General features: G+C 40.8%; 24 protein-coding genes, 1 long non-coding RNA gene and 2 other non-coding genes across 51 annotated transcripts; 15 read left to right on the top strand and 12 right to left on the bottom strand.

Annotated features, from left to right (window-relative positions):
* Window positions 1-16,458: 16,458 nt before the first annotated feature.
* xkr9 (XK, Kell blood group complex subunit-related family, member 9) lies at window positions 16,459-19,399 on the bottom strand. The gene is made up of 4 exons (XM_029529360.1): window positions 18,978-19,399; window positions 17,891-18,348; window positions 17,376-17,590; window positions 16,459-17,288 (listed from the first exon to the last, which is right to left on the bottom strand). The coding sequence occupies exons 2-4, from the start codon at window positions 18,217-18,219 to the stop codon at window positions 16,660-16,662; spliced, it is 1,173 nt and encodes a 390-aa protein (XP_029385220.1). The 5' UTR covers window positions 18,220-18,348; window positions 18,978-19,399; the 3' UTR covers window positions 16,459-16,659.
* Window positions 19,400-20,423: 1,024 nt separating this feature from the next.
* tram1 (translocation associated membrane protein 1) lies at window positions 20,424-26,988 on the top strand. 2 transcript variants are annotated; one of them, XM_029528927.1, is made up of 11 exons: window positions 20,424-20,711; window positions 22,257-22,320; window positions 23,355-23,467; window positions 23,556-23,672; window positions 23,772-23,830; window positions 23,956-24,040; window positions 24,238-24,308; window positions 24,398-24,502; window positions 24,588-24,731; window positions 25,186-25,343; window positions 25,460-26,988. In XM_029528927.1, exons 1-11 carry the CDS (start codon window positions 20,589-20,591, stop codon window positions 25,528-25,530), a joined length of 1,110 nt encoding a protein of 369 aa, XP_029384787.1. In that variant the 5' UTR covers window positions 20,424-20,588; the 3' UTR covers window positions 25,531-26,988. The 2 variants fall into 2 exon arrangements, with proteins under 2 accessions (XP_029384787.1, XP_029384786.1); XM_029528926.1 differs by having other exon boundaries at window positions 20,432-20,711; window positions 23,346-23,467; window positions 25,186-25,337.
* Window positions 26,989-28,258: 1,270 nt separating this feature from the next.
* On the top strand, window positions 28,259-76,773 carry ncoa2 (nuclear receptor coactivator 2). 10 transcript variants are annotated; one of them, XM_029528882.1, is made up of 22 exons: window positions 28,259-28,419; window positions 41,437-41,522; window positions 49,324-49,431; window positions 50,517-50,710; window positions 53,804-53,907; window positions 56,687-56,864; window positions 58,343-58,531; window positions 60,937-61,038; window positions 62,172-62,312; window positions 62,574-62,721; window positions 63,215-64,568; window positions 69,771-69,969; window positions 70,151-70,357; window positions 70,908-71,111; window positions 71,240-71,369; window positions 71,488-71,662; window positions 71,766-72,062; window positions 72,329-72,409; window positions 72,615-73,095; window positions 73,815-73,992; window positions 74,123-74,327; window positions 75,561-76,773. In XM_029528882.1, the coding sequence occupies exons 3-22, from the start codon at window positions 49,343-49,345 to the stop codon at window positions 75,570-75,572; spliced, it is 4,668 nt and encodes a 1,555-aa protein (XP_029384742.1). In that variant the 5' UTR covers window positions 28,259-28,419; window positions 41,437-41,522; window positions 49,324-49,342; the 3' UTR covers window positions 75,573-76,773. The 10 variants fall into 10 exon arrangements, with proteins under 10 accessions (XP_029384742.1, XP_029384746.1, XP_029384743.1 ...); XM_029528886.1 differs by having other exon boundaries at window positions 50,538-50,710; XM_029528883.1 differs by having other exon boundaries at window positions 41,440-41,522.
* A 4,206-nt stretch (window positions 76,774-80,979) lies between these two features.
* prdm14 (PR domain containing 14) lies at window positions 80,980-84,964 on the top strand. The gene is made up of 8 exons (XM_029529522.1): window positions 80,980-81,619; window positions 81,889-81,942; window positions 82,024-82,184; window positions 82,275-82,545; window positions 82,625-82,827; window positions 83,208-83,309; window positions 84,178-84,397; window positions 84,795-84,964. Exons 1-8 carry the CDS (start codon window positions 80,980-80,982, stop codon window positions 84,962-84,964), a joined length of 1,821 nt encoding a protein of 606 aa, XP_029385382.1.
* Window positions 84,965-104,100: 19,136 nt separating this feature from the next.
* Window positions 104,101-139,467, top strand: slco5a1 (solute carrier organic anion transporter family member 5A1). 2 transcript variants are annotated; one of them, XM_029528608.1, is made up of 10 exons: window positions 104,101-104,177; window positions 104,676-106,173; window positions 121,522-121,654; window positions 121,733-121,950; window positions 126,423-126,587; window positions 129,957-130,155; window positions 132,531-132,690; window positions 133,139-133,380; window positions 133,497-133,561; window positions 135,140-139,467. In XM_029528608.1, exons 2-10 carry the CDS (start codon window positions 105,213-105,215, stop codon window positions 135,595-135,597), a joined length of 2,601 nt encoding a protein of 866 aa, XP_029384468.1. In that variant the 5' UTR covers window positions 104,101-104,177; window positions 104,676-105,212; the 3' UTR covers window positions 135,598-139,467. The 2 variants fall into 2 exon arrangements, with proteins under 2 accessions (XP_029384468.1, XP_029384469.1); XM_029528609.1 differs by lacking the exon at window positions 104,101-104,177 and adding an exon at window positions 104,253-104,295.
* sulf1 (sulfatase 1) lies at window positions 138,453-172,736 on the bottom strand. Of its 5 annotated transcripts, XM_029528606.1 has the most exons (21): window positions 172,363-172,736; window positions 159,569-159,848; window positions 158,979-159,218; window positions 158,162-158,313; window positions 155,532-155,701; window positions 152,710-152,860; window positions 152,401-152,576; window positions 152,077-152,205; window positions 151,427-151,483; window positions 149,196-149,322; window positions 147,139-147,352; window positions 146,306-146,552; window positions 146,090-146,186; window positions 145,889-145,983; window positions 145,677-145,748; window positions 144,747-144,919; window positions 144,414-144,556; window positions 144,093-144,216; window positions 142,526-142,559; window positions 141,638-141,688; window positions 140,767-140,933 (listed from the first exon to the last, which is right to left on the bottom strand). In XM_029528606.1, exons 2-21 carry the CDS (start codon window positions 159,741-159,743, stop codon window positions 140,900-140,902), a joined length of 2,661 nt encoding a protein of 886 aa, XP_029384466.1. In that variant the 5' UTR covers window positions 159,744-159,848; window positions 172,363-172,736; the 3' UTR covers window positions 140,767-140,899. The 5 variants fall into 5 exon arrangements, with proteins under 5 accessions (XP_029384465.1, XP_029384464.1, XP_029384463.1 ...); XM_029528607.1 differs by lacking the exon at window positions 141,638-141,688 and having other exon boundaries at window positions 172,363-172,735; XM_029528604.1 differs by lacking the exons at window positions 141,638-141,688; window positions 142,526-142,559 and having other exon boundaries at window positions 138,454-140,933; window positions 159,569-159,748; window positions 172,363-172,735.
* Window positions 172,737-216,004: 43,268 nt separating this feature from the next.
* On the bottom strand, window positions 216,005-264,965 carry c20h8orf34 (chromosome 20 C8orf34 homolog). The gene is made up of 15 exons (XM_029529459.1): window positions 264,897-264,965; window positions 252,957-253,101; window positions 252,686-252,817; window positions 250,789-250,908; window positions 250,519-250,547; window positions 249,519-249,682; window positions 246,852-247,018; window positions 235,371-235,506; window positions 231,719-231,804; window positions 231,524-231,597; window positions 225,469-225,595; window positions 221,766-222,256; window positions 219,873-219,969; window positions 216,893-216,931; window positions 216,005-216,083 (listed from the first exon to the last, which is right to left on the bottom strand). The coding sequence occupies exons 1-15, from the start codon at window positions 264,963-264,965 to the stop codon at window positions 216,076-216,078; spliced, it is 1,884 nt and encodes a 627-aa protein (XP_029385319.1). The 3' UTR covers window positions 216,005-216,075.
* Window positions 264,966-266,171: 1,206 nt separating this feature from the next.
* Window positions 266,172-343,487, bottom strand: prex2 (phosphatidylinositol-3,4,5-trisphosphate-dependent Rac exchange factor 2). Of its 3 annotated transcripts, none has more exons than XM_029529390.1 (41): window positions 343,146-343,487; window positions 329,371-329,442; window positions 327,917-328,039; window positions 326,572-326,676; window positions 324,824-324,925; window positions 323,801-323,962; window positions 320,691-320,824; window positions 319,751-319,854; window positions 318,242-318,391; window positions 317,534-317,675; window positions 313,416-313,516; window positions 312,403-312,506; window positions 312,264-312,313; window positions 308,632-308,707; window positions 307,700-307,772; window positions 306,237-306,379; window positions 305,813-305,905; window positions 304,579-304,727; window positions 304,389-304,474; window positions 302,674-302,810; window positions 301,005-301,122; window positions 300,189-300,373; window positions 298,493-298,654; window positions 295,712-295,934; window positions 295,369-295,576; window positions 291,986-292,165; window positions 291,795-291,889; window positions 291,113-291,195; window positions 290,411-290,501; window positions 288,067-288,195; window positions 286,973-287,014; window positions 285,975-286,087; window positions 285,747-285,845; window positions 283,823-283,925; window positions 283,542-283,685; window positions 283,301-283,415; window positions 274,673-274,739; window positions 274,139-274,329; window positions 271,036-271,138; window positions 268,489-268,556; window positions 266,172-267,153 (listed from the first exon to the last, which is right to left on the bottom strand). In XM_029529390.1, exons 1-41 carry the CDS (start codon window positions 343,281-343,283, stop codon window positions 267,108-267,110), a joined length of 4,809 nt encoding a protein of 1,602 aa, XP_029385250.1. In that variant the 5' UTR covers window positions 343,284-343,487; the 3' UTR covers window positions 266,172-267,107. The 3 variants fall into 3 exon arrangements, with proteins under 3 accessions (XP_029385250.1, XP_029385249.1, XP_029385251.1); XM_029529389.1 differs by having other exon boundaries at window positions 285,747-285,893; window positions 285,990-286,087; window positions 343,146-343,486; XM_029529391.1 differs by lacking the exon at window positions 343,146-343,487 and adding an exon at window positions 330,575-330,702 and having other exon boundaries at window positions 285,747-285,893; window positions 285,990-286,087.
* A 6,614-nt stretch (window positions 343,488-350,101) lies between these two features.
* cpa6 (carboxypeptidase A6) lies at window positions 350,102-362,644 on the top strand. The gene is made up of 11 exons (XM_029529659.1): window positions 350,102-350,217; window positions 352,701-352,776; window positions 356,728-356,852; window positions 358,009-358,123; window positions 358,646-358,747; window positions 358,830-358,934; window positions 360,059-360,169; window positions 360,733-360,823; window positions 361,779-361,981; window positions 362,131-362,215; window positions 362,311-362,644. Exons 1-11 carry the CDS (start codon window positions 350,102-350,104, stop codon window positions 362,523-362,525), a joined length of 1,344 nt encoding a protein of 447 aa, XP_029385519.1. The 3' UTR covers window positions 362,526-362,644.
* A 4,119-nt stretch (window positions 362,645-366,763) lies between these two features.
* arfgef1 (ADP-ribosylation factor guanine nucleotide-exchange factor 1 (brefeldin A-inhibited)) lies at window positions 366,764-412,206 on the top strand. 3 transcript variants are annotated; one of them, XM_029528936.1, is made up of 40 exons: window positions 366,764-367,113; window positions 382,851-382,881; window positions 385,079-385,235; window positions 385,488-385,634; window positions 386,691-386,870; window positions 387,407-387,460; window positions 389,506-389,863; window positions 390,412-390,531; window positions 391,598-391,845; window positions 392,390-392,523; window positions 395,163-395,397; window positions 396,292-396,391; window positions 396,616-396,755; window positions 396,885-396,993; window positions 399,130-399,331; window positions 399,421-399,532; window positions 400,519-400,724; window positions 400,845-400,929; window positions 401,034-401,199; window positions 401,528-401,679; window positions 401,774-401,902; window positions 401,991-402,149; window positions 402,388-402,532; window positions 402,654-402,744; window positions 403,074-403,114; window positions 403,302-403,471; window positions 403,622-403,773; window positions 404,794-404,966; window positions 405,143-405,303; window positions 405,824-405,954; window positions 406,116-406,245; window positions 406,413-406,548; window positions 406,945-407,083; window positions 407,369-407,441; window positions 407,679-407,799; window positions 407,934-408,073; window positions 408,215-408,386; window positions 408,510-408,648; window positions 410,324-410,441; window positions 410,799-412,206. In XM_029528936.1, exons 1-40 carry the CDS (start codon window positions 366,990-366,992, stop codon window positions 411,018-411,020), a joined length of 5,802 nt encoding a protein of 1,933 aa, XP_029384796.1. In that variant the 5' UTR covers window positions 366,764-366,989; the 3' UTR covers window positions 411,021-412,206. The 3 variants fall into 3 exon arrangements, with proteins under 3 accessions (XP_029384796.1, XP_029384797.1, XP_029384795.1); XM_029528935.1 differs by having other exon boundaries at window positions 366,990-367,113; window positions 407,679-407,838; XM_029528937.1 differs by lacking the exon at window positions 387,407-387,460 and having other exon boundaries at window positions 407,679-407,838.
* Window positions 412,207-412,439: 233 nt separating this feature from the next.
* On the bottom strand, window positions 412,440-424,419 carry cspp1a (centrosome and spindle pole associated protein 1a). Its single transcript, XM_029529660.1, is given in 26 exon segments — window positions 412,440-412,821; window positions 413,125-413,272; window positions 413,362-413,471; window positions 414,034-414,097; window positions 414,190-414,221; window positions 414,294-414,431; window positions 416,246-416,382; window positions 416,866-416,992; window positions 417,131-417,191; window positions 417,271-417,407; window positions 417,480-417,606; window positions 417,709-417,852; window positions 418,887-418,945; window positions 419,048-419,182; window positions 419,294-419,441; window positions 419,753-419,834; window positions 420,969-421,285; window positions 421,469-421,526; window positions 421,634-421,730; window positions 421,853-421,941; window positions 422,453-422,533; window positions 422,638-422,999; window positions 423,186-423,287; window positions 423,816-423,896; window positions 424,007-424,104; window positions 424,198-424,419. Coding segments are annotated over 26 exon segments (3,108 nt in total). The 5' UTR covers window positions 424,247-424,419; the 3' UTR covers window positions 412,440-412,696.
* Window positions 424,420-425,284: 865 nt separating this feature from the next.
* On the top strand, window positions 425,285-429,755 carry cops5 (COP9 signalosome subunit 5). The gene is made up of 8 exons (XM_029529123.1): window positions 425,285-425,578; window positions 425,812-426,046; window positions 426,778-426,906; window positions 427,321-427,386; window positions 427,637-427,722; window positions 427,921-428,032; window positions 428,742-428,890; window positions 429,458-429,755. Exons 1-8 carry the CDS (start codon window positions 425,442-425,444, stop codon window positions 429,546-429,548), a joined length of 1,005 nt encoding a protein of 334 aa, XP_029384983.1. The 5' UTR covers window positions 425,285-425,441; the 3' UTR covers window positions 429,549-429,755.
* Window positions 429,756-432,092: 2,337 nt separating this feature from the next.
* On the top strand, window positions 432,093-437,510 carry ppp1r42 (protein phosphatase 1, regulatory subunit 42). The gene is made up of 8 exons (XM_029529474.1): window positions 432,093-432,139; window positions 432,839-433,054; window positions 433,146-433,312; window positions 433,394-433,532; window positions 434,296-434,412; window positions 436,100-436,217; window positions 436,374-436,493; window positions 436,843-437,510. Exons 2-8 carry the CDS (start codon window positions 432,923-432,925, stop codon window positions 436,917-436,919), a joined length of 870 nt encoding a protein of 289 aa, XP_029385334.1. The 5' UTR covers window positions 432,093-432,139; window positions 432,839-432,922; the 3' UTR covers window positions 436,920-437,510.
* A 1,000-nt stretch (window positions 437,511-438,510) lies between these two features.
* On the top strand, window positions 438,511-440,391 carry tcf24 (transcription factor 24). Its single transcript, XM_029528922.1, has 3 exons — window positions 438,511-438,879; window positions 439,209-439,652; window positions 439,838-440,391. Exons 2-3 carry the CDS (start codon window positions 439,227-439,229, stop codon window positions 439,943-439,945), a joined length of 534 nt encoding a protein of 177 aa, XP_029384782.1. The 5' UTR covers window positions 438,511-438,879; window positions 439,209-439,226; the 3' UTR covers window positions 439,946-440,391.
* mcmdc2 (minichromosome maintenance domain containing 2) lies at window positions 439,217-449,753 on the bottom strand. Its single transcript, XM_029528920.1, has 15 exons — window positions 449,657-449,753; window positions 449,416-449,546; window positions 449,269-449,328; window positions 448,961-449,156; window positions 448,643-448,765; window positions 448,450-448,551; window positions 446,922-447,050; window positions 446,498-446,735; window positions 446,187-446,392; window positions 445,940-446,097; window positions 445,353-445,532; window positions 445,103-445,242; window positions 444,565-444,674; window positions 444,092-444,285; window positions 439,217-439,559 (listed from the first exon to the last, which is right to left on the bottom strand). The coding sequence occupies exons 1-14, from the start codon at window positions 449,751-449,753 to the stop codon at window positions 444,119-444,121; spliced, it is 2,037 nt and encodes a 678-aa protein (XP_029384780.1). The 3' UTR covers window positions 439,217-439,559; window positions 444,092-444,118.
* LOC115060811 (uncharacterized) lies at window positions 441,371-443,829 on the top strand. The gene is made up of 7 exons (XR_003842297.1): window positions 441,371-441,495; window positions 442,443-442,493; window positions 442,576-442,630; window positions 442,844-442,916; window positions 443,282-443,331; window positions 443,548-443,595; window positions 443,742-443,829. It is a non-coding gene; the product is annotated as an uncharacterized LOC115060811 (long non-coding RNA).
* A 235-nt stretch (window positions 449,754-449,988) lies between the features above and the next one.
* sgk3 (serum/glucocorticoid regulated kinase family member 3) lies at window positions 449,989-460,564 on the bottom strand. The gene is made up of 17 exons (XM_029528921.1): window positions 460,361-460,564; window positions 456,155-456,335; window positions 455,916-455,999; window positions 455,724-455,796; window positions 455,473-455,548; window positions 455,153-455,228; window positions 454,768-454,817; window positions 454,541-454,598; window positions 454,101-454,184; window positions 453,856-453,987; window positions 453,247-453,359; window positions 452,895-452,931; window positions 452,367-452,453; window positions 452,027-452,122; window positions 451,575-451,730; window positions 451,287-451,376; window positions 449,989-450,968 (listed from the first exon to the last, which is right to left on the bottom strand). Exons 2-17 carry the CDS (start codon window positions 456,248-456,250, stop codon window positions 450,798-450,800), a joined length of 1,479 nt encoding a protein of 492 aa, XP_029384781.1. The 5' UTR covers window positions 456,251-456,335; window positions 460,361-460,564; the 3' UTR covers window positions 449,989-450,797.
* Window positions 460,565-463,072: 2,508 nt separating this feature from the next.
* mybl1 (v-myb avian myeloblastosis viral oncogene homolog-like 1) lies at window positions 463,073-474,699 on the top strand. 2 transcript variants are annotated; one of them, XM_029529205.1, is made up of 15 exons: window positions 463,073-463,325; window positions 465,771-465,870; window positions 466,180-466,251; window positions 466,435-466,527; window positions 467,266-467,486; window positions 467,582-467,783; window positions 467,883-467,957; window positions 469,514-469,753; window positions 469,847-470,239; window positions 470,332-470,471; window positions 470,604-470,718; window positions 470,825-470,941; window positions 471,115-471,255; window positions 471,502-471,693; window positions 471,954-474,699. In XM_029529205.1, exons 1-15 carry the CDS (start codon window positions 463,303-463,305, stop codon window positions 472,077-472,079), a joined length of 2,250 nt encoding a protein of 749 aa, XP_029385065.1. In that variant the 5' UTR covers window positions 463,073-463,302; the 3' UTR covers window positions 472,080-474,699. The 2 variants fall into 2 exon arrangements, with proteins under 2 accessions (XP_029385065.1, XP_029385066.1); XM_029529206.1 differs by having other exon boundaries at window positions 469,865-470,239.
* Window positions 474,700-477,440: 2,741 nt separating this feature from the next.
* LOC115061352 (jouberin-like) lies at window positions 477,441-480,215 on the bottom strand. The gene is made up of 4 exons (XM_029529661.1): window positions 480,174-480,215; window positions 479,240-479,407; window positions 478,548-478,639; window positions 477,441-477,892 (listed from the first exon to the last, which is right to left on the bottom strand). The coding sequence occupies exons 1-4, from the start codon at window positions 480,213-480,215 to the stop codon at window positions 477,640-477,642; spliced, it is 555 nt and encodes a 184-aa protein (XP_029385521.1). The 3' UTR covers window positions 477,441-477,639.
* Window positions 480,216-481,877: 1,662 nt separating this feature from the next.
* On the bottom strand, window positions 481,878-483,338 carry rrs1 (ribosome biogenesis regulator 1 homolog). Its single transcript, XM_029529312.1, has one exon. It carries the CDS (start codon window positions 483,336-483,338, stop codon window positions 482,295-482,297), a length of 1,044 nt encoding a protein of 347 aa, XP_029385172.1. The 3' UTR covers window positions 481,878-482,294.
* A 17,176-nt stretch (window positions 483,339-500,514) lies between these two features.
* Window positions 500,515-501,033, top strand: crhb (corticotropin releasing hormone b). Its single transcript, XM_029529227.1, has one exon. It carries the CDS (start codon window positions 500,515-500,517, stop codon window positions 501,031-501,033), a length of 519 nt encoding a protein of 172 aa, XP_029385087.1.
* A 598-nt stretch (window positions 501,034-501,631) lies between these two features.
* On the bottom strand, window positions 501,632-507,022 carry trim55b (tripartite motif containing 55b). Its single transcript, XM_029529067.1, has 8 exons — window positions 506,774-507,022; window positions 506,115-506,284; window positions 505,296-505,473; window positions 505,027-505,122; window positions 504,101-504,334; window positions 503,956-503,978; window positions 503,385-503,509; window positions 501,632-503,306 (listed from the first exon to the last, which is right to left on the bottom strand). Exons 1-8 carry the CDS (start codon window positions 506,900-506,902, stop codon window positions 503,146-503,148), a joined length of 1,116 nt encoding a protein of 371 aa, XP_029384927.1. The 5' UTR covers window positions 506,903-507,022; the 3' UTR covers window positions 501,632-503,145.
* A 768-nt stretch (window positions 507,023-507,790) lies between these two features.
* Window positions 507,791-507,863, bottom strand: trnaa-agc (transfer RNA alanine (anticodon AGC)). Its single transcript has one exon. It is a non-coding gene; the product is annotated as a tRNA-Ala (tRNA).
* Window positions 507,864-508,093: 230 nt separating this feature from the next.
* trnay-gua (transfer RNA tyrosine (anticodon GUA)) lies at window positions 508,094-508,179 on the top strand. The gene is given in 2 exon segments: window positions 508,094-508,130; window positions 508,144-508,179. It is a non-coding gene; the product is annotated as a tRNA-Tyr (tRNA).
* Window positions 508,180-514,301: 6,122 nt separating this feature from the next.
* Window positions 514,302-532,574, top strand: pde7a (phosphodiesterase 7A). Of its 5 annotated transcripts, XR_003842287.1 has the most exons (13): window positions 514,302-515,386; window positions 524,382-524,442; window positions 527,333-527,422; window positions 528,028-528,191; window positions 528,317-528,380; window positions 529,072-529,268; window positions 529,450-529,581; window positions 529,662-529,753; window positions 529,941-530,085; window positions 530,174-530,270; window positions 530,406-530,486; window positions 530,571-531,334; window positions 531,554-532,574. XR_003842287.1 is itself a non-coding variant. In XM_029528809.1 (12 exons), exons 1-12 carry the CDS (start codon window positions 515,249-515,251, stop codon window positions 530,852-530,854), a joined length of 1,548 nt encoding a protein of 515 aa, XP_029384669.1. In that variant the 5' UTR covers window positions 514,302-515,248; the 3' UTR covers window positions 530,855-532,574. The 5 variants fall into 5 exon arrangements, 4 of the variants coding, with proteins under 4 accessions (XP_029384669.1, XP_029384667.1, XP_029384668.1 ...); XM_029528809.1 differs by having other exon boundaries at window positions 527,333-527,435; window positions 528,038-528,191; window positions 529,662-529,759; window positions 529,947-530,085; window positions 530,571-532,574; XM_029528807.1 differs by having other exon boundaries at window positions 530,571-532,574.
* A 99-nt stretch (window positions 532,575-532,673) lies between these two features.
* On the bottom strand, window positions 532,674-537,546 carry mtfr1 (mitochondrial fission regulator 1). Its single transcript, XM_029528811.1, has 8 exons — window positions 537,491-537,546; window positions 536,803-536,915; window positions 536,462-536,560; window positions 535,589-535,725; window positions 535,272-535,507; window positions 534,851-535,100; window positions 534,509-534,689; window positions 532,674-534,050 (listed from the first exon to the last, which is right to left on the bottom strand). Exons 2-8 carry the CDS (start codon window positions 536,836-536,838, stop codon window positions 534,003-534,005), a joined length of 987 nt encoding a protein of 328 aa, XP_029384671.1. The 5' UTR covers window positions 536,839-536,915; window positions 537,491-537,546; the 3' UTR covers window positions 532,674-534,002.
* Window positions 537,547-537,856: 310 nt separating this feature from the next.
* On the top strand, window positions 537,857-545,887 carry armc1 (armadillo repeat containing 1). Its single transcript, XM_029529591.1, has 7 exons — window positions 537,857-538,082; window positions 539,006-539,217; window positions 540,144-540,235; window positions 541,715-541,907; window positions 542,429-542,545; window positions 543,010-543,084; window positions 543,616-545,887. The coding sequence occupies exons 2-7, from the start codon at window positions 539,056-539,058 to the stop codon at window positions 543,805-543,807; spliced, it is 831 nt and encodes a 276-aa protein (XP_029385451.1). The 5' UTR covers window positions 537,857-538,082; window positions 539,006-539,055; the 3' UTR covers window positions 543,808-545,887.
* Window positions 545,888-576,716: the final 30,829 nt, after the last annotated feature.

The raw sequence follows: 576,716 nt of genomic DNA on the forward strand, positions 1-576,716 counted from the left end.
TTACATCCGAAAAAAATGAAGATCAATGAATTAAATGTCCAGGTCAGGATGTCAAGTTGCAGCGATGATCGACAGACATACAGAAAGCTATGTTCCTTGGCTGAGAGAGGGAGAAAAAAGGGGGGATCCTTAATTACTTTATTCCAAGGAAGAGAAGTCCTTCATGCATTCATCTTTACATGCTAGAGTTGCACTCTTATAAACACACTCATGTCAGAAAAGAATGCTCATTACTTCTTTCATTTAGGCCTCGGATTAGTTACTGCACAGAAAAGTCATCAAAGAAACCACACCAACATTCCTTAAACGTGTTTGTGTTACACAGTAAGAATTATTATTTAAACGTGTGATTTATGTTTCTCTGGATTTTCCAGTAAGTTTTTTTTTTTTTTTTTTTTCTTCTTCTTATTCTTTGTTTTGGCTTGACTGTTTTCTCCTTCCATTTTATAAATTGGGTGTGAATAACGTTTCCCCTAATTTTTTTTTTATTTTGGCTTTCTTTTTTATCAAATCTTGATTTAATAAAACAGAAACACGTTAATGATTCCTAACACTATTATTATTATTTTTTAAGTTTACTGTGGGGGAAAAAAAAAAAAAAAGTTTTTCATATCTCCTTGGTGGAGCAGCTAGACCTAAACCTGAACCACATCATGTCATTCACTACATGATCAATTATCCAGTAAGGGCAGCCTTGTAAGGAGGCCATCTCATCATGCAGCCATTAATATCTAAACAGTGTCTGCCTGGAGATGACATATAGGACAATGGAAAGAAGGCCAAAGAAATGACCGAGTGGCACAAACCCAAGCTGTTAGTAGATTAAAGTGACTTAAAGATACAGGGATCCAAATTCTTCATGACAAAGGTAAAGCAGGTGATACACAGATTTTGTTAAGTTCATTTGAAGGGTTGTCCATATTTTAAACCACAGACAGATTTGAAAATTCAAACTTTGCAGATAATTTCCATCAATGACAAGCAAAACCTTCTAAGAAATCATTCTGTTTTATGTTTTAGATATTGTTAATGTTTTTAAAAACCTTTTTACATTTTTATTTACATGAAAGTTTTTATTGTCTTTGAATTGTGATTATGAAAAATTTACTACTATCAGAAAGTTTAATTGTTTTGGAAAGAGAAGTGTAGAAGAAACTTTCTGATACATATTTTTTGTTACAGCACATTTTCATCTATCCAGCAATTTTTATTGTGTGTTATGGTGTAAGTAGGAATTTCCATTTCTGAAGTGAAACTGGTCATTTTAATGTTTTCTTTCAATCCCTCTCAGGCTTATTTCTGTAGCTTTCCAAATGAAATACCAAACCTATCACTGAGGCAGGCTTCAGAAATATGCCAACAGGATACTTCCTCAGATTAGCAAAGCTGTTTACACAGTCCCCTGGTAATCTGGGCCACAGGGGACATACCTGTACTGTGTCAGAGACCAAGCTAGAGTTACACAGTGGGACCAACCAGCCACAACGGCCCAGACCAGAATACGATCCAGAGGGTCCAGCGGGACTGGACTGGCTCCAGAGGGGTTGGCACAGGGTACAACTTGCTTCATCTCCCCCTGCCAGACAAGTGAAGGAGCAGGGTCTCTCTCTCTCTGTGTGTGTGTGTGTGTGTGTGTGTGTGTGTGTGGAAGGAAGTGGTGGGAGGGTAACCAACAACCACTTCTACATCCCTCTTACCTGTTCTTGTTTTTTGGAACTTATTTCTGTAATGGGCTCGTCTGCAAACACTGCTGGCACTGGCACCTGTATGCAGTCAATGAGGAACTTTCCCTTAAGGTAAAAAAAAAAAAAAGCTGAGACCATGCCTGAGGGTCCTGGACAATGACAGCATGCAGATAGCAGAATACTGGTTTTATTGTGCACAGAGGGGAGGGCAGTTTTAATGGAGCCTGAAGCTGATTGAGAGATAATGGGAGAGCGTTCCCATGTTTTAACTGCATGTATTGTCAGACGTCCAAACACAAACGCACAGCTATGTCTACATGAGTGTGGATTCTCAGGACATTGCTGTCCTCCCAGGTGCTCCTCGCTGTTTACCTCTGCCTTTTGTTCTGAAGAGAAAAGCAGCTGAAGGTTAGTCACCAAGGAAAGAGACTATATACCATATATCTCTCCTTGGCCAATCACAACGGCGACATGCGCAAACTCCACCCATCTATGTGCCGCATGCATACCCAGCTCTATTCACCTGCAAGGGGACAAAGAGAGCAGGTCTGGTGAGCCAGAAAGGTTCTGCATTCATTTTATGCAATCCCATCCACCAATCAGTCTCTGAACATCCTTCCATCCCTGACGGAGGGATAGAGCAGCAGTTTATCGTCAGGCAGGAGAGCAACACATAAAGACCTCCTTTATCAAACCCAGAATGCGGCTTCCACAAGTTTATCAAGAACTTCTGCAGAGCTGCCAAGCCGCTAATTTAAAGAAAACTGCACACATACTTAATTTACATACAAGGTGGAATGTGGCTGCACCCAAAGTAACAGGTTGCACATCAAAATTGTGTTTGTATCACCTATAGTTCAGGCAAAAAACAAACACACGTGAAGGCACATACAGCACTGAATAGTTAAACGGTGCTACAAGAGAAGACATGAGAGAGACTTAACAACGCTGCTAATGACAATGAGAATGATAATGCTGCCATTACCCGCCCTCCCTGCCCGCCTCCCTCTTTCTAATGGAAGAGCAGCTACAGGGCGTGTTCAACAAACTAGTGAGTCAGGAGGATGATTCTGGAGTAAATCACTTGTGGAAAGGTGAAATGTGGCCAGCACGAGTCGGCCTAATCCATGCCAGACATGTGCAGAACACCAGAGGAGCAGGTGCAAACAATTGAAGCAGCTGTCAGTGAGCTGCCGTGATCTCTTTTGATATCTTAATTGTTAGTCAATCCAAGAGCAATTTTGGCAACATTGCTGTCAGCCCCAGGACTTGCCCCACTCAGCTTCCATCTGTCAGGGGGCTTGCAGGGCCCTGGTGCTGCTTTCCCTCCCCAACTGAGGGCCCACATCCCGGAGATGTGTGTGTCCAGCCCATCCAGCATCTCAGAGGGAAATCGGGCCTGATTGCTGCCATTTCCGCTCACTTTGGCGGTTTGGGTCGGGAGTGCAGGACTAATACTGATAATTGCCATGTTTCAAAACTACTGGAATTCGCCGGGCCTCCCACCCAACTCTGTCCGGCCCTGTCCCGACCCCCTTGTCGGTTCAATGTTCCTAAACATTGTGATTAGCATATGAGCAGAGTGTGTGTCAGTTTGGATTTAGGCCTAGGATCTGAGCCTCTCCAGATACTCCTGTTGTGGAGTCGTTAGGAAAGGGTCGATCAGGCGCTACATGGCCTCAGCTCCACAGATGTGAGGGCAAGCAGTCAGACAGTAAACAGTACCACAAAGAGCATGATGAGCTAATGCAACTCCCAGCCCAAAGTAGCTGAAACACTTGTGTCGATTTGAGTCAATGGCCACGTTAAAGCTAAGCAGTTCTTATAAGAAGAATTGAAGAAGTGTTTGCATTTTCACAGACACATGCTCACACACATTCATAGACAGCCGATGGGCGCCATTATAAAGAGATAACTCATCATGCAGTGACACTAAGTGGCCTGCTTCTGCCCATTCTACATGAGCTGAGGCTTGACTCTGGGCCCAGCCTGACCCTCCTGTTGATTTATGTGGCCCCAGTAAGCCGGGCCTGCTTCAGAACCTGGTGAGGAATGAAAGTGTTAACAGTGGGTGTTGGAGAAGGTTGGGGAAGCTGGGCGCAGAGGGGAGAGTTATGAGTTTTCTCAACTGAGAGTCCAGTTTTGGGTTTCTGACATTGTTTTCATCCAAGAGGGAGGTGAAAGCAGGAGTAGTAAAAGGTGGTGGGGTTAGGCAGGCATAAGGCTTAAGGGGGGTGTGGAGGGGAGGGGAGTCTATGGAGCCCGCAGGCTTGAACTCCACAGCTGAACCAGTGACCTCGACCATCCATCAGTGCAGGGGTGTGACAAGGTAGGGGCAGGAGTATGTGACAGGAGGGGGCAAGAGCAGGGACTAGAGACAAGGGCTGGTGATGGTGGAGAGGGACTGAGGGACTATAACGGGCTTTGGGACATGGAGGGGCCAGTCACTAGTGTGTGTGTGGGAGGGGTGCCAAGCAAACGAAAGGCCAGTGTACTGTAGAAGGATGGAGAGGGTTAATAGGCTGTGAGGGAGGGAGGGAGGGAGGGGTGTGTGTGTGTGTGTGTGTGATTGTGTATGTGTGTGTGTGTGTGTGTGTGTGTGTGTGTGTGTGTGTGATTGTGTATGTGTGTGATTGTGTGTTTGTGTGTCACAAAAAAAGATTTTTTTTTTTTTTTTTTTACATTCTTTCCAGAATTAAACAAACTTATCACATCCAAACACTTCAAATGTCCCATGAATCTACACAGGTTTAGTCTCAACAGACTGAGAAAACAAATGTTAAACATTTAAGAGTTAGAAATTATAAACAGTTTAGAATGACTTGGAAATGTTCAGGATTTTGATTAAACTTGATCACACCTACACATAACCTTCAGGAAGGAAAAGGAAAGAGAGCAGTTTAATGTGATTCATTTATCATAAATGAGTAATTTTAAGCAGTATTACTTTGTAAAATTGCTAGGGTTAAAGATTTAGGCAGAGCTCAACCCAAACGGAACCCTCCCCCCACGTAGACTGAAACCGCCAGCATCTTTCAGCTGTTGCCCAAGACTCACTGTCACTTGGCTCTGTACACACAATGCATGGCCATTGGGTAGACTGGATCCCAGCATCCGTCCTCAGAGGGGCATTGGCCCTCAGCCAGACAAGCCTGAGTGGGGCCCCTGTCACACTGAAAGACTAGAGCAACACTAATGGTTAACTCTGAATCGAGCTGTGTGGAAGAGCCAGAGAGAGAGGGGAGGATCATTTTAATATGATCCAGTTTGGAACTCCATAACACATATTCCAATTTCATTGGGGACCAAAGATGGAGCCTTATGTCAGCAGCATTAGCAGTTATAGGGGTGACTGTTTGTCTGCTTGACCGTGTGTAAAAGAGGGTTAAGGCCCAGAATATGAAGATATGAGTAGGGCGGCGGAGGGGGAAGAGAGAGAGAGAGCGAGAGATAGAAAAAGAGAGTTCGTGGCCCCTCCAGTTAGGTTATGGCACTGCAGCATGGACAAAATCCATGAGCAAGCGAAACCACTGTTTTAAATAGCAGGTATCTGGTGTCAGCGTGCCCTGAGAGAGGCCCTCTCCATCAATATGTTCCTTTGCCCTTGTCTGCTCTTGATATCTTTATCTTGTCAGGAGCTCTCCTGTATGTTCCACTTCAGTGGCTTCCGTCTGTGCTCAGCCTGTCCTGTGCAGATGGACCGCTGCTGGTCTGTCCGATGGCAGGCCCTTGAGGGTGGATGACGGAGGTGGGGCAGTATCAGGGAGATGGAGAAGGGGGGTTAAGGTGCTGCGGAGGTGAGCTGAAGGCAGTCTTATGTCAACCTGTAGTCTACAGGGGCCTCATTACACAGACGCCAATGGAGAAGCTTTTAGACGGTAATTAGACCATTACAGAGAGCCGAGGGAATAAATGAACACTCTCTTTATCCTCTAAATAGACGAGATGTTAAAATGTGCAGCTATTTCTATCAATTTGTAGTTTATTATCAAGTGGTCCCTTTTTTGCCAAGAACCATTCCAAGTTACAGAAATACACAACATGCGGATAAAGAAGCCAAAATATTGCTTGATAATTCTGAAAAGCTGGAAAGCCCTAAAAAAATCACTGTAAATAAGCATTTTTGTTCAGTTCATATGCTCAGCTGTGTTGGAAGTGAGTTGAATTAAGCTTCTTTCCTGTAATTTCCAGCTTACCTCGAAATAAAAATGGGGGCAGGATTGTTGGAAATGACAGATGCGGCTTGGGAGGGCCATTGAAGAGGTCATATGTCATCACGGGGTCGCACACGCCCTTTGAGCAGGGGCCTAAGGAGGGAGGGGGGTTACCTTCCCACACTACCTGGAGAGAGAGGAGCCTGGGAATGCAACTAACCTGGACCTGACTGACTCCACTCACCTGTCATTCTGGTCATAAGCATGTCCTGGATTTATGTTGGCCAGTCGGGCTGGCTCTGCCCATCTCCACAGGGATCTGTCCGTCTGAAACTGCTCGAGCAATGTGATATATTTCTATAAAAAGACATTTCTCTTTTCCTTAAATATATCGTCTACACTCTATACAGCGAAAAAAAAAGGTTTATCAGATATTGCACTTATAAATCATCATCATCATCAATGCCATGTTGCACTGCGTGGTATGTAATGCCAGTGTTAGAGTTTCTCACAGACCAATGCCTGAACTATATTTCATCTGTCTCTCTTCCCTTCTCTTTTAGTCTCTTGCAGCAACATGTAATATGTGTGTGTTTGTGAGTGTGTGAGGGAGCGAGGAATAGAATGAGAGGAACCCAGGACCAAGTGTGTGTGATTTTAATAGCCATCATTTACCTGCTCACATACGATACCCCTCCAGCCTGCTTGGGCAGAAGGCTATTGCTTTCCAGTTGTGAAAATCAAGCTTATACAAACATGGGCAAGACTGAGACACAGTGGACCAAGTGGAGTATCCCTCTGATAGGTAGTGTTGTTGGTATGTGTGTGTGTGTGTGTGTGTGTGTGTGTGAGAGAGAGAGATGAGGGCTGATTCTCTGGCGTCCGTCATGCGCAGCCTATCCTGTGGAAATCATTAAGTAGAAGCATTAGGCCGTCACTTCCTGGCAAAGCATGCAAGCGAGATGAAGAGCTTTATCATTTTTCAGGACAGGTGGGAACATTACTGAAGGCAGGACAGCGTTGGTGTCAGACCTGAATCAAAAGTGAAAAATCATCTTCAGCCCCTAACTGTTTTGTAAAGTACTTCTAGCTCTGTCGACATTTAAAGCCAATTTTTTAATTATTATTATTTCTTTAAAATATTAGGTGGTTAATTATTTATGCAAGAAATGCAAAAGAAGTTTTGTATTTGTACATCCTCCTCTACTCAATATCAAAACTTACATTGGTCTGCTTTGATTAGATATCCACCAACCAACTGTGATTTTCTGGTTTCATTAAGTGTGGGCACTTCATTTTAGGTATGAAACCTGAACTTCTCGCTGACTTGAAACTCAATAGTCCTTTTAGTGTCAAGGTTGGGCCTGTCCTGCTGCCTCTCGCATGGAATCTGCCGTCATGTGACTTGCCCCCACTGTCCCAAACCACCGAGATTATTGATCACACGCTGTTGTGAGTGAGACATTTACTGTAGCCCATTTTGCTGCACACCAGAGAGCAGTGCGTGGATCACCTTTTGGCTGTACAGTAAATCGATAGATAATATTGTGGTAAATTATTCAACCATTTTGACGAGCCAACAGTGTGATATTTAAATAAAAATAAAGTCTAACAACAATACTGACTAACAATACTTATTATTACTATTATTATTATTATTATTATTATTCTTGCTTTTGTTGTTATTATTTTATATAATCCAACACAATCCAAAAAGTAGTCCAAATTACTATTTTATATTTCGTTAAGAACAGTATTGCAGTTTGAAAGCATTATGCTTCGGTAACTGAATCTCCTTTCTTGAAAAAGTATTAGAACAGAAGTGATATTTTATTAATACAAGTGTGATGTGAGTTTAAATTTCAAATAGCAAAGTGTGCACATGTTCACTCTGATTATATGGATTATATAGTGACATATTTACAAAAGCAAAACCTTTATTTCAAAGAGATTTCTGGTAATCCACAATAATAAGGTGACTGTCTTTATCATGGTGATGCTGATTTAACATATTTAGCAGTTTTAATGAAGGATGAATGAACATTATTCTATAACTATTATTATTATTAGGCCCAGTTCTAGATTTTTTCTTATAGTATAGATTTTATTCTCTGTAGTTTTCTTTTTTCTTGTTTTTTTTTTTTTTTTGGTTTGTTTTTTTTGTTTTTTTGCAAATTAGTTATTTTTATTTTATTATTTTGCGTATTGTAGTATTTAGACTATTAATTATCTGTTTTTATCATTCATTTTATCAGTAAGAATAGCTCTCCATCGAAGTAACATGAGTCCAAGGTTTATTGTTTTATACCAACACGTGCATTAAAAGAAATTCATTAAAAACTTAATTAGGCAAGGGACAGTTTGCTTGAGAGCAACTGAAGCGTTGGCTACCCAGCTAATTAGAGTGCTGATGAGGCTAATGAGGCTGGATCAGGTGTCTGTCTGACCACTGGCCTCTGCTCAGACAATGGCAGCCGGCGGCTTGCAGCTCCGGAAGGCCGAGGCCTTCCAGCAGATATACAGTACTTTCATATACATGTACTGCCATCTACTGGGCAGATATTGAGCTGGGACAAATGCGACAGTCTCTTTCTTTGCAAACACTACACCTCGGAAGGATTTCAGTTATGTCAGTATTAATAGGTTTTATGTGGGGGGGCACTGAGAAATATTACTAAATACTGATCTAAAGTACACGAGTCTGAGGTTTCTTAAAGCATTTTGCACTGATACTGATAATGATGGGCTTGGTGATGGTGGCATTATGAGCCTGATGAGAAAAACATTCCTCTTTCAAAGGAAAATTTTGTATATTTTTGTGAGGTGGTTGTGTGTTCACTACCACAATGACCTCTGACTATTTTGTATGTTTTTGGTTTGCGCTACCTTCAACTTGGTTGTTCAACTCTGTTTCTGTATATTGACCCTGCGATTGACTGGAGACCTGTCCGAGGTGTACTCTGCCCTCACCACCCCACGCAACCCAGAAATGGAAAAGTGGTAGAAGATGAATGAATGAATGAATGCACTACCTTCTACTTTAAGATGATACCATTATTATCTGGCATTGTGTCCTGTGGAATAGTTTTGAAATTTGAACATTAAAATTATTAAGATAGGTTGTAAGTCCTAGTTCATAAATTGTTGGCCTGTTTTACGTTTATTTTTTCCATGTGGGTATAAAGTTGAAATAGATAGATAGAAATGATAGCGCTTTCATAATTCTGTTGTTGAATCCTCAAACATTCTTGCAGTAAGAGAAGTGGAGTGATTATATTCACATTCAGTTTCTGACCCAAGATGAAAAAACACAGCAGGTACATGGATAGCTGATCTTTCACCTTGTCACACTTAATCTGAGGAGTCTGGTGGACCATGATCTTAGAAACTAAACTTTTACTTCTGCATCTGTAATCTGCACTGACAGTTCACCTTCTCCGTGTTTGGGTCAAGAAAGCAGCACAGGGCAACATACTGTACACATGCCAAAAATTCCAAACAGAGCTTTATACTAATTCTGAAAATGTATGAGTTTGTGGGTGAAAGTCTCAAATGTGCCTGTCTGAACTCAGAGTCTCTGGGTATATAAGGTTGAGTTCAAGCTGGACAGGACCCTTGGGTGGCATAAACTATACATTTTCCTCACACAGTTCATAAAATGATCAATAATAATCATAAGTCAAAGTTAGAGGTCCTATCACAGAATAATTTGTGAAAATTGGGACGCAGGGGAGTGTTTGTTTGAGTTCCCCATTGCCCCTTAAAGAACAAGGCACCTCATTCATTCTTGCTTCTTTGCTCCTTTGTATGTTCCTTGAACTTCACACAAACTCTCTGGAATTTTGTTCAACTCTAGTTGATGTTTTCTGTGAAACAGCACTTGTATCATTTCCACTTTACCGGTCAACTTTTACCCAGCATCACCTCTGACCGCACTCCTCTATCTCAAGCTTTTAAAAACTTTCCACAGATTTCTCCAACAACATAAACTCTAAAACATCTTTGGCGCAAATTATAGTCTGCAATCCTTTTGGCATAGGCAGGATACAAAATAAACTGCCTCTAATTGTGATGCTTCGACCATCTTCCCCCTGACTGTTATTTAGCTTGGCTGCTGCTTGAGGCTTTGTGGTTTCAACCCGAATATTTCAGTTGGTGTGAGAGGGAGAGCACATTATTATTCCCGCTGCCTGCTACACTGCACATGCTAATAAGGGAGGACCACTGGGATGTTTTTTTTTTTTAAATGGGGGAGACGGTGATGTCATCAGTGTGCTTTATCTGTGCTGGGATCTGAAGGGGGTGAAGTTTCTTCTGGCAGAGACTCTGGGGCCCAGGAGGGAACCTGTGGCTTTGCCAGGGAGTCCGTTTAAGGAGATTATTCAGTCACCACACCTTTGTTGCATTATGGGCCACGGTGAAAGGGCATGCACTGTGGATATCTCAGCGGGACGTAATACTGACAGTGTTTTGCCACCCAAATGAAAATTGACAGATGTCATCACTCACCTGAGGCCAGGTCTGGATTCTTTTTCTCTAGAAAGAGTTTCTCGCCAACTAAATAAGTAAAAAAAAAAAAGATGGTGATAAGGTAATCATCTGAAACCAGGTTAACTCTCAATAAAATATTAAATGTTTGATCATAGAACCCTAACCCTTACCCTACCCTACAATCTGGCATTGTTAGTGCAACAGGCGGTTACACTGCATTAACTCTTCATGGCAGACTCAGATAATCAGATAAAGCTAAAGACTGCCATAGACCTCGTGCAGTCTGTGTTAACAGAGCCAATGTACTGGACAAATTACAATTATGAAATGAGATAGACAGATTAAAAACAAAAGTGGGATACTTTCCTAGAAATTATTGCTAACCCACAATTACATTAAGCCATTTACTTGTGCTCTAGTAAAATGGTGGAAGTTGAAGCCCTCAGTCTCTCCGTTGTATGAAGTGATGACTTTCGTGCTCAGTCATTGTGTCATGTGTTAACTACAATCTACAGCTAAACACAATTTGTCTTCTTTGGCCAAAATGACTTAGGAGCTGAAAATGGCTTTCTCTTATATTCAATTGTGGCCTAGTGCTTGCGAGGCTGTATTTTCAACTGTAAAGTGTTTTTGGGGTAAACTAATTAGCATCAGAAGGCACAAAAATAAGACGTTAGACCGCATCTTTCTGTTGTGCAGTTTGTTGCACAGCCAAAAAACCTGAGACTCTTTCCTCTCAGCGCCGCTGCTTTGCTGCTCTTTGAATTTGTTGGTTAAACTCAGGCTAAATCTTTACCCTCGCTGTCCATAGCAGAAAAGAAGTGAGGTGGCATGCTGTGACTCAGGCTGATCCTGGTAGGCAGGGGAGTTCCACAGTGTACACCAGCCACGTAGAGCATGCTTTTATTGCCCTGATAAAACGTCCCACTGGGGTAATCATGACAGGCAGTTGCCCCCTTTCATGCCCACACTACAACAGCACCACAAGAGACCCAAGAGAAAATCACACATCCCATTTCTCACACCAGCCTGTCCCTCTTAGTTTGGCCAAAAACGCGTTTTACGGACGACACTCCCCACCCCCAACCCCTTCACTGCAGATGGGTTAAATATTACATCAAAGCGTCTTTAATGTTTCACAGTACCTCTCACATTTCTCCTCAGTATCAAGTTCAAAACTAGTGCAGACTGCGTTTTTACAGTAGATTTAATGGATCAATGTCCATAATCACATTAGCACTGGCTTAACGTATAACAAATTTCACCGTACCAGCATCAAAGACCTGACCTCTTGTTATAATCAGGCATAGCATCTTTTCCTCCACTCAAGATCTATGGGCCTTCTGATACCAATAGAGACTGAAAATTGTCAAGGGGGTGATCTGCTGTTGAGTATGCAGCTCAGAGAGAAGCCGTGTGAGAGAAAAACATTTGTCCCTTGTAGTCACACAGTCACAGATGCTTTGTGGACCTCCTCACTGTTTTCATGCATCAAGCTGATAATCCTCTCCTTCTGTAGCTCTTATGCAAAGACTTCAGCAGAAAATCTATGCAGAATAAAAACTACAACTTCAAAATGCCATAACCTCCTCTTCACAAAGGCCCCTGGCTGGCAAGGGAAAGAAGGGGTGATGCAATTTTTTGTAAAAGAAAAAGAAAGCATGATGTATGATGTCTGAGTAAAAAAATACCACAACCGTCTTCACTCAGCACTTCCTGTACAAGGCCAACAGGACATCAATGAATAATACAGATTAGCAAAAAATTCAAATAGACAAACTGCAGACAAACTAGAATTGATGGTTTCCACTGAGCCACTCAGGGAATGGGCCATGACGTAAAAGGAAAAACATGTCAGGCTCCCCCAGCCAGGTTAATCAAGACAAGCTTCCCCTGCAAAAAGACGAGTGTGTATGTGTGTATATGTGTGGGTGTTTGATTGCAGCCCAGTGCTTTTTGTGTGTGTGGTTTGTGTGTGAACCTTTTGCTCATTCATAATATGCAATCTTATTTTACGGCTGATTGTATTTGCCATACATGGGCTGTATGCTTGAGGTCTTTGCCCGTATTCCTCTACCCAGCACAGCATAAATAAACAGGAACACTCTATAATCCATCATGCAGTACGTTATGGGAGCATGCCCAACACAAACATGGCTTCTGTTTTCTATCTGTTTCTACCTCACTGTATGTGAGGGCTAGGATGGGTAGCACTATTATGTTAGTGCTCACTGGTTGTCCTTGACTGTGAAACATAAATCGCCTGCACTAAATGAGGATTATACAAATGAGTTTCCTCCATGTTCTTTGTTTCTTTCTCCCTTTGTCTGGTCAAATCACAGAGTATCACTCTCACAGTTCGAAGTCCTTTAAGATGCTATTACAAGTCTGAGTTGGAGAAAAGTTAACAATGGCATATTAGTAATCTGGTATTGTTTTTTACCATTTACTTTACACAAGTTTAACTATATAATCACTGTTTCTGGATGAATGTGGCCATTAAATCATCATGTGTTGTGTGTCAACCAATTGTAGAGAAATAAGTCGGTCCATGGACTGAGTGGGAAAATTTGGAAGTAGAAGGTGATTAACCAACACATTTCCTTCTTCAACAAGTATCATTAAATTCCCAAAAAGCACTAAACACTGACTGCCCCAGTGGAGCCACTCTGAGGACTACAGTATAAGAATGTGTGCTTGTTTCAGGCAGCTTGCAGGTGTGACTTCCTGTTAAAATAAAAAATAAGTTGATATGGCAAAATCCGGTTCACATGTTTTTTTGCAGTGACTGGTGTGTATTTTTACCAACCCTTAAGGTTCTTAATGCCACCAACTTACAATTGTAATATACCTGTGCTAGCATACCAGAACACTTAGACAATCAGCATGCAAAACATTAGACCTCATGAGTATCAGTAAGTCAGTATTGTTATTGTAAACTTGATAGCACACTAACGTGAGCATTTAAGTAAAGTGCTTATGTCTCAACCTCTAAGAGCTGCTAGCATGGATGTAGTTTCTGCATATTATTGCCATATGCAGAAACCAAGTTTAAAAAATGGCCAACAGATAAGGATAAGAATAATCAGTGTTGTGATGTTTTGTCAGACTGCGTTATTTGAATTTGCTATACAGGCTCTCTCACTCTGCTCCCCTGTGTGGGCTCCTGTCTAAAATGAACTCAATTATTTTTTTTTTTTTTTAAAGAAGAAAAAAAGATGATGTTAATACCTCATACATATTTCCACATTTCCATGATATGGTCCTTTTAAAACCTCATAGAATAACAGTGTGTGCTACCCGAAGCTCTCTATAGCATATGACTAGTTTTTCCAGGTAATAGGTGCCTTTACGTCTGACTTGGTATTTTCTGCTCTGTCTGGACTAACTTCCCTATTGCAGCTCTTGTCACACTACTCTGTAGCAGACGTCAAAATAATAACAATGGTATATGACTATTGTGCCCAGCAAATTGCATTTTACAATATCCTCATTCATTGCATGAGGACTTTATTTACAAAACCCTCTGGGTAACGCAATGCCACACTCTGATCACACACACCAGCCCACTGCATGTAATTATCCTCAGCCTGCTCTCCAATCTGTCACTGACCAAACTAATTTGTAAGTGTGCATGTACAGTGATTAAAGAAACTTCTGTGCCATTGCAGAAAGGGGGCTTCTATCACTTGCCTCCTGCCCCCCCACCTTCGCATTCGGGGAATTCTCCAAGAATGAGGCGAAGCGGCCATGTCAAAATGAGCCAGGCAGACGTGTACAGATCGCCAACATTGCTAATGCATCTAAGGCACTGGTGCAGCAGTCAAGTCATAATAATTAAAGACATACAGCATCTCAGGGCTTCATTAATCATGGTTTATATGGACTTTGAAGCCCTAATGAAAAACAGCCTGCCTCTCTGGGTTTATTGTGTCTGTACAAATTGTGGGGATGGCGTACACCAGTGCTGCCCCCCTCCTGACCGGCTGCTATGGGATGTGGTGATGGAAAACAAAAAGATAAGATTTGGTGAAAAGTCTAGTGCTGGTTATGGAGAGGTCAGTGGTCAGTGTTGTTTATGTAGACACTGAGCACCATTCAATCAGAGAAAACCAAGTTGATGACAGTTAGTGCAGTGTGAGTTTACATGGCTTTGCATTTGCACATTTGTCGTCTTGTGTGTGTGTGTGTCTGTGTGATAAGATGCTCCCAGTATTCAATTAGCACATGACTTTCTGTCCTTGGCCTGTAGTGCGCTGGAGATTCATCTTGCAGTGTCACATATCATCATCTTTGATTTACAATTAGTTTCTCAGATTCTCACCACACTCGGCAGTCCTTCTGGAGGTGCATTGCAGTGAGATCAGAGACAGAGATTACTGGGTATTAAACTCTCAGTGCCAAAAGTGGAAATTATAGGGCGCTTGTCAACGCCAGAGTTCTCTTTCTGCTTGTTTTCTCCTAGAGAGAGCGAGGTAATGCTTTACTCAAAACGTTTCATCCCAATGGTTTGTGACTGCTTTCTGGCTGCTCTATCAGTGGTGAGTCACAGCCAAAAGTATGTGTAGCTTTACAAAGGCAAAGGAAGACACTGTTCAAGACTCCAGGCCAGGACACATGCATCTTCTCCCAATAAAAGTTCCTCTGGCAGGTTTACATCACATTAATCCACTGAGCCCGTAGAGATATACAGTAGAAGAGAAAGAGGGCATCCATCATCTGAAGTAAAAAGAATGAAGTCATTTTATTTTACCTATGAAGCCAAATCCCACTTACAGGTGCTATGTCCTTCTGGTTCCAAAAGTGAGCTAGCAGAGTCATTTTCAGATGGTGTTCTAATTCCACATTATTGCTGTGTCTATTTATAGCTATTCAAATACATCAACTACCTTTGCCTCCTCTAAATACTGTCAAGGTCTGTCCACTCCAGCTCCACAGAAAATTTAAATTCTGTGTGGTAACTACCAGGCAGTGATTCATTTCCTCTCCAACACAAGTTCCTTGCCTAAATTTGTCATTTTATGGAGTGCCTCTGACAGAGCACAACTGACAGATGAAAGCTAAAGTGGCCCAGTGGAGTACACAAATCGAGAAGCTCTGAGTTTGGCTGAATTAAAGAACGAGGGTGGGGGGTGGTGGGTGGGGCAGAGTTTATTTGAACGGCAACAAGCATCATGCACTCTGAACCCTGCGGTTTGGCAGCGTTCCTCCCAGGTGAGCTCACAGTGGGCCAGTCAATCACAGCCACCCCGACTCCCTAACCCCCAATGTCCCGGCCAGGAAGAAACCGTGTCCTCAGCTCACAGGCCTGCCTCACACAATATTTTGCTGGTAGTCAAAACAAAATTAGCACTGGTTTGTTATTCCTAGTTAGCGCATCCATGCCCAGTGTCCATCATTTGTGAGGAGGCAGAAATGTTTATTTGCCCCTCTGTTTCAAGGGATTTAGGTGAGAAATATCAGCGCAGAAGGTTAGATGATAATTATAGTTTCAGTCAAGGTCAGTGGTGTTGGTAAGATGTCTGTTTTGAAGAGGAAATATTAAATTCAAACATATTGGCATGAACATTAAGTTTGTGTTGGGCTATATTTTTTCATTATTATTAAACTAATTAGATATACAGTTATCATTTAGAATTTAAGAATGAGGAAAATGGTTTATTTTAAGATTGTGTCCCACTTGGCCTTGGAAATATAAGGGGGAACACATCAGTGAGAGGATCTTAAAATATTACTAAGTGTGTTCTGACTCAAAGTATATTCTTTATATTTTGTTTTGTAGGCAAGGGGAAGTACAGGACCTCGCAGATACATAGAGAAGTCTACCTAGACAATAACGCCACCCTGTGTCTAACAGTGTGTTACAAGCCGAAAAAAAAAAAAAAGTCAGTTCCCAAAAAGTAGCTCTCAACTACGGTTTGACTAGCAGAAAAATTCTGTCTGCAAGAAAAGAAGATGTAGACTGACAAAATAGAAAATTAAAATTACTTATCTTGTCCCCAAGTTGTATTAGCTTATTCTGCAATGCATTGTATGGAGATTAAATCTGCCTATTCACACTAAAAGATGGATTGCATTGTTAGATATGATAATAACAATAAATTAAATTTGCATAATTTTTTATTAAAGTAAGAATAAATAAAATGTTTCAATTATTTACAACAATAAATTATATTGTACATAAAGACTTATCTTGCATTACAAAGTTAACCTGGTCTGAGAGTACTGATAGCAACATAATGAATGAATAATGAGCAGCTAGCAAAATATTAAGTTAATATTATATTGTTTCAAATGCTAGTTTATTCCTTTGAAAGGACACACCTTCATCAAGGTTGTAAAAAGTTTCTTAATCTCCTCATGCTTTCTGTTTCTTTTCCCAGGCCATCCAACTCATCGGCCTCACCCAATTTCCCCTTGGGATGCAGTAGGAGGTAGTACAACACCAGGCTCAACAGCCCCAGTATTGACCCTGCGAAGATTAAACTACTGACTATCAGAAAAAATGGGGAAGTCTGCAACTCTGGCTTCAACAAACCCAGCAATAAAGGAGCCATGAGGTTTACAACAGAGTGGAAAATATAATAGCAGGTCATGGCTACTTTTGTATCTTTCCCTTTGACATTAAAAAAGGTGAATGTGAGGATGACTCCTATGACAGCCTGGTAGAGAAGCTCAAGGCCTTTGGAAGAGCAGAAGTTAGTATGAAGCAAGTATGTCCAGATGGTCGCCATGAGCCAGAGACCAGTGAGGGCTACTGTGCTGTAAATGCTCAGTATGAGGAGGAGGCTGTAGCTCAGGATGTGGCTGGTGATGGTGCAGAGTTTGTACAGGAGGTAGATTGCTGTGGGGAGGCCTGCTGGCATCTCCCTGATATGGGGGAGGGATCTGCGTAAGCAGCGACGATAGTCGACCAGGGCCCAGGCAATGTTACAGAAGGAAAATGCCATAGATATATCTGCAAAAAAAAGAAACATTCCATAAATAGAAAGTTTATTTTAAGCTTGTACATGTATGAATATCCAGATAATTTGTATTTACTTACACTGCAGAATTGAGCTCTCACTGTGTCCCAGCTGTATGCACAGTTGTAGAAGGAGCTGAGGAACGCTCTCCAGGAAAGTCTCAAACAGTTTGAGCATGCTCAGGTCGGTAGCCAAGCAAAACAGGTTGTGGTGCAGCTCCCTGCTCTGTTCCTCTGTGAAAGAATTTGTTGTTGTCCACACCATTTTAAACCCTTTCTTCAGCAGGTGGCAATACCTAGTAACATGTCAAACACAATGAACACTAAGACAGGTTGTCGCCATGGTGCATGGTATTTGTTGATTGTTTACTATGTGCATACTGAACGGATGTTATGGAATTACAAAACTCTGATACTATCCCTAAAAGTGGTTATTCCTGTTTGACTGTTCTATGAAACCATTTGCATATTACCATTTCAGTCACTACCTGCAGACACTCCTTTTCATTAGCTACAATAGCAGGGATCAGTGTCCTATTAAAATGCAGCACTTTTTAAACAGTCATTCACCACCATAATTATTGCATATCCCATACCTGATGAAGATACCCATGCCTAAAAGATGAAAGGCAAGCAGCCGACCTTTCAACATGCCTGCTATCGTGGTTTTTCCCTCTGGGTTTCTGAGAAAATCATTCATGTCATCATGATACCAGGCGTAGCTGAAAATCTGTGTCACCAGCAGTCCAGCCAGAACGAACATTAGAGTCAGGCCGGTCCAGACATATTGTTTCTCTTGAAAATATTTCAGAGCCAGTCCGATGTCCGTCCAAATGTCCACTACGTACAAGACAAGTCCAGCAACTGTTAATATCCAGCGCGGTTTAGTGTACTGAATATCTGAAGAAGACGTTTTTGCTGCCATTTGAGAGGTTTAATCAGAGGTTTCACTCCCAGATGAAGGCAGAAATGTGTCTGTTTTCCCCCGGGAGAGGAGCTGCTGTGGACAGTTTTGTTTTGGACTCCAGCAGTTCAGGTGCCATTTCTGGTCAGTCTGTAAAAGCAGTGTGAGGCAAACCACAAGGATCATGCAGCACAACCCCGTGCAGATTAACCACAATGTTAAGTAAATGTTTGCATGAGGCAGGTTGAAATGTAGTGTGACTGGAGTCAGATGCTGTGTTAATATACTCCTGCCCTTTGACTTCCGTCATGATGAAATGCGTACTAATGTAATAGGAAAATAATAAATGGTGTTATCAGGAATAATAAAAAATTATAAAACTTCTCCTAGTTCATTCAAAACTCTTACATAAGACCTTTCAGCTTTTTCCTCACACTTCTCAAAGAACCGCAAAATAGGATAAATTTACTGAATTAAAAAGTAACTACATGGAAAGGATCAGTATCTTCTCCAGCTTGAAAATCATTTCAAAATCTGCGAGGAAGATAAATGACAAAAAGCTAAATTTGAAGGCAAACAACATTTGTCCAAATCATATTGATATTGTTTTATGTTTTATCAAAAAAGCTGTTTGTTTTTTGTGTTTTCATAATATCCTTCCAAATTATTCTTACATAGATTTTGAATTTTAATTGCACATTTAATAAGTGTATAATATCCTACAAAGCTGTCAGCTACACTGAAATATACATACAAAAGAACAATACAAATCAACTTACCAGTAAATCCTTTTCATGGTAGACTTCATGTTCAGTCACAGAAGCAGTGTGCAGTGTTCTTTCCTTTCTCTTTCGTTGAACCCTGTGACAGACTCCACCTTAGAGACTCTGAGTTAATACAGTCAACCCAGAAAAATGGCATTACGTAATTGATCATGTGTCTGTGCACATGTAGGTGTGTGTGAACATATGTATGACAATGTTTCCTGTCATGTGATTTGTGTGTTGTTGTTTTTTTGTTTTTTTTCCATTCTTCTTCTTCTTGAAACATCATGACTGAAGTGCCTGGGTCTCCTCAGCCATATTTCTCTATTTTACAGAGAGTGTAAGTGTAATTTGTTTTTGCTGTGAATACAGAGGATGGGAGTGCTGACAGGATGTCCCCATTATCCCCATGTATTTAAAGTACTTCCACTATGTTCGGGAATAACTTTGTCCTAGATTAGGAAACAGGATGCATTTCATTATTTTCAAAAGACAGGAACTGTAAACTCTGTGTATGATTTACTGATAGAAAATAAAAGCCACTTTCCTCAATTCAGTTTGCAGACCTTGAGCCTCTCGTGACTACTGTTAATTGTTGTTATCAGAATTTAGTCATATATCGGTGAAACTGGCATTATTCGGGTAGTATCAAATGTTAGAACTTTTCTCTGCTGCAGTTTTCTTACCATGACCCTGGAACTGACTGACTGAACTACTGTATGCAGAAGTCTTGCTTGTCTATGTTTTCTATGTCAAGGCAGCTTGACTTATTTGAATTCGTATTGTCCTTAGTGTATTTTTGCATGCAGCTGAAAATAATAAGATCAGTCAGAAAATCTGTGAAACCTCAAGTCCAATTTAATTCAGAAGTTACCGAATCAAGTTCAAGATAAACTGTAAAAATATATTTTTAAAAATGAAGACAATAAAATTAGACTTCGAAATATCTGTGATAACGCTTAGTTTCAGTTTTTTTCTGATGCTTGGATTCAATTTGCAAATAACCAAGTTTCTGAAGTTACAACAGAGAGGTCACATTGTCACAGCTGATAACACAACTCTAGTTAGTCCAGCCTACAATTTATCAAATGTCATGAATCATGAAATCATCCATCTTCTACCGCTTATCTATTTCCGGGGGTGATAAAGCCAATCCCAGCTCTGATTGGACGTGGGGGGTGGGGCGGGGGGGTACAGCCATTCACAGTCACCAATCAACCTAAACATTCATGTTTTCGGACGGTGCAAACTCCGCACATAAAGGCCGGTAACCGAAGCCACGTCGTGTGGGCCGTGCTGCCCTGTCATTAAATCAGCGGCTCCAAAGCTCCAGTGGGCCTGTGGACGTGGACGGGAGCTGGTGGTGGAGCTCCAAACCTCTAGGCAGCAGTAGAGAGCCCCAGCTGTTCCTCTGCTGTGCGTAAAGACGCTTGTTGGTCAGGCGCAGCGGCTCTTTCTCCGTGATCCCTCCCACTACAGAAGAGTGACACGCCATTCAATTGCTGCCTGGCCCTGTGCTTGTCGGAAGCGGGAGGGAGCCCCGAGCGATCTCCTACCGAAGGATAATAACATCGTCTGAAAGAAAGCGACTCGATCCGCGCTGCTTAACGCACGACTTCAGTCGAAATGCCCATCCGAAAAAAGACCAACAAGAACCCGCCGGTGCTGAGCCATGAGTTTGTCATCCAGAACCATGCAGATATTGTTTCCTGTGTTGCTATGGTGTTCCTCCTCGGGCTGATGTTTGAGGTAAGTCCCCGTCCACATGTTGAATGGGGTGTTCACTGTGGGTGATGCGGGCTCGGCTGGCACCTTGGCCCGACCTGAGGCGGACAGGACGCCGAATACTCCCCAAGCTGTCCTCCTGGAAACTGACATGGCTGGCTGATGTGTTCTTCGATCCACTTCCTCTCGTGATCGAAAGTTTTCAGTGAATGGTGGCCCCTTTGACTTTTTAAAAATGCCCCCCCCCCCGCTCCCTCCACACGCACGCACACACACACGCACACACACACCGAAGACAGAATCAGCCCGATCGTGTTGTAAGTTTTAATCACAGCGATGTGCGGATCTGGTGCCGGCTGTCCATCTTTCTGCTTCCTCTGTAGAAATCAATAATTCAAAGCTCTCCTCTGGAGGCCGGCGGTGCGATCAGAAGAAACAAAGTTACTTCTGTGCCACAATACCAGTCGGGGTTTCTATGTGTGTGGCAGGTTTGCAATAATGTATCGATCTTGTCAACATATTGCGCAACACTCTGGACGTGGTTAGTTTATGCGTAGATGTGTTACGTGGCAATCATACAACGACTGAGAGCGCAGTCATCACAGACAGCCGCCTGCACCAAAACTGAAAGTTGTCCTCGGAGCTGAGAGGCGGCTGAAATCCGGCTGGACCCCCCGACCTGACCCCCGGGGCCGGTGAGGACAGCCCGCCCGCCTCTCTGCTCCAAACCGGTCCACTTTCAGCTCGTATTTTTTCTTGCATTTGAAGCATGTTTCGCCTTCACTGGAAAGCGGCGCCATTAATGTCAAGTCTTCAGCAATTTGAACTACTTCCTGTTTATGTTTTCCAAAATAAAATCCCCGCTACGCTCTCTGAAAAAAAATCGAACAGGTGCAAAAATGGTGGACGATGGCGGCATTTCTGGATGCAAGTTCATTACTAACATGTATAATGTTTTGGACAGTTGAGTGCATTCAGTGGGAGGATTTCATGCTGCCAATGCGTTAGCTGCGTAGGACAGCTCTTTTGTTGTGAAGGAGCAGTGTGCAGCTTCCGCTTTTAACCCAGCATCCTGCCCTCTCTCCCGCCTCTATATGTTTACATAAAGCATATTTAATAACAAAGCGCACATCAATCCTATCATACCTTTATAAATATACTAATCATTTTTAGCTCACGAAAGTAATTTTTTGAGGAAAGCAAATGATGTAACTTTTTTGTTAAATTTTTACGTGCATTATTGTCTCAAATCCCCTTAAAAAGTAGTTCACATTGTAAAAGTATCTCCTTCATTAGAATAATGCATGATCATCGTATGAACCTCTAGTTCCCTTTTGTGAGGGATTGTTGTGCACTACAAACATACATATTTATGTTGGTTAAAATTAAAACTCACAGCTGCAGTCACTTGTTTGTGTCTTACAGAGATTCTTTGTCATATAAATTAAATCCTTAACCTTTTATTGTGTGTAGACTTAGAAAAAGTCCTGCTTAAATGTCACATATGTGTCTTTACCAATATGTTTTCATTTATTTTTATTTATTTTTTTATTTTTTTCACATCCACAGGTAACCTCAAAGTTTGCTGTGTTATTCATAACGGTCCAGTACAATGTCACCATATCAACAAACGGTGAGTTAGAGATTATATAGTGAAAGACGTGATGAGCGCTGACGTGTTAAGGTGTGAAGAGCGCAAGGCTTGGCTTTAACATATAATGTAGCATTTTCTTCGGGTCGTCTCACTGGAAGCCTCTAATTTAGATTCTGGAGCGGTACTTGCATGGCCTTACATAAACCCATTTGAAAGCTCCTTTTTTCCCTTTGGAGCTAAATTTAGTCTGCCTGATTTATAAAGTTCTCTCGTGGCAAGGTTGTGCTGTGGAAATTTGGGCTGAGGTGTAATATAGGCCTCACAAATCAAGTCTTTCTCATTTCAAGGTTAACAGTTTTTTGCAGCTCCAGATATTGTTGACAGCAATCGCAGAATTTATTCATGCTCTGTTGTACAGGCTTTAGGTTTGCAGCCTGGTGATTCAATTCTTATCTGTGAGACCTCACCACTTACTTGGCTCTGTAATTTATTTACAGCCTATCTCTAATAAAGTAAATAACACACAGCACCTAAATTCCCCTACAGTGCAACAAATCCAATAATCTGATTTCTCTATATTGATAGTGACATCTACAAACGATTTGATTGAGTTCTTTATGTGATTTATAAACTGTTAGCCACAAGCCTTCTCAGGCTATCTGTTGGGATTCTGTTGATGAATTATTAGTCTCTGTCCTACAATTTATTATATTATTTAGTGGTTCACAATATCAAATTGTAGTTTGTAAAGATAATATATAACTTTGCAAAAACAGAAGTGTGTGTGAGAGTGAGTGACACAGTCTCTGACAGTGCTGCAATACTGTGAAGTCAAGACTCACTAATCCAAAAGACTCACCTCATAAATTTCGGTTATTAAACTTGACTGAATCATTTGACTCATCTGAATCGAAATGGTTCAGTGGATCAAGGACCTGCACTAACTTGACACATTTGATGTAATAATACAAATGAAACACACTACCTGAAGATAATAGATTAGTAGTAGCAGAAATTTTGGTCATTGTGCTCACTCTGCATGGACGGCGGTGTGTATACTGCAGATGGTCCAGAGGAGACAGCTGTGAACCACTTCCACCATGGTATCAAGGACTTGGCCACCATCTTTTTCTACATGCTGGTGGCCATCATCATGCACGCCATTATCCAGGAATATGTGCTGGATGTAAGTGACGCGAACATGAATCGTACTTCAATACACAGCCTATAATCACCATGAAAATTGCTGCATTGGCTGTTGTGCTTTTTTGCAGAAAATCAACAGAAAGAAGCACTTCTCCAAAACCAAACACAGCAAGTTCAACGAGTCGGGCCAACTCAGCGCCTTCTACTTATTCTCCTTTGGCTGGGGCACAAGCATTCTGCTTTCTGTATGCACAGTAACTAAGCTGTCATTGCTTTTGTTTGCACACATTATTATGTGGCCACAAACTGTCCATGATTATAACTTAAACACCTTTTGTTTCTAGGAAAATTTCCTTTCCAATCCAGTCACATTGTGGGAGGGATATCCCCATACACTAATGCCGTAAGTGGGCATACAATATGTTGTGAACTGCAGTGCACAAGGCAGCTTGTTATTTTGTTGTCATTCTTTTGATTATACAACTTTCAGTGAGTTATTTAACTAAGTTAATTCTGTTTATCATTCAGATTCCAGATGAAATTCTACTACATTTGTCAGCTGGGATACTGGTTACACGCTCTTCCAGAGTTGTACTTCCAAAAGACAAAGAAGGTAAGGCATTTTGTGATAGTGTGATGTAACCTAGCTTCTCTGTTGACCCTAAAGCTATTTCCTGTTTGGCTTCCGTGGTTATGTTGCATTGTTTCACAAAATAATTCTCCCTTTCGCTTAATTCTTATTGTTGAGCCACACTGCTGTAAATATTTTTGTAGTTTTTTACCCTCTTCCCCTTTTTGTTGACTGTTTAGGAGGATATTCCACGCCAACTTGTGTATATCTTCCTGTACCTGGTCCACATTGCTGGCGCCTACATCCTGAAGTAAGAGCTGCTATGAATGAAATTCTGTTATCTTGCAATGTTCCTGTCAGTTGTAATAAAGGAGAATCATGTCTACGTTTGTCCTCCAGTCTTAACCGTCTGTGTCTGGTCCTGCTCGTGTTGCACTACTTTGTTGAGCTACTTTTCCACGTTTCCCGTCTGGTCTACTTCAGCAATGAGCAAAGGCAAATGGGGTGAGTCCTCCTTTTGCATATAAGAATCTGTGATGATCACAAGAAGTCTTTAATGCATCACCATGCTTTTGCTCTTGTCTTCCAGTTTCACCATATGGGCGGTGTTGTTTGTCCTTGGGCGGCTGCTAACCTTGTCCTTGTCTGTTCTCACTGTGGGATTTGGCCTCGCCACAGCTGAGAACCAAGGCTTTGATTTGGCTGCAGGAAACTTTAATGTTCTGTTTGTGCGGTAAGTTTTTCTTAAAAAATTTCTGATGATTACAGAATCAAATGGAATTTGTTTTGGTCTAAATCATCTGCAGGCATCAAAAATCTAAATTAAATTATGTTTACAACATCACAGTGAATGAACATGCCACTATGGAGATCATATGAATATCAGCTCAGTCTTGATGTTCAACAGTAGCACAGAAAGAGCATTACTTTAGAAGAGGAAGAAAGTTGGACGCTAACAACAGTTTTGATAAGCAAATGACAGAATTCTTCCTTCCTTTCCATACACACAACCACAGGAGCTTTTGAAGATTATTGTCATGCTATTAAAAAACAGCATAAGTGTCTGCAATTTTTGTTGAGTGTTTGAAGGTGGCCTGCCTTTTTGACCAATATTTGTCAATTGGGCTTGATATTGTGAATACATTGTGCAATATCTTTTTTCACTGACCGTTTCCTTATCCCACCAGGATAACTGTCCTGGCCGCTATCTGCCTCACTCAGGCCTTTATGATGTGGAAATTTATCAACTTTCAGCTGCGCCGGTGGAGAGAGCATGCCCAAGCTCAAGCCTTGAAAAAGAAACAAGCTCCTTCCAAGAGCAAATCAAAGAAGGACAAAGGTGAGGGTCAAGGGCACAATTACTGTTTGCTGACAAATAATATCACAATCCATGTGATGCTGTAATAATATATCTCTTTATGAGGGACTAACTGATATTCTGGCTTTTTTTTTTTTTTTTAGCCAATGGAGTAAATGGCGTGAACTCCCATGGAGCTGATTCACCAAGAGCAAGAAAAGAGAAGTTGTCATAAGCCCCCGACCCCCACCTAAATCTACCCACCCTGTCACCCCCTTCTGTAAAAACATCTCTCCCTGATGCCTCTGTGGCTATGCCCAACCAACAAATCCTCCAATTCCCCACTGAGATATGCATTTTCAGCTTTCACACAGGACTGACCTCCCAGCTGGACTTCAAGGACCACAGTGCATTTAGCTTTGCTTATCACCAGTCGTCCAGTATGCCTTGATTTGAGAATCATTGCTCTGCTGTGCCATTTGAAATGAAAAAAAAAAAATCTGAAATAAACTATTGAGAAAAATACCTTATTTAAGAAGTGCCTATTGATACAGATTGTTTTGTACAGGGTGTGTAATTTTAAAATTTCAGGAATGATGACTTCAGTGTTTAATGTTTCTCCCAAGACAGTCCATTTCATACTTAGTCTAAATACTGTGTATTCCAGCTTGTGTTTTATTTCCTTTTGTTCTTGTATTTATAACTGCTAGCTCAGCTCCTCTTCTGTTGCACCAACTCCTATCCCTCTTTTTATTGACGTTGTGTGGAATTCATTGATTTCTTTGTAATAGCTGTTTTTTCCAAGACAGAAGATTACACACATGCTTGTTAGATCTCCATCTTCAGGGTTCACATCGCAGACTACACCAACCTAGACAGCACAACACTGTTACAGCATTTTCACTATATCACTTGCCACATACCTTAAATGGAATGCAAAGTAGAATGTGGAAGCAATTACCAATATCTGCTGATGGATTAAATAAGGGAGAGTGTTTTAAATTAACCAACGTAAAGGGGAGACTTCACCCTGTCGTTCTCCAAGTAGTTTGATGGTTCGGTATTGTGCAAAACTCCCAACACATGATATTTGAGTGGTGCATTTAACAACTTTTTGAAATTATACAGACTATTGCTGCCTATAATACTGTTAAACACTTTGTGTTTTAGTTTTGAGCAATGTAAGATTTTTTTTTTTTTTTTAATCAGATGAAAATGTCCAAATCAGGCAAGGCATCCTTTCAGTTGGTTTGATTGAATCTTGTATTTCTCTTTTCATTTGTAGATTAAGTGGAATTGGTTTATTGTATTCTGCTTTGAATATCATTACTTACCTTTAAAATGTCCAAAAGATGATTTGTTGGAAGAGCATGGACAGGGAATGAGAAAGCCATGTTGTTTAGCCCTAACCCACTATTGATTGTGCCAAATAAGTCTGGTTGACTGTTCATACGCGCCTTTTTACTTAAATGGCATAAAATGAATTTACAAAACAATGGGGGTCAGTCAGTTGTACTATGAGAATAAATCTGCAAGGTAACACAGGCTTATTCTAAAGAGTAAACCGATCTACTAATTTTAGGTACACAGCAGTAAATCACGGTTACCTCTGACAGTGCATCAGTGATTTTCTCAACTCGTCCTGAGGTTTTATCTATCCCACAAAGGAATAAAATGTTTTATTAAAAAGTAAGCTGTCAGTCTTTATTTCACTGTATACGTATATGTATGTACTTGACACATATTGTGTTTTATCTTGAGGAATATGCCAGAAATAAAAAACAGTAATCATATAGACTTAAAAGTCTAGCTGTCATGAGAGAGACGGTGCTGGTGTTTATTCTATCTGTCAGCACAGTTGCCACTATACAAAGGCAACTTGTATAGCAACCGAGGTTACTAAATACAAACTCACGAACTCAAATAAATGTCACTATAATGCACCAGAAAGAAGGGCCATGAGGATTTTATATCAACTGAGGTCAGCACACCTTCTGTTTTTTTACAGAAAAAATGTTTTGTTTTGTTTTGTTTTTTTACTAAATGAATAATTATCGATGAAATAAAGTAAATTATATATCCAAACATGACAGTCAAGCATTTAAACTACATATTATTTTGTTTGGAGGAAAGCTGTAGAAGTAATTGTGAGTGGTTCAATGTGTCTGCAAAGTGACTTTTACTTCAGTCCACGTTGGTGCCTTTCCTACCCGCCTCACGGTGGAGGTGTTGCTCAGGTTTTGGGGAGAGAAAACGCCTGCAGGCTGGTTTGATCCTCGGTTACTTGCCCAGACAGTAAATCAAGGTAGAATAAGTGGGATACTGGTGCTTGCTGTTCGCCTCCAATGTTTGCTTTCTGTCTATGTATTGGTTAACTTTTTTTTTTCAATGCCAACCAAACCGACTTGGTATTCCTCAGAAATCAATATTACACATTGTACATTGGTTTCTCATCCTCACTGCCAGTGACAGTTGTTATAGCTCTTAAAATGAACTAAATGAAATGGTACTTTATGAGAATGAGGGAAGCCCAAACTGCTCTCACTTTACCAGCCTCTTTATCTGCACTACAACGCTGACGCGCATTATTTTATAGGCTGACATAAATCTTTATGACCTTCCATTTACACACAAAGCCATAATAACATTATATGTATATATATAGTGTAACACACTTTGTATGCTTTATTAGGGTTTAACCTGAGTTGTGAAAAGTGAGGGTGTGATTTAACTACATTTTAAACTGTGAAACATTTAAATATCCCCGATTCTCTTGGCACAATGGTGTTTTGAGCGGTTGTTAGTAATTGTCACAATAAGCAAAAATAAAACGCTGCCATTGGATCATTTTGCAGGACCCGAGTCATCCTAGCAGGTAAATCGCCGCGGGCTTGCACACGGACCCCGGCGGTGACTGAGCGGATCCTGCCGGAGCCCCGTGATGTGGTCTGGTGTGGGGGAGGATAGCACCAGCCAGATAAACACTCAGTATTGGTTTGCAGAGAAGGAGTAACATGGCGGCACAGTTAGCCAGCAGAAATGTTGTTTCACTACCGCGAAGGTCAGAGCCGCTTCTGATAAACGGGATTTAACAGCTGAGGACGCGGCCGACAAGTATTCAATCGTAAGTAGACGCCCGCGTTTGGGCTCCTGATTAAAGGAAAAAGGGACGCGGTGTTTTGGTTGTGAAATCTATTGCGGGTGCGAGTGTCTTCAATCTCGGTTGTGTGTCTGTCTGGCACAGGCTCTCGCTTCGGCGTTAGCTTATTAGCAAGTGTTAGCTTCTTGGCTAAGCTCGCTGTCTGTGTCAATAGTGTTTTCTGCAGCAAAGTCAATTAGACGGCTCGGACAGCGAGCTTGCAGCCGACTTATTGCAATGTTTGCCAGTCGTCTTTGCTCTGCGGCGGCCTCGTCACATGTACATTTTTGCGTGAAGTGAAATGTGTTGTGCACAGTACTTTCAGATGTCATTGGTTTTTTTTGGGGTTGTTTTTTTTTTTTGTGCTGAGTGAGCGTGTGGCCGTGCACACAACACCGGGCGAAGTTCTCCAGTGTAGCAGGAGAGCGGTAGTTAGCATGCTAACTGTGTAGCTGCAGGCTAGTCTGCACTGTTTGCACGTCGTTGTCAGAGTGTGTGTGTGTGTGTGTGTGTGTGTGTGTGTGTGTGTGTGTGTGTGTGTGTGTTTGGGGGGGTCCGGATAGTTGTCCTCCACCATGTGTTTGAGCGGGCTGTGAGCCCTGTTTGTTGTGGTGTTAGCCATGCCTCTACACGACTTGCTGCATTAGGTAAGTTGAAGACATTTCTCTATTTGTGTCAGCGTGCAGGTACCATACTTGTTTTTTGTGTTGCTTTAGCAGAGCTAATGTTTCTGTCGCGTTTGATTGGCGTTACTATGCATTGTTGAAGGACTGTACGAATTGGTCAGCTAGCAGACAAGTCACACTACGAGCCCTTTGACACTTAAGCCAGCAGTGTCAAACATTTCAAAAGTAGCATTCAGAAAGATATCAGTGGTCCTACTATCAAGAATGTAGGAGAATTGTTCCAGTTTGTTATGGCACTGCTTTCCAAAAACGTCAGACACCATTCAAAAATTATGTGCAAAATAATTAGATGGCTAAACAGTTATTACAGGATCAAACAGGCTTCATTTTGCAGATAAACAGACACTGGATCTTTGTAATTGAATACAGAAGGTGCACTGTGAAAATGTGAGGCACTAATGCAGGATAGTCAGTGCACTGCCTCCAAAGGCTCTCCTGCTTGACCGATTCAGGACTATACAGACAGACAGCTTGTGCCATTTCAGGGATTGTCGAAGCTCCTCTCAGTAATGCTGGAGGAATCCATCCCTGGAACCAGTTGAGTAGTTTCTCTTGCATCACTCTGCCCACCTGATGGTGCATGGTGCTTGTGTCACATCACCAGTTTGAAATTTAACATGAGATGTTGGCTGCGACTTCAGGGCTTCTCTGAAGATGTGATGGATTTCAGGCAGACCTGCTGGTAGGCATATGCAAAGTAAACTCAAAGACGTTTTAAGACACAATGTGGCTCATTTTAATCATTAAAAACTCACTGAGAGGGCAGAACATATTAAATAAGGTGCATGTTTGTGCCTCTCAAATTCGTGCATGTGTTGGCTGTTATTCACTTACAAAAATCCTGCTCAGTCTGAAAAGTGTTTCATCTGTAAGACATATTGCCTGACGTTATTGACGTTTTCATTTCAAAACTTGCTTTCAACAAGAAGTTATTGTGGATAGCAAGAGATAAAACTCTTTGTCCTTGGAAGACAGTATGTGTCAAGGGAAAAAAAAAGTTGTCCTTAACTGATCCCATTTTGAAGTAGCAAGTATATGTTCTTATAGTATGTAGTGTTATTGTATGCGAAAGCATTATTTTTTTCTTTCAGAATAATCTGGCAGTGTTCTTGTCTTTGCTTTAACATAGGAAAATTAGTTTCATGTAATTTCAACTTAACGAAAAAAGAATTTGTTGTGATGTTGACAGTCCAGGAATTCATGTGAGCATAACTGCAAGTGCTTGTATGAGGATGTTTATATAAGGATAACTTACTGGAGGATTTCTCACATTGTCTTGGCACAGTTCTTGCAATGGGTATTAGAAGTAGTTCTCTGCCCGAACACACTGCATTACAGTAAACTACAGCTATAGCAACAGGTGTGTGGCAGGATAATGCCCAGCTTGTCACATCATTCGGAAAATATCTCTACATCCACCTCCTTCTCTCTTGCTTGCTCAGTTATTTAGTAATCCCAGTTGTTTCTTTCACACAACTAAATCTTAATGTTTGGGGTTTTTTTTTTTGTTTGCTTTGTTTTATTTTTTTGAAGGGGGGTTCCAGTTCTTTTTGACTGTCCACTGCATTTTCAGTGTGTTCATAAATCAAATAAAATCTAATTTATTTATATATCACCAAATCATAGCAAAGTTACAGAAAATGACACACAAGAGTGCATTCCAGAGCATTTTGAGACAAACCTATCATCTTGTAATCACTGACTTTTGCCCTGTGATAGGTTGCTTTGTTGCATCACCTGAGTGATTCTGTAATCGGTTGACCCTTGTTCTGCTGTGTACACTCACAGTTCCCTGATTGTCGTATGTCAAGTCGACGAATGTTGGTCAAGTAATGTTTTGTTCTCCAGCTTCAGTATAATGTAACATTTTAGATATCCTTTATACTTTGTAATCATCTTCAAATATGTTTCATGCCAGTATGGACATTTCCTGCCTTCCATGGGTTTCTTTGATTGTAAACTCAATATCTTTGATTTGAATAGAACAATTTTTGCTTGGCTCAAATGCTGTGACATTTAATCATTGCTGAGGTCATCTGTGTTCTCAATTCTTTCAACTGGTTTTACGTTTTCTCCCTTTCTCTCTTTTTTGATTATGAAATTAAAGCTATACTTGAAAGTATACTTTAGAAATTACATTTACATTGTATCGTCAACAAGAAAGTAAGTGAAACTTGGTTATATTTTTTCCAGGTGAATGTATGGCATGACAAACAATGCAGAGGTAAACTCCTAATCACATGAGGTCCCCAGGTTAATTCTGACTCATGTTAATAGGGTATTAAGGTTTATTTAAGCATGTGCACTTATTTTAGGCTTGTAATCAAAGCCCCATTGAAAACATAATCAGTTTGTCGAAGAATGAACACATTCACACTTACTTCAGTGCTTTACTCGTCTCTTGGCCTCTATAGAACTTTGCCAATTTAGCATGAACATCCACTTTTTGAAGTGCCAAAGTCTGCAACACCCTAAACTTTCAGATAATATGAAAGCTAAACAATGTAAGAAACACATCTGTTTAAATAATGACTAATCCTATTTTAAACATGTCGCATTTTTACCGGTGAAGTACACTGCTCCTCTTGTTTCCATACAATTTTCTTTGCTAACAACATTAAGTTGACTCATGTGAACCAAGCTGGAAAATGACATCCCTGTCTCTACCGTTTAGTATAGTTCTATCCTGAACAACACCATACCCTCAGCTTCACACAGGCCATTTAATGTGTACTGCTGGACTCCTTCTTAAAAGCAGTGTCAAATGACAACATCCAGTAATGTGAGGCTGGTAAGAATCTGGCCTTTCATAAGGATGTTGCAAAGTATTACTGCCCTTGCTCAAATCTGCACATTCCATTCAAGGAGTTATTGCTTTCAGCAAAGGCTACTCCTGCCAGATCGGTTTAAGACAATTTGTGGTGCTTGGAAGATATTAACTTCCCCCTGTCTTTCTTTTATTTATTTAATTACATTAAATGATGAAGCGAAAAATGGAAGATACAGTAGACCTTGGCTGCATGAAAAGACAGGTCAAACAAACACACAAACTACTACTTCCACAAATCGGTGACATTGTGTTATCTGTCCATCATATGCTTTATAAGGTCCACAGTGTATTCCTGACATGCACCCCTCCCCCTGGTATCCGTTTGCCTCGTCTCACTGGGCATCTCACCCTGCTGTTTCTGCGTTTGTGTTGTCATGGAAACAGCAGTGTGACAGGTCCTGGGTGGGCGTGAGGGATGAGCTGTGGGGTAATGGCCAGGTTTCTACAACAGAGGAAGCTAGGAGGGGGAAACGACTGAGAGGAGACAAATAAAGCGAGGCAGAGATGTTTGATGGAAAGCTGAGAGGGCTTTGACATCGAACAGGAGGGTCTCCCTTTTAGCTTTAGGGCATCTTGTTGTTGTCTTGTTTAGCTGACCTCAAATCAGTCAACCCATCTTTCTGTGCCAAGAGTAGATCCTGTCTTATTAACAGCAGCCTGTACAGGATTAGATTTTTTTTTCTTTCTTTTTTTTTGGGGGGGGGGGGTTGATGTGTGATTTACAGAAATTATTTTTGTACAGCACTTGTTGTGAAAGAGTCGAAGATTTAATAATGAAGAGAAGCCATATAAAAGCTAAATTGCACGGTTTTGCTCTGGATTGACAGGGGGATTCCTGTGACATTACAGTTTGATAATATTGAGCTCAGATTTACTGTTGGAACATTTAAGAACTACTGTATCTTGGCAAATAAATGCACTGAAGTGTCCTTGACATGTCTGAGATCATTTTCCTGGCAGGGAAATTGCCTGTAGCAGTCAGTTTGTGTTAGAGTGATATGGCTAGTTATTTGAGAGTTATTTAAATCTGTAATGTTTTTAAACCTGAGATTTGTAACATCACACCACAGGCTGCCTCATCCTCTACTCCTGTGGAGACTTCACCAGGGATCCAAGGATCTTGAGGCTCACAGGCGATCCAAAGATTTCAACAGTCCATGCTCTTCTACTTATGTAGGTCAGCCACAGCAAAGTGCATATTGATCTCCCAAGCTAAATGATATTGTGGTGTCTACTGCTCACTGCAAAGAAGGTGCCCTTAGCCAGTTTGCTTTGAACAGAGGAGACAACAGAGGTCACATGACTGCATGACAATGCTTCTGCAGCCGTTTGTGTGTGTGTGTGTTGGGTTTTTTTTTCCCTCACTTCTTGTATTGCAATAGCAACATTGCTGCTTAGCTGTACAATATGTTACATCTAATGACTGTTACTATTTTGAGCATGCAAGAAGATAATTTTCTTTAAGAATAGCTGGGCTTCCTAAGCTTTTTCTACAGTCGCCAAAGGTGTAATAACACAAAGCAAGATGGGACAGGATGAAGCTGTAGATAGGGGTTAGGAAACAAGCTTTGAAATATTAATTTGTGTGAGTGGGTGAATTGCCTTTCCCTCTACCACAATGTGTTTGTGGCATCGGGTGCTAGTGAGGGTGCTAGCATGTGGTTGGCACATTTCCCACTGCCCAGGGTGGAATCCTTGGCACCAAGGGAGGGAGAGAAAACTTGGATTGAGCAAGCTGCCTGCTGGAGTTTGGTGGGTGGTCCAAAAATATGCAGTGTGAATCAGTCCTGAGAAAATCTAGTATACAGTCTAATGGTGGAGTGTAGTTAAACAGCAGTCATTCACCACCATCACAAGGCTAAGGTAGCATTGAGTGACGTGTAGAGCTGCAGCTTTTCACACCCACTTGTCATTTAGCCAAAGGAATGTGTGGATTCAATTTGAGGCTATTCATTTCTATACACACTGTGAGGGTCAGATTCTGAGCAGCGTGATTTGTCTTTCCCTCTCTAACGCTTTCTCTCTGTCTCACTATGCTGACTCAGCAGTGTTCCTTCACTGACCTACAATATGGTTTTGCTTATTTTATCTTTACTGTTTTTAGAGCTGTAGGAACTCTCCTTAGCTGACCTTCTATGCATACTGTAGAGTGAGGTAAACAGTAGGCTGATATGAAGACTTCAGACTCATCAGCTGAAGTACTTGCTTTCCTTTTCTGAATCACAGAGAACATAAAATGTTGCACAGGTTGTTGAGCTTTGTATCCCACCTCCTTAACTGCCACTATGAAATGCTGAAAGAAATGAAACGAGCAATATGAATATATGTTGTGCATGTAAATGAGCTCCTCATAACCTAAGACATGCATATGCATATATCTAGATATATCTAGATATATAGATAGATATATGCAAATTGTGTTGACGCTGCACTACATATGTTTTTAGAAGTCAAGATGTTGTAATGTAAAGGCCATTTTGTCCTGAACAACATTTCTGGAACCAGAATTCTCGAGCTTTTTGAAAGGTGACTTTCTGTTCAATCATTTTATCTTGGAATTTTATGTTATTAATGCATACTCAAAAGTGCATTATTGTATGTCAGTTTTATATATATATAAAATATATATATATATATATATATAACTGTCAAAAATGTCAGTTTTTATATATATATATATATATATATATATATATATATATATATATAGAGTACGTTTTTACTCCAGAGACTTTGGCACCTGAAGATGTGTGCCGTCAAAACAAAACTAATTCCTGTCTCATCTGGCAGCAGAATCCAAAGTAAAGATACTCATTTGAGAGAGATGTGATGATGTTACACTGATGCTCCTGGTACAGGAGCTGACCAACTGTGTCTCTGTTTGGAAACCCGTTGTGTGGGTGGAGGTCTTAAACCCTAAATAGCTCTGAAGGGAGAAGAAGGATTAAAACCTCTGAGTATATTATTCTGTTCATTATCATCCCATCTTCACATGGCCAGCTTTAAAAAGTGAAATGTTTAGCTAATGAATCAGCAGTATTTTTTGCATTTATCTGACACTAAAATATTAATGGGAAGCAGAGTACCCAGCCAGATGGACTCCACCTGTGCCTGAAGACCAGAGTCCAGTTTGACCTGGCAGGGTTTCAACAGTGGTCAGTGGTTGATTAGAGGGCAAATAGTGGAGTCTACTTGCAGTACAGAATAAACCCTGTTATTTTCAAATTAATTTCAAGTTTACATAGTAAACAATACATACATGTTTTGCAAGGGAAGATCTTATTTCAAACTAGAGTTACATCAAGCAAGATTTAATTCACAAGTGGTTGTACCATCAGTTATTTCACTGACTTGTTGGAGACTTGTTAGAGAATTTGTGAATTGATGCTGTTATTGACTGTGTCAGTGACCCAGTTTCCTAAATAGAGGTTAAGTGGCCTTAGCTGTATGGGCTACCTGACCTGGCTGTCACTGAGTGTTTCAGCAGGGTGCTGTGCAAATGGAGGGAATGATAGAGAAGGAGAGAAGGCTGCTTCACTTTTCTCTTTGCTCTGTCTAGTCCAATTACATGTTCCACTTTTGGGGCAGCAGCACTCTTAATCAGGTAATGCTGGGGTTTAAAATCATCCCCCTAAATGTGCTCTACAGATTACCCAGCTCACACTTTGGTTCAGTAAAGCAGAACAGTGCAAAGAATTGCTATCTGTCCTCTCAACTTTACTCTGGCTAATTTAAATCAAATGGTCTTCTTTTGTAGTGTCTTGCAGATTTGTCAGACCTTGGTGTGTGCACTTGCTGTGAGACCGAGTGTTGGTCTGTCACATTGTCTCAGTCTTTAGCTGATAAAGTGGCATAGTTATGTCAGCTGATCTCCTCTTTCCCTCCCCTCCTTAACATGGCACCTCCTTATCCCTCTGCGCGTCTACTCCCACTGTACACCCAGAGGGCTTCATGGGAACTAATTCCTTCCAAACTGTGACAGGCAATAAACGATGGAAGAGACACATACAAGCACAATAGAAATGCGATAGACATGCAGACCAGTCACAAGATGAGCTCTAGATTGTCTCAAAAGCACGATACAATCAGTGGTGCATACAAATGATCTATTCGGTCCACACCCTTTCACACACTGCAAGCCTGCATTTACATGGCAGTTACAGCTATACACACATTTGCTTCCTCTTGTCACGATACTCACCTTTTACAACACATCTTATCAGTCTCATTATGCTTCTTACACATTTGTGTTTACCATCCCTGAGTTCACAGCTGAAGAAGCTGGCTGGTGCTACTGAAGCAACAGATGTAAGCGCAGCAGGCACAGGGTGGTATTTACATCAGAGATACCAATGGAAATCAAGCATTTTTCTAAAGAGTAATAAAAATATATTTTAATGCTAAGATTTGTGTTCTTGCTGATATCACCAAGAGTCAAGGATTTTCAATCAAAATACTTTAAATCTTCCCAGGCTCCACGCATGAACCAGAAAATTTCTGTTTTAGTTATATTTCACTAAGACAGACTGCTTGGTTCCGTTTATCTCAACTGTTGAATAATAATTCCAGTTCTCACTACACCATTTAAAGTGTGTTGAAAATTATTCATGAAGTGATACTGTATGCTATATATACTCTATAACATTTAGAGTTAACACAAGAAACTTGTGTGACAAAAAATGGACCAGACTCAGTGACATACATACTGTATGTATGTTAGAGAGATGTTGTTAGCATTCATCCATCCATCTACTGCAGCTTTTCCGTTTCTGGGTCACAGGGGGTGCTGGAGCCAATCCCAGCCAACGTTCCGGTTAAGGGTAGGGGTACACCCTGGACAGGTTGCCAGTCCATCACAGGGCCAACACACAAAGACAAACAGACAAAAAAAAAAAAAAAACCCCACTGACGCTCGCATTCAGACTTAGGGACACTTTAAAGTCACCAGTTAACTTAGACATGCATCTCTTTGGACAGTGGGAGGGAACCCAAGTACCGAGAGGAACCCCCACACAGACACAGGGAGAACATGCAAACTCCACACAGAAAGGCCACAGGCCAGGAACTGAACCCACGACCTTCTTATTGTGGGGCGACAGCACTAATTGTTTTTTTGTTGTTTTTTTTACAGTTTGACACATAAAACAAGCTGCGCACACAAGACTTTGAGATTTAATTTACTAAAGCCAAGTAAGATATAAAGACTAAAAAGAAAATTTAAACATAAACACAAAAACAATTAATTTAAGTGGGGAAAAAAAACCCATTGAGAACATACTGTAGATCCTGTCTAATTCCTCATATTTATGAGGGTTTTCTGAGTGCTTCTATAAAGCATGTCCTTTCTAGATACAGAAGGTAACCTGTAAAACTACCCAGAGAAACCTCATTCTTGTAATATTTTTCTATTGAACATCTATATATACTTAAATATATACTTACTTAGATGAGAATCAGGTGTTTTTTCTTGGGTATCACATAACTGAGAAAGTCAGTTCAAGCAGGTCCAATGGCAGGTCTGACTTTGAACCTACAGCTGTTTCTCGATAAAGCACCACCTCATAACGTTAATGCTGTCGCGAGCTCCACTTACAATAAAATGTGTACATTTGTCATTTTGTTTCAAGTTGTATACGCAAGGAAATGTTCATTTGACTGAAAAATCTAATTTTCTAATTTTACCAAACACCATACAAATACACTCCCACAAAAAAATCTATTGATTCTTGGTTAGGGTGGTGATTTTGACTAAAGCTTGGTGTGAGAGAGCTAAAAGGCCAGGTGTTCATTAGGACAGACATCAGTCTTAATTCGTATTGAATTGGAGGCCATCGTTCTTCCATTCAGAAGGCACCCAGTAGAGGCTCGATTGGCATTTAGCCCCTCTGTGACCTGGCCATTATGGTCACTTTCTAGCGCATGAACTATCTAAACGTTGTCCTATCTGAACCTTGTTATCCAGCTCATTAGCATTGTTAGCTCAGCGTGGGCGACAAAGCCTTTTTGCTCAGAGGGAGTCCATTCCCAACTCTGAAAAAAGGGGGGATTACAACTGCTTCCAAGGTTTGACTTTAAAAACCTGTGATCACTCATTATACCATTTTTAGATATTTGTTGTTGTCATAGGGAGATGGGTGTATCAGTTTCAAAACTGTGTGAACTTGGACATGAAATCTGTTGTAGTCATTGTTTTTGTTTTGTTTCATTCACACATAATGTTTCACTTTGAACTGTAATTTGTTTGTTGCGCACAGGATATGTGTTTTATAGAGTGAAATGAAACCGGTTGCATTTGTTTATTGTCAGTTGCAGTTTAATCGGCTGTAGTCTAAGGGGAGCTTGAACTTTTAACCTCATGATCTTTAACCCTCCTTTAAATACCAACAGATGGTTGGACTCTGAGTGTATTTGTCAAATGAGACTCTCTCATGATCCAGTGTTAGGTTTTGGAAGTGGTGCCAGCTTCACTGTCTGTCCTTCTGGTTTAATCTATCCTCGTCATTTTGCATATTTTGTTTTTATTCATATAAATTTCTTTATTTATCTGCTTGTTTGTTTTTATTTTTGATACAAGTCTCATTGCTGACTTACAAGTAGCTTCGTTGTCATGCAGGTATTTGAGGGTAACATGAGATTCAATTAATGTTGCTGCTGAAGCTCAGTCTCAGGTTTGGCAGGGCAGTTTGTTTTTGTTTAGGATACATCGTGTGTCATTCAGCACTGTTGTGCCAAGCAGCGTAGCCCTTCAAGAATAGAGTTCCCTAAGGAGCACACTCTTTTCCTTATGCAATCTTCTGCACCAGTGTGTCCTAGATGATTTCACTGCATTTATGCCATTAATGCCATTAATGGGACCCCAACCCTAATATCACAGGAAACAACGGCATGGTTTAGTCGATCCTCTATAAAAGCGGAGGTTTGGCACAATCTTAATCCTTACAATCTTAAATATTACCTATACAAGGTCATAGAAGTATTGACCTCACATATGAAAGGAGCATGGTCAGGGAATGCCAGAATCCAGTTAAAGTAATTTCACTGAATGTCAAATACTCCCTGTAGTGTTTGTAGTAAGCCATTTTTTCAGTTTTGTTGTCTTATTAGTTTCTTTCCACAGTAGCTTCTCATTGATTTTTCTCAGAGGAAATCACTATTATTAAGTGGAATCTTCTCAGCAATTGCCTTAAGTTTATGATCAAAGAACTGACTCATATCCAGTTTGGCCATTTGAAAATGATTACTGTTAAACTAGTTTAATAAAGTGTTTGCACACTGCCTTATTCTGTCACTCAGTCCAGAGATCAAGGGCTGGACTGAGACTGAGCATGTGACAGCATTAAAGCCCAGAGGAAATTCCTCCAGAGGATGAGAACTAAGAGCCATGCAGGAAAGGGAAAAGGAAAAGAGGAAGGTGGAGTTGAGAAATACAAAGTTATTAAAATGCATTAAAAACATCTGATTGACTCTATCATTCAAGACAGGCAGGATTTTTATAGCTATACTATATTTTAATGTTTACGCATTCATGAAAGCAGAAGAATTTATGTGTAAACGCCACAATTTCTCTGTGTTTTAAACCCTGACTCATCACATATTGCAGCAAATTTGTATGCAGTAGTTCAGAAAACGGAATATCACCTTTCAACATGGCTTCCAGCTATGGACTTGTGCAGGGTTCAAAAGGAGAATCGGTTTACTCTCAGTTATGTCAGCACATGACATCACGTGAACACATTCCTCAGCTGGCTCACTTGGCAGGTATTTGGGAGAAATCACCCAGGCCAAGAGGGGCTGGCTGGCTGAGCCTGCATCAGGATACATGTAGTACAAGAGTTCTTCGGCAGAAATGTTTCATTAGCAGCTTTTTTTAAGCTTTGCCAAATGGCCCGACAAAGTCTGGGTTTTTTGTTTTTTTGTTTTTTTGCTTGTTGTTGTTTTTTTTTTTTTTTAACTTAATAGTTCCATTTTCTAATTATCCAAATGGGAATACAATTTAAAATTGATTTTTTTTTTTCCCTTCCTGTCTAATTAATTGTGGGCTATGATTAAAAAGGCACACTGTGTTCCATAATGTAATAGGCCTTGAGGTCACTGAGGAGATGAAAATACTCTTGAGACTTAACTTGTAGCTCCATGCTAACTTAATGCATATAGTTAGCACCAGATGATGTGAATTGTGTGTTATCATGATATCAATTAACTTGATGAAGTTGCTTAAGTTCTCTTGCTGAGAGAGGATTTTACATTTTCCCCATGAACTTGCGAACTTTGCATTCTGTTGACCAATTACATAAACAAAACCATTAGAAAAGTGCATCCATTTGTGTCGAAATATCTGTTTTCCTTCTAATTTGGCTTTTTTAGCTGTGTACTGATGAGTGAGTAAATATTGCTTGGTGATGTTTGGTTTTGAAAAATTGAAGTTTAATTTATACTATACATGCTGTCACATTACATTTTTGTAGGTCTTAATACAGAAGTTCTAGTCATGCTGTTATTTTTCTTAATGATAAAGCATGGACAGCACAAGGTTGTTTTACCCAATCAGGACATAACACTAGACCGAAGCATCCTTGTATCCTTTTCTAAGTAGTGCTTTCAAGGTTATTTTCTGATGACATTTTCATTGAAGTTGTCCGTGTCCAAAGTTTAAGGTCAAATTGTTGGGTGTGGAGTCATTTTGGTATCACTGTCTGGTATTTATTGTTTTGAAGTATGAGGACTGTAAAACAAATTATTTACAAGAATCAAAAACAATTAACTTAAGACTTGAGCATAACAGTGAAACATTTATTGGCCATTATTTATCGCACACTTTTCACCAAGAGCATCAGGCATTTTTCACATTTTCAAATATTACAAATATTAGTATATTACTATTATTAACAGTTATTGATTAATTGACTAAATAATCAGCAGATTCATCAATAATGAAAAAATAATGGCTAAGAATGACCACTAAGGGTGCAAATCTTTTGCTGTCTCACGATTCAATTCAATTCCGATTTTTGGGACTACGATTCAATTCAAAATCAATTTTCAATTCAAAATGATTTGATTCATAATGATCTCTGCTTCAATCTATAGTTGTGCAAAGGATTCTCACAATCTACTCCAGTCTGCTTTGCAAGACAGAATGACAAATGGAGACATTAGTGTTTTCACATTTAACTTTTAAACATTTATCCATGCTTAGATGGAATTGATGCAAATGTTGAATAAAAGCAATATCTCATATTGCTTAAGTAACAAAGTAGTAACAAAAATAAAAGTCTCTTTATAAAAAAAAATATTAAAAAAACACCCCTAACAACCACCATTATTATGTTATTATATCATCATGTATGATCATTATATATTGAATAAAAAAATCGCCCAGTCCACGATAACTCCAATCTTTGGGTATTCCCTCATTACTCTACCTGTAATAACTCAATACTAAATACTATATACTTTATATCAAAAGTTTACTGTTATTTCTTCCAGCAGGGTGAAGTGGATGATGTTTAAAGGTTTCCTAGCATTACCGTCTTGCAGCAATGGCCTGAGGGACTCTCTGGACTGAAACCAAGGTGAGAAGGCATAACCAACTCTCCTTTTATGCAACTTTACTGTGCAGTGTTGAAACTGGATACTCTGTCCAAACACAATGACCACTTGCAATGATGGAAACAAACCCCCCACCCCCCAAAAAAGGGGTTCTCTTTCCTTCTTCCTCTTCTTCTTTGGGGTAATGAAATGTTTTTCATAGTTTTAAATTTAACCTTTATGACTGTCAGTTATAACAGCCCCACTTGTGCCATTTGTTTTGTTGGCCTGTTTCCCTGTCTTTGCTATTTAATGGGATAAGTGCTCCCAGGACGTGCTCTGTATTCTAACCTGTTTCTCCCAAGATTTGCCTAGCTATGGGGGAAGACCATTGATGCTGGCTTTGATATTAAAGCCTCCAGACAATTTTCCATTGCCATGAACCACACAGTTAACTTTGTTTTTATATGAGTATTCAATTTTAACCACAAATTAGCTTCATGGTCTCCCATACTTGTAAAAGATAACAATGTGACATAAAGACCATCTGAATACCCCATCTCTACTCAGTCCCACCTCTCTGCATCTGGTCGTCTCAAGATCCAGCAGATTTGTAAAAGTGAGGTTGTAGCCAATAGTCCCATTGGTCTGCAGTATTCATCTATCTTGAGTGGAAAAATGCCTCACTCCTGAAACTCATTCCTTCTGCAAGATTGTGTTACTTTACAGGCTACAGTTCAGCTGAGGCTGGCTCACATGTGTCTTTAAGGATTACTGTATTGCCAGCAGCTCTTACAACACCACCTTCAGCACATTTATCATGAGAAGGTTGGTTGGATGGGCTGACATGGGGTCGTTTGCAGTTAGCTAGTTGTGTCTCAAATATGCATAGCTTTGATATTTCCTTGCCATCAGTATGAGTCATTTTACAGTATGTGTTCAGAGTCTCAGCCTTGTGTATGCATCTCCTGTGTAGCATAGCTGATGTAATGCACACATAGCTTAAAGGTGACCTGCAGTATAGATGGTAGAGCTAATGAAATTTCCTCTAGTGTCCTACTGTGTTTTGTACAATATCTGTTGACAGTTGAGCCTCATGAATGAAATGCAGTCTAAATGAAATTTCATGTCAATAAAAGCTCTTTGTAGTGCAGCTGAAAAATGCTAATTTATTTATTTGCTTAAAGCAGATGCGTTCTGTGCCTACACTAGTGTCATAAATTGAAACTACTAGCTCATTGTTTGCACCACTCCACAGTAACATAGTGAAGAATACATTCCCTTTATAAACATAGCACAAAATGATATTTACAATAAATAGCAATAGATTATAAACAACAGTAGTTTACAATAAACAAAAGGAACACAGATGCAGATATATAGCTATCCTGATCAATCAAAACAAATAACTATGAGATATCAGCTCAGGATGTGAGTATATTTCACTCTATGGAATAATCTGATTGCCATAGTGACATCTGAGTCTCCCCTTGGCAAATCTGTCAGGCACAGACATGTTGACTAGATTGTTACAGAGAGGTACTTATTTGTACCAGTTAATCAATTTTGCCGTACTTTGATCTTTGTCTCTCTTCCCCCTCTTGATTCCAGCTGTCTTTCCTTTGACTGTTTTCCGCTGAGAGCAAGAGCTCAGCATTCTGGTAACCCACAAAAATTATAAGGAATGGATAAGAAAAACTATTAATTTGCTGTTATATGCAACATTAAATGTAGCCAGTCAGCATTTGGAAATAAATTGGGAAAAACAGATTGAGTGCCGAGTTCTTCATCACAAACTGGACACTCACTTCAGATGTGGACAGTATTATGAGTATTGTGAAATTGGTTATCTTGTGCATTACATCAACAAGTGGAAGCTGACTGAGCAAATGCTTTTCTCATTTAATGGGGTAGTACATTACTCAAAACAAGAGAACTTATCAGATTGTCCATCTTGCAAGCCCTGCTTAAAAACAATCCTAATTCGGTTTTTCATGAAGGACTGTGCAGCCTTTTTAGTTAATTAACATTCGGGTTACTGTCCAGATCTGATTCAGATCAGACCAAAACTTAGCTTTGTGGGTGCAGATTTACAAAACTGACCCCCTGCAGGAGTGCTTATTATGCAGAAACCACTCCCCTTCCCATCCTGCGACATCCTGAAGTGGCTGCCTATGTTAAAGATTCATGAGCGTGATCAGCTTTCACTAAATGGGTGGCCTGGCTTTTGGTTGCACTACAGCACTTTAGAGCCATTACCTTGCAGTGATTCAAGAGTGGACAAGCCCTTGAGTGAGACTAGGTAGAATACAAGGTGAATTCCTCTCATTCTGTTTATGTATGTTTATGTCAGGTTTTTTGAACGCATCGTGTGAATGAAACAAATTCCCTTTTCCTACTGAGTAATCCTGATCACTAGACCAAGACCTGATGGGTAACTTATACACATAAAAAATATAATTAAATAATATTTATTATACAGATTGCAAATACAGCCAAAACACTCAATGGTTGGTGTGAAAAAGCGCATGATGACCTTCTTTTCACTTTGCTCCTATTGCTTCCCTTTGAGCTCCCATTTTTTCCTTCCCACTCTCAATCATCAGTCTGATTCCTCTGTATGTTCAGAGTGATATCTCCATCACTCAAGTCCTGCTAAAAGCGCCCAACATTCAAGGTTTCAGCCTCTCTTAATCCCACTCACTCCATCCTCACATTTCTCCCTTTATTTCCCTATGCCTCTTGCTTGACCCAAACCTAATATCAGAACATCTGGTTCAAGGTAACAGCAGCTGTCAGCAGGGCGAAAGTTCAGTGCAGACCCCCACCCAAGTTGCGTTCTGTTGAAATTGATATTGTTTTTAAATACATGTTTGTCTTTAATACCATCTGACATGCTTCCAACATGTTTCTGTGTGTTTTGGCTCTCTCAGCACTTTTTCTCACCCATGCAAATACTGAGACGTAAAATGAGAAGACCTGAGTCCTCTGTGCCCCTCCCCTGCCATGATTTCTTCTTCAGTTTAGAGGGAAATAAATGGCCCATGCCGTAGCCCTCCAGAATCAGTCTTTGGTGTGCTCTTGTTCTCCATTTCTCTCTCAGGGCCTGTTGTGCCAAGAAGCCATGTGAGGACAGATTACACACCAGCGAGACATTGTTCAGATCCCCACAGTGGTTTTGCACTTTCAAGAAGGGCCCTCATTATTATAGTGCAGGAGACTCAGAAGACTTCCCCAATAGCTTTTGATGCAGTTAAATGCACAGTCATGCCCAGCCCTCTGTGAGCTCCAGAAGCACTGGGTGTGTCTCTATGATCAAAGCCATGCTAACCCACAGGATTACAGGAATGGCACACTGGTACATGTCCTCTCCCCCTGGCAATCAGACACAGATTTTTAGACTCTAAGTTAGTTAATACTAAAGCTACATAGATTTAACAACGATGTAAACTTTATCATTGCCACCTTTCTATGTATCTGTTCAGTTGTCAGTATTGTCAGATATTTTGTGTGGTGTGACATCACAGTTTTTTGACACTGTTTATCCTCTGTTCGCTGGATGTCATTTGTGCCTCAAAAGTGCAGTTAAAATTTTAATTCACTGAACTTCTGAGGTGTTTATTGTAGTGTGATACACCGTGTTGTGTACACGTTGTACCAGCTGAGTTTGACAGGAGGAAATGTTGTCATCTCCAGCACTCTAGGCAGCAGCAGCCTCTTGTTGTCTCTGCATTCCTCCCTGGCCAGACTGGTTGGCTCCAGCTCAGTCCTAGAGTCTGCTCTTGTGACACCCAAGATATAAGCAATGACACACCTATGATCACCTCCTCAAGTGCACCTAGTGCTTTCAAAGTCAATCGATTTTATAAAACTTTTGGCGTGTTTCTCTTTGTGTACTTTTTTTTTTTTTTAGTTTGAAATAAACTAAGTTCATTTCTTTCTATGTGGTTATATACATTAAATTAACTATGCATGTTTTCTCTACCCAAGCATAAGATATGGTCTTGATATTAAGATTTTATTTTGCTGCATAGGCTCTAGAAAATTGGAATTTTTGAAAATCAAAATTGAGCTGTGGAGGCAGTGCTGTTGCTGTTACAGTGGCTTAGTAACCCTTCATTTAGCCTTATGAGTCAGACACACAGATAGACCATGATGATGAAAACCTGTAATGAAGTGTTGAGTTCACACTGACAACTCAAACCTGTAAATGAGAAATGTGAAGAGCAGAAAGTCTCAATAGAGGTGTTTACTACACTTGTGTAGTAGTATAAACCTAAGTTAAGCACATCTTCATAGTAGCAAAACAACATGGAAGAGTATTTGCTTCTGTAAACTCCATGACCCCAGCACCATTTCCAGTCAAATCTTGAGTTTATTTCTTCCTTAGTGACCGGCAGCACATCAGTACTGTGCCAACAACAGCAAGCAGCTGGCCAAACTTGCTGTAAATAGAAGTTCACAGTTTAAGCGTGAACTGCTTATCTTTTTTCTATATAGCATCCCTTTATAGATGATCTTTTCCTCCAAGGTTTATTGAACTAATTGAACTTGTCATGAGGATGGTGTCATCTTTCCTTTTGATATGTACCAAGAGCTATATATCTTCTATGCTCATACAAGGGGATATTAAATTAAACCCAGGTACCTTTTTCCCTTAACTTTTTCTCACCACAATGGGCATATGGTATGAAAAGCTGAGGTGCTAAACCTCAGTCCAGTTCAGAAGAACATCTGTTTAAAAGCTGCTTTGGTTTCATTCATCTTTTCAATCCCAAATTAGTTTTATACTGATTTCACACTCTCTACAACTAACATAAGGCAGATTTCAGTAACTGATGGGTTATATATTTCATCTTAAAATACTAATAAAATAAATTAGCTGACAACTTAATGAACTGTAAATTTGGTAGATGCCTTCCAGAATGTGCCAATCTTTCTTGTACATAATGAGGTCATTCACCCCCACGTACACTACATTGAGTCAATGAGATCTCCCATGTAGCTGTGAATGGCATGCTTTTCATGCATGCCTGTATCTATGATCATTGGTGTTACCACAGTTTCTAACATAGCTCTGAGTTGACTAGATTATCTATATGGAAGCTAAAGCTAATTACTCTTGATTTAATTATTTATTTATTTTATTTTTTTTTCCCCCATCAAAATCCAAAATATTTCGATATACCAGGCTTGTGTTTTTGTTTTGTTCTTTCCCCCCCACTATGAGTCACCGTGGACCAGTTGCTGCACCCTCACCGTCTGCTGCCTCTCAACATGTTATTGTTTACCTTGCCAGCCCTCTTCATCCATTGGCTTATTCTACTGCCCACATCTGCCCAAGAGGTACCACGTTTCCAGTAACACCAACCTATTAGCCTTTACGTCTTACTGAAGTTATGTATGGGGAATCAAAATAGACTAAGCTCAGCTCTACCTGTTATGCTCTATTGTCATCTTCCTGAGTCTGTGGATGTTGTTTGAACATGTAAGACACACCTGCAAAGCATTATGTAAGATACAGCTTCTTTTCTTTTCTTTTCTTTTTTTTTTTTTTTTTTTTACGTTATCTGTCAGTACAATTGGAAATATTCTTTTACATTGTTATCTCTATTGACAGCAGAAATCAGTGTTTCATAAAGAAGAAAAGGAGGTAAAATAAATGTGTTTGAAAACAGGTTGGTATAAAAGGAGACAAAGTGTATGTCCTAAAAAGCACACTGATGCAGCATTCTACCATTCACTTGTTTCCAAATTTAAAATTCTGGAGTCGGGCCCAAAATGTATGAGATTGGTTCAAAGAGAAATGTTCCCTTATTGGCTGTTATTGATAATTACCTCTGTGACACAGCTCTAGAAAGTGCTGACAACAGTGCCCAGATGTTTATTGCTTCCAAGGGATTCAGGGCATTCTGTAGGATTAGAAATCCCTCCCTAGTCTGCTCGTGCAAAGATTGGACCTCTCAGCAACAAAAACAGCTTGCCAGCCTGTTGTCCAGGCTGTCTTGCTGTCTGAGTTGGTGTCATTGAAACGTGCCTGGTACTTCCTGTCTCCCTTTTTTTTGTCTCAGTGTACAATGACCCATAATAACTGCCATGTCAAGGAGATGAACGCAACCAATGACACCCAGCCCAGCGGGACAGCGGCAGCCAATCAGGTTTAGAATCCCCCCGGTAACTTTTGCTGGAAAGCTCAAGCACAACCAATGAGAACAAATTGCCACTTATCTATGATAGTTTAATGGCCAGTTTCTGTCCTCATTAATAAAAGCACAACCTCTGCCATAGAAGCTGAATAATTTCAGTGGACAGCACAGTGCCGAAGCATAAAGACCCCCCAGTTGTATTTAAAATTGCATAATACAAGGACGCATGCACACTTTTCACTCGTCAAAAAAAGTGGTGGAAATGGGTTTTACCCTTCAGAGTCACCTCTGCTTCTCTGGTCAGTCACCACTGCTTTGACTTCATCCGTTTAAGAACAGATTCTACCATTAGCGTAAAGTAGGTCACTCCAGGCCAGTAGGGAGCCAGACTCAAGTTTGCATGGTCACTAGCCCCCCCACCCTCCCCCACCCTTTTTTATTTTTTATATAGTTCAGCCTGCTTCTGCTAAGCTATGCGCTTCCATTCTGCTCCACATTGCACTGTGCTGTACACTGTTCTGCCTTATGTAATGGCTGAGCAGTGAGCGGTGTGTGTCATAGCTGTTTCCATGGTTAGAGTGGCTGAGAGTGTATCACAACACAGCATGCCCCTGCCTTATGCACTGTGCTGGGGGAGAGACTTGAATTTCTTTCTTTGGGTATCTCCTTCATCTGGTTCTCTCTCTCCCCCTGCCACCATAACCCTCTCAAAGCACTGCAGATCACATATTGTGCATGAAACTCTCTCAATTTGTTTTGGATAAATCAGGTGCTAGAATCTTTTCTGCAGCACGCTTTGAGTCATTTAGCCACTATCAGATTTTTGTGCACATGATGGTGGTAATTAATAAGATATTCGTTTAATCAATAATTGATTCTTTCATTTAGTTACATGAAGTTCAGCCTGTACTGAAGAGCAGAATAATATATATTCTGGTATGGTGGCTGCAAAACATCTGGCAAGGGACAGTAATACCCCATATTGCTAAAGACTCTCGACTTGTTACAAATTACTGGCACAATGCATATTCATGTCGTAACCTAATGGTATTTTAACTTAAGCCCCAGAGAGACCCAAGATAGTAGTATGTGGGATGTTGGTAACAGGATCAGCCCACAGCCAACCTGTCCCTTCAGATAGCACAAAACAGTGACAACAACAATTCTTAGTTCCTAAGTAGCTTGACTTGAAAAAGAGCAGACAAGATATAATTTCTTCATGTGAGTTTTGAGTGAGCCTTACAAGCTGGTACAGGTAAAGCATTCTCAGAGGCACTCAGTAAACACAGACACATGTTGTGACTGTAAAGCCACTCCAGCCTACTGTGAGCTGGGTTTGCTTGGTTTCGTGTAACGAATAGGTTTTTCTTGGTACATTGCTGAGCGCACAGTCTGGTGCTGTGGGCAAAGTGCTGTGCTCTCATTTCAGTCCCTCTGGGGAGAGCTGCACCATCAGAGAGCAATGATTGAATCTCTTTCTACGCTCCATTTTCACTCATTTCTCCAGGTTGAGTGCATCAACCTGTGCCCCTAGTACGGGCTGATGCCTGTGTGTTATATGCATATGTCCACAGTGGCATGCTTACACATGTGTATGGTTTTCAATTTTGGTGCTGAGGTTTGGAATCAATCCATCACATTTTGTATGTATTTCTTTTAGATGGAAAAACTTCATTTTCTGTATTCCTTTGTTTTCCAGACGCTGATATGTATTGACGATGAGTGGAGTCGGTGAAAACTCATCTGACCCTGCCAGGGCAGAGTCACGAAAACGCAAAGAATGTTCTGCCGAACTTCTAGGACCCAGGTAAGTTTTTCATGCTTATATGCCACTGACAACTAGAGCTGGAAGTATTACATTTTTCACATTGTCTGCTCATGCATCGCCTTAATTTGATCTCATGCATAACATTTTGCACACACATTCTTTTTAGACTCAATGGCAAATTGATGAGATTTTTGTGAGCAGAGGTCAAAGTCATAGTGACCTCAAACACCAAAACACCCAAACATATATGCTAACTATGGCATAATTATGAGACAATTTAATACTATTGCAATGCACATACGCACACGCATGCACCCATACAACCCCCATATTTTATATAAATATACCCGCACACCCACTCTTCCAGCTTATCCAATGCTATAATCAGGATGGGGAGGTGCTGATGATATTTCCATCAAGTTGTCTGGTTGGCAGAAGCGTATGTTCGCTAGGCAGTAATTCTTGTTAAATCCACCCACTTATACAATGACAGATTTCCAGCCACTTCGTTAGAAGTATACCTGACATTTACACTCCAGCTCCACCTCTTAGTCAGCAACAAAGGCCACTGCTATGCCATAATGTGTGGGTCAAATCCTTTTTTACAATTGCAAGACTGTAAAATAAAGCTTGATCCTTCCATTGTATCTATAGTATCAACCCTGTAGTTAACAGCAATAACAGTGTGCTGTTGTGGCAGCTAACCTCTGTGCACTGGTGTACAATAAATCAGCATAATTCATTTGCAGATGAGCTGCCAAGAATGTAGGTTTTCTTTGTTGATATAGTGCTTCATGTTGGCACAATAAAGAACCATAGGGATATATTTCAAGCCATATGAAGCATAATTAACCCAAGTGTTATTCTTCTTCTGACTCTCCTCTGTGCTAAAGATTGCAGTAAATGTTGCTATCATTTGGTGTGTGCGTGTGTGTGTGCTAAACCTGGTGTTGTGGTTTTGTGGATGGATTTTCTTTGCATCCCTGCTCTTGGTTGCTGGATTGCTTTGGGCTGCTTGTTGACTTCCTATTCATTCTCTTATTCTCTATTTACACACAATTTTTCACTACACATTTTTATCCCCCCTGCTGTTACCATCTTAACTGCAGCATTTCTTCATCCAGGTGTTCTCTCTTCTCCTCTAGTCCCAAGCGGAGCAACGAGAAGCGCAACCGTGAGCACGAGAACAAATACATTGAAGAGCTTGCCGAGCTGATCTTTGCCAATTTCAATGACATCGACAACTTCAATGTCAAACCTGACAAATGTGCAATCCTGAAGGAAACTGTGAAACAAATCAGACAAATAAAGGAGCAAGGTACAAGTGGCAAACTTAAATTTGTTTAAGCTCACTTTCAGCTAGCTGGTATTTTTGAACTCAAGTCTCAGTATCTATTCATTTACTGACTTTCCTGTTGGGTTTTTATGACATACAACTTAGTGTATGTAAGTGAATTTCTGCAAATGAATTCAGCAGAGCTGTAACTATTTGTGCTTTGAATAAGGTTCAACAACATCATGAATATGTTTCCACTGGTCTTGTGGTGTTTGTGCCACAGGTGGCACTATGTTGGCAGAAACCTCAGATTTGGTATAAATATTATGGTTTGGCTCCATGCTCCATGCACTGTAAGTGATGTTGTTATTCAGAGACAGCACAATTTATTTTATGTTCCCTTCATCACTTCATAGTATAATTTGCATGAACACAAGCAGTTTTTTGTTGGCTATTAGTCTCTCCCCTTTGCATTCTGAGCCAGAACAACAGGCAAATGGATTCGAGTGCTCCGTTACATTTTCCAGCATCTCCCTTATTATAGTCTTTAGTCACTACTTTAGGTCTAACCCTAACCCTTTTTTCAACTTCGGTTTATCAGGCCAATATTGACGTCCAAATATTGCTACAGTTTGAATATCAAGGTAAATACTAAATAGTCAATAAGCTTGGCTGTGTGTACTTGAAAAGCACCTGGTAGACAAAAAGTGGCCCACTCGAGGTTTACATGAATCAGACCAGCTGATGATGTCATCTTGATTTATATGACTCAGAGAGCCAGGCATTATGTAATGACGAGCATTATGATGCAAAAATCACACATTGCTATCTGTTCTTCCCCCACTCTACTGTCTGTACTCCACTCCCTCCCTCTGATTATTCCTCTTCTTGCTACAACGTTTTAATGCTAGGCAAGAGTGACATCCCCTGCCTGCCCCTGATGGCATAGATGTGTTTGTGCAGCTGTCACAGTAGACAGGCTAAAACTCTTCACCTCTGCTTTGTTCTCAATGGCCAATCAGATGCACATTTTTGATCCACACTAAATGTGTTTCACCACATCTTGCACAGTAAAAGGCCCAGTAATTTCAGCTGCCATTCTTTTTTCCTTCTTGTACTACATGTTGAAACATGTTGTGAGGCTGTGTAGGATTGTTTGTAGTGCATCTCCTGCTCTATTGGCTAAGTATTTTTCTTTCTAGAGCACCATAACTGTATAAAAGATTATCTTTATTTTTATGTCTGCAAAAGAAGACACGTATGTGATTTAATAACTTTAATATGATTGGTAATACAGCCCTGCAGAGAACTGCAAAGCAAAGAAAATATGGCCCCCTACTCGGAGCTGTTAATTTATCATTGTTTGTTTCGCTCATTTTCTTTCATTCCTAAATTTTCCATAAATAAAACCACAGACGGAATGTGTGCTAAGCATATGCTTGCTTTTTTGCGGCAATTTTATTGCACATTTACAGATAGTATGTTGGACAATTATGTTTATAAAGCCTATAAAATAATGTCATAGCATAGAGGTTTACAGGATCCTTTGTACTCTCGGCCTCACTGTCATCAACACAGTAAAATCTCTGCTCTCATTGGCTGGAGACGGACATATACAGTAGCTAGTGAGCTGCAGCCAGTACATTGTTCATCATTATTGATGGAATCACTTTTATTAATGATACCTGGAAAAATACAAAAACGCGTGACATCAAATTTTTACAGCCAGAAATGACCAAATGGCAAATATCTTGCCAGTTAAATATTACGTAGTTATTTATACATTTATAACCTGATATAAGTGATCAATTCCTCCCTCAGTCTGTGGCACAGTTCTGCAATGGGCAGAAAGACAGTCAGGGCCACACTGACATTGAGTGATTGGTCTGTACCCAAGGCAGCTGTGCTGGTATACTGGTCCCTGCTGGGCCTGTAGAGGTCCTGCTGATGCACACATCATTAATGCAGAAGAGATGAATGTGTCTATGTGCTATTGCATGAGCCTACAGAGGAGGAGGAAACCTGCATCTGGGTCAGTTTTCATACATCCACACCTAAGAAGAAAAAAAATGAAAGAATGCAATTACTTTGTTTGTTTTTGCTCTTCACACATTTTCTCACTAAATAGTCAGCCATTTTGTTGGCGTGGTTCAACAGTTAAATGTGTCCCTCCCAACAGCCCACTCATATTCCGCCTCTCATCGTCATCTCTAAAAGTAGGGCAGCCTACGCTCTGAACATAAGGCTTCTCTGCATGGTTATTAACCCAATCATTCACATGGACAAATGCACAGCACCATGGTGCAGGTACAGTTCACAGGAAACATGATACACAAATAATGACTTTTTACTGAAATGGTCAACTGACTCTTTTATTTAGGCTGCAGACTTAAAGTGAAGGTGCGTTACTGATAAGTTTTAAATCCAGTTACCTGTCCAATTAATTTATTTGTTAATATCCAGTTTGAGTATACTGAAGGCCAAATGTAATAGGCATGTAAGCTTGCAGGGCAACATTGCAACAACGTTATCTGAGAAATGCTGTACACAAGGAAGACAAGGGAAGACTTGCTGATATGTTTTTCAGCCCCTATATATAAGCTATTGAACTCTTATAGCTACTATTAATAACTCCTTTTATTCTCATTTTGATTAATTACTATTAAGAATAATAATTCTACTAGTACTTGTAAAGTTGTTAAGAGTGGCTCTGCTTTTTGAATACATAACTCTCTACTCTATTTGGAACAAGAGTTGTTTACACACTGTCACTGTGTTTCCATAATAGCCTTTTTTTTGTGCGTGACAATGCAATCCATCCAGTGGCTGCCACCAGTGTGGCAGCTGTGCACCCTGACACACACATTTACAATAACCTTTCACTCCGCTTGCTGCTTGGGTGTAAGCTATAGCAACCCGTTTTCACAAAAGCACAATAAGTCTTTGCTTTGTAACCAAAATGTTACCGAAATGTTTGGTAAAATATTTGTCTAAGTATTGGGACATCCTTTTTTTTTTTTTTTTAAACGTTAGTTATTATGTTAGATTCTATGTTGTTTTAAATCAGTTGAATGCATTTGTCTGGTTTGTTCTTGGTTGCCTCTAAATCTCAGCCACCGGCTCTCCCATCAACAGAAAAAGCTGCCGCAGCAAATGAGGAGGAGGTACAGAAGGCCGATGTCTCATCAACAGGCCAAAGTGTGATTGATAAAGATGCCCTGGGACCAATGATGCTGGAGGTGAGAAAAGGGGCCTCTCTTGCTTATTCATAGTGTCATATCTGATGTTATGAAATACCACACACACTGAACACTCCATGTGAAGTGTCCCATCTGAGAACTCATACTGAAACTCAGATAGAATATACATTATACACTATAAATCATGATTGGTATATAATGAAGAGTGCCATCCAGAGAGAACAATCACAAATGGACCAGTAGTGGTTGTGGGTGAGTGTAGCTGTGTTGCGCAAAAGCTGCCAGCATCTTGTATCTGCCCTGAATTGGCTGTAAATCACCGAGCAGAGCAATGGCCTCGTTGTCCCACGGAGGGCCACTGAAGTGCTTACGTATAATGGGAAGAAAGCAACAGCCTGGCGAATGAATCAGTCCATTGAGCCTGTCCTCTCACTCACTTCCTCCCTCCCTTTCTCTCTCTTACTTGTTCGGTTCTCCTTTCTCTCCCTCCCTCTCCATATTCTCCACATTTGCCTCTAGATCTGTCCTGTCATGGAATATTTATAGCACTCCTGGTCCAGCGTCACTGAATCGACATGCTAACTCGCGGCTAAATATAGCCCAGCACAGCCTGCATGCTTTCCCATCTGTCAGCAGCCCCAAAACACAGCAATCAGCCATTCACACTGCTCTGCTCTGGCCAGTCCCCATTCTCCAGCATGGGCTCATTACAGGATGCTCTGAGGGGAATGGCTGTCGGCAGGAAATGCACCCACACGCCCCATGACCCTCCTCCAAGGCTGTCCACTGCCCACACACAGGCATGCTCAGAAAGACGAAGAGGGCCATGAAAAAAACATCAGTGTGTTGTTGCTTTATCCTTCTGGGAGCAAGTCTCTTCTATCACGGCTGTTATGACAAATTGTTTGTATTCCTGTAAGAGTGCCCTAAATGGTTACTGTTGTGTGGTATATGACCCATTAGAGGGCTGAGTATGATTAGAATTTTTAAAGATATAACATAATTTTTATCATCTGATGGCACCTCCAGACTGAGGTGGTTAATCTAAAAAGTAAATTAAAAGCCACACTGTGTGACATAGACACACTAAAGCTATATAATAATAATGCTTCAACTTTGTTGTATATTTTATTTTAGGCAACAATGCAAGTCAAAACACAAGAAAACCCTCAGAAGTTGTGAGATTATCACCCTGAATTTCTGAAAGTCTCTGTGATGTAGAAAGATGTGTAGAAGAGTAAACATATTTTCAAACATATTTTTTGTAACAAAAAAGAACCAAACCTGGCAGCATTGTCAAAACACAAGTATTCATACATTAAACTTACGGCTAGAGTTGGCAGACCTCTTGTGTCAAACAATAATGTGCATTTAAAAAAAAAAAAAAAAATACACTAGTCCAACCAAACCTTCAGTGCCACATTCCGGTTCCTGCCAGTTTTTCATGCACAGTGCTTTCCACACATTTAGGTCAATAAAAAAAAAAAAAAAAGTTTCAAACTTCTAAATTGGACACAGTTAAAGATTTAGTTTCACTTGTTTTGTAGTGAGACAGTAATGCATTGTCATGCTTAAAATATACCATGATTAGTAAGGATGTATGTAAAGAAAAAAAAAAATACTGTTTTCATATCATAAATAATCAAGACCCATACTGCCATCACCATCCCATACTGCCTTCACCATATCAATTCACTACCTTCTTTATATTGCACTGGGAGGGAAAGAAATAGAGTCATATATCAAGACAATAGGCTGGGTACAAAATAGAGCAGGCACGCAGAGTGGAGTGGCTCAGAGTGTATTCATTCAGACTATATTAATTTATGGAGTCTTTAGTCATCCGTACAGTGTATATTTAAGTGGGACATTGTAAATGAAAGCAATGTCTAACATTATTTTGCAAGAGTGTCGGGTAGAAGGCAATAGTTGGCACTAGAAAGTGTTTGCAATGCTTGTATTTGTCCTACTTGTCCAGTATATGGCCTTTCTTCTCTGGGAGAACTTGCATAACGATGTTGCATTTTGGAACCATAATTTTCGATGCTTTGATAAATTAAATCTCATCTAATGTGTGTTATGCAGAAAAATATGAATGAATATTTGATTTATTCTAACTTAATACACAAAAAATCTCCACTAATGATAATACATGTAATGTAAGCCGAGGTGAAAGTGCAGTTTGTGTAGGTAATGATTATATAAGCAGAGGTGAGATGCAGACACATTGCCAGGAGACTCTTATCTTGACACCACCCTTTACAATTTTACAACAACCACAATTCCTTCTTTAGAGGCTCTGGGTGATTTGATGGCCTAATTGACACCATCTTGTGTGTAATGGCTGACCTGGGGCTGTATTCTTTCAATTAAGTGCTCCCCCTCCTTCACAGCCTCCAAGCTCTGCAGGCACGTGCTTTTATCCTGCTTTCTGTCAGCAACACTAATGTTGAGCATCTGCAGGAGAGATGGCTGCACCAGCACACTGTATTAATAACCTCTTTTAAGACACTATGCAGATGTGCAACTTGAATAGCTTGTTCCTATTTATTTATTTGCTACTGTTGACTGCAGACAACTAGGCATGCAAATAAACTACAGAGCTCAATCTGTTCTTTGTACATAACACTAGAAAACCTGTGATTGAACCAAATATCAGGGTCAGATGGGCCTTTTTATTTGTATTAGAAAGAGTACTGGTGGAAAGTAAAGGTGCTTAAATTACTTTACTCTCCTGCACTTAGCTTCCATTTCACTAAGGATTTATTTTATATTGTTGTGAAAAATTGTCAACAAATGTCTCTTCCTCTTCTTCCAGGCCCTGGATGGCTTCTTCTTTGTGGTGAACATGGAGGGTAACATTGTATTTGTATCTGAGAATGTGACCCAGTACCTGCGCTACAACCAGGAAGAGCTGATGAATACCAGTGTCTACAGCGTGCTGCACGTTGGTGATCATGCTGAGTTCATCAAGAACCTGCTGCCTAAGTCCCTTGGTTAGCCTTGATCTTGCTTTGTCACTTATGTTCCACCTATCTCCATGTTTCTGACTCCACATGTATGTCCTCAGTGTTGCATCATTTTTACCACTGTATCATTTACACCTTTGCCTCATCTCTTTTGTTTTGTCTGCATAGAGTTTCTGAATACCTTATTTTTTGCTCTTTTCTCTTCCTCCTGTTGAGATGGGTATGTTGTAGGTGGCTGTTTGGTAGTTGTCAGTTCATTAAAACATGAATATATTCATGGTTGCAGAGCTTTAAACTGGCTCTGGGAAAGCAAGCTGAATGCAGTTGTGTAAGCTTTACATCCTTAGCGTGTAAAACATTAAGATTTTACATTTTCTCTCACTGATGCTTAACCCAGACATTCATGCTTCCTCTTCTCCATCCCTCCTTTTACAACTAATTGACTTCCTTTTCCAGCTTCCCTCCCCTGTCAGCAACAGAGCTGCCTATATTCTCATCTCATGCCCTTCCTTCCTCCTTCTCTTTGTTGTTTTATTATTCACTCTTTCTCTCTGGCACTCACCAAGTTCCCATTTTCATGTTCTCACTTCTTCATTTCCTGGTCCCCAGCCCCCTCAGATGGGTAATGCTATGATAGAGACGTAGTAACATTACTCATCTTGTGAAAACAGGCCATTTATTTTTGTATGATAGATTTTTACTTTTTTCTTACGCTATTTCAGTTTTGCCCTCTCCTCTCATTGCCTCTTCCATTTAACAACCTATCTTTACCTTTTCTCTTCACCATTAAAGGGATGATTGTAATGTATGACGGTCCACCTCTTTCTAAGTCCCTTCTCCCTTTTCTTTCGTTTCCTCCTCTCTTCTCTTCTCTCCTGGTGCTTTGGATTGAGGTCTGAGTGCCCAGCCATCTGGGTGGGAGAGCAGCACAGAGCAGAGTACCCTGGAAACTATCAGTGGGCTGTGTCCCAGATACTGGGAGATTATCAATGCACTGAATGAGATCACAAACCAGATGGAGTGTGATGGGAGTTTGCAAGCGTGAGATGAGTGTGTGTGTGAGAGAGAGAGAGTTTAGATGGCTCTTATTCTTTTTCTGTGTGTATGCATGTGCATGCTCTAACTTGTGTACATGCGTGTTTGTTTGTGCATGGGTAAGTGTTGGAAAGAAGAAAAAAGATTGGCAGTTATGATTTAGAGGACATGCATATGGAAGCCTGGCATGGTTGTGCATAGATGGATGGTGTAGGATTCAGGGTTCTAACTCTTTATTATGACTGATTGTTCCCCAACAACTTCTCTCTCCTTTTACACTTTTTCCATCGTCTTTCTCCCTGCCTTGCTCTTAATATGTCTTTTACATGCAGTTGGGTAGCCTCTCTTGGCTCGCTCGTCGCTGCTTCTGATTTCCCCATTTGGTTGTTCAGTTTTGGCTGCAGTGAAATTTTTCAAATAAAATCCCCAGGAGGCTACATTGAAAATCTCCCTGTCTCCTTTCCCCTTAGTGAATGGGGTGCCATGGTCCAGCGAGGGTCCAAGGAGGAACAGTCACACATTCAACTGCCGAATGCTGGTCAATCCTCACAGCGAGAGCCAGGATGAGCCGCACGAGCATGAGCCTCAGCAGCAGAAATACGAGACCATGCAATGCTTCGCTGTTTCAGAGCCCAAGTCGATCAAGGAGGAAGGAGATGGTATGAAACAGAGTATATAGTAAAGTATATAGAGAGTAAGAAGGTTATTTAACACGAAAATACTGACCCCATGAAGCAAGCTTGCTCAAGACTAGTTTGGCATCTGTTGAAATACTACTCCTGAATATAAAATATTGCACCAGTCAAGATTAACTTTGCATATTTGAATGTCAATTCTTATGATTAACTTATGATTAATCTTGACTGATGATTAAGTCAAGATTAAGCAACTCTAAATACCTTTGGAATTGAGAAACACATGGATGAAAATGAGAAAGAGCCTGGTTGACATCTCAAGGCTTCTAATTTAATTTATCCTGTAATACAAAAGTTGTTGGTGGAACAATTTCTGAAACAGTCACAAGTCATGGTGTGCAGCAAAAGTTATCAGACAAATAGACAAACTAATACAACAGAGGGATGAAAGATTGCTATCAAAATTAACTTTGAATACTTCTGTATCATAATAAGGCATCTAGAAATTAGAAATGTAAACCTTGACTATGAAATAAAGGAGTTAAGATGCTTTCCTGGGTCAAAATAACTTATATGGGATGGCTGAAGATCTGAACAGGAAATGTTTTTTAAAAGCTAAATGGAGTTGCAGCCATTCACTTTTACTAAGCATAGATTAAGGTTTAACCTCATAACCTGCCTTGTATGTGAAGAGGGTTATAAGAAACTGACAACGAGCTGTGCAGCTTAGATCCATGAAAAGTTAAGTGACAAAAGGGAGATGAGAGGCTGGGCAGCTGTCATTAAAGCCTATCTATAATTCATGTACAGTCCTCACAAATCATAGCTTATGACTCGGAGGGAAGGATGTGTTTTAATCATGCGTATAGCATCAAGGAATCCGTCTTCTGATAAGCTTCATATATGATTTAATGAACACAACAGCACATTGGCATGAAAGAATTTGGAAGCGGAGAAGGAAATAAGCTGCATTTGTTGTAGCCGCTAGTATAAATATCTGCCAACCTTTCCCGTGGAAATGATTTAAATTGTATGTTGTCTCTGATGTCCTTTCAGTGTACAGTCACTGGAAGGTCATGGGGCTTTTCCAGAGTTTTTCATGGCTTTAGACAGGAACTTGAGAGCCTGTAGTTTGAGTAAATTTCCATCGCAAGTGACTATCATCCATCCAAAGATTTTCAGCACTTTGTAAACCCCAGATGCATAATGCTCTCAAAACAAATACTATATTCTATATCTTAACAACCTAAATCCTGTTTGTTCAGAGGCTTTGATCAGAGACCATATTCCCCCCCCAAACTATAACTTGGTGCTTTGTTAAAACAGTAAGTGAAAATACAAATGTTTCACTCCAAGTCCAGTCTCAACCTGTCTTTTCCTCTCTCTGGCTTCCTTTGTGCACCAGCTGCCTGCCAACTATACTTTGGCAAATAGAAAACACTAACTAGGACCCAGGCCAGAGTGTATGCTAGAGTGTGTTAGTGTGTGCAGTGCACTTATATCTCGAGTTGTGAGGACCTATATTTGTTACCATAGTCATATTTTGGGCACTTGTAAAATTTTGGAGTCCCTACAATGTGACTCATTAAATTTTAATGTCAACTCTTGTTGTAACATTAGGGTAAGATTATGGTTAGGCAAGTAGTACTTATGGTTTAAGTTATCGTAAGTCTCCAAGAAATTAATATAAGTCAATGTAATGTCCTCTAAATGATGGAAACACAACTGTATGTGAGTGTGCCTTTGAGAACTAATGCAGAATCAAAGCTTGCAGTCCTAGGTAGACAGAAGGAAGGAAGAATTTAAAGAAATTTGCAAATCAGTCAGCTAGACCACCCATGAAGTAATGTTAAAAGTCAGAATGAGGCACGTGTCATCCCATTTGGAATTGTGGGTACTACTGGCACAGGAAAGTTAGACTTTTAGACTTTTTATCTCAGTCCTGGACTTGGCTTTGTCGTGTGCGTGCGTGCATGTGTGTGTGCATGCTTTTTAGAGGCAGGTCTCATGATTGAGTGATGACAATATTTAGTATGGGACCACAGTAGGGGTCATCTATGTGAGATGGCACTGCAGGTGAAACCAGCCAGGAATGCACATGCACTTTCAAAGGTCACACTTCATCATTTCCGTTGTCAGTGATAGTTGCTGCTCTTCATGAAAGGAGCGGAGCTCTGATCCCCATGCTCATTAATAACTGTATTAATTATGCTGCCTGGGAATAACATGCATTTCATTTTCTTTCCCTCCTTCTGTCTCTATCATTTACACCCCATCTTCTCCCCCTCCCTCCCATCCCCCCTCATGCCTTATGTCTCTGTCCTGTCCTCTTTGTTACATCCACTACATCATCTTTCTCCACACATTACCTTGTATGCTCCTCTATTGTCCCTCTCTTCTTTTATTCATTTCTTTTTTGTAATATATAGACTTTCAGTCGTGCCTGATCTGTGTGGCTCGGAGGGTGCCCATGAAGGAAAGACCTATGCTTCCCACGCATGAGAGCTTCACTACGCGCCAGGACCTGCAAGGTATAGAAAATGGTCACAGAGCAAAGCACTGCAAAAAAATACAAACGACAAGGCAGCCATCTTAATTTCTTTGTCCAATCAGTTTTTATCTTATACGACTGGTGGGTTATGCCAGTCATAGTGACCGTTTAATGTCACAACTGCATGCCTACCAGTTTGCAGGTCATTTTTATACAGTAGTGCAACTAAAACCCCAAATGAGGCAACCCCTCCCCCACACTACGTCATCCCATGTCGACAGCCCATAAATCTCCTGACACTACAGTTTAAGTAGTTAGAGATTATTATATCCTTGGTAAAGATCCTTAGAAATGAGTGAGTTTGCCCCCTTCTACGATGTGGGAGGTAGAGTACCTGTCTGAACACTGGTGCAGAGATCTAGAGAATTGTCTGTTGTGCACGTGGTCTTTGATTTGATTGTATGGTATGTGTGTATAATGCTTACACACATACAAAACACCCATGTACAGGCATTTTTGAATGTGGGGGGAAAAAAAAAAGTTTCATCTCTCTGATCTTTTGCCTGACAGATCTTGCTGAGCGTAGTGTAACATTGAAAAAAGTTCCTGTGGTGATTGTTTGTGTGACAAGTCTTTACTCAGTTCCTTTGGGTGTCAGCCCTTGAAATCAATTTCTGCCTCCATTTAAATTGGAATCCAATGCGTTACAAGTGTTGCAGTGCTGTCATTGAATGTGTGTGATTGCACATGTACACACAGTGATATATTTGATGGTATCTAAAGACATTTTGACCCTTAGAATCAACCATTTTACCTGTTGTATCAAGCATCTAAATGACAGACTGACTTACTTTCCACTGACAGTGTTTCTGTTGCACTTCCCTGTTTAATGTGTTGGAGTTCCAACATTCCAACTACAGCAGAAGATATTTCTAAGTCTCGCTCTTGCTTGTGTAATTAAAGCGTAAAATCTATTTCTTCAATCTCAAACCACAAAGCTGTTGTAGAGCAGAGTGGCCAAGTGAAGTTCATCATCTGCCCAACAAGCTAATCTATGTCAGAGAAAGGCATTAAATCCCCATCAGCTCCGTTAGTGTGGGTTTGTTCATGAGTATAGAAATCCCTCCTTCCATGTCTGACTAAGGCCTACTTAATCCGGTCCTCTGTGTCTAGGTAAGATAACGTCCCTGGATACCAGTCTGCTGCGGGCGTCCATGAAACCAGGCTGGGAGGATTTGGTGAGGCGCTGCATCCAAAGGTTTCACCTACAGAATGATGGCGAGATGTCTTTTGCCAAGAGGCATCAACAAGAAGGTAGAACTGATTACAGAAATGACTATCCTGTTTAATACTTGGCCTTTGTTCTCCAATTGGTTATTCTGATGCTCTTGCCAGACATGATTTGGTCTTGGGCCCCTTTAACCAAAACTAATGGTAAATTAAGAAAATTAGATAAATGCAATAACTGTAACAATTTTTATACCAGATACAGCAAGAAAACATAAAGCATGATAATTCTATACATACAAATTAATCATCGTTTGTCTACTGATAAAAGTGCACATGTGTCCACAGTGCTCCGCCATGGTCAAGCGTTCAGCCCCATCTATCGGTTCTCCCTCTCTGATGGAACCATCGTGTCAGCTCACACCAAGAGCAAACTAGTGCGCTCGCCTGCCACGAACGAACCCCAACTCTACATGTCCCTGCACATTCTGCAACGGTATGTCTCACTATCTATGCTTGTGTCGGAACTAGAGACAAATTTGCAGTATGAAGGTGGATATCTGTTTTAGCATGTCACTGCCCTACAGCACTATGTATTCTGTGTGGATGGAGTAATGCATAAAATCATGCTTGCCAGTGTCCTTGGGTCTCAGGGGATAATGTCACAATGATGCATAGTTAATCCAAAAACAAAAATCAAAAAGGTCTTTTTCCACTTTTTCCCTGAGTATTTGTGGTTGCGTTTACTCTATTTGCTCCTGAAAATTCTGTCACAGAGTCAATGAAGATTTTAAACAACCTACATTAGTATTTGTTGTGATTTAAGAACCCAGCAGGAGGGTCCCATTCCAAAAACAAATATCACTTGTACTCAATGAACCCCAAGACGTTGTAGTGTTTTTCTGTTTTCTGTTGAAAAATGTTGGTGAAAAAGAAACAGAAAACTGAATTAATCAGCTGGGTTTTCTCTGTTTGTTTTTAACCTCTAGAGAGCAGACAGTCTGTGGAATGGGCCAGGATATGGGTCCTGGCAATCAGGCCACAGGGATGGCTCCAAAACCAATCAACTCCTCTACTCCCTCCATGACTCCTCCAACCCCAGGCAGTTTGCCAGGTTCGGGGATTCAGGGCCAAGACACTACCATCAGCAGCAACAGCATGCCTTTTTCCCCTCCAGGTCCTGCTGGCCCCAGAGAACCAGCAGCAATGGGCCATATGCAGGGCTACCGCTTTGGCTGTCCCCCACCACACAACCACACTGGGGGTATGCAACCGCCACAGCAGGGCCCAAACTGGAGGATGAACAGTCCCTCACGTGCCAGCCCTAGTCCAGCTGGAGGGCCTCATCCACCACAACAGAACTCCATGCTGTCACCTAGGCACAGAGGGAGTCCTGGGGGTGCAAGTAGCCCTCGAGTAGCAGGAGGCCTGCACTCACCATCCCCAGTAGGGATGTGCAGTGGTGGACCTGGTGGACCAGGTAGTAGTAACACGACTAGTGCCCATGCTAACAGCTACACTAGCAGTTCTCTGTCAGCTCTGCAGGCTCTAAGTGAGTGCCATGGTGTAGGACATGGACATGGTCCCCCTCACACACATGCACTGGGGTCTCCAGACAGGAAGATAGGCTCCCCAGCTGGGGTCACACCAGGGTCAGGGGTTAACGCTCATCTGATGTCAAAAATTGGTGGAGGCAGTGGTGCTGCTGGTGCAGGAGACTCATTCGGCCCTCACACAGAGGTGGTTCAGGGGCACACCCAAAGCCAGGCAGAGAGCAACTTAGTTGAGCCCAAGGAGGAGAGAGATGTGCCCCCTGAGGGCCACGATGCTCACAGCCGAATTCATGACAACAAGGGCCACACCAAGCTATTGCAACTGCTCACCACCAAGCCAGAGCCTTTAGAGACACCCCTGTCTCCTGGTGCAGGATGTGAGGGCAAAGACCAAGCTGGGACAGGGGTTCGGGGTTGTCACACAGCAGGGAACACTCATGCCACATCCCTCAAAGAAAAACACAAGATCCTGCACCAACTGCTTCAGAACAGTACATCACCTGTAGACCTGGCCAAACTCACTGCAGAGGCCACAGGCAAAGAGCTGGGCCAGGATCAACCCCAAGGTGGAGGTACTCCAACTTCTGGGGCAGAGATTACTCCCAAGCAAGAGCCGTTGAGCCCTAAGAAGAAGGACAATGCCCTGTTACGGTACCTGCTGGATAAGGATGACACTGTACAGAAGGACAAGGTCCCTAAGCTGGAACCTGGTGAGGTGAAGGTGGAAGGTGGCAAAAACACCCACGTCAAGTCAGAGAAACAAGACGCAGGATATGACCGGGCTGAGCAGGTCAGTTTTCACCATGCCTTGATCTTTACCGTGTGCACATTAAGGAGAACAGTTAGGTTTAGACATTGTCTTCCTGAGTTAAAAAAAAAAAAAAAAAAAAAAACTTGTATACCTCATAATTTACATTTTTGGACTGCCAAAAGTTACTGGAACCCCGTTCATTAGCCCAATGCAAAAACCAAAACTTTATGCCCTCTGCTGCTCCACTTGCCTCTTCTCTCCATCTGAACATCAATCTGGGTTAGGTAGCAGATGTTGGCTCCTCAAAGTCTCGTTTCCACACCGGATGTTACAGCTAAATACACAAATGGTCTGGCAGTGAGCAGGTCAAACAGAAACTATCCATAGTCAAATTCTGATTTACTTACATTGTAGACATATACATTATAAATTGAAGACATGATGCATGTGTTTTTATTCATGTATATAAACACATCTGGTCCTTTGACTGCCTTTGTGCTGGCAGCAGAAGCTGAGTGAAGCTATCCGCCAGCTTCAAACAACTGTGACATTTGGAAGGAACCCCTGTGGTTCTCTAGCCATTTGATCCTGTTTGCGTTTGGCAAGAATCCTCAGGTTTGGCACCAAGCTCAGGTCAGACCTGGCACTGAAAGAGAGAAGGAGAGAAAAGAGTAAAAGAGTGAGCAGGGAGGGTATTGCTGGTAAAACTTAATATTTTAGTGAAAAAGAGACTTAAGATCTCTGATTCTCTATTGCAGGAAAAAACCAGTGTAGTGTAAGACTCATAACCTCTCATACAGGAAATGATGTGCTCTACTAAACACATGTTCAAGAAAAATGTACTTCTTTCACATTCATCACTACAAAACCACAGAATTGCACAAAATTACATGAATGCCCTTCAACTCCTTTTTCTCATCTCTTTCCTCCTCTAAGTCTAGGCAGTTAATTTAGGTTATATAGATGCTGTTTAAATGTCACTAACATTAACAAGGTGGGCTCTTTTGTTATTGGGTTTGTTTGGTTTTGTTTTTTTGGAAATGCATGTTAACTCTACTAAACTAAAACAGCAAAGCAGAGACCAAACTGATCTTGATTCTTTGGTGGAGAATGGTATGAAAAAACTCAGCACAGAGTACTGATTGATGCTATTAAGATGTGCGCCAGTGTATGTTTAACCTGGATAGTGGAAAAAATGGGTTGTAATCACTTGATCACAATTATTTCCCTCTTTCTTTGTGGAACATTTTCTATACATACGCCATAGTTTTCCCATTCAGACAGAGGTACTGAATGTTGTATAGCTATTCCTTCCTTTGCTAGGTATGTACAGTATGTGCTAGGCCACTTGGGTACTAAAAAACAAAAAGGTGATTGGATGAATAATAAGAATGGCTGTTGAGCTGAACAAAGAAGAAAAGATGAGAGAGGTGTCGATACCCCCAGGAGAGCCCATCCTCGGCAGGCAGAATGAAAATGATGAGCCATATGCTCCTGCATGTCCTCTCTGCTGCCATGGAGATAGAGGGGAGAGGGAGTGGTGTGTTTGTAGAGTGAGCAAGTACACAAAACAATAGAAGGAAAATAAAATTTTTGAGAAATAAATTCATTATGGAACTCCTGATCCTGAGAATTTCACTCTGTAAGCAACCATCATATAACCAAATTAAATCAGTTTGCTTAAGATCTGCCCTCTATGGACAATACAAAAGAAACTGAATTCTGGGTTTGATGTTAATTACGCATTTGTTAGACATGTGCTTGGTACATGTATATGGTTTAATTGAAGCCATTTTGTGGCGAGTGGTTTTCTCATCCTTTCTGGGGAATTGTTGCTTGCTCATGTGTTAAAGATAACTACACTAGTCAAGAAGTCCTATCATCCTTGCCTCTACTAACCTCACCCACTGTTTTCTAGTTCTCTCTCCCTCTGCCTCTTTCTTCCTCATTATTGTTTAAGGGCTGAATTATTGATGGCTGGAGCAGAGCTAAATGAGAAATCAGAGCGGACCCACAGTAACGGCTTAGCTGGTAGCTGAAGGAACTATAGATATGGTTGACTGTTCCTGTGGGGCTATGGGAGACAGGGCAATTTGTGTGTTTTGTTTTGGGTTTTTTTTTTAATGTGCGTCTCTTTAAACAGAGTGAAATCTATTTCCACTGCAACAGTATATGTAATTTTCATGTTGTAATTGTAGTTCATTATTCCCTATCTCTTTATACTATGCTGTAAGCCTGGCATATCAGGAATATCAATCAAATCAAAGCCAAATTAAGCAAATGTTTGTCAAATATAGAAGAAAAGAATTTTTCTAAATTGCCTTGGCCTATGAGATGAGTCTAGCTCATCTCAATATTGAATAAATCTTTTTCTTTCTTCCTTTTCCTAATAGTGACAGATATAGGTCACAATATTTACATCCCCTCACTGACCCTCTATTAAGGAATAAAGGAATAATTGAATTCAGAAGAACCAAGACTGTCTGATATAATGTTTGAACTGCTCCTCCAGTAGTTTCTGCTGGATGCTGTGCTGAACATAATGTCAAACTGCAAAGCATTTACTTCCATAAGTGCTCACTCCCAGGCTAATATAGCCACTTTGCTGGAGCTCAAACACCTCTCTTTGTACAGTACATGAAGGGCTTTCAGTACCTGGCAAGCCAGTAATCACTTGAAAGGAATGGAAGGGAGTAGTACAATAGTTATCACCAATGTTAGTCATTACTTGAAGACTAAACACTGCCACCAGAAAAGAAAATATGAATATGAAAGTGTATTATTGTGAATGTTTGGAAATACAAAGCTTTTTGGAATTTTGTTCTGCTTTTTACTCTATTTTCTAGTGCTGATGGAGGACTAAAGCATTTTAAGATTTAAAAAGAAATCAGTTATTACAAATTAATTCAAGTTATGTAACAACATGTATTGATTAATAAATATCAGCAGTGAAAGATGAAAAGTAGTTATTCCAACATTGCATCCATAAGGAGTGCAATTAATGTTGTAGTCACTTTAATAATAGCAATTCCAGCTCCTTCAGTGAATACATTTTTTTTTCAAGTTGCTTTCATTAAATATATTTCTGTTTTATTTTATTTCCCTCACAAAAGGAGAACACAGTTCTGGTGGGAAATTACTTTTTCATTTGCCTCACTTGATGGTGGCCCTTCTGCTTTACCCTTTCTGTTTCACAGTTCTGTTTTCTATAAAATTGCATGGAGTAGGTCTAAAAGGGCACATATGTGTTGTGTATGGAGATGAATAAACAGATCAACCCTGATTTTTAAATATGCATGAGATCCCTGAAACAAACTACATATTCTAACACGTGTCTTCCGCTGATCTTCCAGAGTGAGAAAAGGTCTGGTGTCTTGTTGATGAATTGTCATCCATAAATGGGACACAGTTTTGAAACTTATATTATATATTTAATAATCGTTATTTGGACTCATGGATCCTTGACATTAAAACCACATAGTATTTGGACCCAATCTACTGCATTACATTACATGCATTGAAAGCAGAGTGTAACTGGGCTTGATAGAAATAGGACCCATTAAGGGTAAAAGCAACTAGAGAAGTCGAGAGAATAGAAAGTAGGAGGAGAGAGAATTAGAGAGGAGGAGGAAGAGAGCAAACTGAAAGCGTACAGGAGCATTACATCATTCCTGACCTCATTAGGGCTTTTCTCTCTCTCCCCACTACCACCCCTCCACCCCTCACTCTCCAGCATATTCTTTATGCTAGTCTGCTGTGTAGTTATCAGCATTTTGTGGCCATTTGTTTGTCTCTGTCTAAATGGAGAGGTGTTTTTAACATGATCTTCCAAAGGAAAGGAGCAAAAACGTCTGTATAGGCATGACCAATGCTTAAGACCTTGGCTACAGCAGATAAACATACTGTCAGGCATTTTAGCAGCCTTGTTATCTTAAGTGGCATTTGCATAACTAAGATACATCTCACTGTCAGGAACATTGAAATACAACATTGAACCAGTGGCTGGTGTGCTGGTTTCCTGCTGTGTAGTCACGATCAGTTGTTGTCGGTGGTTCCAAGTGTGCTGCACTCTTCTGGCCACTTACAGTCAGTGCAACTTATTTACCAAAATTCTCTCAGGCCACTCAAGAAAGCACGTTTAGCAACTATGGTGATAATTCAGTTTAATTTCAACCTTAACCTACTTGTTCTATAGACTCATTTTCTTTTTGCTGTTAGTAAAATGAGAGTTAGTCGTATAACTCAGCCATTTGTGTTTTTAATTTTAATTTTCATCTTGAAAGCCTAGAATATTTCATATCTGTTGAACTGTATCATATTGGTGTTTATCATCATTATGAGGTTTTTGAGGTCCTTAAATGCCTGGGCATTAAAAGTGACTGAATTGTTTTGGTTTTTGTGTCTCTATATCCACCTCCTATGTGTCTTGAATTACAGAGGAGACATTGCCAGTGTCCTACAGTAAAGTGTTTCCAGGAGATTCATCTTTCATAGTCCCACCGATTCTTCAGTTCAGCAAGCGAAACAGACCTTAGTATGGCTTTGTCTTTGTTTAAGATAGTTGTGTGAAAAACTAAACAGAAAATGGCCAGACAGTCCAAAGCCCAGCTGTATATGAAAGTAGCCTTGGGGCTGAACTGAGCTGGCTCAGTCCACTGTTTACAGTAGTGGGTCAGAGAGCAGTTCAGACTTTGGCACTAACAAAATTCTTGCCATCTCATTCAGTTCTCCCATATTATTCAGCAGAAGGCATCTTGAGTCATTACATATCTTGTATCTTAATATATTCTTCAACTTGGTAATACAATTGTGTTTATAATAACATATTAAAATGTGTAATATTATAATAGTGTTATTTTTAATTACGTAAACTTAAAAATGGGGGAGAAGCTGTCCTGTTGTAGTGTGTCACCAGCCAGTAAAGTAGTAATATGTGAGTCGGATGAGGCAAGTTTAAGTGAAGCGTGGCCTAGATTTGATAGAAACTGGTCCATTTCATCCTGGGGTTACTGCTGGTATTATAAACAAGGCCAGGTCTGCTATTCTCATTTCCCAGATAGACTCATCATGCGTCTGGTGCAGTCTTAACTGAGCAGTATTGCTCTTAGTGAGGGCATATGTCTGTCACATGTATATTTATGTTTGTGTGTCTGCAGGTGAAGCAGCACTTGGTTTCTAAATAGAAGGCCTAAGTGGTTCGTCATTTCTTGTTTTCATGTTTTCCTATTTCTCTCTTTTCAGTCATCCGAGTTGGATGATATCCTAAATGACCTGCAAAGTGCTCAGCCCCAGCTCTTCTGTGAGCCGCGGCCTGTTTCACTGCCCAGCCCCATGGACAAGCAGAACATCATCAATGACATCCTGCAGATGTCTGAGAACAATCCCACCATGGTGGCACAGCAGCAACACAGGGGCATCAGCACTGGCATCGGTCCAACCAGTGAGTTTCATCCTTCCTTGCAAAAGAAGTGCACACGAGGGTTTCCCCCTCACAGTAGGCCACATTAACTGAGTGTTGGAAATGCTTCACTTAGAAGGTCATAATTGCTCCAAATGTATAGCTATGGAACAGTATATCCATGATGTGTATTTTGCTCAAATCTGTATATTCCTATCTTCAGATTTTGTGGGCGTTCGACCGGGCCAGCCTGCCAGGGGGATGCCTGTGAGGAGTGTGTCTCTGGACATGAATGCGTCTCCCCAGCAGCCGTCATTACAGTACCCAATAAGGACCTCAAGCCCATACACGCTTCTGCAGCAGCAACAGCAGCAAGGCATGGTGGGAAGTCATGGCATGATGACTAACCAAGCTGGTATGGTCAACACTGGTAAGAGTCACATTGACAGTTCATAATGATACTAGTCATATTGATTTATCATTGCAAGGCATCAAACTGAAAGTTGTGAAATTCAATGAGAACTGAATTAACCTATCTACAGACAGATGTTTCTCACAGTCAGATACAAATCTCATTTTAACTCTTAATGTCATGTTTTCTGGATGCATAGAGGTTTTTCAGTCTTACAGTGGCAGAACTAGTGAATGAAAGCAGTGAAGCACAATAACGTTGTGGTAATGACTGTGTTGACACATGTAGCTGCTTTCCACATGAAGAAAGACCTCTTTCCCCTCTGTTGGTCTCTGTCTGTGATCTATCATGTAATGGCAAAATGACTCACTTCCTGTGACAGGAAATTGTCAGACACCTGCACTGTCACAAAGTTTCACTCTCATCATCATAACAGTAGTCCTCAAACACCATATGGATGGCACTACTTAGATGAATTTTCGCTTTATATTGTACCATTGAGTCATGGTGACAGAAAAATCTACTGAGGCTCACTGTTCCTTGTCTCCTCTGTGTTTACTACCTCTAGGACTCATGGCTCCAGGTGGTCCACGACCAGGCATGCAACAACAGGAAGGCTGGGTGGGTTCAGCCTCTGCCCCTCCTCTGGGTGCATCCGGCCCAGGGCAGCAAGGTACCATGCAGGGTAGGATGGGGCCAAACAGTGCCTCTATGAGGCCCAACAGCCAGCCAGGGCCCCGACCGATGCTCCAGTCCCCATTGATGGCCAATGGTAAGAGCGTTGTGTACCCAAGGAGCACAACTTGTACACACTGTTTTCCACTCATGATAACAAAAAATGTTGAATTCACTGTCCACTATTTTAACTCAAACTGTATTATTTTTCCCCTCTATGTGTAGCCCAACCTGACATGGATATTGGTATGGTTGGCCACCATTTCTCGCAGCAACAGGCTCCACCCAACCAGACAGCCCCATGGCCAGATAGTATGATGCCCATCGATCAGACAGCATTTGTAAACCAGAACAGGCAAGCAAAAAAAACTTCACTGTTCTTATCAAGCTTACTTTTTGAATACTGTTGTTACAGAACAAAAGTTTCTCAGAAGGTAGTTAAATAAAATTCCATCTGTGTCCTCTTTGCCCAGGCAAGTGCACTCAGCACCTCAGGACGAGTTGTTGTGCAGCGCAGGACTCGGCTCTGGTGATGGCAGTGCAGTAGATGAGGGGGCCTTGATGTCTCAGTTGTACACAGCACTAAAAGATTTTGATGGCCTGGAGGAGATTGATCGTGCTCTCGGCATCCCTGCTCTGGTAGAACAGGTGTGATCCTCACAATTCACACCATCACACTCATTTGTGTTTGTTTGAGGTGACTTCATCATAATCTGTTGTGGCTAATGTGTTTTTTACCTGCCTGTTTCAGAACCAAACCCTGGAGCCAGAGCAGTTCCCTCAGGACCCCTCGATGATGTTAGACCAGAAACCCCCCATGTACACACAGCAGTTTGGTCCGCCACCATCCCATATGACCCAGAGGGGCTACCCTGGCGCTCCCATGCAAGAGCCAGGTTTCCACCCAATGTCTGGACAGATGGGTCCACGGCCAGGTTACCCCATGATGAGGATGCAGGCACGGCCTGGACTCAGGCCCACTGCTGTGGGCCCAAACCAACCCAACACATTGCGGCTACAGCTACAGCATCGGCTACAGTCACAGCAGGTATGTTTGAATCTACACTGTCCTGACATTGGTTGAAGTGATATTATGAATTGATTGTCCAAGCTTTATGATGTGACCACTCTGTTTGATCAGCAGCTGTGTGGTTGAGCACACAGGTACATGTCAGATTTAGTTGCACAAGTAATACTTTGTGAGATATAATGCATACTTTCCACTAATATACAAAAAATGGACAGGATTTGAGTATTTTAAATGAGCTTTTATTCATTAAACAACATTTTTGCCAAATCTCTTCTGTCTCCCAGCAGAATCGTCAGCCAATGATGACTCAGATGAGCAGTGTGTCAAATGTGAACCTACCTCTTAGAGCCAATGCTCCAAACCAGGTAGGTCGCTGCTGCCATAACATCACATCACAATATCTGTCTCCAAAGATTATTTTCTGCTTTGATTGTTTTTAGGTTTCCTTAAATTTAAGGTCTATTTATGTGTGAAGGAGATAGTAGATCTACAGACATAGCATGGATGTACAAAAGATGTTTTTTGTGTATGTTCCTCTGTTCTTGCACTTCATTCCTCTCTCATTTCCAGGGGACCATTAATGCTCAAATGTTGGCCCAGCGTCAGCGGGAGCTGCTGAGTAATCACCTGAGACAAAGGCAGCAGCAGCAGCAGGTCCAGCAGGCCCAGCAGGTCCAGCAGCAAAGGAGCATGGCCATGAGGGGCCCTGGCCTCAACCTGCCTCCCAACATGGCCACTGGAGGCATGAGTAACCCCCGGATCCCCCAGGCCAATCCCCAGCAATTCCCCTACCCACCCAGCTACGGTACCAGTACAGGCCTGGCCTCACCACCTCCCCCTTCCAGCCCTTTCTCCTCCCCTCTCTCCCCCAGCCTGCCCTCTCTCCCCTCAAATCCTCAACTCCACCTGCATGGCACTTCCTCCTCTTCCTCCACCTCCTCCTCCTCCTCCTCACAGATGATGATGGGAAACACAAACATGATGGGCGGACAGTATGGGGCCGTACTCAGCCCCCAAATACAGCACAGTGCCTTTCAGTTTCCCAACTCAGGTACTGCTCCCACACCCCAGCCTACCACATTCTTTACCCTAAAACCTGTTTGTGTGTGTTCGCGTGTGAGTCTGAGTGTATGAGCGTACACCATTGTGTCTCTGTATTGATGAGGCTATAATTGCATCACATGCCTTTTGATCGAAACAATTATCTGACTTGCAATGATGTGTGCTGCAGACCACATTAATCATGTACTCATTGTTCTGTGCACTGTCCAAAATGGTGTCCTGGCTATACCCCTGTCTCTCCACCAGAGGGCGCCAAGACACAGTACATAAAGCTTATCTCAACACCTGACACTTTAAAATTGTGACCAGGCAGAGCAATAATCAGGCCTGTATCTGTCAGTCTGATCTGGTAATCTGGTATTCCTATTGTCTAATGACATGTGCAATTTGTCCTTTATTCCCTAGTCTGATTCAGGCGCAGCAGTTAGTCATTAATTCTCTTTCCTTTCTCTCCTAAACCATCTCCTTATTCCCTTATTTCCTAGATGCTTGTCCATTTGCATGCCATCTTGCATGCATGTAGGAAATATCAAGTGCTTGTCACACTGTCGCACTTGCTAATTATTTGCATTTGACTGCCAAATGGTTGTCTTTAAGTGGGATGCTGGTGTAAATAGCATGGAAAATAGACTGCTTTCATTACATTGAATCGTAGTTCAATCCATGCAGGTCCAATAGTGTTGAACTCTGTCGATGCGTCCACCTCAGGTATGAGCCAACAGGCAGACGGAGGCTTTGGAGGTCCGAGCACACCGCAGAGCCCCCTGCTTTCTCCCCGCATGGCCCACACACAGTCCCCAATGATGCAACAGGGCCAAGGAAACACTGCTTTTCAGGGCTCCCCTGATATGAATGGCTGGCCACAAGGCAACATGGGAGGCAACAGGTGAATATGGCTGAAAATTCCTTTTTTTTTTTTCTTTCCTTTTTTTCCTTTGAACTTTATATCAGACTGCTACGTAAAAAAATGTCTTACCTCACACTGCATATCCTTTTCTGTCCTCCCTTATCTCCAGTATGTTCTCACAGCAGCAGGCATCACCACAGTTCACCCAGCAAAATAACAGCAACATGTACAATGGCAATGGTATGAACCTCAACAATGTCTCCATGGCCACCAACATGGCAACCAGCAGCATGAGCAGCATGGGCCAGATGGCTGGACAGATGAGTGTCACATCAGGGCCCTCACCCGGTTTGCCCTCTATGGGGCAAGAACAGGTAAACGCCTGACACATTCCTGGCACGTGAATCCTTCAAATGGGTAAAATGCCATACTCTCAATGAAGAAGCACAAAAATGTACATTAAGAAAAATCATTGGCACTGGTAAGGATGGTTAAAAAAGAGGTTTTCAAGTAGCCCTCTAATATGCTGCGGCTGTGCCTTTACATTAGCTCCCAGTAGTAATATAAGTCAGACACTTTCAAAGTTTAAGCCTTAGAGGTTAACAAAATGGACTCCTTACAATTTTACACAGCAATCAGGGGACCAAGAAAACTAAAAGCTTCATCTTTCTTTCTTCCCACTCCCAGCTGATCTGTATATGTTTGTGTTATTGTAAGACCCTAAGTGTTTGGGCACACTTATTGGACAGCCATGCTAGTGAATAATTTACTCAGTTTACGTCACTCCTCCAGCCAGAGTTCTTACTTACTTGACTTGAACTTAGAGGACAATGATGTAATTAGCAGCAGGCACTTTAGAGGCAGACCATTTAGACTATATAGATGTTACCATATGATGTTCAAAGCCTGGTCTGTCTCGACTGTGGACTCATCAGCCCTGAACATGGAAAACTTTACTCCACACAGCTGTCAAACCTGTTCTCTTTCAACATATATATACAAGCATAGCAAAGCCTGAAGCATTAAACTGTCACTTGCACAGATAGCTGACTTCACTCACTAACTGGCACTCAGGTAAATGCACAAATATTTTGACTGTGTCCCTCCATTCTGGTGGTTATGATTCATTCAGTGTCAACCAAGTTAATCCTTCTTGCTTTGTCTCCCTGGTATTGTTAGTTCAGTATGTGGAAATGCAGTGATGTTGTCCGTGATGCTTTTAAGTCCAATAAAGGGCCATGAATATTTAACCAAGGTGCTGCTGTTTGATTGTCTGCACTTCAGACAGTTGTAACATGCTAGTATATCTGTCACTTGATTTATCCCCCTTCCAGGATTATAGAAACGTATTGGCACTTAGATAATCTCAATTATTTACCGTTTCACCATTAGTGCCGGCTTTTGTAATTTACTGACCTGTTTTAGACCTGATGGAGTGTTCTCTGATGGTTTCTAATTGTTTATAGTTGTTCGCACAAGTACTTGATTTACTCAACATATATTTAGGTCCTGCAAGTTCAACTCAGCCAATCCCGTGTGCTGTTGAAGTGTGTATTTATGAAATGCTCCACAGATTGTGAACTGATGTGTGTTTAATCTCTCTGCAGAAGTATTGTTGACCCCCGTGGAGTTCTTAACCTGAACCTCACTGATCATCTGGTCCAAGGAGTGTGTCGGCCCTTTAAAAATTGTACAAACATGTAAACCAACCAATGCCCCCTTGAACCAGCCAGGCCCTGTCCTGATCCATCTCCCCAGCCCAAATTTGTCATTTTTCCCCACTGGGCATCTTCAGCAGCCCAAGAGGAGCCCGGTCATGAACAGACACAGGAGTGTGAAGAGGGCTGGGGAGAGATTGTGGATCTCTGTCCAACATGCCTATCCCTCCTGGAGGAGAGCCTCGTGATGAGCCAGTTTGTCTGCCTGTCCAGCTGCATTCACCGTAGTGTGACTTACTGTAGGGCCTCCTGGTGGGGGACGCTGACTTATGGGGACAACAGTGGGTTGGATCCCTCGCTCTGATGAATGTATTCCTCTCAGTGGACAGCGGCCATTTACAATCTCATCTCAAAAATGACGTACACTGATTTTTTTTTTTTTTTTTTTTTTTTTTTTTTCTTCTTTCTTCTTTTTCCTTTCTGTACTAATTTGCTCACATTTGTGACATTTCCACATTGTTCCAAAATGGCAGCAAAGACTCCAAGTTATATACAGAATTATGGATGGAGCTCGAACACTTAGCCGGTTTTGCCTTTTTGCTGTTGTTTATTTTATTATTATTTTAGTTCTTTTTTCTTCTTGTAAGAAATAAGATGTAGATTGAAGATATATGGTTGAAAAACTGACCTTGAGAAACACTGCAGAAGAATGGTTTGAGTGGAATGGTGATTTGTATGATTAGACTAATTTAGTCAAGAGGTTTCTATAGTGTATTAAATTAAGTTTTATTTTTCTGTATAGATTCATTTTAATTATTGTAGATGATACTTTATCCTAGTAGCAACAAGAAAAAATATTTCTAAAAGTGTGAAAGAAGCACTTTTTTATAATTTTAACTGTAATGGTTGTATTCTTTGAGAAGATTCTTCTGTTAACCAGAGTAATGGATTATTCTTTGGTCCTGTAGTTTCAGAAGAAGATGTGAAAGTCAAATATGGTTTAAAATGAATTACAGAGATTGTACATACAAATAAGTAAAACATTTTCTTTCGTATTTATTTTATTCATTATGGTTTTGTTTTCCCCTGTCTGGTCACAACTGCTTCTTGAATGGAGCAAATGCTTTTTCTCTTTTATTTTATTATCTTTTTTTTTTTTTTTTTTTTTTTTCATGGGATGTGGTGTGGGAACCTTCATGTTCTGGTACGATGCAGACAGGTGGGAGGGGGGAAGTAGGGAAGGGTTCAAAGGGGGGTGTGCTGTGTATACAGTGTACAGATTATCGCTTGCTTCTCTGCCTTTAGCATAGAACACAAAAATTAAAAGGAAAAAAAAAAAAAGACAGGACAATTTCAACACAGCCATACAATAACTCAAAAAATAACAGAAGTGTGCTTTCTATGTTGTCTGGAGTGAAAAATGCTTCATACAAGCTGCTAGGTGCAAACTGTTCTGGTGTGATGTAAACAAGCAATAACAATTACTTGAGAATTTCTTGGGGTTTTTTTGTGTTTTTGTTTTTGTAATTTTTGTACAGTTTCCTGAAGAAAAAGGATACATTTTGCTCCATGTTTGGATGCAGTATTAAACACAGTTTTTTATTGCAGTTTGTACCAAGAAAGTCTACATCCACTCACAGCGTTCCTATTAGATTATGCAGCATTGGCTGAGGCCTGGAGGGGGAGGTTGTTTGTGGTCCCCCAGTTGACACATGCCCTCTCTGCCTCGAGCCATTCTTCTATAGCAGAGGTCAGAGTTAAGACTGAACGGTTCATGAGACCTGCTCTGACAGACACTTAGCCATATTTTATGACCTCAGGCAGTTAGTTCAACTACCAAGTGTTCAGTAATGACATGCTATTCTTGTGCCCCAGTAGGGGTTTGGTTTGACCTTGACAAGATTTAGAGCAAGTCATCTTCTCTAACCTCAAAAGTACATTTTCCTCAAAGTAACAAAACTTTTTATATCAGCTATTTAACCCAGGACAGACTTGGAGCAAAGCCAAATAATCCTCAAGTTTCAATTGGATTTCTGAATTCTACCAGCTTTTATGTTCATAGTGAGAGACGACCTGTTGGTTAGCGTCCTTTGAGGCCCACAGAAAACAAGAAATCTTTGATGTCACTTAACAGGGTCTAATATAGATGTTGCAGCATAAAACAGGAAAAAGAATCATTCTGAATGTATTGTCATTAAAGGCCTTAGGGTGTGACTGATGGTGTTTTCTGACAACATGTTGACAACAAGCTGTTGTGCAGTAACACCACGCATTTCTCAGCACTTGTGGAGGAAGTTGCCTATTGTTGCTTCTTTTTTAAGATGAAGTTCTTTATGAATTTTGAAGCTGTAGCAGGGCAACTTTAGGACAAAGTAAGCCTGTGTCTGTGTTTCGGTTGTCATCTTTGCAGATGTCATGCAGTTGTTTTGCTGAAGGCCTACGGGAGAACACACTTCTTTGATAAATGCTGTTTTGATTGTAAAATACAGTCATGCAGAACAAGCCTTTTGAGCCATTTTAAAGAATGATTCAGAGCCCTTTGCAAATTTCCAAAGATTGTCAAGATTTTGAAGACTTAAAGCCATGTGGTAGCAATGCATTTTTTAGCATTTATAATGAGGACAGGTGCAAAGAAATGATTTTGCCCCTTACAAATATCCAGGCTTTGGACCCACTAAACTAAATATTTTTTTCTCTTTAACTTTTGGTTTTGATGAACTTTAAATGCCCTTTTGTATTGTCTGCCAATTTCTTAGAGCTAAGATGCAACCTTGAAATGCTAAAAACCCTAGCATAATGCCTTAGATTTCGTCCGTTCTCGTTGTTGTACATTACACCGCTGTCTGTATAAATTTGTATAATGACTTCTGTACAATATCGAATGGATGCATCATTGTTCAACTTCTCAGTTACTGGAGACTCAATCGCAGTTGGACTGTCCCTCATCATTGCACCTCTGTTCTGTGTTGGGTTGGAATTGATTCTATTATTTCATTTCCCCCCTCACTGTTTTTATGGAAAGATGATACATAAGGATATCGAAGCAATATGTAATATACTATATGGACTTTGAAGAAAGCTTACCATTGTTTTCCAAGGATATTTTTTTTCCTCTACATTGTTCACAGGAATCACACTGTACACCCACATCCACCTTTGCCCCTTAGTGTGTGAGCGTTTTATGCAAAATTAGATAGACAAGAGAAGTTAAAACCACAGTTATGCAAGTTGTGAACTAATATGGCTTCGCTGATGCTATTTGCCTTGTAAATAAAGAATTCTGTTATTGCAATATTTAATCAAGTGACTCTTATTTCAGGTGGCTGAAGGTGAAAATGGAGGTTTGAGCTCGTAATGGCATTTTAAGGCCTGAAATTTACTTTCAGGCCTTAAAATGCCTGAGCTCAAACCACCTTTTCACATTTCTGGAGTATAAAATGTTAGTTTGTATGGTAAAACTACGACAAAAAAATGCATCATTGACTTAACCAACGAACAGACTAAATTAGGGTTTTGTTTTGTTTTTGTTTTTTTTTTGTTTGTTTTGGTTAGTTTTTTATGTTTTGTGGTTGTTTTGTTTTTGTTTAGCTTTTTGTTTGTTTTGTTTTTTGTTTCTGTTTTTTTTTTCCGTTTCGTCCTTTAGATAATAATGAATATTAAATGGTATGGAATCATCACCTCAAAAATCACAACAAACTTTCCATAAATGTTTTCAGAAATGCATTTCTGAACACTCAGTCTGGGTTAAATTTAAACGTGGAGGCCTGTTTTATTTTGTTTTTTCCGCTGTTGACCGGGTCAATGTGAAGCATAAGATCCGTGCACAGAGAAACCTTCAGTACTAACGGGATGTTAAAGATCTTTAGGGACAGCTGTAAAAAAAAAAGACAAACATCAAGAAAAAATACTGAATATGCATTAAAAAAAAAAGTTTAAAAAAAGTTATGATCACGAAACTCAAAGACAAACGGCCCGTCAGCTCTCATTCACAACACAAATTTTATAAAGACTCGGCCCAGTTTGATTATTTTTATTTCATTCTTTATTTCTTAATCATTTCTGGAGGAGAGAGAAATGTAAACATGTTAAGTGTATTTCGACGTTGGTTGGCTTCGTTTTAGTTAAACATGCAATGCACAAAAAAAAAAAAAAAAACCTATACTCCACTGGGGGCCCGTCAAGATACCATCTTCCAGTGTAATGGGGTGGGGAGGGCCCCAACATGCAGCCTCTCTGTGTGGCAGCGAAAGCAGGCTGTGTGGGGAAGTTAACGGTGGGTTGTCCCACAGTAAATGTATTCCTATGGGGCATTGAGATGCATGAGGTCGAGCTGCTTCCCGGCCAATAGGAGGAAGCTGCAGGGCAGCATCTCCAGCAGACCTGCCTGTCTACAGTAGAGATGCCCTCAGATGACCACTGACCGACACACAAGTTCCTGCAGCACATCCTGATATAATCCTGTGGACATGCCTTCACTCTGAATCTGAATCATCTCTTCTGGATATTTACAGGTAAGCAAATTATCTTTCTTGCACATTTATATAGTAACTAAATTCATAGAGATCCATTCTGTGTAACAGACCCATCTGTGTATTCTTTGAGCATCTCTAGAGTTCAGATGACAGTCGGGTTTTTATTTCTTTTCAGCTGAATTCAGATAATTCCTCCGGCCCACATTTTGCCCTGCTGCTTTCTTTCTCTTTCTTTTTGTTAATGATTGAGCGGTCCATTAAAAGCTTCATTAATGTTGACCTCTGCTCCGGCCGACTCTTCCTTAATTAGTGTCATGACCCTGGTTTGTCTTTCTATTTACTGGCTGACTGCTGCTTCCTAAAACACTGCATGTTCCAGCCGCTGATGAGCCTCTGATGTGTGTCTGTTGTGTGTCCTCTCAGCTGGAAATATTGCAAAATCGGCTGTCCACGTTCACTGCGGATTGCTTTTTCTTTATTTGGCAATTGTCATGTTTTGGTCAATATTTGTCCAATATTCCCATCTGCAGCAGCCCAGGTTTTTAATAGGTTTGACTTTCAAATCATGAAAACTTCCCTTTTGTTATTAGATGAATATATATTGTAGCCTAATCTTCTTAACAAACACCTGACATCAGTTTTCCAGCCTGTTATTCTATTAGTTATTACATTATCGCATATGCATTTCCTATAATCCTATAAAAGAGGGGATTATACTTTGGAAGTCTAAAGTAACATTAAAGTAATCAATTCATGTGTGGTTAACCTCTTCTGATGTCATGTTTCCGTTTTTAGATCACTTACATTAAACTTTTATAACTCCCCCCACCTCTTCTCTGTCCCTCACTGAAGGATACGCCGCCGTCTTCATTGCACTGTTCCCCCACCGGACTGTCATGTCGGTGTCCCTCTCCACCATCCCGGTCGTGCTGAAGGACAAGAGCTACCAAGCCGGCATGCTGAAGGGCAGTCCCGCCCGGGGCTTCTACCATGCCCCCCTTCCCGGCGCCCATCACTTCGTGGACTTCTTCCCGCAGACTCACAGCCTCCTCCATCCGCTCAAGTCGCTCGGTCGCCTGGTGTCTGATGCCCAGACGTCCCACCCGCTCGGCCTGCACGGCGGGGCCCCCGGTTTTTTCACCCAAGGCGGGCCCCACGCCTCGGTCCTGCACGAACACATGCTGGGAGCCTCCGGGATCCCGTACCTGAGCCAGATGTTGCCCGGACACCCTCTGTACTCCAAACCGGAGGAGCTGGCCGCCGTGGTGACCGAGCACGCCGCCGGGCCGCTGTCCTCAGACTTCAGCAGCCCCTCCAGTGAGAGGTCCTCCGCGGCCTCCGCCTCCTCCTCCGCCTCCTCCCCGCCCAAAGAGAGCCTGTTCCGGCTCAGGGCCGCCGACCTGTCGCCAGGAAAACTGCGCACATCCTATAATTTTAGTGAGGACGACTTGTTCATGGTGCTCTACGGTTATTCTGGCAGCCATGAGCGCAGTGTGGGTCACGCCATATCAGGAGTGACTCTGCCCGAAAACTCAGGTGAGTTGATTTCACACAGCTGATTTCACACTCAAATTACAAAGCAATGAATTTTAATATTTAGTTCAGTTAGAAAATATTCAAATATTCCTACATTCTTCGGTGGGTTTAAGTAATTTTGTTTTCGTTTGTGATCTCTGAGAAATTAAGTTTTTTTTTATGTCAGGATTAAATAACACTCGTTTCTTTTTATTGATAATATGAATCTAGTTAGAGCAGCCAGTAATTACGTCCTCTGTTAACGTTACACCTTATTTGTGATTGTTTAGCTGCTGACTCCCACATTCTGCCCCTGGACAAAGAAACACTTGAACTTCCAGAGGGTATGTCCAAACTGCAGACATCACACTCAGCAGTGTTGCTGCTCAGGCAGTAAGTTTGAGCCCTCTCCCTCCTCGCTGCAGGTCTGAGCATCGTGCAGGCTGCCTGGGGAAATGTGTCCCACTGCGGGGTCTTCACGGACCAGAGCAGCGTCTCCAAAGGGACGCGCTTCGGACCTTTTCAAGGAAAACTGGTCAACACCAGCGAGATGAAGACCTACGACGACAACACGCTGATGTGGGAGGTGCGTTTCCAATGTACTTCCAAAATAAACCAAGATAAATAAATAAATAAATCACACCTCATCTTGTGGTTAAACTCTCTGCCCCTCCAGGTGTTTGAGAACGGCCGGCTGAGTCATTTTGTGGACGGCAGAGGGGGGTCAGGGAACTGGATGTCTCTGGTGAAATGTGCTCGGTTCCCGGAGGAGCAGAACCTGATCGCGGTGCAGGTCCAGGGTCAGATCTTTTACGAGGCCTGCAAGGAGATCAGACCAGGCCAGGAGCTGCTGGTCTGGTATGGAGACTGCTACATGCAGTTCCTGGGTATCCCCCTGACCCTGAAAGACCCCAAAGAGGACAACAACGTGACGCCCCCCACTGAAGGTCAGACTCTCTTTGATTTAAACAGCACCTTGCCTCATCCCAGGCCATACTAAATATAAATTCTCCAAAATTTCCTCAGATGCTGGAGAGGGCTTCAAGTGTGACAGATGCGGGAAGGTGTTCGCCTACAAATACTACAGAGACAAACACCTGAAGTACACACGCTGCGTGGATCAGGGAGACCGGAAGTTCCCCTGCCACCTCTGCAACAGATCTTTTGAGAAGAGAGACAGATTAAGGATCCACATCTTGCACGTCCACGAGAAACACAGGCCCCACAAGGTACGCACGTCTGTGGGACTCACTGAAGCGACAATGACGGCGTACCTTTACGTCATTGCGTCACCAAGTACGGCAGCTCGTTGTCTTGGTGCTGAACGGACAGCTCCCCGCAGTCCGGCAGACAAAGTTAGAAAGACACAGACTAAAAGCTCACAGACAAACAGACTAATCCACCCATGACCTCCACTCCTACAAAAACCACTGACTATGCACAATGTCTACATTTTTTTTAGAAAGGACGAAACAAGTCTGAGAGTGTTTTTCTTTACTCGATTTACCAGAATATTTCCTAATTTAAAAAAAAGGATAATGGATGAAATGATTGAATAAAGTGATATAAATGCACTCATAGAAATGTATCATGCTCATGTAATCTGCAGTGCTCTGTGTGTGGGAAGAGTTTCTCACAGTCGTCCAGTCTCAACAAACACATGCGTGTGCACTCCGGAGAAAGGCCATACAAGTGTGTCTACTGTAATAAGGTAAGAAGCCTTTTCTTCCCACAGCAGGACTTTTCATTTTCGCTTCAATTTCAATCAAAATAGTCTTTGAATAACCAAGAAAAAGCGAGACATTTTTTAAAATGTGAGTAAAAGTCAGGGTAAAAGAAACCACAAGACTTTTTGTGACCGTTTAATTCTCCAAAACAAGTGAAGACACATCTGCAGCTCTGGTTTCCTCTCAAACGTCCTCCTAATGGAAGTGTTGTCAGTGTTGTCCAGGACCTGCAGGCCTCCTTCTGCTCTTTTTTTTTTTTTGAAAGCTTCAGTTTTCCGGTGGCATTCAGTGCTGCCTAGTTTCATGGTGCGTGTGGCGTGAGCCCTCATCATTGTCCCTGCGGACCGGCACGCTCCGCGAGACAGTTACATGCTAATTATCGCCAGATGACCCCCCCCCCCCCCCCCCCTTCTGTCCACATTATACTTTTCATTTACGGCCCTGGGATGAGCTGAAGTTTTTATTTTCCTGCTCTTTGTTCCCATTTTAACGCACCTGGAGGAGGTTGTTGTTGAATCGGACCCCCCTTCTCTCTTTCCGGGACATGAAGTAATCCACAGATCACACTCGGTTTGTGACGATTCATAAAAATCCTCATTTAAAAAAACGAAAACTCCCGAAAATGTGTTATTTTTCATTACGGCACCAATAATTGTTACAGGAGTGTGTTAAAAGACACACTTCCGACTGAGAGAGGACTCCTGTCGTTCATAACATACAGAAAGAAATTCTCCTTTTTTCAGACTCTTTCAGCAAACTGCAGACACCTTCTTTCATCCATGACATTTAAAACTGTAAATGTAATAAAGGGTAAAGAATCATTATTATAATTATTCATTTCCTGTCGTGCAGGCCTTCACTGCCTCCAGTATTCTGCGCACACACATCCGCCAGCACTCCGGCGAGCGGCCCTTCAAGTGTAAGCACTGCGGGAAGGCCTTCGCCTCCCACGCCGCCCACGACAGCCACGTCCGGCGGACCCACGCCAGAGACAAGCCGCACGCCTGTGAGCTGTGTGGGGCCTCTTTTCAGGAGGAGCAGGAGCTCAAGTACCACATGAAAAGTCACAAAAGTAAGAGCCTGCCAGGCCCGTTTGTCTTTCCTGTACCAGTCAAGTCTCTTTTTGAAATTTTGTCAATTGGAGTCGATGTTTCACATTTAAAGTGAGGAAAGAAGGAAAAAATAATACAGACAATAAAAAAAGACAAATTTGCTCTTCACAATTTTTTTGTGTAATATTGTTTATTTAATTTGGAACAAACGCGTTATTGCCAAGAATGGGGGAATTTAAAAAAAAGTATCATTGTTTTTTTTTTTTTTTTTTTTTTTTTGTTTTGTTATGTTTTTTTAAATGCAATTTGCAATTTATAGATGATTGTTTTGTTGTTTTTTTTTTTTTTTTTTTTGAGAAAAAGGTCCATACATGCTTGATAACAGTTTATTTATTGTGCCGTATTATGTGTGTGCAGACAGGCAAATGTTGGACAGCACGGTTCTTCCGTCCTCTCCGGGAGCCGGATTACAGGAGGACTCGGTGATTCCGGTGAAGGACAGTCCAGCAGCACAGACCAAAGTCGGGCAAAACTTTCCATACAACGGATTGACGCTTTTAAATCAGGAATACCGGCCCTGGAACTAGTCTCCTGGAGCTAAACTATAATCTACTCAAATGATCAAGATAAAAAAGACCTTTAATTATACCTAGGTTTATATTCTAAAAGATTTAAGATTATTAAATACGGAAAACGGCAAAATCTATACAGGACCAGTGTGGTAATAACATACCAGGTAAAGAAAAACAGGCCTACAATGAGGTAGGAGATTTTTTTTGTTTTATTTTCGTTAAAAAAAAAATTAAATAAATGCTGCTTCAAACAAAAATGTTGAATTATTATAATCCTATTTAAATTGGGACATTTTTAATTAAACTGTGGCCAAAATATGTCCAATCTATTTATATGTTACAGTATGTTATGTGTTGTTTTGTGGTTGAAAGTTTTTTTCTGCAATGGCTTTATGAGCTCAGTGCTATTTCCTAATAATAGCATTCATTATTATTATTATTATTATTATTATTATTATTATTATTATTATTATTATTATTATTAGAACACATTGGGCTTTCTCTCATCAATTAAGCTTGAAAAGCAAAGCTATTTTTACCATTGTAGATTTGATCCTATTTGTGTATAAAATAAGTGTTATATGCTCTCTTAATTTATAATGTAATATTTTTACTCTAATTTAAGGATGAAAAGGCAGTCGAACCTGTCTTTACTTGTTCTCTATGAGCAGTTGCTTTTTCATTATGAACTAATAAAAAAAATCAGCGCATGTAAAAACCTTGCCGGTCTTGGTTTATGTCTGTATTCAGCAGTTTTACCTTTATAGTCACAGCTTGAGAACGAATAAATATTTTAAAACGTAAGTAATGGAATACAAACTATGCTTAAGCTCATGCTGCATGAGTGCATTTTGAATAAAGTATATCTGTTCTTATATGTTTGGGAGATATGCTGACTTTAGTCGGCAGTATTATAATAAACTGTAAGATTGTTCAAACTATGGACTACCTGGAATGTATCTTGGTTGACATTTGGTACATGTTTTAAGTCAGCAGGGTTGTGTGTTTGTGTCTGTCGTTGACATCAATTTGTCACCCGTGCTCCCGTCCATCAGTCAGTGCATGTTTGCACAGTCTGGTGTGTTTTAGCCGTGTGATGAATTGGAGTGAAATCCATGCTCACAGTAAAAATGAACAAACCCCACAGGACCAAATGAATGACAATAGGCAGTCACAGTAAGGTGGTCTATTGCTCCAGACACAAAGACGATCAGCATGAGTCACATCTGCCCTCTCGCTGTCACCAACTGGCTCACTTGTCGTCCTGATATCAAACAGATAGATATTGTGTGGGTTTTTCAGTTTCTCATTGTGTCTCGGTTGATTTGAGGAAAGCATCAGTTGGTAGCACGGTGGAGGGAGCAACATGGGCTCTGACAGATGACACAGTGTCCAGCTTTTGTTTTTGTGCTCTGTTATGTCACCTTTAACCTCTCAGTCAGCGTACTTCCCCGTGAGGACGTTCAGTATGACATAACAACGCTCAGACCGCTTTTTGTGCAGCAACACATATTCAAGCAGTGGAAGAAGAGAGAGAAAGCAAAGAAGACATGAAAACTTGAAAAATTTATATTTCATTTAATAACTCGTAAAGGTTAAAAACTGTCACGAACAGCTTGATGACTTAGTGTACACCAGAAATCCCACTTCCTACCTAAGCTTAATGTTTTTGTTGCCTTGCATTTCATCCCTTCAGGGAGAAGAGCAGTAAAGTCAGTAGCACTGTCAAGCCTCCTATTTTCTATAACGGATGGACAGCAGACTTCAGGGTCAGGGGTCGCCTCCTCACTGAATGTTTAACAGCCTCCCTATCCCTTTAAATAGCCCAAATATGGATGCTTGAACAAGTGTAGATCAACCTTCATAGGTCCTGCCCCTCCCACGTATACAACCCCCAAGCCTCCAAAAAGGGGCCTGCTGTGAATAGTGAGGCTACTCCCCTTTGTGGTCTTCTCAGAGCAGAGGGGTGGAGGAGAAGGATGGCACAAGAAACAAAGACAGAAAGAGAGAGACAGAAGGAGCAAAAAGAAGAATGAGCTGCCAGAGCTGAAATACTGAGATTGTTAGCGAGCTGTGTTAAAAGACCACTTTTAATAGCACCTCTCTGATTGGCTCTCCAGCATGGGAGAATTTGTACTGTTGAGCATACGCATTGATTTCACACTTCACCTCCCCGGCAAGTTAACAATGCCTCCAGAGTACTATCCGTCAGATTAATCTCTGTATTAATGTGATATTAATGATGGGAGTGGTGCAGTTTATGGCTTTGGATTTCTGAGGCTGAAGAAAGGGGCTATAACTGTCTCCAAAACAATGTATGATGAACACTCAAATCCATCTCATAAATGCATCCCCTCAATTCAGCTTTGAGTCTCAGCTTCTCTTCTCTTCTCTTCTCTTCTGCTAAGCTAGTGGAGCTGAGTGATCAAATGCTGTGATGTATTAGCTAATATTGATTGCCTAATAGCTGTCAGTGCATTGTTGTGTGTGTGTGTGTGTGTGTGTGTGTGTGTGTGTGTGTGCACGCTGTAGTCTGGCTGATGTTGAGGCTACATCCTGCTCAGGACTGGCCGCAGACCTTTATCTGAGTGAACTCATGTACTATAACCAACCTGCTCTTTGTCAGTCTGTGTCTCTGCCTCAAACCGCATGAAATCTCAGTGATGATGAAGATCATGCAGTGATTTTTCTCAGCCTGACTGTCTTTTGTCTGAAAACACACCTTGAACAGAGTCTATTTATTTGGCTCTGTCCGTAGATTAACTCCACTCCCACCCTTCTCTCATTTTTTGTTTTTGCAGCGGGACATTCTAGTTTTATACACAACTAGTTAGTAGTCATTGTTATTACAGACAATCTGAAATGCATCCTTTGGTTAAGCCACTTTGAGATCCAACCATCTGTCTTCATTTCTGAACTGTTCTATTGAAGGGCTCATGTAACTCAACAGTACTGTTTTTATGTCTAGTCGTGTACAGTCGTCTGACTGTATTTCAATTATTTGTTTAATGTTACTCTAATGCATTCTCACCTTAAGTTAAACACGTTGCATTGCTTGTGTTTCAGGTTTTTTGTGCAGGTTAGGGCCGAATGTTCTGAAAAGAGATGCAGCTGGTTTTGAAAGCAAACATTTCTGATGTGGCTCAGCTTTGTAGCATTTTTGTATCATAATATTATAACGGCTGTGCATTCTCCCTTCAAATAAACTTTTGAGTTCAGTGCTTTGGTTTCAGTGGATGCTCTGAACCGTGCTCCCCTCCTGTTCACTCAGTCGGGATGAGTCGGATCAGCTTGTGTCCTGCCATTCATGCCTCTGGTTGAGGCTGGTATTATCGGCCTGGTGATTTCCACTGGGACACTGGACAGTGTAGTGGGAGGCACACAGAGAGCCCAGCAGCCTGCATGCGACTGACTGGATGAAAGGCAGATCAAACACTGTCTCCAAAGCCTCCCCATATTGCTGCCTGGCACTGAGTGCAGCGTTTGTGTGTATGTGTGTGTGTTCTAGGTGGGATTGATGCACGAGAGGACAGATGGTCTTATCCTTTTCTGTGGGGGCTGGTGTGAGGTTCCACTGCAGTCCCATGGGGCAGCCCCCCCAGGCCCAACCCCAAAACACACACATACACACACATGCACTCTCCTGTAACTCCCATCAACCCCTAAACCAACCAGTAACAAAATCTACAGTATACCTGAGTGTATCTCTCTATCTGTGCTCCAACTAGTATCATTCCCTTGCTCCTGTTTAAAGCAGTTAATGCCTCATGGACAGCAGGGCTCTGCTTTTAGGCCAATTCATATGCAACTATGCTGAAAGGAGTAAAAATGCTTGTAGCTTGAGATCTGGCATTATCATTCGGGATGTTAGAAAGTGTTATAAGGTTCTTCTCCCTATGAGTCATGCTTTACAATGGCCTCTCTGTGTGCTATTTGTGTCTCTTTATGCATAAGGCTTTTGTATGCATCCAACTGTTATTCCTGTGGCTGATGAAGCCACCAGTAGGGTAGCAAGGAGAGAACTACTGTAACAGCTTTTGACCCCCAATCCCCCAATATGAACTCACTCTCACATACTTCTGTTTCTGCATTATTTCTTCTATCGCTCTGGCTGTGTCTTTGTGTATGTTTCCCCACAAATTTCCCGAAAATGAATCTGTGTCTCCTCTTTCCAATTGAAATGCTCACAAATGCTGTTAATGTGACTCTCTGATAGAGTGTCAGCATGTAATTCCCATGTGACAGTTGCCTCATGTTGTTTGGCTGCCTGGGTCTATTCTCAGGCAAATGTTTCACGGTGGGGTAGTGCTGTTGAAAGGCCCAGGGACATCTTAAAGTGATACTTTAGGACAGTGGGACCGCAGGATGCTATGACACTATTGACCAAAAAGAAAGACGCATAGTGGTGCTTGCCGAATGTTAAATCTCAGACGCATTTCTCATGCCATTTTCTGAAAGCAGCTGCAATTGATACTTCATAGTCTGGGATGACAGCGACAAGAGGTGGATTCAAAATGTTGAAAATCCAAGAATGAAGTAAAATGACTGTGTGTGTTGCCCCTGAGGGAAGGATTTACAACATATGGACACTGTACTTCAGCCACATGCGCATGCATGCACAGACAGATGACCTCCCTGCCTCGAGAGATGTTTGCTGTTAGTCCAACTAATCCTAACTAAGCTGTCCATTTAGATGAACACTTAGAGGGCAGCACTCATGGATGGCAGTGATCGACCCTTCACTGTCCTGTCAACTGGAGATGTTTGTCTTCTCCTGGTTACTGGTGGAGGGGAAGGAATGAGGGATTGTTAAAGACACTATAGCTCCAAACCAGTCAAAAGAATCTTAACCCATGTTCCAAAGAGTGTTATGTAAGTGGCAGATTTGAAATGTCTTGAAGTGGATTACGTAATGAGCACTATGGTTTTCCAGCTCCTCTTCTTGGAGATTGCAGAGTCACAGGCCACAAAGAACAGCTGATGATTGATTCCCTACAGACTATCATGAGAGCGCATGAGTGAGCCTCACAGTGCACCAAACAAACCAAGCTTTCATACACGTGTGCCTGCCCCTACAACCATGGTAAGATTGCATTATATGCATGCAAACAAGCTGTTTTCATGCACAACTTGCACTCTGTGTCCCCTCTGTTTATCGAGTGATGAATAGAAGAGGCATGTAAGGCACATTCCCATCGATAGCCGTCAGTCACATTTAACAAAGCTAACAGCACAGAGACTGGGAGGAAAACTGCTTTATCAGCTGGTTAGTTCACTCCTCCTCTGTCTTACCTTGCTCTCTCTAATCTTTGTAACGCTGCTGTTCTCTTAGCTCGTAGTATGGTTTTGAGGAGGGAACACTACAGCTGAAGGGTTTTAATGAGTGAGAAGGCAGCAAAGGGGGAAAATTGGGTGGCAACTGTCATAACTTTTCAACCCTGACTTGTTGCATTTTGCCACTGTGTTCAACATTTTGCAATATTCTATGCATATGTCCTACGTCCTATGCTGTGACTGGTTTCGTGAAGCAGTTTCCACCAGTTCTTTTCATAACTGCAGCCAGCAGGTTAGGGATCACACAGTTTGTCCTTCAGGCAACATTTCTCCCCCGCTTTGTGTTTCAGGGTGGTTGTGTTGTCTGTGGGGAGGCATTGCCTTCAAAACCAAAGTGTCCTTTTATTGCACAGCATTGCAGATTGCTAGCTGTGAAGAAGGGCAGCACGATTGTTGTCTCCAAGATGTGCACTTAGAGGTACATGATGAATCCCTTTCCCGTAGGTAAGTGCAGGCCTGTGAAATACGCCTATATTCTGTCTCTCTCTTTTTGCTGCCTATAATAAGCTTCACATGTAAACGCCACGTACTAACCTACAACTTCATGATGCTACCAGGAGACCAAATGCTTTTGGGGATATACTCTGATGTCATGGTCACTACCCTCCTCTTCAAGGGTCACCACCTTTTTATAAATCCAAGCAGGTTGTACTGTCAAAGCTGATATCACATACACGCTCCTTTTGTTCATAGGAAAATTGATCGTGACCTCTGGCAGCTCCCAAAGGTCTGCAGGGTCAAAGGGTTGAGTTCCCTGAAAGGCCCTGTGCTGCGGATGTTTAGCCACCAGCCTACCACAAGACTGCAATGGCTGTTTAAGCACCTGATGCACTGCAATGGTGCCAAACATTAGCGAGTCTTCAGCTGAAAGGTCTTAAAGCTGCTCATCCAGGGGACAAGAGACAATGATTCAACAGCAAGTGTGTTTGACAGTGATGGAGATGAAAACTGTGAAAGTGAAGCTTGCACTCAGTGCACCGCCACAGCTAAGAGTATGTGTTTTTCTATGAGGTGTGTGTTGCCGTGTGTTTTAATGGCACATTGTCCGTCCATTTCTGTGATTGTGTATGAATGCTGTGCCACAGGAAAACAGAGTGTCTTGGCCCTGGAGCCACAGCCAACCACCCCGCCCCCAACTCTGAGTCATGATGGCTTTTTGACAGTAGATCTGCAAGACAAATGCCCCCCGTCCTGCTGAAACATTCATGAAGTCTTATGACCCTTTACTTCACCTGATGTACCCTAACAGGCCTTTATGGCCTCTCTCTAGCCTAGCGCCACCTTAGTGCTGCTTCCCGGCATCTAACTTCTTAACACCCAGCCACCATTGCTTTTTTTTTTTTTTTTTGTGCCCATTCAGCAGTTTATTGAAGTGGCCTCACCCAGATACATTTTTTCTGAGCCAGCAAAGAATAGCTGCTGATCATCTCAACAGCGGCTGTGTGGTTGTGTTGGTATGCACATGCTTCTGTGTCATGTCTTCGGGGGCAGTTCAGGTTGACTCTGTCATTTGCTTCTAATTTCATGTTGTTCCCCCTTTTGTTTCCTCCTCTCCTTCACATGTGGCCATTGACAGTCTTTGTAATCTGATTCCAATAGGGGGTGCATTGATCTGTTAAGATTGTCACTTAAAACAGCCCCATTAGGGTTTAAGGTTTGACAGTTGATATCAACATCCTTCAGTGTTGTGACAGGTTTAAATGCACCATGACCACCCAAACTCCCTAAAAATGAATTCAAGCTGTGTGTATCTGGGGACGAATTGACTGTGAATGAGAAAGAGTGTGAAGAAATAGAGCTCAGGTACCTTTTAACTCAATTAAGACAACTCAGAAGTCTGAAGAAAAGGGGAAAATCCAAACGCTTCTTGTATTGAGAAGAATGACCTCAGCTTGTCATTGGGACACTGTGTCGTCTGTGTGTGTCCACCCTGTGTGGGTCCGCAGGGAGCTCTGGCCTGAGCAGTGTGTTTTACTACTCTCCTGGCCTCCACACTGTGTTTACCTCTCCGCGGTAAAAATGCCATATGCTAAATGGGCTTGTATTACAGCTCTTGTTACCAGGCGGACCATCGGCCCCACACACACTCCACCATCAAGCAGAGCGGCTATCTAAGCCATATCCAAGCCTATAAAGTGGAGCTCCATTGATCTGTTTATGCTTTTTTAACAATCTCAAACACATGAGATTCATTCTGGCCACAGACAATCTTCTGATGGTCATTGATTCATCTGGTAACACCAGACCAATTAATTAGTGGTGGCAATCATTGCTGCTTTTTTGTCAGTTGCTATCAAAGCATTAGCATTTCAATTATGAAATAATGCAACCCCATTAATACTCCTTGGTAAAGCAGACCAGTCTGTTTTATGCACTATAATGATACCAACTCTTACTTAACACAAACTATATTTCCTAGACTACATTATTGACAAAGCTTGTATTGACTGAGGTAATAGAAGTCACAGAAGATGACTCAGAGTCAGTCTATTTCTCTAATAATGTACATTCATCAGAATAAAACTGCACAGCTCTGCAAGAATTTTCTTCGCTTCAGGATATTGTGGTGTTATGGTGCATAGATTGCTTCATTCCTTATTGCTAAAAAAAAAAAAAAATTCAATGGACACAAAGTACTGCATCAATTTTCCTGTCCACTAAATCATAATCATTAACTACACACAATGAATATTATGTTGGAACTGACTGAGGCTAGCTCTCAACAGATGCCTTGATCACTATAATAGAAAACATTTGTAGGATTTCTTTTGCAACAATATATTATTTTTCCACACAGAAAAGAAAGCAAGCACAAAACATGTCGTGAAAGTTTGATTTCATCAACTGATTCCAAAAGGGTCAGAGCTGCTGACAACAGGACAGAGACTCACTAAACCTAACATTTAAAATTTCGAACAGAGACAGTATTTTTACATCTGTCTCCGTTCTTTCTCTCAGGTTCCAGCGCTGCTCTGCTGCCACACTGCTCAGTTCACTCCAGCAGCAGATCAATGTCTCTGTAATGGAGCTGAGCTGCAGTCACAGTAATGGTGCACACATCATCTTAAAGGGTTCTTCCCAGAAGACCTTCCTGCTCACACTCTCACACATTCTCCAAATACAGCAGCAGCCAGCAAAGGGGAGACAGAAGTCAGTGCATTACTATCCTGCACCAAATCCTGTCTGGGCTGGTTGGGCCCTCATACAGTCCAGAGCTTACATTACCAAGTGCTGTTCATTAAGGACCCTGACAAAACCAGAGATAGGTCTCAGACATGAGGGTGTGTGGGGGATATCGTGTGATCTGAATCTTCTCTGAAACAGGAAGCATCTGTTTCCTTGACATGAAAAATGAATCAAACACCTTGTGTGTGTGTGTGTGTGTGTGTGTGTGTGTGTGTGTGTGTGTGTGTGTATGACTGCTGCTTGCTGTCTGTATCACTGACCACAATACATCAATACTGGCACCTCTTACAAAAAAAAAAATAATTTACAGCACAAAAAAAATGATCAATATCAGAATGTGAGAGAGGAAAGCCTTTTTTTCTGGGGCACCAGGGTGGAGACAGATACCTTTTCTCAGTCATAATCTGCTATTGCAGGGATTAGCAGTTAAGATGTCACCTTCAAACAATATCTCTTTACAACTGTATGGAGGACATGCACGCTCACTGCCTCCATTGGAAGTCAAATTAGGCTCAATGATGAGCCTCTTATTTCTAAAGGCCCTGCTGGAACTGAGAGGGCTCCTCAGGGGAATGGGGTTTAAATGTGACCCTTCCTCAACCACTAGCTTCTGGATTCTGTGAAAAGGCTTCCTAAGTACAAATAATTTGTGGGAGATGTAATGTATGAGTGGTATCCTCTGTGGGTGCGTAATGGTTTGAGTACCTCTAAATGACTGTTTAACAGCATCAATTTGTTGGTTCAGTTTGTGTAGTTTGTCACACTATCTGACCAAATAAGCAGCTTTTAGTACTTTGTCTTATAAAGAGATGTTCATTTATTAATTCTGTTTTCAGCTAGCATTTTGCAGTATGATATATGCCATCAATATACTCCATATACTTGATTTTTAGATTTCATAATAAGTTGCCGTTACGATCCATTTCAATCCGAAAAGTTTTCAAAAGCAGTAATCTTCATCTAGAAAGTTGTGGAAAGAAAGCTCTTGTGTCTGCAAGTGAGAGTCGTCCCGAAAATCAATGTACCTGCACTCCGCTGTCCAAAGAGTGACGGGATTGGTTACAGCCACTAATCATGTGTGTTGGTTTGATCCAAGCTGGAGGGCAACAGAACAGCAGTTTCCTTCTCTGTCCTTGCAGTGTTCAGGTCCAGCACCTTATTGATCAGAATGAGTAAGTTAATAAGCTTTAGACTCATTCATCAGCAGGGTAGAGACTGGAACTGCACACAGCAGGCTTAATCAAGTCATCAGTGCCTGTCAAGCATGAACACAGTAATTAAAGGAAGAGGGAACATGGAGATGAGGAGAGGAGCAGGGGTCTACAGTGTCTGCCTTGGAAAGAGATAGAGAACTTCAGCGCTCCATTTATAAAGCAGCAGTTTATGGCTTATTAGCTGAAGAACAACACAGGTGGAGCCATTACTCTTTTTTTTTCCTCCAGATATAGCTCTCACATTAATCTAGCCTTAGTTAATCAGCAGCTGAAATACAATCAGCCAGGCGATCCGAACAGTGACCTGAGGACACACAATTCATCCAGCCTTGAGCAGGCTGAGGGACAAAGAGCAACTCCCCTGCCCCCTTCCTCGATGAAACGCGTCCACAAAGAAATGACCGATTATCTGTATCATCATCAGCAGCAGCAGCAGCAATGTTTCACCACTGTAACACAGCTGTGAGCACGCGAGGCCAAAAAGGATGAACTCATTTTGGTTTTCTAGGCCGCTAAAGTTGGTCAGATTTACAACAGCAGCTATGAGGGATGATGCTCCACTAGACAAAAGCCATCCGTCCTGTCCGGAGCTGGGGAGACTCTGATGGGCCACAGGCCCTGACTGAGAGGCTGTGATGGGGATCCTTGTTGTTGTTTCTACAAAAGTAAATGTTTTTGGGCTAAGTAAAGTGAAGCCTAATTTTGCCATCATAGTATGAAGTCAATATCCTCTGTGGTCCTCAGAGCATTTTACAAATTCATCCTGCTCCAAACAAAACATCCCATTTGTTGTTCCAAAGTGTTTTATTTGCTCTGTTTTCTGTTTCTGTTTTCTGAAGAAACCTCAAAGACTCAGCAGAGAAAAACATGCCTCAAACTTTGTGAAATGACACAATCTCTTCTGTGTGTCATCGCTGTGTTTCCCTCAGGTGCTTCTATCCCCATGTGTCCTATTACACTTAAACCTGACCATTAGTCTGTCCCTGCAACTCCTTTGAAAAAAGCACTCCCAGACTGGATGTCCATTAATAGTGACTCCTGCTGGATCGCCCTGAGCAGAGAGGCGGTTGTGGTGTATCTGTGTGTGTGTGTGTGTGTGTGTGCGTCAGTCAGTGTATGTCGATGGTCTGGCCTCTGTGGTGAGGGAGCAGACAGGTGAGATTAGTGTCACGGGTGGCCACAGAGGAAACATCCACACATCGCATGGACACACACTCACACACATTAACATTCAGTTTATGAACTTATTTATTAAAGTCTCTGAAGTTTATATTGAATAATGCTCATCAGTGTTGGCTACATACAATGCTGTGACCCAAAACCCTGTATACTTACTCAATCCGAACTTTATCCTCCTCCCCTCTTTAATCACACAGAGCAGTGGACAGACTGAATGCTGATACCCCTCTGGGATTCAAACCAACAACCGCAATCACAACCTGCTTTACAACTCATAATTAGCACAGGGAGCACATCTCCCATTTGGCTCACACATTAAAAAAAGCAGCACTGTGTTCCTAAAGGATGCTGATAATCCTACACATGCGCTTCAACTGGAGCACACACACACACACACACACACACACACACACACACACATGCACACACTCCAGAGAGCAACTCAATTACAGCATGAGTCCTTCATAGATCTGTTAGCTTATCTGATAGTCAGATCACCTGATCGATAGAGAACAACCACAGAGGGTTTATTTAAGCCCGCCAATCCTTAATGTGGGACATGCAGTGCAGATATAGAGCTGCAGCGGAGACCTGTTGAAGTGATCCAACACAGATTAACAGCACAAACACGGGCAGATGTGTAGTGAGATTGGTGTAGTGTGTAGAGTAGAGGTTAAGCATTTAGCAACATGGATGGAAGCTTGCAAGCCAAATGTTTCTTACTTCATTCGATGCTCTAGCCAAGCTGTGTGCTCTCAAATGTTTCCCTTGAAAGCAGTTTACAGTAAAAGAAAAATCAGTGGGCTCTCATCACAGCTCAGTTGCAGTGTTCTCTCAGTGTATTGATCCCCATATAATCATTGACAGAGCAATCTCTACATGGGATTCAATTAAAGGCCTGAGCCACAGATTTTTTTTTTTTTCATCCACCCTGTGTAACACCATCACCCTCGGTGCCTCCATGATGACACTGTGCCACCCCAATTAATGGGTAACCAATAAATGAAATGAATGAGCACTTGTTTCTCTGTCACAAAGGCCTGTGATGAGAGTGGTCAGGCTCTAAATACTGAGGCACGGGGCAACACACTCCTATGTTTGTATTAAAGTGCCATATAAAAGTTTGTCCCTTTGTTTGGCGCGCTTCCTGGCCCACGCTGAAGATTACTGTCACTGGGCTAATTGTGCTTTCCTTTAGTCCTTTTGAGGCACAGCACACTTCTCCTGTGTGTGTGGCAGAGGGGATGAAAGAGAGACGGTCTTTTCGCGGGGTTCAGGGGACAATGAGGAGGGTGAGGATTGGTAATAATGAAGGAGCAGGCACGTTTGGCCAACAATGGATCCCCCAGATTATAGTGAAGACAAAGACAGTGTTGCAGTAATTACAGTCCAAACACCGCAGCATTGTTTGTGTGTGTGTGTGTGTGTGTATCACAAGCTGCAGAAGGCTTTTGCTTTATTAGCAGCTGTGCCTCAAGAACCTGATTACTGTAAGGGATGATGTGTGGGGGCCAATGAGATGACCCGAAAGAACAAAGAAAGGAGGATCTCCAGCTTTTGTGTTTCCTTTAGTTTTTATTATTGGCTGGCAAACATTGCATAAAGGTGTTTGCATTTTGCAACTATTTTCAGCTGCTGATTGGGTGCGTCTGTGTGTATATTTACAGCTCCAAAGTTTGGTACCTGGGATTCATTCACATTGAACTATAGTGCCCATGTTAATCCAAATGAACAAGCATGGAGATCTATTTACTCTCAGCACATTTGCAGTTGTGCTACTTAGATTGCACTGCTGTCATCTATTAAAATAAATCCCAAATTAAATAATAAGTACTTCAACAGCACAAAGTAAATTTCATATCACACAAGAAAAAACACAAATTTGTTCTATCTGTTCAGCTACTGTTACTTAACATCTTTAGTGTTTCTTCGGAGAAAACAGTCAAGCTTGTGCTGCAACCGCAGTCTCCCAACTGGGCAAGCAGAAATGCACTTAAGATCAGAAGTTAATCAGCTGCTCAGTTAGAGATTGATCTGAAGTTTCCATATGCATCAGGGATGATGTCATCAAAACTTGAGTTGTCACATTAAGGCTTTCAGCTGCAGCTAATCAGTTTCATTGAAATGTCCCCATTCCTTTCAACCCCTATCCATCCCATGTCTCCCTCTGTCTGCTCCTCCTGCCCTCCTCTCGCCTCATAGGCTGATTATCAGGAGTGGCCCATTTACAGTATGGCTAGAAAGTAATTAGTGGGATGAGCTGGGCAGAAGGAACCTCTTCAGGGCTGAAGAAGGCACACGCTGAAGTCACCGGGGAACTGATGTGTCACAGGGTGGTATAAAGACAAGAGGAAGGGGTGTCCCTAAAATTTATCTGAGGAGAATTAAAGGCGTTCAGAGGAACACCACTGGTGCATTTTTAATGAATAGCACACATTTTGTTTTATGGTTTCCCCCTTAAAAAACGAATTTAGTTTCTAAAAGATTTCTAATAAGATTCTGTTATATTTAAAAAAAATATTAAGTAAAACTACTCTGCAATGTGCCGCAAATGTAATGAAGGAAAACAGTAAAGCTTAGTAACATCCCAGAATAATTCAAATTATTTGTCAATAAGGGAAACCAAATTCTGCTGCCTTTGACAACTCTGACAACTTTGCTTCCTTTTCAAAATAAAAACAAACAGAAGACATTATCAGTTTGCAGTTTTGCATTTCTTTTTAGCTGATAAGCAATCAGATAAGCAGCTGATGATCTGTATGCACAGGAACAGCAATCACTCACACATACACATATATGCAAATACTTTAAATGTTACCAGGAGTCCCTGAATGTAGCACACCCCTCCTGAAACGATCAAACCCTCCTTCCCTCTAACATATGATAGAGAAGACCTTCTGCTTAGGCGCCTGATGCTGATCACTTTAGCCTCAGGGCTTGAAAAATCTACACATACTTCACTTGGTGGCTTAAGCCTCTAAAGAGCAATTATTCCATTCATATGGAGGTAATTGTGTCCCATGAATATGAAATGTTTAGCAGTCCCTCCTTTAACATTGTGGGGTCTGTGTGGATGTTCCTGGAGGAGGACAAAGCCCTAAAGGTATGGCCCATTTCCATATGTGTTAGGGGAATTGAGGTGGGCTTGAAACAGCTCCCTGTTTACTGTAAACTCAGAGGCTCTTCTGAGCTTCTGGAAGGACAGACATGCTGAGTACGCAGCTAAACTGCTTTTTTCCAATTGATAGCAGCCAGCGGCTCCCCCACCTTCACTCATCAGGTGCTGTTCAGCAGCATCTGTTCACTGCATGCACTGCAGTGCTGTAATTAAAAATTTCACATTGATACACATTGTTGTTTGAAGTAAATTTATCACCCAAATTAACCACCAATTACTGACTATGATAACTACTGCATGGTGATGAGCCTATCAAAAAAATGATGCTGAAAGGACTGGGCAGTAACATTCTCATGTATAGCAGATGTCCAGTCACATTTACTGTAACGACATGTATCCCCTCAGCAGGGATGAATTGCCAGGTTGTTCTTGTTCATCAAAACTATGTATAATCAGTGTGAGATGTCCCTACAGGGAAAGAAGCTGCTGTGCTTTTCTTAGCAAGGCACATATTTGTTTATGTCCTCGTGATTTATTAGGAAAGGGACATTCATTCAGCCTTTGTCATGAAGACACTGGTGGTAAGGTCCACTCATTGGGTGAGCTGGCCTACCAATCAAGCTTTTGGTGGTGATGGGTCTGGAGGAGAGGGGGTGAGGCTTTTAGCATAAGCATGGGGCCCAATCTGCTGGGATTGCTCCGCACAGTCAGGGGGCCTCTGCAGGTTTATACTAGGGGTCTTTATTTTTGAGCCCTTGCACTTTTTAACGCAATCACTCCACCACCCTTCCGTCCTGATCTTCTCGCCTTATTCATATGCATCAGCTGCTCTCTGGGTTGCAGAGTTCCCAGTTGCAAACGCCTCTGAATGGGCAAACTAATTTGGGGAGTAGTCCTGACCACAACCAGGGAGTCTGACCTTAGAAGGCTGCAAAAGCAGAACAGCTAATTTAAAAGAATGCCTTTCTGAGAAGAAAAACCTGGTAAAACAGTTCCAGAGAGAGTCATAGTTCAAGCACAGTGTCCTCCTGTATCTTTGAGTGCTGTTGTAAAGCCATCAGCTGATGAAGCTATACAATATTCGAACACACCTGGATTGTTTTCTTTGTGCGTTTTTAGTGACAGCCTCACAGAGGAGTTAGGATTAATAGTGCTTTTGTTTTGTTTGGTTTTTTAATTATGAGGCAGATATCAGATTTTTCCAGAGGTCCTGGAATGCAACACCTCCAATTTCCAGTTACAGATGCACACACCTCAGTGTCTGGTATTCCTGCATTTTCCCGTACCTCGTTTGGTAGACACGCTGGCCAAGGCTACTAGACAGACAGGAAAAGAGCGCAGCGTGTTGATGTGATCTGTGGGGGATGGGCATGTACAGTATATTTATGAACATGCATACATGTGTCAGTTTGTGTGAGATTCCCCGTGACAGCTCCACAGGCAGAAAATCAGACGGCTTTTCATTAGATATTCCTGTAATGTCAATAAAGTTGGTATGGTTAACAGGAAGAGTGTGGGATGGAGCTGGGGGGTGCAGCCCAAGGCCACGGGAAGTGTTGAATCAGACTGCAGATGATGATGTCATCACTCATCATTGACAGGAGGTGATCTCAAACAGATGAAACGTGTAACAAGCACTTTGTTGAGATTGGAAAAAAAATTACTCTTTATTTAGAAGGGAATGTTTAATGTGAATGCAGAATATCTCTTACTGAATGATATATAAGAATTTATCTAAGGAGTCAACAAGATTTTTCTGCCTGATAAAAAAAAAAGGGTCCTACATTATTGTACCAGCACAAAAGGAATGCAGTAGAGGCCAAGATACCCAATTTCCATATTTTAACTCAGTGTTTCGTTAGAGGGCAACAAACACCAACACCATCTCCACAGCGGCTTGTAATGCAGGTTTAAATGGAAAGACCTAAAATCAGTGACACAATATAAAAAAGAAGAAGAAATGTGATTAATGAAAAACATGCAATAAAGTAAAAAATATATGTTAATTATCCTTCTTAAGATAATACAATCTTGATCCAAAATACAAATTTTAATTCAGTAATGTCACCAAAATGCAGATGATGAGCCCCAACTAGCTGCTCAGAGCTCTTTTTGTTGAGGATAAAGCACCATCTGTGGGTCATGTGGAAAAATTCAACTACACTGCAGCTTCTGGCGCCACTGGCTCTGCCTTTGCACTAGAGGGAGATGTTGTATTTCTCTCCCTTGTAGAATCAGTTTCACTTCACTTAGCTGCTCTGTCCAATCATAAATATTAATAATAACAGCATCGCAGCCAAGGCCTCTTACTGTGCCATTACTTAGAGTTTATTGTTTGATTGGATTTTCTCACTATCACACTTCATCACACCTTATGTAAGTGACCACAGTGGAGTATTGGCCTGTGACTATAAAATTTATCATTGGCTGGAGTGCAAGTTCAGGAGGGAATGACAATTTTCTGCGTAACACCAGTTGGAATAGCGCCACACCATATTGACAAAATAAATAGTTTTGATTTCTGACCCCTTAGCAGAAATAAACTGGTTTATGAGAAATGCAATACACAAACACAACTGACAGCATGAGAAAATTTAGATATGAAGAAAAGCTTTGTAACAATTTTGAAATGTGACATGCTTGTTCTGCTTCTATTGCCCTGAATCACAGATTTTCTTTATGTGTTTCTGTACCAGAAAGAGGCCTGATTTGTTCTTCTAGTTGTGAATGGCATCCAGGACAAATTCTTTTGAAACCAGACAGAACTTCGCCGAAACTATGCGTGAGAAAGCATGAACATATTAACCTTTGGATAAAAGCTGCTCCTGTCATCTGTGAAGTCTCCACATTCTTCTTCTCTCTGTTTTCAGAAAGGTCATGGGCTAAATAAATGTCCCTGGGATTTCAGTGTAACTTCTTTATCTTCTCAAAATTCATGGCCTTTGGCTAACAAAAAAATCTCTGCTGTGGAAAGTGAATAGCTGTGTTGCATATTCTTCTTCTACTAAAATCTTTCCACTCCTTTTATTGATGACCCACAGTTAGGGCCACAGCATACTGATGGAGTATGAGTGGGGAGAGGGGGAGTGTGTCCTTTAATTTGAAAAGCTAGACTTAGGAATCTGTCCTGTAGTGTCCTTGAGCAAGCAGCTCAGTCTCTATCAACAACACTTTCTATTTGGTGACCATGAGCTGGTGCAAATAGCAAACCGTCTTACCAGTAATCACTAAAATATGTATTATTCATGAAATTGATTTAGAACTAGTACAAAGCCAAACTATACGAAACAATCTATGGTACCTCCCCCACTGATGCACTAATTAAATTGAGTGCTGTGATTTTAGTTTTAGTTTCAAAGTCACCTTTTTTTTTAGCATTTTGTGGAATTGTAGCAATTTACAAATAGTTCTGATGTAGCTCTGCATTTGTACAAATTGTGTAAGTGTACCTCAATAGTACTGTATATAGAGCCCTTTTCTTTTTAATAATTCTACATATTCCCTTTTGTGTTCATGGTGGTTTGTCGTATCAATCAGAAGTGAAGACAGATTCGAGAAATCTTTGAACAGAGGCGACAGGGACCTTTATCCTTTATGACAGGCTGTGATGCTTCTCATTGATCCCTGTTGGTTGACTGTCAAGAGTCATTTTTGCTCAGATGTCAAGGAGATGGTAGACTGCACCAGCCTGTAACCTATGGCCAAAAGGCCAGATCAGTGTCTCACATTAGGAAACAAAATTGTTCTAGTGTCTGAACGCGTCACAAAATTAGTAGATATTTGATGCACATACCTGTTTTAGGGAGTGAGCAGACATCTGGCATTTCAGTTTCTGTAAAATGCTGTCCTTCCACGCAGAAACCAAAGAACATCAGAATGAGAGGAGAAGTAGAAGAGGCAGGATTGATCACCCAACCTATCTAGCCTCTGAAATGAATTAATGACCTTGGAAAGTCATCCATCCCTTTTGACAGGTACTGGAAGTCAACTCCCATGCTCTGAAAATTGGGAGGATTTCACCACTGAAAGGTGAAGCATTCTACAACTACAGGATCTGCGTTTTTTATTTACACACAAAAAAAGAAAAACAAAACAAACAAAAAAAAAAACCCCAGAAATTATCTTTATCATATTGAAAGGACTTATTGGTGTCGAAAATGATCATCATAAAAAGGGAATTAATCACCACATCGATATTTTAAAAGACAAGTCTGCTTTTATGAAATTTACATTCATTAGACTGAATCCTGAATATATCTCATTAGAGGGATAAAAAGGTGTAGAGAAGAATATATCTGTTGGCTTTATTCCAATCAGGAGCACTTTTCATTATTTGTGAAGCTCTTTTTATTCAAACCTTTTTTTATGAACAATTTATTGCGTCAGGAGACTTTCAGCTCTGGGCCCTTTGTCCACAGGAGTCTGCGGCAGTCAATCACTGCTTGGTCAGCAACGGCCCCAGCTGTCCAGATGACGTATGTCCTCAACAGGCCACCATATGGACCGAGAGCATGATGGTACATGGAGTCCTGCAGCTGGTGGACCTGAAGTGGACTGAATGGCAGCAGACACCCAGCAGCGTCTGCAGAAATATTCCGTGTGAGTTGAGTCTCACACAGTCTCTGTATGGTGAGCTCTGATTTCCACGTATTCAAACAGGAATGTGAAAATAAGTCTGGTTAACGGAGGAAACTACAAGTCCCGGTGTGGCTGGTGAGGCAAACAATTCACCTCCATGATTTGCTGCATTCAAGGTACTTGGATACAAATTTGGTTTATATCGTTGCACAAACGTTTTGTATATTTGTGTCGCTTGAAAAACAGCCACAAAGTAAACCAAATGTTGCCCTACATTTTAAGCTCAGTCACCACACTGCCACATTGTTATGAACACATAAAGGGTACACAGGTTTTATCAATGACACGATTTTTCGTAATATCATTCAACAAATAAATTTTAATGATCACATTTTTCGGGTGTTAATATTTCTCCCATTTATCTTGAGGTCTATCCAGATTAAATCTGGATCACCCCCCCTCTCTCTCTCTCCAGGTCCCACTTTGTTGACGGAGTTTCCTAAAGTCGGACGGTCAGTGAAGGGCTCGGTCCCCCACCAGCAGCTACCATCCGCAGCAGGAAGGCTTCATTCAGTGAGCGGCCGCTCGGAGGACAACAGGCTACCTCCCCCCGTCCTGAGTGAGTATCCCGGCCCCCTCCGCAGACAGTCTGTCGCCGTTTGACTCGAGGCACACACTTATTGTCGCCCCGTTTCACAAATATCTGCTGCTGAATCGGGCTTTTATTTGTTTTCAAAGTAAGATCGGTGTCGTCTGTGTGGCAGCGTGGTCTCTTTTGTTCTCCTGGTTATATTTCTTCTTTACACAAAGGAAAGCTTGTTTTTTTTTTTTTTTTTTGCTTCTTTCTTTGTTTGTTTGCTTTTGCTTTTGTTGTTTTTCAGCACCGGATTGTGTGACACCAATTTAGTTTGTTTTAATGGAACATTTTCTTGTGTAGAGAAATGTGAAAATATTAAGAGACCAGTTTGTGGTCATGTGGAGAAATAATGTGGTCATTTTACCAAAATGCCAAAAGTGGGAGGAAAAATAGTTATATTTAGCAAATATTTATTTGGAAGTGGCAGGCATTCCTAATATTTGCTAATGATTTTGTGTCACTGTTTGATTTTTTTTGTAGGATACAGCACAGCTATGGGACAAAGGAAACCAAAACCCTATGAATCAATGTTGCTATTTAACAAAGAGCCATAAAATCATCGTGATCATCACCATGGAGCTCAAACTATGGAAATATTGTAAACACAGCTCCCTCTATTTCCATTTACAAGTTTTTTTTTTTTTTTTTTTTTAACCGTATAGGCTATTTTCTGTAAACAAATCTCCTCAAAGATAAAGCTGAAGCAGGTGATGCTCTTCTGCATTCAGTTAATCTACTGCTGTAATTGTTTGGTGGTTTTCAATGATTTTTTTAGTCCTGATTTTGTGCTGTGATAAAGGTTTTTTTATGACACTACAGCACTGTTCTTTAAAGAAATGGGCAGTAAAATATGCACAAAACGGAGCGGTTCAGTCCAGCCCAGTAACAACTAGCAGGGCCAAGTCTTTGCTCCAGCGTCCAGCCCTGCAGCTCCGCTGTGTCCTCATGTGGCACTAGTCACTAACCGACTTGTCAGCACAGCCAGAAGCCGACTGAAGCTGAAAGTCCAGCTGCGCCATGACTTCATTGGACAATGATGAAACGGGGAGTGACCTGTCTGAGTCTCTGGAGATCTGTGAGCTCCAGGACCAGTATATGAACCCAGAGAATTGCTTCAAGTCCAAGAGCTTGCCCATCCTGAATGGACCCTGTCAGGCAGAGCGTATGGTGGCAGAACCTCGGGTGGTCAACACCAACCACACCTGTGTAGCTCTGGATGAGAACAGCGAGCTCCAGCCAAAAACCCCAAACTCCAGCCAAGCAGAGTCTCCCTCCTCCAGGACAGACTTCTCACCTTCTGTCTCCAGCATGGTGGGGCTCAGCAGCTCCTTCCCGGTGGAGGGCCACAGGGCCACTGGCTCTGGAGGCAGAAAACTTGGCTTGTCTTTCACCCACCTTATCCACATCCCAGCCAGGAAGTATGTGCGGGTCATCCTAAGGGACTCTCGCTGCTTCTTGTTCTGCATGTGCTACCTGACCTTCATTCAGTCCTTGATGGTTTCGGGCTACCTGAGCAGTGTCATCACCACCATTGAGAAGCGTTACAGTCTCCGCAGCTCAGAGTCAGGCCTGCTGGTCAGCTGTTTTGACATCGGCAGCTTGCTGGTGGTGGTCTTCATCTCCTACTTCGGCGGCAGAGGTCAGAGGCCACGCTGGCTAGCTCTGGGTGGTGTTGTCATCGCTGTTGGGGCCGCATTGTTTTCCCTGCCGCACTTCATCTCCCCACCATACCAGATCCAGGAGATGAACTCATCGACAGGTCACGAAGGCCTCTGTCAGAGTGGCAACAACAGCGGACGTGACCTGCTGGACGTGTCATCGTGCCCTCGTGACCAGGAGGGCAATGAGCACAACCTCTATGTGGCTCTGTTCATTTGTGCTCAGATACTTGTGGGCATGGGGTCAACACCAATCTACACCCTGGGGCCCACGTACCTGGATGACAATGTGAAGAAAGAAAATGCATCTCTCTACCTGGGTAAGCAAACCCCAATGAGCCAATAGCTGAACAGGAGGTTAGTGGAAAATAAAAGCACAATAGACAGAAATAATACATCACTTCTAAATACGTTTTAATTTCTTTGGTTATCACTGTCATTAGGTTTGTTCTGCAGTGCAAACTATGCAGGTCTGTTGTATGAATGGAAGCATGTAGAACTCAAACAGTGTGTGCCAATTATCCAATTATGCATTTATCAGTGAGCTGATTACGTTACCATCATGAATGAATTAGATTTTCTGTATTCTGATGAATTTAGACAGTCTTTAGTTGGTGATGTTTACTCAGACATGTAAGTGCACCTATGTACACCAGAAGGGTTCAACAGTGCAGTCGTGCACTGCCAGCCCCGTCCCTTTGATTTAATTCCACCTGCATACAGCCTCTGCACCACACTGAGGTAAATACAGAGACTGCAAAGTTAACCTTGGTCCACAAGCACATGAGAGAGGAGTGTAGGGCGAGAAACAGAACTGGGTTGCTTATGATTAATGTTCCAGTGTTGTGTGACTGTGTGCGTGTGCATGCATGCACACGTTCACAAAATACTGCTGTATCCTCAGGCCTGTGTGTGTGTTTAATGGTGGCTGGAACCAGTAAAGCAAAATGCTTTCATGTATAGCCAGAAAAGGTAACATTTGCTGTGTTTGAATGCTAACATTGTTTTCCTCTCTCTGGATATGCTGCATTCCACCTTAAGTCATTCAGACATCTCCGTATTTCAGATATTATAATTTATCTGGCATGATAGGGTCTTACTGGCCTTAATGGTGCTCCATATTATTAGCTATATATAAATGTCACATACTCTGCATAGCTCTGAGAGTAGATCGTGTTTACAGAAGTAATCCCCCCTGTCTGGCTGCACACTTAAGGTGGGTTATTGGGACATGGGGCGCCCCTCAATCTGGTGCAGTATCTCACACAGATGGTGACTGTCCCACTGACCTTTCTGTAAGGCTACACTACATGATTATTGTAAATATAATAAAAAATATAGTATAAATAAATAAAGTATAAAATAATTTATACATTTTCTTTCATTTATCTATTACAGGTTCAATATAGAAAACATGAAATGTTAAACACATCAGAGCTGAGTTGTACAATCAAATTGCCTCTTTTGTCTGACCAATACTGGAAACCCCAAAGTGTTTGTTATGGTGACATCATCCTTCTGTTTAAGGTGCTAGAACCAAGGGATGTGTATATTTTTGCCTGTAAATTACTCAGATTACATTGTGTCCCATTAATTTTTGGACTAATCCACGCATTACTTCAATGTGTACGTCATTTGTGTACAACTGGATGTCTCTCTGACTTTTTTTTGTGTGTCTGTGTGTGAGGAGGCATTCGTGTACACACACACACACAAAACAGTGAGATGGTTGCACAGCATTAGGCACAGTGCTGACAACATTCCTTCATCACAATATTGCACAGCCCATATTTGCCGTCGAGTCCTCTCACTGACTGCTCCGCTGCCCTGGAGACCCAGTATTGATCAGATCCCTGCGTCATGGGGAGCCAATGCAGCATAGTTATTGAACCGACCAGAAAAACAAGGAGAAAAAAACCTCAAACAGCAACTCTGTTTGCTCTGCCCTCACCTTGGCAAGGCACTCCTGAGCAAATGCATCAGGCTTGGTCAGGCTCATTGAGTCGTCCCCTCTTTCAGATATCCGTCAAGAGCAGCACTTGCTCCAGTGACCTTGGTGGCTATTTTCAGAGGACTCAGAGGGATAATCTTTTTCGTTCCAGCCAAGCATTGTTTGGGAAAACAGAGACATCCTCTGACATGTCAGATGGAAATAAGTCCCTGATGTGGCTTTCTGATATTCCCCAAACATAACCATGGTGACTGAGTTGTGTTATTTAGGTGTTAGGGGACATTTCTGACATTTTCTCCTGAATGAACTTGGAGTGAAGGAGTCCAGGTATGGCATTTTGTTTTCATGTTAATTTCAATGGTGCCCATAAGCCATGACAAGTGACAAGTTGTTCACTTCAAGTTTGAAAAATATATTTGTTCTTTAACAAGCCTAAGAAAACGTAAAAGTAGTAATGGAACCCCCCCCCCCCCTCCAAAAAACGAATAGCTTGCAGCCAGCATTGCTAAACCTGTTCACCCCAGTTTAGCTGAGTGGAGACATAGCTACCAATATCTACAGCAGTCTGCCACCACACTCTACCTTGCAGTCATTTTTCACCCCCTCCATATGCTCCGGCTTCAGAGGGGGGGGCGCATTGAAACTTGTGGTGCCCTTGGAGAGGAAGGAAGAATGGGTGCATGTGTCAGTCTGCCTTTTTAGTTTTTTGTCTGAATTATTGTGAACATAACAGGCCACTCCCCTTGTCACCCCAGTTCCCACCTTTCGCCTCGGGCCATCAGCATCTGAACTTTACCTCTAATATTGTAGTTTGTGAATACACAGCAACATTGATATGTAGCTCACTTGGCTTTGCGTATCTTTTTTGTTTGTTTGTGTGTTTTGTTATAATTTTACAGTGGTCTATACTTGGACCCAGAAATCGAAGTGACCATTCATCTAAATTCTCCTTTTTGATTCATTGAGCCATTCCAAATTTTGCACAGCGGCCGTGGCAGTAGATTGGCTGTTGTTTTTATTTCTTTCACTTTTTTTCCCCATCCAACTGTGTCTGTGATTTACAAGCTAATGATGCTGGGAAGTGGTTATTGATGTGGAATGAATGGAGCAGGCAGGTCTGATTCGATCGCTGTCTGCATGTCCACCTTACCCATCAGTGGACATGTATAAATTCAGCTTGCACTGAAAATACACCTGATATTTCCCCGGTTATTATGCCCTTTTGTTTATTCATTGTCGTTCTTTTATAACCTTTGTATCGTCTAGACTTTGCAGCTTCTTTGCATGCACTGATGGTACCCTCGCTACAAGAAGGATAAGGTTAATTAATTCCTCCTGGGCGACTCTGTCTCTCTGCTGCTGTATTAACTAACTCAGATACCACATACATCCAGATATAACATACCAGTGTGTGCTATTGGTGCTTGTGCATTACTTATTTTTTTATAGAACCCCCCCCCCCCCAAAAAAAAAAAAAAAAAGGATTTCTGGTATAGCTCAACAGGCTGAGGCTGTAGAGGACTGCACATTTACAGAGGAGGAGAAGAGCGGGGTCTTGTCTGCACTTAACACGCACAAAACAGACACACACTCACATGCACACAAGGGGTGTGTTCTCTGCTGACAGATTTAGAAATAACAGTTGCTCTCAGTCTGTCTGCTTAGGTCTGTTATTTGTGAGTGAAAAATTGGGCCTGAATAGTTAGTTTACAGTCAAAATGTTATTTCTATTTCTTTTTGATTCATGTCAGTCGAGGCCCTGGCATGACCCCGTGTGTGTTCAGCCAGTCCATTTCATTAAATGGTGTGTCCTGTTCTGCTCAGCTGCAGCCAAAGCAAATGCAGATTGAGCATATACAGGGACTAACACAAAGGGCCCCAGAGACACCCCCCCCCCTCCCACACTACCCCCTCCAGGCTGAAAGATCGCATTTCAGGGATTGGTTAGGGTACATGGTTGCCCCACTAGAGGCTGGCACTCATATAGAAAGATGATCCTGGTCCTGTTTCATCACCGTCCCCTTGACTTTATTCTCACTGAGGTTTTAAATATCGCTGCACTTCGGCACGGTCCTGTTGGCTGCACAGGCCCTCAGGGTTACTGAACAGCAGGCAACCTCTTTAGCTGCAGACTGCAGGACTGCCAGACATGACTATGACTACTACTACTACTACTACTACTACTACTGTGACTCCCCCTCAAATGGCTCAGCCCTCTGTGGTGGATCATGTGCCATCAATTCTGTCTGTGCTCCAAAATCTTTTGCTGTGATCCCTCCCCCCTTCAATCGACTTTCCCCGCAGTGACTAATCCTGAAATTGTCAGGAAGAGGAGGACTGATAGGATAAGACAGATGTGTGGGAGTCTATTCGTTTCCAAAGGCAGGGGTCTTAACCACTGCAACTGTAGTGTGGCCATTGTGTAACCTCTGACTGATGACTAGTGGCTATTTTTCAGTGTTGTGGCTGTCTTGTTTTGACAGTGTGGGAAGATTCCTGGGGAAATGCTTCAAGAGGTGTTTGTGATAGCAGGAGCCATGAGAGACCTTTTGTTTTCAGCTGTACGAGGAAATAAATGGATGGTTTTTCTTTGTTTTTTGCTGGCTTTGTGGTTCATGTTGTTTTGCAAAATCCTCCTTGATGCCCGGCTCCTTTCGGCTCAGTTTGATATAAAATAATGCCCCACAAATAGGTTTTGAAATGATCTAATAGAAACATAGAAACACTGTGTGTTGACATCTCTCGTTCTTTTTGGGACAAATATCATTCTGGAAAACTAAATAGTTATAGATTTTACTACTAGGTGGTTTATGTGCTTGATCAGATTGTGGTCCAGAAACCCACAAATCCTAACTACTGAGCATCCTCGGGGTCACATAATCATCATCTGTCAATCAGGACTAATATCAGTATCTTACTGACAAATCAAGTTAATTCACATGAAATCGTTTAACTTATTTTAATGTGACATCTGAACAGAAACAATCCTTTAGCTTTTCATTTCCACTGGCTACAAACTCTGCAACCATCCTGTTTACCTTTTTGTCTGATGAATTTAATCAGCATTGTATACAGAAACATCCCCTTCCTTTACATGTTGTTCTCAGTAATGACCAGTGAATCGTTTGTCGTCGTCTGTTGCCAAAGTTACATCCTGTGATGGATATCAGGGCAGAGGTTGCTGGTGCTAATTGGTACTGTATTCCCAGAAAGACTTAAACTCTTGACTGAAATGCTTTTGGCTTCAACATATCCAGCCTGCTTCAACTCTCAGTGGTTGCATACATTGAGCAGAAGCAGCCCATACATCTAAGTCAAGCTGAATTACGTTCCCTTCTCTCCCTCTGGGGCTTTTTATCTGCTCTGCTTGGTCTGCCCACAATGTTGATTCAGCCTTTGGGGGGGGTGTTATGCTTCAAAGATCTAGGGAAAAAAAAAATTCCTCCGTTCTACTGTTATGCCCTCAGACTGTTGTGATGCACCGGCTATTGTTCTCCTTGACCTCATGTGCTGCAAAAAATGTAGAGTGAAGAAGGTAGTGCTGCTGGAGGGAGAAGTGTTTTTGGCATTTACATAAGTGTTAGAACATGTGGGGTCCAAAAACTATGGTGTGTATCTATAATATAAGGAATATGCCATTCTGAACATTCTGAGTGTCTGAACAGATTTGAAGAGTGACGGAGTTGAAGCATCTCTTTCACAGTATGTTCCTTATACATTCATATGTTTATAAATATGGGTGTCATTTTTATACAGACTTTTTCAAATTGGGTCTTTGTCCCCTGCTGACCTTTAGCTGTTGCTCTACTATGCTTGATGCGCGGCAGTCCCGTCTGTGTTGAGCCTCCTGGAGGGACAGGAGCCCGTTCTGAGGGAGATGGATGACACCAAATGTTTCCTGCCCTCACCCTCTGCGACTACTGTTGCATGCACAAACACACATGTAAACATGGAGATGTGCTGAAAAATAATGCTTCAAGGCCAGAAATGTAGCTTGACAGGTGCACAGAATGGGGCACATTTGATAATGCACCTTCATCTGTCTGTCTCAGCGGCTTTGCCAGGCTCTGTTACGCCACTCAACGTAGCATCAAGCTGGTTGTGCATTATATAATGTGGGCTAATAGGCTAATGTGTAACTGTTCACTGAAGAGACAGTGTTTTAACAAGATCATCCGCAGATGTTAGAGAATGTTTGTTTGTATTACGAGGTTTGCGAGAAAGTCTCTTTTTAATAGTTTTGAACAAATGGATAAATGTACTTTTTTTTTTTTTTTAAGGCCAGATAGTCCAATGTAATATTTTTCATGCTTTTGTTCTTTTGCATTTCCCATTTTTGGTGCCTAGTTCATTATCTAGGGTGTGAGTTGGGAGACAGAGCAGCTGTTTAGAGCTTGCAGGGTGCTTTCAAAAGGTGTGTGTGTATATGTGTTGGGGGTGGATGAGAGTATGTGTTTGAGGGGTCGTTTGCAGGGTGTGAGGCTGTGCTGCAAAATGGTCCACTTGGTTTTCCTGCAGGCGTTTTTACTGGTATTTGAACCATCTGTGTCTGTGTGTACAGAGAGATCTGACCCAACAACATTGAGAATGGCTTTATACGCTCCTGTCACAGTGTGTAGGAGGAACCACTGCTCTATGGCACTGTGTTGAGTCCTTTTCCTACCTGCCAACACTAAACAGTGTGAAATGAAGGCAGGACCATGCTAAACAGTCACTGCAGCATGAGTGACCAGAGTGATCATATGTGCATGTGTAATCAAAATGCTTCTATTTAAGATCACTTAAAAACCAAGGAATAGATATCCTTTGAGCCTTTCATTCATCAAGATAAATCCAAAGTAAATCTATTAAATCCAAACCTTATTGTTTCCAAGAAAATTAAGCTTACAGAACAGAACACTCATTTGTTAAATACATATGCATCGACCCACGATGGACCAAAAAAGGTCAGCATGATCAAGGATGCTTTCTGGATGTCACTTTGTTCACTAATCAGCTGAGAGATCATCTCCCACCCGCACACATGCTGCAGCAATATCTATACATAGACAAATACAGTACGTTCAGCACATTTAGTGGGTTTGCCACATTTAGAAAGATAGCATTGGTGTTTGTGTGTTTGGAGGATCAGATTGGCTGGATAATGTACAATTTCAATCAGAGGATAATTACTACATCTCTTTTGTTGTCAGCTACAGTGACTCACACAAAGCTGTACAGCCACAACATGGCACATTTTCACCCAGAAATGCCTTCGTAAACTCCAACCTTCCCTCCCATATCTGATGACTAATCAGAACGGAGAATAGTTGTTTGTTCATTTAATCGCTTGACCTGACAGTGGGGACAAAATGTCGAGCTCACCAATGCTTTTGTTGCCACATTTGCACTAAAATATCTGTAAATTACATTCTGTACATACTGATCTGCACTTTGCTCTGTTTTCACTCTAGCGGGGCTGTCATTGTCTGAAATAGTTCAAAATGTCCTTTTCAGTCTTTCATTACAAGCAGTTAATCCAGTATGAGATAAAAATTGTGTATTTCTCGAAATGATTTTTAATAAATTGGAAGAAAATGCCACAAAGTAAGATGGATTAACACGAAAATCCCCAAAAGGTGATGGATTAGATAAATTGGGAGAAACAAAAAGGATTTATAAAATGTGAAAGTATGTTACAGACTTCTGAGAGATATTATAAAGAGATGGAAGTGATATTAGAACACAAAAATATACAACCATAAACAACCATCAGTACACATCACTAACCAGCAGAAGATGCCGTTACACTTTCCAGAAATCACAATAGTTTATATAGTTACTAGATTTCTGAACATGTGCCTTAACTGGGTTATGGTCGACAGCAGCAGCAGAGTACTGGTCCTCTGCTGTCGGTGCAGGTCCAAATGCCTTAGGACAGCAATGGAATCAGCAGAAATGGTCAGAGTTTGGACCCGGGACGCTTGTTCACAACCTGCAGGAAATGCTTTGAAAGCCAGAACCTGAACTGATAACTGAAGAAAGCTGCATCATAGTTGGTTTCGAGCAGTTAACAGTCTCCTCCATGCGTATCTTTCTGCTCTGGTGCTGCATTATGCCTTCTGTCAGTGACTGCATAAAAGGCTGACAGAAGAGTTGCCTCACAGAGTGGATGACTGCTGTAGCACGGCCTTCGCCAGCAGCTGGGGAACAAATAAAAATAGAGAAAACCCCTCTGTTTTCCTCTCTCCCCTTTTATTTTATATTTATTTGATTTGATTTTGTGAAGGAAGCTTGGGGAACTCCTGCCTGAAGAGCCTAGCTGCTCACATGCAGAATTGATTAAAGCGTGGTGCTGGGTTTGTCCTCCACTGTGGGCAATAACTGAGTTTTACTGCCCTGCAGGGAAAAGTTTAGTTGTTTTAGTATTAAATGTGATGTACTGCACATTTTTTATTAGTTTTCTATCAAATATGTGATAGATTTCCTATTACTGGAACATGGGCAATAGATTTATGATCTGCATTATAACATGTTCTTATGGTCTCACTTACCGTGGCCCCATTAATCATGCACCACCTCCACGTCAGACCATGGATGAGGCAGAAGGTCGCTGGGTCAGAGCACAGAAGAAGAACATTAAAAGGGGGTTGGAGTGGGAAGGGGCAGACCTTGGATGCCGATCCAGTCTTGCACCCCTTGTGACTCGTCATGTTTTCTCTTAAGGGGCTTAGAACAGTCATGCCCAGAGGTAGCTGTGTAAAAACCTGAGGGGTGGCCCACATATCGACTTCTAAGTCAGAAAGGCTTTGATGTTTCCGATCATTTGATTAAAATCTGGACTGTTAGGTGTACCAGTCTGCACTGAATGCACAACTGGATCAAAGTTCTTTACTGCACTAAATCTAATAAAATATTCAACACGTCCTGCTTCTCACTGTACTTTAGGTTCATACATAGCGCAGCCTTGTAGCAGCCGCTGTTCTGTCTGTGGGCTTTCAGCACTATATACAGTCACTGTTACAGTAAATGTGAACATGTATTACATAGATTGACAGATTTTATTCTCATCTTGTTTGGCCATGTGGTACTTCAAATTATGAATCCTTTAAGATATATCATATGTGCCTACTTCTGGAGCAGGCTGCTGGCCCAGCAGTCAAATAAATATCTTAAGATTTGATGTCCAAGCCATCATGAGGCTTTAGTGATCAAATACGATCAGTCTTCATGTCCATGCACTGCAGCTGGCAGAGCATTATGTTGTTGAACCCAGTGACTCTGCAACAAATGAGTGATACATATTTGAAAAGTATTTACACAAGAGGGACGCCATATTGAGTTGATAATCTGATTTGATATTGGTTTGCCTTGTTCAGGTCAAGACAGTTAGTCCTCCTTACTGGCAGCAAACTTTGGCTCACTGACTTTATATAATCCAATAATGGTTTCTTATAGTTAAATGATCCTGCTGTAGTAATTGCAGTAATTCTGTGAATTGAAAAAAAATATTTACTTAAGGGTTTAACAATAAACAGGTTTAAAGAATATTTTCCCTTCTGAATTCATGTTTTCATAGTGTACTGTATTTTAAATGTAGTCAATCCATAAAAGCATTTGAAATACCCCTTTTTAAAATAGGCCAAAGAAAAACATCAGTTAGTTACTGCATGTGCTGGTGTTACCAGACCTGCTGAGACTGTGCTCTCTGTGTGCTTGAACAAAAAGTAAGCACCCACTTACCTAGTGTGATACAACCAAACTTAAATCTTTTTATTAACGCACAAACAATATTGTCGTCTTTTTTTTTTTTTTTTTTAATACACGGCAGCACATGACTTGTTTCCTGTACAATGTCTGGCTTCCAGCATCCATGTCTGCTTGGCCTGTCCTTTATACAGTCAGTGTGTGCGGATGTAGTTTTGTAATTATATGTGCCAGTGGTTGGTTAAAGGGATTTGAATTGTAATTTTACATTACAAATTCCTCTATCAGCCACTGTAAGCAGGCCACTGTACTGTGTGTAAGCACGTGTCCGACTATTTGACCAAACTGCATCCAGTGAGTGTAGTCATTGATCTTCATTTCTTGTCTTACCTGATGGAAACTGCAGCCGTGTTTTCTTTTCATATTTTCTTTCACTTTCACAACTTCCACCACTTATGCATGCGTTCCTTGACTTTCCCTCACGCTCTTGATTTGCATCTGCCACACTTCCTTATGCTACTGGAGATAGTTTTGTGGCTCAAAACATGATGCATGACAAAAGGGATTGTTGACAGCAAATGGATTTAGAGAAAACAAGCCTTTTGATGCATAATGTTGCATTCTCATTCTTGTTTCTATCTGCATGCATATTAAGTGTGTGTGTGTGTGTGTGTGTGTGTGTGTGTGTGTGTGTGTGTGTGTGTGTGTGTGTGTGTGTGTGACCGTAGTGCCCTCTGGGTAAAACTGTGAGGTTAGGACTTGTAAGAAGACACTGCTATGTCAGCAAGTTGCCATGACAATACCATCATTCGTGTAATTCATTGTCTTTTCTACTTCTCTTGTCTCTGAGTGAAGGTGGGGGAGGGGAGGGGCTGTGTCACATGACTGAATTGATCCCCATAACACTGGCGAACATGGAACGGTGTCCCTCTCTGTTGTCCTCTTTTTAACAGCAGCAGCCGCATAGATCATCTGTCATACAGCTGTCACCTGCAGCTGCACTTCCCAAATAGCTTCTGGCATTGAGCTGCACTGTACTGTGCAGCAAATAAGAATTCAGAGGCATGTGCTGACATATCGCAGAAAGTAGATGTTATTAAATAATGCAGAATTATAGCTCATTGAGATTTTGTTTTCTCTGACCGGTGGTGTGGAAATCCATTATTATCCCATGCCTGAGTGAATAGCTTATGTGTTATACACAATGCTATATAAATCAACTTGGCACGACTATTGAATAATACTGAGAAGACAATGCGATCACATCTTTCAGAGATTAGACAGCTCTATTGTAATGCAGCAAATACAAATCCAAGGTCGTTGCGATGCTGTCTATTGTCCATTGCCAGGCTTGTTTCAGAAGCTGACTGAGTTCTTTGGGCTAATAGCCAGGTAGATGGCTATATAATTCATTGAAAGTAAGTTTTCAGCCTCAGAGCAGAGAAGGATTACAGAGCCAGGGTCGTGTCTCTGCGGTGTTTTATCGGAGGACAGTGTCAGGAGAAAAACGAATCCCAAAGCAAGTGAGATTTACCGTATGTAAACATAAACACACACTGTGCAGACGTGATTAACGTGCAGAATGACACTGTCGACTCTTCTGTTGTGTGAATTGTAGCCTCGACATTTTAACCCTGCAATGTCCTGACATGGCAGCGAAAAAGCCTGTACTTTACTTTGTCCACGCAATTAAATCAAATCATTAATCTGTGGTAATTAGTTTGGCCACCGGAGAGCTGCTTCATTATGTGCAATGTGCTTTCTCATCAGGGCTGGTTGCTCTGCTCTCTCCTCCCTCTTTCTGTGCTGCTCCCAGGGGTGAGGAGAACAGAAGGTCAGGCGAGGTTGGGGGATGGTGGGGGTGCCACTGCAGACGCCATTTTATTGTTATGCCTGAGAGTCCCTTCACAGTCCAGGAAAAATGGGAATAGCTTGGTGGAAGTCAGTAAATGGATTAAAAAAAACTCGGTGTGAAGGTGTAAAATGCCAACATCTGTAATTAATGTTGGTTAACTGAAGACGAAATGCAATTAAATGAAACAGCAGTAGCGTCATCAACAAAACATTTTCTGGTGACTGATCAACTATTCAGGTTATTTATTGAACAATAAATGCTTCTAATTTGCCACTTTATATTTTATATGATTATAAATTGGCTGTCTTGGTTGTTTATTCAGAACATCACCCTGCGGGGGTTACTATTTTACTGAAATGTTTGAGTCTAAACAAGCAAAGGCTTTAAAAAGTAAGTAATCAGAGCACTACAAAGGATGCACAGAATTTCAGAAAAGCTTTAAGCTTTGCATCAAAGATAACTTTATCAATTCCAAGGCATCAGCAGGCAACTAAGATTTGATTTATTTTTTTTTTAAACATCATGCAATCAAATTCACAGCTCATGCTTTTTACTGCCATTCATTTTTGCCAGTTTCACCCTCATTCATTCCTGTAAGCTCTGAATGAGTCAGTGCTGCTCATGAATAGAGAGTCAGGAGGAGCTGAGCTCTTAGAGAGCGTGGAGGAGACAACAGAGCGGCGCTGGTCCCTGAAGGTTAGATATGAGAGGGATGTTGCTGAGCAAGCTTTATCAGTCTGTTACACAGCAGGAACAGTCACCACAGACTGCAGCTCCTCGGTTTCTTTATGTTCCATCGCTCCTCACCCTCATGTCCCCTCTCAGATGTCATTCTGTGTCTTCTGTTTTTCTTTGTCCGACTTGTCTCTCCCTCTGTCGCGTTGCTCTCAGAGGTTTTTATTTCTTCCTATATGCTGCTTTATTACCTTTCTCTTTCTGGATTATTATGGAATAAATCTCTCCATCTGCTGCCTGACAGTGCTGCATCCATTCATCATCTACGCTGGAGCTGGAACATTAAATTGGGGTCAATGATGCACAATAAAAGTGTCTAACCTTATCCCACCTTCGCACACACACACTTGATTACTTTGTATCGTCTCCATTACACTTCTACAATAATGCTGGTTTGAGTCCATATGTGCCTAAAGGGGCTAAAGTAATTGTTGCACATCAGTTTTTTTCAATTTCCCTATTTTATTTATTTTTTTTTTTAGCACTTTTCAGAGGCCTCTAATATCTTGCTGTTAATGCTGGATTAAGCCTTTAACATGTTAACTTTTGCACGATTTGTGACTTTGTCCTCTATTTTTAATGGGCACTTTGATGTACAGAACAAAGTCAGCACAAAATTGAAAGTCAGGCTGAGTGACCATGTAGATGGTTTAGCTGCTGACTTAACATTGACCATAAGAGTGAAATGCCAATAACTGCCATAGCAGGCTCCTCATCCATTACATCCACACGTGGAGAAAGTCCCATGAAGCCTATAATGTTTTGTCCTTCACATGCTGCTGGTCAAGGTCTATTGCGTAATTGGATAAAGTGAGCCTGTGGCGTGCCATTCGTTCTTCATTGGCATGCACCCACTGCTCCGCTGACGTCTGCTGCCGCTGCATGTGTGTTTCTGTGTACAGCGCTGCTGCTGTGCCAGCATATTCCTCAATCCGATGGTCTGCCCTGGGCGCCCTTCAGCTCGGCCGTAACCCTCCAATCCCTCCAACTAACCCCACTGATCCTAAACTATCCTGTCCTGGTGCCAAGCTGGCATGGTAGAGCAATGAGTCAGGGACAGTTTATGACCCCTTACATCCTCCAATTGGGCAGAACACTGCTAATGTGAGGGATGGAGCGGCAGGACAGGTGCTTACACAATCACCCAAGGCAGGTAAAATACGGTTACCCCTGCCCTCGTATCCAAGAAAGGGAAGGATGGAGATTGGAGGGCAAAGGAAAAACCATGCTTGGTCTCTGCCTGAGGACTGGCTGGTTGCATGCACCTGATATAGCCGTCAAGCCAGAGAGTGTTTAAATGAAAGTGCGTTATGGAGAGTTGTCAATGAGATGACAATGATTCATTGTTGGGTTTTTCTTTATCTAGACCCCCATTGCAGAAGTATCAGTTTTATTAATGGTTGCTTAGTGAAACTCCGGCACGTAATGTTGATGCCTTGCACGACCTATTCCCACTCTTTACTCAGGTCCGTTCGTATTTCTTTGATTAACAAGCTCAAAAGAGGATTTTCATTTGTGCCATTCTTTTGTGAAGCCGAACTGTTGTGAACCAGGGGCAACAGATTTTTATCCAAAGACCCCACAATAATATGCATCAACTGTTGAAACTTTTCTTTTAAGTCAAGGTTGGCTTCATAGCAGCGTTTATATTTCAGCTTTTTAGATGGAATTTATCCTGCTGTGTACCACAAATGTGATTTGTTAGCTTTCACTTTGGAAGATACTTTTAATTTCAAGATGGAGAGAATATGATGGGACCGCCAGCCGTCCTCCCCTAATATAATTGTTTATTGTCTGTGGGTGGTAATATCCTGCTCCACTGTGTAACAGTTTGACTGCCGCAGTGAACTGACTGAAACTGGCAGGATATGAGGAATGGCAAAGTGAACAGAGTTAAGAAGATGAAATGTGATATGCAAGATAACAAAGTGAAAGAAGGACGGACACCTGCTTATCTTCCTGAGTCTCATGTGTTTGCAGGAATGAAACTACGACACACCTCAAATCTCACATGCAATGCACACCAACATCGTTCCACAGCTGTATGTGCTTTGCATGTCTCCTATCTTTTCCACACATGGAAATACTGTGTGTGCGCATTAATGTTTTTTGTTCGTGTGTGTGTGTGTGTGTGTGTGTGTGTGTGTGTACGTGTGTCTGAAATGGGCTGATAAGAGGATTTGCACAACAGCCTTTTGTTCTTAAAGCAATCTCTTTCTCTCCATTTCTTTTTTCCAAATAGCTTTGTTCAATAAATTCATGATTGAATTAATACCAGATACGGATATGGGCTCTAGGATACTGTTAGAACTGTGCGATAGGATTGATCATGGATGTTTGAGCTTTGTGTTGTGTGTGGGATGAGACCATGAGTGCAGTAAGAGATGCGATCCGCCGGGATGCAATCATGTTACATACAAATGTTGGCGTGGCAGTTGAAACAGTTGGTGAAGAAGACTGAGATGAAATGGCTTTTGAGCTTCCATTCAGAGAAAAATAAACTTTATTAATTGTGTGTGTGTGCACATTTATTATGTAATCTGGCAGGGAGGAGGGATTCCTCTGATCTTGGGAGAGAGATTAGACATTTCAGTGTTGGTCTGGCTTCAGCACCTGCTGCCTCGACTGTTAAACACAGTCACAAACACCAGCACAAACACAATGTGCATATGTGTGTGCACACAACACAGTCACTGAAACTTAGTGCCAGCATCCCTGAAAGTAACACTCGAGAGACATGAAAGGAACAAGAGCTATTTTGTGAAAATTAAAATAAAACCACTTGCATTCGTGGGTGAGAGTTTAGTCATTCTCAGAAACAGTTTAATGCGCATGCATACCTACTAAAGCACCATGAATAGCAAGCCACTCCTGTCTGTCACACACATTCATTCATTCATGCACACACAACCTCACAGCCAGTGTTCCAGCTGTAATTACAGAAAGTTTGCCCCCTGATTACGGCTGGCAAATGGCTTTGACTCTTGTCTGCAGTTGATGTCTGCAGGAGGTTTTTCCACTTGTCCAACTAAAAGGTTATCCAACTTTAATTATTCTTTTCCCTTCCTGTGGCACAGTGATGGCGTGTGATTGGGTCACCTCGGTCTCGGTCCCAGAGTACTTTTGAGTTAATGTTTCCCCTGCTCACTCTAAGGTTAGCTGGTGTGGGAGTGCTCCAGGCTTCCCCCGAGGTCAGTGCAAGACCTTTGGCACTTTCAAGTTGGTTATTAGAGGCTCTTCAAACGATGTGAGAAATGACCTCAGGGCAGCTGGACAGTTCCCACTGATCCGAGCGCAGGGCCTCTGAATTGGTGGACAATGCACTGGGGGATGTGAACAGCGGTACTAGAAGGTCACCGAGCGCATTAATCAGGAAAGTATAAAAGCTTGCTGGTTTTTAATTGAAGTTTCTGACTGATGGGTCTCTTTTTTTTTTTCCAGCCATCATGTATGTGATGGGAGCCCTGGGACCTGCTGCTGGCTACCTGCTGGGTGGTGTCCTCATCGGCTTCTACGTCGACCCTAAAACTGTAGTGAACATCGACCAGAGTGACCCTCGCTTTGTTGGCAACTGGTAAATATACACACACACATCTGTATGACTGCCTTTTCACTTTTCCTTGACAAACTGTATGTGCTTTCTTCCTTTCAGGTGGAGTGGTTTTCTCTTGTGTGCCGTAGCCATGCTGCTGGTCATCTTTCCCATGTTTGCCTTTCCCAAAAAGTTGCCTCCCCGCCACAAAAAGAGGAAGAAGAAAAAGATTGGTTCGCCAGGTGATGTGTCCAGCGATGATGACGTGATGAAGGAGAAGTCCAGCAGCAAAGGCCAGAACGTCTCTTCCTCAATGGGCTTTGGAAAGGACATCAAAGGTGAGGAAGAGTCCACTGTTAACCTTTTCTATCTCATGACTTCTAGGTGTTATAAATACGCAACATAAAGGCGCCATTCATGTACAAATGGGCCATAATCTGATTGATTATGTTATTTGATGGTGGAACCTCCACTGAGATCCTTTAAAGGTGTTATTGACTGATAATGGAAGAGGTTGTCTGCTGAATTGCCTGACGAAACAAGTCATTCACAGTAAACATGGGCAGTGTCACTACACAGTGAGCTCTCTTTACTGGCTGAATGTCTCACATGGCCAGCAAATTTTTGACACCCCCCGGTCATGTAGAGTAAATACAGAATCAGGAAAATTAAGAGTTCTCTCATTTTTAAATATCTTTCCTGTGCAGATACGCTGAATCCTGAGGTTTCCTCTTGTCTGTCTCCTGTCTCAGACTCTATCTGTCTCTCTCTCTCCCCGTCTCTTTCAAATGCGCTCTCAGGGGAGGTCAGTCACGTTTCCACACGCAGGAGTAGACAGACAGCAGCATAACTAAATAGGAGCAGACATGTTTGCTTTCAGTTTCCATCACGGATGAGATAACACTGTGATGGATTCTATTTGTGTGGATATTTATTCCTAACTAAATGCTTTGTGTTTAGCAGTTCATGCAGGACTCTGTTTCGATAGAGAATAATATAACAAGGACTGCATTCTGCTATCGCTCCCGCTGTTTGGCTTGTCCCAGCAGGACGTTTTGGTTTGTTGTGCAAACTATGGACACTTTTGCAGACTTGAGCACTTTAGTGTTTGGATCTGTAATGTATTTTTCTGCTGTGTGCGTCTTTCTATTGAGGAGCACCTGTTTATAGAACATATTCAGCACTTCCTGTGAAAGATATGCTGTACTGAAAGAGATTGTTTTCATCTAGCATGATTTTTTTTTTTGTCCTTCAAAATGCAAGCAAGCACTGAAAAATGCTAACCCTGAATATTTTTACAAAATTATCGGTCAGAGGAAACACTTCTGATTATTGAATGCTCAAGACCTTGGTCAGCTGCTGTGTGAAAGCAGTTATTTCTAGAATTTGCATTTCAGTTAAGTTTATCTCACATGAATTAAAACTTGCAGCCTCACACTATCACTATCTTATTATCTTGCATTCATGTTCATATTTGTGATATGTTGAGGACTAGAAGTTTCTTAAAAAATAAAATTTGACTTGAGCTTTAGTAATTTTTTTAGATTCAACCAATAAGTATTTATTTTATTATTATTAATAAGTATTATCAGATAGACTCCAACTTCCACATAGATGTAAAAACAGCAGAACAATATTCGAAACTGACTCAACACTATCTGTAATCCTATTTTCTTTGGTGTTTCTTCAGTGCAAAAGATGATGATGATGATGCAAAAAGATGGAAATAAATAACAATGATAAAAAAAATAAATAAAAGGCGAGTAAAACAAGCAATACAAGTTGAAGGAATACAAAAGTAAATATCCAGTAAAAGATAAAGTGTGACATTAAAAAGAAAACAGTGCAGAAAATAATCATAGAATAAAATAATGGTGAGAAACAGCTTAAAATATACGTATGTATAATAAACTGATACAACACTTCAATTAAAAGCCAGACTGAAAAGGTGGCTCCTTTTTATTTCTTTATTTTTTAACCAAAGTTGGAGTAAGAAAATGGGAAGAAACTGACACAGACAGCTCAGGACGTCTTGGAGGAGGGAGGCAGCAATTCTATCTGTATCAGATGCAGTTTATTTCTCAGTTTCACTCAGTAGATGCATTTAGTCCAGTTAAGACAGAAGCCAAGTACAGATACTATATCACCTGTTTCAACTAAACGACAGGTTTTAAGAAGCAGATAGTTCAAACAATATGACCCAGCTATCCAATACATTTCTCACTGCGGGCCAGTGGTCTGATTAAGGAGCAGCTGCTGTAAATGTCAACAGGACCTTGCCATCTGTTCCCCCCAACCTTCCAGATCAGATTATAGTGCCGCGCCCCAGGAATGAAATAATTAGCATCACTATTCTGTTCCTACCTTTTGATCTGGGATAACACTGACAGACACTAATATTCCCCCATCTACAGCAAGATTAGTTGAATTAGTGCTGCGATGGTTATCCCTGAGTCAAGGCAGGGTGTCACCCAGTTAGGCTGCCTCCCCAGTAAAAACTGATCATGATCCACCTCACATGCTTCCTGTCTTTTCTTTAGTTCCTTCTTTGTGGCATGAGCTTGTTAGAAACTCCCATGATGACCTTATGACTGTAAGTAGTAGAACTGCCCCCAGTCAAGGGCTTTAAACATTCAGCACACCAACAGTACAAATTTAGACAAACCAGCTGTGCTCAGATAGATGAGCTCTCCCCCACACGAATGGTCTTCTCTTTTTTTCTTATATGAAAAGGCAAAAAGAGTGAGAAAGGAAGGCAGCAGATGGGGAATACGGATGCTTCGAAGAGTAACGTTTTCATGATTTAGAGATTTTACTTTCAAGGGTTCATTTCTTTTGACTGCCGTCCTCCATCAGTTTTCATTCTGGATGGCTAAGTCCAAGGTGGTCAACGCCAACCTCAACTCATTGTAATAAAGAAATTTGAGCTCACCTCCTCGAATGTTTGATAATTACTTCAGAAGGGAAGCACTTTCTTGGCCTTTTGACTTAAAGCTCCACAATTAAAGAAAACAACAAAATCTTTCATTCATTCATTCAACCCATTTCTTTCTCACTCTCTCTTCACACTGAAACATCTCTGTCTAAACTGAAAGAATCTTTTTAACAGTTGCCTTTTATTTAAATTCATTTCAGGCAGTGAATATTTCAGTCTCATTCCTTTCTTTTTTTCTGGCTCATAGTTGTATGTATAAGTGGAAAAGAATAAAGTGGACATCCACTCTAACTGCACTTGGCTGCAACTCCAGGCTTGTTAGCAGAAGGTGTCCCTGCAGCTCACCCTGGCTCTTCCTCAGGATGTACTATAGTAATCAGCAATCAGGATTTTCAAAGTACTTGAAGTTCTTCCTCCTTGTGCAGAAAAGCTGTGTCTTGTGTCTGAGGTTTCTGCGGATTGCAACGATCCCCATTCTGTCACACGGCTGCTGAAATCTTACGCCGCAGAATGTTTACGATGGAACAGATTGTATGTATCGGTGATTTTGACAATATTGAAGGACAGCGGAGGAAAACTTTTCTCGTGTGTGGGATAAGACCCATAAAATATCAAGATGACTATAATTGCCTTAAAAGTGCCTTGACAACAACAGGCATTGTGATTGTTATTTTGCAGGTAACACACCACAAACAGTATTATTACTGCAGCAGCTGTACTAACTGTGTTGGCAGATCTCCAGGTTGTGTATGTGTGTGTATGTGTATATATTGGGCTAAAGCAGTTACACAATCCAAGAGAACATTTTATCAGGTAACATCCTGTATGCAAAACCCAGAGCACAATGAGATGTCGTTGGTTTATAGACACGGTGGATGTTGTTATTGATTCTGACATATCAGGTGCAGTAAATTGACAACACAATCAGTTGTTTTTAAGCACTTTTGACTCACTTTTATACAAATTTTATTTAACCTGGAACAAAATTGGCCATATAATACCTTTAGCTGACATCATCTTGGGTATTGGCTGGCTGCGAGAATCCCCTTTTTCCTCTGAGAGATGGCTCCATGCAGGTCTTGGGGATGAATTGCTCACACAGACGGCGGAGAAGAGAAAGATGAAACGGTTTGGTTCTGCCTGGTAACAGTAATGTACTTAGTGTGGTCACGTGCCTATTGAGTGACAGGATGAGAGGGCATTCTGCGTTATGGCATTATCATATGGCCGCTGTCCTCAGGCAGACATAAAGGGCATGGCTGCCCTTGCCATGATGAAGCAAGGATGACGGCATTCAGGCGAGATTTGCAGAGCTTGGTTTGTTCTGAGCTCCCAGCGGAGGGACACATGATCCACAGGGCTCATACAGCGAGTTACTGATAGCGTTTTGCAATGCTCATATAGCTTGATAGGATTTCATGTGACAAAAACAGGAAAACAGATATTATTTTAAAAAAAAAGTACATTTTACATTTGTGTATTAATAACCTGAAAGTGTTTATCATAACAATCATGCAGCATTTGTGTTTTTGTTTTGTCTGTTTCTGCAGTCATGCGTGAAACAAGGATACTTGTTCCAAGGATCCTGATGTAATGAGGCATGATTAAGTGCATGTTTGAATGTGTAGGTGTGCGTTTCAGAGACATTTAAAAATGGTGTTAACTGCACTCTGTTATTACCCGAAGTTATTATTTGGTAAGGTTTATTTGGGTAACAGATGCAGTTTTCTTGCCTCTTCTTAATTACAGTTTTCTGGTAATGACTCCACATAGTTTGTGTGGGAGTGAGTGAGAGCCAAATTAAGAGACTGAATGTGTGTTAATTACAGCGCCACAGCAATGATGAGATCTATCTTGTCTGGTATCTCTCCCCAGATCTCCCCAAGGCAGCACTGAGGATCCTCAGCAACATGACCTTCCTGTTTGTCAGTCTGTCCTACACGGCAGAGTGTGCCATTGTCACCGCCTTCATCACTTTCATTCCCAAATTTATTGAGTCACAGTTTGGTATCCCTGCCTCCAACGCCAGCATATACACCGGTAAGCCCCCTTTTCTTGTCTTTAAGTATGGTACTATCGCTGCACTTTCTTTTTTTTTTCCAATTTTAAAAAATAGAAAAACTGATAAAAAGAATAAAATAAACATTTTAGTTGCCAGGAGACAAATGTGATGTCCTCAAAGTCCTCAAACTGTCCAATGGACCAATAACATTCAATTTACAATAAAACAAAATGGAATAATGTAATAAGTCTGTGGAGTGTTTGGCATTTTGAGAATATCTGATAAACGATCTAGCCATCATCAGAATCGTTGGTGACTCCTAATACTGTTATTATTGTCTGTCAAGAGACTAATTGATTTATCAAATAATTATGCAACAACAAAAGTTGGTTGGCTGGTGAGAGAGAGAGAACTGGATCGTCCTCCTTTCTAAGCTTTTCCTATTCCCATCAAACTCAGACATGTGATGTGAAAATCAGGAAGGAAGGAGGAAATGATGTCTGGATGAGCTCCATGAGTTAAATGGAGTGTCTCTGAGAAGGTCTGAAATGTCAGATCAATTAGACTGCCCTCTGAGCTCATGAGTCAGTCCAACTGAAAGTGTTCTAAAATAGAAAGCATGGAAATGTGGTGTGTCTTAAAGTATTTATTGCTTTCTTTGTTTATTCAATGTGACCTGATCTATAATAGGATGAAAAATGTTTCATTCACCATCAGTCTGCACCAGTTTAAGCTCACATTCGCTCTCACCTTTCCACGTGTGGTCAGTGAATCACACTTTGAGGGCAACGATGTGAGTCAGAGTCGTGCAGACTTTGATGCGGTGATAAGCTTCCAGTGTGAGACACAAGTCTCTGTCGACTGCAAGCAACAGGTTCATCATGATGTGGTCACATGCAGGCGCACGCACACACACGCTGCTCAGGCTTTAATTTGTGTGGCACATATGTAGGGTGTACAAAGAACCAATCTAATCCTTTAGTCACGTCTGAGCCACTGGTGCTAATACTTACTAATCTGGTATCAGGATTATAACGGCAAGGAGTGACTGAAAACTCAACTGTGACTTTGAAAGCAAAAGTGTGTGTATGTGTCTGTGTGTAAGCATTGTACTGCCTAACGTATGGCAGTTTCTAGACACACATACATACACACACCCCCACATACGCAATACCATGGCCTCATCTCATCTGCCTGTTGCCAGGATACAAGGGTAAAGGCAAACGGGTGCTGCCGTTGCCACGGTGACTCAAATGATGCCAAGCTTCTGGGATGTGATGACGGTTGGACGAGAGGACGGTGCTCCTGTTGAGGAGCACACAGTGCCTCCAGATGGACTGACCAAATGTGACATTTCCCTGATGATTGTCAGAGTGTTTTTTAAACACCGACTGGGAGATGAAATGTGAAAGTGCAAAAGATTAATTGTGTTTTCATGTTCTCATCGACGCCAGTGCGGTTGGTGACTGCTAAGGTTTGCGGCCGATGCCATTTTCTTGAATTTAATTCTTTTTAGCTTTCAGACATTTCCCTTTTCTAACATATAGCATTAGATATGTGGGATTCAGCTAAATGATTGCTGTGTTGTCTTATAAAAGGAGTTAGTGACGTCAGTCAACACTTTTGCTTTTTTAGTCTTGTTTTAGTTTTTCAGTTGTAACTGTACTCTCTCGGTCCAGTCATTTAATCAGCAGCTGAGCATAGTGGATGGTTATTAGCCCCAAAGCCCCCTCTGAAGGCTTTCTTGGAAGGCTAAATGGATCTAAAAGATGAGGGAATGCTGTTTCACCTGAGAGCCCTGTGTCTTCCGCGTGTCTGTGCGGCCAAGTGGCCAGAATAGACGAACAAATGACCATTCATGGCCACACTCAGGCCTACGGTCAAGCTAGAGTCACCAATTCACTGAAATATCTGTCTGGACTGTGGGAAGAAGCTGCAGTATCTGGAGGGAGCCCGCACAGGGAGAATATGTAAACTCCACACAAAGGCCCCGGGGCCAGGCTTCAAACCCGTGTTAACCATCTCACAAAAAAGGTTCACGTCGTGCCTCTGGTCTGCTACCTTTTGGGCCGAATGCTAGCTGATGTTATTTGCTAAATATGGCATAAAATATTATGTATCAAGCAGAAAAAGTTTCAAATTACACAGGATGGGATGAATTTTATCTTTGTGACAAACATCAATAAACAGAAGAACTTGGTGGTTAAAGTCTACAGAAGAGTATAAAAAGAAAAGCACATAGCTAAAGAGTGGACAACAGAAACAACAGAGCAATATAGCACCACAAGTGTCCAAATACAGGACAGATATCTCCTGTCTGTATTATTCCTGGTTAAAGAGCTGCCATTGCTACGTGCCTATTAGAAAGCGTTGTAACATATCACACACTATCAGCTGCTGCAGTTACTGCTCTGTCTTTTTCTCTGTCTCTGCTGCACGAGCTTGTAATAAGAAGTTGAGAACTGTAAGCCCTACAGAAGTTTGCCATGATGATAATTTTCTGCAGGATCTCCGTAATAGATTAACACAGACAGGCTCTCACTTATCAGATAAGTATTAAAGAGCGCATTGGAATAATGCCAGCATGGCTATTAATCCAAATAAAATGTAGAAACCATTAGAGTGTTGTAGTTAAGATAAGTGTGAGATATGATTCTGCTCTGGCTGTGTGCAGAAAACACATGGTTTTAGCACAGAAACATGCACTTAAAGGATAATGTGCTACAGCTGTCTGATGCCTCTCTCTCACTGATGGATTCAAAGGGACTGTGTCTCGCACTTTTTCTCCTTTTTCTTGATCTGTGTTGCATACAAACGCACATTCATGAAAACAGGCCAGAGCCAGATGACATTTCTGTGCACTTGCATCACTTCGTCTTTGATGACCCGCCGCCCGCCCCCACTGGCTGACCCCGTCTTGCTTGTTTCCGGGCTCTAAGTACATGAGGCTGGACCCGGGGCTGCCATGTGCAGCCTCCCTGGGTCCTAACTCCTGTATGATGACACTTACCACCCGGTCCATCCTGCCAGCAGCCAGCCTTGCCTTCCTTCATGCTGTCAATTAGAGCGGCTCCAGTGGACTGAGAGCATGTGCCCTGTGCTGCCATAGCCGGAAATGACTCACTATTAGCCCCCCCAGCGTAGCCCAGCCATACAGCCTATTCTGGTCCTGTTCCTTAGATTATTCTTAGATTGTGGATCTTTTTTGAGCAACACGTCCAACAACCAGACATCATACAATCTGTCACATGTCCACATAAGACCTCTGCAACTATGCAAATAAAATAATTTAAGATCAGATGGTTGCTGTGTTAATTCAGTGTTAGTATTTGTTTTTGCTCTTCTATTTCTGTGGTGTTTGCAGCCTCTGAATCACCCTCTCTTCTCTTCTCTGATCTCTCTCACAGGTGTAATTATTGTCCCCAGTGCCGGGGTGGGCATTGTGTTGGGGGGCTACATCATCAAGAAGCTGAAGCTTGGGGCCAGAGAGTCAGCCAAGCTGGCCATGATCTGCAGCGGGGTGTCTCTGCTCTGCTTCTCCACACTCTTCATAGTCGGCTGTGAGAGCATCAATCTGGGAGGCATCAACATCCCCTACACCACCGGGTAAGGAGAAATGTACTAACCGTCAGACCATCCCTGGCTCATTCCGATCCGAACACCGTCAAAGACCACACAGCTACTGCAAAATGGTAAATGTGAAGAGATTTCTCATTGTATCGTTTTGGGACAGAAGCCAACGGACGGCCATCTTTTGTTTATCAACATGATAAACATGATCATGTTTAGCATGAGGTATTTCAGAGCCAGGTATTTTCTGTTAATGTGAAAAAGAGGTCCCTGATCTTCATTTGAACTTATTTGAAACACAAACACGTGCACACCGTGGAGGAGGGCGTGGATCAGGGATGCTGTCAACGCTCCTGTTATCCTTATGTGTTGTAGCTCTTGAGCTGGGGTGCGAATGATTAATTAGCAACACTGGCATCTGCTCTCACGGCTCCGGTGAATCACTCTGCCACCTCTATTTCTGAAGCTGCTGCTTCTTGACACCACATCAGCAGCCAAGCTGCGCAGTTAGCAAATGGGCATCCGATGTGTCAGCTCTGTTGATGGAAATATGGAGCGGACACACGGTTATGAATACACTCGCACCATCCACTTGGTGACCTTGGTAGATGCAAAAAAAATAAATAAAAAAAAATTACAAACTTGCTCAGTAGTGTAATAATAATAATAATGCCCTACCCAGCCCTCTAATTTTATTCTGTGCTGGGAACTAAATGAAACTAAAAAGTTCAGTGAAATACCTGATGATGATGATGATGATGATGATGTATCTTATCCAGGCTATATGTCCACGCCACCATCATCATCATCTCAAAGGCTCACGAAACACTTAAGGGTGAAACTGCTAAACTGCTGTGAAATTTGCTTTTCGCATAGCAACGTTAATAAAAGCGATTATTTGCCAAATAACCAGTGCGCCCTTTAAAGTCCCATAGCTGACCCATTAATAACCGCAGACTTTGTGTAAGCCAGCATTCATACAGGGGTGAGCAGGACCGTGTGAACCTGCGGGGCTCCTCATTATGAACAGCACTGGTCACCGGTCGCTGCTAGCACCCACATGAGGAATGTTCAGCCCAAGCCCACCCTTTGTGTCACCTCTCTGCACGCTGCCTGTAGTCTAGACGTGGCTGACAGGCTGGGACAGTTTGAAGACTAAAAGACATGGTGGACACCGAACCTTAACAGCACTAAGTTCAAAAAGCCACTGCGTAGTCGTCGCACAACACATTTTTGTTTCTTCTATCACAAAATGAGACCTTTGTGCTTGATAAACCTTCACAGCTGAGAGATGTGTTTCCCTGTTATGCTGCCAGTGTTCAGTGTCTGGAGTGCTAAAGCACATTAATCCTCTAACACTCCTGGCTCCTTGTTTTTATGCAGCGCAGCCTGCACATAGTGAAACAACATCTGGATGTTTCAATGAGGGCTGAGCTTTAGTCTAAAAAAGAACAAGCTGTGCAGTGAGACGCACACAGTCACTGGAATGTGACAATGTTATGTCAGGACAAGTCCAAATGTCCTTCCCTAAAATAAAAAAGGAGGACGAGTATTACTTTACGATCCAGTGAAAAATGGTGCTTCACTGATTTTAAGAGCTGACAGAAAAGTCAGTTCAACTGACCGTTTTTCTATATTGTAAGAATGAGTATATCATCAAGTAGAACAGATTATTATTTGGGTGTGTTAGGGTCTGTCCCGGCTGTTCCACAGGGCTCAGAGTGGAGCTTCCCAGAGAAAACCCAGGACTCGCTTCACTGCTCCTGGTGTAGGCAAAGCTTAGAGTCCTGTTTTACTAGGAGCCCGTGTTCCCACGCTGACTGTTGAGCACCCGGAGGTGTCTCTGTCTCTACCGTCCCTCGTCACACAGAGCGGTGGTGGAGACGGATCAAAGATAATGAAAAGGATTAAATGCAGCAGATGGGAACTAAAGCCAACAGCGGAGAACTTAACTGGGTCCAAACATAATTTTATGGAGTGACACCATACAGGGAAGGGAAATGGGGAGACACCCCCCCGTTTAATCCTCTTAGAAGGAGTTTTAGAAGAAATTTAGTCATATAGTGACACACATTGGCTGTTGTTTTTAATGAAAAGGTGGGGTGCTGCCTCAAGATGAAAAGATAAAAGAAATTTTAATATTTAAAAATTCCCAAATGCTGAATGGCTGAAAATCCCCTGCTGCTGGTTGCTGATATAACATTAATATGAAAATATAGTTCTAAAGTGTGTTTGAGACAAACAAAAAAAAAAAAAAACAACGATCCAATTACAAAATGTGATGAAAAACAATACTTCTAAATTAGCAAGAGTCCTTTTAATGTAAATGAATATAAAGGACCTGAAGTTTAGATGATTCCAGGACTAAAGTGGAGTCCTGGAAATGAATGAACGTTACTCCGTGTCTGCAGGCCGACCCTGACGATGACCCACAGGAACCTGACAGGCAGTTGCAACGTGAATTGTGGCTGCAGGATTCATGAGTACGCTCCGGTCTGCGGCTCTGACGGCATCACCTATTTCAACCCCTGTCTGGCTGGATGCAGCACTGTGGGCAACGACAGCACCGGGGTGAGCCCTCACACACACATTCATCTACTTCACTCCACTCAAAGCTGCTTTTCCTTTCCTGTCAAATAAATAATTAGATAACGCCATTAAAGCATCAAATACAATAAAAAAAAATATGAATGATGGAAATGTTTTCAGAGAACTATGCTGAACTATTATTCACCCAAAGCATCACAGAAACACCAAGACCAGTTCCCTTTACATTCTCTTCCCTCTGCTCTGAAAGAAAAGGAAGTGTCAGACTACACAACAATGTTGGGCAGGAATTTGTAACAACACCTGGAAAGAAAATGTGTAAATTCTTTGTCCAGATCACTGAATATAACACATAGCTGGTGCATCCCAATCTGCCTGAGTGTGTCTGTGTGCATGTGTGCAGTGTTGGTGGCATTACTAATGGAATAAGTCAAGTGTATGGTTTTGTTTACTCGTGTTATCTTGACTACAGATGAGAAACTACACCGACTGTGGATGCGTACAGAGCCGGCAGGTCATCACTCCGTCCTCCGGCGGCCAGGTCAACCAGCTCCAGCTGGTCATCGTGAAGACCTACCTGAACGAGAACGGGTACGCTGTGTCGGGGAAATGCGACCGCACCTGCAACACGCTCATCCCCTTCCTCGTCTTTCTATTCATTGTCACTCTGATCACGGCCTGCGCCCAGCCCTCCGCCATCATCGTCACACTCAGGTAAGACGCCGCTGTGTTCCTGTGCTGGTGGCTTGCCTCCTTGAGGGCTGTCTGTTCGTTCTGTCTACACTTACTTACTTTTCCTCACATCTTTTGTGTGTTGTCTTTTTCTTCAGGTCTGTTGATGAGCAAGAGAGGCCCTTTGCTCTTGGGATGCAGTTTGTCTTGCTCCGAACTCTTGGTAAGATCCTGATGAGTTATAATATTTAATATTTCTTGATCACAGTCTGTGTGTTTTGCAATCTGTCCAATCGGGGTAAAATCCTGTAGTCCCTAAAAAAGAGTTTAGGTTAGAGGTTCTTTGTTTTTTCTGTTTAATCATTTTCTCTCCTCTCCTTGCTGACACCCTCCAACTTTGCAGAGCAGGATGCAGCACTGTAGTTGTCCTTGGTGTGAAATTTCTGTGCAGAAAAGCTCTCAGGGTCAGTAAGTTCTGCCCTAACATGCCTCTTACCTGCTTGGTATGGCTGTGTGAACATAAAGCTGTCACATCACATGCCACAACCCACTGTAGGATTTATGCACAGGTCAGGAGAGAGTCTGTATATGTGTGGTTATATAGTTAACTGGTTACAGCATATCAAAATAATGCAATCCCACAATGTTTCAATATCAATACGCGCACACTGGTGTGTTTTTGTGATGTGCTGATTCAACACTGACGTTAGTGAATTGTTGACGCTGTAGCGAAGACAGGTTTTTTTTTTTTTTTTTCCCCCCCAAATATGGATTATTTTCTAAATTGTTGGCCAGACGTGTGTGAGCTTCTGAAACTAAATGGCACCACCAAGTGGTGCTTTAGTGGTACAGTCCATCCATTTTCACGTTTCACATGTCACACTGACTTTGTGCGACCTGTACTGAAAATCAGGGGTTAAACTGGGCCGCAACCTGGTTGTCATTTCCCCTGATTTCCTTAAAGGCAACGCAGCAAGTAAGCTGCTGCTGCCGCCATAAACCTGAAAGAAGAAGAAGAGGCTGTTTGGCACTAGGTGCCTCAAATTACACCACAATTAGCACTTTATTGTTAAAACATAGGCTTTTCTCAACTTGTTGTATTCTTTTTATAGTGTGACAAATTATATCAATCAGTTTTTGTAATTTAAACATATGTGCACCCATTGGAACCGCAGAGCCGCCTCACCATTTAACCACTGACTATAATACATACTCTGTTGCAGATAAAGAAATACTTTACTACGAGCATATGATGACAATGTGTGCAACAATAAACAGAAAGCCAAAATGCCGCGCAAAATTTCTTTGTAAGTTGTGCAGCAACAGTGAGCACCAACATCAAGCTCCTTTGGATTTGAATCAGTTAAAAAAAAAAAAAAAGGGTATTTCTCTGCAACACTAAATATCAAAAGGTAATGAGAAATAAGAAACAAAGTTTGAAGGAAACTGTTAGTTGACAATAACTCTGATTGGATTCATCAGGACTGTGGCTGCTGGCTGATCACATTTGACAGCGCCACACATGTTGTCTAACTGTGGTTGGTCTGTGGAAACATATGAAGTCAGCTTTTTCCAAAGTGAACTTTGAGCCATTCAAATTGTGAAGAACCCAAACACAGAATCTCCTGTAATATAATCCAAAGAACCCATTATAACTGTTTATGTCATATCTATATGTATTTAAAAAAGCAGTTATCGAGAAAAGGTCATCGGGGTTTGATGTTTTCAGTTCTGAACTAAAAGCTTCTGCAGTGTGACGTCAGTGAGGATCACCAGTGTCTCCTCCTCTCTCCCCCTCCAGCCTACATCCCCACACCCATCTACTTTGGTGCTGTGATCGACACCACCTGCATGCTGTGGCAGCAGGATTGTGGCGTCCATGGCTCCTGCTGGGAGTACGACGTCACCTCGTTCCGCTTCGTGTACTTTGGCCTGGCCGCCAGCCTCAAGTTCGTTGGCTTCGTCTTCATCTTTCTCACCTGGTATTCAATCAAGCACAAGGAGGAGCGGGCCGATCGCTGGCGCCAGCACCTGCCTCCGCTGGGCACTGTCAGCGAGCTCATCTGCCACGCCGGGGGCCAGAAGAGCCACGCCCGCACCAGATCCTGCCCAGTGTTCATCCCGCCTCGGCCCGACCCGCCAGCTGCCCTGCTGCTCCACCACGGCCACAGCAGCCTTAGTTGCCCGGGCAACGCCCTCAAAGCAATAACTCCACCCATCCTTTTGCCACCCCACCACAGAGGCTCCGCCCACGTCTGAGCATGCCAAGCCTCCTCCTGAGGGTTCATTATGACATGTGCCTTCCTCTCTGAGTGTCTGCTTCACACCAATCAGACACCAGGCTGCTGTAGGTCTGACAGGCAGGGACGAAGTGTGCGCCCACCAAACTTAAAGGGCTGCTCATCGTCGTCTGTACTCTGAGCATCTCATCCGCTGCAGCCACATACAGCATCCACACTGAAGGCCACGCCTCCTTTTCAAAGATCGGATGATGTAAAGACATCACATGGTGCTACTGTTAAAGGACAGGGCATTATAATTTCTGTACAGACAGATGACTCATGATCAACACAGCGTCTAAAGCACAACTGAAAAAAACAAACAAAAAACCTGTACTATGCAAGATCCTCTGTACAGCTCTACCAATATCCCACCTCTGTACGTCTCAATTCAAACATCCCACCATGTTGTTGGCTCATTCAGGATCCCATTCCTGTCCAGTTCACGTGTTGTTTGAATCTTCAGAACTGAAAAAAGTAGGATTTTTTTTTTTTAAAATCTTCTATGACATCTTTTCTTCCTCTTATAAGGAAACAGTAACAGTGCCTCTCCGGCTGTCTCGGCCAGTCCAGTATACAAAGCTAGCTACCAGGGGAAATGCTAGCTACCGAAGAGCCAGTCACTGTCCTCCTACTGGAGTGACATTATTCTACTTTGTTGCCCTCAGCCTCTGTGTTGGGAAAGGCGGTCACTGGTCTTGTGTCATTGCACCGAGGGGGGGGGGTCCAAGTTTTTCACCTTGGCAATGCAACCATGTAGCTTAAAGCCGACGAGCATCAAAGGTCCAGTGTCGTCACTGAGAAACGAATCCAGCTGATGTTACATATAAACACTACTTTATCATTCGGCTCTCTAATAGCAGGAGAAGGTAACAACAATGCTGTTGCATCTCTGACCGTGTGCTGAAGCTACTGTAAGTATAAAAAACTGGATAGGAGATTTTTTTTTTTTTTAATAATGTGGCAAAGCTGCTGTTTTCTTGATAAATTTGAACCACATTTAAATGCAACTTTTTCAAGATAAAATGGTTTTTAGCCAATCTTATTGCAACAACGGAAAACACATAAAGGATGCCTCTTTTTGGCTTTGTGTTGTAAAGCATAATCTATTCTAATGGTCATCAGATGTACATAGTAATTATCTAGTAAAATAGGCTTTAAAAAATTGTGCAGTAAGCATGAAAACGGAGAGTAATCTGACTTGATTATTCAGTTCTGGGGTGTGTGGGGCCCTCTAGTGGACAGAGAGATGATTGTGTGAAGGCTGGTGAATGTTGCTGTTGGATCTATCTATTCTGCTATGAAATCCTTGGTTAAAAGGTTAATTATTAAATTTAAATCACTGCACTGAAGTAAGCACTCCAGTATCCCAAAGATAGCTGAGTAAGAGATGAGCTGCTTTCTTTACATGGCCATGTGATGAAATCAAACTTCTTTAATTTATAGTGCTGGTTTGTACGTGACCATAAGAGCGGAGGGATGTTAAAACTGTTACATGGTGTTTTTAATAAAATAGGCTGTTATGTTACGTCTAAAGTACCTTATGGATTTGCTTTCCTTCTAATGGGTGAGCAAATTAATGAACTGAAGGAGGTAGAAATCTGCCCTTCTATTTTGGTAAAAAAAAAAAGGCTATATCGTGCATAAGAAAAGTAAAATCTGTGGCTCATGTTTTCAAAAGTATTTTTAAGGAGTATTTTTTTCTTTCGCAAGGGAGGATAAGATAAATCTAAAAGTTATTGTAGTTGATATTGTAATTAGTATGAATTCATTTTAGCTGAAATTAGTTTTAAAAAGTTTAAATGTCAAATCCAATACAGATGCAGTGAAAATATTTAAAAAGTTAACATTTCTGGCCAAGTTTCATGGTGTTCTGCCAGGTGGGGAAATCACAGTGACTAATTTTAGTATTTTTCGTGACTTAGTACCTCAAATTACATATTCATAAGTGATCATTGTGTAAATACTGACAAAGCAAATGAAGCGTATTATAGAGCTTACACAATAGTTAGAAGCGTATTTATGAACTAACCCATGACATTATAGTTAAAGAGAAAAATAAGACTTAAATTTACAAAAAAAAAACCCAAAAAAAAACCAAAAGCAGTGGATTTGGCTGATGGTGTCTGAACAGTGTTATTCACATAGGAGGGGTGGAGTTCAGAGTCTGGGGGCTGGGAGTTGGGTTATTGTGTTGTTTTGTTTAGTTTTTTTTTGTCAGGAGGACTACACAATTGAGTGAACTTAAAAAAGTTGTGCTCCCCAGAATGTACTTCTTTCCATCTCCAGCTATTCTCCCCACTTCTGTCTGCGTGCGGTATGATCCCACTCTTTAAAATAGCAGTGCAGGACTATTGATCAGCTCGTTGAAAGTCAGCGGTAATCTTTGCCGAGTCATCTTCCGATGCTAACGAACCCTTCTGATTCGAAACGCTTCTGGTAGCATCTTCTGACCATTTTTTATTATAACTTTAAAAACGAAGCTGTGTGTTTATTGTGAGAAAGCAATAAGTTGGTCATGGCTTGCATTAGTGATTTAGTGTTACACTTTGTGACCTCAGTGACAAGTCAGACACCTTCATGTGTCGTAAAGTAAACTAAAACAGTGCACATGTTGAAGGAAAGGGTCATGAATAATCCAGAAATGACACAGGAAGACTTGATTTTACTCTACACATAATTTAAATTCAGTGTCCTGCTGTTTAAATGCCTATTACTACTGACTCAGACAGTAAAAATTGCTTAAAGACGTTTTCCTTTCATCAGTATTTGAACTGAGAGTGAATTTCCCAGACAGAACAGAAGCTGCATTCTGAAAGTCGAGCTCTTATTGCCTTGTGTTCCTCAGGAGCAGAAGTCTAATTGATGTTTGTGAACACTTGGTTTACAAATGCCTTGAATACTTGATATTTGTCATTAAAAATAGAAAAACACTACTCGTCTGATTGAATTATTGTGTAGAGGTCTGTTTGTGTTGGAACAACACTTGAGGCTGAAAAATCACTTAGATGGTTGAAAGAATTTATTTCTTAACAGCTTCATGGCTTTCCTGAAACCAGAGTTGTTCTAACATCTGCACACACTGTCAACAAAGAAAAGGACAGCATCACGTTTTTAAAGAACGTGTTTCTGACCAAATGGCACATCTTCTTTCTTTAAGAAGAACTACTGGCAGAATTAACATTTTGAACACAGTGGCCTTAAAATTCAGATCTTTATGTAATGCTTGCTGAGTATTCGCCAGTTTTAAGGGGACTATACAGTTGCATTAAGAATGAAATGCCATGTGCAACACTGTACTCTGGACTATCAAGCACTACATACAGCACAAGATTCATTTGGTGACATTCCCAAAAACAAAGTAACACAGTGAACTTTTTCTCACCCCTGGTGCTTTTCTAAGCATTCACTTGTGATTAGTAACGATAATTTTACGTGTGTTAAAAATAAAACAGGAAATGGTGACAAGCGTGCAACTCTGCAAAGTCAGAGCTGGTACAACGGTACAACTAATCAGTAAATGTTGCCTTGGCAGGTAAAATAAAGCCAATGTGTGCGTGCTTAGATAGTCAGATGTGTTTGCTTCAGCTGAATCATTCGGATGATGTAAAGTTGTCTGATATTTCTATGGAACTCACTCAAACTGTCCCATGATTGTCTAAACTTCCTTGTCCTACTATTCCCATATTAAGAAATGGCTAAAAAATAATCCCATAGAGAAAAATCTTAAATATTTAAAAATAAAAGCTCTTTGATGTTGATTGTGCAACTTTTTCTCAAGTGGCAATCCTGTTTTTATCTTAGTTATGAGGGTGTCAGTCAGTAGAAAAATATTTGTTCACAAATTTCAGCACCACAAATTGGGGGGGGGGGGTGACACCATGGAAAAGTAAAAGTAAAAAAAAAAAAAAAAAAAAAAAAAAAGTGCATATGGGGTCAGATTTTTCATGATCTAATTGGTGAGTGGTGACTGATATGATGGAGAAGGAAGGTTTAAGATAAATAGACTGGCGTGTATCTACAGCTGACTAATGCTAACCATCCATTAAGATGCTGAAATGGTTTCACCACTCACTTGTTTTTCATAAAAACATTAAAAACATCAACGGTGCTATCGGTATGGAATTAATCATTCTTACGCCCAACACTTCTGTCTAGCTGCATTAAGGCTTTTACTTTTCTAAATATATATTTGGAAAAAAAAGGAAAACATAACACTGTTTACTAATAAACATAGGCACCTGTAAAAAAATAAACAATAATTTTAATACTCATTATATAGCTCTGACTGACTGAGGTTGCATCACTTGCCTTTGCTCTTGGCAAGCTCATCTCCCAAGCACTGTCTCTGTGGCGACCAGCAGCTCATCGGTGGCTGACCAGTGCAACTGCCTCAGAAGGTCTGATTGGAGGCTTGAGGCAGAGAGGCACTGCCCTCATAGTCCAAGGTGAGGGGCAGCGCTGACTGAGGCAGCTCCTGCAGTACCACCCCGACACTCTGTGGGGTGCTAGTCTGTGTGGTGGGGGGGCTCGTTGTGCTAAGCTGCACCTTGGGCCTGAGCGTCTGTGTGGAGAAAGGGAGGTAGCCTTGGGCTTGGAAAATGTCCTCCTCTTCTTCGGGGTCCAGTCCCAGACCAAGAGCCTGGGGTCTAGTTGCCTCTCCCTGGCCCAGGTCAGAGTCTAGCTGGTTGTCATGTCGTGTTTCCAGCTCTGTCAGTCCATTTCCACTAAACATCTCTCCTTCTATCTCCTCCAGCTGCTGCGCCCACATATCGCTCTGGAAGATAACCTTGTCTCTCTGTGGACCTGATGATGATACCATCTCTGGTGATGTCGACATGACAGACACCACAGCTCTGTCTAGAAGCCTCTCAGGAAGGTCGTTGGCAATAGATTCTAGCGTCTTTTCCAGTATGGGTCTGAGTGTGGGTGGTGCTGATGGTGTTTTGCTGGGGGCGGGGGTGGTGAGGTGAACCTCTGTGGCCTGGCTCGGCCAGACGTCGCTGGCTGAGGCCAACTCTTCTCCGCTGCCCTCTTCAAGGCCACCACCCCCGGCCCCGGAGCCAAGCTCTGGCAGGGTGAAGTCGTCAAGCTTATGGGTTCGGTTGAATTTATGAAAAACATGTCGCAGTGCAAACATATTATCTATATCCTTCTGGAAGTTGGCCCAGTTGTCTGGGCTGGGGGTGTAGTCAGGCCTACATTCATAAAGGCTTTCGTTTATGCTATACAGCTCCTCAAGTCCCTGCCAGTTCACCTCCTCGTCCGTCAAGTTGGGTAGTTTAACCCTGTTGTACGTCCCATATTGGCTGTGTGCTGCCAAAGAGAAAGAAACAGAAGACTGTAAGGATCTAGAGTCGAAGGAACAGAGATTCCTATTCAAGTTAACATGTAGAAAGACCCCTCACACTAAAGCAGCCAGCTCCATGGGATATGAGACCCCAAGCATCACACACACAGACGCAAGTGTGTGGGCACGCACACGCGCACACACTTTGAAGCAGCATTAGGTAAACTAAATAAACACAGCATCCACATTAAACTCAAGCCATAAGTAGTGCAAACACATGCTGCTTTAAAAATTCACATAGAAAGACAGATCTAAAAGTAAATCGCATAGTCCATCATAGACTAACTAAGCTGCACAAGAAAAATGCAATGATAAAGTTAATGATAAGCCTGGATTGGAGTGAAATTCAAAGTCAGGCAACCTGGAATAAAAGAACAGCAGAGGAAACAAAAAGGTGAACAACAAAACATGAAACTCAGGAGCAAAATATAAGAAGATGAACTTGCTGGTGAACGGTGTATCCCCAAAGTAAGGATAAAGAAATTCAAACGCTAGCAGAAAAGTAGGCAATTAAAGGAAAATTGCAGCACAAGGCTAAATCAGTGTCTGGCTCAGTTTGATGTCTGCAAGTTCAAAATCGAGGAAAAGAGGTATCAGTGCCACTTTTTGTCAACTTTCTTGTATCTACTGCAGCTACAGCATGGAGATGGCTGGACGCTCAGGGACTCACAGGAAGGAGAGGCTTGGTCTCCTCTTTGACCACTTTCGATGCTGCTGTTGCCTGGTTAGCAGGTGCCAAGAAACAGAGGTCAAAAGGGCAGAGGTCAGTGGGAGGACAGAGAGGTCACAGCAACTCAAGTGTCCACTCTACAACTAGCTAATGGACATGGCCATGAGAGATACTCTGATTGTCATGTTACATTGGAAGAATAATGTAATGATGACTGCTTATTTGTGGGTATGGCTGACATGGCATGGAGGGTGACATCATCAGAATAGTTTGGGGAAATTGTTTATTACGGTATTCCTCAAAATTTCAAACTACTCCTACTATGTAGAATGTGATGCATGAGTGGGGATGGTATAGTATCATGCATTGTCATTCCCGTGCACTTGATGCTCGAGTTTGTCTCAAGTAGAAGCACATATTCAGCACCTCCTTTCATGACTTCATTTTTCATTTTAACCATGCTATATTAAGAAGAGCTACAAAGGATCCATCAAAGGTCCATATTTTAATGTGGCCAGCTGCTAGAAACGTTGCGCTTTCAAGCAAATATTGTAAACTTGTGTCAGAAAATGTTGTCACTGCAGATTTCATACATAGGTGCAGGATGATATACAGCAGATAAAGGTTAAGGCAAATCATGTGCACAGAGGTGACAACAAATGAAGCTGCTGGAACAAAAAAATAAATAAATAAATAAAGAAAAGAAAAAGAAAACGGGAAAAAAAAAAAGCCATCTGTTATGATTTGTTAGCATGTCTCCAGCATGCAGCCACAGATCAGATCAAGCGCTGATACTCCATGGATGGATATTAGTGGGAATGAGGCAATTCGGCCCATGCAAAGTGTTAAAGAAAAAGCCACTGAAGATAAACAAAAATTGGTGGATACCTGTGTGGCTCATAGCTTCCTCCATCTTTACCTCCTGATCGGAAAAATAGAAGCAATCGATTGTTAATGCTTTGATTCAAAGAGATGTGGGAGGGAAATAAAATAGATCATTCACATTGAAGATGTTCTTCATGCACAGTTGCTAATCCCTATGGAGAAATGCAATTATTGGATGATCAGAAGGAAGAATGACGAGAAAAGGGGTGTGAATTTGACTGAAAGAAAGTGGGGAAAAAAAAAATTTGGAAGGTCGTATGAATGGAGAGATGACCATTCCTGAGTGATCAGGAAAAAAATGGATTGTGAAGCGGGACGCTGGATTTTCAACTCGGTTTTCCCCTTCAAAGCAAAATACAAAGTTATCCAGTCAGGTGATAATGATCGTTAATTCATATTCCCCAAATAGATGCAACTAAGTGGTGGATCCATTTCACCGCATAGTTACGTTTTAATAATCTATTTCTCCAACAAAAACATCACTTGATGTAACCACAATAGCAATGTCACTGGTTCACAGAGCTGGCATCATTCATATTGGAGTAAGGGCAGCCGGTGCAAGTCAGAGATTTTAGGTTGCTATGTGACGTGTGTTGGCTTGGCTTTGACAAGTCCAGCATGCCAGCACTGAAACACAACCAGTTTTCTCAGAGCAGCTTGGCTACTCTAGTGTTCCACTCTCCAGCTGGTAATTACAGACATAAAGTTTTTATCCTGAGCACATAAACAAAGCAGCCAGTTCATGCCACACACGAACACTACAGCTCAGCTTAGGTCATTATGACATTACTTTTTAACCACCCCCATTGCTGAGATGTCTGCTTTGTAAAGATGTTGGACCATTTACTGGTAGTAAAAAAATAGTGTGACTGATTATAATAGTGGTGCAGGCCATTCTCAAATAAAGTGACAGCTTCAATGCTATGATGACAGTGCCCTCCCAATAATATCTAAGATGGCCAGGACACACAATTGTAACATGGCCAACTCATGACTGTGCTATACTATAATTCAAAACACTACAGCTGTGTGTTTGTGAAGGGAACAACTATTCCAGAAGAAGTGGAAGGTCCCGGGCTAATAAAGAGGGATCACAGTGAGAGAATGACTGTGGCTCTTTATGAGGAACATATCAATAAAACATCAACAAAAAGACAATAATCCATGACGATTCCTTGACCTCCACCTGAAAATTAATCTTAAATCACAGCGATCCCAAACACATGCAACATGCAGATATGTGCAAACACACACACACTACTTAGACTGAAACAGATTTAAAACACAGCAGAGGATTAGACTGAAATCTCAAAAACTATTATTCCAGTAAACCTTTAGATTACTGTTTCAGCATCAAGTGTTATCTTAACGCAAATACATTCAAATGAAATAATCTCTGACATACATTAACTGGTTTAACTTTCAGCTTCTGTCTAATTCTTCTGTGTGCAGAATCAGTTTCAATCATTGTTGGCATAACAACTACCACTAAACCCAATGCATCAGTCCGTAGGTCCAACAATTTCATTGTATACAGGAAGGAACAATTAACAGCAAGGGAGAGTTTTACCTGTATCCAAGCCTTTAGGTCGAGGGTTACATTGTTTGTACCCTTGACAGCTTCTCATCTCCATGAGCTGAGCATGGAGCATGTTCAGTACCTCCCGGTCCACAGTGTACACTGCATTGGTCAGCTAAAGATTTCACATGTACAAAAAAATCTTGTTTTAGTGTCATGTTATGTTTGAAAAAACAAACAAACCAACAATATATTGTGGTTATTGAGTGTAAAAACACTCAAAATTTCTAAGGAGACACTACATTTTGCTAATGAATACAAACAGACAGACAGGAAGCAGAACTAAATGAAATCAAACAGATGTCCACGCACCTGGTATGGGTCATTGTTGAGGTCAAAGTATTCCAAGAAGCCAGTGGAAAACTCGCAAAATAGTGTGTTGTGAGTCTCGTTGATTGTTCTCAGACACCAGTAGGTGTTGTTGTTGGAGCTGGTGCATGCACAGAATCCTCCCACTGTTAATGAAGAATCAGTCAGTCATTAATATGTCTGAATAGATCTCAGAAAACAGACTGCCATAACTAGCTCTACCCAATCAAAGAGAAATTTTACTCATAATAATGTACATGTAGTTCTTTTTCTAGAGTGTAACTTCTTACATGTAATTGCACTCTTTTCTGAGGAGCTTCAAGTGATTATACATACATGTCCAGAAAGGAGCAGTCTGCCAGTGATCATTGTTATGAGTGAAGCAAGTAAGGCCCGGCAGGCTGCAGTCGTCTCCTTTCCTCTGCCGCTTCTTCTCTTTTCTTTCCTTCTTCCGTCTCCGGATCTCATTATACAACTGGGCCTTGCTGTCTATTTCCTGGGCAGCCTCCCTGTCAGGCAGACACATGAAAGAATTACAGTCCTGACCATATTGTGATGTTTGATGTACGGTATGATGTAAAGATGACATCAGTCTTTACCCTCCCTAACCTCAGTTGAGGATCTGGAGGGGACTTCCAGAAGGCATCAGTGATGCCAGGATATGACAGTCTATTTACTTTCATGTTTAAGCTCTTACTATGTCCAATTTTCTCTGGGATGGCATTCTAGCCACTGTCCCATCATCCTCTCTGCGGAAGCACACAAGAGCCACTGCAAAAAAACAGCTGCTTTGTATTGGCATAATCTTTTGCTAATGTTTCCTGGTGTAAGTTGATCACTGTGTTTGAGGGGCTGACTGATTTCCCCTTTGTTGAGTCATTCTATCTTTCCATGCTACTCAATCATTTCCAGACACACACACAGACAGAAATACACACACTGCTTTGTCATTTAAACCCCATTTAGGGACCAAATACTCAGTGATGACATGCCTGCTGTAGAAATCTGTTTGTTTTAAGGTTAGAAACATCATTTACACATCACATTTGTACACACATCTGGCGTCTACAAGGTCATCCTAGTGAGTTAGCTTTGCTGAGAAGGTCACATGTTTAAACCTGACATGCAAGGACAATGCAGACATTTAGCACCACAATATACAATATTTACACACTTAGTTACAGGGTTCATGGTCAGTATTCATTCACAAGGACAGTGGTGACACCAAATGGGGCAAAGCCACAATTAAAGGGAAAAGAGACTCACTTAAACGGATGGAGCTGATCATTCCTGCTCTTCAATTTCTCTGCCTTGTTTCTGTTTCCTTTGTTATAATAGCTGGTTTTATAAACAGAGACACAGACTAAGGATCGTAGAACAAAACTTCTTCTGTGCACTGCGAAAGGGTTTGGCCATACAACTGTATGGAACTGACATTAAAGAAGGAGCATTCTTTAATATGGATATAAAAGACTGACCTTTTCTTTCCACAGTCACACTCATCTGGACGTGTTCTCTTTAGGTGGCCTCTTACTTCTCTCAGGTTTTTGATTTTGTCTTGAAGTGCTTCAATCTGAGGAAAATAAATAATTAACAAATACCACATATTATCTATTATGACAAAGACCTCAGAAAGATTGAGATACACAGAGTGAAACCACTGGCCTTTATACACTCACCTCCTGGTCTACATAGCTCTTGTGGTCTTTCCAGGCTCTGGAGGACTGGTAGATTTCTCTTTCACAATGGACACTATCATTCATCAAAATATAACACCTGTAACAAATACAAAAACAAAACTATTAGATGCTTCCCTTTTGACAGACATATTGTACAAGTGAAATGGCAAGTTAAGTCATTTATGACACAAGATTTTAAGAGGGATGATTACTTACTTATGGGTAACCTTGACAGAATTCGGGTATCCTACAGCATTTGTATCATCAGCTAACATTTCTTCAGAACCGTCATCTGTTCCTACGTCAAGGTCTGAACCCTCTTGGTTGTAATGCCGCTTTGAGATGATACGGCGGCGGACAGCTGACTGATCATCTGCTTGCAGGTCAATGTCATATATCTGACCTTCAAACTCAACCGACAGGGACCTGGCAGGTCGGGTATGGACAAAACGTGGACGATAACCTGTGAAATAATAAATAAATAAATAAAATATTTTTATGCTCACATTTAACTAATTCATTATTTATCTAAATGATGGAAACACAAGTTTTACTCATGAGACAAAATTTGTTTTTCCAGTTTCATTTTTGGGCTAGTTGTGAGGCACATTTGAAAATATGGTCCTCTTTCTTCAGTTCCACCTTTTTCAAGGCACACTAGAGGGCATCAAATCACAGTCCCAGCACAGACATGCTAGCAACATCAGGAGAAATTCCTTGTTGCAAGATGCTTGCTTTTTTTTTTTCCTGCATCTGTCCCCTTTATAAATATAAATAATCTAGTGCAGGGAACCTTAAGGCTTTGATGAAGTATTTTTCTCCAACCAGATCTCAATACAATGTTAAAAGCTCAGGAAATGCTGAACAGTCTATCCCATGCCAGATGTTATACTGTTGAACCAAAATAACCCTTCACACCCTCTATATGCAAGCCTTTATCACGTCAGTTAGTGTCATTCTTGTATAGTATTTAGTTTAAAAAAAAAAAAAGAAAAAATAAAATAACATTCACTTCAACCCATTTGTATTCTTTGTACACATGCACTTACGCTGGCCAGATGAGGAAGAGAACTGTCGGTGGGAGCGGCGCTCTGCTCTGGAGGGTTTGAAGACAGAATCCCCACAGTCGCAGCCCCTCTCTCTGTTGTCATAACTGCTGCGAGGCTTCAGGCTGCGGGCCCTTTTTCTAGAGCCCTCTTTGGAACCACCTTTACACTTCTGTATCCTCCACTTCCCCGTAATCTCTTCCACACAGTGCCATCTCTGCAAGCAAAACAGGGGGAAAAGAATATTTTGAATCCTCAAAATATTAAAACCATAAAATTTTTTACAATTTTCGGGCATGGCTAATAAGTGCTATAGATGATAACTGCATGAAATATGTAATATCAGATTTCATGACAAAACCTTTGGTTTTGTGGTGGTTTTAGAAAACTCCTTGAGCAACACATGATTTTGACAGACATAACAGGCAATTCTGAGCCTGTGGGAAAGAATGGAATGTAAAAGCAACAGCAAAGATAAACCAAAATGACCACATGAGATGACTTGGGTCTGTCTGGTGTCTAGAAAACAAAGTGGAAACTTCTATCACTCTCACACTGAGTGTGCCTGTGCCAAGTGCGTCACCAGCAAAATTGTGTAAATACTTATCCATGCACTCACTTACATCCTCTGTCTCCATAAACACCCATTCCCACTAGCAAAAGAAAGTTGAGGTTGATTGCTGTGAGTAGTGCTGCTGGTTAGGCCTTGTTTAAATGGAAGCAACACATCTACAGAGCACAGGATGGATGAGCAGTGTTGGGTGTGTGAATAAGGGTCTAAATGGCCCCAAGGCAAATCAGGATTTTTCTGAAGGTTCATACAATGACTAAGAGTTCTCTCTCTCCCTTTCCTGAATGCATATTAAGGCACAACAGAACCATTGCCGCAAGAGCATCGCAATGCATGGAAAACCGAGGGGGAAAGCTGTTGCTTAAAACATTAATAGATCATAGAGGATGGCTATGAAGGCTGAAGAATGATGGAAGGGTTAGGACTTTAAGACCCACAAGTCACTCACACTGTCATGTACCAAAACCATCCATTCACAGCGGTAGCTGAGTACATGTGATGTGAACCAACAATAACCTCATACTGATGTGATGGAAAGTATGGTCAGTCTTAACAATTATGGTCATAATCAAAGGGGATTAACTTTTACAGCTTTTCACAAACAAAACTCATTCCAAGTGAAATCAGGTTCAAAACGAAGGTTTAACATCCTTAGTGAAGGAACTATTTTGCTACTTTAGGGCAGTGCTTCAGTTTAAGCCCAGTTTTTTTATGTTTGGGACAAAGAGGTAAGTTGGCATAAGTGTATAAAAATATGCAGATGATAAAATGTGGATTCACTCTTTTCATTTAGTATTCTTGTATGTTTGTGAACAACAGAAGAGGAGTTTCAATAAGGTCAGTATCAAATGAAAAGGGGGATCAAGCACTTGTTTCCTGTGTTTATTCACTATTTCCACTGTAGCTGTGGAAGAAAGACTACACTGACTAAAAGGCTGCTCACTGGGAGCCTGTGTTAAATCATGCCAGAAATGCCAGTCATGACAAAATCTCATCCCTCATGCATTAACATATTGTCATGTGTGCTGTAAATGCTCACAGCTATGAAAAGAGGACAATGTTGTATCCATAAACTACTGAGCTCAACATTGTTGTCTTTAATAGCTGATTTCTACAAACACACAGTTATGTGATCATGAAATTGACCTGGGTTGTATTAATAAGCCCCACAGAAACTATGGCTACCATGTAATGTTACCAGAAATTTGTATGGTTTGGTCACATTGCAGTGCAGTAAATTTGTCAACGCACTGCAAACAGTGCAAAAAGGTCTAATTTCAGGACAAGTGATGTACCTTAGTGACTGTTTCATTTAAAGCCTAGCAGTTTAATTCGCAAGGCAACACAGAGGTCACCTCTAGAATGGTACGCATTGCTATTAGGAAAGAACTGACTCAACCTTCTTTGTTGAATCTATTAGGAGAACATATATCTGTTTACAAATATTTGCAATAATAAGTTTGTATGCATGTGGGTGTGTTTGTTTCACCTGTCCAGGCTGTTCACAGGGCGTCTGGAATTCAGCCTGCTGGCAAGTCTCTCTGACCTTCTTGTACTTCGGCAGGCTGTTGGTGTGCTGAGTGTTCACTGAATCATCCTTCTTCCTCAGGATTTTTCTGCATGACACAAAGAGGAAATCATCGTCACCAACATACAGACTCATTCAGGGAATCACCGATATGGTGAAAGTCTTCCTGAACCAAAGCAAGCTTAAATCAGGTTTTAATAACCTTAAAGTTGTTTCCTAGTGTTAACTTTCTCTTACTGGCTGGTGTGCTTCGCATGGTCACAGCCAATGAATGGATAAGTTATGTATCTGTGTACGTCAAGAGCATTTGGGCATAGGGCTCAGCTGTGTGGAGCCTCACATTAGTTCACAGCTCCAAGCTGTTCAACCTCGGCTTGGCATCACGTTAAACTTCCCTGCCTCCTTTTACTCTTCCACCACCGCAAGGACTGGCGCAGCCTTTGCTAACACCATGCCAACCACACTATCCCCTGCTGTACTCTCAACCCGCTGCCAACACTGGCTGCTCATGACCCACAGACAGAATGACGGCGACAACGGAGCAAAGAACAGCCTGTCCCCTCCAAGAGTGGAGCTGTTGTCTTGTCTGATTCTTGTCTATTACTACATAGCCCGTTCCAAAGCCGAACAGCCAATGACCACACACCAACCTGGCTGCAGTCTATAGCCTTTAGCTATGGGTCATTAAAGAGCAGTTGCTGTTGATGTCAGTCCCTGATGACTGCGTTGCACAAGGCTCTGAGGTGCAATATTGTGCTGTTATGTGAGGATATGAAATCAATGAACACAAAAAAACATTAGCTATAGCGTATTTCCTGCTGTGTTTGTGTCAGAGTAAAAAGTGAAAGGTCTGTGAAGGCTAATCTCTGTACTGAGAGACAGGAGTGCAAGCAGACACCCCCTCCAAACAGTGTGGATTAATTGGCCGGTGGAAGCCCTGATAGGTCAAAGGTCACACTTTTCATTTCTTACACTGCAGTCCATGTAACAGGAAGCTCCTTTGTCACACAAGCATGTGTCAGTGGGAGCCTTATCTGCACGTGCTGCAGCAGAGCTAACTGGCTCTTATCTTTTGTGCTGTTCATATGAGTCTGCAGATGTTGCTAGTAAATGACCAAAAAGTGGAAAAGAGATGGGAAGGCCAAAATAACGATTGAAAGAAAATAGGGATTGTAAGCAAATGATAGTGGGGAAATGCAGCAGCTGTAAAGTAGTATGTAACATACTATAATATACAGTACCATTATAGATGCTGGCAGCATAGTCTGGTCTGACTGACTTTTTGCTCTCTTGTTCATTTCATTTTAGACTTTCCTTTGTCTGAGTATCTTTATTGTGAAAAGACAAGTTTGATGGGATTATTTCTCTCCTAGTTTTCTGTCAGTGTACCCCTGGCATTAGCACAGCTTAACATGTTAAGTGAACAAAAGCAGCCTGTCAGACTGGAGGTATCATTTTCTGCATTTGGTGACAGAGGAGAAGTTCAATTGCGAACTTATAGGCTTTGTGAGAGCGTTCACTTCATGTGATTGCATATACTACACAGAGTACAGTCTTGGGGAAACAGTGAAGAATTTGGCTGTAGCATGGCTGCTGCATTCCACACTGGGAGGGCTGGTGACATGTCCTGTGAGTGAATTGAGTGTGAGCCTTCCAGCCATTCCTCAGGTAATATCATCCTGAGCCTGGCTGGTCTTTATTTATTTTGCGTTAGCCGAGCTCTCCCATGTTAGTGAAATGTATCTTCGGTCTGTCTCTGCCAATGCACGAGCAGCAGGCTAAGTCAGGTTTAGGACCCTGATCATTTGCTCAATATATGCAAGGCCCCTTCAGACAAAGACTGCTTATTTTTCTTGCAAATGAGAAAAAGACTAGTTACACATGTGTCAATAACACTTGCATGAACTGTCATAATTTGCCAGTTGCTTATAGCTTTAGCAAACAACTTAGAATATTCCAACCTTTTCCATTGCCTCTTTCACTGCCTTTCAAGCTGGCTGTGGTCAGAAAATGTCTGTCAGATAACAAATAAGTTGGAAAAGTGCCTGTGTTGCTGGAAGAGTCAAGACACATTGAGCTTCTCAGATGTTGGGTTCACTGAAATGTTTTGTCAGGTTTGTGTAATACACAATACTTTGCAATGACATGGATGTGCCTGTGGTGAGGAAAGGGAATAAAGAGCTCCAGTTTACCCTCTCTCCACCAGGAATGTGTCCCTCCAGACTTTGGGTTTCCGGTTGGGCTTGAATCTAGGAAAACAAAACGTAAAAGGTTTATAGAATTCATATGGCCTATGCTCTCACAGACAGCTATAGTATGTCGGTCACATGAGGGCAACATTATGGAAGTTGATCACTACAAGCTCAACCCCATGTGGATACACTGCTCTTTGAACAGTAAATAGATCATCATATTTTTTCCTGTTTCTCTGGAAAATTTTTCAAATGGCACAGATTCTTTTCCTTGTTCATGGAGATATACAACAGTCTGTCCTGTTTTAGTGCCCCGAGTAAAGAACAACAATCCCTCGTGTATTTTGGAAAAAAGCTTCTTCCGAAGATTTGCCGGAGAAACAAATACATTTGCAAGAAAATCTATGTGAAGCTTCATAAAGATAAACCTCAAAGAATAACAGCCAAAGTCCTTCAGCCAAGGAAAATCTCTCTTTTTTTGCCCTGAAACAACTTTGTGTACAGCTGGAGTGAAAGCAATCATTTTGGCTATGGAAATTTGATTTTGCTCAATAATAACCAATGAACAGAAGTGTTGCACATATCATGCACACTGTGCAATTATTGTGCATAATATCCATGACGGCATGGCATGACATATCCATACAGACCTATTGCCAGTCCTTTCCTGTTCCAGCAGCTTAAGGACGGACTTTCCATCCATGTCTGGAGGGGTGTCCAGCCCAGCAATGTGGAGAATTGTGGGAGCTAAGTCAATGTTCAGCACCAGATGCGGGTTTCTGACAAAGTACATAAACATACGTTTATTTAATCCTCCAGAAATGACTACAAATTGTCAGTAACCAGAGCAAATAATGATAGAATTTGAAGAACTTAGAGAAAGAACATAAAGTTACAGAGTCTAAAACATTCTTGACCTTTCACAATGTTGACAAAGGCTGATAATCATTATTTTGGAACTAAGTTGTACTTACACTGCCCCTGGCTCCACATTGGGTCCTCTAAGAAAAAATGGCACACGAATGTCGAAGTCATAAGGCATTGACTTGCCCTTGACCAACCCAAACTGACCAATGTGGTAGCCATGGTCCGCTGTATAGATAATGTACGTGTTGTCTAGCTCTCCAGTTTCCTCTAGCATATCAAAAACCTGAGAAGAGTATGTGACAATGAGAAGTCAGATACACAAGTATTTGAAAAAACCCCATGGCACAGAGCAACAGATAAAAAATAAATAAATAAATGAATATTTCAACACTTCAGTAAAGAAAGACAGGATTTACCTTCTGCACTGAGTCATCTACGGACATTAGTGTCTGCAGCCTTTTGCGGTGTAGAAAGTTGGTGAACTCCATGTGGATGGGCCTCATTGGGCCTGTGTACTGCATGATCCAGTGTTTGTCCATATTTGGGGCATAGTTGTAGCTGGGGGTGCTATTAGAGCAGAAAGGAAGGCAAGAAGACACAAATGCGTTAAAAAAAAAAAAAAGAGTGCTGTATTTAGGTGCTTGATGGAATATAAATGAAGGTACATAGATGCAAATAAATAAAACCTTCATGGACATCTGTTTACCTGCATTATGGGAGCATGTAACAAGGGTTCATTTACAATGCCAAAAAACATCAGTCTGATACTTTTCACAAACTACTGCTCAGTAGCAGGTGCCACAGTTGTCTGTTGCATCAGTCATGCATCAATAGGCGCTCTATTTGTAAGGGAAATATCTTTATAGTCTGCAGCTAGCACCTTCCCTATTTTTCCACACCTCTCTCTTACCATCTCTCCTCTCACACAGAGACGAGAGTCTCTTTGCTCCACTGCACACTTGGCACAGACAAGTCATTTGAGGGTTGGCACGTGCTTAAGAAAATAATAGGCCCCAAAGTCAAGTTTGCAACAACTTCTGGACCAAAAATTCAATAAGTCATGGTCATTTAAAATGGGAGAGTAACAAGAGGATAAAATAAAAAGGAGGGTGAAACAGTCTTATTTGTCCAGTTAAAGCTGAGAGAAACTGTTCACCTGTCTGTGGGATTAATTTTAAAGTAGAGGAGGAAGGAATATATAGACTAGACTAGTATTGGTGTATGAAGTTCATGGTCAGCAAGATTTTGCAGTTAAAATCCAAATAGTACGCATTATATGGAACTTTATTTTCCCTTCAACAGGAAGAGAGTCATTCTTAGTTCAAACTACAAACTATAAAAGAAGAAGTTAAACTCCTGTATAATCAACTGCTGGAAAAAGTATCAAGATTTTCTTAATAAAGAACTGCCATGGGAACTGTTTTGCTCTTATCGGGTGAGCTGCCTTCTGCCCTTGATTCCTCAGGCTTGCTCTGTGAGAAGAGTGAACTCTTCACCCACCTAGCCAGGCGGTCTAATAAACCTCACAAAGGAACCAGTCTCTGGGCAATGGGCCACCAAAGTATGGGGCCCTAGGCACAAGGAAACCAGGAAAGCAGAGGTCACTGAAGTGAAGCAAGTCAATAGGAGAGGTCACACCTGCCACCTGTCACATATAAGTCATTGTTTTGTGGTATTAGCCCTCTATTACACAAGCCAAGGCCTTGCCGCACACTAGAATGCCTAATTTACCTTACCTTACGACACATCCTGCATGGGGATTAGTGATATTCCCTGAGGCAACTTGTTTAGTTCAACCAGAATGACTTCTCTTTACTCCCTACTAAACAGAGAAATGCCACTGAGAAACCACAGCATATTTATAGTGTTTAAAATAAGTCAGGAGCTTGGCTTAGATCAAAGAGACAGTAAAAACACCGACATTGAGGAATGTTAATGACATTAGCATCAAACCCTCCCCTGCTATTGCTGCTGTCAAATGTACAGATGCTCAGTTGATTTATGAGGCGGCTCCTCCTTGACTGCCACGCAGTGTTTTTCCAAGTCTGTATATTAAAAATTAGCTGTACATTACATCTGTGGCAAAGATAAAACATGTTTGACCTAACAAAATTTAAGTCATGTCTTTTCAATTAATTAAAACAGATCAAGTATGTGTATAAACGGGAAAAATAATTTCATCCCTGCATCATCTTCTATGGATGTGTTTTGTCAACAAATAGCAAAACAATCATCCATCCTTGCCAACCACCTGTGCTACTGCAGCAACCACAGCACGTATTCCCCACACACTGCACATACAGAAGCTCACTAGGGCAACCCTCTTAGTCACTACTGGGCCCCAGCTCCGCCCCCTTCACCCAGAGGCTTAGGCTAAAAATAAATTAATAATGTCACAAAGGGTGTTCCAAAGCACACAATGCATTCTTCTTGTCCCAGGAGCCGCAGGGAAAAACTACTGATTGATATGGATAGGGTCGGGAAGTCTATGAATTACACAGGAGGAGATGGAGGGTTGGGGAGAGTGAGCAGGAATGAGAAAGAGAGAAGACACTGGGAGACAGACCAAGAGATAAAAGGCACTCAGAAACAGAGATATAAAGATAGAGGGACAGAAAGGTAGAGCAAACAGACACAGGGGAATGTTAAGTGGGATAGAAAGTGAGTGGAAGGAAGTGGAGAAACACATTGACCACTGGGAAAGCAGCCTTGAACCCCTTTCATAGCATCCCTCCCCCACCCAGTGGAGTAGTGCACCCTAGGAGCCTGCTGGAGGGCCTAGCAAGAGGGCATGTTGCCATGGAACAACCCAGCTTACTGCAATGCGGCCTCAAGTCAAAGATCGGACTTGTGGGAGGCCAATGTGGGCTTGGAATTAAACATGGTGCTCTGTAAAAAAAAAAAAAAAAAAGCCATCACTAAACGTGGTATGTGCCCCAGCTATTCTTGGATGATAAATCATTTTGATTTCACACTTGCCAAGTTGTCGGCCCCAGCGGGCTGTCATCACTGGGGAGTGAGGGGCATGCAAACTGTTAAAATGTTAGGTACACCAAATCATAAAAACTCAAATTCTGTGCAAACAAGGAAAAATCCACACAGCAGCAGATGAAAGCTCCCAGAATATCTGTGCATATCATCTCTACATATAGACTACCCTTAGTGCCATGTAGAAACCCTGAGGTTTATGTGTTTGTGATGGAGTGGGTGTAATAATGTGAGCCTGAATGTAACTTACATGTGCTGAGAAGCATTTGGAAATAGCTCAGCATACTGAGGTGCTGAGTCTTCTGGGCCATGAGGGGCAGCATGACTGATGACCATCATCACAGGACGGTGAGGATATATCTTCTTGGACATGCGGAAAAAGTTGATGCTGTCGTTGGTGATCAGATCTGTGAAATAGTCCTAGAAAGAAGGGGCAAAAATCAACATCATTAATAGGTGCTACAGGACGAAAATCACATCTAGAGGAGACTAAAAGTGAGGGTGGAACTGGGGAAAACTGCGAAACAACACAAGCTTTGATAAAACTAATTCAGAGACCAATCACCATGACATGTTGCTTTTCCTCATTCAGTCGTATTCAAATACATGGAGTGGGGCCAATGGGGATATGAACTGGGGCCATTGAGTACACTACAGCACCAATCTGTCGAGTCAACAGCTGGCAGCCTGCCGGTGTGTGTGTAAATGCAAAGTGTGTGTGCTGGAGTCTGTGTGTACAGTACATGGGCTGTTGCCTCATCAATGAATCTCAACAGTATTGAATGTGACACCACTTGATTGTGAGAGGAGCCTGGTGCTCTCAAATGGTATGTTGTTATGACAGCTCCCACCATCCAATTCCCCCCAGGCTATATTCTCTGCTCCTACTTAGCTTCATTTGATTTTGCCCCTTTTTCTTTTAACACATCTCTACTTTTAAGAGCTTAGACTCAGAAAATGTGAAATTGTCATATCAAATAATCCATAGGCATGACACTTTCTCAAAACCTTTATTCCTCTGTAGTCAGTTTTTTTTTTTTTCTTTTGGAGATACGATGGCTCACGCGCTGAACCAAAATGACCATTATATCTGCCAAGTTTCCAGCAGCAGATTATTCATTCTACCTGCAGTTTTGGTATGCCACTTTCATTGCCAGGCATTCAACATGCGGAAGGGAGTGCCAGGTTGAGAATGAAAGGGTAAAGGGTGATTTCCCTGAAATGTCAGAAGTGGGTTTGGCTGATTCATCCTGTCTCTATTAATAGGCTTTATAGCCAGGCCAGCTTTAATGGCCTGGCAGCTGCACATGCCCACGGAGGCTGGTGATTGCATGCACAAGGCAAAGCATTGCCATACTTGTTTTCTTCTTGTTGCCAGCTCTCCAAAATATGAGCCACTGCTGCTAAGGGCTCTGGCAGGTCAGAAGGAAGTGACAATGTCATGGGGAATGCTTGGCCAGGACCTATAAAATGGTCAGAGGTGAAGAGTATCACTTTTCCCAGGAACGCTTTGGGATGATTAGTGCTAAGTGGCAGTCAGATAATTCAAGCTCATTTACACATGGTTGACATTCATCCAATTAAATTTAGCATGTGAAATTAAAGTTTTTATTAAAAATATGTGGGTTACCTTTGAGTGCTGCAGGGGGATTGCAGGGGATTGCGGCTTTGAATTTAACATTTTTAATGTTAACATGCTTTATGATCCTCAGAGATGCACTACACCTGGCTCACAATGCAGACTCCTTTGTGTCTTCTATGAAAGTTTTCTTTTACCATGTAATTTGAAGGAAAAAGTGTGTGGATTATAACCTCAAATTAAACCTCACACAAAAGTGCTTTAACAAAGGCCTTAGCCTCAATGAACTCATCCTTCTGCAGATGGAAAATCAAATGGGATCTAATTGGATGAAATCACTAGGTTTGCCTCATCTAAACACAATGAATGGTGTAGCCAGCTACAGTCTGTGTGGAATACCATGACCCTCTCGCGCTGTGTGAATCTAAAACGAGGAGCTGTGGTTGACCTCGAGGTAGCAGGTTGATGGGTTTTGGCAATAAATAGCAAATAATGCATCCATTTGGTTTCAAACCACAATCTGCTGACCAAGCCATGTCATGTAAACACCTTTGCCTCAACTTGTGGGTTACACCTCAGTCCAAGTTGGCAGAGTAATAACAGATCCAAACATTTGTTTAGCCATCTTTCAGGCAGGCCATCTTGAAACTTGACACATATCCAAACTATAAACCCTCCTCATGGATTCCTCATGTCCTGTGGACTATGCTACCTGGAGTGATATTGGCATGGAGCTGCAAAAACAAGCTGACAGCTCTTATAAAAAAAAAAAAAAAAAAACTAGGGAAGATTGATGACCAATGCCTAGCAGAGCCACAAAAAGACAGTATAACCACAGTGTTCATCCCCGCAGTCTGACAGTGGTTGAGTTAAATTTCTCCACCTTTTTTACTGTGGTATTACGGCACAAAGTCATTCTGTAACACTTCAAAGTGGGGGTGGAGGTGGGTGAATTGGGCAGACAGACAGGGGAGACAAAAACAAGGTGGCATTTACCACTGGCTTCTCATAAAGATGCTTCAGTTTTACTGGGTCTAAATGCTGAGGTAAGGTGCGTCATAATAAAGGGATGCTGCAGAAAGAGGAGATGCCACATCAAGTCACATCATCTGAACTCATTCCCTCTAATTGTTGAAGGAAAATTCCTTCCAGCCTGGATCACAACACCATGATAAGTGTTTCACTGAAAATATGAGTCGAACCTGCAATTTGTCAGGAAAAGTCTTAATATTGGGTCATAAAGGAAAACAAATGAGTAATTGAGTTAATGGTCCCTTGTTAGAAATTATGAGATAACCTACCTTGGCATAATCGGCACCATGCTTCTCCTTGTAACCATTCCGGCAGACAGTGTAATTATAGAAGCGAGAATTTTTGATCAATCCGACCCATTCACGCCACCCAGGTGGGATGTAGCTGCCATTGTACTCATTGAGGTACTTGCCAAAAAAGGCTACAGAAGAGAGGACAGAAAGGAGACATACATTTAGTATACTGACATAACTTTTAATGAAAGTTTTAAGCCACCAGTACATTATTGCTTTGTTTTCTTTTTCCTGTGAAAATCTTAATATTGTATGTCTGTGGGACTTCATCTGTGTACTTGTACTTGACGCACAACGTTTCTGCATCGCCTCTTTTCCCCTGGCTTCACTGCACTGGATTCTCGGATAGGCTGGGCAGGAAGCCAGTCTATCCCAGAGAGGGCTAATTGCAGACTAACGCATCAGCTCAAAAACCACAGGCCACACTGCAGCCCACAGGACCCCACTGAGCTACCCAGTCCAACGCCTACCCATCACTCACAGTTACTGTCTGAAGAGACAGTACAGCAACCTGGCACACATGCCGTGTTTGCATTACTCACAGCAGACAAGCAGGCACGCAGGCAGGGTGGTGGAGTCTAGCTTACTGATGTGAAAATAAAATGGGCAGGACGGCATTGGAGCTGGTAGTGACTGACAGTATCTTGGCTATCATGAAATGTTGCCCAATACATGTGAACATCATCCCCTGAAAGTGCTACTGTTAAACAAGAATAACAATAATGGGACACACTATCAGGACAACATTTAGTTGTTGAATGTATAGAGAAGGCCTTTGTTGCCATTCACCAACCTGTCCTGTAGCCAGTGTTGTTGAGGTAAACAGCAAATGAACGGGGCTCGTGCTGAGCTTGCCATGAAGGGGAGGAGCAATTCTCATTATTGGTGTAGGTGTTGTGGTTGTGGACGTACTTCCCCGTCAACATTGATGATCGTGACGGGCAGCACATGGGTGTGGTGACAAAGGCATTGGTGAAAGAAGTGCCTCCGTCTTCCATGATTTTACGGGTTTTATTCATCACCTGGAGAGAACCTGGAGAGTTAGGTATGAAGATTAGTCCTGAGTGAAACAGTTACAATGAGTATTTTATGCATTTTTACATGATTGAATACTACACAATCTATTTCCATTACTTGACCTTTTTCTTACTGAACTCTCTAAGTGGTAAACTAATAGGCCAGATGGCCATTCAGCTCTGCCTAAGTGCCTCTATTAAATATTTTATGTGTGGAGGACATCCTGATGCAAATATCCACAAGGACAAAGAACTTAATCAAGACTGCAGCATTGAGAGAAAAAAAGTATCACAAAGAATAATAAAATATAAAACCTATATGTAAAAGTAAAAAGGCTCCATTTAAATTCAGGTAGACCAGTCTTACCCAACTCAACATCCTGGTCATCGGTCATGATTAAGATGATGTTGGGCCGAATGTTTCTGCGGTCTCTTTGAATGCGGCCCCTCAGGCCCTGAGCCCTGGTAGTTGTGAAGGCCCAGCTGCCTGGAACCCAGTCCAGGGACAGCAGGGCCAACCAGGCCAGCCACTGAATCAGCATGATGTCTGAGATGGAAGGAGATGGGAAAGGAAGATGGAGGGATTAGAGAAGAGGTCCAGCCAGGTCACTCACTCACACCCAGGCAGCTCTTGCAGCCGTTGTTGACTGTGGGCGACAGAAAGAGCAAACACATTGAGAAATTACAGGCAGGAACATGGGGGAGAAGAACAATAAAGTAGGTAATTTTTAAGCAGTAGAACAGAGATATGTGTTATTCTCTCAAAAAGAATAGCCTTGAATCCTTCAAGGGAGATTTCAGCCTATTTGCTTTAGATTAATTGTGTGCATCTGGTCACAAATCCCACTCAAACACAACAGTTTATGGCAGAAAACATTCTTTTATGCTTCAGCCCTCAAGCCCACCAAGTTAAATTTACCCAACACTTTGAACACATGTTGCGTGCTAACTGAAACCTCATTAGTCCTCTCTCCTCTCCCGAGAAGAATTGGCAAAAAAAAACAACAACAACAACACACAAAACAAAACAAACAAACAAAAAAACCCAACAAAAACAACAATGACATTCTGGCAGCCTAAATAACATTTTAACAGCAAAACTGCAGTGAAGATCGAGAAAGACATCTCACCTCAGAGAATCCCATGAATCTCATTTTATTTGGGCTTTTCTCACAATATCCTGGGGCTTTTAATGTTTTTCAATATCCTTCTATGTCAGATAACACTCACATGGAAACTCTCCATTTCTACTAGAGAGCTGTTGTCTAGCTAAGTGTGCTGAGACTGTCATTGGCTGTCTGCACTCAAACACTCACAGCGGCTATGCTGTCTAAGCCAATCACAATCGACCTTCCACCTGTCACTCAAAAGTCACCCCTTGGTGAGTCAAGCGTGACAGAGGGCTGGTGGGGAGGATGGGACCACACTAGGGGGGCGGGGTTTTGGGGTTAGGGGGCACGGGAGGCGGAGAGAGGGTTCCGCTACATTAACCCTAGCGCCACTGTTGCCAATCACAGATTACCACAGAGTCATTACAGCACTTTGGAGACTCTTGCTCACTGACAATGTCATAGCTGACAGTGAAAGTCCTAGATACCAGTGATTCATTCATTCATATTCTACCGCCTTTCCGTGTCTGGGTTGCAGTGGGGTGATGGAACCAATCCCAACTCACTTTGGGTAAGGGCGGGCTACACCCTGGACAGGTCGCCAGTCCTTCGCAGGGAACAACATACAGAGTCAGACAGAGACAAACTACCACTCACACTCAGACCTATGGATAATTTAGAGTCACCAATTCCCCAAACATGTCTTTGGACGGTGGGAGTAAACCGGAGTACCCAGAGGAAACCAACGCAAGCATGGGGAAACCATGCAAGCTTCACACAGAAACCCCCCAGGCCCGAGAACCGAACCCACAATGTTCTTATTGTGGAGCAACAGCGCTAACCAATCGCCATTCTGCCTAGATGCCAGTGCCCAATGTTAAATTCAACTTCAGCAAAAACTCACTCCAGGTTCAGAAAACTGCAGATGTTTGGACTTCATGGTGTCATCAAGAGATGTCACATTTGTTTAAAACAAATTGACTAGAAATCCATCATAAAAGACTGTGGTCACAGGTAAACTCGAAACTACAAAAAGAGTATTAAATTAGCTGTTAACCCTCTGCAACAATAATGCATGTGGTTATATGGTTTGTGGCTATGACATGAACCATCGCACTGTAATCATGAGTGCTCCATCACTGCCTGTGAACGTGCCTTATGGGCAGCAAACCTCAGTAAGTGGCACCATACTGCTCAGTATTCTGAGTTAATGAGCTGCAAGCAAGGGGCAGGTCTATTACACCTGAGGCTGGTTAAACCCCACTGAGCGCCGTGTCTTCCCCCTCCTCTGGTACTTTTATTTCCACAAAGGGCCACTACAAACTGGCAAAAATTACACATTAACCTAAATAAGGGTGCAAGTATTTCAACTTTCATCGCTCCATGAATAGATGTCTTCATATCAATCACTTTGTGTGAAGATGAGGAAAGTCATGTTCTTGGCCTTGCTTGACATTTATCTGTTCTGCTTGGCTAGATGCTGCCCGTGATAAGCAGCGCTTCAGACAGAGCTTTAAGAGCACTTTGGTCTGTCCTGCATTTCAGACGAGCAGTGTTTGGGCCAGCCACTCTACTCCAGTCATCGTGACAGCCCTTTGCAAACATTGGCGCCGGTTGGACAAACACCCCCCCAGCACAGGGTGGCGGAGTGCATAGAACCTCACAGTGAATTACACACACAACACAAAGTACTGTACAAACATATGATGACAAGTCATAAGACACACAACAAGTCGTTCTCCCAGAAAAACACATTATCCTGCTAAAAGGTGCCAAGTCCTTCTACATAAATGGGAACTCTTCCCAGAAACAATAGACAGAGCCCATATCTACAGAAAAATCAAGTCTTTATTCCTGTCAGGCAGAGGTAGACCTGAAATCAACTGTATGCTGGTCAGGCTGATAGTGAAATGGTAGCACCAGCTCTAATTGATTACTACATGCCAATGGGACCCAGGAATTAGCTCTTCAGGCAACTTGGAAAAGTGAGAAAACAGACAAGTAGGTTCATTGTGGAATCTGACACCAAGTTTCTGGTGCTGATGTGCTTTGCTGTTGTGGTATCAATAGCTACACTGTCTGAAGTGACTGCAACAGTGGGGTTCATTAAGTTCCACACATCATGGCCAGTGAACTTGGGCAGGCAAAATGACACAGCTGTGAGAACTCCCACTGTCCTCTAAGCTACTTCTTATCTTAACTTAATTTAACCTGATCCACTTTCCTCACTAGGTCATCTGAAGTTCAATTATGAGCACAAAGATCTCTAGGAGCTTTGTATCTGCCAGAGAGGGCTGCTGGTTGGCTATATGAAGACCTATGGCACATAGTGAGTTTTCTGTTCACAAGAAAGAAAACTAAGAAAAAAGCAGTATATTATATTCATTAGTATATTAAAAATTGTATTTGTTCCAGATTTGAAAGTTGTAATGTAGTTTAATTATCTATATCGGCCAGAATAAATACTGCTTTAATCATAGTTTGTTATCACGATTAACTGAATTAGATCAGTGTGTTGAAACACATTTACGTCTGAGTGCTTTGTTTTGTACACACAGTTCACTAAGTGTTATCTGGAGTTCTTGCCTTCAGGCACACTTCAGCATAAGAGACACCAGGGAGGGTCCCCAGTATATCCAGCTCTAAACATGACAGAATATTCAAAACTAACAACTAATACACTGTAAATACACAAATATATTATTATAATATTTAATATGCTGAAACCTGAAAGTTATTATGTACTTGGCTTCTGAATATTGACTGTTTCTCCAGTTATTGACTGTTTCTTATTTTCGTCCAGGATCTGGATGTCAATTTATGTTGCCAATTTCATAAAGCCCTTGATAATTCTCTCTGAGAGTAATGCTACATGCCATTTTCATAAACACTTAATTTTGAATGACTCATTTATTTATGTCATCTAGCGTGATATAAGTAGAACAGGCTTCTTCTACACATCTGCGGAGCAGACAAGAGGTCTTTATTCCTGGCCAGAATTAGAGGACTAGGGAGTGCATTGTTTCTCCTTCCTCATTGTTTTGGAGGATTAGCACTAATGACCCTTTAAATGAGCCTTTACTGTACTCATCATGGTTCAGCTGGGGGAGGAATATTGGGATAGATCGGAGGAACGTAAAATGCCCAGGGGTTCAAAGGACTACAACAAAAAGGCTACTATGAAGTTTTCAGTCACACAGCTGCCAGATACATAAAAGATGTGTAATTTTCAGATTAATGAACATCAACAGTAGGGACTTTTAGCACGCCTAAACACCACACTAATCTCTACTTTAATGATAGTAAAGGTTTTTTTTTTTCTACTTGCAGACTTGCAGAAAACAGCTCTTTCACTTGCACTCCTTTGGCACAAGAAGCATTGCTCAGTGATTTGGTATGGCTACGCAGACAGCTGTGCTTTGTGCACCGAGTAAAGCTGAACATAATAGATTTGCTGCTTGTGTAACCATTCAGGACAGTACTATTTGGCTGGCTGGCAGTTGTGCCCTCCAGTTAGGGCCTCAAACCACACACCCTGCTGCACCCTGACCCTCCTCTGACCCGAGTGGTAATATGGCTTTGATGGTGGCTTGTTTAACCTAACCTCAGCAACCTGAGGCTACCCACACACAGGGGTTAAGAGGAGAACCTCTGAAGGAGGAAAACATTGAATGGAGGGGGTTCAGTATGGAGGTATAAAGGTAACAAAAGTCTTGTAAAAGTCTGCTTGTGATTGGCCTGTATATGTATTTTATTGTGGGCCAAAGAAACCCAGAATATTTCTTTGTTTCTGTTCAATAAGTAGTCGACTTAGTGATTTGTACATTTACAAGGTGCTATGGCAAAACAGCAGACACACTAAGGAGACACATCAGAAAATTCCTCTGTAAATGTATTTGTCCAATAATGTGCATGTACCCTGGACTTTGAATCTTGTTCATGCTAACATGCTGCATCTGGGGGTTAGGGGGTTCACTTTCCCAAAACAAGATGCAAGTCAAACCCAAACCAGATGCCACGCTCACTTAAAGTAAATCACTCATTCATAAAGGTCCCTGCGATTAAAGACAATAGCCATTTCAAAGCACCTCAAATCCCCTTTCATTTCTCCCCATTCTCTTTGCCCAGTCCTGAATAATTTCAATGAGTGGGGATTTTAAGTCTGATGGAATACTTTGAATGCTGTGACTAAAGCCTGCATGACTAGCAAAAACAATGAAAGCCTTTTGGTAGAACTACACAATCATAACTCCACAGCTTTATTTCAACTTAAATGTCTGCTGAAAGAAATTGTGGAGAGCATGAAATTATAATTGCAGATATATAGTGCATTAAAACTGGCAAGATGACCTGAGAAATAATTCAAAAGAGATAAAGAGCAACAGCATTAGGTCTCTATTGCTTCAGACCACGCTGAAAACGGACTGCTCTCCATTTCAGTGGGGAAAGAATTATTATGGCAAGGTTTTAGATTAATACTGAGGTTTGTCCAAATATTTCTGTAATCCAAGGGAATTCGGCTGGTCTGCTGCCATGAGGACTGACGAGAGCCTTTTACACTGAGGAGGGCCTGTGTCAGGGACCGCTGTCCCCGACAGGCCAAGGGCAGCACATTGTATCCACCAAGACCCACCCGTCTGCCACACTGCGCTCGCTGAAGGAGAGCTCTGTCCCACTGCACTCGCTTGGCTGTGGCCACGCACTGGGAACGGGCTCAAACCCTGGTGTTTTCAGACTCTTAACTTCACTGATTTGTTTGACCAAAATGTCTAAATTGCTGTAGGTTCTATCACCAAATTCCACTGAGAAAACCAATTGCTAGGTAGTTAAGAGAGATCACTGGCTCTTTGTTTCAACATATTTACAGATAAAGCACTTTATATCTTGAGCTGCATGCACAATCTTTGCTTCGTCCATGCTACAACAGAACATCAGATGCTATAGCTAAAAATGATTCCCATCCAATGGTATGTAGTGTGTTTAGGGAACAACGCTCTGGCTTTATTGAGAAAGAACGGCCTCAATTCAGTGAAATGTGAACCTAGAGTAGATGCATTCACAGCTATTTGTCAAAAACCTACATGTTTTTTTTTTTCCCAGACCTAGCAAGAGACCCTTTGTAGTGCCAAGGCTGCCAGACCACCCCATCAATATTATGGATGCAACTTAATGTATAATTAAACTAATCCTGTTCCAATTTACATCAAAGTGGGAATGGTTTGTAGGCCACCAGGTGGTCTGTTGGCAATCATGAAGGGCTTTTGAGCACTCAAAGAGGGACATGATTAAGAAACACCACACAAAGTCATTTCAGAAATGGGCAAAGCTGGCTTTATATATTTGCATATGGGTGTGTGCATGTGTGTTCCTGTCCTGAAGGTGATGTGTATTTAAATGTTCCTAGTGTGAACAATAGGTACCTTCTGTTGAGCTCTGTATATCTAAGAGAAAGGTTAACACTGGTGTCAGTGACTAATGTGGTTTAGTGTCAGTAGTATCACTCACATATACTTACTGTCATTCTGTCTGGGCTCTGAAAACACAAAAGCTGTCATTTTTTCTTGTATTTTGTCTAAGGTGTGTACCGTTCCTCCAGAAGACTTGCTTTTTAAGCAAGGTTCAATTTTACAAGTTCAAAAGCGCACTACCATTTAAGAGGGTGAGGACAAAGGTGAGAGAGCAAAAAGGAGGGGAGGCGCTCTGAGCAAAGGGGAAACCACTGATTTAGAGTGTGATATGAAAATATGGAATCACAAGCAGAACATATTCAGTCGAAGTTATACAAATCTATTTTAAGGCATGAATGGAAACTATTAGTGATAGCCAACCCTATATGAATAAAAAAAGAGCACATTTCTATTCTTCCAGACACTCCCATCAGAAACAGTCTATCAGGCTGCTAGATCTGCAAGAAATTCAAAGCAAGAAAGAGCATAATGTACTGCTCACTCACGGGTGGCTTTCTTGTCTCTTTGACGCGTCAAATATACCCCAGATAAATTATTCCTTTTACCACAAAAGAGAGCTATGGCAAATTACTTCAATGGGTTTCCACTGAGGTAATTGTCAAGAATAAAGAGATTGACTTCTTTTCCATGAAATCATCAGCTTGGTGGTACAGAAAAAGAGAAAGGGAGAGAGAGAATGAGAGCGCCCTGCAAAGTTCAATGACTGCTGACTTGAGAAGTGTGACTTGAATTCCTTCTGTTGTATAATTTGAACATTATCAAAGGAAAACAAAGAGTTGTGTGAGCTGTTGGAACGAACAGGTTTTTCTCTATGTGCATAGATTACAAATTAAGAGAAAAGGTGTTAAACTAGATTTATCAAGACAAACGTTTAACAAACTGAGCTCTAGTTCATTCAATATTAAACCTGACAAAAACTAAGTTAAGAACCTTTTTGATCAAGGATTTTTATATGCCAACTAAAGGAATAAACTGTGTAATTAATATGTCCCCAATTATGAATTTAGATTGTTGTGATAAATAGGTTATTCAGATTTCTGATAATGTTGTAAAGATGTTTTTGATAGTCAGATTGAAGGACTGTTTTTATTGCTTTTAGCCACTCATTAACCTGAAAAGATTCTTTAGTTTATTATAAGTAACAGTATTACCTACTGATCTATAAACTAAATCCACTCACTAATGATGCAAGGAAATGAAATGTCACTAAACATGCAACATTTAACTGAGTTTTCACAAATTTATATCTATAGGAAGAAACCAACTCTATTCCAAGAGGCCATCATTGAAAAGAAGGAAAAGTGGATTGCTAAAAGAAAGATGTAAGCAGCTCAGTCAGCAAACCTCAGTTAAGTGTGGTGCTGCTGCTGGCACATGAAACTAGACACCCCTAAAATGTGGAGCATGTGTGGACATATTCTCTGGGTACCATAGACAAACATAGACCATGGGAACCTTCCTGCGTGACCCTGGACACCATAAACAAAGTGTGACACACCAACATGATACCACTCATAAAAACGCATTCGCCTGATTGCACCTGTGCCTGTTCAGCACTCCCCATGCCTGTGGCAACATATGTGTGTGTATTTGGATATCGTACACTCCGTGTGTGTGCCATAGTCATTTAGTCAAAGAGTCAGAGTAAGAATCAGTCAGACTTGAACACAGACAGACACGTAACCTGTAATTTGTACACAAGGGAGCTCCCCTTTCCATTGCCTCTGGCTCAGTGTGAGGCTTTCCAAAGCATGCAGTAACATCATTTGTCATTTCATTGACTTTATCCTGCCTGGTAAATAGTGCATTGTAAAATACCTAAAATACCATATCTCCTGGAATACTATCTAGTTTAAAACAGCATTAAACTGGAAGCTCACCCTTCCAAGTGCTTCCATTCTTTTACACTCAAGCCAAGGTTGAAGGAATGCAGTCAATTCCTCATCCCATGTTCAAGAGACACCAAGCAAACTCGGCTTAACTTGCTGTGGGCAATTCAAGGACAGCAAAGCGAAGATAATGCACGTCATGCAACACTGGACCTTGTCAGCGTAAATAAATTTACTCAAGCTTTAATTCCACAACTGTTCAAAGATCCAGCGCACAAATGGCAAAGTTGGGCTGTTTGAGCAAGGGCAAACAGGACCAGAGGCTACCAGGAGCACATGGCCAAGTCCACACATATAAGTAATCACTTGTGAATGCATGCATGCATGCATGCACACATACATAAACACACACATACATCTACACACACACACACAGATGCACATGGGCAGATGAGGGGAGTGCTGGCAGAGGCTGAATGTGTTTGCCCACTCCAGGAGAGAAGGAAAGAAAGGGAGCAGAAGAGCTGAAACAAACGCATGCTGGCTTCTATTAGTCGAGCTGCGGAGCGGGATGGAGGGGTGAGGAAACGTATTCATTCCTTCTGCCCCCTCTCCATCCATCCCATCCCTCCTACCCTCCCACCCCATTATCTCCATTCTGGAAAGGCGGTGGATGAAAGGGACAACCCCCCAGTGGCAGCACTTCTCCCTCCAAACTTACGCCAACGCATTCTGACGGCTGCTTAATTGTACGTGATACAGGCAGAGCCCTTTCTCTTTCAAATCTAAAACAGATTGCTTCTCCCTGGGGAGGGGATTATTGGACAAGAGAGATGACAAAGCAGGGACAGTGCAGCTCTCTGGGGGGTGGAGGATGGAGGGGGTAAGCTTGTGGATGCGTGTGTATGTACACGTTTTTCTGTTTCTCTTTTGTACATGGCTGTGCCACAAGATTATGTTTATGTTCATGTGTTTCAAATGTGCACACGTGTGGGTGACAGCTAACAACTTGTGCACAAGATCAAACCTCTGATCACGACAAGATCACTTTCCTCGTTTTCCTTCCACTTTAAACTGTTGCTTCCCTCTCCTGTTTATCACATGTTCACACCCCCTTTTCTCTTATCTTGGCCTCTTCTACTTTATCCCTCTTCCACTTCCCCTTCTGTTGTCTCTTTTAACCAAGCTTTTCGCTTTCTCCCACTTCAGTCCATACTGCATCTGTGTGTAGTGACTTTTGAACAAAAGCTGCTTTGCACTTCACAGAAAACATCCTCTTTCTCTTACTCAGGCTTTATTCATTGTGTGCAGTTTTCGCCACATCTCTCACTCCCTTCATTCTGATGTTACATAGTAAAGGCTCAGTTATGTTATGTATTAAGTATATCTTCAGCAACCCCCGAGACCCTAACAGACAAGCAGTTGAAAATGAATGATCTTTAAACTTTTCAAGCTAATCATCAGGTAGAGACTCTAGACTAAGGAAATAAATGCCAGAATCGGACACGTCAGGCATTCTTGCAGTGATGAGCTGAATGTATTATTTGCATGCCCCAACCTTTACTGCTCAAATGAGAGACTGAATCAACACATGGGGGTGCTATTGTGAATGCCCAAATGCCCCAAAATAGAACCAAGATGTGTGTGGCAGTGTTCAGCCAGATGTGTGCTGCAGAATTACCTGGCAATATGTCCTCACAAGTCAAAAGAACTTCATAGTTAAGGCCTGTATGACTGTGTATATTGAAACTTCATGGACTTGTTTGATCAGTAAGGAAAACAAAGGAACTCAAAGAAAGTGGCTGACTCATCTAAAGATAGCCTTTCATGCACCCACATAAATAAAAGCATGCCAAATGCTCACTGTTCAAATACTGGCCACTTGCAGTGATAGAACTGTGCAATCTACTCTTCTGCTACTATGCAATCAGGCTTGTATGTGGAACACTATCATTAAGTTGAAGAGATAAACAAGTGCCAAAGAAGAGGATGGTTTAGGAAATCTTTTCTTAACATGCTTGCACACAAGAGAACGCACACAAACTATAGTGATATAGAGCATTTTCCATAAAGACGAGTCGGTCACTGCAAAAATGTAGAATTTTACTGAGAGTACACATTTACTGATGAAATCCACAGTGATCAGAAGTTCTGAGCTGTCTGGTTAATGCTCTAGATCCAGTTTTCGCCATTTCAACACGATCTCAATTCCTGTAGTAAGCAACAAGTATCTTTATATTGTTACAGAAGCCTACGGCAGGGTTTTCAATTATACTGCAAAGACAACACTTTTTTGATAGCACTCATATGTAACTTCTGTCCCAGTAGAGTCAAACTGAAAGGTAAATGCAGCTTGATAACTGACTCAGATACAATTATGATGTTGATTTGTGGAGTTGTCAGAATCATGTCAAAACTCCTCCAGGTTAATGAAAATAAAGGACTTTAGGTTAAAATACATGCAGGAGACTGTCCTCAAACTTTACTGCTCCTACATCTTTGAATCTTGCAAAGTGCAGTTGTTGTGAATGATCTATTATAAATATCACTATTATGAGTACATATTTAGGGTCTTTTTCATTTCCTGTACCAATTAGCGTGTCATTCCTAAATGCCTTGCAACTTTATATGTCGGTACATATGAAGTCATGCAGGATGTCTGGGTAGTGCCTGATTCACTACAGTACAGGGACAGACACTCAGACACACATATGCACACCCACTTCAGTTCCCATTTGCACAAATAGTAGAAACCACAGATACTACCTCTTCTTTATACACTTCACTCACTCACCACACTCATCAGAAGAATAACCTACTTAACTTGTTTTCTCACACACATATGCAAGCCTGCAAGCACACACACACACACACACAGAAGAGATTCAAAGGATGGCAGCACTGCTACTGGAACAACGTTTGTCTTGGCAAGCGCCAACCCCCCAGAACCTAATTATTTGCAGCAGCTGCTTATGCTCTTGTTTGTAGCACAGTGAACTAAACTGTTTAAAGGATCTCCCCTCTCTTCTGAACTGGCAGTCAGTGCCACATTTTTAAAAAGCTGCAAAGCCGCTTTGGCTCTGGAAAGGGAGATCAGAAAATCGATTGAAACGCTTCTGGGTGAAAATGAAGTGAAGGGTGGATTTATGGATCAATCTCATCAATACATTAATAATTTTTGCATTCTCTATCTTTCCATTAGCCTCCCCATCCAGTAAGGAAACACTCTTAAGAGGAATGACATTTATTCCAGTCTGTTACACCTTACAATCATTGCAGCTGCTAAAAGGAATATTTTTTCATTTTTGGAAAATTGAGTTGCTTTCTTCCAGATTACAGTATTTACCAGACAGAGGCAGAGAAAGTTCACAGACTTTATTCTGAAAGTTTTTACAGGTATAGTCACATTCTGCTTCTTTCAAGCATACCTGCAGCAAATATTAATCTTATAGAAGCAAATTTCAAAGCATTTAGCAGCATTTAGATTTATACATTAAAAGAAATAATGAAGTCTAAATGGGACTAAACTTTTTAAAATGGCTCAAATTATGCCAGAACTGAAATAAAAGTACCTGAAACTTACCTTCCAACTTTTTCCCTGATCGATCTGCTTTTGCACATCAACTTGGTATGAACATTTCCACCAATGTTAAAGCAGTAGTCATCACATCACAAATGCTTCAAGTAACAAGCAGGAAGTGAGGCTACGACTGGTTTACCAAGGTAAACACAAAGTCACACAACAGCAGCTTTCACCCATAAAACCTCCTCTCTTTTAAGGCGGCTGCTGTTCACACAGTCTTTCACAGCTGTACAATCTCCATTTGCAAACACCTTGTACATACACGTACAGACACAGAGACACACACACACACACGCAGTGCCTCAAGCTAGGTATAAATACGATACATCATATTCCCACTCCATTGGCAAGTTTCCCTTCTCACTTGACTCGAGTTAAATAGCTAAAGTAAGGTGTACATTCCCTGAGTCTCTGCCTTTCTGCTTAGCTTTGACAGTTTGTCCGGAAAGCACTCTTCAGCAGCTCATCCATTTAGTGTATACTGACATGATCTGCCAGAAGTGCACTCTGAATAAGATTTATGAAAAACTTATCTGGTCCGAAGTGAGGGAATGTTAAATGTCAAATCGGAGTTTGAAAGGTTGAAAAATAGTCCTATTAAAGGAACTGACAAAGTTAAGAAGAAAGCTATTATTATAACCATTACTTAATTGAAGTTTATGGATAAAATAAGAAACTTATCCATTCAAGACTTAAAAAAAAAAATAAAATAAATAAGCCTTGCCCTAAATTATAGGATTTCCCAAATGGCATAGTTCATTATGTAGCCAAGATTTTTAAAGACAGCAAGTTTTTCTTAAATTGGTGCCTCTGACTTTCAGATGTATTAAATTCAGAAAACCAGAAATTAAATTAGATAAGTGGGAAAACTGCGTTAATGGAATGTGCTGCCTTCTAATCCTTTGAGACAGAAGAATTTGTGATGGAGGGAATTCCTGTCATTCAGGGGGAAAAGTATGAGGTCCTGCGCACATACAGAGCTGCTGTACAGCATTGATTCACTGCAGCAACAGAACAGCTCACCACTACTAATGCCAGTCCTCACTCCCTGACTACAGACTGCAAGCTGCATCAGAAACATAGTGCTCACTAAATAAACTAACTGACACTGACACTGCAAAGAAAGTTAAAAAACAAGAGAAGGAACAGAGAGTTAGAAAGTTGTTAAGTACCTGGAAGGCAGGAGAGCAGAGTGCCGGCCGAATGAGAGGCAAGGCTAGGATTCCTCTCAGATTTTCTCCTTGCAGTTCTTTACCAGGTCTCCCTCTGTTCATAGAGGGGCTTACGTCTTGCGCAGAGATTTCGGGGTTGAAGAGTAGGGGGACCACACGGCTCCTGGAAGACAACCTCTCTCTTCTAATCCTCTCTTCTATGTGATGACACTCTCTAACCTCGACCATCTGTTGAAACACGTCCCAGAGCAGTCAGCACCGCACTGTGTCGAGAACCCCACTCCCCTGCCCAATCACAACCCGTCTGCTGGGTGGCTCCTTGCTGCCAGGAGGCAGGGACAAGGACACAGCTCAGTGCAAAGGGACACACTCATACTCACTCACTCACACACACACACACACACACACACACACACACTACGAGATAGAAGCAAGAAAACCCCCAGTCATCGTAACCTGAGAGGCAGAGTAGGAGGTAGGGACAGGGAGAGTGAGAGGAGTGGAAAGAGGAGGAATGGGAGGGGAGACAGTGAGAGGGAGGGAGAGAGAGGGAGGGAGAGGGAGGGAGGGAGGGGGGGAGGGAGAGGGGAGAGAGAGGGAGAGGGAGAGAGAGAGAGAGAGAGAGAGTCCTTGTTTAAGTAGACAGAAAATATAAAGATGGAGATTAGCTATTTTGCTTCATGTCACCTTGCTGGGAGGGTTACTGAATAAATCTCACAAATCCTAGATGGAAAATTTACCTACACACAGATGCTGATACATTCTTTTCTCAACCCTCTGTACCTGACCGCTTTTCTCCCACCATTCACCCTGCAGCCACAGAGTATGTGGTCTAAAGTATCAAACTTAAGAAGCAATAAAATTCTGTATTGGCTTCATGGTGGGAATGCTGTTGGCACTCAACTGTTACATCTGGAGGCACAGAAGCACAGGCAGCAGCCCTCACACCTTAGTGTGATAAATCCTTACAGTCCCACGGCTGCATTCCTGCCCTTCACCACCTATTGCCTTAAGTTAAAAGGGAGGGCAGAGGGGAACACACTAAAATTACAAAGCTAAGGAAAGAGCAAGCTATAGGGAGTAAGAAGAGGAAAAGGAGTGGAGATAAGAGGGAGTGCGTCTCTACAGCTGGATGTTGGGGCATATTGATAAAGCAAACATCTACCATTTGCTATCAGTCTTTCAGCATTAACATAATTACTGTTGTATTTCCTAAACAAATCAACCAATTCTCAAACCATTCATGCAATACATTGGGAACATTAGGTGAGAAAAGCTGTCACATTAATCATTTCGTTGAACCACTGTCCTACCCACTGAGCCATTAAGAAAGGATTACAAGACCCTGATGATATTCAGCAGCAACATCAAAGGCAGAACCTAATGAGTTAGGACCTATTTGATATCTGACAGCATTACAATGAGTTAATCAGAGGTGTTGAATTCCAAAGAAAAGCTCCTAAGTGGTTCATTTACATTCTATAAGCAGCCAAAACACCTCTGCATATGGCCTACATTTTAAGTTGTGCTTTGACAAATTTTATTAAGTCATATGGGTTTACACAGTTATTTATGAGGATTGATTATCCTCATCAAACTTACCCTTAATCAGCGGTTGTTTTTTGTCCATACAAACGTATTGATTAGCTTTCATACAAAGCCACACTTAACACTGACTTTGGTATCCTGAATTTATGTTGTATGTTCAGCATGACCTTAGTAGTAAAGTCTCAGAAATGTCATCTTATATTATTCAGACACCATGTGTATCAGATTTTCATTTTAGTGGAGAGATACTGTAACTTTTTTCAGTGGATGGTCCAAGTTACATTCCCCTCAAGTTTACATGAGGATATTGGATTAAACTAAACAAAGCCTATTTTCACCAGGGACACGTGAAACTTTCCCCAGCTTTGACTGATGTTTGGGGCAGCGATGAGGGAGAAAAAGGGCCTTAGGGGGACAGAGCTCAAATTAGATTAACTAAATTCACAAAGACTGTCCCGAGCCCCTCCTGCATGGCTACACAAACCCCAACCCACACCTCCAACCCCAGCCCCCATTCTCACGGCCGAGAGGTTTCCAAAAGGCCTTCAGGCAGACCAGGGGCGACCAAATCCCTGTGCTCTTTACTGGATTAAAGATGGCTGCCCCACTGAGTCAGAGGGGCTTTTTTTTTTTTTTTTGGAGAGATGAGCACATCTGTAAACATCATAAATCCACGCAGAGAGAAAAGGTTATCAGGATGAGTTTCTGAGGAAAACGATTTACCCAACAGGGGCCTATGTAGAAGCCAAAGTTTAAGAAGTAAACATTAGTCTCTTATCCATATATCAATATACTGATGTTGTGTTTTCCATGACCAACCTTAATCTCCATTTTCACTTCCGCTGATGAACACAACAGCAACAAAAGCAGGGGTAGAGGGAGGTCTATAAAATGGCCTCATCTTAAGAATGAATGACCTGCGGGGGGGCAAGTGGTTCTATGGTAACCCCCATTCCCTCTCCATTTCCCTATCCCCCTTTGGCAAATTTTCAATAACCTTATCATAATTGTTAGCCAACAAATCAGTTTTTAGGTGACCAGTTTAAGACCTTAGACCTTTCTTATGGGGAAAGTCATTCAACGTCAAGCTCTTGTCTCTATCAAAGATTTATTCTTCAACCAAATCCATGCCTCCTCAGGTCTCACACTTACTTCTCCCCTCTTCGTTCTAGCTTTCCAGCCATCAGCTGCAGGTGCGGGCAGAGGCCAGTGTTTGGGGGCTACTTGGTTCACTAGCCCCATTCTCTATGGCTGAATGAGATACATAAGGGTGTCATAGCTGTGATCCTGCTTCTATGCTACTATGAAGGGCTATATCTGAAACTGGGGGATCTCTCTTTTGAAAACATGAAATACATTGGACTACCAACTAATTAACTGCTACCTCAAGGAGCAGAGTTTGTAGACATGATGGACAGAAAACTGTTTTTTACCTGTAAACATGGGCAAGAAGACCAAGGCTATATGTTCCCTTTGGGTTGTAGCTCACATACACAGCATGGTCTTGCTGGTTCCCAGGATCCTGCATGCTGCAAGAGGGTTGATCAGTGTCATCTCAAGTTCATTCCAGAGAGGCACAGCTGACTACTGGGATCCTGCAGAAAAGCTGGAAAATACACGGGTTGTGCAGGGATTAGAGTGACAATGCAAGATAAGAGAAGGTAAAAAAGTGGAGTGAAAGTGGGCAAGAGAGAGCCTTCTGTGGTTCAGTGACAGCAAACACATTCTCCTGCTTTGCTGTGTATGTGCCGTTATCCTACACTAATGTGACTTGGCATGGATGAGAACTACATGCTTAGGATGCATGTTGCAGACTGTGACAAATTCCCCAGATCAGACCTACTAACAATTTACAAAACGTCTGCTTACCAGGCATTTAACTAGTACAATACAATAACATTTTCTGTGTGCAAGCTTTAATGTATTGTGTTATAGACTTCGGGTAGCCATAAGTAAGTTCCTGTCAGGCAACTTGTACATAACTTGGTTGAGCTACCAAAAAAGTGACAAATACCCAACTACACAATTACAAACATAACATGGATACTGGGGTTAGTGGGGAAATCACTAGAACTTCAATGAGCTATTACTTTCATCTTAATATTCACCCTGTCAAAGTAATTTATGTGGGAAGCAAACCTGCTTAGTATATGAGACGTATTGAATTTACTGTTTGTTATTTACCAAACTTTTTTTGCCTTTCCAGTCATTGCTACAATCAACATGACATTTTGTAACTAACATCTATTCTTGAAAACCCTAACAAGCAACTGAATGGTTGTAGTGCAGACAAAAGGGAATATACACACAAATAGACACGTAACAACCTCATTAAAAGTAACCTGAGATCAAGTGTTAAGTGATGATGATAGGATTTAGAGGTCTGTTCATAATGACATTGACCAACAGACTTCAGTCAGATGCAATATCACCTCTCTGGCATATGTTTGCATTACAGTCAGCTGTGGCCTATCAACCATGAATGTAAAGAGTGTGAAGGCTGTTCCACTTGAAATCAAGGATAATAGTGTGTTTTATTGACATGAGGTAATCCTAAAGCCTTTAATTTACAAAATGTCATTTGTTAAGCACAGTTACCACACATATTATTTCCTCATAACTCGAAGCAGAAATGACTTTCCTTGACTGAGCACAATTACTTCCATAAGCCAAAGTGCTTTTATGTCACAATGTTATTCCAGCTTTGCCAAACTACAGTTGGCTTAATCCTTCTGCTGATCATTTTTGATATGAGGTAAATTTAAAGTTTGATTGCCTGACAAAATACCAAATGGCAGTTTTGTACAACTTATAATAATAAACAGGTGCAACTACTTAGCAACTTCCACATATCTAGTTCAGCAGGAATGTAGCCAACATGATGGATAGTTCTAGACAAGGGTAAAGGTAAGAGCATCCAGATTTCCAGATAACTACAAAGTATCAACACAGAAAAGTATTCCTTGGCTCACAGACACCCTTGCTAAGCAAGGCTCAAGCCTTTAAACATAATGGCAAATAGCAAGGGCCATATCTTCGGATTCTGTGGAAACATTACCTGAGTCCGTCCCACAATTATTTCTGTAGTGTTTTATCTTGAATACAGTAATAAAAGGACCTTCTTTTGTGTCCAAAATTACAATATGTTTTCTATTCACAGAAATGATCAAATCAATGATAGTTGATAAATTAAGGACTATGGAAATCTGATAGAGCAACCAGGAAGCCTTCCTGAAGCAGGATTAGTACCTTCAAAGATTTTCTTGTAAACAGACAGTGAGTGAAACCCATCTTATCATTGCACTAATCTGGTGAATCACAGGATCACGGAAATGGTTTGGGAAAGTCTTGAGGCTCAGAACATGTGAAAAAGGCTTGGACCAACTGCTGTAAGCTACAAAGATAGGAGAGATACCAATCACTCTCCCTAGTATCAAATAAGGAGATGAAAGACATTCTGACAGCTAAGACAATGGTAGTCACGTAGTATCCAGGCAAAGCCCCAGGGACTGTCATATAACTGAAATCCATTTAGTTTTTTTGGTTTGAATTTCCAAAACATGAGGGTGCCTCATCAGACAATAGCAATTCAAGGGAGAGGAACATTACCATATTTCTGCATTTGAAGGAAAGACAGAAAGCAGAGGACAATTTGACAAAAACATTGGAAGAATGGGAAATTAGACAGCAGTGATTAATGACTTTCCCTCCAGGAGAGAATTCAGATGGAAGTTTGAAATGTCTTAAGTCCAGCACCAAAGGCAAACTATTCTTATCAGACAGGCTGCTGGAGGTCCTGTTGAGGTGCAGCAGTAAACCACTTTCACATCTTTGACATCTATCCATGTGACAATAGCTTTGACAACAGTTTTGAGATAACAATCTATTCTAATTCAAAAACCAAGAATAACTAAAAGTATTAAGTTAGGTTGATAGACAGTTTTATGATAGAAAGACAGTCATGAAACAGCATTTGTATTCTTCTCATCAGTACTCAGTTAGCTTTACAGCCTAACCCTACTACCACAGTCAGGCCCTTGTATAGGTTCTTCTTTTTCCAGGACAAATGTTGCCATTTGGTATGTTACTGGCACTTGAAAAGTGCAGTGAGAAATCAAAATATATAATATATTCAATGTCAAATTCACAGTATCCCAACAGACAGGATAGATATGAAGACTGAAAAAGCCCATATTTGCCCAGATTGCTCTTTCATATTTTCAGAGATGGAGGGAGAGTGCTATAATAACAATGCTGGAGGTCCTGTTGAGGTGTAACAGTCTCAGTACAGACTCTTTAAATAATATTTCTTTAAGTTGTTAATTTTGTTCAGTACAAATATTATTAAGTGCTTTCTACATATGAACTCTTATCCTGGAACCATCATCTTTTTTTTTCCACAAAGAATTTGTTTCGACTTCTAAAAAGATTTATTCCTGACAAAGGGAAAAAGGCATTGGTAAAGCATATCATTGACCCATCAAGTAGAGTTCTTCTGCAGCCACAAGTCAACAGTCTCCACACCACCAAACAATAATGTATTCAACAAATAATCATTTCCCTTCATGCCTGAAAGTGAAATGACTCCACAGACTGCACTCGTTGTCTTGGGTAGTCAAGTGTTTGTTTACACTAATATTTGCTGTGAAAAACAGGCCAAGTCTTTGTTAACTTCTAGAAACATTGACCTCCAAAATGACATTGGGAGAAAGCAGTAATTGTTGAATAAAGTCAGTGTCCATCTCTTCCTGTCCCTTGAGGAGCTTTTGGAAGTCTCATCACTGATCGGTGCTCCATTTCCGGAAGCCTGACTTACTAATCCTCTCAGGCGAGAAGGTGAAAGGAAGGAACAAGGAGAAAGGGGGATAGCAGTACGTGGGAATGAAGGCCTATGTATACCACAACATTCAAAATGCCTGGTTGAAAATAATCCCATAAAGCATGCTGCCGGCAGCCTGTTGAGAGGGAGAATCGGGATTTGCATGGGGCAGATAGCCCTTTCAATTATCCCTTTAGAGGCCATAAGGACAGAATTTTCTCTTGTCAGCTGAATGCGGCAGGAACTAGGAAGATCAAGTTATAGCATACATACTATGTTGACATGTAGTCACTTAATGATACTGCAATTCTAACAGGCATCCGCAGCAGCACTGGGCTCCACATGGAAAACTTGGTGAACATATGCTTAATTAGTATAAAAAACTATGTTTTCTGTGCCCAGTGAGATGAAAACACAGGGATGTGGCTGAGGTTTTTAACAGGGTGTTTGTCGGGTTCCTGGGTTCTATGAGATTTGTGACTCGCACGCTGGTGGGTGGAGAGGCCTTTTAATCTGTGCCCTGGACTCCACTGCCTCTCTCTGCAAGGAAATCAGTAACATGAACAGCTCACCACTAGACAACTGTACAACTACTTAGTTTATGACCCAAAGAAAGGCCACATGGCACAAGAGACTGTTTGTATGAAAATAGATACAAGAAAATGACCCTCCTCTTCCCTGAGCTCCCTCATCATCCATTCTGTGCCTCTCCCCACTGCAACTCTCTCTGCCTTCATTGCTGCTTTTAAGATTTATTTAATTGATTCCATAACATTCTCCCCACATTTTTAAACGCATACGTCCCAGATGGAGCCAGAGGGACAGCATTCAGCAGAGAAGACCACAGGAGCCGGGTCTTCAACAGGTGCAAATACCAGTGATGTCTGTGAGTGTTTAGATACTGCTGCATCTCTGTATCACTGAGCCAAGTAGTATAATGAGCCAGCAGAGATTTCTGACCGCAAGACCTGCATTTGTAGCTCTACTTTCACATTGTTTTACAATATCTGTGTGTGTTGGTGAGTGAGACAAAGACCAAAAAACACTTATCTCTTCAATTAATTATAATTTAGTGTTAAACTGTAACTTACTTCCAGGTACCCATTTCATTTTCTTCCTGCAGAGTGTGGATTCTGGATTCATGTTCTAGGCAGCCCATCCCGAAAGAGATTTCAGAGTGAGCATGGGGCTGTGTGGGTGGGTGAGCACTCATTTGTAGAAAACTCCCAATAATCCAATTAAGCACATAATTTCCTTTACTACGCAGGAATTGAATCAGCTGTCAGAAAGCAGCCAAGTCAGAGAAAGTGAAAAGCAAAAAGAGTATGGGCAGAAAGAGAGTAAGGCTTTGCTGTGTACTGTTCAGCTGCTGCAGTGAACAAAATGCAAACAAAGCTTTAGAGAAAGAGGCTTTAGATCTCGGCAAACATGGTGGGGCCTCCCGTGCTCCACTTTGTAACTGTCCTGCTTGGCTGGCGATCAGCTCTCTTGTGCAGGATAACTCTTTAGCAGCGATCCCCTGACTAGGAGCCAAGCTGTCCTTCACAATGTGTGAGTGCAAGTGCACGCATGCTTGAATATGCATGAGAGGTGATGGGGCTTCTCCTCAATTTTGCGTAGTGTTCTGTAACAGGTATCATAATCACAAATCAAGAAGAGACCAATCACAAAAGGTAGAGAAATAAAGGAACGTAAATATGAGTGACTGCAGGATGCACAGAATAAGATCTATCTGAGTATGCAGTTGTTTCAGTTAATACACTCCAGCAAAGGAACAATGCAAGGGGAAAGCAGTAAAGGAATTCAGAATATCTTCCTAGCATGTGCTTATCTCCCTTTTTGGGGTATGGAATCTCAGCCACAATGACAAGGCCAAAATAGATAAAGAGAGCATCATTTTGCTCATTATTAAGAAAAAATACCCCTGTGTGTATAAATTGTTAGTTTGGCAATTCACTTTATTCTATAGAACCAAGTTTACACGAGATGGGTAAACATGCTAAGATAGAAACAAGGCCAGGAGAAATTTTTGATTAATACTTAATATTACAATGAATGCATTAAATCACAGTCCAAGAAGGTGCGAGGGAAAGTATCTAAGCAGGCCAAATACTTTAATCTGGGTAGGCCTGGTTTAAAGTGTAACTAAACTCATTTTTAACCAAGCACTCATATCATAAAAAGAACTTCTGTTAATCGCTCATTCCCTGTTCCTATATTGGGTCCACATGGCCAAAGGATCCCAGAACATTCATAACAAAATGACTGAAAACTTTTGTGGTCAATCTGGTGCCGAGTAGGATAAGGTTAACCTTTTAACACCAAAGATTCATACTGTCCACCTTTATGCTTATTTGAACTATAAAAAAGGGCCACAAAATGTCCCATAAGTAATTGCTTTTGCTCATTTTCCCAGCACACTTCCCAGAACCTTCAATATCCGGCAGCTTACAGAAAAAGTGTATAACAGTTAACAACGAAAGAACGGATTTGCCGACTTCCGGCAACAGAGCGAGTGGAATAACTGTAATGACCCTGTATTGGCTGTGAAGTGCAACTTCTCAGCTTTCAGAAACTGTTGGAATTTCTCTGATGGAGCAAACATTCAAGAACTTACATTGGTACATTGAAGTGCGGCTGTGTGAATGTGCTGCCAGCAGCACACAGTGTAAAGGGGTTAAGGAGGGGGTAGCATTGGTATCATATCAGTAAATGTCCACCATGTTATACCTAAAAATCAGCAAATTAATTTTTTTTTTTGTATAAAAAGACTGTAACACCAACCCACACACATGTCGTAAATGACAGACAAAATACAAGGCTTAGAAATCTCTCAATTCAAATTTAGAGTTCAACTCAACTGTCCTCGGGCTGAACTTGTGAGGGTTCAATCTGAATTCCTGAAAAACTGGCAAAATCGCTTTACACAGCAATGAATGTATTTAGCTTGGTGTCAGACATGCCAGATATAAGAAAGAAAAGGATAAAATATGTTGAAGGCTTAATGGACCCCTTGTCACATACTGTACACCACTAAAGCTGATGGTGAAATCAAATGAATTAAAAACAGCCATAAATATCACAGCCTGAAGCCTAGAAAAACATGATATGAGAATGCGAAACATCCCAGCAGTGGAAACTTTTTTTTGCACTTGTTTCCCATCCAGGTATTATAATAGAAGGAGGGACATACAGTCAACGGACAGGTAATGCGTAATACAGACATGTTCTTCTCGCCTGTTGTTTTTGCTGGAAAATAGGCAGGGAGACAACTTCCAGAAATTAAAACATAAAAAAATTATTAAAATATTTTCTTAAAATTAAAACCACTGTACATTTCTCTCTTTCTGAACCCTTTATTTGAAAATATGCTAGCTTTGTAATCTCTTCTGCTAAGCAAAGAACCTGAACAGACAAAATGAGGACTATCTGACTGATTGATTTTCATTCCGTGCGTTACAACTTTAATGTAAACTATAGGTGAATTGAGATTAAAGGCTGCCAAAGCGATGAACGCTATTTTAAGCAGATACACAATCCAAGCACATCCTTTAGCTTGATTGACTCAGTTTTGAGAAGTTGTTTGAGCCCCATTTTTGATGAACAGTAACACAGTTTGACCGCAAATATGTAGAGTCAAAAAGCGCAACACAAATGGGTAATGTAATACGAGCTCTATTCACTTTCCACAAAACATCAACTTTACTAAGTGAACCCCATGCTCTTGGCGTCTTCTGCAATGGCATTACACAATGGTGTTCCATGTCAAACAGCAAGTTGGTCCTCTCGCATCATTGGCTAAATAGAAATCATAACCAAGCTTCAAAGTCCAAGTCAAAGAAAACTAGACTTCTGGCTCCACAAATGTAGAAATATAGATCAATTGGAAGTCAAAGAGTTTTCACTTCAACGTCTTTAATACCACAATTAAGACTTCATAAATACATCCCAGGATTTAAAAAAAAAAAAAACATTTAAAATCAAGCCCTTTTGCACTGCATTTGACTGACAAGGTCACTACTCCACGAAATTACTCACAGGCATACAGCAGTCAAACACAATCCCTGGCTGAGATGTGCATGTGTGGTGCCAGTGTGCTGTATCCAAGCCAAACTTTTGGAGTCAGTTGTCAAGCGCATGTAAGTCCTAGCTATGGAAGCCATCTGGAAAGGAGCAGAAATGCCACTATTTACCCTCATAAATAGAACAAATAAGAAGCACAGTCAGAGTGATAATCCCTCAACAATGTAGTGGCTTTGCGGTATTACTTAATGTTCCACAACAAAACCTGGAGGATGCGTCCTGTTCCACCTAAGCATGTCACGTTGTTTCTCTCAGATAAAATGACCCTGCACAGTCGGGGTTTAGGGGAGGGCACATGACCTTTGACCTGGGTTGAAGGAGTCAGAGATCTGGGATTAGAAGGGTATGACACTAGAGTCACATTTTCTTACTAAATGACTTAGTCACGAAGAATGTTACTAAGAGTTCACTTCACAATGTTAGATTGATAAATTGACATGATTTCTCTTAATCTGGAAAAAAAAGGATATAAAATATAATTTAGACAGGTGGTATTCAATCGTGTATTTATCTGTAAAACTTGGAACCATGGATGTATTTTACGGAAAACTCCACATGAATCAGCTATCCCATATATCTCCAGATGTCCATTTGTTCTGTTAGGCCACAGTAAATGACTGGGAGCTGAATGCTTAAGATGGAAACCCTATTGTCTCCCATGTCTAATTCAGTATACACAAATACATGGCAGCAGTTTCTTTTTAAAGTATTGCTTCTGAAGCTGATTCTCATTAGAAAATAGCTTTTCCCCCTGTGGCATTGTGTTTGCTCCTTCTTGCTTGACGTGGAGGCAATATATTAAAATGTATGAGTCTTCATCCTACTCCATTCAAAGGAAGCCAAGATGGGTTAGCCCAGACCACAATACAAAACACAGGCACACACACACACACACAGAGCAAATTCAACCCCTGTCAGTGGTTATTAGTAGACGGACCAAGATGTCTATGCTGGCAGTGTGTCTGAGATGATACAGTGTACAGGGGAAGCAAAAGCATTACATTATTAGGAGGAGGAAAGAAAGTAAAACCCCAATCCACAGAAACAACTGTTCCAAATCAAAGAACATGTATTGAAGGTAATTTTTTTTTACCACCACTTTCTACCCTCTCACCTTTTCATCAATAATCATTTTATTATAAAACCACCTCCCATTTCACTTTGTGTCATGTTCCACATCAGAGAATTAAAATACTGTTGAGCTGACTTTCAAGAGTCTCTTAATAAAAAACAACACATTACCCTCAATTTATTCCACATTTCCAGACACATAGCAAGGCCAAAAAGGTATTCAAAAACTTGAGCTTGAAGAATAATTTTCTCTCTGCTAACACATTTAACTCCCTGAGGGAGGTAAACATGCTCAGACTTAATGCAGAACATATTGAAGTATTAAAGCCCAACATCCCCTTAATGTTAGCAATTTAACACAGCAGCAATCCTCAAAATGTTCCTCTAATCCCTTCTAAAATGGGCCTAATCAATGGAAAAGGATCAGGAAGTTTCTTTTTAATAAGAGATAGTCTAACAAAGTTCAAGCCTTATCTTTGAAAATGTGCTGCAAAGAGTGGAGCTTTTTTTTGTCCGACATCAGCATCAGCTCTGGGCTCAGTCTTGAATGCATACCAATCATTATTGGCAAGTTTGTTCTGGCCATCCATTGGATAGGAGAAGATTATCAGATATCAGCCCTCAGCTCCGCGTGAACCGAACCCTAAGGCGGTCTTACTAAAGACTTAACCTGGGCAAAGACTTTTGTTGATGAGCTTGATAGTTTCCACTGTAGAAGGAAAGATACACAACCTAATTCATGGTCGCAGGGTGCAATCCTGGCGTTTTTGCATGTCGACAATACAGGTCCGCAAATATGTCACAACTAACACCATGGCAGCAGGCCATCTTACAATTAGAATATAGCAATCATCATGAAGGTATGGCAGTGAAGATAAACTTTCCAAAGCTACTTTCCCACATCAGTTTTCCTGGCTAGCTCATGTGTTAGGTTCTTGTATCCTTAGAAGCTGAGAGGTTGTGGGGTAAATACAAGCTCAGGTTAAGCTCAGACTGCAGATAAATCATCTTCCACCCATATCCTCTTTACACTCTTTTTCTGTCCTCTGAGACCTCCCAGTTCCTCCTGAATCCAGCAGGGCTGCAACTTGCATTGAAAAAACACAATCATTGTCAGCACTAGTCAGGGAAAAAAGGAAGAACATTTTACAGAAGAGCAATGCCAATCTATGTAAGTGCCTTCAACAGATGACACTATTGATACAGTTCTGTTTCTACTATTGTGATTTTTACATACAAAACAGAACCGAGAAAAATAAAACACCAACACGTATGATTATACAAGTTGATTGGGAGTCAGAAATCAATCTATGGAACTAAGACCACAGGAAGATAAGAAAGGTACAAAGCATAGAAGCCCAAATGCTGATGGATAAGACTTGAAAACAGTATAGCAAAGTCAACAAAGTCATTACTCTTCTTCCTCATATATTCAAAGAAGGGTCTCCAAATCTTATCAAAGTTTGTGTGCTTACTGCAAAGAATATAACAAATATCTTTAAATGGTTTAGATGTGAAACCACCAATGTATTAATTGGGTTCATCTAAAAATCAATTCACTCAACATCTCCAGCAATTTGACAGCTTAGATATGAGTTGTGGAAGATGTGACCAAGACTTGAACAACCCTGTCTCATACCCAGTAGTACAGAAATCTCTGTACACTGGAGAAAAATTGGTTCCCTACTTCTTAGTGCCAGATCTTATTCTGTGTAAAAGCTTTCTAGAGTAAGAGAAAAAAACCACCAATTACTTTTCATGGATTCGATTCATTGCAAGGATTTGCAAAAGCATAATAGTTCCGGGATATTGAACTTTTATTTTCATAGGTCAGAGGCAAAACTGGTTTGTGGGCCTATTTGCAATGGGACCACACAGGGTATCAATTATAGTATTTTTGAATGAATTAAATCTTATTTTTGGAACTTACTGTAACTGCAGTTCTGTTCTGACGTCGACATTCACATGTACAAAATTTTAAACCACATGAAACAAATGTGCTGTCTCTTCACTGCAAATCCCAGTATAATAGTCAATGAGGTAAACTAATCAATGATTACTCAACATTTACTGTAAATATACTGCCTACCTATGACACATTTCAATATTGAGGACAACATTTCAGTAAGCTTAACCCTCTTCACAATATGTAAAACACACACATAAGCTATTAGATGACTCAATAAAAAAAAAATTATGGGCATTTTTAGAACAATAAAAACAGAGAATGAATGTGTTTGAATGTGTGCTTTGATGTCTTCTAAACTACTTCAAAACAATTCATGACAACTTCCATGCCTGCACCATTTTTTTTTTTTTTTTTTTAATAAATGGGACATAGTGAATGTGTTTGTGTGTGTTAAATGAAAAAGACTGTTTTCTGAAGTCATAGAAAATCCTTTATTTCTATTATTTGTATTGAATATTTCAACAAATTTGATGTGCCTGATCTGAGATTGCATGCAGAAATTGTTGGAGGCTGAAAAAAATTAAAAGATAATGCAGTTTGTGGTCAAGCGGTTCCCAGAACCTCCTGAAAAAGTAACCACATGTGGGCCACACAAGGGAGCTGATTACACTATACACAAAATACGATCATGAAGAATACTACTTCTAGTTCTGAAAAATTCATTTTCTTTTCATTTTTAGAGGATTTCATTTCCCTTTTATTTTCACCCTTGTTTAGTTTGAATGTGTGTGTTTGGTGGGATCATGTGCCAACATCGTATTGATTGTTTGCAACACTGCACTTTCCCGATAAGCCCACTCTCTCTCCCAGGATCCCCTCCAATGAGAAGCAGACATAACTAGGCATCAGTTGTGGTGTAACGGCTTTCAGTGATTTGGTTCTTAACCCCAGAGCTTGTTTTGAAACCTTGAAAGCATCCAAGGGGCATTGGAAAATTAAATGCAAGTGCTGTGCAAACCTTGCCCCTGCCCCACTCATTGCTCTGGTTAAGGGACAATGGATATTGCTTAGTGAAGATGTACATCTCACAGCTAAATGACCATGTCTCATCTCTCAATACCTACTGTTCTCATTAGGGAAATGAACTAGGTGCTACACAGGATCTTCAGTCACAAGAATTTTTGGAACTTTTTCCCCTCCCTGCATTCCTGCTGTAGGAGTGGAGACTGGTCAGACATGCCTGGATAACCTTGGTCAACACCTCACCAGCAACTATGTCTCAGACTCGGGCCTGTCCGTCTTTCCCACTTTTTAAGGCGTGCAGTGGTATTTTCTGATGAGTCATTTGATATGCTTCTGGCATAAGTCTGCTCACAAGTGTGGCACACAATCTCACTCTATTAAGAATCACATTTTCAAGAGTTTGGATGGAGGGCAAATTGTCCAGATGGCCCTAACTCAGCAGTAGCCATATTAGCTTTCAAAATGTCCCAGCTCAATCCTGAGTTACCATTTACCTGGGGCAGCAGGGCACTTCCCTTTTGATTTCTGCACAGTTGCTCTGATCTGTCAAGCAGAAAAATAACCAGAGGCTACTTCAAAGGCCAAGTCTCCTCACAGTGAGTGAGTCCAAAATGCTACAGCCTTCATGCTAGGAGCCAAAACTAAAAGGCGCCTTTATATGAAAATTGGTTTCATTAAGATCACTGGAGTCCTTTGAGGGTCAGTGGAAAAAAGAAAACATATGTTGACAAGCACAAACGTCTGCACCTTCTTATAAACATCAAGCTCAATGTGCTTCACAATGCGTTTATGACTGTGTTTTTTCAATTTTATAGACAGCACACAATGGACAGAATGCAGGTACTCAAAAAGCAACTGTACAAGTCTGAGGCTGCTGAGGTTTCTGAACAACTGGACCCTGTTCTGACACCAGTGACCAGCATAAGCGGTTTCTGTATTGGTGAAAGCTACCCTATGCAGTAAAATTTTATCTTTAGAGGTGTTTTATAGTCTCCAGAGGGAGGCAGAGAAGAAAACGATCTATTTATTTTTGCCTTGTGTGAAGGCACATTTACTGCATTGAAGTGGCAAAATATTAGTTGTGCTTCATCTAAAAACATCTACAATGCTGTCGTTATCTTTTAGAGGAAAAAAGTAAAATAATGGTCAAACTGCTAAAAAAAACTATGTAACTTACAAACAAAGACAATAGTCATAAACAGAAGGAGTTGTATAGTTCAGCATTTAAGACACAGGACAGAGAAGATCAAAGAAGAAGCAAAAACAGATTCAAAAGACCTTGATTTTAGGGGCTAATTTCAAAACACTTAAAGCTGGAATGTGAAATTATGGGTCAGCTGCTTATTCACACCCTTTAGGTTGGCCTGGAAAAGCTTTCCAGCTGTAACTTGGCTGCAGTAATACACCCAAACCCTGTCAAAGCAATATCAGCACATGGAAATTATTAGATACTGTACATATAGAGGAGATGGGAGGACTCCAATAGGGAGGCATTTTATCACAGTTGAGGCTCAGGACCTGCTGAGGTTATTCTCCTCTAAGGTTGGGGGGTAACCCAATCTCATCAAGGAGCTCCTTATCTGGCCAGGGATCTAACCCACAAAAGTTTTTCTTCAATTTCTTACTATGGCTTTGACAAGCATTTCCATGTGGTTTGGTCCAGTTCTGTAAAGTGGTGCAACTCTTCCACTATGTGCTATGCCAATGTGCTATAGAGCTTTAAAGGCTGCTCGGAGTGAGTGGGAAATGATGAGGTGTTTCAACACCACATGAGGTGTCTTAGGCAATTTGACCACTACCATGTTCAGGCTCTTTACCACTAGGTCCAAGCTAGATGCTTCGTCATCAAAAGCACAGTCAGAGGGATTTCAGCTCACAGCAAAAAGTCTTGTAGATAATAGGTTTCAGTTAGACTCCCCCTTTATCATAGCTCACAGGGCTCCATGTGGCTTGCTTTCAGAAGTAGTGAAGACATTAAAGTCATCTGTCTCGGTCTCCACAGATGCATTTTGGAGGATGGTGGGGTTATGAGTTTGGCTCGTGTTACCTGGCTCTGCTGGAGCTGACCTGAGTGGGACCTAAAGATTAAGGAACCATCTGGGGCTGCAACCTGAGCTCAGGAGAGAAAGAAGGGCAGGATCTGGCCAAAAAACACTTTCACTTATTTACAGTAATACACACGCAAATGTGTATACATCAACTTTGTTTTTTCTCTTTTTTTTCCCCAAACAGAGGATCCTCATTCATTCATCTTCTACCATTTATCCATTTCAAGCTCACATTGGGTGAGGGCGGGGTACACCTTGGACAGGTCAACAGTCCATCACAGGGCTAACACACAGACACAGAGATGAACAACCACTCACACTCAGACCTTTGGACAATTTAGAGTCAACAATAAACCTGAACATGATGTCTTTGGACAGTCGGAGGTAACCAGATTATCTGGAGGAAACCCACAAAAGCACGGGGAGAACATGTAAACCCCACACAGCAAGGCACTAGTTCTGGGAAACAAACCCGCAACCTTCTTGTCGTGGGGTAACAGCGCTAACCACTATGCCGCCGTGCTACCCCTTGAACAGAGGATGCTACTCAAAATGAAATTCACATAATTTGCTCTCACATCTTTCTTCTCATTCTCATGGAGCTGGGATTTTATTTCAAACTAAAGAGGAAACAGCACTAAAAGTGCACGGAACAAAGCAAGCTACCTTGAGGGAGAGAAATTCCTAAGAAATTCTTAAGTAGAGACATAAGCTGATGAGGAAGAATAAGTTTCAGTTTTAAAGTAATGTTAAAATCTTGTCCCAAAGAAGATTTAAAAGGATTTGGCTTTCACTAATTAATTTCATATTTGAAGAAGACTAATCAATTTTTAATGTCAAAAAGATGGAGACCTACACATCATCACTAAAAAACCCCAATGATTGAGATTTCCAAATAGTAACATGAACACAGTCAATTTTCCATCAATGTTATAATCCAGATGTCAAGACAAGCACAGAAGTAAATCCTTAGATTTGTAAAATAAACCCCCCTTTATGAAATATAATCTGCCTTTGGCCACATTAGCTGTATTTCACAGTAGTATTCCTAGAATGAAGAGTGAAGGCCAAATATCCAAATTATGACAAGCAGCCACACATGACTACCATCCCAAGGTCCAGATGTGAAATACAGTAGGCATTATGCTGCTATGCTTGTTTTCTGACCCTTTGATCTATAACAATGAAGTGCATCTGCTGGATATTTTGCCAAGATATTATCCCAAGATATTATCCCCTGTTCAGCCACAGAGAATGAGAACCAAACATTGTCTAACTGTATTGACTGTTATATACAAGATTTTGGCAGTGGCCGATTCATCTTCAATGAACCACATCAGTGCTCATCCACTGCCAACATTTCTTTCACCTCCAATTTGACAACAATTATGAAATCTTAGTTGGACTTTGCTGTGCTGATGATCTTCATAGGTTTTGTGGTTGATTTGTATTGCACAAGCTCCTAAAAGTTCCACGAGACTGTAAAAAGGCTGCCTCAGGTCTCTGTGGTGGCAGTCCTACTCAGTGCATTGCACACAGCACCAGCCCAGAGGGCAAGAGGCAGGCCTGCTATCCATCTGAGAAAACAATAATAGCTTTTAATGCCATCTTTAAGACCCATATCCTGTCAGACAACAGGCACTGATAGATCAATTTATCGAAATGACTCTCATTTAGAAACAAGACTTTCATGCTGCCATTAAAAATGCCCCTTCCCTAGAGCAAATGTCAAACCCAATGAGCACTTCTTTAGCAGAGCATATACAGAAAATATACACCATTACACAATATATCCTTTCTGTTGGAGATGTTGGAGAAAGCCTTCAATATGGAAGCATAAGAACAATTACAAAGAATTGACACAATGTGCCATAACCACACAAAAATAAATAAATAAATAAATAAATCACATCACACTTTCCCTTTACACCACAGCTTTCTGTCAGTCTCTTGCGTTCAAGCAATGATGCACTCATCAAGAATCTGCCCACCCATTGGCAACCCACATAAAGCAGACAACCCACCATCAACAGCCATGGACTTGTCTTTAGGCATTCAGAAGTGATTGAGCTCCATGTTCCTTATAAAATGCCTGTACTAATGACAGTCCAATGCTCCACACAGACCTCACAGCTGCTGCACTCAAACAAGCTCACCAAAAACATGAGATCAACAGACCATCTGCTGGTTGTGTCTCCTTCAGATCATTAATCAAACTCCCTATCACCGCATTGATGCTGTAGAAGATATTATTCCCACCACATCATTAGTGCAGGGGCCCACACTGTTCTAAAAATGACATCACTGTTTAAAATAAAGTGTCTGATGCAGTGAGAAGTATTTTTGCTATCATAGGTCAATATATAAATCATTTAGAGTGGGGCATTAAAAGCAAAAAGCATATAGTGATTTCACTTGCACATTTAAGGATTTAAATACAATTTTTTCAGTGTAAATGAGGGTAAGAGAGTGAAAACATATCCATCATTAACGGCCGTGCACAGCCATGTGCATTCCCTCCAGAGCATAAAAAGAGAACAGAGTAAAAAAGAAAAATTTGATTTGGAACATGAGACGGAATGTAAAACTTATTTTGTTTTTGGTACCTAATGTGGTCGGCGCCAGACCAACCATGCCATAACAGAACACGAACACACTAGTACCCCAAGCAATGATTGTCACATGACTGTACCAATTATGTACCATCCCAGAGCAGCATCACAAACCTCAGACCTCCAAAGTGAGGTTGCGGGTAAAATTTAATTATATGTTTTCTGCAATAAAGCATTTTATCCTTATTATGTTACAATGCAACATGAAAGCTGTTTGGTTTAGTAAGTCTAGTTGTTGAAATATTCATGTTTTGAATCCAATGAGCCATCTACATATCAAAAAACAATGCGAACTAAATTCTGACGCTTAGACTTGATTAATTTAGCATATGCTACAAAGAAGGTTCTTCCATATAATTTTAATTAAAAGGAGTTATATCGTTGTAGTATGGAGTAGGGCTGAATGATTAATTGAATTTTAATCAACAAGTGGCCGTTGGAATGGACCACCAGCAGATGCAACAACAACATATCAAATGAAATAAGTACAAGGCATATTTTTAGACACAAAGGGACCACTGGTTGTAAAAGCATTAAATCAATAACAAACTTGGTGTCCATCTGTTTCTTTGAACATGTATTGGTGCATGACCACCCAGTGAGTGCACTATGGTAGGTCTGATAGACATAGTTATTTAACATCTGAGTGACTGATTGAAGTGATTTTTCATGTTTCTTTGCATCGTTAACAGGAACCTGGACCCCTGGATTGATTGTTTAACATGGACACGTCTAATATGGATATTTATGAAAACTGTTGCTCAGTCATGGTGTCATTTCAAGTCCAGATTGTGTATTGATTTATGGGACTGAAATCTCAGGACAAGTAGCAACCTTGTTCTTCCAGCAGCTGAAAAAAAGAGGCTTATGGGGTTAAATGGTAAAAAACCAGCACTACCCCCCTCCCACCCATGTGAAAATCATCCTCTAGCTGTGGAACTCTCTCTGTGAAAGTAATGGAAGGAAATGAAGAAAGCCACTATTGTTAAGAAAACCAAAACTTGCTTCTTCCTTCCTTGTCAGGGATTCCTCTGCATGAATTACTATCTGGTTGCTGGTCATTAATTGCGCATAACTGAAAATTTCTGAAAAATGTCAACCATTTCCTCTGATAAATGTCTGTTGTCCAGCCGTTGCATGAATGGCCCTCCTTACACATGACTACATACATTGACTCATAGACAGCAGCTCTTGGAAGAAGGACACCAGCTGTGAACCATACCATGGAGACAAAATGTGTATCGTTTGAGGACATCTTTGTGTTGGTTCAATGTTTTTTTTCTTCATGTCACAGTGCTTAAAAGCTGTTACAGCTTGTACTTTAATCGGTGCCTAGTAGTGTTAGAAGATTGTGGAAACTGGACCATTACATCGTCCATAATAAGTCCGCACACACACTATTCCTGGATGCTAAACATTTCCTTAACACCCTTGTTTAGTTATTTTTTGTAATGAATGCCTAAAGACTACTTCCCGGGAGCACAGCTTAAGGCGAGTGGATAGTCATTGTGGTCTAATAAAGTGTGCTTAGGAAACAATAGTTGTCAACGAGTTAGTAATTACCACTGAGAAAGTCAATGTTCAGAAGTGTTCAGAAGCTGTCTTGTGCCATTCAATGAAACATCTGTGAGGGGAGGTGCCGGTTGATAAACTCGGTGACCCAAAAGCCTACATTAGTGGCTAACTGCACAAGATATGGTCCACATCAATTCCTCTGTCAGAGAAAACTCAGAGCAAAAACCATTAAATGCAATGTTTTGAAAAACATCCAGCAAACAGCTTGCCGAACTTATCTCTTACCCAAGGACTTTGTTTAGAATTCCCATATGGGGAACTAAGTGAGGCCAGTTTTCTCTCTAGAGGTTCGTGAGGGCTTCTGGGATGGCTTTTGCTATGTCCTTGAAGGCCTTTGTGGCTGTCCTGCCTCATGGTGCTTTATAATGGGGTACACACTGTTGCTTTTTTGCAGTCTTCCAAACTTTTAACACCATGCTTGCCTTGGTTCTCCAACTAAGCCTTTAAAACGGGAGCCAGCCTTGATAGGAATCTTGCAAGTAAATTCATCATAGGCCCAGACCCAGTCTGAAAGCTGTAGGGTGAGGGAGAAGGATCTGTTCTATTGCTTGTTTACCAGTTGCTACCAGACCTAAGGAATTACTGCTCAACGTTTTCTATGGTTCGTTAATTAATCTCAGAATCATATTGCATGCAGCAAAATGTCCCATTTGTGCAGTTTAGACAGTATCTGGTATAAAAATACGAGATGTTAGAAGAAGATTTTACCAGATTTATTTTCATTATTTCCTTATCCTAATTGATATACGTTATTCCACATTAAATAATTATAGTAGTTCAGTATAGGTGAGTTTAGAAAACCACAAATCACAGGCAGTAAATCCCAGCAGGAGGACTGCAGAAGACAGACGGTAAACTAAAAGACTGCATTAAGAATAACATCAATGAAAAACACCTGTTATACCAGGTTTGAAACAAGACCACAACAAAAGAACAAAGTGGCATGATGGGAGTGTTTCTCACAAGTGTGGTGTAAACTGAAAACTGCTCTACTCTGCCATTTGAAAAGATCCTGTCCTCAGAACTCACTACTTTTATGACAGTATGCTCACTGTTTAATAAGGCCTGAAGCAACATCTGGATCTACTGCCAGTATATAAACAGTAAAAGACACAGTGAGCTCTATTTGCCTTCATCATGCTGGGGATAAATTGTGTGCAATACAGACCATTATTACCCAAATGCATGTGAAAAAAAACAAAGATGATTTTGCTTCTGTAAGTACTCCAATGACAGGCTTCCAAAACCAACTGCCTGCTAAGACTCATTTACTATATTAGGCTCTTCAGTGGATGAGTTGTAGGGGTCAGTTGATATACACAATTAGTACACAAGGGCAAATTTGAAGCAGCATTATGTGAACACAAAACTTGGAAAAACCTGTGGTAGGAAAATGAATGGCTACATTAAACTGAAGATACAAAATTTATATGGCACAACTCTCCTGCCAGGGACTCTGCAATATTTACATTCTGGAGTGATATGCCAGGAAGTTCATATGGAATTAGAACCACTCCCCTAAATGAGGTACTGCAAACAACAAGCAGAATGAACCTAAAAGATTTGAACAACAATCTCTATGTAATAACCCCTCAAAAACAATGAACTAGTGGCTACAATTTATCACAATTGGTGCTCATCAATTCTGTTCAGCTTAACCCCTGGGCTTTTGAAATGTGCCCACATCATTCAACCAAAAATCAAACAGCAAACATTTGGTAGAATGGTGGATTCTAATGTGATCTAAAAATCAGTCAGATTCAGAACAACCCAGTGGCGCATTAAAGGCAGTTCCTGTCTCCATTTGTATTTATTTTGCTTTTGCACTTTGAAATGTTTATTGTTGTAGCATGTGGATTACAAAAAAACTACGCGTTAAGGTCTGCTTGACAAAAGAGGCTTAAGTTTACATGTCTGACATGGATTTGGACAATCAGAAACAGTGACAGGATGGATGCATTGCTCTCTTTGGCATTAACTTACTTGCCCCACTGTTTGCATCAATGTTGGAAGTCTTTTATTTGTCCTTGGTTCTCTTGAGTAAATCAATAACAATGCAACATTTTAAGGCTTGCAAGGTTTGCAGTTTTATTATTTGCTTAATGTAAGAATACAGAGTTGGAGTTATGAATAGTCAGTTTCAACAGCTTTGTTATATACAAACACATATATAATCCCCATAAAAAATATTAGTTCTTACATTATAGTAATCCAGAGAAAGAAGTACATTATCCCAATGAATTTTAGGCAGCGTTGATGAACGCTTAAGAGTCTTAAGAGTGCTTAAGACTATTTAAGACCATTTAACGTTCAACATAAGTGCTTTTGTAACAGTTCTGTGTCCTCTTATGACGACACTATATTTGCTTTAATAAGTAGAGGGCAAACCATGCTCCTGTTGTTTAATATTTGATATAATTTTATTATAATTTCTACAGTCAGTACAAAGGGTTGAATATTATAACTTTTTACCCATTTGAAGACAGCGCTCCAGGGATGACAGTGACTTTGTTAGTCAATCAAGTACTTTTTTCTCAGACTCAAATACCTTGACAAACATCAGATGATTATGACAAAGTTTGAAATCAAATCAACTGGATTTGTATAGCGCCAGTATACAATAGAAGGTATATCAAGAAACTTTCTAAACAGAGCAGGTCTTGACCTGGTTGATAAAAAATTATTTACAGAGACCCAACAATTCCAATAATTCCCACCACAAGCGAGCACTTGGCAACAACAGCCAGGAAAAGCTTCCTTATAAGAGGCAGAAAGCTTGAACAAAACCAGATCATTGGTGGGCAGCCATCTGCCCATACAGTAACAGTAATAACACCAACAACAATGACATCAATGGTAACTATAATGCTTTAAAATATACAACAATTGTAAGATGATGGCTGATTACAGTGTTACTTAATATTACATATACAGAGAGATTCATGTTTACCATTTGAATAAAATAACTAAGATTATCTTCTCACTTTTTCTTTTTAGCTCCATTATAATGACAAAACCTTTGTCTATTGTTTTGGTACATGACAAAATACGTGCAAAACATTCCCATCAGCTTGAGATGTGGTTTGTGTTTAGTGCTAATTAGCAAATATCTGTATGAAATGAACTAAGATGGAGAATAGGTAGAACAAGGTCAACACTAATATCTGCCTTACATCATTGATGCCTATGTTAACATTTAATTCAAAGCAGAGCTGTGACTAAAAACTCTTACTTTTATTTTTACTGAATGTACCTCATGAACTGTGCAGTTTGTAAGAAATTTTCATGGCCTTGTAAGTCACGTAGCCTCCTCTGGACATCCATGTTTGCTGCAGCATGTATCCCTTCCCACCATCCCTTATTATCTCTCTCTTTCTTTAATCATTCTCACTTCTGCAATCATTCCAGATGTTGACTAGTTTTTGAGGTGCTTCATAATTCTTCCTTTTCTCCTGTCAGACACTCAATGTCATATCTCTACAAGCTACCCCTTCACCTCTCAGTAATCAAACCTCTGTCTCGTCTATAGGTATCCTTATATCGGGATTTCTGAGGCGTCATGTTTTCATTAGGAAATTACTCGTAAATTAGGAGAGCTCCCAGGCTGCCTGTGAAAAAGCCAGACAGGCATACACAAGGGCTCCTGATAGGTGTGGCTGGGAGAAAGGCCAGACAGGAACCATTTAGAACCACCACTGACTTGTAAGAGATAAACAAATTGAACACATGGTACTGGGTAGGTCAGCAGTCTTAAAAATCAGTGATCTCTCTGTTACTATTAAAAAAGGTTGAGCATTTCCAGAGCATTTGTTCTTTTGTTTAAAAATGTTGAGATATTAATATTATATATGAGGTCAGCTTAATTTTTATTATTTCACAAAGTTAAATTAACAAAATAATTTAATTTACGGGAAATGTTGCAAGCATTTCTAAAAACCTTGTTCAAGGTAAACATGACAATCTGCTTTTTTCATTACTATAAATTTAAAACCTTTACTATTCATCATTAGTCAGAGACCATATTGAAGTTAAGATTTGCTAATGTAACTTTTGATAGCTATTTGTTTATTATGAACATTTCACACATTAAATGATTAAACTGAATAATAACTATCAATGAAAAAGGAGTTTTCAGCATTTACCCAATTGGAATTAATTACATGCTCTCAACAGACGAAGGGAACATATATTTCACAATGGATTTCTTTAGGTATGCAGTTAATCTGGTTTTAAAACATGTAAAAGGAAAGCAGAAGAAGATTTTATTCCTATACTGTGACCCCTGTGAGTTTATTTCTCCCCTCAGATATACTGACAATGAGAATTTAAAGCAGAGTTCAACTCATCACACATGGCAAAATATGGCTTTTAGGAAGAATATGTATCCAGGAGATGAATTACAGAACTTCCCAAGTTGTAAAAACATGTTTGCTGGTGAATTATAACAGCACTCAGGTTCTGGACTTATTTCAATGTTAGAAAAAGCTCTTCACTGAGGAAATCCTGGATGATATGCTACTGCTTATCTAAGTGTGCACCCTCATAGTTGATTGGGTGTTGATAGCATCAAATTCTCGAGTGCAGGTATTTTGCATCAAAGACTGGCTACATTTCCAGGATTTTTCTGTAAGCATGGGGGTACATTAAAAAAAAAAAAAAAAAAAAAGAACTTGCAACCTTTTGTTTTAAATTGTACAGCTTTTATCCAGAAATCAAAATAAATCTATTAATACACTCGTATACATAGTTCAGAGAGGAAGGCAAAACATCAATGTATAACTGAAGGTATATTATCATCTGCTGGTTGTGTGACTGGAGATAATGGCTGTGTGGAGCAGCTGACCTGCTGATAAGATCAGGAGATGCCTGGAGTTATTGAAGTACCTCTTCCAAGGCTGTCATTTCCTCTTTTATGTTTCTCCATTTAAAGGCGTAATTGATGTACCTTTATTGGCCTGTTACTTCTCTGCCTAGACATCCTTTACTGTAATCTATTTTGCTTGTGATGTGTGTACAGTTATTCTCATTAAGCTGTTTTTTTTCCCAGAAACAAAACAGTGGCTTCTTATGCGTTATATAGAGGTTAATAGCAAAGAGTTGAAACTTTGAAAGTTGATTGATGAGTAAAAGATTTTTGGCTTGATATGACAAATTTTCCTTCATTCTGTCTCAAGATATGAAATTGTGTCTTTTATTCTTTATATACATACACACACACACACTTCTTAGGCATGTGTTCTTCATGTGACCAGTTGAACAGATATGTTACAGGTGAAACTGCTCCAGTTGTTTGTGCTGTATTCAGAGTAAAGTGTGTTCAACATGTGTGCAGCCTTCAACCTTGGAGGATTTTATGAAAATTGCTAGTTTGCTTAATACAATACACTTTGGCACACTGCCTTACATATATCACATTTATGAACAACAGCACAATCACCAGTTGTTTCAACATGCGGCTGCTTATTAGGTTTTTTAGGACTATGAAGCACTTTCACCACCAACACCTCAAGTATTTTACCAGCTTAGACTAATTAAAAAGTTTCATGGGGCTAGAAGACAGTCTGTACTTATAACACACAGAGTCAACCTCTGAAATTATTTGAAATATCAACATACGCATGACAACTATTTACAACCTAAACCTGAGCAGACAGTCTAGATCAGTCACAACATGTAATGGAGTCAACACCTAACAAAAACAACCATTGTATGCTGAGTGAATGTCCTGCAAGTTTCCATTCATTATTTTTTTTTTTTCTTCAAGAAGAGACAAGGGGATTTTAGTTGTGAGAGGCATTTGAGTTTATAGGCACTCCAAGGACACATGAGGGCATAGCCGTTTATTTAAGCACATTCCCTAGAGGGTAACGTCTAACCTACTGCTCAGACAGACATAAATCCAATTTGAGAGCATACTGAACTGGTAAAAAACAAACAACACATTTAGCACAAGGTATATAAGTGCCACACATCAGCGAGTCAATCAGCCCCAGAGGATACCATCCATCTTTATGTCAAACTTTACAGAAAATAAAAGCACACTCACTTATACATTCCCGGCTTTTCAACAAGGTATTCAAAGCGTCAAGTCAAGCATGTTTCTCACATTATTAAATTAGGTCTTTCTTTCCAAGAAAGTGCTTCAGCACAGACAGCAATAAAGAAGGATGAAAAAAAAAAGTCTGACCCTTAAAACACACAGCTATATTCAGTCTGACTCAAATTAGTATTTCAGAATGGTCAGGTGTTGTCTAGCTTTCAGAAAAAATTCCTGAAAAGTAGACACTAGTCAAAGCTCTGTTGTTGCTGTGGCAGGAAGACGAGTCTGAGTGGACATAGGCCTCATTCCCAACATGAACATAGGGCAAGACAACAGTCGAGCCCTGAGGAGAGTCCTGTGATAACAATTTTCTCAGTGAGCTGCAGAGCAGCTGGCCCTTACCAACATCTATGTACCCCAGTCAGTCAGGTCTGCTCTCAGCTAACAAAAATAAAGCCCTGAGACAACTGACAAGCAAATTAGCATTTTATAGTTTGAGTTGTAAGGAAGGTGCAAATGGGAACAATGTGTGATCTGGAGAAGAGGGCGGGAGAAAGGAAGTAAGAGCTTTGCCCTGAGATACAGTAATGACACTATTTGTCATTCATACTGTTGTAAAGGCGTAGCTGGGTGTAATGACAATAAATGGATGTGAAAGGAGGCATTACTCATAAAAGTAATTGTTGCTGAACATCTAAGGCTCAAAGTAAATATTGATAAAACAAACTGAACAAAATGCATTAATCAGTCTTAAGACTTAAAAGCTTATACTTTTTATAATAAGCTGATCATAGCACCAGTGAAATCACCACTTTTAAAAAAAGCATTGTACCAAATAAAATCAAACAAAGGAAAAAATTATTCCCTCCCTAATACTCACCCGCTTTCTTACTGACAGCAAGTGATTGAGAATTCAGTTAATAAATACATAAATAAATAAAACTTTGTAAAGCATAAAACATACAACATGTAAACATAACCAAGCCAAACTATTACTAACATAAACAAACTATTTGATAGCACAATTCAAAAATAAAAAAGACAATATCAGAGGTCTGGTAGACAAGAGGTCCAGACTTGTCTCATCTACAGGTGTCCAGATCTCTGGTCTGTGGGGAGGTCCGGTCTCTGGTCTGGTCTAGTATCTGGTCTCTGGGGGTTCAATGTCTCATCTAGTCTGGTCTGATCTGGTCTAGTCTCCACTCTCTGCAGGGGTCCGGTCTCTGGTCTGGAGGGTTCCGGTCCAGTCTAGTCTCTGGAGGTGTCCCATCTCTGGTCTAGTCTGGTCTGGGCCGGTCAAGGGCCTGGGGGGTCGCCGTTCCTTGCTGCAGCCCAGTCCATCACTCTTCGCCAATTAACCAACCGCCTCCTTCTTATTGTGGGGCGACAGTGTTAACTACACCACCGTGCACTACGCTCAAGTCACCATATTCATTCATTCATGTTCAGGGGAGAGTGCATTATTATCATTCCCCACGGAGCATTTTCCTGACAGATAAGTTCCTTTTTATTCCAGGAAAAAAAAACAACAACAACAACAACAACAAAAAAAAAGTATGTAAAATGTTAGCCAGTTCTGTTATGCCATGTTTATAATGAATTCAATTTTTTCAAGACTGCGGATTTTAAAGAGCCCTATTTACCGAATGCCTGGGAAGACCGAGCTTGACATGAGCTTCACAGTGTGCAAGGTTTCCAAAATGAGGAACCCACGTTAAACTGCACAATTTTTTTGTATATAAAAAGACACTTTTATATTTGTTATTTAAGCAATATGTGATATTGCTTTGATGTAACAATTGCATAAATTCCATCTAAGCATTGATAAATGTTTAAAACTTAATAAATGTGAAAAAGACACTTTAATGTCTCCATTTGTCATTCTGTCTTGCAAAGCAGACTGGAGTAGATCATGAGGATCATTTGCACAACTATAGATTGAAGCAGAAATCATTATGTATCAAATGGTTTTGAATCGAAAATCGATTTTGAATTGAATTGTGAGATCGTGAAACCTCCTACTGAATATATTCGAAGTCTTGAACATTAAACAGAAAATTGCTGTCATTAAATACCTTATCAACACACACATACTTTTTACAGAACTTATCAACTATAAATAGGCACAATTTATCTACTGAAACCAAAATCAACAAAGACAGTAGTTAACGTGGGACCTCACTGCCTTTTCCATTGCTACCACCTGTGCATACAGTTTAAAAATTTTATACTCATTAACACAGACACACACAGACAGAGCAAACTCTCAGCCGACCGGAGGAGGTGGTGTTTGTATAAATCTTAGAGGACAAGTCCCTGTTGATCTCACCACACCCACTGGTTTCCTCTCTAAAGGGCCTGGAAAGTAAATAACAGCAGGACAGAGATTATTCTGACTGCAGCTCTCCTTGACCACAGATGCAAGCACATTGACACATGCGCGCAAACGCATTAATCCCACAACTTTTACCTACTGCCCCCATCCTTTGACATTCTCATCACCTTCCCCTGCACAATGTGACTTCCTCCATTTCGCAAGCCTTGTAAACAAACACACCAAATGCTAACATTGCAACACTCAAATCCCAACCATAGCCAAATGTCACTCCTACACACACTTGTCATGCTAGTCAACAATGTGGGGGGAAAAATATGTAAGTGCTCCCCAAGCTCTGATTCAAGCACCCACAAATTTGCTTATCATTCAGTATATCTGTCAATGAGTTTTTTTCCCCATCTCTACACCCTCATTCCCTTATTCTCCTTCACGTTCTTGGCCAACAGATCCCTCCATCTGTTAAACAGCTGGTGGAAGAGAAGGCTGAGGCGGAGGAGGGGAAGGAGCCGGCTCCACCCAGCGGTTTGCTATTCTCAACAGTCTAACTTTCTCTCAGGGACTGTAATGACTCTTCTGTGGGTCTCATTAGGGCCTGCCCAAGCGCCAGGTCTACCTCCCTGAATGATGTCATATCAAGGCCAAAGATATCCCAACATTGAATATGGTGCATTGTAACAAGTCACTGACATAAAATAAATCTAAGTATAAATATTAGTTTTGTGTCCCTGGAATAAAATAACTAACTGCTGTAATTCTGACATCACTGGACAGACCTGAAATCTCACTGGCAGCAGTCTGTCAAAAAAAGTGAAACTTGGTAAATGACTGTGTGACTTGACATGGCTCTGCTATAACCATCAGATCTGATTAGACTCCTCCACAACACCAAAGAAAGCAACAGTGTCAAGCTGAGCGGACACCATTTAACAAAGCATCTGTGTCAAAATGTGTCACTCGTCAGTCCCTTCTGAGTCTGCTTTTACATCTCCTCTAACAGACAGGTTCAGGGCAGGTCTGGGGTCAACAACAAACTGTAACCAGACCCTGCCCAGCACTTACTCTTGCTCTCTAATGGTCCTGGCTCACTCCCATTTCCAATGTTGGTTTAACCTAATGTTAATGTGCTCATTCTGAAACATAGTTCTGTTCCATTTGGTCTCATCTACATCCAGCCTCTGCTGTCAAATGTGGTTTCAAGTAGTGCTATCCGTAACATGAAAGAACGTAACGTGTCTGCAGACATGCATGTTATTGCCTGTTTTACAGTGACCAACACCACGGATTACCTGGAAACCTGTGTTTTATTTTTGTTTGTTTGTTTGTTTTTTACAGTGATTGGTTGTATAATTTCAATCTTGGTCTTTAAGGTTGTTACAAAATCACTAACCCTGACAAAAAAATAAATAAATGTGAAGAAAAGAGCTAGTGAGACAGAAACAAAAGAAAAATAAGAAAAACACAAATGACCAGTTCAAGAAATGAGAATCTTACAAATAAAACTATACTGTACATCTATTTTATAAGAAGATACACTGTTAGTTGATGGCTTTGTCCAGCAAGTAAGTTACCAGAAGCAGATCCTGGCCTGCATTGCCATGGAAACTTGCTTGACTTTTCACCCCTGGTTGTGCTACACCTGTCAACAAGTCACAACTGTGATGTGAAATCCCCTCCTCCCACCCCCACTTTAGCCTCACTCTTGAACAAAATCCCAAAATATTACTCACTTGCTCTGCGAAGGAGCTCACCACCAGCTCACCAAGAATGGCAATCATAACCACACTAGAGTCGTATTTGTCAAGAGACGCAGTACCTTCCTTTGGGAAGATAAGTATGAGGATTTAATGCTATGGAGGGATAAGTCCCATCAGTAGTTGACAGTGTCAACTAGCTCTAACCTGAACACAATCATTATCTCTGTGCATCCAGTGCATGCATGTGCAGTGCAAGCTCAGTTTTTCAAACTTGCTCCTGACTCCACTCCTAACACATTTTCTCTCCTAGACTGACTGCCTTATCATGAGAGAACTTTGTGCCTGTGTGACCTTGGGAGCAGCGCTGTCTGGATCACTTAGTTTCTAGCAAATTGGTCCCAGGCATGAACCTGGACAGCAAGTGAATGACTAATACCTACAGTGTAAAGTGTAAAAGTGTAGCATGGAGCATCTTACTTAGACTTCATTGGTAGAATTCATTTGGAAACTTTCCTGCATTTTGATGTAAACAGTTTGTAACTTTGATGTTAAGCCTTCAACCTCTACTGACACAATAGCTTTTCCCCAAAAAACGTATCTTAGGAGCAATGATGATGATCATGTGGCACTAAACAAGGACTAGTCAAGGCAGTTTGTTTCCTGTTAGAGTGTGTTGGTATTAACTTTAGATACACTGAGGTTGCCCTGTACATTAAGCCAAAAGCTGTGTTTCTTGGATACAATTCTTGGAGATGCACTTCGTTTCCCTTTGAAAATGTGGTGCTATTCTGTGAATTCCCCCATGGTTCTCCAGAGAAAAGCAGAAGTACTTGGCATGGAGAGAAACAAACCCAGATGATTTCTTAAGTCTAGGCTTTGAAGTTTTATGGTACCGCAGTCCTATGGAGCCTCAGAGGGCAAGGCCCGGACATGCCTCAGCTGCATCAGACAACTATCGTATAGACCACCATTTCGTATCAATCTGCCATATGCTCAGGATACAGACACAATGTCAGTGAGATTATTAGTAACTAACAATATGTTTTTTGGCGCAGAGTCAAAATAGAGAGAACTATTGTTGACAGCCGGGGCCATTCCCATTATACTGACCTCATCTCTGCAAACCCCCACCCAACACACACAACTTTCACTGCCCATATCCCATTCAGAACATTTTGGAAAGCCCTAAGTCTTCCTTCATTCAATAAGATGCTTGTCCATTCCAGCAGAGGTTTCCATGTCTCTCTAAACAGAGAGAGGCTAGGTCAGATGAAAAGTCCACCAGAGAGAAATCCCATCTGTGTCCTCATCCATTCTGCAGGTCTGGACATGAGCAAACAGCTTTCTTTCACCACCCTGGCAACCATTTTCACTTCACACTGGCAAACAATTTGAGTCCAAACACACTCACATTGAATCAGGGTTCTTGACGACAGATTGTCTCATGAATTGAGGGAGATGAACATTTCAGTTGTTGCACGCAAAAGGAGACTTCCTGACTCTTTGTGAAGCTGGAAGCAAAGCTCTCTGACAAGCTTGCAGATACTGACAGGAGGAAACCCCACTATTTGGCCAATAGTCCTCTGAAAAACATTGTGTTTAAATGGCAAGCATTCAACTAGAGTGCAATGAGAACATATTCGGTGGTTATCATTGTCCAGACTAAGACTTGGCTAATTTGAAAAAGGTTAACATCTCTGTTATGCGTATTAAAATAAGATATTTATGTTCTGCCATTAAAGATTTATGTAAGTGAGACAGTTTAAAATAACATAATAAACAATATTTATTTTCCTAATTTTAGATGTTTTGTTTGAAAATGCTGCCAAGCTATTATTTACCCTAAATTAAGCTTCATTATTGTACAAAGTTTGAATTTGACCACGTCAGAATTTAATGGAACAGGTGCATAGTTTGTCAGTGGTCGTTAAACCGTGACTGTTTCTAAATTCAAAGGTTGCTTCATGTGCAGTTCAAAGCATAATTCCTCTTTCAATTACGTGTCACACAGACAGAGCAATGCGATGGGAAAGTTCAGTCCTCAATTGGCGAGTTTGCTTGGACAGATTGGACAAATATTTCCTTTGTGTGGTTGTCTCTTTGCCTCTGTTTGGCCCTGACAGCCACAGAAGAAGGAGGGTACAATCCAAACTGCTCAACACTATGGACTGGGCCGCTGCTCTATCCGAGGGACATGGCTGTCTCAACAGCTGCCTGTCTGTTTACATTTTACCAGTAGTCTAAGGTATCAATTAGGTTTATGGGGAAAAGGAGGCTAATGGTATAGCATTCAGATTTCCAAACACACTACGTTTCTCATGTAAAGAAGGGGTTTTCACCTCCCAAGTGAAAAGCATGTTTAGATAAACTGCTGAAATAGCAAAAATGTGATTTTAAGTAAAATAATCAATTTCAACCTTCTCTTGCTGCAATGAAAAAATATGAGAATACATTTGTAGTTATTTAATATAATAGTAATTTAAAAGGATATACAAATTCAAAGTACCAATTTTATCAAATGATTATTGTTTTTGACGTCATCTGCTAACACGCTCTGTTTAACAGCCAGTCAGTAAAATTCCCCACCCATTGGGGGAAAAAAAAAAAGAACAAAAAAAAACACTCCATCCGCTTTTCATTCCAAACAAAACTCCACACACACAGTAGGACAACATCTAATGTCTTTGGTTCCATTTGGAGGCATCAACAGTGTCGAAGACTGTAATAGCACACCAACTGCAAGGACAAACAATAGCCCTGACCACATGTTCCTATAAATCTAACTCCAAGACTGCTCTTCTTTCTCAGCGTCTGACATCTGCAGGTGATGCCTTTAAGATCATTTCATATTCCTCGGCAAAGCAAAAAGCCAAGAGAAAGGATAAAAACATTGTATGTAAGTTCCAAGTACTTTTGCTGAATCACTATCTCAGTAAAACAACCATCTGACAAATTTGTTTTTTTTTTGGTCCCCTTGTAAAGCTGCATGTGATAAACGCCATCGGTAAACAGAGGCCAAAACAGGCTAAAAGTTTGGACACACCTCCGCATTCAAATGAATCAGAAAGTGTGTCCAAACTTTTAGCCTATACTGTACCTGATAGGACTTGGGGCTGTAGCATATTATATTCATCACTGATTTTAACCGGGCGAATATTTTAATCATGCAATCTACAAAGATATTTTTTAACTTTAACAATTTCCCAAAACTGTCCTTAACATTTTCTGATGTCTTGTTTTTTTTTGTTTGTTTTGTTTTTTTTTTTTACAATCAGACAAAACCCTAAAATCTTCAGTTACGGGAAAGACAAATAAATACAGAAAAAAAAATCTTATTTGAGTAACTTGCTCAGTAGAATGGTTGGCTTCATCAAAAAAAAAAAAAAAAAGACGTGTATTATTTTCTGTTGATCAGCCAACTGAGTCATCAACTCGTTTTAGACTGTATAGTAATATTACCAGAGTGATTTATACCCAGGTCTTAACCTTTTCCAGTTTGTAAATAATTACAGAACACTGTGCCTATTACATAGCCTCAAAAACATCTCCAAAGAACCGAAAAACATTATGTCTATGCTACAGGAAATGGCCAAATGAATTTCGAAATCACCCATGTCTTCCCGCTGAAAATATACTGACGGACTCAAAGCAGAAACTAAAAAGGACAACTCACCTAATATCACTTCTGTCAACTGGCAAAGGTATGTATTGAAGTGGACACTAAAGTATTCTGTGAATACTAATGGGCTGATATGGAAGATTTTTTGTATTTCAGCTTTTCACCATTTGAGATGTTGCGACTTATGAAAGCAGCAGAGTAATGAGCAGTCTCAGATCATGGCTCAACGTGAATCGTTTCACCAACTTTCACCAATATCATCACAAACATTCCAGGTGGAGATTTGAGTTCACTTCCTTCAGCAACATCACCTGTGCCCTCTTGTGGAGGGCTGGCACAGTTCAGCCCCATCATTCCTTTCATCTCCACATTTAATCTGAAGAAATAGGGAACCACAGCTTTAGGCAAAATACATTTATCACCAGTAATTCTAACAGTAATGCTCTTTTCATTTCTCTAGATCATCTTTCCTTCCCCATCAAAATTGCTGGCCAATTCCAAGCACCTCTCAGCTTCATGGGAATATATCAGAGAAACTAGTATCAGCCCCAAAGCTTTCTTTGTTTGGCCTATACTTGAAAGACTCTTAAATTTCAGCATTGTATATTCATAAACTCAAATCCAACTATGAGCTAACTTGTCAGTGACATCATTAAGGAACACTAGAGTTACTGACTTATCAACAATTTCTCTTCAGTCATATACTGGCCCCTCTTTAAAATCAGCCAGAGGGTGACATAAAAATATCTAAATCGATTTAAAGGGGTATTTTAAAGCCAGCTTCTGCCCTACTAAGATGACACAAGAGTCCTCATCCTGTAATAGGAGCCATTAGAAAGAGCATGCTCTATCTGGCACTAATGCCCATAGCAAATTTCTTTTGGGACAATAAAGTTTATCTTACCTTGGCAGAGTCAACCAGTTGGTCAGTAACACTGAAATTTAAATAAATGTCTTATAATTAAATGAGTTAATGGCTCATAGTCAGTTCTAGGACAGTTCTGATAACTGTGTGTTTTACGCTGTCAATGTTAAGGATGGCTCCTATGACAAGTGGATAAGAACCATTTATGCACCTAAGTGTTGATGTTTCCTCCCATTTTATCCAAGGTTGGTTTGGATACCACTGAGCAACGGTTCTCTTCTCATCCAATAAATCCATTTTATTTTCATGTTCGCTCTTGGCCTACCAGCAATGAGATCATGTACTATTAAGTCTCACTGCACGCCTACAATACTTACTGTACAGATCACACTTGTGGGTTCAGAATTTTACTGGACTAGCCCCATTTTTTCACTTGCTGCTTTAGATCTTTGTGGCTACTACTTAATGGGAGGCAAAACACACAGTGTGGCTGCAACATTGTTCCAAAGCTGGTGGTTGAGGTGGCCTACCTGCTGTGTAACCCTCTAACATAACAGTTTCTTTCGACTCAACTCTGCTCAAATGGCCTACAGAGGTTTCAGAGGTACTCAGTTTGGATAAATAATACTTTTACAACTTTTGATGAAAATGTGGCCCTAAATAAAAACGAGGTTAAAACTGCCCTTGATGAAAAAAACAATCTGGGACAGCTGGTATAGAAATCTAGTCATTCTTCTCTCAGAGTCATAAAACTAAAACCCTGAAAATGGAAATCATTTTCTAGAGCCAGAGCAAAAACACTTATGACTCAGACAGAATTTCATCCTCACTCTGCCATGAAAAGTTCAGGGTATTCATCTTCTTTGTATGTTGATACTCTCAACATCTTTAGAGTCATGACAAACTCTGTCACAATAACAAATATGACTTCTTAATGTTCCAGTCGGTCCATCATGCTTCGGTTCAACCAGGCTGACGCTAATGTATCATGACCCCTGAATAATTCAACTAAGCATTGCATTGCTGGGAAATAGAGATCAGAGCCTTGGCAGCATTAGTCTTTGATGAGGGGAAACCGCGTCATCTCTGTGATTGGGAAGAAAGGGAACGAACACTTCCAATGTAACGCACATAGCGACAATGAATTTGTCCTTTCCTCTGCTATGACCTACAAGCCTATGGCTGCTAACCAGCATCAACTGCCTGAAGGTAATCTAATTCTGATCACAAGAATGCACAATAGAAAGGGCAAGAAAGGGCCACTCATATTCCACTTGCCAACTAAGGGACATTATACACCAGGGGAGAGCACATAGGAAAGGAGAGAGGAGAGAAACAGAGCAGCAGGTGTGAGGCAGCTGAGAACTAACAAACTTCTTCTGGCATTAGCACATACATTTTCTCCTGTCTCTTGTGGTCAGGGATCCACTAGAGCTTATTGAACAAGGCCCATCGCAAAGCTCCTCCCCTCCCAACTGGCCAGCAACCACATCATTAAGTCATACTCCACCCTTTTCATGTGCTCTGTCCCTTCAAGCCCTCATGAAGTAACAAGAACCCTAAACTTTTTTTGCCAAATCAAATGCTTTAATAATAACTCTTAAGCACAAAAAGTTGTCTGGAAACAGTAACTGTACCCGAGTGTTTTCATGCTCATTACCATAAGAAGTCATGGTGCAAAAGCTGACTTTTATTTTGTGAATCTTAAATCATTAAAAGATTCAAAGAGCACTTACTAACAAATGTTTCTGCACAAACATGGGCCTTTTGAAAACCATAGCTTATGGTTTTAGTATGATTTTGTTGAGGCAGATTAATGATCTCAAAACTTCTTCCAAGGCAATCCGCAAATGTTTAACATTTAGCAAAGACAATCAATCTGAGTGTGAACAAGGTCATAGTATACACATATTTCACTTTATGTAACCTGTTGAGCTGGATCTGACAATTTATTACCATAAAATCACAAATAGTTATATCCTCAATTCATCAAATAGTAAAATGTCAATTATTTTCTTGGAATATGGATCCAATTTGCATCTTGGGGACAACTGATGTTGGTTGGTTTAGATCATATGATATTTGATTGATCATGGCGAGTCACATGGATGAGCAAAACACATGGATTTTATAGCATCTGGATTAAGATAATAACTATCTTAAAGTGAAGACTTCCTACTTTATATTTGATGTGATGACAAAAAGTTGTACATATTTTCTACACAAATAAGAAAGTGAATAAAAGGCTCCACAGACACATTTTGAACAACCATCCACCAGCAGCCACTGGCAGACGGCTTTGATAAATTGGTGGAAGCACCAAAAAAAAAAGAATGCAAGCAGCCAATTAGAATTTAGCAGCATGAGAATGTGTAATAAATCACTGCTTGAGTTAAAAGACATGTGCAGACTCAATAAATTTACTGCAACTTTATATGCAAATGAAAACATAAAAGGATCCGGAGGGATCATTGGTGCTTTTGGAGCACAGAATAGTGAAACCATCAGCTCTGTTGGTGAAATAAAACCCAAGTATAACTGCAGCAGTGGAGGTGTCCCACATTACCCTGAGGGAGCTTTAGTGAATATGGGAGATAAAGCAGATAAAACAATAGCTATACAAATAATCAGGTTAACAACTGTTTTGTGTCTTGACCACAATATTTAGTTTCAGTCCACTCCAGATGTGCACAAAACTATCTACACAACATTTCTGAGATAGAGCAAACCACCAAACCAAGATTAGATCCTTGCATTTGAAAGAATAATAAAACTAATACAAGCACCAAGGTTCCCTGGACCCTGACAGGCACTGAGTTTAGATGAGTCATCTGACCCAGGTCTAAGCCTCACCCACCACAAGGCCTGCCAATGTGTAACACACATACATACTCACACAGCAGCAATCGAAAAGATCCCCAAGCGTCTGGAAAGCTGACCACATCATGGTCAGGATGAAGAACCATAAATTAGTGTGTGAGAAAGAAAAGGGAGATACAGACAAGACAGCTGAGACTACCGTTCTCACACACTGACGTCTCACAATTGAACCTTAACAAAGAGCAGAGTACTCTCAGGGCTCCGGGGCCTTACGTGACTCTTACAGAGATTTGAGAGAAAAGCCTCACAATCAGCCAGAGATCACAACAGGATTTTTGTTTATCCATTGACTGCATAACTCCTCTGGGTTTTACTGAACAAGTCTTTGGAACAACATGAAAAACATTATGTTCCAAAGGATCATACAAGAATTTGTTAATCCCAGTAGCGATCGTTTTCTTTAAAACACAACAGACCAAAGTGGATGAACTGTTTCCATGTCATTCATCATTAGAAAGAAGTATTAACAAAATAAACGTCTGTGCTACTATATCATGCATAATTGTGAAGGAGAAAGCCAGTGAACTTCCCCAGAAGAGAAACAGCTGAAAAAGTTAGAAAAACCGTTCAGATCGAGGCAACATAACACTGGTTGAATCCAGACGGTATGTCCGTCAGCACTTCACAAGTCCTGCCAAACCTAACAGCCTCAACATGGCTGCTCTGTTTTACAGCGCCGGAATAACGACAGTCAAACACCATTTCCATTATGTTGCCCAAAGTTTAAATGAAGACGAGTTTAATAAAGACTCTTTAAGACTAACCCTCTCAATCTCACAGCGTCCACGCAACGTGATGAAATGTCACAACGAAAGCAGGCATTGTCATGCTAACATCTGGTGTATGCTAACTCCAAGCACCAGAATTACTTTGGTGTTTTGGTGTTAATAAAAGAAAACCAAACTGAAAAACCAACGAAAGAAAAGCATGCTGACCTCGAGTATCAATAACACCTGAGAAGGTAAAATTTCCTATTATTAGGAACGCTGAAGAAAACTTGGTTACCTTAAAAACGTCCGCCATCTTTTCCGTTGGGTGGACCGTGTACTGAGGCTTTTCACCAGCAGCCACTGTTCCCTCCACTTTGAGGACAAGTCCGAGGAAGCAAAACACGGACACGGAAAAACAAAGATGGCCGCCGGAAGCGGCGAAGATAAAATCATAGAAATATACATATAGATATCTATGATATATAATTTAAAATAATCCAAATCACTGCACCCGGACTTTTTTTTTTAAACAAACTTTATTAAAAAACTAATTCTACTTCACTCATCCTTCATCATCAGAAAAGGGCAAAAAGTGGTTTAAATGTTGAGATAACATGCATCTTGTGAATTCCTTTCCTGGTAATTTAATTTTCTTTTAAAAAGGAAAGGACTAAAGGACAAACACATCACAAATCTCTCTCAGACATAAGTATATGGAGGATCACCAAATGTGATTTTGATTTAAACGGAGAATATTCATTTTTAGGGGTTTACACAATGGAATGGGATTTATGAAGGTTGTAAAGTTGAAAGATTCAAAATAGGGGAAAAAAAATGTTTTATGGATTTGGAGCCCACCTAGTCATGCAAGGATTTCTGTAAAAGCTGGTTTTTGTCAAAAACATAATAAAAGGCATGTCTGCCATGGTGAAATTATAACAGTGGGTGACCTTCTGTTCCTCCCTTCATTTTGTGAAGAAAGGTCCAGTGTTTCCGATGCTAAAGGACATAAGATAGGAAGCAGTTATTAGCTCACAATTATCACTTTTATCACAGCTGTGGCTTAGACACTTACGAAAAAAAAATATAATAATTCAACCTCATCCTCATTCTACTTTTGACCTGTGGGAGGCAGTAACATGCCCTCACTGCACAGAAATTCAACAAGGTCTTCATAAGGTATATTTTAGTTTTGTTGCACAATTCCAGATGCCACATTTGGTTTAACTAATTTTGCAGAGTTGTTTTGAAGCAGTCACAATATTTTTTTACTCATGTTAGAGGACCTGGAAGAAATTTAAAATGTATCCAAATGAGCAACACGTTTTGTGAAATCCATGCACACGCTTTTTTTTTTTTTTTTAAGTTTGTTCGGGAGTTTTGTTTTTTTTTTCTGACTTGAAAGTAGGCTGTAGTTAATGTAAAAATGTATGATCAGATAGGACTCCAGTGAGTCGAAGAGGATGAGAGGGACTTTATTGTCCATTCTGCAAGCAGTTTTCAAACACAACACGATTAGCAGAACACTTTCAAAGCTTCAATGCATGAAATCCTTGCAAATAAATTGTCAGTTCAGACAATGAGCACACTAAAGGAAAACGAGTTTATTACTGATTTTTTTTATTTTAAATTGGAATCTTTGTTAAATTTTTAAGTACACGACTGCACATAAAACTCTTCATACAACTCTTCCTAGTTTCTTGAAGACAACCAAGAAATAAATTTAGCAATGAGATCAAATCATTTCAAACTAATTAATAATCACAACAAGATTTGAACACCCATTATTCTATTAGCTTTGAACAACAACATATTGTAAGATGCAACAAATAAGACAGCACATAGTCTTCAATGTCATGCTAACTACCACTCTGGGACCAGAGGTCTGTTTCTAATTTAACCCACCTCAATTGAAGAGGCTTAGACGAACCCCGGAAAGCAACACGATTTTAAGCATCATATAATGTTGAAATCTGGTTCAAGTAGAGCTACTTTTTTTCTTTCATGTTTCTTATTAATCATCAAAACTCCAAATGCTATGGGGTTAACAAAATACATGAACAAATTTGAAGTAATAGTACACCAATTGTTCCAATGGTGCTGAACAGCCTAATAGGCACTGTGAATATGAACAACACTGTGCTGTCAACAAGATGTGAAATTATGATCTGCTCTGCAAACAATGGTACAAGTCAACTTATGTTGTTTATTTTTGGTTTTACTGTAAATCTAATTGTTTATCACTATAAATTTTGCAAATCAAAGTGAATTTCTTTTAGTTTGGAAGAACTTTTACTTTGGCTTCAAATGACAGCACAGAGCAGCCCTGGTTCATACTGATGACAGCCTTGAATAAGTTATCAGTTTGAAAACAGTGGAGGCAGATTTCATTAGCTCCATGACAACAGGCAGTTCACTTTCCTGAACACAGAAAGCAAAACCCAGATTGTTAATTATGCTTTAAATTATGATTGCCATAAAAAAAACCTCCCTGGATGGTCAAAAAGAGGGGCATCTCAATAAACAAAAAAGTTTAAAATTGAGCTTTTCTTTTAATTGTACATCATGCTACTTTGGTCATAGCCTGCCTTGGAATCCAGTATTAGCTATGTATTCAGTTTGCTTTCCCTCAATATAAAGATATCAATTGTATCAAAGGCGTATGGAAAAATAACGGTCTTTGCCTTCTAGGCAAATATGACAGACAAGAACTGAGAATATTCAAGCACCTAGTATATAAAACTTAAGTATGGGTATGTTCATGCACTCTGTCCAGCTCATTTCCCTCCCATCCCTCTTCATTTAAGAGGCTATGGAAGGTAAATATTAGGTAGATATTACATTTCCAACCAAAGATTAAAACCTTCAGATATATTTCTTTCTCAGTATCATAGCTCTCATTTTACCAAAAATACTTTCACTCTTTGTACACATAGACACAAGCCCAGTCTCACATACACACACAGCCAGTTTTCCACATATAGCACATTCTCACCATACTGGAACATTGCAAGCAGTGAGTGATACTGACTTTATATGCCTTCAAAGCATACCTTCCTTCCACCATAGATTTATTTGTGCTGTATGTCAGGGTAAATCCCAGTCTGTTCAGTTGTAAATTAAGACCTAGGTCAGTCTGCTGACCATTGATGGTGGTCCGGATCTCCCAGTAAGTACAGTGATCTCTACCATTATTCCTGGGTGGCCTTTCCAGTTGCTCTGAATGGGCCTGGTGTATAAAGCCCGCTCAGAAAACATACTTTGAAAAGATATTGGAGGTTTCATACTCCAGAGAGATGGCACTAATGATATGAAACTTGACCTCTCAAATGCTTAGTATGTTGGCATATATGACTGATATCACGCAGCTTTAACTGAGTGATTATATATGTGCAGCATTAAAATTAAAAATCATGATGGTCTTTGGAATGGAATAAAGAGGCCATATGGCTACAATCTGAAATCTAATAGTATACAAAGAAGTTATCAGTCATTTTGCCAGCATTTCATCTTTATAAGTTGAGACATGCAAAGACTTTCACACATACAGAGATGGAGGAAAAGCATCAGAGTGCTCTCTGTGTGTGACATCCGTGGCAGCAAATGAAGTCCTCATCTCACAAACTGTCTGGGCTGATATCCGAGGTCCTCATGTCTTGATAATATGCTGACATTACAACATAAAAACTGAAGGAGAAATATGAACTCAAAGAAAATACTGACAGTGTAAACTGAGTGAGCATGCTGGTGATCTGTGGGACAAGAACTGATAGCAATCTCACTCCAATCTCTCCTCCAACAAAGGGAGAATGGAATATAGTACAAAAATTATAAGATACAAGGCATGAAGTTTCCCATTTCAGACAGGAAAATGCTTTTTACGCAGACAAAGATATCAAGGCACCAATGTGACTCAATTATGCCATGTCCTCATATTCTTCCATTAGTCTGTTTAAACCACATCCCTTTCCAATGAGTAATAATGTGTTAAAATACACAGAGCTTTAATCCGCATGCCATGTTTTACAAGACAGACAAGAGTTCTGAGTAATTAGTCATCTCACACATTCTTTTACAGCAATCACCCACAAAGAAATGAGACAGGAGATTTGAGCAGACCGCATCCCAAGAGACAGACTCAAGAGTTGGCATGGCTGGGTGTACTATACCACAAAATACAGTAGGGTTCAAATGGAGGGATCAGACTGTGTCAGGGTGGAGATTTTGTCTATGATGTGTGTGTTTCTGGTGCTGACTTGGCATGTGTAATGCTCAGACCAACATAGTTTAATCAAAACATGCCCAGGCAAACACAGAGAATGCATTCAGGACAGATTTCTACATCTATTGGCACCACAGTTTAACTTCTCTTTTAGTGTTTGAATGGCAAAAAAAGATTGTTCAGAATATAAAAGAAAGAAACATGTCTACCAAAACGTTTTCATTGAGATAATGCCATTCCTTGTGTTGCCTCCATGGTTTGGGTATTTGTTGTTTGAAAAACACTATATTTTTTAACAGGGCAGACCAATAAATGGTTTCTTAACATGTACTGCAATGGAAATGTGAATATGCGCTACGCCTAGAAAAAGAGTGTTAACAACAAAATGCATCTGTTTCTCAAGTTCATGAGGAAGTTCAATTAGCATGCTATTGGGCAAACAGAAATGAATATTGTATTCCATACTCTGAAATAATATTCTCACATCGTATCATACAGTTACAGTACAATGCCTATGAAATATCAGTGAAAAAAAGTATACAATCTTTTTTTTTCTCCATTCACGTTTTATAAAAATAATTGTCTCTGTACAGATAGTCAAAATGTCCAGTGGCTTGCATAATAGTTTGATTGGATCAATGTCTCTGGTCTTCGTCACTATAGGCCTGTGAAAAATGGAAGACAAAAACATCAGTCTCCTAGTAACCAGAAACAGTCGCATTTAACCGCTAATAACAATAATAACTGAGGCAATTACTATGAAACAGCCATTTAATATTTGAACATGTCATAGACAAACATGAGGTGGAAAATGAGGCCTGGTTCTGCCCAATGGAGGTTCCAATGACTGTATTTCATAATAAGTTCTGGGAGAGCAGTGATCTGGGTGACTTAAAGCAGCAAGCTTTGGGTTTGGTTACCATGGCAATGTTCTGGCCTCTCTGATAGCCAAGCAGCAGCAGCCTGCTCTCACATCTCCCTCCAGACTGGCACACTGACACTGGGAACTGTGGGCACCTCTGGAGCCACAAGAAGGAGAACCGCAGACAACCTCAAACCAGACAGACTTTCTCCTTCTCCCAAATGTTGACGCTGAGAGTTGATGCTGTCTGCTGCGTGTAAACTCAGAGCCCCAGTGACTTAATGGAACTGGGCAACGGCGTTCCTGTCCCCACATATGGTTAGCCTCCACCAATCACATTTCAGAGCCACTGTGCCCTCAGTTTGCCCTGTGACATTATCTGAATGGGCTATAAATGAAGGTGGAGGCTTCCACAGTAATTCACCCATTTGTAGTTATTTTGGTAACATGTTGTGGGTTTACAAATTAGGTCATTGACGGACACAGAGACACTCTCAATTAGAGGCATGATTACAACAGCAGAAATCTTAGCATGGGCCACCTTAATACTTTAAGACATAAATATGCCTCTCTGGATTTTAGGCAGTCCCGTTAGACTGTTTATATCCTCACCTGAAAACACAGATCTCTTATTGGCATCTCGTGCACCACCTGTAAAACAAGCAAACAGAGCAAAACAAGAAAAGAGAATGAGCCACAAGAGCTTCATGATGACTCTTTGGAATTGTTTGGCCAACTTTTTGTATTGTATACTGTACCTCTAATATATCAGGGTATGGACTACATTTTAAACATTAAAGTGGATATGTGGTCGTAAAATGAAGGCAATGCAGAACAGTCTTAAACAAGGATTCTACCTCATGACAATCAGGTGCCCACTTGATGCAAAATTTCAGAATGGATTAAAGTCTATACGAAAATGGTTGTGCAACTTACTTGATTTATTACATTTTCCCAATGTGTTTTATGGTCTTTCTTATTAAACGTCACATGATATAATTTTTTTTTTTCACTGTATTATTTAGAGGAAAACAGACCATGAAGCTGGGTGCGTAACAGGTTATGGCAACAATGTGGTTAGATCCAACCCTGACTCTTCTCCATGTTCTCATCCAAATATGGTTTCTTCTGGTTTCAGAAAACCAACATGGCAATGACCAAATTACAAACACAAGGCTTCACAAAACAGGCCACGTTGTATGGCCAGGAACCACTCATGTGTAAAATGTGATGGCCATACAGGACAAATGGTTCATGACGTGAGGTATGAAAAAGAAGGGAATCTCTTTCATCTACATTGTGGTATGTGTGGTTATCCTGTTGTGAAAGTTTATAGAATAACAGGAAATATCTATGGATTTTTCCCCAATTATTTTAGTTCTCGCCATGCACTTGGCGCCGGCTCAGGCACATCTGCTATGATACTAGGAACATGGTGTCAATGCTCTAATTAAATGAGCCCCATATCCCTGGACACGTATACAGGTATGTGGATGGACTCAAAACACAGTATAACCACCATGGTCTTTGAAATGCAACCAAGTTGAGATACAGAGTATGTGATAATTTATTAAATTAATCCATATATGAATCAAATAACTAAAACCACTAAATAGTTTTTAAAAATTTTGAATTTGTGAAAACAAGTTAAATGCCATCTGAGACTAATAGGATCACTAACATGCATATCACACACTTACACATGTGCACATACAAACAACAAACTAGATTTCAGCAAGCGGTCCTGTGGGCCCTCTCTCACGCCAGAAAGTGCTTTGTCACGTCTTGTGGCTGTTGGCTCTTTTTTCTCTCTCAGTCTCCTCTCCCTGTGTCTAAGCCACTTCTAATTCAATATGTGGCTCATATCCTCTCTCAACATGCCATTACTGTGGCCAAGGATTAAAGCAGGCCCCCGGGGGCTATTACGAAAATGTATCCATTTATTTTGCAAGATACACATTTGACAAAACAATGACCCTCTAGAGGGGCTTGTCAGAGGGGTTATATTTCCATGTGACATTTGCCTGCTTGATCTTTGTTTGACTGGAATTCTTGTTTCATAACGTCAATGAAAATTGTCGTTTTGAGTCCCACATGCGTTTTCATCTCAAGTAGCTGGTGCTGATGTTTTGTTTACTGAGAAAACTGATTTAAATTAATTTGAGAGCATTTCTGAATTCATGGAATATATCATTTTTGGAAGTGAATTCATAAATGAACACCACAGAACTGTCTATTCATCCACCATATTGCTTCCAAGAAAATTGCCACAACAACTACAAACCAGCTCACCATAAAACGTGGTGTTGCGTTACCCTGTGGCAAACATATCCACAAGGTATCCCAGAGAGGGAATCTTCAGAACACATATCAGCCCAAATAACGAAGTTTGCACGAAGCATGCCTCATGATCAAATAATAATAATATTATCATCGCTCAGTAGTATCAGTATAAACCAAACTATTTTTAGGACTTTGAAGGCACCATCGCTCATTGGCCAATAATTACTGTATTTTTCGGTGGGTTGGTTAGACTTGTGCATGAGGAACAATTGGACTAATAAATAAAGAAATTTTCACTCAAAATTTGGAATTTATATATATATATATATATATATATATAATGCCACTGTCTTTTCCTGGATAGGACACTGACAAATAAAGAGTATAGCCACTGCTCCAGACACTACTGCACTTCTAATTCTCTGCTAAAGGTAGCAGAATTTGTACTGCGCATTACTCTGCCCAACATCTTCTTACCACACACAGCAGACCTGTTCTGCAAAAATATGAAATATCTGAAATTTTGTTTTCTTTCAATGAAGCTAGACTATAAATTCAAACAAATGTCCGAGGTTTAGGCATCTATTAGCCAATGTTAAGAGCGCATAAATTTGACAGTTGTTGGTGGACTTCAGTGAATTGTGAACTACTCTTAATTTCATTTTGGCATTCCTCAGGCCATTGGACCTCATTGCCACATACATTCACATTATTTATGGACCAGAAAATTCAAGGTCTCGTCTAGTTCTGTCGCATTCAAAGCAGGAGATATGATATGTTGTATTGTACATCAACCAGACTGTTACTATTGCTGGAATTATGACTTTCCAGCCAGAATCGTTCATGCCTATTGACTGGTTCATGATAGAAATATACCTCTTACATGGTGCCAAAAAGGAAAATTTTATGTGACATTTCCCCTCTGTGACACCCCCCCAGGATTTTACCCGACTCAGAGGCATGTAGAACTTTTTATGTGTCAGCTCTCGTGCTTCATCTCAGACTTTTACAGGAAACAGTGGGACATTAATCTTCTATTCTTCATAAATCTATTGCCACTGTAATGCATTAATTATTCACTGAGGTTAGTGACATCACTGTAATGAAATCAGACTGACGTCTTGCAAAGAAAGAACTGCTACTTGTATGAATTTAGGAAATGTAAATTTAAAGGACTTTGAGGACTTCACCCAGCTAAATGTTGCCTTGCCATAATAGTACAAAGGGCACCTGAATCAAGAGATGATGCACAACCCATGTACAGTTTAATGAATCACGGAAGGAAGGAAGGGCTAGGTAGATTACTCACTTTTGTCCTGTTCAGGAGGCTCCAGGATGTCACTGTCTGTGTCACTGGGGATATGCCAGGGCTGTCTGATGGCCTGTAACTGCTGGTAAAACTCATCCTGAAATGGAACATAGCACAACAGCGATGATGGAAAAAAATGTATTAATGATAATGGCAAGAAGAAAATGGTGATGGGAAATAAGATTAGGAAATAAGAATCTTAAAGTATTTTCTGTAGGCATTCAAAGCCAAACTAATTTCAAATTGGTTCTGATTCAAATGGTTACACTGTGTCACACTCGTAAATTTTACCAAAGTGAAAACCAGTAAATCTTACTAATAATGTTCAGGGCTAATATTTAACATACAAATGACCAAAATGACAGCAAGATGTGATGATGGACCTACAGTTCGATGGTTATGTAAGTAAATGAAGCCAAGAAAACCACCACAAATATCTTTTTGTTCATCTAGTATTTTAAGAAGCTGATGATCCATTCTCGAACCAGGCCTCATTTAAAGGCATTCCACATGGGACCAGCTGGTCTCAATAAAGTCAGACTGGGTGCAGTGTTTTGGATAATATAACTAGGTGTCAACTAGTGTAAAAAAAAAAAAAAAATGAGTATACAGAGGGACTGCAAAATTCCTAGCCACCATTAAAGCCTTCAAAAAGGTCTCATATTTAACAACACTGCTGTTAAGTAGATCATGAAAGGAATATAAGAAAGAAATCCTACTGAAAGTTCCCCTTTTATGCCAGACTCATTTTTCCACAGTGAAATGACATTCGACTGTACAGACCTCCGTGACTCTCCACTAAACCCCACACGAAGAGTGTATTTGTGTTTGTGAGGGTATGCACATGTGCGGTATTGTGTGTTCTGGTGTTCTCAGTCATAATCTCTGTGTGTAGAAGGCTTTCATGTTCCACAGCCAGCTTTATTTAGGTTTAGAGCCTATTTGACACACAGCACACAGGTTCACTCACACTAAAACACTGTAAAGCTGGAGAGATATTCAAATCCTTGACCCAAAGTTTATGACAATTTCACTTTGTTTTACACACTCTGGGTATACCGGTTAATTCCCAGAAAAATCAAACATGAAAAAACAGCTAATATACAGGACTTAGAATTTTATGTCCCATCTTGGCCACATTATGTTCATTAAAAGGAATACTTAGATATTTTTGGAAGCACGCTTATTTGCTTTCTTGCCAACAGTCACATGAAATCAATGCCTCTACCACAGTTGTCAATTAAATCTGGAGCTACAGCCAGAAGATACTTAAGCTGTTACATTATGCTTCTTGTCTGTATGCTAAAATGAATCAGACCAAAGGTTATAACAAAAAAAGGAAAAGAAAAGTAAAGGAACTGGAGTGTGACAATTTACGATTCGAGGTGTGTGAATGACCATTTTTTGGCTGGTCACAGTGCCATTCTGTCATATTTCAAAACTTTATGGATAAAAAAAAAATGACATAAGGTGTTTATGAGGTTTACAGTTGCTAGAAGGTGGATTTTTGTTTCATTCAGCCAAAGCCAGGCAAGCTGACTTTAGTCTTTATGTTCCACTAAGTGTCTGATGACATTAACTTTTAGCTCCATGTGCAAATATTAGAGCAGGCAAATCTTCTTATTTAAATCTGAGCCAAAAGACAAATTAGCATATTTTCTGAATGGTATACTATTCCTCTAGAAAGAATAGCTACTCCACTGAAACGTAATGACATTAAGATTTTAAAATGATCATTCCAGCTCTTCCCTATTTGGAGTCTTTGGTTTGTGTTTGATGAGGTCCATCTGGCCCATCCATTCAGACTTAAATTTGTGAATCAATGCATTCTTCTCTTCTTCCTGTGGAAATACCTTGTTATAGAATATTCCATGCATCACTTCAGGGTCTTACCTCAGACAAATAAGCTCGTAAACTGGCACCAAGGCTGTCTGTAGTGCTTAGTCCAGGAGGGGTGAGCAGTGGTCGGGGATGTGTGGGCTGACTGGTGGGCGTCACAGGACGGCTCCTTGACCTTCTGTAAGTAACCTCTTTATGAGAGCCAGGGTTAAAGGTGGACCGTGTCAGTAAACTATTTGGTGTCAGAGGCCTGCTGGGTGTTCTGGGGGTTTGAGTCCTGCTCCCAGGATTGCTGGGTGATTGTGTTCTACCCATGACCAGGGAGGTGGGCTTGGGGCTCAGCAAAGGGAGACCCACACCACAGGGCTTGCCTGAGAGGCTGCCAGCAGGAGACTGAGGCCTGGAGACCAGACTGGGGAGAGGAAGTGTGTCAGGCAGCGTTCTGTGGCGCAGAGGGGTGTGGAGAAGACTACTGTGCAGATTATTTGAACTCCGAGTGGTCATCTTCCCTGCTTCTGCCAGCTTGGCCAGATCCTTCTCAACCTCTGGAGAAAAAAAAGGGAGGAGTATCCAAGTCAGCATCATATTTTAAGTCATATTTTAAACCTAAAAAATAGTCATTTAGATTGATTCTTAATGTTCTTTCCACATTTTTATTGCTATTTCTCCTCCAATTTAAAATAATGCTTTGAAATGTATACAATGATATCTGAACCATTTTACACCGAATCCCTTAAATGGGCTTTGTTGGCGTAGCCTACTGATGATTCAGAAACTTTAAAGAGCAGTAAAGCGAGTAAGACTGCCCAGTTTAATCCTTCTTCTGGGCAATGATGACAATATTTATAGACCCTGTAAATTGTGGTAAATGAGCTTCCACAATCAGAAAAGGTTCTGAATTGATATACAGTATGCTCAGCCTGGTAATATTTTTGTTCCCTGTTCCTCACAAAAGCACATTTGTTTGCTTCACTGGTATACTCAAAAACATTTCTGTTTGTGAAAGAAGAGGCGCTGCCAATTTCTGGGCTCAATATCTGTTTTTTTTTTTCCGTGTTTCATGCATTCATTCAAGATCCTGGCAATCAGGAGTCAACACACCAATCTGGGAGTTATCATTTGCAAGGGATAATTTCAGGAATGACTCATCAGAAGCGAGTACTTCTGGAAAACTGTATGCGTGTGACGTTAAATAAGTAACAAAAGGAAGCATGGCAAGTATTTCACAAACCTTGACTTTCTTGTTTTTGAGCAAATGCTCCCCTTTACAAACAACATTTTCCACATTAAAATGTGAAACACATGCTCGTATTCACTGAAAAAATATCCATTTAGTATGCAAAGCAGAGAGTGACAACAACACTATTCTTGAAGCAGCATTGCATGGTTTAAAATTTATTCCAGACTATTTTGTATACCATCCTTTAGGGAACAAGTACATTGAATGTTCTGACATGGATAATTAGATTTTTGTTTCTGTGCTTAATCAGCTCTGGTTATATGGAAGTTGACCTGTACAGTGAGATACATTGCAGAGCACATAGTGCACGTTGCCTGCGTTCTCAATGACGCGTATGTGCATCACACGACATTGTGTCTGCGTTGCTTTAACCTACACGTTACTTCTCTGAATAATAAGAGAGTACACTGAATATGTCGGTCTCAGTTTGGCCGCACTCTGAATGAGAAGCTGAAGACAAATCAAGTCTGGGATGTTTCGGGCATATCATGACATTGGCTTGTGGAGGTGGCAGGACTACAGTTTATAAAATTATGGTAGAAACCAGACAGCAACTTTGTTATGAGGTTGAAAGTCTTTTTTAATAGTTTGATCATAACCATAAGATCTACTCAGAGGCAAGTAGGTTTAAGCCCTTGACTGCACACCCACCACAACTGGTGTTATTATTATACCGTAAACAGGATATGTTCATTAGTAATCCGTTCCCATAAAGTTGACTTTTTAATCTCAAGTTATTTACCAGTAGAATGACAAACACCACATGTTTCTGTTGTGAATATTTCTCTCCCTTCCGTGAAAAGCTGCTCCACTCATGATTTTAATGTAAACTAGTCGCTTCCCTCGACTTCCTGGGATTAATATGAGGCCAATCACAAGCAGTTTTATGTTTAAATTCTGTGCAGTTGACTGTGTTTTCCACAGAAATATTACAGGCAATCTCACAGACACTGATACATGAAGACAGATCCAAAAGATCAAAGAGCTACCATCAAAATGCATATGGTAGGAGTCCTTCATAGGTTTTCATCCAATCATTCAGTCATAAGAACAGGAAAAAGGAAAAAAGACAGCAGAACAGATCTAATCTATTAAACTCTTTCATCAAGCAGCAATTCCACATGGTGCGTCAGGGCCATAGCATGCTATAGGACCATTTAGACCTCAAGCAAACTTTACTGGGTCCTCTCTTTGAAATAACACAAATCCACTATTAACATCATTTTTCTGCATCATCTGCAGCCTTGCAATAGCACAATATGGCATAATATGCTGCTGAATAAATTCAAATACCAGTCACTGTCCCAGGATATAAACATTTCTCAGAGTGTAAATGTAATTTCGTTGTGTTTGCATTGACCTCAGTATGTGTACAATCTTCTCTCTCTTAGATAAGTACATAATTTCCAATCAATTGTCTTGGCAAAAACAAAACCATATAACCAACTCCACCCTCATGTGAGAAACAAATCAGGCTGTGCTAACATCCTTCAGTGACAAACTCAGTGATCAGTAATTCACATGACTTAGAGAAAAAAAAGTCCTTTTTATTAGAAAACAGAGATGAGGAAATTGTTACAGAAGCATGTACCTGGTTTATTGTTAATGAAACAAGATGAAAAGAAATGCTCTGGCTTCAAACATGAGGGGTATGGCCAGTTAACACACTTCATAGAGCTGAATTAGCTTGGTGAACAGCCTCACTGAAATCTGAGTACCCCTGGGGCAAAGTAAGTGTAGTGTGAACACAAATAGTTTGCCACTTTCTTCCATGTTCACAGGGGCAACCAGTATCTATTCAGTGCTGATGCTCTGAGAAGGCAGTCTTATTGTAGGCTCACCAAGCGAGATAAATATGCTTCAAATAAGTTTGGTATGTGCAGGCACAAACAACATCTTTACACACAGCGACAGTGTCAAACAGAGTAATGGGATATGAAAAAACAAGCAAGTGGCTGACACATGACGGTAATGGCGGCATTCCCTTTGGCCTGCCTCCCAGGTTTTCATCTGACACACAAGAAAATACAGACTATGTTGCACAGACGTCACTTATATCAAAGATGACCTATGCTCTACCTAGTCTGCAATACCACACGTGACATTTTGTGAGACTGTTTCCAAATGACTCAGCAAAGCTGGGCTTGCTGACTGAAGCTGTCAAAGATAGAGTTGACATGAATTGTGGAAAATGTGGAAAATTTCTTAAATGAATTAATTAAATTAACTAATTTTGCCAACCACCCCCCCCCCCCCAAAAAAAAAAAAAAAAAAAAAAAATATATATATATATATATATATATTTTTTTTTTTTTTTTTTTTTTGGGCAAAAGCAGTGCATTCTTTGACTGGGCTCTCCCCCTTTCTATTTCATACATCTCTTTAGTTCAGTTTTAACTATGGCCTTTATTCCAGGGAAGGTACTCCATTGGTGTTTGCCATGCTATTCTTCATTAAATGCATACAAAGGCACAGCAAACATATTAATAAAAGCCACACATAAAGAAAGCTGCCTACCAGCAAGCTGTTTGCCCATGTTCTCCAGCTCTTTAGAAAAGAGGGGGTCACCCAGCACCAGACCTGTCTGCCCGGCAGAGCTCCCACCTCTCACAGCCTTCAGATCAGCCTCCCAGACAGCTTGACGCTAGTTAGCAAGGAGAACACAAAGGAGAGAGAAAGTCACATTAAAAGAAAGACCCTTCAATTAACTCTATAATATTTTGGGCTATCGCTGAAAATATCTGAGCCATATCTCCTGGAAAGAAATCAGCAATTATTATTTTATGGGCTCTAGAAAAACACAAGAAACCACAACAAGTGTAGATGAAAGCACAGAGTTGCAGCACACTCTGTTCAGTGAATGTTGGATATAAGACTTTCAATAGTGGCTCAGCACGTTTTGCATCACTTTTAGTAAATCTATAGCTTGTTTAATAACTAGTCCTTTGGCTAATGGCCTGACAACAGCAAAACGTGCAGAGCAGTTAAGGAACAATAAATCAGCCATTGCAGATTTCCTCCCTATGTGCACAAGATATTTTAAACAAAAATAAAGATCAGATGTAGATGAGTTAAGTAAATAAAAAGCTGTTCTAAAAAGGCTGAGGGTTCACTGAAAAAGGGTTTAGGTTTTGTTTGTGTGTGTTTTTTTGGCCTACTTGCTCCCACCTCTTCCTGGCCAAGCACTTGATTTGGAAAGAGACCTGTTACACAGACCGGGGTTTGCCAAGGCATGTGATGGCAGCATGCCTAATCCTCCTGTTTATTCCTATGATGGGACATAAGTGACCAGATGATCTGTTAAGCCAATAGACCGACTGCACGCAAGCTCCAGGCACAGGTGAGAAATAAAACCTGTCAGACTTAATTCCACCTCCTGCAAGTTCGGTTTACACTAGGTAAGTTATGATACTACTGATGCCAGCACTTACATCATTTGATGTGCTAAGCACTTAATGAGACACCAAGTTGACCTGGCAAAGAGCTGACACAAAATTTGGCTCTGGAAGATCTTTGATATGCGTACAGTGCAGTCTTTCAACACAAAGCTGGGATATATTGGGCATTCCCTTCTGGGGTTCCAAAATTTTTTCCAAAGAGGAGGCATGGTGAAAAACAAGTGAAGCAACTAGCTATTGATAAATGACAGAACTTGATTCCCATGGTCTATGGCACTGATCTCTGCGTCTGTCAGATACACGAGGCGTTCTGTGGCGGCAGAACCTCAACACCACAAGCCAATCCTTAATTACAGCTCTCAAAAAGAAGCAAGGCGGGGCGAATATTACAACTGAATTCCCTCCCCAACTTCATTTCTTTCTCTTTGGTGGTATCCCCAAAAATCCAATAGCATGACTTCACACAGTCATCTAGTTCTGCGTCTTCTCAGCTGTAGCACAAAGGCCACCAACAGACTCCCAAATGCATTTGTATCATCAACTACCCTGTAATCCATTATATAGTATATAAAGGTGCCGCTGAAACAGTATGTTTGGATTGTATTAACAGCTCCACTTTATTGTGGTGCCTTAAAAAGGCCCAGACTTAGTGAGAAAACCAGTTGTTGTGCCTAGATTTACTTTAATTTAATAAGTAGCTCTGTCCACTAAAGCACAGACTACAGTGTAATAAGGACCATATATCCTGGAGACTGTAAGCTGGTTCTGTACAGTCCTGTGGCTAGGTAAACAAACAGGATACACTGAGTCTGCAAGCAATTCACTTCCTTAGATAGCATCAATAAATAAACAGACATTATGATCATATTATGACTGTTGTTTCATTAAGTTTGGTGAAGTCATACATATTTCCAAAGTCACCAGGAAGACATGAACATGTACAGTCTAGCATAATAGCGCATTAAAAGAAATGATGTACAAAACAGAATAGCTCATGTGGTAGATAGGAGGAAAAACAAACAAGAAGAAACTAAACAAAATGTGGACTTGATTAGAGACTGAAGAGACACAATAACGTGATGAAAAGTGACTTCCTGTAACTTTGGTTTGATACAGCTATTGTCCTTATATGAAATAAAGTATGACATGGTCACAGATGGATCGAACTTTTTCCACTGTATGGATGCTAAGATTGGATGCTTTAATCTATGCAGACAAAAGATGAGATGAATCCTTTTTCATCTACAACATAAAGAGCAGCTATAATTTTGCAAATGACTTATGGGTATATTAATGTCAGTGGTGCAAAACCCAAGTTGAATAATCTCCCTCCCATTACGACAAAACTTAAAGACCTGAAAGAAAGAAGGGAAAAACCCTCTGGTGATGCTTCTGCCCAAATAACAAACATGGATTTAGTTTCTTGCAAAATTGGTTCCATGTTGAGAGCAAACAAGACAGAAAGAGAGAGGATAGAAGTCTAGAGCTAAATATTTTACAGCCTGCATGTGTGCAGCTATATGTGTGTGGTCACCAGTAATAATCTTCACAATCTGGGGTTTGGTCCAACATTGCCCTGCACACAACTAGGACTGAGACGAGTGTATGCAGTCACAGACCTCAAACATGGCTGGGTTCAAGGTTTGAGCCTACTGCTGGCTTTGCAGAGCACAACTGATGGAACCTCTTGTTGTGGTCAGGCCATTGCAACAGAGGGAACAACACACACAAGCACGCAAACATGCCGCCAGAATTTTTAATTTATTAGACTTCAGACTTTTGTGTGGGCAATATGACACAAACAGAGGGTACTTGCCCCTGCTGACATAGTAGGTGTTATGTTATCCTGGGCCGTTTGTCTTTGTACGTCTCTGTATGTCAGCCATGTGAAAGAATGGCACAGCGACCTGGTGCAGGATGGATTGGTATCTGAGTGAAGGGAGCATTGTGGTAAACATGATATTGCCAGCATAGGGATACAATCTGCACATGAGATAGAGATCATTGTTGTCTGGTCAGAATAACAATGACGACAATGTTACAAGGTCAATGCTCATGAGCTCTTTAAATGTGAAAGTCCCCCTCTCACGCACACGATCGTAAGCCACCTGCATTAAATCTTATTTTATCTAAAAATGTTCAAATATTCCTGGAGTTGGTGATCACCGGCAGTCGAACTCGAGTCAAACTCAAGTGTAAAAAACTGGACATCCAATGTTTAGTCCGTTCTAGCTTGCACAGCTATTGGAGAATTGGAAATGTAAGGGTTAAGACTTAAGTTTCAGTTCCTCTTTTCTTGGCTCACCACAGAAACACCTAATGGATTTTATGGACTATATACAAGGCTAACCCACATGAGCCCAACGAGGTCAGCCAAAAGCAAAAATGACATTGACAATAACACATAATTACCTTCTTTTTCAAGCATTTCAAAGACAGGTAGTATGATATACTGCCTGCTCCCCGTCAGAGAACAACAAGGAGCAGAGTGAATGAAAAATGGATTAAATTTGGGAGAAAGTAAAAAGAAATCAAGGTTCAATAAGTAAGATAAAAAGTAAATCACCTTATAAATCGAACACATGAGTAAACAACAGCATTAGAATTATGATTTATGCACAGCATTACTGCTAAGTAGTGCATATCCATGTACATTAATATTCCAAATACAGGCTGAATATCTCAGTGTGTTCCACCGAAATAACTTTTACAGACAAATCCTGTAAAGTTGTCAGAACTTGCTACTGTGTTAAATTTGGGGTTTTTCTTTTGAACCAAGGTTGTTTTGTGTATCCTCCTCACTGTTTTTACATGGTTTTTAGTCGCTCTGAGCATTATTGTTCATGTTTTAACACACACAGTTTAGCAAGTACAAAATACTATAAATATACTAAGGTCCCTTTAACTTCCTTTGTGAAATGCAGTGATTAAAACTCTAACACAATTCTTGATGTATTTAGAAACTGAAAAATTGTTTCATAGTGAAACGTTAGCTACTGTGACCAACCACCCAATACAAAAACATTTTAACCATCATTGTTAGACCAGTGGTTGCTTTGTAACAATAATTAAGGCCAGAGTGATGGCAGATTAGGAAAACCCAACTTTCAATCAAATATTGGAAAACTGCAACAAACAACAAGGGCTCCCAATAGCTATAATGTACAGGTTTGCTCAAAGGACAGCCATATATGTTTAACTTAAAGAGTGTGGGCAGCAGACTGGTGACAAATATAAAAAGCCACACTGTGTGTCAGTTAAGATTCACCATCACAATGGCTATGCCTTGTATCATACACCTGGCATTGCACCACAATAATTATCGTATTTAGCCCCAACAAATGAGCACTTTCTTTCACCGATTTTATGATGGTAATACCCAGACAAGCTAAATTTGATTAAAACATATCACTCAACACTTACAAAGGACGCTGTGGAAGAATTTCTTGGGGAATTTACTCTGGCAATTGCTTTAGGAAAGTATTTGTCTTTATGGGGCAATTATCACCTAAAGGAGCTGGCAGAGGCGGGGGGGCCTGTCGGACTAATAATGATAACCATTAACAGTGTTTACTTTCCAACATCACCAAGCTTTTACTGCCCAAACTGGGGCCATATACAATTCATCTCATACTACCTTTGTGGACAGCCGCACATGATGAAATGCACTAATAATAAAATACGACTTCTTACTTGAAAACCGAGAAAAAGTTGTATGCATCCTTTCTTAACATTAATGGCTCATGCAGCAAGTCAGGAAACAATCGAGCCATTTTCTACCATTGCAATGAATGCTTGGGTCCCTTTTTATAGATGCCAAATAGACACACATAGCAAACATTATAAATGAATATACCCTTAGTTAGTTATGTTATATTGCAAAAGCATGCTTTTTGTGCAGCTTTAAGTAATTGTGTCCCAAAAGCCCTTAAAGGACCAGTTATGTGAACAACCTCAGGACAAATAGTTTTTGCTTTTAAGTGTAAAGAAACATAAACATAAAAAAGTTAAACATGAGTGATTAAACACATAATAATCTCATTCACTGCTTTCAGTGACAGGAGACTTCATTGCATATGGGACATATTAGCACCTTGTTCTTCAGTTTGCCAGATAAGGCCTAATTTTTGGAGCATCAGAAAGGGTGTTCAGTTTTGGTATTTGCAATTGAAATAAGGGCTCCATGTGGCTGAGATGATGAGTGGTAAAAAGAAAACACAACAATCAATTCAAATATCTGAAAAATACCCTACTCAGTATAGAAACTGAAACTTTCTGGTAGTTGGTAAAGCCCGAGCTTTTGAACTGAAAAATTTAAGGTGGTATTTCTCTCAGACAGTTTATAGAATAAGCAAATGAGAATAAAATGAGTACATTGTGTACATTGTTACGAAGAGCAGACTTTCTCTAAACTTTGTTTGCACGCACTTGGTCTGAGCCGTCAGACTTCCGTCTACAGGCTTTGATTCAACAGGTCCCTCACTCTGTGAAAGTCTGCACCCAGTTAGTCTGGAGCCACTCTGCATCTGCTCCACACACGGAGCAATGACTTGGCTCCAAACGTCTCTCTTTCTTTAAAAAGTGCTGTAAAAAGCCTTGTCCAACACTTAGATTGGGCAATTATAAAAAGGTATTGGCTTTTTCAGTGGGGTAATTATACAAAGGTACCGGCATCTTAGTTGGTCGCTTTATGAACAGCATGTGAGTGTTTGTGTCTGAGTCTGGTGTGTGCCATATTAAGACTCTATATATTTCTTCCCTAAAGCATGTGAGGTAATCAGCACAGTCAGACTGCTTAATCACCTGCACTTCCATAACCTATAAATATTTAGCCCTAATATAGACAAATTTTGAATCAGCCTTGACTCTTGTCGTGTCACTACAGCAGATATTGATTTCATCTGTTCTATTCAGTGCCCTCAGAGGTAAAGCAAAGTGATACAGGGAGATTTCTAATTGGGGTATCGATTGTTCAGCCGTATCAACTGTTGTGTAAGCTGAAATGCCCCAACAAAGATGTATCAGTTTTCTTTGGGTCTTGTCCAATTAACAAGAAGCTTGAGGTGGTTTTCACTCACTCTCAGACAATAGAGGTGGAGGAGCTAGCGACATGGTAATTGATGGCTGTATAGTGATCTTAATTGTTTGGTGATGGATGATGGGAGGACACTTACAAAGCCTGACACTTGAGACGAGGCCTCACATTCCTGCAACAGTCCCGCCACTGTGTCCAACCCGGGCAATGGAGCTGCTCCAGACAACACACACAAACAGGAAAAAAGACGAACAGAACAGAACATGAGACCACAAAAATGTAAAATGAGGCCTAACATAACTGCTTAGATTGTAAACTGTGTTATACAACTCACAGGAGATGTCAGGTACAGCTTGTTCAGATATGGGCGGCCTGTGCTCCTCTTCAGATCTACTGTCTGATAGACTGTCCCCCTGCAACCTAGAAACAACACATAACACGTATACAGTAGTGTGCACATTTGACAGATTGCATTTCAATAATCGCTAAAATCAAAACTTTTCAGTCACAACATTGCAATGCTTGTTTGGAAATTGAATGCCAGATAACGAAAAGGCAAGCAGGTAGCTATCAGTCTGAGGTGATGAGACAAAGAGGAAATGTTTAGGGATGTTTAATCTCTACTTTTGGAAAATATCTGGGTCGGTACCAAGAAAAAAGGAAGATGGGATCAGTTTTGGGGCACAACCACATTTTTTTTTCCATCGCTGCTTCTCAAATTCGTTCTGAAAAACCTTTGAAACAGCCCCATCTCTAAACTGAAACTGTAGAAATACACTTACAGACATATGGTGAACAGAATAAAACTGTGAACGGCTCACTTAATTCAGAAGCTTGCTGAAAAAACAAAACTGAAAAATTGGCTTGGATTCCCCCTTAAATCATTCAGTTACAGTACTTTTTCAGAGATATCAGTTTGAGCTAAAATGGAAACTGGTCTGAGAGATTTGTTTGGCTCCTTAAGGTGCTAAAAGATTTGAGTTTCCCTTGGACAGTAAAATTTACTCTGGAGGAAAAGATAATTAGCAAGTGAAAAGTATTCTCAGTGGGAAGATAAACTGAATTTGCACTCAGACTAATTCATACACTCTTAACAACAGACTGAAATCAAACCAGCATTTATTTTTCTGATGTATATTTTAATGATTGTAAATCAAACCACGTATTAACTGCAATAACACACTACATGAGCTACGAATTCTTGCACTGGATGTTATTTCCATGTCTTCAGCACAACCGCTGGAGACATTGGAAAGTAATTCACAGACTTTTAAGGCACAACTGCATAGCCGCAAGGCCTCTGAGTTTCTACCTCTACATTGTGGGTAAAAACAGACCACGGCTTTTTAAAGTGTATTCTATTTCGTTGCGTCTTTTTACATCCCTTTGCTGGTCTCTCCTTCTCTTTAATGGTCTATAAGACCATTTACCAGTACCCAAGATGATTATCACAAGGCCTTCCCGTCCTCTGAACAAAAGCTGCTCATAGCCACAAGCACTGACTACTATTCCCTGAGCACATTCCTGATATGAAAGCAATTAATCTAATGAGAACTACAAGCCCGAAAGAGGTTTGTGAAGATCTATCCATTTCCTTGGACAGCCTGGCCAACTGCTCCAGACTATGCCCAAGATCTGGGATGTGTTTGCACACAGGAGGTTTGTGGAAGGAGCACATCAAAATTAAACGAACTGAATGTTTGAGAGCATGAAGGAGGTAGAGGAAATGTTGGACCACAGCTGGAGGCCTAGAGACAGACACAAGGCCGCAACACACAGGCCACATGGCACTTTGCACTTCAACCAAAGAGTGGGGAGTGAGAGGAAGCAGTGCAGTGCAAGTCAGGAGCCACGTAGGCTGACTGGACTGTTCGCTGCTGTGGACAGTGTCTGGACAGAAAGGAGGGAAAAGGATAGAGGCAAAGGAAAATAAATATCAAGGCTGGGATCAGCTTAAAAAAAATTATGATCCATGATCCACAAACTTATGATCCATTTAACAGCTTAACAAAGTAAGGCAGTTTTACAGAAATATAGATACTGTTTATAAACCTGCGTTTATCTGTGTGATGTTACTGTGTAATTCATTTAGGAGTCTCCCCTCTCTAGAATGGCCTGTACCATTACAGCTGGCTCTGGTACACACAGTAACATTGAAGTATCCTGCTGAAAAGTAATAAAACATGCCGGGGAGCATCACAGATGTCCCCTTCATGCTGTGAGTGTGAACGTAAGGTAAGCATCACTGCTCCACTAACCCTTTTTTATGCCTCTATTTTGAGCAGTAAATGCAGCGAGGCCAACAGGAAACACAGAGGAATGACCTGCAGCATAGGTCCCTTGGTCAGATTCGAACCTATGATTACATAGCATATATGCTAACCACTTTACCACCAGCACTGCTCTCAAGGGACTCAGTTTTAAACTACAGTATATCAACTATAAAAATAACTTTCTGTGTAAAAGCTTGGCCTGAGTGCAAGGTCACATCTGTACAGTAGTGGTGTCAGGGACATTAACAGTTCCATCTGTTCTTTTAAAGGTTGGCCCCATATTGAGCTGTGTCTGAAAGGTGTTTCTGTGAATCCCATCAGGATTGCGGCAATGCATGTAAAGCCAAATGTCTCTGTTAGGATTACCCCTCTCCAAACTCCTCCCTGACCTTTACACCAACCCACACATCTTTTCACAACACTGTGTTGTGCATGCTGGGACAAGCACACACATGTTTTATGTGCGGATTCATGAAAATTTGTGTCTGCATGCACAAACCCCTCCACGGCTCCTGATCTCAGAGTTCTGTGTCTCCAGAATAGCACAAAAGCCACACCATGCGTGCAACACGTTTCCAGCTTGCTGATCTATTTATGACCCTATCGCTCACCAAAAATGCCTATGAAATACGCCTTCGCCTGTAAAAATTGGGGAAGGATCTGGTGGTCAGGTTCAAGAGGACGAAACAAGAATTTGGCCTGAACTGGAAGGAAAGAGGAAGACACGGAAGGAGAACAGATGTCTGACATTTTAGCTGTGAAAAAAAATTCAGCACAAGTGCCAAAAAGGAGTCCAGATACAGATGCTACTTTGCTTCACCATCAATTCCACTCAAGAATTTAAAGATATGCCAGAGGCATAAACAATTTGCTTAAAAACATCAAGTCGATAAACTGCCAACAAAAAAATCCAGTGATACCATTCATCCTCCTGCATGACCTGTGACAGCATCCTGCAGACCGTGCGCACGACTAAACTGATAACCAGTGACAATGAAAGAAGAGAAGGAAACAAACAAATTCCAAACCCTGAACAGAGGAGGCTGTGCAGGCAGATTTGTGCCAGGCGTCTCATTGAAGAGATACACATTTATCTTTGACTGGCATCAAGGAAGATTCCTGCCCACACCTGCCTGTGGTATCACACCCAGCACACAGAAATCTGAGTGCTACACTGATGTTGTGGATTTGGGGGGACAGGAAATGTGTCAGAAGAGAAAACATTGTTAGAGAGAGGGGGTCTGATAATGGAGATTATTATCGGTGATAGAGCAGATTTGTAAAAGCAAGCAACACGAAAATGTACTTCAGATATGATATTATTCTCTGTTTTGGCTTTTTGAGGTATGCTTCCTTGATACAAATGCAAAAGAGTGAATGGAGGAGTGAAGGGGTGGAGCCCAAGAAGGAGTCAAGAATACAGTTCTATGCTATACAAAAAAAAGGAAAAGAATTTCTTAAGTGTAGCTAGAAGACTAAAACTAAATCTAGAAACATTGAGCAAGAGATATTTTATTTTAGCATAAAGATTGGGAATAGAAAGAGTGAGCTAATCTGGCTCCAAATCCAAAAAACAAATGATTAAATAATATATTAAGCACATGTGTTCTGGAAGTAACAACAGCTTAATCTTTGGATTGATGGCAGGCTGTGTGTTTAATAAAACAATATTTCTCTCTAAGTCACCAGATAAGAGAAAGTAGAAACATTTACCTGGCACACCTAGAGCAGATGTTGAGCGTAACTTTGGCCTGTGGTTCAGGCTGATAGGAGCTGCGTCCCTGGCTGAATTTACTGCCGGATGGAGCCAAGCCTGTCACGCCCTCCATCCGCAGGTCATCCAGGTCCTCTGCAGGAAGAGCGAGCCAGAGACACATGAGTTGAGACAAGGGAAGGAAACCAAGAAGAGACAGAGAAAACAAAGGAGACAATGAGCCATCATTAATCATACTCTGGTCTCTTCTTTGTCAATATGTTGCCCAGTGATGACAGTCGGCTCAGAGCAGAAGAAGCAAAAAAAAGCACATCACAGTAAATAAACTCTCAGAGCGGCTGTGCTCCGTCACATGCAGACAGAGATTTAAGAGTTTAAAAAGAAGAAAAGTATTACGAAACTCTTTGTTTTCAGGATTGGAGCTGATGACAGCAGTGCATCATGGCAGCACACACAGGAAAGGCACATTAACAACATGAGGTTGAAGGGGACAAAGAACAATGAAGTGCTGGAAAGTTGAGCTTTGTCTGATCTGTCCCTGTGTCCTCACACACATAGACCCTGTTTCCTCTGACTCTAAAGAAGTCCATATGTATCAGACATAAGTATTGGTCATCCTGAACACCTGCTTTCCCTGTCCCTTCTTCTCCCTGTCTCACACACACACACACACACACACACACACATATACACAACAGGTGCAGAGGTCCTTTTTCACTTTATTTCTCATGTTCAAGTTAAATAAACTTTATTTTTATCTGCTCTCCACCTCATCTAAAGTATCTGTTTTACCTCAAAATACAGCTGTTCCCCATGAAATGCTCTATGCATGGAACGATTCAGTTTGACATTTGGATGCGATTCAAGACTAAACACAACCATCAGCTATCATATCGTTATACAGAATTTTCAGCATCAAGATGGTGTGAAACATGTTTCTTTAATAGAAATTATACTTGCATGATCAAGAAAAGAAAGCAAAGATTGTGCCAATAAAAAGATTTATGAACGAATAGCGGTGAAGTAGAATAATATGAAGTCAGTGTAAAGACCTGTAACAGATTGGTTAAATAGTACAGAGGATCAAAGGACGGAGTCTGAATCTGCCAGACCATTTTGGTTTTGAATGCATCCTCAAGAGATAAAACATATTGCAATTCTTTCCATGTTATGAGAACGAGCAGACGAGTGGGTGTCTGGACTTTTACTTTGTTAAGAGTGTTGATCGAGCTTTTTAAACACATGTTGAATCACAGAGAACATTTTGACTGGTCACCATAACAATATTTGTCCCATTCTTCCCATCAGACCAGAGGAATTTAGGAGCTTTGCCAAAGAGGTGGGTCGCCTTAAGGACATGGATATATCCTTGCCTCTTGTTGTCTGTGTTTTTGCTCTTGTACATACATCCTGATGTTCTATGTAGATGTGTATGTAGTTATTTGAAACCAACCCTGATACTTTCCATTTTGGATTCACATTACATGAGCCCTGGTTTGGGGGAAAACTTGGTCTCATACCTTGAAAGAGGAGAATGCATGACTAATCACCTGGATTAGATTGGATGACACTTGTTCATGAGAACGTTCTCCTGCCATCCATCAAAGTGGCTCAGAGCCAGTACATCTCACCCGTTTTCTTTGGGCTCCAGTATAATCATTTATTGGACTCTGGACTCTGTGTTGGCCAGGTACGTCAACAGAGTCTAGTCTTAATTGTTTCTAAACTGAGATTTCTTTCCTGAAATCATAGTTTACAAACAAATATAGCAGGAATATATGTAGAGTTTGCATTTTCATAGACACGCTTTCTTTTCAGCTTATTACTCCACATGACAGAGCAGCGAGATGCTCCTGCATGAAATACCTGTCAGCTATTAGAAGGATTACCATTGCATAACTTTGATTCAGTTGAAATACAGGTGACAATTTCAGTTTCAAACCACTGACATTTCTTTAGCCTCAGCCATGCTTTAGTGCAAATGAACAAATGTAATCATGCTAAAATGCTAAGCTAAATAATGGTGATGACAGTCAATGTTTTTCTTGTTAACAGATCAGGAGCTTTAGAATACACAATAAATATCCAAGACACACAAACACAAAGAGCCAAGGAATACACAAATTAGTTCATGTACTGAACTGGCAGGCATCTGTCCAAGAATCCAGCGTTGATAGCAATGATAATTTCTTCACGACTACTCCAAGTGAAGTCATTTTTCATGTCTGTCAAAAGGTAACTTTCTAAATAATCATCAACGTTGCATTATCTCTGTCTAAAGTAGTGTAGTGGTGATCACTGACAACTTTCAACTCAGCTCAGTCAGTCAGATAACTATCAACATGCTTATTCAGGGTCTTTAACAAAGTCCTAATGATTCTGGATTTTCTTACATTTCGAACACTGACACAAATCCATGACCAGGCCACCTGAGAACAAGTGTTGTTTTAGTGTTTCAAGAAGGACAGATACATTCCAGTAATGGCCTTAAGCAAACCAATATTAAATGTCCCATTCATCATGGAATGCATTGGAGGGGGTGGAGACAAAGAAAGCCACCAGCGATTTGTGCAAGTTGCTGATCGTGGGAACCGCTCAAGTTTGGGCCTTCACCTTTCCTCTCTTCTTTCTCATTCATTCCCACTGCATCGTTTTTGAACCATTTACCCTTCGTTTGATGATTGATTAATGCGGCAGGCCAGATTTTTTTTTTTTTTTTTTTTTTTTTTTTTGGGGGGGGGTTATGGTCTGTGATACAAATCACTGCTTGACACTTGGAAACATTCACTTGTTAGGCTACAGCTTTCATTAAATACTAAAAGAATAACAGCAACTGGCTGTGACATAAAGAGAGCATGGCCTCAGTGTACACAGCTGCTCATCACCTCAAATCCTGCTTTGGATTTTAGAGGTTGTTTCCTTCTGGTCGAGATAAAATTACAATGAAAGAGAGACTGACCTCAGCCACTCAGAGGTCACTGAAGTAAACAAAGGCTGTTGTCTGCATCCCTCACAGAAAACAGACTGGAATGTGCCTGAATTACATGTAGCAGAAGTTGAATCACTTCGCAGAGACATAACATTTTGTACTGAAGCAAAATCTTCCACACTCAGCGATTACAACACAAAATTTCCAAATGATTTCAACAGTCAATGTTGCAAATTAGACAGAAAAGGCAACAGCAGGGTAATTAATAACTTTTGGTGGGTTGTTTTTTTTTGTTTGTTTGTTTGTTTGTTTTGTACGTATGCTTCTTTGTAGATGTTTATTGGCAGATGAGTGAACATACAGAGCAACCGCTGTAAAATGCAGCAGCAGTACATTGCGGTTGTAGCCCTCAATTACAACCGCAGTGTGCTGCTTCTGTTTATTGTCGACGCTCAAGGATAGTGGATGGTAGCATGGGATGTACGACAGTGTGGTTGTATGGTTATGAAGCAAAACATCAAATAACTCTGCTTGGATAATCACAAAAACATTGAATAGTCTCTTTGTAAGTTTAAATCTTAAAGTCTCTCCAAGAAAAAGATAAAAGACTTGCTTCAGTTCATTTGTGCAACAGCAATCTGACTTGTTGCCATGTCAGTGCTCTACAATGCTGAATCCAAGGCTGAACTTTCTACTGGGGGAGTAAAGAGGTGACGGATTTCTGTGTTAAAACCAACACCGTCTCTGAGGGAGGCTTATGTGTGTAGTTCAAAAGTGATGAATATGTGTCTCAGGGTTTTGGGGGTTTTGGGTTTAGCACTGTAAACAACTGCTTTTACATGCACATAAGTATTATGACGCATATGCTCGCATTGAATCCTGATGTCTAGAGGCCTGAATAGGACCGCAAAACTATTTTCTTCATCAGGGAGTGAGGAAAAACTGGTTTGAATGTCAAATGATGTTAGGGCACAATGTCAAATCCCCTTAATTTGACCTATATACATTATGTAACCTTGACTTTTGGAAAACTCTAAAGCACCTATTAGTTTTTATTTAATGTGTTTGTTTAGAAATCCATGCTCCAAAACATTTAGTGAATACTCGAACCAGGGGGTGTGTCTACCTGACATTTTCTTCTTTGTCTAGTTAGCCAAACACACGAGTGAATACTACTCTGCAGGTTCACAATGGAGCCCGGAATGACTCCCACACAATACCACCATGATAGGTTTACAGTGTCTCCTGTGAGAGCAGTTTACCCTGAGACCATGACAGCCTCCCAGGCCTCTTTCTAGACACAACAAACGTCTGTCCACACTCGCCCGTTTGTCAGCCCGTCACATTTCCACTCCCTGGGCACCGGGGCAGCCATGCGTGCTCCCCCTGTCTAACGATGAGACACGGCAGATAAATAAAATGGGCCTGCACTGGGGACAAGAGGTGGGAGGTGGGAAGTGGGGGGGTATATGGGGGTGGAAACTATTCGAGCGATGCAATTCTAACAAAAGGCCTGAGCAATGAGGAATTCCGTGCCGCAATCACTCATTCACAGCAAAGTCAGGAAAGAGCGGAGAAGAGCGCACAGATAAAAGTGTTGGCGCACTCCTCTCTCCAAGTTTCCATGTAATCTAATGTTGTTTAGGCAGCGACCGACTGACTGGCTCTTTGCTGCTTTTCATGGAGCTAAAAACAGAGCTGGAGTCATAATTAGCGCTTCGAGTTCACAAATAACTTAATATGCACCCTCTTGGATGTGGCGTTGACAGACGCATGGGGTGGAATCATTTAATGCACTACCCCACACGTGGAGAGAGGCGCACACACACTTCATCTCCAAAAGCAAAAAGCAAGTATTTCATCAAGTGCTGTGAGTTATTGTGTCTCATCTGAGTGAAATTCCCATTCTTTCCCAAGCGGTGACAACGTCTCGGCTCGTAAGGCTGGGCTCTAATGAGCAGTCTGTAGGTGATAGATGCCTTGCTCCTTACGATTAGCACTTAAAAGCTACACTCACACACACACACACACACACACACACACACACACACACACGTGAGCAACATACCCAGACTTACAGATAAAAAGCCACGCAGCACTCAGTCAACCCAACACATACAGTGACACTTGCAGACCTCACACTTTCATTGCCCTCACACACACACACACACATTTGTGTTTCATTAAGCTCCAAGCACAGAGCCTCCACTCGGCGGTTAGTCGTCATACAGACATCTTTGATGTGAGTCGCGACGGAGACGCATTTGTTTGGCTTTGTAATAAAAACAATATTCCAACTTACATTTCATAATTATGTCTCGGCTTTCAATGGCACCCCTCTCCCTACCCTCCTCCCCCTCTGGCCTAAAAATATGCCTGTTAGGTTCCAAGTCCCCGCAACTTTGAGTGGAGCAGTAAAAACTGCTGATCGGAATCAGATGGGGACGCACATGAGCAGAGCAACATCACGACTCTGACGCCTGTGGAAAGTCTTATCGCAGACCTTGGTGCAACCTCCCGTTAACTCACTTTCTAACCACAAATATTGCAGAAATTAAACCGTCACTGGAGACACACCAGATCTTTATGTATTGATGGATTACACTGCAAGTCACTGTGCTTGGATAAAGTGACTTCTTTGAATTCTCTGGAAACTAAAATTAACTTCAAATTGTTGCTCAACGATTGATCTTCAAGACAGCCTTTTCTTTGAATGTAGACATTATAAATATATATCAGAACGGCTGTCTGCCAGGATGCCAGCTACAATTTAAAACAATGACATCAATCACCAACGAATTACGTAATCCATCAAACAGTAACATGCCTGTGCAAGAGGAATGTAGAGCTCTGCAGCTATTAAATACAAGCACAAGTTGCCATGAGCAATGGAAGAATGATGTAGGTAGAACTGTGAAAGCAATTCATTTCTCTGAGCTCGCCTTTTTTTATTGTTTGCCTGCTTGTTCATGATAAACACATAACTTCAGACAGAGGTGCAGTTTGAAGTTTATATTCACGCGTAGAAACAGACAGACTTATAATAAGTGTATGTCTCACTTGTCTTTCCCTACATCTTAATCTTGCAGCAGACGGGAGCCAGAAAGCAGTTATGACATTATTCATCGTTTTCATTTTTTTATTTTTTTATTTTTTTTTTAGATAAAGCAGCCCATGGCAAAGCTGGGGGTGGTGGTTTTAGGTCAATTAACCAAAATAAAAACACAATACTTCTATTCACACAACTCTCTTATCTGTCGTTCTCAGTAACAATGCTATCTACATTATCATCTGTGTCTCTATCTGCATATCTTTTACTTCTGTCTTGCTACAATAACCATAATACAGTATCAACTCCCATTCAATTAAGATAATCTACCCAGTTCATCTAAGGCCGTTACATCGACCAGAGGGCCGTACACGGCACGGTATTAGTCCATATTCTGCGTAATGACTACTGCTAGATTTATGGTCGGATCACAGCAGTCTAGATGCCTATTGGTAATTGCTTCCAGTAAGACCACTGTAATGCCACAGCAATTTGCCCCTCGATTAACGTATCCATCTGCACTGGGGAGACTTTTACAGGCGTCAAATTGGGCACAGTTAGAGTTTTACGGGGGACATTCTTTTCACCATCAGACCAGTGAAACCTGCAGAGGTGAGCCCAGCCCTTTCAAGCCTGTATTCTACATGAAAGATTTAGTGCTGAAGCAACTTTACACCACTGATATGCAGACTATGTTCTCATCCACTAAAGCACCAGGACGATACTGCCGCGTTGTTAGGTCGCATTGTTTACAGGGCAACTGTTGTGTCTTTGGTTGTTTGGGAAAGGGTGAGAGGGTTGATGGGGGTGATGGGAGTGTGTCTGTTGGTGTTGTTGACAATTGCTGCTGCTGCTGCTGGCGTCAGGAAGTACATGCCTTGTCTGCCAGCACTGGCAATCTCAGTTTTGGCCCACGTCAGAAGACAAAGACACAGCCCCATGTTAGCTCTGCTATCAATCCATTTGGACTGAACAAGTTACATTATCATATCAAGTTCGGTGGAGTTGGTGGAAAGTATTTTTCAATGCACTGACAATAATTTAGATTTTCTCGAGTACTGAACAGTTTTGGTCTTAGCAGTTTTGCTAAGCAATACTAATCACAGTGGTATTTTACTATGCTGATTGAGATTGTACACCATAATAGACTATGTATTGTTGCTTTCCATTGTCATATGTAGTTTATTTTTAAAACATCTTTTTTTTGACAGTTAAAGTACCATAATGCTAAAAGTCCATGCTGTCCATTCTGTGAAATATAAGTACATTTAAGGAGGCAATAATATAATTAATATTCACATTTTGTTATTCCCATTCATAATAAAACAAACAGCGAAAAGTTCAGGCCTCAACCAGATGAAAGGCTAAGACTCAATAAACCCTCCGAAACAACACAGTTGAAGTATCCTAAACACACATTTCACTTAAGTTGGATATTCCACAAAGTGAAGATCATGAAAAAAAAAATGTGTTGACTGACTTTCCCGTGGCTAATCTATGTTATACAGTGTATAGGATATAGCTATATAAAAAGAGGCCATTGTATTATACCTCAGGCAGCACTTGATCGAGGAAGATAGAACTTCATCAAACAAAAGAGCCACACACAGGCATTGTAACTCATCCATCAGTCACGCCTTTATTCTACATGCCTCAAAGACCAGACAGCGCTTTATCATGCCCTCATCCTGTCCCCATCAAATCCTCACTGTCACTGTGAATCACTGAGAGTGGGTAAATGTACTTCTCCTCATCTCCGGTTTCAGAGATCATGACAGAGGAGGTTGACACATTATACGTGGTCTTTGGACTTATGCAGTGAAATCAGACCGTCATGTACTTTAGATGTTTTTCACTCTATCACCTTTTGCTACATTGGAAGTATGTGCGTATGTTAAATAATTACACGTTTGAGAACAGAGAGTGTGTCCCTGAAAAGAAATACTTCCACCTTGGATAATGAGAACAGAACAGTATGTGTACAACTTGTTTCATTAACATTAAAATAACACTGCAAGGCCAAAAACAGGGTGTCTCTTCCCACACATTGAGTGCTTTCCTATTTCAGATAAGTATTAAATTGTGGTCCCACCATCTCGCAAAAGCTAAAATCTTGACATTTTCCATGGTTTTATAAGAATATGAGTCATATTGATTTTCAGACTGTGGTAAATATTAAATACAGCACTAATGAAAATGACAGGGAAAAGGAAAACACAGTGCCATCCCTGAGAGCAGCTAGAGAATGAACACGACTTAACCTATAAGCTGATTTTATTTTCTGCTTTTGGAACATGAAAACAAATCAACCTTAAGCCTTGTATTTGGTTTTTATAACTATATTCAATCTGTAAAATCTTGGCTAGAAGTATTGTAAACCTTTCCAAGGCGATCTTATTATTTTCTCATAAGCTCCTTATCCAGGTGCTGGCAAAAAGATTCTCTGTTTGGAAAACCCTTCTGCTCAATATGGATATGGGGATTAGCTGCTAACTTTCTTTGAATCTTATAAGCCCCCTTATATTAGGCATCTTGCTCTCTGAGAAAAGTTGCAGTTGTTACACAGTAGGACAAACTGGATCTCCTTTCCTGCCTCCTAGGAGATATTCTGAAAAATGGTTAGTGTTGCTCATCCTCCAGTGGATTTGTACATGTAAATATAACTCATCACTCATTTGTGTATTGTGGCTCTTTTTGTACAGCAGCAATCAACACAACAAGCAGACTAACAGCCAATTAGCAGGACTGATGAACAGCTCTGCTCTACTGATAAATACAACAAGTACAAGGAGAAACTACTGACAGGCATCTAAATCAGCATATGTCCCTTTGGGAGAAGTGTCTTTCATCAGTATATGGCCTTACATGATTGTTGTGTGTGTGTGAGAAGAGCGATGTTGGAGAAGATGAGCTATTTGACGGTACATTATATAAAAGGCCATCCACATCTTCGGTTTGAAGTGATTTGTCTAAATAGTTGTTCAGTGCTGGATACTTGTAAAATAAATACATATTGGAAACATCATTTTTATGGTCTGACTCATACATCCCATTCTAGTGAAATGTGTGATCACTGTGTTACAGGCACAGCCTATACATGTGATACTGTGAGCAATTTAAAAGACTATTTTGACCCTGCTCTCGTGATGGAAGCTGTAATGCCTTATTTAGCCACCAGAGGTCATGCTAAGCAAATGGTTGAAAAGCTCTCACTGGAGTGCTGCATTTGAAAGACTGTATTAGGTGTAGTAATCCAAATTGATTAATACTTTTTATAAAAGTTTAAAAAAGGGTGCCAACATACTGAAGATAACTAAAAGTACAGCAGGAGATCATCTCACTTATGCTAGAACATTAACGTTACAAGTTGAACCAATTTGACCGAGTCTTTCATCAAGTTGTTAAATCCCACAGAGCAGGCAATCTTATGTTTCAACCTCCATGTGAACAGTAGCAGCGTAAGGAGATACATATATTACCCAAAGTATCACTATCCCCACCCAATGATCAGTCATCTTTTGCACGCACTTGGTCATGAGTAGAAAATTCGTTCTGAGCCCCACTTTCTTAATGAGGCCTAGAAATCCTCCTGAGGGTCATTAATTTTTGGAAATTCCTGCAGACCTTCACGTGCTGCATGTGAGCGTGAAGTTTACGTCAGTGAGGCAAAAGATTAAGAGTAGAGGTTGTCCCAGTGGAGAGCACCATGAGCAGGCCTTGACTGAGAATCAGCAATGACCTTGCTGCATTACTTGCTTTGATTTACTGCCCTGGTTGCAGCACTACTGTAATGTCTCCTTAGTATTTATCTCACTTGAGCGCTGTGAGATAGTACAGTTAAACACAATTAAAATGTAATTAAGATCCACATATACTGTGGAAATAATAAAGCCAGTAAATTCATGTCTGTCTCACAGCACCAGACTTACCATAAATCTGAAAGACAATTAACCAAATATAATAACAGTATAGAATGTGTCTTGGTGACACTGACGCAGAAAAACTTGGAAATCTTCACTCATTTAACAGTATATGTGTTAAACTGGATTGGATTAGTTATAGACATGTTTGGAATGATTTTTGTTTTATCATAACCAAAACTATCCATTAAAATGAGTTAATTAATAATTAAATAAATACATGATAAAAAGAAATTCATATATAAAAACCTGCAGTTTTGAGAAGAGGAGCCATTAGATGCAGCTCCAGACTGTGTAAGCTCTGAGCTTCCCATGACACAACAATGAAGAAATGTGACCCTGTGTGCGACCCTGATGCAAAGATCCTGCTAACAAGCAGCAGTGCCTCAGTGCACTGACAGCAGAGCAGGCATAGATTGTGTGTCTCCATCAAACTGCAGCACTGAGGAGACTGAAAGGACACTGTGTGATAACTGGAGTTCAAGATCGTGTGTATTGTGTGTTCTTACTCCTCACAGTGTCGGAGACTTGTTAGCTAACCAGCACAAAAAGTAACAGAGCTGCAATAATTAAGATTGACTCTTTCATAAAGCTATTAATGCAATAAATGTGCAACGCTTTGACTGTAATACCTCCAAATCAAAAATCTTTCTGATTCTGATTATAACCAGTCATTGCTTACAAATGATTCCTCAGGGACAGTGTACAGCAGACATAAGAAGTTGTATTTTAGCACTGACTGTCCTGCTCAGAAACCCTAAACTGTCTGATATCAATAGTCTGAGAGCATTGCTCCTCTTCAATTGAATGGTAAGGACTGAACTTAAACGGTGGAAGAAACTCAAGATATATTCATTTCCATTTCTTTTCCATCATTTCAAACCTACATGGGTTTAACCCTCATCTCTCATCCTTTGTTTCAGATAGGGTCAAAAGAAGGCACTGTCTTCCATTCTTCTTGGCAGGGTAGTAAACTCCAAGGCTAATGGCAGGGGGCCTGTGATACGTTATCCAAAATTCAAGGAATTCCTTTTCCTGAAATATGCCTTATGGGCAAACTATCAAAATCTAATTTTACACATAGTCATTCCATTAAGCTTAGAGCAATCCTTCTGACCCTGCCAACAAATTTACTGCAATGAAGCAAGTCAGATCCTCCGTTGCCATTTTTATTCTGGTCTTTAGAAGTTAGCAATTGCAACATTTTCCCACTAAAATATGAACTTTTTAACCTTTTATCAACCACATGGAGAATCTTAAAATGACTTTAAGCGCATCAGAGTGGCCTCAAAGGTAACCCTAACCCTTTCCGTATGTACAGTGAGTAAATGTGTATTGTCACTGTCTATGTGGTTTGTTTGCTATATTAAATTCAATTCTCAGTAAAATGAATAAAGGCACTTAAGAAAAGAAGTGTCTGCAATTTATGAGCCAGAGAAGAAGATTGATGTGAAACAAAGTCCTATGATCAATTACATCAATGCATAGGAAAACATTTCATGCTGATTTAATGAAGTGCAGGGTGCAGCACAGTTTAAAGTGTGTGTGAGGAGGTTTCATCAAACAGGCTGCATGACATTACCCAGCAGCTCCATGGCATCGTCCTCATCCTCAATCTCTTCCTCTGCACCGAAGGGGGCTGGGCTATGGAATGAATCAAAGGAGTCCTGGGACAGCATGGCTGCCAGGAGCTTCTTATGATGCTGCTGCTGTTCCCTGAGCCCTTTGCTTTTTGTTTCCATCTTCAAGCTGTGGGAGACATACAGGAGAGGAGGCAGGGCTTAAGAGGACCAGATACCTTTCATAATACCTTTGTTCCTGTTGTAACTACATCCTCTAATCCTGCTCTGTCAGGCCTGTATTTAAGGAGGCTCCAGGCTTTACAGCAAAAAGGAAAATTTCCTCAGTGGTATGTAGATGAATGACATATCATTTTAAGTGCCATGCTGGTGCAGCGCAACTTTCTGTAAATGAATAGCATCACAAAGATAAGAAGCAATGATTGCTCAGATATGAGCCACAGCGCGATAGTTCCAGCACTCACCAAAAACCATTAGCAGTAATCGTTTGTTCTCCTACTGATTAAAAACCACAGAGAAAGCTTTCAACAAATCAAAATAATAATTAACTCCAAACACACACACACACACACACACACACACACGCATGCTTTATGTGTCTATGCTTTTATTTCAAGTTATTTAGATAAAGGGAGACAGAAATATTCACATGGACATATGAAATGAACGTCCATGCTTTCAAGTTCACAGGCTGTTTTTTTTTTTTTTTTTTTAAACAATACGTGTATGTGAAGGAATCAAACATTCCTCTTCAGACTTATTTTCTCACAAACTTTATCTGTCTCCCAGATGACATTGTCTTATCTCTAAATTAGGGGAATGGAGAATGCAATAAAATTCCCAAATATTGTCCCCAACAGCTACACACTTAAAGATCCAGATACACTCATGAAGGGTGACTTCTTCATTATCTCTATATTAGAGATCATTTACATTTCCCACTGGCTGAAGGCTTGGATTAGAGAGCCGAAGGATTAATTTGATGCTAATTTCACTTTAATGACTTCTATTTACAGATAATGGGAAGGGGTCATGAAATGACAGATACTTCTTCCTCCCCTCTATGTGGTATTAATATGGTAATTATATCTGCTATTACGGGCAAGGTTGTCTTGTCTTAATTTAAACATTTTCTTTGAAAGAAAGATTCATATTTTCCTATGGCTGCACATGAAGTATATCAAGCCAGAAAGTAAACTTAACAGTGCTGCAGGAATAATATAGTGAAAAACAGGGAGGAAGGGGCAGTTTGGATATCTTGTGTGATATGTTTTATTACTTTTGTGTTGCACAATATTATGGGCTCATATTTTCTATTAGAATATCTGTCTCTATGTGCCTGCTTGCAGCTCTACCAACCAATTTTCCCCAAAGGCATCAGCCCCAGGTGGTGTGAACTAGTCTTTAAAATATGGCCACCTAAATAAAAGCAGGCTTCACCTACATCCTTATTTATCACTCTCTTCCCCTGCTATCACATAAAGAGTTCTTTATCTGTGCTGTTAGAGGATGAATGTAGCAAAAAATATTAGGAGGATAGGAGTCAGCAAGACTGACTGCCACTGGATAAGAGCGTCCCACCAGACAGACTGTTGAAACCAGCCACTGTCTTGAACATACTTCTGCCACAGCTGTAACAGATTTCCCATGTGCCCCTTGTATTTATCCTTCTAGACCGTGTAGTCAGTCATAAGGAGGCACCAGCACCTGTCAGCTCTCCTTATGGCCCTCAGTGACAGGTGGGCTGGAAGGGCAGAAGCAAGAAGATCAAAAATGAAAACAAATTTACCAAGCAAGAGGAGGAAGGTGGAGTTTTTCTCTGGTCTGAAATTGCATCAGCAGCAGAAGGGACGGTCTATTTGAACTCAGATGGTATTTTAAGGTGGTGCAGCACCGATCCTCGGCAGTTTTTCCACTCATCATGAGTGGCAATTTTTAGCCTCTCTTACACAAATTATAAACTTTCCCAAATCCCAGAGTTAATGTAAGTGAAACTCATAACATATCAGGTATTAGAGCACACAGAGCACACACACATCCCTATCTCACAGCTCAGGCTTCTAACTAAGTGATTTCTCCCTATAATCCACCCATACAGTAACCTAATGAGATTAACACTCAGTATGTCAGATCAGGCCTGCGCATGATTTATGGTTTTATATCCGATCCTCTTCTAATTAGTCACATTGGCAGCTTCAGTGCATGCGACTGACACACAAAAATGTGCAAGTTACATGAGACATACACAATAACACTCTGACATCTGACAGTGACGTTCAAGAGGAGGCAGGCTATTTGAAAGTTACACTTCTGTAAAACACACATTAAAAAAAAGATTTTTAAGTGGGCAATAAATGATTTAAAAGTCCAATTTGTGACACAGTGATATTGTTGAAGAAAAGCCATTTCTAAAGTTGCAAACAAAAAATTCCTTTGGCCTGGAGCACACAGAAAATAGGTTAGCTTTAATTTAGAATTGGGTTGAAGCAGTATCATGGCAAGCATGTTTGATCGTGCCTTTGAAATGGGATTATCAAGCCCATTCAGATGGGCATTCCTCAGGCAGCAGGAGCCACAGTGTGAAGTCCACCTCCTCATTTTTAAAGAGCCAACAATAGCTTTATCAAATTTGAAACTTTTTTTGTATGCATGTGCGCACACACACCAACCTCCCGGCAGGGCTGCTGTCTCCACTCCAGCAAACTTCAGTTTTGGCACGGGGGACAGGGGGGTGCAGCATTTCCGCAGCTAGTGGATCTGCATCTTCTTCATCGCGACCAACCCACTCCCCTATTACCCGAGGGCGCAACACTGAGTTATAGCCTCCCAAATTCTAAAAGAGCAATACAGAAGGATTAAGTGGCAAAACAACAAAAGAGCAGATCTGTATGTAAAAGGAGAAGATGTCTCGATTCAGAGAACAGATATAAAAATTTTATTAACACTATCCAATTTTCGACGTGAGCATGGAATCCTAATGGCAGCGAGAGCCTGCTTGTGATGATGACAACTGGGTCTGTTCAACAGAAAAATTGTATAAAGCAGGACAATATTGTCTGAGATATGTCTATCCCTCAAAACCCTCAAAAGGTAAATGTATGCCAGCTTGTCTTTGACCAATTCCTGGATAGTATCAAATTCTTTTGCTGAATTTGATATGCACTATGTGCGCAATCAGAGAAGGTGTTTCATATTTGTATCTGTCCCCAAGAAAAGAAAGGAAAGGAAGTTGGACATGTACTGCTGCATTGAGCAAAAAAGTGAAGTCCCTATTGAAACAAACACTGTAATTCTCATCCAAACCCCTCATTTCCAAATCATTTCGTGCATGTCCAGCCTGGCCAGCCACTGGAATCTGGTGCTGGGAGAGAATTGGGACCAGGTAAGGACAAAGACTGAGCTCAGAAAAACCTTTGAGAGTAAGATACACAGTTAGGAAGCAAAGGGGAGGGAAATGGAAGACATGCTCACTGAAGTTATGTATCTCTCCCATGAGATAGCAGTTTATTATCAGAAAAAAGAATTGTTCTGTTCTGTGAACCAAGTGAAAGTTATGAAAAAGGTTTAATTTGATGTAGTATGAGAAATGCTGCAGAGTTGAGTTACCACTTCAATCCTATAATTACAGGCATGAGTGTGATCACAGATACTGAGCTAATTAATATCTACCTGGTCGAGCTCATCAGAGATGGCAATGCCTGCAGAGAGAAGAAAATGGTTTATAGTACAGACAAGCATCTAATACAGTTCAAAATCCCAGCTTAGACTGCTTCTGAACTCAGCAGGGAGCTTGTGAGATTAGCTGCTCGATCCGTTTTGCATTTAGGATTTACACTGACATTTAAAGAATGGTCCACCCTTTAGTTCTGTACGTTAAGATGCGTAAAGCACTGCTCAGTATAGTATAAGCATGTACTCTGCTGAGCTGGAGCCACTCACTACGTGAAAGGCTCTCCAGGGCCTTGCCCAGCTTCTTGCTCTCCTGCAAAATATGGTTGAGCTCATCGAAGTCACGACTCTCCCTCCAGTCCCAGGACGGGTACTCGACTGACCGAGGCACTGGACATGTCAAACATAAGCACAGACATAAAATCTTCAGGAACCAGTCTGGTAATTAATATGTGAACACCACCAATTGATTTGGTGTTTATGTATGAATGAAAGAGGAACACTTGAAAAAAGTGGAAAAAAAGTTCATGTGTCTCTTCCAGGGTCTGTCAGTCTTGTTGACCAACATTCAATACAACTCAAAGGAGCAGGAAATGATCCTCACATTGTACGGTCATCCTGTCCATGTTCTCTGTCAGTGAAGGACAGAGCTGTACTCCTTTGTAGATAAGGGATTACTTTTTTATGCTTTTTTATGCATTTGAATTTGAATTAACATGAAAAACTAGCAGGTTAAGAGGAGATGTCAAATAAATGCACTACATGCCAGAATATCATCATAATATCATCAAGGATTTTAAAACTAATTTCGGTATGTTTGAATGAAACGTATGTGAAAAAAGGGCATCAGGCCTCTGTTTGCATTTGCACACACACACGCAGTCGAATAAATAAACTAGCTAGTGAATATTTGACAGTGCTGCTGCTACAATCTGCTTTCCTCTACCCTTGTTTACCCAGACTAAGCTCCCTGGCCTTGTTACAGCCATAAACATATAGCAAATATCTCTGCCAAACACAGGCTGCAGGAAAAAAGTCTTTCATTACTTCCGGCTAAAATGGCCTTTCTGTCCTTTCTGCTGTACCGTGTGTTGGGCTGGAGGTTATATAAAGGGTTAAGGATTCAATCCCACTAGAGCTGCCCAGTAAAGCGTCAGTCAAATAGAAGTGAGGGCAAAACACATTAACCTTTTGCTTAACTGGACACAGAAAGGAAGAGCCTTCATGCAACAGAGAGTGATCTACACATCAGTGGACTCTATATTACTGACAGCAGTTGTGTTGTTAATACTACCATGTACAATAATGATGAGAGGTAGTTCTTTTCATCTGAAAATTTCATGAGCCATGCAAAGTAAAACACCTTTGCATGTTTTTTTAATAGGATTTGACTTTTAATGCAGCTATAAAGGATTTGGTCTGTGAAAGCGAAGCAGCAACTCCACCAATGCTCCTCACTTTAGTACGTCTCTGCATGCCGCTCACTTTACAGTATTCTGATTTCTCTTGCTCACTTGTTTTCTTGATATCACATCATACTCTCATCTCAACAGCCTTTTCCTTTTGGTTCTGAGCAATTCTCCAACTGCAGACTAAAATAGACATGGACTGGCAGAAATACAGCACAGTGTTAAATTATTAAAAATGTCTATGGTGCTGGTTGCTCCCCATCTGACCTTGCCTCATTGTCTCAAGGGCCATACTTCATTCTAACATCATAAATATTGTAATTTATTACAGAGGTAAAAGTTATCACCAGAAGAATCCTCTTATCGGAAACCATTTTGCATTAATGCAAGAATTTGGGGGAAAGTTCATCTGTAGAATGTGATAGTGCAGCAATAACTGTATGAAAAGTAGCATTTTATGACAACCTCACATGCAGGTCTCTGAGGGTTTGGGGAGGTTGCTGGACTACACACCGTGACTAACTTTAATTGGATATAATTATATCAAATTTTAAATGGAGATTAAAGGCAATGGAGTGAGTAATTGGGATCCTACTAATACAACAGGTATCAAAAATGTGCATATTCCTAAGAATATTTTGCGTGTGTGTGTGCAGCCTGTGCGCGTATGTGTTTATGTCTGTGCCATTTGCAGAACTTTAGCACTGCATATGGTGCAAAAAAACCAAAACAAAAACCAACAACAAAAAAGAACTCACGGGACTTCGACTCTGGTGAGGGAGGAGAGATACTGGAAACAGCCAGGTCACTCTTGGATTTCTTGGGTTTCTTTGGGTGAATTTGCCATGGCTTCTCATAGCTGTTGTACTCCCTTCGAGTGTTTTTGCTTTCTGTTGGATAGACAGTCACTATTACTGCCCACAACACCCTGCTATACTAATTCTTGGGAGTACAAAGACAGGTACAACAAATGCCTTATTCTGTGTTTATGCATGTGTTTTATGCACACTTGCATTCAGGTGCACTGACCTGGAGAGCTTTGTGCCCAAAGTGCTGCAGAGCCAGAGAGAGCTCTGTGCAACTTGCCAGGGCTGTCTTGCTTGGTCTGCAGGTGATCAATGAGAAAGGGGATTGGATGGTCTGGAGTCTCAGTTATCAATTTGGTCATCAACTCCTACAGGAGCAGAGTAAAGCAGAGAGTAGTTAGATGAAAGTGGTACTACAGAGGGAGAGAAACAGTGCAGCCAGTGGAGAATCCACCATGCTGAAGTGGAGGCAATCAATCCCTACAAGCTTGTTTTGTAGTCGTCTTCACTCTCAAGGGAGAGCAGTTGAAGACAACCAGGCAAGGTTGTGAAAAATTTCCTTGTCTTCGATGTAATTGCAGGAATTGTGCTACAACCACTTTCAATGCCCTAAAAACCATAATTCAAAGCAAACACAATGAGAAAACATCCCCAAAAATGGAAGCCTGTGTCAATTAGCAAGCAACAAAACTGTTAGAAAGCTCCATCAAAATCAGTTCAGCCTGTCAGGACACCAGGAAGGCAAACAGGTAAACAAACACAAGACAGTCATTGTGAAGCAAGAGGATCATCTATTACCAGATCTTCCAAAGAATGAGCATTATGTCACATCCTCGGTCAAATGGTGACACACAATGTGATTAATTATATCCCTACAAGCGAGGGAAAAGGCAGTATTATTTCATGTTCACTGGGAGATAACTTGCTTCACAAAAATTAATTGTTTGAAAATTATTAGTAAAAATGTAGTGAAAGGTAAAGTATAAGAGCAGGTAGGACACTGACAACAGCAGAAGTAAGTTCAGTTGTTCATCGGACAGGACAGACAATTATAACTGATGAAGAAAAGCAGCAAAAAAGCCAAACAGCCAAATAGTGTAGAAGGTGGAGGAGGAGGAAAGCACACAGGGAGTCACCGTATCAGGGCCTGAGGGTAAAGGCCATGCTCCTACACTGCATGCCAATTTAAAATCTGTCCAATTCAGTTTGAAACGAAACATGCAGCAACTTAACATCTCTAATGTCGGCGGTTTCCCGACTCATAATAGCTCACTAAAAATCTAATAAAAATTTTGCTAGGCCCTAGGTAAACTTACAAATGCAAGGACCATACTCAGCTGAATACTAAAAATTACTTTTAGTAATTTATTTTTTTTATTTTAGTATTTATTTTTAAGTAAAGCAACAAAGCTTTTGTTCAACAGAAATAAACATCTCTGAATCCAACATGTGGAGTGACACGTGTGTGTGCTGGTATAAGAAGGAACTCGGCTTGACCAGTCAGCAGCTGTGGCTGACTTCAGAACGGCTGCTGCCGAGAAGCAAAAACAGCCATTAAGAGACTGCAGATTGGTAATGTCCTGTGCTGAATGGACAAAATGTGTGTGTGTATGTGACTGAACATTTAATAGGTTTTTGGATAAGTAATACATTTATATGTTTAATTGCAACAAAGCAAAGTCATGTATTCCTATGATTTGATGGCTGGAATGCATTTGCCCTTGTGGACACGCTCGTGTGTGTGTTTCAGGGGATCGTTAGGGCTAACAGGGAGATCGCCTAGGCTGCACTGTGTGTGCTCAGAAAGCTAATCAGGTAATTGGTCAGGGGGACATTCCTGCCCAGCCCCGGTCTCACAGCAGCTCTGACAGCTTGCCGTAACATTGTGTGTAAGAACAAACAAGCATTGTGCTCAAACGTTTGGAGGAATCCCTCTCTGCCTGTTGAAGTGATCTACAAGAAGAAGGGAGAATATGAAGCACATGATTTTAGTAAATCCTCTCTCCTTAAAACTGCAATGGATCTCTGTGGCCCGTGTCCAACAATTATACACCAGTCATGATGCTAAGATGAAAAAATTTTGTAATTATTGCTTGCTCCTGTGGGTAACTAACTTAGCAACAGGAGGTGTATAAATATGGTTGCAATTTGGTAGATTACACAGGAAGCCAAACTACCAAACCTGTGTTAACTACTACAGGGATTCAAATCTTAATAGTTTCTTGTAGTGAAGGGTTAATAGAAAGGATGTGTGATTATCTTAATGGATGACTGCCAAGTGGTGATTTTCAGGATTGTCTCTCCCACTGGAGACCACAAACACAGGTGTGTTGAACGAGTAACACACAAGTTGGAAAGCAGCAAACTGCTGGACAGACTGGAGAATTTCGGGGACAGTTGGAAGGTGGCAGCACACGCGAGTACATCTGTATTCTGCCCACATCGGCTCTGTAATGCTCTTGTGCCAACATATATTGATTGAATATTCTAAAGAGTGTTGTGCTCCTATGACATGAGCTGCTGAATGAGCTAATGTACCTTTGTATCTTTGTGTCCTTCAGCAACTCCAATAACATCATAAAAAAAAAAAAAAACGTACACAAGAAGCCTGTCTCACTGTATCTGCATTTTGGCAAAGCATACGTTACATTACTCCCATATAGATAACAGCAGGGTAACTGTATTTGACGCGTACGCTTTCGATGGTAATGGGGTGTTTTAAATAACACAAGTCCTGTTTGAGAAGCCCATGCAGTTTGACTGGTAGTCATATTTCCTTTGACATGAACCATTGCAAGATGTGGCCAAAAATTTGGGTCAACATTTCTATATATGAGTAGACGTTAATGCTATTTGCCTCGGAATGACTTGCATCAGCAGAACAGAAACCTTAGCATATATTATGTGTTTGTGCATGAGTGTGTGAGAGAGATAAAGAGAGGCAGAGAGTTTCAGCCTCTGTATCGCTGCTCTATAAGCAGGCCAATAGGTGGCATGAGTAACTGAGACATGCAGTCCTTATCTGCGCAGAGCTGTTGTCAAGGTAAGATATCTGTGCGCTGCAGGCAGTTTGGTTTGGCGGTGGCAGTCGGCCAGCTGAGAGACACTCATGTCCTTGGAAGCTCTCAAGGACTCCCTCTGGGTATGGTGACAGTCATGGTACTCTCTGTGACACTCTGATCTCTGCAACTTAAACAAACTGAACATGGGAGGGGCCAGTGAGCGAGGAAAGTTCTGAAGGTCGAACATGGGTGGTAGATTGAGGGAGACATCCACATTGAGAGTTTCACAGTAGTGATGGGATGTTCGGATCTTTTCGCTGACTCAGGTCTTTTAATCTCGTTTAGTAAAATGACCTCCCGGACTGGAACCCCCGACCCCCTGGAGTGTGAGACTGTGTTTATTGTGTCCATATAATATCTGCTTTGTGACTGACTCCTGCTGGATAGGAAGCAAAAAAGCAGAAATTCAAACTCCAGTTTTCTCCCTTTTTCCTGATCCCCTAAAGTGGGGCTGTGTGGATATTAACCAGCTGTTTTAGCACAATATCTCATGTGCCACAAGCATCAACATACATTTCAATATAGTTCCCGTTTGCTGAGCCTATTTTGTGTTTGTAAACCTTTCATCATTTAATCTCTACAAACATGAGCCGTTAGTCTGTCATGCTGGGAAATAAAGCACATTGCAGTGTAAATGTGAGGCAGCATGTCTCTGTATGTCTTATTGTGTGAATGATGCATGTAAGTGAATTTCCCTCAGGGTAAATAAAGTATATATCTATCATATTTATAATATCCAAATAATATAATAAAATATTCCACCTGCACAGACAGAGGTTGCTGATCTATCAGTTTTCTGTTGTGTGACTTGGGCAGCATGGTGATGTAGCGGTTAGCGCCGTTGCTCTATAAGAAGGTCACGGGTTCAGTTCCCGACCTGGGCAGCCGAACATATCTAGGTTAATTGGTGACCCTAATTGTCCGTAGTGTGAGTGACAGACTGGACTGAAAGCGGTAGATGGTAGACACAGAGAGCGGGACCGACTGGAGACTAGACCAGACCAACCCCCCAGAGACTAGAGACAGCATTGGTCATGTTTCTGCTGTAACCACGTGACTACTGAATGAAAGACCAGATGACCCATAGTTATGATTTGTGAACGAATCATCCTACACAGAAAATTTGGGAACAAATCTGACCAGGGAGAAAGGAACGAATCATCCACTGAGATGACTTGTTACTCCTGAGTCATACAAAAGATTATTTCAAAATGAACAGCACATCACTAATTCACAGTGGAATGAAATAGGAAAAAATTAAGAGAAAACATTAACAGGGTGGTGAGGAAGAACATATCCAGAGTTTCATCACAGTGGACAGGGACCACCCACCTGCTCAAGTATCCCATTAATATAAACCTCACTAATCCCAAGAGTTTCATTTGCGTTTTCCATCATGGATGATTTTCTCTTGTGGGAATTAAAAGATCTATTGCAAACAGTGAGAGAAAAGAGCAGAGTAAAAAAGAGATGGATTGAAATCAGCAATCAGTCGAGCAGCTATGCTTTCTCTCAAACTTTGAGCTGATGAATTTTCACCTCCATGTTAAGGTGCCTGGTGGACCATGAGGAGGCATCAAACTACCAGCACAAAAGGCTCGCCTTGCTCAGGCCAGATTTTTATTATGTCTGTGTTCCTAGTAGGGAGATTATCCAATAAGATATCTACCAAGGGCACAAGCACAGCGACTGGACCAATGTATTGTTGGTATTTACAGTTTTAGAGTTTTCCTGGAAATAAATCACCATTTAATGCAACATATTCTGAATTAAATTTAACAGCCAAACATTTCGGGCAGCACGGCAGCATAGTGGTTAGTGCAGTCGCCCACAATAAGACGGTCGTGGGTTCGGTTCCTGGCCTGGGTCCTTCCTGTGCGGAGATTGCATGTTGTCCCCGTGTCTGCGTGGGTTTCCAAAGACATGCATGTATAGGTTAACTGGCGATTCTAAATTGACCGTAGGTGTGAGTGTTTGTTTGTTTCTGTATGTCCATGAGTGTTGGCCCTGCGATGGACTGGCGACCTGTCCAGGGTGTACCCCGCCCCTCGCCCAATGTGAGCTGGGATTGGCTCCAGCAGCCCTGTAATACGGATGAAGGTGAGTGAGCTAAACATTTCACCAGTTTCTTCAGCCAAGTGTAAAAATTTCATGCAGCAACAGCTCTTCAGAGATTCCTGAGAGGGCTCCCTGTCCCCAATACCACAGGCTTCCATTGATTTTACTGTCATTTGTCAATGAAATATGGCCACAAGGAGTCATATGACAGGGTATTTAAAGCTATGTCTGTGTGGCTGTCATTTCGGAGGTCACTCTGAAAAAAGAAAATAAGTAGCAAGTGAGAGAAAGATGCAACTGGAAGAAATGGGAGAAGATGGGAGACATGTAAGGAGGAGATCGTGGGAGAGGCAATGTGACATAACAAGGCTGGCACAACCAGATAATACTCATCAGAAGAGCTGCTTTTATCGGCCTCACTCACCCTTTCCTTCGTACTGCACCGCCTCAAGTCTATTAACTTCAATGCATGTTTTGCAGTGGCACTAATGTTCCTATCTCTTTGGAAGCTATTCCAGCATGCGTAATGGGGGACTAACAATTAGGGACTAACAGACTACGCTTAAAAATCAAGGTTTTGGATTATTTTTCAACTAAATTGAGTTATTTTTCAACTAGGTTTGCAACCTTTGACATTCCTCTGCTATAATTGCATTTTTTATATCGTTCTCTTTGCTCTAGTCTGATGTCACTGCATTTGGCATAGGTCAGTGCCAACATGGTAACACAGTGACCTCCAAGATGTTCCCGGACATTCAACTGAGAGTTTCCATCACTCACCTGCAGCTGAGCCACCAAAAGCATCTAAATGACCTAATTTCATAATATGCATATAAACTTCATGAACAATCTGTGCTTGACAAAAATGAAATCAAATCACCCATAATTACCTGCTCCTAACCATAATAAATACTGCATACACTTCTGAATGCAGAGTTCCTGTTTATAGATAAAATAATAATCCAATTTTTCTCTACATATTGTAATGAGGACACGATAAGGTATATTTTGTTTTGCAGCTCATCAACACAACAGTGAGTAAATCAAGTCGCTATCTTCCAAAATTACAGAGACTGATCCAGGGCTTATCTGAAGTTAATACGAGCCTCAAGCAGCTTTTGTACACAATGAAGAACTGTGGATTTTGTCTCCCATCAATTACTTTGGATAACTTTAATATGAGCGGAGATCATTTCACAGTCAAGTATGAGAAATTACAGATGAAGCGATTGATTTGGGCACAGCCCCTTCGGGACTGGATTGATCACATTTTCATTTGAAGATTGAAAAACCCTTACACTTCATTTTTTCCGAAAAGGCTCAGATCCAATGAGTGTTAATAGAACACATTAACTAACATGTTAAAAAAAATCTGGATGTGAAATAACCAAAACAGTTTGAAAGTCTCTAGTTGGACATCATCATTCAAAGTTAGAAGCCAACTGAAAAAGATTTGGATTTGGCTCAAAAGAACACACTCTTTTTACACCACAGTAAACGCACACAAACAGTGTATTAATCCCTCTCTGGAAAAACATGTGCACACATAGAATCAGTCACCAAATGAACAACTACAGGCCGACTGTCAGGTCGGTACATCAGGTAGTCCGTGACTATTAATTACACACGGCAGTAAGCCATCATCTTCCTCAGGCAGTAAGTAGACATGATAAGTTTATTAGCATGCGTCACAGACCCTGTACTCTGTCTCCTTCGCTTTCCCGTACTCTCACAAATCGCAGACACTCCCCGCCGCCACCTCATGCTGCAAACTCTAAATCTTCATCATATTGGGCTTCACTCATTGTCTCACTGCCTGATGTCCCAGATATCTTTTGCTGCCCCTGCCCCCCGTCCCATTTCCCTTCCATACCCCCTCTGGACAAACCCGGCCTTTGGTTAGCTGTTCAAGGTCTTGTAGGAATTACTCCAAGTATGCCTGAAGGGGGGCTCCGTCAACCATATGGAGTCATAAACTTTGAGGCCATCCCTCAATTTGAATGGAAGATGGTCTGTATCCAATAAAAACCAAACTTAGTTCAGGATAAATGATTGGAGTGTTTTCCTCCACTGAATTTTGACTGTGTTGATATCCAACTGTGAATTCCTAAGTCTGCCCCTGGACTATGCACACAGCAAAAGTGAACAACCTCATTTCAATTTTCACATGGTGCCATAACACACTGCCACAGGAAATTTCAAATTGCATAAACCGATTGTTTTGACTTTTAGCCTTCTTTCACAGTCTGCTAATAGGATTTAAAATCAAAATCAGGGTGAGCATTTCTGTGTAGATGTACAGGGTGTCCATACAGTCTCTTTACAACTTTATTACAAAAGCAAATGAAGGGACAACTATGTGGAAACTATTACAAAATGAGGAGTAGATATTAAAGTTTTTTTTGCCTCAGTTAATACACCTCTACATTGGCCCCATTAGTTGTACGAAGCATATCAAGACAGTACTCTATTTCTTGCCATGTTTGCTGTGGCATCAGGAATCAGCGATCTTTTGCTTTAGGTCAGTGATGTCCCCTATCTTTGTTCGATACATGATATCTTTAACATAACCCCACAGAAAGCAGTCCATGGGAATTATAGCTGGTGAACGAGGTGGCCAGGGAATCGGGCTGTCCCTTTCAAGGGTTAGGGTTAGTGTTAGGTTAGGGCATTTACCACTAGTTATTTCATCAACAGGTTACCTGAAATACACAAATTCAACGTGATTAAAAACTTTAATAACAACTGAGTACATACAACAAATATGATCAAGATATTTCATCAACTGCCTTTGTAATAGTTTTATTAATTGTCAAGTGACTTTATGGGCATCCTGTATATTTATGCTTAAGTTACCCTTTAGCAGACAAAGGACTGAAACAAGGGCAAAAAAGCTATATAACAAGTCATACATCAGCTCATTAGACACTACACTTTGTCATTAAGGTGTAAGGAGATTCTGCTCTGACTTATGGTAAAAAAAAATCCAAAAAACTAAGTTCTTGTATCCATTTTTATGTGAATAACAAATGGTCAGTAGTTCTGCAAGGATAAATTTTGCAGAATGGGGTGGGAAAAAAAATAAACGTGTTAACAAATCAAGCAACCATTGAGATAAAATTACTGGCTTTTTACTACCTAGCATGTGGGAGGTATGCCAATGACAGAGTAGTGCTGTCAGGGAGAAATGTTTCCAGGTGTGTTTGTACTTGAGATGTAATAAGACCTCTGACGGATTCTTCTATATGCATGAACTCTGCTGCTTGTGCAAAAACTGGCTGTGTCTGTTTTGTCTCTAAGGTGAAGAATAACAAATCCTGACTTAGGTTATTCTTGACACATGTCCATAGATTTTCTCCAATTGCTTTATAAATATACAGGAATTAAAAGACAGTTGTATACAGGAATGGAATAATTTCCCAAGGAAACAAAGATGGAGCAAACCACTAGTGCAGTAGGTGAAAATAGCATGGTCCTAATCACACCAAGTCCGATTAAACAGCTGTTCAGGTAGTGGATCAATAGGTCAAAGATGTGTCTGTCCAACTCCTGCTGGACAGAATGATTTAATTCCAGTACTGGAGATCTGCACCGAGAGCCCAAGGACATCAAGAACTACTCAGCTCAGCAGGTTGGAGTGAATGAACCTTTTTTTTTTTTTTTTTTTTTTTGGTATGTGGATGAATATATGCTAAATAATTCCCTCAGAGCAAAGTTGTGTAACTTTACTATCACGGAGCAACTTCAATAGTAAGAACTAGAAAAGCTTAACCATTTTAATTCCCTGACCTTTACTCAAAGTACTGGCTGAAACTGAGAACAGATTCCATTTCAGGGCTCTTATCCTTTTATGTATCGATTTTAAATCTGTAATATTCACTGTCACTGAGCTAATTGCGTTCATCCTTCATATGTGTGTGTGTGTGTGTGTATATATATATATATATATATATATATGTGCATGTATGAAGGTGTTACTGTGTGATATAAAACCACTAAAAACAGCAATGAAATTCTGATCAAATTAAATTGTATCAAAGCCAATTGCAATTTAGTGCATCACTAAGAGTCTCATTAATATCAGCAAGTGATCATAAAAAGCTCTGAGCTGGGACCGCAGCAAAACTATTTTTCAAATTGATAAAATCATTTTTAAAAAGTCACGAACAATGGCAAACATTCCTCCGCTGAGCACTTTTGTATCCTAAACCAGCATCCATTCCAGTTCAACATAGTAACTCTTGTCTGTATGACACCAGATGAACTATTTCATGGAGCAGCAATATTGGCAATATTGCATTACATATGACTTACAGATCACAATGACTGGGAGGAGGCGGGGCATTAGAGCAGGTTTTATGCTCTCTTTCATGAAGGCAAGGTCAGCTCCATTTTTAGTCCCTGGTGTTGTTATACAGGTTAGAATGTCAAAGTTCACAGATAAATTCTGCAGATCCTCTTTAATAATACAAGACTAAAGAACAGATTTTGACCCAATTGAAGTGTTTCTATTGCAATGACAGTGCCAGAAAGAGGGGGCTTTCATCCTGTCTTGTCTATAATGACTCAAATCTTTAATCCGACAGAGATGCATGAAATGCACTCTGTAAAATAGTTGGCGTTTGATAAGAATATCAATATCAAGTTGCTGACAATAAGCTGGGGTGCAATTACTTCAATTATTATGATAGGCAGCTTCAGTTTTTAGATAATATTCCATTGGTGTTGACTTAGCTTCATATCTCTGCAAAGCAACCATTTCATTAGTGAGAGGGGGGGAAATAAATTCTCTGGCAAATCATAGGCTGTGTCTCATCAGAGTGAGTAAATGAGCCCCTGCTTTAATGCTGCTGCTGTGTGTTGCCTATGAGGAAGAAGTGATGGGGTGTTTGCAGATGAGTGTGAGAGTGAAATAAGGAGAATGAACAGTGTGTGGTAAAGAAATTGATGACAGTGAGAGCTAAGAAATCTGTGGTGTTCATTTGTTGTAGCTCAGAGAACAAACTCTTTAGCATTGATGAACATACATAAAACCACACGTTTATTATGAAACCAAATTAACACCAGCTTTTAAATTAACAATGCTATGGAAGTTTTTTTCTTCACATGGAAACCAACTCAATCAGTAGGAGGCAATCCATTTATGTTTTCTATGGAAATGATGTCATTTACTGCAGAAACTGGAAGCGTGGTGTCACTGTATTGCATTCAGTGCATCGCCTCAATCTTTGAAGTACTGCTTTTGGTTCAGTCACAGACAATTTATTACCATCACGCGTCATCTTAGTGGGTTCCCTACTGTCATGGCTATATTTGTCCTAAATGCATAATCTATTCATGTTAGGCAAAAATCCCAAAATTTGCCTTACAGTGAGCCCTTTTTGCTGCTTTAAGTAGCACTGCTGAACCATCCTATGAAACCATCTGCTGCCCCCAAATATCTACTTCTGACCGGAGAGAAATTTAAAAGGTTTCCAGCCTTTTGTCTTCGCATTCTTTCAATAGGGAGAAACTAGATTCTTTACACCTGAATGCACATGAATGGGTCTTCTTTGTGACAACAATAAAATGTCCAAGGTTTTTAAGTGCAACACCAGAGTAGCAGAGATAGCCTTTTCTCGTGGAAGGAAAGGTAACCCACTCTACAGTTAAGCATCACAACACACACTATCTAAATACTGTGAACACCTGAGCAATGATCCATCATTGGTCTGATTAAAAGTCTACATGCAAACCCACCGGCAAGCATGTAAAGGCTGTACCGTATAAAATTACTGATATTTGGAACAAAAGTGTTAATCAGCACTACAAACAGCACTCTGAAGTCACACAAAGCACTTTAATCATCTTCAATTGTAAGATGAAGGAGAAAGTTTAATTCTACACATAAGCGAACACCCTACCTGAGGGAGAGAGCAGAGGGGATGACCGGCGGAAGAGGAAGGAGGAGGGAGGAAAGGCAAACTCAGTATGGACAGAGGACCATCAATGTGCAGTTCAGCCACACTGACTGCTGCGGCCTCGTCTCGGATTTCCTGTCTTCTTCACTAGTTAAATTCATGTTGCGCAACACGGTCTCTCTCCATGGTGCTGAAACAAGCTGCACAATAGTTCTTAATGTCCACTTTACATGCAGTTCATGCTTTTGTGATCTGCTTCTAGGTGAGGCACAGGACTGTCACGTCAGCACTTTGAGAGACACATCATGTGAATGTGAATACTGCTTTGCCATGAGCACAGAGCAAGTCCACTGTATCCCCATTTGTTTCATCACTCTTTCCTGATGGTGAAATTACAGCAGTCTTTTTTGTTTAACTCAGAATGACAGAGAGACAGAGCAGCTGCATCTCAGTTAATGACTGCTGGAGGAATTGTCCTTCCATCTTTGCTCTGACTATGCATCACACCAATGCTGTAATGATTTCTTAGCCTAATTCCAATAGTAAGATGAAGTCATCCCAAATGGAGAATACCAGAGACTGAACACAAATCCCTTCACTGACAGATAGAGAGGCAGGCAATTAGGCTGCGTCCTCTGTAATAAAACACAGAAAATCCAACCCTGCTGTGAGATACAAACTACAACTGGGATCCCTGAGTGGCCCTAACTTCAACAAACTGTAACAGTGTTGAGTCAGGCACTGGCAGGTTAGTGTGCATCATCTCATCTCATTTCGTCATCTCTTGAAATATAAAAATCACTGGAAGGGCTAACCATGGAAATATGAGGGCAACCATAACAGCTAGTATTCCTATATATCTTTCTCTACGAGTAACTAATTTTAAATAAAGACACCAGAGTGCACAGAAATAAACGGATTTCCTTTTTATCAGCCGGCCGACTAAACACACAGTATAAATGTATATAGGAGGATTGATCCAGTTCAATACATCCTCAGTTAGTCCAGTCTGACAGCCCCCCATTGCAGATGTTCGCTCATCATTCAGCACAAACTAAGAAAAGCTGTCTAGTTCAAACCGATCATCCTTTTAAATTGGCAGCCAAAGAAGTTTAGACTTCTTGGGTGAATTTGAGCACTCACCTCGAACAATGGTCCGATTTTATTCTTCTCCAGATACGACTGAATTCTTGACTGTTGCGGAGACGCCATGAAGAAACTGTTGTGCCTCCCAGGAGCTTTTAGCAGGATGAAATCATGGGGTGAGTCGGAGTCATTCGCCCTTCAGGAGGCGTATGGGCGGCCAAGATGTGCAAATTAAAAAAAAATAGAAAAGAAATTAAAAAAAGGAGAGATGTAGAAATGTCATCAAGTGCTAAGTTTAGACGGGTTGCGTCAAGTGCGGAGCAGGCGGCTGGCAGCCCGGCTCATTGTGGAGACTCAGCCCGGGACCGTCCCCGGCTCGTCGCCTGGCTGACTCGGACGGTGGCGGCGGCTTCCCGGTGAGAGCCAATGGCAGCAGCCTCCGTGACAGGGAGTACAAATCTTCCGCTCACTGGCTGCCGGCTGGCTGAGCCGCCGTCACTCCCGTCACCGAGACCGGCCCCCGCTCAATTAGCGTCCACCTGAGCACGCGCACGACTTTACGCGGAGAAATTGCGCAGCAGCACGTGCGCCTTTCCCAGATTGCAGCTGTTCAATTTCCTCTCCAGAAACTCTCTAAAAAAAAGAGTCTGCTGTGATAAATACTTTGGGAAACATATAGGAAGAAGAAAGAAATGTTTCAGGTGGGCTGTAAAACACATTTACTCTCACTTCCGGACTCGAGCTGGCCTTACGCCCCGCCCACTGCCCCTGCCTCAGGTGTGTTGACAGGTGACAGCAGCACGTGTCACATGATTGGCGGAAGACACGTCACAGCCTGTTAGGTCAAGAGTTTCTAAGGAATTTAATGAACGCCAAAATCAGCAAGTCGAAAATCTGTCAGAATGGTAAGCTGAGTTATTTGGAGTTGATTGGTTCTGTAGTGTGTTAGCTCGTAAATGACAGAGGCTGGCGGGGCTAATGCAAATTCTTTGTGTTGATACTTTTTTTAAGGATGAGCACATATTAGAGATTCAGCAACACGTTTCAGCCTCAGCCAGACTTTTGTCTGTTGTGACTGAAATTAAACACCCTGCATTTATTATTTGTTCATACTGCTCGTTAGTTGACAGTGTTTCTGCAAACTCTAGCTTTCTGCTCTGACCAGCTTCAGGTTTATTTTGTCCCTCTCTCATCCTTAAATGGCGATGTGTTGTTTTTTTAATAACGTGATGTATTTTACTCACATCTTCTACTAAACGTCATGTGCTGATGGCCAGTAGGTGGTGTGGGTCATTTTCAAGAGCAGAAATGACAGGAGTGCCCATCCACTGTTATCGGCTTTAATATATTTTTACATACTGTTTACATGACAACATTTTAGTGTTTGAGAAAAATCTGCAGCAAAAGTCGAACATCATTTTTATATGAATGAAATAAAGACATACAGTATATATGTGGAAACACTACTGGAGCTTATTGATGCAGTTTATTATGACTTGGTTGTTTGCATAGTATTGAGCTAGTCATCCACTCTACAATGATGGCATCCAGTAAGTAACACAGAGAGACACTTTAATCCTGAGTAATGTCAATATAAAATAACAGAATTATATCTCATAGCTCTACTTCCAAACATCTATTTTATGTTAATACTGATAAACCACTGAAAATCTCTATGTGCATGCATATAACAATCATAGAAATTCAAAATCAGTGGGAAACAAAGGCAGGATATCTTTCACTTTTGCTATTAGTTTATATTTACAAGAGGATAAAAATCATACTGAGGAATGTTACAAAACACAAATTCACATGGTTATCAAATGCTGACAGAATGGATAAAGCATGGATGTCAAAGAGTAGAAGAGGGCTAATTATTGGCTAATTTCAATAAACACCATCCAATCTCCTTTTTATCAACATTATCTTGCGTCCATCATATGTAAATTTTACCAATGGCGTCAGATGTAAATGTTCCTCATTAAAACAAAGATTAATGCAGATACAATAAAACAGATGCAATATACAATAAAAAAAATCTAAATATGTATAAGGTACAACTGTGAAAAATATATAGTATTAAAAATACTATGTACGGTTTTCAAGTTTCTATTTACACTTCAGGCAGCTATGCTGAACCTATAAACATTTTCAATAACTGTTTTTTGTTACGATGATTCTTCACGATGGCAGAATGACTTGGAGGGCAGAATGCTTCAGACTCAAAACAATGCAGGACTTCTTCAGCAACTTTTCTAGTGCAATGCATTATGGGTCCCCATCTGGGGGTGGAGGCAGGCACAGCTTGTACAACCTGATCCAAGGAATAAAATTATTTACTTTCCAACATGGCATCATCAAAGAAGTGCAACCAGATGCAGGTTCAAGCAGGAAGATATCAGCGATGGAAAAATAATTATCTTTAGTAGCAAACAAAGTGTTTTTCAGGAGCAAAGTCTCACAAACTCTAAAATGTACAGTTGTTATCCACTTTGTCTTTTCAGTCCATCATGAATTATGCAGATACAACTGTAAATCCTGCACATATCAATGAAAGTGCCTACTAACGCACCTGTTAGTCATAAATGATGTGTTGTGTTCTGCGATCCTAATGACTAGAAAACATTATTTTTGCAATAGTTGATTTTTGGGTTCCACACTTATCAATATTTCTCTATGCTAATTTCAAACTTCTCCATCATCAGCTGCATTTCTCACATCTTAATACATATTGTTTTTGTGTTGAAGAGACTCACTTTGCATTATATAGCTGCAGCGTTAACTGGCATAATCTTGATCTTGCATATTGTACAGCACTCACTCATGCTTTAACAATTATGACAAACCTAGTGAGAGTGCAGTAATTTTGCTCTGCGGCCACAATGTCTCAACACTAATCATCCCACTACTTAATTATATTTGTCAATTTAGCTAAAAGGTTCAAAAGGGCTGCCTGTCACACAAAAGCGTATATGTCGGAGCCAAATGGCCGAGGCAGTCCTTGTCCTCATCTTGTAGCTACCGAGAACAGGGAGCTCCCTTCTAATGGAACCATTGGACCACAGTCCTGCACCAAAGCACATACACAGAGCTACTCTGTGCAGCACAAATACATACGCTTTTAAAAAAGCTGAACCGACGAGATAGAGATGAACAGCAGTTTAAATGTATGCACATAACTGCTGCCCAAAAAAAAGATGGCATACATTTTTGATATGCCAAAAAAGAGAAAACTTCAAAATTTTATTCGATTTACGCCATAGTTTTAGATTGGTTGAGCAAGAGCAGTAAAGAGTCAGCAGAAAGCTAATGTATGTTATTTGGAGTTTCCCCAAATACACATACTGAGTAAAAATGATGGTGCTTCTTACTGCCAGTTTCTATCTTCACTGGCAAACACACTGTGACTTAGTATGTGCCATATGTGATTTAAATACAAACTAGATTCATTTCAAATCACAGTTCATGAAAGCATGAAGAAGAAAGAGAATTCAGAAGTAAATGAGCATCCATGTGACATTAAGAAGAGGTCAGATGCTATAAGGTGATTTTTAAAAATCACGGGCTGTGACATGCAAAGCCTGCTATGGCCTCCTCATTTGATATGCTGATGTTAGTCCTCGTGCACAGGACGTGACTGCAGGTTTACCTTGGGACTGATGACGGTGTGCGATCCCTCACTCCCAGATTCTTGGCAGAATTTTGGACTCTTGCCCCCTGATGGAAAAACAGACATCAACAATTCATGACATTGTGGATTAAGTTAAAAAGCAATGGCTATAAATATGAGCTAGGGATAAAGCCATAGAGAGAAGAGCTTAAACAAAGCTTTGACAGCTAGCCAAAGAGCATTTGTGCCCTCTGAGTATTGATAATATATTCATGCAGAGCTTTATATGCAGAAAAAAAAATTGGAGCAAGGTGTCAGGAGCTTTTGGAAATAATACTTTCTACAAACTGGAATTATGTGTGACATTTGAGCACTGAACTTGCTTTCAATCAGGAAACAATTGCTTTGGTGGTGTAAGGCTTTAATAGTTTGATAGCTTAAGCCTTGGGATTGGTTGTTGAACTTATTTGTTTGGGCCCAGATACATTTTCAATGGGCAGAACAGTTCCCACGATTGTGGATGATGCATGTGGACAACCTCAGCGGTTTGTTGTCTGTCTACTTCTTTCTGCCTTCTAGCTATGTCTGCAAAAAATCATGCAGAATTGTCTTTGTAAGGAAAATAAGGGAGCATGAAGGTCTTTGAAAGATTAATGCTGCTTGTATTTATGTGTTGCACAGTTTTGATTGTGCCCTGTCAGGTGTATGTCTGCTCTTTGCTAATGTTGCTGTAGTCTGCTGGCGGTGCGCAGAGTCGGCTGATACACAACTGCAGGGGGGCATGAAGCAACTCAGCCTTTTGAGATGCACAAACACCTGCACTCACAGATTCCCTCTCTCCTTCTATGATGTGCATGTGCACAGAAAAACACACAATTGAATCATTATCCAGCCAGGTCATCGACATCTCCTTTTTGAGTAGAGAGGGAGCGACTGGCCAAAAGTGCATTAGCTGGCCTCCCAGTTACAGCTGTACTGCCTGCCATCTTAGTGTCTGCCCTGCCTTGCGTCCAGATAGCATGGATAGCATCAGCAATTATTCGACGTGCGTCACAGTCATCCGAACTAATGCCTGCAGACAGAGATGCCCCCCGATGTCCCTACAGGACACAGCACCCAGAGATCAGTTGAGCCAAAGACAGAGAAGGGGAACTTGATTGACAAAAATAAGGCAATTAAAACTTTTAATACCTGATCATGCATAAACTATAATTAATTAAGGGAAAAGAGAAAAATTAGGCAATCATCATACCTAGTGGGATTTTACCCCCATCCAAGAAGCAACAATGTTCTGGTTTCCTTCACTGTTTAATAATGAATATTTATTCACTTTCAAAACACTATGTATCTCGTGAAACAGTTTTCAGAGTAAAAACTGGTGATTTCATATAATTTCTGCACCTTATCTATTACAGAGTTTATAAAAAAATCTTTCCATGTTCCTTACATAAGTTGAAACAGGAACTTGTCATCTATTAAATAAAATTTTGCAGTTATATATACAGTATTCTTTCCCGCTACAATCAATCATCATTGCAAATTGCCATGAAAATGTTTCCAAATGAAACTGAAAGGAACATTTAGGTCAAATCAGTCATGCTTTCTCATTCTGGGTGATGTCTGAGTTAGATGGATTGGTGCCTCTGCTGGGACCAGATTGCTGATAACTTTTTTGAGAGTACATATGACAATTCAGTGAGGAAGAGGAGGCATCATTCAACCCCTGAGTGATAGTCACATTCAGGAGATTCATCAGATAATGGGACATAAACAAACACACACACACTTCTCAGTGGTGTGCAGGTAAATGAAAATGCAAGATAACATAAAATGTCTGCTGACAGACTGAAAAATTACATAAACAAAACATAGTTTGTGTCAGATAAAATCCCTGAAACTCTGAATCCCTATACCTACAGCTTCAAACTATACAGTATCGCTCACCACAGCTTTCATAAGATGGATTGTTTTTTTCTCCCAAGGTCAAAGTTACATCCTCCTGGCTGCCAGCCCACTTCTACAATTGTAGCACTGCCTTTCCTCCAGCAGGATGTAAACCTCTAGACCAACTTCTGCTCTCACTGCGAACAGGAAAGTAATCATACTCATGGAACTTCTAATAAGAGTTTGAGATATACAGAGAAAGGAGCTATTTGTGAGGTGAAAATGTGTGCGCACTGAAAAAGTAATGGGAACTCCTTCCCTTGCCCACAAATAGACATGGAGACAAATAAACAAGCACCAGAGTCTCGACCAGCCTTTTGGACATCAGCAAACACTTCTTTCAACATGGAAAAATATACTTACTGTTCAAACATAGACCAGGGAAGCTAAAATAGCATAAATGTTCCTCTCTTGGCAGAGTCAAATCTATTGTTGATATTCTTTTGGCAGCATGGTTTGACTCTGAAACATTTATCTATCTAATGATTTTGGATGCAGAAATTGAAATTCACTGTAGGGATTGCAGCAGTAAAAGACTTTGGACGTGAAATCAGGAGGACCGGAAGGACAAAATATCAAAGGGATGCACAGAGTAAGACTGACTGCGTATGCAGAACACACTATAATGCAACATTAGAATACCTGTTTCCTCATGACATCAGTGGCCTGCATGATGCAGCGAGGCGGCAGGCCGTGGTTTCGGGCCAGCAGGATGGCCTGCTCCAATGTCACACTCAGGGTGCAACTGTCGATCAGAGAAGAAACATAAGGTGAGGCTAAAACACACGCTGCAGTGGATGTTAGCATGGCTTATGTGCAAATCATAATGCAAAGTTCTTTTTGCTTATACACTGATTCTGTACAACCAATAAGTAGTTATTTGATACAACAAAACCATCTGTAATGACATTAAACACCTTCTCCATCTTCACACTCATTCACTTCCTTAACTCAATAAAACTGTCTTTCCCATAAACAAGGAATGAAAGCAAGATCTGAGGGTAAAAAAGGAAAAAAGATGGAAACAAAAAGAACACCAAACTCAAATCCTGGGCTTCATCCAGAAATGATAAATCTCTGGCAGAATTTAGTGTCACTAGATAAAATTTCCCCGTGTACATTTTTTTGCTCATCTTGACACCTTCTCATTACCATCATTTCTTTCTGCTTCACCTTCGCTCATCCCCTCATTCATGAATCATTTCATTTGCCACTGAAAAGTCTCTCAGAGTGAGTAAACACGCCACATCAGGAGAATAACAAACCTCCCGATGTTGACTTTAAAATGAGAAGAAGTGGCTTAAACCTTTGCAGTGGATTTTCAGCGCTTCAGGAGAAGGCGGCTTCCAAGCTCTCATCAACCCTTTTACTTTTGGGGCCACGAAAAATAAAAGGGTCCAAGGACAAGTCAGTGTCTCTCCTGTGGCTGAGTCAATACACTCTCACAGCTACGAGGGTGTCAAACGTGTAAAAGGAGTGCTGCTGCGAATGTGTGATTCATTAATTACAGTAGCCTTTCCAGACACACTGTCTCTTCCCCTCTTTTGATTTTACACAAACACAAACAGCAGCGTATTGATAAGCCTTCCAAGACAAAGTGACAGATGTCATGGCTGTTGTGTGACCTTTCTGCGATAACGAGCTGTACTAGTATATCGATCGAGGGTGTTTTCACTGCAAATTGAATTGTCCAAAGCTCCAACTCTGCCAGACTTGAGGTTGGGTTTCAAACTGACTTTAAACAAATCTTAAAAAAAAAAAGAAGAAAAAAAGCATGAGCTATTCATGAGGGACATAGTTCCTGCCAGGAGCCATTACTTTGAGTCAATCACATCAAGGTTTAATAGTCCTTGAGATCCAGTTATTTAACTCTATGATAACATAACATGCTTTGATAAAAGTAACGAACTCAGCTATTATAACCAGAATATACTGTATCCCAGAGGAAAATTACAAAAGATATCTTTTTGCAGGCCACCCCAAGATATTTTAAGCACTCATACTGGACTTCCTACACCGATAAAGAAGGGGGGAAAAAGTCACCCACAGTGGATCTTTAAATATCTCTTTAGCTGGAGAGGGATGAGGGAATGCACAAAATCTGTGTGTGTGTGTGTGTGTGTGTGTGTGTGTGTGTGTGTGTGTGTGTGTGGCTGCACAGTTTCACTTTTCATTAGGGTTGGTGAGATAGTGTGATGTGATTTATATCCATCTGTTTCATGTCGTTCCTGCCCATTTTCCATTTGCACCCTCTGTTTCTTCAGAGCTGAGTCCCTACTAATAAATGAGAAAAAACCAGACCAGCAAAAAAAAAAAGTAAGGACTTTTAGTATGTTGGTGCTTTACGCACATTCTCCCCGTCTGCTTGTGCTTCTGTTTGCCAGGTTAGGGGAAAGTCTGGAGGAGAGGGGAGCAGAATATTACAAACTGCTGATGCCCCCAAAATATCATGCTTTCACTGTTATTAAAACTCATCCATCAAGCCAACTAATCCAATCAATACTGCCTGAGAAGGCTGCCACACTGATAATGCAATTTCCACATTCGTAATCTACTGGCTTGGTTTCATAGGTTTTTCCAATTATACCAGATTCAGTTTGTGTTCTCAACCTGCTCATATAAGAAATGCATGGATTTTAGAGTACTTTTAAATACCTTATTATAATATACAATGTGTCAATATTAACAAAGTTACAAATGAAGGGACAAGATCAGTTAAATCAGACAAAGCATTTCAAACCCAATCTACTCTGAGGGTGAATCAAATGCCCCCATCAGCGCAGTGTTGCAGCAGGCTACAGCAGTGTTTAAAGTGAAAGCCAGTTCACAAATAATCCTAAATACTGCAGGCCTTGTCACCTGCTGTGTCACGGTACACTTAGCCTGCCTGTCTGGATGAGTTGTCGCTAGTGTGTATAATTGCATAGACACACACAGATACACATTTACACGCACAAACTGAGCTGAGCTGAGGGTTAATAAAGCAGCAGCAGCCATTGCCCAGACAGGAACTTTCTATTAGAGCTCAGGCAACCAGGTAGCTCCCTCCGCTGCATTTTATCAAGCCATCAGTCACATCCAGTGAGTGCACGAGCACACGTGTGTGAGCCCGTGCATGTGAGTGAGACAGAATAATATGGAAACTGTCATTGGGTAAAGGAAGAGGGTATCAGAGATATGGGTGAGCAGGTGGAGGGAAAGAACAGAGAAAGAGATGAAAGATGAAAGCTAGCGCTAAGGATCAGTGGTGACAAACGATCAGGATATTTCTGTCCTCATACTTTGATGGATGTTGCCCTCTGTAGCAAGTGAATAACGAAGCCATATATAGAATTAGATGAGGGTGAAAGTAATTGACCTGTCTCCTTCCTGTGTAAAGTGCTACACCTACTTAAAAGTCCCTAATTTGGCCTGAGAAACAATGGGTCCTGTTAACTAAAATATCCTGCTGTTAATTAATACAGAGAAATGTGTATTAATAGAACATCCCTGCAGTGCAAGAGAGCAAAGACATGGAGAGCTCATGAAATGGAGAGACAGACAGACGATAAATGAAAGACCATAAAACCAGGGAGAAACTGCGGCAGAAATTGGAATAGTGAGGGAGAAGTGTCAGTCTGAGGGCGATGAAAAAAAGGAAAAGCACAAAGTAGTAAACTGATAGGCAGGAGAGCAATTTAATGCAATCAGAGGTAGTTCATGCAGCACTGAAGGACCTGCCAGGTATAAGTGCCCACACACTCACCGGTGAACTCCACTGTTGCACATGACGATGTGCGTGGCTCCCAGACGTGAGCAGAGCTCGGAGGCCACAGTGAGCAGCCCTACTCCAGAAGCCCCGCAGGCGGTGTACTGGCAGGCAGCGGTGCGCCGACAACTGATAAAACTCTCCATCAGACGGTAGAGCTCCTCCAGAGCATTGAGAGGACGCATCAGCTGAGCACAAACAGAGGGCCAGCGGTTGGTGCAGCAAATAAAACTTTTCACTCCACTCATCATGCAGTGGTCACAGTTTTATGATTACAACAAATAGAAAGGAACATGTTCACATCAGCTGTTCAGCTCTACATTAACATGATGTAATGAATATCCTTTGATGCGCTACACATTCAAACAGACTCAGTCAATGCTTGATTTTATCCATTTGGCGACTTTTCTATTTCCATTCTGAAAGCTCCTATTCACGTGTTAAAACGTCCATGTTGCAGCAACAAAATATAATGGTCGCATGTTTTTCCCTTTTGTCATGCAGCGCAGAGGGACACAAGCTTGCTCTTACCTTTTCTATGAGGGCAGCTTTGGGTGCAGAGCTGGGTGGCATGTTGGACTGATCCAGATAGAAAGCCCTGAGGGAGACACAACATTTCACACACACTGCAGCAGGAGAGACAGCTATGTCTGGTAAGTAGTTGCATGCTGCAGTAGACTTTATTAAACAATCAAGCACTAGATGTTTTTTTCTATTTGAAGCTTCATTGCTTGAGAAATATTGTGTGCGCCTTCTTTTCTATGCACCATTAGGTAATCAGGAGCATTGACTGGGTTTCTGGGAAAAGTAGGCCACCTACTCATTATGGAGGTCCACCATCTGACTATTAATCATGAGAGTAACTTGGGCACAGCTCAGCAGAAACACAGGCTAAGCATCTCTTGTCCTGGGCATCACTCCAAATGCCATTGCCTCATTCATTCATGGAGTACAGTCGATTTAGTTTTTTATTTTTTTTAATTCCTCCACTGGAGGCAGCACTGCACTGGTCTCCTTTTGCAGATGGATGTATGCCGCAATGAGTCCATGCGAGGTACAACACCACTGGTGCAAACTCAGCAGTCTGTGACTCCATCAAATCTCAGCAATCCAGCGGTGTGCTATAAATAGCTACGCCACGCCACATTAAACCCCATGTAATAAAATCACATACTCCATTACTTCTTTCCAGAAGCAATAATAATGTACAACACGCAGTCACCCATAGAGTCCGCATTTCTAAAATCACAAAAAGTCAAAAAGAGAAATTCATTGAGAAGAGCTCGGAAACAACAGACGCTGAGGCAAGGAGAGTGTTTGCAAGGATCAGTGAAGCAGGGCTCATTCATCTGCATTCACTCTGCTATTAAGTGATTAAAATCAAGCCAAGGAGTCTTTCATTATACCGCTATTATTTCTGCCTGACGTAATATTAATGAAATTAATTAATTAGAGCAGAGTCAACGCACCTCTGATTTTATAGTGATGATAAATCAGCTGAACAGAAATGAAAAGTCATTGAGAACATACACATAAATTCAGACAGACGTAGTAACTGTATAAGCTGCCAAGTCATTCTGTTGAAAACACATCAACAAATACAAATGCATAAGATATGCTTCAAATCTTAATCTCCATAGCACACTTCTCATCTGTATTTAAGCTAATAGGGCCATGAGTGTGATATGTGAGCAGCTTTTTTAGAACAAGCTATAGAACAAGCCTCTGTTTGAGATCCAGATGAGTAGCCTGCCCATTTTACACATTCACTTGTCAAACATTAACAAGTATTGAATCCCTATACAGCAAATTATCCTTTGACCTTGTAGTTTGATTTCCTAAATGACGAGAAGCAGAGTTTACTAAAGGTTCAGACTGAGCCAACAGCCCATGTAATTGGTTCAAAATGGCCTTATCATTCAAAGGATGCTCATATAGACAGCATCTCAGCATAGATTGCACATCTCTTCAGTTCTTATAAAAAGCACTTTATAAGTGGAGTAATGGAGAAAACTACTGAACAATTCATTTTAGAGGTAACAAGCCAGTGTTTGAGTGATTATATATTTAAGTTGGGAGTATATGGGAGTAATATGGGAGTAAACACCCATATTTTCTGTTTCTATGTATAGGACTTCACCCACTTGTCTAATGTGTGAGCATGTTGTGTTGGAGGACTTTTATTTATTTATTTTTTTTAAATATTAAACAAAGGGAGTGAGGACAGATTCGGCCCGCATTTATCTGAAAAAAGGATCTATGACAGAATCTGTCCAAGAGGCTTCTATAAAAATGTCTAACTCTCCTCCATCTGCTCACATCTGCTTTAGACTATATAAAAGCTCCTCTCCTTGCCCTTACATCCTTCTTTCACAGGCAAGGTTGATTACCTCATCCCGTGATTCTAAGAGTTGTGATAAAATGCAACCACAGCTTGAGGAACAGAGCTGAACCTCCTGGAGCTCTCTAATGATTAAATAATAGGTGTCCAAGCTACAAGCAATGTGTGCTTTAAAGGGTACCTGCACCTCATCTTCTGAGCTGATGATGCTTTGTAAGAGCTTTGGATGCAGAGCACCATCGACATATTTACTATGGCTGAATGTTTTCATTTAAAGCCCATACACAATGAAAACACAAGTGTGAGGGTTAGACCATATTACATATACATTAGGTACAAGGTCTTAATCCACTGAGTGTTTCCCATTTCATAACCTTATAGTGGCTCTCAGGTTTAAGGCCCTGAACTCAGACGTATCCATTTTAATTGGCAGGTCATCAAGAGGCCCCACAGCATTTGCACAGGCTTGTTATCGTTTTTTTTACCTACTGATATTCTCGTATCAGAATCGTTATTGTGTTTGTGACATTGAAACGCTGCACAGCAAAATTGAAAGTCCAGATTTTCCAGTGCAAAAAAACTACATTTACAAAAATTTGATGAAAAATATAAAGATGAAATAGACAGCAAAAATCTAAACCAAGCTAAGAAAAACAGGCGCACACAGACATTGCACATGCGCCATAAACTAGGGATATGATGGACGGATGAGGAATGACTGAGGTAATTAAGAGTAAAATAAATACACGTGCGCACACACACACACACTTTTACATGAGGCAGTAATGGAGGATTTGGCTGCAAGCCAAAGATGACCTGCTCTCTGTGTAGCTGGTATTATTCTATTGGGCCAATGGGAATTATTAATTGTCTTTGTTTCTGCTGGCTAAGACACTCGAGGTGGTTGGAGTGGTCAGCCCCGACATCAAAGTAGAGGGATCTGAGACACAGAGGTTTGTGGAGGGGCAGCGTGGGAATTGGAATTTTAGCATGACAGTTTCCATTCAAAAGGTACAGAGGAACAAGAAGAAGAAGAAAGAAAATGTTATAAAAGTAGCATGTTAGTATGCTGACATGAAAAATTATTGTTGCCCTACAATATATTGCCTCAGACATGCATTGTATATTAAAACCAAATATCCAGTCCTTGACACCCAAAGCAGCTGTTGATTGAGTCTTGGTGTCAGTGCCATTTGAAGACACACTGGAGTCACGGCATGAATTATGATGCAAAAAGAGCAACTTGCTCAAAATGGTGAGCAAAGCCTGATGCTGCACTTAATTTTCCCCCTGCTAATGTGTTTTTTAAAATTCCATTGAAACTGAGGAGTTGAGCTTTTTTTATATATAAAAACACACACCAACATCACAAAGTGCAGAGCTGCCATCATTACAGGTCTTCAATGATAGAGTCAAAGAGAAATGATAAATGGAAGTGGGTGTCTGATGTTCAGCCACACAGGCTTCATAACAGCGGTTCAGTGCGCACTAGCTGGAGCAGAACGAAGCCCGAAACCTTCCTCAGTGCTCTGATGAACTGGGACTCCCATTGCTGGTGTGAAGACTGGAGCATTTTCCTCACTCTTTCTGCTTTGGGAGAAAACATGACCACATCCATAACATAACTTCTGAATCTAGAACAACATCTATAATCAGTTATGAACCCTCCAACAATTTGTTTTCCATTTTTCATTCTGTGGGAAAAAAATAAATATTTAATTACTTCTCAGGCTAAAAATGCACCCATCATGGGAACCTAACGCATGTCAAATGGAAGCGGTGGGAACTTGCTGCAGTAGCTATTGCATATTAATCAGCAGCAGCTATGCTTTTCGAGTCTCTGCTGCTGACTTGTGGTGCCTCTTTGCTGGTGGACTCACAACTGTGCGATGCACCGCTTGAACTAAAGTCACAACATCTATTTGTGTGTCTATGGAGACCAGACAAGCTGTCAGAGTGGCTTGTATGTATGGTTGTAGTTGCATGTTCCTGGGTTCATTCATGTGTCTCTTTTTAAGGATGTAAAGGTGGATTTACAGAATGTGCCCATCTATGAATGTAGCACAAAGAATCACTTGATAACCTAGTAACATTTATCATGTACAGATTGGCCAACTCATTAGCATATTTATAGTTAAAACACAAAAGCTCACAGTTGGTGTTACAGTGAGGCTCAATCTTTGCTCTGCCACTGCTCTACAGAGATAAAGGAAGCAGTGACGGACACTCTGACCTGCAAATAAACACTAAGCATTTTTGCTAAATCAAGGCAAACTGCACTGCAGTACAGTGATAACAATTCCCCAATGCAGCTGCGAGAGCAAACAGTGTAAGAGCACAAATGACTGAGAAGCTGTACTGTGTGGGGACAAGAGATGACTGTTAAGCTGATAAAGCATGAAACAAAAGCCTGTTATAATGATGACAATAATAATAATAATATAATAATTGTAATAAAATACGGCTCTGTTGCAGAGTGTTGTAGATCTATGTTTGTATTTATGTCCCTATTCATCAGGCAATCTTTATACACAATTTGTGAGAGTGTATAATTTTTACATCCCTGTGAATGAAGTGTGTTTATCATAGGGACTTCACAACAGCTGTGCAGTAAGAGCCGAACATATCCAAACTACACCCCAGTGCATTTCAATTAGGGACAGAAGCCAGTGCTGCAGTGCAAGTTTTCAGTCTCTCCGAGGAGAACACGGTGATCACAACTTACTGTTACGGCTGCGACGCGATACAGACATCATACATATATGATCCAGCAGAAGAAAACATAAACAACTCAATGCTGGACATTATGCCTCATTTTAGACTGCTGTATGTAGCATGTTCCTCAAAACAAAAGCAAGGGAGCACACAAGGAGAAGACCTTATTGCCCCTTGACACCCTCCGTCAATAAGAGTAGAATGAGATGCAACCCCAGGCTGGCTAAAAATCTCTCCCTTTGAATAATACATTAGCAGACTCTCCAACTCTGTCCTGGTACTCCAGTCTCTCTCTGACAAACCCTTGCTTGCACCCTCTCCTCGTCATCATACCACCTCTGAAATCCCCTCATCTTTCCATCCTGCTCTGGTAATCTATATTCCCCTTCCAATCTTCCTTTCTCCATTCAGACCATGTCCTAAAGGAAACGACACTTCTTCCCCAGAGCATGTTCTTTCCCCTCTTTTTTTCTGATTCTTCCTTCAAGGGAGGAAGTTCCTTGCATTTGGCCATTTATCTCACTTTCTGTGACAGAAAAAGAGGAACAATTATTTCATCTACCAGATTAAACTCAACAAAGTACTCCCGATGATGAGAAATACGTAGTAAATAGAGGCAAGATTGCTGTGACTGTAGAATCTGTCACTTTGTTACATATTAGCAATTCAAATCTCTTCTGCGTAAATGTATGAGATGGTTTATGAAAACTCGCATAACGTGGGTGCGTGCCTGGCTCTATGTAACACTGACTCCTGTGGCACCAGCCAAGTGCTTTTGTGGAAGGTTTGAGTGACTGCATCAGGCAGTATGGGTTTGCTCAGATCATACTGTCTTGGTGTGGGTAAGGGAAGTGAAAACCAGACACAGAGATGGAGCGGAGACATCTTCCAAAAACCGTTACAGTGGTATCATTAACTGCTCTGAAATCGGATAATACTCACATTGCATGCTAGTAAAGGCGTCAGAGGAGGAGCAAAACAAAGACGAGACAAAACACTCAAAAACAAAACACAAACACGTCTTCTTAACTCTGGGCTCTAAGATATACTGTATAATGTACAGTATAATAATCAACTTTTTTTTTCTTTTAATTTCACCAAATACAAATGATGATGGAATTTGTACGCTTGATTGTTTATTTTCGTAACTTTGATTTCTCCACATGAAATATCAGTTGAAAATCCCATTTCGACTCCCAGCAACAACAGCATCTCCTAAATGCATGTCTGGGGTGTAATGGGAGTCTCTCTCGGGGGTTGATAACATGAATATGTTGGAGGAGCTCAGTCCTGTAGTTCATTCGGTTCAGTATTGCGTGTGCTGTTTCTGTCTGTCAGTCAGCCTCCAGCTCAGAGCCGTAGTGTGGGTTTAACCCAACACTGCTGTGGCCGAGCTCCAAGGATAACGAGGTGCCTGAGGTTGGAGCACTGCAGTGGAGAGGGGAGTGACATCAGCCTGGCCTGTGGTCAGCCGAAAGACACATGGCAGTCGGCAAAGGAAAACTATTGGTAAGGTCACATGGAGAGCACCACTGTCTTGACGGACTGTTGAAAACCAACTGGGAATATTTACTTTACAACAAGGAAACGTGTTTCTGGTGCTAGTCGCCTGCTGACATTTGGCCTTCTGTGGACAGTAAATGATTCAGCAGCATTGCAGTTGAATTTTAGGTACTACACTCATTGTGTATACCTACCTGAAACACCTGAAAACTTAATTGATAGGTCCATCAACAAAAAAATAATCTGTTTTGATATTTTGAAAACTTGTGTTATGTTATTGTGAGTTTATGTCTGTTGTTGTTGGATGAAACTACTACTTCAAGCAACTCAACACAATTTAGGGGAACTATAGCTGGATAAGTGTAGAGGAGTATTTCCCTCCAAATTGTGCTTCACTTGCAACATAAAATGACAGAAAATGGAAATCCTGAACTATGCTGTACCTGCCATTGTACAACTAACAATGTACTGTGCTTTGTACTTTGTCTTGGGCCTATGTGAGATATTCTGTTGTTTTATTCTGCCATTTCTACTCAACAACATCAGCAAGGCAAACTCCAAATTTTCCTTACTTAGAAAAGTGGGATTTTTACCAAAACTTGTTTTAAGACTCTCTCCTTGGTTCCCAGAAATAACAATGATATTCACCCTGATTTGCTATAAAAGAAAAGGAGATGAGGCCTATGAAAGTTGTACAGTCGAGTTGGGTCTATAAAGAACCCTGCCTATCCACACCCCCAGCAAGCCCCCCTAATGCTCCCTGAATCACTAGCCTCACTTGCATGTCTGTCAGCACACATCTGCTTCGTGTTACTGCTGGAACCTCAGCTGTCAATTCAATTTGTGCACAGTTCAAACTTAGCGAGATTGTTCAGTATATAAGCATACATACAAAAATCTAAAATAATCTGAATTCAGTGAAGTGTACACCAATAAACCGCATACAAGTTTAATGGACTAATTAAAAAAGCGAGGCCACAAAAATGGCCACAAAAATGGCTGAGCAGAGAGAGACGGGCCTCAGTACTGCCAGCCTTCTACAGGTGTGTGGTGGAGAGGAAACGCACCTCCACCATCACCTCTTGGTGTGGGAACTGTTCTGTTGCTGACAGGAAGGTGCTGCAGATGTAAGGGGGGGGGGGGCTGAGGACATATCAGTAGGTGAACAGCGAAGCTCGCAACATGTGGGACCTCACCCACCCAGACCATGGACTGTTTGATCCCCTCCCCTCAGGCGAGAGGCTGCAGAGCATTAAGAGCAGAACAACTATGCGCTAATGCAACCTCTACCCAGAGGTTATTAGACTGTTGAAATCCACGCCTCGTTGAACGCACAGTCTCTTAGTAGAGGACTAACTATTACAGATTATTTTTCAGCTTGGTATACTGTACACTTGGACCTGAGTAGAAATGTTGTTTCATGTACTATGTAAGCATGCAAATGAAAATAAATCTAACTTGAACCCTGCAAATATCACATTATTAAAACGCAGTGAAATCCCAGAAAATGCAACTGGAAAAAAAAAAGAAAATAAAAGAGATGGAGAGACAGTTGGAAAAAGGTGATACTTGGCAGGATTAAATGACCAGGCCCAATTCATTCCACAGCTGTGCTTTGGGAAATCAAACACTCACACAAGGTAATACTTGGGGTCCTTTTCCCCCAACAAGCTAACAACTGCTAACAAATTAAAAACTCTCAGCAGAAAGCAATCACAGTAAAATTAATGCTTTGTTGTGGGTCATTCACCCCCTCTCCAAGAGCAGATCGTCCCTAAATAACAAGATGAGGTTTTGCCATGAGCTCTGCTCTGCATTTAATTACACACAAAATCAGCAGCAGATGTTAGCTGAAAAGTACGTGCCCACCTGCCACCCTCCTGAGTAAACACTTTCCCAGAGCACTCCAGTGACAAAAAGGGCTTCAGCCTGTATTGTTAAATGTTATTGACACAGGAGAAGAGGCGACAGAGCTAACTATAACTGTACAGACAGAGGGCTTCCATCTGAGACAACAGTGTCCATACACAGACACAAAGTTCAGGTGTAACAATGGAGAAATCTAACTTCTTGATTTAAGCTTTTTCATATAATTTTATGTGTTCTTGCACACTCACATGCATCTATGCAGACCTTAAATATTTTACTTTATGAATTCACAAGGTAGCATCTAATAAGAGACAACATTGTCAATAAGTTCTGACAGATCAGACTTAAACGAAGTCAAGTCCTTATTTTTAGTAGCAGTGTGTGTTTCTCTGCATTTCTGTGCACTTCATTAAATCTTGCACGCCTGACCAATCACAGAGTGTCTCCAGTGCATGAGACCAATGGGGTGTGAGGTAACGGAGTGCTGCAGCTGTAGCGAGGTGGTACATTAGCGGTGGTGGCACGCTGGGCAGTCATCCAATCACCGCTGCCCCTGCTGTGTGCTCTCAACCAATAATAAAAAAACTCCTGCTGTGTTTGTCTCAGCCAATCACCTTGAGACCCTGCTGGGCTTGAGAGCCAAGCCGCGACTGAACAGGTCATCTTGATTTAGAGAGCTACAAATTTGGCCTTGAAGTACTATTTGTGCATTTATAATGCATATAACATACCTCAGTCGCTTGTAGTACTGTTTGACCTTATCCAGCGAGGCAGCGTTGATTTGGGCCTGGTATTCCTCCACTGACACATTGTCTCTGTAGTAGTACCCCTCCATGCTCTCCAGTGCTAAAGAGGAATCAGATCAAAAGAGTGACAGTAATAGGAAATGAAGAGTAGTATCATTGTATTTGCATCAATTTGTGTTCATATCATCTATAAATCAGCTTATAGAGCTCCCTAACCCCCCCATACCTTGTGTGAAGAGCACCGGGTAGATTTTGATGCCTCCTCCATTTTTCAGCCTGTGGGGCAACTGGGAGAAGTAGAAACTTTCCAGGTAGAAGCAAACCTTCAAAGTCTGGCGAGTGCCCTCCACCTGGTACGAAACGGGCATGTCTGTCACAGGAGAGGAGAAAGGAGGCGTGACTCAGAGCCAAAAGCCTTGTTTAAATTTCATACAACATCACAGCAGCAATAACTCTTCTCGTCTGAAGGCTCTGTCAAATGTAAGTGATAAGAAACAGAGGACATACTGGCAACCAGCGGCTCCCCTTCAAATTGCTGAAAATAGAACGTGACCTTCTCCAGGTCAATGAGAGCCACCTGGGTGTCCTCCAACATGGCCTGCTCATCAGTCTGAGGAAAGAGAAAAGAGATACCAGTAAGAGTAAACTCCCATTTTACACATCAAAGTCTTTATAAGAGGTCTTGGAGAGTTTGACTGTATGTGAAAAAAAAGGTTGTAGGAGGTCTTTTTCTGTTGCAGAAGAAAGAGCTGAAATTTGATGAATAGCTTTAAGAAAGGTCATTCAGAAGATTTGCAGCAGAAGATTGTCCAATTAAAAAGTAAAAATAGTATGTGAGGTTACCAGACTTTCTCTGAAGGCTACATTAGCAGCTACTAGCATAAGACCTCAGTCTCAAACCAAACTGCTGAGGGGCACAGCAGACTGCGGGAAACACAGGTGCCAGATTTTGGCGAGGAAGGACATGATGGATTGAAATATTGTGCGTGAGACATTTCTGTAACTGTGTGATGAGATGGTCACATCCATGTTGTGTTTACAAGCATGACAGTGTGTCTATCTATGCGTCTTTGTCTGTTTTCATGTTTGCTTTAGCTTGCATGTGTTTGTTTATGTATCTGAATGTGTGTACATGCACATTTCCTTTTCAAACATCCACTCAGCCTCCACACACAAACAAGCACATCTGCTCCTCGCCACAAAGACAGCAGCTAAAATATTTCAGATCGCGGTGCTCTACACTCCTCCGTCATCCAACCTTCCCCCTCTCTTCCTTTCTTCTATTTTCTATCCACCACCCGCAGACAGATAAACATAACAGCGTTGGAAGGGGATTAGGCCTTTTTCTAAAAGCGCATTTGAGATGGTCTAACATGTGAAAGAGGGGTACCCACTGCCCTGCCAAGTGACGCTTACTGTGTGTGGGCAAGTTTATCTTAAAGGGCGTCATATAAACACACACCCCTGACACATACACATTCAGTTCACACAAAATCTCAAACGCACACACCAGCAGCGTTGAATAGTCCTCACATGCTGCCTTTCATGTGCTGCCCTAAAAAGGAGCGTGCTGAGATTTCATTGGAATCACCTGCAGGTACTGAAACCCGCTTTCCTTCCAAAGGAACACTTGAGCAAGAAATCTCTCAAGAAAGACAGAGGGAGACAGAGCGAGAGAGAGGGAGAGCACACGGCAGCAGGAAGATCGAAAAAAATGTCTATAATGTCTGGGGATATGATGTAAGCTGCACATCCCTCTAACCTAAACAAACAGTCATGCAATACATCCTTTTAATGGCACTAATAACTCCCAGTGACGGGAGACAGGAATAGAAACTGAATCAGGATGCCTCACTCTAATAAAAAATGTTTTTCTATGCAGTTAATGATGCAAAATGCAGAAAAGCAACAACAGCAAAAAAAAAAACAAAAAAAAAAAAACACCTTACAAAAATCCATCCACAGTGACTGTTCATGATGAACTCCTCCCTCAACAGTCTTTAATTCAGAAGAATATACCTTTAAATGTGGAGAGTGTGGATGTTTTCTTTTCCAAATAAAGAGGAATACTGATTACTCACTAATCATTCGATAATATGGGTTATATGAAAATATACTGCATATTCTGTTCATCATTTTCATGGTTACATTGGAATGGGTGGGCTTTGGGTGAGAGCTGAACACAACACAATTTTCTCTCAGTGCCCATCGTGCTGTAGTCTGCATGTGGCATCACGACTGATCATCTATTTAAAATTCTAACTTACAATCGTAAACCCCATCTCATTTACAAAGCTGTACCTCATTGCTAATTTTTATTCGAATGCAGCGATTCAGCGGTTCAATTTACAACAAATCCATGTGTATAAGTAGATAACAACTCCTGGTTTGAGAGTGTCTGTCAAAGAGTTTAGGCTGGCCTGCTGCTCACCAGATTGGGGGAGAGAAGGGACTGGAAATGGAAGAGCAGCCCAGCGCTGGCAATCTGTTCCAACCAACGGCGGCTGGCTTCCTGAGCCTCAAGGAAGTCCTGGGGGTCCGAGCTGTCCTGGTCTGGTTCCCTGCTTATGTTGTGGAACTAAAAGTGTGCATAAACAAACACAAACAAAGTCTCTTTGAAGTTTGTTTTTGTTTTTTTATTCCCAAACTCAATGAAGACCTTCGTGTTATTCACCTGGTTGAGTACAGCCAGGAGATGCTCCGAGAAGGCACACACCGCTGCAACTAAAGACTGACAGAACACCATGTCTCGACGCAACTGGATCTCTGAGTCTTAAGGGGGAAAAAAAAAAGGCTGAGAAGAAAGCCACATAAAATTCAAATATTGCATCTAAGTGAGAAGAAGTATGAGGAGCAGGCGAAACACACAAAACAGGGCGAGGGAAGGTATAACTGAGGTGCTAATGGGTAAGTAGGGAGGTTTTAAAAAAAAAAAAAAAAAAAAAAAAAGGTGTGTCACAAGTAGACGGTGCCAAATGGAGATCTGGCACTTTGTGGTCAGACTCACTTCTATGGCAACTTTTAAGCCTCCAGTAAAATGACAGAGTCATGGCTACCTCTTTTCTAACCTGCTGGGTATTAAATATTGCATTACAAAGATGAGACCAAATAGCAGGTGCACCAAGTAGAATATAATTGGCTGCCATAATTTCCTGAGAAATAGCCTCCTAAAAAAAGTTCTGCAATCCACTGAGTTAAAAATGAGCTCCTGGCCCTGTCAGAAAAAAATGATCTCCCAAAGGGGACACATTCTTTGACACAATTAACAACCAGTCAAACCATCACGTATAAAAGAAATCTACCATTTCTTACTTTTTCTTCTACACTTTGCAGTTCCGGGATGCATGTAAATACAGAATCTGGGTGTGAATATCCATATATACATTGCAAATAGTTTTTTTTATTACTCTGCTAATAAACTTGCTGTTTTCACTCTCTTGTTTATAAAACTGTGCTTCTGATTACTGTGCTTGAGATTTTAGATTAGATTTTTATATTTTTTCCCCCTCACTCATGTTCGATTGATAATTCTTTGTTGAGTTTATTCCATTTGAGCTTACAGTTTGGGTCAATAGTGCAGGATGTTATATCTTTGAGGATTTATGGTTTATTCATATTTATCATCTGCTAGTGAAAGGTAAGACAGGTAAGACAAACCTGTATACTGTAGTAAGACCAAGAGCAGCCTTGTCTTCACCTCTGAAACAAACAAAAGTATTGCAGTGAGGCAGTGAACAACCTATGATCATCTTTCTTTCTCCGCGACTGCAATAGTATGACCGATCCTATAAACTGCAGCTACTTAGAGTCATAAATTGGATGGTGTTGTACAACTCTTCTGTCCCATCCCAGCTCCACCGCTGTTTATTCTCACACATATAAGAACAACCGAAAACAAAACAAACAAACAAACAAACAAACAAACAAACAAACAAAAGAAAAAGAAATTAAAAAAACATCATAAAAACCAGCAAAAAGGCAAAGATGATAACATAAATCTACATTTGTTTATAGTCATAATGGAGCTCCAGGGAGCTTGGCAGGACACTGTGCTGCATGAAAAGCCATCATGGGGAGAAGTAGAAAAAAACATGGCGGACAATGTGCAGCGGCCAAGCTGCACATGAATATCAACTCTGATTATTTATACTCACTCGGCCGTGACCGCCAGCTCACCTTTCCCAGGAGTGTCATGTGACTGGCCATGGGTCTAATCTGCTTGTATCTGTCTATGTTTGCCGGCTTAGAAGTATGTTTGTATGTTCATATAGTGTGTGTGTCCACAAGTGGGAGTTTTTTCATTCTGTGTGCCAACATACGCAAAAGTGTATACTCCTACTGGGGATAAATGGTGCTGGACTCCGCTGTCAAAATGGAAATAAAATACATGAAAGGGATCACAGAGTGCGGCTCTTTAATTCTTTCAGTTAGTAGTTTTCAGGTCCAACTCTGCTGGTCTAATTGATCTGTCCCAGGGCAGTTCTGGGTTTAGAGTTTCAAGAGAGCAGTTAGTGGTCAGGGACTGCCTGCACCTACACAACTGTAACAGAGCTTATTATTGTATCTAATAAATATGATGAGGTGCGGTGGAGAGATGGTCAATTTAATGTGCTTTACCACCAAAGCCAGGCATGCTGTTCCACAATAAATATTGCGACTAGATGAGCAAGGGTCTGGGTTTAAGGGTCTGAACACAGTGAAAGCTGTAATGTGTGTTTCCCATGTTCGGGGTGATTCAGGAACACACTGACCTTCTACATATTTAGCGATGGTTTGTGTGAGGGACTGAACACTGCTGGGAAGATTCCAAGGATCCTGCTTGACATGGAGACGCAACTTCTTGGTGCAGTTCACCTTGGGCTCCATCTCCTGCTGAAACTCTGACACACAAACAAAGAATTACTACAGACCTAATGGTGGCAGATGTAAAGCTCATTACAATGCAAAAACAGATGCTATTATTTCATTCATCCCTCGGTGCATTTCATCACTGACACCTCCACAATACACATCAGCTCAATTCACAGATGTTAATTGCTGCCATAAAATGTCCATTACCTTTCAGAAGCAGTTAAGAAAATCAAACTCAGAGTAGAACACGCTTAATTTAATGAAAAGATGGCTTGATGATCCATCCAACAAAGATTATTCATTAAAAGGCGATAAGAAAAGATAACTGATGCTAAAATGATTCTCCCCTTTTTATTCTCCATTTTTGTTTATGAGTATCTTTTGGCTTTTATCTGCGTTTTTTTAAATGGAGTCAACGCTCTTTCATTCTGCTCTGCATCCTTGATGTCTGTGCCGACAAAAAACGAATCTCATAGGTTGTTAGGTTTTCCTACCTCATAAACTAACTCCCTTATCTTCTATCCTCTATCTTTGCTTTTTGTTCCTTTAAAATCCGTTTCATCCTTTTTTCTTTCTATTCAGCCTCTCTGTCTCTCTTATTTATCTATCCCTTTCTATTTCTGAGAAAAATTGCAGGTCAGTCAGGCTCAAACTGATCTCAGAGACAGACAGCTTTAGCCTGCCTAAAATCTAATCTTTTTGTCATCTCATCTTTGCGGTGGCAAAACACTAGTGTAAAACCCCATCAATCTGTAGTAACCCCCTTAAAACTAGACAGAATGGCTTGTACTAAAGTTTACTCAGCACACGAGGGGCAGATCTGTGATGGAAAGGTGGCTGTTTAGACTTTAAGGGGGCTTGTGTGTGAGGGCAGAGAGAGAGAGAGAGAGAGAGAGAGAGAGAGAGAGAGAGAGATCAGATGTAGGAATGCTCCACTTCTGCGATAATCCTGTTTGCTATGTTATCAACCACACACAATATTAGAGCGGATATGGATCAGCTAAGATCAACCCTTCGCATCCCTCTTGTGAACACAAACATACTAAAGATGAGCAGACCTATTTTCAGTTTGAGCATATAAACGGTCACCTGAGGACAGCATGACACAAGAGTGTCTGTGGTCTCTGTGCCAGATGGTGGCTATATTAGGGGGACTTAGCTTGTCAAAACATAAAGACTGAAGGGGTAATCTGCTCTTTAGCTTTTAGTCATCACACGCCATTAAATTATTTTTCAAAGCTATAAAATCAGAAAACTTTTATATATCAGGACTTGAAAAAAAAAAAAAAAAAGCCTAGTATAGTGCGATACAAAGCACATGGGCATAAAACATACACATCATCCTTGCACAGTGCGGGAACTGCAATTGCATAATTTATTTTTTAAAAAACTGCAGTTCTTCTGTTTTATCTTCAAAATGGGTTTACTTGACTCGGAACATAGTTTCGCAGATCATGAAAGGCCACTGTAAGACAGTTCGTATTTATAGCAGGAAACGATAAGAATAAATTTAGCCCCTTCCAGCAGCATTACCGACATGTTCCTGTGAGAGATAAATTATAACAATAGCCACTGTGGTTAAACACCAAGGCCCGGAGGAGGTAAGCTGGCAAATAAACACTCAGTGAAAACAAAAAGATCTGATAAAAACAGAAGTTGTTACAGAGTCATTTTTCCATTGATAGGTAGTTACGCTAAAGTCACTGTGAAAGAGGAGATGAGTGGAGCTGTTTGGACACTATGAAGTCTCCTGAGGGAAGAGCACTAATGTAGCTGAGGGGGAAAAGAATTACAGAGGGGAGGGAAACATAAAGAGAGAAAAAAATGGCTGGGAATTTTATTTATTTATTTTTTGGAATCCACCTACAGCACATTCCCCGCATCTGTGCTCGCACACATTGCACAACAGGAAGTTGCAGCCCTACGCACAGGTGGCTGCGACATTTCATCATATGCTGTTTTAGTGCTGGTCAGCTTTGGGAGCTTCTCTAATATCGTCTTTTTTCTTTCTTTCTTCTCTGCTGTGCAGCCAACAGGACACAGAAAGCAGAGCTGCGCGTCAGCACTAACACTCAAATGAAACTCATACAGCTACAGTCAGCAGAGACATATCAGGAAAAGACGACAGAGAGAACTGCTGGTTTGACTAGCAGAGACATTGTGTAATATGATGTGGCAAAACATGCTGACACATGCTGAGTGTTTCAGAGTAACGGGGAGGGGATGTCAGTCCTGATGTTTCACCTTGTAGTCCTCTTCCAGGTGTGAAGCACTTGGTCTGCTCAAAGGCCCGAGCCACCACAGCTCCTCTCAGCATGCTGGTGATTGAGTCCACCTGAAGAAAGCACACGGGTCAAGTTTTTGCACTTATATCTTACAGTTCCCGGCTATGGAGCCAAGATCAAGAGTATGTGGAGGAAAGGAAAAACTGCTGCCCAAACACAACCCCCACCTGTTATCCCTGTGCCACATATGCACACAATTCTCCTACGGAACACAATTTGCAAAGCAGTATGTAGGCAAAGCTGGGGAAACTGCTCTGCAATAAAACAAATGACGGTAAGCAGCCCAGAAGTGCAGAGACAGCAAAGCATAGTTTTATATTGTTTTTCCACTGTCGATGGCGATATCCTCATAAAACTTCTCATCGATGGCGTAAATGTGTGTGCGCTAGGAGAGTGCATGTGTGAAATCAGATATGGTCAGGCTTTAGTTCAAACCGTCCATTATGAACACAAGTGAGGACCAAAAAAAAGAGAAGCACAATTTCTCCTCTTCCTGTAGAAAAGTCAACATATTAGTTTGACCTTTAAAATATCAGGATTCAATGTATTCTAAATGTTTATTTTTGGGATGTACAGGCACGAGGGCAGCAATGAGGATGTCAGACACTTCAGCTTTCAATTGAATATTCAGCCACATCTCTCCAGATATTAACTGACCCACCTGACTAAACAAATGCTCCAGGAAGCCATGAAGTTTTTTCTGCTTCTCATGGGACAGCCACACACTGGAGGGCATCTCATCTCCTGCAGAGGTATGGTTACAATTTCAGCATTAAAATACACCATATTCAACTCACGTACAATTATTGTACTGATTTCTAAATACATCAAAAGAATGGATGAAATATGGATGAATGTAAATACAGTATTCGTGTCTGTACATTGCCTTCCTTTTAAACAATTGCAGGCTACTTTACTTACAGTAAAGAAAAAGCTGGCATCTGACATCACATATCATAGCTATGAAGTGTGTGTGGCTGTGTGTGCATGGCAGTCACCCTAACAGACAGAGGGAAAGGATATTTGAAAGGATACACAGCTGTGTAAGACATTAATGGCAAACTCAGCTGAGAAGTGTGGCCAAACGCCTGTCATATTGAATTAGTTTCAACTTCAGGCGTTTTTGTTCTTCCTCTCCAGAAAGGTATAACCATGACCTCTGACTTATGGAATTATTTTTGCAACATTGTGGTTGAAAGAGGTAATGGACTTTGATGTGATCTATGTACTGAATATGGCCATATACTGTAAATACATCCCATCCTGTGAGTTACATACTACCCATTCCCAGCTGTAAAATACAGTGACTATTGAGAGGAGAATAATGGGTTGCATTTGTGTACCTGAGTCCATCTCATCGCTGTGAACATAGGAACTGCAGTGGCTGCTGCAGATGCTAGTAAACGAGGCAATGGAGTTTCTGTTGCTGTTACAGTCGCTGGTGAAATGAGGAGAAAACAGTTTATGACACAATATAATGGGAATAGATTGTGTTCTATGTATCTACCACAAGCACCACCGACTTCAGTCATACCTATATGAGTCTCTGTTGCTGATAGTGTCATGTCCAGAGTCCTCCTGCTCATCGCCTGCCACGTTGAAACACACTTTCTTTCCGTTGCGCTCGCCCTTCTCCCCCTCGCTCTCTGCAGAAATATAGCTCTCTGGGGTCCTGGCATCTGATGCTGGAGGATGGGTGATGGAGGACAGGATGCTGGTAGAGAGAAAAGGTGAGAGAGGGGGATTATACAAAGCAGCAATGACATTAATCCAAAACTAACACTCATGACAGTATGATAAAGATCTTCTTTGATCTGTCTAATGCTACACAGGAAACACACACATGTGCCTCAGCACACAGTGAGGGCCATCATGTGCGTAGGTTTGAGTGTGGGCTCCAACAGCTGACTAAAGGGGTGAAACAAAAACCCAGACCTGTTTGTGCTTGGCTTCCGCACGAGCAGCACCGGATGATCAGGGATGCACATTATATTAATAGGTCAAAACATGTCGCTGGGTGCAGCTGTGTCAACATGCTGCAACTCGGCTGCAAAGATCAGCTCCCCTCTCAGCTCTCCTGCTGGTCTGTCTTCTATCAGGCAGCTATCAGAGGAGCAGGAAGAGGCTGGCCAGGATATTTTCACAGTTGCAGCAACACATGGCCGCATTTAAAGCCATATTCCAATAAATGCTGGGCTTGGATTTTTTTTTTGATCTCGCTCCACACACACACTCTCTGACACGCGATGTCTATTTGCATTTCAGGCTTATTTTAATTTGTGTCTGCTTACATTTTCCATTGTGTCATAACACTGGCCTGAAGGGCATTTCAAAGTGAAGACAGTGGGAGGGGCTGCTGGAGGCCACTCATAGTTGTATGAAATAAACAACCTGTCTCCCTTTGGGTTACCCAGATGCATCTCGGATTTGTATGCCTCATTATGATTTCAAACACCCCCCACCCCACCCCACCCCACTGGCCCCCTTGTATATGCATTCACAGACTGACTAGGCCACAGAGACGCCCTCATTATGGTCTACTCCAGAAGCTGTACAATGGCTATCCAAAGGAGAGTGACATTCCAAAACTATGGAGAAGGTCTCCAGGCTCTGTGATTGGCCATTGGTTAATAAAGAAGTGAGCACAGTTTGGGGCCTTTGGGGTGCAAACTAACAGAGGAAGCAAAGGAGGATAACAATGATCACATCAGAGAAAGGGCTTTAACAGAGAGGGAAAAGGGAAAAAACAGAGAGCAAAAGAATGAGAGCAGGCCAAAGTATGCCACTGCTTATTGCAAGCAATCAGAAAGATCTCTTAATCTCTCACAGGAAGCTCTTTAACCCACTTCGACACATTAAACCATTAGACATCCATCGCCTTCATTGCATCTGTAAGGGCATCTGCATTACAAAGCCCCACATCAGGCAGCTTCATGATAGGACATTAGCATAATGCTTTAATCCATACCGAGGTAAATAAAGTTGAAGACCTAGCAGCTGAGAAATCACCGCCAGTGAGGATGCCATTACAGATGCACACAGAATACCAAAAAGATATGAGAAAGGAGGAAAGCTAAAAGGAAAGAGAGGGGGTGTATGAGATCCAGGAAGGGAGGAGATCTTGATATAAAGCACATCCTCACACAGCTGTGACGCCTTGTCTGCAGCCACTGAGACAAAGGTTCACAGGTCGCTGCCTCAAAACGGATTTCTCTGGAATCAGTCAACAAATTATGCAACATAATTCTACAGTGTGTCCAGTCGTTTTCTTTTCCTGAATTACATGAGGATAGCTGGAATTTACAATGGCTGTACTGCAGATTTCCTCTGCTGACCAGGCGGCGGGGTTTGGGGGTAGTTTGACCTAATAAAAAAAATGATGGCCACTTCAGTTCATTGTTACATCATTATAAAGTGGAGCTGTCAAACTCAGCACACCCAGTGCAGAAAATGAAAGAGACAATCAGAATGAAGAATGCCTGAGTCCGTGTGTGCCGGCGGGTGTGCACACAGAGTGCGGAGGAAATAAGCCTGAACAAAGAGGAACTATGGGAGCACAGAGCAGTGAGGGTGGGGTGTGTGAACAATAAAAGCAGCAGTGACCCTACACTGGTCGGGGAGAGGGTTAATAGGCAAACTAATCTGATGAAGAAGCGCTCAGAAAAGGATCAACACATCCACCCCGGTCAGAGCATCACCATCAAGCCATCAGCTACCAGCCCCACAGCCCTTATATGGTCACTGTCCCCTGAATATACATGGAGGGAGGTATGCTAACTGGGAGTGACAAGAGCAAGACAAAAATTGTCCACTCTGAGTCATTAAGCACCTTCTTTCTGCACTCATCTCATTATTACCACGCTGTCAGGTGACAGCTCCACTTCATCTCCAGACTATTAAGTCATTCTGCTGCCACAGCTGAGGAGACTTCTAATGAACAAATCAATCAAATTAGCATCTAAAGAGTCATAGCACACATCATTTGTAATCAGCCGGCCAATAATTAAGAACTGCAGGGTAAAGGTAGAAAAGTTTACAGAGTTGTCTCAGTTTGAGGGAGGTGCTATTATCTTCTTAAAATTTGCTGTGTGTATGTTTCTGTCTGCTGCACATGAAGATATAAGTGGGCCATTGTTACTGAACGGCATTTCCAGAGGGCACCTGGCCTGGTGACACACCCTCTACTTCATTCAGATTGTGTTTCCTGTTTGGGGATGGGGGAGGCAGGAATGGTGTAGTGTTTCCCATTTCCTTTCCAGTGCCTTGTATAGCCCGGGACAATGAACCCACCAACCAGGCTGAACACAGAGCAGCCAGGCAGGAAGCACTCATCCAACACACACGAGCGCGCACGCACACACGCACACACACACAGATGTAAAAAGCCTGTATAATAATGGAGTCTGCTTTTGTGCATGCTCTGCTGTGACATTTCTGTTTTCCTCCTCGCACATACAGACACACACAAAGGTGCTGGAGTAATGAACAAAATGTATGCCCGCCAAAGGCTGCACACTGACTCTGCAGGGCTGCGAAAGTTACAGCCGGTTATTTGAGGCACGTGAGTTTTGCATGTCACTTGAAATTCAGTCAAACACAATCAGCAGCAGGATATTTCTTACCACTATAAACAAAAAGTGATTTGAAATGTTTAAAAAATATCAATATCAATTTCACCCTTTGTTTTTGGGGAATATGAATCTCAAACTCCATTTAATGAAATACAACACTCACACACTTCTCACATGGGAATGATTTGCAGGGAGTTTTTGCAAATGAGAAACAAGTAAGCATGTGTTACTCTTGTGTGTCTGTGTTCGTGTTTGGGAGTTTGACCACTTAGATCTCTACATGCGTGACAGTTTTCAAATACAGATGTTGAATATTCATTAAATATGTACACTCATAGACACTCACTCATGAATATGGGCACCGTGTGTCTCCATCTCCTTGACTACCGTTGTGAGTTTGTAGAGGAGCTTCTGGTAAGCGTCCAGCGTGAGAAGGTCGTCTTCTCTGAGCAGGAAGCGAAGGCCATGTCCTTCTGTCCTGCCTAAGCTGTGACCCGATGGTGCAGCCATAGTGGTTATGGTGTGCTGGATATTAACTTTGGGGTTCAGTTTACCTGAGGCAGCACAAAAAGGAACATAAGAAGAAGCACGGGAAAATAAAAAGCCTTGAGTGGAAAGCAGGTTGTGATGAATATGTAAAACAACTCCACTGTGCACATGTTTCTGATGAATCCCCACTCCGAACTCACCCTGCTCCGCACTGCAGCGGCCTCCCTTCTCCAGGGTGTTCTTCTTGTTGTCCAGCTGCACGCCAAAGGCACTGCCCAGAGAGGTGGTGGTTTTGGGATAGGAGACCTCCATCACGTTAATATGGCAGTTTGTGGGGCAGAAGTCGCTGCTATGGAGAGGAGACACCTTGGCCTTGGCCTGCTTAAAGGTGGGCCACGCTCTGTTCTTTAATACCCTGGCAAACTGACACAAAGGAGACATGCTGATGGTTGAGAAATGAAACATGGTGTTACGCTTAATGTGGACGGAGAAAGTGATATGTTAATGTGCAAAAAGCAATAGACTCGAAGGGAACTAACTGCAGGGACGCACTGATTACTGTTTGGTATCATCAATAAGTAATCAATATTACGTATGATAAAGTAAGCAAAACAACAACAAGCTCAATGTGAAATAGAAGACAGAACATCTGCCAACTCACTCCACTGTTTCGTTTTACATACGTGACAGCTGGCACCGGAAGAAAAGCATAAATATTCATTATCGTACTTTTTCTAAATTCTCCTTTTTAATGTGGGAGCTGAAAAAAGATCCCATGCACCCATCATTGATAACATGTGTGAAGCACTGCAGGCCACAGCAGAGCTTAACAATTCATCCTTTCAATTGCTGCGAGCTGAATTTATTATGATGCATAGCAGCCTGCATCATAATGTTTTAAGGTAATATGATGAAAAAATGTTTAATTTTATTATTTGTGATGTAATTTGTAAGTAAAACAGACTTCAGAAAGTGTGGTCATGTTTGGAATTTGTTTCAGAGAAGCTGTGACTAATATCAAACACACTTCAGACTAAAATTGGCTTTGCTTAAAATTAATAAAGACTTCTTCAGATAAGCTATCACACACATCCTGAAAAGACAGAAAAGCGAGTGAAAATATCCTCCAGGGTGGATTAATGCTATAGGAACAAGCATCTGAATATACCATACATGTTACTCCTTCCAAATGTGCTGCGCAGTAAACTTCCTTTCAAGATAAGAGATAGCATCTCCACACGAAACCAAATACACAGTCTGAATGTGAACCTGAGCGCTTGGATCCAGTAGAGCTGATACAGAACATTTTACCAATTTCACTTCTTTGCGGTATTTTGTTGCACTTTCCTTGAACCATTCCGTCACAGGGCCTGCATCCTGTGTTGGATGTTACACAACAAATGCAATAAACCAATTGGATCATTTTCTAGCAACTTGTGCGACAACATAAGCACAACATAATTTATACAAGAACTGAGGGACTTAAAGCAAACATCCCTCCTCCAATCTCAGATGGATATAGAATGAAGCTGCAGCTCCAAGCCAGCTGATATGGTCACATCTCACCACATTTCCTGTCTGGCCCCAAATGGTCACTCCTGCTCTGTATTACTGTCCTGCTTTTTACCTTCTTTCATTCTTCTGTATACATTTCTTCTCTGCTTCTTCCCCTTTCATCCCTTCCCCTCCTTTCTCTCAAGGGGTCTGAAAAGGAATGCTCCTTTACAGGATGAGCGCTTTCATAAAAAAAGTCCTGGCTGTGGCTTATGGCTATTTTAAGTGACTGATAATTAATCCAAGGCTCACACTAATGTTGAGTCAGATATTTTCCTCTCTTTCATGCACATTTGCACGCATTCGGATGTTTTGCCTGGACACATGCTTGCAGATGTGAATTAAAAAAAAAACAAAACACAACAATATACTGGTTGTAACCTAATTATGGACAAAGCACTAGATAATACCACCCAATCAGTGATACGTTTGCAATGTACGAACATGCCTCTTGGCTAATTATTTCCTCTTCACTCCTCAGGTTATTAAGATTCATCCATCAGAGGAACCATGAAAGTAAAACTATGTAAAAAAAAAAAAAAAAAAAAGTTTCTGCATCGGATGCTTCCTGCTTCTATTACTGCCTGAGAATTGCAGCAGACAAAATCAAATTTAAGCTATATTGAAAATATACAAATATATAAGCAACATCATCCAGACTAGAGAGAGACTGATGAACAGCTTATGGGATTCAGGATAGTTAGTAGGAGTGTGCATCTTTCCAAAAAAATATGATTTCATACGCATCTAGATAGATGAGGAACAATATTAGAGAGGATAGATTTTTAAAATGGAACAATTCGGTTTGATTAAACTCAGCAGGAATTGATGGAATCTGATACAGCTCCTTGTTTCGAGTAGACAATCCTTATTAAAATTACAAATTAAAATAAGTTAATGTTTTAAATCGGACATTGCTTACCTTCAACTAGATTTATCGAAGACCAGGGACCACGTTTTTTTTGTTTGTTTGTTTTTTTTTTTACTTTTGACACATGAATGCTGAAACATGTCGTGATTATCACTGTAACATATTGCATTATGAGAACTTTACAAAGCCCCTCTGACAATGAAAACAAACTTAATGGTGCGTTGTTCTTTTGCAAACAGCACATCTGATGTCACCATGGTGTCTGGAGTTTTATGAGCGCAAATGCATGTTTGTGTGTGTGTGTGTGTGTGTGTGTGTGTGTGTGTGTGTGTGTGTGTGTGTGTGTGTGCATGAGCTGCAGACACCGAGCAGACGGATGATTCAGCAGCACATTAACATTAAACCAATTTCTAACTTTGTAATCAGGCCATCCACCGTTTCATGTTACATTCAGACTGATCAAGGGGTCAACGTATCGATGCATTTGCATCTTCTAAATCAAAACGGATTTTTTGATTGAAATTGTTTATTTTTGCACCCCAAATACAGTGGTTACCTTTCTGTAGTTAGTGATGCGCCGATTGATGTGTTCCACTCTGTCACCACACATGGCACTAAAGCGCACCTTCAACTCCTCTGGAATCACATCACAGCTGGAACTCAACCTGCCACACATCTGCACCATTGTGTCATCATTTCGCGCCAGGGCCTCAAGGATCTGGTCAAAGAAATGCCAAACAAACACCAGGTTGATTAATATTTAGTAGGTTGTAAATAAATGACCAAGCAGTTTTGTTCATTGAGAAATAAAAATAAGATTTAGCTGCAGGGTAAATTTCTCTATAAAATATCATAAACAGGTAAACTTGGATGTCTTAAAATGTGCTCTTTATAAATCCAGCCGGGGAGATAAGCCCACATCCCAGATTGTGTAACCAGATTGTGATGCATACACTGTATGTATGTAATGTATGTTAACCTGGATTTTCCTGATCAGAGATTAGATATGAGCAGGAAGTCAGACACAAATCTTTGAACCATCTCAGTGACTTGCACAGTGGGAGAGAGAGAAAAGCAAGGGAGGAAATGCAACAGCTGGACGAAACAAGAAAACCTGAGCAACCTGAAGCACAATATTAAAATTCAACACAACACGGATTTTAAAGAACAGTATGGACTGCTGGGACAGATGTTTATAATAATGCCACACTTTCACTTTGAACGAATGGGGAAACTACTTGAAGCTAGATGGATGATGCTTCCAAAGACTTTTGAAAATGACTACTGTAAATCTAGATCATTTCATGACATGGACCCAATTTATGATCTCTGATAATTTACTATAAAGGAGAAAGATGTTGTTCCTCTGGAAATTTGGCAGCACGATGCTGGAAACTGCTTTTTATTTTCCACCCCTGCATGTGTTCATCTATGTCATGAAATTTCTTTCCTCTGTATGTCTTAAATTAATTATGATCATTCTGTGAACATCACTGTGGGGATGTAAAAAGCATGCATTTAACATAGCTGAGAACTAATATGACAAAAATACAGCTGTCAGTTTTAACTAGCATCAACCCCCTAAATCCTCCCAGAAAAAGAGCTGTTGGCTGTATCAGTCTGTCCTCAAATTGTATTGTACTTCAAAGACAAAAATAAATGCTTAATTTGCGTGTCCCTCTAAATCTGAGCAAAAATGGAAAGTTTTCTTGATGAAACTCTGAATGATGATAAATCTAGTGAAAATTAAATTTCACTTCCATCCAATCAACATCGCCTGCTTCCGTATATCCCAGTGTAAAACAAATGCATTGTCAGGGTTTATTGTTGCTCTCCCCCATCAGGTAACATGCAGCTTTGGGGTGATGAGCACTAAGAGCATAGATGACCTGAAATCTAATAAAGCTCTCTTTCTTTTAAATATAGCCACCTGGTTGTCAAGACAATGTTTGCTACATCAACTCTGATAAAAGTAATTTATAAAATTAATCACTAGAGATGGTTATTCTGATAAAACTTGACTTGACCTAAGGGGCCGTTAGGTAAGCACATCAGATTTGAGCAAAAGTGCAAATATTAATTCTTATTTATGAATCATAACATTCCCGCAAATCAAATTACCACAGTGCCACATTACCAAATGACCGCCTCACACTTAACCTGGCTCCTGGTTGTTCGGAGCAAATACGTTCTCAATTACTGACGTTCGACTGATCAATCAGCCAACGGTCAAGTCGAAATGTCCACAGTACCTTTGCTGTAAGGCTGAAGAATCCTTTGGGTTCAACCATCTTTTCCAGCACGTGACACTTGATGCCAGCTGTGCTGTCATAATCATACACCACTCCGTACTCCAGGTGGACGTTGTCTACCGTCAGACTTACGTGGTCCTTCTTCCCATCAATGATGGCTATGGTGTTGAATTTGTCCATCACCTCTGAGATTTTAGAAAAAGAGAAGGGAAAAGAGACTGTGGTCCAGATTTCTGCTAACATACAAATATGGCACAGCAGATGATCACAAACATTGTGTGGTGATTATGTTTTATGATAAACACAAGTATTCCATATTTTCACCACAAACTGCGTGACAACAGCCATCACACTGTGACAGTGCAGGAGGTTTAAGACCACTATATCTGTAGTTCATTTCCAAAGAAGCCCCTCCCATTTTGGCTTCCTTCCATCTCCCCTCATATGACGAGCAATTCCAAAAACATTAAGTTAACCGGCCCTATGTTAACGCAATGACTTAATATGGCAATAAATCCTGCTCCAGGGCTGTTTGCTATGAAGGGAATAGCTTTCCTGTTTTACTTTCTCATTGGGATCCATAAATCGCAGGGGGGAATTAACACTTGATGAGCCAGAGGAGGCGGCTGTTCTCAGACTAACACACTCCAGATGAGCCTTTTTGGAGCTGTGTCTGATTTGTTAACTGGAGCAGCCAACAGGCTTGTGAACAAGCCTGTGTTATGTCCACAGACACCTTGAGAATAATTTCTTTTCCCAGATGAGTAATTCCCATCATGTAGTTAGTTGTGAATATGCACATGTGTGTGTGGTCACCTTCCACTTTGCACTCAAAGCCGTCTCCATTCTCCTCTGTGGTGGGTTTCTGGTTAGTTTTTTGGTTGTCCTCCTGAGCACTCTCACTATTGTTGTAAACCCATTTTATAGAGTCTTGCTGCATAGGAAAAGAAAAAGATTTTGCCCATTAACAAGCTACAGGACAATGTTTTCATACCTCAAAATTTAAGGAATGATCAAAACATAATAACATAATATCAATTCCTCTGTTTATACAGTGAATTTACACTGAACTTGTATTGAACTGAGTGTGTTTTCACTCACATTAAATCAATTGCAAGCATTACAGTCACACACCCACACAACTGTCAACACAAATTGTAGAATTACTCGTATTCCTCCATTCTGGCTAAAAGGACACATCTACGTACTACTAGAAAGATGGGAGATTAGGAAAAAAAGATTAGGGAAAAAAAAAAAAAAACAGTGCACATGGAAGTATGGTGTGTGTGTTTGTGTGTACATGTGCATGTATTTGGGTTTGATGTCGCATATATAGCTGATCCTGCCCACATATGTGTGTCCATTGTCACAGCTGGGTTGGCAGAGCATACAATGAAAAGCCTTCACAAACATATGGAAACATGGTGCATGGCGAAACCACAAAAGCAAACCCGTGCCAATCTCAGCAACCCATTCTTCCATGCTGCACAGGCCTGTCTGTGTGTGTCTGTTCTTGGCTCTTCACACACAAACTAACAGCAAGTTTTCAGCTCACATGCTGTGTCTGCCACTGGTCTATGGTCTTCTAGTGTATAACCACGCAGACACAAAACAGACAGAGAGACAAAGAAGTTCCTCTGCGCCCATAATTGATGTAAACCAAATCTCTTCTAGTGTTGGAACCCTGTAATGCTTCATTAAGCCTGAAGTCCCAGCAGGGCTCAATTACAGCTACACACTACAGTAACTCCCACCATACACATCTCTGGGTTTCTATTTTCACACAGTTTCACCACCTTTAACAGGTGGACTAAGCTCTGCTACAGTCAACCACTCTTCCGGGAATAAAAATGGATAGCGTATGAGCCCGTTCCTCCATCTTTCTCCTCCCATCCCCCAGCTCTTTTACCCATCCTGAGCTTCAGCTCCTGCCAGATCCTTTCCCACCTCCAACTGCAGCCTGCCAGTCTCCCAAGGCAGGCCCACTGCTGTGAGCCAGGGGTCAGCACTGGAGGAGCCAAAACTACTATTATTTCAGCGTAATGACCCAAGGCAAGGAAAGATGGCGTCAGGAAGGGGGAGAGATATGAAGGTAAACTGGAGCAAGGAGGTCCGCTTGCAGTTTCTTTTTCTCACGGTCAACTGGTTCTTGTTTTTACATTTCTTTGGTCTTTTTTGATCTCACACACTTTTCCCGCCATCTACTTCTATTGCATAACCTTCAAATCAGGAAGCCAATGATTTAAAATATATCAACTTTTTCCCAGTGTTCATGGGAAATGAAAGAGTGACCTTTATTAGGCAATAATTATAAAGCCCAAAGGTCCTGATAAAATCAACCTCCACAAAGAAATTCTTCTTCTGGCATCTTCATTTATTCTTATTGTAGTTGTTTTGCAGTAAGTTTATTTCTTGTTATGCAAATCCAAATTGGTAAAGATGAGTTTAACCATCAGTATACTTCCATTTCCCTTTCCCGTCTCACCTGTGTGGGTCGGCGGTACTTCCTGCAGGCGGTGACATGAGCTATGACGCTGGCGTGGCTCTCTTTGCTCACATTGATGCCATTCACCTTGATGATGCACTGGCCTGGGTGGAGGCCAGCGATGGCTGCAACCGTGCCTGGCGTGAGGCAAAGACACACAGAAGAGAGAGGAGAGGCGTCAAGGGCAACAACCAGTGATCATTATCACACAGGTGTCCTGAAACAAACACCAGCACGTCCCATTAAATAGCTGTCATACCTTCTACATCCTGTGCACAAAATTGGGTTGAGCAACATTCCTTTTTTTTCCCCTTCTATTTACAACTGTATTTCCTGTTTTGGCAGCTCAGGAGTGCGAGAGCAACGTAAGAGGAGGGGGAGTTGTTTATCTGAGGTAGATGAAGGCCTCGCTGAGGGATGTGATTCAAACTATAAGAGAAGCTCAAGGTTTACAGCTATCTGAAGGAAGTGCATGGCAGACTAAATAGTCCTACCGTTTGTTTTCGTAGCTCTTTTAAGCACGACTACCCCACTTTGAAATATATAGTGTCTGCATTGCATTCAAAGCATTTAAAAAATGAAATTGTTCAGCTGACGGTTATTTGTTGCTTGATGTGTTTTCATAGGAATGTATACAAACAGACAGGTCCACTGCACTAGAACAGAAAAACTACGGACCAACAGCGAAGTGTGACAGTTCAGACAGCGAGGTCATGAACGGCTGCTTGACAAGATACACAACTGCATCTCTAGCCATGATTCAGTTTCTGTTTGGAAACAGTTGAAAGTATTTTTTTTTATTAATATGTATATTTACCAATGCCTGGACATATGTTTGACAACCCATCAAATAGTTCTGGAGACTCTTGATGGTGCTGCTTGAGCAAAGGCGATCAAAAGATCAATCAAACTGAAACACTGACCAATAATATTGCCAAGATTTATATAAAGCATGGCATAAAATTGACAATGCAGAGACCCCTTTTTTTTTTTTCTCATGATAAACGTTTTCTTTCAACTGCTGCGTATTGCCTCATCTTTCCTCCCATTCCTCTAAGTTCCTCTGTCTCTAATTGGCATTACCTGCTCCTGTTGACCCCGCAACACCAGGGGACAGCAGCTGTTCTGACAATGTGAGGGATTAGACACCTCCTACATCAGCAGCTCTGTCTTGAGGGATCAGAGCATCTATTTAGAGACACAGCAGGTTCCCAGGCAACCACACCATCAAAACCAACATATGCACGCGCACGCACACACACACACACTTAGATTGCTTAAGGGAAAATAACAAGAGTCAATTCCCCTGGGAAAAGCCAGACAAGGCCTGGATTGTTTTCTGATTGGACCATATCTTATTCCAGGACTGATAGCAGTACTACTAAACATGATGTGTTCAGGAATTGGAGGGAAAGATGGACTCTGATGAACTTCGGACACAGAAAAATGGGAAAACGTACATTGCAATCATTGTTATGCAGAAAATGAATACCTAACTAATTCCCATTTCTAGTGGGACCATTAACCAACCAGCTGAGCCACACGAAGAGCACGGTGAGGGAGGGGGATTGGCCTCTTGCAGCCAAGTCATGCACACCCCCACAGGCTGGTGTGGCAGCTGCTTCCCAGCTGTGCCACAATAACAGAGAAGTGATGGGAAGGCTTTTTGCTGATGAAGCCAGACAGCTCAAGTGGCAGAGGCAGAGATTTCTTACCTCTCCCAACTGCATGGACCACAGATGGACCAAAGCCTCGGATCTGGAAGCCTAGCCCATCAGCCGAGTCTGGGATTTTTACTGTTCTGAACACAAGAGGAGCGAAAAGGAAATGAATCATGCCGTTGAATGAAGGCTTTTTTTATAGTTACAACCACACTGGTGAATACAGAATACAGATATGACTTACTCTCTTGGCTTGGTGCTGACTAGGACCCGGAGGGGTCCCTTGCTGCCGAAGCATTGCCTGAGGAGAGCTTCTACTTCAGAGAAAGGCCTGAGGAACACCAGGTCTCCATTTATGGCAAACAACTTCTTTCCCACCTCCAGTCCAGCCATCTTTCAATAAATTCGTAACAGAAAATATTTCAATAAAACATATGGTATACAACAAACACATCAAACAGAGTGATGTTTGGCATTTATTATGTTTTCAGCTACAACTTAACTTTTCGAGTTAAATTCTTAAATGATTTGAATAGATGACATCAAGGAGAGCACACACTCCCATTCAGTGCAAACAAAATGGAAGAACTTTCATCTACAACTATCCAGCTGGATCCTGTTTTGGATTTCATATTGAATATTTTAAAGATAGCACATACAATGCCAGTCTCTATGCAATCCAGAACCTCCAGGAGCATTCAGTGCTACTTCAAGGCTGGAGAGAATTATGGGTCATACGCTCAGAGTCATCACATTTGCATTCAAACTCCTCTGTGCCATTTTCTTCCAGCCACAAAGCAAAACCCCAAAGAAAACCTCAACAATATGGAGTCATTTAATGTGCTCAACTTCTGTATGGAAATGCTCCTGACATTAGCATCAGTGTCCATCACCAAGGAGCACGTTTAGCCTTGAAGCAAAGCGCTAAGACTGTTATGTAACTGAACCACAGTTTGGGATCAGGAGGCTTCTTCTGACTGCTTGGCAGAATAATTTGTGGGAAATAAAATCACATACAAAAGAATCATGTTGGATTACAAAGGGAACACGCTGCAGTGCCGTGGACAGCCCTACCATGTTACCACAGAGATTACATGGATTTACTCTTCACAGTGCAATATATAAATCCATTCAGTAAGGACTTTGTTCCAGCTTAATTCATGAAATTTTAATTTTGGAAATCAATAAAGTGGATTTTCTGACACAAAGGAAATGGCTTTCATATCTAGTTCAACTTAGGTTAGAACTTAAACAAGCAATTTTTCTAAATTGTAATTGTAATAGAGCTTTCTTCTTCCAAAGATGCATCCAAACCAATGTGGACAGGTTCTGGATCAAAAATTTTTAACTTATATCTATATTGACCTGGTCAGCAATGTGGCCATGCAAAAAAAATCTTTGTGTAACTACAACACAAGTAACCAAGGCCATAGTCCTGGTTGTGTATGTACACTATATATGTGAACGTGTATTCTCACCTCAGCTGGTGAGCCCTTTTCTACAGATTTGATGATGGGCACTCTGTTCCTCTCCTCCAGAGTGAAGCCATAGCCTCCATCACTGGGTCTTATCTGGAAAATAACACAGCTCCAATCAGCTAAAGCCCAAGCCAGGAGACCAAGACCATTCTTACAGAGCACAAACAGACACAGAGACCGGCAACCTAGATAGCAGGTAAGGTAATTTTGCTCACTCCTCTGAAAAGAATGCTTACTGAGGTATAAAATAGACTTCTGCGGTTTTATGACTTTTCTTTTTTGCGGCCACATGTTTCAAAATGATTTAGTGTGTCTTGGATTCTTCCCAGTAGTGAGGACTATATAGCAAAGTCATGGCATCTTACACAGACTGAAAGCTAATAAATCAATAAGCCACCAAGAAGTACTGCAAGTGAGTACTCACCAAGAGAGACTTGGAGATGACATTCTCTACTATTTTCAGGTCATGCTTCATGGGTTTATGTTTTGTGTTGGAGCCCTCCATCTCCTCATCAGCAAAGAAACGGAACAGCAAGGGTTCATCCTTAAATTCACTCTTTTCCAGCACTGATGGAGGTGACAACAAAGACATGAATGTGAGTAAGTGAACAAACAATTAAACAGAAACTGGCAATAAAGAAAATACTATTTTAGATCACAAAGAAGTAAAACACTTTTTATGCTTATAGTTTTTTTAAATACATAAGCATGGCTAGTAGTATACATATGTAATTTGGAATAAATAGAATAAAAGATTCAATATCAGTGTATCAGAAGTAAGAATATGTTTACACATCAACATGTAGAATCTGGTTCTGTGTCAAGATTTGAATTCAGCATTTTTCATTAAATTGAGGGATTTAAATTGTATTGTATTCAATTAGTATTCAATCGTGTAATGCAACACACCAACTGGAGCACGTCTAAGCACTTACACACCAAATGCACAAATACACATACTGAAAGAGAGGAAAACCCCACTTTCATGATAAAGTATCACTTTTGAATGAACCCGGTCTCCACAGTAACATAACGCCTTCAACAAGACTTTAATTTCAAAACAATGACTAGCCCTGAGGGGAAAAACAGAGTTTCCTTCTAACATTCTCTCACCTCATTCGCCTCCAGATCAGATTGAGAGCCAATAGTTTTAATAGCTACATCATCAGGCCAAATAACTTACTGGCATGACTGGTGAAATTGCTTTCTAGCTTGTGGAAGTGAAAGGAAGTTTGATGGCTGGGACTATTATGTTTCATAGACGTGCTGGTAATTTGTAGTGAGGTTTGAACTGTGCGCAGATTGCAGTGGTTACATCATAGGGGCACACACACCATGCTGTGCATTCTGTAGTGTTTATGATGTTGACTTGGGCGCAAGAGGCATTCAGAGTTAAAAACAAGCCTGACTCATAAACAAACTGTAACCATGGCTACTGACTGTTTCACACTTAAATTTACAAACCATGCATCATCTGCCAAGCTCTCAGAGCAAAAGCAAACCATGCATGTACCCTGCACTTGGTCAGTTAAGTCATATGCAAAAGTATGCATGAAGTTAGTGATATAAGGCTATGCCTGAATACAGCCACAGCCCTAACCACACAGTTTGAGACATATGCACGCATACACACATAGAAATTCATCACTGGATTGGAAAAAGTTCTATTCTTGAAGCGTGTCAAAGGGATTATGAGTAGAAATGGAAAGAGAACAAGAGCGGTGGTGTTCTTATTCACAATGCTAAATGTAAGCACCCTATGAGTGGTTTCTCCAAACCATTCCACTCTCATTTAGTTTGTGATGGAGAGGATTCCACGGTTTGTGCACAGTAAGATCGCAACTTTTTTTGGTCAGCTGAAATCCTCAGTATTGAAAAGCGCAGTACCGTGATGCATGAAGCCATTGTCACACAGCTCCACCCCCAGGATCAATGCCTCCTCCCTCGTTCGGCAGTCCCCCTGTATCGCAATGACGCGGAAGAGAGAAACAGTGGATGCAGAAGAGAAATAGGACAAATTAGACATAAAGAGCGGACGGAGTAAATGAGTGGTGAAGAAAAGGGGAAAAGGCCATGAGAGAAAATGAAGCAGAAAGTGAAACAAAACAAAGAACATTGTGTGTTTAGAGAACCAGCAAAATGTCACTCTCACACTCCCCTTTGTTCCTACATCCAAAAGCCCTGAGGCCAACAGAGCCACTCCACTGTCCTCCACACTCCAGCACAAAACAGCCTCAACAGCCAAAATCATGTCTACACAGCAAAGTGTGACAGCTCTTGAAGTCCCACTGAAGGAGTCAGAGCTCTTCTGACTAGCTGTGTTTAACACATTTCTATGAACGGCCACATACACACACACACACACACACACACACATTCCACACCCACAGATGTGATGTCTGCCATTGATTCAGTGGTGGTCGCCCTATACATTTCTTTCCTTTGTGGTCATCCTGGACAGGGCTATCAATCTGTCAACCTCAAAGCTTTTTCTTGTCAAAATCAATTAAACTTAGCCGTCAAATCAATTCTGTTTTCCTCCCTTTATTTCCTTTTGCTCTGCTAATCTTCATGTCTGACGGTAAGAAACACTTTGTTGTCTCACTCTCTTTCCTCTGTGGCACATTAATTCTGACCCTGCTGTTTTGACAATAGCCCCTTGCATCATCTTTCAACATTTCTGTGATGATATAAGGCGGCAAATTATTCTTCCTTTGATCATCTATTCATGTGTTAAATTATGCAATTGTATCAACTCTTTGAAAGTAATACTATGACTATTAAAATATTACTATGGGTGAAGCAGCTTTAGGGCTCACCTGTGCAATAAGCCAGTCTATCAGCTTGTTGGCCATCACCACTGATTTGTAGGTCCTCAGATGGTAGTCTTTATCCCTAGAAGAACATCAGAGCAGAAAACATGAGGAGGATGAAACAAATCAAAAATTCAACCTTGAAGTAAGGAACAAAGTTTTTCTATGGCTGCAACTTCAACATCGAAAACAATTCCTCTATTCACCAAGAGCCATCTCCGTCTTGTTTTGATTATATTTCTGCTGCATAGTAACCAGCATAGCGCCAACCAAGAGCCCCTTTAAACCTGAATTGCATCATGCCACTATTCAACTTTGTGATTCACTTTAACTATAATAAATTTGGATGGTAAAAATGTAGAGTAGTAATTGCTTGTTTTATTTCTCCTGATATCAAGGCACAGTCTCCCTCTTTAAGCACTGAGAGTTGGATCATAAATCTAAGTGAGTTTCTGACAGTTGGCGACAATTAAAAAAAAGCATTCCTCCGAGCATGGTTGGAAATGGTCCCAGCAGCGTTTGGCCCCGGGATGCCCTATGTCGATCTGGTGCTGCCGTTCTCAGTGTTACTCACACAGCCTCACTATGCCAGACAGCGAGAATGCTGTCTGAAATAGAGCTGCGATTTTCCCATGAACATAGGGGCCTCCCCAGGGACGAGCAGAGGCTGCGCTGTGGGCCGGGAAAGTCCAGAACCACCATGACTTCCACAACTCCATCATTTCCATCACATACAAACAATCACACACAGGCAACCAGGCAACCACACACACACGCCTGTGTGGCACATACAGAGTTCAGACAAGTCAAACGTGACGTGTGGGCCAAGTTAAAGTCCAATCTCAGCTGTCTTGGGCTGAGAATGTGAAGCCTGAGAGGTCAAATGCCGCCCCGTTTCCTCCACAAAGGAGCAGTCCCTTACATAACTGCATTTGACAGCCTGTGTTGGGCTCTGTTGAGGTTTATAGTGCTGATATCACCCGGTGAGGCATGTTACCCTGCCATGACATGCATAAAACCAGTCAATTCCAAGAGGAAGAGAGATGCACCCTGTTTCCCCCTAAACACCATACTGGGGTTAGAGACATTGAGGCGACAGCGGTTGGTGCACAGTGAAGCTGTCAGAGTGAAAAACAGCGGGTAAACAGTGGGCAGCCATATGTCCACAATGAGGAAACAGCAGCTTGAGGAGTAACAGAGGAAAAGGTCAGAGAGCTGGTTTTTAACTTTCTGTGCAAAGAAGAAAGTTTCCCTTGACATTTTCAGCAGAGCAAATGAATGATGAAGGCAAATGTATTTTCTGAGCCTTTTTTGGGGGGGGAATATATTATATGAAGGATGATGAAAGTTTAAAATTTTGATCAACTGCTTTCGGTGCTGGTGATTTACTCAAGCACAATCCCTTTTCTCAAGGTTTTACGCGTTTGATAAATAATGCATTTCTGGAGGGCTCATAAGGATAATGAGGAAAACGTATAAATACTTCTCAGATGAAATTGGCAGGTGTTCCAAATTGTAAGGTAATTTATGAGCAACAAGAGTTTGCAACCTCTACATACTGAGAAGGTTTTGTCATTTCATACTTAAATGCATAACTGAATTTCGGGCGGCTTTAGTTTATAGCAGACATTACCTGCTGTGGAAGGACTCACGGGTTTCTTGTGGCAAACCCAGGGCTGTAAATAGGAGCCCAGAAGCAGTGTGGGTGTGCAGGGGCTGCTTAGTGTGGGCTCCTGCTTTTGCGTCATGCAGCCTGATTGCTCCAATTAAACTCTGGCATTCCCAGGCACTGTGATGCATTGTACTGGGATCTCAGGGAGGGCACTCCACAGATATGCTGACCTTAAAACACACAATTATAGTACACCAACCAAGAATTTTTATGTCAAGAGGTTTGGCCTACACACAAGCAGCAGCAGACTGAATGCTGAAACATCACCCGGCAGGCTTTCCAGCAGTTGGATCAAACATAAATACAGAGGAAGCTTCTATGCTGGAATACACTCAGGATCAACATGCCCCTTCAGCTATGGTACAGTTTTATTGGTTTGAAATTAAAGATTTTCTTCAGGCCATTTGAAATTCAGCATAAACAGGAAACCTTTATATAGTGCTTTGCAGTAAAACACATTAGCAGGCTGCATCCAAAACACTATTCAAATGGAACAACAGCACAGAAAACCAAAGCATGCATCAAATTACTCCAATAAAATGAGATTGCTCAGCTTCTAACTCTGTAAGACAAAAAGATGTTTCATTACACGTGCCAAAACTGCTATAAAAAAAAACCCCACCTGTTTTACATTTGCATTTAAGTGGCTGTTTAATTGGTTTGTTTGATGTTTGTGCTTTCACATATTTATACTAATGACCAAATGTTGGATACTTTGGCATTAGCTAAGTGGAGAGATCCTTCTTAATTCCAAGTGTGTATGTTGATAACAGATAAAGGAACAGCAGAGTCATTCCAATTTCAGCTACAAAAGCCTAAAACCAAAGTTCATCTTCACATGTCAAAACAGCTGCTTAGTATTATGTTGCGTGCCGAAAAATTGGAAGCTTAATTCCTGCAGCTTGACTCTGTATCAAGCCTTTCAGGGCAAAGGATCAATGTGCTGCCAGTTCCACTCAAGGAAATGCTGCAGACATTTGTATTTTAAGTGAATGGCCCCAATAAAATGCTTTGTAACATAAATTTGTAGCCGCGATGAATCCCATCTTAGCTTAAATTTAGAAACAGCAAGAAAAAATAACAAAAAGTTTGCATCTTTGGAGAAAACATTCTCATCTTAAGGTCCATTTACTCGCTGGCTTTCGATTCCTTACCGCAGTCTTCATATAACCACTTGCTTAGTTTTCATGAAGATGGATCATTGACATACATAGTTCAAGCTCAGGAGGTATTAAAATTTCACCCACAGGATTTTGAAACAAGGACAATGAGATGCGAGTTGAATTGAATATTTTTGTTGAGTCATATTACTTTTATTACTCATATTAGTGAGTACTTGGGGTTGTGTTTGAAGAAGAAGAACCTTTATGATGATGAACACCATGTGATGCGTTTAAAAGCTCAAGAAATTGGAAGGGAACCTCAAGTTAAAAACACAACAACAATTTTCCAAAGTCAAGAACAAGATTTGATGTATAAATCCTGATGCAAAAGATTCAATTTTAATCCCACCATTCTGTTCAAACAACATACCATCTTGGTATTTTGTTTACATATTTGTTACTACTCTGACATTGTTTACCATCCCAGTGTTCCCACAGGCAATTAAATACCGACAATCTTCTGTCAGCACAGAGAGCTCTGTTACAATGTTAGCCATTTATCTCTATTCCTAAAGTGCCCAAACTACTTGCAACATCTGATAAACTCAATCTTCAACAGCTCATCTGTGTTTTGAGACTGCACAGATAAAACCCGCCAAGCTCGATCACCCACTGTTCCCTGCTGCACTCCATCCCCATCTGTGCCAACTCCTTCTTAGTCAACTTCTCTTCAAAACAATGAGCTCATAGTTCATCGTGATATTTCTCTCCTCCACTCTGGCAGCTTCGGGTTATTTTTTGGAGCAAAAGCCAGACGCTAAGCTGTTGGTGCCCCACCTGGCTGGGCTGCAATGATGGCTTACCTGATGACGGGAGTGAAAAGGCTGTGAAGTCGGCAGAAGAGTCGAACACCCTGAGAAAAATAAGAGAGCAGCTGTAAGTTGCATTTTTTTATACATTCATGAAGTGGGATTTTAATTCAGTCGGACTGTGTTGGTCTACCTTTGATATGACATCATGCATGTCACTTCTGGGGTGGTATGTGCCATCGTCGTAGCGGAAGCGGTACAGCACAGGCTCAGGTTTGAACTGGTGTTTGTCTGTGACTAAAAATGCAACACAGAACATAAGCAGGTTTCTGAAAAGTGATGTGCCTGAATGAAAGAAACAAGCAAAAAAGCCCAAAAGCCTTAAAGAGCATTATTCTTCTGGCTACAAATTACACACTAAAGTAAGTTTATAAAAGTAAAGCAGTTACCAGTCACAGATAGCAGAGCTGCTCAGAGCTCCCTGCTCCTCTTGCTTTAGGGGACTCAAAGACAGTCCCATGTACAGTAATAGCAGTCGGCTCTATATTCTTGGCTGCAGTTGTCCAGGTTCCATTAAAGGTTTTTATTAATAGATATTCTATCGTTTTTCACATGGGGAATTCTTCCTGCACTGCGAGAGAGCTTAGAGGGCCTTGGATTTATTCCTTTCCATCAGGAACAGCTCTAAAGCCCAATCTCATTTCTCTTTGAGGAAGCAATAAAGCAACCCCGAGTGATTTAAGATACAACTTGGCTTGGGGCCATACTCTTTTGAGGAAAAAAATACATGCACAACAGTACGCACCATTTAGTGTGAATGCAAAGCTTTAGCCATCTTAAGCCTCATGCGCTAAACACACTTGTTACCTAAAGCCACAGAACAGCCACTGAGCAGATATTACACAAACGTTAAAGCAAGAAGAGATTCATATTTATAATGTCTTAACCCTAACCCTAAACATTTTAAACATAAATAAGACAGCTCCATCTACATTGAAGGATCCAGCCAGGGATCAATTGCATCTTCAATAAGAAACATTCATTGGATACAGTATGGTTAGTGATTAGGTCAGGCATTGGAAGGCATTTGCAAGCTCTACATCATGCAGCACAAAGTAAATTAGACTGGTAGATTTCTTTTTAGACATGAGGCAATGGCTGATCAAGCAGGTCAGGGGGGCGGGGGGCGGGATGCTGAGGGCTCACCGTGGTGGATGAGGCCATTCTCTAGCAGAGCTTGGCCAAGGTGAACCCCTTCCTCTGGGTTGCCTGTCTCGCCAATTTCCATCAGCCATGACACAAACTCACTGGGGAAACACAACGGCGGAATTAATTTACAACAGACTGACACAGGCATAATGTGATCACATCACAATAAAGAAAATCACAACATTCCTTTTGTGTGTAATCTGTGGAGAGAGCTATGATTTTATGTGTTTTTCTCTACAAATGGGGAAAAAAAGTTTCTGCTATTGCCATCATTTTCACTTTATTTAAAGTTAAATAAAGTCAACTTTATTGAAATTGATTTCTGCCACGCAACAAACATTTCTTTGGAAGAGATGAATGATTTATTTCCTGTTTGCATTGCATCCGTTTGATAAAACAATCAGCAGGCTTTAATTGGCATGTCTTTATTTATTTTGGAAGAAGGATTTAACACTATCAAATTAGAATTTACTTGGAAGTTCTCATTGAAAAATGCACTGTTTTTTTTGCGCTGCATCATTTACAACTGGGAAACAAACCCACCACAGAATCAACAAACAGCATCCACTCTTCTGATGGCCCAAATGAGCTTAATAGGATAATTCTCCGTAATTGAGTGATTTCCAGAGAAAGAGAGAGAGAGCACAAGAAGAGGGAAGAGGACGGAGCAGGCATTGAAGCAGTAGCTTATCAGATTACATCCTCAATGTGCTGTCTCCCCACAAAAGCCAAACAAACACGACCAGCAGCACCATCAGAATTCTGTGGAATTCACTTTCAGGCCAAGAAGGGGCGGCCTGGTGTCAGCAAAAAGCCAACAGGAGAATTTAGAAACATTTTCAGGGAAACATCTGACCAAACAGCCCACCTCCAACATTTTACGCTCTTTAGCCACTCATCCCTGATGCCTTTTCTCCCCACAAAAGACCACAGGGGAAAACACAAGTCTATAACAATGTCAAATTGTCAACCTTTTACCATGGAGGGAAAACACCCAGAAAGTTTGGACTCAGAAGCTCTCTTGGCCTCAAGCAGATTAGGGTCACATAGGCAATAAACAGTTTCAAGCAGTTGAAATGAAAATTGGGCAGAATGAATGGTGCAAATGTTTTGTGATTATCTCACTGGATAGAAAACGGTGGTGTCACTTCCTGGATGTTTATGATATTCCCAATGAAGAAGTTTAGCTGAGACAATGCTACTTTAAAGAAAGTACAATTTGTGCTCATAAGATTAATTAAAATGTAAACATTTTTCTCAAATGTGTTTAATATCCAATAGCTATTATTGGAAATCAGCTTTTCAGGGTCTTTAAGGTAATAGGAAACACACTTAGAGTACTCATTTCTCATTTTACATAAGGGGGTATTTTCATTTTCTTGTGTGGTGGTGTGTGTGGAAGTGAAAGAATACCAATCACATATTGCATCTGTATGCCAAATATTAAGTGCCAGCAGGTAGCTGGTTAGCTTAGCTTAGCATAAAAGCGGGAAATAGTGGTTATCTCACTGATTCTAAAGCTCACACACACCACAGATGACTCTTATTTAACTTGCCAGTTTGCAGCTGCTGAAAAACCAGAACTTTTTTTGTATATACACTCTACTTTTAGCACAGACAAAACAAAGGAGGTGCAGGTGTTGGGTTTTTAATAGCTTTGGACAAAGCTATGCTGCAGTACAAGCTGTTTCCTCTTGTTTCCAGGCTAATTGCTAAGCTAAACTAGCTGGCTGCTGCCTGTAGCTTGCACCTGTGCACGTTGCACTTGAGGGCTTTTCATCAACATCCATCACAACAGCTGATAAAGGTGTCTGCCATATGTAGATAAGATTAATACGTTGAGTCTCTTTGCTTTCTTTGAAATTGTGAGGTAACTGCAAGCTATGAGGCTGTCACAGACGGTTGCTTTGATGGATTACGCTGTCGCAGGAACTAAACCACAAATACGATTGTACTATTTAAAGGGGAGGAGTTTAAGACCTCGAAATAGCTCTTGGCCTTAAAAAAAAAAAGAAAAAAAAACCCAAACAAACAAGGAAGAGCAGAAAGAGAATAAAGGCAAAGCATTTCACAATGGAGGGAGTGGGGCGAGTTGAGGCCATAGGCAATGTGGCTTTCATCAGAGACATACCATGCTGGTTCCAATTCAAAAGTTACGCCTACAAGTAATCATCTCCAAATCATGGCAGACAGGGGCAGTACAGATGGGCTAAGGATGTCTTTTCGCCCACAAGAGGTCATCCAGGTGACCAAACTGTATACAGAGGGATAGATTTTGAAGAGGAGCTTCCCTCAGTAGGATCCTGTTAGACTCAATGAGGTGCCTACATATGACCAATGTTTGATCCTTCTAATCTTTTTAGCTGACAGATCCATTCTTCCTCCGGACCACACTTCCTCTGGTGTTGTCTGTGTGGACCAAAAGCAGAAAGTAACTAGTCATTCCAAACCACCATGTGATGTAACTTGGCCACAGCTATGTCCAGTTGGACTTCTGTTTTGTTTTGGGGTTTTTTTCATGATTTTAAAAATAACAGGGATTTTGAAATTACTGTGTAAGTTAGGGTGATTTTCAGTGTGATTACTACCAGTCAAAACATCTCCATAAATTTTAAACAAGCGGAGAACATGGGTCCATGTGAAATGTGAGCGGACATGTACATTTGTAAATTTGTTTTGGGATTTCAAAAGTCAGGTCAGAGAAGCAGGTTTAATGACTTTCAGATAGCACAGCATCATTGTTCTATAAAAAGAGTCTTGGCCTTCACACAACTTTTTTTTCCAATTTTGTGTTCCAACACGAAAAGCTCTTCATTCAAAGCTGTAGATTTTATTATGCTGATCCAACTTTGTCACTCTCTCAGTCTCACACTTTGTGTTTCTCACACATGCCTACAATATAGAAAACACATAACTGTAAATGGGTACCTTGAGTTGAATGGGAAGAATAGATATAAGAACTGACTTTACAAGTTTCTGCACTTCCCTTTGTTAGGGGAGCAAGAGGTGTACCATCCCATCAAGATTTCCTATAAAAAACCTTTCAGGCTTAGTAAAAAGAATATTTCATCACGGTGGGAAGTTTGAGGATCAAGCAGTTCTGGTTGTTAGAGCAACAGAAAAACAGGAACCGATTGGATCTACAGTGAGTATTCCCATAAGCTCTGGATTCTGAAGGGCTCTGCAGAAAATCCACAACTCAATTTTAGATGTGTTTTCCTCTACAGGATTAAATCCCTGGAAAACTGTATGACACCAAGACATCCATATCTGATAAGATGAAAGCAAGGTGAAAGAAGGGATTCTACTCATGCATTTTTCAAAAAGCTCAAGGATGAGATTTTGAGCAAAGCATCTTTTCCAGAAAGTCTTCGCCTGTCAGGAAACGCAGAACATGTCTGGACTCATTAGAAGTATATATGAAGAGTGCCTGGGCTGAACTGTGAAAACTAAAGGACACAACAAAATAATGAAAATGTAACAAACCAACACAACAGGAGCTGCTTATTTGGGCCCTCTGTTGTAGTCACTTCATGGATACCTCTACAGAGAGCTGATTGTAATATAACACGGGTGCGGGAGAAAGCGGGCAGTCAGCTGAGCCACACAGGGATATCGCCCTCTGATTTGTGACTGGCACTCATTGGCCAATCTGTCCCCAGACACCACCCCAGTAATCCTTAAATAAGATTCATAGGCTAAATCTGGCAGGATTTGATTTTCCCATGACTGAGGCGGAAGATATACATAACACACAGGCTCCTGAACAAAAAGTGTCATTGCTTTCTTCTTCCCAGCTGCTGTTTCAAAAATCCTCCTGAATTTAAAAATTAAAGCAGATCAGAAACTGATCTTTGTAACAAAAGTGTAAATCCGCTCTAGTTGCTGAACCAGCACCTATTTTATGTGAAATAAGAAGAATCACAAATCTGAAGAGTAGCAGAGCTAGATGTAGATACTCACTGTGGGTCTATGTAACACCGTTTGACACACACAGTCCTTCACAGTTACATATCTCACAATGATGTGATACAGAGGAAACCACAAGGACGCACCACTTCGCTGCTTCCTCACTGGACAAACCAAAGTTCTCAGATTAGCGGCAAGAGCCTCACCTTCCTAGGAAGCACTTGGGGAAAGTTGTGAGCTTGCGTTTCCGGTCTTTAATGAGGTTACCCTTGGTCATGAGGTTGTAGAGCTTCTCTCCCTTCTCTGACACCATCACCCACGTGTCCTGCTCCATGCCGAGCCTCAGACCTTCACAGCAGAGCAGCGAGGGAGGAAGGGAGGGTGTAAAAAGCCTGTCAGTGTCACGGCATTAACAATATTTCACTAGGCTTGACAAGATGTGAAATCAGTTACAAGCTGGAGAAGGTTAATGTGTCCTAATTTCACAGGATAATTAGCATTGCTGTTCAGTGTCTGCGCTAATCACTTAAAGCAGGGTTAATGACTGATATCATGGAGACTTTATCATGTCAACAATTAAAATGGGAAAAAGAGAAGCTAGGACAGAAAATATTTTGGCTTTTTCTTTGTAAGAAATTCAATAATGACACCCTGCAAGTCTGGTCTGATGCCATAAAATCTCTTTCAGTATCAGATGCAGATCCCACATACTAATCAGGGCCGGGATTAATTGACTTTTTTAATTATTCAGCTTCTATATAGATCTTCACTTACACAGCTTCTATTAAATCACATAGTAATTCAAAAATGCTGTTAAGAGAGAAAAAAGTGAAAAGGAAATGAACTTTCCCTACTGACTATATAAAAAATGAGCCCACCCACGCCTTGATACCAAAACCAAAGTGCCTGCTTACTTTTCCTCCGCTCCCGCTCTTTCATGATGGCCTCCAGCCACTCCTGCTTCTCCTCTGGGGTCTTGGCCATGCAGACGAACCACTTGTTCTTGGCCGTGTTGTGAATCTTCCAGCCGTTGTTCACAATGTTCCCGCTGCTGTGGTAGTCAGCTGTAATGCACAGGAGTACACCAGAGACACGAGTTTGACTCCATCAGTTTTTTAAGTCCTCTCTGAGGGGTGGAACGAGGCAAATCAACTTTTTCTTTTTTGACTCATTCAGGCTCAGACTAGTTTTTGGAGTTTGAAGGCAAGGGCCATCAATCAGTGGTCACACTGATCATGACACTGTAAATACAGTTGTTGGAAAGTTGGCTTCACAGTAAACAAGGGTTTACCACATTAAAACACAGCAATAAGACGAGGCACCAATCCAGTGATTGGCTTCAGAGAAAATAAAGCCAAATAACTACACCTCATACAGGAAAGCCAAAAATAGGCATCTCATGTGATGAGCAAAGGCCTTTTTGCCTCTTTTAATGTGGGGTGTACTGCCCAAAGGACAACATCCACTTTGACACTACTGAGGTTATCATACTGTATGGTACTTTAACACATGCTGCCTCATTTCTCTCAGCCTTTGTGGCAGTTATCATAGCCTCTTTATTGAGCACTTCATTGGTTATCACTCTCATCCTTAATGAGATAAACGAGGACACACCTAACAGCACCTGGCTTCTTGAGATTCATCACGTATGTCCAAATATATATGATATGAATTTCAAAACCTGCAGCAAATGAAAGTAAGTTCTTGACCGTTTGACTGAATCTTTTCTTTAGTGGATGTTTCAAATCCCTCCCCTCCTTCAGAGGGCGTAACAAAAAGCAAACCATTACAATCATCAATTACAATCACATCTAAAAGCATCTACAGTGTGGTGTCCTCTATATGGTATGCCTCATGGGCGTTTTTCCAACCTCAGGCAGCAAGTGTGTGTCTGGGAAAAACTTTCAGCGTTTTAGGAATTTGAATTTACACACTTCTGTCGCCCCAGATTTCAGATTGAGACTGCCTGCCTGTGGTGCAGAACACCCACGACTTTCTGCACCGCTGCCTGCCTTGCGTGTTTATCCTCCCTCGCCCTCTCCAGATCCAAACCCAGCCATCTCTCACCAAAGACACCAGATATTACTGCCGATCAAGGCCTGCTGGAGAGGAAATGATGGCTTCTACAAATAAGTGATAATCAGCGGCTATGTGAAGCCAAGAGACACAAGTACTTAAGTTTAGCAAATACCTTCAGCAACACAAACCCAAGGATGTATAACTTTAGATGGCTAAAAAAAAAAAAAAAAGTACTTCTACCTACTACCTACAAATATAAAAATTAGGTACGGGTTATTACAAAATATTTCTAGATTCCTGCTGCCATAACAAATCGAGAAAATGAGGACCTGAGAGCAAGTGAGCAATGAAAGGGGAGTTTAACTTTAAACATTTATGTGCCGAACTAAATTTCTGGCACTCACCTGTGCCATCATCCACATTTTCCACCTCCATCACCTCGGTGTTGATTCTTCCTCTGAACAGGTAGCGAGGACCTTCAGTGGCTGTCTTGCTGTTTTTTAAACGCCTTCAACAGAGACAAGCAACCACCTGAATTAGCAAATAAGGAGTAATCTAATCATGTTATTTCATAATGTGTAATTAGCCTCACTTCATTCAGGGTCTCTACCAGACTGAGTATAATTTTGTTACAGTCGTTGAATTTGTACAAACCAAATTAAGCAAGTAAATGGCAAACAATTACATATGATATTATATATGATGCCAGAACAACACATTTTTTTCATTTAGTCATTGCACGGTGGTCCTGTAAACCCTGTTTAACCCTGTTTACAGGACCTACAATACAAGCAGCAATGGTTGTTAGCAGCTGCAACAGCACCTTGGTGTGAAACTACAAACAAATATTAACTAGTTTTTACCCAACAGCTGCTTCATCAAGCATTCAGCTTGCAGAAGCACAGCAATAGTGCCCATTAAAGTTTCCTGATCCAATTAGCGCTTTGATATATACATATATAATACATTTCATATTATTTGGTTTATTGACAAATAAAATGCATCCATGGATGGATCCTGACAAATTACAGTATAAGGAGTAAAGATTTGTCTCCCATTCTGCAGAGGTTTTTTCTACTCCTCCACAAAAAATAAAAAAGCTCCCCACAGTGCACTGCTCTCTTTTCTTTAAAATAAGAAATAAAAAATAAGAAATAAATAGTAAATAATTGAAGCAATGAATTATTTATGATTGCTGTGTAGGGGTACAGAGATAAGGAAATTAGAAATTAACATAAAAAAATATTTTTATTCTGTACCTTAAAACAACACACACTCTTAGAATTCATTCTCAGCTTTGTGGATGGTCTCTGCAGAGCAATGAATAAAAGAAAGCATGGACACCTGTTTTTCTTCTTGCAATAGACCAGAAGTTTGTCAAACAGGAAGAATATCCTTTCCTGGATATTTCCAGCTGAAATCTTCAGAAGGACTCCCTGCATGAGCATCTCCGTGCATGTATCGGTGATATTGGAACCCTGCAAACGGATATCAGGGCAAAAAGTCAAAAAGAAGATGAAACAGGTCTGTGGGGACAGGTTGGCACACAGAGGATTGCAGGGAAAAATATGCCCCGCTAGAAAACAACATGAAAATAATTATTTCTTTTAAGAGAAAGAGTCCATGAAACAGTTTCCTCCCACAGTCCAAAGACATGCACGTCTCGGTTGATTAGTGACCCTTAAATTGCCTGTGGGCGAGACAGTGAGTGTGAATGCCGTTTTTGCTCTATACGGCGGCCCTTTAATAGACTGCGACCTATCCATGGTGAATCCCACCCTCGCCCATAATATTAGCTCCAGCCAGTCCCGGCCCTGGCAGATAACTGGGCTTAGTGCTGAATGGTCTGTACAACAAAGTTTCTATACCATTCAGTTTTCCCATACACTGTCTGAAGAGGTGGGGGGGGTTACAATTCCCAGCCTTTCCTGTTACCTCCCTCAGGGGTCTGTGAAAACACTCCCTGCTTCCTCCGAGCAGATTGCTGTGGGACTTTGAAAAACGCAATAATTAAGAGCTTCTATAGAATAACATCCCGTCGCGCCAGGTACCCATATTGGTTGGGGTTCCTGCAGCAAGCGATAAAGTGTGCTGTCGTTTCCTTCACCTCGCTTGTTCAGGGAATTGATGTACCCCGTTTGATCAGCCCTTCAGAGCTAAAAATAACTCCCATGCGCGCAGAGGCGGAAAATGTGCTAAGCATTTCCTCCTGCTGGAGACATCAGCAAGCCAAAACTTAGCCAGCTTTTTCCTTCTTTCTCTCCTCGCCCTTTTCATTCCCATTCTCCTCCCCTTCACTTTCAGTTGATTCTCGAGACTATTCCTCTATCTCTTTCATTCCTTCCTCCACACTTTTTTTCTCTCACTCTTTCATTGCCTTTTAACTCCCCAGCCCATGACCAGATGTTAAACTAATTTGAAGTCAGTGGATGTGTGCACACCAGACACAGAGAATCCAACTTGCCTTGGTCACTTGAAGGGACCTAAATCACACTGGCCCAGACAATGGAGTTTCCTTAATGGAAGAACCAACACTTCCCCTTTGTGTTTCATGTGCTTTTAACACAACCACATGGGCCATTTACTTATTTTCCTGCAGCCTTATTTAGTTTTTCTCCTTCTCTGCAGCATTTTTCTATCACTCTCCACATCTATCTTGTTCCAAGCCAAAGCTCCACAGAGGGTGTATTCAGTTTAAACTTAAGCAACCCTTAAAACCCTCAGTCATCTGTTTCATCTAAATTTCAACATTTTATTTTTATAACTTCACTACCAGACATAACAACTGCAGAAAATGACTAAACAGGATGTGCCATTAATTCAGAAAAAAAGTATGGTGGAAAAGTGATCAGAGCATTGTACTGAAATTCTGTGATACTAAAGATGCCAGGTCAGGCAAACTATATCTATACTATTAAACATACTATTAATTTAAACAGGAGAACAGAATGTAGACACACACAGTGGAAAAACAATACCCTGTGATCTAAAATTAGCAAATTTCTATAGTACACAGTGACAAAACACAGACTCTTATAACACTAACCAAGCTGCAATCACCACCCTGAAAATGCTGGCAGTAGTCACCAGGGTGATCATGGAGAGACATTGTCCCGCCTCTCCCACGCGAGGTGAACCTGCCAGGATGCCCCGAGGGCAGCCAGCTGTGGAACAGGTCAGTGCTAACAAGCAATCAGCCTGGGCGGAGGAGCACGAATGGAAAAACAGCAGCTCTCACAATCGCTCCTCACCCCTCAATCATTCCTCAGACACCCACACAGAAATGCAAGATGCAACCATCACTCACATATCCCGCTCCCATTTTTTTCCTGTTTTTTCCTCCCCTCTCCTTCTCAGCTCCAGCATATTTACAGCCAGAGAGCCAGGCGTGCAGCAATCAGACGATTCCTGCTCCAGAATGAGCTAATGTGCATTAATAAAACTGCTGATGAGAAACTGCAGAGAGGCTGCAGCCAGGACCATGTTGAGTAGAAGATAGGCCACCGCACCCAACACCAAGCCTGAAAAAGTCAGATCACCTCATTCTTAGATTTTTAGCTGAGCAGTTGTGGGTGTCTATAATATATTACTGTAGGTACGATGTACTTTGCAGAAAAACTTTTGTAAATTTAGCTATTAAGGAAAAAAACTAAACACTGCCTAATTTTCAGGTAATATGCTAACTAAATTCAAATGTTGTCAGTGATCCCAGAAAAAAAAACATTTAGTGAAACTAAAACTGCTCAAACACATGTAGGGTGTCTGATCACACTCTGCCTTATTTTCTCCTACTCATATCTTGATTGAAAGCCTGTTTTCTATTCCAAGAAAACAATCTGTCGCTGCCTACACCTTAGTCAGGAGCTGTATAAACACAGCAAGTATCTCTTTGTCTGCACGTGTCCGGGAAGCCTTTAGGCCCTCTTTGGATCCAGTCAGGCCAATTACATGAGCATCCTAGCCTTTTGACTTAGGATTACCACCAATGTTTTCTCTTTCCAAACAGCACTAGGATGACTGACCCCTTATTAAAGCAATCCAGAACTAAAGCAAAACAGAAGAAAACTAATCTCAGGGAACTTTCCAGACCGAGAGGTTCAGCCTACCTGATAGTGACTGGATCAGTCACCCTAAGGCATAACGCTTCAACTACTGGCTCATCCAGGTGGAAAGAATGTACCAATTGTGAATACAAGTCATTGTTCAGAGAGAGAAAGAACAAGAAAGCTTAAAAAGCTACAAAAGTCACGCTACTTGTTGAATTGTAAAGGCCAAAAAGTGGCTTTAAATAAGTCATGTTTTTGAGCTTTGACGAGGGAACGCTCAGCAGCGAAAAAAGGCAATAAACAGTAAACCTTGACAACAAAGCAGAAAATCAATGCAGATTTTTAATTTGAATATACTAGAAGAGAATGTAATGATTTAACAGAGTACACAACCCAGCTGAGACCCACCTCCCAGCCCTCGATATGGGACTGCCATTCCTCCAGCATCTCCAACTTCTCCATCTGCCTTTTGGCTTCGTTGATGCTTGAGCACACAGCTTTCATCACGTGAAGGGACTCCTGCACCAAGCCATAGTCGTTATGCTTCCTTGGTGTCCTCTTCAGGAGCTCCTGCACGTTACATAATAAAGCAGGCACTCATGTACAGACTGATGGACCTGAGCTACTTTAAAAAAAAAAAAAAAAAACTCAGCCAAAATATTCAGAAAATCTGGCTCTGAATCATAATTTTCACATCATGAAAAACATGAAAGAATATATATTCTATTTCATGTCCACCCCTCCCTCACCTTCCCGTGGATCCAGGGTGCAGTGGGGAAAACCCTTGCTACTGCCTGCCACAGTCTAGCAAAATCAATGGTTATCTCTGCATCTATAGTCTAAACACCGTTTTAGCAATTCAGCTGATTTACAGTGTTCTGGGCACGTCTTCAGCCACTGATCGCTATCTATGTCATCTTATGGACAGAAGGAGGCCCTGGCAGCTGGAAGACTTCAAATGGCAGCACATCAAATTACCCCTTTATTATTGTTACATCTTGTGCCCACGCTGGTGACTGTTTGGAGAATGTCAGGGTGGATTAATATATCATAACAAGATGAATGGGACGGGACAGCTCAGATCACCGACTCAAACAAGCCTTTGAAAGTATATTTCATTTCACATCGGGAAGTGGAAATTCAAAAACCAACAAGTGAGAGTACAGGTATTAGCTTGGCAGGGGAGGTGATGAGAGGGCTTGTGTTATTGTTTCCATGTGGTTGCAGCAGGAAACTAAAGAAAATAAGTGTCAGAATATGGGACCAGTGTTGCATTAGAGAGGGAGAGGCTGAAGTGAAAAGGATGGGACAGGCCTAACTAATGACTAGGTGGTGGTGTATGAAAAGAGGAGTGGAGGGTGGCCCACAGAGGTGGCACAAGGGTGTGGTATATCCATAATAAATGGTTAGCATGCATAAGACCATACTCACTCTGAGCAGCAATGGGTACTTGCACATTCTCTGAATAGGAGCGACCAGGTAGCCCTCCAATGGGACCTCTGTATTTTTTCTGCCACCCAGCAACATACAATTCTGTCGTGCAGAAGAGGAGAAGAAAGGAGGTTTAACAAAGTTGAAATTTCCATCAATGATAACAACTTATTTCCTTTAATATGTAAGCATGGCAATGTTAGAGAATTAGCATCCCACCAGACAAGCCACGAAGTATTCAGCTAACAAACCTCTGATATGGCATCAACTTTACCTTGAGTTCATTAAAGTGACCCTCACCTCCATGCAGGGTTCTCTTGTCACTAGCTAACATTCAGTCTTATCTCCTTCTCACCTGAAATGTTGATGGGATACTGAATTACGCTGTAAACAGTGAACCAGGCTTTACAGCAGTCAGTGGGTTAAAGGTTTAGTGGAGGTTAGCAGATATCCCCACCCTGATCATTGCAAGAGCTGGGAGGTGACCTGAGGCATATTAGCTCAACGCTAAGTGCAGGTTGGAAAGTAAAATGAAACCCATCCACCTCTGACAGAAGGCTAGGTCATCCAAAAGGTCAAGGCTATGAAGACCCCATTAAATCAAAGTCAATTAATACCTTTGCCTCTTCTAGCCTTTTACATTAAAGGTACACACCAACAGTAAATCAGACATGGCGCTCTCACAGCCTCTCTTTTCTCAGGGTGTGTATTGTATGTGCACATGCTTGTGTTTCATCTCTCACGCCATCAATTACAGCATAAGAAAAGGTCACATGCTGGCCAATCAGTCTGCGGTCATACTCTGGTTCTCCTGGGTTTCTAACTCTGTTGTGCATCTCAATTTCAAAGCACTTAGTTTTTATGGTAGAGTTGAAACATAAAGTGGGGGGTGGGGTGTAGTGATACAAGTGTGTGATGCTCTGAGGCAAAGGAGTGAAGAGGACTAGAATTACAAACTGTCAAAGACAACAAGGAAAAAGTATGAACGACTGAACGGACGACAATGTAAACAGCAGTGAGTCAAGAGCTGTGAGAAAAGGAAAAGATGAGCATTTTTAAACTCTCGAGCGCACAAGCATACAGTCGCAAATAAACACATACACACACAGTTTATCAAGCCAGAAGTGGAGATGTAGTCATCTTTTGTTCTAGCAACATGATGCTCCCCTGTGGCAGTGAAAGTCTCTCAGAGTGTCGGGACAGGAAGAGGGAGTCCACCCACACATCGGGCAGAGTCACATCAGCTGTCAGACACACTGGAACATAAAGTGCAGGGTTTTTACACTGTTCAGCTGCCATGTGTGGGTGATTGTGTGTTTGGATGTTTAAGAGAGTGTGCTGGTGTGTCTTCTTATGGGAGGAATTCTCCAGTCCAATTTCAGGCACTCATGACCCCACTTGAACAAAATTTGTATCCTTTCATAGGCTTGATAACATAAACATGCACAAAGAAATGTATTTGGGGAAAAAAGAAAAAAAAACAAATCTGATAGCTGATTATTTTTTTTAGCTGTTATAGTAAAACAAATATGTTAAAACATTTTAAATACAGAAGGAAATGATTTAATGCTGCAGATGCAAAGTTGTTTGCTGAGCATGGACTGAACCTGGTTACTCTGACCCTTTTATGTACATACATACTGACCTTTTAAGGGCTCACTGTACCTACACAGTTGCTTACAGTACATAAGCAACTGTGTGTGTGATACAATTTGTACATTATTTCCACATTTACAGTCCTCTCTCACCAGTAAACATGTCCGGACACTCCTGATCTTATTGAGCTCCAGGAGCAGCCTTTGGGCCTTCTCGTGATTTCCACAGTACTCGTCATAAATCTGGAAACGGCTCCTCTGCAAGACCCAGACAAAGACAAGGTGAAAGGGAAGTACAAGGTGTAAAATAAGCAGTTTTCAGACCGAAATCAAGAAAAAGAGGGTGACAAAGCCAAGCTGGAAAAGAAGAAAAAGAGAGGAGAGTAAAGAACTAAATCTAATCATATTGGGCAATACATCAGGATTCACAGTATGTTACTGTTCATTCTGGGGGGGTTCATAAATTGATTTACTGACTAACTAACTAACTTTGTAGTTATGATTTAGGATGTCATGACGTCCTTTCAGTGGAAAGTTGTTGGCCATATGTCTGCAAAGCAGATGACAGAATATAGCCACAGACCTCCATATAACATTTACATGGTGTATTGAGAGAAGAGAATTGAGAAAAATATCGTCTGGCTTTAGGGATTAATTTTACTGTAATTAAAAAAGGAGTGGAATCTTAAATCAGCGATCAGAACTGCAGGCCTGAATCAGAGATTATTTCGATTTCCATCCAGTTGGCTTAATTTGTGTATTTTGTTGTTTCTGTAGTAAAGCTAGGCTGTGTAATTCTTTTTTGGAACGTTAACGTCAACAACCAACCGCTAGAGAAAAGTAGATGCTTTTAAAAAGCCACAGGATGGCACAGAAGACAGAGTGTAGAGAAATATATCAGAAAGATCGTATCTGTGTGAACTCGTATGATCACTCATGACTGAAACATGGTTTTGAGTCAAAGGTTCTTATTTATGCCCTGAATTATATTCTATTTTCCCCAACGAGTTCATCTCCATACCATTCATACTTGTATGAAGAAGCACCTGATGCTACTGACAGAGAAGTTCCCTAAAGTCCAACAAAAGGATTGTTAAGATTTATTGGACTTTGAAACCTATTATGTGCCAGTGTGCTTCATGGTTCTGTGTCACAGAAATGTGATATGTAGCAGGAGAGAGTGGTATATCAGAGCACTATCAAGCATATCACTCGTGCACTGTCTCATCATAAAGATAAATTGGCAACATATGGCTTTCTAATTATTTTCAGAAGTAATGAAAGGCAGGAGTGCATTGCAGCTCTGATAGTAAAAGAGGGGAGAAATTCTTTAGATTACAGGCTCCAGTCAATACAGGATTATTACAAACAGAACAGCCATCGATGCGAGTGAGCTTTAAGAGCTTGGACAAGACGGTGACACGATAATCAAAGGTGGTGAGATTCATTGACGCTGAACGGGTGGAAGTAATCTGTAAAGGCAGCACATGTTCCTTACAAAGTGCAAGAAGCAGCGACCGATTTCATGGTGAGCATGAGGGTCGGGCTGCAGCAGCTCCTCCACCATGGACAGGAAGTCTTTGTGGACGGCTGAAATCTCCTCAATGTTGGAGAATAAAACCTAGAAAAGGAAAAAAGACATTTTTTTTTTTTTTTTAATGTAGCAAAGCAATCTAGCCCTTTAAATCAATTCTTTGGCATTTGCTGCTTTATGGTGGTGTCACTATGCCAGGGAATTTCTGAGGCCACAGAATAAAGAATGAGGTTTCTCTGTAATAGGCATCTTAGCCTGAGATTGTCTTTGATATTTGCATTTCAAACATTATTAGAGATATTTTAAGAGAGACACTAAAAAAGGAGCACATTTTGAAGCAACTTTGCCTTCATGTGGTATTGACTTCTGTCCCCTTTCATGTCGCTTTTGTGGCGAGTATTAAAAGGAAAATATACAATATACTGACACTGGGTGGAGAGAGAAGCTGGTGAAATAAAATCAAAGCAAAAAAACCAGACACCTTTTATGAGTGGTTGAGTCTGAAATTATCATTAGTGATAGTAAGAAAAGCAAACATCTGGTAAATATGGATCAATGCGTTTCCACTCTGGAGCATTGGATGTCATTCAGCTGCTTGGCGAAATCACGGCGTGTTGCTGCCCAGTGACCCCCGCTATCTAAAGGCCTCTCTGTACAGCATGTTCCCAAACAAAACATTGCAGAAGTGGACAACTTCCAAAACACAGCAAATGCAGTAAATGTCCATTGAAAGTGTGTTTACCTCTGAGCGTAAGCAAACTGAATGAAACGGTCACTCCCACTCCCACTGTGAGAGAGCATCCTTTATTATCCTCCGGCCGGAATCCTTTATAAATAGATTATATTTAGAGCCACTTCCTGGATCGCCCACTACTTCTTTCTCCGTTCAGAACTTGGCTATTTTAGTTTGAAAGAGTACCCCAAACAAGAAGCCCACTTTATTTAGTTTCCAAAGTCATTTCCGGCCTTTGGATCAGGTTGCAGCATGAAACTGAGATTTCATGCTGTGTGTGGTGTCAGAGTAAAAGTCCATTGACCTTGATTCATTCATTCATCTTCAACTGCTTATCCGTTTCCAGGTCACAGGGGGTGCTGGATCCAATCCCAACTCACACTGGGTGAGGGCGGGGTACACCCTGGACTGGTCACCGGTCCATCACAGAGCCAACACATGGAGGCAAACAACCACTCACACTCAGACCTACAGACAGTTTAGAGTCTCCAATTAACCCAAACATGATGTCTTTGGATGGTGGGAGGGAACTGGAATAACCGGAGGAAACCAACGCAGGCACGGGGAGAACATGAAAACTCTACACAGAAAGGCCCCAGCCCAGGAACTGAACCCATGACCTTAAATTGACCTTGATATTTTTCCAAATCTTTAATATGCAGTCCCATACCAGATTGACCCTCACCTTAACCGTTTCCTCTGTGATGTTCTTGTCAATTTTGGTGGCTGCATACTGGTTGAGACGATGTAGAAACACCTAAAGAGAGCAGAAAAGGAAAGCAGCTGTTAACATTTGGCCCCAGTATTAAATTACACTCTGGTGACTGATCGCCTGTACCTTCAACAGCCCAACGACAAGACTAGATTTAAAGCTTTGTGTGCAGCTGCAACACTTGGCTGCCAGAGCAAACTGGTAACCTTCACAATGGACACCTGATATATAAGTGAAACACAATCTGTGCACTGTTTGAAAAGCATTATAATGGCACTGCTTGGTATTTCAAAAGCAGTGTTAAGTGGCTGGAGAAGTGAGTTGGAAAGGACAGCGATTTCTGATGTGACAGAGGGAAAGTGTTCTCACTCTCTGCATTCCCCATAGATGCCGATTCCCAGGCTTCTTCACTTCACAAGCCCACGACAACCCATTTAATGCATCAGGACACTTTTCGGAGAAGGAAAAATTAAGGAGATGTGCTTTAAATGTATTCTCACATAGTGACTAAGGGGGAATTTGTCATTTTCTGAACACCACCTGAGGGGAGAGCTTTTAAGTTTTAAAGAAATCCATCAACAGCTTCTTGGACAGGAGTCTTTATGTTTATGTTTGTGATGTTTGGCACTTGGACATCCATCTTCAACAGTAAAAACCAAATTAGCAGCATCACATTTTGATTTTGACTGATGTCTGTATTTACACTTCACTCCGGTACATCCATGACAAAATCCAATGCTGTAGCCCTGAATTTTAGCTCAATCAACTCAGTCCCAGATGTTCATATTGCTGTCAAATTTGAATTATTGCAAGTCAAGCTAAAGAAGATTTCCTCTGCATGACATAAATAAGCAGTTGCGTGGTTTTGCCTTGACAGAATTCGTTTTAATTTCCCATGTCACAAAACAAGCTTTATTCATCCTCCAAGTGGCAGGAAAGGCAGTAAGTCAAGTAAGAAAAGCAGAGATGAGATCTCCAAATAGAAAATCAAGTGCTCACTTGGTTTTTATTATACTAAATTGCTGGAGCACCATAGTAACATTCGTAACACTAAAGGTAATTGAACCAAATGAAAGAAAAAGTATGGCATAAACTGTTTTGCAGCAGAGCTCGTTTGCTTACTTAATCTATGGCCTGTTGGTGCTCCCACCAATACTTAAACAGCACCATGACCTACATGATGAAGCTTCAAGCTCCACAGGCGCTGGCAGCGTCGCAGTTAGCACAGTAAGATGTTACCACATCTGTCTCTGAAGTTGACCCAGCCATGGTACACCTTTACTGCCCCACCGAGGGCCATAATGCCATCTGTCGCCCAGCGAACCAGCACAGCAGGCGGCTGACCTAAGCAGGCAAGAATAATACAACTACAAAGCATGTAAACAGCTTAACATTAATGAGCACACTAGCACAGAATTATTCCTTGACGCCTAAATCTAAGTGAGTGGTTGTGACTACAGTAAGCTTATTGAAACATTTCACTTGATTAAATGTGAACAGATGGAAAGGTGGAGGACCCCTTTCTCTTGTGAAATCTAAGACTCTCTCTCGCTCTCTCTCTCTCTCTCTCTAATTATGAGGCCAGCTTTCCGGTCAACTTCTAAGAAAAACAAGGTGGAAAAAAAAAAGAAAAGACTGAATCGATCACCCTAATCACACTATTGACGTCAAGCAACACTTCAAAAGAAACTGTAGACGTGAATGTTTGAATCTAGGTTTTTCATGGGGAAAAAAATTGGCTCAAATAATCAACCTCTTTGTTGTGGTCCAACTCACTGATTACCATTCTGTAGCCGTGTTGCCTGCAACTCTGCCACTCACCAGCATTAGCATCTGATTAGCAAGTCTAATATGTACAAACATGGAGCAGACTTCGACAGACCCTCACACAGGCCTGACGGGGCTTACTGTATAGGACCTTAGCTGGGTAAAAGTAGTGCTAATTTGCATTAAAACACCGCCTTCTTTCATTGATGTGTGACATCAAACATGGGCTCATTAGAGAGTCCATGAAAAGTCTATCGAGCACAAAATAATCGCTACATCTGCAAAGCATTCATTATACAGTTTGTCTACGTCTTTCAGGAAAGTAAAAGGAGTCATTTCGCAAATGCATATAAAAAAAACAACAATGAATAATGGGAAGAAAAAAAAAAAAACACAGTAGTGGAGTGCAGGGATTTCTGTTATCACCCAAGAGATAAAACTTGTTTGTTTTTGTCACTAAGAAGTGACATGTAAGACTGAAAACATTCCTTTATCTAACTTTAAGATAAGTACACCACCCAGAAAAGAGATTCAGCCATAAAAAAGTCTTCATATGAGACACTCTTCAAGTTATTCCTATAATCGTGGATGGCTCAGACTTGATTTGTGGAAAGGAACAAGTCTCTCTTCCGAAAACATTGCCAAGACTGCCTTGTTGATGTCATTAAGTGACTGAACCTGGAACTGCTCCACGGACAGTGAATGGGGAGCTGACTGACTGGATTTATGGACACAGTAACTGTACCCAGGGCGACAGTGAATATAAGACCATTTCTACGTTTGTACAGTGACTGACTACAGTACATAAAAGCGCAGCTCCTTCGGCTGAATGCATTGTATCCAAACATAGCGCTGTATAAGGTATTCAAATTTACTCGTATAATTCAGGGTCAGTGGAACAGGTCCAGGATTCAGCATCATTGCACCGCAGAGCAGGGAACCTGTGGCTTCAGGTTCAGGGTGCAAGAGACTACAATAAATACCAATTTCATGCTTTAAATGAGAAATCATTATAGCTGGGTGTTTCAATACTAACTTGCAAAAGATGATAGCTCAACTAGAGCTATTAGTCATCAGTGTCACATTTTGTGTGAACTGAGATTTTGAACTAAGCAGGAAATACCAAAAGGTCATAGTTTCACAACAAGAATGTGGATTTATGAATATTAAAAATGGCATTTTATCACTTCCAACTTTCTTATACTTGGAAAAATTAAGCAGTGCAGTAATGAGCTAAAAATCAAAGAAAAAAAGTTGGATAACAGATTTTTTTTTTTTTTTTAAACAGTGTTCTTTAAATAAGAAGCTCAAGGAAACTGAGACTCGTATCCAAAATGGCATGCACTCTCTCACACACCTGCACACATGCAAACCTGCAAACATAAGTCACTCAGTAAAGCTATGTTAGGAACTAATTTTTCTTTTTGTTGTTGTTGTTTTTTTTTTCCTTTGTACTTTGTCATACAGTGCATGTCTTCTTTGTCCTTAATGGTGAATTGACAGTATTCATACAAAAAAAAAAAAAACACTGACATTAATTTTATTCCCTGGGGCCCTGGTATAATCACCTGGATTGTCAATCTGATAGCTGAGGCGGTACTGCACATTAAAAGCCCATTAGGGCATTTATTATTACACAGAGCAGATGGGTGTGATGAACAGATACTGCGCTTTTTCTGCGTTTAATCCACACAGGCTCACATGCTGTGAGCTACAAAGATGAGGTAGTGGAAATCATGGCTGTTCAAACAGATGTAGCTGTGTTCAGACTTCAGAAAAAAGTGACCACCCCCTGACCTTAAGTGTGCAAGAAAAACTGAAATCAAGTCACTGGAAACAGGTTCAGCAAGCAGACCTGCAGGCTGAATAATACACCACCACCACCACACCGTCTGCAGAGATGCATGGACGGAGTGGAAAACTGCTTCATTCTCACGTGATTGACAGTCCATTCAATAAGTGCAGTTTGCTGAAATATGTTTTTGTTGGGGCTTTTTCTGCTGAGGAGTAAGGTTTAAATTACACCCGGCATCTTCTAAACGTTCGTATTATTTTAGAGGGGAGACACGGGGGCAAACGGAGCACCTGTATGACTGTGATTTTACAGTGTTTCTCTCTGCTACACTTGAAAGATACAATTAGTGGAAGTCTAGCCACGCCTCCCATTTATGTTTATCTCTGAGTCAATTAAGCTGATGAATCCCCCTGAAGCACACATGTTTCCTCCAACAGTGAAATAACAGAAGGACAATGATGGACATTCTTGTGCTCCGAAATAAAGTGTTTGTACAGTGCATTTGCCAAGCCACTGCAAGTGGTTTTGACAAAGGACGGTTACGGTCAATAGGAAGTGAACAGACAAGCAGATGAAGGAAAGTGCATTGGGAGCTAATACACATCATTCATCATGTTACGCAGCCTTGAAGAACGGGCTGTGTTGGGAATACAAATCTCACCCAAAGAGGGAAAAAAGCATTAAATAGATCCAAGTATCAACATTTCTTACTTAAAAAAAAAAAAAAAAAAAAAAAAAACACAACAGAGAGAAAATGAAAGAAAAATCAAATTTCTCCCATGCAATAAAAATTTGGCTGAATTGAGTACAAAGCTATCCTCAAACATCTGTTTATGCATTCAAGTTAATACCATTGGAAGAGTGGGCAGGAACAAAAGAGTCCGTTTAATGTATTACATGCAGAACAGCTATTTTAGGCCCCTGTAGAGCAACTGGTTGAACTGTAGAACATCCTGTTCTCACTGAAAATAAATTATTAAAAAAAAAAAAAAACTATTAAACCAATAATACATTTTTAGTACAATTTTAAGAACTTATTCTGTTACCAAAGTTCAATCACTTATGCTGTAATGTGGGATCTATTGCTCACAATTGAAAAAGGTCCAATGTGAGTCCATTGGCACTAGTCCCCAGTATAAACTCTGGCTGAATGAATAGGCCTTTCTCAGACTATTGGACAAACTGCCTCTTTTGTCTGATGATTCACTGATGTGCTCTGTTGTCACGATTGGAGAATTGGCAATCAGATTAAATTCATGGGCACTTTTTATTCCACTTTACACAATATCATTTAGAAAAGTGAATGAGGATATCACTGCCCATGTGTTCAGGTAATCTAAACTGTTTAAATCCACCGTCTATGAAAGAATCTTTTATTGGTAACACAACAAATAGGATACAAAGGCCATTCAATACCGGAGATGGAGACACAAATAACAGCTTCCACATGACAAAGCCCCCCGAAGTGAACCACTAGACTGTGAAGGTATGCTCATTAATGTAACATTCTTTTTGTGTGTGTTTCTTTGTCATATCCGTCATCCATGATGGAGCAGAAAGCAGTGTGATAACAGTTAAAGGATGGCAGGTAACAGGTGCGCCGGCAGCTCGGCCCCGTTGGGCGAGCTCTCCGGGATCTGGATTTACTGAGTGTATGAGAGAATGAGGACAGAGCAGCCAGAATGAGAAAAGGCAGGCAGAAAAAAAAATGGACAAAGTGCAAAGGAAAAAGACAGGAGGAGAAAAAAGGGGGAGCCCTGCTTGGCCTTCTTAACATGGCAACCCTGTGGAGAGGATGTGGTGCCATTTACCATACTTCCTGTACAAAGGCACTGTTTTTAAAACAGAATTTAACATTACGGGGTTCAATCTCCTGCACAGAGACCTCCCATATAAACACCCGTGCACACACCTTTAGTCAGCGTCTCATGGTGTGTGCACACTGGGGGTACATCCGAACAGACAAAAGGCTTTGTAGTGATTCTCTCTTATAAGCCACTCCTATCCAATATTCAACAGGTCCTGATGACACCTCCAGGCATCATCCTGAGCTTCCCATCTCATTAGTCCACTGGCTTGTTTTTCTCCACATGGAATGTGTGCAGGAAACAGACACTATAAATACAGTGGGGAATGTTAATATGTCTATCTTGGGCTTGGCTATTAAGGTTCATCTGCACAGCTCAAAAGAGGGTCTCTGGTTTTAATTAACGACACAGAACATAGCGAGTATTCATTTCAAAGCATCTTGTAGAGAACAAAAGTCCATTTGTTTAAGGAGAAGTTGTTTGCTGTCATTAAAATTCAGCCAGCCTGTATGAGTACCAGAAGATCCCACCAAAATAAATAAAATACTGCAGAAAAAGAGGCTTCTTCAAGACAAGAGGTACTTCCTGGATTATCATTGTAATGTTTATTGTTTCAGAAAGGCCCTGTTTTGTGAGAAATAAAAAGGCAATATACTTTGATGCATTTCCAGGAATTCACTATTTTTATGCTGGGTGAATGAAAAAACTATAATCTTTTCTGGATGTTATTCATGTCTTTTAACTGGCTACAACATCCAAGGCATCCAAAACCAGCTCGAATGAAGAAATGTATCTAATGAATATTTGTGTGTCGAATATCTGCAGCGGACTCCCGGTGAGCTCCGTGCACAGCTGACACTTGAGTGAAATGAGCACACAAGTATATAATGCAACTCGTGGTCATGTCCGTTTAACTGAGAATCCGACAGACTGTGGATCTGTTCCATTTCCCCCCCATCATGGCTGGCTCAATGGCGGCATCTTCTGCATATTAGGAAGGATCTTTTGACTTGTGAAACTGGATATTAAACAGGGAGACGAGGTTCCAGCAGAAGAGTGTTAGACTTCAGAGACCAAAGCCCAGCATGCCTCTTCAATTTCCGTCATCAGCCAAGCAAACCATCACCCACTGATGGCTGGCAAGTCCCAAATAGCAGCAGCCAGTATTGATCTCCAAGATGATGTCGCACAACTATCAGTGTCCACAACCTGCAGCTCGCAACCCAGATAGCTTGTTTGACAGTTTCAGGCTTCCGCCTCATCTGCTGGATTCCTTCCCCAGTGCCATCTATTTCAGCAGGACTGTAGAGAAAAGATGAGACCTGTAGCGTCAGTGCCTGGGTCTGTCATTTTTGTAGGGCTGTCAATTTCTCTGCCACTTTCTCCCCTACTCTCACTTCCCCAAAACACAACTTCTGAATCCCTCTGCCAAGGCTCTGCACAGTCTGCCATACTGTTTTATATGAAGCAACAGAGCAAAACGCAGCAGGCCACCGTGGCTGCATCAGATCAGAATTAACCCCAGCAGCACTTACCCCACTTTGTCTTCCAAACAAGCAAGCATGGAAGCTTCTGTTACAGGAAATGGGTGATCTGTTAACTTTGAATCTTTTCTAATCACTATTTTTTCCATGATTATCACAATCGAGCCAATCATGTGCCAGTGAAGAAAGAAAGAAAAGAGCAGACAGAGCACACTTTGAAACAGAGAGACACTTGTCTCACTCTATGAGCTCCTATTGCAAATCCTATTCAAGTACTTAATGAAATAATTTGGAGTGAAGTGGAATTTCCCATCCTGTCTGGGCAGACAGCTCTGGATGTTTATGGATTCTGAGTTCGGAAACGCAGGATTGACACAGACTGGCATGAATGGCATGGAAGGTGTCAGTTTACTCAGCAGAGGAAACATCCAATCTAGTCTAGACATTTTCAGTCTTCATCAAAAAGACTTCAAAATGTTGAAAGATGTAGACACAACTGCACCATGGAGGCTGTGCAACCAAAACACATGGCTGGTAATTAGATTTTCAACGGCATTAACCTTAAATGGCCTGATGAGTATCATGCAAATTAGTTTGTTGGTATATTGTTATTTTTCCAAATTGTGCCTTCATAAATTCTGAAAAAAAATGACAACACTGTTTTGAGACACTGCAGGCATTCTGATTTCAACACGTGTGTGTTTGCGAGCCGCTGCATGCTAGTTAAACACAGGGCCCCTTGTGATGATGACCCTTTCACACTGCATGTACATCCTGACAAGGGTCTACCGGAGTCCTCCCACTTCTCTACTGGACGCACGTATGCGCCATTTGACTGGGCAGCTGGAAGTGACCGAATCAAAGGCAGCTTTCTCCTCTGAGCAGCGGATTAGAACCGACCCCCGCCCCCATCTGAAGCCACACAATAAATTCAATGCATCCTTATCACATATGCAACAAACCTGCATGTTGCTATGTGTGTGCGTGTGTAAAGCAGGAAACACACAGCACAATGTAAAGATGGGCAGGGTCAGGAAAGAAGGAAATCCTGCTTGAACTGGAGTTAGTTCTCTGTGGTTGTATTCATCCAGCACTCGGAGTAGCTCAGGTTACATCCCCTTTTATGAAGAGTCTTCCAAAATATACATATAATCACCCTTTCTGCTAAACTTTCTCAGAATTTGTAGCTGTCACAAAATGGCCTCTAAAACAAAGCGAAGGAACCCTCCCCAGTGAGACGCCCTCCCGGGGGAACGTCACAGAGGTAGAGTGGTGCAGGAGTGCAACCATACAGTTAGAAACCTTATAACTGCTGAAGTTGTGGAGTGAAAAAAATATGTTTTTCCCCCCAACACTCAACTTCTAGTTGCAGCGTGTAAACACACTGAGTGTTGGTGGAAACGTTTCCACTCTAATGACCACCAATGTGTTTCGTCCAGATGCTTTTTCCAAGACTTTACCTTTCGTAATATAAATAATTTAGCACAAAACCAGCACCGCAACCTCTAAAGCTCCCTCATGAATATGCAGCTTTTTAATCCAGACAAAAACAGGAGGATTCACAGGGGGTGATGAGCAGTAACTACTTGGAGTTTAATCAAGAATTATTTATTTTCACTGTCACGTCTCTCTCTCTGAGCATTACAATATTCAACAAATTGCTTTCATACAGGCATGGCCGTTACTGAATATTTCCCAGCTGGAATTGCATTTACATCTACAAAATTGCAAAACCTTTTTTGTGAAGGATAAACGGATCAAATATTAAAAGAAGTACAAAACACAACGTCTCCCAAAGCACCACAGCTCAATGGGAAGATGAGGGATTATCACACTCAGTATTTTAATTGATATAAAACTCAGGGTAGACGAATAAATCTCTTCTGGAGGAGTGTGCTGTTACCAAGGTAGTCCTCACTATCATTTATCTAGATAGGAGGCTAAACACGTTAGAAATTTCCCACACAGCTGGGAAATGTCTTATTAATTATCAAATGTATAAAACCTCATTAACATATCATTAACATATTGCTATGCTGCACTTTCATAATTAATGAAAGGAGGAAATAAACATCTTCAGTATGACTACAAAGAAAAAATGCTTTTGCAGAGCTTACAGGTGTATCCTAGCACATATGGCATAAAATGCAGGCCCATTGTGCAACGCCAGGAGTGTGAAATTTTAATGCAAGAGAGCCACTTCATCAGTTCAGGGACCTCACAGAACAGACGCAAAAGAAAATCTGCCTGTATTATTTGAAAAGAAAGGAATCCAATTTAAAAAGATTCAACGGGAAGACCTTACTTTTCTCTCTTTGCCTCCCATCTCTTATTCTGCTTTACAAAAGCACACATGCACACAGAAAAGTCACAGGCATGAATATGTACTTGGAATAAGACTAGATTAAGGAAAAGCTTATTTGATCTTAGAATTTATACTAGGTTTCTGCTGAAAGTTCTGCTGTGTAATGAGGTAACACATAGCTCCAGTCTGATGGGAATCATAAAACACAAGAAAGAAAGAAAGAAAGAAAGAAAGAAAGAAAGAAAGAAAAAGAAAGTAGAAAAATCCACCTTTGTTTTTAACACATTATGCAAAATAATGAATGGAACATATGTAGCTGTGGTGAACAAGAAAGACAGCAAAGAGAGCCAAGAACAGATTAGACGTACATGAGGTGAAGCAAACAAACAAACATACAATGAGATAATCATCTGGCCAAAATACAGACATCAATCAAGTATGAAGTGATTAAGAAATAAAGAAGAGAGCCAGTGTGGCAGAAAGAGCAGTCTGAATACACAATTTTCTGTGAAGTCTGTAATCACCAAATCCAGCCCATTACAGAGACAGACCAATGCAACAGAACAGAACAATGCTGCTGGCAGACTCACTGCCCCGGGCACTCGCCCCCACTAACATCATGTGAGCACACACTGCACTGCTTTATCTGATCGGGAACTTTAAACAGCTATTTAAATATCTGAGCAGAATATGCACAGGAGTCTATGCCATACAGTGCCAGTCTCATTACGCTAAGCATAAACATTTCAAAGCTTTTGGCCTCTAACCCAGAATCTCCTCCTATTCCTCTTTCTACAAGAAACCTTGACATTCTTGGCCCCTAAAACACCGACAAATTAGCTTTTTAATAATAATCTGTTCATTCAATTTGCTTGGTTCATTTAGCTTCATACATAATATGTACTAATTCAGAAGAACTTCCTAAAATCTATTCACATGAAACAGTTGATTAGTCAATACGTGCTGAAAACTAAATTAGATTCTCATAATAGCACAAAAGATTTTAAATGTATAAGAAAAACTGACGAAACCCTTCTTTCATATGATTCTTATTTTGTCCATATATAATCTGATCCTTGACACATAAACATAGAGCGCTGACTGTTCACACATTTGTACGTTTCCATCTAATCAGGACGCACTGATCATCTCATATTCCTGTTTCCATCAGAACAGGAGTGGAGCTGGATAACACGATGCATACAGATTCATAGTTAAAGTGGGGAAGGGCTGGCTTACAGAGGATGTGACTTAGGGGTCATCTGATGTCTGGGCCAACGTGACCATCTCAAGAAAAATGTTAACAAACCCTGCAAGTGAGAGGGATGTGGAGCCTCAATATACAAACTCACACGTACTAAGTTCACTTGGACACCTGGATTTCTTGGAGCCAGGACCGCTTCTTGGCAGCTGCTTTCTCCAGTGGGTTTGATTTCCTACTTCCTGCACCAATTGCACTGAAAAGAGGCTACTGACTTCGAGCGGCCACCAACATGTCAAATCTTCCATACAAAATTTAGACAATGTTAGAAGAATAATCATAAGAAGCTGGATGTTACAAGAAAAAGAAAAACTGGAGTTGCAAATTCATCCCTGAATAATTCATTATTTTTACAAGAAAGGGGTTAACTCTAAACTTGTCCCAGCTCACATTAATGCAAGTGTAGTTCAACCGTCTTTTGTTGGGGAGAGGAAGGCAGCAGCTGAGCGACCCCTTACAGCACTGCAAAGTTCTTTGGAATATATTAATTTAACTTGTGTTTCAGAACTCACTCCAGAACCAGGACATGAAAGGTTTCCTCCATTGTTCCTGCTCGCATTTTCCTTCCTAAGTACTTATCAAGCAAGCAAACGGCTCTCAGTGTCCGTATCAAAGGGGAACAATGGCAGAGACTGAGTAAAGCTTTTCATTTGACAGTGGGACTGAACGAAACTGCAGAAATGCAAAGGGCCCATTAAAGTGAGTGTTTACACGATGTCTTGAGTTGTTCCTCTCATTGAGGCAGTACTGAGGATAACTGTCATTTTATTGGCTCAAAGCTGTGCAGCATAAACACCAGTGTCCACTCCCGCCCACTGTCTCCAGCTGTAATTGTTCATTATGTAAGATATGTCTGTGATATTTCAAACAGCTTCCCTAGAGCCTACCTATCACTATCAGCCTACTGTGTGAATGTAGTGCACAGTGTGTCAGAAGGCACGACTTTGCTCTGAAGACATTAAAATATGGACTTTCCAGTAATGACACCTTTAAGATGCAATCTGTGTATTTTCCCACGAGTAGTTAGATAGAGCTACACAATAGGCTCAGACTGTCCCGGGACAAATTGCTCTAATCATCCATGTTCACTGTGTTGTTTTCCACTACCTTAAAAGTAAAGTATGTGTGAGGTGCATTGTGTTTGCGTCCCGTGGATCAGCAGCAGCGATCTCTACACCACAGTTCAGCTTCAGCTACTGACTGGAGCCTCATTGTTCCCCAGCATTTCCTAACCTCAGAGGAATTCCTCCTCCAGGAAGTATGGTTTACAAGAGAAGGCACCAAGCCCAGCCACTTGCAGAACCCCCCCCCCCATGCTACCCTTCACCCTCCTGGCAATATTTACTGTGTGCTCTGCCTAACCCTTTTCCCTTTCACCCCTCTAGCAATAACCCATCAACACCTCTCCCTGCTGGTACTGGGAGTCCGGTGGATTATCCCACCAGGGAGCAGCACAGCAGGGGGGGCGGGGGGGATGGGGGTACTACAGTGTTTTCTTTTCTGACCTCTACACACATGGGAACACTGGATACTTCAGAACTGTTTCTAGTGTGGTAGGAGAGGAAGTGGGGGAGGCAACCGCTAGTTTGTGTGTGATCAGATGATCAGATGAAAGTCTTCAATATGACCCCTCTCCCCAGTTGGGTCTTCTTTGATCACCCTGAGTATCTTCCGCCATGCTCCCAGAGTCCTCCCCAATGATAAGACAGTAGATAAAAGCGCCTCTTTGTCTTTTTCTTTCACTTTCTCACTTTGTTTTTTTTTTTTATCATCCATCTGTATATCTGTTGCATGCAGCTAAACCAACAGTGACTATCTTTCACTGTCAGATCTCAATCTGAGTTCTTCCATGCCCATCCTGACATCCCCAACCAGAACAGAGTTGCCTTGTAACGGTCAGTCCCTTCTGAAATGAATCCCAGTCGCAGCACTACAGGGGAGATAAAGGAGGGGTGGCTGCATTCCCCGAATCCCCACCACTGGGACAGAAGACACATTCCCTGTACCATTTCTCCTGTGATGCCACTTCTAAGAAACGTCAGCTAGAGCGCCGTCCCCTCCCTGATGCCTCTGTCCTCCATTAGAAACATCTGGGCAGTGAACGGGGTGAGTGGGTCAGGGTGTACACATTCATGCATGCAGCCTGGGAAATAGCACTTTTAATGACATATAACACAGTGCCCCTTCGACCCGACTTCCATGCTAAATTTCCAGTGAACTGAGAGGCTGAAACTGAAAATATGATGAGAGCCTTCAAATAAACCAAAAGCACAGTCCAAGTCACCTCATATTTGAGGGTGGACTGCGAGCAGTCGAACTTTTCATCCCTCATACAAAAGCGGTTAAAATACTTGAACACCAGCTTTACAAAGTAACAACCTCTCACAGGTTTACAAAAGGGAGCATTTCCAGAGCTGCCTTGAAAATTTGTCAAGAGGGTTAGGTGCTATTTCATGCAATACTGTTGAAATTAAAAGAGCACATCATCGGTCCCAGTGCTTCTCTTAGTGTGTGGCTGGAGACATGTTTCCTACTGAGTTCCTAGCTCCAGTAATTTTCGTACGAGGCCACCTGTGCCATCCTTGGCACATCTCCCTCCACATGAATTTGATCAAAAGTTGGCAGAAGTAGCAGAAACCTGCACTCTAAGATATTTTCTATGCTGTGCAGCAGAATATGGCAATAAAAGTCAGGCTTTTCGGGTGAATCAGCTAAACTCGTTTCCCCTCCGGTTTTATATTTTCTATCTGTTCTGTCACGGTCACAGTGATGGTTGCAACAATCTGGTCTGATGCACTTTAACTCCAAGAGGAATATCTTTCCTGGTTGGCAGAATTGATGTGATTTCAAAGAGAATCGATGGCTGCGATGGGAAGAATTTGATGCAACCATGCAACTTAAATAGACAAAATGAGCCAGTGGCCCAAATGGCTTAAGTGTCTGTCTGATCAGCTCTTATCAGACAAACCACCATGAGCCTCTAACAGCCTACATGGGAGGAGGATTAAACATCACACTGGCTGTGCAGGAAATAAAGCTGTGCCGTGCTCTTTTGACACTGTTCTTCCAATTTCACACTTGCAGCGTAAAAAGTTAATATCTCCGTGAAAGGGCTGTCACCAGTCCAAGAAGTGTCAGTTTCTCAGTGAAGGTGTCAGAGGGGACTTGCACAGTGGACCTGTTGCTGCAGCCTGATGCATCCTGCATACTAAACAGGGCGCCTGTTTTTGTTTGTTTGTTTGTTTGTTTGCGTGCTTTCATTCCCTCCGGCTAAACTCTGCCCTTGATACTGATCTCTAATGGAAAATGAATGAACCTGAGAACTCACCGAGAGAAACTCTAGCGTCCCGACATAATCCCGTTCAGTTTTTAAAAGTTCATTCAGGACGCACACTCGTAACCGGAGCTGTTTCTCCAAATCCTTCCCGCTCTCAGCTCTGTGCTCGCTTCTGCTCTCCTCAGTCATCGTCGGTCAATCACAGCAAACTTTATTTGTGTGCTTTTTTTTTTGTTGTTGTTTGTTCGTTTGTTTCTTCGGCGTTAGGAGCTTCACATCACCGGAAAATGATTCAGTTGTGCAGCATTGTCCAAAGTGAAGAAGGAGCCGGTCTCTGCAAAAATCCACCAAGAAGCAGGAGAATAAAAAAAAAAAAAGACGAGCAAATGGATGGAAGCGGATGAAACCCGAGCTGATCTTACAAAGGAAATAAAAACAGAGATGGGATTTAGACACAGCCTCAGTGTGGGGACTGGACACCACTTAGAAAGTTGGGTCCATGTGACTCTTTAAGTCCTCATCCTAATCCTGCCTCCCTCCTGCTTTTACTGTGAAGGACCAGCATCAAGGCAGCAGCAACCGGCTCCAAGCTTCCGGTCGAAGCTTCTAAAATAAAAACGCTTCAACGACTTTATAGGGGAAAAAAAGACAAACTCTCAGGTTTAACAATATATTTTATTTATAATTCACCATCAATTGAATTTTTAAGTGAAATGCACATGGGCTGAAGTAATGGTCTGATTTTTTTTCATCCTTTTCCCTCTTAAACTGAAGGAGAAAATATTCTACTTCCTTAATTACCCACAGAAACCTTGACACCTCTGGGTGCTGCAGAGGACAGGAAAACACTCAAAACTTTTTATTCCAGAAGTAAGAAGACTTTCTCCAAGTTAGATCACACACCTACAGTTTTGCTTCAATGGCAGTGATGAAGTGAAGTAAGAAGGAAAACAAAGTCACCTTCACCTGAAACCTCCTATCTGTGAAGTAAACAGTGTCCAGCTGGGACCAAACTGAGAGGAAAGACGGTTCCATTACAAAAGTGAACAATGATTAAAATGACAATGTATTATTTTAATGACTTTAATTGCTTTCTCTCTCCTTATCATAAAGAAGCATAGTTGCTTAATGAGGGGATGGATTTCAGTCATAAAACCCCAGCCCCTATCATTAAATTGCAAATGAGTTTATCACTCATATCTTGGAGATAATAGAGAACTTATATTACTTTGATACCTGTGAAGTTCTTTAAATTATTAACAGTTCTTGATGACAAAAGATAGCGAGCTTGTGTGGAAACAAAAAAACTGCAGATATATGAAGAATAATGATGTGTATCTTACTGTTGTTGTATAATATAATCAGCATATCAATGTGACTTTCTGAATGTACTGTATTAATAGTGATTTTTTTTTTCAAATTGCCAGATATAATTCGTCAATCATCATTTTACTATGTATATCTTTTTTTTTTTCTTATACCAGCAGGCAAAAATATAAATTAATGAATAAACAATGATACAAATAAACTATAGATAGTGAATGAGGTGCAGATATACCTGCACTGCATGAGGCTGGCAGTGGTTTCCTCAATGATAGAGCTCGCACACAGAATCAAAAGCATTTTTATTCTGACAGAATGTGCCCAGATAGAAACAAAGCAAATGAGTTATGTTGTAATACATAAGAGGCTGGATCAAGAATAATGAAAAAGAGATTCGGTATATGACCGCATAAAGGTCTAATTCATGAGGTAGGGTTGCATTGGAAACACTCTGAACTCTGCCAGAATGCCTTATTAGCACAAAAACACCCACTAAATATGTTTCAAATTGACAGATGAAAATGATAATAGTGGATGCTTGTGCTGAATTTGTGTGGCCAGACGGATGTTTTTGTGGTGTTTTGACAGAAAAACGAAAATGAAAATTAATTGCAGTGACTTTTCTTGTTACAAATCTGTCCCGATGACAGCCTCGTCTTTTTTAACATATGACTTTCTTTGAATGAATCGTGCAGATTCTCTTCCACAACAACTCATCCTTATAGACTGGTGACACATAATTCCTATTAAGTTGAATTGAATCCATCTCTTATATTGCCGTTGAGCTTTTGTGTGAGGAAATGCAGCCATTGACAGAAATACAAAGATTCAGATGCCACTGCTTGATTAAGCAGATTGTGGGTTTGATTAGGACAAAATTTCCACAGAACACAGAGGAGAAATCTCCCTTCTTGCTTCCTGCCGACACTGCAGTGCAGGAGCAGTCTCTTGAAAAAAGCCAGTTAAGTGTTTATAAATTAAATTAGGCACAGTCAGGGTCCTTTTACACCTTGGTAAACAGCAGCACAATTAACACTAAAACCGGCTTTAATTTCTCCATCTTGAAAGGCTTTCAGCGGATTTTAAAGGAGCCATTTGGAGTCCACGGTCATAATTTGAGGATTAAAATCTCAGCAGGTGGGGAGTCAGTTCACACCGTTCTGCAGCACATGTTTTCATTTAATGTACCTGTTTCTTTGTTGTTGGGTTGTTGTTGTTGTTTTTTTTTTTTGGAGCCCGGTCTGCAGGGTATACTTCAGAACATTCACCTGAAGAGAACAGGATTTTAACTGATGAATACCCCAATGCCCCAATTTACCATCAGCAGAGGGGGTTTATATTTTGTCTCAGTTGCAAGTGAGTGGCAGGTGTGTGTGCGTTGAGGGGAGGACATGGATTTTACTCATTCGTTCATCTTCTACCTCTACCTTATCCGTTTCCAGGTCGCAGCCAATCCCAGCTCACACTGAGTGAGGCCGGGGTCACCAGTCCACAGGGCCGACACACAGACACAGACAACCATACTCACACTTTAGAGGGCAAATCAGAGTCACCCACTAAGCTTACCATGCATGTCTTTGGACGGTGGAGAATAAGCACAGGGAGAACATGCAAACTCCGCACAGAAAGGCCTCACGACCTTCTTATGGAGGAGCAGCAGCTTTTGAACCGGAGTAAATCTTGACATGTGGTATACTCTGGTGGTTAGATCCAGTACTGCAGGATGGTTTACAGCTTATTTTCTGATGTTTATATTTTCCTCTGTGCTGTATTTTTGCTGCCACCAGAGAGCAGTATTGTTTTTGAATAAAATATTGATCCCACTTGGAATCAGAAATAGATTTTCTATAAGTAATGCTTATATCAGAGAAAGCTGAAAACCCGACATTACATCTATACTAGACCTTGAACTAAATTCTGCTTTTATATAAAAAATTTCCAGTGCAGGTACATTTCCAGACTCTCAGAATTTATTGCACATAACTTTGGACTTTGTTTTTTGTGGTTTGAGTGTTGCTATACTGTTCTTTCCACTGGAAAAGGAGTGTCACACTGATACGAGCAGCTTTTCTTCACTATCAACTGTACTTAATGTCAAAGAAGCGTGGTGATAGTGTGTTAATTTGCACTGATTATGTATATCTAAGTTTCTTCGTTTCCGTCTATGAGCTTGTGGCAGCCAAAACCAACACTCCTCCAATACATATCTTCAGCGCTATCAGTCCAACACATTGTTTTCCTTAGTTCAGATTTCTTTCATTATATTCAGATGGGAAACACTGACAGAGTGGAAATTCAGTATAGAGTGCGAGGCTGGGATATATTTGAAATCAGGTTTATTACTATGGGTTAGAGTTACATCTCAGCCTTTCAGAGGACTAGATAAAAAGTACATATAACCTTTATCTTGGTACTTTTTATTCAGATAACCCTTATTAGTGAGTAATTTTTCCTGGCTGTACGGTAGAACCCTTTCGGAAAAAAAAAAAAAAAAAAAAACGCCATTTGCAAGGGAGACAAATTGGATTGTCATTTTATAACAGAACTTCAGCCTCAATTGGGAAAATGTATACCACGAAAGGGCATTCATTCTCAACATCAGGCTGTAGAGCGTAAAATCATTTTGGCTAAGGTATATTGGTTCATACAGCAGTGGTGTGGATCAGTCAGGATAAATGGTATGCTAAAGCCAAGGCAGGCTGCTGACACAGACCTTCTTCTATCTATGTAAATTATTCTTTAAGTTCTGGAAAGAGCCAGTAAAAAATAAATCCACCTTTTAAATTGAAATAGGAATACATTTGCAGAAAAGGAATGTATGTGAAATCACTATGTACTGGTGCCATGGCACTTTGTTATAGAGTTTCCCTTTTAATCTTCACCTCACTGGAAGTCTTGGCTTGTGCCTTATAATCTAAGAAATGGATGATCTAAGTTGCAGATGTTTGAGGAAAAGTAACTGTTCAGCTTATTAAAACTTCATGTTTGATCCAGTGCAGTGATGGACACAGAGTGGTTGGTCTTAAGGCTGGTCATCATTCATTCATTTGAGAGTAAATCTCAAATCTCAGAAGTCCTTGACCTTGAGAGTATTTTATCTTCAATTCTTCATTCATTGTCAGAGTGCCATTTCTTTTAGCTGTCAAAGTGTCTGCTTTGCCTGGAATCAGCACCACCTTCTTTCTTTTACTTCTCACTCAAGGTCAGAAGGTCATAGATGTGCACTCACAGCTCTGATCAGGGTCAGCTAACATCACGAAGAGCTGCAGTTTGCTCCACAGTTTAGGCGAACCCTCCCTTTTCAGTACCACAACCAGTTCAAGCCCCACTTTCAGACCAGGCACTTATCAAAGAGCTCATTCATACACCTCAGCCAGGTTGAGGTTCAGAGAGGAACACGGTGATTTACTGGCCCTCTCTTCCACTTCACAGCTTCAGACGCCACTCTAAGAAAGATGCTTGCTTCTTCACCTTCCCGCAGACCACAGGATGTGGTGCCATGTGCCCAGGTCCACGTTCCTGTGTGTTAAAAACAACACCGAGACCGCCGCCCTGACTCCGAGAGCAGCAGTGGCAGCGCCATCAACCTCCATCTCTGTACCCAGCACGTCACGCCCAAATGACTGGCTGATGTAACAACCTTTACATGTAAGCACTTTCACTCTGCCCACAAATCCCCGAACATGATATACATGGAACGCAAAGCAAGCATTTTAATGAATATGCTTCTGTGTGCAGCTGTCATGGTGCTCAAAAACACTTCAGACTCTGCGTTTATGCTATTTTTGAAAATAGCTCTGTCAGTAAACCTTTCTTCAAAACTTCATACATTAAAGTGTTTAAAAAATGTTTCCAATTTGAGGTGGATGAATTTTATGGCGTTTAAAGATGCATTTGCTGTCTGACTCCATTTGAATGTGTTGATCAGGTCCTCCTAACCTCTGTGGAGCAGCCCAGAGAGCACCAGTTTCCGGAGAGGGGAGAAAACGCCAGAAAGGGCTGCTGTTTACGTTGTGTTTTAATTTTTATATCAGCTTTATCATTCTGTTTCTGTGGAGGATTTTTGAAGCATTCACAGAAGTTTAAAGTTGTTAAATAGTAAATAGCCTAAAAATGTAAAGCTGTTAAAATCATTAGAAGTCTGTACTGAGCCATGGAAAGACCCAAAATATTAACATTTAAACCAGCTTGAACCTCTACACCTTCATAATGACTTTCTGTAGTAAATATACCAGGATACCAGGCACGTAAATTATTATTCTGACGCTAATTCCAGATGTAATGCTTGACATCCCATCCAGCACACAGACTTATCTTCAAGCCATAGTAATGACAACTCATGTTTGATCCATCAATACACCTTTACAAAGCAAATACCAGTGAACACAAGCTCACATCTGCTTTAATCAAATATTGAGGTCATGAAGTGGTTAAATGCAATGCTGAATTTTAGCACCTGAGATTGATAAATATCATGATCTCAACTGCACCATTAGAACTATAATTCCACTTCTCTCTGTCGTGCCACAAAGTGGGTGTTGTCAACAACTGTGTTTCAAACCTGTCTACTGTAGTATGAACTGTAGTGTAAATTGGGGGAGGGGGGGGGGCGGTTTAGAGATCAGGGTGTGTTTGGGTCTGTTGCACAGTAATTGGGTGTAAAACAGGTGGTGTACTGTTGACAATGGAGAGAAGCATGTGAAAAATGCGCTGGTGCCATGCAATCACAAAAGGAAAAGGTTGGCAGTTGACTTAGACATTTAATCACTGTGTTGGGTGATAAGTAGAGGATCAAACGGAGGCACAGAAAGCCTAGAATAACAGGGAGAGCCACCTAAAGCCCCGCACAGGGATTCCTGGTGGAGCCAGGCCAAGACACTGAAAGGCTCACCTCTCATCACACCGACTTTGGGACTTTGGGCTATAGATATATAATAGCGAGGGGAACAGAAGACCCATGAGGATTTATCTGAATGATCATAAATCTTTATTATCAACATTTTATATTGTTGGCTCCCACTGGTAACCCACAGAGGCTGAACAATAACAAAATATTAGGAAATTAGGCCAAAAAATAAAAATGCAGCCACCAATGAATGAATTAGATTTGCATCACTTGCATGAAGCTGGAGCATCAGAGCACATCAGCCGCCCTCAGAGCTTTTATCAAAGTAAGCAAAGTGTAACTCTGTTGTTCTGAGGTGATGGAGGCGTTACTTGATACACTTCACATAGATCTTTAGGCTTACCTTACCGTATTTGTCATGAAAGAAGAAAAGCTACATTGCGTGTGCATGTGTTCCTGACACACTGCAGATGATCCCCTGGGCGCACAGTGCGCGCCACACACGGATCCAGTTACCAACTTTTCGCCGACACCGAGCCACGTGACTCAGGTCGTCCTCATTTTAAAACGAGCTGCCGCCTCCCTGTAATTCCCTCCAGAGCTCCAAAGAGCTGGTAAGTGCCTCCCTTGTGCCAGCTGCGCGACTTTAGCACCTTTTGCAGCCTCTGTGTCCGAAGAAGAGCCTCAGGAGAGACGGGGAGCTCCGCGTTTGGCCCCACCGCTGATGGCGCACTGCTGCGGTTCACTTCACTTTTTCCCTCTCTGCTTCTCAATCGTTTTCTTTTTTCTTATTTGATAAGTCGGCGTGCATCCTCCACCTTTGATCTGCTGGCCCAGGATGGCACTGGACCACTGGAGCGCATTCCGCGCCTCCGTTTTGCTGCCCTGTGTGATAGTCTGCAGTAACATGTTATGTCCCGGCGGTGCCTTCCTCTACAACAACCGCTATGCAGGGTGAGTAAAGACCCCCCCACTATTTGTGGGGCTCCCATTCATTCAGACTGTGATGTTGTCAGAGATCTTCACATGAAGAGATGGGCTTTATCTTATGTTGAGAGAGGGGGAGAACAAAGAGAGTCTTTATGCTCACCGGCTTCGTTTTGGGACATATTTCCTGTTTGAGACATAATATGGTGTTTTAAGTTTGCTCCATTATCTTGGCAGACTGTTCTTGTTTTCTGATGGGATGTGGATATGCCTCTCTGCTGAGAGGCATATCCAGATTGGGGATTGGGGATGGGGATGCTTCAGCAACAGTAAAAACTGCTCACAGTAATCATTTCACAAACTGTTGTAAAATGTAAAAAAAACAAAAAAAAAAAAAAAGCAACTACTGACAGCTGTTCATTCTGCAGACACCTGTTTCGGAAAATTGCAAAAGGTAACTACATTTTTAAGCAGTATTTTTCAGAAAACAAGCATTCTGTTTATCTGGTTTATGAGGCTGGATGTAAGAGACACACTTCTCCATCCAGACGTGAACAGACACTTCCACTGAAAGACCATTTGCTGGACACCAATAGGAATTTCAGTGTTTATAGAGCGAGCATAGCTCGGCATGTAAGAATATTTTTTTTTCTTCTTTTAAACCCCTCCTCATCTGTGTCAAACAATATATGTTTTGGATGTACTCCAAAAATTGTGTTGCTCACACTGTGGTCTAGTAATATTTAGTGCTGTGAAGGAAGGGTCGGGGGTTGAATCAGTCATAACTCAGGGATCTGGTGCATGTTGTCCTCAGTAGTCTTAGAAAGAGCCTTATTAAAAAAAAAAAAAATCTTTAGAGGACCAGCTTGATATGATCAAACTACAAGTGTTGAAATGGAGAGAGGATAATGATGATATCCAAGTAACAAAACAGTACAGAGAAATGACGTCTATGTTTAAAGGCTGGATTTAAAAGCAAATTGCCTCCATTCCAGAGAGAGTCCTTCTGCAGACAACTTAGAGACAGCTTCAGTCCTAAAAGGCCTGCAGCTGGTCGATGTAAAGCAAAAGGCCTCTGTCAGACCAGCACTGCAGCAGAAACAGTTTGTCATCTTTGACTAAAAGATGAAGAGATGGTTTAATATGGATTACAGTTGAGCTTTGGCATGCCACTCTGCATTTGTGCTGTGCACGGCCCCTGTACACAAACTGTGCTTTCTTACATCAGCGAGGCTTAGCTGAAAATCTGTGAGCACACATTCCTCTGATCTTTAGGAGGAGACAATATATTACTGGCTACTCCAGGGTTGTTTCTGACGTTGGAAATCTGTCTGCATTCACAGTACTGACTGAGAAACTGCTCCATCCTCTACTGTTGTTGTTGCCATGGAAATGGCACAGTGTTGTGGTCACGGAAAATGGGGTGGTCGCTCTTGTTGGGTGCCCAGGTCCTTTTGTTCCCCAAACCTCAGAGTGGCCCACTGCCACCTTTGTTTAGGGGGCCCCGTTTCCTGTGTGACACATTGTAAAGAGCAACGCTCTTTGAAAGGAGCAGAATGTGAGAGAGCAAGACACCCGGGGAGAAAGAGACAGCAAAGTAGACGCAAACAGATGGTACCTGGGCAAACAGAGAGCCGCTCTATAATTAAGACACTGTAATGAATTATTGGCAGAATGTTAGATTTAAGGTTGACCCCAGAAACTGTGGTTTTCGGATTAAAAGCAGCACTCTGTTGGAGTTATGATGACAATAAAGAGTCTTTGTTGTGTTCTAAGGCAAAATAAAAGATGTGGTTTGCAAATTCAGTTAGAAACACTGTCAAGTTTCTTCTGTCCGCTTACAATTGCTCTTTCAATTATTTGACAAGAGTCACATGAAAGTATGATTTTTATGTTGAATTTCGATTATTTTTTTTACTAACTGACTGAATCTGTTCTCGATTGAAATATGTTCTTGATTTACAAATTAGGAAAAATTGAATGAACCGCTCAAAATCAACAAAGAGGTGTTTTGTCCACAGATATTTCAATACAGAAGATCAGAGCTTTGTTTTAAATCTGATTTTGTCTGTGAAATTTAGAAAAAACATAAATCTAACCAACAAACATCTGCCTTTAATTGCATCTAACAACTATCCCAGGCATTGCAGTTTGTTTGCTTTATGTATCCACCCAAGAAAAGATCCAGGTGCTCTACCTGCAGAGTTGAAAACGATGAAATATAATCTTGTAATTATGTCTCATACAGCTCGTTTCACTGTGGTTTGACCCTATCATCTATAGGACTCTATAGGAGGAACCACCCATTTCACCAGCAAACATCTGCTGTTATCAGTGTCATCCTCAATCAGCACAGAAAAGGTGGCTCAGATGTTTTCTTGAAACATTAAGCACTTAAGGAAAATGGCTCCAAAACCCGTTGCACTGAACTTCAGTGGGGTGAAAAGCCCCGTGGGTCCCTTTGATCCCGCAGTAACATTACACTCAGAAGAGCTCTGTTGTTTTTGCAGTGATCAAGTCTTCAGAATAACTCCGAGTAATGTTGAGGAGGTCCAAGTGCTCAAGAAAATTCTGGCGCATATGAAGGTTAGCCCTTTTTTTTTCCTTATATTTTCTAACACACACACACACACACACACACACTTAGCACTGAATTAATGCTGTCATGTTATATACTGTATTTGTGTGTAATTCAATTCAGTGACAGCTTATCACCCAGTCATTACATAATATTTTGAATACATTGACTTGAAAATCTATTTATTATTGACTTGGTGCTGCAATAGAAGTGAAATATCTGTTGTTATTCTGCTCATTCCGGCCTGTAGTTGGCCCTCTGTTCTTTCTGTGAGACTTGATTTGCAGTCACATTTAACGGCAGTGTGATGCTGCTGTTAAATGTGACAGAGAAGTGGGGACAGTTCATACTGAATGCTTGGATATGTTACAGTTCACTAAATGCATGAACATGTGCTTTAAGGATACTGAAAGTCACAGGGAAACCAAGAAGGCCAAACTCATTTGGGAGTAATTAGCCATCAGCTTTGATAGTATGTACAACTTTCTTTTGCACATTGTCCTAGTTTGCAAAGATAAAAAGCATTACGCAAGTCTAGTCCTGCCCACAAATGAGTAAACTCTTATTAAATAAAGAATCAAAGAATTCATTTCTATAATTGACTGAACAGTTGATTAAAAGAAAAATCCCACCATCCCATCTGTCTGACGCTGTTTTAAGACTTTATCAAAATATCTCCTGGTGCATGGTTTGAAACAAATCTTCAGTTTTTAAAAACAGTGTATGTTAGAAAAAATAAAACATCTTCACATCTGGTCCACTCACAAGTTTTCAACTTTATCGTACAATTTCCTCATGATTTCAGAGGGAGTTTTCCAGAAAGATATTTGTAATCTGGTGTAATTTGTTGTTACTCTTAGATTTAAATAAATCCTGCACATAATGTAAGTGAATAGTTAATGTAATGAATGAAGTACTAAACTACCTTTAAACAATTTAGAGATTTTGTTCATGATGAATGTGTAAAATAATGGCTACGGCCACAAAGCAGAGTGTTCGCTTTCAGCCCTGAACACCATCCAGGAAGGGGAGCGGTCCAGATTCAGATCAAGTGGTCCAGCACCAACACATCTCCGGGCCGGGAAAGGACGGAAGAGGACAAAAGAGAGCGCAGTAAATGTTTATGATTTGCGGTGTGCAAATCAGGCAAGAGCCAAACTGCTGGTGAGGATCTGGCCTGAGTTCCATGGAAGGGCAGCAGACATGGTGCTCTGGGGCCAACCAAGGCAGTGAAAGTGACTGTTTGGACAGCTGTGGACATGTGTATTCAGTATCTTAGCCACACCACCATGCTCCCAGTGCCAGAGTCAAAGTTTCCGCCTCATAAAAGACCTGAAGTCAAATAATAAATGACTACTGTACACTAAGTGCGGAGGAATCAAGAATCAGATCCATCGTCAACAAAATAACATATTTTCCAGTAAATTTATTTATTTTATTTATTTTGGCAACGTTGGCATAACACTTAAAGTGTCCTTTTCTGTGTTGCTCCCACCACATGGTGATGAGTAGACCATTCCAATGAACCTCTGGTTCACTGAAGAAGCAGCAGCAACACTTTAGATAAACTAATCCAACTAAATGGTACATAGCATGAGCTGTAAGAGTCACCATAACTGAACAGAGTGTGATTTATAGAAATGGCCTGTGGAAACAAATTGTGGAAATTTAAAGTCGGCCTCGCAGCCCTGAACAAACCGCAAGCTCAGAGAACTTTCATGAAAACTTTGAACTGTCAAAAAAAGGTTTATCTAGATTTTCATAAAGACTTTATAATCACTCTGTGGGCCCTATTTTCACTTCAGCTTCTGTTGAAAGTTAATGACTGTCTGGAAGAGGACACAAGATGGTGCCTGTCAATTCCAGCAACTTGTCCAAAGATGTTGAATTTACTGTTACATATGGCAAAAAAAGGTCATCACAGTTGAACAGCTGGATTTATTCAGTGTTCGAAAAATGGCACAGTTAATGGATTATGAAAATGCTACTTGTGTTGTTCCCATGTTGTTTGGTGGGAGCAGTGACATAGAATCAGTGAGTGTCTCTTCCTCTTAGCTCACACTGTAGAAGTGTTTTTAGGTTCTGCAGGGTTTAAATCTGTGACGCACATGTGCTAATATCTTGAAATGACAGCTGCTGTCATTGCACTCCATGAATTATTACATTATTATTGCATCAAGGTCGGCTTCAGCATTTGTCTAAAGATGACATCATTGTCATCTCAGTCAGTCTCTTCTTAGCAGTAGAGACAGACTGTCTTGTCATATTGCATTATAAGGATAAACACTGAGTTGGCACTAAATAAATTTCTCTTTTCTCATCCTAACTTTGTACATGAACCATAACCTCTGTCCTTGCAAAATGATTTGAGGCACTGTTTATACTGCTATGCTAATTTTGTTTTCTAATCTAGCCGTTTCCAAAATTTATGGTAAACCAAGATACCTGTCTGCTAGCTGAAGCATCATATTTCATGGTCTACTGCAATTCTCCGAGAGTGAATTAACAAACGTTTAAAAATGTTAAACTGCCTCTTTGAATGGTTTACATTAGAAAAGCCAACATCAGGTTGTGAAATGTGTCGCAGCCAAAAGCATGCCAGTGCTGTGAATATTTAAACCTTGCTTGCATATAAACACTCAGCTACAGCTTCACCACATCTGCCTGAAGGAAAAGGGCGATTCATTTTATAGAACTATAACTTTTGCTTCTTGTTCTGCTCATGACTGTCTTCCAAAGCCCAAACCAAAACAACAAAAAAATCGAATAGCTACCCAGTATACACGCTCAAAAAAAAAAAAGAAAAGAAAAGAAAAGAAAAAGAAAATCACATAGTCAAGCGATTTATGAAGATTTACAGATTTATGAACCAGACAAAGAACACATATTTATGGCTTATAAATACAGCTATAGAATTTCAAATTAGGGGTGCTGTTTCAGAGGAGTCTTATTATCTGATCAGGGATGTTTTGTGCTTTTTTGGCAGATGTGTTTTAGTTTTGTTTATTTAACAGAGGAGCATTGCTGAAACATTAGAGGTATTTAACCGTTTGGAAATGCCATAAAAGTGCTTCAATAGTCACCAGGCATTCCAGCTGAGGGCTCTCTACTCCTCTGGCTCTAGAGAAAGCTAAATGAATCTGGTATGCATTCTGTAAACCATTAAACCAATTGACACATTAACAAGCGTCTGTACCAGCCTGTGCGTCTCTACCGCGATGCTGCAAATGAAGGCCAGCTGAGGGCGTTCACACGTCTGCGAACACAGACATGGAAGAATGTCCTGAGTATACAGCGCTCTATCTCTTCTCTCTGTGTGTCATTTGTAGGTCAGTGCTTTCTAGTTTGTTAAAAAAAAAAAAAAATCTTAGTAGCCCCCCCACCCCCACCCACACCTATTGTTTCATCAGAGTTACCACATGGTTTCTGTGTTGATGTTAACTTCGATTTCAGCCGATGAGCTGTGCATTTTAACTAAAAGTAATACAGCCTCGGATAACAGGTGCTGAAGGACGGGATCTTTGTTGCTAATACATGAGGTCAAACAGCAAAGAGTCAAGTAGCGATTCACTCTTGATTACGGCTGAGTATGCTTTCTCCCATTAGCACTGTGGAGTCATCAGTATTTCCCCTACTTGCTTCATCACTTGAGGGAAGAAACTAGAGGAATGTTAAATGGTTCAGGGTTAAGATTGCCAAACCAAAACAATATGATCATCATCATGATATCTGAGTCTAATCTGATTTTAAACATCCAACAGTTTAGATTATTGAGGCTTTTCTTCTGGGCATTAGTTTAGTTATCAGAACATAACAGATACACACTAAACGTAGATTCAAGCGAATTCTAAAAGTTTGTTTCAGTGTTAACTATGTGTGTCTTTAAATTTCTTTTTTTCTTTCTTTCTCGTAGCTCGCAGTTACTTTTGTTTCAAAATCTTTTTTGTTGTTCCCTTTAGGTGGACTTTTGGCAGCCCAACAGTGTTTCACTCATCCATCATAATGCCACTGTGGATATCCATGTGAAACGCAACGACACACAGCACCTACATGCACGTTTAAAGCAGGATTGTATTCATTATCAGTAAGTCTGGAAGGACCATAAGGCCAGAAATAAGTTGTTTCCCTCGAGATACAGTTGCTGGACATTGCAATTATCCTGCTTTCTCCAGTCAGAGTATGATTTGCACGTGCAGTTGGCCACAGTTAGCATGCAAAAGCTCTCACGCTTTCCTCAAAGCTGGGACCCACATAAATACACCCTTACACACAGAACATCAGAGGCCATCATTCAGTCAGCCCCGAAAAGAAACCCTTTCATCTCTCTTCCCCATCCTTCATCAAAATTAATGTTAAAATGATGAAGTTTTATCAAAGCGGCTGTAGCTTCCATTGTCATCTTTATCCTTAGGGGGGAATTGCAGATCTAAGGATGAGGAGGTTTTTCCCACTCTCTGTTGATTTGCTTTAAAAAAAAAAATTAAACTAGCACTGCAGGGGACACCTTCTTTGGAAGGTAGTTGGGTAATTGAGGATTTTTGTCATTTTGAGATGTTATTGAAGTAGTTATGGGTGAAAAAGTGTACACATATGTCCTTGTGAAGAAGCATGTTTTAGGAGATTATGGTTACACACATAGCTGCTGTGCAGAATAGATCCCATCATCTATTTTATTTTGCTGAGGGAAGAGAAGAGGCAGAGGGTTTGATAAGACTGAAAGCAAATTTCTGTACAGATAACGGTGGTGATAATTATGGCTTCAGTAATTTTCAACACATTTTATTTACTGGTAGACAACACGGCCATAAATAGCATCATTTGTGCAATAGTAGAGTGAGTGCTGATGTCGAAATCTGTTTTTGCACTGGAGGACAAGAGAATGAGTGCAAGCAGCTGTATAATTGGCATTTAACGAGTCAACTGTAAATCCAGGACCCCTCTGTCCCCATTTAAGCTAGCCTTCAACACTCAGCAGATATATTACAGTCAGTAACTCTGCAGTGACGCTGTAGTCTCTCTGCGATGGGAATATGTCTTACTAACTATTTTAACTCTTAATTATTTCAGTTCTCCCATGTCATTTTTGGAGCACACACACACACACACACACACACACACACATATATATATATATATATATATATATGTTACAAGTTAGCAAGCAAGGAAAAGAAGGATTAAGAAAAAACAAAAACAAAAAAACCGAACTAATCCAAGTGTCCTGACTTTCCTATCCGCAGGGTGTTAATCTCCAATCTGCAGAAGGAAATTGAAAAGCAGACAGGATTTCGCTCCTCTCGCAAGCGGAGGTCTGAGTCTCAGTATGACTACGAGGTTTACCACTCTCTGGAAGAGGTAGATGCAAACACCAACATCTAATCTAATCATATCTCTCATGCTCCTCTGATTTGTTTCTAAAGCATGCAGAGAACGCTCAAACTCCAAATTATATATAGGTCTCTCTCGCACAACCTCGTGCTTTCAGACACAAACACACGCTCCACTTCCAACAGTTCACAACTCTGGAGTGTTATTCAATCGTGGTCAGGCTCAATGAAGCAGCAGGAATTCCACACACAGGTCCTCCGAGCCTGCAGAAATCTTTAGTGTGTTGTGCCACTGTATAGCGCACACACACACACAGACACACGCACATGAATCTCTCTGTGATGATGGAGATAAATTATGATGCAAAGACATATGCCCTTATGAATGCTCATACGTGACACATGGGAGCATATGCATAATACACATCATAGTCATGAAAACAAAATCACAGAAGAAAGTCTTTACTCTGTCAGGCTTTGGTAGTATTTGGATTAACTAAGAAAAGTTTAACTCGCGAATCACTTCTCTACATTATTTTCTGGCCTGAAGATCCAGAGCTGGATGTTTGAGATGAACAGAACCCATCCAGACCTTGTTAGCATGTTCTCCGTTGGGAAATCATACGAGAGAAGACCACTGTACGTGCTTCAGGTAACAGACAAAAACATAACGAAGAAACACATAGCATCGTGCTCATCTTACCCTAAAACTGACAGTTCCTGCCTTCTGTCAGCTAGGAAAGAGAAGCCGTCCCCAGAAGAAAGCTGTGTGGATTGATTGTGGTGTTCACGCTAGAGAATGGATCGGACCTGCCTTTTGCCAGTGGTTTGTCAAAGAGGTAGTCTGGTTTTTTTAGCCTGCAAATGTGAGAGTTAAAAAAGAAATTAGGTCACACGTTATTTCCACCTCTGTAATGCAACAACACATATCATTCTGGATGCCCACCGAATGGTGGCCTGCAGCCTGCAGTCTGATGTTTGGTCTCCTCGCTGTTGACAAAACATGAACATCTGCTCACTTGTCACGCGTAGTTATGCAAATACTTAAGAAAACCTTTTATTGTTCAGATGGTGAACATGAAACAAGCATTTGCTTGAATTCCAACACAACCTCAAAGTATTGGTGCTCTCTGAAATGAGGAGGTGCAGGACCAAATTCAAACATTAACTGCAAGAACTTTTAATTGGTTGTTTTAAACTACTTAAATGCCAGATGAGTAGGATTTGCGAAATAATGACTGCCAGAAAGTTTAGGTAATTAAAGGAAAACAGTATGACTATCAATTTAAATCTCCGATTTATCCCCATTCCTAAGAAATTCTTGCATGATTAAACTCAATCAAACTCAATACTGAAAGATAAAATGGGGGTTTGGCTGAGTCAAAACAGTGATTTGTTGTGCTTCAATTCTGTTTGAAGACAGTTTTTTAAATTTATGTTTTTGTCTCTCATCACAGGGACAAAAATGAAATATATTACTAATTACTTATGGCTATCATGTGGCCTTAAATATAAATGGAATTCTTAAAACAAGAAGAAGATGAGTAGGACCTGAGTGAATGAAGGAGGCAGAGGCAGCAGGAAATAAAAAACAGATTAACATAAAACTAAATCGTGGGGGACTTGTAAACAGTCAAAAATGCCCTGAGAGAATCTACTGTGATGTAGTTATTGAGGTTGGCCACTGGAGGTCAGAGTGCTATCTGTGTTCATGTTAACCAACAGTCTGATTAATAAGCGGGTATTAGCTGTATTAGACCAGCTCTCCTCCCCCAAGCCCTCATCTGTGCCAGTCTGAGTATTGAGACACTATAGTTGTGTGACATGGTGAACATGCATAAGCTTTGAACATTGTAAAAACGATACATAGTAATGACATGTAGTTATCTCAGGCTAGATATATGTCTTGAGTACGGCAGTTTAGCGGCTCTGTAATTATATTGTGTTTATATCATAATTACAGGCCATCAACTCGTACCAGTACGACTCTGTGATGAGACGACTGCTCAACCAGCTAAACTTCTACATCATGCCTGTCTTCAATGTGGATGGATATCACTTCAGCTGGACCACGGTACAGTAGGTCTTTCTACATACACAGCACAAACTAAATCTTTCTTCTGCTTGCTTTAACTTTCAAACTGGAATAATTTGAAATTTTTATTGTGTTTTTTCAAAAAAAAATTTTTTTGACATTTCCTTATACCATTTTGATACTTTACATAAAATGCTCAGCTCAGAGGAGAAATCTTCTATTTTATTCAGGTTTGATATTCAGGATAAAAAAAAAAAACACCTCTCTCCTACTCAGATTTTGAATATTTTTGAAGGTAATATACTGTTCAAGTGGATCAGAATTCAGACTGTAATTGAAAAACTCAATAGCATGGAGATGTGATATTCTGGTCATTATGCTGTGCTTATCTCTGCTGGAGGATTTATCTATTCTTCTGTGAAGATAATGCCTGTGAAAAATGTTCCTCAACTACTGTCTCCATGTCTGCTGTTAGTAACCGACTCACTGGGCCTCAATGAGTGACAGATGGGTTGTTGTCGCTGGCAGAGATCCGTGTGTATTGGATGTGTCTAACAGTAAGTGGACACACAGTGACAGTTACTTTTTTATTTTCCCTGTAGGATCGGTTCTGGAGAAAAACACGGTCCAAAAATCACAAGTTCCACTGCCGAGGTGTGGATGCGAACAGAAACTGGAAAGTGAAATGGTGTGGTGAGTTTCTTAACACACACAAACACACAAACACGCACACGCATGTTGTAGTTTGGCAATCTGTTGATTTCAGCCTGTTGCTGATGTAGTCTTTCCTGTCAATTAATTGGTGTAAGCTGTGGGTAAAATATTTGTGTGGTGACGAAGGTCTGTTTGATGTCCTTTAGAGCCTGATGGGTGGTTAGCGGGTGGTTGAGCCAAATCATCGTTATTCTGGGAGGACCATGAGAACACAACAAAGATTCATGTGGTGCATACACACATACAGAGATATAAGTTATCAGAAACAAAGAGAATGAAGAACCACATGTTGCATCCCCAAGGGAGCATCATAAAATCAGCCATCTGGGTAAATAATGCAGAGTTTCAAAAAGGACCCAACAGTGCAACTTAAGGACAGCAATAATTACAGGACATTTCCTGCATGCGAGGATCTTTCTTCGTCTGCTCTGAATTTCTGAATAAATCATTTCAAATCAAGTCCTTGCTTCAATCATTAACATCATTTAATGGCACGTGCACTGATGTGTGTTCTCCTGTAATATGTAAGAAGGAGAAACAGGGACAGTGAGCTTTTCAGGATACCAAACATCCCATCACCCAGAAACATTTATCCATGTTGGTAGGCCTTGAAAGTGGGGGCCAGTATTTCTGTAAAGCATTTTGTCGTTGGTTATCCTTGGCATTATAGTGCATTCTGTGATTTCAATCTGTGTCTGTATTAGTTTTTGCCTATAATAACACTCTCTGGTTTCTTACTGCCTGCACAGTCACTGTAGCTGGACGGCGTCCAGTAGAGGATGAATACACATCACTGAGCCCAACCTTTTTCTTTTTTTACGATCGGGTATAAAATTGAGCAAAAATTTAATTTGTCCATCCAGATCGGTTTCTGAATGCATCTTGGAGAGATTCAATCATAAGACTGCACCCCTGTTCTCTTCTTCCTCCTCAGATGAGGGTGCCTCACGTCATCCCTGTGATGACACCTACTGTGGTCCCTTTCCTGAATCTGAGCCTGAAGTCAAGGCTGTCGCCAAGTTCCTACGCAAGCACAAGAAGCATCTCAGAGCGTACATATCCATCCATGCCTACGCCCAAATGCTGCTTTACCCTTATTCCTACAAATATGCAACTATTCCCAACTTCAGCTGTGTGGTAGGCCACCTGTTTTAAATAGTAATAAATAAATGGTAAACAACCACTTTTTAATCAATATAGAAAGTTCCAATGTTACTTAAATGAATCAAGCTGATGCTAAAGCCTATTGTGAAGAAATAAACTGTCCTTTTGCTTTAACTTTGAAGGAGTCAGCAGCTCAGAGTGCTGTTTCAGCGCTGTACTCCGCCTATGGAGTCAGGTATAGATATGGACCTGCCTCCACAACTCTCTGTGAGTACTGGTCCCTCTCTTTATTGGATTTTTCAAGGTTAGGAAACCAAACAGAGCTATCATGACTGTTCTAAGCTTTTCCTACTCTCTCCCAGATGTTAGCTCAGGCAGCTCTATCGACTGGGCCTACAGGAACGGCATCCCGTATGCGTTTGCATTTGAACTAAGGGACACAGGATATTTTGGATTTCTTCTGCCTGAATTGCTGATTAACCCAACTTGCACTGAGACCATGAGGGCTGTGAAGGCCATCGCATCAGGTCTGCTGAAAAAATGTGAGACAAACAGGGACAGACTTCCATTTATATGACCACACTGTAGGCCCCCAATACCCCCAACACAGCTACTTATCCAAACATCGCATATTCCTCTGAGATTTCATCTTAATCCATGCTATAATCTGATGAAGACCTGCAAAGGATAACCAAAGCTAATTTGTTTGAGGTTCTTCACTTTATTTTTCTTTTCTCATGTGGAATGAACTGGTGGGGGTTTTTTGGATGCCAAAAATAAAAAATCCAAAACGAGCTAACTTGGTTAAAGACAGATCACAGAGGCAATGTCAGAGAGCATCCTGTTGCATCAGTGAGCTATGATTTATGTCATCCAAGTTAGGAACTTCAATCTTGCCCATGATTGCTTGTAATTTATAATCCTTTCTTTGTTCCTAACGTTTACTGTTGCTCTCCACTGACAAAGGATTAATACAGACTTCACTCTCCAGTATGCTTTTTTTTTTTTTTTTTTAAGTGAATGGCAGTGAACAGCACTTGTCACACAACGGCACTTTTTTTTTAAAGCACATCTAAGGGTTTACTGTCTTCCAAAAAATTAATTTGAAATAAAAAGTTTTCATTTTTAATTATCACCATCGTATGATTGTGCATTGACTTTTCTGGGTGCTGTTTTACTTTATTTTGGATTAGTCCTTAATTAGACTCAAACTAAAGCTGTAAAAAAAAATGATTAATGCCTTTATTACTGCAATATTGTTGGTGTACATATTGTGCTGTAACCTGAAAATCTAGGGTTTGGTCAAGACTGAATTCTTCCTCTTGTAATGCCAGACATGTTTTTTCAGTTGGCGCAGACTAAATTTGGAAAGTGTAGCCTGTTTAACAGCTTATTGTGTCATTACTCAGGTATGAATCAGTGACAGTGTCAGAAATGTTTACCTTTTACAGCTTATGTGCGTACAGTGAGATTTTAATAAATGTATGTTATCGGACTTGAATAAAAGTTGTTATATAACACAGTACATACTTGGAGAATAGTGCTGTCATCTTTATATCTGTTTACATCCATTTTGGTATGTTTATTTCAACAACAATGCTGGAAGTTCAATGTCACACTTCCTTATTTTTGTTCTGTAAATGTTATTCTCATGAGCATGCTTGATAAACTTCATTGGTGAGGAGAAATTTATTGTGATTACTGACCACTTGAATTAGGAAAGGAAAGCTTAAAATGCTTAAGTCAGTTGTCTCTACAGAACATCTTCATCTTTTTCCTCTCTCCTCTACATCTCCAGTCTCTGCTCTTATTTACAGATTTAGAAATAGTAGAACTAGCATGCAAGTCAGTCCAAAATGAAAGTGATCTCTGCCGCCCACAACTGCCAAATCCATCTTGACAAATTGCCAGATTTTCTGGATCTATCTGCTCTTTGACTATTTACTGGTAATCAGTTCTTCTTAAAGCTTGTGACTGTGAACTGTGCCTTAAAAATCAGCCATGATATCTATGAAGGACACCCACACAATGGGTGGAGAAAGAAAGAATTGATTCACTTGCATTGTTATTCCATGGATATATTTGATGAATACTATAACAAGTGCACCATGATGCCTAAATGTACCACAATCATCCATTTCATTAAGGTTTTGCTGCCACCCTGCCATAAATATCACCACACCAAATTTCTTGGCATAAAACAAACTAATTTAGTTAATACAAAATGTGAGTACAGACCTTGCATAGCAGCAATCCACAGCTGAAATCTTCAGCGAACATTCACTGAAGGTTATTTCAGTAAAGCATGGAAAGAGCCTGAAGTCATTGTTCGCTTAAAGTTTTAAGGGCTCTTCAAACATAACCTTGAGAGAATATTTGCAAACGTTTACAAAAATACCAGAGGGAAATGTACTGGTTAAACCTGTAGGTGGCTCGGTTATCTCAAATCCTTTAGTGCAGGTCTAACAGTTAGTATAGCAGGCACGACATTATCAGCTGGATAATGTGGTTGGCAAAGTGCATTAATAATCCATATAAAGTCCCATATATTGTACTTGTAAAATCGACTATCACCTTCTTGTGTCAAAACACAAAATTACTACTTACCAGGGAAAAAAAGCAACAACCAAAAACTGGATAACACCAAAACAGCAAAGGATCAATGCTAGATGAACCTTATTTAACACAAAATTGAATGTCTCCTCCAGTCAAATATGATTTAAGATTCATTTAAAACCTCTAACCATCAACTTACCTCCGGCATCGTATAGTTAATTTCTTTGTATAAACAAGAGGAGCTCTGCCGATGTTTTCACTGGCCGCAGCCACTCACACTTATCTCACTTCCGGGCATCCGGAATTTAAAACAATAATTGTAGTTCATTCATTCATTCATTCATTCATCTTCTGCCGCGTATCCGTTTCCGGGTCGCGGGGAGTGCTGGAGCCAATCCCAGCTCACCTTGGCTGAGGGCGGGGTCACCCTGGACACGTCAGCAGTCACAGGGCCAACACACAATTTAGACAATTAACCTAAACATGAATATCTTTGCACGGTGGGAGGAAACCCGCGACCATAACAATCCGAACAGGAATTGAACCCACCACCTTCTTGCAGTGACGCCACAGTGCTAACCATTATGTCGCCGTGCTGCCGGGGAATCCATCGTATACTGTTATTTATAGGACTATGGGATTTATAGGCGTGACTCAGTTTGGCCTTACAGATCCGGTATCCTGAGGGTTGTTGCCCCTGAAAAGCCCAAGGCACTGACAATGAGCACATTTTCACCAACAGTTCATTAATTCATTAATTTAAAATCAATTTAGATAGGCTGGCCTGTAACACATGCTGTTCCAGTGACCAAGGAAAGTGGATAAGTCTGTTGGGTCATCTGCTCTAGAGACAACACAGAGGGAAGTCATTTTTAGTCTAAAAATTTTTGCTTTCATCAGCCTCTTTAGTGAAGTTACTCTGGCAAAATTACTTTTAAATTTACCTGCTGGCCCCATAATCTATGTCATGCCTCAGCAGGTCTCAATGAAAATTTGAAATTGGATGTGGAGTTTTTAAAGCTTTTCAAAGATTTTCTGTGAAATGAATCATTTTCAATGGCCTCACAGTGGTAGAGTCCATTCAGTGTTATAGAGCCAACTGGGGTGACAATGGACAAATTAAGATTTTTCCTTTGGTCCCCAACCTAAGGGGTGTGTGCATCATGTTTACAAATACTGGCAGAAGTATTCTGCGGCACAGTTATAAGAAATATGTCTGTATACAAGATTGAATTCTCTGTTAAATAATGGAGCCGACAAGTAATGGATGCCCCATTCCCAAAGTATCTGGTACAGAAAAATACCAAGTTGAAATTATGAATGTTAAGGTAATGTAATATAATTCCATGATATGATTATATGATATGATTATGATTTCTTACACCTTTAAGTGCTCTCATAATGACTTGACTTACAATATGAGCAAAGAAAGAGAAGTAATCAACAGTTTACATGTGTATGTATGCATTTATTTATTTGCTTGCAATCACTCAGGTATGAGTTGTTCAAGCTGAAAACTGACATGCAAGGCAATTATATCATTATGGTGAATAAATCAACAAACAATTATAAATCAGCACATTAATACATGCTCACATATGTACTTATGCATATGCATACAAAACTGTTTCAAACAGGAACACCTGCGTCACACACCTTTCCAAAAGCTCCTCAGTCCATCAGTTAAGTGACCCACCTTCCCACAGTATGGCTTGTTTAAGTAAAATTAAGAAGGAAACGCAGTAATCAAATTTCCTTTATAATTTCAGCCATATTAAAATGAAAATTGAAAAAATGGTATGCAATCAACTGTGAACAATGTGAACAACTGTGAACAATAAACAAACGGCACCCTCAGTCAATTACATTTACATGTCACTGCACTCATGTGGAGTAAAACATGGACATTTTTATGCAACTGGCCTCCTGTCTCTCTCATCAGCAGATCATCGGGTTTATGTATCTCTAAATAATAAGGCTAAATTATCCATTGTCAATTACACAGTATTTATATTAACTAAAAGATGAATGTCCCAGATTGGAAGTGTGGGTCCTCCACTTCTTCCAGGTATAAACGTATGTATTTAATTACACGTGTTTCATTCATTTCATGCATATGTTGATCTTGGTTATTCTACATGAGTGTAGCCTGCCTTTGTGTGTTTAACATTCATATGTGGACATGTCTCCCTCCCTCCCTCCCTCCCTCTCTGCTGCCTCACTGCGGCCGAGCTCAAACGTACGTGACGTCGTTTCCTCTCTCCAACATGGCGCAGGAGGCAGGTCGTTAATGGAAATCTGAGGGATTTACCCCACCTTCTGTGTTTATTTATGTTTGTCTGTTCGGGGCTCTGCGGCTGACATTTGTAAGGGAATACATCTCCATCCGAGCCGGCTGCAGACCCCCCCTCCCCCCCTCTCCCCTCTCCCTACCCCTTACCCTCCTTTGGGACCAGGCACACCTCGCCCCAAATTCCGGTGCGACATGTTTGAAGGCAAAAAGACGAAAAACATGTTCCTCACACGAGCTTTGGAAAAGATCCTGGCCGACAAGGAGGTGAAGAAGGCTCACCACTCACAACTGCGCAAAGCCTGCGAGGTGGCACTGGGTAAGTTGTGTTGTTTTAGCCTCACATTTTTGGACACGTCACACAGCCTTTCACTTATTAGGGGGATTTATCCTGCAACAATGTCGCAGTGTTTGTCAGCAGTGTATTTTCTACCCGTGACCCCCCCCAGCTGTCTCATTATCGTGCGTTAACATCCAGCGAAACCTGCATATTTGATTGCCGTGGGGTGGGGGGGCTGAAGTGGACATGATTCGGTGTCAAACGCGGAAATGGTGCAGGAGGGGTGGGTGTTTGCAACGCTGAGCCGATGCTGAGAAACAAGTAGCGATGTGAGAGATCAGGCCGAAACACCGGACAGAAAACTAAGTTGTTGGATCGAGCAAAAAAAAAAAAACAAAGAAAAAAAAAAACCGATAAATACGAATGAGGTGCGCTCTGTTTATGGAAAGTGTCTAATTGGACGGCGGGTTGAGATGTTTGCGTCGCTTCCTGGTACACAACAGAAGTGGCCTTCGTGTCTGAGCACATCTTTTATTTATTGCCAGTTTAGACAGTAAACATGCTGCTGGCGTGTCGAACCGGGACCGTACAGGCAGGAGGTGACAACTGTCAGCAGCGCCTTCAGCCCAGAACAACGTCAAGCTGCCGGATATAATGAAGGCAATACTTCCGGTTAAGACTTAAAACATTAAGGCGATGAAAAAGTGATTTGTATACATGCAGTGCTGGCGAGCGTTTTGAATTCGTGTTGTCAACCCCCCCCCCTCAAAAAAAAAAAACAAACAAACTGTGAATATGTTGAAGAATAATAAAGATGATACTACAGGCTGTCTGAAGCACGTGTTTCATCATTAATATCCAAGTCCCGCTTTTATTTTGAAGCCAACATCCCTTGACGCCCGGTTTTAATTTAACTACGCGTAGTAACTTTATGAAACTATTTGTGAAGGTGAATTTCCCGAACCTCGTCCTTACTGCTGACTGCTGTTAACAAATAAGTTTTAAACAAAGGGCAAAATAAAAATGAATGACATTAGCAGAGAATATTTCTACTATTGTTCAGGTGTTTTAACACACAAGACGTTTTTAGCTCCTCTGGAACAAGCGGTTTCTCTTCCTGCAATGGGAGTAATATGACACTACCTGAGAGACAATGAGTCCATTTTGTGAAGAAGCCAAACATACAATCCATTCCAATCCAATCCAACCTTATTACTCCACAAAGGTGATTTAGTTTGGTCACAAAATACAATGCAATCATGCAGACAGACAGACAGACAAAGAGCAATGTTGGTCAGTCACACAGTTGGGTGAACATCATACCTGTCCTATCAGTAGCTGGCTTTATCAACACAGTCAGCTGTTGCGGGGTTTAGCAGTGGCCATGAAGGCTAAATACACCAATAATGTTTGTCTAGGCTTTCTCTGATGTTTTGCAAAGCCAAGTCACCCACACAAATGATATATTCCTTCCCACACCTCATTGTGAGTAGAGAATCACAGAAAAACTAGTGATTTTTGTAGGTTATGCTTCAGTGAAGGAGTGAACATAACAGTGAAATTACATTCTAAAGAGGAATTCGCTGCAACAGTGCTTTGTTCTTTTCGTCTACCTTTGTAGCAGAAGGACTTGATTTTATATGATCAGGTGACATTCCTTTGTCCATTGTGAGTCAGCTGCCGCTCATTTTATGGACCTTATTTTAATATAAACTGTGAGTCAGAAAAAGCGTAAGGCAATAAAACCACCAACCTTGCTGATCTCCATATAGCCCAATAATGTTTTTACAAATGACATCACTAGAGTGTCTCTGTGTGCTGCTTATTAAAATTCACCAACTGAGTCTATTTCAGTGAATACTTTCCCTTTAAGTAGCAGCATTAGACATGCGGTCATTTGAGGGTCTTTTTAGGTCAGAAACAATATTCAGGTTAAACCATAACTTTAATATAATAAAAAAAAAAACTCAACTCATTTTAACTTCATAATTAAATGTCTGTGCTGACTTTAAAAACACAGTACAGCTCAATCGATAAACTTAAAATTTATGAAATCTCTGCAAGAAGCGTAGCATTGGTACAGAAGTAGTACATATCAAAAACAACTCGGTGACCCAGTATACTGAGTGACTTACATAATCCTCTGTAGCTCTTGGGCCCTCAGACGTCTCAGAGACATCTGAGTGCCTGAGCCAGAGTCAAACCTCTTAGTTGTCACTGAAAGTCTTCCTGTTATAGACTATAGATTGTCTGAAAATGTCCAACACGAGGCAGTGCTTGTATTTAGCCTTTTTAGGTTCCTGTCTATTTAGCATACAGATTTAAACATGCTTATATAAGAGCAGGTTTGTTATGTATAGGAGTGAGGTGAAAGATTTCTGCTCCGCTGCCTATGCCAGACATTCCACCCTCATCCCAAACTGACCTTTCCCTTGCATTATCAAAATATCCCTCTGCAGGTCCCCAGAAAGGGTAGCAACTCAATTTCTCACACACCCCAATCATCTTTGGATTTCTCTGTCAGCTTTGTTATCAGGAGCTGCCTGAGAACAAGGAACAGAAAGTGGTTAAGACTGACAGTTAACTAAATATATGAAAGGCCCTCGAGCTGTGTAGGCCCACAATCTCGTAGAAGAGGGCATAGAGACTTTGGTTCACTGTTGCCGTGCATTCCTAGCTTCATATGATAATCTATTTTGAATGTTTTTGAACCCCACCTGCCCTCTCTGACTTGAGAAGTTTGTGTTGGTTTGCTGGTGACGAAGAGAAGTTCATACTGTGGCTGAAACACGCTTTCGTCAGGCAACACTGTATGAATTACCATGCTAAGAGGAAAGAGAACCTGCTTCCAGGCTAGTAGTCAGTGAAAGAGAGGAGCCCAACTGAGCACATTGCTCACTACCCCTCTCAATAGGGTTTATTTTCTTAGGTCCAGCTGCAGAGGTAACATCAACCTTGAAACCTGTTGCAGTTGGACTCGATTCCTTGATTCCTCCCTTCTATTGTAGTTACCTGTACATGCAGCAACTGGAAGGACATTTCCACTCATTCTTGTTGTATATTAAACATTTATTTATTATTTTCCCCTACTATTTTCCTTTCATTAGATCATTTATATCTTGCAGCTGTATCTGAACCTTTCTTGTTTGGTGTGTTGTGGTGGGGTCGGAGTATTGGACAGAGGGAGAGTCACTTTTGAAGTGGTTGCTGTTGTTTTCATCCTCCAATATGGAAACCTACTGTGTTAGTATTGCAAACTGATATATGTGGACAATATCAACAACACAAGATAAATTAAATTAACATGTTGGCAAACCAAATTTGCCAACAGTCTTCAACTGACCGAGCAACACACTGAAATCCATTGTCCTGTGGTGTTTTGTTCCTGCTTTGGTCTGGAAGGCTTGAGAATTACATTGGGGTCTTTAGCTTGTTAGATCCTGGGCAGGTAAGTTTCAGATGGACTGACTGATTTTAATGACCAAGAAAAGCTTATTTCAGTTTCATAAAGCGCCATTTGAGAGCGGTTGCAGCTCAGGTAAATCATGAATTTCAACTGTGAGTTTCAAAGTAGTTTTCTGAGCAAGCGTCATATTATCAAGTGGCTTGTTAGCTTGTTTGCTCTGAGATATTGACAGAGTGACCGGCTGTGTTGTGCCATTCAATGTCTGAGGGTTTGACATTGAAGCTGAATGTTTTGCAACAAACGATGATTATGAAAAAAGAAACCAGGGAGCTAGCAGCCATACTGCCATGGTACACTGACTCTTGGCAAGCTGTATCAAGAGTGAGTTGTTGTGCATAGCAATAGTCCCCTCTGCTAAATAAAGTTGTGGACATATCAATTTTATCTAAATGGTTAAGAACTTTTTGATTTTATTGCCTTCAATGGTATTGGAGTAGTTAGTCTGACGCCTCACAGAAAGAAAACTCTGGGGCCTTTCTTTGTTTTTGCATGTTCATCCTGTGCCTGTATGAGTTCCCTCTGGTTACTCTGGCTTCTTAATAGATTCCAAAGACACGCAGGTTGAGGTTAATGGGTGACTCTAAATTTCCATAGGTGTGAGTGGGTTGAGTGGTTCGTCTCTGTACATCTTTATATACAGAGACTATATGTGGCTGACATGTTCAGGGTCACCACCCTCTCCCGCACCAGCTGCCCCAAGACCCTGCATGGATAAGCAGTATATTTTATCAAAATCCATTAAAAAACTGGCAGCAATTCAAAATCAAGAAGTGTCACCTCTGATTTGTCCCATTAGTCAAATTCATAGCATTTGAAGGAAAATATTGGCTAATATATCACGTGCAAAGAGCTTTCAAGGATCCTGATGAATCAGTTGTGTTTATAAACAAGCTCTAAAGTCAACATGCAGGTTTTATTCAATGAATTATTTGCTACATTAGGATCAATAATTTCAATACAAATTCTAAAATATTTTTTAATCAAAAGCTTTGCCAGCACACCAAATACTTGATAAATTCTCAGCCTTCATCCTCACTTAACCATCGACAACACTGCCAGCAATATACAAAAATTCAACAGATTTCTGCTTATTAACTAAGATTTAATGCTCATGGGATTTTTATTCCACTCTAACATTTTATTGAAACCAAACAAAAGCCACATTGGTTGACACCTTTAATCAATGTTTCTCTTTGTAGCAAAAATCTGAAGCAAAACATTTCCTCTCCCTAGGTCTGAAAAACCTTGAATAACATCTGTAAACACAGACAAAATCAACACGAGCTTTCAAACTGTTCTTTTGCACCAGACTGCTGGCACAAGCCACATTTTCTTTAGAGCTGGCGAACCTGGTAGGAGAACCACCAGAAAAAATGGACCAGTGATCATTAAGGAGGGTGAACACATGCTTCTTAGTGATAAGCTGCATCATAGTCACCACATGCTGACCTCTGATAAGCACCAGGCTATAAATGGGCCCATTTGTTAATTAAGGTTTTTTCTTGTGCCTCCCCAAAGACCCACAAAACTCTCCCAAAATATGAAGTGCAGGAGATGAGGGCTTCCTGTACTCGTACTGAATAATAAATGCCTTTCTGAATTGTGTGCCCGACAACTTGTTTTGTGCCAGCATCCTTCATATTCCTGACAGAAATTTATAAGTCCTGACATTGAAAGCAGGCAGTTTCATTTTGATTTCCATTCAGAGGAGGCAAACCAGGTAACCTAATAATGAAACTAGCAGCCAACACTGGGGATGTAAATCTGGAAAGGGATGGCAGTCGTCAGATGCATTTAAATGTCACTGTCATTTGCCAGGGTGCTGTAAATGTTCATGGCACCGAATGAGTTATCCTGAGGTTGTTGGACTGGTGGACTTTAACTGGAATCTGATATATATGCATGTATGGCGATACATTTTTATGAGGAAAAAAAAGGCATCCATGCTTTCGTCCATAGCAGAGATACTTGGAAATGAGATATACCCTCGTAGTCAATATCCGAAAACCAAGGACAGATAGTAATTCATTTACATTTTTGAAAATCAGCTCAAACCACCTGATTTTTTTATTTTTTTTTCTGGAGAAATGATTTGAAATAATTCAGGTAGTATTGTAAGAATTTATATATCAGCTCTAGTCTGTCGTTTCAATGTCTGACGGAATAGGGCATAAGGCTCTGCTGGACTCCTGCTGTCCAGTATTTTCTAAAAGTACAGTAAATGTTGTGATTAATTGTTCCACAGACATGTCTACTGCTTCATTTCTTTGAAGGAAAGGCAAACCAAGAGGGGCTGAGGCTTCATGCCTGCTTTATGTCTTGTCCCCAGACTAAGTGCAGACACTGAATCAGCTTGTAACCCCAGAGGTTGACTGGCATTGTGATCATGAGCAGGAGTAGTTAACGTGCCAGGGCCCCTGCTTGCTCTGAAAGCTTAATAATCCTTTATCTATATGAAGACGACTTTGAAATTTAAACTCAAGTCAAACTCAGTCTGTTTTTATTAGTTTTATTTATCATACATAATACATGACTTCCCTTAACTGATGTCTTCTTCAGTCCTGGGGCAGGTGATAAATATATTTTACTGAAACGAAGGAAGGGAGAGCCTCCTATGTTTCTGTGTTACCATTTGGTGCTGCTAATTATCAGTTTTATCTGGTGATTGATCCATCCATCCATCCATCCATCCATCAATCTTCTACCACTTTTCCGTTTCTGGGCCGCGGGGCTGCTGGAGCCAATCCCAGCCAACATTCCGGGTGAGGGGTGGGGTTCACTCTGGACAGGTCGTAGTGACCCATCCACCCAGTTACTTCAGGAGTCATTAGAAGGAAAGTTGAATAAGTACGTGACGTGGCACTTTATTGTGTGAATAATCCACTATAACTTGCTTCATGTTCTAATTAAAATTACACAGTAATTTAATACAACTTTAGATGTGCAAAACGAAGGACTTTGATTCTCATCACTTCTGGATGTCAGAAGACTGGCATTCCTTGTATCATATGTAATCAACACAAGTGTGCTGCCAAAGACTCAACTTTATGTATTTATTTATTTTAGACAAGTAGTTGCATTAGGGAAGAGTAATATTTTACAGAAATCTTAAAATCCATTGCATTTTTAAATGTATATATATTTCATAATACATAACTTCAGAGAATTTTAATCTCAGTTAGTCTGAAGGTAAAATAAGGAAGTACAGTGGTTGTGAAATTCTAAATCTAAGAAACAGAACTTAGGTTTTCCTCCATCCTCTCTTGCCATCAAACTGTGTAACACAGTTGCTTTGACTGAATTTAGGAGGACAGTTTAGTACGCATATTTATACTCCATTAATTCGCTATTAATTGTAAGCTTGTACATCACAGTCCTGCCCAATAATAACCCAATTTCAGAGGTCCAACAGTGCAATTCATCGTGTTCAGAGCAGAAAAGTGCCAAATCATGTATCCAGTGCAGAGTTATTAAAAATGAATTCATTTCAATAACAAAGCCAACAGCTGAGTAATCAAGGGTTTGTGGAGGTTGGGTGCTTTGTGACTTTTGGGCTCGAAAATGAGAGTCTTTGATGGCCATGGGAGTGAGACTAGTTATTAAGCAAGGGCTTATGCAAGACTGAATGAGGGGGCTTGCAGCAGACACACACAGACTCAACATGCAGGCACACACACACTTGAATGCACATGCGATTAGGTAGCCCAGACAACCTCTGAGAAGTGTTTCCTTCTCTCCCCCCCAAATGTAATTACTGCTGTGCAACCTTTGCTTTCAGCCTGAACAATAGAAATGTCAGGGGTCTGATTTTTCTCAGGCTCTCAGTGGTGGTCGCCCCCTGCCCCTGTGTTTTGGTGGAGGCCGACACCTACACATTGAATCATCCTCAAATTAGCATTAGTGACGCAAAAGCCTAACCCTTGATTGCCTGTGGATATAGTCTCATGAATAATGACCTCACAACACCCTTGTTTGCTTAATGTATGACTGATGAATAGATGGAAACGAAATACTTACTTTTAACATCTTGCACCATCATAAAGTCACAGTTTGTGTCGGTCAGAGAGCTCAGTTTATTTATTTGCCCTCCTCTGATAGGGGCGCATCCTCTCTAATTATCTGTGTGAACCTACTGCACTGTCAGAGGTCCATATCTGCAGAGCCAGTCCCTGTAACCAGCAACATTTTACAGAGGTTAAAACATTCTGCCACTGGATTGAATTTTTTTAGTTGATCACTGAAAATGAAATGGTTAGTGTCAGCCGTGATCTCTGCCAGACGCAGATGAGCTGTAAACTCTTTGAAATGCAAATGGTACCGCAGGAGGCAGGTTATCCTTTCAGCACCGAGCTCAGGTGATGGAAACTGAGTCAGTGACTGACCTCTAGTCTTTCTTCCTTTCTTCCTTCCTTCCTTCCTTCCTTCCTTCCTTATGTGCCACATGGCTGTAATGTCAAAGTTCACACACAACACATGACCGACTACACTGTTAAAATGAGACCTAACAGGCTGTCCCTGTCTAGCATCTTTGAGCTAGCACACTCATTGCTCTACATGGACATAAACCATGGAGCTGGAAGGAGACAGATGTTATGGAGGCCAGCCGGGTCTTTGTCCCTGCCCTCTCTTCCCTCCCCCCTCTGTGTGTTTGAACTCACTGTCCCCTCCCAGCGAGATGTTTTTGTGCTGCTGGTCTTGTGACGTACTGCAGAGCGTCTCCAGTGAGCGGTGTGTTTATCCCTCTCCCTCCCACCAACGGAGAGGCCTCTGCTGTGTCTTATTTGATGAAATTAGAGCGTTCCTGAGAATTTTGATGTGTTGATGTATACCTGGATGTGTTTGTGTGTGCACTGTGTCTCTGCATGTTTGATTGCCATTCTGTGCATGAACATCTTGCAGGCAGAGTGTGTACTTATTGAATTAATGTTAATCCAACCCCTTTAGTCAGCAAAAATGTCTTTTCCCAAGTGGGCGCAACCTCCCAGAGTTGTCATTGCCCAGCTCACCTGCTGTACACACAGCTGAGGTATTATTGTAAATAATGATACCATTCACAACCGACTCTAGAACAAACTCTTTTCCAACATTTTGGGGGTATATGCATTCATCAAACCATTTAAAGCAGGTGTGTATCTGTGACATTACTTTACATATTGTAGTTCATTGTGCTGCAGGAGTGTCTCTTTTTGAATGTACAACTGACACACAGCTTTGCAGGAGATGTCCTGAGATGAATCAAAAGATAACTACCACACAGGGATTTGAAATGAAGTGTCCACATTGATGGCATGTGTCATTGTGCAGAACGAGCAGAGCCCTCTTGGGTTAAAATAATGGCTGCTTTGCCTCACAACAGCAGCATTTTGCAGATGCACTGCACCTCCTATGAGCTGCTGGTCATCTGTATTTTTTAATGCTTGTGAAGAACAGAAATTTTGTCCAAACCCTTGCTCCACAACAGATCCACAGAGAGCCCCTACTCTCCATAGGAGCTATACAAACACACAACGGAGAAGACAGAGAAAGTATTATAGAAAACTATGACAAAGGCTGCATTTTCTTCAAGACACTAAGCATATTTTGCCAAAACCTGAAAGGATTTTAGGACTTTAATGTAGCCCCATGTACATTATAAGTGTATATTATATATATATATATATATATATTTAAATATAATCTGTCTCTCCATTATATTGACCCTGGCTACAGCAACAATTAAGAATGAATAAAACCTTACTTGTATTGCTATAACGTCTAAACTCTGCACATCCACAAAACAAAAGGGATGGCACTTGTATTTAAATATTAACATTGCAAATGTATAGTGGTCACAAGAGTTAAAAATGTATAATGCTTTAAACAATAATGGGACAATTTCTGAATATATTTGTTATTCTGAACTTCTACATATACTTCACAGTCTGGTTTTGGATTACATAAATGAATCCTTACAATGCTTTAAATTGCATCCCGTAAGGCCTCTATTTCTGCTCATAAGTGGCTGGTTCTGCCTATAGCTGACGTCCCTTTGGCAAACACTCTGCAGTATAGCTGCTGATTGAGTGGCATCTTGTCACACCATCTAGGCAGGGTGGCACCCAGGAAGGAGGAGACACAAGTTTAGCCTGCCAGTGGTTGGAGACAGGGAGCAGGCTGTTTTGTCATGGTGCCTTGAGATGCAGCATGAAAGGGGCCCGCCTTGCTGCCTGTAGGTGTTAATGGATGTTGTATTTTCTAAAATGCATCATCAAGTGTTGCAGCTGAAACCGTGGCCTTACTCATGTTTGTTTATTTATTCTGTGAAGCTGGTAGGGTGTAAGCTGCAATTCTCCAACTCTCCCGGGATCGTGTGTGCTGCTGCAAGACGGGGAGCACATTGCTCATATCCACCCACCTCAGACTTTCCTCCAGAGATTCAGGGGGTTTTTAACCAGTAACCCATCCACAGACCTGCCTCTAATCTTTGGCTCAGGGTTACCAAATACTTCCCCTGCTGAATCATCAGCCTTATTTGTGACAGCTGCACATGGGCATTTAAGAGGCTGACTACACCATTGTATAGCTGATATTTAAGCCATGATCAGCTAAGTGTCTTTGATGGGATCACTGATAAGCCCATTTGAAACACATATTACAAAAGGCACTGCAGAAACCTGTCTCTGTTCATTGTCAAGTTCAATAATTGAGTGTGATGATGCCGTTTTTTCCGTTTCGATCAGGCCGTTAATTCTAGCAGCACAGTGACAGTGTCACCTGAAGCTGTGAGGTTGTTATTCTGCTCTCCTTGAGAACAACAGCAGCCTCTCTTCTAGGATTCCAGTAGACCTCACACAGTCTAGTAGTAAACACATATATAAACCAGCTATAGTCACGATTTTTCCATGCAAGTGCAACATTGTAGCAGTTGTGCAGTGTACTGCTGACAGAGGTGGCATTTGTTTGTTTTGCATGAGCCGACTTCAGGCTCAGGTGCTGTAACTGACATCATCATCTCATGTATTTTTCACTGATGGCCTTGTTGTGCCAGTGTCGTATGTCAGACTTCCCTGTACCGAGGGACCCAACTATTGTTCCCTTTAATAACTCTGTCACTAAGGCTGATGCATAGGGATGTTTGTGCAGTGTTTTTTTTCCATAAGACATGTAGAGATTCAATATTAAATATGATTCGAAGGAGGATATGTTTCATAAATTACATAACGGTTTGCAGCATTGACTCAGCAACTTATATGGGTATCATGGCTTGTGGGCAGTATAGCTGGGGCTGCAGGGCAGGGTGTTTTCAGGAGGTGTTTTAGTTCCCCATGTAGAGGACAAAGGCTGTTAATCGTGTAGGTGCTTTAATATCCATTTTGTACTCTTGCCAATTCTCAGAAATATCCCTCTCCTTTCTTTTGCCTATACAGGCTTGGAGACTAGAGTCACTCAAGAGCAGGGTGGAGAAATTATTAGCCAGATTTTGACTGACCTTTACACAGCTTAGAGGCAGCATTAGGGGGCCCTTGAATAGATGACAACCTCAGGTTATATGGGATTCCACATAAACTGAAAGCAGTGGACAAGGCTCACACTTTGGTCAGGACTGGGAGCCATGGTAATTGTACTGCTAGTAGTGCTCCAACACTGCTACTTACTCTAAATACTGCTAGTCTATCTGCAGAACCTATTCAACAATACACCAGAGATAAAGGAAATTTCAACACGCATTTGACCCATTTGTCTCCTGATGATGATGAAAGATGTGTGAAATGTAGTTCTGAAATGTCTCCAAGGAGGTTTTGGCATACTGACATTAATGCTCATTTTAATGTCTTAATGTCGTCTGCTGTAGGGATCTGGGTCAACTTCAGAGTATGAGGGAGGAAGTGTCTTGTGGATGAGGGAAATTGTTGAGGAGATCCAGGGCTGCTCTCATACATTAAAATGCTCTCAAAGGCTTTTTGTTGATGTATGGTCTGGGCAATAGCTCACCAGAGAGCAAGAAGGCTCCCACTAATGTATCTGGTCGGTCAAATAGGTGTCTTGTGCTTCTTCCCCACCAAGGTTTAGCAGTGTTGGTGTGTCAGCCTCTATTTTCAAGGTCCCAAGGGCTGGTAAATGCAAGTGTAATCCTGTTCACATCTGCTAAAGCATCAGCAATAATGCACAACAGGATTAAAAAAGTATTCTCTTTGACAAGCTGCAATACAAATCAGTTTGTTTTGTTTGGTCATTTAAGACGAATAGTGATATATTTAGTTGCGTCTTTTTGCTGTGTTATTACGAAGATGATTATGTTCTGTAGAGGCAGTATAGATATAGAGGAATATTTTTGGAATGAATACACCAATACTGGGCTTTATTTCGGTGTGTTTCACTGGTCGACTCACAATAGCCCCTCAGTGGCCCCTGGTCTTTTTCACATGGACTCATTAGATTGATAAGTGGTGAGCCATTTGCTTTCATCTGCATCACTTTCATCCTGTATGGAGGAGGTTTTAGCCACGCCACTGTGGTGCTGGTGCTGTTGTTTTTCCTTTTACTATAGCAGGGCTCTGAGACAAATCAGGGCCCATAACACAGTGTCTTCAAGGTCAGCAGTATTTAGCAGTACTGCTGCAGAGAGGTGATAGAGGGAGAGTGGGGTTGGACAAACAAGTGACAAAAGGCTGCCATTTCTTGGCTCATAATAGCCCATTCAGAGGGAAAACAAAATCTTATCATTTGTTGGCTTTGTTTTTATTCCCTGCAGATTTGTATTAAAGTTGTCTACTAAATTAAACTTGTTACTTTCCTTCTACCAATAAAAAATTCAAAAGCTCCTATTCCTGCAAATGTTTATTTATTTATTTTGGGACACTTGAACAGCCAGTGATCAGCCATCTGTAGTGTAGCTCAGTTGGTAAAATGAGATGCATATTAATAAGTAATTGTTTTAGGTTTGTGTCTGTGTGTTTTGGTCCTACTTGGCAATCTGAGCCTGCTTTCTGGCATATGTCTGTGCTGTATAACTGAATATGTTTGTTTTGAAACTAGTAGCTGACAGATCAGTCATGATTCCACAGCTTTAATCTGCGGCTCGTGTCTGCCCATTCCCAGAAGTATCCAGCACTTATATATTCTTTCTCATCACCTCCACCCTCTGTTGCTATGGTTTCAATGTTGAAGCCCTGGGACAGTTTTTCATCAAAGCCACTGACGCAGTTAATTATCAGATAGTTACTTACACAGTAAATACGACAGTCTCCACGTCTCCCGTCAAATGTCTGTTTGCCCGCTGCCTGTCTTCTGGTTTGACTAATACTTGTATTTGCGTAAATCTGATAACTCTGTGCTTCAAAAATCATTTGAAGTGAAGCTAATGTGAAAAATGGAACGGCCTGTGCATGTATGAAATTCCACACATCCAGGGAAAGAGACCTCCAGCGGCATGCAGGTCTGTTGCAGAGCAGCAGAGCTGGAGAGAGACATCATAGAGCATCTTCTTTGCAGTAACCAGTTAATTACTCTGGTTCTATTTTGGGTCTAGTTCTGTTATGTTGGGCTTTGTCTCATCTTGCACTCAAGTTACTCCGAAAGGCAGCTGGCAGAGATGAACGACTGGACAGCAGTTTTAAAGGAATAAGCAGGACAAAAGTAGAAAGTGAGAGGGTTATATCTCATAATCTAATCTGTAAAATTCATCAGCAGCTGTGATAATGAAATCATCATTAAGACACAATTTTACCATTTCTTGGTTTCTATTATTCAAACACAGAGTTTTCCTGTGTTTGTAGCTATTTTAAATTTCAATTAAAGTTTTGGTCTGACACAATGATCAATTTGAAAATTGTAAACTAATGACATGACATTTAACTGATTAGTCACCAACAAGTCACATATTAATCGCTAATGCATGATTATTTGAAGCTGGAAAAGAACAGAGTTTCATATATTTAATGTAAATGACACGAATCATATTTTATATATATAATGTGTGTGCACAGGACAGTAGGAGATAGTAGACTTTTACTGGCCAGCACCTGGTTGATGAAGACTTCTACAATGAGTCCGTTTCAGTTGTGCTCTCAAAACACAGAGACTACAACAAACAGAAGATAATAAGCTTTCCATGAATGGTTCTACACAATAAAAAATTGTAAAGGTCAAAGATAATATGAGAAACGTATCATATTTATGTAACATATTAATTGGCACTGCCTGGTTTCTCTTCTGCACCTCCAGCTGTCTCCAGTTGTATATTTCCCTCTCTCCTCATATTTCCACTCCATCTTACTGTGGCAACAAGGGGTGCATTTCAGGTCAAACATGCTTTAGATTTATCATTGTATGCCTTTGGTGGAAATTTTTCGAATAGCTGCTGCTGTTTTGAGCTCTGGAGAAATAATATCCTGTCAATTTGTTTATGTTTTGTTGATATACAAGTGGCTTTCCACACAAGCTGCAATGGCTGCATGATTTACATTGATGTTTAGTCATTTGTTAGTTATTTATTAAATAGTTGGCCGCTGTATTCAGCATTAAAATATATTGGCAAGCTCCTTTTCTGTTTCATGTATTTCTGTTTTGGACTCCCAGTTACTACAATATGTATATATCTATTTTGCAAATACACTGACACAGACACACATTGAATCACAGAGCTGAAAAATGAGATTTAGGTCAAAGAGCCATTATTCTGTCCAGTCTCTCAGAATGAAATCATAAAAAGATGAGATGATACGTGCTGATCTCATGTCAGATTTTGAACCACATGGACTCCAGCAGTTCCACACAGGCCCTGCGGGCTGGTTGTCACTTCCTGGACGGACTGGTGACTGATTAAAGGAAGTTCCTGAAAAATAACAGACTCCATCCACAAATAGCAAGGGCTCACTGCATGATTTGATGAGTATGAAAATGAATCACACACTGTGGCCTTTGCAGTCTCCAGCTCTCAACCAAAATGAAGACTTGTGGAATATATATATATATATATATTTTTTTTTTTTTTTTTTTTTGTTTTGATCTTTCTGGCTTTACTTGAAAGGATGTCTTGAACAGTGACAGGAAAAGAGGACAAGCATGGGGAATGACATGGCAGCGAATAACACTGGCCAGAATCAAACCAGTGTTGCCAACGAGGACCTTGTAGCCTCCTGTTTATGGGGAGTGTATGCCAACAGCACCGCACACATGGGACAGACAGCATTCTTCACCATCATCATCATTACTCCAAATAATGAAATATCTTTTGGAAGAATAGTGTGCATGTCTCTGGTAGGCAGAGACTTTTAGCATTGAAGCTGCTTTTCTGGCAGCAAACAGTGGCACTGAACATCATGAGACTCTTTTGTTGTTGTTGTTTTGTTTTGTTTTTTTTATTTTAGATTCACCAGTCTCTATTCAAAAAATTTACAAATTATGAGTAAATTATACTGACCCTCATGGTTTGTATAGTAAAAATGTGGTTGCAAATTAGTTTCATTCAATTTCTCAGTTTAATTCAATTTCTCAGTGTTAACTGCTAAATTTTCTGGACAAGTGGATTTCTTTGAAAGGACTCTTAGCCTTCTAGCAATGAAATAATTGTGCTGTCATTGTATTACTGGGGTTTTTCTAACCATTTCAGATTAGTGCAATTCTGTGAGGACTTTGCAGATTGTGTCTGTTTTAAAAAGCTTCCTCACTGAAGGCTTTAATGTCTAGTACCAGTTGGCCTCTTCTTTGCTCTCTTAAGCTCTGTTTCTGTATCTGTTTCCTTCTCATCCCTCCTTCTGTGAGTCTGCCTTTTTATTTCCAGCTTTTCTGTGCCAGCGCTCAGAAAGTTCATACAACTACTTTAAATCCAGGAGCTCTGTGAATCGAAGGCAAATGTTGGCTTGGCTCGTGGTCACAGTGCTGAGTTACTAATGATTCAATTTTGGGACTGGAAAGCAGCTGGGACAATAAATTAAGGCGGTGGTGTCGGGATGTAAACAAAACCATCACCACAATAACACAAAGACCTACATACCAAAAAGAAAACTTGCTGCACATGGGCACATTTATGAACAGTAGTTGTTGTTCTTGCAACTAAAGTTTTAATTGCTCACATTTGCACAACAAATAACTGCACATGTAACACATAGTGTGCTGTATTTGATCATCTAATCTGACATGTACAAACACTTTTTTTGTCTTAAAAATATTTTGCAAAAGCATGCTTCATAAATAAATGCAGTGTGCTGTCAGGCCTGATATATGCTCTGCTCCCCTTGGACCCTTTTGCATACTGTGTACAATTTCTATTCCCCGTGGCTCATAATTGACTAATTGAATATCTTCGCCCTTTCTTTTCTTTTTATTTCAGAGGAAATCAAAGCGGAATCAGAAAAGTTAAGGTAAGCAGCTGATTATTTAATGAAATAAGGCATCAAAATTCATTTAATGGGTTTTTGTTTTTCTGAAAATGGCAAAATTCATGGCTCAACCACAAGACTGTGTGTAGCTTTCTCCTGTGTTCAGACCAGTAAACAGGATTAGAACATTGCATGTGCCCCTATATGTGTGTGTATGTGTGTGCTTTTGTTTGTGTGTGGGAAAGCCCCTAGTGTGTTTTTGTTTGTGTCTCTTTGCCTGGCCTGTTCTCAACAGTCCCCTTGCCTTCTCATTAAACCCCTCTCTTCATGAACCCTTGCCTCATGCTGTACTTGTTTTGTGTGTGTGTTTGTCGTAATGTGGGCTTTGCAATGAAACAAAGCAGGAGTGCCACCTCTCTTCCTCCTGCAGTTTCATTTTTACTTCCCTCAAACATTTTTCATCTCTCACTGTTTGCCTCTCGCACAGTCCTTCCCTCCCCCTTCCCTTCCTCCTCTCCTTTCTACCCACATTTCACTGCCCATTATCTCACTCCATCTTTTCTCTCACCATATTCGTAATACCAGTAACTCCTAACTCCTAATTTTATCCTTAAGGTTCGGACTGTTAGATTAAAGACATACAGACGTTATATCCAGCCACAGCCAACTCGTGCCAACGCTGCTATTTTAAAATACATTTTTCTTATTTTACAACTCTAACCTATTTTTCATCATGCGTGGATGCAGTAGTCTCACATTCAAAGGGCTTGTGATTGTATTGAGGTTTTTTCTTTGTGTATTCATTCATTTTGTATAATAAAATCCCTGGTCAGATTTAGATTTTGAATAAATATTTTACATATTAAATTCATCCATAAAAGACAGTTTCCAGTTTTTCCTTTGTGGAGAAAGAACAAACTTATAGATACACTCCTTACTGATGGAATATAACCAAATTAATGTACATATCATGTTTTCTAAGAAGGCTTAGTCTGACATGGGCTGCTTATGAAGGAGAGAGCAGGCCATCTAACAATAAGCAGGGAGTCCGGGAATAAGCACAAGGAGAAGAGCTCTCCACAGACACACCTCCAAAGCTGAGAGAGATGGAGACTGGATCAGACCATACACGAGCTGACAGGGTGGACGCTCTTTGCTGAATCACAGCTCCACTTTGACATTGTTGTTGAAAACGTTGTGAATATGGCCATAGCACTGTTCATCTGATTCTAGGCTTTTATACCTCATCTCTTGTTGCCTCTCCTCTTCCTTTTAATTCCTCCATTTTTTGTTTTCAGCCAGCCTCTGTAACATTTTTTGTTCCCCCCTTTAACTGCTCAACTTTCCTCGCTGAATTTATTTGTCTGAGATTTACCCGTCCTTTCTGTTGATTCCAACTCCTCTTTAATTCCTGCTATTCGTTGCTTTTCGATAACTCCTTTTATAATCCTTTCAGCCCCCTGTAGGTTTATGAGGCTCCTCAGCTCATGTCTTTCTATGATCTTGTCCCACTATACCCAGTGAGGTCGTCCCTCTAAAAAGAGCTGAAGTCATCCTTTTTCATTGCCAAGACATAAACAATGAAACCCTTCCCTCTTTATGTCTCTCTCTCCCCCCCTCCCTTCGTCTCTGGCTCCCTCCCTCCATCAATCTCTGGCTCTCTCTCCCCATCTCCCTTTCCCTGTTCATCTCTTATTCCAGCAAGTGCAGTCTGGGTGTGGTGCTTGTAGGCACATGGCTGTTAAAAGCAAAGGTTCATATTGTCTGTCTCTCTGGGCTGTAAAAAGTACAGAAGGAAATAGCCATATTGTTTGATTTAAGCTGTACTTACTGGTCTGAGGCCAGGAGGTGCTTTGTCAGCATGAACACATGGCAAAGTCTGAGCCCAAATAACAAACCTCTTGCCTTACTATCCCTTCCTAAGAGACACTGAGTGAAAGATTTGTAGTAAGTAGTGAAGCACAGCATTAAAGATTTTGTCACCCTGCAATTTCCCTCGAGGAACAAGATGTAGGACAAGACGTTTTAACGTTGAGCAGGTTTAATGTTGTGATGGAGCTGTGGGCGGGGCTGTTCTGCTCATTGAAACACACCATTCTTAGAACAAACCTTTTCACGCACTGTTAATCTTGCCTGGATGTCAAGGGGAATCCAAGTCTGTCAGGCAATTAGAATTTTTTAAACTCTGAAACTGACAGACACGGCCATGTGATCACTGTGTGTTTTTGTTCCTCTGTAGTCTGCCCAGTGGAGACTGCAAATCTGGTTCCAGCACTTTACCACCAATCAAATCAAAGACCAACTTCATCGAAGCCGACAAGTACTTCCTGCCGTTTGAGCTTGCATGTCAGTCCAAATGTCCCCGTATTGTCATCACCTCGCTCGACTGTTTACAGGTCAGTGGCAGGACAAGTTGGATTGCAGACCCACAAATGTTTGCACACATGTTTCTATGGGCTGGGTTCTCCATTTGTAAAGTCTTTGAAGAGCTTTTTTGTGGAGTCAATGAAAAACATTAAAGGAAACTACTAATCATGTGGAAACAATATTATAAGCACTCACAGATCCTGTCCTTAGGAATTACAAGTTGTATACATGTGTATGTGTGTGTTTATGTGTGAACTTACACATATATGTGCAACTTGTAGAAGCTGATAGCGTACGGCCACCTGACAGGGAGCGCCCCGGACAGCACAGCCCCGGGAAAGAAGCTCATCGACAGGATCATCGAGACCATCTGCGCTTGTTTCCAGGGGCCGCAGACTGATGAGGGTGTCCAGCTACAAATTATCAAGGTGTGCTACAGTCCACATCTTCTGCAGCATCACAGTTCACGAAGCAGATACTTGGAGATTGTTCACTCATGTAGCCACTTTGTTCAGCTCCCACACCAAAGTAAAAAGTTTAATTACAGTGTAAACTGTATTAAAGTTATTTGAGCTTGATTGTTTTGGACTAAAGTGTGTTCTCCCATGATGTTTACTGAGAGGAGGCATCATCAAAATGTCATTTCAGATCTAGGTTTCATTGTCATTGCTGTAAAATTTTGTCCCAGCACAGCAGATTACTCACAGCAGATTTTAGCTTTTATTTTAGTGTTAAATGGTTCATAGCTTAAATGCTTCAACCCCTTCACTCACTCACTCACTCACTCACATACACATACACATACACACACACACACACACACACACACACACTTATGCATGCGTGCATAGCTGCTTTGTATTAAATCCACAGTACATGAAAAGCTTTTGACTGCATCAATATGAACATAATTGTGGATAATTTGAGTTAATCTTACCTTGCTGACCTGCTAAAACTATTAATATTCAAGTATTACATAACAACACAAGGGTAAGCCAAATATAAATGGGGCCATATCCAACCTATTCAGATTGTTGCAGTGTTGTAATCAGGGGATCACCCAGGATAATAATCTTTTAGCAGAACATAAAATGCCTTTATTAAATGATGACATTTAAATTTAGACAAATGCATTTCCATTCAGGGTTTTGTAGCCATTAACACTATTTTGGCCCGAGTGGATAGCAATTGGGGATAGTAAAAAGGTTTATTTAAACATGGGTGTATATAACCCGTTTATGGAGGATTGATATCATTTTGCTCATGAATACATTATGCAAGCACTCAACTGCTGCATGAAGCTTCGGGAGACTGAGCTTGTAGGATTTTGGGAGACGTGGTAAATTCAAATTTCCTCCTTTCTCTGCTTGTTTTCTATTATGTGATCCCAAATAAAAGATTTTTTTCATGAAATATCCTTTATAAATGACAGTGTTTTGTTTGACACACTTGTCACCTTTATTATTCCTTACTCTTTCTTCCAGGCTCTGCTGACGGCGGTAACCTCTCAGCACATAGAAATCCATGAGGGCACTGTCCTGCAGGCTGTCCGCACTTGTTACAACATTTACCTGGCCAGCAAGAACCTCATCAACCAAACCACAGCAAAGGCCACGCTCACACAGATGCTTAACGTCATCTTTGCACGCATGGAGAATCAAGCAGTATGTCCAACCCTCATAAAGACACTCACTTGTAACACAGAATGCGTTTTTCATAGAAAGACACACATCAGAGAGAGGGCAATCTCTGACTAATGAAAGTCTACATAATTAGATATAACCAGTGTTGCAGTTTCCACATTCTCAAAGTGTGGTCAATGGATCTGCTGGATTAGATTTAAAAAATATAATGCAGCAATTTACAAATATGCCACACTATTTTGGGATGGATCGGACAACAGATAATCCTTTATTAGTCCCTCATTTGGTAAATTTGAAAATTGTAAACTTATAGTCATCACAATATAGGCATTATGTTTTTTTCCAGAGCTTTTTTGCTTAAGGGGCTTACTCAAAACCTATATTCCTGATTCAATTAAAATCTGCTGTTTGTTTTACATCCAGAGGGACATTTTAGGTGTTGCCTTAAAAAAAATATATATAAAAAATAAAAAGCTTGCTCTAATGTCATCTTTTTCTTTTTGAATGACACTTTCCCCCTCTTCACTTGCCTCCCTCCCTCCCTTTTGGACACATAGCTTACAAATCACAAGCTATCTTGGTCTCTGGCCTCCAGAAAGCGTGATCGCCAGGTAAAGCGTGCAGGACTGCCGTGACTTGCCTGATCCGAACTCTTGAACTCTTCTCTGTGTATCTGTATTTGCGCATTGAGCTTTTTCCTCATTCATTCATGCACTCATCCATTTCCCTCCTTTGCTCCTACACTGCACAGGAGCAGGTATGCTGTGTATTTCTTCTACCATGTGCTTGCTGTGGCTTTTTTTGACTTGCCTACAAATCATCATGTTTTTCCTGCACCAATTTACATTATAGTTTATAGTCAGACCTGGAACAGATAAAATATTCACCACAGGTCAGTTACACTAATCTCAGTCCTGACAGCTTTTTGCCATGCAGGGTTTCTCTAAAAGTATCATATAGTTCTTCACAAGAATGAGGAACTCTTACTGAGTCAGACACAGACAGAACAATATATCAGAACAGTCAGAGGCAGAGAAAATGCAGAGGCCTATTGTTGTATTGTGGCTGCCTGTGTAATGCTAGGCTGCTGCACAGGGAGAACCACTTTCTGTGTTTGTGTGTAGATGTATCCACTGGACTACAGCTCAGCATGGTATGAGCACACACACACATGCACACATAGGGTTAGTCTCACTCACTCTCACTGAGGTGGCATTTAAATAATGAGCTTAGGTTGCTTGCCTACCTTGCCTGTCCCCTCCAGTTGAGATGTGTTTGTCTGACCTCGTTACTTGTTGCTCATGTTCATTGCTAATTGTTGTATTCAGAATAATATGCATTGAATTTAGCTGCTTACATTTAAATGTGACTATAGCAACACCATTTAGTTGGAAGTCTAATCTTATGATGAAAAATAACAGTTTTGTAAAAATGAGCGTGTGATGATTTAGATTGGAGTTACAATGTTTGGTTTGGCTTGTGATAGAAACAAATTGTCATGAAACAAATATGATTGTTACTATGAGATGAGACAAACTACACTAACACATTCACATTGGCCATTGCTCTCCCTTCATTTGGCAGGTTTATCCAATCAATTACAGTTATTAATGTAAAAGCAACTCTCCTCTAGATTTAGATATTACCATCCATCACCATGAGTTTGTAAATGTGCCACACTGTATATTTCTAACTGTAACCTGCGTGTCTCTTCCGTTACTGTGCTTTTTCACTTTGAGTCATTCAATTTTTTTATTTATTTCTTCTTTTACATATATGCCCAACAAATCTACAAATGCACTGGGTTTGAAAATGCACCATGGCCTGTTGTTAATTTATCTTGGCTGAGAGAATTTTTATTGCTTGTAATTGTTTCTGCTCTCCTTTTTTGGAACTTGTATTCGTGTTTGCTATGACTTTGTAGCTGTGCATAAAAATGCTTTTCCCCCCTCTACGATTAGCAGTAGACATGGTTTTCTCTTTCTCACAGCCAATTGTAACCTCTGACACACTATTCACTAACAGCACATCGCAACCACGTGAAAATCTCTTGTGACCCACTTTCAGCTCTTGACCTACCAAGCTAAAGTGTAGCAGTGCTTTCCACTCTTTCACTGCCTATATGAATCTTTGGTAATACATGCCAGTCATGCCACATCAGCCAGGAGTGAGGACATGGTTGTATGAGCCATTTCCACCAGGGATACCACGTGCTACATAAATAGACACAGTCCAGATGGACCAGCATGAATTGAATCCATAAAGTTTGTCTCATTGCTGTTTTACTGGCATGGCCTACTGCCCCGTGCATATTCATCCACATTTCCATAAGACACAGATTTTATATATGCTCATACCCTCCTGATATAATTTAGAGAGATGTCTTTTGCTGTCTGTTTTGACATCTGGCCGTTTTGTGTTTCTGCTGTGGGTTTACTTAGACCCCAGGGACTCTAGACAGGGTGTTCAGACTTCTAATTGCTGTTATGAATTGTTTTTTTTTTTTATACACTCTTAACCTGTCTTTTTCCGTGTGTGTGTGTGTGTGTGTGTGTGTGACTGTTCTCCATGAATGCTTTTGCTGTTCTTTGTGTGTGTGTGTGTGTGTGTGTCCGTGTCCATGTCCATGTCTGTGTCCTTCCCAACCCACCTACAGCTGCAAGAAGCCAAGCAGCTGGAGAGAGAGCGGCACCGACAACACTCTCCGGTCACCCAGCACACTGAGCCAGATTCCCCTCAGCTCCAGACTCAAATCCACCCACCGGCAAAGGGTCAGACCCAGGAGGCCAACGGACCAGTCACCCCTCCAACTCCCAGCATCACCATCCCCTCCACCCCATCCACCCCATCAACCCCATCAACACCAGCCCCAGAGGGCAGTAGTCGGTCTATGTCTGGGGAGCAGGAGGAGCAGGGGTCCGTCTATGAGAACCCAGATCCAGAAAATGGTTCTGATTTCTGCATAGCTGAAAATGAACAGACTGAGGCAGACCAAGCTACTGCAGCAGCACAGAGTAAGACTTGTTCTCTTGTTTTTTCAATACCAGAAAAGTGAATGTCCTTACTTTCCATCAAATCACCATAAGAGGATATAATTTTAACTCATAAAAATCTATCACAGGTCCATTAGATCAAACAAAAACTGCTGATCACATTACTTGATATCAAATGCTGGAAAACTGTCACTAAAATTAATTTAGGCTCCACACACTCTTGTAATATAATTTATCTTCAATATTGCATATCTGCGCGAGTATATTAACCGACCCCAAATATAAACATTAAAAGCCTCACTTGCATAGTTTATGCTGTTTTGTTGAAAAAACAAATAATTGAATAAAATGGCCTCAACCAATATTTACAAAGTCTTTGAGAGAGCTGGTGTAGAATACAAGGATCACAAAAAATACTCAGTCATTCAGTGACACTGTAATTTTATGCATGTCATCATCATGCCAGCTGCGGAACGGATCTTTTGTGTGCACTATGCATTTTTTTTTTTTTTTTTTTTGGTTAAAAAAAGTTGATGTGTGTCCCCTGACTCCGTACTTGTGTCACACAGATGCAGCAGCACAGCAGCATCCAGAGGCAGGTGAGGAGGAGGAGACCCCAAACTATGAGGAGAAAGCCCAGGAAATAGTCCAGAGTATTCTGCAGGAGGTTGTCAATACCGTTGCAGGCGGTGAGACACTTTCTGCATTTATTTTTTATTTCTAATTCATGAATACGTTTCTATAAAATCATAAAGATTTTTTATTGCATATGTAATGCTAATGTTGTACTGTCATTCAACTGACTTTGATATAGGTGAAAGTACAAGCAAATAACAAAAGCTCTACTCTAGATTAACCTGTCAAGTGAGTTTTTTCCTCATGTTGTAATGCACAACAAATTCAAGCCACAGCTACTCACCTTTTCATTGTCTTTGTTGTTCTTTATTTTTGCTTAAAGTTGGTTTTCTTACTTCGTGATTTCACAGAAATGTTTTATTTGCATTCCAAACTGACTCTTACAGATGGATTGACTCAGGTTTAGACACTATAGCACAATGGTTTTCTATTTTCGTCATATGTGCATTCCTTTCCTAAACACATACAGAAAATGAAAGAAGAGACACACTGCTGATTAGCCAAGCTGCACCTGACCAACTGTTTCCAGATTGGTGTCTTTGTTTGACAAATAACAAAAACCTCTCTGGCTGCAAACTGTGCATTAAAGGCAAAGACAAAAATCTCCAAACCCCGCTCTCTACCAGTCCATGTTCCTGAGAAGCAATATGATACATTTAGTTCAGGTCAAGTTCCCAGAAGTCTCTTCTGATGCTGACAAATGGAAGACATCTCTTTTTTACTTGTATTTATCCAAGGCTGCAAAAAAGCTTTATTATCACAAAAGAACACCAAAGTGAAGTGCTGTAGTGTCCCTTTTTTTTTCCTACAAATTCACTTTTCCCCTTGGGCAGCAATTTAACAAACAGGCTTCAATGGTCAGGAACTACACTGAGCATAAGTGCACTTTGCTATCTCTCTTAACCTGGAGGTTTGCTTAGATGTCATTGAGTGCAATTTTCTGTCTTTGTACTTTGTCCAAAACTTAAAGTCAAAATATTTGACAATGTATTATTTCCTTCCCAGGCTTAAAATATTCTGTTCTGGTGGAGGATGTTTTAAACTATTCACATACTGATCCTCAAGATCACTGTCTCACCCTTGTCATTCTAACTCCTCCCTGCTCCATCATCACCACAGGACACTGCCTGGACCCTGCAAACCTGTGCTCTGACACCAAGGAGTCCAGTGGGGAGGGTGAGCCTGCAGAGTCAGAGCCAGCTGAAGCAGTAACAGAGGGCACCCAGAGCTCTCTGGAGGACGAGGGCACCCTGGGTAGTGACAGCGAGCACGTCCATGCCAACGGGATCCCTGGCACACCTATTTCTGCCAGCTTCACTCCCTCGCTGCCTGATGACAGACTGTCTGTCTCATCCAACGACACTCAGGTGAAGGACGGAACAGCAGTTGTGGAAACAGACAATGTTAAAAAGATTTATATACATTCAAGCCGAGGAATAATAAAATCGACTGGTTAAAAAGAATATCTCTCTATTAGTCTTGAAAACCATTGAATTTGTTCAGTATGATGTCATATTTTACTCTAATTTAGAGCTGCACTGGATGAGAGTTGGGAAAAATTAACCACTTGATTTAATCAAGTACAAAGTAATGAAAAACACTTTTCACACATGCACTTTGAGGATCGCTAAAGTCAGTTTCTGTAATTAAAGTGAGCATACCATCTGGAACGCCTTGTGCAATCATCCCTCTTTTCAGTCATATACAAAATCTGCAATTATTTTTGATTGCACTCCTCTGTGATCAAGGTTAAATAAAACTAATAGACCTGGGAGCATATAACCCCACACTTTATGTGAAGTAGACTGGAGGATGTGAGAGTCAGTGGGAGAAGATGATGCTAATCACATACTGTTTTTCTTGTCTTTTTTTTGTGTTTTGTTTTGTTTTTGCTGTTGCTTTGCTGAACAGGAATCAGGAGCAGCGCCAGGCCAGCCACCTGGTGCTAAATTCTCCCACATCCTTCAGAAAGATGCATTTCTTGTCTTTCGCTCACTCTGCAAACTGTCAATGAAGCCACTGTCAGATGGGCCCCCTGATCCGAAGTAAGAAAGAATTTAGTTTCATGTGGTGTGCAAGACTGGCATTAAAGTGATTATTTGTTTAGTATTTCATTTTATTCCAAAGTGAGATCTCTTTAAAATTTCAGCAATTGTCTCGATCTTTTAACTTAGATTTCATCTCAGATGAAGGATAATAATGTCATACATATTCATACAAATATTATTATCCTATTGCTAGGAGAAGTCCACTATTTTAATGCACTCAGGGGAGAAGGTGCTCTCGATTTATATATTCATGTATTCCTGAGACCTGAGACATTTAATTCTTTTTTTGAAAAAAAAAAAAAAGCCCCATTTCTCTGGTTTCAAATGTGAATATTTGCCTTTTATGGAATAATATACAAAACATTGTTTGGATATTGAAGTGTCAGTTACATAACTGGACCATTTTAAACATTGGATCATTGTTGCACTGTTCTGTGTTTGAGTCCAGCTGGGGTTATGTTTTGTTTTCCCAGTGTGTGCCTGGGTTTCCTTGGGATACTAAGATTTGGCCCCACAGTGCAAGGCCATGCACATTAGGCTAATTATTGATTGTGAACTGCTCGTAGGTGTGAATGGTTCTCTCCAATATGTCAGCCATGTGATTACCTGTCCAATGTGTAACACGTTCTCCCCCTTTGTCGCCTGCAGTTGGCTTCTGTTCTAAAATAATCATGCAAATGAATGAATGAACTAAAGCTTTTGCACTGAATTTTAAGTCATTTAAGTTGGTAAAGCCAGAATGGAGAAAGAAAACCACACCCCCCCCCCTCCCAATGTTATTCTGTTGGCTGGAGGAATAGACTTCCAATGTGGTGTAAAATAAGGATCGCTTCGATTTTATTTTGAGAAATGGTGATGAAAAAGACAATGAGGTGTTGCTCAGCATTTTATGAATCACTTCCTGTTTCCATGAAGCACAGAATCCCCTTTTAACTGTTTCCTTTTTTTTCCCAAGAAGCATCAGGAATAATCAGATTTTGCTAACAGTCAGTATTTCTTCTGCTCATGTTCTGGTTTGCCAAAATGGAGGCATCTGATTGACTTGTTCTGATAACAGCATCTTTTGTGAAACAGGATTTCCTGCATCTGGTTTCTGTGGATAACTCAATTCATAGAGTGTGTGCCGTGTGACTGGGATATTTGCTTGTTTACTTACTGTTTACTTTATGTGTAATCTTTTCAGATCTTTTTATGTCAGTTGGCAAAATGTTAGCTCAGTGCATACTTGAATGGCTTTCAACATGGATGTGGTGAAAATGTAAAACAGCAGTGTGTGTTCTTGTCTACACAGAGGGATTTTTTTCCCCCTTCAACATCAGAGGTTATTACTTTAGTGTTTTAGTTCAAAATGTGAAAAACTGTTGTAAAATAGATTTTAATATTCAGGGTAGATTCACGCCCTGATCTCCAAACAAGGAGAAATGTTGTACACATATTTAGTATGATCTTCTTGACCACGGCCACACCAGACATTTGTCAAATCCTGAATTCCCTCTGTGGTCATGCAACTTGTTACTAGAACTATAAATGAGTTAGTTACACTACAAGTGATACATTTCCATAAATTAAGAAACTAAAATGAAGAAATCTAGTTTCATCCATCCAATTGTTGTTTCATTATGGGTAATGCAGTATTTTAACCGGTTTAGATGTATTTTTCTTTCATTCTTTTACTTGATTTGGAAATGACCATTTCATGAAACTCATCTCTATACATAAACTATTTGCACACTTGATTTTTATTCATTATATATGTATTTACTTTATTTTTCTCTCATTTCCTTCTTCTTAAGTAAGAATGTCCAACTGACTGTATTGTCATTGTACCGTGCACTGAGTCTCAGATTGTCTTTCTGTTGGGGTGGGAAAAAAAAATAGTTTTGGCCATTTGCAAGAATTGCAAGAATTTCATGTTCTGCCACACAAGTCCCATTTTTTCTGCTCACCAGCGGTGGAAGACTTGACAGAGAGGCAGCCAATCTCAGCATATAAAGTAGCTGAGAGCACGTTTTTGAGCTCCTTTTTCTTTCTGTCATGCTGCTGCTGAAAAACAGCTCAGACAAGCTGAGGGCCTCCACACAGAGGAGATGTGATTCAGTTCCCTCAGCATTTCTTTTAACACCGTTGAAGATTGTAACGCTGATGGAGAGACACAGTTTGATGGTGTGTGCGTTATACTGCTGTTTTTATAAGTGCAACTTTGCCTGAAGGACATGTAATTTCACTTCTAAGTACATGGAGACTTTACTTGCTTTTATTGCCTGAAATGTTCAAATGCTCAAATTGGATAATGTGTTTTAAAAGTCTTGAGCAGATGGCTGGAAAAAATCAGTCCGGTTGTTTTATACAGTGGCCAATCTCACTTTTTTTACAGCACTGGGGAACAAATCGTGACATGTGCACTAACAAACAATAATACATGCAGTCAGTATTTGCTCTTCTCTTTCTGTTAAAGAAAGTTCAAAATTTCAGTTTGACAGGATGATATTCTATTGAGCTTTTTTATAGGCTGAATTTTAATATATTAAAACATTTCAAATGCAATCCAGAGCGTTTTCTGCTGACTCTACAGAGATAATTCTTACCTATGCCCTTCCTTGTTTTTCTAATGTTAAACCCTGCTTGAACCCCCTCAGGTCCCACGAGCTGCGATCGAAGGTCTTATCCCTGCAGCTGTTGCTGTCCATCCTGCAGAATGCTGGGCCCATCTTCAAGACTAACGAGATGTTCATCAACGCCATCAAGCAGTACCTGTGTGTGGCCCTGTCCAAGAACGGCGTCTCTTCTGTGCCTGAGGTCTTCGAACTCTCGTTATCCATTTTCCTCACGCTGCTCTCCCACTTCAAGACACACCTCAAGATGCAAATCGAGGTAACACATATTTAATTCCTCATCTTGTGATTGTCAGCAAAATGTCTTTGTTATCAACTTGAAATCTAAAGGTAATGAAAGGGAGAATTGCCACAGGAAATAAGTCACCCTGCTGGCTCTTTTACGATGACTATAAAAAATGAAACATTTTCACCAGCAGGCTTTTAGTGCGACACAGTGAAGGCCTTCAGTGTTAACCATTCACACACTTGTTTTGCTAACTTGTACCTGCTGTTCCTGTTGCTCGGGAGCATCACCTTCACAATATTTTGTGTTTCCTCATTAGTTTTTATTCCAGCTCTGTATTCAGGGGAAACCTGATGATCTAGTTGGCTCAGTAGAGTATCTGTTTTATATAAACACCCACTCAGCAGCATCACACCTTCTCTGGCAGCTGACAGTTTTTCAGGGGAAACACAGGAAATTCCTGACTGAAGTGAGAAGGTTGAGAGGTAGTGTGTGCAAAATATTAGTGACACATTTGCTCCACAAACATGACATAAATCTGTCATGATATTTTTACTCCCCTGAAACATTTTTACAATAGAAAATACAAAAAAATTATTTAAAAAAATGGGACTCTAATTTTTCCTGTTTATTGGTTTTAATTCTTTATCACCAGTTTTCTGTAGGACAACATCTCAGGCAGCAAGCAGCTGACTTAATTGATAAATGGAAGATGTGGTTTCTCACAAAGTGCTCCACACCTTCTTTCACCGTGATGTAGTTGAGTTGCACTGTTTGCTATTTCCGATTACAGTTTATTGTTCTGTCTGAGTTTCGAATGTGTGCGCACCACCTGCTTTGCTGTGTCTATAGAGGAATCTGTGGAGTTGGTGTTTCCTCTTTCTATGCCAGTTGTTTGCCTGACTGTCACATGGTCTCTGTCTGAAGGTCTTCTTCAAGGAGATTTTCCTGTACATTCTTGAGACATCCACAAGCTCCTATGACCACAAGTGGATGGTCATTCAAACCCTCACTAGAATATGTGCAGGTTTGTGCCACTCTTTTCATTCTACTCTTTATCACTGACTCTTTGCGAGTAATTAGTAAGTATTTGTACTTTGGTAATGAGGCAGTACACAGTATCACATCATATTTTTAAGTTTTCAATTAATTAAATGGGTGACAATTTAATAAATGAGATATTTCTTCACATGCCATAAATTGGGTTCATAGATTCTCAGTGATGATCTTTGTCCCATCTGTCTCCCTCAGATGCCCAAAGTGTGGTGGACATCTATGTGAACTATGACTGTGACTTGAACGCTGCTAACATATTTGAGCGTTTGGTCAACGACCTTTCGAAAATAGCACAGGGTCGTGGCGGCCATGAGCTTGGCACAACACCACTACAGGTTAGTTCCCCCCCCCCAAATATTCAATTTTATGAGGCATTGCTCTTATATGTTGTGCTATTATAGTTATTAACGATTCCCAAGTTAGAAAATTTCTCAATAACTTTTCTGGAACCATCTTCTCTCCAGGAATTGACCCTGAGAAAGAAAGGCCTTGAGTGTCTAGTGTCTATCCTTAAGTGTATGGTTGAGTGGAGTAAAGACCAATATGTCAACCCCAACTCCCAGACCAGCCTTGGTGAGTCACCACTGCTTCCGTTAATATAATTCATTCAGACTATCATACCTAAAGTGAATACAAGATGCAGGAAACGGCCTTTCTCTTCATTCCAATTCTGCACCAGCATCAAATGTTTAGTCTTGAGACGCATCTCTGTCAGAATTTGTTTGTCGTCTTGTTCAGGTCAGACACTCAAAGACTACACTCACAAGAATATGTTACTGCTGAACTGGTTATTTGTCAGTCTTATCAAAAGCTAAATTAAAAAGCAAGGAGCAAAGATGGAATTCTTTGAAGAGATTAGGCGGTACATCATCGAGGTTTGGCTCCAGTCAGCTGTAAGGTTGACAGGAAAGCTGCTGCCCTGTGAAGGAAAATGAAATCCAGACAGAAAAAGTGAGACAGAGCCCACAGGTTAAGAGATGCTAAAGCAGAAAGTTTAGTTCAAAACAAAGCAATAATTTTAGGATGAGCTGTGATGTGTTATACAGCATATCCTGTGTCTTCAGCACACCAGAGAAATTCAGCTGTTTGCCAAAGGAGGAGCTCAATCTATGAATAAAGGTTCAAAAAGGGCTTGAGACATATCCCACAAGCTCTTGGAACTAACCACAGACTGGCCTCAGGCTAAACTGCCAAAGCCGACCAGCAGAGGAAGTTGTGTTTGCTCCCTGTGATGTTATCAAAACTTATGACAAACCATTAGTAATGTAGCAGCAGCTCTGGCTGTTGAGGAATTTCTCATACATTTCTCATTTCAAAACACAAGATTAGTGTAATCCATAACAGGTTATTCACCTGCTCTCAATTGTACCTTGTGCCATTTTTTTTCCCATGTTTGGATGACTTCAAAGCAAGAGCAGGTAAAAGTAAATCAGGTCATGGTGTTTGCTCCATGTTGTTGTGATAGGAATCTTGCAGACTAAGCTCTGTCGTGTCTGTAGCTTTAGAGAGTTTTGTATTAGTCTTACATAATTTAACCCGTGTTGATTTTAGGGTTTCCCGTTACTCACCCCATTGATTATAACCAAAGCTGTTTTTGGATTGACTTTAACTAATTGTAAAGCATTTGTTGTGGACGAGATGTTTCAAAATAATTCTTCAAAATAATCATAGAATGTCAGTAATTTTTCCATTCAAAATAATTCTTCAAAATAATCATAAAATGTCAGTAATTTTTCCATTCCTCCACCTTTTTCCCCTACCCCTTTCCCATAACCTAAGAATGGGAGGCATACTGCCAGCTCACAGTATTGCAGCCTTGTCCTGAATGTTTTAGAGCGTTTCCGATGGGTAATCGGATGCCTGGCATTAACACAGGGTTGCAGGGTGTAACCGCTCTGGCAGCAGCAGATCTCTGAGCTCGTATCTCCAGGCTTAAGATCCTCTCTCAGCCTTGAAATTCTGGCTGCTTCCTCATTGACTCCCTGGAGCCTTTTAGATAAACCACCTTTTATAACACCCTCCTCTCCTCTCCTGCCCTGCCTTGCACCTGCTCTGCGTGTCTGTGTGAATCAGTGTGTGTTTCTTAGGCTGTGCATGTGAGTAATGTCAGTGTGCAGACCCTCCGCACCAACAGCAATCATTAAGCAATCATTGATCCGTGTCGCAGTGTCCTCTTTCGCTTACTAAAACCTCTTTAATGCATTTCTAGCCTCTAAGTTAGCTCATTTTAAGCCCGGAGGCTGAGTTTGTGCCAAAAACAGATTTTCAATTTAAAACTTTTATTTTGTGATGATGGAGCAGGATGGGGGCATAGTGGTTTGCACTGTTGCCTCACAGCAAGAAGGTTGCTAGCTCGGTTCCTCAAGTGTATGGCGTTTGCATGTTCTCCCCGTGCTTGCATGGTTTTCCTCCCACCGTCCAAAAACATGCATGTTTAGGTTAATTGGTGACTCTAAATTGTCCGTAGGTCTGAGTGTGAGTGGTTGTTGGTCTCTGTCTGTGTCCATGTATCGCCCCGTGATGGACTGGTGACCACGCCCTCGCACAAAGTGAGCTGGGATTGACATCCCCTGAGACCCAGAAACGGATAAGTGGTAGAAGATGAATGAATTAGTGAATGAATTTTGTGATGATTTCAGTTGGTTAGTTCTTACAGTAACAAGAGACATGCTGCAGTTTGATCTTATCCAGTGTGTTTTTGTTCCTCAGGCCAAGAGAAACCATCAGAGCAGGAGAGCACAGAGACCAAAGCTCCTGAGACCATAAACCGCTATGGGAGCATCAACTCCCTGGACTCAACAGCCTCCTCTGGTATTGGAAGCTACAGCACCCAGATGTCAGGTACTGACAACCCTGAGCAGTTTGAAGTCCTTAAACAGCAAAAGGAGATTATCGAGCAGGGCATCGACCTGTAAGTTTTACCATACATGCTGTTCATCTATTATACTGATAGTGTGGTATTGCACTTGCTACATGAAGTTCTTTTCTCATTTTGTACAGCTTCAACAAGAAACCAAAGAGAGGAATCCAGTATCTCCAAGAGCAAGGCATGCTGGGTACAACCCCTGAAGACCTCGCTCAGTTCTTGCACCAGGAAGAGAGGCTTGATTCGGTATCAAATCACTTTTTGTTTGTTAGATTTCTTACCTGGAGCCAAACACCACGGGACCTCCAAAATCACAGGGTTGCTGTGCTGCTCACACCACAATTTTGAAGTATGAGGGCACACAAACCAAACAATTGGTGTCAGCCATGGGGGGGGTGTAAGCAGAATGAAGGCTGTGGTGGAGAATAACAAACGAAATGTACCTTTATTTTGCAGAAAGCTCACTCAAAATGAAAAAAGGATAAATAAAAAAAAAAAGAGCAAACATAGGACAAAATTAATTAAATTAATTATTACATTTACTTCATTATTCATTTCATCATCATTGTGAGCTTCCATTGATGTGCCAACTTTATTTCTTATCACCAATCTAGGAACAGCAAACAAACTGTGACTGCAGTCTGCAGCAGACAGCCTCATTACCCTCAGCACCTTCATTGGGTTTGTTTGGGGAAAATGGGCATATAGCAACAAAGAAGCTTTGCTTGGCAAATAAACAAATTGTCAAGTCCAGCTTGAATATCAGCTAGCCAAATTATACAGCAGCCACATACTAATCTAATGTCTGTCAGATGTCATTAAACAGCCACCCTGCCTCTTTAATCCAGAGTAAATGTTAACTCCATTGAGGAGCACACTTGGCCGTGATTGGACAGCCTTGAGGGTGTCTGTGTGCAGTGGTAATCACTGAAACGGCATTCATTGAATCAGCTAGAAACAAGGGTCCTTAGCTGTAGTGGAGTCACAGCAGGAGTAAGAGAGTGGATAACCGTGAAAATGAAACATGCATTTATCCAATCAATGGGTGTTCCCACTGTTGGAGCAGTTCTTATAGCCCTTTTAGTGGTAAGGTGGAATATGGACAGACAAATAAGTTGCTCCTCTGCTGTGTTGAGATTCTTTTCTCCTACTTATCCGTTCCACGATGAGGGAAGTAGGTGGCAGTTTTTGTTCCTGTGTATATAACTGACCTCTGTCTACTCTTCTGTTAGACCCAAGTGGGGGAGTTCCTCGGGGATAATGACCGTTTCAATAAAGAAGTGATGTACGCCTACGTGGATCAAATGGACTTCCAGGGCAAAGACTTCGTTTCAGCACTGAGGATGTTCTTGGAGGGCTTTCGACTCCCTGGAGAAGCCCAGAAGATCGATCGGCTCATGGAGAAATTTGCAGCAAGATATCTGGAGTGCAATCAGGGGTGAGTTTATATTTCTGGTTGGAAGATCTGGACTAAGGAAAGAGTTGAATTTGATTTGGCCCACAGATTTTTACAACATGCTGTTCTCCCTCCTCCTAAAATCCCAATTGAATTTTCTAGGCAAACCCTCTTTGCCAGTGCTGACACCGCATACGTCCTTGCCTATTCAATCATCATGTTGACAACAGACCTTCACAGTCCCCAGGTAAGCATTTCCCTTCAGTGAGGTTGTGGCTTTGGCGAGCACGTTTTCATAGCAGTCATTAACTCAAAGCAGCGATTGACCCATAGCTTCTGTTATCTGCAAAGGTAAAGAATAAAATGACAAAGGAGCAATACATCAAGATGAACCGTGGCATCAATGACAGTAAAGACCTGCCTGAGGAATACCTGTCAGCCATCTATGACGAGATTGCAGGGAAGAAGATCGCCATGAAGGAGACAAAGGAGCTCACTTTGAAATCCAACAAGCAGAGTGAGTCTCACTTCTATGACATGGCTCTTACCCAAAGCTATTTACCTGATACCTCTGTTGCTCTAATGGTTTTGGATTAGACTTTCAGCCCCTGTAGCTTTGTCAGATGTGAAGTGATTAAGTGATTGGAAGTCATCTTCAGAATAGGTCACACAGGAATCATATGCAGCAAAGGAGTTACAGTCACATTCAGCTTGTGTGTGCTGTCATGGATAATTTTGAAACATTTGGCATGAATTGTTGGGTGAGGAGCTGCGGTGTGCAGTGTTGTGCATGCCGAGTTTGCACTTTGTGGGTGTGTTTTGTGTAATGGGTGACTTTTGCTCAGGTGTTGCAAGTGAGAAGCAGAGGCGCCTGCTGTACAACGTGGAGATGGAGCACATGGCAAAGACGGCCAAAGCTCTGATGGAGGCCGTCAGCCACGTCCAGGCTCCCTTCACGAGCGCCACACACCTGGAGCACGTCAGGCCCATGTTCAAGGTAACACAAGCAGACACACACAGATGCCCAATGCAGCACATCAAAAATAACATCATATTAACCGGACAGCTCATTCCCTTTCATTCTTATTCAGCTGGCGTGGACGCCCTTCCTAGCTGCTTTCAGTGTGGGTCTTCAGGACTGTGACGATACCGAGGTGGCCTCTCTGTGTCTTGAAGGCATCCGTTGTGCGATCAGGATAGCATGCATCTTCTCCATTCAGGTACTGCTGTCCCAGCTGAAGTGCAAATGTTTACTCCCTCACCCAGCAGTGTTTCTGACACACTCGCTTGTCTTGTTGTCTGTAACAGTTGGAAAGGGATGCATATGTACAGGCCCTGGCAAGGTTCACCCTGCTGACAGCCAGCTCTGGCATTGCAGAAATGAAGCAGAAAAACATCGACACCATCAAGACCCTCATCACTGTGGCCCACACTGACGGCAACTACCTGGGCAACTCCTGGCATGAGGTTTCAATTTCTCTTTTTCTCCTCCAATGTATTTTCTCCATGTTTGAATATATTCTGTCACTGTTATGCACACATAGCAGTCTTTCAGGCTAACCAGACTGGTACATCTCTACTATTCCTTTAGATTTCGGCCAGTTTTGTCCTTTTCCCTCACTCGCCTGTCCAAAATTTGCAGTGTCCACATTTCTCGGTGCCAGTGTCTCAAAATATGCTGCTGTCTGAATATGTCTGTTTTCAGATCATGAAGTGCATCAGTCAGTTAGAGCTGGCTCAGCTGATCGGTACAGGGGTGAAGGCACGCTACATCTCAGGGACGGTGCGGGGCAAAGAGGGCTTTATAGCAAGTACAAAGGAGCAGAGCAACGACGAGTACCTGGGCATAGGTCAGCAACAATTTGTAAACGCAAAGCCTGTAACAGCAACATCCTGTTTGTGCAACTCTACAAACTGTAAAACATGCTCATAAAAGAATGATATCTGAACACTTTTTTCTTTACTCTGCAGTTGGAGGGACAGTGGACCGTAAGCAGATTGCCAGCATTCAGGAATCCATTGGTGAGACCAGCTCTCAGAGTGTGGTGGTGGCTGTGGACAGGTAATTTGAATAAATGTAAAATCAGGAAAACTTACTTTGGTTGAACTCCCATGTCTGTTTTTTGATAAAAGTCTTTCTGAGTATTTTGCAAGGTTTTACAGATTTCTCAAGGCTCTCTGAGAGCGCATTTTTCAAAAAGCATGAATCACTTCCTACCAAAAGCATGAAAATGCAAAACATATTGAAGCTGATGCTAAAGCAGTTAAAGATGAACTTATTATGAATCACCAGATATTTCTTTTTCTATTAGATTTAGTTTTCATCACCATGTTTTTGTCAGATTTTTTTTCTCTTCCCAAAGTGATCAATATCATCTTTCTGTGCTTCAGGATTTTCACCGGTTCTACCAGACTGGACGGTAATGCAATAGGTGAGTCTAGCTGGAGTAGCTTCACACTGCATTTCAGTGTGAAGCTACTCAGCTTCACACTGAAATGCTGTAAGACGGGGTTTTGAGAACAGGTACAGTATCTATTCTTGATCACTGTGAGTCACATTGCCTGCACATAAGCTCCTTCTTCTTGGCTCATTGCTAACATCTCCTATCTATCTGTCAGTTGATTTTGTGCGCTGGCTGTGTGCCGTGTCCATGGATGAGCTGGCCTCGCCCACACACCCACGTATGTTCAGCCTGCAAAAAATAGTTGAGATCTCCTACTACAACATGGGCCGCATCAGGCTGCAGTGGTCCAGGATCTGGGAGGTTATCGGAGACCACTTCAACAAGGTGGGTGAAGACTGGCCCATAAAGCCATGAAGCAAACTGAGCTCTCACTCCCACCTATATTGAATTGAATATTGAAATCACAGTTTGTTTATGGGAAACTAAATGTGATTTCTAAAATGGTAAAAAGAGATTTTCCTGAAATCTGTGCAGGTTGGCTGTAACTCCAATGAAGATGTGGCAATTTTCGCCGTGGACTCTCTCAGGCAACTGTCCATGAAATTTTTAGAGAAGGGGGAGTTGGCTAACTTCAGATTCCAGAAAGACTTTCTGAGGCCTTTTGAGCACATCATGAAAAAGAACAGGTAAAAAAAAAAAAAAAACAGTACATCTATTGGTGAGCATGTGCTCACGTTACTACACCAATGTGGGTCTGTAAGACGGGGTTGTGTGAACACAAAGTCTGTATTGTGGCTGAGTGGTGACTATTTCTGGGCTGCAGACACACACTGGATCATGTCTCGCTTCCCTTCTCCCCCACCAACCCAGGAACAGCTCTCTGCTTTGACTGTTGTTCATTCTGTCTTCGTCCATCTTTTCCTTTTTTTACTGCAGTGAGTAAGCATATTGTTTGGTTGTTCACTCAGAGAAAAGCAGCAAGCCAACATTTAGACTGGCTCCCTGCAGACTGTCTGTATTACCCTTTTGGAGAATTTGTGAGAATGCCCTTTTTTTAAATCTACATGGAAGTGAATTTTAGGAGTTAATAATTATAAGTGGGTTTGATGTAGCAGCTGTAATTATATGCATACAGCACGTCTGAAGACAAGCTGTTTCACTGCACCACACTTTTCATTGATGTGAATGAGAAGCAGTGTAAGTATAAATCCACCCACATGATGAACAGACTGAGAGCTTCAACAGAGGAGATGGCAGGCATCCATGTAAACCCTGCAGCGCACCGTGTCCATTAGACTAACTAATACTGCCCTCCTCTGTGTTTGTGTGTGTGTGTGTGTGTGTGTGTGTGTGTGTGTGTGTGTGTGTGTGTGAGTGAGGCTAAATGGAGGCAGAGCGTTTCTCATTCATAACTACTGAGCAATTAGGAACGCTCTTCACTATGGCAACAGTTGCTGTACAAATGTCGTACCCTGACTACCCGGAGCTGAAAAATGATTTTGCCCTGAAAATGGAGTTGTTCAGAGCTTTTAAAACTAATTGACAACAATAAAATGATTAATTTACTCACGCATCTTACTTTCGCGTTCATTTTCACACACTCTCTGCTCTTTGAGTCCTTCTGACTTTATGACTGCAATTCCTCCTTGATTCTTGACGTTCTCTCCTCCTCCATTATAACTCACTCTCCCTGATCTTTGTTCCAGGTCTCCCACCATCAGAGACATGGTAGTGCGCTGTATAGCCCAAATGGTTAACTCCCAGGCAGCAAATATCCGCTCAGGTTGGAAGAATATCTTCTCCGTCTTCCACCTGGCTGCCTCGGACCAGGATGAGAGTATCGTAGAGCTGGCCTTCCAGACCACCGGCCACATCGTCAGTAAGTCCAACACGCACAGAAGTACAGCACTGGTGTTATAACGGACATTACAACCTTCTTCATATAGCTTGTTTCTCAGTTACATCATCATGTCGTCAGCACAGATTGGACCGGACATTCAACCTGGCAACCTGACCTTTCTCTCTGTCTGCCTTCATCTCCTTTTTTCCTCCCAGCGAATGTATTTGAAAAGCACTTTGCGGCCACCATCGACTCCTTCCAGGATGCCGTTAAGTGTCTGTCAGAGTTTGCCTGTAATGCCTCCTTTCCAGACACCAGCATGGAAGCCATCCGCCTCATCCGACACTGCGCCAAATACGTCTCAGAGAGGCCACAGGTCAATATTTGGCCAGTTTATTTCTTGGTTCAGATTTTCTTTGTGCCTTGTCTTCATTCACTGTGAAGGATGAAGCAAGATGCATTGAGTCAACTGTCCTTCATATCAGATAGTTAAAATATAGGTCATGGCTGTGAAACAGGAATAATACAGACACTGAATCTTTTATTAACCATAATGCATTTGAATAGCACACTGCAAAAGATAGATAAGGCTATAATCACAGCCCACAATGTGATGAATGTGCTGTCGTGTCTCTCATGCAACCCGACCATCTATTCCAGTGTGTTATTAAATTGTGCCTTCTGTAAAGATGTTGTGGAACAGCTTAGACATGTCACTATCATTTTTCTCATGTTTGACATAAAATATTTGCATTACGAAAGCATGAAAGAGGGGGTGAGTGTGTGTGTGTCTCTCTCTACCGGGCATAAATGGAAACGTGTATCTGTAGGAGGGTTAATTCTCACCTCCAGCTGAAATGGTACAGTGGTGAATATGCCTCTTGTTCCTTTGGCAGGCCTTCAAAGACTACACTAGTGATGACATGAATGTAGCGCCTGAGGACCGTGTGTGGGTGCGGGGATGGTTCCCCATTCTCTTCGAGCTCTCCTGCATTATCAACAGGTGTAAGCTGGATGTCAGGACCAGGTAGGTTTTGCTCACCTTTAACCTATTATGGAAAGTTTGAACACCTTAAACATGTTTTAAATGAAATGTGAAATGGTACAAATATCAGCTGTGGCATCAAGGAAAGGAAAAATTTGTGTGCCTGTTTTTTTTTTTGTTTGTTTTTTTTTTTTTCCTCACAGGGGTCTGACAGTGATGTTCGAAGTGATGAAGACTTACGGCCACACATTTGAAAAACATTGGTGGCAAGACCTGTTCAGAATCGTCTTCAGGATCTTTGACAACATGAAGCTTCCTGAACAGCAGACAGAGGTAGATGAAAAGTCTTTCATCCCAACAGCTGTTGGCTTCATCCTTGCTGGTGGACATTCACATAAACACTGCTGATCTGTGGGATCCATTCTCTAAAATATCACCATGCAATGATCGGTAAAATTTCGGTGCATTGTAGTGTTTGACAGGTTGTGTTGTGCCCTCAGAAAGCGGAGTGGATGACCACCACTTGCAACCATGCACTTTACGCCATCTGTGATGTCTTCACCCAATACTTTGAGTCCCTCAATGACGTCCTCCTGGACGATATTCTGGCTCAGCTCTACTGGTGTGTGCAGCAAGGTAAGCAAACAGCAGCCTTTAATTTACCCTGTTATTTTTACTTTTCAACGAGGAAGTGGAGATGGAAAGATTTCCTGGCTGTTGGGCCCTTTACAGCTCGGCCTCTTTTGGAGGCCAAAGAAACAAGAACCAAACAGGACAGTTACTGGAAATGAACTGGCTTTTTTGGCTGCAGAGTGGCAGAGCTTGGTGTTGCATCAGTACCGGCCCATCACTTAATAAAAACATGACGGTTGAGCAAAAGATTAATAACCATTTTTAGTGTTTCTCAGATACTTGTTAGAGAACAGGAAAAGGAAATCTGAGCAGTTTTATCTGTGGATACATTTTCCCTTATTTGTCACTCCTGTTGTTTTCATTGGACCACTGTTTGCCCCTCCCTCCCTGTTTCTGTAGATAATGAGCAGCTTGCCCGTTCAGGCACCAACTGTCTGGAGAATGTTGTCATCCTGAACGGAGAGAAGTTTTCCCCAGAGACCTGGGACAAGACATGTAACTGCATGCTGGACATCTTCAAGACAACCATCCCACATACGTGAGCTGATGCACTGAATACAGAACCGGCTGCACTTTTTATTTTACATAATCATATACAGTGACATTAGATTTTCAATTTATAATGAATATCTTCTATAATCAGAGTCTTCCAAATACAAAGCAAAAGCACATCAAACATACTAGTTATGATAATCAGCAGAGGTTTAAACTAAGACCTTGCATAGCTTGGTGTTTTATCTATCTTCAGCAATTTTCTATTGTGGAATTCATTTTGTACCAGAATGAAAATAATTTATTCAGTGAACGCTTTCCTCTTGCTCAGGCTGTTAACATGGAGACCAGCGGGAGCAGAGGGCGAACACTTGACAACACAGAGCCTCTCAGACAAACAGCTGGTGAGGACATACAATATCTCTGTTTTAGTATGGAAATGAACTACAGGCTGCTCTGATACTGGCATGGTGGCGCAGATTATTTTTGTTAACTTAACACATCTTTTTGTTAAACACACGTGTGTGATTATTATTTATTACCTTTATGCACTGTACATATATTTATTTATATGTACAGTGCATGAGTAATTTTAAATATATTATCATGGTAAATGAATAATCTTTCCACTTGATCCTCAGGACTCCATTTCCCAGAAGTCAGTGGACATCCAGTCCCGCTCTGACGACCAGCATTCCATCAGCAGTGCGGACAGGGTTGCCTCGGAGAGCCGTCGGCAGAGTCAGTACAGCACAGCAGCAGGTGTGTGTGAGGATGGCTCCAGAAGCAGGACCCCAACAAGTGAGCATGTTGATACACTCACACTGTCTCGGTCCTGGTGAAGATGTTGATGGTAATGATGTCTTTGTGTGTGTGTTTACGTGTATGATCCACAGAGGTCCAGGAGCAGCGCTTGTTCTCAGCGTTGCTAATAAAATGTGTCGTGCAACTGGAGCTCATTCAGACTATCGATAACATCGTGTTTTTTCCTGCCACCAGTAAGAAGGAGGATGCTGAGAACTTTGCTGCTGCTCAGGTACAAATGTCTGTGGTCCAGTGATGGCGATCAATAATCTTTGCTGCTGTTACTAAGCTGCTGATCTTATGTTATCATCTTAGACATGCTGCATCGTTTGTTGGAGGGCGGTATTAATCTGTGCTGTTTGTCTTACTGAAGCGGGACGCTGTGTACGCAGCAGACGTCCCTGTGGACACCCAGGACCAGGGGATGTATCGCTATCTGACCTCTGAGCAGCTCTTCAAACTGCTCGATTGTCTGCTGGAATCCCACCGCTTCGCCAAAGCTTTCAACTCCAACAACGAGCAGAGGACTTTGCTTTGGAAAGCAGGTATGGTCAGTGTGTCATCCTCAGTTCAGCCTCAGATGTATCCCCAAACTGTGTGAGCAGGATTCAGTGCTGCTTGGCCATTTAGAAATGACTTCTTACAACAAAACTTTGTGTTTGTTTAAGGTTTCAAGGGAAAGTCTAAGCCCAACCTGTTGAAACAGGAGACCAGCAGCTTGGCCTGCGGCCTGCGCATCCTGTTCCGTATGTACACAGACGCAGGCCGCCAAGACGCTTGGCCTGAAGTCCAGAGACGACTGCTCAAGTAAGAGAGCAAAACTGTGACGCATTCATATCAAACTGCACAACAACCACATCTAACAACACACTCAGCCTCCTTTACTGACACTAATTATTGCAGCCAACCTGCAGGTCCCTTCCACCTGGAGTCCAAGCTGCACACACAACCATCTTTAGCACATTAGACTCCCTGAGCACACTGAACTGTTGATCTTAGTAATGGTCGATGTTGTCATGTGGCTCAGTGCTGTCTGCTTTTCTTTACAATCATTTAGCGCATTTATGTTCAGCAGGCGCACGCTATGCCGTTGTAAACATACATTAAGCGACAGCTGGAGCATTAGATTGGTGCATATGCCAAGTGATGTCCCCCCCATATTGTCACAACTCAAAAACAAACTGCCGATCTGTTGTTATGACTGTGCAATGGAAATGAGTACATTCAGAAAACTTCTGCAGGATTAAACTAGCTTAGTTTTGGTCTGTTCAGTTTTCAATTAATTTTTAATTACATTTTTTAACTTGTAGACGTACTGATAGTGAATAGATGCGTTCAATAATTTTGACTTAAACTCAGTTTCTAGTTTTGGAATCACAGGATAGAATCAGATGGCGCCATATTGGGGTTCTTTTTGCCAACATATCTGTGAAAAATTTCTACCAGCTGATAGTAATTGGTTCCCTCAGCCCCTGGCCTTGGTCAAACTGGGGTTTGACCAAGGACGTGACACGTGCAAGGCTGAATCCATCTGTCACATATTCAGCATCATCAGCCCCGGTCTGAGCATAAAGAAATCGCACTTTTCCAGGCAATAGCCGTCAATAGCTACCTCAAAAGAAGAAGAAATGAGGCGACACTGGAGTAGACGAGGCGTGGAGAGGGTTGTTTTGATGTTACTACAGGCACAGTGCAGTTCTCTGGAATGGATGCTGTGCGCTGTAAAGATCCAAAGTAATCAGCACACTGATCTTTCATTTTCATTGTTCAGTCAGCAGAGCTGTCATCGCCGCATCTTCAGTGAGCGTCTCGCAAACAGCCAGCCTTTCATTTCTCTCGCTGCCTCACCCTGATATTGATGATGATATCAAGATATCAAGATAGAGCAGAATCATCGTCTGTCTGTCTCACTTGCATTCATTATTAGTGAGAACAGAAGAAAGAAAAGGGGGGGGGGTCTGTATGTGAGAGCGGCTCAGAAATTTTTATTCACTGAGACACTGTTATGTGCTGTTATCATTGCCTATGTTTTGTCTCAAACACATCCAGAGGCAACAAAGACATTTATTCTTCAGTCATACCCACACAGACCCTTGTTTACCAGGGGCCATTCACAGCATGTGTGTGGCCCAGGGCAGATTACGCTGGTGATTACTGTCACACAGTTTAAGTGAGCTGTGAATGTGAAGGGGGGAAACGAGGAGGAAGAAAGAGGGGGATGAACAGCAAACAGATGGCGCTGATGTCAGACGAGGGCCTCAGGGTCAGACAAGAAAGGTCATAGGTTGCGTCACTTTTCCTCAAGCTTGAAACCGTGAAGAAAAGTGTCTAAGTGTTTTCATAATATCCTCCTTTAATTAGCCTTTACGGGGAAAAGACCATCTTCATCACCCTCCCCTCGGCAATATCTCATGCCATAAGCAAGGCAGAGAAGCAGAAGTCAACTTTCTTACTCACATCCACGTTCCTCTTTGTTCCTCAGTGTTTGCAGTGAGGCTGTAGCGTACTTCTTGGCCCTGACCTCAGAGAGCCACAGAGAGGCCTGGACCAACCTGCTGCTGCTCTTCCTCACCAAGGTGCTAAAGATCAGCGATGAAAGGGTAAGGAGGCAAAACTTTCCTACCACCATGTTGTGTGTGACTCTTCTCTCTCACAGACAGAGAGCAGATAATTAACAAACAGATCTGGTGTCAGCTGAGTTGTGAGGCAGCATGGTATTTCTGGACTAAATCATCATATGGGAATGATTTGGGTATTAAAAAATCATTCAACAATTACATTACAAATTGAAGGTGCAGTTTTACCCTCCTGCACCAAAATCTGTGAGAAAGCTTAAGAATAGATAACGTCATTGAACAACAGATTTATCAATGACATTAAATCTTATTTAAATAAGTAGCTTTTTCTGTGGCACTGTACATGTCTCACTTTGTCTCTTATCCCATTTCCACCTCTAGTTCAAGGCTCATGCATCCAGGTACTACCCCCTGCTGTGTGAGATCATGCAGTTCGACTTGATCCCCGAACTCCGGGCTGTCCTAAGAAAGTTTTACCTGCGGATCGGCCTCGTGTTTAACATTGCGCAGCTGCCTGAGCCCGAACCAGAGCCTCAGCCGACACAGGTAGAGCAGGAGACCGACACAGAGGTGGGAGAGGAAGCTGGGGAAGAGGCCCAGTGATCCAGCACCACTAACAGCCAGGAACACAGTGCTCCAGTAAAACAACCACCTCAGATGTGGCTCTGTGTCGCCCCAGCACCCTCCATGTGTGGCCAAACACTTGGCCTACAACGCTGACTATAAATCAGCTATCAGCTACCACCGACCCACACCTTCAACCTCGTCACCACAGACACACAAGTACCTGTACACTCAAACAACCCAGGCAGTGTCCCTGATATCACAATAAAAACAGTAATGTCCTATACAAAGTGTAGCGTTTCCTCCACTGGATAAAACTACTGAATAATAACTGACAGTCATCCATATCGCTGATCTGCTCAGAAGGAAAATATTTAAAAAATGTGCTTCTTACTGTATATTTAAAACATTAAGAATGAATGGTTTGATCAACATGCAAAAAGACATATTCAGTAACTATGAAATGTGACATTTGTCACACAGTGATAGGGATCATTGATCTTTCTGTCTCTGCCACTGATGGGTAACGTTAGTATTGATAGCTTCTTGGATGAAACTAGTTGTACAGATCTGCCGCTATGTAATATAATCTTTTAACACTAGATTTCATTTATTTTTGTTTATTTTTTTCCTCCTATGAATTTGCTGCACTTGATCTCTTTCTCTTTTTTTGAATGCACTGGAGATTTTACTTTGTGATAATTTATTTGACTGTACCATCTCCTGCAGATTGTCCCATACAGTACGATTTGTAATTGAACAAGACTGTGGAACGTGAAGGGTTAAATTATTCCATTTTATATGATCTTGGGTTTATATCGAAGGTTGATGATAACTGGGCAACTGAAACTGGAAGACGAGAGCAACATGATGCTAGCTGCTTTTGATTCATTAGTCTGTTTTCATGTTTGAGTTTTTGTTTAGTTGTTTAGTTTTACACTTTTGTGTACAAAAAATCAAAAGTTAATAATATATTTAATGTTTTCTTTCTTTGGTTTGGGGGAAAGCTATATGTATAGAGAAAATGACAAATGTTAGCTGTGCTTTAAGTATGAATGGGATGCATTCCTGCTCATGGATGTAGAAAACAAAATGTATATGATACAGCAATGTAAAGTTTTCTATGTTGCAAAAAAGATTATGTACAACTTTCTGTACAATACATCATCTGGCATCCTAATCAGGTTCTAGGTCAATAAAGTTTTTGAAATTGGTTGATTTGAAATGATGAATCACTGACTTCTAAATAATGTATAACTGCTTAGCGCTAATCTTGACTGATTAATGAGAACATTTGAATTATCTCTTTATTCTTAACTAATACTCTCCAATGGGTATACATCACAAAAAAATGATGGTAAAATATGCAGTCTATATGATAACGGAGCATTTACAGACCTTATGACACGTGCATGAGCTAAATTAAACCTAAAGAGCTAAACTCTGTCTGGCTCAGAGATAACTTAAGTTTATTCTCGTCGAATCTAAAAGACAATATTTTTTACAAGTAGACTGGTTTCTCATAAGTTTAGGAAGCTCTGTAACTACAGCCCACTTTTAACATGTTTGACAAAGTAAAGTGATTCAAGGACAATGAAGCAACGATGTTCGTACTCATCCAGCACTTGAATTGGCAGAAAAGGGAGCTTTTCAAACCTCTGTTGGTGCAGTTTCCCATCCCATCCTTCCCATCCTCCTGTTTGGAGTCTCTGTGGTCAGTATTTTACTGCAGCAGAGGTGCCAGGCTGTAACCAAGATTCTGTGGCATGAGTCTCCACAGAGATGGGCCTCTCCAGAGCAGGATGCAAAAATGAGACATCTCCCTCGTCAGCCGACTCGTCTGGAGAGTGCAGAGGCTTATCCATCACACGTTTCTTAAGACAGTCTGAGATTTCTAAAGTTTCCAAAGTATAAAATGTTGTAATACTGTACACGTTTTTGTTTTTATCAGCTTCAGGTTAGACATTATTTATTAGCACAAGAATTATATGTAAGAAAGGAGGAAACAAAGCTAAATGTTCTAAGAGGTGAAAATTCATCTGAAGTATGAAATGGCACTTTTTTTCCCATCCTCTTTTACTGCAATATTTGACTAATTTGAACTTTTCTTATGTGTAACAGCCTGTAAATAGTTCAATCTCACCTGATTTGCTGTGATGTTTTAGAGTGTGTGAGTCTTTTCCCATGATACGGCGCCGGTTGTGGGTTTTGACTTTGACCTCATCATTCAGGTTGTTTGGTGACCATAGAAAATCTGGTTGGGTCTCACGCTTCCTCTGATTTATAGAAATCTGTTAAGGATTTAAAATCAGATGGTTTAAAAGTGTAGAAACGTGAACTAATCAGTACTGAAATCAGATCATCATCGATGGCACCATACATCATAGCCATAGGCCCTCCTTGGGGCTGTCCTCTCTTGTCGCTGTGCTGAGGGCTGAGCAGTTCTTTGCTGATAAATTTCCTCTTCACATGCATCACCACTGTAGACATCTGACAAAGTCCAAAGCATCCATCATTACACACAGCTATTTACAGCTGGACAGAGACTGGGGACATAAAGTTTCATTTAAGTGTTTATTTTATGTATATGTGGTGGAAAAAGGTTTTTCAATGAAAGGAGGGGAGACGGAAAAAGGGTGGGAGACTTTAAAAATCTTCCTTCCTGTAGCAGGCTTGTCAACAGTTTTTAAATGCCATTATTCCCAAAGCCTGGCACTGTGCTATCTCTACCCTGCAGCTGTCACAGGCACTTTCTACTCTGCACTGGCAAGAGCCTGCAGCACAGAGACATGAGCTGGCATGTGCTACAAAAACACCTGGCACACAGAAAGAAGCAAATTAGCCTGACACACAGACTAGTGTAGTTTGTTATTTTGAGGGTGAATGTAGTTGACCCCCTGAGCCATGTCACCTTTGTGGAAGACATCTGGAGCTTTAGAAAAGGAAAAATCCCAGTGTGTCTCCACTGACGTAAACATTGTTTCCTACTTGAAAGCCAGAGAAAAGAGGAACAGACACCATCTTTACAAACAGGCTGCTTAGCCAAGCTTACCAATAAAAGCAGTTTCAGATGGCAATACAGAGTCTCTGTGGATAAAGCGCCGAGGTTGGTCCCTCTGAGAGAAGATGCAAACAAAAGTAGGCACCAATCAAACAACTCCTAGCCATTAAAGTCAGACTGTCAGAATGAAGATGCATTACAACTCACAGGATAAGGCTGCTGTTGTTGGTTCATAAAGTCTGAAGAGAAAAGGCAGCAATTAATGAAAAAGAGCAAGCTTTTTGAGGAAACTGTTGTGTCTGTTTTCTGACCTTGTGTTTCCTGTCTCTTCATTAGCCTGATTTTGCGCCCTTGCTCGCGTAGAAGCGCCTGTTGCTGGATGTCCAGACTTTGTGCATCAGTGGGAGGATCAGGATACATGTGAAGGAGTTCCTCACGAGATGCAGAGTCTGACAAATGAAAAGGTTAGAAGAGAAAGCTTGATTACTGTTTAAGATATTGTCCAATATCTGGAATAAATATTGTTGCATTAGCACAGTGACAAATAATATCAAATGCAAAGTCAGGAAAAACACACAAAAGATGATCATTGAAAACAAATCAACAATTTTCATGTTTCAGTAGCTTCTAATTGCCTCCGTTTCTTATTGTCTCTTTCTCCAGTCTCTCATACAGCAGATTGGCTGTAATGCTGAAGCTCCACAGACTGGTCTTCCTACTGCATCCAAGGTGTAACTACAAAGAGACCATCTGATGCAACTTTCAGAGATAAGATAAAAGTCTAAATTGACGAGTGAAAGTTGGAAAAGCAATAAAGTCAATTAGTGACCAAATAGCATGTCTTCCTATTTTGTTTGTTTCACATGCAGCTGGTGATGGGATCGGCTCTTTTACTTTTACTGACTCAGGTCTTGTAATCTCGTTCAGTAAAATGAACAAATCTTTTTTCAAGTCATTCATTCATTTTGTTCAACCAGTGTGGGACTGCAGTGAGTAATGACTGAAGAAGTACAGCTTTCAAACACTGAAGAGCAACATGGTTTGCTTCAACTATTGAGCACCCTTTTGGGCCATAGCCTATTGAAGATGAAATTACTGATTACTTCATTTGCCAGTAGGAGAGTGTGCTGCCTATCATTAAAAAATTCTCATTGTATGATGGCTGTTCACTTTAGCCTACCTGCTCACTGAAGTTTATGTGTACGAATTGTATGAATTTGTTACAACAGAAAGGCAAATTAAACATCCATCCCATAGCTATGTAGCTAATGTTAACGTTTGCGCTAATATCAGATAAGCTCTCCTCACCAGTAATAACAGCATTGGTCATGTTACTGCTGTAACCACGTGAATAATGAACGAAAGAGCCGAAGACCCGTAGTTGTGAGTCATGAACGAATCACTCATTTCTACACTAAGAATATGCAGCAGAAAGATCCGTTCGTGAACGAATCTGAGCCTGTGGACCAGGGAAAGATGAATGAATCACCCACTTGCCAAAGACTTTTTACTCCCAAGTCATACAAAAGATGAATTCAAAATGAACGAATTGTTCACAAACGACACGTCACTGCAAATTTCAGCCCTGCAGGCCTCTCAGACTCCTGCATTAACTCTGTCTGGGAACATATCCAAAGTCAATTCCTTGGTTTTTTTGTGCATTCTCTATTCAGTGCCAAACTGCCTGTCACCAATGGACGCCATGACCTCATGAGATTGAAGTTTCACTGTGGCCAGAGAGACACAGAGGAATGATGAGGCTCTGGAAAGTCTAAGCCATTTGGCAGTGCCCAGTTGGTTTGATTGCAATGATCCTGTTTCTTCATCTTTACATCAACACCATGACTAAGGCAATTATAAAAAGGGTGCAGTGACTTCCTCAAAGTTGGCAAAGTAGGTTCGCTGAGAGTAGGAATGCAAAGTCAACTATTGCGATTTAGTTACGGTTGAAATAAACATGTTTGTCATTAAAGATGACACTCTGTTCAAAGCTGTTTCCACTTTCACACAAGACTATTAAAAAAGTCTAATTACAGTTTTTAAGATCATTGCATGACATCTGCTTGCAGTAATCTTGAAATTGAAGGATGGCACTGCTATTCAGGGGATCACTGCTCAGGCTGTTGTAACACATTTTAAGTATATAAACTGAAGAAGAAAGTACATGGTGTTTTCTTTGCAGTGTCCTAAAATTGATCTGTGAATAAAAATGTTCCTTAAAAAATGAAACCAATGTATGATTAATGAAAATGTCTGTAATTACCTCTGGATTTAAGCTGGTTGAACTCCCTGATGTTTTTCATGCTGACATGTGCAGCATCACTGTAAATTCTTGTAGCTGTTGGTTTGTCTGCTTGATGCGCTGAGTCGAAGGCATCCACTCTGAGACGTCTCCCGGGCCTGAGCAAAGGACTTTTAACAGAACTACCTCTAATCACTCTGTAAAGACATTTCTACAATTTGGCAATAGTGTGTTATTCTGGACTTCAGCAACATTCTGGATCCTGCACTGCAGCCAACCCTGCTGATCTTAATCGGTGAAATCAGATTAATAGAACATTTTTCTGTTGGGACTCATACTGTTCTTTTATTTCAGTAATGATTTGACCTGGGTCACTTTCATTAGCTCAAGAATACCTTTTTAAATATGCATATAGCGCAAATAACATTTGTCATTAACCAAGACAGAATTTTTATTCACCTTCATGCATCTGGGTGTCATTTGGGTGACACTGAACCTGAAGGGTTAGAGCACATCTAATTGCTCTTCTAAATTACTTGTTTTAAACCTAGAAAAAAAAAAATAGCTAAAAATCCAATTTATTCTTGGCATGTTAAACTTACGCATATAACACCTGCTACAGAGGTGGTTGATTGTATTACCTGCTGGAGGGAGTGTAGTAACTCTCCTGCTGATCTGTTTGGCCCAGCTGAACCTCCAAGTCTTTCTGCTCTTTCCTTAGGAACCTACGGAGCGCTGACAGCTCTCTAATGACTTCCTGGTGATCATCTAAAGCAAGCAGAGGGAGTGAGAGGGGATAGAGACGAAGATGGAAATAGGAAATGTTTAAGTAGGAATTTTTAATTTATGAACAATTAGGGGTTTGATTTCAAAGCAGGGGTGGCAAAAAAATAAAGACAGTCTCACCTTGTAACTGGGGTAATTTCAGAGAGTCAGGTCGGTATTGTGGTGCTGACACAGAGCGCTCCTGTTACGAAATTGTGAACATTATGTATTATACATTTCTCAAACACCATAATGGATGTGCAAGTATTTGCATCCAACACTGACTAACTTACAGGCCTGGAGGAGACTTGACTAACAACAGAGGAAGGACTGGATGACACGTTCGTCTGCTTTTTCTGCAAAGTTGGGATGGGAGGAGATGGCTCCCTCTGTGCAATTATGAACAGAAGACAAATTTCTTGCCAAAGATTTTTAATAAAATTGAAAGCCACAGCATTTGTTTCTTTGTAGGTTTACTGTACCTCATAACTCTGGACCCTTTTCTCCTCTTTGTCCCTGCTACTCTGAGGTCCCTTCTTTTCAGCCTGTTGGTCCAGTCGCTTCTTGTTTTCCTCATTCTGGCCAGGGGTTTTAGAATCTGTGACCCAACTTTGGTTCTCCAGAGAGTAAAGAAAACAGTTTCTTAATGACAATTGCAGTCTGAGGGAAGTTCCTTCCCTGATTTAAGCAGGTCATCGATGACGAGATAAGTTCCTCACCTTAGTCTTCTTTTGCTTGCTTTGCTCCTCCTCATATTCTTGCTGTATACGAGCTCTTTGCTCCATGAGCCGCCTTTCTTCTTTTTCCTCCTCAATCCTTATTCGGTCTCTCTCCTCTTCCTGCTTTTTTTTGTTTTCCTGTATCTGTTGGTATTGACAAAGTAAAATTACACTTGCAGTTACTTTAAAACTTCTTTAAAGGGTTTGGGATGACTAAAATGCCTATCAATAATAAAAATATTTTTTTAAAAGATCACGAAAATATGTACACACTAAGACATTCAGTTGACCCTTCCTCAGGCTGTTACCTGCACAGATTATAGATTTGGCCAGCGGCCAACCGTGGACCCAGACCCTGAGCCTTCAACAGGACCACATGCAATGAAAGATTAAACATAGCAATACAAATAATAGCCAGAGCCCTGTCACATGGAGCATATTAAAGGTTTATTTGCCCCAACTGGCTTCACAACACACAAAGGTGATTCTGTAAAAACAGACATTCGAGGCTGGCTATCATGGCATCATTTAATCACAAAAACTAAATGAAACAAAAAAAAAAATAATAATAATAATAATAAAAAAAAAAATCACACATTCACTTACCTCACATATTTGTTTAGCTGGAATGAAAGTAAAATGTCTAGAATAATCATACTGTTCAACAACTAAATATGGACCCAGTGCTGATCCAGTGTTTTTGTTTCTTTCAGCTTAGACACAATTGAATTTCAATGTAGATTTAATACATCTGCCAAATTTATAACAAAGACCTCCTGAAGTGAAACGGGGAAAGAAAAAGCTCTTTGTGACTTATGCTCAGCTATTTTTCGCTGGCCTTGATGGCTATAAAACTGTCTGCAAATTGCAGTTTTAGGCCTACAGTATACTTCTTACAAATTCAGTTTTGGGTCTGTGATCCGGTGCCGGTGCTGGACCAGATCCTCTTGTCTGGATTTAAAGCCAACAGCAGAACAGCTTAGTTAGCCACTGATAGCGACTGTAGCTGCTAGCTGCTAGCTTGAAAATGCCGATGATAGCCCCTGCTAGGTTGCACCAATCCCGTCAAGTCAGGTGATGGTCGATCTTCTTCGATTATATCTAGTTTTTAATTTTTAATCTTGGAAAAGGAGTATCCAAAATATAAGCCACACGGTCTTCTTCTGGACTAGACCTACCTGTTTTTCTAGGGTTTCTCTGTATCTCTTCTGCTGGTGAGTTGTGTGATCATTAAAACCTACAGGAAGCGGTGAAACAGGAGTCAGTGTATAAGAGGAGCAGTAATCACAGTGGAGAGTACAGAAAATAATGACACTTATGGAGAGATACCAGACTTTACCTGATAAATGATGGGAGAGGGGAGCGCTGGCTTGAACTCCAGGAGTGTCTCCATTTCTCATGAAAATGTTTTGTGTCTGGTCAGAAAAATTTCTATATGACTCCTGATTGAGCTTGTTTCTTTGGTTCAAGTCATCTGATGGCAAGGGGATATTTATAACTAACACAAGCTGTGTAAGTATTAACCTGGCACATCACAAAAGTATCTCAGGCTTGGCAGACCACATGGAAGTGACACCCAACTTACTGAAAAGGTTGCCATTTTGGTCTTTAATTGGAGCACCTCCTCCACATCGCCCCCAAGGGTTGTATGCCTTCATCTCAGCCTCTATCTTGGAATCATATTGCTCCTTCTCTTCTTTTTCTCTTCTTCTTTGTTCTGCTCTTTCTTTTATCTGGACACAAGGATATGGCAGGATGTTTCAAAAGTTGATGCACTTTCAGAGACCAGCTCAGCAAGTCTGTTTGTCTGCAAGTGTTTTTACAATGCGTTTCTTTTGCCTGAGACGCCATCATGATCTTCTCCCTTTCAAAAATATTTAAGCCAGTCCTTAAAATAAATCAATGTCTGTCATTAATGTGTCAGTGCTGTCTCCTTAACCTAAATATCTGTTAGCAGAACTGTAAGTGAGCAGAAAATGTGGTTCTGTTAAGAATTAGTTTTATACTGCAGGTCTGTCTATGGTGACTAGATGACATGTCATACCTGCTGTCTGAGTGCTTCCTGATAGCTCACTGCACTTTCTCTCCTCCGAATGGTCTTGTCTTCAGAATCCAAGGGAGATGCTCTGTATTGATTAATGAGGCACATATGCACAGGAAGTACAGACATAGTTATTTTACAGGGAGAGTCTTATTCTAAAGAAAATCATTAAATATTTCAGAACAAAAGCAAAAGCTATCTATTCTTTGAAATTGTGCACTCTGAATTAGTCATCTAAATCAATACACTTCCATTGTAAACTTCAAGGTGGCAGGATTGACACTAACTCTGTGAAACAACTGGGTCTGAGAGGAGATTGTTTCTGTAGAGGACTCTGAGCATTTCCAGACTGCTGCACCCATCCAGGCTGATCATCTGATGATGAAAACATAAACACAAGATAATAAATGGGCACTATTCAACAGTTTCATCAGCTATTTGCTGCCACCATCTGCCAGTTTTCCTTTCCAGCAGTTTCTTTCTTTCTTTCTTTGCAGGTCAGGGCAGAAATTTGGCAGCAAAATAAAAACGAAAAGGAAAAAAAGGTAACCAAACAGACCAGCTGGATGAAGTCAGATCCATCTGGATCGGCTAATATCATTACCTATAAACAGTATGCATTTCCCTCTAGCCATAATATCAGTTCTGCTACAAAATGAGACTTATGAATTGCTATGCTAAGTCCCGTTGGCCATTGACAAGGCCAGAGTCGTCTACAGAGAAGTCTAGGCCTTTATTTTAAACAATGTGAATTACTGCCACCTAAAGAACAAGTGTCATTTACTGCAAATAAGTTTAGGACCATGAACCAGATAGCATTGAAAACAGTTTAACAACAAATAAAAAAAACATCCTGGAAATACAGTAGGTAAAATAAGAGCAACATGATATTGTTGCTCTTATATTTTCATATATATATTTAATGTCAGTCTGCCATTAAAACCATGCTACTACAAAAATTTCTAACAAATTTATATTTTTGTTTTGAAAAATGTAAACTTATACTTTGATAGTGATGAAGATGAGAATCCAATGGATTTCTAGTTCCACCGTAGTAATAGGCTGAATCATATGGAGTCTGATTATTAATTATAGTTGGAGGTATTGGTGGAGGGACATTAGCAACCCTGAAAGAAAAAAATAACAGAAACTACAGTGATTTAAGAGCAAAGCTGATAATTTTACCCATATCTAGGAAGACAAAGCAGCAGTAAAATACCTTGGAATGGCAAATTCTCCAAGCATGTTTGAGAAGTACTTTTGATAGTCCTCGTCCAGAGAGGGGACAACTTGTGCTGATCTTGAGCCAAATCCAGGCATTGTGTTTCCTCCAAGCTGGCCAAGAATTGTACTGTCCACATGAACCGTTTCCTGTGGCTCACTCTGTTCTGTATTTTCAGTAGGTTTGTTATCTTTAGACCTTGGATTTGGGTCCTTCGCTATGACCAGTGGATCTGTTCCAAACTTATAGGGAGTATCTCGTATCCGGCTGACATGCTGGTGGTTTACAACTCCAAGTTGCTTAAGACGGTCAGGCTGTGAAGGTGATGCATCAAGCAAAAGGGATCCATCACAAAAAATAATAATAATAAAGAAAAAAATCAGTCAAGATTATTGAGAAAAACTCTCAAAATTTGAGTTGTTGCTCAAGAGGTCCAGCCATGTTATGTGATGTTAAATAGCATGTTTTAGCTCATTCTTGTAATGCCAGTCTCCAACCTTTTTTTCAGGGTCTGTGGCTCCTGTGGCTGCAACCCTCAGCTCAAGTGTCTTCTCCCTTAAAACAAAAGCTAGTGCAAATCATCCCATTGTTTCTGTCTTGATAATTGCTGATGTGCCAGCTAAAACAACTCTGATTAAAGTGTTAATTTAAGGAGAGATTACCTCATCTTATTACTCTGCTGTTCTGCAATTTGTTTCCGAAGCTCCAGCATATATTGTTCTTTCCTCAACTGAGAAGCTGTCTGTTCTTCTGTTGCCCCTGAATGACAAAACAGTCATAAACATACAAGCAATGATGCCTAAAAAGGGATGATTTCCATCAGTCATTCGAGAGATCAATATATGACTAAAATGAAAATGAAAAACAGAAATGGTATTTACCAATTAGTAGCCCAGTAAACTCAGCTTTATCCTTGGTGCTATTATGTCGAGATCTTGCAGCCCTCTTCATGGTGTCTGGCATTTTCAGACTATTAAATACAGATACAGACACTCTACAAAATAGGCTTCGGCAGTGGATGAGGATAAGATTAAAATCATTTCCGTCATAGCCACACCCAACCACATTAATATTAACACTGCCTGACAATTTGCCTGTTGAGCTTTTTTATCACAAACTAAGACATTAAGAGTCAACCCATATTCTCCAATCAATTAGGTCCCTTGGACAGGGCTGAGGAGAGTAAATGTTTGTCTGGAGCGGGGCCAAGACTGACCCTCTATTGCTGCCCCACGCTGTAACAATTCAACTTAATGACATACACTGGCAAAAATGAAATGCGTCAGCGTGTAAGATAAGTGCTGAAGAGCAATAACGAGGTAATCAATACCTGTGTGGCTATACCCTGCTCTTTTTTTTTTATATATGCAACTTTCTAAGAGGATGTAATTGATTATTGAGCTCAGCGTGTGAATACTGCGGCTATTAAGGATCATTCTGTCTCAGCAAACGAGTTCTTACATCAAAACTGGGCATCTTACTCAGATTTCCAAGGCCTATCATTGTTGTCCTGTTCATTAGCACTAGGGGCCTTCATCTCCTTCATGTCCAGAGGACCACTACTATAGAAATAGAAAGGTGAAGAGAAAATATATTATCATATCTGTTGCTCTCAAATGATGGAGAATACCAGTTTCACAAAATCATACTTTGGAAAAAACTATACCAATTAACTCTGTGGTCTTCGATCTGCCTCTCCATGTTGTATCCAGTCTCTTGATTGTGTCTCTCCTTTCTCCTCCTCTGTCTGAACTCTAGTTCCTCCTCTTTGTCTGTGACTAGCTCTTCCTCAGAGCTATAAGGCTCTTTTGGTCTATAGAGTTGCCAACGCCTTCGTCCCCAATTGCCTGGTTCCCATGTCCCAGTATTTTTTCCATTATCCAATGCATCAGTTACAGTGGCAGCATCTCTCCTGGATGCAGGCCGCTCCCTGTGAGGAGGGTGTGTGTTTGCGTGGGTGTTGAGAATGGGCAGATGAGAGGCTGGTGATGGAATGTGTATAGCATCTGAAGCTTGAACCTGTCCAGGCTGTGAGAGAACATTTGGAAAAATTTTCATTTGAAGAGCATTTACTTTATACAGAAGCTAAAAAAGATGTACATCACATGACAGAAGAATTTTTCTATGAATCATAATTTTTGGTTACAAAGTAAATTTGCTGGTATTCAAAAAAACTCTTTCAATCGATATGTTTCAATTTACTATGCTTCTTACCTGAGAAGTCCCAGGAAGAGTTTGCCTCTTGAAATTTCTGATTTGGGCCTTTTCCTGGAGGAACAGATTGTATTCTTTATTTCTCTCTTCTCTGAGTTTTTCCTGCAAGAGAAATAAATAATCAGGATCAGCCACTTACTTCAAAAAGCATGCTTCAATCAGACCACATTTATAAATCAGCTCTGTGAAATGTATGTGCCACCCTTCATGAGCCCAATCAATTCCTGGGTTAGAGCATTTTGTCATGTTGAAATGCTATTTAAATTAAACTCACTTGAATCTAATTAATTTGACTTGAACCCATAAACCCAGCACCAGAGCCTGATACTTATCCCTTAGACCAATGGGTTACATTAAAAGCTACCAGTAAGTGCTATGTGTGCGAGCACTTGGAGACAAAACCTGTTGCCAAGAAACACAAAGAGCTATAAGATCAACAATTCATATCACTATAAATTGAGGTTCTGCAATACATAGAGACTATTGTTGTGAACAAGGGGATGTGGGTGTCCTATTTTGATGACCAGGGAGAGTTACAGTGTTTACCTTTCTATTGTAATGTCACACTCAGACAAAGAGAGACAAATGCCCAAGCATTCATCCAAGCTATTAAAAAAATACAAAACACACCTTCACTGATATGTTCTCATTAATAGGGAGAGAGAGACCCTGCAGCTGTGGATGAGGTTCTCTAGTTTTCAGATCCTTTTTCTGGAGCAAGAATATAAAATAAAGCTCAGGATGTGTTAGTACAATGCAAAAGAGTGCAAACTTGAAATACAATATGTTTTATTAAAGACTTATTTTATTCATCATCAGACCTTGGCAACATAATCTTTATAGTCCAGTTTAAGCTCCTGCTGAAGTTTCTCTTTTCTCCTTTCGTAGTCAGTTCCCAGCAGCACAGTAAAGCCTAAACCTATAATATACAATACACAGTATAGCATAAATGTATCATAATCACTAAAGTCACAGAATGGAACCTGTCACTGTCAGAGGGTTGCACATATACCTAAATCTAGATGAGGGGTTATTCCTCGCCCTGCTGATGCCGGAGGCATATTTACAGCGTCAACAGTCATGTACTGTGGAAAATATTTAAATATAATAATTGTTATTACACTGCCAAGCTCAACTTACAGGAGTCTTCTAAGAATTTATATTTTACATACCTCGCTTTGCAAGTATGCGTGTTGTATCCCACTTCATTGGTGATATATCGATGTCTGTTTCCTTTAAATGTCCTCGGAAGTCGTCCCATCTTAAAGTATCTTTATGTACAGGGAGGAGTAAACTGAAGCTGTGGATAGCTATCACTATATAACCGTTTAAGCGCTCAGCTGTAACTCTGGCGATGTAAATAAGACGTGGCGTTGTAATATCTATTACTCTATTTTATTATTGTTATCATTATTGTTGTTATTATTTGCCAAAATAGACCAAAATCTGAAAAAAATAATCGTCTCTGACTGTTGGTGAGACGTAAAAAGGCATCACCCCGTTGCCAGGGAAACCACAACACAAACGGGCCTCCCTGGAGAGGCTAAACGAGTGGCCGAGCCAACATTTAGTCTTTAAACAAAGAAACTATATCTGGTTTTAAACAATGGCTTCATCTGTCGATATATATAACTTTATAGCGTTGTTATGGCGTTATAGCCTAAAACTATGCTAGCACGTAAATGCCAGGCAGCCCTTGGAGCCGTTTTGTTATAACGTGGATAATGAACTTTAACCTCAGTGATGTCCATTCGTCAAACGCACCAATCTCGTCCGAACGCGGCGTTTAAAACCTGACAGTGGAAACACCTGAGTCTTCCTTAGATAAACTTACCTGCATGTCTGGAAAGCGCCGCCAGATGTCAGTGCGTCCCCAACGGCTCACTGACTAATGTCTTAATGACTTCAGGACTAAACCATGTTTCTCTGTGGAAGGGGGGATTTCTGCGAAGGTGAAACGGAGGGACGTCTCTTCAAGTCCGATGAAAGTTTTAACCAAATAAATATAAACTGTATGAAATTGATATTGTACACCATAAAAATACACCGACGGCGTAAATATGCGACATCAAACCGAATACCCATTTGCGGTTGTACTTGGAGTACTTGGTATCGCTCACTGTCATGGCTCCCTGAGCAAGGAGATGTTTCACCCTGTTACGGTAACAAATACTTACTAAAATACAACATTTCGTCGCTTTATTGAGCATAAGCAAAGACTGAAGCGACACATCTATTGTCCCAAGACAAGTCACCATGGCGGGGAGTAGCACAGCCCAGAAAACATGGGAGTTATCGAACAGCATGCAGGAAGTCCAGAGTATAGACGAAATTTACAAATACGACAAAAAGCAACAACAAGAAATCCTCGCTGCGAAGCCATGGACCAAGGAGTGAGTATAAACTGAAAAAAGTACAGTATTATCTAACAGCCAGCCGAAGGAATCGTTACCGTAAATGTGTGGTATTATCTGATATATCATATTACACGTCGAGCTACAATCTAGCAGTTGTTTGTCAACAGCAGTGCAGCTAACTGAGAGTGGTGTGTGCAAAGGCATCGGTCAACTTACCACATTTTATATATACATATATTATATAAACTTACATATATTTTGCCCCGCAGTCATCACTACTTCAAATATTGCAAGATCTCAGCTTTGGCCCTGCTGAAGATGGTGATGCATGCCAGGTCTGGGGGGAACCTGGAGGTGATGGGCCTGATGCTGGGGAAAGTGGACGGTGAAACCATGATCATTATGGACAGCTTCGCCTTACCTGTGGAGGGCACAGAAACCCGAGTGAACGCGCAGGCTGCAGCATATGAATACATGGCTGCCTACATTGAAAATGCCAAACAGGTCCGACACAAATTGCACCTCACCCACTTTTCAGAACATCTCCGTTAATTCATGGCGGAGAAAGGACGAGTCAAACTCTTACTGCGGCATTTATATCAACAAGACCTTAAAAAAAAGATACACATCAGTTGTTTTCTCACCAAAACTGGCCAAAATGAATGTCATCATCTGATGGTATAGATTTGCCCACCTTCACTCATTTTGTTGAACTGTTAAATGATTGACTGGTATCTTTGATTGTAGACACTGTTGTAAGACAACGAGTAGGACTACTGCATGCAAATATTTTGAACTAGTGTAATTTTCTATCTTATTTATTTAGTTTTAAATAAAACCTACTCTGGATACTTTATCTTAAACTGTCTTTCAATTCATTATACATAAACCCATAAAATGTACTCTGTTTCAACCAGTAGTAATATGGTAAATCTTATCACAGAATGAAATTACTTATCGAGAGACATAGTATGGTATGCAATCCACCCATTTCTATTTTTCCTGAAATGGCTGCTTTACAACAACTGATTTTACAGTGTTATGGTCATAAAAGAAGATCATGAAATTGTCACTTCTACATTTGCCACTTGCCATATGCTGGTTCAAATTATATTCAAGCAACACTTTCGTAACACTTTTCAATATGTGCTATTTTTCTATACAATAATGAATTATGAAATAGTACTGGCTTTATGTCTTGAATATTAATTTACATCTACTCTCCAATGCCTCAGGTTGGCCGGCTGGAGAATGCCATTGGCTGGTACCACAGCCATCCAGGCTATGGATGCTGGCTCTCAGGCATAGATGTCAGCACTCAGATGCTCAACCAGCAGTTTCAGGAGCCATTTGTGGCTGTTGTGGTAAGACAGGAAATAATAACCATTGTTATTTCAAGCCACTCACTTGAATTTGCAATGATTTCTAATTCTACCCCATTAAAATGGTGCCCATGAATATAAAATCTTTTCTTTCTAACTAGGACAATCCACCCTAATGTGGGTGTAACTGAGAAGGGGGTTAGACTGTTGATTTATGACTTGTAAGTCTCCATGTAGTGCAGATGAATAATTTGCTATTGCAACCATATATCCTATTTACACTTCATTTGGTTTAGCAGTGCTTAAATGCCATGGGCGTCGTATAATTAAGTGTACATTTTCAGCACACTGACAGTCACAGAAAATGGCTCCTGGTGGCCAGATTTGAGTAGACCTTTGGGGGTTTCATGACCCGTGACTTTGCTCTCCTGTTCTACTGTATCTTGCTCTCTAAAGATCGACCCCACTCGGACTATTTCTGCAGGGAAAGTCAACCTTGGCGCCTTCAGAACCTACCCAAAGGTAACGCAAGCGCTGTATATATGAGAACTTCACTTGGTACCTGAAGGGAATTACATTGTTGTTATTGCTTTAGTGTTTTTGTTCATATTTGTATTTTTTTTATTTGATTCTATTCTTTATTTGTTCAATTTTATGAGCTAAGATTTGTGATCTTTTATTGCATTTCTACTTCATTAATTAGCTCTCAGTTGCTGTAGAAAGTGTTCTATTTTCCTGTTATTTATCAGCATTTCCTCTTTGGGATTTTCAGGGTTACAAACCTCCTGATGAAGGACCTTCCGAATATCAAACAATCCCTCTGAACAAGATTGAAGACTTTGGTGTACACTGTAAACAGTAAGTGTTTAATATTTTATATATATAGACAAATACATAGATCTGCATCAAGCAATGTTGCTTGTGTGATACCTCATGTAAATTAATTAGAACAATTCTTGTAAATAGATAGCAAATGCATATAGTTTAGCTCTTTTTTCTTTGACTGTATACATAGCATGTATGTCTCATGTTTTTGCTTTGATTTGACTTATGTAGGTATTACGCCTTGGAGGTAACTTATTTTAAGTCATCCCTTGATAGAAAGCTCCTGGAACTCCTTTGGAATAAATATTGGGTGAATACCTTAAGCTCTTCAAGTCTCCTCACGGTATGTGGCTAACTTCAAAAATCAAAATATTCCCTAATTATGTGACATTTTGATTTATGGTTAATTATGGCACTATAACTCATTGAGACAAGTGGTCACCAGCTTGATGCCATGATTTATTATGGCCTATTAGCAAAGCAGCTCTGTTTATTGATACTGTTAATATGCTTAATTTAAACTTTTTAACAAGGGAGATAAGTATTAAAGTTGTGTTACAAATTCTGTCAAGGTTGACTGTTGATGATCTCCTCTGCCCCTTTTTTCTAAAGATTGAAAGCCCCTCATGTGAATTCCCTTTGTGGTTGCAGTCACTCTGTCCCGAGCTTGACTAAACAGTCTAAATAGGCATCAGGCTTATCCAAACAGTTAGCTCTTTGGCATTCTGGATGAAGATGAATTGACTAGATGTCAAGAATAAGCTGCTCCATGGGTGACAGGCTTTGTCAGTTGCTACACTGTCACCCTAGTCAGAGGCCCCAGTGTCATTGTGTTTTCAATTACCTTTTCCACTAAAAACACAATCCCACCTTAAGCAAACTTTTCTCTACCTCCTTCTCATTCACCACAGCACACAAAGTATTCCTATGGCTTGGTAGACAGATTTGTTGTCAAGCTGCAAAAAATCTTGTTCTTTGTGGAAAGTCTGTTACCTGTCTTTTGTTAGCAAATTATGCATGAATTGTTTTCTGTGTGTGTTTTGGACGGTCAGAACTCGGACTACACCACAGGCCAGGTGTTTGACCTGTCAGAGAAGCTCGAGCAGTCAGAAGCTCAGCTGGGCAGAGGTAGCTTCATGCTTGGGTTGGACACACATGACAGGAAGTCTGAGGACAAACTGGCCAAAGCAACACGAGATAGGTAAATATTTTTTTCCTGGCAGAATAGCCACGGCACACTATGTTACTTTTATCATATCGGTGCTGTTTGCTGTAATCTTTTTTTATTGTATGTCCTTAAAATAAACTAAATTGGAAAAAAAAAATCGTAATTGTGACTTTTAATATATTAATATAATTTCATCATTCATTACACTAGAGATTTGCTCTTTTTAAATATAACACCAATCTTGGCCATTGTAAGATGTCTAATCAGAATTTGAAAAAAAATTCTTATCTTTATTTGAATTTGAAAATTTGCCTAGTATTGTATCTAAGGCAATAATCAAGATTATGCTTACTGGTTAATCTTCATATTATTTCTCAGTAAATTGAAAACTTCAGTGTAAACCTTTTAGCATTATTAGCTTTTCTGAAATTGAATTTTACAATGGCAATAAAAAAATATTTAAATTGAATTTAAGTAATATCTAATTCACAGATTGAGACAAAATTTTGTAAATGTCTGCTAATAAGATTTAGTATGTAAATCATGGGCTTTGCTTGGGGTAATAACCAATCTCCCTTTTTTTATTTTGCTTTGTTTTAGCTGCAAGACAACCATAGAAGCAATTCATGGACTGATGTCTCAGGTTATTAAGGACAAACTCTTCAATCAAATCAACACATCTGCCAATTAAGCCTGAACCAGGAGACTTGAATCTCATCTAGAAATGTTTTCTTGTGCATGTCTAGCACTTATTGGTTAATGTTATAACTGCTAAAAGTAGTCTTATCTGTGAATTCTCTTGGGAGTGATTTTTTTTAATTCAATTTATTCCCATGTCCTTGTAGCTAAGGAATACACCTAAGATTCATGTTGCAAAAATAAAACATAAAAAATGCAATTACTGTATGAATGTATTTCATACTTTTATTAAGGTCTGTCTTTTTAACGATTTCACTGCTATTAAGTTTTTATTTGCGTACACTTACACAAACCTATTTAGATGTAGTACGGGATTCTTAAGGTGTAAGTTACTGTGCCATTGTTTCCCTTCATTCTCTAAAAATTTTAGGTTCTGTATTTTCCTTCAGCCCAACATTTAGATACACACCATGGTGGCATTTTAACGCACAGCCTAACCTAGCATCAGTCAGTCCCTCAAGTGAAGTCTGTCATCGCGTTACATAATGGAACAACAAACTCAAGTTTCTGTATACACTCAAAGGGAATCAGCAGCCATGTGTGGGATGTCTCTGTGAGGTCACAGCCCGCACAGTTTGGCTCTCTGTGATACACAGCTCGGTAGAGTGGCCAGCTCGTCAGGTTGTGGTGTGGCAGTGATGCAGTGCAGAAACAGAAGCCCTACACACTGGAGTCTATTCACCCAACGTATCTGCTCTCCATCGAAGCAGACACTCACCTAGTCTGCCTTTCTTTACTGACAGCCACTGTGACATGGGTTTGTGTCATGTCTTTTTTATGGTATTGTAATGGCTACAAGTATATTTTTGATGTCATGTATTGCAAAGAAGAGAATCCCACTGCGGCAGCGAAGGTGTCTGTTTTTTCTCAAATGCATGAGTTTTGGCACCACTTCTTATAATGATTTTCTTTTACCATGATTTAACCCATGTCTTAAAATGGAGGGGGTGTTCGATGCACTGGTTTAGGAAGGGGAAACCTATTAGATTATATTTAATGTAATTTAGGATTTTGAGATTGTATAGATTTTCTACATCCACCGCCTGCTGAAAAGATTATGTTTTTGCCAGATATTTAAATGTATTACACAGATGACTGTCAAAGTGCTGAGAAAGTATTCAGAGTATGCACTTTTAAAATAGTTTCAGCTAATGTTTGGTCTTTCATGGTGATTTAAGAAACAGTGAAACATGTTGAACTCGTTGGAAATGTAGATATTGTGATTGTCACCAGATGGACATTTGTATGCATGACTAAAAGTCCAATAGGAAAAATTATGTAAATTCTAATCAAGTCAAATAGTGGCCAGCCAAAAATCACTTTAACTGTGAATTTTATTTTAACATTTAACAATTTTATAAGTTCAAAGTATGTTACTTATTACTATAAAAAGCTTTTCAGATTGCAGTGGAATGCTTGTCCACAATTAAATGGGGAGTAACTGGTGGATTTGGCACTGAGATGAAAGCAGTAGATTGATAAGGCTTGTGATGAATGGTTGTCAGAGGAAACAGTCTGTATGAACGCAATAGATCTAATGACTCTGGATGTTTATTTAGAAGAAATAACTCCTCTGTGGTGCTGTGTGCGAAGAAGCTAGACCAAGCTCAGAAAGCAAAATACTTCCTCTCTGCCATATGCTCCTGCATAAGTGGCAGCAAGTCACTCCCTCACAGGAAACCCAGGTCATGGCATGATGTAGATAAACAATGCAGGGGTCACTGGGAGAAGTGTGTTGTGCTTCTGACATAGTATGCTGCCTTGAAAGACATAGATTGCATATATCACCTTTTAGCTTCTTAGAGAGAAGTCAGAAAATATGAAAACCAGAAAGTTTTAGTGTCAGTAGTTAGTTGATGTGATTTTATGCTGATGTGTATGTTAATGGCACCGTTAAAATCCGTGTTTGGCTTATGTTGTATGTGTGTTTAGCTCATGAAATTACAAATGTATAGCGTTTTTAAATTTTAATTCTTTGTACTTCATCTAATGTTTTTGGACTCTCTCTTAGTTTATTTTTATTTTAATAGCAACTGTACGACAAAATATTTTATTTGAATTAAGATGCTGTTTAACTTATCAACTAGTAGCCTTACCGTGCAATGACGCCGGTTTTTCAGAAGGTTTGTTTTTGACATTAATAATTTTGCTTTAATTTACACAACAAACACGCTGGTATCTTCCGGTTCGCCGGCGTGACCTGACACCGTTTCCGCGTGCGTGGTTTCCATAGCAACAGTTTTACTCGCCTCGAACAAAACGCCCTGCTGAGCGATATGTTGTTCAACTTTTTAAAAATTGTTTAGCTGTCCCGCATTTTAACTTTTGCTGTCGACCCAAAAGGTAGGAGAGTTTATTTAATATTAACCAATGTTAAAATTCATCATAAAAAGTGGGGAAATCATGCTAACTGTGGCTACAGAGGGGGCTAACTATGTCTTAAGCTAACTGTGAAGGTAGCATAATGTTGTTTGATATAACCCTGACCAGTTTTTAATTCATAACACCCTATTATGTTTTCTACAGCCATGTCGATCCCACCATCACCCTCCTCTGGTTCTCTGCATTAACTTTAATGGAGAGGTATGATTGTCACACTTTATTTAACATTGATAAACTGCTGTCACCAACCTCCAGAGAGAAGATACCCGGGGGTGTAAAGGCTCACATGGCCAATAGTTCCTGTCTATACTCAGGCTCTGCACCATCGATCAGTGCCTCTTGTCTTCTACACCTCGGCACTGATGGCTTGAGATCAAGTGAGGAAAAGAACTGCTATCAGATCCCTCTTCCTCTCTCTCCCCACCATTATATTTCAGCTAGCTATACGTATTGACTGCTGTATAAGTAGCAAAATGGAAAGGCAATGTATAATAATGGCCATTCGCAAAGTAAGATCAAAGTGCAGTTTAATATCTCAATGTCAGGTCAAGCCCCTCAGGTACAGAATGAAGGGGAGAAGCGGGAGCTTTGCTCTGACTGCTTGGGGAATTGACCACTAATTACAACACAAATTGAGTGGTCACTCAGCCTTTGGCCTCTTAGCAAGTTTCCTGAAGTATAGCGATGTTTGCTTTCATCAATTACCCCTAATTGTCAATTGACAGTCAGAATTTATGCCATGTAAAGTTCTGTAGAAGGTTAATATTTATTATGTCTGATTAATGTTGAAGTGAAATGGCATTGGTAAGCAGTTAAGCAGAGGCACATTTATTTGCCTGCTAAGTTCTATTTTAGTTCATAATTGCCTTTTTTTCTTCTTCTTCTTCTTTTTCCGAACAGACAGCTCTGGCCAATGCTGTGGGCTGAATGCTTGACTGAAGCTGAAAAGGATTGTCTCTGAAGCAGTGTCTGTGACAGGCCACCATGGTACATCTGAATGTAGATCTGATCGCTAAATCTAGAAACCATTTAAAAAAGAAAATGGGACTTTCCTTCCCAGAATATCTCAAGACACTTACCCACCTCCACTTTTCAGGCAAGAATATTGAAGATATTGTAAGTAGGTTTATATAACCGTCGATATTTTAATTTTTAAAGTTTTTTTAGATCTCTTTTATTCATCATGTTCTTGTTTTTTTATTTTCAGGGTGATCTCTCCATGTGCAGAAACCTCACTGTTCTTTACCTCTATGACAATCAGATTACACATATTTGCAACCTTGGCTTTGCCTCCAACCTCACCCATCTCTATATGCAGAACAACAAAATTGCTAATATACAGAGTCTGTCTAATCTGCAGAGGCTATCCAAACTGTAAGTAGTTCATTTTAAATGCTTGTTGTGCTGTGCAGTTTTAGGTTTTCGCACACCTATGTGGGCTTTTCTTCTCTCCAGGTATCTTGGTGGCAACAGGATTTTGGTGGTGGAGGGCTTAGAGAAGCTCAATGAGCTCAAGGAGCTTCATCTGGAGAATCAGAAGCTGACACCAGGGGAGAAGTTGCTCTTTGACCCCAGGACTCTCCTCTCACTCGCTGTATGACCTTTTTTTTTTTTTACACTTTTCAATACCACTGCAGTTGTAGTACAGTTACACTCCCTACATAATTCTGTCTTTCTTCATTTAAAATAATATATATTTAGAAGTAATAAGGTAAGTAAAAAGTCTAATTTAGAACAAAAGGATAGGCATGGTGTACCAACCTGGTAGGTTATCCCATAAATCAGATTTCTGAGAGAAGAGATCCATCTAAAAGTAATATTATACTTGGTTTGATGTCAAAGAGAGCTCTGTTGCTGTCTCTGGTCTGACAAATTAGTTAGGTCTGTTTACTTGAAGGCAAGCCATGAATAAATACACCAAAAGTTTCAGCTTCTTGTTTATTTGGATAATTAAAGAAATTGCTGTGCAAATTAAGAGTTCCAGATTTTTATAAATGTGCCATTATAGAACTTCAAACCAAGATGAATATTTAACAACAGTGTCACTACACTATCTAGAGTATGACTTGGACATGGTCCTAGTAGTCCAGGTATACAGAGCATAAACGGAGAAGCTTAAGCTAAATGAAGTAGTGTAACTTTATTTATTTTGGTCACACACAAAATGTTACATGATTCCTCTCAGAAGCTGTCACCTCAAAGAAATTGTTGGACAATGTATTGTTTGTGTACAGCAGTTTGTGTGTGCCCATAATAAATCTTAACTTGAAGAAAGTGCAAACTTTGGTATTAGCTTTTAATATTTTGTCACTAGACTAACCATAAAATTCTTTTTTTGGGAATCTGATTTTACACAGGAATCTCTTTGTGTTCTGAATATCAATAATAACAATATTGACGACGTAAGGGACCTGGCTGTGCTGAAGGAACTCCAGCATTTTTCTGCTGCTGACAACAAATTGCATAATATGCAGGTAAATATGGATTTATTCATTTTTTTGACAAAGTGGAACTGGCTGCATTTGAGGAATTATTTTCCAATGTGGCAGAAGATCCTGACTGCTTGCTGTACAATATGGAGTCAAAGTGAATATGTGAATATTATGATGTGATATGACAATATCACATCATAATAACTATGAATGCCATAGCACATTAAAATCGACCTCCCATCAATGGCCTGATCAGGGCAGTATTAACATTGTTGTTTAGCTTTGTGCAGCGATGTGTGAAATGAGATTGAGAGCAGGGTTCTAAATCCTAAAAATCTTGCTATATGTTCCTAGCTGCCATGGCTTGCACGGGGTCAGAATTATTCAACAAATCAGCGAGCCGTTCCCCTGAGACGTTTCTCACTGACAGCTTTAAACAAGCACAAGTTTCTCCTTTTCCTTCGGAGGCCGATTTTTCTTCTCTGCCTTAGAATCCTCAATTTGATACCCTAACCACCAGCAGTTAACTTTGGGAGATTCAGCGATGGCAGAGATATGATTTATGCCCTCTTCCTTCTTTGAAAAATGACCTGTTTGTTTTTGAGGCTCTCAGTCTGATGGCATTATTTTTTCAGTTAGAATTATATTAACTGAAGAGGTTGATGACTTTATTTAAAAGCCAGATGGCACATTGAAGGCACTTATAATTGACCACTTTGCTAAGACGACTTTCTCAGCACAAATGATTATCTATTGAGAAGGTGTAGCAGGTAATTGTTGTATGCGTGTCATTTTTAGCAGATATCTCCTATAATTTATACAACCCATCTGCCACTATTGATTCTGCAAAGACAGCGCTCTCAAGGATCGATCCTTTCTTCTTCCCCATTTGGTCAGAATCCAGAAGAAATGTTATGGATTTTTAAAATAGATTATGACAGGCAGTCAGCCAGGATGACAAATGGGGAGCATCTTCAGAGGCCGTTAGCTGTGTGCAGGACACAGAGGACATGGGAATTGAATCCCTGGTCAAATACAGGTTCATAACTGACTCATCATTAGTCCAGGAGAGAAAGCCAGCCGAGCTCAGTGAGTATCCAGACTTTGCTGTTCTCCTTGCCTCTCGCGTGGGGGGCAATTTGGCCGGGCTGTTCTTCAGTGAGGGCCTTCTGAGTGACGGCCCTGACACGATCATTTATCAAAGCCTGGGAGCACGCCGTGCTCAGGGGTCCCCTCTGAACTGATTGCAGCACGAGTTGGAAAAGTGGAAGCGCTTTGGCCAAGACAGGAAGGCAATGAACAATCAGAGCGTGTCCAGAGAGTATTCATATTTCCAGGCATGGATTAATGTGCCTTTAGATAAACATACAACTGCAGGCAACTCGCTAGAGGAACCAGCCTCACACTGCCCCAGGAGAAAACTTGTAGTTACATGACACCGGCGACACTGTTTATTAAAATAGACTGATATGTTGTTTACGTGCTTTCCAATGGCCCTTGTACTGAACATTCCCTCATACCCTTTCTTCAAGGGTTTGCCCGATGTTTATTTCTGATTAGTTATCATTTTAAAATGCATTGTGTGTGTTAAAAGAAAGTTTTCAGTCATTTCCTGTTTTGGTCACTGATGGTAGCTTTTAGGGAGGAATTATTGCCATTTCAAACATTTGTGGGTAGAACAAACACAAAACATATTTAGTTAAATTCCTCTTTTTTTCTGCGTTTTCAGGATTTAGAGGATGTGTTCAGTCTCTGGCCTCAGCTGCTTCGAATGGATTTGAGTGGAAATCCTGTGTGTAAAAGACCAAAGTACAGGGACTGCCTAATTACTGTGTGCAAAAGCCTGGGTAAAATATCATTCATTTTCTTACTCACTGACATCTTATTATGGAAATGAATTTTACTGCCTTGAGTTATGACAAATATTTTACTTTTTTATTTTTACTTAATAGTAAAAATGTTCACTTTTGATTTTCATTTTATTGTTTTTAAACATTTTTTAGAGGTTCTTGATGGAAAGGAAATTAATGAATTGACCCGACAGTTCCTGATTAACTGGAAAGCATCGAAAGAGGCCAAGAAGAAAAAGAACAACACACACATGATGTCGGAACCATCATTAGGTAAGTCGTTCAATTTTGCAGGTTATCAACTGTCATATTTTATACACTTTGTGGTTTGGTCATGTTTTCATGGTCAAGTCTGTATCTATTGATTATTTCAGTGTAATAGAAATGTGATATTGTAGATAAACACAATACTAAGAAATTGATATATATATTTCTTCCAGTATAATCTGGAAATCACTGAAAAAGTGTGATTTGGATTTTTTTAAATTGTATTTTCTGTTGCCATCATATTCATAATTATTATTTTATCACCACTTCATTTTTTATTACATTATGCTGAGTGGGCTTAGACACATTTGAATTTTATGGGTGTATTCAATGTATGACTTTGTTAATATTCCAGATGACTTGAACGGTCACATCTACGGTCATGCCAACAGGCAGAGGTGGAAGCTGCAGCCTCTCAGGTCCAGTATGTAGGCAGATCACAGTTAGGGCGACATTTTTAACTCACTCTTTCTGTTGGCATCTCTTGTAGACTTTATTTTGACGTTTGATTTTTCAGTAATACAGCTACCTATTATTTTTACTGACTCTATAAAATCCCCCCAAAATCAAGAAATGTTTTAGATCTGTTATTTATATTTCCCTCATCCCACCCTGCTTGATAAATGACTTTGTATTTTGTCATCGTGTTTTCTTAGTCTGCAGTTTTATATTTATGAATATTGTATTATTTCCATTAGTCACTAATAAACATTTCCTAAACATTAGGCCACAGTCGCTGCAGGAGCAAAGCTCTCATTGTTGACAGACAACCTGACAATGAGTCATTATTTTTATCTGATCTCGTAGGATGCAAAAATGAAAGATTCCTATGAGAGGGCCTCTCACCTGTGTGGCTGTGCTTAAAACAACCCTAACAATCCCAGAGCCCTCCACCCACAGCAGTCACAGTACTAACTGTGCTACTGCACATCTTTCATCCTTGAATAATAATAGAACAGTCAGTGTCTGCTTGGTGTGAACTCACTTAGCTGCATCTTAGGGATTTTAACCTTTACCTTACCTTGTTTAAAAAAATTATTTTATTGTCCCAGTGTATGTTCTAACATGTTTATTTTAATGACATTGTTAAAAATGGCTTGATGAGCCTGAAAAATGAAAGAATTAAACAAGGAATGAATGGTTTGGACATTTTTCCTTTTTCGGATTTTTTCTTTCTTTTTTTTTTTTGGGTCTGAGGACATAAGTAAGTTCATCAAACTCGGACTTCTTACCTGCTGATGTACTGTATGTTTTTACTTCTACGTGCATTTTTGGCAAATAAGTGATCCACTGCATGGAGAATGGCTCAATCTAAAAAATGACCATTTTGTCCTTTTATTACAGGACGTTACATTATCCAAAGCTAACAACATATATTTCTGTTCAAACTGCTGTGATGGATGAGCCAGCTCTCTCGGTAAACACAGTAACGTGTGTATTTATTGTCATCATTTGTGCCAAATGTTTGAATGAGTTTTAGCCATCCACGTGGGTGTGTGACCCCTGAAAGATGCGGGGTAATTAGGGAAACAAGCTTACTTAACCTTCCTTAACTCCACCTTATAATTAGTGGCCGGGAGCAACACTGTTACTCCATCCTTACAAAAACATTGTTTATTAAGAACAGTCCGGGGATATACATATTATGAATAATTCCTTTCATTAATTTGCCGACATCTCCGTTTGGAGCCCGGGAAATCAGAGTGATTAATTTATGAGTCTCACAACTATTTCCTCAATGGCTGCCTGTTGATTGCAGCGCTGGAGTTTATTTATTAGCTGTTCCAATGAGCTTGCAATTCAAGACAGCCTGGCAATTAGTCAAATGTTTTGCATATCACCTTACACTTGTCAGCTTGTCCTCATGGTCTATTGCAAATTGCGTTTTGAGAGACTAGTCTTTATTTCTAACCGTGACATTTTTTAGGTAATTTTGACTAAATTTCTTCCCGTTGCTACTTTTTGATAGGCTTAAAAAAAAATACAGTGTCGGGTTCGCAGCCAATTGGAGAGGGACGTGGCCTACCACATATCAGAGCAGAGGGAAAGGTTTCTGCCTCTGGCGTTGGAAAGCAACCTCTGCTGCCCTCAGACAGAAATAGGTTAGAAAAGGGAAAAGAGCCGTGTTCTCCGCTGTGAGGGAGTGTTATGGTCCGGTGATTAATTACATCGGAGTGAAATTCACGTCCGCCGCTTTGTGTATCCAATAAATTTGGGGCTCTGGAGACCTTTGCGCACACAGGTGGGGTGTTGATGCGCACCGCTTCAGACGGATAAAGTGGCCGTGGACGGGGACTGCCCTGCAGAGAGGAGCACAGCCCGTCTCATCCCAGTCCTCTCTGGATTGCCTTCATGTCGTTTTCCAGGACAGCGCCTTTGAGAAACACCAGAGGTAAACTGCACCAGACCAGGAGCCACAAACTGATCTCATTAGTTTGTACACTTTCAAAATTCAGATCAGATCAGCATTCATTCACACGTTTTTCTGTTGGACTTTGACAGCTGGATGATCTTTTTACTAATGAGTTGGCTGTTTAATTTGGAGCAACTTTATATTATAACAGACATTTAATAAACGAGGTAATAACTTCGATATCTTAAAATGCAATTCAAGTTAAAAGTCACATTGAAGGTAGAACAGTCAGAATAACTTTTCTCTGAAGAGTCTTTACACTGTTTGAATTCAAATCTAACGAGCAGGTTCCTCTTCTAAACGTCCAGGTCTGTGAGTGCACCCCGATGGTTGGAAGACAGCCGCTCCGGATGGACAGCAGCAGTTGCTCGGGGGCGGCGGTGGATGACAGTCCTGCATCCAGTCCCAGCTCCAGTCCCAGTCCGGACGGTCGTCGCCGAGACCTGCAGCGGGCCAGGGTGCTGCAGACCGGCGGGCTCGGCGGCAGAGGACGGCCGGCAGCAGCCAACGCGGCTCGGGAGAGGAGCAGAGTGCAGACCCTGAGGAACGCCTTCCTGGAGCTACAAAGGACTTTGCCGTCAGTACCGCCGGACACCAAGCTGTCCAAACTCGACGTGTTGATACTGGCCACCACCTACATAGCCCATTTGACTCGAACACTTCAGGAGGAAGGCACGGAGGAGGGAGAGAGCACAAAACAAACAGAGGCGTTACACTCACTGAAAGGTGAAGGCTATCTGCACCCAGTCAAGGTCAGTAACAATCACAACAACAATAATAATCTTTGATGATGATGCTGTTCATTATTTGGCCATTTCTTAACGACACACCAAACACCGTGAAAAACTGCAGTAATGTAACAAAACAACAACACGGTCAGCGTCATTTCGAACCCAGTGGAAGGTTCATTTTCCTAACAAATCAATGATCTCCACAGAAATGGCCGATGCGCTCCAGACTGTACGTCGGTGCAACGGGACAGTTCCTGAACACCACAAATGCTTCAGAGTCAGAGAATCAAGGCCCATCATCGTCCTCCCAGTAACACACTTCAGTCATTTCTGCTGCATGAGTTGATGCTGTTTACTGTGGCATTTGTCTAATGAGTGAAGAACAATTACCTCCCTGATTTTACTTCCAACAAGCCCGACAGAGAGGCGGACGATGTAAATTAATATATTATGTGAATTTTATTGTATAAATTTTGAGAAAGCAATACATTATGTCTCTCTGTTGTTATTTTGCCTAATCCTGTTTGCCCTGCCTTGTGCAGTTCCATACATGTCCCAGGTATGATATTTGTAGAGATTCCATGGGGTAACCAGCCCGTCATGCTTGAGGTGTGCACTTTGAGTTGAGACATTTGCACTAAATGCATGTGTGAATAACTTAACATCTGTCATGTGAAGTGGTCTGTCAGAGAGTCAACAATGGAGGCTCTTCATCTCACGTTCCTTCTTATTTTTACATGCATGGTTGTAAATGTGTTTGTGAATAAATGACTTCAGTGACAGAAATGGCTCCTCGATTTCTCACAAAAAAAAAACTATTTATGAAAGTCGCTCACTCAATTGATGACTAGTCTGTTTTTATTTAATTTATTTATATAAAAATGGGCAATAAATTTTGTATAATAAACGGAAATTATTTTGTTAGGGCATTATTTCTCAATTTATTCCCATTTTTTAGTATTTAATTTAATTTATCCAAAACTGATTTATTTTATTTGCTGGTCACATAAGGTTGTTGTTGATACAAGAAGACTAAACAAGGAAAACTAATTTTAATAATACATAATAATTAAATAATTGAAATTCATTTGCAACTAAATTAGTGCACTGACTGAAGAACCTCATGACTGATACATTTCTGACTCGAAGGAAAAAAGAGCTGAAAAATAGATATTTAGGCTGTCAGACTACAAAAAGCCAAAAAAAAAAAAAAAACAAACCAAACAAACAAACTGAATTTTAAAAAATTATCAGGCATCTTTTTAATAAATAATAATAATAATATTAGCAATAATGGACCACGGTGGTTGTTAAACATTGCAAGTATGTAAGATTTCATTGGAAAGTGATCTGACGTTTGCGAGTTCACGTCTCTTCAACATTACTTTAATCGAAATATGTTCTATAACTCAATTTGAAGTTATTTGGGGCACATTTGGGAATTTTATTCGGTCAATGAGGGTTTTAGAGAAAAGGAAGGTGACATCCAACAACCACCGAACCAGAACCGGGACCGCTGTTACACCTGATCCGATGAGCCACACATTAATGAACCATTTTTAAAGCAGCTGAATACAGTGAACACAGGGCCAAATCACATTTAAGGGAGGATGTAGTTTAAGTGTATTTATCAGAAGAAACTAAAAATAACCCCCTCTGACAGTGTTTGAGGTGATTTTATGTTAAATAGAGGTGAGGGAGCTGAGCTGCTGATCAGCTCCAGTGCGCAGCTCCGAGGCGCAGTGAGCAGAAGTCGCACCGGAAACTCTGCCTCTTGTCCCGGAGAGACCGAGGGGAGCGGACGTGTCGTCCCTCACACCGAGACTGAACGATGACCTCCTCGAAGTTTACCGGCAGCACTCAGGTAGGTAGTGCTAAAACGGCATTACATGTCTCCGTGTCTTGTAATCTTGCGATCTAGCGCTTCCTCTCTAACGTCGGACCGCTCAGCGCGGCTGCAGTTAGCATAAAGCTAGTTAGCATTTGTGCCACGTGGGTGAGCGGAGCGCGTGCTGTAGCTGCTTTACAGATTTCATTCGGATTAAAATGGTGACAGAGGTGTTAAAGACCTTTTTCTTTAAACACAAACAGACTGTTAGTGCTGGAAGCCACGGCATTGAGACGTGTGTCGCAAACGCATGTGGATTTTGAAGAATATATGTAGTGCTCACAATAAAAGCTACACACTGCCCTGACGTCATCTTTGCTTTCACCTTATTTTTTTATTTCTTTGCATACGTGAGGAAAAACAAGGTGGCAGTATAAAACAAATGTTAGTGTAGAAGTGTGCCACACAGGCTGACGGATCCAGCAGTAATTTGGCTTGTCTCACTTCAGACAGGTCACATCCCTTAAGTAAAGTAATAAATCATTCTTGAAGACACCCTTGACTCACTGCTTCTCTCACAACTGTCCTAATCTGGTTTGTCCAGAGGTCAGCAGAACAGCGGCCGATTCAGGGAATTGTCCTCTCCCATTATTACTCAGTAGAAAGTGGTGGTGATCCCTACTGAGGACAGAAGGTCATGGCAGAGGTCGTGACCTGCTGTTGAACCCGTCCTCAGACCTGGGATGATAGCCGTGCTCCCAAGCTGTGTTACACTGTACCCTTTGACCCTCGGGTGATCAGTCATCAGCCCTCGCCATATTGGCTATTCCTTCAGTACAACTTATTCATGCCAGATGAAAACTCCTGAGAGTAATTAGTTGTGAGGTTTGGTTAAGTTACTGTGGCAGACCTGTGGGGTAAAATCATGACTATGTATTTAAAACTAACAAAATTTGTCATAACGGAAACGTATGTGCTTTTAGGAGTGCTAATGAAGATGGCTACGTGGAGCTTTGACTGGTGGACCTGATAAGGTAATATTAAGGTAAAGCCAGAAACAAAATCTAAAGATGAGTGCTGGGTTCAGTCTGTATTCAGTGAATCTTTTCATTCCAGATGTTGGGCGGTCTCTGCTGAAATACACATGGCCAGTGATTGTGTCAACTGAAGGGTGAGTGCAGAAGTGCTGGGCAGAGTTTAGTTGTAATGTTTCTGCTGGCACAGTGATGAGTTCACTTTTTCGCCGTTTACCCATCAGACAATAAGGTGGTGAAACTGTGACTAACTGAATCACCAGCATAAAATCAGTCATTGCTGGTTTTTCTGATGTGGCAAGAAGATTTAATTCTTTACTACTTTTTTCTCTCTTTTTTTTTTTTCTCAGATGCCTTCGATTCAGTGATATGAAGACATGAAATGTCCTGGCAAAATCCTTTGTGTCCTGCACTGATCATGAAGTGAGTTGATCCAGTTTAACTTTTTTTTGCACTTCTCTATATTTACACATCAACCTATGTTTTTGGACAATTTCCCGAATTATTTCTGTGCAAATTTTTATATAAAATTTAAAATATTGAGTGCTGGCAAGTCTTTCAGCTGTAATAGTGATGAGTTTACATTTTTCGCCGTTTACCCATCAGACAATAAGGTGGTGAGATTGTGACTTCTGAATTACCAGCTGGAAAAAAAAAAGTCTTGTGAATTAAAAAAAAAAAAAAAGTTTCAAGTTTAGACCATAGATACTGCCTCAATGCACTCGTGTATTGTTACAGAAGAAATTACTGTGTATAAAACTAACATCTTCATTTCTCATGTTTAACAGATAAGCAGCTGATGCAGTAGAGTGTAAACGTGAGCATCGCCTCATCCCTGGTAAGTAAAGACAAAGAAAATGTATTCATTGATATTGACGCCACTGATTTAATATCCTGTTAGTGAGTAGTAATGATGATTTCACTTTTTCGCCGTTTACCCATCAGACCAAAATGGGCTGCTGAGAATGTGACTAACTGAACTAAGACATTGTTGTGAAATAATACACTGTGTATTTTCGTTCAGTGAAAAACGTATTTCTCATTTATTGGCAAGGTTTAAAATCCACTTGACTGATGAGTAAAGGGAACTGTCATTCAAAAGGTAGGTTCCAACTACCAATCCCTGTCAATTTGCATCTATAACAGTACATTGCTATTTAGTTTGCATTTTAGCTGTTTTGAATGGAAAAGGACATGTATTCAGTCAGTAACTGGATTTTCTGTATTTGTCTTCCTTTTGCCTTACAGTGTCGCTGAAGCTGATGGTTGTCAGAGACCTGATTTATTTACCTTTTTTAATAAAGTGTTTTTTTTAAACAAAATACCTTGACCTGAATTTACCTCTCTGCAATCTTTTGTATATATTTTAGATGTTTTTCTTTCCAAACATGGACTCTCTCTCTCTCTCTCTCTATATATATATATATATATATATATATATATATATATACTACAAAAATATATAAAAATTTCTAAAAAAAAAAAAATAAATAAAAAAACCTTTTCTAGAGTATAAGAATTTTGTGAGTATACAGCCATGTAATCAAGAAAGAAATGACAGTCATCAAAATGGTTTATGGTTAGTGTGTGCTGCCTACCTTTTGTCTTTGGCTCTTTAGAGAGGTTTACTCTTCAGTGATGTATGTGTCTGCTCCTGGTGCATAGGTGTAAATGAAACGCAGGATATTCTGATGAAGCTCATCCAAGATAACGTCTCTCCTGTGCAAACCATCAGCACTATCCAGGTCACAAGGAAACACTGCATCTGGTGGAATAACGAGAGCAGAGGCCCCTGTAGAAAGAGACGGGCATTCTTAGAAAAAGAAAAAAACCTTACCTACACACACCACACTAAAATTATACAAAATCATGGCCAGGATCAAACCTACTGTGAATAAATGGTTAAGCTGTGTGTGTACAATGTTTTACTTAGATTTTTTATGCATAGGTAATTTCCATAAAAAAACTACATAATCCACACAGCCATTAAATTACCAAGATTAATGATGGGTTTTATGATGGAATGTAAGATGGGGGAGAGATGAGTATGAGAGTGTGTGTGTGTGTGTACCGTGCTTGAGAGTGACCGAGTTTTCACAGAGGAGCACAGCAATCACGGCATCTTCTTCTAGTACACAACGTCTGAGACACAACTTGCAGTGGGCCTCAGCCAAAGAGATCCTTTAAATGAAAACCATGAAAAGGACCATTTATAAATGAATGACTGCCTGAATGAAAATCAGTTAAAATCTGTATCAAGTAGGATGGCAACACATAAATGAATCAAGAGTGGTGTAGTCCGTGTAAATATTTTGAGAGTTGGAGTTGACATTTTCTTCCGGCAGTCTCGCTGAAAACTGATTTATTTTCTTAGTTTTAGTTGCACATAAAATATGTCACCAAAGTCAAAAATGTTTGTAAACATATGTCATAACCAAATGAAAAATAGCCCATTGGAAGATGTGGCTTGGATGAGATTTCTCCATCTAGTGGATGATAGTGACATTACATTGGACTGGGCACAGGCTATACATGAAGTCAGGGAGAAAATAAAGATGGAATAATTAATTCTGCAACTGTCCATCCTAATTCTGCAGTAGCATGCTTACAGTAGTTTGATAGAGCCCACAGACATCTTGACACCCTGACTCTGTGTTCGGACTCGGCGGCTGGCCATGTAGTAACCATGGATAATTTTTTCTGCTCCAGGACTAAGCCTCACTTGTAAACTTTGTGCATGGGCTAAAAACTGGAAGACAGAAAATTAAGAACAGCAATTCTTTCTAAGGTAAACATATAACTACAAAAATCAAGGCTGCTAAAAAACAATACAAGTGAGAATATGTTATATGTTTTTACCTCCTGGTACTCTTGAGAGGAAAAATTCCAGCAGGATGGGTAGAGGGATTTTCCAGGTTGTACTGTCTGCTGGAGCATGTGGACAGTTTGGGCAAGCACGGTGTGTTCACCCACCACATCCCTACACTGAAAGACCAGGCCAAAGCTATCTGCCAATTGCATTGGTAGTGAACCCATTTCCTGATCACAAAGAAGAGACTGGGTATCAGAAAGCCTTTTTATATACTGTTGCCAAATTGTAACACACTGACATTCTTAACTAAAAAGAAAAGACATAAACAAAGCATTTATTATTCTCATGGGCTCTGCTGTGAAGTAATGTTTTCTGGGCAGGGCATTTCCTTCCAGAAAAGTAAATTGGCTGAGGTTCCTGTTTTGCCTGTGCTGTTTACAAACACCATCTGAGTTGAGTAAGATGTGACATTTTCTCAACTAAGTGTATCATTCAACATAAGATCAAGTTTCAGTAACATAAAACATAATGCATTTTTCCAAAAAAAATCTCAATCCTGATATTCCACATTCAGAGTACTATGTATTTTAAATGAGATGATAGTAAGATAACACTGTGTTGTGTTTGGACTCACTGCTGTTCCAAGGATGGCAGAGTCTGCCTTCCCAGACCTCTGGGATGACTCAGTGAGAGCCCAGAAGCTGCACTGGAGTGGGAAGGAAACCTGCTGGTCAGCATCCTCACCGTACTTCTTCCCTGGGATGAATACAGACACTGTGCGGCTCTCCAGAACTAACACATTTAAGAGGAGGAAAGCATCAGTTACTTAATTCAACAGAAATTATATATTATCTTTTTAGCTGACGGACTATATTATTCACCTGACTGAATGGAATCCAATCTGTCTCTTTTGTAACAGGAGAGATCTTGAAACATGCAAATGCCCCCAGTAGCTAACAGCGCAGAGCCAGCATGGATGTTGGCAGTGCCTGCTCCATGTTCATCACGGGACAGAGATGCAAACATCTCCCCTGAGGCCTGATGTTTAACCCCACGACATGCCAAACTCAAGCTGTACGACATTAGCCTAGGTCATGGGTAATTAGGAAGATTAAATCTCAGATTCTGTATTGGTATTGGTCCAATAGGACGCACGAAGGTACATCATTCTAATAGTTTGACGTTCCTTTACCTGCCCAGTATGTGTGTGTCAGTGGTGACAACTAGTAGATCCAAGTAGTCAAATGCATCCTTTGCCTCTGCTCTGGTTTGCACTAAGCTGAGCAACAAACCCAGTTTTAATGCATTATACAAGCCTGGAGGAACAATTTCCAGTCCAAAGCAATGTGCTACAATGGCTGGGAACCTCCAGGGAAAAGAGGCTGTGGCCTTCAACAGCTCCTGGAAACTGACACTGACTTTTTGGGGATCTGTAGGTAGACGTATAAAGCAGGTGAACATTTCAGTAAGGTAATGATGCATAATGATGCATATAATATATGAAAACATTTCAGATTCATATATTGTTTCATAAAGTATTAAGAGCCACATCTATTGTCAGTGTGTCTTTAGCAGGGGTTCCTGTAGATTGAACAAGATGCTTTTTACTGCCTTACATTCTGGCTCCCACAGTTGGACACTGTTTGCTTCTACACTCCAGGTAATGTAGGGCCACTGGTGCACGTGAGCAGGAATGCCTAACACCCTGTAGAGTCGGCCGATTCTCATCGAGTTACACAGCTCATCTGTGTGAATAGAGGAAACAAAGCAGTAACACTCAAAGGGGTTGTTCTCTGCTGCCTAGCAATTATTAAAGAAACATGCATGCCACCTACAAGCCACAGCCAAGAGAAACACACAGTGAGGCCTGAAGAACAAAGATTTCTCTGTGTGCGAAATGCATAGCCAGCTAATGAGTGTTCCTTACACTTATTAACATATATGTTTAGTAACGGGAACCCTGTGGATTGAATTCCTTACCAGGACTGGGTCAACAGAATATGTTAATTCCTCTGCTGAGGTTTGCTAAGCTCTCAGGGGCACAGACTTGACAATATTATTAGAGGGGACAGAAACACTTAATACCCCTCCTTGAGGCACTGTGTGCGGCTAGCTGCACAAAAATCTGTTTATTTGAACTCTCCCCCACTAAGTTTGTGTTCCAAAGTTAGCCTCATTTAGAAAACCAGAGAAAATTAATGGCAATCCTCAATACATCTGACTGGGTGTAAACATAAGTTATTACAACCACATTATTCATGTTATTCAGGCTAGGAATGAATATAATGGATGAGATTAAGATTTTACAAATAAATATTACCTCATTTTGAGGAAATGAGTCTACAGTGTTGTATGTTCTTTAAAGTTTTGACCTGTAAATGAAAACTGAGCCTTTTAACAATATAAAACTTGGTGCAAAGATCTAAATATATGTTTGTACTATTTTATGCAAGAGAAAGGACAAGACAGGGTCAGCTATAACAGTCTCAGAAATCGGTCAGGTCTAGTCATGGACTCTTCAGCAAAGCAGCTGCATTCTGACACAAATGCTGCATATATCAACCCCATTAGCTGTCATGTAGGTGATGTCAAACCTAATAACACATAAACCAGGGGATCTTTGTGAAGACTCTTATAACAAAAGGTTTAAATGATTCAAGGCTGAATACACAGAGACGGTATTAACTTAGTTTATGCTTGTTTACATAATGGTTGTTTATTGTAAAATTAAAATGCATTGGGGAGACTCTTAAACATGCACACACATGCTCCACCAATCTATCTAATTTGATGTTTTTTAGTTGTGACTGTTGTGTCTGCAGCTGTTCTCTGAACAGATATTTTATTCCTGCTTGATCAAGGTTGAACTGCAATAAGTTCTTACATACTGTACTGTTTGTATGATTTGTATTCTTTGTTGTTTTAAGATTGGCTTACTTTAATGTGAGCCTTTGATATTGTGATGTGTTTTTGTGTGGCATGTTGTAGGATATCTTGCTCTTGCACTCTTTCCCTAGGAACCCTCACCACTTCTGGGTTTAAATCTGCTAGAAGCTTTGTTTTCCCTAATGTTGATGTTACAATCATCAGATAATCAGACGAATCACAAAATATATAATAAAATCTCATCTGATGTAAACCTACCTCTGAGAAACACAGTGACAGACTGGTATCTGAGTGAACTCTGCTGATAGCCTTTTAAAACATCCAATGCGTTGACATGAATGAGCTCAACAAGCTGTTTGTCTGTCTCAAAACAAATGCAGATGTGCATAAAGTAAAAATGAATGCAATTTTCTTTTACAGTAAACATTCCTATTAATGTTGCCATTGTCACCTCCCAGAACTCTGAACTTAACATCCTCTTTCAATTGTGAGTTGCAGATCATGCAACTGAAGTCATTTCTCACAGTTGCTGACTCTGTGGCTCCCAGTGCATGGACCCGGATATGTTGAAATCCTAGAATCAGAATTACAAAAATATAATTAAATGTGGATCCACCTGTAAGTCTATGGATACTACTTGTCTGAGGATTGAATGAAAACATACAATTTTGTATGGACAAGCTTATCATGGCCTGTTCTTTAGATCAGTACTTCTGAAGCTGAGAACTGAAATGAATGTTAAAACAGAGAAGCATCTCCTCTGAAATACCTGTAGAACAGGGGCAGTCATCATCAGTGCAGAGGAAGCAGGCCCCTTGGGTGTATTTTGTGACTCTTGTCATTGCAATGACCAAACCCTCCATGGAAACAGGCCTCATGTGGTCATATCCACACGGAAAACGGCAAAGATCCAACGTGTACTCGGGGAAAGGAGGCAGGTGTGTCAACTTCAGAAGAACGTTCACCTCAAAATAAGTACAAGACAAAATGTAACAGAAGAGTTGATTATCCAGTCCAGGTGCATTCACTGAAGTCCCTTATAATGTATTTTAGCCTATTCATGAGAGTTATTCATACCTGATTCTGTGTGTATATTCTTTCAACAAGTGAAAGAGTTTTCATGGCCAAGAAGCAAACCTGAACGAGGAATTGGGAAAATTTTGTTTACATCTGAGTAGACGGTTACATTAGTTTAGTTAATTTTAGATAACAGTTTTCACTTACAGACTGAAACAATGCTGTTGCCCTCTTTGGCTGATGCAGAATATAGTGACCCAATCTTGGATCCACCTCTATCACATCAGAAGGGTTCACACTTATACAAAACCTGTACACTGCCTCATTGTGTTGAGGATCTACAAAGAGGAACAATAGTTGCAATCCAGGTTTAAATACCGTTGGGGTGGGTGTTAGCGTTCGTGCTAACTGCTAGCTAGCTCATGTTTTATTCTCCTCACAAACTTACCCTTGAATTGTTTACAGTCTTCGGCCAGTTTCTGAAGGCCACCGCTTCTGTCCAAGTATACTACAGCGGATTCTTTCAATGATAAATCATCGGCCATTGTCATTTAATGGTAAAAAGGAGAAACTTGCTAGCTTGCACGGCGCTGTTCGATGACAATTTTTGATCGTTTCCAGTCCAAGCTGGCGCGAGCTTCAACCAAGTTGCTATGGAAACTACACAGGTGCTGGATGTGATTGAATCAAATATGAAATTTTCTTCAAATTGTGATTCTACGTAAAAACTAAGACAAACACATGCTCAGACAATGTTTTATTTTATTTATTTATTTATTATTTTGTAGGAGTACAGGGCTACTGAATTACCAAATGAAACGTTGCAGTTTCCATTTCTGCAAATATGAATCAATGTTAAAGCATGAATAACACAAAAACAAATCCAAATCATCATCTTCAAAAAAAAAAAAAAAAAAAATAATAATAATAATAATTGTGCATGATTCATTAAGATAGACTAAAAGGTAACCAAAAAATAGTTACTTTATTTTACAAATGTGACCTATAAAGCAAAATGCTTAATTCAGTGGTTTCTCAAGTAATCCCTATTTCCATTTTAGTTAGTATGAATATGATATCTGTTCATTTTTACAGTAATTACACAGACAAACGCCTTTCCAGTGAAATGGCGATTGAATTGTTCAAGTTTTTCAGAAAACTACTCATTTGTGTCATTTAAGGGATAAATCTAAGATTTTATAAAGGTTCCTTTTAGAAACCACAAGAAATTACATCGATGAAGAATTGCTGTCCTTAATTTTTTATAATTAATAATCCTCAATTTTATATATATATATATATATATATATATATATCTATATATATATATATATAGATATATATATATATAGATAGATATATATAGATATATATAGATAGATAATTTTGTTTACATAAATATATACAAGTAAAAAATAAAGACTTTTCTGGAGCTCTTTGTTCCAACCAATATCTGTTTTAAGTGCTTTCTCTTCTCAGCTGCTTGCTTTGGCTTCATTGGATAAGTTTATTCATGGTATAAAATGCTTCCCTTTAATTAAAAGCAGTTACAATAGTTAAGGCATTTGAAGACCTTTAATGGGAATGTTTCATTGGAAAGAGTCATCAGAAGGAGGTGCGTAAGAGAAGCCCAAAAAAGCATCATCGGCCTCCATTACGCTGGCGTTGACTATGGAATGTTCTTGAGACCAACAGATCGAGCTGGGGACCATCTCTTCTGTGAACTCAGGATCGAAGTTTGAGATATCAGAGTAAGAGCTCTGGAAAAACATTGGGGGAAAAGGAATAAAAACACATATAGTGCAGTCGTACAAATCAGAATTTCTCAAATCAGTTAAGGGATATTAAAACATCAGTTTGTGTAGACCATGCTGTGTAGGGGTTTTGGAAATAATTCTAAATCTTGCTACTAAAATAGCAACTGCAATAATATTGGACACTAAATGTTGCATTGTGGATTTACTAAATACATGCAAATGACATTTGGTAAGGCCAAGAGCAGACAATATATGCATGTTGTTTTTATTGTATGTATAGTATGATAAACATTTAATTACTGAATAAGATCAAATATTTACCACTCTGGGTGTGAATGGGGGAGGGATCTTCTTTTGTTCAAGGTCATCCCAGTTAATGGAGGAGAAGAAGTTGTGCACTTTGATCTCATTCTGAAAATGAAGAATGAATAACCTTGACATAATTTTGTATTTATAGACAATTTCAAAGAAAAGAAATCATTAATACCATAAAATTCTTATGTAATATGAAATCTATGATTTATAAAGATTAGCCACCAGAGGGAGCTCAAAATTTTCTGTATCTGTAGTGTCTGTATTTGGATTTTGCAATTAGAGTAATCCACTTACAAAGTCCTCCCTGGACCCCAGTCTGTGGGTACCATTTTTCTCCAGGAGGCCCTGAAGCAGAGACCAAGCCGTGCTTGATGCACCAGGACGCATAGCCAGTGGTTTGTGGAGGATGTTGTCATACATCTCATGCGTGTCCCTGCTGTAGAATGGTGGCTAAGACAAAAAAAAAAAAAAAAGAATTGGGTAGAGGTCAGTATGACACATTTAAAGTGCCATAACTAAAATAACTAAAACCAGCTGTCAAATTTTCTGCAGTTCAATGGTAAATCTTCAGGTCACGAAAATCATTTAAAAGGACTTTAGGCACCCATCAAAGAGAGAAAGAGGGGGGGAGGGGGGACAAACAAACAAAAAAAAACAAAACAAAAAACAGCCACTGCCAACTGTGTGGTAGATGGTGAAAAATAAAACGCAGGAGGTGATTTAGGGAAATGGGACTCAAAACTCACCAGGCCAAACAGCATTTCATACAGAACTGAACCCAGACACCACCAATCTACTGTATTATCATATGGCTGCTTCCTCAGGACCTCTGGAGCCAAGTACTGGTTGTTAGAAGCACACAAACATAATAATATAACATTAAGTTTGACATTTCCTTCCAACCTAAAATACACCAACCATATGTATTTCAACAACTACATTTGCTCTTTAAAGGCTATTGTACCCCATGAAAAAAATGAATATAATATACACACAATATATATATATAAATATATATATATATATATATATATTTTTTTTTTTTTTTATACACTGTTACACAAGTAGAAATATAGATATTCATACCTCAGGTGTTCCACAAAATGTAGAGGTGGTGTCTGTTTGGGAAATGCCTTCCTTGCACAATCCAAAGTCTGTCAAAACGATATGCCCCTTTAAAGAGAGGAGAGGGATGTTTTTAGGGAACATGTGCCACACAAGCAGCTCATTATCCCCAGGGACTGAGGAATCTATTGTTGCCCAGGAATGTTGGCTACAGAGAGCTCAGTTGGTCCTGTTCACTGCTCTTTCACTTTCTCAATAAAGCTAGGCAGGAAAATCATTAGTAAGACCTAATCAAATCACACACGTTCAGTCCCGCTGGAGCTGGAAATCACACCATAGTTCACTGGTGGTACAAATATACCTCAAATTCATGCTCTGTACTGTATATTATGCCCTTCTGTAATAAATATACAGTTATTGTTTATGCAGTGTATTTCCATATACTCATACTGTATATTTTCTGTGATTAACCGTAATTACTATTAGTTTTAGTCTGTATATTATAGTGATTATATCAATCACATTAATTAAAAGAAATAAAACACTCACTTCTTGGTCAAGAAGGATGTTTTCTGGCTTCAAGTCTCTGCAAATAAATGCAAGACATGAATTTCAGTTACGAACACAGAGATAAATGATTTGATAACATGAAATTCAAATTCTTCCATGGCAACCCAACAGTCTTCAGAATTTTTTACAAGGCATGAAAAGTAGAGTTATAGATCTGAAACCTCATTGCCTACTCATTCAACAGTTCTATAAAAGGCAAAACATAGTTAAATCTTTTCCAAATTTTATCAAATTTAAAATTTTGATGCCAAGAGACAACTTTTATTTTAATCACTGAGAGTACTTCATAAATGTTACATTAAATGTAAACTTACACGAGGATCCATCATACCTGTAAACAATGGTTAGGGAGTGCAGATATCCAAGCGCACTTGCCATTTCAGCGATATAGAATTTTGCTCTCGGCTCTGGAAAGGTCCGCTCTTTTTGAAGATGGAAGAAAAGCTGGAAGAAAAGTTCCAGCTCGTAATTTACTTAAACACACACAAATATATATAACATTATATAACATTAATCATACCCAACTATTATAAAAAAAAAAAAAAAGCCATTATTTGACAGTGTCTTTTTCAGAGTACTAATAAACCATCATGATTATTCCATTGAGCAGCTCACATTGACAGTGTAGTCTTTAATTTTGTTCAGAAAGGCAAGATCAAGAGCTATATTTGGGTATAGATTTTTACTCAGTCAGTCACACATGGCAGCTTTAAAAAGGCTGATCACACTTGAGTCATTAATTGAAGAAGTAATTTTCAGAGACAATATTTACTCTGGATAATAACGCAACCTCAAATAAGAATTTTGCCAGAAGAGTATATCAACTTGCTGAACTGCTGCTCTGAGCTATAGCATTCCTGTATTACGGCCATTCTCAGCTGTTCTTGACCTTGTGACTCATTTCTTTGTGACCAGATTATTCACAAAAGTAAACACTCACTTCTCCTCCATTGATGAAATCCAAGACAAAGTATAACTTGTCTGCAGTCTGGAAGGAATAATGAAGCCCAACCAGGAAAGGGTGTTTCACATTCTTCAGCAGCACATTGCGCTCTGCCATGATGTGCTTTTGCTGATTTGAGAAACAGTCATTCAGTGGGATACCAATAATTCATGTACACATGCCTGAACTATGGAGAGGTCATATTTGAATGTAAAACCAAATAAATAAATAAAAATAATTACCTCTTTTCTGTTTAGAATGACCTTTTTCTGTAGGACCTTGACTGCATAATACTTTTCATCATGTTTCAATTTTGCAAGGAAAACCTGTATCACAAGGCAGAGAAAAATGTTACCCCAGCAGGGTAAAACAAAGTAATTCCCGATTCAATTCTCACTTCCTACATGGAGAGACCAACACATGCAGAACTAAAACTTGTTGCTACACCACAAGACAAACAACACAGAAACACAAACTGTACTAACTGTAAAACAATTACTTTAGGGTTAGCAATATCTGCCTAAACATAATTCTGCCAAAGTAACTTGTGAAGCAAATGCACTTACGCAACAAAACTATTACAATGATGACAATATTTTTGCAGTATTGTAAATAATCACTCAAAGTTATCAAATATTCAGTCAAGGCAACTGTAGCTTCCAGTATTGCATTGTTCACATACCTTACCAAAACTGCCCTTTCCTATGACTTTCAAAAAGTCAAAATCTGTGGGCTTGGCACTGCAATACAAAATTATTAAATTATTAATTATTAAATTAACACACTCATGTAAAAATGTATGCAATGTTAATGTGAATATACAACCCCAATGTTTAAAATTATAAAAAAAAAAAAAGCAAGGTAGCCAGTTTTGTGCTAAAACAAACAAAAAAACAAAAAACAACGTACTGTGGATTTCCAGAGGGTCCCAAATTGATGTTTCTGGAGGTAGAGTTATTCTGTTACATTGCAGAGAATAATCAAAATTAGCCACTGAGATGTCATTAACTACTAAAACATACTCAACTCAGGATCACGGGGGAGGATTCCAGGAATCCCAAGTCTGAGAGTCAACCCCTCCTTTATTTTTGTTTCGCTAACAAAATGAGGGCAATTTGTTTACTGCCTAATTTTATTTTGAGTCATGGTAAACACTATCAGATGTCACCAAGTACAAAACAGTCTGGCGATAACAAGAACAGAGGTAGAGAACCTAATCGAATTCACATATGGATCAACATCAAAATAAGAAAGGATTGAAAAAGATAATGATTTAACAACATTGGTTACTTACTCTGTCATCTTCATCCTCAGATGCGTCTGAAAAGTTTTGCATTTTGTCCATCAGTAGAAAGGTCCTCACATCTGGACTGAAATTTTTAAGAAAGTTCACACAAATAAGAGATACATACGAACAATAATGATCAATTCTTATTGGCCATTCTTTACCAGTAGCCAGCACCAATTAAAAACATTTATTTGTCTTATTTTATTCATGTTGTTTGAAGCCTGGCTAAATGATGTGAATGTCATTACCTCGCTAGACTCAGATCATTAAAGCCATTCCTCTTGACTTAGTCAGTGATATAATGAACAGAAAACAGCTAAACTTACTGGTTGCAAAGCTGGGGGTGGGAGACAATTCGCTTGATGAATTCATGCAACCCTGCTCTTCTTTGCTTGATGAACTCTATTGGGGGAATGATATTTATTTATTTACAAGAACAAATTCAAACAATGCTCAACAAATTTGTGTTTTTCATGTCTGAAGCCAGGTTTCTATGTGGATATGTGTACAGAATTATGAGTTGTTATTATTATTTTTTGTTCACACAACACAACATCAGCTTCAAGAGAATGCTCACCAGGTTCAAAATTGTCCCCAAATATCCTCTTGGCTGGAATTTTCAAATTCATAGAGGGAAACTGTTTTCTTAACTATGTTAAACAACATGAGAGAAAGATAGAAAATTAATTAAAAATGTTAAGATGACGAGCAAGACACAAAAATGATTTCATATGCAACTAAATTAAAATGTCACGGTTGTATCACTTACTGTGTTGTAGAGTTTGTCAAACTCTGCATATCTCCTGAAGACAAACCATTCCTGTTGTCCGACAGAGACCATCACCTTGTAAACCTAATAAAAATGCCAAGGAGGTCTAAGTGAATAGCAGAAGAGCCATAAAATTCTATTATGGTTGGGAATATGCAAATATGGTCACATACATAAGCAAAACTACTACTACATAGACATGCTACCTAACAATGAATGAAAAGAATTTTTGCACCCACTGTGTAACGCTTTTTCTTGTCCCTCTGCTCATTGTGGCAAGGTATGCTGACACTGGGGAGACTAGACTGCTCCTCCATCTTATGGGCTGTCGGCATTCAAAGCTGTAACGTCATAAAGCAATGTGTCCTCCAGGATAAGACTTCATATATAAAGTTGGCCCAGCCCCATTCTTGGCCACCACTGAAGGAAAGAAAATAGACCAATCTGTTATTCAGGAAGAGATCTGACCTCTGCACATTTTCTTCCACCAGAGGTTTTGATGTCTTTGGCCAATAGGATAAAAGTTCCCTCTGTTGATAAAATATTACCAAATTATTTTTTGTACTTGTACACTTTTATAGGGTATTTTTTGTTGTTAAGCTTAGTTGATTCCTCATTTGTTTACTTGTTGACCCAAAAGTGGCAGTTGGTTGCTTTCCACGCTGGAAATGCCTATATGCAAAGTGAAGATTTTGTAAATAAATTAGTACTTCACACAAAAGAGATGTACAGTGGGTAGCTTGGCTAAGGTATGTTACAGTATTATGTGAAAACAAACAAACAAACAATCAACAACAACAACAAAAAAAACCCATTTTCTTTTAAAATGTTAAAATTAAAATTTGTCCGAAAGTCTGGGCTTGTTTAAAGAATAACGATTGATGCATGATTGCACAGGTAACAACAAGAGGATCAGCCAACTACAACATGACAGTAGGCAGGCTCCCTCCTACTGAGTAACTAGTTAACTCTCTCCTCCCCCAGATTGTCCCACCCTACCACTCATCTTTTTATTACAATGCGGAAAAAAAAAATCACTTAGTAAATGGAAAATATCATGGCTACTTGTGGTGAAGGTCATTATCTTTAAATATGTAAACTATGAGTTTACATATCCTCCACATATATTTGTCTCATGTACACCCTGTCTAATGTGACCACATATGAGCCCACACACATTCACACCACCTCTCTCACACATGCTGGGTCTGTGGCATTTTCACTTGCAGTGGTCAGCTGAATGGCATTTTTAAAATAACCTTCCAGGAGTCTTTGAAGCTTCAGTTGCACAATAGGTTAAGAGTAAACCCCCTAGAGCTGTTCTTCCCCAACGTTTAAAGAGAGAAACCACGCTAACTCCTTCCCCTGACAACTGTTAACAAAAAGGTCAAGACCTCACTTCTCTGAAGTGGAAGAGGTGGCCAAACTTGATTATAATAGCAAGCAGTCAATGTCAAAGAAAATCACTTGTGATAGATGCTATCTCCTGTATTCATTTGAACTGAGTGTAGAACATTAAAGTATTATATTTACAATAAATGCAAAACACTATGTAATGTGACTAGATCTCTGATATGTAATGTCTGTTTCTTTTAGAACAAAGCTCTTTGTCTGCTGCTGTGGTTTGTCCATTGTTTGATGTTCATGAGGTCACCCTTGTTTGTTAAGCAGTTTTTGTCCTTACCCTGAATGTTACCCCGTTACTCTCACTGTTGTTTGCTCACACCACACAAAAAAACCTGCCTTAACTCAACTTTCTCCCTCTGTGTATTGACATGAGTGCATCCTAGAGGGATGTTTCATTCTGCTCACGTTGGGGTGAGGGAACCGCAAAAAAGCATCCCCTCTTTAAAATGCATGTGCGCTATCGGAAGGACCTTCATGGCCTCTTCATCACTAGCCCCTTTTTCTCCTTTGTTCCTGTAATTGACTTTCTTTTAGTCTCAGTTTGCCCCATCTCATCAATACTAACCACAAAGAGACTAATAGCAGACCAAAATTTTGTCTCTAAACACTAGTGTCACTATCACACTGAACCTGTAAGCGTTAAGCATTAATGCTTGGAAAATTACTTAAATGCTAATCAAAATAGTTAAAGAAATATTTCAATTTACCAGTTAGTTAAATAGTAAATTTAAATATACTTTAAACCAATATTATTGTTGGAAATGAAAAGCACTTAACACAGAAACTTAAACTGCAACTACAAGTTTTTTCCCCAGTACTGGACACTTTAAAGGTAAAGAGCTGGATCTTTTATATTTCTAAAACCTAAAGTTTGGGTGAATATGGTGCACACACAAAAATGGCATACCTTTCTGAGCTGCCTTACATCTGTGTCTTTTTTCATGGTTAACTGACTCTATACGTCACAGGGTGTGACCTGACTTATAACATTCCAGAAATACTTCTTTTTAAGGGGGAAATTACCTATAACTTTGGGCAAGTTAGGTTTTCAGCTGACACTGACACTGCTCCTTCATATAGAATGCAGCAGTTTTACCCCACCCACAAACAGACATTTCTTAAGTTTGTTATATGGAATGATAACAAAGCCTGGAAAGGCATAATTAGAAGGAAATGAAAAAGATCAATGTTAGGCATATTCCCTAGCTATAGTTTAAGCCCAGCATCCCCTGCTTTCAAGCCCCAACATGAATTAACTTGTGCTGACAGCCACAAGTATGCTAAGCTACTACATAGGATCAAAAATAGCTTTCTTCCTGCTTTGTTCAAACACACATCCTTGCCTGTGAATATCCAACAGGGATGTTGGGCATAGATTTTTTTCCCCCCTGTGTGGCCATGTATCATGCGTGACAAACAGTGAGCGAGAAAACAAAGCAGAAGTCGACACAGAATGGAGAATCCGATGTGAAAGCTCAATCAGGCACGTATCCACTGATAAACACAAAAACAAGAACCGATGCAAATCAAAAATGGTTAGTGGAGATAACCCACTGCGGCCTGTTTTGAGCTTACACATCAGTGCATGAACAAAGAGAATACCAATTTTACACAACCTGTCATATCTGACCTTTATTATGACTTGGTTATAGGTGTAAGATACCTGAATAGCTAGCAACATTCCTTTTTATATCCATATCTTAATTTAATTCATTGGACACAGATCTCTGATTGAAGAGGTACGTCTGAAGAAGTGTGAAGAGCATGAACTCGTGCAGCCCCAGTTTGTGCAACCAATCTCTGCAATCGGACAAATTCCTTCACTAACCTGACGGTCCAAACAGCTTACAGACATCCAGTCAGCATACTATTTCTCCTACTTCCTTTTAGAAACATGTCTGAATCAGCATGTGCACTGACAAAATAAATGGTTCATCAGCTGTAGCATGTTAGAAATCACACAATGTGGCACTCTCCCATTGCACAAACCTTTGAAATTGTCTGTGAAGTAAGTGTTCATGTGAGATTCTAATCCACGGTGGTTCTGTGATTTTACACTCCCACACTACGGTTGTTACAGATGTAGAGCTCTTAAATGGAGGAATACTTGAACTTCTTAGCCATATTTCATAACTTGAAACGTTTCCTGTTCTACAAAACATTATCGTCAAACAATAAGCCAAAAGTAAGCAGAGTTTACATACAGTCTATTGCAAACATAGGAGATAATATTGTAGACTAAAAGGCAAATTTTCATTTATCCTGTTTGATCTCAGCTGGACTCGTAAAAGGATGACAAGGGGTTAATGTATTTACATACACATCATCCACTTCAGAAATGCTGGCATGCTCCAGGCCATACAACAAAGCTGAACCAACATCCAATATGGGAATCAAATTTGACAGCTATTGAGACCTATCACATCCTTTATACACTCAGAAAGCAATAATGTGGAAGTAGATGGCATTTCCCCAGCCCACAGCATCGAAGGGGCCTGACTTGGTTCTTCTTTTATTTCTAACTCAACCCTTTGGCAATCTTAATATGATTTTCTCCAAAGGCTATGTGTACTTACACCTGTACAACTTTTGAAAATGCCAGGAAAACTCACGTGTTTCACAGGCCGAGCTTCCTGCCATGGATGAGAGGAGGAAAAAATGAGCCAGAGAATGGAGGCGCTGAGCACACAAACTCAAATTAAACACCGACACGCTCAAAATACGCACACTCAAACGAAACTCAAACGAAAATGAAAGGTTTGTCATGTTCCAACAAGATCCCACATGTAACACGATCTGGAATCAACAAACGGAGGCTCATGACTACACATTTTCTAAAACTGGCGTATGTGGCACCTGAGATAACCCAAACTTTGTTTGGTTAAAAACTGTTTGGTTTGTGATGAACTTGTGTTGAAGTCTAAAGTTGATGCTATGTAACGCCTAGCGGAGCTTTGTATGCTAGGTGTCTGTTCCCCTGAAGCTAACAGGCTCAAGGTTAGCAAAGTGAGACCGACGTTTACATGAACATCACGTACCTTCAGCAATTTGGATGCGGTATTCACAAATTTTTGTAGTTCCTGCGAGGACGTTCCCTCTACAACATGTAAACTGCCGACAAATCAAACATCTGTCCGCTTCCAGTTATGACAAAAGCCCCCAACTTCCCCAAACTTTAAGTGTGATTTCTTGCTGCCCATGAGTGTCTGTCAAGTGAGAAAAGCAGGAAACGTCCGTCTCCCCCAGCCGTTGAAAGTTCCAATGAAATTTGTCACGGGACCTCGCGCCTCCGACTGTCGTTAAGTGACGTAGAACCACACGGGTACTTCCGGTACGACTTTTCATAATACAAATATATAAAAACACAATATATGTACTTGAGTACTAATTTAGTATTTCATATTTCTGCTACTCTATGCGCCAATACATACATACTTATTTGTTCTGTCCTTACCATTTCGTCTCACTGACTTTCAGTTCCTGCAAGTGCAGTATTATTTTATTTTATTCTCTGTACTTTATTTTATTGTGTATTGCTCCTGTGTGGATCATTTATTATTGTTATGCATTTCTGTTTTGACTGTACAGCCCTCTGGTCGACTCAGGTTGTTTTTAAGATCGACTTATCTGAGTACTACTACATCATTTTATGAAGTTTCACAAAGTGTCTTTGATACTATTACACTGATAAACACACATTAATTTCATTATAAGATATTCCTTTGTTTGTCCCACAATGGGGCATTGTTCCAGCAGCAACTGGAGTCTTCGCCTGCAGAAACCCACCACCAGCTCCTTGGTTTTCCCTGCGTTGATCTGGAGGTGGTTCTTCAGGCACCAGTCCATAAATTTCCTGCGTCAGTTCTCTGCACTCTCTATCGTCCCCGTCAGTAATGAGAGCGACGATGGCGGTCAACAGAGAACTTCTGCAGGTGACAAGTGGGTGTGTTGTGTGTGTGAAGTCTGCAGTGCAGAGGGTGAAGAGGAACGGAGCCAGGATCGTTATATAAAATAAAAATGAAAATAGCTGAATTCTTAAAAAATCGTATAGGTTTGCAATATGTAGCATTTTTATTGATTGAATACTAATTAATTCATTGGGCTTTTTAGACTTTTCTTTGCATGTTTATCAAGCGGTTCAATCCGCTTTTAATTTTGGAGTGATGCTAGTATTTTCCGGTATTGTTTAGGTTTCGTTAGCACAGCTTTATTTGAACTCAGATATGACAACATTGGGCAGTCAAACGGTTAAACAGTGTCACCTACCGGTAGAAAGGGAGGACCTTCCTAATATCTAAAAATCATCCTACTCGTCCTGATTTCACAAGGATGAACATCAGAAGTTCATTGTCTGTGACAGTCAGAAGAAGAAAATGACTAAGAGTAAATAGCAATATTAGATGTAACATTACAACCATGACCAAGTCAAAATTATGATACAGTAATTATACTCTATAAATTATTTATAAAGTAAATACACATGACAAGTGTGGGATACTATCTCCATATATATCTCGGAATCGTGGTTTGAACGTCCAATGCTGACATGTCTTCATCGTTAGAGGCGCATTGCACCACTTTCCCCCTAGAAAAGGCTATGTCCCGAAGAGACCTACCTGCCAATTGCCGATGCTACGCAGACGAACCACCAGCGATGTTGTAATTAACCAAAGGATATAAAAAGTGCGATCTGTAAAAATGTAAGCTGAGGTAACGTATGAACTAGACACATTTTTGCTGGCAAATATCGTCTTTTGGGCTTTATTTGTATTAAACCGTTACACCGTGTTGATGCAAAACATTTGTCCAGAAGGTGTCAGCAGAATACAATGCAACAGAACATTTATGGTGGCCACAAAAGAAATTGAATGCGGTAAATATTCTCCACAACTTTTTAGAGCATCGCAAGCCTCAAATTTTCTCTGAAAAAATAAACCCTGACTCATCATACTCTGTCTCTCTTTCTGAAAACAGCATAACTTTATGCTGTTAATGCAAAGAGATTGCCTTTGCATACAGTGCGTCCATAATACAGTCCAACATATATAGACTTGCTCTCTAGTTTGAAAAATGCTGTATCTAAGACAACTGTTTTTGTTTTTTTGTTTTATAGATATATATATGTTCAGATAAATATTAACATAAGCAATCAATAGCATTACAGCATATATATGATATATAATAGTATTTTGGGAAAAGAAAAACAAACTGAAATGAGGTTGAATTACATTTGCTTCTAGTGAAATAGAGGGCAAAAATATCCGTATTTCCCCTCAAGGAGGCCCCTAATAGTCCCCGCACCCCGTATTGAGCCAACCCGGCCCGATGAAAAGATCCATTCTAGTTTGATAGGTGACAGTACAGTTGTGTCCACCAACGCCCGCCTCCTCAAACCCTCTGACCAATTAAACCAAAGCCTCTCCAACTTTTAGCCAATCATAAGAGAGTGTATCTTTGCCAGCGACCAATCAGTTTGGAGCGCTGACTCCCCTTTTCTCAGCTCCGCTCCTGGCCAATCAGAAGCGAGGCCGCCTGCGCAGAGGGCTGGGCGCGAGAATCGGCGGGATGGACAAAAATCATAACGCCAAACAGAAGTACAGAAAGTAAGACAGAGACAGCCCGGACAGAGAGCAATGGAGGTGACGCTGTAACCTCTCCAGTTTAATGTCGAATTTTGTGGCAGTATTTCATTTGCGAGAGAAGCACCGGACGAAAAACAGCGACAACTTCCCCCGTTTTGGATAAAAATGTTAACAGTAACAGTCGAGGCTTTTACCGAGAGGGCGTAACGTCATGGACTGTTCAATAAGTTAGCGCGTTGGCTAACTGAGTAATGCTAGCGAGACACTGCCACGACTCAGAGGAGACCAGAGATGACTGACAGCGACTTCTATGGATACACATCAATCACTGCGGATTTTTAGAGAACTGCCCGACACAGGTTCGTCTTGGAAAAGGTTTAATCATCCTGCCGACTGTCATGGACAACGTGAAAACACGCAGGTGGGTCCCAGCATTAACTGGACTGTGCTGCTCCATTATGTGCGCCAGCCATCTGTCCCAGCAGCCGGTGCTCCGGTGCAGATCCAGGGAGAATAACATCAGATGGTTTTAGAGCAACGAGCTTTCCTCTCTGATAGCATACACCTGCACACAGGCTGCCAATTATAATGCATAGATATCAGTGCACCTCTCCCGGTAGCTGGGAAATAAATATGGATGGTGTGAAATATAAAATAAACTTGCTCCTTCTACATACCCAGCACTGCTGAGACACTATAAAAATGCTGCAGCTGGTTGAACTGTCTTTTTTCTTTTCTCTGCTCGGGAGCAGCTCTGCCCATAACAGTTATGTAACAGCAGCATATCTGGAAACACGTTGCTTTAGAGTGACAGGTCGGTCAGATAAGATGGAATAAATGAAGCGTCATCTGATTCCTCCTCCTTAGAAGAATGAAAGCACAAATTACAAGTTTTTACATTACGTAGTGTGGTCTAACTTGTATTTCTGCTACGAGGAAAAAGAAAGTACCTAAGAGTTTTCAAATTACTTTTTTTCTTTCTTTCTTTCTTTTGTGGGAAGGTTAGAGTTGAAAAGTACATGGGGAAAAAAAGACATTTGTTAATGATTAGACTGGAGTAGTTAAGTTGGCAACTAGTTTTCTGATTTGTGCGTATACTATTATATACAATAATGATTGTTTCAAATTTACAAAACAGGTGCACAATATTAAGGATATTTTTGCTGTTAGGTATTATAGTTACTGAAACATACCATTCATTATGCAATGACAAGTTAATTCAATTGTTAGTCAATTAACATGATACAAAAAAACTTTATTTATAATGGATGGATCTGATTAGCTACTTATCAAGCAAAACCATCAACCCAGACATTTGCTTGTTCCACCTTATTAGATAGGAAGATTTATTTTCTTGTTGTTGTTTTTAATTATTATTATTATTATTATTATTATTATTATTATTATTATTATTATCATTAATGATAATGATAATAATAAATACATATTTTTTTACTTATGCATTTATGTGATAAGTTGAACAGGCTTTGTTTTGTGGCTGATGGTGGAACAGTTTTAGGAGATTTAGGAGTAGAAAGTTGTGTTTTCTGAAAATGTACAAATTAAAAATTTTATTAGAAAAAATCAACACATCAACCAATAATCCAAAATCATTCTTATTTGAATCAAGGTTTTACTGATGATCATGTTAATTCAGCGTGAATGTGCAGTTAATGCGTCACCCTCATCACATACCCCTCGTTGTCTTCTCATCTGGAGATAGATGCCTGGCTGGTTTCTTTCATGGGTTTAACCTGCACATCCTTTATCTTACAGTATCCTATTAACTGCTCATGACCAACGGCAAAGTATCACTACTGCAAAAATGCAGTGAATGGTTGTTGCATTGGCATCTATGTTAAGTGGTTAGGGTTAGTAGAAGTTTTGTAAGTATGCCTACTTTTTTGAAAACTTTCGAACTGGACCGTTAGGACTTTGCCATTCCTCTGACCACACCCCAGTGCACCGCCTCCTCCATCAAAATGACGCACACACACTCACACACCTCTGGAGGTGAAAGAGCCTGTTGATGTTGGATTGCCCCTCTCCTGCAGCCCCTTCATGCCCCTCCTCTCTATTCAGCCTACAGTCCAGACTCAATTCCCCACTTCTCTTTGCTCAAGTGAGGGAATTGGGCCACATTGAACCATCAACCAGCATGTTGAAATTTCGACAAGATGACAAGACAAGACGAACTTTCATCCACAGTCTGATACAAGCCCCGAGGAAAGCACTGTTATACCTGTGTGTGTGTGTGTGTGTGTGACATTGTGTATGTGTGACTGCTAAGGTTTGTGTATGTAAGAGCTCTTGGGAACAGCCAACTGCACAACATTAAGTTTTATGGGAACACAGACTGCCAGTACTACCTGCCAACATCTTGTATCATAATAGAAGAATTTTGTGTTCTTATATGTAGTTATACACCAGTAATAAGTATTCTCTCTCTTGCTTTCATATAGTGTTATCTACTAAAAACCTGTTATTTGAGTCATATTTAGCCTTGCTACAAAGACTGACAATCCTTTTTGTATTTTTCTTGTTTTGCTTGTGTTGGCTCTGACTTTCTCCCATCTTCTTCATCATCACAGTCAACATAGTTTATTTTTACAATATTATTAAAAATTCACTTAAAACTAAGGGACTCCTCAGCACTTGTACATTGAGAGCTTGCACATCAACAGGTTAACCTTCATAACAGGGAGCTTCACATTCATGCAGCTGCAAAGTCATAGAGTATGAGCTTACCATTGCTGCTTTGATGCATTGACCTTATACAAATATTTTGGCTCCATTAATAAAATCCGCTCTGCTTTTTCTCTTTCCACATTTGGTCTGTGTTTTTTTTTTTTTTTTTTTTTTTTAGTGCTGATGAGGATGAAGAGCTGCACTCCACAGACCCTGAGAGTAAAGAGAAGAATAAAGATAAAAAGACGCTGTGCAAAGTAAAGTGGTCCCGGGATGAAGTAAGTAAATAAAAAGTTAGGTCTGCTCTAACAGGAGTTTTGTAGGCTATTTGGTAAATGAAGACTTTATACTGCACAAGATTTCTATTTAATCCTTTTGTACACAAGAACTTGTGTAAATATACAGTCTGTACATTAAACCTTATTAATTGCAGCTGTTATTTTATTCAATAACACAATGAATGGACTGTTAAATTGAATAGAGGGGGTGGATCCTGGAGGATACTCACGCTGTCGCCGTTTTTTTTTTTGTTTTTTTTTTTTGTTTGTTTATTTGTTTGTTTGTTTGCTTCCTCTCCCTGTTTTAAGGATGAAAACTTGAAAAAGCTTGTCGAGCAACATGGAAGTGACTCCTGGAAATTAATAGCCAATTTTTTTCCAGTAAGTAAATTACATAATCCCATAATTCACATAATTCCTTAATAGGATGTTTCAACTGTGATGATAAGTCATGTGATCAGTGACTGCAGAGGCAGATGCATTTACAGCTGCCACGAGTAGCTATAACTGGGGGGCAGTGGAGTGGTGTAATGAGATGTTGTGTGTTATGTGTCTCTGTCACAGGGGAGGACAGATGGTCAGTGTCAGCACCGCTGGCAGAAGGTGCTCAACCCAGAACTGGTGAAAGGACCCTGGACAAAAGAGGAGGATCAAAAGGTAAGAAGAGCTGGGAGTTCCTGTTCTGGACAGAAAGGGGGAAGACAAAACAGGTAAATGATAGGTGAGACAGAAGGAAGTTGTGGGGAGTGTTAAGAGCTTAGTCTAGGGAAAGAAGACAATAGATATGTATGCTACAATGTGCAAGGTTTCTTTTACTTCAGGCCATCAAGGCTGTGCACATGTGCAAGCTTCCTTCCCGCCAAAAATGTTCTTTGCCTTTGCTTTTTATTTTCATTTTCTAAAAGGTCCACTACATCATATGTAATAAAACACAGACTTTCCAAGTCTGTAGTTCAGAGCCAAGTCTTTCTTTGTGCAGTCAAGCTCCAATGTTTTCCACAGTGATGAGATGAACATTCCTTAAATGGATCACTACTTTTAAAGAATGTCAAGAATGGTGTGGCATTCCTGTCAAATTTTGACATCTTAAAGAAACAAAGAGCTATCAATAATGGCTGGGGCTGCCAGCAATGACGTCACAACATATTTCAGCTGGAAGAGAAACAGCAGAAGAAGTTCTGCTGCTGCAATCAGAGTATTGGTAACACTGGAGCTGGTGTTGGCTATAAATATGCAAAGAAGAAAAAACAATTTCCTTCTAGATAGAAGCTAGTAGTATGAATGAGTCCATTTATGGTCTTACTCAATCCTTTTATAAAATAAAAAAGACAAACAGTGGAAGGATTAGAATCTTTATTAAGAACACATTTTCCATCTTTGGTAATGTTTTTATAGGTTATTGACCTGGTACACAAATATGGCCCCAAGCGTTGGTCAGTGATTGCAAAGCATCTCCAGGGGAGAATAGGAAAGCAGTGCCGTGAACGATGGCACAATCATCTCAACCCAGAGGTGAAAAAGTCCTCGTGGACACAGGAAGAGGATCGGATCATCTATGAGGCCCACAAACGTCTGGGCAACCGGTGGGCAGAGATCTCCAAGCTACTTCCTGGACGGTAAATCTGACCCCACATATTCAATGCATGTCTATATCTAGTTATGGAGCTGAAAAGGGTGATTTGGTACAAAATCCTGATTTTTCTCCCAACAGGACGGACAACTCCATCAAGAACCACTGGAACTCCACCATGAGGAGGAAAGTGGAGCATGAGGGCTACCTGCAAGATGAATGCAAGACTTTGACTTCCTCTCATACTGGAGGGAAGAGACGCCACCACAGGCTGTGTCCTCCAACTCCTGCAGAGCCTCAAAACTGCGATCACAGTCCTTTGTCCATATTAGGGCCAAACCAGGTCTACTTCCAGTTTGCACCTCACATTGTATTAAGTTTTACAATTTTTTTATTGTTATTGTCAGTGAGTTCTAACTGAGTGTGATTCTCTGTGTCTCAGGTGGAGGTGTATCCATATGATCCACACAGTGGACATGTGATGGACAGTCTTCCTGAAAATTCAGGCTTCATACCTGTGAGTCAGTGTAGATTTCCTTGCATGCTGGAGGTTGAAACCTTTCACATTCTTTATTTTCTGGGCTTTCTGTAGATAGCCTTGTTATTGCTAACTCTGGACTTCAAGTCAGATACTTGAATGTCCTGTTATTTTCATCTAACAATCAAAAACAGAGACAATTCTGAAATGCTTCCATACTTATCTTATGTGTATGTTTGTTTTTTGTCTGGTTTACTTAACTCTTTCCTTTCCTCCTGTTCTCTTGACCTCTCTTCCCTGACATTTCTTTATTCCAGCCATCCTGCCTGGATGATCCTGACAAAGAGCAAAGAATTAAGGAGCTTGAGCTGCTGCTTATGTCAGCAGAGAGTGAAGTCCAACGACAAGTGCAGTGCAGAGGTCCATGTGTAAGAACACACTCCTAATGTGTGTTAGCATACTTAGCCAGCATAGCCCGCTTGTGTCTGTAGTTTCTATACACTGTAAAAAGGCTTATTTTAACATTAAAAATGTTGCTTAACTTAGTCTTGAAATCAAATGAGGGAGATGAAGGCAGAATCTAAAAATGTTCTTGCGGCAGGTGTTCTTTTTAACTTCTATCTGGTTTGATGTTTCTAAAAATAACATTAAATTGTAGAAAATTCCCAAATCCTATGTTGACTTTATTTCCAACCAACTCAGTGATGGACTTTTTGCAGTGTATACATGTAAAAACAAGGCTGGTACAACATGTATGCCTGCCTGTAGCTTGATTTGCTGTAGTGTTGCTATAGTAACTACCTTCCCCATCTTGCTACTCATTCAGACCTGAGGCTTTGCTTTGCAGCCACCTCCACCCCGTGTTACTGTCATTCTCAACATGACACAGACCTGTTCCCTTAACCCCCAAGTCCCCGTGGCCACACTTGCCCCTGACATTTTTATCACATTTTATTGACAGCATTACCATCCCATTCATCCCGCACACACACACACATATATATATATATATATATATATATATATATATATATATATGTTCAGTCATTCATTTACCCATTCATCTTCTACAGTCGTAGTTGGTGCTGGCGCCAACACCAGTCCATCACAAGGGCAACACACAGAGACAGGCAGACACGAACAACCACTCACACTCACGGGCAATTTACAGTCACAATTTCACCTAAACAAGATGTCTTTGGACAGTGGGAGGAAACCCACACAAACACAGGGATAACATGCAAACTCCACACAGAAATGTCCCAGACCCAGGAACCGAACTCACAACCTTGTTATTGTGGGGCAACAGCGCTAACCACTATTCTGCTGTCTATCTATCTATATATAGATAGATATACATAATATACATATATTTAATATTGTAAACCTTTGCTCTCAAGAATGAATACAGTTGGGTCCACTGTGGTCTCAGACTTGGACAGCACTGTATGTTATAGTATTAACAGTATTCCATACTTTAGTCGATCATTTCAAGCCTATTTTAAACGAGATCTGCCAGTTTTTCATCAAATCAGACACCAAACTGCTGCTCTAGGCCAAAGATCTAACAGTGTTCTCTCTTTCCTACTCTTCAGAACCTTGAGCAGTACTCAGCCTGGTCAGATAGTGTGTCAGATGACACATTGACCACAAGTAGCAGCAGCCTGGAGGAGCAAGCAGAGAGAAGGCCTTGGAGGGGCCCTGAGATTCCCCAGGCTCTTCCAGCGTCTCTTCCTATCTCTCCCAGCAAATTCCTGGCTGTGGAGGCCAGCACTGTGCTCTCCACCCTGCAGACCATACCAGAGTTTGCAGAAACCATGGAGCTCATTGACTCTGTGAGTAACAGAAAGTGCACATGGGAAGAGTAAATTTGTTGTCAGTATGAATTTGTTGAAAAAGGTCATGAATGTATTAAAGATCTACTGTAGATGTGTTTTGCTCTGCAGGACCCTGTTGCATGGAGCGATGTGACCAGTTTTGACCTGTCAGAGACAGCGACACCTCCCAGGCACAATCAGGCTGGCTACACTGCTCTCCTGCAAGAGAAGATAGCTGATAATTCAATTTGCTACACAGTCAACACTTCAACTGCCATTTCAGCACGGGAAAAGAACTGTGCTTCATTTGGTCTAGATGGTGTCACATCCCTGACTCCAATCAATTCAACCAAAACCTCCCAGGCATCAATTGGGAGGAGGAAGAGAAGAGAGAGAGGGGAACCATCTCCTTTGTGCGACAGGACTTGCTCTTCCTTTTTGGAAAATATCTCAAATTCTCCCAAGAAAACACCCACGAAGTCACAGCCATTTACCCCATCACGAGTAAATGAAATCTGTTTTCACTTACCATAATCCCATAATTTGACATTACTTTAGTTATGTGACTGACATGTCTTGTGTGGTTGTTTCCCCAGTTCTGCAACATATCAGGGATGGATAATCTTAATCTGGATAACCCTGCCCTCACATCAACACCTGTGTGTGGTCAAAGGTGTCTCCCTTACACTCCACTCCACAAAGAAATTACTGCTAAGCACCAGAAAGAGAATGATGGGTAAATAGATATACACAGCTCTCCAGGGCTATTGCTGTGCTTTGTCAGAATTCCCCACACATGAATTTCTTATCTCAATTTATCATCAGAAGGAGAGAAATCTGTGTGTAATATTATCTGTTCACTCTCTAGTTTGAGGACCCCCAAACTGCGCAAAACTATAATGATTCCAACCCCAAGAACTCCAACTCCTTTCAAAAATGCTTTGGCTGCCCAAGAAAAAATGCATGGGCCCCTGAAGATGGAGGTAAGACAATGAATGTGACTGCACTTGTCAAAGAAATGTAATACATAGTATATTTAGTATTCGGCTGACTGCTGCTCTTGTCATATTTATGTGTGTGTTCTTACAGCCACAACCTTTGGCATTTCTAGAAGAAGATATTCGAGAAGTTCTGAAGCAGGAGACGGGAGCAGACATCTTCAACAGAGCAGATGTCCAGCCAGATTACAGGGCATGGAAACATAATGTATGTGTTCTTTGTACACATTCGACCACTACTCAATAATTTATCTACTGTTTGTTATCAGAATAAATAAATATATGCTTTATTTAATATTTACAGATGCAAAAAATAAATAAATGTTAATTATAGAAGAAAGCTTGAAAAACTGAATTTACTGTTTGAATCCTTGTTTTCAGATGGATGGCCCAGCTAGAAAAGTGCGGAAGTCCCTAGTCTTAGATCCTTGGGGAAAAGACTGTCTCAACGTCCAGCTCTTCCAAGAGCAGCTCACCGATGCACAAGTACGTCAAAATCACTGGTTCAGATCATATAGCAAGGTTTGAAAACTAATTTCTACTGATTTCGGCTTGTGTGGGGTCATGTAACCATTCATTAGATAGTAATGTGATTAACATGTATAGAAATGTGAGTTGGCTAAACAAGCATAAAAGTCTGGCCTGTTGAATTAGCCGGTCTCAAAGTGTAACAACACATTCAAAACCCTGTTGTGTTTGGATTAAAACTAGTGTCCTATGACCTTTTCTGTTAATCTACTTCACCACTCACTCAATGCCACATTACAGGTGCCAGAAGAAAGTCTACTGACAGGCTCCTCACTGATCACCCCTGTCCCTGAGCAGGAGGAGTGCAGCCACCCTTTGACCTCTGCAAGAGAGGAGCCATCAGTCGCCCCTATACACCCCCATCGCTTCACGAGCCCACGGGTGAAGAAGCTGCCTGCCGCCCACAAAGCATCAAAACACACTGCTGTACAAGTACGACACACAATCATCTTCAAACCAAAGTGCATGTTTGGAATCCTATATGAAAATAATTTGATACATTTATACACGTACATATACATTTAGAATACAAATAGATACATATTTGCACAGTAATTTCGGTTACTTGAAAGGTATTTATGAAAGCAACAAATCTGCAAAACATAATTATAGTTACTCTCCCAGTATCGTACACTGCAAATAAAGTTATATCAATTGTAGATACCGGATAACAAGAGGCTTTTTCTCTGCAGGTGAGTGAGTGGGAAGCAGTGGTTTATGGGAAAACAGAGGATCAGCTGATTATGACAGAACAGGCCCGTCAATACCTGAACCCTTACCCGACGTCTGGCTCTACCTCAAGGGCACTTGTGCTTTAAAGCCGTCCTCTCGCTGCGCAGCAACACTACTACGCCCATCCAAACAACTTCAACCTCTATTGAATCCTATAAGAGACAATCCAGGGAAGACAACTGATTTTATTTCTTTTGAGGCAGAAATGCACTGCCAAGGATGTCCACAAAAAAGGCATGGCTGCTGGTACTGTTTTTCAGCAAGTTTCTAGCTGATTGCCCAAGTATTTAGTTTTTTATAGGTTTGGCCTGTACTTTCTTTTGATCACATACAACTTGGCTACATGACTTGTTTTGTACAGATATGGAGAAAATACTAGATTTGTTTTCTGCACTAGTCAGTAACTGAGTTGAAACACTCTGCACATAGGCTGTAGAAATAGTGTTTATTACTAGCAGTGGCTGCTTCTGAGTTTTATATTGTTAATATATTGTTTAAATAACGAAAAAGACATTTTATGACATAACGCTACTCACTATCTATGTCCTCCAACTTGTTTTGCTAAACTGCCCCGGTGCTGTGACCAGAAGGAAAAAAAACACATACATGCAGCATTTGTAGCTTTTTATCAGCACATATATATCTTAAAAACAGCACCAATGCGTTTTGAACAGACACAAACAGAACAGAATATACATTTTAACCCTTGCTTTTAAGTTAGGAATACAAAAATGAAGATGTGTTTTGTTGTTTTTTGTTTTTTTTTTTAAGACAGCAGTGTTACATTGGTGAATGCGTATCCATGCTGATGTGAAGTTTTTGAGGATGGAAATAGGAAGCTGTCAGTATTGCACTACTGAGTTGAGTTTGCTGCTGAGAAAGGAGCAATTGTTTAAAAGGGCAAACTGGATAGCACTTGTGATGGTATCTTTTTTTTCTGTAACAACAGTCCTTTCCAAGGCCATAGTGTCCATCGAGACATCGGTTGAATGTATTTCATTGCAATGTACACGTGTAAGAACCTCAAGGTTGGAAGGGTACCATTATGTTTATTTGTTTGTTTTATTTATTATCTGACAGCTCTAAAGCTTAGATATTAATATAAATCAGATACCATGTTTTTCTGCTTGTTTGTTGTTTTGGGTGGGGGGGTTGTTTTTTATTTTAGAATTTTATCTTTGCGGACAAAAAAGCCTCTAAACATTCAACCTTAGTCCAAAAGCAGTTCTGTCTAATGGAAAATGAATGGTCATTTGCTCTGGTCAGTCATTTCAGTGTGTTGTGGCCAGTGCTGGCCAGTTTTCATATCATCAGTGTTCAACAACAGGCATTTGGTCGAGAAGTATTTAGTTTTTATGGGGAGGCTGTAGGTTTTATTTATTTAATGTCTACTAATTTATTTATTTCTTTAAAAAAGGATTTAAGAGAAATTATTGAAGAATTTTATTGTCTTTTTCAAAATCAGGATTGGGCTACCATTCAGTTTCATTATTCCAAGTTAGAAGAACATGCACTGCCACTAATGTTATGTTAATTTCTTTTCCTGAACAGGCAAGATCTAGCAAATAATCATTTTTTTTAGCTGAATTGATGACCTTGTTATATAGATAGGACATTTTTCTTCAAATGTACTCTTCGCTGTTAGGTAGCAAGACTCCATCTCCGACCTCTAATCATAGACAAATTGCACTTTTTATTCATCATTTAACTTTTAATGTTTGTTCATTTTTCTAATGCAGAGCTTGTCCTTGTTTTATTTTTGGTTTTGCGTGCATGTGTTCTGTGTGTGTGCAAGACGAATGTCACCTTGTTTTGTAATGAATGCTAAGAGTAAGATCATGCTGCTTGATTTTTTTTTCATCATTTATCAATTCCTCCTGTTTTGCTGCAGAAAAAGTGTGTGTTAATGCACTACATAAAAACCTCCCATAAAACATTTAGGCAGATGGCTTCAAAAAAAAAAAAAAAAACATTGCAAAAACAGACCACTGCCTCATCAAGTGTGTCAACAATCTTTTATCCTGCTGAAATGCCCTTGAGCAAGACCCCACATCCCTGCTACTCACTCATTGTAAAATGGAATGTAAATACACATGAATTTAGATGTTATTCTGAACAAACATACTGCTGCACTCTGCTTCCATGTTAACAGACTGATTCATTTCATTTTTAGCCATCCTAAAAAAAACACTCACAATTTATTGTTAATCTGGTTAAGTAACACTACAGCTAAATATGTCTTTGTATTATCTGCATTAATGGATTCAGTATTAGTTATAATCTGGATTATCCAGCACTGAGAATTTGAGTGAGGATAACAAGGGAATCTTGTCGGGGGATCAAGTGGAAAGATCAGGAGACTAACACACAACTCTAAAACAGAAAGTAGACAAACATCCACATGAGACATTTGTATTTCGATCTTATGTCTGAGAAATGTCCAATATGTATATATCTGTGTTATGTGTTCTTTTGTTGGTTTGACTTGTGTTTGTACATTCCATTTGTTAAATCCAATTTATGTTCCTACGTTAACAACATTTGCCCACGAGACATCATACGTTTTGAGGGAGTTAAGTACATAGGAAGGATAGTAGCATCAGTCAAAATACTGCTGCAGTTATGCATGAGCAATACATACGAAACACAAGATGCTGAACTTTGCTTTGATATACAAGCTGAGTTACACTAGTACTATTTTTTTTTTTTTTTTTTAGCATTTTCATCCGAGCTCATAACCAACGTACCATAGAAATCTTGCCAGCTGTCTTTGTAACCATGTACTTAATTTGGAAAAAAATAAATGCATTAGTTGCATGACTTCCATGATGCCTTTTCTGTGTAGTACTTTTTCCATATCTCCTCTCTCTGACATGAGTACAAATTAGAATATGTTACATGGTGTTCTGCAATGTAATTGAGAATTTTGATGATTCTTTAGTTTCCTGGCATGCTCACAGCAGGCATAACAACCTCTTGAGTTCTGGCCAAACACAGACTTTTTGAAAGCCGTTTCCTTTAGAGGAATGGAAATGGAAAGCTACAGATTTTAATGGTATTTTAGCACTTGATGCCATGTGGAGCTGACAGCCCAACAGGTGAGTTGGTGAAGCCTGGTTTGACGACTAATAGAGCAGTTGAAGATGACTCCCCCTGTAATGTCTGCATGTATATCTTGGGATGCTGTCAACTTGGCCTGAGGTTTAGGGACACGAGCCCCCTCCATCAGAACAAGAGGCCTCTCCACAGGGTCAGCTGCTGGCCCTAAAGGGGCCCACTCACCCATGACTTAATACCCCTGGGCTCTTTTGTCCTTGGGGCTGTTGGTTTTACAGGCCTATTCACTCAATTGCCCCCCAAATGGAGGGAGGCAAAGAACGTGACGACTTGCCTTATGCTAAAGGAGCAGCAGTGCACACGCATACAAACAATGCACACATAAACACACGGGCACCGCATGCACGCCATGTCCACTTAATCAATCTGTCCTCCCTTCTCGCTCATTCTTGTACAAGAGGCTCTTTTGTTCTTGGTTGACCCACACTCTGAGTGGAAACATGTCAGGGACCTTTTGCCTCTTAATTGGTTATTGGCAGCCGCCTTTCTACCTTATGCTTCATGCATGAGTTTCCACTATTATACTGACTTACTGACATGTGGATATGTACTTGTTTTGCTCAGATTTACAAAGCTGCTTCTGTGACATTTATTACAAATGTGTCACATTTTCTATCATTGTATTCAAATATACTGTCACACTTGGCATGCCATCGTGTTCATTCCAGCTCCATTTGTATTATCCAGAAGTGGCCCTGTCCATCCATAGCTTCTGTCACTAAGTTAACCATATATATATATATATATATATATATATATATATATATATATATATATATATATATATATGGTTAACTTAATATTAACTTAACTTAATAATATATATATATACATATATATACATACATACAAGATACAAGATATGAAAGTGTCTGCGGGAGTCCAAATCTCCTCTGCCTTTTCCCTCTGAGCTCACACCCAGAGGAGTGTGCTCAAACTCTCTCTCTCTCTCTTGCACACACACACACACACACACACACACACACTGTGTTTGTCTTTGTGTATGCTAGACAGCAGATGGCAGCCCATTATAGGGCTGACAGAGCAGTCATCTGGCAGGCACCCTGTTACCCCTCCTCCCCCACTCTCTCCCCCCATTCCCCCAAAGACACCCAGCACAAAACAACAGGGATAGGACTTTTAGGCGGGAGAGTGTGCAGACCTGGGTGTGTTTCTGTGTGTGTATGTATTAAAACTGGACCCTGGCCTTGCTGCTTTTTATAGGCCACTGTTTCCACTTGTATGTGTCATTACCATGTGAGGTAAGTCAGCTCCCAACCAACCAACAAGGACTCGCAATGAGTTCAAACAACACGTGGCTTTATCTAAATTTGAATAAATCACTGTCAGGCATACTCGATTGATGTCTAATCTCTGGTGAAATCACCTGTCATTTCATGAGTGATGAGTGATATCAAATCTAATAATTTCATTTCAGCAGGGTACTCTCAGCAATTCCCACTGAAAGAAAGTCACAGGCTTGAAAGATGAGCTGTAACAGTAGTGGCAGTGAAAAGCCCTCTCAGATATTCTCATGAATCACAGTTTGCTCAAGGGACTGTTGGAGCTGTCTTTTTCTGTAACATTTACACCCTTCTCTGTGCAAGACGTGCCTCCCATACACTGGCCCCAGAGTGACTGCCTCCTCCGGCCTTTATTACAAAGGATTATATCAAATGCTGAGGGAGGAGGAGGAGTGTGTTTCCCTGTGGAGGTCAAGGCCAAGGTCAGGATTAGGTTTGGTGTTTGTGTCCTCTGCAGGGAGGTAATCTACAGCCCACCCTATAGAGATCCTGCTCCGGGGACATGCTGGGAGGTACCACAGAAGAAGACTACGTGTGACTTCTGAGAGCTGCTTTGTTGTTGCTGGGGCAACCGGTACAATCCCTGGTCCTTTGGCGAGTCTTTCAGCAGGCCTCAATCATGCTTCCTTTTGCTTGAGAGAGTTCTCTCTGCTGCACTGTGAAAAAGGAGGGAGGCCCAGTGTGTTCAAAGGAAAAGGAACAGGAGCTGAAGTATGAGGTAATATACTGAGGCATGTTTCCACTGAAATAAAACACTGGAAAGCTTTGCTGGTTTTATAGCTTGACTATTATTCAGACACATATATGCCGTAGATATATATATAGAGACAGATAGATATATACATACATTTACAGATTCACAAGAGTAAATGAAGTGAAGAGACATGAATGTTTCAACAGACAGTAAAATAGCATTTATCATAGGAAACACTTACAAGTGCAGCCAGTGAGTACATATTACCAAAGCACCAACATGGCATTCGACCACTACCACTCAGCTTTATTCAGTCTGTTAGGTGTGTTGCAGGGCAGGTCACTCCCCTCTCAGTGATGCCAAAGTGAGCTATTAATTTGTGTGTGTTTGTGTGTCTCCATATTCGGGTGGATTTCACACAAATCAAGGAAAACTGAATGTGGCAACAAATAATATTTGAAACCTGTCCTGATATTGGAGAAGCTTCTCCGTCCACCTCACAACTCCGCCCCAGACAAAGAGGAGGGCTTCTTAGTCACCCTCGAAGGCCCCGTTGGTGGCTCCCTGGCATTCACTCTTTTTCCGGCATTTGGACAAAATCCTGTGGAGCAGGCTCGGGGATCTGTGTGTCTGAGGTTGGGAGGCCACCGGCTGAGGCACATGGATCTGGGGCCTGTGCACCAGGAAGGGGCCCTCGCGCTCAACCTGGCCCCTATCCAGTGCCATTCCTCCTGCCCCTGCACCTCCTTTACTCCCCCTTCTGAGCGCCTGCAGAATGTGTCCACTGGGGGACAAAGAGGAAATAACAAACACAAAGGCCCTGTTTATTCCCCATGACCCAAATTCCACCGCTAGCAGACAAGACAGGCACGGAGCTGTACAGAGGGCTCTGTTTGGTGTGTGAGTTCATGTGTGTGTTAGTAAAGTTTAGTGGCAGGCTGTCAAATATAAATAACTTCTACACAAACTGCTGGACAGATAGAGCACTCCATCACTCTCATTTCAGCTATAGCAGCTAAAATGTTTAACAATTTGCTTGCATCAATATTTAATATTTGACAAATCAGAAAAGTCTCTTAAGAATTTGCTGTCAAATATTTTCACATCTTCTTAGAGCAAAAACAAAAACAAAACCTTTCCTTTGCTTCAGCTTTGCAGTGGCTCTAATGAGATGCGGTGTGTGTGTGTGTGTATGTCAGCATGTATGTGTATGTTTGGGGCTTTAGTAATCAGTGTGCTTTGTCAACTAATGAGGGCCGAGAGGGGCCACCTGTTCAGGGGCGCTGGGTGGAGAGCAGTGGGATGGGACTTGGGGATGGGGGATGTGGGGAACAGCTGCTGGGTGCTGGGTGCCGGGTGCCGAGTGTATGATGTGTGAGCATGATGTGTGAGGGGGATGTGTATTTGTTGTTTTGGCTGCTGGATGAGTTTACACTTACTTTGCCTGTCTGCTGCGGATACCTGAGTCGTTGTCCCTCGCTGGGTTTCTCTGAGATAAACTCCTTCGCAGGACTCTGGGAGGAAGACCTGACTGAGAGCGGAAAAGGTGTTTGAGTTAAAATTGCCTTATTGACGTCCTGAAATAACCTACACATGACCTTTAATACTGTTGCACTGCCTATTCTGCTATTTTCACCATAAAGCAGCTGATTATTTCTGTTTTTCTTTCTTTTTTCAAAAAATAACCAAAAACAGTCTTGTCATGAACATCCAGTGATGATTTAGACTTCTCAGATATGATAAAACAACAAACTTTGTAGAGATAAGACAGCAGCTTCAGGCTCCTATAAACTCTTTATTTAAGATATATTTGACATACAACCAAGTGATGGGGGTTTCACAAGAGCCAAATGATAGAAAATGACTGGATCAAATTCATTTAGATAGCCCTCCAGGAAAGCCTTCTAATTTTCCAGGGGGGTGGGGTTCATGATTTAATCTACGCACCACCCTAGTGTGATTTGTTGAAAACGCTGAGATGGCATCGCTCTGACATCATCATGGTTATGTCTTCATGTGCACTTTTATTGGTCACAGCATTAAGTTAGATTCTTCTTGAACGATAAGCAGCAGCAGCAGCAGTGTTGTCCACTCATGCTGCATTGCTGAGCACTTTTAGGGGCAAACCAACCTGGCTGAGCTCCATCACACAGGAGGCGGGGAAGTAGCCCTGCTGGCCATCCTGCAGCCGCCCAAACCACCTCTCCTCCTCATGTTTGGACAGCACCAGGATGACGTCACCCAGAGACAACGCTAGCTCATCTGGCCAGTGGGGCCTGTAGCTATGCACCACCACCATCTAAAGGACAGAGGAGGAGTAACAGCTTGCTTTGCTCAAAATTCAAGAGGCACTTTCAAATGTTTACGCTAAATTTAGACAACGTGTGGTTTGTTCTAATGTTAAAAGCTGTTGTCAGTGTCCGAGTGGTCTTGCTGGTTTTTAGGTCAGAGTCAGTGAATGGAGAGGATTATGTGTCAAGTCTCAGAGATTAGCTTCTGTGCAGTGAAATAGAAATCCTAAATCGGGGTCTACTCTTCATTAACTGTTCCACCTAAATATGGTACTTGTTTTTTTTTAGAGGAATTAGATAAATGAAACACATAATGGAGCTGCAGAAAATTGATTGACCTTACATAACATCAATGTCAAATTCATATCCATCAGCCTGGGTATATGTAACACTTACGAGATTAGACTGAATTTTGTTTTCTATTCCTGTCTAACATGAAAATGGATTACCAATGTGCAGCATAAATTCATGAATATTTGATGGATTTGCATTATGAAGAATTGCCAACTTGCCTTTTCAGTTTCGGCTCTGTATCGATACCTCCCTGTCAACCACGGAAAGTGGAGATGAATCAGCAAAAATGTTACGTTTCATCATGCAGATTTGAATCCACACAAAAATACATCAACAAATTTATCAGTGCACCTATGACCTTCAGGAAATGGGAGCTCCTTGAGAAGAGAAGACGAACATTTAGCCCATTTATTAACTATCCGTAATCTAAATGTAATGTCATGCTAAGCCATACTTCACTGCAGATATGATTGCACTCACCTTGCGGAGCAAGGACAGTGGTGAAGACTTCAAAGTGTTCATTGCTGTGCATGTAAATGCGCTGCATCCTGAAGATCTGAAACTTGCACACTGACCGAGCCTCTCGCTCTCTCGCTCTCCCTCTCCACTACCTTTAAATAAAAGCAGCTGACTAATCCACTGCAGCACTGACTGACTGACTGGAGCTGGACACAGACAACAACAGATTCCTCCTCGGGTGCAATAAACAAGAATGTACAGGACAAGACAGAAAACAAAATTTAAATTTAATGCAGAAAAGTTTTCTATTTTTGTACTGATAGTTGGATTTTGAACTTTATTTCCAAGTTGAATAAACTGATTTAATTTTAATATGTTTTTCTATCAGCAAAGGTGTAAAAGGCTGACTTCATCCAAGCCATCATGCTTGACCACATCATCTTCATGCCAGCTTCTATTGTTCTTTGACCATCTGGTCACACAGGATAAGTTTAGGGGCCACTGTCAATGGCCGCCTGACGTGGATGAGAATTCATAATTTTACCTCCTAAACAGTTCTTGATTGATTCAGGGTTATTGACTGTGTCCCATTTTCCACTGGGCTGGGTGAGCAGAGACAAAGATGAATGGGCTTGGACAGAGTGGCGGATTGCTCAACAGATGGTGATTGAACCCCCACCACTAGCTCCCCTCTCCCACTCCGGTGAAATGGAGCTTGGCTTTGAGCTTGTGTCTGCGATTAAAAAGCATCCATCAATAACATGAAAGATCATTCAGCCACATGATCATATCTGAGGACTGCAAGCTTCCTGCAATTCCACAACTATGAAGAAAGTCATTGAATAACCCTTAAAAGGTTGTGATAAAGTTTATTTTCTGTAAATATCTAAAGAAAGAAACAAACCCTCAACGAAAAATATAGTTGAGCTCTTGTAAGGGGGGCCGTAGATTATCTTGGTGGACTGTGCAAGGAGAAGTGTGTTTGTCGACACGTCTGAAAGAGGCAACGACTGTTAACGGATGAGACAACAAATTAACCTCATTATCTGTGGCCTCAGGAGCCCTGCACAATACTCTGTTGGATTGCAGCGCCCAGACTAAAAAAAAAAAAATCGAATTCAAAACAGGCAACATTAAATTATAACGACTAGAAAAATGATACCAAGTTTTTATAGACTAAAAAGAAAAAAAGTTGTAAATTCGTGCTTTGTGAGCTATCTGTTGCACGTCGGTCTAGCCACCGGGGCCAAAGCAATGCCTTACATAACCAATAACCACATCTAAGCTGCTTAGAAACCCATTTAATGTTACTTCTTGGAAGAACAAAAACACATGAGCACCAACCCATTTAAAGTTCAAGCATTTATCCCTTGAGGCAATTTAGGACAGGTGTTTAGAAAATATGTGAAATGCAACCAAAGTACCGCATGATTTGTCTCAGGTTAAAACTGTTTTTAGGACTTCCTCCTTCTTTAAAGCATTTCAAATACCTCCATGTTCTTACACATTTCATTGTCCCCTCCTTTGGTTTGGTCAGTTATGATGTTTCTATATAATTGTCTATAAATCACTTCAATGTTTATGGCCTATCCTTCTGGACAACTCCACTCTATGGTCCCAGGACCAAAACAAGGAAGGTGAAGCTTATATCATTTATATAAATAAAACATCCCTCTGTTCAGAAAGGGTTGAAGGCAAACACTGTTAGTGTAACCTCTTTGATTATTTTGGAGTTTTCATTTCTGCCTCTTAGATTACATTTTAAATCCCAAATTAGGCGCAATTTTTTTTTTTTTTTTTTTTTACCATTTACATTAATATCCAATGCTGCTCATTTTGTCCAATTTCTCAATTGAGAATATATTTGAAATATATTCAAATGCTGTGAAGCTTCCAAGCAAGTACAAATCTCTCATAGCTACGACGATGATGAAAACAAGACAGGAAAAAATAAATTCATGAGGTGTGGGTGGCAAGAATAGGGTGCATTTATCTTCGCTTTACATTAATATTACACATATTGGTACCAGTTTACAGTGAAACTGACCAAAAATCCTGCACAGTCACATCATCACAGCTGAGTCAGTCATTTTGTGGAGAAAGGCACAAAACCAGATGTAGGAGGGCACAGGAGATGTGTCCTCAGCGCTTCCCAGGCTTAGATCTCTTCTTTCCTCCACCAGCTTTGCCTCCTTTGCCTCCTTTGCCTTTGCCCCCCTTCCCCTTGCCCTTTCCTGACATGTTTCCTTTGCGTCCTTTCTTCCCGGCTCCCTTCTTGTATTTTGCTGCGGCCTCTTCTCTGTCCTCCTCCCTCATCTGTTTGTTGACAGCCTTGGTGACGTCCAGTGTGGGTTTCTTGCTGTCCATGATTTTCAGAAGCTCCAGCTGCTTCTGCTTCTCATTAGAAAAGTCTCCGATGAGGGGCTGAAACTTCCTCTTCTTGCCGGTGTTCTTCGGTGCTTTCTCTTTGGGCAGCCGTTCCTGGAACATCCCCACGGAAGCTGTGGAGGTCTGGGCCACACTCACGGCTCTGGCCAGCTCGTCTCTGGACTGCTGCGCTTTGGGGGTCAGCCCCAGACCCGGGACTTTGACTTTCTGTGCCCTGGCGATGTTCTTCAGCCTGTTGAACTCATTCTTGGCCACCCTCTCCTTCTTTGCTTTGAGGCGTTTGGCGAACTGGTCCTCGTTGGGGTCCGCGGTCTCCGGCACCTCGATCAGCCAGTCCTTGGTGTCGTCGTTGGCCCTCTTGTAACCCCAGCGCCTCCTCCACTCCTTGGCAGTCTCGTCCCAAACCAGGTTGGTCTTCTTCTTCTTCTGGATTCCCTTCAGCTTGGCGAACTGCTCCCACTTGGTCGGAGGTCTGGGCTTGGGAGGCGGTTTCTCTCGGGGCAGCGGGGTCGTGGGCTGCGGTAGTTTGACCACTATGGCCTCCTCCACTCTCTCCGAGGGAAGCTTCCATATCTCGTTGATGAGCAGCTGCGTGTTGTCCCGAGCTAAAGACCGGAGGAAGTCCTCTTTATTCTGCTCCTTGAAGCTCCGGGTGTCGATGCGGTTCTTGTCGCTCGCCAGCAGGTTCCCGACGTCAAAGTCCAGGTCCAGGTCTTTGTGGACCGTGATATTTCGGAGTTTTTCTGCCTCTTCCTGCTCGGCTTTAGCTAACAGCTCCTCCACACTGCACGCGGCCATGTTGCCCAGTTCTACTAAACGTGCAATACCCACGTGCGACACAGAAAAACACAAGGGAACTTCTTCCGGGTCAGAGTTCGCGTTGCCAAGTTACACATGTGACCACAAGAGGGCGACATCGATCCATTTCTTTGCGTGTGTTTAGGAATTTATTGATTTATTGATTGATTTAGAACAACGTACGAAAATGTAATCCGTTACAAGTGAAAATAACAGACGGATACATAAACAAGTAAAAGAAAAAACGAAAAATCAAATCAATATATATAAAAATATACCTCTTTTTCAGGCGTACTAAAAATTATTTGAGGAACAAATACAAACAATGAAATGTTTTTTTCCTTTTTTTGACATTGAAAGTTCAATTACCATGCTACCATAAACTAGAAAATCTTAATATTGTGTTTGTCCTTCTGCCCAGTACAAAATCCTGAATCAGATCAGATTTTTATATATCTTTTCCTTTTTTTTTTAATCCACACATTTAAGGACTACTTCACCCCATACTGAAGTTTTCTTCTCTGTGAGTTTTGGTGACTTTTATAAAAGCTTAAACATCATTTTAAAATTCTTTTGATAAACCCTATGATAGGATTACGAAGTGTTTTCGTGACAGCATGAAGTATTAATACCATGCGCTCTGTGTAGTGCATTCTGATCCATAACTATAATAACTCTATTTTTGTCCTTGTCTTCCTTAATTTGGAGGAAGACATGAAGGTCCTATTGTGACGAACTGGCTGCCGGTTGCGCTACAACAGTGGTGTTATTATTTTGGGCTCCAGTAATTACATTCATCACCACACTTGCCATGTGAATGCTAACACTCTGACAGACACAGAGATAAGGTCAGAAGTGATGCTGTGTTTGGAGATGTGAGGAGGAAACGCGTAATTAGTGGCCTAAAGTTCCCGTTGTGATTTAAAGAAGGCCATAAGGTCCTCTGTGATATGGATGCATATTGTCTGGCATTGTCCAATGGAAACAGAGTCCACTTGTTAGTTTCTGGCCTCAGCTGCCTGCATGTGTCATCCACTGTCTCCACAAGTTTTTTTTTTTTTTTTTTCTGACTTTTGATCCAGGGCGAGTTCAACCAAACAGGATTATTTTTCCATGGTGTTTCTTTTATGGAAGAATACCCAGCACAGGCCAGATGAAGCTTTTTCTGTGCTGTGACCATGGAGCAAAGTCATTCCCACTGTCAGTGTCTGCGTCTCCACAGTTTTTAAATGTGCTTAAGACCATAAGATTTAGAAAGAGCTCTCTTCGCAACACATTAATGCTTTAATGTGGAAACACTGACAGGTTTATATATATATATATTTTTTTTTTATTTGTTGGTTTCAGCTAAAAGAGCCCAGTCTTTATTGTCAGGTATATTCTTTGACTCATTTTGCTCCCACGTCCCTGAAAAATTTACATTTTGGACTTGTAAGAGGGCATTAGTCCTACCTGAGTCCTACATATTTTTTTATAAATGAATAGAAATTGTGAACGGTTTACTAATCAGAGACGGGGACGGGCCTCAAAGACCATTCAAGCTGTGTGTTGTAGCCCTATTTACAGAATGCCTGCACAAGTAAAGGCAGAATGCTTCATTTGTTCACTGTATTAGCAAATTTTATGTTGCTTTTCTATGCTGTATCTCTTCTGTTTGGTCACAGAGAAAATTTTGAATCGTGATGATTTCTGTACTTCTCTATTATAATTTTTATCTATTAATATTTACTTTATTAAATACCCACTAACTGGTGGCCACCATGATCCATGAATCACAATCCAGGAAATAAAAGACATTCATTCATGCAAAAACAAGCCAAAGGCTTGCAACATCCATCTCATTCCCAAAGAGTACTTGTTAGCATCAACAAAGAGGTGAGAGCACTGGAGGGCCTGATATAGAACGAGAGCAAAATAATCTCATCAGCACCATCCAGGCATAAATCAGACGTGATTAGCTGCTGACAGTTTACTTGCATATTTATAGTCATTGCGTTATCCCATAAATTCTTTGACCTACTTGGCCCAAGGAGAATGTATTTTCCACTAGTTTGGGGATTATATCATATGTTGTCCTCTGCCAGCATGCTGTGTTTTGTACGTTTTACAAGGTGATGCCTGATTCTCCTCTGGATGAAAATGAAGAAACACCATTTAACTTCAGGGTTCACACCTATCAAACGGGTACACAGGAGGCTTAAAATATTCCCTGTACATCCAGTGTGCCTACTGATCAATCACTGTGGTAAATATCATGGGCCGCAGCTTAACGTGACATGATTTACCAGAGAGGAATCAATAAATGGGACCGTCTGTCCAAGTTAACCCTAAACTGCTCATGCAAAACAAACGATCCACATGACTGAGCTGTTGGCTGTCGGGCTTAGCCACTCTTGGAGATTACATTCGGTACTTCCTGTTTCCACAGTAAGAGGGGAGTTATGTCCCATGGTGAGCAGATTTAAGTTAGTTGGCAGTAGAGGTCAGAGCTTTTTATTGATCTGCTGTGGATGGGACAGAAACATCATTTGGTCCTGGGCAATGGCTCACCGCTACCTGCTGCTCCCAAATTACTGCCTGCACTGCATGCTATCTCTTACAAAGGCTTTGCTGCATGTTTTGTATCAATTTTAAACCTTTCCAACCACGACAGAGGACAAAATGTAATCCTCTGTTCAGACTGCTTGATGTGGCAGGCATAACCCAGGTCTCTGCAGCCAGACCTCAGGAGATGTGCTGTTTGCAGGTGAGCGGGAAACATAGCTGTCGTCTCTTGCAAGTGCACCATTTCCCCCTCCAGCTGACGTGTGTGAAACAGTTCAACTGCACCCCAAAACCTGGCTGTCTTCCTAGAACCAGCACGGGATGGAGAGTGGAGTCCTTGAGCTATCATTCCGACCACATTACCACTGTGTGTGTGTGTGTGTGTGTGTGTGTGTGGATGCCAAATCATGCAAGTGAGGGCATGACGTATGTGTTTGTGAATGTGTCTGCAGTGTCCCCATGCTGGATGTTGGAAGCAGACAAAGCTGGGTAGCGCTTGATGTCATGGCAACTTCCAGAGGTCGTCCCTCAGTTTTGTACTCAGCAGCTCTGTGGGGGCTTATCGCAGTGACATCATCAGGTACACCCTCTTCTCTGCTGAGCCAGAGCGTCAACCAAATCCACCAATTAGATGAGAATAATGATGAAATGATTAGTAACTGACAAAACTTCAAGTCTCTTTCATCATCAGCTTTCTTTTTTTGACCCGAACAGTCAGGATTTATTGACCTGCACCTCATTGCAGGTCCTGCCTTTCCATCATTCATTTATTCATTCATTCATCTTCTACTGTTTGCGGGTGGTGGGGGGTGCTGGAATTCCACTATGTTTTTTTCCCTATGCTGCCATGCTGCCCACCTTTTCATCTTAAAGGGAGTTTTTGGAAAATATGACTTTTTCATGTCTTGTAGAATGTTAGACGAGTAAAACTGGCCAAAATGTTGGCACAATAAATTTATAGCTACTGTTAGTTAGTTTAGCTCAGCAAAAAGGCCGGAAACAAGGGAGAACAGTGAGCGAAGCTCTGCTGAAGGATAATAAAGTCTGCAAAATATGCATTGTGGACGTAAATCAACTCTTCATATATCATTTGATTAGTGTATACAAAAAAGCAATGGAAGAACAAATTAGATTTTTGGCTGGATGAGACACTTCCCAGTTTCAGACTGAGAAAAAAAAACATGTTTACTGAGCTTTAAAGATGTTGGTCCTAAAATACTTGGCCACTAAGCCTTAACATGAGGCCTTCTATTTACTCTACAGACATGAGTAATGCCAATCCTTTTATCTTATGAGTTGTGGGCTGTTGTTAAGAACAAATACATTTATTTTCTAAAATGCTAAAGCTGAATCCAGATAGACATTTAATATAAAGGCAAAGCAGAAGCAAAGCAGTATGGTTAAATATATACTGTCTCCCGTTCTTCCAGTCTTTCACCTAATATTCATGTTAAATTTCAATAGGGCTTTATGATTTGTGCAGTGTCTTTAAATAGCTTGACATCTTCTACAGCCTGTGGTGTTTTTCACATACACACACAGACAGAAAAGGAGGGAGAGCAGGAGAGACACCAACTTTGCAGAACCTGTGCAGCCTAATGTGTCATCCGGCCCCTCGGGTAGAGCCGGAGAAATCCTCTTTGAAGCCTTGATACAGCTCCAATAATGAGGGGGTGTAGCTGCGGGCCCCTGCATGAGGGTCACTGAGGGCCCTTATTGATTGACTGTTAATTAGTCCATAGGTGCACACTGGTGCATAATTAGACGGATTCTGGGCTTAATGAATGCAGGCAGCCATTAATTCTTCTGGGGATTGTTCACTCCAGGAAGGGATGTAGACTTTGGTCTATCAGGTATTATTTTGGGGAATAGCACACTATTGTTACAGGTATGATGCACACTGAAAATGTATAAACCATCACATATGGTGGTGATGGCTTTGTGATGCAATTTAAGAAATGTGCGTAAATTGTCACTTATTAAGACACAGAAAACTTTCTTGATGAAATGGCCTTCATATGCTTCATATGAAACAAGGCTTTTAGCCGCTAAGTGCTCCTCAACTTGACAACCACTTGGGTCATGGAAAAAAAGATGATACAGAAAGATAATGTTTAAAATTAAATATGTCATTTGATGAGTGACAAATGAGCCCTTTTGGAGATTCACTGAACACCTCCAAGATGTGATGTCGTATCCTTCATTCAGCCATTTCCTTCTGTCTCTTAAACTCCAAAAACTCTGAAACGTTTGCGACAACTGGAAAGCGATGAGCAGAAGAGGCAAGTCAGGATTTGAATGATGAATCCAAATCAGTGACACATAGGTCAAATGGAGAGATAAGCTTGTCAACATGATATTTCAAAAAATGATCATTTCACTTGTGATGTTTCAGTGTTTTATTAATGGCATGTCTCTAATCCTGGACGGACTTCACAAAAGGAACCACCATGCCATTTACCAAGAACAACTCCTCCTGGGTCAGTCAGTGTTGTTGAATGACTCAGAGAAGAGTGCTCATTAGCGAAAGGGCAAAAATCACCTTGCTCATCTCATCCTCTGGGCCACTGTCACTTATCTCTAACAGAGTGTCAGTGCGTTGCTGGCATGCTAAGTGTCATCGCATGATCACATTCACATTGAGCCGAGAATCAGTGATGATCATACAGAGTCCCCCTGCTGCTCTGATGGCTCTGCGACCCGTGTCAATCACTTTTCTTTGTTCTTGAACCAACTGTCTGATCAATGCTGTTTTTAAATTGGTCACGGATCGTGCCAATCTTTGGCCTGACGTGAAGCAACAGTCACTAATTGCAAACTACATTCACCAGACTGTCCTCTCTCGTAGCACGATAGATGCCGAGCGCCATCAGGATCCCAGGGGAGGTTCCTTAGCTATAAATAATATGGATCACATACATCTATGCAGGGGCCCTCAAGCAGCAGTACTCACTTTGATATGTAAATGTAATCCTTGCCTTCCCCCTAATGCCTTAGAGTCTGAGTAAGTGAAACAATTTGGAGGAATTTCGCAAGGCATCTCAGGTTCAGAATATTAACACTCCTGGTTTCTACAATAACATTTGATCTTGGTGTTAAAGGATAATTTGTGCTAAACTGTATTACATTTTTCAAGATGCTATCTTGTATGTTCACATAAGTGAATACCTGTTTTGACTTTATATCCGAGGTTAATTCATCTTTGGCCTCTCCTGAGTGATTGTGCATTTAAAGAAGCTATTTGAAAGTTTTACCTTCATCATCACTCGACTTGTCTTCTTAGGAGCTGGAGCCATCATTGTTTTTACAGTTCAAGAGGCTATAATACGCCATCTGAGCAGCGCCACAGAAACTCAAGGCAGGCCACCTGCACTGGGGCTAGCGAAGTGTGCTAACTTAAAATCAAAGCAGAAGAAAAGATGAGATAGAACAAGAAGTAAAAGGAAAGCAAGGCAGTTATTGGTGAGCAATGAAGTTTGAGGTTTATTGTCCTTCTGGACAATAAACAAAGCAGAAAGCTGCTGCAATGCAAAGTACAAACAAACAAACTTACAAAATAGCTCCTTTAAAAACCTATCTTCGTTTTTCACAATATATTCATTCACTCATCTTCTACCACTTATCTATTTCTGGGGGGTGGGGGGTGCTGGAGCCAATCCCAGCTCACATTGGGTGAAGGCGGCGTCACCCTGGACGGGTCACCCGTCCATCACAGGGCCAACACACAGACAGAGACTAACAACCACTCACACTCAGATCTACGGACAATTTAGAGACAAACATGATTTCTTTGGACGGTGGGAGGGAACCCACATGGGGAGAAAATGCAAACTCCACACAGAAAGGCCCCAGGCCAGGACCCAATCCCGCGACCTTCTTGTTGGGCAACAGTGCAAATCACTATGCGGCCGCGCTTCCATTACTATAATATATTTCAAATACAAATGCAAAATTTAGGGCCTGTGAGATTCAAAATTAAGGTATATTTGTCATTCAACATTTGTCATGCAGTGAACAACTGACTTCTATAAATCATGGTGGAGTGCTTCTGCCAAGAGGGACGCTGGTCACAAATGGACACTTTAAAGTATAGTGGTGAACTAAGTTGAACGAACAGCGTCAGATATGACCGTTAAATTGAACTGGCATCTCTGTCATCATTCTTAAGAAAATCGCAGAGTGTAACCTTCAGCGTACAAACTCCAATGTAAGGCAGGGCTGCCTTTAAGAAGCCACTTTTATCTACTGCCTGCGCACAAAGCAGGGAAACCCTGGTGTAAGGAGCACAAAACCTGCTGCCATGAGAAATGAAAAGATCTGAACATCAATAAACTTTTATGGGTGGCTTTGGATCTCAGTGTGCAAAGCAGATTTCTACCTCCTTCATCCGCCAAAGGGATTTTTTTTTATTCAATAAACAAAGTTTCAGACTGTGACAGCACCTACAGAAGACTGAATCTGTTTCAAAGCAAAGCATGACGCTACTCGCTCTCAGGTGCTTGATATTATTTGGCGTCTCTGCCATTTTGTCCACACTTGCCTGAGCTCTGAGGTGAGATGGCAGCTTGAGGCTTTGATAAGTGGCACTCCTGCTGTTCTCTGTCATTCTGGACTCTGCAAGAAGTGAGGAAAGTTGCTCAAATGAGCAGTGATCAAAACGGTAAATGTTGGTGTTTCTCAGCAGGAGAAACAACAGACAAGCTTTTCATCCCCGTTATTGGCAGTTGCTACAAACGTCCTAAGGTCTTTCATGAGAATAACACACAGGCTCACACATCAATTTTTCCACTCACACAAGCACCTCAAAGTGAAACCAAACATCACCAGCCCTGTGTTATTTCTCAGGTTTATTTTGAGGGTTTGTTTTTTTTTTCTTGAAGCAGAGATGTACGGATAACTTAACACCCCAGTTTAATTTGCTCGTTGCCTGAATACGTGGTGTCAATGGAGACTAATGCATGTGACAGCTGGAAGCCCTCAACTCCGTATGCACCCCCAAATAAAACACGATGATTCAGTGTCACAGATGATTCAGAGCAGATAATGAATGGCGGATCCATTTTGTTATTCTTTGCATGTTGTTACTGGCAGGGAGGAAGGGTGCAACAAAGCAGCATCTTGACTGTAATTGTGCAAATTGCCCGGGGCTATGTACAACCTACTTGTGGTTAGATAGGCTCCTGTTCTTTCTGCCCTGTTTGAAAGTCATCTCTAACCCAAGTTAAACTAAACTCTGTCCATCCCCGGGCCTTTGCGTTATATCACACAACTCAATCAAGCAGATGGTCGCTTACACTTCATCTCATCTCTTGCTTTATTAGCCCAACATAAACATTGTTGTGAGCATGACGGAAAACACGCACCCATGCATAAATAGATGTGCACAGGGATACAGAAACAAACTTGTGCATAGCGGAGTGATGGCTTCCAGCTCAATGCAGAGCAAGTGCCGATATCCAGAGCCAACATCTAATTAATGTTTACATAACTGTGGCTAATGTAATTCATGCTCGCCCTTGTTCAGAGGGGTTAGGGAGCTTGGGGAAGCCCACCTGCGAGGACAATAGCCGGTGAGGGAGTCGAACACACAGTCCAGTGAACTGAACACATCACTGGGGATTGAGAGGAGGAAAAAAAAAAACAAAAAACAGTCTAATTACAAAACACAGTTTGAAAATGTCGGCCACAGAGCAATTCAGCAATCAAACTGAAAGTTCCTGGAAAACTTGTTGAGCGTAAGTCATGATCATTAAATGTTTGCTTCCAACACACATCCTACCTAATTTAATGGTAATGAAACTTTTTTGGATTTTAAGTAACTATGTTAAAAGGACATTATTTTAACAGCAAAGTAAATTAATTGAAACAAATGTTTCTCACTGGTATGTAAAAGTGGAAACATCAATTAGCTACTTAAATACTAGGTCCTCAATTATGATGATCCTAAATGGGTTTTACTTCTTCTATCTTTATTGCGTCCTGCAGCAGCACGATCACCATCAGCCATCACTGAGCACTTAGTGAGTTTTAAAAGGCTCTGCAATTTAATGGGAAAGAAACATGAAAGTTAATCAAAATTGCTGTCTTGGAAGGGCAACAGTGACGAAGATGCACCTTTACTTCATACAACACAAAATTTAAAGGGGCAGTCAAGGTTAATGTTCACATAAAGTACTCTGAGTGTTTATTGTAGATCGTCACAGCAGCAAGAATAACTGTGTAGTGAAAACAACACATTTAATTGAGTCATAAATAGATATCTACATAATAACCTCCAGTGGCTTTCTGTTTTGTTTGTGCCAAATCACAGATTGAGGGCAGAGCTAAAAACAACCTATTATAGTGATGCTACAGTAAAAAACAGCAATGACACCATTACATTAAATGATCAGACAGCCCTGAACACTAATGCCTCAGACCTTGGTGTTAGAGCTAAGTTCACCTATTCAATAATTACAAATGAATAAACTAAATCAGTGCTTGTCAGGCAAGTTAGGCTGAAGGGTGAAAATGATGGCATTCCTCGGATGAAGAGTGGCTGAGAGCCAGTTTTACACACCTCCAAGTACCCAGAAGTCATTCTGGAGGCAAACATTAGTGACTTTCCGACTGTCAGTTATAGTGACATTTATCTTTACTTTTGCTCGTGATCAGGAGTGATCACCGATTCACTGAGGGCAAAGACAGGAGAGAAGCTTTTTTTTTTTTTTTTTTTTTTTTTTTTAAAGATTACAAAGATGGTGTAATGAGAACCTTTCAACAAAGACAAGCTTTACAGGCTGAGGTGGAATGCTTTAAGTAGCTTACACTACATACAGACGTCAGTGTTCACAGGCAAACTGTTGAACTGTTGAATCTACAGATATTATTTGTTCAAGTAAGGACTGAAAAGAGCAAAAGTTGATGCTAACAAAGGAAAAGCATAGGATGTGTCGGGGTGAAAATAGACCCCGAGAGAAGCAGCTGCAGATCATGAACAAAGAAAGCACAACAGGGATGAAAAGGTTTCACTCTTGGCACAGATAACTCCAAATGGGGCAACAGAGAAACAAGTCACTGGTGAGAAGCATCAGTGCTCTCCCAGCCAGATATGGCCAGATCTGCCAAAGCAACTGGAGCAAAGAGGGTGGATGAATGTAAAGAATGTATAAAGGAACAAAAGGGTGGAGTTAAACCAGACTGTGTTCAACCCACAGCGTGCTGGCATCACCTCAAATTTAACACCACACATGTCTTCAGGGCTCAGACACAACAATGATTAAACATATCGAGATGCAAAGTCTCTCACAAGGTCAATATACTTCACAGCATAACAAGAGCCAGGAAGCTGCGATAGAGAGCATAATAAAATGAAACAACAGTTTTTACCCTCAAGCAGAACTGAACTCAGTTCAACTGTGCTCAACTCCGAGTTAAAAAACTCCACTCACTGGGTTCAAATGTTTCTGAATAGGTGTCTCAAGGCTCTAAAACACCTTCAGGACAATTTTGTCATTGTCTGAGATGAAAACTTTAACTAATCCCATAAGAAACTGCATGTTGTCGCCGTCTCGTCAGAACCAACCACATAAACAACCACATAAGCTGCTGAAGAACAACCACCCAGTATTACATCGCCCTGCTTCCACTCGACCAGTGGCTGTTACATCACATTTACAGTCCTTTGTCTCCTTCTCGTGTGTTTTCTGCACTCATCCTGTCCTCTTTCTGGAGGGTTAGACCTGATGTTGAAAGGCTTGTGACAAAGGAGTGTGAGATTAACGCACGTATCTCTGTTGATTCATTGCATTAGTTTTATTTGACTAGCTCAGTTGATTGATGCTGAGCTCTGGAGGCTTTTAAATTACAGTCACTCCATTGAATTAATGACAGGGAACCAAATACAGCACAGGAATAATTTTCGGACACAATTTTTTCACCACACACACCACAATGTGTTTATTATAAATATTTTAACTCACATAGTAACAAAAGGAACATTTCTGTCGTTGGAGAATCAAACAGCAACTTAGATTTGTTTTGTCTCAGTCTCCAGTGAAGACAGGGGAGTCTTTGACTGAGTCTGCTGCCGTTTGTGGTGATAGTCTGATATTTTTATTACTTTGGCCTGGTGCAGTTGTGTGATCAGCACCTTTAAGCTCCTCATTGGTTATCAGAGAGAAACCAGGGAAGTAATACAGCCACCTACATAACCAAGTGGAGAACAGGAATACAAAAACAAAACAAAACAAAGGATGAATCATTTAATTTACTCAAGGGTAAAGCATGCTCAGATAATGAGGTCACTTATTAGCAGCATGTTTCTGCTGCATGGACTCGCTTTTAATTATCCTCTAATATGATAAGCATCGTATTCAACGTTTTGTTTCTGGTGCTGGACAGCCCTGTGTCTGCACAAAGGGCAGTTTTTGACCTCCATCAAATTATGCAACACCGTCCACCCCTACATTTATTTTCTGCATTAGAATGCACTTTCTGGAAAACAACCAAGAATCTCATTCTCCACAAATGCAACTGATTTCACTGCATCTTCACTGGTTTGCACCGTGACTAATGTGGTGGAGGACATTCATGTGTGCTATGGTGCAAATACCCAACACAGTCATCTGAGGACATGTGCGGTAAGCGCACGTGGTTTGAAGTGGCAGCAGGAAGCCTCCCGTTTGTACACATATAGAGAGATTGAGGAGCTCACATCTCAGGTCACTTACAGACAAATCTAGAAATTGAATCCTGACATAATTGATGTCAAATGTGCCTTTTGATTTGCGTTGAATGAATTGGCCACTGCTGTGGTGATATATGGACATCTCTACTGTATCAACCTGTGATCTCGGATGCCGTCAGTCTGAACCACAACCTGTGAGGAAGTTGCAACAGATATGTTTGATTGAAGAGGAAAACAAGAAATAGAGAAAAAAAAAAACATACTGCCTTCATCGTTCTGAAAGCTTTCTCTCACCAACACATCACCAGAAAATAAATTAATCTTCCATCCATCAATACTGCATTGATTGTCCAATAAAACAAGTCTCGTTGCCATTCATGTTAAATATTACAAGGATATCATGGTTATATATTAACAGCCTTCAACTAACTTAATCTGCATATTGACAACTTTGCTTGGTCTTAAGAACTAGTCTTTGATCTTAACCCATATACAAAGCCCTGGTTTAAACAAAGTTTAACCACTGATTGGTGTAAGACAAAGTGACAGGCATCGCCGGAGACAGGGACAAACCCATTCAGCCATCTTGGCCTTTATGCTTTGATTGTTACTTTAAATGAGGCTAGCCGCGCTGAAAGCAAAAGAGATTTTTAAGGTTATTGACGCTCAGAGACAAGTGGAGTCTAAAATAAGGAAAACCATTTGAAATGTTTCTTTTCTCTGGCTGTTTTCTGTCTGTCAAACTGACCCATATGATAACTGGCAGTGCCAATGCATAAGATGTTTGTCATTCAGTGCTGAGACCTGAAGTTATTTTGCTTGCCTACGAATGATCACGCTTTAAAATAGCATAAAGATTTTGACGTAAGACTTGGCCTCCAAAGTATCCAAAACAATTTCATTACATTACTTGATGAAAACAGTGTAAGCATTATATGTTCAGATTAAGGAGCACCAAATCCCCAATTATGGTCACAGATTATTAAAGAGTAAAGAAAACTGGGTTACAATTTGGTAGAATGGCTTTGCCCTAGATTTCTCTTGAAATGGCAATTTTGCCACATTATGGTAACAGTCAAATGTACAGAGTGGATATGTGCTGCTTCATGCTTTTGAATGAAACATTACTCATGAAACACTGAAATAAAAAAACACCTATTACAATTTGAAATTACGAATAGAGCTGTCATTAGGTGCAGTTCCTGAAATTGAAAGAATAAAGATGAAATAGTGGGCAGAGCATACCCATGCCCAAGATTTACACAGATTATCACAGCAATGTGTGTTGTATGGTGCTACCAGAGAACATTTTAATTTGACTAATTTGTGAGTTACATATCCTTCATCAATGCTGCGGGAGATGAATTCCTGTTAAATTCTAAAAAAAAAAGATGACGACATGTTCTTGCCCTGTAAAACTCACCTGAATCCACAAAAAGACCTGAGACGTGGCCTATCGAAGACATTTACTGTTAAAGTGCCCTTTTTGTGTGTTTCCACACATTTACTTGTGTTGGAACAACCAGTGCTAAAAGATACAGCTCACAGCTGTTCTAGAAAATTATTGAGCCATTAAAAAATGAAACAGTTTAGTTGTGGCCTTTTTTAAAATATTTATGGCTTCAGTGAGAACCAAATGTCTCAGGGCAGAATGCCACAGATGGGCAAGAGATGTCAGGAAGTAAAGAAAGCTTGGGTAACAGATAATGTGACATAAATAATATAAACTATAATAATAGTCAAAAAATATGATGACAATATAATAGATAAGACACACCCCTTAATTTAATGTATTAGTGGATTCTCTATTGACAGACAATGAGATCAATGTATCTACCATCCAATTTAAAGATAAGCTTTTCAGATTAGAGGATGTTTAGTTTCCTAATTGCTCTTAAGCAAAGCTGGATTTTCCTTATTTTCCTCCCATCAGCACAGTGTGAGGAGACTGGCATCTGATGGGTGAACAAACATTAGGGAAGCCTCGGCTTTAACACCTTCAGAGGTACGTGTGTAGATTCATATAGACAGAATGGCCCTTGAGGCTTTCGCTGAATTATGAAGCTTTGCTTCACCAGTTCTCATGCAGGGGATGCACACACTGTTCAGCTGCATGCAAACCATAGGAGAAGCTCCAGCTGTCTCAAACTGAATTTTTCAGGAGGTGCTCATTTCAAGAGCATCGGAAGATTGCTAAATTTTATCATTGCAAATATGTTGCTTGTGAAACGCTGAGACATGTATTCAAATGTAAAAAACGTAGAATGTATATAACAAATGTACAAATTCTAAACAGTTCCTTTGAAAAGCATCTGACTTGCACTGAAGAATGTCTGTGTGTCAAATGAAGCAGGGGAGATACTGTGCCGATGAGCAGCTCTCCTCCTGCATACCTAATTAGCCTGTTTAGTCTTAAACTCCCTTACTGATATTTAATTACTGATGTATCCAGTGGCCTGTGCGAATGAAAATTCTGTGTTGTTTAGTGATCGACTGTAAAAGAAGAAAACACAATTTCTGTAACATTTTCAATGTTACTTTTATTTTCTTAAGGCGAAAGGCCAAGCTCCCACTTCTATTAAAGAAGAGCTTTTATAGCAGGTTATATCTGGCCTATAAATCACAAAGACACCTGAGCTACAGGACTAAACTCAGATGGTGTTCTTAGCGGTGAGCCCAGAGCTCTGCAGACCCTATTTACATTCATTTAAACACCCAGAGTGACTTTGTTTATTAAAATTAGTTTCTCAAAGTCAAGCAGAACGTATGAGGAAGAACACATCTCCATCCACTGGGGAAAGCAGCCCAATTATTTTTTAAGGGACAGTTTGACAAGGAGCCCTAGTTCTTCCTCAAAGCAGATCACAATTGGAAACACAAATGATCAATTAAAAGAATATGTTGCCATGGTATTACAGCGCTTCTGTGAAACTCTGTCTCAGAAGCAGTGTGCAGTGTTCACACAGTTTGGTCCAGCCCACTGAAAAGCCTGATTTTCATCATGATTATTTTTTTATTCTCCACCTGGACAGAAAGGACAGGGTCAGAGGTCATATTAAGTGGCAACATCCCAATTTCCCTGCAGGAATCATTAAAGTTTAATCTAATCGTCTGAGAGACTCGCTCTAATTGAGGAAACAAAGGGATAATATTTTAAGCCTGAATCTTTTCCGGTGTAGCATCACAGCAGAGGATTTTTCTCCCAGTCATTTGTTCAGGGACAGTGATTTGAAAATGAGGTGACATGAGCAGACCACAAGCAGTCCCTCTCTCATCTGCCAGTGTTTTCTATTTGTGTCAGGCAACATGTGTTTCTCATGATGGGACCTGACACCTCCCTGCAGCAGCATGGGGCATGAAGAGCGACAAAGTGGATAATCTATAGGAGAAAAATGTTCACATCAACCGCTAACTGCACTCAGATCGACTAAAATGTCACCAGATAATATGCGAAATTTGCAGAATGTTAAAGAAAAGTCTATCTTGTCCATTTACAAAATCTAATTTTCTCCTCCTGTCTCTCTCAAGTTGACTGTTTGTACTTGAGTGCACAGTATGCGTTAAGTCACTTTGACCTCTGCATATGCTGCATGTCTGGAACTTGGATTTTCTCCCAGTTGAATGTCTGGGTGAAATGGTTTTGCTGTTCAGGATTAATGGGAAAGGGTTTACCATTTTATAAAAGGTTACTTAAGAAATGTGCATTCAGAAAATAATGAAGTTTTTCAAATTTTGTTAAGTTGCAGACTTATTCAAAATCCAATTCCTTAAAAGGGAAAATCTGACATGACACATCAACATCAAGTATTCAAACCTGTTAATGCAAGACTTGGTGTTTAGGTCAGGTTCATCCTGTTTCTTTCAGTCACCTCTGAGATGTTTCTGCAGGCAGATTGGAGTCCACCTGTGGTGGATTCAGCTGACTGGACAAGATTTAGCCGAAAAACACACACTGGACTATGTAAGGTGTCAAAGCTGACAAAGAATATCAGAGTTTTAGTAAAGAAGTGCGGAAACAGGATTGTGCCAGAGCTACAGAAGAGGTCAAGTATGTTCGGTTGCAGGCTTGATATTAGGACCATATATTGCTGAGCGATATATATAACTGCCTGAAACAGCTATAAAAAGGGGCTCTAATGCCCTTTCCAGCCAGATATCCTTTGAGGAAAAATAAATGAAAGCGTGTGAAGAACAGATTAGAGGAGGGAGAAGGAGAGGAACTTTTCCCACTTAGGAATCGTGGAGACTCTCTGTGCTTCTGGAAACATTCAGTATATCTGATGTTTGAGCTCTGCAGGCATCATCAGCTGTGTGACATTACACAGAGCTGTGTAAGGCTTTCCAAAGCATGTTCAATCAGCTGAATCTACCACAAGTGGATTCCACTCAAGACACATCAGATGAAATGGGAGAACCCTGCACTTCCCTGATTGTGATCTCTTTGGTACTCTGGGTCAATGAATGTAAACTGATGAGAGAAAAAAATATTTTAAGGCTGCAACATAACAATACACACAATTTTACAGGGACTGAACTACGGATGGTGTTTATGTTCTCATCAGTAACTTATAATCCTTTAATGTTTGTGAATTCACTGAAATGGACTTACATTGCACGAAATTTTATATTAAACAGACAAATTTCTAATGGTTTGTCCGACTTTGGATAAAGCTCTCCATCTAGGAAGACTGGAGCAAGGTGGCTGAAGGATCCACTGGAATGGACAGTATAAGCAGCAGCAATGACTCACTGAGAGACAATTCCTCTCTCTCAGCCGGAGCTGTTTGCAGATAATTGAACAGCACTGATTAGATGGGAAGCTGCCTTAGAATCATTAGTGTGGGGCAACAGACAGAGACAACATCAGTCCTGCAGATTGCACCCAAATGGACCTGTTGTATCTGCAGCTGCGTGATGCATTACCAACATCTTTAGTCCTTTAGTCATTAACCATTAATGTGATGTGACAAATCGAAAGTTCAGACACAGTAGTTTAAAAACTTTCAATTAAATCTGACTCTGTATCTAAAAACCACTCTGAATTATAGGGAGATAAAAATAAGAACAATCTGAAACTTATTCTTGGATTTCCAACTCAGGAAACCCCACACTTTCTTAAAACCAAGCCTGTCTGGTGAAATTCTCCAGCAGGTGTGGCACCGATAGGGCCTTATTCTGAAGAGCACAGAGGTAGACGCTCGTGCACGCGCGCGCACACTGACATATGACTCATCTCATCCAAACTAAAGCACTTTGTCAGAGTCCATTCACGTTACAGCCAGGCGAGAACGCGCAGACTCAATCTGAGCTCGGAGCGCGACACTTATAGTGATGCTGGCTATATAAGTCCATTCAGCATCTACTCTTAAACTAAGTGGCCACATACCAGTTTCTCCAGAGAAGTGAAGGAGGGCGGCATCTCGCCAACTAACTTGGCAACCCTAACTGGACTGAACTGGACCTCCTCTAGAGACTGAAGGTATGAAAAGCTGCCTTTTAAACCTTTTTACATTTTCTCATTTCATCGGCACGACCTGCACTTTTGCTTTGCAAAGATGCTTTTACGCACCACAAAGTGGATTTTGATCTTTAGTAATTGCATTGTATTTTAAAAGTTGAGTTTACATTTTTAGTCATGATAACATTATTGTGGGCAATAATAGTTTCACTTCCACAGTTGACCCAAAAATTATTTGTCTTTACGTGTAAATATTGAAAAAAAAAAAAAAAAAACAAGATGCGAATGATTAACAAGAGATGGTGAATCACAAAATGTCTTACAGCAATAAATTATCTCTGACGCTTTAATTCTCAGTTACCAACCCGTGGCATTATTGTTTTGCGTGCGTAAATCCATCTTTACGCGGCACATTTCACGCCAGATGAAAATTTTGAAATAAACATATGACAGGAAAATAATCGTGGATTTTCTTTTCCCTCCCAGATTCCTGTTGATATCCTGACATGAAGCTCAATTTACTTGGAACCACCGTGATTCTGCTTGTTGCCTTCTTACCGCGCTACGAATGTCGGGCCATTGAGAGTCCTGGCGGTGCTCTGCGCGTCCCGGCCCCCCAAACCCAAAACTCCCAGCAGCAGCAGGAGCAGCAACAGCAGCCCGGTCCCATCCTGGAGCGGCTCGGAGAGGAGTATTTCATCCGCCTGGGCAACGGGGACTCGAACTCTTTCCCATCAGCGTCCATGTATCCCGGTGGATCACCTGCCACCTACAACAGAGCCTTACAACTCCAGCTGACGCGACGCCTTTTACAGGGCAAAGTTGGGAACATCAGGGCGCTCATCAGCGGCTTCGGAGACCGCGGGGGCGAGTCGATGGAGCGGGGGAGGAGGTCCGAAGATCCGCCGATATCTCTGGATCTGACCTTCCACCTGCTCCGGGAGATGATGGAGATGTCCAGGGCCGAACAGCTGGCCCAGCAGGCGCAAAACAACAGAAGAATGATGGAGCTCTTCGGGAAATGAAGACTTCTTTCCAGTCCGCCAAAGATCTCATTTCCCTTTCTTTACTTTTCGTTCCTTTCTTAATTAATTTCTTAATTTTATTTATTTATTTTTTCATTTTTACCATCAGCACGAAACATGCTCTGTACAATATAGTGCTGCTGTATCAATATTTATTTATAGCTTTAACCTCAAACTATGGAGCATAAACGGGCTTGACTTAAAAAAGATCCGATTGTACCCTTACATTTTAATGTTGGTGTCAAATCTGTAGAATTACACGTTCTTCATATTTGAGATGAAATGTTTCTGTTGAAGACTTGAACTACTGCATTGACAAGATTGGTATCCTGTTTTAGATTACGGATCACTGTATTTATGATATTTATGTTTGTTAATAAACGTATGTGCAACCAGTCATTTTCTGTTGTGCAAGGGAACGTCTTATATCTATATTTTTTAATAAAAAATTCTAAGCAATGCTAGCACTTCTCTGTGGACATCCTTACAAATGAGTTAATAATAACTCCCATAAAAAACTATTTCAAGTTACTCCAATTAATCATTTTATTAACAAACACTTTCCTACTTTTAAAATACATTAATGTCGTCGGTGGAGGGTAGGAAATGAAAAACAAAAGCCAAACAGACCTGTCTATACAAATATTGGCAGCTGACAAAAATCCAGAACATTTTATATGGTGTAACCATGGCAATGCTCTGGAGCCAAGTTGTGGGTTAACGCTGAGTTAACGCCAAAGTGCAAACACATACACAGCAGCCATGCAGGTGGAGCACATTCACACAGCATCTTACTTCCTAAACCCCTAATCCTCAAGAGGGAACTCTCAATATATGAGCAAGAGACAACCACAGACGGCTCTAAGATGCACCAGAAAAAGACACCATGTGTGTCTGTGTGTTTGTGAATCCGGTGTGGATCTTGACCCACAGTGTCAGGGATGTGAGTCATCCTTTTCTGCTTGGCCCACTTAGCCGCTTGGAGCTTAGAGCTGCACTGAGCCCCTTTGTAAAGGGTGCACCTCAGTGAGAGATGGCGTACAGTAATTAAATGGCACTACATGGTGGACTACTTTAGTTGTGAAGTCACAGCAAGGTGAGACAATTGTAAGGCAACAAACAGATGAGTGACAGGCCGAGGCTCGCTGCAGCCTCGCTGCAGCCTTGCATGGACAGCAGGTTGGGAGCAGGAATGGGATCAAGCCCATACATTACTGAGGGGTCTTATAACTGTCTGAACCAGCTATAAAAAGGGCACTAATAGCCTTTTCTAGCTAGATTCACTTTGACAGATATAAATGAAATTGTGTGAAGAATAGATAAAAGGAGGGAGAATGAGAGAATTAAGTCTCTTTCCCTTTACAGAGGCGCACACACAGACACAGGGATGAGCATTAAAATCTATTTCATTGTTAATGCAGACCATGCACAGACCTGAGCATGTGGCAGTAAAATGGAAATAAGGACTGTTACTGTGTGTTAGTCTGCGAACAACCAAGACCAAGTACTGTGGGTTGTTTTGTGGAATCCTGTTTTAATGACACATACTTCATAATACACCATATCATAGCAAAATGTGACATTTTGTCTATAATAGGAACATTTACCATTGACATGTCTTATAATGAAATTATATTAGTCAAAGTATATGAATGGCAGGGAGACCTGAAGCACTCCTGTCCTACTGGCTAATGATGTAGTTTAGGCTGTGAGTTAGAAAAGGTCAGCCACATAAAAAATGAAATTGAGCACATCTGAATAATATCTGGAAATAAGCAACGGCCTCCCTCATAGCTTGTCTGTCAGTGAGACTGGCAGGAAGAACCAAAAAAAAAAAAAAAAAAATCGGGAAGCAAAAAAAAAGCACAGGATCAGTCAGTATGAAATAATGCATGCTAACACAGTCAAAAAAGAGGAAAAGAAGTGAAGGGATACTTCAGTCTCTTCGTTAAATATCTACCTCAGCAACTCAGACTTTCCTCGTGGCACAGATAGAAATCTGTCTCTGTTGCCCCATGTGGGAGAAAAAGAATCACAACTGACCTGAAAACAACATCTAGGAGCAACACTCATCCTGCTGCTGGTTTAGGTGTCTGTGACTTCGACTGACAGCTAGGTTGAGGCAGCACTGGGGGAGGAGTTTATCTGCTGTGGGGGGGGTGGCTGGGACGAGGCGGCTGTAACGGTACTGCCTCCAGAAACAGTCTGGGCCCCCTCTCCTTCTTCAGCCACCTCCTCTCCCTCTTCATCCTCTTCATCTTCGTCTTCATCCTCTGTAAAAGGAATAAGGTGGTCAGATAGCTGAGCTGTAAGCAGTAAAATGGGGTCGTGATCAATCTCTGTCCTTTCACCTTGGATGAATTCGATGCTACGCAGAGCCTTGGCTTCTTTCTTAAAGTCTACAGTGTAGTGATCCATGTTCTCGTAGCCACGCTCCACTTTATCCAAGTGTGCTATACTGGATGCTTCTGCAATCCTGAGTGCAATGAGCGTATTTATAGGAAAAAAATCAGCCTCAGATATTCAAATAAACACTTTTTATCAAACTGTGATGTTTAACACGTTCCACAAGTTATTTTGGGATGTCACTGCTAAAGATGGAGATTTTCTACATTTCACAGAGTTGCCTTCTGTGAAGCTCACAGACAGATGGTGTAATATTGCTTTCGGAATTAGGCTGGTGATTTTATCAGCAGGTGCTGAAATTAGTGTGGTAAATGACTAAACAATATGGGGAAAAAAAATTGAAAGAGCAAACGTGCACTAAGAAAAAGAAAACATGCCCAGTAGTTGTGTTCAACAGCGACAAGACAGACAACATTTTGACATTAAAATTACAATATGTTGTGTTTTCATATAACAAACTTACTGTATTATTTCTTACCAAGTCAGTGCAATTATTCAAACATGAAATGTACTAACTTTTTGAGGAGAGGCTTTGTGTTCTGAAAGAGACAACAGACATATAGACTAAATATCCATTCAACTTACATGTAAAATATCAGTAACTGTATGGAGTTAGGGCCAAGTTTAACAACCAATTTAGGTCGCCTATTTAGACTCTGACCTGCAGGAATAGGGCCATCTCTGGCTCCTCCATAGTCTGAATCCCCATCTCCACGATTTTACAACTCTCCTCCAAGTGGTCTCCGTATTTCCTGCTCAGGCCCCGAATATAATTAACCTTCTCTTCCTGTTCAGCTGTTACCTTCTGGCTCATCTCCCTCTTCTTCCCCTCCAGGAGGGAATACAAGTGGTCAAACTTCTCACAGACCAGTGTCTTCTGCCTCCGACCATTCTCCTAAACGTTCCATGACCAAGAGACAAAAGGCAACATATTGAGACAGACAGAGGGAGACCATAAATTCTGAAAGTTCATCCATTATTCATCTTTCATTACAGTCATTTGGCTGACAAATGAATGTACGTGAAATGCTAAGGTATAAAAGAGTTTGTCACACTTAGAGTCAAAGATTGAGCCATAAAAAATAAAGAAATTGTTTCTGTCCTCTGAGTAAATATGGTAAATGACAAATGGTCTGTTTAGCCCACGTTCTGCACATGTGTAGTGCCATATGTGCAGTGTCCTCTCTGTGAGGCTCATTCAGCATGTCCATCCTGTGTGACACCACTGACGGCAGTGCATGGGGGACTGGAGCCACTCCAGCTTCCTGTCTACTATAGCCAGCCGCAGCATGTGAACCACAGAAAAACCGCTCTCCTGCCATCAATTACACTGTTTTTAATGTCAGTGGGACAGGACCTGAGCAGAGTGCACTGCTAAGTGCATGTGGAAAAAAAAATTGGAAACAAGAGAGTAAGACATTCCCTGCGTCTCCGTTTAAATCTAAAGACAGATAAAAGCAGTGAGAGTGGGGATGCCAAGGACATATTCTGTCTGTTGGTAGGTTTCCACAGGTGAGTGCCGGTGCATTAGTGAGCAAGGCTTGCTGTGTGACTAAGTATCCAGGCATCGGCAGCTGAGACACTGACCTCTATGGTACGACAGGCTTCCTCTAGTTGACTAATGATGCCTTGCATCCTGTCGTTGTTCCCAACCATCATGGCAATCCCGTCACTCAGCTCTGTCTGGGGGGCAAAGACATGAGAGAGTAATCACCTGAGCTCAAGTGTGGATCAAATTTGTGATTGTAGGATGGTGCATATTTGTTTTTAGTGAAATTAGATAATTTGGACATGATACATTTTCAGAAATTAACATTGATGGCCTTCATTAGTATTTAATGTATTTCATATCTCACCTTCTTTGTCTGGTAAATACTGCTAATAGGTGCCACCTCGCAATCTTTGTGAGCGCCAAAAACTTTACACATGGAGCACGTAGGCACGCTGTGGGTGACACAGTAAATGTTGATCTTTTCGTCCTCGTGAACATCACACATGGGCGTTTCTTCCTTTTTCTCTGGCACTGGCTTGTTGCTGTTGAGGTGTAAAGAAAACAGAGGCAACATGTATATTTTAGTGCATATTAATGGCATGTTCATTGGCAGCCTGAAAATGTCAAAGCTGTGTGTCATTATTTTTTGGGTGATCCATCACATGGACTGTCACTACTGTAATCAATACATTATCATTACAACTCATTACATCAATCAGGCATGAGTGCAGGTGTGTAGTGTTGGATTTGACTTTAATGACTTCTGTCTTTTATGAATAACCCATACCGACAATACCAGGACAAGGTATCATTTAATTATCCTTAAAATATGTCATTTCGTACAAATTTTTGATCCAGTGTGATGCGGAGTATTGTGACCATTGTGTGATCTATGTCGCACACACTTTGTGCATACACGGTCAACTATTAAGGAAAGATTGTTGTGTTGCTGGATTATTCAAACTAAGACCTTCTGGCTCTCACTCCAGCTCTCTGGTTAGGAAACCCCTGATACCAAGGTCTCACCAGCACCTGCTAAAAGCAGCACTATGCAATAATACTTTCAATTGGTTCGCTATGTCTATTTACTCCACTCAGGGTTAAAGACTTTTTCGATAAACAAAGCCCGTCACTGAAATGTTAAGACGTATAAGTAACAATAAGGGTGTCTGATCTAACTCACCTGCTTGACTCTTGCTTGAACATATCAATAATGTTTTCAACAAGGAGGTTCCTTTGTAGGCCATAAACACCATGTCTGTCCAGGACAACCTCATGCCGACACGATGGGCATCGGAAGCGGCCACCAGACGTCAGTGAGCCACTTCTTGTTGGAAGGTAAGGGTTGGAAGCCTGTAAGCATTTAAACATTTAAAACCCCTATTATTTAATATGACAATCGTGTAATGAATAGACTCACCTTACTTTCCAAAATGTATAAATATATTATTTAGTTCACTCTGCAGTTATGAAATGTTAATCCGGTGGGTCCATATTGCGAAACCAGCACACCACCACCACAAAATGTTCACATTTATATAAAAGTGTCTTAATGTAGCTATGATCCACTCTGACACACAAAATGCTGATTTTCTAGCTCAAACTCTAACCTACACTACATTACAATATACATCTGTAATACACGACTTCCAAATGTTTGGCTGACAGAAATAAACTATTTCCATCTTCAATACATCAAAGATGTAGGGCAAGTAAATATACCAGGGGTTCAGATGACACAGACTGTGGGTTAGAGACATGAAGACATAACAGGACTGTTTGGTAGTTAGTTATACAGTTCATAGATATGTTTCCCATTATGTGAAAAACAAATCAGCTTACCTGGAACACGTCATTGGCACATTTTCTACAGAGGTTGTGCTGGCAGGGTAGGATGACCACAGGTTTTGTAAACATTTCCAGACAAATGGGACAAATCAGCTGTTTCTCCAGGCTCTCCATGGAATTCATCTTGAAACAAAGCCTTTTATCCAACAATCAGAGTGCGAAAAATCTTTGTAGAAGCAAGTAAAATGAGTGGATATCCTCTGAAGTCAGTCTGCGGGAGGCCCAGAGTCAGGCTGAAGAGACGGCCTGCTGCTCCTATCTCGCTGCTGTCACTTCTGTTTTTAGCAGCTATGGCTGTCACGTCAAAGGTTACCATTTTTACCTTGCCCATATTTGAAACTGTGCAGGGAAGCACCGAACAGCTGGCCTCCAGTCTGCTCTGCTATCAGAGGTGACTGTTTGTTTACAGTGTGTTAACCAGCCACAGTCAACTGCTGTTTGGTTGTAAAAAAAAATAAATAAATAAAATAAAGTAAAGAAAAATAAAGAATATATGTATTTAATTCGACATTCAGGCGCCAGGAGTCAAAGTATTATGTTTCAACAACTGTTTAATAGCTGTATCTGTATAAATGGTGTACACAAAACAAGCTCATTAAACTGCTCGATGTTAGCTTGACTGCATTGCTAACAAGCTAACACAGCCAGCTAACATTAGCCAGGTTGATTTGACACCAGTGATGATGCTCCCGGTCACCGACAGGTAAGTTATTATAACATCAGAAAATACAGCTGAATGGAAAATATTATCTGCTCCAGCTTTATAAAATTGGTCACCGGTTTGTTTGTTGTTGTTGTTTTTTTTTTTTTTTTTTCTATTTTATTTTTTTTTTTTTAAGTGAACCTAGCTTGTTCTTGTTAAACTGCATAAAGTTAAGCGCGCTGGCACTTAAGCTAGCCAGCTACTGGAAGCTAGCTTAGCGCTATCAGCTATTGTCAGATAGTCGATAAATAAAAAAATATTCAGGGATGGATAATTCGTGTTTTGAAGCCATAAATCCAAAAGGACTTTGGAGAATGCGGGCATCGATCCCGCTACCTCTCGCATGCTAAGCGAGCGCTCTACCATTTGAGCTAATTCCCCTTTCGGAAGGAACCCGCCCCCGGTCCTGTATTTCAGTTAAACACCAACCATGGTGGTTCACTGATATGTCAGTTAGAGAGGTGAGCGGAATAAGCGAGGTTACCGCCATCATGACTAAAAGTCAGTGGCATGACTCGGTATGGTTGACTGTCGGGTTGCTGTGACACATGGCCGCAGCAGTGGTGCCGGGTATATTTCATAACAGCTCGGCTCCTGAGCGCTCACAGCTCCCTTCGATAGCTCAGTTGGTAGAGCGGAGGACTGTAGCGGAAACACTGACATCCTTAGGTCGCTGGTTCGAATCCGGCTCGAAGGAGAGGTTGTTTTTTTTGGTTGAAGCAGCGAGTTCTATGGCAGCTACAGTATTTATTAAAAATAAAAAAAGCAAGTAGAATTTACAAACACCCCAATACTTATTTGCTCTTGCAATCAGGATATAGCAAAAATTTATGATGTGTTGTCAACAGCTGAAGTGAGAATATCAGTTTCCACTGTCAAGAAGTCTGATTTACAGATTAAAGATGTTGACCACAGCTTTGATTTCACTGAAGGTCTTGTGTCTAAGCAGAGTGTAGCTCTGAATTGTTGATCTGCAAGTTAAATGAAAAAATCACAATTACAAGCACTCCTTCCAGGACAGAGTTCAAAGGTGATTGTGCAGTATCTAATTCGGTTGCATCTGGTGATCTAAACAATTCATTTGACTGTGAAATGGAGTGTATCTTAACTGCAAACCCATCTGAACCCAATTACTCAGAAACAAGGCAACAACAAAGTAAAGGTACTTCCAAATTCCAACTACGCATAGTACTAGTGTACTGCTCAAGGGTACTTAGGTATTTAGAGACAGGAGAGATCAAACTGTAGTTAATGAAGTCTTCTACAAGCCTACTAGCTGAGTTATTGCCACCACATGGTCATGCCTTTAACCAGGATGTTTCTCGTTGCATTCAGTAACTATACATAACCAATTATACTTGAAACTGGTGTTTATTCTTTGACATCTCGTCTAAGCAAACTCTATTTCTAATAAAAAATAAGGCCACAGGGCTGTGCACACAACACTTTTCACACTGGCACATCAGAGTCATATTTAGACAGATGTTAGCACTGACAAGTAATGAATGTAAATATTTAGTTTCTCCATATTTATTTTGGTGCGCATCTGGGGACACCAGACCACTGGTTGGGAACCACAGATGTAATATCATACTTTTAACAATACATTTGGGATTATCTGGGATTTTTTTTCTGTGAAAATGTTTAATAGTAGATATTTAGCATTTTTTGTCATTATATGTATGGGGTGCGCATCTCATCAGATTTATCTTATTTTTTTTAATTTATGGTCTTTTCCTGTGACGTACTACAAATTATATTTACTTGTCAATTTGTTAGGCAAACCACTATGTTCCATGTTAATCAGTAGTTTTTTAGAAGCCTGAACTTGAATAATGAGACAGAGCATTAACTACCTTCAAGCAAGGACTGCTACTACTCACCAGTTAGGTGAATAAGAAAAAGTGAATTCAAATTAGATCCATTAAGATGACGTTCTGGATTACGTATTTTTGTGTTGAAGTGAATTCCTAATTTTTAAGTAACCGTCTGACTCATAATGTTGCAGTGCCAGTATTAGTAAAAATGCAATGGTGATTGAAGCTTGACATTGATTGTTTGTAATGGTGCAAAGCCAATATAACCAGAAAGTGCTGCAGATAATACCAAGGCCATATAATCCTCAAACAGTTGTTACTCACATGAATTCACACACAAACAGAAGTAGAAAGGTCTATGAGCTTGTAAGCAAAATAAAAGTGCATATGGGACCAGAATAGGGAGCAGAACAAAGGGGGCCATCTGTTGTCCTGTATGAATATTTCAGTTATGTGGAAGACATATTGTATTCATACAGATGGTAAGCAATCACTGCCTGTGATTTTAAAGGTCTTGGTAAGCATTCTCAGACAATGCGGTTCATTTCTGCAGTCCTACATTTGTCCTCAAATAACTCACCAACATGAAATCTGTCATTTAAAACATAATATCAGATGTGATCAGGAAGATAAACCATTACACTCTAACTACTAGAACTTGCTGCAAATGTAATTGTCTCAGAAAAATAGTAAAGACAAGTACAAATACATTTCTAAGAGCAATGAGGTAATAATGAAACTTCTAATGTTGATGGAGAACACTGTATAGTATAGCATTAAATGTCAAGGACATTGAAAGTTGAAAAGGTACTTTAATATTCAGAAGACAGCTTTTTAGTTTTAGCAACAAGAGTAAATGTAATTTGTTAATCCCTTAGCCATTTCCTTTGCTCTACTTTTAATACACAAATAAAGAAAAAACATCAACAACATATATAGTGTAGTGTAAACTTCACGTTTCATTACTTTTGAGAAAACATCCCGGCATTTCCATAAAACACACTGACCCCCCATTGTCAGATTGTAATTCCATTTAATCTAAAGATAAAAATCAAACTAGCTTCATAGTCAAATGGTGCTGACAACTTTAGTACTATCTTTGGGGTGAACCCATTCAGTGTAAACTGCCTCAATGGATAGTGGATTTTAAATGATAAATATAACTATCACATAAAAATGTTGACTGTCACATATGACTTAAGAAGTATGAGGTCAAGCACCAGATTTCCACATGCAGGTTTATGTAACATCCTCTCCCATGCAATGACGCAAGAGAGATGTCAGTGTTTTAATGGGGCCCACCGCAGCTCATGGTCATGGGGAACTGAGATGTGCTCAGCATTTAAGTGCTTCTGTCTGCCTGCTGTCAGCTTCTCATCCTCTGCCTCATGAGGAAAGGAGTTCACATTGTCTTTACTTAAGCATCTCCATATAATATGGAGTGAAACAACGTGATTTTACAATCCAGCAGCTCGGTACACAATGGATACAGTAGAAATGCAGAATAGGGTAATTATAATTCCTTTATTCTCATGGTTATTTGAAAGACAATAGTTCATGGGGATCTTAATCTCTGAACCACTTTTAACCTGGGGACGGTGATCGTGAGAGAGAGAGACACGCAAAAGCATAGGGTAAAGTAGGATAAAATTTTCTTTGATGCAATTGAAGCGATATTCCCACAGATTTTGTTATTTAATATGTAAATTGGATGGCATGACAAAACAAGCAGTCACCAGTTACATCCAGATCAAGTCCTTAACCAGTGGCAGGCCTTTATATCTTGACAATATTTAATTTGTGTGCATCTGCGTGTTCTCATTAGTGGCATTCATGAAATGCCAATAAAGGTTTTGTCTCTTTATTTTCAAATATTTAGCCATTTTATGCTTTTATTAATTACCAATGCAGAAGTAGAGCTATATGTGAGAAATGTCCCTTTCTGGACACTGAATTTGTTACATTTATGAGCATGGTTATATTTGTACATCAGAGATTGAATGTTTAGATTCTGTTGTTGTTGCTCTTACCCACATTTTTTATGTTACTCAGTCTTTTTTGGTAATCAGTGGAAATTGACACAGTCTCAAATCCAAATTTCAGGACTGATTGAAGGAGCATCATCCTAAAGCAGTTGAGGAGCTGAGTGTGAAGCCTGCTCACCTTTAACAAAGTATAAGGGTGCTATCTAGTGGTAGATTAAGAGCAGATTATGTCCCTTAGATGCACTATTGTCCACTGACATCATTGCAGACGTCATCTAATATGCTTTAAATTGCACTTGGCGTTTGCTGTTGCATTCCAGTATAAGTGATATGGATGGAAATCAAAATTGTCATTTCACTAAGACACAAATTGCCACACATTAACACATCTGGAATTATCTCTAAGCAGTACCAAAGTCTTTCAATCATCTCACATATCTAAGCATCCAATCCATCTCCTTTGAGAAAACAATGATGTTTGCTGCCCGAAAACACATTTACAATTGTTCAGCATTATGCAGTGTAGTTGAGAGCTTTGGAAAAAAATTGCTTACCATAAACCTAAAATCTTCTCACTGCACAATTAGTACCATCTGATTAAAACCAAGCTAAATCCAACCTATTTGAAAATAACCTTGAGATACATTGTTATTAACCCGAACATATTTTTGATTTATTTTTGGTCCACATTGTCTTTGTAGGGGCTCTTTTTCACCACAAGATGGCTCTACATACACAACAATCCATCTTTTTGTATTTGTTGCTGCATGTAGTACACTAGCATACTGCAGTATAAAAATGCTTTTTATTTCTTTCAGGTCAGCCTGATGATAATATTAATCAATTTTAATGTGAGACAGTGACTACTGCAAATGGATTTAAGAATTGAAATGAACAGTGACAAACCAAATGTCTTAGTGAAGAAAAATGCAATATTAGCAGAGGAGTTATGTTGCATAAAATATACAAAAACATAAACTGAACACCAGGAATGTGTTCATATACTTATACTTGTATATGTGTGTGTTTACAGGTGCACATGTCAAACCTGTCAAAAAGCACTATAGGTGTAAAAGTGCTGCGTGGGCAATGAAGTACAAGCTAATAATTCCAGTGATACTCAGTGCCATCAGAGAGTAGCAGGTAAAACAATTAGGGACACCACGGCAGATTGCATTTGACCTCCAGAGAGCTCTCAGCAAGTTGAGTCAGGAGGGAGAGGAGCACTGGGGGCCTCACAAGCAGATACAACACCTTTGACCTCAAGGGGAATCAGCAAGTATGCAGCTGATCTATTCTACATAAGCTTCTGATGTTAGAGTAACTGAGCATACCTGCCATACTACTAAGGTATATCTGTGCAGGGTGTATGTTTGATTGTGTGTATGTGTAAATGTTGCTAAAATGAAAAAAAAAAAAAAATAGTAATGCTTCTCAAATCCCTTTCCCATGTGTACACTTAGAGGTGTGTGTGAAAAATGTGTGCTGTCCTGTGACGTGCCATTGACGTAGTTTTATACCAGATGAAGCAGTTTCGGAGTTGTCTGGCAACAACAGGTTTGTAAACCGTGAAAGTGGAACGGTACCACCCTTGTGAGGCTGACCTTCACTGTTCTGTTTGGAGCAAATACCTCAGAAAATCAAGATGTGACATGTTAGTCATTTACACTAACACTTGGGGAAAAATAGTAGTGAACATGAACTGAAAGGGTTTAGGGCTGCCACAGGTTGTTCCACCATCTAATACAAAAAGGAATTAATTAGAAGTGGAGTCACTGAGAAGCTAGATGAAAGCTTTCATTTTCATCTACTAAAATCATCAGATATTCAGCTTTTGGTAAATTATTCAAAACAATGTTTTAATTAAGCAATGTATTCAAGTTTTAAAGAAGATGTTTGATATTAAAGTCATCCTTTCCCTCTAAACAAATTCTCCAAAGAATCTACTGAAGATGTTCACTACTTGGCAGGTGCTGTTTTAATGCTGAGGGTTTGTGTGGTATTGAATAAAATGGGACATGCTTTCAATCAGAGTACTACATTTTACTTTTAGATGAGTATAATCTAACCTTTGTCTTTGCTGTGTCAAGACAGCCACTTGTGTGATTTTAAAGACAAGTGCTTCCCCTTAATTAAAGTTGAAGTCAATCATGTTATACCTCCAGATGAGTTTGGTATTCCACTGCTACCCCCCCAGGCTGTCAAAAGACACATTTGTTTTTGTGTTTTTTAGTGTTGCCTTAGTTGCCAGGAGAAGATGCAGGACCTCTTAGTGGGGGGTGTGATACATTCAGAGCCAAAGAAATGGACAGGGAGCAGAGTACACCTTCACTGGCACTGGGCCTGACTGTTGCCATGGCACATATACTGCACCCCCCCATAGAAACCTCCAGTTAAAATGTTCATGTTCTGGGGTGTAAATGACCTGCGTTTTTCAAGGGCAGTATGAGGCCAGCTACACCTTATCATGCAAAAAATAAACACAGAAAATCAATAGGCCAGTATCTCAGTGTCTCATTTCGGTGCAAACAGATAAACCCAAACGACACAAAGCAGGCAGTAAAATGAATAAACTCGGTCTACTTTCCAATGCACTCTGTATTTATCTCGAGCCACCACATCCAGTCATATGGAGCAGGTTGTCTCAGCCTTCACAGTGCTGCAGCATTTTTTTTCTGCTGTATTTCAAACTCCCGGTGAGGCTCAGCTCCTAAGTAGTATGAGTCATGAGAGGAAGGTAATCGCAGGCAATGATGTGTACCGCTGCAGGGCAAGCCCCGTTGTGGAGGAATACCCTTGAGAAAGTCCACGCCGTCTGCAAACAACTGCTCATATAGGTCTTGGGATCGCCCTGGCCACCTAGCCAATCACAAGAGGCGTTTCAAACCTCGGTGGCAACATTGACCAATCAGCATCCAGATTACAGAAACTGCCTCAATCCTATTGGTCGCACGCAGACAAGGGCGTCTTTTTTGCTCGCTCCAACAGCACCATCTCTGGCAGGTGGTGTGTGCGTCTTAAACCATACAGTAGGCTAATGTTTAGGGCGACAGGCGGGCAGCTGTAGGGAAATAAACACACTTTAGGTTGCTCATGTGTCGTCTCTCCCTCGACAGTTTTACGTTACGTGCCATTTTACGTGTCCTTCACAGCCGCCGGAGTCGCCGTGAATGAGATGACCGTCGGGGTTCCCCTCTCTGAGCCGGACTCCTTCTGCCTTTCGGTCAGCGGTGAATTAAACAACTGCTCCTTCATCATGCAGCCTCTGAGAAAAGGACGGAAAAGCCCCACATTTTGACTACATTTCGCCGACGGTTTTAAGTTTGAGCAAGAGGAGAAAACCCCTCCGGACTGCGGCGGACAAAGGTCTCCCATCTCGGCGCTGCCTTCACTTCAGCCGCCGGTGTGTTGCACACGATGTGATATGTTGATGACATTTTTGGACGCGGTCGTGCCTTTTGTTTTCATTTCGGGATATGTGATATGCGGATCTGCGAACGCCTCGAAACGCAAATGAGCGGACGATTTTTTCTGCTCTGAAAATGAGGAAGCGCTTTCAGAGAGACCCAGAAAATGGAAAGAAGGTCTCGTCTTCCGTGGGCCTGGATTTGAGTAAAATGAGAAGGAAAGGAGCAAATGCAACAACAGCAGCAGCATGAAAAATTTCCTACAGAATGACACCAAAGGAGGTGAAACGGTGGAGGTAGACAAGACGCAGCATCAATGAAGGCGATCTGTGCAAGTTTTGAGTCGCTCATAATGAACAGAAATACTTTGCAGCAGCTCGATAGCAGATCGTTTCCACAATATTGAAAGATTTTTTTTTTCCCGCTTGGGGAGATTTTCTAATTCACCAGTCATCTATTTTGGCATTGCATTTGTTATCTTTTTCATTATATATTTGATATATACATATATCTATATTTTTTAATATTTTTGATCCGGATCCAGCCCTGACTATTCAATGGAAGTATGTTATCAGCTGCCGGTTTTGCCTCTAGACAGGCCGGTTCCCAAGCATGTCCTCAGCCGGAGGGGAGCCATTAGTTTCAGCTCCAGCTCTTCTCTGTTCGGGGCTCCTGATCCAAGACAGCTGTCACAGGTAAAGAAAAGAAAAATCCTTAGGATAGTTTAATTTGTGTTGCATTAAGTCACAGACGGTTTGGCTCTGGGAAGCACACAGGCCTTAAAACCGGCACCTTTTTAACAAATATAACAATAAGCCACAGGAATCTTGCAGGTGGTTGTTGGATGTCTAGGCCCGAACACACACTTATACCAGTGCAGGCAACAATTTCTTATCTCTTTGACCAAACACACACACACCAAGTAGACATCTCTTAAAACCAGTTTGTGTTTGTGAGTGTTGCCTACAGATAAAGGCCCGCCTGGCTTACACTTTAGCCAGAAGTTTACTCCTGGGACTGGATACATTTGTCAGAAGGAACGTGCCACACTAATATTAACTCCAACATCCCTTGACACATTGACAGAAGAAACATAAATGATTGAGTCATAATTAAACTTCCTGCTTTCACAGTGAACCCTTGAAAATGTGCCTCCGGTAATCATGATATTGATATTTTTCCCCTGCAGTAACAAAACAACAACAGGTAAGCCGAGTAAACTGTCCTCATGTTGTGGTTTTAGTTTTTACTTGACTCTCGTGTTGACAGAAAAATTGGTATGACAGTTGGAGGCACCCCCAATACATTAGCCAAAGTTGAGTCACTGTGAAGTATGAGCTTATGTCTCATAAGGAAAATCATCTGCTATGCTTTTGTCTGGTACACTTTCTTAACTGAGACACACATGTGTCTTCAACCTCAGCTCAGAGAACAGTTGCACATCATGTCATGTGTCAATGAACTCTTTCCCCACAGTGCTGTACTTTTAAGCAATGAAATAGCATCTTTACTATTGCTTCAGTGCTTTTGCATAAAAGCAGCAAGACTCATTCTCATCTCTTTGGGTCATATCCTGCCGGTGGCTCCTGAACAGAAACTCCCGCAACTTTGCATGGCATCTCCCATCACATTAAATATGCATTAAGTCACTGTCTTTGACTGTGCGAGTGATCTCTTCAATGGACTGTCCATTAGTGCTTTGAGCAGGATGCTGCTCCACATAACCACCCATGTGTGTATGCTTTGAACCTAACACACCATCACAGGCAGTTTTGTTAAAGAATAATTCATAGCCGTCCATAGTATAACATTGCACTTGTAGTCAAAGGACATCAATGTTGCTCCTCCTCCGCTGGTTTTCCCCCCTTGGGTTTTAAGTGTTTCAACAGAGATTATTACATGTTGGGCTTTAATTTTCAGCCATCTATACATCCATTCATATAGACAGTTATTATCCTGGCACTGCATTATAACACTGGACTCTTTATAAGAAGTGTTTAAAAAAAAAAAAAAAACCTATTCTCTGGGTCTTTGCAGTCCAAATGAGGGATTCCTGCTAATCAGAGGTCCTGATGCAGTCAGCAGGTGTGAGATGAGATGTTATTGTGCTTCTTGTTGTGAAAAAGGGTATTTTTTTTAAAAGCAGTATGCTCCATGCTGTTTAGTTTGGTTCTACTAAAACAATTTTGAACTCTGTAGTTTTTATGGGGACTTAATGAATTCACACATGAAAAATACATTAATTTTGTAATTTGCATGTGCAACAGTGAAGTGATGAAGCCTTGCTGACATGGTTATTGTTTTTGTTTTGTTTTGTTTTTTCTCTCTCTCTTTAGTAGTGGAGGAACTGGGTGAACATACACGTCACTCAGCCTTTGTCACTGAGCAATTACACTTCTACAAATATTGTGTTTCGGGCCCTATTTATGACCATAAGGGTGCATTTGTCCTTGGTGGCTGCTGTGTTTTTGTGTGTGGTTCCACAGGCCTGTTGTTTGTGGAAGCAGGGCTGGACTACCATTGCAGAAAGAGGCAGTTAGGCATGTGCCTGGGCTCTGTGGGCAGTGGTTTGGCTTGTTGCCAGACTCACAGATGGCCAGAGTCTCAGTCTCTTTTCTTTCTCTGGCTATCTTGTTCTGCTCACTCGCAAGCTTGCTTCTTTCGTTCACTTTCTCTCTCCTCCTCCCCCCCCCCACCCCACCCCAGATGAAGACATTTCCTCACAGAGGACGAAAGACTAGGGCCGAGGACACGATCAAGTCTTAGAAGAATATGTCACTATGTAGCCGTGGAATGCTTATGATTGGGTGTGAATATGCTGTTGAAGAGGCGTTGAAAACGGCAAGGGCATAAAATAAATGCGCTCATTTAGCTATTACAATACCGCAATTGTTTTTATTACAATGCGAGTTGGCTGTTTTCCATTAATTCCAAAAAGTGAAGTGGACGGTGATTTGCATGTTGCTTGTATATGGTGATGCGCCACTCTCTGGCTTTTATGGAATGAAGCAAACACAGCAGTAAGGTGAGTTTCTGCAGGATTAAAAGAACAGGACTCCAAGACTAGGAGAATGCGGTGAAGAGTCAGGAACCCATATAAAACACAAGTCACACATGTATTTGGTATTTGATCTTAATCATTGTTTGGCATCAGCGAACAAGTTTTGGCCCCGACACATAACAGAAATATGTTGCACGGCTGCCATGATTTGGTACTGGCAAAACACATGTCACATCCTTTGAATGAGGCTGAACTTTTTCCAAATAAATAAAGGAAGAAAAAATGCAGCAGAGGTACAAGAATCAATAACCAGATGTACAATATTGATGTGTTCTGAGAAGTGACATGGCTTTTGGCGATAATGAGAGAAAAGCAGTTTAGACTGGAAACACTGATCTGTTGTCATCTCAATCCGTCATATCACAGTTAGATACTATCAAGAGTATGTTGGCCACTGACCCTACATTTTCGCGTTCTCATTTCAGATCTTCAGGCACAAGAGATGATGATAGGCTTGTGCGTAAGGGTGGAAGATAGTGCTGGCTGCCTTCTCCACACTTGGGATGTTTCTGTGCAGAGCCTGATAAGGAATACACTATAGTGCTTCTTTCTGATGGAGTTACTTTGTTGATTTTAACTGAACCGATAAGGTTTTGTTTTTTTTTTTTTCTGCACTGTGCCATCGGTTTGACGTCGTTTCAGGATGTGGTAAGAATGCTGAAGGAGCTGTTCAGACTCTGAGCCTGGTGTTTCACAACCTTTCACAAAAACTTTAACCCTTGTGCTGCCGAAAGTTAGCTTTTCTCAGAAGTGTGCGTGAATGAGCTGGAAATCACGGGACAGTTTGTTATTAAATGAGGATGTGTATTATTTGGTAAATATACCAGAGCCAAGCCTTACATCCTGTCTTCATTTAAACATATACACTCTTTCTCTGCTGGCCTGCCTCTCTCTGTAAGGGGGCCCCTCTTATCACATGACCATTCTGTTTTTTTGCTGCAGTGTTGAGTGCAATCAGCCATGAGAATGTGGCTCCACACATCAACACACTAACAGACACAGTGTAAGTGGCCAACTGCTCTGGCTGAATATTAATCATATTTCCTTTAATAGTGATACAGCAGATGACTCTGTATCGGAAGGGAGAGCTTAATGTACCGGTGTTACTTGTTAAAATCCTTAATATTTGCTGACAGGTGTGCTGTTTGGAGACCTTGGGTTTGTTTCTTTTCCTCGGAAAGTTAAGACATTCAAGGCTGGGGGGGGGCTTATGTTGGCCCAGTGAAGGCTTGTAAAGAAACCTTAAGTAATTTTGTGACTATGAGGTTGAAAGTAAATTGGCCTACTACTTGAGAAGCATGATTCTTTCACAGTCTTGTCATTCGCTGACTAAGGCACCACGCCAATTCACCAGAGGCCTCTCCTCAAACCAGCAGCCCTCTCTCAAACACTCATTGCAGCTGGAGTGTATCAGAGTGGACCGTGTCCTCATAAAACACTCTTACAGCAGGTAGACTCCATCTAGGGCTTTTGTGTATGCAGTGGCTGGAGCACAAACACACATGTACTCACTCACTCAAAACCTGTTCACATTTATGGCCTAGCACTCAGTTACTGGAATGTGCCGTCCCACACAGCACGGCACAACGCTGCAAGAGGTCAAAACTCAGAAGGAAGCTTTCAGTTTATGAAACCGTGCTGAGTCCCGCTGCTTTTATCTCGGGAATTTACATGTGTGTGGTGTGCGTGTGTGCACTGTTTTGTTTCTGATATGTCAGTTTATAGGAATACCACTGGCTTCCTCATTTGCTTGTCCCCAGCTGACTTACTGACTATGCAATAGGCCTGCCTGTCTTCAGCTACAACCCAATTTCAAAGCCAAATGACATCATGAAGGCAGATTTTATGTCCGTTTCAATTGAGGAAGTGTGAGAATGCGGCCCATTGAATGCCATTCAAAAACTGTAAGACTCCAATATCAGCTCAATCACAATTCCATGATGAGAGGAGACCGTGCTTGACAAAGCCCCTAAGTTGCTTTGAATTTGAGGTTTTGCAGCTCAGTCGGTGCCTTTTGATTCAAACATGCAGACAAGCACTACGTTTGCTTTGAGCAAACAGTCAGAGGCACAAAAAGCAGATATTCAACACACCTTTACCACTGAATAAAACCAGACTTCAGTAACGTTGTTCAAATTCATATTTTTGAGTCTTTGTAATATTCTGACTTATAGAGTAAAATTAACAACATTAGAAATGTTGAAGGGCTAGGAGTCTGAAGTTATGACATCACGTGACCTTTTGACCTCAAACTTTAGTTGTGTGACTCCAGGCATTAGGACTAAAGCGAGGTAAGAAACAGAACCGTGTGTAAACAAGCACATGTGGATTTGCAGGGAGCATAGTAAACGACCTGTTATGTTAGTAGTAAACCCCAAACAAAATGGAATTTGGTTTGCTCTCAGACTGCTGAAAACAAATATCTTTTGACAGCAACTGAAGATGTTGGGAAGGACACACTAACCACTTTGTGATATTATTAAACTGCTAACCGGACCTAACCCTAACAAATGTTCTTGTATTGAGTTTGGTGCTTGTTATGAATGTAGATCCAAATTTTAAAAAGTTTTATATAAAAAGATGTATATTGTACCCTGGACTCATTTTGTACCCTGTTTTATTAATAGTTTGTTTTGAGTCAGCTTCTTATTGGCACAAGCAAAGTGTCAAAATCTAAGAGCCAAAATATGCTAAAGTTTCACTAAGCAGTCAAGTGTACTATTGCACCATATATTGATGTTTCAAAAAGTTCTCTCTATCAGGATACATCGCAGGGGTAAAAAATGACCTCATTCCTTAAGAAACTGGGTGGTCAAATTCCTCCATCCACCATGAAATGGAAAAAAAAAACCCGAAAACATTATAGACCAACAGATTGGTTGAAATTTTAATCCCAGCCTTGCCTGGTTTGATGCCAAAGGCTATGGGTCAAATGCAAAATGGCAACCAGTGAGGCTCAGCAGTGAAGCTGAACCCGAAGTCCCACAAAGCTGTAATTTCTGTAATGGTCACCAGACACTGGAGCCAAGAGCTCAGACTACATTGATATCATTTAAAAAATCTACCAGATTCTCTTCCTCAAATTAATGTTGTTTTTTTTTTTCCCCAGCAAAAATGTAAAGTTAAGACATGTTTTATAACAGAAAAAGACTTAATTCAAGTGGGAGTGAAAACTTACTGATGGTTTTTCAGGTCTTCTGTCTGTACTTTTTTTATCAGCCTATAATCAATTGGCAAGCTTCCATTTACTGGATAGTTGTGCTGTGACGCACCACGATCAGAAGCTGTGATATGGGCATTCTAGCGCCCATATTTTTAGTTGGTGGATTGAAATTCACCTCTGCTATGACTGTTGTCTGATTGCCTTTGTAAAACCAGTTCACTTGCTTTGCAAAATGAAAGTCTCAGTCAAAGAATTAAGCGCTTTGGAAAAATATCCACATCTGCTGTAAGTGCTCAACAGCTTCGTTCAGGTAACAGCAGTCGGATCACTATTCTCAGCCACCAGGTCTTTCCAGTGGCCTGTGGGAGGCTCGTGTGTTGAAATCAGTTTCTTCAATGAAATCGCATTGAACTATCCCCTCAGTGAAAAAATGTAATTCTGAACCGAGAATGCAATTCAAATACAAACAAGCACAACATACTGTTTTTAATTTTGAATAGGCTTGTGACTTGTGACAAGCATGTTGTTCGGTCAGCGTCAGTTTGAAGAGAGTAACCACAAATTCACTGTGCTTTTCACATGATATGATTTGAGCTCATTTTCACATTAAATTTCTGATGATTGCGCAAAGACTGACAGCAGATGAGGACTGTAAAACTTAAGATCTTAACTAAGTAAATGAATTGCACTGTGATTAATTTCAAGTCATCCCTTTCACACCCTTCACACAGATTTCAGAGGGACTGAAACTGATGTCAGACTACAATAGGACCAGGGGCAGATGGCTTTCATGTGTGTTGGCAGTGTGATGCATGTGTTGTGGGCTGGCCATTTCAAGGGTAAAATGGGACTTTACGCTCCATTCACAGTGAGAATTTGACATTGAGAAAATGTTTTCTCTGCTGCCTCCTTCTTAGAACTGAGAAGGGACGACATGCCTGTATCCACTTAAGTGCCAACTGGTGGCAGCATGAGTAAGTGTGTGTGTGTGCGCACGCATTCACGCACTGCAAACAAGCTAGCTTTGGCCAAAAGGTTTGTTTGGGCAAGTGTTGGCAGGGCTGGTCACTCTTTTCATTCCCAGCCCTAGAGCCAGAATTATACAGTTCCCACGCATGTTACAGCCGATACCAGCCCTCTTACACTCATGTACGTGCACGCACACAGACACACACACATAAAATCAGACAAGCACAGCCCATGCGTATATACACACACAATCTATAATGTTCACACTAACCGCTGGTGCTGTGTGTAAACATAGAGGCCTGTTGACACTAAAATACAGCTTTGCAGATTACCCACCCTGAGTCAAGCTGTTTGCTAGGCGGTAAAATATTAGCTTTGGATTGGCGGCTGTCATGAGCTTAGAGGACAGACAGCGTCAGGTGTGTATGTGTGTGAAGATGATTCGCAGTCACCCTAGAAGTGAGTATACAAGCAGGTACATTTTGTGTGTTAGTGGTGTGGTTATTTGGCAGTTGTTATTTAATAATCCAAGAGTGTTACTGTGCTGTGGTTCATCTTCTATAAACCTGAGCAATTGACTGACCTTTTCTTAAAATCAGTTTGATCATGATTAGCTGACTGTAGTTTCTGTCCGTTGCCATTCTGTCAGCCAGCAAACCAACAAATAAGCAACAAGCCAGTGTTTTAAACAATGTGCTTGCCCACCAGTCGGCTTCATGTGGAATGGGTAACATCAAATCAGATTATTATATAGCGCCAAATCATAACAAGGTTACATCAAGGCTCTTTACATATAGAGCAGGTCTGGACCAAACTCTTTCTAAAATGATTTAAAGAGACCCAACAGATCCCCCAATGAGCAAGCACTTGGTGACAGTGGCAGGAAAAATTTCTTTTAAGAGGCAGAAACCTCGGGCAGAACCAGGGTCGGAGGGGGGTGCAAAGTTGCATAGAGCAGGAATGAGGATAGTCCCAGAAAGGAGATGGGAGAGTGAGCCTGGAGGTGGGCCAGGATGGACCAGGGCCGCCACATCAGTGCTACCCACAGTGGCTGTCTGTCAACAGATCAAATATGCAGCAACCACAGTTGTACTTTCTACAACTACCACTTAGCTACTGCCTCTGCTGCTGCAGCTACCTCCTAGAGAGGGATAAGGTTGGCACTAAATGTTGCTGTATCAACTTTATTTCTGCAGGAATAACATTGTGTAGTTTCACAGATGGCCACTGTAACTCTGTCTGTAGGATAGAGCACATTGAGACTCTATAACTGACTTATTCAAAACATGCACATCTAATTACTCCAATGACCGTTTTTTCCAGGAAACAGTAAGATCACATCGATCAAAATCTGATCAGTTTCATGACATGTATTGGAAAACGGATTTAAAGTGTTTATTCGAGTAGAGCTTTGAGTGGAGTTTGATGTAGTTTAATACAGTTCAATACAGATATACAGTCCTTAGGGTGACAAATGTGTTGCAATTAATTTTTTATGAGCAAACAACTGTAGTTTAAAAGTAGTAGCACAACACTGTAAACTGCAAAGTTACTAATCCAGATCATACTTCAAGAATGCTTGCTCTGTTTTTGCTTTTCATTCAACCATTTCATTGTCTTTTGTGTTTCCTCAGTCCACAATGTTGAGGAAAAATGTTGAGAAAATGTCACAGTCTAGATCAACTTTCATTGAGTTTGCAGATAATCTCTAAACCTGCTGGTGGACATCAACACTCCCTATTGCTTTTTTTTTTTTTTTTTTTTTTTTTAAGAAAAAAAGTCTGCTTTGGATGCAGCTGCCAGTTTGAATGACAAATTTGGTCTTATAAGGAAGAAATTTAAAGAAAGATTTTATTCATAATTGTATCAATTATAAAGTTGTTCTTAGTCTATCAAATGCTCAGCTTTTGAGGAATGGGAAGCTGTTAGGTCTCATCTGTTATGATGGACAGATCCACTAAAGTCAATTCAAATGGAAATTCAAATTCATTCAAATTGCATTCACCTGCTGATGTCAGAGAAAAGGAAAAATTGCATAAGAATGTTCTGCTGCATTGTGCTGTTCTCTAAAACATCTCACTGAAAACTTTGGAGGGGGCAGATCTTTTTGGAAGCGACCCAAAATAATTTCTATTTAGAGGACTGTGGTTTTTGTTAGTGTCCGTGTGTCCGTCCACTTCCCACAAATGTTTCTCACATGACTGATAGCAGCAGTCTAAGTGCTGCAGTGAAACTGTATGTGTGTACACACACACACACACACACACACACACACACACACACACACACACACACACACCAACAGTAGCACCACGCTGCACCACTATTCACTTATTGCTCTGTGAATGTAGATAAATGCCTTTGTTATATTATTATTATATTTTTCACTTGTGTGTTTGGACTGTTGTGGTAATTTAGGGCATTGGTGGGACCTTACATTACATTACATTGTCATCAGCTATAAACATTTACTGATTATTCCTTTGTGTCTGTTCAGAGACGAGGGGCCATCTCCTACGACAGCTCTGACCAGACAGCACTGTACATTCGTATGCTAGGTAAGTCTTTCCCCTCTCTTAATTCATACACACACATGTGAATGCACAATGCACATACTCACACTTTCCAGACATCAGTAGGTATATCTCCTCCATGATCATGTTCTTTTCTAATACACAATGGCTTAAAAAATAGTGATGTGAGAAATGGATGAATCAGCGAGAGAGAGAGATTATGAAGAGATGAGGACGTACGAAAGTGCCTGTGCAGAGTCCACTCAATCCCTGGCCTTTTGGTAATCTCTCAATCACAACAGGCTTTGGTTTTTTGTATCTGCTGGGTTGAGTGTCTTTGAAGCTGATCAGATTTGCTAAGAGAGCAGGATTTTATTTGAACCTTAAACAGACTAATGGCTCAGAAGCAGTGAGTTTCTGTGTTCGTGTTATGTATGTGCGTACATATTTCATCTGTGTGTCTCAGTTTGTTCAGTGCTGCCCTGAGTGACTCTAAACAGGATAAGTAGTTTAGGAAATGGATGGGAGGATGGAGGGCTCATAGCTCTGCAAGGCAGATGAAGCCAGATGCATCAAGGAGGCTGTCAGTCTTGGCTTCCTCATCAATAATGTTGTTGGGGATAGTAATGTGATTTGAGATCCGGTGCTGTTGGCAGCAAGTGACCGGTAAGAAAAAGGGTAAGAAGAACTGCTCGGTGTTTTCCTGATATCAGATAGCTGTTGTGAAGCCTTGTGAATAGTCAGGGAGTATTAAACAGAAGGGGCAGTTCAGGGTTTACTGAATGTCTTTGCTGAAATCCTATTTGCTGCAGCTTTCACATTATATTGCTATACTTTGCTCCTCTCCAGCTTGGTAATGCCCTCAGGTTGCCTGCCGCCACATGTGTCTAGTGACAGTAAAAGTAATTTACTGTGCTGACTGAAGGGGCTTTAGCTTTTTAATCATTTTACTTGGCTAAGTATGATGTCAGGCTTATACGTCATTAGCATAAAACATCTGTCTGTGGAGATTTTATATTAAATTGTGTGTGAGGAGAGACACACTAATGCAGGCTGGTTTTTGTGCGAGCCAGGTTTCAGTTGGCCGAGTTAATGCTGATGTGCTTTCAAATAGCAGGACTCAGAGCTTTCGCCACATCAGTTATAATGACATGACCTACATCCACCCCAGAGCGCCAGCACTAATGCACTGCAGGGGAAACATGCACCCTGTGACTCTTAAAACTCTCTAATCACATAAATACGCACACACACGCACACATGCTGAACCCTAGCACATGCATCTGCAGATGTGACAGATGTATGTACATGTTTGTACATGCACACACACACTCGGTGTGTAGGAGTGCATGAACTAAGTGTTCTTTTTTTTTTTTTGTTTGTTTTTTTTTCTGGTCATAATTGAGTTTTTGCACGTGAAATGTCACAGATATGGATTCACTCTCCACATTAATACCAGAAACTTTACATACAGCTATTAAAACATTTATATTGAGCATCATTATGCCTTGAATTGTAATTCTTAGTTTTTGGTATTTTGATAGGAGCTTGTGTAGTATTCAAACAGCTGTTTGCAAGTAAGTAACATGTTGGTTGGGGAAACACACCTGTGTGACTGCTTTTAATTTAATTCTGATGCACACATGACACAATCAGAAGCTGGACACATACCATTGCACTGTTTAGCAGTATATTGCCATACAGCGTCTTGCCATACATGGAGTGTTGCCTGGAACACACTAGCATTTTAATGCATCAGTGTCATAGCACCATCCTGTCACCTCACTATGCTCTCACTGCTCCTGACTGCAGTCCACAAGCAGGCTGACCGCCGTCTGGCCTGTCCCTGTTCCTCTGCCTGACTAATAAACAGTCATAGATAGACTATAGATCACTGTCAGTGGCTCTGAGTACTAATTGTAGAGCAAGCTGTCCTGACATGGCATTGCATGCTCAGCTGTTTGATTGATGTGTCTGTCCTTTGGATTTGGGGGCATAATTGTGTGTCGCTGTGACGGCATATGGACAATATCCATCAGACTTGGGTCAAATAGTATTTTCAAAATCACATCTTTTGCTTGTTTTAGTTTGCTTGGAGTACCAAAATGTTGGGCTTTACTTTACTGTTCCTGAAGAGAAGTGGAGCTTTCTGTACTCATTATAATAGAGATAATTTTTGTAATTCTTATGAAAAGCTGAAACATGATGGGAGGGTTTTCTGACTACATTCTGGGTTGAATTATTTACAAAAACGACACCATGCCATTTTTATAAAAACCAATGATTGATTATTTGGTTCACATTTGCCAACTACATTTCCCATGAGGATCAGACACATTTAATCTAAATCTAAATCTAAAACAAAAAGGATATAATGCTGCTGAACCAGACAAAATAATCAAATGTTTTGTCTTTAGAATTGAGCTGTACTAAATTGTAAAGTTATGAGTTAAATGCATCTATATAGCAAGTTAAAAGTGCATCACAAGTCTAGTTATCACAAAATATTAGAAAGGCAGGGTTGTAACAAACTGCAAATTGCTTAAATGAAACAAAACCGCAAAATTAGACAGATTAAGTTTAGCAAGGAAAATAACAGTAAGGTATAAATTCCCATTTATTAATCTACTGTTAGAAAAACCAGAAACACTTTCAGCTTTTCAGAGGAATCAATGAACGCACTTCTCTTATTAAAAACATATAGAAAGGCCTCTGGAACATAGGCTTGCTAAAAAATGGCTAAAATTTCAGATCTTTTAATCTCTGTACACGGTCCAGGTGCAAAGCCCATCCTTGTGGCACTTAAGCTAAATAAATTCAATTATATAATGCAAAAAAAAATCATAATCTTAAATACTACTTGGCCGAACACCTTCAGACACCTTTGTCTTCAAGCAGCATGAATCTTGAGGAAATAAGTGCTAATTTCTTCTAGGAGATGTGAGAGTGAGAAGTCAGGTTGGATTTGAACCAGAACGAAGAAGCTCCCACCCATACCTGTGCATCGACTTCCGAACTCTTCACAGTGAGTGTGAATCGTCTTCATCTTCCAGTTGGTATCAAACTGTAGCTCCAGATGTCTGACAGATGCATGCGCAGTGCTTTCATAGTATATTTCACATGGCGATAAAGACCAAGGCTTGTCTTTGTGTAAACTTTGTGAGAGACTTTTTATCAAGTTTTGTGAATGAGTGTGATTAAATAACAAAGTTCATACTCCTGAAAATGTTCTTAACAAAGCATTAATCAGTTGCAAACTCACGAGGTGTGCATGTGCATTCATATATGCGCATGTGTGTTGACATTTGACCCTAAATGTAATCCTTCCGCATGCTGACGTGTTTCCAGATAGCAGCCACGGTTTATTCAGACACAGTGCCTTTGTGTGTGAATGAGAGGGAAAGACCACTGACAAAGCACGTCTGCTGTGTGATCCCAGACGAAAGGCTTATGAGTGGGCGGCTGTGTCAGCAGCAACTGTTTGCATATCATTGTGTTGGTGTCAGAACCTCTCAGATTTTGTGCAGCCCAAATGAGTCATAATAAGCTGTTGAAATGTCTTTTAAAATGGTTTCTCACATGTTCTATCGATCATCTATCAAGTATATGTGTGTGTGTCTATGTGTGCAGCGCGGCTGAGCTGCGCGTCCGCATCAGCCAGCTCTGAGCCTGAAAGGAGGGTCCACAGACTGCTCAGCTTCCAGAGGTACCTGCACTCGTCCCGCCTGCTGCGAGGAGTCCCCCAACAGATTCCAGTCCACATCCTCGACGAGGACTACACTGGACAGGCCAGAGTACGAGACCCGCCTCTGCTACAGAACGACCTCTACTACACTCCTAAAACGATGAGATGATGCTTGTTCGCTCTGTTGAAACATCACATAATTAATTGTGTGTTTCTCTTTTCGCTCTCTCGTAGTGCATGCTGGAAAAAGTCGGAAACTGGAATTTTGACATTTTCCTCTTTGATAGGTTGACGAACGGTAGGTAACATTTTCTGTTAATAAGTCGTCTTAAAAGTCAAGACAAGAGAATTAATGCAGCACAGGTTGGACAGTCGAGTATAATCTAAGCTTTAGATTTGTTGGATGGCCCATACAGAGGATTTTACTGTGTGAAATCAAAATCAAAAGGATTACTGATTCACTTTGTTTTACTAATGACAGAAACATCAGTTGTGGGTTTCGGAGAGGACGATATGGGACTTTCAGCTGTAGTGGATAGGAGAATAGTGTGGAAAAACGCAAATGAAACATTTTGGTGACACCCCTGAAAAAGAAACAGCTTCTCTCTACATTTTCTGTTTTCAGCTTGTTAATAAAATGTACAGAGGGAATATATTGGTAGGATATTTAGTAAGTAGTAGACTTTTTTACATTTCTGGCAGCAACCTCATTAGATCAGAATGTGCTCCAGCCACAGGATATGTTCTGCCATGTACCTGTCCTGACACGTTGACTGTGAACCTCAAAAACAAGAGAAAAGACCGCAGTACTTGGTGCTTAAGAAAGAATAATGATTAAAAATCCTGAACAATTATTTAAAATGACATTAAGGTAAATTGACAAGAATTGGATGTGGTTATAAAACTAATGGAATTAGCTGATGTTATTTTCCTGTGTGATTATTTTTATAGTTTCCTTATTCTGGTCTGCTTCTCTGATTCCTGTTCAGGAAACGGCCTGATCACCCTGACCTTCCACCTGCTGAACCAGTATGGCCTGGTGGAGCTCTTCCAGCTAGACATGGTCAGACTGTGGAGGTTCCTGGTCATGGTCCAGGAGGACTACCACAGTGAGAACCCCTACCACAATGCTGTTCATGCTGCAGATGTCACACAGGCCATGTACTGCTACCTGCAAGAGCCCATGGTGAGATAGACAAGGGCTGCTTGAATTTTCTAATTTAAAAGTAAAATTTCTTTTCAAACTTCTCTGGCTGGGCGCAGTAAAAACTTTCCTTTACAACCATCAATCCAACTCATATATTGTATGCATTTTATTTTAATGGTCGGTTGTCATTATTTTTGTTTTCTGTGTCTTGTGAATGCAGCTTGCAAAGTCTCTGACCTCCTATGACATTCTGCTGGGACTGATAGCAGCTGCCACACATGACCTTGGCCATCCTGGGGTCAATCAACCTTTCCTCATCAAGACTGACCACTATTTAGCTACACTCTATAGGGTAAGACCTCTTAACACTCACTGTTTAGCGTGCCAGAACTTATTGATGAATGGTCTCAAAATGTATTTTTTCAACAACAGAATACCTCTGTTCTGGAAAACCACCACTGGAAGTCAGCAGTGGGTCTGCTCAGAGAGACTGGTCTGTTCTCACATCTGCCTCCCGAGGACAGGTCAGTGTGACACTGAAATGTTGATAAACACTTCACAAAAACACACTGTACTGGAGAGTGTGTTATCTCACAAATTTAAGTTAATTCAGGGGACTTTTGGTACTTCTATGTAGATGCCATAGTCAGTACTTAAAAAAAGATTGTTTGTTTTTGTTTTTTATAATGAATGTACTTTATGACTCCCCAGCCTGAGCTTGGAGAGAGAGTTGGGCTCTTTAATCTTGGCCACAGACATCAGCAGGCAGAACGATTACTTGTCCAGGTTTCGCATGCACCTGGACCAGGACAATCTTTGTTTAAGCAACGCCAGCCACCGTCACTTCATCCTGCAGGTCAGCTGCCTATTCTGTTGTACCGGTATGATCTCTGCATCAAGAATTGTGTGTATTCATATTTAGTTGTTATTCCCACCCTGTGCAGATGGCCCTGAAGTGTGCGGACATATGTAACCCCTGCAGACCCTGGGAGCTTAGCAAACAGTGGAGTGAGAAAGTGACAGAAGAGTTCTTCCAACAAGGTTGTCTTCAATTTCTCATTTCTCTTTTTTTTTTTTTTTGCACTTTTGAGTTTGTTCTCTGAGCATTCTCTGTGTGTCCACTATATTTGTATAATAATAATAGCACGTAGGTATAAAAATTGTTTTATTCTCTAGGAGACATTGAGAAGAAGCACAAACTTGAAGTCAGCCCACTTTGTGACAGAGACGCAAACTCAGTTGGCAACATTCAAATAGGTAAGTAGCTGTTTTTTGTATATTTGTTGTGTCATAGTTATGTTTCGCTTTAATCTGCATCTGCCACTTCCTCTCCTGCTTCAGGCTTCATGACGTATGTGGCAGAGCCGCTGTTTGCAGAGTGGGCTCGTTTCTCCGACACACGTCTTTCTCAGACCATGCTAGGCCACATGGGGCTGAACAAGGCCAGCTGGGGTGGCCTGCAGCAGGAACAAACTTCTGTCTCTGAGGAGGCGGAACCCAGCACAGCCAGCGCCGGCACAGAGGATGCCGCCGCCGCCGCCGCCGCCCGAAAACAAGGCAGCACAGCTACAGCCGCAGGAGGAACCCGCTCCAAAGAAATACCTCAGGGAAACAGAGAATCCTGACACTCCTCGTGTGCCCTTTCACCTCAGCTTCCCAACCCACAACCCCTGGCTTCAAGGCCTCATCACACAGCTGGGGCCCGGTGGAGTATCCATTAGCCTGCTGCCCCACCTGATCCTAACACCTTAATGTTTTGTTGCTTTAGCCTCCCATCTTGATAAACCACTGATTTTATTTAATTTATTTAATTTTAATTTCTCTTTTTTGGCATAGAGCAATACATAGATACCTCATTTGGCTACTGCTGTATTTTCTGTTATTTGCTTTGTTTTATTTATTTGTCCACCGTAGTTTTGGCATTGCTGACTGAACACACGATATTTTGTGTTGGTGAACCTTACAGGGAAAGCAGTATAAGAACTGAAGACATTTTTCTGGTATTTTGAAGTGCCATTTGAAAACAAAGAATTGAAGAATGATCTGAACTGAATTGACTGAGACAACTGGAGTATTCAGACACAAGACCCTCCTCAGACTTAAGAGTAATGCCACATTGCATTTGTGTTGAAAATTCCTCCTCATGTAAAAACAGCAAAAAAAAACAAAACAAAACAAAAAAACCTAAAGAAAACTTAAAAAAAAAAAAAAAAAAAAAAAAAGAAAGAAAGAAAGAAAAATGTGACAAGCCCAGTCCTTTTGCTGCCTCTATGAAGACTGTTTACGCATCTCCTTGTTTGTTGTTTCTTTCCCTTGAACTGAAGCGAATCATGTCGGCTCCACGGTTTGCCTTCGAAGCACAGATGTGAAGAACCACTTGTTTGAACTGTCATCCCACTGTTGAAGCCATGAGGAGAATCTTATTCAAACACACCAGATGCCATAAGCAACCCTGCCTGCGCTAAAATGTGTTCTTGCACTCCAACGGCAGTGTTGAGTGTACAGCTCGGTCTCCACGACATCTCCAAGACACCCTCTGAAGGTATTGTAGAAATTAGACCTTTTCTGATGATGTTACCGGATCTTCCAGTGCTTGTTGAACTCGGGGTAGCTTCCCTCCCGCACTGGAGATCAGTTATTCACTGCACATGCATCTCACCTGGAACTCCACTCAACACAACTCAACTCGCTCAGGGTTTTGCCAGTCTCTTATTTGGAGGGAGAGGGGGAAGAGGTGACTGCAGGCGATGCAAGGTTGTATTTTTTTTCTTTCCCCCCCTTCCCTGGCTAGGATCTACTGAAGGAGACTTATTCTCCACAGAATGTCTCTCACAGCCACATGCAACCTAAAGGACTGCTCAATTGATGCCTTATAACTATGCACAAAATATGCTAAGTGACCAAACCAACTTCTGTTCCCATCAAGTGCATGGTGTGCTTGTCTTTGAATGCACTGTCCGATCCCTTTGCCTTTTTGTTGTGAGGAACAACTTCAGCTGTCCTTTTTTTTTTTTTTTTTTGTACGGAAACAAAATGGTCGAGTGACTTTGAGCATTCCATTACTTTGTGTTTGGTTTGTCTACTTTGATTCTGTACAGTGGCACAAATTGTTTGTGTTTAAACATTTTGAAAGATAACAGGTGCTTTTCTTACTTTAGCTGATTTGTATTTTGCTGTAAGTGCTGTAAGACTGTTGATAAAACTGTTTACAATTTGTTGCGACAGCCATTTTTGGGAAGACTTCAGTGTCGAGCCAGATTTTGTAAAAGCTTTGCTGTATTGACCTTTTTGATACATGCCTGTTGCAGTTACAATTTGAATAATAAAACCTGTTGACAAATGTTTGACACATGGTTAAAGTATGTAGTTTGCTCAGTTATGCTGACTGTAAGTTAATGTCTTATTGCAGTGATATAAACGCAAAGACAGATAGGTGATCTTCATGAGGTGGAACTTTTATTTAGATTTTTTCAATTCACTGTAATTTTCATAGACATCTTCTACAAAAGTCTTAATACATTTAAATTGCTTAATTACTATAAACACATCCAGACCCTTTTCCCTCATAAATAAGAGTTGACTTGAAGCAGCAACTATACTGGTCATAACTTAGAACAATGTGCAATCAGTCATTTGGAGCAAAATACTGAATAAAACCAACAGCACTCAAAAGGAGTCTATCAATTCTGAGAAATGGAAACATGATTACTGGCACAAATGGATGATATATATAGTTTTGGGCTGCTGATAAGTCAGTACCTTAGGACCCAGGAATTTTGTTGAAATAGGCAAAACCTTTGAGGCAACTGCAATAATGCAGTGTTTCTGTTGAACCATGAGTCTTAAGGTCTGGGAAAGGCTGAAGTGTTTTGCAATAACAGACAAATCTTATCAAAAGAGGTACTGATAAAGAAACAAAAACACTGCACGTGTACTGTCAAGGACTGAGAAATGTTGGCTTTGCTTAACAGTTATATGGCAGTATCTGTGTCCACAGTTTAACATTCATGGGAAATTAAAGGTCACTTTCATCAGTTAGAGAATATCACAGAGCTGGAATGTCTTTGGCTCTTAAAACCATTTTGTAGTAAAGAGAAACTAGGTCAACTAAAACTAAGATGCATACATTCAAACCGGCAGAAGACAAACAAGCTGTGGCAAGACTGGCTACCAGGACAACTTACACAAGCTCAACATGGAAAGGAGAGAGAGGAAAAACCATCTAGGACATAATCAACTGTTAAAATAAGTTTACCTATTAAACCTCAGCATAAATACATGGACCCTAATTATAATTTAGTTCACAAGACAGCAGACACATAAATAGTATATCACACATGCAAGAAAGTGGTGCCTTTCTTCTCTGGTGTAAAAACTCTTCAACTTTTAGAAAGTCTGGCAGCAAAGGGAAGGTAAAACTGACCGACTATGTGCAACAAGTTTTAAGAAAAACACTAACTAGTCTCACCGAGTCTGTCATGTTGATTTAGCTTGTACAAGTGCCTCTGACGTGTTCACTCTGGACTGATTAATCAGCTCTTCAATAGAAATACAAAACATTGAACATTTCTACACAAAGCTATTATTTTAACTTATAAAAGTGCAAAAAAACTAAACATGTTTGGGATGATTACATGCAGCACTTATGAGATGACTGATACTTGGAGCAGTCTGTCATCCAGTTCAGGCAGTATCCCTTGTCCTTCCACAGAACAGCAGAAATTAAAAACATTGATAAGGCACTTCAAAACTTCTACACACGCTGTCACCGATTCAGAGCAACTTTTTTTTTCCAGTTGGTTTCAACATGTGTTGCCCAAACTGTGAAAACAGACAGAAGGTAAGAGTAAAATACATGACAGAGACAAGAGCCATATCAGTTATTTCCTATTCAACTGATGAGAAAAACAAATGTGAGAATGGACATTTATCTCAAGACTGTGTGTGAATCAGTGTGCCTTTTGCTTTCTCACCACGGTAATGTGTGTAAACATTAAATGTCCTTTCTTTCCATAGAATAGGTAATTTATCTCACATATGCTTAGAACATATTTAGTTTTGCTGATCCGACACGAAACTGCACAGAAAAAGCTAAGGAGGCAAGAGACTGCTTCAAGGAAGGCTGTCAGGTTTATGCCTCAGACTTAAACCTTGTTCTGTGATTGCTCTGACAGAAGTCGAAGCTGTGAGATTGATTTACCAATATTTTTTTCCAGTCCGTCAAATTACCACAAATTCTAGCTGTGAATAAAAAAAAAAAAAAATGCAACATCTCTCACCAAAGGCGTTTCGGTTTGAGGTTTCACACTTGGAACAGGAAGTTTGAAATCCTCCTGGTCCTCTTGTCCACTGTCGTTTCGATAACGGTGGGCAAACTTGCGCTTTAGGGCCTCAGCGATGAGAGCAGCAGCATCTGCAGGCTCCGTGGACTTTCCTTTGGCATCACTTTCCACTGGACGACTATGAAAGCATAGAGGAAATGCGAGCTGTTTGAATTTAATTAGTTGTGCTGTAAATCTTCCTGTTTAAAGCAGCTGATCATGGAATAACAGGAGTATTTGTCAGTTGGATTCAACAGCATTTTGAATGCATTTGAATAGAGTTCTAAAGAGGAGATCTACCTTTTGACTGATCGCAGCTTGACTTTGTTCATGTCCTTTAGGACATCAAGCATGCTCGGGATTTCTGCTGGCCTTGAATCCAAAACTGTCTGACCATCTGTCTTCTTCCCCCTGCGTTCTTTTATCAAATCAATGGCTGAAAATGTCCGCTGGAGACTTTGGGGCAGGGGAGGTGGTGGTGGCGGTGGAGGGGGAGGGGGCGGCAATGTCCCACAGGGTGGAGGGGGAAGAGGTACCCCTGGGTTAGTAACTAAGGTGAAGAAAAGTGAAAGCAAAGAATAAAGATTACGACTGTTTCACATGGTATCCTGCTGCCATCTAGGGGCCAAATTGTATCACTACAGTCGATCAAAAGGAAAAACAGCTCACAATGTAATCATGCGGTACATGCAGAGCTGTTCATGTTTTAGACATTTGATACCTGGCTGTGTGTTCTTTTCCTGAGCCAGCACAATTTGTGCTATCTGAGCTCTAAGCTTGGCAAGTTCTGTCTCAAGTGCGCTGATCTTCTGAATGGCCTCATCGTTGGCGGTGGAGGCCCCTCGGGGGTTTGGAGCCCCCTGGTGCAGGCTGGGCAGTGACCTCCTGCGGCGTAAGGCTCTTCTCTGAGGATGAGGTTGGTGGGCTCGAAACATGAATCCCTGAGCCATCCCTGACCTGTTTCATTTATTTTTACAGAATCAAGTCACAGAAGGTTCATTCATTAACATGCAATGCTTATCTTTCTCTCTAGCTTACATGGGTCTGCCAAAGGTGTCTTCTTCATCATCTTTCTCATCTTCATCCCTGTCAATCCAGGCAATATCAGCCAGAGAGGCCACCTGACAGTTATGCTTCCTGCTCAGGACACCAGCATCCTCAGTGTACGGATGAAGCTGAAAGAGACCAACCACATTCATCACCTTGACAAACAATGGCAGAAAAAAAAAACACTCCAGCATACATTCATTAGCTTTATTATAACAATGACAACTAAGTTGTGATAAAACTTGATTGACAAAAGGGAGTAGCTGAGTAAAAATGAGGGCAGTTGAGAAGGAATAGGGGAAGGAGGGGCTGTTAATAAGAGGTTCCAGTAGCTCAGTAGGTCTTTAATCAGCTCAAGGTTGTTGAAGATTGCTGAGCAAACTGACCTAAAGCAGACATACTGCATTCTTCATACTGTAGCTAGGGAGGGTAGCTGGAGACAGAAGAAAAGAGACAGCACAGTGCTGAAGGAAACAAGAGAGAAAAGATAAGTAAAGCAGAACAAGATTCTGATTCTGCATTATATCGCAAATAATTCATTTGCTGACTCCTGAACGAATTTAGAAAACAGATCTGTTTTCAGATCTTTCTCTACTGTTTATGGTTCATAAGTGACAACACTCAGACAAGCAGGAGTAAACAAATGTCGAAGAGGGTATGTGATTTAATGTCACGTGGCAGTGACTCCAAAGCAGGGATAAACAGGTGGAAAGACAGGAGAAGACGGAGATATGTCAGAAGTCAGATATTTAAATAATTTGGAATCTCTTGGCGTACATTAATCCATAATCTGATTGTATACGAATTTTTAAGACTAAATGACACATCATTGCAATAATAATCATCCTGTCAACCTTTCTTCACCTGAAAATGAACCCTTGGGCAGGGTTTGAGAGGAAGACTAGTAGCTATTCTCCTCACAATACTCCTTGTGGATCCATAAGGCTTAGCTGATCCCAAAGCCTATAAACAAAAAATATATAGCACAAAATTTACATCACATATAAAACGGAACATCACTGTCAATTTATTCACAAAATACAAACAGCATTGAAAAATGTTTTAGATGTTGTGGAATAACCAATAAAATTCACCAGCCATGTTAAGAAACTTTAACAAAAGACTCAGATCGGACCTTTTCCCCACAACAGCGGATTTAGCAGATACTACTTAAGCCAGACACATTGACACAGACTCTCACATACCAAGTCCATCTCCATCCGTGTGTAGTCTTTACTCATGTCTGAGGATGTGTTTGACAAAGGCAGACTGAAACATGCTGGAAGACCAAGCACACATCCAGAGTAGGGACTTCAGCCTGAATGACAATCAAACACAAAAAGTTAAGTACATCAATTACTCAAATAGCCCAATGCCTCTACACCACAGTTATGGAAAAATGCTCCAGTATAATACAGCCTGCCAGCTGTTGTTGTTCATGTCATTGTCTTATGGCAACTGTTAAAGCAGCGACAGAGTAAATAAAAGTTAGAACATTACAGTAAAAATATATGTTAAACAGTGTCAGTGAAGGCGAATCTCTCGAGTGGCTTACAGATCGTTACAGTGAAAAGTAAAAAAAAGACAGTGATATTAGTAATTATTACATATGATCTATAAATGTGCATACATATACTTTCACTCCTGGACACGCATGTCATGCTAACGGGCTAAATTTAACGGGCAGCTCTTCACTTTAGCTGCGGTGATGCTAACCGATGCTAATGGGCTAACTAAAGTCCAGTCGACTTCACAAACCGTTGGCGCGAGTTTCCAGATGTGTCCAGATGCAACTGCTGACCTCTGATGTGAAGGCCAACTAACTCACTTGATGTCTATATTCAAAGATCGATTGTGTGTTTGTGTGTGTCTGTGACTTTGACACCAACTCACCGACGCCCGACGCTGACTGACAACTTCCAAAGTGTTTCCACCTGGAAAGATTTCCAGCGGAGACTCCTGGAAAACACTGTGAGCCAATTGAATTATCGGGACAGCATTGGTAGGTTGAGATATTCAAACATCACCATTGGATGTTTATTTTGATTGACAGATAAATTCTCCAATTAAAGTCGCGCTATAAAATAAAGCTATGTTCTGATTGGGTATTTTATCAGTCAATCAAATTTCACCATCAAATCATTAGTTGGGACGCTTGTGTACGTTCGTTTTAATATCCCTACACCGCCCGGCGGAATCGTGCTCCGTTTAAACTGCTAAGATCTACGTGGGGAGCAGGGATGTCCCCGTTAACAAAACAGCTGTACCCATTTATGTGCCACAAAACCCAAACACCGAGCCCAGCTGCTAGCTGCAGAGGCATCGCAAAGAAAGAGACTCAGGCCTGCATTTACTGAATGTCTTTTGTCACGTTTGTTTTTGGGCTGGCTCCGGGACTCAGTCGTTTCTTGTTCCGTCTCTTTTGCGCCTCTCGCAGCTGAAGTCAGCCGGAGTTGTCCCATGACGACCAAACACTGACGAAAAGGTACGCTCCTAATGTCAGCGACATTAGCTCGGCTAGCTTAGCTGCCGAGTCGCCTCTGTGCCACAGGGCGTGTTTTGAGGTGAGGTTGGGGGTCGTGGAAAGTGTCTTTGGAAGAAACGACTTCTTTTTGTGTTTCCTTACGACAATCACAGGAAGGGTTCAGCGGTAAGACATCGTAATAATCTGGGTGTTTTTTTTTCAGTAATTCGCTGCCAAGGCACGCTAAGATGTTTGATCTTTAGAGTCCTGACTGCAGTCTTATCAAGGATAAACTAATCAAATCGGTAACTTTCACAAAATACCAACCACAGAGATTGTGTAGCATTATAGATCAGATTGCTGCAGATTAAAGGCACAGAAACTCAGCTGACCCAGTGAAACGTAGTCTAAAACAATGGATAAGTTCAATAGTTACTGGATGTTGCAAACTCATACGATTTTACGAAAACTGTTTTATTTTATTGCCACAAATTTTGACATTTTTTTTAAAACCATACAAATAAATGTATTTGTGTTAATGCTGTAGCTGGTTTTTAGCTGAACTGTTCATCTAAGGATCCAAGGAAAATAATAGACAGGTAAATGTAGATGTCATTCAGAAAAAAAGACAAAATGGGGAAGAGGCAAAGATTTTCTTCTAGGCTCTGTTTTTTTTTTTATGTAATTATTTTTTAAATCCATTAATATTTTGTGTTTTTTTTTTTTGCTTTGTATTTGAGGATTTTATTCTACCTTTGGCAGTGTATCATGGTTTAGTGACACTGAAACTGAATGAGACTGAAACTGAAAGGGATTTACATTTGAAGGCCAATGGAGGACAAGAGTTAAAAGTAGTAATGTACCACAGGAATTTCATGCTCTCATGCCACTTTGGCGAATGTGAATGGCATTTTCCTGATCTACCTCACCTCACTTCTTCTCAGCGAAGTGAACAGGTTGGTTTAATGTGTGAGACATCTCGGCCAGAAGCACCATGAGTGCGGAGGTGGATGCACTGACTGTGGTGAACCAGCTGCGGGATCTTGCTGCAGACCCCCTGAACCGAAGAGCCATAGTAGAAGACCAGGGTTGTCTGCCAGGTCTCATCCTTTTTTTAGACCACCCCAACCCACAGGTTGTCTACTCCTCGCTACTGGTAAGCAACAAACACGCTGACTTAAATATCCTTCAGAGGTCTATTAACTATTGTTGCATAAAGAAATAAATATAAAGTAGAACCATGCAGTACATTGTTCTGTAAACATTCATGCATCCGTTCATTCATTCATCCATCCATCCTTCCTCAACCGTTTTATCCATCTCCGGGTTGCGGGGTGCTAGAGCCAAGGGTGGGTCACCCTAGACAGGTTGCACACGAAGGACAGACAAAGACAAACAACCATTTATCAGACCTACGTACAATTTAGAGTCATCAGATAACCTAGACATGCATCTCTTTGGATGGTGGGAGGAAACCCACGGAAGTACAGGGAAAACACACAAACTCCACACAAAAAGGCCCCAGGCCTGGGAACCGAACCTGCGACCTTCTTATTGTTGGGCATTGCCCGTCTTGGAAACAATTTTATTGAAATATTTGTTGGTGTTAATTTCTGTCAGCTTAGTTCCCACCTGGTTCTTTAACCTAGTTGTTTTCTGCTCATGTCAGAACTTGTCTCTTGCTACCCTGTGGTGTCAGAGCAAACTGCAGTGACCGGCTAAAGGCCATGTCCTCCACCAGTGAGTGGTGGCATTTCTTCAGGCACATATTTAAAAACACCGTCCAATGGTGACATCTGCTGTCTGTATTGTGGTGTAAACACAGCAGCCTCTGTCCCCACCTCCACCACCATCACCACCTGGTAGAGCCATACACAAACTGATGTATCCGTACACATGTAAATGGCTTTATGCAACAATTGCTCTTTGGTGATAACCCGTGAAGTGTAAACACAGTGTTGGTGCATGTGTATTTATATTAGTTACATAATAATTTATCAGTGCGCATTAACAGATTTTTCTCTTATGATATCAGCAAGCGTCTGTCAGCCAGATAGATAACAGTTGCCCTTGTCTTTGCAGGCCCAGCGCTACCTGGCAGAATGTCGAGCCAACAGAGAGAAGATGAAGGGCGAGCTGGGCATGATGCTGAGTTTGCAGAATGTCATGCAGAAGCAAGTTCCTGTCACAGACACTCACACAAACACACACGCTCACTGTGCACTTTTCTTCCATAAAACCTGAACCTAGGATTTCTTTTGTTTTGCATCGACAACATGTGCCTGTCTGCAGATTTCCTAGGCAGGGCATTGTCCCTCCACTTGCCATGTCAGGATGAATGTGATTAAAGTTGAATTAGAATAGCTTGATAACCAACTAAATTGCTGTTTCTGCATGTTACATATTTTAATGCATCCTGCCCCCATAGTGCAACTTCATGATGAGTCTACTTGCATATTTTTTACGAGTGTAAGCTTATATGTGATCCCGTTTTGTAGAGGATTTACAGATACAGCTTTTTTTTTCCCGTATGATGTTGTAAGCAAAATATGTTGTTTGGTTTAAGTTTTACATCTATTGCTCTATTTTATTTAACCTTTATTTTCAAAAGAGCTCAAATAGACACACTGGTCAAGTATGAGAGATGTCTACTTGAGGAAGTGTGCTCCAGACAAAGAGTGACTGCTATATATCATTAGCACCCTGATAGGACTAGACCCATGTTTAAGTGGCTGACTGTAGCTTCTATGATGTTGTTCCATCCCCCCGTCACACCCCCCCTCCCCTTCTCTTCCTGTGGCAAAGCTCCTGCTTGCCCTAAGGTAAGCCAGTCACTTCAGCTAGTCAAGAGTGCATAAAGAGGAGCCCTGCGGTGACAGTAGCAGCTCTCACTGCTCTCAGTCCACTCAGTCTGACTTTGGGTAGAGGTCGGTCATAGCTGGACAGAGTGGGAAGACGTAGCTGTCGGGATTGTCTTACATGGCTGAATGAAACAGGTGTGAACACCATTTTCATTCAAGTTATTAAGGTCTTCAGCTCAAGAAGAAGTTGCCTCATGATCGTTGCGTAAAGTGATGACTAGATAAAGGAAATCAATTGAAGAGAGTGTTTAACTCGCTGAAAGGCTGACAGGCTGACAGACGTCGGTCAAGCCTGAGTAGGAATGTGTTGTATAGTGCCAGGCTATTAGAAGACAATCATGCCAGACAACTGGTGTCATATGTGTTTACTATAGATGGAGTGATGACTGAGTGACACATAAAGCAGTACAGCCTGCAGGGGTATCCTAGGAGCTCTCACAAAATATCAGTTCTGGCATTGCAAATGCAACACTTCATGTGCTTTCTTCAAGGAAAGAAGCTACCCAGTAGAATACTTATATTCTTTTACTAAAATAATTTGGTTTTTAGGGTCAGTAAAAGCCTGAAATGCAGGTTATTAGGTCTTTTAAGTATATGAAATTTTTCGAATAGACAGACACGAAAGTTGAAGGCAGAGCTTTTACATTTGTCTGTTTTGTCTGTCATGTGCCCATGTGGCAGCTGTTAATTTCTAGATCTACCAGCTAAGTGGAACTGAACATGTGTACCCATGTAAACAAAGCTGGAGGTCTAGTTTTTCTGTCGTGACAGTTTTTTACTCTCTCTCCAAAGGAGTACATCACCAGGGGAGACCAAGCTGCTGGCCTCTGAGATCTATGAGATTCTGCAATCAGCAGGTAAAGAAGAGGCCGAACAAGCGGAAGCAGCTGCTGCCTCCTGCCGACGTAAAGCACAGTTTTTCCTGGGCTCCAACAACAAGAAGGCCAAAACTGTGGTGCTGCACATTGACGGACTGGATGACTCTGTAAGTGTCCAGTGTGCACACAGGAATCAAAGGAACACATGCACAAAATTCTTTTCTCGGGGCATCGTGATCACTGCTGTCAAGATCACGGTTCTTCTCAGCTGTGCTCTATCTGGCACAGGATAGGAGGGTGGAGGGGTCAGGTTGTAAATGTCAGGCATTGAACAGCAGGACGCTGAGATTGAACCTGAATGCTGCTCTGCAGGAAGCTTGCACCTAGCCAGATTGCATTACAGCAGACGGACAGCCTCTGTTGGGCTGCAGCCCTATCACTGCAGTCGAGACACACATCACTGTGGCAGCTAGAAACTGAACTGTAGTGTCTAACAGCTGGATGTTTCACAATATATGTTAAATCTGCATTTGGTCTAATTTAACTATAGCTCATTCTCTATCGTCTACATTTCCCATCTTATTCTTTATAATGTACCAGAAAGCTACAGTCATTTCTAAACTTAAGCCTTGACTTGTTGTGTCACACACCTGTTTACGCTTCTCACCTGCTTCCTTTCTGTTGTCAGAGTCGAAGGAGCCTGTGTGAGGAGGCTTTGTTAAAGATCCGTGGGGTCATCAGCTTCACCTTCCAGATGGCTGTCAAGAGATGTGTTGTCAGGATCCGCTCTGACCTTAAAGCTGAGGTACATGTCCGTCTGGATGCACAAAAAAACCCAAAACCATCCAAGAAGTCAAAGAGACACTATTTGTCTGCATCTGATAACACTGACAATATAACGTGATTTTGGTTGATGCCAGCTGTTTATTTCGCCTTATGGCCAGCATCTGTTTATAGAATAAGCACAATCTTGGCAGTACTGGTCCCCATTACTGTGTTGTTCATATGTTCATATTAAAGTGGGAAAATTAGGAACATTTGTCAGTGTCATGTTAATCATGCAGATTTCAAATGTAAACGAACCATATTAACATCAGTTGCAACTTTAGGATATAATTTAAATATCAGTCTCTTCAACAAAGGCACCAAAAGCTGATCAATAGATAGTCGGGGTGTGTTGGGGATATCATCATGAATCAGAAAATAAGTTTATTATTAATTAATTAATTTTTTTTGTTTGTTTGTTTGTTTTTTTTGGTGGGGGGTCAGGCTCTGGGAACCGCAATCAACTCCACCAAAGTAATGAGTGCTCAGCAGGTGGTGAAGACAGAAGATGGAGGAGAAGTAAGACTTTTTTCTTCTAACTGCTAAACATAGACTTTGGATTAGTAAACTAATGGGTCAGTGTGTTTGCTGTATGTTGGGTGTATCTCTGTACAGACAGTGCAGCCCTCCTGCCTGTGGCTGAAACTTATCTACAATGACATGATTAGCTAGTCACATCTCTGCCTCAGCCTGCAGGCTAGTTGCTTTTTGCCAAACACATGACCAGTCCCACTTGTACCTTTTTTAAAGCAGCCTGTACACAAACAAGCGTCTCCCAAACTGTAGTACTGTTGGATTATAAACAGCTAAGTTTACCAAAACTTGAAATAAGTGTTTGTTTTCAAATAATCTGCAATTGTTGCTCTAAGTCATCACACACAACGTGGCCAGCAGGGGTCAGACCTGGCTCAGTCATTTCTTCTGGCTGCAGATGATGATTATTTGGCCCTGAAGTCAAACAACTGAACCCACAGTTTGATGAACTGGTGTTTGCGTGATAAATTGTTTATTCCATAATGTCTTTATCATGTCTGCTCTGCATTTGTGCAGCTGATGGTGCCATTCCAGGAGGACTCTGAAGTGTTGGTAGAGGAGAACACAGACATCCCAGAATACCTGCCCGAGGATGAGAGTCCATCCCAGGAGCAGGACAAGGCCGTCACACGTGTAGGCTCCATCACAGACGGCATGGGCTGGCTCAGCACCGCCGCCAACTTCCTGACCCGCTCTTTTTACTGGTGACCACTTCCTGTGTTCTTTACGTTCCTCCCTGTTTACCGCAAAGTACCATCCAGCTGCAACAATAGCATCTCTTAGCCTAATTTTGGACTAAGCTTTGCCTCTATGCCCCACACTAGTCTAGACTCCCCTCTGCAAAGCACACAGAGCCCAGCCACATGAGAGCAACAAGTGCTGGACCACCAGGCGGAGGCTGCAATAACTTTAATTTGTGTATATATCTAGCTACAAACCTCAGTACTGGCTGTATGTGCACAGCTATCTTCTAGCTGCATTTATCTCACAGAACATAGCCAGAGGACTTAAAATCAGCCGAAACCAAATAGTATTCTGGAAGAACGCATTGTGGCGCTGACATGTGGAAGGCATATTTAGTTGTTCTTTGGCTGATTTTTGCATATGTTGAAAATGATGTTGAATCAATTTTTTTTTCGGTGCATGATTTTTGGTTGGTCTTCACCTGCCATTTTTCTTTTACTATATTTACTATATCACTATTTTTTGTCATTCTTGAATTTCCTAATCAAGGTGATTTTTTTTTTTTTTTATTATAAAGCCCCCTTCAGATATTTTTAGCATGCTAAGAGTTGTTTGTGCCAATTCTGCCTGATGCCTAAATGTGATTGTTGCGTGTGCCTTTTTGACATTTCACTGTAATTATTATTTATTCTTTGTTAATCCAAATGTTTTGAGAGCATGTCAGATGTAACATTTGTGCTTCTTTAGTATCAGGCAGCCTCCTCCTCAGCGCTTAGCTGGCTGAGAGACGTCACACGGATAGAAATAGTAAACTAGACACCAGCAAGAAGCTGCAGCTTGTTCAGCCAGTGGCTCACATACATATGACTGTTGCATACTGAAAGAGGAACTGATTAACTAGCTGGCTGATGAATACACCACCCCTCACCGCATTTAGTTGTTGCTGCCACAGATCAGGACACTTGAGATCAAGCTTTTAATGCAAAAAAAACTGAAAGTGAGTACTTGCATTAATAGCACAGACTTTAGGCTACCTCTGCTTTCAGCGCCCCATGTCACATCAGCATAAAGATAGTCTTAGTAAAATCCAAGATCAGCGTAGTGAAGACAACCCTGTTAGTCACCTGCTTGTGTAACTGGGTTCTCACTGGCATTTTTACAGTATTATGTACCTGCCCGTCCAGTTCAATTTTCAGTTTGGCCAGCAGTGTCCTTAAAGGAAAAACCATGTCAGTATACACTCACACAGATAAAGAGGACTAACTGAACAATAGGCAATCATGGCATCCTGTAACAAGGGTCTGGGTATGTACATTAAGTAAAAAGAGCCTGGCATTATAATATCTCAGGCATTACATGACAGGATTTCTTTTTTTTTTTTGTTGTTTTTGGACTTGATTTGCTTTATATCTCTCAAATTAGGATAACAGTTCGTAGCAGCTAATGCTAACTCTCTAAGTCAATACTTTCTTGGTTCCTTAATCCATGAAACCCTCTGTCTCTCTCCAATTTTAATTATTATGTCCTGACTCATGTGCAAGCCATTAACAATGATACACAATGCTGACCAGGTGAGTTTTATTGTTTTGATGGTGCAGATATGTCACAGTTGGTTGAGGTCAAACTGATGGAGGGGCACAAAATGACCTGAATAACGGGAACTGATGGTGGCTATTCTCTGGAAAAGCAATAATCTTCTTTTTTCTTTTTCTTTTTTTTTTTTTTACACGTCTGTAGTTCAGCCTTTGAAATCATGTTTTGGATAAAACATTGTAGTTGAATGTTAGGCTCATTGTCAGTATTAAAACTCTCCATTTTGCACAGATTTAATCTCTAAACTGCATCATGTCACTTCACATTGCTATTTGGCGCCTTTGGTCAGACTACAAAGAAAGAATACTTGAACCGTTTTGTCTTAAAACTGTCCATTTGTGTTAATCAAAGTTAAAATTTCTCTTTAATGTTAGTCACCTCATCTGTAAAGCGGAAAAAGAACTGCAAAGTGTACAGACCTGTTCTAACATCAAATGTAATATAATGGATTGCAGATCTTAAAACTGTAGATTCTCATATTGTTAATGCAAGCAATGATAAACTCAAAATCAACCTTTGTCTGGCACTTTTTTCCCATAATTTTACTTTCAGGGTGTTGTGGACGTGGTAAGTGTTGACCTATAATTTCTTAGTCTGATATGCTCATGATTCTCTGTTGTCTCATGTTCCTGGCGTGTGCAGAGCTCACACCAGTGCTCCAGCCCTCATTTTGTCGAATCAAATTGCTGAGGGCAGCAGCCATTCTTAGTAGAGAGCGGAAGAGCGAGGTGGGGGGGGGCTCTGTTTTCTTTACTGGTGCATAAGTGGGGCGCCTCAGGGCAATCCTGTGGCCTACCACCACCTCCCCCAGCCTCGTTGCTGGTAGGCAGGCAGAGGCAGCAGCCAGCCCCAGCTGGAGGCCCTGCAGCCACTGCTGCTGATGATGATAGTGGTGATGCTGAGCCTCCAACAAAACACTGTGCCAAGCTGGAGAAGGGGGCCTTCACCGCCCTGCTGTATCATCTGGATGGACAGCGACGAGATAATGGTTAATGTTAATTTTGACAATTCTATTTCAAATTTGCTCAAAACACAACTTGTATTTTTGGATAATGCGTTGAGGAAACAGGTTTTCTACAAGAATGCTGTGCAAAAAAAAACACAAAAGGTAAATTCAAATGGTTTATTCAGGACACACCAGAAATAAAGTTACAGTAAAACATGAACCAAATTGTAAAACAGAAATGATGCCCTAATAACAACAGCTGGTAAATCCTTTGCTCATTGTGTGTTGTAGTATTCGAAATCTGACTTCTGGTTCGTCTACATTACCTGCACCAATCAAACAAAAGGTCAGTTTTAAAATTTTTCCCCCACATAAGTTTGGTCAAGATCCATTTAGTCATACCACATAGTTTTACATAAGCTGGGGGTGTTTTCCGACTGTCCAACTCAATCTGGATGTTACATTTTCCTGACTTCAACTGTCGTGCCTAAATGTTAAGTTTTAAACCTCACATCTAGCCACAGGTAGTCCAGGACACACCTCTGTTATTTTCCCATACAGCCTGAAAACGTGCAGTGATGACAATGAGACCGAATCTGAAGTAACATTAATATCAACCACTCAGTGACCAAATTCAGTTTATGGGAGTTTGGCCTGTGAGGCCATTTAGATCATATTTCTCTGTCACCACTAGAGCGAGACAGTCAGCCTGACAAAGAGAACGAACGAGAAGCTGTGTGGTCCAGAGTATAGTCTCAAAACAATTGTTTGTAATTAAATGACCTGAGATTTCTAATGCTGAATCTGCATTTCCAGCCGGCCAGTTTGAGCAAGAACCATGAACACGCTGCAGTCGGTCTGGTCTGTCCACAGCCCAATGCAGCCATAAGGTTTGTAGTGTGCACCTCCCTCCACAGTTCCTGGGCACTAATGTGAAGCCATTTTCTCTAAAATGGTTCATATGCTTCCTATAATGACCTTACTTCTCAGAAGAAGTTTTGGCGCACTACAGCACCGAGTGAGCTTCACCTCTCAGTTTTAAATGAACACCAAAGACAGTCTCACTTTCACTTCTCCTTGAGTTCCTCGGATAAGCCACGTTGCAATTTCCCTCCTGTGTTTCTTGCCCCATCAGATAAAATACAATCAGACTCTCCTGTGCACGGCCCCCATCCACCCCGGGCCATATCAGCCCCAGTGCATATATGTGCAGTGGTGTTGTCGGTATCAGTCTCCCACCTGTGTGTATTTGCATGGTTAATCTGTGCAGGGGGGGGGGGGGAAGGTGCGTCCCGCGTCCCCAACGGGCTCTTGAGGAATTTTATTGGAGGTTCAGCTCCCAGTCAATGGGATCAGCCGTAAATCGCACTGAGAGTGTGGCAGGAAATGATGTGACTCCGGCAATTTATGTCAAATAACTTTTGAGGACGTGTGAGTGTAGCGATGAGCGGCGCCGGGGCGGCGATAACTCTTCAGCAGGGGGCCCCGGCGAACATTTAATTGAGACATTTTTCTTTATCTGCGGCGAAGCGCCGGAATCGTGTTGTTGTGTAACGAGATGTAATGTCTCTCTTTATACGGGGGTCAACATCCGAGATGAGGGAAGGTCAGGGACTGACTGTTTGAGCATCCAATTTGCTCCCGTTATTCCGGCTCTGCGGGGAGCTGGGCAAAGACACACAGTATTAGGTTAGTCTGACGGACATGTTGGCCTGGGCTGCACCAATATCATCACATCTGTGTGGCTTCTCAGTCTGACCCACCTCTGGCTGACCCCACGGAGGAAACACTGCATTCACTGCTGTGAAGCTCGGTCAACCTCCCACTTCTTCATTATGGATGAATTGGAAAGCATTAGTAAGGATCGCTGGTTGTGAAAAAAAATCCCCCTCTGTTTATTCAGATATTAAACACTGGCTAATAAATGCTCATATGGTCCCACTTTATAAATGACCAGGGATTTTTAATAAAGGGCTTTAATCACGAGCTCTGCAACAGTAAGTGTTGATAAGTAATTTAACAACGTTCACAGTTTTCTCCAGCTCTGACTGTCTTATCACTGATGCATGTTGGTGCCATATAATGCGGCTGCATGGTAAAGCTGAAGTTTACTGTAAATAGTGTGATTTGGATCATGTCCTGCAGCTGTGTAAAATATGAGTGATATGAATGTGCAGTGGCAGGTGACGACCACGGATCTGTTTTTGACATTACTGACTGTATTTTGGAACTCTTTTAAACTAGTATGTTCAAAATGTGGGCTAAAGCAAAACTGGTTGCACACGCTATTGAACGGTGTAGGCGTTATCACTGCAACACAAACACAAAACGCATGGTTCAGTCTCGAACACAAGAAGTTTCACAAAACAACCCATTGTCTGGGTTAGCAGTGACACAAGATGTATGAGGATTTTTACAAAAACCCGTCAACAAAAAGGCTTTTATTCCTCACTTAGATGAGTTTCAACGTGATTGGTGTGTGTGTCTCATGTATACAGCCCAGACATTTGGACATAATAATACAGCTTAAAATGTGCAAATGCCCACCAGCTTCAGAGTGTGTTTTTATGTATCTTTGTGTGTGTTTTGTCGTGACAAGTAACCCAGCTAAAACATTAGCACTGAAAACATACATAGACACACAACAAATACCATTTAAGTTTGAATATTTTAACTACAAAGCTGTCAGAAAAACAACAACAGATGAACGATTTACTATTCAAAAATGATTCGTTATTATTTTATTTACTTATTTTTGCTTTATGTAGCTGCATTTCGAGATATGCGCTTTGACTCTTATTGACTCTCAGACCCACCTTGTGTCAAAACTGAGGCTGCACTTGTGCGTGACAGCTGCTCCAGTTGTTGCCTCATCTGAATCATTTTGTGGCTGTGCATTAATCGTTGTAGTTGGAACATGGCCAGGCTTTCTCATGGCATAATTTAAAGTGATCCAGGGAAACAACGGAGGGGCCACACCAGGCTTTGGCCCTCTCCTACCTCCAGCTCAGGTCAGCTGGGCCACCTCTTCAAGGTGTCAACCACGTCCTCAGGTGTGGTGTAATATTACGTCCTCTCTTCTTTTATTCACAGCCCACTTTTTTTTTTTTTGAGGAGAAAGTGTGAGGACTAATGAAATAGTTGCATTTTGCTGAGGCCTCACACAGAAATGAAGTCTTTCTCAGATATTTAAACAATCTTTTATCCTGGCTCTGTCGAAATTAATAGGCAATGTTTTTCATTACTATTATTATTATTAGTATTATTTTTTACAACTAGCTTTACTTCACAGATTTAAAGATGCTGGCTGAAGTGACCCGGAAGTTTACATTGGGGCTTATATTTTTGCGGAAGTGCTCAGTAATGTTCTGCGCAGATGGTCAGTTTAGGCATTTATAGAGTCCTGCGTTGTTCGAAGAAACCAATCAGTCAAAAGTTCCTTCAGCAAAACTGTTCATTCTGAATTACTAACATATAACATCCGAATATTAACATGACAATGTTGTAGCGGCATTTTGCACCGTATATCAGTGTCATTTATTTTACAGTCGTTTCTGGGTTTTTCGTGTAAAATCTGAAGTAACTCTTCTTCAGCCTTCCGCCTCTGAGAAGTGCAGACTGCGGAAAATGTAAGTAAACCTGCGTCAGAAACACTGCTCGATGAGGACTGTGTAAAATCTCCTAACCACTGGAAAACACGATAAGAACTCCGTTTCTGTCGTGGACTGTCAGAAGACGGTGTTTCTTGCATTGTGCGGCAGCAGCTTGCATTGGGGGGGTTGATGAGATGCGTGCGCACACAGGCGGCTCATAATTGTGGCCATAGCTCATTACTGTCCCCGGATGGAGGGGGGGGGGGGGGGGCAGTCTCGTCCTCTGACACCGCCACGTCCGCCCGGCGACAAGCACTCCAGGCACTGATTGGTGGGATGAAATATTGCCGGCGAAAATTAAAAGGTCCCAGTGTCAAAATAATTCATGATATGCATATCTTCCCCGGCTTGATGAAATCGCTGATATCTGGATTAGGCAGATAATAAAAGCGATCAGGCTCCAGTTAAACTGCTCCAGCAGCAGCAGGGTGGGAGGTGGGAGGGGCAGCTTCTTTATGTGTCAAGAGAGGTGGATTGCAGGGTCAGGATACAACAAGTGTGTGTGTGTGTAAAAGTGTGAGAGAGAGAGAGAGAGAAAGCCAGGCTGCACGTGCGCGGGCACGCACACTGTTGGTCAACCATCATGTCAGGTGTGGGTGCAGGCCCGTGATTTGAATATCCGCTGTAATTGTCCCAAAACGGCTCATCAGTGGATCTGCCCGCTGCCATTAGGGCCCAACAATATGGTGTGACATTCAAATTCCCCTCAATGACAGGTTATTAGGAGCCCCAAGCAGCCGGCACATAATTAAGCACCGCAACGTTGACCTGTAATATGAAGTGATGGCTCAGTGCTATAGTGGCAAAATGAAATAGGTGCTTTGTTAAAGTCCAGAAGAAGCAGGGGGGGATTTTTCACACATGGAAACAAAGTGATCATAAAACGAGGACAGCTGTCAGTGAGGGACAATTCAAACCTCGAAATTATATAGGCACATAACAGTTGCCATGGCAACCGATGAGATCAATACTGTTAAAATATCAACAAAAGTGATGAATATCCTCTATAAAATCATGCCATTTTATGGTATAGGGTTCACTTATAGTCCATTTTTATCCGCAATGATGAAGAAATAGTTCCGTCCAAAAAATGGAGGGGAAAAACAAACAACTTGAGAAAAAAAATCCATGTGTGACTTTTCATTTGTGACACTAAAAGCCTATTACACAACTTAAGACATGCTGTCTAAGGCCCCCGCTTTCCCCTTCAGAACAAGTGGACGTTGTGATGAGCAATGGACCCATCTGTTGTGCCCTCTTTTCCAACTGGTGTGTGAACATGATGTAGTCTGCATAGGTGCCATTTCCAAGTTGGAATATAATACCAGTGGTACCTGGGAAATATTAACAAAATGATCTGAATGTGCTTCCGAGATGAAAAGCTATCGCGTCTCTGTGTTTAACATCTCGGCAGTCCTGAGACAATGCTTTTAAACTGCTGCAGAATCGTGTAAAACAATAATAAACGGCCAAGTTTCATGACCCACTTCTGCTTCTTTAGTTGGACCCAATGCTCACCTTCACATAGTGGGGCAAAGCAAGTCCTCCTGTTAAACGGTGGGCCAGAGGCCTGTGTAATGGTGGGTTTGTGGCAGGGCTGCTGAACAGAAGGTCTGCACTTCCCTCCCTCCCTTCCTCCCTCCATCTCTCTCTCTTTCTCTCTCTATCTCTCAGCTAGCCCCTCCACCCCACCCCCCTTCCATCCCTCCTCCCCCTTTCATAACGGTGGCAGATGGCTGCAGATGAATCCCTCATAATCATGTCAGGACGGCTCCTCCGATCCCAATTCATCTCTTTAAACACATTTCATCAGACAGAGAATTACACAAAGATAAAGGCGGCCGGCAAACAACAAAAGCACACAAAGATTTGTCCTTGCAAACAAGTGTTCCTAGTCCCTAACACCACTTAATCATTTGTGCTCCTGTTATTGCTCCTCACCCCCTGTGCAATCAATTCAACCCCATTTTCCTGCTCTGTCTCTCACTCTTCCACTCTGTATTTACGTTTTTCCATACCGTTAATTGTCTCTATCCCCTGCTACTGTCTGTCCTTATTAAGCATAAATCTTTCTAACAAGCTCTCCTCTCATCCCTGTCGCTGTCTTTTTAAAAAGACAGGTGTGTAAAATCCTCTCCTCTCCTCATTGACTCTCAGTTTCTGATGGCTGCCCTTTTTGGAGGGGTGATAATTTGCCACAAAGTGAATTGTGACTTTTATCTTCCTCTCCTTCCCCCTCCCCGCTGCGACCCCGTGTCACCCATCCGCGTGATGCCGTTAATTGTGGATCAGGTGAAGTTTGTCTCACCTCATTTCAGGGCCATGCTCTGCTAGGGCCATTCTCCCCACTCAAAGGCCACATAATTTCACAGCCTCCTACTTCTCATTAATCCCTCCTGAGTGGCTGCTCTCCGAGTTCCAGATCACAGATTTGTTTTGCTCTTGTTTTCTGACTCACTGCCCTTCCTGCCCCACCCACTCCTCTCCTCCACCTTCCTATTAACCCTTTTGGTAAGACGCCCCCCCACCCCTCCCCCATCCCTGGCTTTCTAGTGTGCCAGTGTCTTCAGTGAATCTTCATTCTCACATTTCCTTTAAATTTTTGCCAATATTTAATGGACAGCTCTGCCTATATCGCCCAACTTTCCTCCCACTCTCCCCCTTGCAAGACCAATTCAAAGGCATTTGTGGTGTCTGCTTGTGATGCCAATATCACCTCTTCTTCCAAAACAACTCCACACCCGGCTGCATTTTACATTCTACTGATAAAACCTGTCATCTCCAGCCTAATAAATATCAAGTGACAAATTGAACAAAACAAAAGGAACTGAAGGAAAGCTGTGTGTTTGTCTCAGCACATGTGCATGACAGTCAGAATCATTCCTTCTCTGCTAAACTTTTTTGTTGATTCATAAATTATTCATGAAGAAAAAAGCTGAGGATCTCTCATTATCATAAAATAACAATTTGCTAATTTATGGAAACTCTTAATTACTTGCCTTATTTGCCATGACCGTATTAAATATTCATAAATATGTGATTATTTCTTTGATTTGACTGTTGTTAAGTTCAATCTACTGTTTTTGCTCAACAATAGTGGCAGCTTCTGCTTTGTGCGTTTCAGCCAACACAAAAACCCAGGAAAGAACAATGAACAATATTGCGCATTCATTGTAGAAGCTTTGATTTTATTTATTTATTTGACTCTTTGATTTCATTATAACTCTACCTTATATTACCCCTGTGCTAATTTTTGCATCTTTGTAGTTGTTGTTTATTTGGATCACTTTCTATATGAGGATATATCTTTGGCTGCCAAACTTTGGATTGAAATATTCTCCGGGTATTTAATATGCAGAGGACAACATTATAAAAATCCACTTTGATGTGAATTAAAAATACTGTATTTTAATTATTTAAACATAGTACATCCGAGGAATCAGATCCCGACAAACAGATTTTTCCTTAAAGAGATGATATTTACCAAACAGTATCGGGCCATTTAACTGGATTAACTAAAACACCACACTGGATATTTAAAATGTATAATAGACTCTCATTTTATGACTCTAGTACAGAAGTGTTGGGAAAGAGCAGAAATCTGACTATACAAGCCTGTAAATCACGCGGCTGCAGCATCAATTTATTGCAAGTCAAAATCAAAAATGCATTCATTCATTTGGCTTCCATCCAGAACTAATCATGTCATTTTCCGTTCTGTAGCCTGGAGGTCGGCTTTCACTCCAGTTCATTTCGATTTACTCAGAAAATTGAAAAAAAAAAAAAAAAAAAAAAGGCTTGAGAGAGAATGCAAAAAAAAAAAAAAAGATTAGTCTATCTTTGAATATCTCTTCTTGTCTTTATAGCAGCAAACAGTTGTCAGAGGAAGACTCAGCCAAGTTCTTGGGAGAAAGCAGAGTCTTGGATCCCATCTGGGACGACTAGATGAGGTCTCTTGCTGTCATCGCGTCTGTTGTCAAGGCTGCATTTAACCTCAAATTTACGACTTTGTTATATCAGAATTAATTACAGATATTTCTCCCCAAAGTGAGTGACGTTGACGAAAATGCTAAGCACAGGCAATTTAGCTCTATTTGCAGATTAATTTGGGCCCACCTGTGATGCTTGGTGTGCTAAGTAGGTACATCAGTTTTAATTACAGACCTCGCAGAGTGGGTTTAGTTAAATTACAGTATTAATTATCACATTTACCAGATATCAGAGTGACAAACGGTTGCAGAGAAGCACTTCCCTCAAACCTCCTGTTTCTCCAGACGATAGCTTTGGGTCTGTCCTTCAAACAACCTTCACATAGGTGGATTTGATTGAAGACTTTGTTTCTTCAATGAATCTGAAGGAGATGCATTCACCACCTTCCCCTTACAGGCAAAAAATATCACTTCTGCAGCTTTCGACAGTGATGATTCAAGGGAGGGAAAATGGCGTAATTAAAAGTTTTGTTGCCATATGGCAGTATTAGGCACAATACTTGAATGAAGGAAAAACCACAAAGAAATCAAAGAGGTTATTCCCATTATTAAGGGAAAAGTGGCCTTTGTTCACATCATTACCCTCTTCATTCAGTCAGCTACATTAATCTCTTCAAGGATAATACGATTCATGCTTGACTGCCACTTCACCAGTCTACATCTGAAAGAGAAGATGGAGACCTTTGACCCGTGGCATCTTTACAAATGGCAGATATATACAACCATGAGTGAACAGTTTAAGACATTAATCTCCTGCACAATTCTATCAAGTCAACATTGTAGTTCACAAGTCACCATGAAAGGAAGAGCAGCTTTTGGAGGTGGATTTGGCTGTTGCTCTTTTATAAGCAGGATATGTTAACACATTTTTTTTAACCAAGAAAGAAAGAAAAATTTACCTAATTTGCCTAAATTAGGTAAATTTACGCTATATATGAAGATTCAGCTGGTTAGCTTAACTTTAAATAGGGTAAGAACTACTCTCTCTAAGGTAAGAAAGGGCCTTTATTGCCACTTATGCCACTCTCATAACATCCAAACCAATGCTAATGTTGCTCTATATCTACTGGACATGTATATGAGCAAGCTGCGGTTGTTTTAAAGGGCTATATAAATAAAGCTGGTCGGTTTGCTTAGCCTCCATGTTCACCACACCAATCTCTCATTACAGGTTTGGTCAGTGAACTGTGCTAACAGAGATTTCCTCTTCCTCTATATTTCTATTCTTTAAACAAACAACGCTAATCGGTTTCTGCTGGAAAGGACTGAGGTAAAGTTAAGTGGATGTTATTCAGTGATTTCCGCTCACTAAGCTGGGACACACACAGGTTCAGAGCAAAGCTGAAACAAATCCAGGAGTTGAACTGCAGAGGGAAGGTCCTAATTTAGCCCTTGGCTGATGTTCTCTCCCACCAAAGTACTATATTAATCATAATCACACAACACCATTAGACTATGTCATTCTATTAAAGAAATCACATTATCATACATTTCATTAATTAAACTCGAACCCAGTCCATCCTCTCTGAGGAGCATCTCATTCAGTGCGTAAGAGTAAGAGACAGATGCGGGCTGGGACGGAGACGGGGGGCGGGGGTCGTTGGATGGTGGCAGAGGGCAGGGCACTTCACCACTCCACTCTCAGGCTCTCCAAAGTGAAATCAAGGGGACAGATTTTCCTGGGGTGGGGTTCAGCTAGAGGCTTGAGACAATAGCAATTGATGATGGAGGTGGGAGGGGGGAAAAATCCTGCACATTGGAGAAAACTAAAAGGAGGAGATGAGAAGGGGGGAGGACTGACCCCTTTAATGCTAATCACTGGCCTGGTCTCAGGATGTTGTATGATCTGATGATATACACAAGCTCTAATGGCTCCTCTCTGACACAAAGACACTTCAAGTGGCAGTGAAGAAAGGCTGCTGTCACTGATAGAAATCCTCCAGAGCCTTGTTATCACTCTGTAAAATGTACCGTTAATCAGACCCAAATGAACAAAGGAAATTAGAGCTATAATGATGTTATTTGATTATGTTCTTTATTGTGCGTACAGCCCACATGGACTAATGAGACTTCACCGATACATTTTAAAAAGTATCTGTTAGAAACTAGTCAAGTCAACAAATATTAACTTTCTAAAACAACAGAACTCACCTGAAATGAAAGACCTTCTGTATCATACACAGTATAAAAATAGGATTAAAGTAAGAATGCACTTTATCTTTAATCTCACCCTAAGCAGTCATCCCACTTAGATTCGACTATTAAACATGCTTGTTTCTATACATAAAGATCATTTAACCATAACTCTACACACAGAGATCTTTGATAAGTAAAACAAATCTTGCACAATAAAACAACGAATTCTAATACTGGAAGTTGTTTTAAAAAATGCCTTGTTTACTGTGAATGCTAAATCATTTGCACCTTTCATTTTGGATTCACTGCTAACCACAGTGTTAAGGAATTTCATCTTAAAATTTTAACTACACACAAATACCCAGATGAATTGTGTTGTGTCCAGATTTACCAGTTTTGTCTGAACAATCATTCCCCTTATCTCGCTGTTCTGTTTATTTTCCTTTTTTTCCTTTTCAAAGAAGTCATTCACTGTTTTTAGTCCATCCCTCCATCTGCCCTTTCTCTCCGTCTGCATCTCCCTCTCTCCATCTCTGAGTCTGATTAGCATGTGTAGTGTATGTTCCGTCACGCTGTAGTGTTGACCTGTGCTGTCATCTCCCTGATTACCTCCCTGATTCACTTTCCTTGTTTAGTAACGTGCAATCAATCATAATCAATTAGCCAAAATGTTGAATCATTAAAACCATTATCATTAATTAAAATAATTATCACTTTCTGCCAATGCTTCATTACCAGTGTTGTCTAACGTGTCTGCCACACACCAGACTTTGCTGCTCCTGCTTTTTCTTTCAGAAGTCAGATTTGTAAAGTTCTTTTGAAAGCTCTGTTGATGTGTACAATCAGTGATTACTTTACTTTTGTCAATAATAACTGTACAGTTTCTCTAACATGTAAATGGGGAAAAAAATAAATGTGATATAAGTAATAGTGTTAATCACAATATTAAAAGAAAAAAAATCAACTGATGTGATTAAAAATTTATTTTTCAACGGGTAGACATTTGCGTGAAAGCCTGAATTGGAAGTTATGCTGAACAACTTTCCAAGAGCAAACAAGCAGCGCTTCTTGACATGAACTGAAGTGTTTTCTCACTGCTGCCTCATCTGCACCACTGCTCTCTTTCTCTCATGCTTGACCGAAAACTGTCTTCCCCTCCACCTCAGACCTAACAGAGCCTTGTTCCATAAAGGACAGAGCAGAGATGAGACAGGGGAACCTTAATGATGTGTAAACATCCAGGGAGAGAAAGAGCGCTCATCTAAAAAGCCCCGAGGGAGAAAAAGTGAGCCAGACAGACATGCAGCTCACTTAGGCCAGAGCACTGCCTCAACCCAATTGGTAATTCCAGACGACTGTCAGCTCGCTTATCCTCTGTGTGCCTGTTGAAACCTGGAATAGACCTGTCACTCCCTAACCCTCAATAATTGCTCATGTTAAAATTTCCTTGAAAGTGGGCTGAGGCCCCAGAGGGTGTTAAGGATGCAACTGACTGTGCGTACACATTCGAGATGTGTGAGCCTGTGTGTGTGTGTCTGTTTTTCCAGCCCAGCCCATTGGGCAAAGAAGGGTCTCCTCGCTCTCCTGCACCGACACTGTCGGGGAGCATCGCTCACTGCCACCTGGGGAAAGCAGGCGTCTCATTGGGGTCATGCCACCCCAGTGGAATGTGAGTCAAAAGGAAATGGGCCTGAACATTGCATAGTATCCCCAGTCTGAGCTCCATTAAGCCAGGCATCCTCACTCAGGGATGGATGTCCATTATTACGCAGAGCACAAGGACCATCCATTGAGTTTGTAGTCACCCTGCTCGTGTCATAGATCACTGCTGCCTCAGAATAATGAACCTGTAGTGACCATAGTGTTTTTCCACTCCTTGGCATATTTGAAATGTAGCAAAGAATATATCACAAAACGCTGTGCACTAAATGAATCTCAGTAAATAGAGTAGAGATTCATTTCTGTCTTACCCTCTTTTGATAGCATCACCCTCAGTCTATATGTCTGTCGATCTGTCTGCTCCATCCATGGCACTGCCTGGCATGAAGGGGCGTCCTACAGAGACGAGCATCAGAACACAGAGTGTGAGGCAGGAGGGGGCAGTCTCTCTGATCCTGTGGCACCCCTCTTTCCTTCCACTGAGGGGCCTCCCAGTCCTTCACTGGAGCCTATCATGATTGGATTGTTCACAAATAGTCCAAAGGAATGAATGTAATTGTGTGTCAGTAAAGGCTGTGAAGTCTGACATGGAGGCATTCAAATTTAGACTGAAACCGGACAGGGTGATGCCTTCAAAATAAAACTTTAAAACACTGAGAACATTCTGCAGCCTGTCATCACAGAAACAAAAAATACACATTTACAAAAATAATCTGAGACCCTAACAAGATTGTTAGCCCACTGCAACTAAACACAAAAGATCTAGTGTAGACATTTGTGATTTAGCGGTACACTAATGGCTTGATGTAACCAGAAAGCTCTATGATGAAACTGGTTCATCAGAGCGAAGGGCCCAGAAAGACACAAAAAGACATCCCACTCAGTCCAGGGTGCCTCCACCTCTGCCTGTTTATGATGAAGGGCTCTTTTTGGTGTGAGAGTGAAAGAGACAGGCTGGGCTGGCTGTCATGTCATAAAAGATGCAGTCAGAGAGAGCAGACATGATTTCATGGCTAATGATTCCCACACTAATATCAGTGTGGGCTGCAGAGGGGATAACCAAGTTGAGCTGTCTTAGCTCAAATGATTCAATTAGGCCAGCTGTCCCTATTTGTCATGGCTCAACTGGCTTCTAGATTACCTTTCCAGAGTGCATGCGTGCCTCTGCATTGAACTTACCAGCTCAACAGTTTCAGAAAAAGAGAAAGAAAAAAAAAAACAAAGAAGAAAGAGAGAGAGAGAAAAATGGAAAGAAAGGAAGGAGCAGCGGAGAGGAAGAAATGAAGAGAATGCAGTAATAACCACATTATCCACTTAAATGCTAAGGCCAATTACAGAGATAAATGTGACTTTTTGTTCTACAGAGCATCCTTTGGGTGAAACCCTAAGTGCTTTGGAGCGTTCTGTAGTGACTGGAGAGATACTATACATTGAATTCTGACCAGCAAAAGAGCATGAGACACGAGAAGAAGCAACGTGAAGGTCACGAAATAGAGGGGAGAGGCGAAAAAGAGGCCATGATCAATCTCTCCGTTATTTACTCGGACTCAGAATTATTCTTAAGCCGTCTCAATAGTAAAAATGCAAAATGGCCTAGAAAATGGCAGAATAAATCGTGACCACACAGTGCTGCTCCATTTTTTTTTCTGTCTACTAAATATGTGATATGTATTTAATCCAAAGAAGCATTAGAGTCATTAGTGTTGATTGAGTTGATGACTCCACGGGCGATATCTTCTTCCTTTCACTTTAATGTGGTTAAACGTAAATTTGTGTCAACTAACCTCATCAGATCTAATTAACACAATTGTCAGTTTTGGGTCAGAGAGTGCAAAACCAGGATGGGCATATTAAAATTGTAAAATATCTCATCTATTAAAGGTAATTAGTTGTGTTAGCATTTTAGTGCTGTCAGTTTAATACAGCACCTATAAAGTAGGAGAATTGTGTTTAATGGGAAGAATAGCTGGATTTCCTCACAGTTCAAATAAACAACATCCCATTAAAGGCAGGAACATTTTTTGTTTGTTTGTGGATTGAGCGCTCAATGCTTACATGACCATGAAAACACAAATGATGTTTAATATTTCACTTCTTCATGGCTAAACAACTACACATTATTGCACTCCACAGAAGCCAACATTAATACAGGAAATAAGAGGCTGCATCCTCGTCTGAAACATCAGAGCAGCTTAATGGGACGATTCCCTTAAAGATTCTCTGCTTATGGTCTGATAACAATGTGAGAGGAGATAATGAGATGACACTGCCGTATACATTAGAACAGCCTCTCATCACTGTAGCTATATGAGTGTTTCTTATGAGCTGGACAATACACACATCCATCAAGTGGGAACAAGTTCTTCAACTTTTTAATGTAACAAATCTTTCAGTTAGATGTATTTGTTGCTGAGAAAGTTCAGGGAGGCTGGAATATTCTTTCTCGGCAACATGTAACATATGCCATGAAACATAATGTAACGTAAAGAAATGAAAATTTTAAATTGATATACAAAACATGCATATCTTTTGTATAAAACATTAACAATGCAGAGAATGAGAATTTGTCATATATATATATATCAACACACAAACACACACACACACACATATATATATATATATTATGGTAACAATCATTGGGAGACCTCAGACTGCAATTGGGGCATATGGGAAATTTGGGTTTTACTGTTTTCATGATCTAAGACTCCCTTGGAAACAGTATTTGTGCTGAGTTAATTTTTCTGGTGAAAAGATATAAACTGAGCAGAGGTGGAAACGAATAATAATGATAATGCTTTCTAACTTCTGCTGTTAACAACAATAAGCACTATGATTCTTTGAAGCAACCAAATTGATCATTATTTCCCATATGCAAAATTACAATGGTGAGCAGCAACTAATAGATAATAAAAAAATATATAGATATTATTTTTTTATGTTTTATGATGCTTCACACATATATGTATCCAGAAAACATCATGATGTTCAGGAGACTCAATGAGTTTGAATATGCAGTCAAAATAATTATTAGATCACATAACTGTTATATTATGTATGAAAATTCATTATTTTGCTGATATTCATTTTAGCTCTATGACAATAAGTATCATAATGAATTTCAGGTGGAATAGTCGACAATTGAAATCAAGACCTGAGACTTTAAACTCAGTATACTGAAATGTATTTATTCAGTCAAATGCATTTTTAGGTTCTTCTGCACAAAGCAGTTTGGAATATTTACTGTACTTGAGGTAACGTTAAATGTGCAAACGATTTGTGTACATTTGACATTAAATTAAATAAAAGAGGAAATCCATGTCTTTTTTGCAAAAGCCATTTTGTCTCCTTCTGTGCTGAACTGAGAGCTGAGTAGAAGGAGGACAACCTCATCTCTGAGCTGTCAAAGCTCTGACCGGGATCTGCCTTATTACAATGATTGAGACAACAGGCCTTTGCAGCAAAAATATCATCCACAGAGACTAGAGAGGCAACATTCATACAACTGAGTTCACACATTTGTCTTCATTAATCCAATTCTGTTCTATTTGTCAGTTTTGCTACCAAACAGTTGCACAGTTACACAGTCAGCGCAGAAATAAAAGCACCAGATATCGCCGGAGGTCACAGAATTGATGCAGGAAATAGGAGAGCCTCATGTTGTGAGCGTCCCTCGGGTGCTGGTGCCTTTGACCCTCTTAACACCAGGAACGTGATGATAGTGACATTTAAAGTAACAAATCACTCATCTAGTGCTCGTTGTGGAGACTAATTCAGAATATCTGAGGAGCGAATAATGAGCATGAAAATCAACCTTTTCCTGTTTTATTCTTGACCTTCAAAATAATTTCAAAAGGCAGGAAGCTGAGCCAGAATTGAATGATTTCATATTGAATTAGCATATGTTATCACCATGCTATTTTGTTCCTGAGCTCTTTGACACTTGGGCCAAAAAGAAACTAACACCCAGGCTTGACAGATCCAGAAATACAGAGCGGCATTTCTGCCTTATCTTTAGATATGGAGTGAGATGTCACTGACAATTCTGCTGCGTGCAGGCAGCAGCTGAGCTGTGAGATGTCCTGGCACACAGCGTTGTCTTCCTGGCCAGAGCTTCATAGCCAAACACCCAGAATCTTTACCTTTCACTTTCAGGGATATTCGTCACATTTATTGTGTCCGTTTGAGCAAGTGTACCAGCTCTGGCAGGACAATGTTTTTACCAAACAATAATTCTAATAATACTTTGAAGTTATGAAAGAGACACTAGCTTTTTTTTTTTTTTTTGAGAAGAGCAAAATCAACACAAACAAGTAGGACATTTCTTGAAAGAGGCTTATTCACTATGATGTGACGCTCAGTCCAAAGCTCTATCATCTCTGTTAAATACAAAACTTCAGCCAGGAGTTCATTAAAACAAAACTTGGTGCAAAAGGGAACATGTAGTTGCTGCATCTTCCTAATAGCTTTATTTAATTAATTACAGAGGAAGAATTTTAATCGTATAAATAGCTCTTTTTTAATCATAAAATGACTTCTTGCTGCCAAACTCTGGGTGTTACCACCTCCCAACTTGACGATCATTACGATATTTGGAGCATTATTTAAGTCACTTCTTTATTCACATAATATTTCTGCTCTGGTCTGCTCTGCTCAGTATTCGTCCAATCAGGGTCCTTCCTGGCTGGAGAGCCGCGCGACAGAGGGCGTATAGAAAACCTCTTCACCTGCTCCCTGCTCACCCCTCCCCTTTCCTCCGTGTGTACCTGCAATACTGGGCTGCAGTGCATCATGGGTGCAGCTGAGGCCATGCCAAAACCCAATTTGGAACGTGTCCAGTGCTTCATTGGAAAGTAATGGTTTTCACTGAACTGAGTTATGACCAGCTGTTTGTAGACAGTCTGTGACATACTGATGGAGCAGAACACCGTATGTTGCTTTCCAAATCAAATGATACAAGGAGTGTGACAGTGTGGAGAAACATCTGTCATTAGCAATTTTCAGCACGCTCCACTAATTCTGGACAAAATACGCCTAATGAAGTTACTGCAGGAAACTTCAAATATTGTCAGTGCAACAAGGCCATGAGAAGCCGATGCTCACCAAGGCCTGTAATCTGATTCATTTGTTGTGAGAAAAATACAGAAGGAGGAGGGTAATTGTTTTTGATCATGATGTTTTCTAAATGCAAATCGCAAATGCTCTTCTTTAATCCAAGAACAAAAAGCCAAGAAAATCAAGGACAAGAGGGTGGCTGGCTTTTCTTTATTGATGTCTCCTCCCTTGTAGTGGTATTTCATAGCTGGAGTATCTGTATGGGGGGACACAAAGGCTTTGATGGGCCTCATAATCAACTTCACTCACCAGATATACATGAAGCGCTTGTATTCTGTCATCTGCAAAAGAAACACCGCTGTTCAAAGTACAGAGGGTCCAGTTTTTTTCCACAGGTTTCACTCCCAGGTTGCATCTTCAAAATCTGCAGGTAATTTTTTTTCTTTTTTTTAAATGTTATTGTTGTTCTAATATAAGTTATGCTTTGGAATTGTAACAAAAAACTAAATAGGATTGCCTCCTCACTGCCTTCATAGTTTAATATTGCATTGAAATGGAAAATATATGTCTCGCACTAACCATATTCATTTGGCTTCTGTGTGTTTGTAATTTGCCAGTTTCCTAAAACTGTCCTCAATTTATTCAGACTGTGCTGCGAGGATGAGAGGCTTTGTGACAGGCATCTCTGCTGAAAGTGGTCCTCTCCTCCAGAACAGTTGTTGTAGTGAGAAGTGTTAGAGACGGGTGGGCGTCTGGACCCAAGTATGCTGCTCAAACACGAGGCCTGTGTCTATCTGGCAGCCATCTCCACGTGGCAGAAGGGCCATAAACCCGCCTGTGTTAATTCTGCCGTAATTACCATGGGTGCCACATGTTATGCAGGATGTCCTACCACTGCAGATCCACTCAAAAGTTTGCAGTGAAATCCTTCCACACTGCTGCTTAAAGCTGTGACAGACAAACGGATGCAGAGGGTGACAGTTGGCCATTGTGATTAGAAAGGGCTGCTCCTGGAGCCCTGCCCCACTTCTCATTTCCTGTCGCGGCCCTTTGTAATGATGTGTTTTATGCGGTGCATGTTGGTGAATAACTGGCTGCACTGAGATGACAATAATCACCCATAATGCCCCTAAGGAGGGAGCGGCCTCTCTCAGGGACAACATTAGTTATAAATATGCAAAACGGCTGCTGTCCTTACTGCATGCTATTTCACAAACATGCTTTGTTTCTGTCCAATGCTTTTGTGACTGTATACTCAAAAAAAACATTTTATTACAAAATGTCGAAGAAGTTGTGTGAATACCAGAAGTGCGATAACACAATTTTACAAATTCTGCGCTACTGTGTATCGCAGAATCTTACACAAAGATTCACAGGACTGAACAAAGCTCAAATAGTATAAAAATATTCACTTGGTTTGGCAGTTGAACATTTACTCAATAATACAGCTGTTGATGAATTAGTAAATCACCATTAACCCACCATTCTCAGTCTCAGTCATCCACTTGCTGTCAGAGCTAATAAGTGGTCCTCTCCACTGCCTCATCTCGAGTCACGGCATCCCTCAGGAGAGCCACAAGCAGCTCCTCTCATCTGCCTGGGCCGTGCTTTGGCAGGACCACACAGTTTAGCACCCTGAGAAATCCTACACTCTCTCCAAGTCAATGCAGACAGCTATGCGTCTCTTTCCCATCTTGACCTTCTCCCACTCCTGCTCTCCTGTCATCCATCTGTCAGAGAAAGCTTTCTTCCTGTTGTCCCGTGATTCTGACAAGATCACCCACATGGTTCCTTCTTGTTGTCTGTTCACGGGGAGAGAGGCGGCACCCACATCCATTGTTTCGCACATTATGTGGTAAATTGAATATCAGCAACATTTATAATCAAACTTTGCAATGAACAATCTGAGCAGTAAAAGGGTGCACTCAGTAATTTCTGTGATAGTAATGTCAAACCTCTATCTCACTCCTTTGCATCCATCTTGTCCTGTTTCCTGAGCACTGAGTGGTTTGATCAGGGCGGCAAAGTCCTGACATGTCTGTCAGGTTAGTGGATGTCTCCCTGCCTAAATCTGCTGACGTTGATTGGTGAGGATAATGCCTGATTATAGGATGGATGACAGATAAATTTTATCAAAATTAAGGCACAATTAAACATTTCATCTCCACTAATTACTGGCTGTAGATTTGGCACAATGACCATGTGCTGTAGGAAATCAGCAACCATAACACATTTTAATGGGGCACAGCTGTCTTACAGCTTGGTAATATTTGCACAGTGCACCAGAACTGTAATTTATGAGACAGAAAGAGGGAGAAAATCTGCATTGGATTGAGTGCCAGATAGATTTTGAATTTATATTCTTTGATGAGGTTTGGATTTTTTGCTGGTGGTTTTTTACATATTAAAAATAAATGCAGATGCTGTTGGTGTCTTGGTGCATCAGGGAAGAGACTGTCACTGCTTCTAAATGTGTGCAGTTTATATAAATGTTCACTAAACTAATATTAATACTCCATCATATATCTTTTCACAAACAACATTATGATTTTTTTGAGTGGCTCACTGCAAGAAGAGAATTGTAGCTGGTTTTGTGAGTGCACGCTTTGCAGGCTTTGGGCAGACTCGATGGGTTCACGCTAAAGTAATCAGCCCCAGTATCCACTTGTGCCAAGGAATAAGCCTGGGAAATTCACCAAAATGTGGGAACAGCTTGGGAACAGATTGATGCAGAAGGGTGAAAAAGGCTGAGAGTGAGTGTATGTGTGTGCTGAAATGGGTGCGTATGCGTGGATGCGCTCTTGGAGCTAATTCCAAGGCAAACAGGAGGAAGCTTCTTCTAAGTAACTCAGCTCTGGTGTGCTCCTATGGTATGTCTCCAGTGAGTTCTAGCATAGCCCCTTCAATTATATAGAAGTTTGGCCACCAAATCCCCCACTAAAGACAGCGGATGCGTTGTGAAGAATATAAATTTTACCCTTTTTTACACTGATTGGGTCTCATTTAGCTAAAATGATTATTAATATCTTTGGGTGTTCTATGTAAGAATAGTTATCTCAGTAGAGTCTAGAAGGTGAAATCCTTCCCTCATATTTAGGAGGTGACCGCTGCTACAGCTAGCTTTCTCTTCTATGTTTGTCTCAGAAGAAAACCATAAGCATGACCAAAACATACGAGTAGTAAACAGCTTTCTCCAAATGAATTTGGCTGAAGGAAGGCCATCCAAAGCAAAGCAATGTGACCAACATTGTTTCACCGACACATCACTGGACACAGTAGAGAATGAAAAGAGCTCGGTTAGACTATGCTGGCATGCTGCAGGCTCTCTTTGGTTGGAGCCCACCGAGGTTAATTTAACTGGTGTTTTCTGGGTGACACCTTCAGTCTGTGACAGGCCTGGAAGGGCTGGCTGCTTGTGGCACTTTTCATGATACCCCACCGATCTGCAGTTGGGTCCAGTTCAGGTGCTGCTCAGTACAGTACACCCCCTGAAGGCCCCATTGACCTTCTTTCATGAGCAATTATTTTCATGCTCAGTGTGATGACACTGCAGTGCTGTGTGATCATTTAGCCGACCTGGCACATCTCTTTGACGGAATTATGACAGGTGACAGTGGCTACATAATAATTTTCATGAAATTGCAACAGATCATCACTGAGATAGGTTGAAGTTTTCTGGTTTTGCTTCTGCTGTTGAATGATGCGAAAATCTGCATGTTAAGCAAAATTATTTTTCAAAATTATTAGTTATCAACGTGTATTTTCTTTGGCAAGTTGCCTTGGCGGTGTTTAAACAAAATGATGCTGCAGTATGTGGCCACGGAGCATTTCCGCTTTGCCCTGAGCTGAAATATGACCACAGTATGTCAGTTTGTACACTGTGCTGGAGACTGACGAGGGGGTTCACCCTCGCAGATAGCCGGCTGTTGTCCTAAAAGTGCAGCACATTGCTGTATCGCCCCAGGACAGAAAATCAGGGACAGCAAAGGACAATAGAGAGCACGCTGCACGTTCAACTCACATCAAGCCACTCTTTTACCAAACAAACAGCGATTTAATGGCTTTCTAATACTCACACAAAGGAATTATGTTAATGCTTCAAAATGGATATGCTACAGTGAAGATTTTGATTTATGCAAGGGAATGTTTCTTCACTCATTAGGTCAGGTATGTGCTTGAATAGTGCATCTTTGCTGAGGGAATCCAAACATTAGATTAGATGTAATTGAGAGAAATGAAGCCATGCTTCAAGCAGTTAAGCCTTTTGCATTAAAGCGTGCACTGAAATGCTCTTTGTTAATCCCTGATCAAGTGGGATATTACCTCTCATGAAGAGCTTAGTAAATGCTCATTAAGGCATTACACCGTAAATGTTTGAATAATTACGAATTCCATTTTGCCTCGTTATAAAATCAGACAGTTTGCTAAACAGCAACAGAATTAAAGTGAATGAACTTTAGGACTCTCAAGAAACAGGAAAAATGTGTGTTGATGTCGCACATATCAGTTCTTAATCCTGAACATACTCTTCACCCTCCTGGTCATGCAGTACATATGTCAGGGATAGGGACAACAGCCTCCTGCCAATGTCTCATACCAGGCTGAATCTGTTTGAGTCAGAGTCATGCATGAATGGACATTTGTGCTCGCAGACTTTGTCGCACACAGTGTAGTGCTCTGATTATTTTATCATGACAATTTTCAGGCGCACACACTGATGCCACTTTAGAAGCACTTGTTAGTGTTGATCACCTCGCCCATGTGGTCATGCAGCCTTTGCCATCATGCTGCAGGAAACTGTCAGCATATCATGTAAAGGTGTGACACCGGCAGCGTATGTCAATAATCCTTGATATCACACATCAAATAACAATGTCTTTTATATAACAGTATGTTACCACGGCAATGGATGTCACCAACACCCATTTCACCTAATGTTTTTGCCACATGCCATATTTTCCCATTATTCAGGATTAGAAACAGGTGTTACTGTGTGTGTCTGTGTGTGTATGCAGATGTATTAACACAACCATTGCATGCCCTGAGTAGATCTGTGTTTGTTTTTTTGACAAGTGGTCCTGTGTGCTATATGTGCGTGCGAGTGTGCGTGTGTGTATTGTTGTAGGCCAGTGACAGCTGAGGAAGAGGACTGTATTTGTGGAGGAACAGCATGGCTGCAGAGAGGAGTGGAGATCCTGAGGGAGGCCTAATGGTTCCACTCCTTCCTGCACAGAGATAAAGACTCATAATAAGCGTGTATGCTCACCATCTGGCCTTGTGCATGTGGCCCTTATGGAGGCGAAAGCAACGCAATCTGTAAACGATCAGGAGCCATGGCGCTCCCCCTAGAGAGGCCGCCATGCAATCAAGGTGACAGATGGCAGCACCACTGCTGTGGCCTCATGAAGGAGATCAAAATCACCTTCAATAAACTCTGACTGGAATGGGCACAGGCCCCTCAAAAAGTCAGTTTGTCAGTCAAACTGTGGCAGCTTGCTGAAACAGGGGGAACACACAGCGGTCTGTCCATCCACCGCCTGATTTCCATATTTTCCGTCTGACTGAGCCTGAACTGTGATCTTTCTCCAGTTGTCCTCTCGACTCTTGCTGGCGTGGGCGAGCTGGCTGCCAGGACTAGCAATGCTACTGGGGGAAAAATGAGAACAAGATGCTGCTAATGTGGGGCAATAGGAGTGGATGGTGGCGGAAAGAAATTAAATGACTGAGTGGTATTCTATTTTTGATTTGACAGGAGCCCCATGATTTGCCACTCATTGTTTGTTAAATTATGCATTTATATGCTCTCACATATGACCCCTAAATCCCTATTAACGATACCCAGTAAGACATGTCATGACTATAACATAAATGTACATTGTGTCGAGAGCTCCTACTGAATTCCTGGTGATTTTTTTTTTTTTTGCCTAAACATCTGATAGAGCAGCATGGTCCGGCCTCCGCACCGTGTCTGTATCTGAGTGTTTGTGTCCTGAGCATGGAGATAGAAATGCTTGGGAATGCTATTTCACACATCCCCTTCATCTGATGCGCAGCTTCTGTCAGTGATGTGAGAAAAACAGCCTGACTCTCCAAGCTTTTTTTCCTTTTTTTTTGCACCAGTGCAAAAGTTCAAAATTGAAACGCCATCTGTTCAATAAAACTAATCTAGGCAGGGAGAGCTGCTTCCAAGGCTGTTCTGATTGGATGTGTTTCTTGTCTTTGAACTCACTGCCACAAGGTTCACAATCAACCAAGGATATTGTCATATGCAGAGATTGCAGATTTATGTTAATATTAGGCAAATGTAAGCCCAATCAAAGCCTGTCCACCATTTGTAAATATTGAGATGTTAAATGTCCCATGCTTTTTTGATCCCATTGAAAATAATGATATGAAACCAATATATCCATCGTTTTAGTGTTATGAATTCCACTGCAGGCAATTTTATTGTGCGTTGCATATCTGGATTCATCCTCTTGACTATCTTCGGTCTATCTTTGGTTCTAATGAAATGAGAAGCTGTAAGTACTTTCAGAGAAAAATCAATTGTCCTCTCTACCACTGCAGCCCTTAAGCACTCACTTAGTTAATTGCCACACTTATTTGATTAATTGGACAAGTTCCACTGTAGACTCTTTTTACCTCCCATGTTTTATAGAGGTGTCCTGGAGTACTCTTAATCATCCACTTTTAAACATTTTTACAAATATTAAATATGTGCACTTCAACTAATAATTAGATCAATTACACTAATTAGTATCATAAGTTGAATTAAAAACAGTAAAGTGGCTTTTAGGTTTCATATCTATAGTGTGCGGTCTTTGTGACTCCAGTCTTAAATCTGTGACCAGTGGCTCTCTGGATGTACTGCAAGTACATCAAGGCCCTGGTCATCCCACTTAAGGTTAAAATGATAATACTAAGAAATTCACCCAAATTAAATTGGTTTTATTTGGCCAATAGATTAAGTGTAGGATCAAGGATGGGTTAGCACAAGCAGTAAGTCTTATTCTGACTTCTGTAAGCACTACAGGCTTTCCATATTCGTAATTATACATGGTGCAAAAATCAGTCACATTGCTGTCCTAAACTGTAATTTTTGTTGTTATGAAAGAAACGGGTATCTTTCATTTTTGGAGCTGCGCTATCAAAATATGGTGGATAAAATTACTCTGTTTTTCTTTGTATTAAAATTTCAATTTTACTGTTACTCTTAATGCGTATTTTTTAAATAATATTTTTCATCGCCTTTGTGGTAATTTTTTCAAAATAAATTCACCAAAAACAGCTCCTGAACTTGTTTATTATGTCACAGTAGAACAAAGTGAATATCTTTCGGATTAAGTATGAAATATTTACCCATCTGTTCCCTCTGACTGACAGCATTATGACTGATAGTGCTCTGACGTACCGTAGACCAGTATTAATAAAGCCTCATTATTAGGATCCTTAAATATAGGCCAGCTCATAGTCATATTTTATCCAAAGCGTTGCATTCACAGAGGCCCGGTACATTGTGTAACGTAATTTGGGTTCATTTGATGACCTTGTTTCGTAGCAGCAAACAGAATATTATCTGATCTGTCAGGGGTCCACACATTATCATCAAAATCTGACAGTGGTTTTACTGTCAGATTAAAAGAATCCTTCCTGCATTAAGTTTTAGATGACATTCAAAAATTAGGATTTTCTGTATTTACGGGTCTGGAAGGCGGATTGTTGTTTTGATTGGCGGTCGGTGGGCGGGGCTAATCAGTTCACCTGCCCACGGGGATCCGTGCTAATCTGTTGGATGTTTGGCGGCTGATTTGAGGTGAATTTGGTAAACTTTACCGCAACCGAAAGCATTAAAACAGCCCAACGGTATCTGTCCTCGGTGGAGAGATGTTCAACTTGATTTCTACCGATCGATTTCAAAGAAGCGCCCTCAGAGATTCAGTTCGCCTGCTGGATGCGGATCTTCATGTTAGCAAGCATTAGCATTTAGCTAACTTCAGGTAAGCCTGCAGCTAACATTGAGCCACTCTCTACCCCCTGTTTAAAATGATTTCATCCACAAACCACACACTTGGTTTCATGCAACAATAACAGACAGCAGTTGAATAATTATTTCGGAAAAAGTGTCCAGATTTAGTGGGACCAAAGAGGAGGTCTAAGGCAGTGATTATCACGATGCTAATAAAATGCTCCGAGCTCAAAATGTAAAGTAACATCAATTAATGTGATGTTTTATCTATCGCCGACTTTTATGGTCTGTCTCACAACTGAGTGCATTTTGTGAATTTATAACTATGTTAAAGTTTGTTTATTAGTCCTATGAAATTAACCTGCCGATGTCAATTACTATTTTCGCACTTCGATTCCGGGTTACATTTTTCTTCGGTCTCCGATCTACTATCTTTTCATTTAGGCTACTTGTAGGCTATTAATGTTTACTTTGTCAGTATAGAAAGCCATTATTAAAGGGAGGCATGACAATGAACATTTCCTGCTTAGTCTCTATGCGCCCCACTTTGAGGACCACAGCACGAATTCATTATTCATTATGTTCAGACTTAGTTTCTTGATTAATTACTTTGGCTACAAAATGTGAGAACATTTTAAAAAATAGGCATCACTTTTCCCCTAGAGCCCATTGTGACATATTTGAGTGCCTTTTTTGTTTTTCAAATCAACAAGCAAAAAAGCATACACTCAAACAATGAATTAGAATAGTTGCTTAGTTTGTTAATTGGCTTTTTTTCAGCTCAGTGTAATTTAAACTTAACACCTTTTATACCTAAGTGAGCAGCAATGGAAAACATTTGGTGTTTACGCAAAACCTTACCCTCTTGTCTCTTTGTTTTAGTGACTTCCAACCATCTAATCAAAGTGTTTATGTGGAAGTTCATTCTCTGGCCTTATAACCTGATGTTGGTACTAAATTTTTACCCAGCAGGGTGAATGGTAATCACATTCTAACAACATAATGTTGTGTGTATTTTCTGTAGCTCGTTAAAGGAAATCTAACTTTTATTTAACTTATTTCCTTGTCATAATGTTGCACACTAGTGATAAAATGTTTCCTGTCAGCTCTTTACCAGAAATTATTCAGGAAAATACAATTGGTCTATGGAATAAATACTTGGAGTAACCGAATGACATAGTAGTTTATGTCACAACATGCAAGAACTTTTCTTTTAGTGTAGATACGATTGTTACATTAGATCAATGCTTTCCAAGTGAAGTATGTAATGATAAAGTCACGATCAGGTGTATGTAATGCTGATGTTTCATTTGGTCTGTTCAGACTTCGTTTGGAAGAGGAAAATAATGTAATTGCACATTTGAACCTGGTTGAACTTCATAATCAACCATTCCTTTTGAGACTTAATGAAGGAAATGGTGGTAGGGCAATTGGATTGGTCCCAAGTGAAAATTTTGGCTTTGGGGTTCTTGTGTGATTGGATTAAATCATACTGATTCATGAATAAGCTCACACCGTCCCCATTGCTTTGTCAGATGAGAATTTTAATTTGAACCTTACCTGATGGATGCTGGTAATTTATGCTGATTAGAAATAAAGCATCATATTTTCCTTTATCTCCCCCCACCCATCTGAACAGAAGAAGATTTTTCCAGAAGGGTATAAGGACGGTGGTTGATTAGTTGTAATGTGACCGCAGTACCCCACAGGCTTAAATTTATGTCCTCCATTTGAACTGTGGCTGCGTGTGCTGTATACATCAGGTTTGTTAATGAAATTTGTCGCCAGGAGGGAGTCAGTGGCTGCAGTCTTTCAGCGCCATGACACATAATTGTGTGAAATCTAACCTTTCAAACTTCAAGTCAGCTCTACTTTAATTATAATATTATTATTCCCCACATCAAAATGTAATACATGCTGTTTTTTTTATGGATTATTGCTTAGAGACTGTTTACAAACCATTAGAAATAATGAAAATGCTAGAGTTTTATTTAATTATTGCCAATATTATCTCCTGTGTTGCTTTAAATGTTATACAAACACAGGTAAAACAGAATTTGTTTCCCATGGGGACTATTAGCAGTGTCACTGTATATAGCAGCCATACAGAACCTACTGTGTGTGTGCATGTGTGGCAAAATGAATCAGCGCTGTTTTACAGTACCACGTGGAGCTGTGTATGTTGCTGTCCTCCATCCTGCCTGTGAGTGTATGAATGACAGGTGTCCCTGTCGGCTGTGTACGAGGGACAGGGAGAGGTGGTGGTGGAAAAGAGGGTCTAAAAGAGAGTCTGTCATTTGATTCAGGCCTCCCTCTTTCCCTCTGTATTGTCTATCAGCATCAGCAGATGAGTGACAAAGGAACTGCTCAGCTACAAACAGGTCCACTTCAGGATTATGCTTGTGTGTCTTTGCAGTGTACATACTTGAATGGCTTATGCAAGTGTTAACATGAAAATTAGTGTGAAAAGCATATCCTCACATTAAGGTTCTGACTGTTATCCAGTCTTTACCACGTGAGCACACAAAACAGCACAACTGTGCCTGTTTCCTCCTCACCGCCCTCTCCCTTTAACAGTCACTGACTTACTTGACTCTGGCCATTAAAATGCTGACTGCTCTCCAAAAACTTGATTTCACAAATGGAAAAACAGCATCTGCTTTCCTACAGCTTCACATATGGCTGCCATAGCTGCTCATATTAACTGAAGCAGGTAACCAGGGTGGGGGGTTGGCCCCTTGGGACCTTGAACAGAGGGCCTGGCCCTGGGGACACTACTGGGCCACTCTGCAGTTCAGGCCGCGCTGTCCTGAGCCAGATGAACCTGCATATGAAATGAGGCCATAGCACACAGAGATGGGGGACCATGAACATGAAGGAAACAAGGCGGAGTCAGGAGAATCTTTTTGGAACAGGCACCCCCCCCCATGAGTCCCAGTTAATGTGTTAGCATAAGAGTTTGGTCAATCTGATCCAATTTATGAATAGTTCTAAAATGCAAACCTTCAACGATGTGAAAGAAAAGGAAAAGTGACAAAAAAGGTTCAGATTGAATTTGCAGCTTCACCCATTAGCAATTAACTAATGTAGCTTTGCTCAAATGTACAGTTCTAAGCCCAGCTCTAAGGGTACAGTCAGACCAGATTCTACCTACAATTGATTTTCTAAGTGGAGCGATGTGAGGTGCTTTTGATCTGGTCTGACTTGGTTGTGAAGTGACCCTCTCCCTCTGCTATGATCCCTCAAATGTCCAGCCTGTGTCCAGAAAAAGCAAAGAGGGGGATGGCTGCTCGACTGTAAGGGGCAGTGATGGAGGTTATTGAACTGTATTGTATTTCCTGCTTTTCGTGCAGCACAATGCAGTTCCCACAAAGCTATACAAATGCAGTACAGTCAGGCCTTCTTTTTTTTTTTAAATGTGGCCTTAGATCTTTCTTTTTCGTAAACCACCTCTCTCTTCCTCCCCTTTCCTGTTCTCTTCTCCCGCTGGTCTCTATCTCTTGGTTATCAGTAGTCACTGTGTGATGGACCTTCCTTAGGGAGCCAGAAGCGCCATTTACAGCTCTTTTGGTGTCAGTGCCTCCTGTCTGCTCCAATTTCCACCTCACTCTTGTACCTCGCCATACTTGCCCTGCATTTGTCCCTACTCAGCAGGCGCGCATCTATTATGCACTATTATACGGAGAGGGAGAGGGCTCGGAGTGAACGCTGGCAGTCAGTCTAGCATTTTAACCTTTTATGTGAGTTGTACTCTATTTCAAACAAACATACAGATGGACACATGCTCACACAAACACACACATGAATGAATTAGGGAACCTCTATCAGTTGGTCAGATCATTACCAATAACTGCCTGTAGGCAACCCAGAGTAGGAATGTGTAATGATTGCTAATTGCCTTGTTAGTATGAAAACAAAGCAGTGTTTTTTTTTTTTTTTTTTTTTTTTTTTTTTTTTTTTTTTTTTTCTTGTGCTGAAGGACTAAATTACCAGGAAACAAAACAAGTGGATTGGAACATGTGAATAAGGATGTTTTTACATGAGCATCTGTGGATACAGCTGCTGCTTGCTCTGACCATCCTGCCTTCTCCTCTCTATTTCTCTCAGGCTCAGACAAACAAAGCCAAACAAGACAGCAGCCTCATGTTCCTGTTTTGGGTAAGTGTTATAATCTATGGGCCCAGTTGTTTGTGACACCAGTTTGTGTCTTTTTTTTTTTTTTTTTACAAGTAAACAAATGAAAGTCATGTCTGTCTACCTCTCAGGATGTTGCACATAGGCAACTCTCCTCTGTTTTATGAGTTTGGTTTTATGCTAAGAACACCAGAATCAGTCAGGCTCAGCATCTACCTTGGTGCGGTAGATCAACGTTACTTCTGGTGTGTCCTCTGGTAAAGATGGTGATAAATAGCACTCCTGGGTGTTTGTTTCTTCTACAGCAGTGAACAACTTAAACAGAAGCCGTCATGCTGATGATGAAACACACACTCATTTGTTTCTGTTGTGTGTCTTCTATTCCGTCTCCTCCTCGCGCCTGCCTCTTCATCCCCAGAAAAATTTGTTTACCTCGGTAGTCACCTGCCACTGCAGGAGAATGAGATTCAGGAGCCTTTTGTCCCAATCAGCTTTTTCTATCAGGCTAAATGCTCTCTGGAGACGGGGCTTATTACATGACACGATCCTCAGAGTGGATAAATGGCCATCCATGTCACAAGCTCGACCCCACTCTTGGGGCTAGGTGGGTGGGGATAAGGAGACAGACAGCTTGGGGCCCAGGAGATGAAAGGAGCCCACAGCTTTATTGACGTTTTAATCACAAACAGTTAGCTCTGAATCAGTCTGTTTGCAGGCAAATATTCAGGGAGGCTTTTCATCGGCGCCTATTGAAAATATGCGAGGATTGAAATGTAGGACCTTGCTGACATATAATCTACCTGCTGTCATTCTGTATGGGCCTGTTTTACTATGAGTGTCCGTTGTGAAGCCCACCCCCTTCCACTCTAAGCGCACACACACACCCCCTCCCTTTACATTTTCTGCCACCTGTTTCAAGTTATTTGCACCTCAGTACACATAACTGAGTAGGAAGTTAGTTTTCCACATTTTTATTAGTTTTCATGAGGCCAAGCTGAAGTAATTAATTTGTTTAATTTACTTGTTATTGTGTATACAGAAGTCGCAAAAAGGTCCTAATCTGAGGACAAAATGTCTGATTTATGTTTTTGTTAACAGCGCAAGAGGATGCAAGTACTAATACAGGTGTTTCCAGGTATTAAATTAAAAGATAAAAGTTTTTTGAGTGATAAGTTAAAGTAGAGATATAAAAGCTTGTCTTTGCCATTTCTTCACATTTTGACAAAGAATTAAGGTAATTCAATAGTGAGAAAGTAACCCTACCTCATAAATCCAGATTAGAGTTCATCTTGGTTAAAAACTAGCTTCTCAAGTAAAATTGTTTTACAATACTGGTGTCACCAAACACCACAAGCAGGCGAGGTCTGTTGTACTTGTGACTTTACCCAACTGTGATACAGCTTGGTACTATCGTTGATATGTCAGTCCTGCACAATTTGTGAAAACAGCATGTTTTTCACCACAAGTTGGCAGAGAAACTGGCATCGTGAAGTTAACTACCCAACTTCATTGACCTCAGTTTATATGGATCCCTGATTCATTCATCTATGTGTGAGCATGTGTCCATCTGTATGTTCGTTTGAAAGAGAGTACAACTCGGATAAAAGGTGAAAACCTCAGGCAGCTTATTTTTCTGCCAGCATTCACTCTGACCACCTCTGTAGTACATAATAGATGTATGCTTCCCTGAAGGTACTGATTCAGTCTACAGAATGAACACTGGTCTACCCTGCTATATTTATTCTCAAACAACTATGCATGTGTCTGACTGCAATATTGTCCAAACACCATGTAAGTGTAGG

The sequence above is a fragment of the Echeneis naucrates genome, chromosome 20, assembly GCF_900963305.1.
Source record: "Echeneis naucrates chromosome 20, fEcheNa1.1, whole genome shotgun sequence".
Lineage (NCBI taxonomy): Eukaryota > Metazoa > Chordata > Actinopteri > Carangiformes > Echeneidae > Echeneis > Echeneis naucrates.

Excerpts from the sequence above, each read along its gene's own strand:
- xkr9 (XM_029529360.1), bottom strand. The coding sequence starts at position 18,219 with ATGGCAGCAAAAACGTCTTCTTCAGATATTCAGTACACTAAACCGCGC. Across the intron at positions 17,591-17,890 it reads GGCATGGGTATCTTCATCAG|GTATTGCCACCTGCTGAAGA; the intron begins GTATGGGATATG and ends ACATGTTACTAG. Across the intron at positions 17,289-17,375 it reads TGAGAGCTCAATTCTGCAGT|ATATATCTATGGCATTTTCC; the intron begins GTAAGTAAATAC and ends TTTTTTTTGCAG.
- tram1 (XM_029528926.1), top strand. The coding sequence starts at position 20,589 with ATGCCCATCCGAAAAAAGACCAACAAGAACCCGCCGGTGCTGAGCCAT. Across the intron at positions 23,468-23,555 it reads TCCAGGAATATGTGCTGGAT|AAAATCAACAGAAAGAAGCA; the intron begins GTAAGTGACGCG and ends GCTTTTTTGCAG. Across the intron at positions 24,309-24,397 it reads GCTGGCGCCTACATCCTGAA|TCTTAACCGTCTGTGTCTGG; the intron begins GTAAGAGCTGCT and ends TTTGTCCTCCAG.
- ncoa2 (XM_029528882.1), top strand. The coding sequence starts at position 49,343 with ATGAGTGGAGTCGGTGAAAACTCATCTGACCCTGCCAGGGCAGAGTCA. Across the intron at positions 62,722-63,214 it reads TCCCTGCACATTCTGCAACG|AGAGCAGACAGTCTGTGGAA; the intron begins GTATGTCTCACT and ends TTTAACCTCTAG. Across the intron at positions 71,370-71,487 it reads GCATTTGTAAACCAGAACAG|GCAAGTGCACTCAGCACCTC; the intron begins GCAAGCAAAAAA and ends CTCTTTGCCCAG.
- prdm14 (XM_029529522.1), top strand. The coding sequence starts at position 80,980 with ATGTCGGTGTCCCTCTCCACCATCCCGGTCGTGCTGAAGGACAAGAGC. Across the intron at positions 81,620-81,888 it reads GACTCTGCCCGAAAACTCAG|CTGCTGACTCCCACATTCTG; the intron begins GTGAGTTGATTT and ends GTGATTGTTTAG. Across the intron at positions 81,943-82,023 it reads AACACTTGAACTTCCAGAGG|GTCTGAGCATCGTGCAGGCT; the intron begins GTATGTCCAAAC and ends TCCTCGCTGCAG.
- slco5a1 (XM_029528608.1), top strand. The coding sequence starts at position 105,213 with ATGACTTCATTGGACAATGATGAAACGGGGAGTGACCTGTCTGAGTCT. Across the intron at positions 121,655-121,732 it reads CCTCGCTTTGTTGGCAACTG|GTGGAGTGGTTTTCTCTTGT; the intron begins GTAAATATACAC and ends TCTTCCTTTCAG. Across the intron at positions 132,691-133,138 it reads TGGGCAACGACAGCACCGGG|ATGAGAAACTACACCGACTG; the intron begins GTGAGCCCTCAC and ends TCTTGACTACAG.
- sulf1 (XM_029528604.1), bottom strand. The coding sequence starts at position 159,743 with ATGCTGATTCAGTGGCTGGCCTGGTTGGCCCTGCTGTCCCTGGACTGG. Across the intron at positions 158,314-158,978 it reads CAACACTGGCTACAGGACAG|CCTTTTTTGGCAAGTACCTC; the intron begins GTTGGTGAATGG and ends TCTCTTCTGTAG. Across the intron at positions 146,553-147,138 it reads CTCTTCCTCATCTGGCCAGC|GTTATCGTCCACGTTTTGTC; the intron begins GTAAGTGCATGT and ends ATTATTTCACAG.
- c20h8orf34 (XM_029529459.1), bottom strand. The coding sequence starts at position 264,965 with ATGGCGTCTCCGCAACAGTCAAGAATTCAGTCGTATCTGGAGAAGAAT. Across the intron at positions 247,019-249,518 it reads GACAGCAGCCCTGCCGGGAG|CTTGAAGATGGAAACAAAAA; the intron begins GTTGGTGTGTGT and ends TGTCTCCCACAG. Across the intron at positions 216,932-219,872 it reads GCCTCCTGAACAGGACAAAA|GTGGTGCACGAGATGCCAAT; the intron begins GTGAGTAATCTA and ends CTTGTTTTACAG.
- prex2 (XM_029529389.1), bottom strand. The coding sequence starts at position 343,283 with ATGACTGAGGAGAGCAGAAGCGAGCACAGAGCTGAGAGCGGGAAGGAT. Across the intron at positions 329,443-343,145 it reads GGACGCTAGAGTTTCTCTCG|GTGTTTCTACATCGTCTCAA; the intron begins GTGAGTTCTCAG and ends TGCTCTCTTTAG. Across the intron at positions 306,380-307,699 it reads CAATGGCTTCATGCATCACG|TGCTGGAAAAGAGTGAATTT; the intron begins GTACTGCGCTTT and ends CACCTCCATCAG.
- cpa6 (XM_029529659.1), top strand. The coding sequence starts at position 350,102 with ATGGCACTGGACCACTGGAGCGCATTCCGCGCCTCCGTTTTGCTGCCC. Across the intron at positions 358,748-358,829 it reads GACCACTGTACGTGCTTCAG|CTAGGAAAGAGAAGCCGTCC; the intron begins GTAACAGACAAA and ends GCCTTCTGTCAG. Across the intron at positions 360,824-361,778 it reads CTGGAAAGTGAAATGGTGTG|ATGAGGGTGCCTCACGTCAT; the intron begins GTGAGTTTCTTA and ends CTTCCTCCTCAG.
- arfgef1 (XM_029528935.1), top strand. The coding sequence starts at position 366,990 with ATGTTTGAAGGCAAAAAGACGAAAAACATGTTCCTCACACGAGCTTTG. Across the intron at positions 402,533-402,653 it reads CGACGAGTACCTGGGCATAG|TTGGAGGGACAGTGGACCGT; the intron begins GTCAGCAACAAT and ends TTTACTCTGCAG. Across the intron at positions 405,955-406,115 it reads AAGCTGGATGTCAGGACCAG|GGGTCTGACAGTGATGTTCG; the intron begins GTAGGTTTTGCT and ends TTTTCCTCACAG.
- cops5 (XM_029529123.1), top strand. The coding sequence starts at position 425,442 with ATGGCGGGGAGTAGCACAGCCCAGAAAACATGGGAGTTATCGAACAGC. Across the intron at positions 426,907-427,320 it reads AGCCATTTGTGGCTGTTGTG|ATCGACCCCACTCGGACTAT; the intron begins GTAAGACAGGAA and ends TGCTCTCTAAAG. Across the intron at positions 428,033-428,741 it reads GCTCTTCAAGTCTCCTCACG|AACTCGGACTACACCACAGG; the intron begins GTATGTGGCTAA and ends TTGGACGGTCAG.
- ppp1r42 (XM_029529474.1), top strand. The coding sequence starts at position 432,923 with ATGGTACATCTGAATGTAGATCTGATCGCTAAATCTAGAAACCATTTA. Across the intron at positions 434,413-436,099 it reads ACAAATTGCATAATATGCAG|GATTTAGAGGATGTGTTCAG; the intron begins GTAAATATGGAT and ends CTGCGTTTTCAG. Across the intron at positions 436,494-436,842 it reads GATGTCGGAACCATCATTAG|ATGACTTGAACGGTCACATC; the intron begins GTAAGTCGTTCA and ends TTAATATTCCAG.
- tcf24 (XM_029528922.1), top strand. The coding sequence starts at position 439,227 with ATGGTTGGAAGACAGCCGCTCCGGATGGACAGCAGCAGTTGCTCGGGG. Across the intron at positions 439,653-439,837 it reads GCTATCTGCACCCAGTCAAG|AAATGGCCGATGCGCTCCAG; the intron begins GTCAGTAACAAT and ends TGATCTCCACAG.
- mcmdc2 (XM_029528920.1), bottom strand. The coding sequence starts at position 449,753 with ATGGCCGATGATTTATCATTGAAAGAATCCGCTGTAGTATACTTGGAC. Across the intron at positions 449,547-449,656 it reads AGACTGTAAACAATTCAAGG|ATCCTCAACACAATGAGGCA; the intron begins GTAAGTTTGTGA and ends TCCTCTTTGTAG. Across the intron at positions 448,766-448,960 it reads TGACTGCCCCTGTTCTACAG|GATTTCAACATATCCGGGTC; the intron begins GTATTTCAGAGG and ends TTCTGATTCTAG.
- sgk3 (XM_029528921.1), bottom strand. The coding sequence starts at position 456,250 with ATGCCGACAGCCCATAAGATGGAGGAGCAGTCTAGTCTCCCCAGTGTC. Across the intron at positions 455,797-455,915 it reads TTGACAAACTCTACAACACA|TTAAGAAAACAGTTTCCCTC; the intron begins GTAAGTGATACA and ends TGTTTAACATAG. Across the intron at positions 454,185-454,540 it reads GAAAGGGCAGTTTTGGTAAG|GTTTTCCTTGCAAAATTGAA; the intron begins GTATGTGAACAA and ends CTTGTGATACAG.
- mybl1 (XM_029529205.1), top strand. The coding sequence starts at position 463,303 with ATGGACAACGTGAAAACACGCAG. Across the intron at positions 465,871-466,179 it reads TAAAGTGGTCCCGGGATGAA|GATGAAAACTTGAAAAAGCT; the intron begins GTAAGTAAATAA and ends CCCTGTTTTAAG. Across the intron at positions 471,694-471,953 it reads CAAAACACACTGCTGTACAA|GTGAGTGAGTGGGAAGCAGT; the intron begins GTACGACACACA and ends TTTTCTCTGCAG.
- LOC115061352 (XM_029529661.1), bottom strand. The coding sequence starts at position 480,215 with ATGAACACTTTGAAGTCTTCACCACTGTCCTTGCTCCGCAAG. Across the intron at positions 478,640-479,239 it reads GTGTGATGGAGCTCAGCCAG|TCAGGTCTTCCTCCCAGAGT; the intron begins GTTGGTTTGCCC and ends TTCCGCTCTCAG. Across the intron at positions 477,893-478,547 it reads ATCCGCAGCAGACAGGCAAA|TGGACACATTCTGCAGGCGC; the intron begins GTAAGTGTAAAC and ends TTTGTCCCCCAG.
- rrs1 (XM_029529312.1), bottom strand. The coding sequence starts at position 483,338 with ATGGCCGCGTGCAGTGTGGAGGAGCTGTTAGCTAAAGCCGAGCAGGAA.
- crhb (XM_029529227.1), top strand. The coding sequence starts at position 500,515 with ATGAAGCTCAATTTACTTGGAACCACCGTGATTCTGCTTGTTGCCTTC.
- trim55b (XM_029529067.1), bottom strand. The coding sequence starts at position 506,902 with ATGAATTCCATGGAGAGCCTGGAGAAACAGCTGATTTGTCCCATTTGT. Across the intron at positions 506,285-506,773 it reads GTGCCAATGACGTGTTCCAG|GCTTCCAACCCTTACCTTCC; the intron begins GTAAGCTGATTT and ends AAATGCTTACAG. Across the intron at positions 504,335-505,026 it reads AAGCCTGTCGTACCATAGAG|GAGAATGGTCGGAGGCAGAA; the intron begins GTCAGTGTCTCA and ends TGGAACGTTTAG.
- pde7a (XM_029528809.1), top strand. The coding sequence starts at position 515,249 with ATGGAAGTATGTTATCAGCTGCCGGTTTTGCCTCTAGACAGGCCGGTT. Across the intron at positions 515,387-524,381 it reads ATCCAAGACAGCTGTCACAG|AGACGAGGGGCCATCTCCTA; the intron begins GTAAAGAAAAGA and ends GTGTCTGTTCAG. Across the intron at positions 529,582-529,661 it reads ATTTAGCTACACTCTATAGG|AATACCTCTGTTCTGGAAAA; the intron begins GTAAGACCTCTT and ends TTTCAACAACAG.
- mtfr1 (XM_029528811.1), bottom strand. The coding sequence starts at position 536,838 with ATGAGTAAAGACTACACACGGATGGAGATGGACTTG. Across the intron at positions 535,508-535,588 it reads GACACCTTTGGCAGACCCAT|GTCAGGGATGGCTCAGGGAT; the intron begins GTAAGCTAGAGA and ends TAAATGAAACAG. Across the intron at positions 535,101-535,271 it reads GGAAAAGAACACACAGCCAG|TTACTAACCCAGGGGTACCT; the intron begins GTATCAAATGTC and ends TCTTCACCTTAG.
- armc1 (XM_029529591.1), top strand. The coding sequence starts at position 539,056 with ATGAGTGCGGAGGTGGATGCACTGACTGTGGTGAACCAGCTGCGGGAT. Across the intron at positions 539,218-540,143 it reads TTGTCTACTCCTCGCTACTG|GCCCAGCGCTACCTGGCAGA; the intron begins GTAAGCAACAAA and ends TTGTCTTTGCAG. Across the intron at positions 540,236-541,714 it reads TTGCAGAATGTCATGCAGAA|GAGTACATCACCAGGGGAGA; the intron begins GCAAGTTCCTGT and ends CTCTCTCCAAAG.